The sequence below is a fragment of the Drosophila sechellia genome, chromosome 3R, assembly GCF_004382195.2.
Source record: "Drosophila sechellia strain sech25 chromosome 3R, ASM438219v1, whole genome shotgun sequence".
Taxonomy (NCBI): Eukaryota; Metazoa; Arthropoda; class Insecta; order Diptera; family Drosophilidae; genus Drosophila; species Drosophila sechellia.
The window spans coordinates 13,737,675-14,229,891 of NC_045952.1; the positions used below are offsets into that span (position 1 = coordinate 13,737,675).

The window sequence follows — 492,217 nt, forward strand, 5'->3', positions numbered from 1 at the left end:
ACGCTCGACGATTTCGCTCCAATAAACAGCACAGATACGTAATTTTCTATGTGGGGCTGATGGAGACCTTCCTCTCGCACCGTCATAATTATGCAAATGTAGCCTCATCGCCAGCTGAAATGAGCAAATATAGACTCAAATCAATGGTGGCTGCAGTCCAAGTTGCTGCTGTCTTTGTAGTAGTACACTGAGCGAAATTGTCAATTGCTAGTTCGCTTCATATATGATGAGATACTAAGGGTACAAACTGATTTTCTTTTGATTTCTGGCTTAAAATATAACCATCTCTATTTATTCATTAGAGCTGATTATTGTTTGAGCATTTGATTTCCCAGTGCACTTGTGGGTTCAATGAGATTCTGGATGTTGAAGCTAAGAAGCATACAAACGAGCAAAGGCACACATAGACGTCTCTTCATTTAATTAAACGTGGCATGTAGCAACAAATGGTTTCGATGCCGGAAATTGTTTAAGCGCCAGCAGAGGCGTACTAGCAAACAAAAAGGGATAAACAAATTGGCGGAGATGGACTGGACAGGCGAAAGCTTGCAGTGAATCTCTGCCAGGAGCAGCAAAAGTTAGTCTCCATGGAACCCCACTGAAAACCAACCCCCAATCCCCATGAAACGTCCTTGTCAGCCGCTCGTCCCACGAACGGGTTGCCCTTAATCGCCGTTTAAGCTTTGTGGCGCAACAATTGGTGGAGCGTAATTAATGCGATTTGGTTATGTTTCCATCGATTGGCCCGCACATGTCCTTTGGAGCGGCGGAGCGGGGTAGCCGGCGATGCAGGTCGTCTGGCTGGACCATTAACTGGTTGGCTGGTTGCCCTTTGCGCCAACCTAATGCATAAAGAGTTCCCGGAAAATGTCAGTCGTCGTAAAGCCAGTTGGCCCTGTTTGTTGCATTTCATTTTATGGTACAACTTTTTCAAAGGACTGTAATTTAAATCGAGTCCATTTCGCAACATTAATTTGTAATTACAATTTTAATGCCTCGCTAGTAATTGTTGTCCGTATCAACTGTTGCTGTCATTTTAATAGCTCTGTATTAAGAGCTGCTTTTCATTCCTGTCCAAGTTATGTTTAATTAAAATTAAAATATCTGTTGTAATAAAATAACTTGTAAATTGCTGACTGCATGTAGGCCCTTTGATAAAATTAGTTTGACTAACATCTGTCGTTTAATTGGGTATTAATATTCAAACATTTTATTGAAATAGCATTTGACCCCCGCACTTTGGACTTAACTGCTGATATGTAAAGTGCCTTGGATTTTCTTTAAAACAATAAGAGTAATTCTCGGCAACTTAACCCCTTGCATCCGCTCATTTGTTCGCCTTTTGACCTCATTCTTCTGTTGCTTTTGTAAATGCTCCTTTACTTTCAGCTGTGTTGGGTTTGTCCTTTATATTTTAAATAAATCATACGACGCGTGTGCAGCAAAAGCCGCCGCACAAACACAGCGGTGCACTCTTGCGGACACACTCACACACACAGCCACATACCCAATAATAAATGTTAGGGGTTGAGGAAAACTCACCCCCTTCTCTCACAACGCATCTTCTGACCGTGTGGAGTCGCCCGTTCCCGGCTTTATATGTATGCGCATTTTTTCTTCTCACTTCGGATGAATTTCATATATGCTAAGTGGTTTGGGCTTTACTTTGTGAAACATTTCTCTGTGGAAGGCTCTAATCTTGGCAACATAAACAATTTTTATGGGATTTTTCTTCCACGACGAGGAATTTTCTTAAAGTCAAAATAAAAAGTTTAATTAATAAAATTCAATTAGGTATAGTAGAGTGTTTACTATGTGTTTTCACTGTGACTCAAACGAAACCGCAGCTAAATTCGAAATGGAAATTGCCGGAAGCAGTTGCACTACTTAAATATTTATGGCCGTAATTCGTATGTGAATTGCCTTCGATTTGTTGTCGCTGTGGATTTGCTCTTAGATGATTTTGGTTCCCTGCTGAAGCCCGTATATAAGTGATTTAATAATTAATGAGTGCATGTGGGTCATGGGATTGGTGCATACCCAGTCACGCAAGTGGCCACCGCAAACTACGTTTCCGCCTCCATTTTACTTAAACATAAAAATCGGTTGCGGTTAGGGTTTTGGACTTAGCTCAGCAGTTCATTGACACAAAATCGATGTTCTAAATTTGAACTTGGTCTGAATTTGGTAATCCCAAAAACTTGCCCGACGAACTATATTATTAACCGAATAATTTATAAGCGATTTTATGTAATTATTGCCATAGCTGTTGAGACTAGACTAGCGAACTTGTCAGCTGTAGAAAGCAGCGAAATGACTAACTATCAACCAAAGTTTTAATAAGCATTCTATTTAAATTATTTTCTTGTTCCAAGTTGCACAACTCGACGTATCCTTAAACTTAGTTCAAGTCTGTGTTTGTAGCGCATATGATTCTTGAAAATGTGTATTCTTTTAGAGATGAATTTATATGAATACCTTTACTTAAATGGGAAACATATTGCCGATGAAGCATCGTCTACACATTACATTGAGTCAATGTTGTCATGACTTAATAAGATTATTATGACCACAGTTTTATAAGCATAAGAGGCTTAACTGCCAGTGGTAATCCTTGGGCTTGAGCCATCTGTGCCGAAAAACAAATGACTTCTCACTTGTCACAGAGTTTGCCTGGCCTTTCCCCCGGAAAGCCCATTTTCCAGCTGCCTTTGGTCCCTCCAAGGAGTAGTCAATGTTGTGAACCAGAGAGACAACCTTGTCGACAAGCACTTGACACCAGCAAGTTAGACGCTTAATGTTCATACGTACATAGGTACTGGGGGTGTAACAAGACTTTTCCCCACTTTCCCGCCCCCTGTTGCCATGCTTAACGCTTATTTTATAGTAATATATGCCACCACCCCCCTCTAAGAAGGGCAAGGAGGCGTTTCTGGGACACGGGACTAGGTCTACTCACTCCTCCACGACAGCTCATATCTATCTGGTGTTCCACGGACTTCTTGTGTATTCGCTTATGCGACACTTTGACATTGATTGCGCTATGTGTGCGCTCGATTCTGGTGTCGACCCGGCCAATGAGCCACTTAGTCAGCCCTGTGAAATGGTTTCAGCACAAAAGTGTTGCCAGAAAAAATGAAGAAAAATGTGCGATGAATTTGGGGTAAACAGGATAAGCATTTAAATATATTATCTGCCATTGAAATCCAATTGAGCAATAAATCTTGCGTTTTAAAACTTAGATAGATTGATAAGCAAACTAGAGCCTTTCATTCGTTGCTTTTCACTTTAAATAGGTAAGTCTAGCAAAAGTTAACAAGGCTCTTTATTTAGGATGACAATTATAATGGGATTTATTATGTGCTCAGTTGGGAATCTATTAAAAGAGGATCTCTGTATTTTATTTAATATTTTTCACATTGCCCCACATTCGGTGACATGGGAAGACCTTAGAGTGTGTGCCAGCTCGAAAGTCCTAGAATCCCGATTCTTTGTTTGTTCTCCCCGTTGGCAGACTGTTGCATATTTATCTTTGATGTGACAGACAGTCTAGCAGTATCCTTCGACATGTCCTGGCTTCCCTTTTGTGCGCTCCGCATTCGGGGAAGTTGACTTTGACCCTGGACCGTCTACTGTTTGCACAGATTGTGACCTCTCCACCGAGAGAGTGAAATATTGAATGGCAGATGCTGTTTGTTGCTTTCGTCCTGTTTTTGGTTATTCATGACGTGTCGCTGCGTTGCAGTTCGAACGTTTTATGCTTGGTCAACGTGGCGTATGTGCAATGTGCATATTAATCTCTCATCTATCCGTACGAAACCAAACGAGAACGGCACACAGCCATTAGCCGGATGAGACATCACGGTCTTCCTGTGGCATCCTTGTCTCAATATTGATTGTCGTCGGTCTAAGTCAAATTCAATTACCAGGATTAAGCTGCGTATTCCGGAAGCTCTCTCCTTTGTCTGTCGGTCTCAATGGATTTTCCCTTCTAAAAATAGTCGTTGCCTGGCATCCCGGCGCATTTGGAATTCGGTATTGGGGCCTGCTTCACAAGAGGCATCCTTATCCTTAGCCCCTGGCTGGTTTATGTGGATGTGTTTGTGTGCAGAGGTGGATAATACGTATCCAGATCCTTTGCACATTACGTATACGCAAAGTCGGCACATGCATCATTAAAAATTCAGCAAGTGTAAATTAAAAAAAAAAAAGCCATACACAACGTCACCAGCCTGCACGTCGGTGCATCTCTTTTTCTTTCCATTTAGTTTCTGATGCCTTCAATGGGAAAACGTGCTGCGAGGTATAACGAATCTACAACTGTGGTCAATGTAGTTGAAAATAGTAACAAATTTATTATACAAAATGAACCATTATAAAAGACGAGAAATTTTTGAATTTAAAAGAGGGCTGAAAGCTTAGCAATGTTATTTAGAAACTGTTAATATTGGAAATATAAGACTTCTGTGCAGTTTCCATTTGGTAGCCCTACACTGTGCAACAAGAATTTAAGACGAGCCAGGTGGCAGCATCAAATGCTTAATTACATTTTCACTGCACGCAGTCGGGCGACAGTTGTGCACATGCGATGCATCCATCATGGGGATGCAGGATATTGGTGGACGGGATCCGAAGGCTTCTCATCTTCTAAGCAGCGTCAGCATGGCAGAATTGATGCCCTGCTGCCATATCGCATGTCCTTAGTCCTGTCTGCCTGCTTGGCTGTCAGTCAGCCGGTTAGTAGGTTCGCGGATACACGCATGCACAGAAAGAAAAAATCCTAATAATAAGCAAAAAAAACTCTGACATTTATGTCACATGAATTAAGGTGTGATACATGTTCCCATTAATGGAAATCTTTCAGAATGAAGCCTACGCCTCAGTTTAAGGATATTAAAAGCTGTCCCTCAGATTTTAAATGCATATACATATATGTATAAATAAACATATTTTCCTGTGTTTTCCCCGTAACTTTATGACATTTTCAATTTTCCGTTTTATTTTTTCCATTTGCACCTACGCCACCTGAAACGAGCGCTTTTGTCAGCAATGCCGGAAGGCGTCTTAGCGAGCGCGTGTGTATGTGGTTGAGTGTGTGTTTATGTGTGGCTGTGTGTGTACGTTGGTGTGGCACTCTTGAAGTCGATAAAACTGTTGGACTTTGCACGCCGGCCTGCTCCGCTTTCCCCGCCAGCTCCTTGCCAATCAAGCCTCGCTTTTGTCCTTTTCTGGGCCGCCACAGTGAAACTGTCATTGTCATTTAAATGTCTTTCGACTGTTGCTGTTTCGCTGCTCACATGCCCACGCAAACACACACACACACACACAAGCGCACACACAAAAGGGCCAACTATTCAGAGAAATTAAATTGAACATGGAGGACTGTGCCTTTTGTTTAAACACTGCCACGAGGACCACTAGAGTCAACCCACCTGGATGACAGTAACAGGTGGCAGTGCCGTCGACAAGTGGCCAAAAAGCAGTGATGGGGAAAAGGTTGCTCTCTTCAGCACTGTAGCTTATATATAAAAATATATAAAAAATAAGATAAAATATATTCCGGGCGTATTTACTTAAAAAAACTGCTCGTGAATGAAATTTTCAGGTCAGCTTAGTGACTAAGCTTAGCTTAGTGATAAAAAATAATTGAATAATGAAGGACAACTGGTAACAGGTATTAAAATAAAAGAATATGGTTATGCTTTGCATACAGATTTTAAAAAGCATACAATTTGTATAGTTGTAAATACAAAAGTTTGGCAATATTAATGCTTTATTGACTAACTTTTCACATGCTTTTTACAAATGGAAACCAAACATTTAGGCTTAAATAAATAGTATAGATACATCATTTAATTGATTAATTGATATGTTATATTGCGTTAAAACCGTAAATAATAATTGATTACACATCATTTAATTGGACTGCCGTTCGTTAAACGCCTAATTAGTTTATTGACACCTTCATTAGCCAGTTATTTACTATGTTCCGACTGTATTATTTCGAGTGAATTCTCATTAAATCGTCTTTGGAATTAAGTTTGAGGTCTTAGTTTATTGAGGCTTTCATCTTAATGGATTTTTGGAGCAGTGGCTGGGAAACAGTTTGCCAAAGTAATTCGATTTTAATGGTTACACAAACATTGCCACCTTATCAAATACAAATCTTGTGTAACCACACGTTCACCGTTGCCTGCAAGTTGTACTTATCTAAAATCTGCACTCAAAGCGTATATTTCTGCGTTTCTTACCACCATACCACCACAAATCCACATATATGTACTTACATAAACGAGCATATCGACATTTGTATGGTTTACGGAGGGGATTTCCCGCCAAAGTGTGCGGGTGTTGGTGTGTGTGTGTGTGCGACACGCCGATGTGTTCAATATTCAATTAATCATCTCGGGTATTTATGGCTTATGCAGCACGGTGAAAAACTGGGTCACCACCGGATGGTTCGTGATCCTGGACAGGAGCTGATAGAAACCGACTTAATAATGGGAAGTGACAAAATCGGAATGATGAAATATTGATACGTGGCCAAAATTCTACTTTCCCCATCGTTTAACAATGTCTATAGAAGCTTTTATGTTTTTAACTAGATTGAAAGATGTTTTTGGAGCAGTTTTGGCTTTATTTTTTTAGTCTAGTGGCTTGCTACCCGTTTAACTTATTCAAGCATAATAAATTTTCTTAAAATGGCCAACATATATTTTTTACATTTAAACTTTCGTTCCTTTTTTTTGCTTATTCAATGAATTTGATTGAATTGTACTGGATTTTTAGCCGCACAGCCAGAATGAATAAACTGAAAATATGAGCAGGAAATTGTAGGAGCATATCCCCTGAAGTATGCTACGTTTTTTGGCCATCCACAGCGGCGGCTACTGAATATTTTAATTGGCGGTTTGAAGAGCAGGGCTAGTATCTACTACTATTTCGGACCAATTTACGCACTATATTCTCTCGAGTGGAATTTGCAGAATATTTATGGACAAATTTTTTTTTTTAATATTTTACAGGTATCAATTTGCCCACCGGCAGGATGATGCGCATTTCGGCCGCAAAGCAGCACAAAATTAAAATCAAATTTTAGGGCAAACAGCGGCGAGGGACTAGCAACTCACAGTTCGAAATTAAAAAGTCACATTTCAAACCCGCGGCCATTTCCCTCAATTTGCAAGCACCGCCATCCCTTGGATACAAACTGAATCTGGAATTGCAGTTGTCCCATTGGCAAATCGGTGTAGCATGTCAAGTGGACGAAGCGCCCGCCTCCCCGCCACGCCCACCCAGACCGCCAACAACAAACATAGGGCAGCAGCAGCCGCAGCAGCAGTAGCAGCAGCAGCAGCAGTTGCCGCCGGAGAGCCCAACAGCAACAGCATGTTGCAATACGGCGGCAGCAACACGAGTGCCACAGTGCCGACCACAGCGAGCACCGCATCTGCAGCATCTGGCCTGGGAATGGGCGTAACCGGGGGCGGCATGAGCGGCGGCATGAACCTGGCCATGGGAATGGGCATGGTCGGCGGCATGAGTGGCATGGGAATGGGTGGCGGGATGGCACCGTACAATCTCCACGGCTCCACCATGGGCAGCAGTTGCGAGTCGGCGAGCGTGGAGCGCATTCCGGTGGACACCATCGATGCACTGGGTCCGGAACTGGCGGTGGCCACATCACAGGTCCTCGAGAATCTATCCGAGAACGAGCGCAAAATGATCATCGAGGTGCTCAACCGGGACGAGTCGGTGAGGCAGAGAGATGCCACGAGAATGATGTAAGTGATGATTAACTTGATTTATTAAAGATTATTTAATAAGAGAGTCATTCGGTGAGAGGGTTTAAGCTTAAAAATATTTGTACTTTTCTTGGCTTAATATAACAGGTTTCTTATTTTTATATAATTTTTAAAGGAAACCATGCTTAGTATCAGTTCATTCTAAATGTCTTCTTTTATCAGCTTTCAATTCAAATCTTCATTGGATATTCAAATAGTTTTGCGTCAATGTAAGCAACATTGCACCCCAACTGTTTTCACTGATTAGCTTATTTTTTGCGCAGTCAGCAACGAAAGTGTCGCATTTTCTCCCCAACCGAAGGACTTTTTCATTCGATCTTCTATACTTTCCTTTGTAATTTTGTAAGTTAAATCGAAACTCGCCTTAGAGCCGAGCTGTCTTACTGCACTTTTGCAACTTACTAAGTCAGGTATTTCCCTTCTTGCAACCTCTTCTCCGCCTTTCCCATGCTTTCCTAATTAAATGTGCCACAAAGACAGAAGTTTTTTGGCAGACAATGCACTTGCTTTTGCCACTCGAACTGCAGCGCTAATGCACTTGGAACAAGCTTTTTATTAACTGAAAAAAAAAAAAAAAACAATGGAGGAGCCGAGCGGCAATCCTCTCGGAAAACGCACGTATCGCACATTTGGAGACCGTAATTTATGGCTCGACCTTTTGCGGTGGCACTGCTCCGAGCTACGAGCTTCGTGGTCCACAGTCCTGTTTCCTTTTTACACTGGGATAAGCCCACCGGTACACGTATGCCATGGCTTACCTGCAGGCACTTGGCCGACAAATCACGCGCGTCTGCCACCGGCGAACATCCCAGTCATCCAGTCAACCAGTCTGTTAGTCCCACCAGGTTCGCCATCGCCAGCCGGGTGCTCTAAATTGATATGCGCGGAAAATTGTTCCCATTTTTCGGGGGCAGACGCCTTTTTGTTAAACGTATTTACAGTGAAGTTTCAAATAGAAGATGATATACAACGTTTAAAGTGCTCGAAAAGCATCCAGAACCATAATAGAGTTTATTTCACTATTAAAAATGTCTGCTATGAACGAAATTTGATACATAAGACTACATACTTTTAAGGCTACTTATACTTAATGATACCAAAATCCTGCTGATTTCTGTGGCAAGTTTTTATAGAATATTTTATTAAGGTAACTACTTTCAAACAGAATTTCCTTCATCGAAAAGAAACCATAATAATTGGCAGCTTTTGATTGTATAGTATTTAATATCCTGCTAGTTCAAAGTAGGGACATAATAATGGTCGAAAGTCGTTTGCGCTCCGCTGAATATATACAGTTAAAAGAGAATTAAATTGTGTACCGCCTGAGGGGTTCGTTCGCCGTGGGAGCATTCACTGTACTTAACGGCATCCCTTTCGGCGGGGTAAGAATCTCTCCATTCAGCTAAGTTCCCCCATCTGCATTTCAATTTCTTGGGGCATACTCTCGTCCTCGTGCTGGCTGGTGTATTTCGTGACCCTGGCTGGATGGTTTGTTGTTCTAGTTCCAGAGCTTTTCCACCCGCTTTTAATGCGTCGTTAGCCGAAAAGGGAACAGGTGGGGCAAGGTCGGGAAGGTGGTGGATGGTGGGTGGCGGGATCCGAGTTTTATGCTGCATTGGCATTCAAATAACTGGAAAGTGTTTTCATTGTCACGCCGACGCTGCCGCAAAATGGAAAGCAATTTTATTGTCCTCCTTTCTTCTGGTGCGACATTCGTTGACAGTACTCGTACACGTTTTCGCTTTTAGACAATTATTTTTAAGGCCTACGAATCGATACAATGAGTTCAGTTTACCATGACGACATTTCCAGACCTTAAGCCTTGACACTGCTCAGTTTCTTTGCCGTGTTTCGGAGAACTCTGAAATGTGGGAAAATTTATTGATGACAGCAAAATTTATTTTCCTGGCCATACACAACTGGCCTATAAAATCATTAATTTTGGTAAACAATTGAACGAGCTGATATATTTGGAGTTATTTAAATTGAATTTCCCCTGAAAACGAATTAATTTTTTGCGAAACAATGTTGATGGGACGCCAGCTTTCCTGGTGCATAATTAATTATTTTTATGGTATATTACGTAATGCAATCACAGCAAAAAGGCATTAAAAATTTATGAGGGTCATTAATGAGTCGACGTGCTTTGGCGACTTATATTGTATACGAGAGTACTTGCTCCTTTTGGCCAGCTTAGTACACTTTAATGACGGTTTTGTTGCGGCCATCATATAAACATATAAGCGGTTCCATTGGCCTTGCCGGCTCAAGTAATCTAAACACATAAATCCCTTCCGCCGGCAACAAAGTTGGCGCCCTCCCCATTCGATTCCTTTCGTTGGTTGGCCTGGCTCATTTGGCCGGTGTTGCGCCTTACAGTCGCCTCTGATTGCTTAATCATGTTGGCCACTGTTGGTGCGGAAATAGCTAAATTGAAAAGCGCCATTGGAGATTGGCAGCGGGCGCAAAAGGCGAAAGGAAGTGCCTGTCGCCCAGCAGGTTACATGTGGCAGGTCCTGCGATGTCCTTTATGCCTTCAACCCGTGGGTGGACATCGATCCAGCTGGGGCAATAATTGATGAAAGCATTCCCATTAAGCCAACTAAGTCCACCGTTCTATAGAAATGTAAAATGCCAAATGTCAAAGGGGCTGTAGTAGGCGCATAGCTAAAGTTCGGATTATGCAAAAATGCCCGTCTATGTGGCCGTTTATTCTGCACTTATTACCATCGTATATATACTTTATATTTTATAATATACTTTAAGCTTTTAATTTCGGAAATTCTGTGGATCCCATAACAAGAATTCCTCTTAAAGAAACATTTATTGTGAAATTTAAATGCATTGGACCCAAGATGGCAGCAGCAGCACACTTACTTCATTCCCGCTAACAAACACACTTGCACAGTGAGCAAATACTGGCACGAATACTGGCACAAATGGTGGAACGAAATGGGGGACCGGGGAATACACATTCATCTAGCTAATAACACTGATAATGTTGGTAATACTTGTTGAGTAAATTAAATCTAATGGAGGGCTCCTTCATCATTCGCCGGCAGACGGAACTTAATTAAATGTTTTGTTGGCCGCATTCGAAACGCTCCGATATTCGACGCAAAAGCTGCACAGAAGTTCTGAATGTTTTTAGTTATTTGTTTAAGAATAAGATTCTTTCTGTAGCTTGCATTGCTTTGACAACTATTCTTTCTAGATGGCATGAATTAAAGTGCATTTCATTGCGTACTTTTCAAATGTACACTCATTATTTCTGCCATTGAAATTAAATCCAGACTGTGATAAAACTAAATCTGATAACTGTGATTAAAACAATCTCAAAGAAAGCAGGTCGGCAAAAAGTTATCTCACCTTGCACCGCAAAAAGTATTCAGTCTAAAGCTTGATAATCAACGAACTTCTTTAAAAAAATTATTTCTGCATTGCTGATACACCATTACTTTAATGAGCCTTAATAAATGCATAACACTCCCATTTTTTTTTAATGTGTAGCCAGACAGAGTTCCACTGCCGAGGGCCCAACTACTTTGACTTGTTGCGCCGCAGAATTTCTGGATTTTCGCCTTTTGCCGTTGCTCAGCCTTGGCTTTATGCTCCGCGTTCTGGCCTTAGCATTTGCCTTCATAATGTCGTTGATTACTTTTAATTATAATCTTGCTGCTAGGCTACGCCAGCGAATCGCTGCTCATCTGGCGGCGGGCGAACTTCCACTTCCCGGTGATGGCCATCAAAAAGTGGACTGAAAACTTTGGCTCAGTCAGCGAAAGAGGCCTGTGAAAGCCCTCAGTTACCATGGCTGGCATGTCTGTATACTTTTATTACACCTGGCTTTATGGGTTTTGTCATCAGCCGACTTAATTGGCCGCTTAACGCCCACTCATCGCCTGGGATCGGCTCATTAGGTGACACCGAGTCCATTGACCGGCTCGAAGGACCAGGAACTGCGTTGGATTCTGTGGCAGCGGCTTTGATTACACATCACCTGACACGGGTGTCCTGGAGCACCTGCAATTTAGATGTAAATTGGAGTGGGATGCCGGGGGCAATTCCACTTGTAATTAACGCCACATATGCCAGATGTTTTGTACTACGGCAAACAATGGCCCCGGGGCCAGTTGACATTCCCAAAGCGCCTGGCCAGCATTAATTAAATATACTCTTAAAATGCTATTCAACAACTATGATATTTGTCAGTGCCGCATGTCAACTATTACTGGGCATTGTTATGGTTGTAACTGCACTCCAAATTCCAAATTCCGCTGCACTCAGGGGGCATGTGAAAATGTTTTCTGCACGAATTCACACGTTTGTGGACGGGAAAAGAGTGAAATCGCATTCATATGTAGGCGGATATTGGACACTCTGCGGATGAAAAACGGAGCAGAACTTTTTGCTGGCATCGGAAACTTTAATTCACTTAAAAAACTGCGAATATGAACGCAACTTTATCGCAATGCAATCCAAATATGTAGAATCATTTTCGGTAGTCCGATTATTTCAAGATAATGTATCGCATGTCTAAAGGTTTTAAATATCAAATAGCTTAAGGATATTAGACATGGCACGCTATGTTTACGATAAGTATTATTTTCAGTAATTCAATTTAATAACAAACGAAAGCAAATAGTTTTGCTATCAGTTTGTGGGGACATTTTTGCCTATTAATATTATAAACTCAATTATGCATACAAACAAGAAGTTTAAATGGTTTTGCTTTGACATATTTTTGCAATAATAGGGTAATGTACAGGGTATCATTGAAGCTATTTTATTTGCTTACGTTTGTTCATTTCTTTCCGGCTGACTGATATGAAAAGGAATTTAAGAAAATATATTCCATTAAGACCTAACTAATTTTGAAAATCAAAAGTTCAGTTTCTCCCGAATTTATTTTAGTCTCTTAGCGCATATACCCTTGCAGGAATCAGATTGCCCACGGGCAGTGTATAAATATGCACCTAAATGCATCCAGTTTGGGAAGTAAGTGCAGTTCACGCGAATCCGGGCATCAAAAACCGAGGGAGAGTGAGAACGAGAACAATGCGCTTTTCCGAGTGGCTTTCTCATACGTAATTAAACTGATAGCGGGCGACGTCGCCGTCGAGCATTCGGCCTAATGATAATGCGAGAAGGGCGCCTCAGGTAGCAATATCTGAGTATCTGAGTAGCCGAGTATCTGAGTATCTGAGTATCTCGGTTTCTGACCAACAGAGAGAGGGAGAGAGAGAGGGAGAAAGAGCTGCTTTCAACCTGTTGCTTTCAACCGCTGGACGCGTTTCAATCCCAAATCCCACCGATCGACTTGGCAAACCGACTTTAGTCAACGATCGCGTCTCGAACCGAGCGAACGTCGTTCCGTTCCGCTGCTGAAACACAAGATACATGTGTGCGTGTGTATCTGTGAGTGCGATGAGATTGCCGGTTTAAGATTTCTGTGATTTCATTCCGTCTACCTGTGCCTCAGAAGTGCTCCTCTTCGTGTGTCTTTTATTCGGTCTGATATCAGAATTATATACACACCAATACGAAACGTATGTATCTCGAAGATACCGCACGCCGCGACTGTAATCGCCATCGAACGGCGGTGTATGCAAAGTAGCAGCAACGAAAGCAACGAACCCAGCGAACTCCGAAAACGAATTGGATAATTTCTAAGCCAAACAACGCAGAATTTGGCGGATCTCCAAAGTTTGCAGAAGCCATTTCTACGAACGACAAGCGGTCAGGCGGCACTGGATACGAAAGTATCTCGCAACCAGCAAGGTAAAGAATAAAATAATCAAAGAACAAATTTAATCTGGTCTTAAGAAAGTTCTGTTCGCGCTATGGGTATTTACAAATATCGATCTTTACATACTCATATCTTATTATATCATGCCAGAACAATTGAACCAAATATCAGAAATCCCTTTGAAATTTATAAACTTTGGTTTTTTTTTATTTAATCCGTTATCTGCTGGACTTTGATATAAAAGTGTGTATATTTTCATTCAACTGCACACATCACCATCGGCAGATGCTTTCTCTCTTTGGTTATACAAGCGATTGTAATTGCTTTCTTCGCAGCTTAAAGATGGGGCTTGCACAGGAGGAATCCGCAGACGGGCTCTGATCATTTTAACGGTTTATAAATTTAATTAAGCTGCGGAGTCAAAGAACAAAGAATCAGCGTCACCGCAAAGGTACAAGATACTTAACTGTCTCCTTGTTTTTTCCCCGGACATTTCGTCCCGTCGTTTCTGTAGCTGTAGCTGTAAAAGTATATGTACTATGTATGTGTCTCTTGAGGGGCATATTGTGAACACACAGCTCACGCGTGTGTGGATGCACCCACTCCGCCCGGAGAACTTGTATCTGGCAGATACTTTTCTGTTTTCTGCTTGATTTTTCCCCAACCAGCCCTCGTCTGGTCTTGTTGTTTACCTTTCCTTGCTGCAAGCTCAGCTTAATTCTTATGCACGTCTGAGACTTTTTGATGTTTGCATAGCCGCCGCCGTGACATCGCCGAAGATTCCCCACCATTACCATTACCAAGTTCAATTTACGTTTGGAACTGGAGCTCGATTCGCAACGCGACCATGGCGATGCGGGAATTACGAGTTTGAGGAGCAATAACATTTGCTTTCAACTCGGGCCTGGCATGACTGATTCACCGCAGCAACAATGACAAATAGCACAGGTATCTGTTGGATACAGCAGTGTATCTTGTAGGTGTGACATGATTTGAGGGCGTTCTCGAACAATAGTCTTCAATGTTGTCAATGGAAAAGAGACTATGTAACACTTGCCCTCTGAAAATCACACAAAATATGATGTATTTGAAAAAGTTCATCGCAATTTCTCATGCATTAAAAAATAATATTTATAAAGCGACAAGGTGGGATGCAATGGCTTAGAAACCCATTAAATTTTTAATCAAACGCTTTATTTTTAATTGTCATAATTCCATGGCCTTTAATTTTAAAGACACACCTATTTATAATAAGTATCCAAGTAAATCTGAGGGCGTTCTCAAACAAAAGTCTTCAAGCTTGTCAATGATATGGACTGAAAAGAGTTCCCTAAGCGTGACAGACAAAGGCACGTATAAATCATATTCCATAGATACTTCAAATTCTGGTTTAAAACCACAAAGCAAAAACGTACTCAAAGCGTTTAATCATATGATTTCATAATGTTACTTCATATAGAAAAGGCAACAGAATATATGCTTTAATATGATTTAATTTGGCCAAAGGAAAATATTTATTCTAATTTCCGTCCTATGATGAGGTGAAAAACGTCTTTCCGATAGGTATTTAAAATACCTATTCATTTAAATAAATAAACCATCCATATGTGACAAAGATACTTAAGATAAGTGGTTCAGCACGTACTAAAGTATCTTGTTGGTGTGAAGAGGGTGTGTTAAGGTCGTAAAAGATCGTGTTGAGCAAAGCCAACTGGAAAGATATTATACGATTATACTATCATTAATCATAATACCGACAAATTTCCTTATATCTTTACACCATTTGATTTAAATAATAAATTTCTGATGGAACGAAAAGGTGTTTAAGACCCATTTCAAACACCTAACACTACAAATAAAGCCTCGTTAAAATCTAATGGCACTTTATCCTAAATATATATGTAGTTACATTAGGTATTCCTCCCACACTCCAATCGCATTTGCTGATTTCAAGAGACACGTTTAACAAGAACTTGTGGAAAAGTTGCCCTCACAAAGTAAGACGTATGTATCTCGTATTTCTGTCTGTCGGCAGCCAGATGAGTTTAATTAGCACTTTGCGGCATGACCATAATAAATTTCAAAAATTCTTGACTTTCGACTTGACACTGATTTTTTTTGAGAATGCTAATGGTTTTTTTCATATGCTAGTTCTGGAATAAACGTACATATAACGTACATTTGCTTTTGTCTTCTGCTCGGCGATAAGGTTGAAATGAGCTAAGTCGCGAGCGCTTATCAGATGCGCCGTAAAAATAAAGCACACTTGCTGAACTTATTTATGTGACCAAGATCCAAATATTTGGGCATTATGTCATGTGTATGCCGTGGAATTGGGGATTTGGAGCTTGACAGTTTTCCAGATAAGTTGGGGTGCATTGACCAGGGAGCTGTGAACCCTGGCCGCTGCACGAAGTAATTGCAGATTTTCCATAAACTCTGACTTTGGGCCACCTTTTGGGGTGCCACGCCTCTTACCATTAATCATTCATAAATATTCATTCCAAGCTACGCCTCCTTTCGTCGGTCCGAAAAACATTTATCATTATCATTTCGCCAGCTTCCTTAATTTTCCATCTTGTTTGCTTTTCTGCCTTTTTCTATTTCCGCTGCAAACATGGAATATCTTTTAGAAGTTCGGCTGAGTATTTTTCCTGCCGCAGAAACTTATTATAATTTATGCAAAAAACGGTGACAGTTATTGAGTTTAATAACGATATTTTTCTTTCTCTCCGCTCTGCGATGTATTTGCATTTTTATCGAAATGAAAACAGCTGCCACAACAGAGCAAGTTAGCTTTATGTGACACATTTCTTGGCTTGAACTTGGGTTGGGCTTTGGCCGGTTAGATGTCTGGCCAGTGATAAACCCACATCAGAATAAGCTGGTCGCAAAAACTGTAATCAAGCCAAATGCAAATCGGGTTAACTGTCTTTTTAACGAGTGTCATCAAAAGTGAACCCAAGTGAAGATGCCTCGCAAGATAAACTTCTGAAAGTAAGGGTATAGAACGTGGTAAAAGGTTCATCCAATACCCTTGACTGGCTACTGACTTTAATTTCAAAGCGAAATTGGCCACGATTCGTTCATTATAATCCGCCAGATCCGATGGTGCAATTATCTCATAGACATGCCAGAATAATTATAGGCAAATTAACGCTCTGGCTTTGGTCACAGAACCCAAATTGGTCAAATCACATTAAGCAGCGCAATTGAGCCGCCCGGCAGTCAAACAAAATACACACATAATCTGAAACAAAAATCTGGCCAAAACAAGTCTGTCAATGGTTGCCGCCGACTTTGTTTTGTTTTCGCGTTTTTTTAGCCTGACAAATTCAATGGCCAAAATGGCTGTGAAACACTTTTGTGAATGTGACGGAAAAATCTGTAAACAAGCTGCAAAATGGGGCTGATTTAAACAGTCATTGATACGATTATATAAAACAATAGCAGTTTTGTTGACTTTAGTGGAAGTGTAGTCAGTAGCCAAGATTTGGCACAGAAATTAAACATATAAAGCATATTTTATTTAAAATTTAGAAATAAATAGAAATATATATTTCATAAATTCAGAGTGACATTTTTCTGACCGCCACTGTAAGTTTTTTTGCTTCTAAGTGAATTCCCACATCGAAGGCGGTCAACGGAAATGCAATTGAAAACTTTGAAAGTTTCATTGAACTTTCAGAATAAATGAATCAGAATCATTGAAATCAGTTCAGTAAATAAGCTTAAGGCGCAAAAATAGTAACAATTTTTTAGGGCATTAGCATTAAAGTGGACCAAAGTATGAGTTGTTATTGATTTGTTAGCAGTTGCTGTTACAATTATTATTGCGCATACTTTTCTTTCTCTATTTTTCAATATATTTTATTTTTTTGTGGCATCAGCTGCCTTCAAGTGTCTGCAATATGTCGCCGAATGGACTGAAATTCTTATTGAATGCCAGCCCAAGTCAAGTCGAGTGTGTAGCGTTTTATTTCATTTTGTTTCGCCAACGCCAACGGTCAGCGGTTGAAATGTTAGCTAGATATAATGGCCATAACAATGGCCATAAGCTGGCTAAAATTGAATTGTCTCTATCTGGTGTACGTGAGTGTATCTCGTATCTTACTGAGGCCAGTAAGCCACAGATGAATAAGCTTGAGCTGCACTTAACCATTTAATTATTGATTCGCACACCCAACGGATACATTAGCTATCTAAAGGTAGAAGTTCAAATCTTGCGGAATGTTGGCGGTTCCAAGGGTTAACTGATGAAACTAAAGCAACTGAGTAATCTATTTGCTAAGCTTATATCAGCCAGTATGGGCAATGTCACTTACACCCACCAACTAACTAACTAATAATTATGAAAACATCATAAGAAGAGCAGTAAATTGAAATAAAAATCGTTATATGAACAAAAAGGCTTTTAATTGCTGAATTGCTGAAAAAAACCCTAATTACATTAAATATAAGCAGATATTATTGTTATTATTATTATAGTTAAAGCAAACACTACGTGTAACGATATTTTCACTATTCCAGTGCGTCTGCTAAATGACCATAATAATTTTATTTATTAACTTACCATTATTATTCTCTATGGCGACATACCATGGACAGTGTCTGCTGCGCTGGCTTTGCATTAAAAATAATTGTTTATTTATAGCAGTCGATTGGCTCGAAACCAGTTCGAATCGCAGCGTTAAGAAAGCACACAAACAAATCGCTGCCCCAAGGGCCACAATAATGGATCGTATATATTTACGGCAGCAAATGCTGATATCATCTTTGGATAATTGCACGCAATTTTCAATCGGCGCCCACGTGATAATCGCGAGATATATGCTACTTCAGCCACTTCGACCGATATCTGTGGGCTGCATTTTGCGTGGGCTTTTAGATCAAGAGGCCGCTTTTGAATGGAAGTGGCTGATGGCATTTTATAACTACCAAAAAGTAATTTTTATGAGCATCTATTTCCAACGTTTGTCATTCGGCATTGGACACATTAGTATGCAATGCCACTGCATTTTCCGTGTCAAGCATATGCGTATGTATACTGGCTGCCAACCTGCCTTATTTCCACCCGCCAGCCAACCAAGCTAGCAAGCCAAACCTACGAGCCATGTTAACGACATTGCATTTCCTTCATTTTCCTTAGCATTTCCATTTTCCATTCCCAGCATGGCAAGCAAACAGCTAACAACAACCCACTTCTCGGGCCTTTTATTGCTTTGTTCTCTGCATCGCATTCAATGTCTCAGAGCCTGTCTTTCATTGTTCCCTTTTTTGGTATTCCTATGCAGAGAGGAAAAATTCATAAACAATAAATAAATGCATATTCTATATTACAATTTTAGTCGTCGATTTTTAGTGTTCACAATAATGAAGGAAGATCAGTGAAAGATCTCATGTCAAGACAGCATATTAGCATAACCCAGAATGAAGAGGTGTAGCTTATAATTAACAATTTTATTTAATTTATAAAATGTTTATTGGCCTAGGTTTTATTTACCAACCCATTTTCTCTCAATGTTCCCCTTTTCTGGGTTGGCCTGAAAACGGGGCCTCCAGATGATTGTTGTGGCATGAATCCGTTGGAGGAAAGGTTCTTCGATTCAAGTGACCAACGAAGCAGAATCAGCTCAATTACTCAACTTTTGCAGATCTCGTTTCCAATTTCATTGCAATGCAAACACATTTGCAGCCACACGACGACTCAACTCCTATTAGAGTAACGCTCTTCCAGGTGGAAGAGCTGCAAACACGCCTGTGCACACAACTTCACATCTTTTGGGCCAACTTGAAGATCTGGCCCCACAAAAAAGTTTCGGCATAAAAAGTTTGCCAACCAAGCTGCTCCTCTATGACCAGACCAGAGTCGAAAAGACAAAACAGCCTCACACCATTCGGCAGACTTAACTTGAAACAGAAACTGGGTTGTGATTGTGCTGGTCGCTTCTATAAGTCTGCACTGAAAGTAACTAAACATTGATCTAGCATTTTCAATTCTGATAGTGTGGCTAGAGTTTTTAGAACCAGTTGAGCTCGCAGCACCCTAAATGGGTTTCTTTTCATAGTTCGCAGTGTACTGAAAGCATAAATATATCTTTTTTTCTGCACATTGAAGCTGAAACTTGGAGCCAAAGTTATTGCCAGGGAAAGTTTCCGCAGGTCGTCAAGAAATAGTTGCCAAAAAAGTGACTTTGCCAACATTCTTGAGCCTTCTTCGCCAGCCAGTTATGAAATATAAACCTGCCCCCTCCGGCAGCCGGCTAATGAGTCCAGAAATGGAAAGTAAAGGTTCAGCACGCAGGCAAATGTATGTAAGCCCGGTTCCAAAGTGCACTTACGCTCCATCTGCATGCGTTCGAACCGTATTATTGTAAACAAATTTTCCAGCTGCAATGTCGGTAAACCGGTTGCTCGGGTACGAAACCTGGAAACCTGACCTGCTGCAAAAGCCTGGCCAAAGAATGGGTAAGAAAGTGAATTTCATTCGCCATTTGAAAGTGCAGAGCAGCAAAATGGAAAATTAAGCACATCCTGTGCCAGTGGGGGCTGCTTCACATGAGGTAGTATACTTGATAAATAATAGCCAACTTCCAGGGGGGCGTAGGATTAATAATAATCTGAAGCAAAAAACACCTTTTTGTATTTCCTAGCAGCCTGAATACAAGTATCTACCGCGTAAATGAAAACTCATTAACTACTTCTTAAGGTTTAAAGACTTGATCTCCTCTTCGGTGAGAATGGATTTCTTGAGCGCTGAAAGAACTTCAGGCGGCTGCTTGGAGAGCAGCTTCATCCGCTCAATAGCGACAAGCTCATCCTGGCGATTTTGTTGGTTGTAGACCGCCTGGACAATGTCAACCACCTCCTGGGCAGCGATTTTCCTATTATTCTTGGCCTCCACAACCATGTTGGCCATGTCCTGGTAGCACTGGACATCCAATCGTCGGGTGTTCTCCCGCTGCGCCACCTGCATTCGATACTGTCGTTCGCCGAAGCACATGGGATCCTTGGGCATGACCAGGGCATCCTGCACTCCTTTATCTCGGAAGAACTTCTGCTCTTCCCGCTGGCTGAGGAGCTGTTCGCGAATCTCCTGCTTCTTGGCCATTTTGGTTCTGGCCTGTTCCAAGGCCTTCGCGTTCTCCTTGGCCTTGTGCTCGCGGATCAGCAGACTGGTGATCAATTGATCTCGGGATTCCAGATCGTGCTTGATCTGGCTGAGCTGGAAGCCCAGGCGAGCGGCATTAATGTCCCTAGCCTCGATCTCATCAAGGCGTCGTTTCCGCGCCTTTGACACATAGGCAGCCGTAACGGGTCCCAGGGCATCAAGGAGTCCTCTTTCGGGCTTGTTCTTTTGGGCCAGAGCGTAGGCCTCACGTGTTTGCTTCAACATGGCTGCCGATTGGTCTAGGGATTCCAAGAGCACCTTGCGCTGATTCGCCTTCGTAATTGCATCCTTTAGGATTCCCTGCTCCACTATCTCCTTGCATTCCTTTAGCTCTTGACGACCCTCGGCCACAGCTATCCGATGATCTTGTATCCGCTTGGTGCGACCTTCGGTGATCTGGGCCATTAGATCTTTACGGAAGACGGCTGCCTTCTGAGCCCTTCTTTGCTTCTCCTCCAGCACCTGCTTTTCCACGGCTCGCTGCTCCGCCAAAGCCTCGGCCCGCTCCCGCTGCTTATCTTCCACCGTCTGTTTGATATTATTGGTGATCTTGTTCTTGACAGCCAAGGCTGTGTGGGCCCGGGCCACCTCCATCTCGAGATCCCTCAAATTTTCCACATTGCGATGGAGTTGCAGGCATCTGCTGGCCTCCACCTGCTGGCGAGCCAATTCCCTTGCTAGACCGCGGGTGACATCCTCATCGGTTTGCTCCTGCCGTTGCCGAGGATGCAAATGACTGTTGAGCATGGCGGCCACTTCGTCCACCTGGTGTTTGACCATTCGGAACAACGAGCTCTCCGCCACAGAGGACTGTGTAATGATGCGGCAAACATCCTTATCAGAAACGCAGTCGTCCTCGCCCTTCGGCATTGGTTTGAACTCGGTCAGAAGATTTGGTACGGGCTCCTGGGAGGCGGTGGCAAAAATCGAGGCTCCCGGTTCATCCCAGACAATAAGGCCAACGCGATCTGACTCCGGTTGGAGATTTTCCATCGTGGTTCAATAAAAGAAACAAATTACTTAAAAAAATTTAACTGGGAATGAGATATATAAAGGTTCCTTCCAATTTGTTGAGGGCTTCTGTGTGGTATTAGTTCACTCAAAATGTTGTTTGTGTGCTAGTAACCTAACGAAATCTACTGACTAACTGAAGACTGCTAGAAAAATTTTAGATTTTATAAAACGACAGTTTTCGGATGGCTGAATAAGTTTAGAAAAGTATATACAGGTTAATTCAGAATACAAGTAATGAAACTAAGTTATGAAGAATTAAGTGAAACAGTTAGGAGCTGGCTAATATTTTTAAGCTGGCAGTATAAAGCCACTTTTCTTGATGCAGTCATTGTCCATGATAACAGAATATACCCTTTATATCGATAAGCTAGCTCATCGTAATTGAAAGGCTGTCCTTCGGTAATTTCAAATTACTTTCTCTGTGAGATTCTGGAAAGGCATTGTAGCTTTATGCAACTACTTTTGCTGAGGCTCAGAAACATGCACTCGACTGTGGGCTGTCGGAGGTCTGTGTGGACTTCCAGAAATAATATTTCTCCTGAATTTAAAACAGCTATTGAGCTAAAAAGGGATTTCAATAAAAGCCAATTATTTACAGAGTACTGAGTATATTGCAAAATATGTAAAAGCCAATTATAATTTGTTCACAATAACAATCAAACTTTTTTCAACATATATGTTTGGTTAAGTATTATTAGCAAGCCTGGCATTTAGAATTTTATAAGTTAAATGAGGCTTTGCCGAGTTGTAAACTATGGTAGACATTCTAGAGCGATCTGTCGAGCATTTGAATCGTCTGGCTTCCATAATTTATATATAGTTATCTAACTGCTGAGCGCTGGTTAAATGCTGCCCTGTCATCGCCGTCTTCATCATGGTCGTAATCATTGGAGGCAGAAAAGAGCGGAGCTCCCAGACCATCAGTCACTGTCCACGACAGAAGCTCATTGGAGGAGTCTCTGGGGCAGGAGGGGATTGAGTTCGAGGCATGGCGGACATGGGTAATGGGGAATGGGGCATGAGTAGCTCCAGTAGCAGCTGCAGCTTCCGAAGGCACTTTCCTCCACGCATTTGTTGGCTGTCCATGCTTTTTGCCGACCAGGGTCCGGATAACCTTTCCATTTTACAACTGTCAACGGCGCAGCGAACGCGATTTGCCAGCGGTTTGTTTTATTTATTTTGTTTTTTGTGCTCCCCCCTTATTGCCATTTATATTTTCCTCCTGTTTTCCTCAGTGTCGTAATTACGCGTAAAGTTTTGTGCCTGCATTTGAAATTGTACGCAATTTTCCCCGAAAGTGTCAACGCATGTCGGGGCTTTAAAGTTTTGAAAAATGTTAATTTGTTGTCGTTGCTAATACTGCATTGGGTTTTTCTCTTTTATTTTCCTATAGCCGCCACTGCAGCTGCTGTTTGAGTTGAGTTGGGTTTTGTTTGTTTGTCGGTTGGTTGGCAATTCGAATCGAACGCGTCTGGCATTACATGACACTCATTATTGCACATTAAGTTGAATGGATGATGGAAAGTGGCGGTCCGACCCTATGAGACAGCAGAATCGCTGGACTGGGGGGACAATAGAAAGCATTGTAGCTTACCTTAATTGATATAATAAGTATATCTGCCACTCGCACGGAAGTTCGGCATTAAGTCTTTAGCCAGGTCATCGTCAATTAATCAAGCCATCTTCGGAGAGAAACTTGCCACGTCTGGTTCAACGAACTTTTCATGGAACTTTTCATTGGTATTTAAAATTTAAGTGTCTCGAATGCAAATGCTTAAAATAACGAGAATGAGGGGGTAGGGTATTATTTAGATTTTAAATCAAGCTACCTACGTTAGGTTAGAAGTAGTGCCGAGATATTATTTCACCTGTAACATCCTTTGATATCTACTGATTTAGGGAACCCTTTTCAAGCGAAGGCAAGCCTTTCGCTATTTGTTGACCCGGAATGTCGGACAAGTGAGGAATGTACACAATGGCAAATTGCTTGAATCGCCATGTACCGTGCATATATAGTGGTTATATAGGGTTTCTTGTATTCCACTGGGCAACCACATGAACGAAACTTTACCCCCTTGACCCTTTGGCCCCCGTGGCGAGTTCGAAGGCACTTGACTGCTGGATTTGTGCAGATGATTTTATTTTATTTATACACCTTGACTTTGATTCCATTTAAAATTGAAATTTCTTCGTAACTTTAGACGGGACTATCAATAATTTCCGGAAAAAAAATGCAGGACGGCAGCAATACGGAAAAACTTTCAACTGCAAGTGGCAGCCAGCTCAAGACAAAGTTTCAAGTGCAATTTTCATATAATTTCCATACAAACAAACAGACGGTTCACTTGGGGCACGACCTGAGGTCGCGTTTATGTTTTATTGAAAATGAAAATATCAATTTGCCTTTCGGGGTACATATAATGACATTTTACAAATAGGTTTTATACCTTACGGATTTATTGATTCTTTGCGGAACTGAAAGGGGAATTTTGCTTGCTACAAATAGTTTCATGTTTTGAAGCTTCTTACAAAGCAGGAAAATGTTTATTAGGAAGTTGAAATGGAAATTTCTTGCACAGATGTGTTTCGTCTATTCAATGAATGAAAAATATCTATCTATTAATTCCATAAAAGGAACCAGGACAAAATTGAAAATTCAGAAAAGAATTTGTCTATGAAGACGAGTAAAACACTTAAGCAAATCTATCAAATTCATTGAGCTTATTGGTAGCCCTATGATAGATTTGTCAGGGAACGAAATCATTATGCAGGTCAGCAGCAATTCCAGAGCACCTCATTTATTGTTAAATCTTGTTACTTCTTAAACCAGGAGAAGGCAATCCTCCGATCCATAAATTGTTGTGTGCCTTGTAAGCTAACGTTATGCTTCTATGGATGTTTCTGGTTCAAGACACAGAATGAATTTTAATTAAATTGTGTTTATAAATAATGGCCTTTTGCCCGGGCCTGCCAACAAATTGAGTTACATAATTATGGGCGGGCTGGCTGCGGCGGTGGCCAGGAACCAGAATGGGGCGCAAAAAGGCCAACGGAGGCAATCAGTCAAACACAAAACAGCGATACAAACAAGTGGGTTTTGGAGGGGCGGATGGGTAGAGAAGCATTTCATCGATATCAAAGTCTCGATGCTTACACACTTAATCGAATTTAGCGACAATTTTACCGAGTTTCCATTAGCCGGTTGTAATGGATGATTTTCCAATTACCGGTCGCCCTGCCACTTTCAGCTTTGCCCCCTTCAGTATTTTCGGGCGATCACAGTGCGTATGGGTAATGGCAGCGGCAACAGCAAATGCGATGCCAATCGCACGCACATTCGTCATCCACACACACGACACAACCGCTCACTCTCTGGCCAAAATGCAAATCGATGGGGGCAATGTCAGGGTTTTTGTTTCCTTGTGGCTTTTGCCAAATTGCCCGCTTTCTTTGTTGCCCGGAGTTATGTTGATGTCGCTCCATCGAGCCGAACAGCCACATTTTGGCATTTCCGAACGGCAAATAAAATTGATACACTTTCATTTGTGGTCGCGTGTGTGGGATGTGGAATCGAGTGCACAGGGAAAAAGTTTCATCTTATATAAGCAACAATTGTAATTAAAGTTACCAACAGTATACATTTTTCATTATAAAAACAAGCTATTCGAGTGGTATAAGTCTTTTCTTTAACAAGTTACTTTTAATATCTAAGCTCTAAGTTCCATTCGAAATAGATTAAATTCATTGGACCAGAACATGTGTAAATGTTATTTCTTTCTGCACGTGTAGTAGTGGGCTGAATGTGCCTTTGTCATTTCCATCACAATCAATTTTTAATGCCCAGCATTCAGCCGTCCGAGATCACGAACCCGAGCACGTTCCTCGAGCCACATGGGGCGCACGGTGCGGATACTTGATTTGCCTGTTGCACCGTGATGTACGGCCTTTGCCATCGGAGCTCTGGAATCACATGCTCTGGTATTCTGAGAATCCTTTGACACGAGTGGGTCAGGTTGGCTGTCTGTTGGCCAAAACTGTTGCCCGATTGAAAATTGGCCTCAACAGGTGCAGCTCAGCGCTCAATTATGGTTGACAGGGGCCAGATAATTTACTGTTCGACTCTGGATTGACATCGCCTTTAATTAAATGTTCCTCGATTGACAATGATGAACTGACATATCGAGTTACACATGGGAAATATGAAGAGGTTAAGTCAAATGGCTTTTCAAAATCGATTCTATTCCTTGTGGTCCACACACAGCTTGTAAACAAGTAAAATTCATTTGTTTCAAAGTCTCCGTTGAAATTAGTTTCGTTGTAAATAATTAAAAATCAATTTTAGCTGGGCACGGCATTTTTTCAAAGCCATTGTTGTATATGTTGGCTTTTAAAAATGTGTCAAAACAAAATGGCACACACTGTCCGGACTTCGATTGGCTGCACATAACTTTCCACTTAAATGCAGCCGTTGATTGACACATGGCTGAAATTGAATTATGTTGGTTGTCATAAATTTTATAGCCGGCCAATGTAGAGACATAAACCAGAAACGAAAAGCGCTTTGTGCGCCGCATGTGCGGAATTAACAGCCAACTACTCCAGCGATATATGTTAGGTACAAACACAAACAACAATCGTATAAATATAAAAGCCGGCTACAACGCCCACCCAAGTCAAACCACAGAGCCACCAATCGAGTTCGCCGGATTTAGAGTTTGACCGAGATTAAAAAGAGGTGGAAAAGGTCCAGAGCCTCAGACCTTTCCAACATAAATTACACTTTATGAGCGTGATTTTATTCGTATTTTTAGGGCAAGCGAAATAAATTTCCATGTGTGCTCTTTATTGGAGAAATATCGATGTATGGTAAGACCAATTACTTAGTCGGGAAATTTATAAACTAATTGATATTCATTTGCAGATAAGAGGCATATTTTATCGAATATATTATTTAATATACTTCAACTAGTAAATTCTCTAATAATCTTCAATATAAAGTTCACTTGCTGACTCAGCTATTCGTTTGCTTTTAGCCAAACTTTCAGCTTGAATGCTAGGCCAACTAATTTGATGAAAAGCGTGAAAATGCAAATACATTTTCCCCCCGTTGCCTTCCAAGAGTGGGTCATAAATCGTCTGGACATTACATAATTAAACGGAATTGTTGGCTAGTTAGCGTGTACGTTGCCTTCAATTACTTAAAATTCTGAATGGCCGGCAATGAATTGAACATTGTCACGCTTGCCCAGAGGAAATGGTCCATGGAAGAGGGGCGTGCAGTGTGAGCTGAAGTGTTGGCCAAAAACGGAAGACGTCGTGTAACGCCAGGCAACGGCACTTGGTTGGCCAAATTTGTGAGCCGGCAAGCGGGCTTTTGGCCATAAGTCAACAACCTTTTCGGCAGGCGGCCAATTTACGCACGTACAATTTGTCGTCGGCGGCACGTAGCTCTCCACGTCGAAGTCGACTCGACTTTATTTACGGTTACTTCGTCTGAAGTGGGTTCCAATGGGAACGGAGCAGTGGATGAGGTGCTGGGTGGGTGGCTGATGGCGATCTGGGTTGCAAAGGTCGTAGTTTTTCCTCGCAGAGTCTGATATAGCGGAAGATAGACAACTTGAGAAGGTTAATTCGCACTTACAACTTAAATATGAGGATTTATTGAGGCAAGTCGGATGAGAAAGTGGGAAGCAATTCTTTGAAAAGAGTCTTTCAGCTTAAAAGCTTACGTGATGCGTAGTTATTTATATCAAGTAATAGAAAATACCACGAATTTTTAAAATTACATAAATTTAAAGAGTGAAGTTATAATTCTAACTAACAAATATCGTTTTTTAAGCAAACAAAAGACAGCAAACCTTTTTCTGGGAATTTTAAAATCATATCCACAATTAAAAGCACTTTTGGCACGTCTCTATGTGAAAAACAGACAGTGTTAAGTCAACTATTTTGGCGGCTTTTTACTGGCGTTTTTCTTTTTCCTTCGCCCCCAAAGAGTAAAGTTAGTCAACCCATTCCAGCTGGCCAGTTCGGGCATTTCTGTACTCTTTTTATTTATATTTATTTTTTGTGCAGACGCCGGCCGTAAATTTATAATTTTGTACGAGGAGAAGCAAATTTTGCGAGGCTCTCGACCGGAAAATGCGCCCGGGTTCGCAGTCGCAGCTTCATTTGCCTAAGTGTTTAGCAATTTTGTTTCGTTTTCGCATTTCACATTTCTCCTTCTTTCCCTTTTGCTGGGTACCATAATTTTTGCCCAGGCAGTGAACCTTTTTTTTTCTTTTTTTGGCCATACCAAAAGGAGAAAAAACCCCAAAGCTTGCCAGGCATTTGGGGGGAGGCCGTTCCTTTTAATGTTTTCATAACTTTCGGCGCGTCTGTCAATAAGTCGAATTCTTGGAAACAAGCTCGAAACTTAAGTCACGTTACGTGACTGCCATGTCAATGGCTTTTCGACATCCTTTCAGTGGTTCCGATTTGAATATTAACACATCGAGCGGGTTGAATGAAGTATTTTCCATATGCCCCCAAGCTGACCAATGTCCAGCTGCATTTCGATGTTTGCCGCCCTGCCCATACGAGTAGAGCTGAATATTGTCCCATTTTCGTACTCTCGCCGCGCTGCGAGTCAGTTACCTGATATTGATTTTGCTTAGTTTACATGTGGGACTTATCAAATATTAATCACGAAATATGGCCAACAATGCAGGCTTCCATTTTTCCAGCCCACCCGTGTTGTTGTTTTCGCACATGCGCCAAAAAAAAAAAAAAATACAGCAACATAAAGAAAAACTCAACACCCCGAGCAACAGAGGCAGAGGCCATAAATGAAAATATTGAAATTCGTTGAACACGCGGCTGTCATAGAGCATTATCCGGTATTCAGGACATGCGACATGCATGGCATTTTTTATACACACATGTTGTACGAGTGTTTGCGGTGTTGCTGGAGAGAATAACACCGATAGGCACACCCATCCATATACATTTAATCTCCATAGATGGATTTGTCCATGTGCGAGTCACTTGATTGCTTATTGAAAAGAAACGTAGAAATCGTGTTTTATTAGATTGCCAGCAGTGAATTCCCCATGCCGGTCACATATGGGTCATTTTTGTTTTTCGGCCACAATTTTGATCCTGTCCGAGCTGCCATGATTGATGGTTGCATTTCATTAGGATAATGAGCGGCGACAACGGACATTAAAACTGTGTTTGAGGCGGCAGATTGATAAAATATCAGTTAACAACTGGAAATGGGTCACCTTTGATTGGGATTTACGAAAGTATCATATTTTCAAAGGCCTATCCCTTCTTTGAACATTCCTGAACGGGATTCTTAAACATGATATTACAGCATAAAGTTTATAACAGCTTAATGAAGCGATGTCTGTTTGAGAATATCCTTTTTAGATTGCCTGTAGACATTTAAGGTTTCTTTTTCCCTACAAAATTTTCCAGTCACTCGATGTAGGGTTCATTTAAATATGATTTAAACCTAAATTATGCGCTCGGCCTGGCCAATGAGGACAACGACAACGGTCCGGCCAATTAAGCAGCAAAAATGTCAATTAAAAAAACATTTTTTTCCTCCATTTCCCCCCTCCACCATTTCTTTTTCGCGAGAAGGGCGCGCTGGCTGGAAAGCCAAAGCAAATAAATAAACAACTGGCCAAAACGGAATGGCAGACAATGGTCAACAGTGGGTGAAGACCAAGAATAACAGCAAACAGTGGGCAACAAAGGCAACAATCATGGCGACGATGACAACGCTGACAGGTGATGCGTCGATTAACTGTTATTTAGCCCGTGCTTAAAATGGGAGCCGTGCGATTTCCGGTGCAACATCCCCCCCCCCCCCATTCCATCCCCATACCCCTAGTCCATCATTTGTTTTCGCCGTTCATCGTTGAGCGGGTAGGAAAGTAAATGAAAGTACAAATTGACGATTTGTTTGATTTGGCACTGGAGCAAATCTCGGGAAAACAGAAAACAAGGCAGCAGGCAACAGGCAGCCAAAAGCGGATGGACCAAAGGCCCCAAAAGACTTTTGGCTTTAATTTAACGCACGAATGGCTCAGTTAAGCGCTGTAAAAAGACGCAACAACGAGAGCTAACTGCTGTAAAAACATCTCGAACATCATTTTGGGGGGCGAAAGTCCCTCCTAAGCCCTTAACCCCAAAGTTTTTCGTTCTCTCCCGTTTGGGGGCTTTTTCAATTTCGTTTGGCCATCCACATAGTTGTTCTGGCTTCGTTTATTAAGTAATAAATGTTCGGCAATTCCAGTGCCATTACCAAAGTGGATTTCCAACCAAAAACTCAGCCATAAATCTCGCAGGTTTTCCTTTGACTTTGCGCTTGCCCTTTCCATCTTCTCCAGCTGATTCAGAAAAAAAAAGATGAAAAATAAGTCAGAAAAAGTGACACAGTTTTCTAGTTTGCCATTCGGCCAGCGCTTTTGGAAACTGTCAGAGATGTGACAAATGTGACAACATCGCAGCCCAGCGGGCAGGAACGCTGTATCTGAATCTGAATCCGGCTCTTTCATCTAAGCGCTCTATTTGTGTATCGTCGTCTGTGGCCGTGAGCTATTTTTTGCAGCACATGGCTCGGTTTTATCTTGGAGATGGCTCTTTTATTGTCTTTTTGTGCGGCTGGAACGGCGTGCGAAATGCGCGGCAATCAAAATTTGTTATGGCACAAAATTTATGGGGCATCCACGTTCCCGTGTTCCTTGTTCCCCCGACATCGCTCTTTAAGCGCTTTATTTACTGAATTATGCAGAAATTGAGAAGAATGCCGAGTCCTGTTGCGACTTCATTATGCATGTTGGCATTTATTTTATCTGGGATTGGCAGTCGCTGCACACCTGGCGTATGCGTAATGCAGCTCAGCTCATGAATATTGCGCATACGACTTGTGTCAAGTCGTTTTCTGGTCTACACAGGAGAAAACTGAACTGCAAACAAAATTTAAAAATGTATACTTCAGGTTTACACCAATCAAACATATATTACATACAGAATACCCTTTCGGTCGCTTAACTGGTTCGCAGATAAGTTTATCGGCAATTTACACTAGGCAACAGTGATTAGTTCCTTATTAGCTTAATTACCAGCAAAAGGGCTTACAGGGTTATATAATGGCTTACCCGTGGCCTGTGGTCCTAGACACTATCATTCATCTTCAGATGGCCACTTAAGCCGGCTGAGGACGTCGCCTTATGGGCCATAAGCTAATGTAAACTCTGGGGGAAAACCGCTGAAAAGGGAGAGGACCATTAACTTCGAGACATGGCCAACGCAGAAATAAAGTTTCGCATATGGCCCATTGTCTGTCGCCTGTTTAGATGTCAATGTACTCGGGTGCTGGGAATCCTCATCCTCCATATCCTCGTCTCGCCCGTTATGTAATTATGCAAATGCTGGATCCCAGCTGAGGGCCGAAGGAACCCATGTCTGCCCCTTGCCCTGTTATCAGTGTCAAATCGAAGCTTAAGAACTGGAAAGGGTTACAAGTTTGGTCCTCAACCAAATGGTTAATACTCCGTAAATTTTCCGTTTTGAATGGATCAAAATGAAAGTTATATTCTCTTGAAATGGTTTAAATAAAAACTTAAGATTATAATTTTTTGTAATACATCAATTAAAACTTGAATTTCACTTTATTTAGTTCTACAATACAACTTCTTAAGTGCTGCGAAGCATTTTATAAAATGTATCCACTGGCTGAAATCTCTTGGCAAAACAGAGCACATACTCGTACATGTGTGCAAAATAAAAAACGAACAGAAAAAGACGGAAAGGGAGCAAACGTTTATTTAGGTTTATGGTCCTGGCCCATGAAGCATACGACACGTGTGTGGCGAGTGCTTTAAATTCAACAAAATTCGCATTTTATTTGATTTTCCCACCATATTTGTCGGCCCGGCAACACGTTTGTGCGTTTGAAGCTGTTTTTGGGGCGGCAACCAAAAAGTCAACTGGCAAAGGGGATAATTTACAAGCATCACAAACTGCATAAGTGCAAAACGCTGCCCGTGGCAAGACACGAAGGTATATTTGTTATATTTGGCCGGTTGCGTGATGAGGACACTTACCGGTTACCGTGTTTTAGCCCTCTGCCATTTAAAATTAATTAAAACTAATAACATTTTCAAGCACTTAGCCACACATACATGCACACGCTTCGTCGAGTGACGCCATTTTGTCGTCCATTGCATAATTAAAAGGCACAAATGGCAGGCCATTTCCGGTGCTCAACCGGTCGAGTCTGAATGCTTTAAATTAAAGCACCTGTGATACATTTTAAATGTCATGCCCTCCGGCTGTCTCAAGTTTGGTATCCATTTTTTCATTTGGCCCGCAATGCTGTCAAAAAGTTTTAATTTGAAACGGAAACGCGAGACCCACGTCATCATGGCATGATGGCCATTGCCTTAGCTACTGGCCATTGTCCTTGCTCTGCCCCTGCATCCGAAATCCAAGAACCAGTAGCCAGCATCCAGTATCCAGCAGTCCACTCCAGACGCCCCGACAAATCATATTTAGCCTGGTAATTATTTATATTCGCATTCTCTGGCACATCAGCGCCAGCACTGGGCGTCATTAAAATCGTAAATCTAATGGACAAGCTGGTGCTGCCAACGACCAGTGCCGTTGACTGTGGTCGGGAATGGTTTGAATTATGGCATATTTCAGTGGGAAATCTAGGGGGAAAATACAGGGAAAGACGACAGAGTGGGCAATCATTTCCCTTGTGGAAATGTGAAAATATGAACAGCTGCGAAGCTTTAAAATACCTGACCAATTTAATGTTTCCTAGATGGTGGTTAAAATTTAGGTGCTAAAATGCACGATAGAAATTACGCGCACTTTATGTATTGAAATTTCGAACATTCACAAAGCCGATTTCTTTTAAAAGCCCTATTTTAATCAGTTATAATAATTTTTATATTGTCTGACACAGAAATGGTTTGTTTACCAGTACCTGTAAATGCAAATTTCCATGAATAAACATCAAACCGCTAACAGCGAATTCACTTATTCACTTAACAGGGTTTAAAATATGAGTTTTTAAGTGTAATTAGCATGCACATATTTTAAGCAAATTAACGATTGTATCCTTCGCTGTGCACACAAATTTAATCAGAACTTCTTTCGCCAAACAAAATCCATGGCATTTGAAGTCAAACACAGACCAATTGCATTAGCAGTAAATCCCGAAAAGTAGCGAATTATATGCCTGTTGTCTGCTGCCCCAAGGCAACATCAAAGCGGCACGGCAGGACTCAGAAAATGTTATCTCTCCTTTGATATCTAATAAACCAACAGGCGATGGCCTGCCTTTGGACCAGGTGTTCGATTTGGCCCAAAAGGTCACACGGCCAAGCGTCCAAGCGTCCAAAATGGGGACCCCATCCGGATCCCAAACGAAGGACGCAGCTGATTTACATCAGTTTAATTAGTTGCTTATTTGCATAGGCCCGCAGAGCGGAGAATTTGGGCGCCAGGACATTGGGAAACATGCGTAACGTTATTTGTTTAGGCCATGTTAGAGTTTTTAATCATATTCTGACCAAAAACTGTTCCGCCGCCACACAACAAAGGCTGTCGGCTAATCCAGGTCTTTGCACCACTTTCATGGTCACTGTGAATTTATGGCCATTAGAGTTAGCACTTTTTGGCAGCCCGTTTCTGCCGCTCCTGCCGCTCGTGCTGCCCACCCTAATGGCTTATTATGATTATTAATTCATAACGCAGGCGTGCTGGTCGTGTAGCTACAACTATTACTACACCAGCACTCGAGCACTTCAACATGCGACTGCGAACACTTCTCGACTCACATCCACATACTCGACTATATGCTATCCTGACATGCCAACAGATGGCACATTAAGCATGAGCACGACTACACGGCGAACAGAATGTCGTTTTAAGAGGAAAGTCCTTTAAATAAATAAAGGGAAGCAGTAAATACATTTTATATGGTACAGATTCCAGTTTAACTCGGCATACAATTCATCAAATTTAAACAATTTCAACGCAAGACGATAAATTCCATTTTGTAATCAAAATACCGCAGGGGAATGTTTAGATTCATTGAATTCGGAATAAAACTCAATTAAATTAAATAATATGGTTTTTAGTGCCCCGGAATTTTATCCAAATCAATCATTATTATGATATCAAAATAGTAAAATCTTTTAATTTAGCTACATTTCTAACGTAGAACTTTGAAAGCCGGATGTAAAATTTTGAAATAAACTACCCATTTTTTTCAGTGCTTAGGCGTGGGATGTGAGGCCAACAACCAGCGTGCCTTTGCTGTTTGGCGGTGGGTGCAGACTTTATGGGTTAACCAGGCCAATAAAACATGTCCCCGGCCATGGGTTTTGTGGTATGTGGTTAGTTTGCCATTCTAGTGCTCTTTTCGCTGTGCTAGTGCTCCTGGGAGTATGCAACAGTTTTGGCTTGGCCTCGGTTTTGGGTTTCGTTTCCGCTTCCTGTCGCTTGGAGGGGCGCTTCGCTGGGCTCTGTGGTTGCCGTTTGTCGTTTACTGATTTTGTGACGCTAATAAAGCTTGCACGCACTTCAATCCCGATGCCCAACTGCAGATAAAATTATAATTAAAAAGTGTTCTTAGTGAGCCTGCTGGCAACATAATTTACGCAGAAACCAAAGTCCTTTCGGATTTTTATGCTCTCTGCGTGACTCCTTCACCAACACATCACATCATTACACTGGCCTACAACTGAGGTCATAGTAATGGAACCGGAATCAATTTAAATAAAATCCTTTTAAGTCCGGTAATAAATCATTCTATAATTGATGTATGGTCTTTATATTTTACTTACTAAGGAATAATGATTAAAAGAAATTTAATTTTATTTATGTACTTGGACAAATCCTTTTGTGATACTTATATTGCCGCTACTGTACGCACCTATGTGTTTGTTTTATGTGTCAGCAGGTCTTGGCCATGTTTTATAGCTCTCGCCTGCCAGTTGGACGTTAATATTAAGCAACCGGCTTAAACAGAACAGTGGTGGGGGCACCAAATATCCGAAAATCCCGAGAGATTGGAGCAGGACGTGGGGGACCTCAAACTTAATTTGGCAACCGGACATCGACTTACGTTTGATTGCCGATTTAATTGGATTGCCAACTTACGCCTACATGTGCGCTATTTGCATAATTTGGGATGTAGGCATGGGATATTTAATTAGGCAACATTGTCCAGTTCAAAACTAATCAAATTAGTAAGGTTGGGCGTATGTCCTTGGAATTCTAATTAAATAGTTTCAAATGCATCATTCGTCTTCGATTTACACATTACAAAATCTAGTCAAGTGAACTTAACATATTCATCAAATTGAAATACATTCTATACCTTATGTGTAAGTTCGTTAGGCGAAGATATGGAATACGGGATACGATTAGGCGATTTGTATGCTTATTCCCGATGACAATTAAAACTCAAACTCCATATGTCAAACAGCCACAAAAGTATCTGCATTCATATTTTTGGTTTATTTTATGCTTAAATTTAGTGCACATCCTGCTGCAACAAATTAAATTGACCTATTGTCTCATGGCTAATCATATTAATTAATTTACAAATGCATTGCGCACGTGAAAATGTTGCCTAACCAATCAAACGAACCTAAATTAACCAAAATTCAATTCGAAAATCGATTAAATTGCTACTAAATCAACTAATGACAAGTTTTTGTGTGCTCTTTTTATTCTTTGTCTCTTTCCATTTAATTACACATACATCACGCACTCACACACACTCACACCCGAAAACCCACCATACACGCTTGCCGCTTTCTCTATCTCTATCTCTCACTCTCGTTCCCTCTCGCTCTCTCCTTGCCTGACTGTCTCAAAATGTCATGCCAACTTTTTGTAACGTGTTTTCGTTTCTTAACCAACAATCTAACAAAACTGTCTATGCGTCTGTCATGTAATTATGTTATCGACCCGGAACCAAAAAACAAAACCTCCCAAACCGACCCACTACAAAACCACTACAACCCCTGTAATTTAAATAACAACACGCAACAACGAAACCCATAATTGAAACCACTCCAATAAATACATATTACAATTTCAACAACAACTCCAAAACCATGTCAACTACCTCAACAACCGTCACTGTAATTACAACCACAACTTCAACAACATATTCTATATCAACAACAAACACCGCACGACAACAACGACTCCAACAACAATTTCATCAACAACTCCAACCGAATTTCAACAACAACAGGCTCTTGCGCGCCGAATTGTATGCATTGAGGCGCAAGGGTGCGGCCAAGGTCGTTGGTGGAGTGCAGCCACTCGATGCCACACAACAACCACATCAACAACAGACAACCATGCAGCCCAGTCAACAACAACAACAACAACAGCTCGAACAACACAACAACCACAACGCACACACGAGCGACCCGAGTCGCCACTGCGCCCGCTGCACCACCGAACTGGGTCGCATCACCAACCGTGGCGCCCCCTGTCGCGTCTGCAAGTTGCGCGTGTGCAAAGCCTGTCGCGAATTCACATCGCGCACCACGGACTGGGTGTGCGTGGTGTGCCACAAGCAAATGTAAGTGTGCCTCTGTCACTCCCATTGTCTGTATATGTTTCTCCTTCTCTCTCTATCCGTCTATATGTCTTTCCAACTTTCATTGCCAACTAAGAACTCACAAAACTCTGTAGATGCGACCAAACTATTCAACTCACGCACACGAAACGCTAAAATACAAAACATTACATTGTGTCCTTGTAGGGACATGATTGTCCCACGTGGTGGTGGAATACCCTGTAAAGGACATTATAATAGTAGTTATTCAATTGTAAATGTTAATTGTAAATTAAATCTATAATATTGATATTTTTATAAGGTTTATATAAGTGTGCAATAAGCTGATAGATTTTCTTTTATAGGAGGTACTTCTATGTATACTCCTGAAAAATAGCTTTAACCTGTACTTCTAGTTTAGGGTGATTTTCTGTCGAGGTCCCTTTCCCAAAACTGCACTTTGGTTTTACGCCCTGGCAATTGTTTTCCCATTTCTTCCTCTTTGTGCGTTGGACTTTGTAGCACATACGTTGCAATTTGCAACGTTGCAAGCTAAGTTTGCATGCCCTTACGGTTGCTTTGTGTCGCCAAAATTGTCACCCAAAGCCTGTTGGTGCAGATGAATCAACAAAGTATGGAATTGCATACGGACAGAGCGAAAATCTCTCGCTTGCATTTGTCGAAAATATTTCTAGGAAAGGGTTTATTCGCATTGTAAGGTGATAGAAATGGTTCTTTTGTTTATTTTCCATTTCGACCCGTGGGCATCAGGTGTCACAGGCTGTTAACTGAAACTCCACATAACTGATGCGGCAGATTTTTTTGTGCACGTTTCGGTTGCCTTGGCAGTTTTGAATATTTGAAATGGTTTGTTTGCAGCTAGTCGTGTTTGTTTTGCCCTTTTGATGGCCCATTTGTGATGCGAAGCGGCTGAAATGCACACTCGTGATCGTCAACAGAAAGTTCGTTTCAAAATTCAATTTGCATGTGCCTCACCCGTAAAGCAATCCTGTTCTCTAGCTCCATTTTTGGCGAACTGCACACAGTTTTGGGCATAGCTTTCAGTGACCTAAAGGGGCTTACCATGATGCATTAGATAACCTGGCAATTAGGCAGCTCGAAGGATTGCAAAATGTTCCCTCGAAACCCAAACATGTTCATTCAACCAACAGCAGCAAACTGTCAACAAGTGCCCGGGCCGTTTAATGAGCTGCACTATGTGTTCTGGCCCAATTTGGCCCAGCATAAACATGAGCCGCCCCACACATTGCGCATACGCCCTGTGTCACCACAGCATCAGCAGCTCTCGGTTTGCGCCAACATTTGGCAACATAACAATTGCCTCTGATGAGTCCGGCGACCCACACACGAAAGGTTCAGTGTTAATGGGCGAGCCCAGGCCCCAAAAAAAACACAGAAACTCCCCAGCTGAGAAATGCTTGTATTGAGTTGGCAAGGCCACACACGCAGACATTTGAGTAATTAAATCTTGGCCAACTCGTCGGCAGCTGCAGGCCAAATTGCTGTGTACTTATAAATGCCGTGTGGTACATGTAGATTTCCCGAGCCGAGAATACAGCGTGTCGCCTACAGGTGGCAGCGATTTCACGCCTGTCAACACGCATGACGCACACCAAATTTGGCCGCGTCTGCTGCAGCTGCTGGATAATTATGAATGCCACATGATGATTACCACGATGGACCCAGCCCCTTTTTTCTCGATGGAGGGCGTCTGCATTTGCGTCTGCCTCTCAGCAGGAATTTATCCAATTGTTTCGACTGCACCCCCAAGTCAGACACAAAAGCACAGTGTCTGGCGGAAGAAATACAACTATTTCATGAATTTCTGGCCAGACATTGAATTCTTATTTTACCAATATTCATAATTGTACCTGGGCAACCACGCATTGATTATATTAAATTGTATATACGTATAAATGGGTTACTAAGTACGCTTTTTTCTCGAAACCCCTTTGTGCATTGCCAAAAAGCTTTTCTGGTGATATATAAATAATTATTTGCTTAATACATATGTGGGTCTCCCACTAAAATAATTAAGTTTCCAGAAATTGAATAAAAAGAATTTTATTTTTACCACGAACCTAATTAAATTGTACAAAAGCTTTTCCAATTATATAGTTCTTGGTAATTAAAAATACCTTTTTAGTTAAGTTTGTATAATTTTCTCAGTACGCCTATTAAAATTTAATAGAAATGGTATTTAAAGTGTAATGCAATGTATGGTCATGTGAAGCTAACTTTTAATATTATTTAAAACCCAAACGAGAGATTCAAGTTAAACATAAGCAGGACCAACTTCCGGTTGAAGTTTGTCTTATTCATTAAATATGTAATTATTTCTTTGGTATCTGAGCCCCAAACTTTTCCGTTGCGGTTTCACCGTCAAAGTTTTTCCCCAAAAATACATTTCTGTATGTTTGTGCGAACCCAAGGCAGTCTGTGCTGGCTTAACTCTTCCGTTGGCTCACACCTTGGCTTAAAGCCATGGTGTGTGTTGGTGTTTCATGTTCCATGTTGCTGCTGCTGCTGCTGTGACACCGACAATCCGGCATTCAGTGTTTGTTTGAGTAAGTCAGCCAGCCAGTCTGCCAAATGTCGCGAGGACAGACAGACGTGATAACGCTGAGTCGCCGATTTACTTGTTGACTGTTTCACGTCTCCAACGAAAGTTGCGGAAATGTTTGGCGAGGTTTTCTGGTTTCTAAAGTGGCAATGTTGTTGCTCTTGCAGGGAGATACAGTCGGCCAGCGGCGAGTGGCTGAAGGACGCCTATGCCCTGGGATCCTGCAGTGCCGTCGACCATCTGACCACCAGCGACGTCTTGAGGAAGAGCATCCGGCGTTCTTGGACCATATCGAGTGAGTACTCTGGATTTTACTTTTATTACTTAGCTAAGAGACTTTGATTGACCATATGCATGTTTGAAGGAATCCTTCAAGGATTATACAACTACATAAGTATCTACTGCGAACAGTAATAATCATGCATTTAAAATGAGTTTTAAGTGCTAATGACGAAAGTAAAAATCCTTCAATTTGTTAGAACGGATTATTGAAAATCCTTTACTCCAACAGATCCCGAGGACGATCCGAACAATCCCAACTCACAACAGCCGGTGGCGGACAACCTATATCCGCAGCAGCAGCATTTGATTGAGGCCCAATCCGCGGGCAGCTACCCCACCCTGCACCAGCACCACCAGCAGCATCACCTGCCCCCGCAGCCGCGACCCACGCACGGCATCAATTACGGAAGTGGCACTGCCACGCCCACAACCAGCAGCAAGTGGCAGCTGGGACGGAGGGTCCTGCGTCAGTCGACGCTTCCGAGTAGCCTGAACAACGACCCGGCTCTCAGCGGCAGTGGTGGCAATCTGGCCAACTACAATTCCGTGAATCTAACGGCGCCCACATCGCCGCATCAGCTGCAGAAGAGTCCGCTCTATCCGAGCGCCTACAACAGCGACGACGTCATCCACATGAACACCATGCCCGGAATGGGAGTGGGAGTTGGTGTGACGGTGGGTGACTGTGACAACTACGTACAGCAACAGCAGCCCCAACTGGAGGTCACACCCACGCATCATCGGCTCCAGGTGCGCCGCCAATCCACGCTGCCAGCTCAACCAACTCCGGCTATATATATGTCCACTTCACCGAACCGGCTGTACAGTCGCTCCCCGGAAAGATCGCCGGGTGAGCAGCAGCGTTATCCGCCCTTTATGAGGCAGACCTCCTTCCCAGAACCGCCCAGCACTTATCATCGCACCAAGTTACTGCCTAGCACGGGAGCACCTCCGCCGACAGTGGCTCCACCACCACTGAATTACGAATCACAAGCGTCCAGTTTGGCCAGCGACGATCAGGATGTGGGACCCATGCCCAAGCCCAGAATGACACGGCAGGCAACTCTACCAAATCCCGACCAGCATGTCAAGCTACTGCCCACATCTCCGCCAAAGCGACAGACTTCCCCGCAATTCCGACGTTCTCCGGAATTCATGCGTCAGCAAACTCTGCCAAATCCGGAAGCGTTTAGCAGTGGAAACACACTCACCGTGCACTCTACTCCTCCTGCAAAATTCATGCCCATTTCGCCGAGGGCCAAACAGAATTTCCTCTTCCCAAGTGTTCCGAATCCCCGGCAATTTCTCTCACAGCCACATGTGCCCGCCGTGGGAGGTACCGAACTGGGAAGCGGAGGCAGTGTGGCCAGCACCGGTGGCGTCGGCGGTGGTGAGCAGTACTCCAGTAGTCAGAGTGTGAACATCCATCACTCCCGTGATCCGCATTCCAAGATGATCAAGGTGCGCAGCCACAGCAACGAGGAGTACTCGAATACCAAGGGACACCCGGAGAACAGAAGATTGCTGCCGGAGATCCCAACGGCGGTGCAACGGTCTGGTGGTCGATCACCCAGTCGCCTGGTGCGCCAGGATTGCCTAAAGGAGGAAAGAACTTTCGGGGAGGCCAAGCAACAGTTCCATCAGTTTCCCGATGTCACTGAAGAGCTGGATAATCGCCCGGAATACGTGGATTACTTTGGTGACAGTGCCACCAGTTTCTTGGAGTCCGACGAGGTGCAGTACGAGCGAAACTATAATGCCGGATTTAGCAGCGAGCCGCGTATCATCTACAACAATGGTTCGGATGATGGAAGCTACCAGAACTCCTCCCAAAGACCGATTTACAGTGCCGAGAATGTCCTGGCTGATTCGGGTTACGGGGGAGGAGCCGGAGTAGGACTGGGTACCAGTGGCGGTTCAGGTGGTGTGCCCGGCTATTATCCCGATATGGGCACTCCACAGGGCTTCTATGGCGGAGCAGCATTACCCCGTACTCCTCTGATGCACAATCGCATCAGGCGCCGACAATCCAGGGAACTGCAGATGCAGCAGGAGGAACTGGCCCAACTCTCGCAGGTCTCGGACGCCAATGGCAAAGGTTCAGGCAATGAAGGTGCAACCAGCAGTGGAAGTGCCACCGATAGCCATCCTGCCGAGAGAAGAAAACCGGAGCAGATGCGCTCTGTTTCCGAGGACTCTGGAGCGAAGACCACACCCAAGCCAGTCACACGACGATCCTTCTCGCATCCCGAAAAGGACACTCAGGTGGGTTGACCTCAAACTTTGACCTAGGTGAAAATACATTAATTAATATTTCTCTGAACAGCCCACAAAGAAAACGGAAATATCGAAAATACCCAGCCCTCGTCCTCTGGCGGATATCCTGGATAAAACGCGTGGCAACTCGAAGATTCCGCAGGCGAGGCGCCGCAACAGCCGCACAGGAATCGGCGAAGCTGAGGAGGGTAAGTACCGAGGATACATCACTTTTGATAGTAGCTATGGTTGCAATCTGCGATCACGCATCCGTAGAGCCCAGGGACCGCAATTATTACCAGTTATTTCACAAGCACCTATCATTTGCATTCACAAAATAAAATAATCGCTCACTGTCATTAGCAAACATATCAAATATACACAATAAACCGAAGATGGTAAAACAATATTATGTAGTTAGTTATCTGTACAAATATATTTTGTAGAAAATATACATTGCACACTACAAAATAAACTCAGTCACTCGCTTAAGCAATACTACAAATAAACCAAATCTAGCTTCAAGTGATTATAGTTGTGCTCTTTATTTGATAAATTATAAATTATATGTTCAATGTTTTATCAAAAGTTATACTATTAAATGTATTAAAATTTAAAGCCAATCTTACAACCCTCCTTATTAAAGTACAAATCGGTTTCTTTAACAAATATATGTTAAAGCAACAAACCGTAAACGAATAAACATCAATTCAGTGATTAGTAACTTAAATTTTTACACCTAATACAAGTGAAGTATCCCCAACCCAGATCCCCAAAGTAGTGATTGCCTGCGCATAAGTAACTATGTATTTACGGCTAATGAATGAATTAATTAATTAATTAATTTTTGCGGTCCCTGGTAGAACCTTGAGTAGCTGCGCTTGTTTCGGCACCCGATTGATGAACGCTTTGCACCCCCTCCTGTTAACCGCCCCCACAGGTAGCACGCCCCAGCACATTTACTCCTTCCATCAACAGCTTATGCATAGAAACTCTGATTTAGCCATGCGCCTGAAAAAAACAGAAATTCCTGTCGCCTCAGTAGCATCCACAGGGCAGGAGGAGGAGAAGCCCACCGGGGAATCCGGCCAAGGATCTGGAGCGGAGCAGCCGGTCAATGGCAAGTCCCTCGAGTCCTCGGCCAACAAGGAGGGCGGCGATCCCAACACCTCGGCGGTGAGTAGGAGACCAGTAGGCTTAAGCGTGAAACCTTTTCATCCTGCTCCCCCATTTCATTTTTCATCAGGAGGCCACCCACACCAGCACTTTGGGCGAACAGGAGCTGCAGAATGCAGTGGAGGCCGCGGCGGTTGTCTTCAAGAAGGTCGTGCTGCAGCGTCGCAAGGAGAAGGAGAAGGCCGCCGAAGAAGGTTAGTGATAAGAGCTGTCCTTACCCTCGGTACACTGAGAGAAAAGTCAATGGAAAGTCAAAAATTAAGTGGCCTTTTAAAGAGGACTATTTATCAAAAATTTCAGTCACTTTATTAAAGTGGTGTTTTAAAGTACGATTTCTGAAAGTGTTATGTCTGCCAATTTAATTTTCCAAGACTTTGTCGCAGTGTATACCCTGTAGTTGTCTTTGTGTATCTAAATGTATGGTTGGGAGCGTAATTAACTTGGTGATGGTAATGCTAATACCCTTACTGATGCTACTTTTGATGCTGATGCGGATAGGGGGTAGCTGGTTGATGGGTAGCCTGGGTGACTAACAAACTCTTTGTGAAGGGCTTCGCCTTCAGTGTAATTTGGCTCAAATAATTAAGCTCCACTTCTGGGAGTGAAGGTTGGCGCTTCTTTGGTTGGCAGTGTCTAAATATTAGTGCTTAACCAGAAGTTGCCCTGCACTTTATTCACTTTAATAGGGCGAAACTAACCTAATCAACTAATCCTATCAGTTTAATCATAGAAAACCAGTTGTGTTAATGGACTAAAATGCTTTAAACGAGTTTTACTCTAAGGAATTATGCATTTAAATTAAAACACATACATACATGTTAAGCTAAGTAAAATCATCAAATCTTGGAAACTGCCCTATTTTACATTCAGGTTCTTTTCGGAAACCATCTCCCTCATTAATTTTTTAAGAAGCGTTTCCGAAAAGAGTGCAACACTTTTTCTCGCTCACTTCTCTTGCGAGTTCCTAAAAGTATTCCATCAATTTTCGCCTTCTTCACGGCAGACTTTCCATTCACCATTGGAATTAAATTTTCCCCGAAGCTATTGGCGGCATGGCTACAAACGACCGAAGAACCAAATTTAAGAGCAAAGTTGGCGGGGTTAAAAAGATTTTGTGGCACGGGACCGAAACAAAATACAAAAACCTAGCCGTGGGATGGCGGGATAATTTTTTGGCAACTCATAAATCGATTTCCCAGCGCCCCATCCACATCCACACCACGCACTTCAAGTTTTCAGGCGGGGATTTTCCGGGCGGAAAGCCTTTGCCGCCTTTTGTTATGTTTCAATTTGGCAATTTGTGGGTGTTCGTTCGTTCGGTTTTGTGACCACCAACGCAGCCTGTGTCTATGTGCGAATTCGAGATGCGGTGGACTGTCGCCTCGAAGGATACCAGAATCCGGGTCCTTGTGCTGTCGCTACCCACGTACACACCAAAGCCCCGCTGGCACACGCCGGATTTTTGGACGACGTGGAGCGGCAGAACTGTGGCATTAGTCTTATCTCCTGAACCTTTTGTGCTCCTATGTGCGGTTTGCTCTGTGAATGACTGAAGCGGTGCGCAGTTTGCGTTTGGACAACAACTTTTGAGCACCCAGAACAATATAGTGCTATATTTGATATTTGAGATTGACTTAAAAACGATTTAACCTTATATCAAAGTGTTTCAAAACGGAACATTTAAACTAGTAGTTGCAAGAGTGGGTAGAAAACATTTGAAAAATTCTCTGAAATATTTCTCGCAGTGTATAGAGCGGATAAAAAGTGCGCCTCATGCAGCAGGGTGGGCAGCGATCAAATGTTTACTTTGTGGCTACGAGGGATTGACGCTATGTGCATCCGCTGTTGCAGTTCTTGTTTGGGTAACCAACCAAGCAGGAAGGGTTCTTCAATCCGATGTTGGCGATGTTGGCAACTTTAAAAGCTTTTTGGCAAATTTTCGCTAGTACTTGTCTTGGCCAGAAAAGCTTGTGGCAAACAACCATAATCAATCAAGGGTCTTTGAACTGCTTCCTGACAGGATGGGTACTTGAACAGCAGGGGAAATGATTTTCGGAATATTTAATTTTAGCCAGGATGAAGTTCACTTACTCAAGGTCATGGGTTATCAAGCTGAGCAGCACTAAAGATTTTTCCCAGCTTTGAAAATTAATGGGAAGTGCATTTTTGTCGGAGAAACTTTTGGTGTTGTCAAAATAAAGGGAATATGGAATATATTCAAATTTCAAGGTTTTAAGGTGCACACTTTTGTGTAATATGAACTGGAGGGACATAACGATCATTCATCATTTAGTTACTAAACATTCGATCGCTCAATTATAAACAGAACATATATATATAGAAATTACCCAACCTGGTGCTGGGTTATTAAATATGTTGTTTGTATCAGTGCAAGAACTTAATATCGATTTACAGCAGAAATAATATTTTAACAAGGGGTGTAACTAGAAAGCTTGTTCATACCCATTAACATTGCCTAGATAGAAATCTATAAATTGGGCTTGATGGAATGACTAACACTCCTTTCCAACCTTTTCTATCTATTAATATCTGTGGTATTTCGGTGTAACCATCCAAGCTTAACCCATGCTAGCCGTAAGTTTTCGTTCAACCACCGCCCGTCCCTGTGCTTAACCCATCTGCAACCTTTAACTTTGGTGTGGAAAAACTCACCCTCCGGCTAACCAGTATTTCACCTGTGTGTATTTGTGTGGTGCTAATAACCAGTATTTGCGTACAGCTTCGTGGTGTTGGTCAACAACAAAGTGGTTGTCTCCGAACTTACGTATGTTCCCGAAACTTCATCCCTGCACAGGGCAGCAGCTGTCCGTGGTTTCCGTTGATATCGGTGGATGTGGAGGTGGGGGCGATGCCATGGAAACCTCGTCGTCATCGGAGCTAGACTTCAGGTGTTCCACTCAGCACGGACGACAGCAGCAGCAGTCGCAATATAGCGTTGAAGCGGACGAGTTCAAGCTCGTCTTTCTCAACTCGGATTCATCGTCGTCCTGTCACGGCGAAGAGGAGGAAGAGGAGGAGAGGGACGTGGAGGAGGATGACACGGATTCGTCCTGCTCCACGCACCACTGTCACAGCATTGTGAGCAATGTGGAGGATTGCGATTGGGATTACTTTGAGCCCTCCATGATCTCCACCACCACGACCACGACAACTACCATGATTGCCTATACCGCGGCACGAGCCACGCCCACTCCACCGCCGCGTGTGAGGCGTCAGTCGAGCGATAGCGATTCTCCCCAGGTGCAAAGGCGACCCCAGCAGCCCAGGAGTAGCTATTGTCCCAGGATCAGGGAGAGTGACACCGGCACCGACGAGGAGTTTGTGCTGAACACCGAAAGCAGTTCGCAGACCAGCTCCGATCAAACACCACCACCCGTGCCACCACCGCCACATCCGCTCAGCATGAAGACCCGGATTAAGACGCGATTCCTAAAGAATCATCACCACCACAGTCACAATCGATGCAACTGCAATCCCGGCCAGCAACAGCAGCAACCGCAATACGTGCCCATTCCTGTGCCGGTGCCCATACCAGTGCCCATGGCGGCCTATCCCAACTGGCCAGAGATGTCGACCAATCCACTCCTGGAACAGGACGAGCAGCTAGCCGCCAGTCTACAGCAGCTATGGAAGGCGGCTGGTCACCAGCAGCAATTTGCCGCCATAGTGGCCGCCTATTCGCAGCAATTTGCGGCGGCCAGTGGCAACATGTTCGATGCAACGCCGCCGGTGACCAGCAAGAGCTACCAACAACTGCCCACCACTCCGCCGCCGATGCCGCAGCGCTTGCGCGGACTGGATGGCTTCAAGTCCTCGGCACCGGAGCTGAGTGCCTCGCTGGGATCACTGATGACGCAGTCCCTCTGCTCCACCATATCCTCCTCGTCGTCGTCGAGCACCTCGGGCTATGGGACGACGGGTAGGAGCCTGGAAACGCTGGCCAGTCCAATGCGAGCTGCCAACTCGATGCAGCAGCAGCAGCAACAATACCAAGAGCAACATCAACAAATGGCCAGCAATGCTTTCAAGCCAAAGCCAACAAGTTTAGTAGCTTCGCGTTCGCCGACGGGTGAGCAACCAGAAACGAGCAACGCGCGTCGCGGCAGCAGCAACAGTGAGAGCGACGACAACGCCAACAGCAACAGCAACAACGCAACGCCCACAACGGGATTGTGTAATGTTTATGATAAAACCGGCACATTGCCAGTGCCTCAGTGCGTTCAGGCACATGTTGCCAGTGTAGATAAGAGTGCCGCGACAGCAGCAATATCAACAAAAGCAGAGACAGCAGCAGCAGCAACACAAGCGACATCCACAAAGGGAACCGCTCTGAGAGTGGCCAGCAAATACCAGAGCCGAAATCTATGCGAAACCCAGTCAGCGGCAACAACACAAACCTACCTGGCCAGTAAAAACAGCCACGAAGAAGTGGAAGCAGCAGACGAAACGAATATACATAAAAATCAAGTACCAGCAGCAGCAGCAACAGCACAAATACAAACAGCAACTAGAGCTGCGGCTCCTGCGGTAATAACTCGTTTCGGCGGACTTGCAGTCGAAAATGCTGTTGGAAATGTGGCTGAAAGTGCCAGTGCCATTCCCATTCCCAAGCCCAAACCCAGAGCCCAGCACCCACAGCAAATAGATCGTCAGCTAGCGACGGCGGAGACTGCCAAGAATTTGTCCTCCAATCGACTTATAGAGAACATCAAGATGTCCGATGAGGCATCGCCATCGACGGCGGCTCATCTGCAGAGCGAGAGCTATGCGGCCAGTAGTGCAGATGAGGCCAGCAGCAACAGCAGCCAGGATGGAGATCAGGATAGGGAACGAGAAGTTGAGGAAGGGGAGCAGGTGGAGCAAAAGCCGCGTAGGACCACTCAACGAAGCTACAATGTATCGGGAATGATGGAGGAGCAGCAACTAGGAGAGATGGATGCAGTGGAGCAACGCCACCACAGCACCACCAGCGAATCGAGCTCCAGTAGCAGCTCAAACTCCAGCTCCAGCTCGGAATCGTGTGACTCCGATGATACGGGAACAGTGCGCGATCGCAGGCCCAAGAGGAGGAGGTTCAACAAGGTGTTCGTCGTGAATCGACAGCCCGGCGGCCGGGTGAGACGCAGTTCCTCCACCGAGGGTGATTCTCTGTCTTCCTCGGAGGCCAATTTGGAGGATTCCTCCGACAATGATACAGATACCGAGCGCACCGATTGTGGCATTGTGCTCAACTACGTGAAACCCCTAGAGGAGGAGGCCAAGAATGCGGAGGAGGCGCCGCCAGCTGCACGTGATTGCCAATCAAGTGACGAAGACAACATTAACGATGATAATGATGATGAAAGTGAACGCCGTGTTGCCAACTCAAGCGATGAGCTGGCCAACTGCATTGTAGTGGTGGGCGGACAGACGGATGACGCCGACGCCGTCGTGGTGCTGCACCACATGCGATCGCTGCCAGACGTCGAGTTCGATGGCGAGCAATCAGAGCGCCGCCAATCGCAAGCGATAGACGCCAGCGATGCCCTGGCCGCCTGCGATGAGCTGCACAGCATCTCGAACGATGTCAATCGATTGCTGGCGCTGCACAAGCAGAACTCTCAGCTGGAGTTGAAGCTCCAACGCTTGCGCCAGGGAGTGGCCGAAATCAATGAGGATCTGCAGCTGTCCACCGCGACGGGCACTGATGTGGCTGCCACCCACTGCACAACGCAGCCAGGTAGTGCCGGGAAACCCGACGAATGCAACAGCCCTTCTTCTCGGAAAAGCCCCTCGACCGTGCTAAGTTCTAATGACGTTGGTCCGCTGGGTCTCACCCGCTTACGGCAGGTAGAAGCAATGGTAGAGGTAGAAGCAAACAGTGCTGATGGCAAACTGCGGGATGAGCGGAATGGACGAACAGCTGAGCAAACCGAGGAGAGGGTCGTCACATGCAGCCAAGCATGCAAAATAAACGACAACAGTGACTACTCGCTGGATTCACTCTCGGCAACTTCGGCGAGTTTGTTGGCACCTGAGCACCAGCAGCAGCAGCCGCTCCAGCAGGTAGAAGAGAGCGCTCGCCTACCTGTCGCCGCTCGCGAGCAACGATATCGCCGTGGAGCGAAATCGGAGTCGGCGGAGTCGCCAGTCGAAAATGAAATGTTAAACGTTGCGGTCGCTTCACGTGCCGTGCTCCTCGGGGGCAATAACAACAACACACACAGAAACGATAATAGCAATAACGAAAACACTAACAACAACGACGGCGAACTTGGCCATAATAATAATGACGCTTTCGCAGCACAAAAGACGAGAAATAGCGGCTCGAGTGTGGTTGTCGGCTGCGATATTAGTGATGTAGTGAGTGTGAATTCAAATGTGAGTGGTGAAAACGAGTGTGACTTCGACAAAATATTTGGTAGTCATCAGCTAAACACTCCAAGTGCATCAGCAGCAGTTGCAGCAACAGCAGCATCAACATCTGACACACCTGCAACATTGCCCAGCGAACTGGCTTCGCCCAAAAATTCACTTTCAGCCAAGTATCGCAGTTTGGTCATGATCAACAAAGACAATGAAAGTGCAGCTGCCGATTACGAAATGGCAAACAGCAGCAGCAGCAACTTCAGCAACAGCAGACACAAAGACCCGACCAGCAGCAACAACAGCCACACTGTTGGCCAGAACTTTGCGAGTGACTCATTTCGCGCCATGGAACCAACGGAACTCGTGAGCAGCGATCGCGAAGCTTACAGTGTGGACTCGCTAAACGAACCGCCTGCTGTGCCGGAACTCAGCGTGGAGGACGGTTTGGCGGATGACGATTCCTGGGTGGAGGAACTGAGTCAGCGCGGCGAGGATGAGGACGAAGATCTCAGCAATGCTACCACCACACCCACGGCAACAGACTCCGAAGATGCGGAGGGGGAAGGAGAAGGAGCCCGGCGACATGGCTATATGGATCGAGAGGAGGAACTGAGGGGATACAACAGATCTGCCATTGACTTCACTCTGCACACCATCGTCGAGGAGAGTTGTGAGGAGAGCGAGGTGGCCTCCATGCGGGCGGACAATGAAGACGCGGAACTGGAGGATGAGGATCTAGCCGAACGGAGAAGGCAGCGTACCTTGCAGCACCACCATCGATTAAGTGCCTCTGAACTGGAGAAGTACTTCTTCTTTGGCCTGGGAGATGGTCGAGTAATGAGTTCCATTGATACACGCGGAGATGACACTGCATCCGAAGTGAGTTCCGAGTGCTCCGAGAGTCTTGACTCCCTACCGCATGAGGATCAGCTGTTGGATACAAGTGGAGCTTCCGATCTGGCCTCTTCCCGCCTGGAAAAGTACTTCCTCTCCGGCTTCATGGGATTCAGTGGTGCAGAAAAGCAGGCGGAGAGCGATGAAAGTGGTGGCAGTGTAGGCAGTGATAGTGAAGGACAACCCAGTCCCAGTCAGCGCAGAAAGCGACTGGTAAGAGCCAGGGGAACACCTAGAAGTCACAACTCCTCGCTGGATAATTTGCTCCTGCCAGAATCAGACACCCTGGATGCCACAGTTACTTCTGCGGGCGGAGCAGCTGCAGCCACTGTAGAGGACACCTCGGAATCGGAGGCGGGCTGTGACGACACTGTGATTCATTTGGCCAATGCCGGAGCTTCGGATGGTTCCTCCTCGGACACCATTAAACGAAAGAAACAACTGCGCAAGCGCCACGACTCTCTGGACGAGAAGAAGCTCCACGATCTAGAGCCTTCCGAGTGCCGGACTCCGACTCCGGGCAGCAGTGGTCAAGTGCAGATGCAGTCCCAGGCGAAAAAGCAACAACAGCAGCATCACCACAGCCGGGACAGTGGCTTTGTGGGCAGCAACGATGATCTCCTGAAGGCGGCACCAGATTGTGAGCCACCCAAGAGCCCAACGCCAGCTCTGGAGCAGATAAGTGAGGATCGGGAACCGGTCCACAGTCAGATTAGTCTGGCAAGGATGGATCAACCCAGCACCTCAGCAGCTGCTGCGGTAGCCAGCACACTTCCCAGCCAACTGAAAAATCTTGCCCTGCCCAATCTGGTGCGAAAGGATAGCTTCAACAACTGGAGCTCCGACGAGGAGACCAACCTGATGATGAGCAAGATGCGGCAGTTCTTTAAGAACCTCATTGTGGCCACCGCCAATGCACAGCAGAGCAAGCCCACTACGCCCAATCAAGGGCCCAGCACCACCAATGTCAACACCACGCCCAGTTCCCAGCGCAGACTGGCCAAATCCCGGCCAGCTCAGTTGGCCTACTTTGAGAACGAGCTGACCCGACTGATGAAAACCGTGCCGGGCATCAATGATGAGCAGGTGCGCGAAATAGTGGAGTACCTGAGCAGTGAGGATACGTGGTCTGATTCCTACGATTCTTCGGACTACACGAGTTCCGATCTGGAGGGCGGTGAAAGGAAGGGCCAACTGAAGGCCCAGATCTCCGCCAGCTGTCAGCAGATCATCAACAAGTTTGAAATTGACGAGGAGGGTGACCGAGGTGATGGTGGACTGCTGGACGAGAGCCAAAGTGTGCCTATGGAAGCATTGGTTTATCAGAAATTGGTTGCTTCCTTTAGCAAAGTGGCGGCTGGTGGAGAACCGGAAGCAGAAGCCACAAAAGCGGTGGAGGAAGCAGAGCCGTCGACGGAAAGATCCCCGCAACTGTTTGCCAAGGTGATGCAGCATATTGGCACCAGACTGGTAGCTCTGATGCACGAAGTGAGCAGTGGCAATGAAACACCTACTCCATCGCCGCAAGGACAGCGGCATCATCGAAGACTGCAGGCCAAGATCTCGGCCACCACGACGGAGGATGAGGAAGATGAGGTGGCGGAGCAACTGAGAGCCATGCCTATCAAGCAGCTAAAGCTGCGAAGCAAATCCCACGATCTACTGCTGGACGCCACCACGCCGCACTCGCATCACCTGCACCACCAGGCCACAGTGCATTATCCAGCCGGCGGAGTGGGATCGGGAGCGGGAGGATCCGGCGGACCCGGACACTCGGACAACGCCGGGGAGGAGTGCGGCGTGACCAGCGACTACGAGCGATTCTCGTGGCGCGGCAGTTTTGAGTCGGCATTACTGGCTAATGGCGACAGCAGAACGAGGCTCAGCCAGCTGAGCCAACTGGACAGGGATAACTCGTCGTCTGCGTCCGCTTTGGCTGTTGCAAAGCGCCGATCGGCAGGCGACCTTCTCTTCAGCCAGCACCAGCAGAGCCTTAGCCGCGAGCAATTGGATCGCGTTCGATCCTGCGGCAGCATTGGAGGCGGCGATGCCCATCACCACCAATTGGAGTCCTCACCGGCCAAGCCGTGGCTCTCCTCCGCGGGATCCTCGATTGGCGGTGATTCTACGAAGGATGTGCGGCGCTCTAGTGTACCGGATGCCATCTACGAGACGGACTCCAGCGATGAGGCAGCCTCGCATCAGTTTGGCGGCGCCAGATCCACGTTGCCGCGCAGTCTGAATCCCAACCAGGTGGTGGCTAGCACGAATTCACTACCCCGCTTACCCACCACCGGTGTTGGTGCTCCCATAACCAGCACCCCCAAGACAAAGTCTCAGAGCGCCCTCAACCACACGCCCTCCAATTTGTCCACCGTTTCGGCCACTGGCAGTGCCAAGAGTGCGAGATACCGCTCGCCAGGATTGGCAGCTCGAGCAGCGGCCGTCAGTGGGGCAGGAGGTGCCTCAAGTGGTGGTGGTGGTGTGGGTGCCAGCAGTGGTTCGACGGGCAAAAAACTAGGCGCGGGCTTCCAGTTCCTCTACTCCAAACGCGATGCGCGCAAACGTCTCAACATGTCAGCTGGTGAGTTGCTCAATGCCCAATGTTTACCTTTTGCATACCTCGGGGGTGGTGGCCACACCTTCAGCGTGGAGTCGGGTTGGGCATGGGTGGTGCGTTTCTAGTGCGACACGCACAGGCGTCAGCCGGAGGGCTCAAATAACAGGCCATGAAATTGCTTCCTTCCTAATGAAAAATTCCGCACTCCAAGTGCGAGGAGTTGGGCATTTGCAGGCATAGAAGTTCTGGGGGAATCTGATCCTTAGACGAGCATGAGACAGATAACCTTAAGGCGAGGTGTACACTGGAAACAAAAATGTATACCAATATAGCAATTTCATTTAAATTACAACATAAATTTTCTGTGAATATATATTACTCTTAATAGAAAAATGTATATATAGTAATATTAGTATAGTAGCAAGAAGTTCGTCATATTTTCGCAAACTTTGGAAACGAGGCAGTCGCACCCTGAACTATTGTATGCTGATTAGGCTGTGGCAGGAATCTCGGGAATGTGCCACTTCCTCCCACAGACCTTCCATAATGATAATGATGTTGATGTAGCTAGCCATCCCGAGAAGCCCACTCACAGATACACACTCACACCAAACGAAATGGAGACATTTGGCTCGCAGACAGCTGCCTTACCCGAAATAAACTCAATCAAGGTCAATTAACTGTATCCATATTAAGCGCCCCACTCATAGCCAACTGCTTCTCGGTTTCCAGTTAGCGTCTAAAGCGATTTTCGCACAGTTGCGTAGTCAGAGTGTGTTAATGTGGCTCCAAATGTATGTAGAAGTAGTTTTCGATGTGTGGAGCAGTATGTGGATGTGGATGTGGCTGTGTTCCGCTTGGCGGGGGCGTCGATTGTAGTTTTTTGCTGTTCTCCAACTATTATTTGGCCGAAAAGCTGTTTTCGCTTTTGTGGCCAACAATTATATACCGCTTGGTCAATGGAACTCGAACTCGTTGCTCAAAAACATGGGCGCAGGCGGGCTTTGAACTGCTGTGTCACTTAGAGATGGGGGATAAGGGATGATTTGAATAAAAGGCAAGACACTCCTTAGTGGAGCTAAAAACCAAGTACAAATTGTTAGATATATCAAAAAAGTGTTTACCTACATAAATGTAACACACAAAATTACCATGACTGTTTTTAAGAACGCAAGCACATACTTAATCGTAGTTATGCATTTTAATATCGAGGAAAACATATTAATCATTAAAAGAGAAATCGTATGGAAACTCATTTCGGCATAATGCCTTTTATATTTTGTTTTGATAATTCAACGTTCCGGCACATTAAGCCGCAGATAAGCCATTAAGCATTCATAGCCCCACATAAACCGTGGAAACTATATATATTACATTTTAATAAAACTTTCATTGCTTAAGCACATGGCTTTTGGTTCAAGAAATACATTAACCAGCCATAATTATCAATTTCGACACAATGAAGTTGGATTTTATAGAAGAGACCACCAAGGTTTTCTGACAGCCGTTTCACGTTGTCATCTCTAAAACAGTTGTGTTTACACAGTTTCTATTTCCAGTTCAACCAACTCGTTTGTCTTCGCCAAAACACAATTAAATAGGTAACCCCCTTGAGACTCTTTACCAGTATTGAACTTCTGTACACCCATTCGTTACTTAAGCTCTTGACGTTGATAAAGAGCTTTGCTCGTTGATTTCCTGTATTTATTTCATTTATTCATTTTGCATACAACAATTAATGTTTTTGTGCCCACAAAAGAGGTGACATCGCCGCCAGAAGAGGTTCGCTTCGAAATTATACGTTTCCCCATCTAGTTTCGTGCATCGCTGCACTGTCGGAGTGCGGAAGTGGTCCGTGCTCCGTGTCCACGTCCATTTGCCATCCCGCACGATGTCCGTGCCCATCCGGCAGCCGTTTAAGTGTTTTGCACCAAAAACAAATCCCAACTGCATGCAACAATAATATCGCAGTGCAACGATTTCCACAATTATGCAAATCGAACCGACTTGCAATTATCGCAGCCGCATGACGGAAGTTTCGAATGCGAATCGTACTGCCAGCGGAAGATCACCCTGTAAAAGATACCAACCGAATGAGCGACCATCTCCAGATCTCGGCTCACTTTGGCCCCTAATTAAATTAACCTTTCTGCCCCACAGCCGAGACAGAATAGCCAGAAATGCGAGAGGAATGTCCCTCTCTTGCTGCAAATCTCGCTGGATTGGCGAGGAGAGATTGACGAGTTTTAAAACAATAACTGGGTTCAAGATTTTCTTGAGTTAATCATAGTATACCAAGTCATAGGCTCGGCAGGAACTAATTTCCCAAATTATTTAATTACACATGTCTATTCATATTTAATGATTTATCAAGAGATATATTAAAAACTTTCTTCTCGTTACTAAAATAAATGCTTCTTCCGAAATTTCTCTTCATCAAATCTCCAAGATCAACCCTCTGCTGGCGATTGATGATCGTGCGCTCTTGTTAATTGCATTTTCATTGGCTAGGCGCCCCTCGCGACCTCAAAGTTCAATATATAAATAATTGAATAAAACTTAGATTTTTCGGTCGCCCTGACCATGTTCTGTACTGGGGTTCTGCCACTGAATCCCGTCTCCGGATCAGTTGATTCGAAACGCGTAACGTGACTGGAGCTCCGCCGCAGCGATGTGCTCTATAAGGCCACGCGAATTCCGATCTTAACTCCAACGATCCGATTGCTGGCAGTGAAAGTGAAGTGTTTCGCTCACTTTGACTTTTAGTTCGCCGGGTTTTCGCTTTGGGTTTTCGGTATTAGCTGGTTGTTTTGCCTTTGTTTTGTTTGTGGGGTTTAAGGTTTTGGGTTTGGGATTTGGCCTTCCCGCTCACGTTTACTGGGTGCTATGCTAACATTGCGGAAATTATAGAAGTGCCATAAAAAAGCGAAAACGAAATGCAAACATTGTTCGGTTCGGTGATATTTGTCAACAAATCGTGACTGCATAAAAGAAATTCAAATTTCCAAAGCAGTGTGCCAACATTTTGACGACCCTTTAAGCCGTTTTAATGGATACTTTTCTGTTTAAGTGCGATTTCGGTTCACTAGGCCATTTCCAATGCTCTGGGTGTAATCTGACCCACTTTTATGGGCTAACTGCCTCGATTGTCTGACAATCTGCTGCTCCCCTTCGATTTCACGCCATCATTTTCGGCCATCACCTGAAGGCTGTGGCAAGTTCAGGGCCGCTATACATTTCGACTTAATTAAATTGACTGCTGACGGTGGGCCATGCAAATGCTTTTATGACCCAGGTGGCAGCTATCTAAGATAAGCGCCTCTAAATCGGCGATCAAGTGCTCCAATTACGTGTCCGAATGACCAAAGATTGCTTGTCGTCAGGCATCTTATCAATCTATGTCATATTTCTTAAAAATATTTACTTTACCAGCTCTTTTCCGTAATATATCTCAGATATTAAGTGGAAGCTACTTTATCACTCGGGAAATACAAAAGACAAACAGCTTGATTTAATTGCCACGGATTTCTGGCAAACGATAGATATATAATGCAATTTAAAAAACTTTCCATTAAATGGTATTTTATCAATTTTATTATCCATGACTTTTTTCAATGATTTCTAATATAAACTTTCACTGTGCAAAACGGAACCATTGTAACGAGCTACAGATTGTTATAAAACCTTATCAGCAATATTCAAAAGATAGCAAATTATTTTGTCAGGCTAAAAACCTAGCCCTATCATAGCAAATAGAAAAATCATTGCTTGCTATGATAAATAATGCTAGAAGGGGAACACTTTTCGATTAATGAAGTTCCAGTGTTTTACTCAAAACTAATGACTTAATCGTAATTAAAAATATTTTGGGTACTTATACAATTAAAACCACGGCTTATAACTTTCGAATGGCGCTATGTAGGGTATTGAGAAATCCATGAGATGACAACTGTCAACTGACGGAATCGGCAAAGCCAAAAGTGATATAAAACATTTGCAGTCGGCTGCGGATGACACCAAAAAAAAGCGGTCACCAATTAATGTTGCCACCAAAACGCGCAATTGTGAAATGAGAAATCGAGAAAATGAAGCAAGTGACTCGTTTAATTGGCCCGCGACAAATGGCAAACTCGAAGCTGAAAGAAGCCCCCAGCTATAATGCATTCGCCTCTGCCTCCACCTCCTCCAAGAAATCCCAGCCAGCTTCGACTGCACCCGCTCCACTGGCTCGAGTGCACAACTATGGCAGAGTGAAGTCCACGCCAGCCGGCTCCTCGCTGCCCTCCAGTTCGGCTGGGAAAATCCAATATGCAGCTTTAAATCGAATGAGAAAAAAGCAGTCTGAGGATGGAGGCAAGAAACTGAAGCGCAAGTCAAAGTGGCGTCAACTTTTTGGCCAATGTTGGTGGAAGAAGAGACGACGCCAAAGGAGCTATCAGGATTATTGGAGCAGTTCGAGGGAAAAGTCAAAGAAAAGTCCCTTTTTCTGTTATTGCTGCCGAAGGCGAACCAATGGATATGGTTACGATTCAGAGGAGGAAGATGACGACATCGATGCCAAGGTGGCTTCCTACATTGTGGAGATGAAACAACGCGAGGCGGCGGCCAACGGCCAAAGTGAGAGTTTAGTTGAAGAGACACCGAATCCTGTGCCCCAGGAGCAAGTGAAGCAACTACCCACGCAGCTGCGATCTCCGCCCATAGTTAAGCGACGAGCTTGGACCTGGGACGACAGTTTGAGGTCAAACTCGGATAGGTTTCTGGAGACCCTAGAAGATGATTTGCCGGCATCGTCAGAGGAAGTGGTTGCAGCTGCTTCTGGGGGCAGGACTTCATTAATCCTGCACCGTCGCACGCCACTGCATGTGACCTTCGTGGAAAACGAGGAGGAGCAATCTGAGCGGGAGGATCGTCAAAAGCAGGAACGGGTGACGGTGCAAGGTAGGCGGCAAGTGCTCCCTCGGATTCGTCTGCCTGCCACCAACTGCATGCTCCTTGCACCGACGCCTCAAGCTGCTTCTCCCCGCAGATATCTTCTCATAATGCACCAATATAACTATTTATTCTAATCTTCAATAGAATAACTTATCTATATGTGGGATCTTTAGATAGATGCACTTAAAAGGGCTAAAAGCTCTACAGAACTATCTTTCAAATATATGAGTATAACATTAAAGTGTAAAGTAAAGTGCCAGGGGGGCTTTAGAAACAATGATCATTAATGGAGCTAAAAATTCCAAGAAATATTTTCCATCTATCTACTCTGATCGTTAATCATCAGCGCACATACATAGATCATTAGCCATAATTGTGGAAAACTCGAGTGCTAATTGATGAATTCTCTCTTTTTTTGTTGCAGAGGAAGCCAAAGTGGCCGCCGAGGAACTGTCACGATCGCCGGTAATTGGACAACGGCAGGCAGATGGATCGGGCAGTCCCATTCAGTCGCGTGCCTCCACCGAAACGTGGCCCACTCAGTCGGATGAGGACATCGATCGCCTGGTGGCCATGCATCAGAACCGCAGCAGTCTCAGCTCGCTGGGGGTAAGTAAATCACAAAACTAGTCCCAGTGAACTATGTGACTAAACCATTATGTTACCCCATGATAGGTTCGATCGGAATCTATGGCCAGCGTTTATTCGGGCGCCGGAGAAGGTCGCTATGGCACCGTGGTGGTCAAGGGTCAAGTGGAGTTCGCCATGCAGTACAACTACAAGCTGAGCGCTTTGGAAGTGCACGTGGTGCGCTGCAAGGACTTGGCTGCCGTCGATGCCAAACGCAATCGCAGTGATCCCTACGTGAAGGTAAGTTACACTACCAGTTCCCCACTTGAAGTATTTTACTATATCTTGGCTTTAATCCCATTTAGGTGTATCTACTGCCCGACAAATCGAAGGCTGGCAAGCGCAAAACCAAAGTCAAGAAGCACACGCTGAATCCCATCTTCGACGAGACGATGCGCTTTCACACATCCATTTCCAGCTTGGAGTCACGAACATTGTGGCTCACCGTCTGGCACTCGGATATGTTTGGGCGTAACGACTTCCTGGGCGAAGTCAGTGTCAATTTGCAGGGGCGGCTCTTCGACAATCCCCAGTCGCAGTGGTACCTCCTCCAAGAACGCGTAAGTACCTAAGCCGATTTTTCTGATTTATTGCATTAAAAAAATCCGAAAAGAAATAGACATAAATATATACGTTCTTTGACTTACATTTCTTAAATCGTTTCAGAGCGAACCCTTCGACGAGGTGGCTACCTATCGAGGTGACATCGTAGTGGGCTTGAAGTACATTCCCCCAGAGAACATCAAATCCTCGTTCTTTTCGCGCGGCTCCTCGATAACAGGCAGCTCCTCCAACTTGCGCAAATTTGGAGGCAGCATCAAGTCGGTGGCCTCCAAATCGGATCGCACCTCAAAGGGCGGCCAGCTGCATGTGCTGGTCAAGGAGGCCAAGCATCTGAGTCCCATCAAGGCGAACGGCACCTGTGACGCCTTCTGCAAGAGGTGATTACAACTATTAATTCATGACATAAATACATAACTAACCTTAATATATATTCCCAAGTTATTTGTTGCCCGATCGGACGAGGAGCTCCAAGCAAAAGACGCCGGTGGTGAAGCGCACCCTGCATCCCAGCTGGAACTACACATTTGTTTACGAGGACGTCTCCCTGGAGGAATTGTCAGAACGCGCCTTAGAGCTAACCGTCTGGGATCACGATCGTTTAGCCAGCAATGAGTTTGTTGGCGGCATACGATTCTCGTTGGGAACCGGTAAGTTCCAGCTACTAATCCCCCATTGAAATTCTATTAAATGGTTAATTTTATACAGGTCGCAGTTATGGCCGACAGGTGGAATGGATGGACGCCACTGGAAAGGAGCTCTCCCTGTGGCAGAACATGTTGGATCGTCCGAACTTCTGGGTTGAGGGCAGCTTGGTGCTGCGTTCCAGTTTGGATGGCATTCGAGCCAATTTGCCATAGGCCAAGTTAGTTTAGGACCAGGACAAACCACAAAATCGCATTGTATTGTATTAATTAAGCGATAATTATCAATTAACGATCACGTCGACTCTGAGAAGCATTACTAGCGGTATAAGACAAGAAACGATTGTAACCTTCATAATTTAGTGTTAAGAGTGTGGAATGATGAATACTGTATTTCTGAATACTCGAATACGTAGGAAAATGACGCGATGACGCTGCAAGTACCGCAGATACGGAAAAGCAAAAAACAAAGTAATCAAGGCAGGCGAAACTAAGCAAAAACCTTATCAAGTTTATGGCACTAATTGTAAGCGCAATTCTCAGCTATTCGATGCAGATAAAAAGTTAAAAAAAAACTGTAAAGCGAAACGATGCGGTCCCAAGGTTGGACCGTCTATACATTAAGACAGTTTGTATGTGTGTGTTTTTTCCACCTCTCCCCCTCTGAGAGGCAATCGCAATTGGCATACTATATGCGCTAAACTACGATATAACTACAGATAAACACTACGGTTAAAACCTAGTTAAACCGAGGCATAAGCTTACTATGTATAACTATCCATAACACCCGAGAAATACAAATAACATTTTTGTAAATTCAACTTTTTGCTTTGTTTCCATTCTTTCGTTTTCTAGACCTTAAGCGAGCTGCATTCTAAACTATATATATGCATATATCTATCGTGACATCATACATATCGTGAACATTGTGCAAATCCAGCTAAGCTTCATGCCACAACTACCTGCAAAAGGTAGATACCCACCATAGCAATCAATGAATCAATCAATTCCCATAGCAGCCAAATATTTCACAGCCCCCCAAATCTGATTATTGTGGACTTTATATAGGCATATACATTATTGAATAGCCCTTAGGTTGTAGGGCAGCTCTATATGATGATGAATTGTTTCAGAGAAATCACTTTTAAGAATACAAAAACGAGTCTTATGAATGCTTTTGGTGTAAGTGGTAAATACCGATGCCGATAATACAAAGTAATATTTAACGTTGAATGATACTTGACAAAAATTTATAGAAGATGTTTTTTATAAATGAAAATTGCTGAATCACTCGTTGCCTAAATACCGCTTGTCTTTTATACTCGATGTTTTCGAAACACACAAGTAATGCACATAAATAATGCCTGAAATTCGGTGATGATCTGGGCATGATGATAGAACATACATTTACACACTTTGGTAGCACGGATCGCCACAAACGAAGCCGATGAATCAATGTGAAAGTGCAGCAGCAGTTGAGTGTGGTCATAGAATACTTTCTCTAAATCAACATAAATGTCAAACAATAAGCAGCAAATATTGCAAAAGTAATTGGTATTTAGTAGCATAGAATAAGCGCAAGTAGGAACCACCACCATATACACACAGATACTTGTTCTACCCACAAATAGTTCATAATCTAAGATTAAAGCGTTTTCTGTTGGTTGGCTCCCTAATCTAGCCATAAATTTTGTTGGGAACCCAATCACACACCCACACCTAATATACATACAAACACACACACACACACACACCTGTAGCTATAGTTTATTCCCTCTAAGGTCTCCAAAGTTTCAATGTTTACTACATGTATATTTTTCTACTACTTACTATATATGTACTTACCACCTAAATCAAGAATATCACTTTACCCTAGGATCGCCGCAGGAGAGCAGGTTGTGTTTTAACAATCGGCACCCGATCCTAACCTATCCACTTACTCACTGAGATGGTGCTATATAGTCGTATATAGGATACTCGAGTACCCTCCGTACTCAGTCTCAGGTCGCGGGAGAACTATGATAGATCTTTTTACCTTTTTACTGTGTACGTGCATTTCGGATTCAACTGAACAACTATTGTGAACTAGTGTTGATTATACATGTTTATGGATGCGATGCAGACGTCACACCTATCTACTTTATACATAGACATCTACTGAGATACGTTACTTATAACACCTTTACAAGCAGTGAGCACTCCGGTCGCATTCCGTAGTATTACGTGGTATTAGGCGATTCGACGAGGAGAGTATTTGTTATTAGTCCCAGTTCGCAAGGATCGGGAAACCCTAGTGTTAGGTGATTTCTATAGAACGTTTTCGACGATTCCGACGCATCCCCTTGGATGCCAGGCAAATTACACAGATTAATGTTACAGATATTGATATCAGAAGTATTTATGTACCCATTGTATTTGTTAGCGTTCGCCAGAATTGCTCATAGAAAAACCCAAAGAAGAAGATACATTTTGAATATTAACCCCGAAAAAGGATGAGTTTGATTAGGGTTAGAGGGCCCAGAGCCTTTCCCTCCCCCCCAAAGATACACGAGTTGCGTTAATGTAGAAAACTTTTTTAGCGAATACACACATAAGATACACAAATATACATAGTTATAGCAGAGGATATGAAAAACGCTGCGGTTGCCTTCCTAAAAGCATTAATACGTATATCCCTGTACTGCCCTGAGAACAATATTTTGAGCTCGTTTATATGGTTTTACATTGAATTCTATATTTAGTTTGTTAGTTTGGTTATTTCTTTGCTAAATAAGCTAGAGAACCTTTCTAGTTTCAAATTGTATTATCTGGCAACCTGCGACAGGGGCCCTAAATCACTTCTCGCCATGTCTGCGTTGGACTTTACACTTAGATTTAAGGAAACAGACCTTTGATCGGTCAGTTTTGCAATGCGGAAATCCCAATTGAGATTCCGAGCTGTTGTACGCTAGAGTTTGTAAGACTTTCCATGGCAATCGGGGCAGGATGAAGAAGCGATCAAATTGTAGCCGTTATTATGTTTATGGCATTTAAGCGTTACAAATTACAAGAGTTTACATAACCATTTACAAAATACAAGATACTTATGACCCCTTTACTTACAAGTAAGTACTTAATACAATGGCAACAATACCGACACACACGACTCCAACAAGCTGATGAACTCAAGAAATTGGCTCAATACAAGTTGCTAAGTTAAAATAGTGTTATAAATTGTGAACAGCAGTGAATCAATAAAATAAAGCAAACTTCACATCTACTGACAACTTTCGCAACTACACTGTCCACTTCTTTTGCTAATACCCTTTGGGATTGGTTCTTAAAGTCTATTGGGAAATACTTCGAATGGGCTCTACACTCTACACTTCCGCTTCCGTTTCGGATTTCGTTTGTCCGTTGAGCTGGTGCAGCTTCACTTCTTCGGTGGCTTCCTTGGACACATCGTCATCGTGGCGACGCCAACAGTCAAAGGACAGCATGGATTCGCCCTTCCCAAATGCCTCTCCATCAGCCAATGTGATGGGCAGTTGTCTGTGGAGAATGAAAAGGAAAACACATTTCAACACGCCTCCTTCCATCATTTCAAATACCATGACCCTTACCTATTGTTCGTTTCCGGCAGCATGAGAGTGCATCCGGATGCGGTAAGTAGGAGCAGCGCCAGGATGAGGGACGGAGCGGCCGCCAGCTTAGTACCCAGATGAATGAGGTAGGGGGACACAAAGGAGGCACCCGCCGCAGCCAGATGCACTGCAGCAATTCCGCGCGAGCGCACACAAGTGGGCAGCAGCTCGGAGGCGAACTGCGAGGTGACCGTGTAGCACATGGAGATGGCCAGCCGCATGGGCAGGGCGAAGGCCAGCAGCAAGGTCACGTTCTTGTGAGCGCCCTCCGTGGAGAGGGCCACGCCCAAAGCGCAGGACAGGAGTCCGGTGCAGAGCATGGCCAGAAATGCAGTGGCTTTGCGGCCAATTCGGCTCTGCAGTAGGCCCTGAATAAAGCCAGACGGGGGAACGACCACCGCAAAGAGCGAGAAGACCACAAACGGTGAAAGTCCCAGGCCCTCCACATTCCTAGAGATGGTATTGAAGCTCAGCGAAGTCAGCATACTATGAAGACAAATATGGAAATACCAAATATTAAATAGACAAAATTATTAATTACAAACCTCACTTACAAAGTGAAAACCACCAGCAGCGATATCTTCCTCAGATTAGGAGTCCGCAATAAATCGAAAATTCCTGCCGTTTGTTCCGGTTGGTTTGAAAGCTTCCTCTTGACGATGCAGTTCCTCCTGAAGGCTTCAAAGTCAGCTGCTTTCACCTCCATTCCATTGAAGTGGGCAATGTGCTTCAGTCTGGCAATGGCCCCCTCCACATTTGTACGGGTGATTAGCCACTGAGCGCTCTCCTGGACCACAAAGTAGAACAAAGCCACCACTAACTGGAGCAAAGCCGAGCAGGTCAGGTAGATTCGCCAGTTGCCAGCCAGTACGGAAAGCCAAGGGGCCACCAGAGCTCCCAGACAAAAGCAAATGCCCAGGGTTCCACTAATGGCCATATTCCTTAGTTTGGGTGCCAAGTATTCCAGCACTAAAAAGGGTATTAAATTATGAAATATTATTTTTAAAATCTTAAAAACAATGTTAATCTACGCAAAAACCTGAACTAATAGAAGACCTTTAAAATGTATTTTTTGATATTTTATATTATTATTAAGTATTTTTTGGTACCATCTGGTAAAGCTATTGTTGGAAATCCAGGAAGTAATAAGGAGTAGGCACTGTTGTTGACTCTGAATTATATATATGTATGTATGTACCAGATTTTCCACGATCTACATTCTTTCTCAGCGCTATCTCGCAATGCTTACCCAGAATAAACATCAGATAATAATTTGCTGTAGCGGCGAGCCCAGAAATGCACCGAAAGATGGCGAACTGCACTAAGTTGGACGCGTAGGTGGTAAGAAAGTCGCCCACGAATCCACATTGATTGGCCAGGATCACGGCTCGCACTCTGCCGATCCTGTCGCCCAGGACGCCGAAGGTGAAGGTGCCCATCAGGGAGCCCAGGAAGAATAGAGATTGTCCGATCCGTGCCTTGTAGGCATCATTACACACCCAGTTCAGCTGATCGATCGAAGATACCACTTTAAATTGGAAAACCTTTCGCATATCCTAATAAGCTCACCTCTGCATTCATGCTCCTGAAGCCAAAGTCATAGTTGTATATCCAACGCTGGCACGTCTCATTACTCACCGTCACCCTGTCGCCCTCGATCCTATCCAGTCGGGTGCAGGAGGCCTCCTTGCCAAATTGGGCATATATGGCGGCGATCTCCTCGAAACTACGATCCTCGAGCGCCTCATGATAACACCAGTGCTGGGGCACAAACCCAATTATGTTCTGCGAGTAATAGTGCACGGTCGTCGTGAAGGCTATGTAGCCGAGCAGCAGTATCATCAGGTACTGATAGCGACCCGCACTGCCGCACTTCTCCAAGATCTGGTCGAAATCCATGACGTGCTCTCGCTGAGATTCTATTAAGACTAAACCCCGCCAATCCGTGCCGAGGCGAAACCGTTCCGATTCCAAACGAGGCGCGGGTAAAGAGTGCTAGGTGGCCGGATTCGCACATTGAGTCTACGTCCAACCGCGATAAGATAGTTTTGAGGCAGCCTATCGTCTATATGGCGGGCTGCTCAAACGCAGACGCTTTATTATTTAAGTGAATTCACTCATTCACTCCAATCTAAACAAACGCCGGCGTCTCACCGAGGAGGAAAGCCTTCTCTGGACTAGATAAACACACCACGCGACCTCAGAAATGCGAATCAAACACAACAACAAGTTCAGTGGACTCTTAATAAAACCAAAAAACGAATAGCTGATCTTCCCCAAGTGTAATACACATGAGGTCAGTAGTGCACTTAGATAAATGCTGGCATAAAAACCATATACCCTGTCTGTATCTATACAATTCAGGGCTTTAATAACTTATGTTGTTAGGGCTTTTCAAACCCAATTATAATTATGTTTAAATGCGGGCTGTTCCATTCTTTCGCAGACATACGTACATATATTTTATCATCCACAAGCTAAACAAAACTATATTATGACTAAATCGTTCTTATCCAAACCACCGACAACAATAATTATTAGACAGTCGTCTTGTCTTTCTTATTGTCAGCTATATTATCTTGTACTTTAAACTCTAATCAGATATATGCTTATAATGTTGTTATGAAATAGTCTGCAAGTATATATAAAGAGACTATAAATGTTTAGTATATGAATTTTAATAGCAACATTTTCGTTAGCTTGATTATAAAGATCACAAGCAATATTTTACAAAAACTTAATTAACATTATACTGTTTCGGCTAATACTTTGCTCAAAATAAATTATTATGAACACAGTTAAATGCAATAGGCAGCTACACTAAGGCAGTATCCAATCCTGACATTATATTAAGCACCTACTTAGTAAGTACGCTTATCCCCCATTAGTTTCTCATTGGTGTCAGCGCTGAGATCGTGTTGATCTTTCTTTTTAAAGCCTCTCATAAAGTCGAACATCCGCTCTCCCTTGCCAAACTCCTCGCCCTCCGCTAACGTCAACGGCAGCTTTTTGTTTCTCGTCTCCGACAGGAGCAGGCAAATCCAGGCGCTAACTAGGAGCAGAATACAGGTAATGATCGAGGATGCTGCCCGGAAATATGTGTCCAAGTGGAGTATAAAGGGCGAGATGAAAGACAAGGCTGCTGCGGTGACATGAATCACCGCCAGACCACTGGATCTCACACAGGTGGGCATTAGCTCAGTCGATATCTGCATGGTGGATCCCGTGGTCACTGAGATCCCGAACCGGCACATCAGCAAGAGGCACACCATCACCGTGGCGCTGTGCTGCGTCCAGAAGGTCAAGAGAATGCCTGTGGTCGCAGTCATCAATCCAGTTGCTGTCATGCTGACCACCGAGGTGAACTTGCGACCGAAGTGCTTCTGGACTTGGGTCTGGAAGATGCCTGATGGAGGCAAGGTCAGGGCGAAGAGGTTGAACATTACGAACGGCGAAATGCTGAGACCTTCCACATTGCGAGACATCGTGTTGTAGCAAAGCGTCACTATCGAGCTAGAAAAATTATATACATTAATTAAATTTTTTAAAATATTAATTTTTTAATTTACTCACAAGACGACCGTCACATAGATCAGGCGGAGACGCAGGCGTGGCAGCTTGAATGAGTCAATGAGGCGTGCCTGCTTCTGCATGGACATCTGGCTTCTGGCCTCCGACTCCTTCGTCTTGCAATGCTGACGGAATAGTTCATAGTCCGCCTCGCTGACAGCGCGCCGATTGAACTTGGCCACACGGCGTAGCCTCAATTCAGCTCCATCGAAGTCGTGGCGCGTGACCAGCCACTGGGCGCTCTCCTGAATGAGAAAATAGAACCCGGTGACCAACAGCTGCGGCAGGGCGGTCCAGACCATAAAGGAACGCCAACTACCCAACCAGACGGCCTGCCAAGACGCGCATATCAGGCCCAGACAGTAAAAAATACACATTGTTAAGTTCAAGCCCACGCTTCTCATCGTCGGAGATACGTACTCCAAAACTGTTATATTTGGTAGGAAAGTTAAGACTATATAGATAAGTCCAAAAGCTACTAAATGATAACATACCCAGAATAAACATGAGGTAGGAGTTTGCCTCTGCAGCCAGTCCGGATACAAATCGGCTGGCCGAGAAGGTCACCAGGGTCTCCGCAAAAATGGTAGCCGAGTCGCCCAGGAAGCCACACCAATTGGCCAAAACTACAGCCCGGATGCGTCCGATCCTATCGCCAAGTAGACCAAACAACAGGGTGCCACACATGGAGCCCACAAAGAACAGGGACTGACCCACTCGAGCCTTGTACGCATCATCACATACCCAATTCAGCTGTAAACAATGGAAATGCTCTTAGATGCAATGCACTCAAGTGGCGCCCAAACAGGGACATACATCAGCGTTCATGCTTATGAATCCATGGTCATAGTGGTAAATCCATCGATTGCAGGGCTCACTGCTGGCCGTGGCATTGCTACCATCCATGTTGATCGATGCCAGTCGCGTGCACGAAGGCCTCTTGAATGTGGCGTATATGGCAGCTATTTCGGCATAGCTACGATTCTCCAGCTGTTCGTGATAGCACCAGTGATCGGGCACAAACCCAATGACGTTTTGGGCGAAGTAGTGCCGGGACACAATGAACATCAACAGTCCGTAGAGAGCCAACAGCATATACTGGTAGCGATGGGAGTCACCGCACTTGACCAGTATCTCGTCAAAGTCCATGGCCATGTCCGCAGATGCACCACTACGTGGGTGCCTTCAAAGTATCTGTGTTCGGTGTGGTCCGCTCTCTTCCGCTGCCACGCACGTACTGCCACTGGCAGTAGTAGCCAGCGCTGTTGGTCCTCTGCTCTGCTCGGCGAACGCCTCCATCGAAATGTTAAGAGCGCGTTGTGAAAGCGGCTGCGGTGAACTGATATTGGAGTTAAATAGTCGAATCGACGACTCTTGCTGCTCCCTCTCCGCAGCTGATAAGTCTCCTATTCAAGTGGGCGAACTGAACTGAGCTCGGCCCGATTCGATCATAACTTATAAGTTGTGATTTAATTATTGGGGTTGATAAGCGACTTGGTTGCTCCCATATCATCGCTGTAATCGGCAGTCTCCTATTCAAAATATACAACTATGTTGCTGTTTATTAATGCAGACAGTTTTGTTGATGCTAAAGACTTTACACCCAGCTAACAATGTTGCGTGGCCAATTTAGAGCTGAGAAATACATTTACAATTTTCGACTGCATATCGGGTTATTCAAAGTGTGATGCATTTCTTAGCTTCGAGTGATAAGAATGTTAAGCTGCTATGCAAATTAATTAACGATATATTTTTTATTACATATATTTTATATAACAACAGCACTTACTGCTGAACAGGCTTATTGATCAGAGTGTCCTCCTCAACAATGGTGGGACCCATTTCCAGCTCTGATTTACTGCCTTCCCCTTTAAACATATAACGAAGAAAGTCAAATATGCCTTCTCCACGACCGAACTCTTCTCCTTCGGCCAAGGACATTGGAAGCTTCTTATTGCGAGTCTCTGGCAGCAGCAGGCACACATAGGCTCCGGATAGGAAGAGCAGACCCAAAATGATCGATGGAGCTGGCTTGAAGTAGGTGCCCAGGTGAAGGATGTACGGGGAAAGGAAGGAGGCGGCAAATCCAGCCACGTGCACCACGGCCACACCCCTTCCCCGCACGCTGGTGGGGATTAGTTCCGTGGAGAACTGAGAACTGGCGCCATCGGCAATGGAAACTCCAAATCTGGCCGCCATTGTTAGACCCACCAGCAGCAGTACATTTCGATTGTTTCCATCCAACCCACTGCGGTGGCCTTGCGACCCATTCGATCCTGGAGCAGACCCTGTAAATAACCTGAGGGTGGCAGGGTCAGCGCGTTTAGGGAAAACATAATGAAGGGCGAAATGCCGAGACCCTCAACATTGCGAGCGATAGTGTTGTAGCAGGGAACGATGATTATACTGCAGATACAAAGTAAGTCATTAAATAAATCAATACATTTCATCTAGTACTTACAATATAAGCAGCAGTTTAAATGCCGTACTGCGCATGCGCGGCGTTTTCAGCATGTCCAGCAACTTTGCGTGCTCCTCCCTGTCGTTATCCTTGCGATAGTGCTGCTCGCAGTAGCTGCGAAAATCCTTGAAGTCTTCGTCGGCCACCTGGCGTCGATTGATCTTGGCCACGCGCTTCAATCGCCTAATGGCTCCATCGACATCGTTTCGAGTGACCAGCCATTGGGCGCTCTCCTGGACGAGAAAGTAGAACAGCGTAACCAGCAGCAGCGGAACCGAGGAACAAGCCAGAAAGATGCGCCAGTGGCCCACCCAGAAAGCTAGCCAGCAGGCTCCGATCAGGCCAAGACAGTAAAAACTGCCCAAAACTGTATTTAGACCCACATTTCTCAAAGAGGGTGAAACGTATTCGAGAACTGTCCAGAAAGACCCAATTAAACTAGTCATTGAATATGAACTCCAATTACTTACTCAGTATGTACATGAGATCGAGAAAGATGTCAGGCTGTCAGCGAATATGGTTGAGAAATCGCCCAAGAAGCCACACCAATTGGCCAAAATCAAGGCCTTAATGCGTCCTATTCGATCACCAAGCAGGCCGAAAGCCAAAGTTCCGCACACCGAGCCCACAAAGAAAAGCGACTGACCCACTCGGGCTTTATAGGCCTCATCGCAGACCCAGTTTAGCTAAAACATAATAACAACCAAAGCTAACATAGTTTTCCCAAAACAGAAAATATTTTTAATCATGCACTCACCTCTGAATTCATACTTTTGTACCCAAAGTCGTACTTATAGATCCACCGATTGCAGAGCTCCGTACTGAGCGTGTGATTCTGCCCATCCTGATCGATCTTCTCCAGCCGCGTGCACGAGGGCTTTTCGAACTGAGAATATATCTTCTCGATTTCAGCGAAACTGCGATTCTCCAGCTGCTCGTGATAACACCAATGATCGGGCACAAAACTGATGACGTTTTGCGAGAAATAGTGCATCGAAACGACGACCATTAGGTAGCCATAAAGCGCCAGCAGTACGAACTGATAACGACTACTGTTGCCGCACTTGGCCAGAATCTCCTCGAAATCCATGCTGCCGTTATCAGATTTTAGCAGTTCCCAACTTTAGCGGCGTTCGCAGTGCTATGATAAGCGCATATCTGAGGAATCCCACATTTATGGAGGCGTTTGGGTAGTCAACTAATCGCCAGCAGGTTCTCAATATCGGTTTTTTAGTCCCAAGCCAAACGTTTTAAAGGGTTCGGGGTTAGTGAACGCAGGCGAAACCCGTTCCGGATTTGTATGTTCCGCGGACAGGGAACGCACATAGCCAACTGGTTGAGCCTGAGACCCAGTCTCGAGTACCAAGTGCTCCCACTGCGGCGCCAATAAGAGAGCGGTGCTTACATGAGAGCCCAATATACCTTTCTCCAAACTCTTTAACGCTCTTATTCAATTATGCGAAATTTGAAAAATGACACTCGGTCACGTTTCGAGTGAAAAAGGCGGTTTGAAAATTTGCACTGCATTTACAAAATTTGAATATCAATTAACTTCAATTTATGCCACTTGGCCATTGAAAAGCCGCCCAGCAGTCTGAGGGTTAACTTGGATTGATTTTGATTGATATATACGTCTATAAGTGTGTCAAAGAAAAAGTATGCACCACCATTATTTGTTGATTTGAAAATATTGAAAAATAATGTATATACATTTTCGAAAAAACTTACCGAAGCAACGCATTCAATAAAAACTCATTTGACTATGTATTTTTTATAATTTTTATTTTAGTGTTTTTTTTTCAATTATGTGTTTATCAATTACATTTGCTGTTTAAATGGATACATGTCTACATTTGCTGCCTTTTGAATATATTATTATTAGCTTTAATATGAATCATAAATGTTGGTTTCCCTCACTTCTATGTCTGTTGTTTTTATAAATGTAGTAAACGCAGTTTCGTGATAACATGATAGATAGAGCCTATTACAATTGCCTTTCGACTTAAATAGAATACATACATAATAAGATAGTATACCAAACTGTACATACATACATTAGATGCGATGTGTTAACTAAATTTGATTACAAACAACTAAACTACTTAGCCGGCCTAGTACGAGTCAATTAAATGTAGTTTTGAGTAAATAGGCAATGGTGCAGGATAACTAACTTACGACTCTTACAAAGATGCACACGCTCTAAATAATATTTTACATACAAAGTAGTTGGTAAGGCATACATATTATATGCTACTAATAAATAGTCGAAGAAACCATTTACGTAAAGACTAAAGCCCTGAATGGTTAATGGAGAAAACAAACATTACGATCAATACAATTCAGTCACAATTCATTTCAGTTACAATTGATAATTTCAGGGCCGTTGGATAGTTAAACCAAATATATCTAAATCAACATTATACACATCACGTAACACTATACTACAGCTACATACATATATTTATCCATTTTCTTTCGATAATTACAAAACAACGTGTGAAACGGGGGTTTGAAAATAAGGACTAGTTTAGATATGAAAGTTGATAGTTTAACACCTGCACCCGGGAATCACTTAAACACACTCAATGCTATCATAGAAAATCTCTTCATCTGGCTCTGGTTCCGATAGCTCCTCCTCAAAATCATCAACGTCGTAGGAAATCAAAGACTGCATGCTGTCATCCAGCAGCTTGTGCTGCACATGATGCACCTCAAACAGTTTCTCGTCCTTCTTATCCCTGGGCGGAGTACCAAACCAGATGGCATCCACCTCGTCTGCACACCCATCACCATGATCAGGATCAACGCCATCGCCCGGATCATCATCCTCCGGGGCTGCAGGATTAGCTCTGGCCTCCATGGAGTCACAGTAGCCATAGTCGAAAGTGACCAGGAGATTGGCACTGCCACAGTCCATGGAATCGGGCGTGGTATACTCGGTGTAGTACGAATCATAGGCCGTCTCCTCGGACACATCGTGCAGCTCATGGGGTAGATATCGTTCCATTTGAATCTTTCCCTGGCTGCTGCTGCTCGTTTGCCATAGTTGCCAATTTTGGTTATTGAGACGGAAATTTGGCTTTTCAACGGTGTTGGCCAAATTCTAAGCATCGTTTGCGGGGGAATTCGAGGGAGAGCAAAGAAGAACAGATTAGAATATCAATTCTTTGGTACAATGGACAATCAGGTAATGAAAATTAGAACGCAAACAGAACGGCTGTTTAGGCACATTAACGAAAAGAATGGTAATTAAAATATTTAAGTTTTTGGGGTTAGCATGTTGCGGGAGATTTGATCTCTTGGACAGCGGTTAGATCCCTCAACCTCTGGCACAATAAGTATATATAGTTTTGGTTAGCACAGTGGGCGATCAATCAATCAACCAATCAATCAGTTTATGTACAGCGGTTGTTAAGTCACTCATTTCGTTTACCTTACTTGGCAATTTTAAAAGTTTGTGTTTGTTTTTTGTGCGCACTGCCCGTTATGCTATTGTAGAAAGGGTGAGGGTCTAAGTCTAGATAGTCTTGGTAGGCTAGATCTACAACGAACTACATCGAAATCAAAAAACCATTGCTGGTGTAACTCAGTGTGGGGTAAAGCAAAAGAAAGCCGTGGGTTTGGCGGTGTTGGGATTTGTGGATTGGTTTGGTTTGGAGAAATGGTAGAACTTAACCTACTAGGTGAGATACAACAAAAGAGACTTACGCGTATAACGATTGGCGGCAAAGTGTCTACTTCATTGTCTTTGCTTTTGGGCCAAAAACAAAACAGACAAACGATTTACAACAGAGGGCTCGAGATTGAGATCTGAGCTTGAGTGCTGAGCTGATCTGAGCTGAGGAGGATGTACTGGGCGAGGACGCTGCTCCTTTTCGTTTGGCCATCGGTTTTATCTGTGGCTGTCCGATACCAAAAACTCCAGTCGCACTCTCTTTACATGTTTAGCATTTCAGGATTAAGTTTCTTCTCTTTTTTTTGTATTTGGCATGCAGTCGAAATTTATGTATTCACCACCAACACGTCAATCAATCAGTCAATCAGTACACCACCTTTAGTCCACGAATATGGGTAACTTCTGCTATCCATACCAACTCCGATGCTTATTTTCTCAGTGTAGCCTGGCTTTTGTTAGGATAAGTGGCTTGTATCTGTTTTCACAATGGTTTTAGTTACATTTTTTGGATTGTTGGCGGTTTTTGGGATTTTGGGTTGGTTGGTTTTGTTGTTTGTTGGTTGGTTGGTTGCATGGACATATTTTTATGTACATACATATTTTATATGTTTTTTGCGGGGATATTTTTGGATCGGTCAGTTTTTCGGATATACAAAATACGAGTATATATGTGAGTTATGACAACAACAGACAGTATAAATTATTGTTTTGTTTTTGGAGTAGACATACAAACAGGGTAGAAAGGCGCAGAAAGAAAAAGTAAAAGTAAAAAGAAATTACAGCATTAGATACAAATTATTTCAAGTGTGATCATCTAATTGAATTCTTTCTTGGGTGGTTTGTAATGCACAAACAAAGCCAAAACAAAGCACTCGATGCTGTCGATGGTGTGTTTGCCCTGGTGTAAATGTGAATGAATATGAGTGTGTTGTTAGTTGGATCTTCGGATGAGCTATCGACCACATGATGATTAATTGAACTATTCCTCAAACGCAATCAAACCATACGACAAAAGCAAACTTTCTGCACGTTCTTAAAAATTACTGGCTTTCTAACTTAGTCTTTCTGTTTTGCAATACAAGAGAAATGTTTTTTTCCTTTTTAAATTTAAGAAATAAATAAAAAAGTCTGTCATATGCTATATAATCGGTTTTATATTTTTATGTTATAGCGTACACGCATAGGTTGGTATAAGCCCGCCTGCTTCATACACAAATTAATAAATATGCCTTTAAATTAAGCCCAATAATAGTTTAAGTATAGCTTAAATTAATTACAAAGAAAGCAATAGTAATAATAATAATTTTTAATACACACGCAAACTAATAATTATGCTTAAACTCGCTTTCGAACACAATGAGAAACTGGCTGATCCAACAATTAGGCATGCATACTTGAGGAAAATATACTAAGCCACACATAATCGTGATTTGCATAACATATGAGTAAATGAAATGATATCGTACATGCATTTGACTTTTGATTCATTTTCTTTAGTATATACATAACTATATAGAGGAAACATTGGTGTTGCTGCTGCTGTTGTTGTTGTTGCCACCGCTGCTAGTGTTGTTGCTGCAGTTGCATGTGAAATTGCTGATTAATTAAAGCCGGCTACTAAGCACCTAAGGCATCGATAGGCAGTGAGAGTTTGATAGGATGCACCTTTCACTAGCCAAGTGTTGCGTCAACGACCCAAACCCAAAGCAAAAGCAGCAGGGTCTTGAAACTGTATTCTAGGGTGCGAAAAATCGAACATACGGTTGAGACTAGTGAGGTGTGTTGACCATTCTTGGACCGAAGAATTATTTTTTTGTCAAGGGCTTGTGTTTTTCTTTTACTCTGCAGAAAAGTCATCTTCGTGAAGCTGACGTAGCTATGACAAGAAATAGCTTGGAAATGTTTTGGATTACAAAACAAAATTAGAACAAAATAAAAATTACAACGAAATTATTGTAATGGGAAATTCAAAGTTCTCAACAAATATTCAAATATTACAATTGACAGTCAAATTGTACTACCAAAAATCAATTGATAAATTATTTGCTTTCGTTAATAAAGCAAACATTCGTAAACAAAATAGGAAATAGTCCTATTGGCAACACAATCATTCTTAAATTATCTATTTCTTGTTGAAAAGATCCCATTTGACAATTAATAAGTCAAACAACGAGGGCAGAAAACATATTTCCTTTTCTTAGGCACGAGACGCTAACGTGTTTCATTTATGTTTCTGACTTTTGGATTTCGAATATATGCATGTAACTGTTGTATATATGTTTTTAGAGTATATATGCCATGGGTTAATTGTATGTTTAAATAAATTATATGCACGTAACAATGAATATTAATATCGGGTTCGTAAGCTGCTGATTTCTGTACTTGTTTTAAATCGTTTTGATTTGATTTCATAAACTGTAACGAAGATGATGATTCTTGTGGTTCTTTGTTGTTTCGTAAATGTTATCGAAGGCATATTAAACGGTAATCAGTAGATATTCATATATATATATAAATGTATGTATCGGTATTATCAGTAGTATTATAATAATTCACTTGAACCAACCCAAAAATGTTGATTTGAGAGTGCGTACCTTGCCACTATCACTGTCGCCGCCATAGCTGGATGTGGGCGTGGTGGGCTCCCCCTGATCCCGGCCGATGGCTCGACCACCGGAACCCCCTGTCGAGGCACTACTGTAACGCCTGGACACGCCGCTGCCAGAGGAGTTCGATGCCGGCGAGTGACCACTGCGCCTGTGGTTCAGATGGTGCTGATTATAGGGAGCTACGGTCCCGTTTCCACTCAGCTGGAGATCTTTGCGCAGCGTCGAGCTGAGCTGAGCGGCAATGGAGGTGGAGTTGGTGGTGGTGCCCTTCAGGCCCTCCGGCAACTGCTGGGCACGTGACAGGGAGTCCAGATGACGCACCCTGGAGCTGATCGTATCCCGCTTCAGCTTGGGCAGCGGCGAGTTCTGGAGCACACGCGGGGACGGAGTCGTTGCGGCTGTCGGCTGGCTCCGATTGCCAGTCGAGCCGGATGAGTAAGGTGTGGTTGCCAGCGGTATCGAAGAGGAAGTAGAACTCCGGCTCGTGTTCGTACTCAGTGAGTGATTGGAGGCGGACGTGTCTGCTCTTCGCAGGCTCTGCAAATTACCCGTACTTCTGCTCAGCGAGGATTTACTGCCATACGAGGTGCTACTTGAGTTGTTCGCCGATGGAGGCGATCGTCCCGCCGTCGACGGTCTTCCCGTTGGCGGCTTGCCCGAAAAATAGGCCGCCGCCTTGCTCCCCGGCAATGGAATCTTGCTGGGCTTGCTGGCACTTCCAAACTTTCGGAACGCATTTTGTCGCGGCGGAGGAGTAATGGCCTCAAAAGGACTCACTCCACCCGCACTGATGCTCATCACACGGGCGGCTATATTACTGGGCGTACTGCTTCCCACCGGACAGGGACTTGCATTTATCATCGTCTTACTGAGGGGGGAGCTGGTGCTGTTCGGTGTTTGAAGCGCTTGATTCTCGTGTTCGTGTGCCGACTCCGTGCTACTACTGTGCTGCTGCAACTCATCCATGGCCAGCGGCACCATGGCCTTCATGCTGGGCGTACTGATCTGAGTGACTGGCGGGGCAGGCATAGCCGTCGAGGTAGAGTCCACCGAATCGGAAACTCCACGACGACTTAGCATTAGCGTGGTGGAAGCCGAAGAGCGATTGGTCTCGTAGTCGTGCTGCGAGGAGTGCAGATACGAGTTGGTGGTGCTATTGCTCGCCTGCAGACGAGACTCCACCAGCCGCAATTGCGCCTTGGTACCCTCAAGCTCGATATTCTTCTCCTCCAGCTGGTAGCGCAGATGCTCAAACACCTCGCTGTTTTTGTCCAGCCGCTTGGCCAGCAGCGTCTTGGACTTGCTGGACGATTCCAGCTTCTGGGCCAGCACCTGGTTCTGCACGGTGAGGGTGAGCAAGTGGCGCTGCAGCTCCAACACATTAGTTTCCAACAGAATGGCCGCGAATCGCTTGGAGTCGGTCAAACGACACTTGGAGTTGCGCGTTCCGGGCGTGCTCACGATGCCATCAAGTCGTCCCAAGGATTGCTGTTGCTGTTTTCTCAATGGAATATCACTGCCTGGGCTTTGATGGAATGCTTCCTGCGCTGGCTGATCGAGTACGACCGGCTGGAATGTGTTGTTGCTGCTAGGACGACTGCCATTGGAGAGCACCGTGGTGGCTGAGGATAGAAAGTTGCGTTGACTGGAGTAATCCGACTGACTGCCGCTGAAATTTGAAAATATGATTAGTATTACAGGTATTAACAAAATCAGTAGGATTGTCTCACCTGGAAGAGCTTTTGCTTTGCTGTTGCTGCTGCAACTGCTGCACCCGCGAGCTCAACTCTAGCTTTTGGGCCATCGCCAGTTTCAGCTGCTCCTCGAGATCTTTCTTCACTCCTACCAACTCCTCCACCTGGTCGCTCATCTTGGCCGCCTTAATGCGCCCGGTCAGCGTTTCTGCCTCCATTTCGGCCAACTTGTCAAGCAGACGGTCGCGCTCCTTGCGCAGCTGTTTGATATCCTCGCGATTTAATCGCTCCACCTGCTCTCGGAACTGCTGTGCTGTCATTCCCTCCTTGCTCGCACCCTGGTCTTCGCCTCCTGTCTTTTGAGCATCCCCGTGCTGGCGCTCGTAGCTCTGCAAGTGCTCCACTTCCTCGCGTAATCGATTGGATTTGCGGTGAATGACGTCCAGCAGATTGAGCAGCTCATCGTCCGATTCCGCGCAGCTCAGTCGATTCGCTGCTATGGCCACCTGTGTGATCAAGAGGAAAGAATTAGTAATCGTCTTGATCAGGACCAATTCGGACTTACCGTCATAGCACCGTTGGTGGAGGAGGCACTGTGGCCCTCCTTGGAGGAACTGGTCTCCGTTGAGAAGCCGGAGTCTTGCACAACGCTTCCGTTGTTGTTCTCTCCGCTCTTTGGCTCTTTCTTGCCGCTGTGCGAGTTGCTACGGCTGCGCGTCAGCGACGAGGACGACGCCTCAGCTCCGGAAGAAGGAGCAGCCGCCGCTGACGACGTGGACGGTTCTTTGTGCGACAGTTTTCGCTTCATCCGTATGCCCGGCTCCCACTCACGTCTGCTGCAAAGAAAATTAAAATTTTGTAGATCACACATGGTTTTTTTTATACATAAAAAGCTATTTTGGAACTTTAACTCACCTGGTGGCCAGCGATGAGCTGCCTCCACCTACCGAGTGACTGCCACCGATGGCACCCACCGAAGACGTCGGAGTCGAGGGAGTTGCGGACATGGAGGCCATCTTGTGCTTGAGGTCGGGAAAAGTTTCTATGACCAGGTCCCGAAACTCCAGCAGAGCGCCAACCTCGTGCTGCAGCTCCTGCAGCGACTTGGTCTGCTCGCTCTGTATGTGGTGGCTCCCGTAGCTATTGCTGTACGGCGTATGGTGGCTCAGGTGGTGGTGGTGCAGGTGGTGCGGATACGTGGCACCAACCACCACGGTCGCCGTGGGAGAGGCCGAAACGGCTCCTACCACCGATGCACCCGACATCAGATGTGGGTGATGGGCGGCACTGCTCATCGGCAGGCATTCCATGGCCCCGCTGGCCAGGTCAGTGGTGCGCAGGACTCCACCGAGATGGTGGCCGACGATTCCGCTTCCGTTGACGCCTCCGATTCCGTTCCCGTTGCTCTGACTGTGGTGGCTGATGCAGCTTCCGTCCGTTTTGCTGATGCCATGCGTTGCAGGTTCGAAGCCTTCATTCTGTAAGAAGACAATAGGAATTCATTTATTAATGGAATGTTTAGTTAGGTGCTTACTGAATATTATATTCTTAATAATATTTATTTCTAAAGATCTTTATTTGTAGATCTTTTAAATCAATTCACTGACAAAAGACTCACGACATGGAATAAATGTAAATTTTATTTTCCATTACACCATGTTCAGGGTTAGCAAGTCATCTTTCGTGGCCTCCACCTGTTAGCTCAAATTCCCAACCAATTTGTATTTCCATTAATAACAAATAGCAATTGAATATGAAAATGCAATCATTTCAAGAGCTCTTATTGGATTTGTACACATTTTTAGATTGTGAAATAATCTTTGGATTATTAATTAACATAAGACTTTTCCCAAGCTTTTAATGATAACTCTCAACAACCACGAGACGCGAAAATCCCATGAATCATTGTTGTTTCGGATTTCGATGGTCAAGTGCGATGGGCTGTACTTTCAGCCAGGCCACACCAAGATCGGCTTACATCGCCACAAGTCATTATCAAGGGGCTTTACGCAAGGGCCCCAGTGGGATCGATCAATAATTACTGCAGAGAAAACATCATAGCATTGCGTTACTTTAAGTAAATTGAATTGATCATCATGGTGGAGCAATCGCTGGCCAAAGAAGTTCGGGAGCAGTGCGAACGATTAGTGAATGACATACAAATTATGATTGATGAATTGCATTCAGTGCGCGGCAGAGCGATCGCACGCTGTTCGGCGACCCGTGGAGAAAACTGTAACAAAAGTGCAGCTTAATGCAGCCGCTGCATGCAACTAGCAACTAGCAACCAGCAACATACATATGCAGCTGCAACACCAATCGATGCAGCAATTTGTGACAATCATCATGCTGTGTATGTTTGGCCCAGGCCATGACTATGCAACGCAAGCGAAGTCAATGGTCTGATCTGAACCGAGTGCTTAACTAGAACAGGCCGCAGATGGCCGGGCCAAGTAAAAGTAGTTTTTCTCTTCGTTTTGTGTATTTATCTCTGTTTTCCCCTTTTTCCAACATCTGCTCTGGAAAAGGAACGGGAACTACACGAAAAACAACGAATATTTGGTCTTAGAGAGTAAGACTTAATTACTTTTTTTGATATTTTAAATGTTTACAAAATGATTCACATGTTTTTTAAATAAACAAAACTTTTCTTTATAATATGTTATACGAATTACCTATGCAATGCATGGTTTATTTTTCAAGTGCACCATTGTTGGTGGATTCGTTTGTCAACCGGGTGAAAAGCTTTCACTGGACGAGAATGTTTCTCGAACGGCGGCAACTCAATTGATTGGCAAAATACTTTCACATGCAATAAACATAAATTTGCCTGGCAGCCGTTTTGTCGGCCGGCTTTTGCTTTTGCTTTACCTATAGCTATAGCTATTGATCAAACAAATGTCTGCGAAGTGCCATGAACACTATATATGTGGCAATGGAGCGGCCAAAACCAGGCAACTGGGTTGTCTGTGTTTTCCGTTGTTCTCGGTTGGTAAGAAAAAGTAAAAGAGGTGAGCTGGGAAAGACAAAAACCGAAAGAAATATAACTCAGCTGATTGCATGCAGACTAGCAGCGATGGAGTTTTGACGGCGGTCGGAAATGTTGGTCAGACTCTAATGGCAAAATCATTGCAAATGAAGCATGAAAATTGGCCCACATTCACATGACACGGCTCTTGGCTGGGCCATTCCATTATTTAATAGCTAATTAACAGAGAGAGGGGCCCAGGAAGCATAGCTCATAATTCCATGGCTTGCATAATCGCCATGCACTTTTCCTCCCATTTTTAGTTTTTTTTTTTTTTTTTTGTCGACTTGCCTGTGGAGCGTGGCGAACATCAAAGCATGGGAAGTGGTGGAGAAGTCACATTGAAGATCGTGTAATTATATAGCAAAATCCATTGTCAACCACGAAATTGAAACCGAACAATCCAAACGTCGGCTGACTGTCACTCAAAAAGCAAAAACACCAAACAGATACAAAAAAAAAAAATGGAGAAAAACTAAGCTCAATGTCGTAGCACCGTCATCCATTCGAGCATCGCGATTGGCTTTATGATTTCTGAGTCTTATTGCTCAATTAACTCGGCAATCTGGCCTCTTGGCCCACGACCTGGAAAATACTCAGTCGAGCAATAATAGAGTTTCCAATGCACCGCATTTCGGAGACACATATGCAAATCGCAATTCACTATACCCTCTAGAGACGACTGGGGACACAAGTGCTTCCTTGTCACTCGAACGAGGCGTCTGTCACTGTGCCGATGTTGTATCTTCCCAAGCTGCGCCTATGGGTATGATATGGTTCGACTTTCAGGAGGCGTGGAACAGTGGAAAAATTTCTTAGTATCACACTGAGATTTAGTATACTATAGAATAAGATTTGACTGAGTATTGATTCCAAAACAGAGATTCTGAGTATCTGGAAGGCACGTAGTGACGAAGCGCTCTACAACACATACACATAACTGCTGTGTTGGTCCAATCTTGTTTTTAATTTTCTCCATTTTTGAATACTTTATGTTTATCGTATTATCTTCGTACCAACTTCAATTGCAAATATTTTGTTCATATCCATTTTGATCACCATTTGCAGCGATTCCAACCCCTGTCTTCCAACGTCCCAATCAACTCCACATCATCATCATCATCATCTGCGTCGTGGGCGCAAACTATCATCTCCGCGCTGCTGCCACGCATTGCTGATTCCTCAAGTTTTATTACTCGCCATGGCAATTGGGTTGATCATCATTGTGGCAGCATCGTTGTGCGGCATGACAGACGGAAAAACGCACTTGGCCTGGGCGACAGAGCCGCTCTCAATTAGGCTGCCCACCACTTGAGTCGCCTGCTAGTACTCGTACACTAGCCAGCAGGGTTTTGGGCTTGTCGAGTGATTAGAGACAGCCAACACAGCGCCTTGTCTTCGCACCAGCCAGCCAGCAGGAGATCTTCCTACCTTACAAACAGTTGGCATTTCCTCAGTGTGCCTGACACCAAAGCAATTATCAGGCGATTTGGTCATAAATCCAGGCAGCAACTGTTTCATAAATCACAGAACGTTTGCTATTTGTGAAAAGTCATAGTTTGATTTAAGACGGAAATTAATCAGATGAGCCATGACAAATGCCAAAACGTTTGTTTAGCGAATTCAACTGTAAGTATTAGTTATTACAGCTTTTGTGTCCCACTATTTTCTTTAGTTTCTTGAGTGCTTAGCACTTGTTTGATCGATTTTTGCACAATCACTTCCTGCCCTACGCCGTACTTTTCTATTCCCAATACGTATACTTAATAATTTGCTGCTATTGCCTAGCTTTTTGCTGTATTTTTTTGCAAAGCTCTTGAAGTATCTGTTTGAAATTTTCTCCAAGTCAAAAACTTCAAAATAGGGCAATAAACGAAAGATCATAAACTTTTTGTATTCCAGCCGAGGGAATTGCAAATAAAAATCGCAGTAAAAATCAAAAGCTGCACAAGAGCTGATTTTTCATGACCTCCGGTTTGTTGTTGTGCCATATATTGAGATGGCAAGAGAAATATTTGTTTATGCATAACTTAAAATATAGTCAGAAGAATTTCGGTGCAGAGTACTAATTTTCGTTTGAGTATTGCTTTGAATATTTCTTTCGGTTGCTGATTCGATCGTTTTAATTGAAGTTTGCCATGCAACACCAAACATTTTTGAAGTGCAACCTTCTCTTCTCCGCCCCGCCCCATCATTACAATTAGTGATGGGTTTGCATAACACTCGAATGGAATGGTCGAATGTGTGTGCATTTACGGGGATGTACCAGACTCATAGACTCATGGACTCGCAGTGCTCATATAATTATGCATGTTAGGCCCTGCCTGGCGAGGCGAAACTGGCGGGACAGAGCTCAACGGCATATTACGGATTGGGAGCGCTTATTAATTATCCGACCCACTCCCCGAACATGACTTATGTATGTGGCATGGCGTTTTCCAGCAGTCATCGCCCGGCACATTGACTACGCCAATTTATAATTTCAATTTCAATTCCAATTCCAATTCCTATTCAATTTCAATGCAGTTACATGTTGGCGTCTGGGTTTGGCCGCCAGCCTCTGACGCAACTTGGAACTATGGTACTTCGCGTATAGACAACAACAGGGTCTTTGGGCTCTCGGGGCATTGTGCGTTTGCCGTTTTGCGGCTCTGACAGCCGCCAGTTGTTTTAAAAATTAAAAGACAATTGCAATTGCTATGTCTGATATCTAAGCATCTATGGTGCCACGTCAAGAAAAGAAAAATAAATAAATAGTTGTAAAAAATACACAAGTATAACCCACCATCGCCACTTAAAGCCATTTCCCATTAGCCGTCATTAGTTCGCTGCTTTATGTTTTTGGGTGTTCGTATTTTTTTTTTTTTTTTTTTTAGATTATTTTTAATTTCTATAACAAACAGCAAATTGTCGGACTCTGTGCTTGCAACACATTTCCCTCCACATGTGGCAATGGAAAATAATTGTCTAAGTGTTCGCTGCTCAGCGGCTTTGGTAATCGTCGCAGCAGTCAACGGAACGCAAGTGTTGTAATTAAATTAAGCATTTTTTGGCTTTTGTTGGGTGGCTTCACAAAAGCTGCCAAAAAAGTACACTCCAGTTGAAAAGGAGTTGCAACAATAGTAACTGACACATTTACAACATATGTTGCAAGGCAAATCGTCGCCTGTCAAATTTCCTCTTTCCATGTTTAACTTTTGTTTTCTGAGCGTTTTTTATTTTTTTCCCTACATTAGTTTTTTTGTAATTTTCTCAATTATTTGCTGTTTTTCTTCATTAAGTAAAATTAAATTGATGTAACTACATTAAAGCCACTAATGTTTTTAGCGAATGAATGTAAGATGAAGGTTGAACTAATCTGTTAGAAAAACTTTTAATAAGAGATACTAAATTAAGTTACCTAATTTAATAAAAAATGCTCAAGTTTTAAGCAACGCCCAATTACTTGATACTTTTCGAAAAAAAATGCACGAAAAACATAACTATTAATAATGTTCAGACAGTTTCGCACACATTATGCAATTACGGAAAAAATAGCTAAGAAAAAAAAGTAATTAAACACATAAATTATGCGCAAGACGCAAAGCAAAACTGGACAAACTTACTAAAAACTTGGTTAACACATCAAGAAACCACTATCAGCAGACTACTGTGGATCAAGCCAATAAAATGCAGCGACAATTTAGTTGTACCACAAAATATAGTGTAAGCCATAAAGTTTTAACTTTAATTAAATTGCTTTTTGCAAAAGATAAGCTGGTAACATTACTATAAAATGTAGAACTTCATTGCCTGATTAATTGCTTAAAAAATTAATTTAACATCTTAATAAAATTCAGCTCATAATATCAGTACCTATTGAATTACTCATTCTATTTAAAAGCTAGTCTTTGATTAAATATGCGAAATCTAATTCAATTTGCCCACTGTGCAGCGGTTTTTTGAGTTGATTGGCGCCGCTTGTGTTTTGTAGACCGAAACCCACCGTTAGGCGGCACTTTGCATTAAATTAATTAACTGCTTTAAATTTTAATTGCACCTTTGGCACAAGCTCTCATCTATTAACCACCGTGCACATTTGGGGCTAAACTTTCGCCTGTCTGTCTGTTGGATTTGCCTGACCGGCAGAGCAATGCCAATAATGATAATGATGATAATGATCGCGATGACGGCGATAAACGTTCATAAAATGCTGCTCCCGCAGGCTGCCGTCAATATGGGATGGTAGATATATCCTTTGGGGTCTCCTGGGGCTCTTGGCTCTTACATATATCCATACAGCCATCTGACTTGGCTGCCATTTCCAGTGTCGGGTTTTAGCCAACGGGCACACCTCTTCTGCTGTCATTTGCCAGCGATTTCTAATCGATTTTCCGGCAAAACAATAGTTGTTGCATTTCGCTTTTGGGTTTTTTCGTTTTTTTAAGTTTTTTGTTGTCAATGTGCCATTGTTTGCATCCCGAACAACTCCGGAACTTTCACACAATTTTCACACTTTTGCCCGGCCATTCTGTTCATTAGCATGGCAATATAATTTGGGCAGTCAGCTAAAGCTATTGGCTTTGGAATCTGATCATCTGAGTGGTCACGCGATAACTCGCGTTGACCGCCGGAAGTTGGGCAATTTGTACACAATTTGCACGATTTTCAGCTGTTCCAGCTGTTTAGCTTTTCAAGCTTTTCTTTGTTCGCCGGAGACGTCGTCTTCGATGTCCGTAGTTCTGGCCACTTGTTTATATATCGATTTCGATTTTTTGTTTGTTAGTTTATTCTACAAACCGTACGTCCCAAATAGCCGACACGGCACGCCCTTTTCCGCATTACTTGACTTGCATTAATTTCGCTGTTCAATGCACTTTTACAAAAGGCAACATCAGAAATAGACGGTTTAGCTTTTTTTTTTGTTCGCTGCTTTTAATGTGCCAATGACTGCACGATTGTGCGATTACACACGGCAATCTGTCAATGCATCCAACCAGAGACACTTGGATACATATAGTATATATATAAAGTGTATATATATTCATTTAGGAGGTAGGTTTCGAGTCAGCCACCCCGGCAATCGATAGTTTCGCGGTCCGTTTTGTCAATCTGCCAATATCCGGTGAACGTTTCACTTTCGTGGCTCTGATTTATTTTATACAAAATACATATTATATTTATTATGTGCAGTTTGTCAGCACCTCGCCGAACCAGCTAGTTTCAGTTTGTATTATTTTTATTTATTTTTTTTATTATTTTTCTTTGGAGCTGCGCCCACCTGTGTGTGTGCCAGTCTTTATAAATATATGCAAAATACGTTTAGCCGATAGTTGATAGGCCAAAAATGGCGTCGCAATTTAAAAGCGCATTGCTGAATTGCCTTTTGGCTTTGTATGGCTTATCGAGAGTTGTTGGCTGATAAACAAGCGCTTGCCTGCCTAAATGTTTTCCATTTAACTTGGCCAGTTGATTGTTGTTTGCATTTCACCGGCTGACATTTGATAAGATTTTGCCAGTTGATTACTCATACGCAACGTGTGACACATATACCAAACAAGGTCTGCTAAATAAATGCAAAATGAAAGTGGAATGGAAATATTGGCAAGGGTATCGCTTTTTCTTGGCAGTGGAAGTATACTAGCCAAATTTTAATTAACTTAATTGTATTCATCTATTAATTAAGGTACTAGTTATTATCTTTTCTAAACTCGATACTTTATTATCTTTTAAACTTAAATTTTCACGGTATCTTTTCCACACCTGGCGAATTTCTACTCCCTAAGGCAACTAGCGCTGACCATTTGAGGGGTGTGAAAACCGAGAGTAATAAAGCCTCACATCTTCAGCTAACAAGATGTGACAAATTTTTATCGCATACTCAACTCGTTCGTAGCCGCAGAAAAGAGCTGTCAACACAACAGACCGAATTTGCTTTTCATGGGGGGACCCCAAAGTGTGTCTTCTTTTTCCCCGGGGCTTGTGATCTTTGACATCCCGAAAACAAGCGCAGCCACAACGAGCACTCACATACCTGGTGTACCTAGGTATATATATATATGATATGTACATATATAAACCCTAACTATATGTATGTGTATATATAGTTATGGCTATATGGCCCGCAGGTTTGTTTAGTTGTTACGTTTTGCCGGCACAAAGGCAAAAAAAAACTTTCACTTTGTCATCAAAGAGCAACAGAAATAGCGTTAAAACATTTTTTCACTTTTTTTCTACTACAGCTGCAACAAAAGCCCTGCCGGCCAATAGTAAAAATATGAGCAAATAATGAGCTTAGAAAATTTTACGATCCAGCCATCGGGCAGTGACAAAACTGAGAGAAAAGCGGGATATGGAAAAGCCGGGAAAATACACTGCAAACACAAAGCATTCTAATCTATAAAAATGAAAATATATTAAACTAACATCATTTTGTTATATATAAAAACCAATGCAAACTTTGAAAATAGAAAGAATTTAGTATAACTTATTTAAAATCTTAATGCAGTACAACGATTATTATTATAATGAATGCATAGAAAAGTCATCAAATTAATTTTCCGTGTAAGATGGAACTGCACCGAATCGTATGACGCAAAATGGGTAGACTGCCAGTTGGATTTGGCACTTTTAAGCTCGAAACCATGACAATTACGACTCAGGGCCGATTGACGGTTAGCTCGAATAAGCCAAATCGAATTGCCGATAAACCGGCGATAGTGTGAAATGGCATGGCCGGAACCACCTGGAGGTGCACAGAGAAGAAAAAGGGGGCGGCGGTGGAAGGAGAGAGAGTGACAAGCCGGTAGGAGATAGCGCAATTACGGATGGTATGATTCCACAACCGAAATCCAAAGTTCGCCCCCCAAATGAATTATGAGCCATGACGCCTTTATGGTCGGCAGCCATTAAAACTGATTTTTTTTTCATTGTCCGCCGCCATTGTATTGTCCACCTTATTTTGACCAGGAAAGTCAGGGCATAGAAGAAATCGGCTGCTTTGCCAATGTGAAAATAATCAAAGTGGCTTTACGACTCTTAACTGGATTTGCCTGCCTGCCAGATCCAAAAAGAGGAACCAAAGTGGAGTCGCTGTTGGCCAACAATTGGCACGAAAAGATGCGTGAGACGTCGCCAAAGATGGTCGATATCGAGTGGGCTTTATGGCCAAGTCTAAATGCCACAATTGAGTCTCTGTCGCTGTGATAAATTATATAGAGTTATTCGTTGAGATCATTAGACAAGCTGACCAAAAAAAAGGTGTTTCCCCAGAAGAAGACATTAGATCAATCAACGCCGCTTGGCTTTTCGATGATGTAATAGCCAATAAAATTAATTGTTTGGCTTTTTTTCTATACAATAAGGCTTAAAAACATGTTCGCAAATAAAAGTAAAGTAAATTAAAGTATTTTCTCAAGCTTAACAGTATCATGCACGTGTGACAAAAAACCGTTTCTCTGACAATCATATTAAATGTAAACTTCTTTAGAAAAATTTAGTAATTATCTCAATTGAATAATAAAGGTTGTTTTCGTGTTAAACAATCTAAGAAGTGATTTAACCCAAAGTTCAAGTGAGTTCATTCTCATCTTAAAAACATAAATATCCAATCAGAAGCTTCTATATCTTGAAACCACTTCCCAAATAAATCGGAGATTCCCACTTCTCGGTGCGGTGACCACATCTATTTCATCCCACCGATCGGCCCACAAAGTGGACGCCTCCAAAATGACAGAAAACACGCGACAGGTGAGGCCCACGTGTGTAGATGATTTATTTTTAGACAGGACTGGCAGTGCAAATCGCTGGCACTTATGGCGAATTTAAGCAAATTTATTAAGGCAATTATTTCATTGCGGCAAATGTTTAGGCGCCTTAAGTGCAACAAATACGAGTTACAAAGTGAAACAACATCGAGCCAGTTGCCAAATATGGCCAAAATGACAAGTTGTCGAGAGACAGACGAAAAACTAAAAAAAAAATCTAAATATATATGTAAACTACAGTGTAATCAATTTAACTGTCTGGGGATTTTCAATTTGCCGCTTTGATCGGCTTGGCTTCGGTTTAAATTTCATGTAGTTTTTCCGCTGTTTTTTTTTTGTCAAACAAATTTACATAATTTTGTGGGATTGACGTGGCTTGTGTGTGTGTGTTTATGCCTAGGGAGGTTCGTCCACATTTGGAAGTAGCCTCGTTTGTATATAGACCCAATTCAATTCACATTCAATGCGAATTCAATTGAATCGTATACGGCTTCTTTGACATTTCGTGTTTCATAAATGGCCTGATGGTTAATTTTTCTACAGGCCCGATTGTCACATGGATTATTATTATGTTTGTGATCAATTTATGGCTCTGACATTTGGACCGACATATATGGGCCGAGGAAGCTACAATGTCTTCTGTCTGACAACTATTAATGGCAAACAGTTTAATTTAATTATGGGAAAAGTCGTAAGACTTACTTTTCATTAGTAAGCGTCATTCAACCATTCAGTTATAAATTACATAAACCTTTGCCTCGGACACCTGCAAACGGCTTCCGGTAATCAAATGTTAGTTAATTATAGTTGCAAAAACTATATAGCTAATTAATTATTATAACAATTAAAATGTGAAGGTGAGAAAAAAAAGCGTAGGAAAAAACATATTTGCATGAAATTGGTCAAACAAAAAATAATTGCTCATATATACACAGCCATTTTAGTGTATTTTTAACCATGGAGCAGGTGTAGCCATCAAGTATTAAACAGCCAAATGAAATGCAACTGACACTTTGAACAGAGTTTTCATCGTGTAAATATTAATAACAACTTTTCACTTTTCGCACAGCGGAAAGTGTCACTCAAAGTCAAGAGAGCAACGATTTTCCGTACACTTCTCGTATCGACCAAACAATTTTGACGTCAATGGTATAAAGTGAGCCCCAAGGATAGTTTTATTTGCAAAGCGAAAAAAAAAAGAAAAAAAAGGCAAAATATGGCAAACAAATTGAGCAGTTAAAAGCCAAATTAATGGCCACGATTAAAGCTGGCTGTAGGTTTAGTATCAATTCGGCTTTTAAATTCGATTCAAGCTTTCATTCATCAAATTTGACAGGCGTGAAAGTGAAATTCTTTGTGGCAGGCATATTAATAGCGAAAGAGATTTAAATGGATTATTTTAAAGGAAATTCGAAACTTTAAAATATGGCACATGAGTTACCCTTTAACCTTTAATATGCGTAGGTTGATCCTGAAATTCATGGAATACTTCTGATAATTGAAATCTAAAAGCCAATTCTATAGGGAAATTTCCTGGAATACTTTAAAAATCAATGCGGCTGACATCTGTGAAAGTGAAATTCCGATGTGTTAATGAAGCTCACAGCAAAGAGAAAATGGCATTACACAAATAGAGAAAGAGAAAGATAAGACCGAGAGGGCGGGACGCTGATAAAACTAACGTGGCTCGAATCAACTCAACTTGGCTCAGAGCTGAGCAGAGCAGACAACTGCTGTTATAAACCGCTTTCAGGAATTCGCCGGCAACGCCTCGGTTTTCGATTTTTTTTTTCTTCCAGTCGGTTCTTTTTTAATGCGCCATTGTTTGAGAAGAGATTTCCCAAGGCCTTGCAACGACTGAAACCGCGAATGAGACATAAATCTGGCATCGCCTTGGCTGCCGCTGACTAAACTGTGACTAAATGCAGTTAAAGCTGGGACCGGGCCAACAACGAACAGTTGTACTTTTCATAATTACCAGCTATTAAAATCTTGCCAGCATCTAAAAAGCGAATGAAAAGACTGAAGGCTGTCCGTTGCCAGCTGCTTTTCGGGGAAGTCCGAAGACAAAGAACCGAAGAACCTTTCCCAAAACTAAGAATTGGCCAAGACAAAGCTGAAAGATTAATTATAAATCGTATTCAAACTTAAAAGCCACAAAAAACCGCCCAGCTTTTTGACGACCAGCTCTCCGGTTTTTTCATTATTATTTTTAGTTTTTCGACTGCTCAGTTTGGATTGTGTTTTATAATCAGATATTGGGCTCAACTTCTGCGGTTGCTGCTTGCTGCTCGATTGGCAGACAATGACCTTTTAACATGCCGCTTCAGTGCGCACTCAACTGAAGTCGTTTGCACAGATACAGTTAAACATTTTCATCTTGTTGGATTTTGTATGAATAGTGTTTCGAAGTGGGTATAAATCTCGAGTGTGTATTCAATTTAAAATGCATTTTTCGCAATTTGTTTTAGCTGTTCGTTTGCATGATCTAGCCGCAGAGTCGTGATTTGCAGTGGCAAATATTTGTCTGTCTAATTTCAACATTAATTTCTGCCATGCAAAACAGAAAAACAAAAAAAAAAACAACACAAAACTCAACTGCTGGCGATCGAATTAATTGAGCTGGCGACTTTGGAGCTGCCGCATTTATTTATTACAGTAGTCGCATATTTTATTTTATAAGCTTTTGTATTCGCTGCTCCTTCTTTTTTAGCTTGTTTGACTAGCCAGGCATGCAATCTTGATTGTACACAAAAATACTTAATTTAATACTTTCAAAAACAAGATTATATTGAAATCTTTAGCTTTGAAGATTTTTCACTACATTTACCATTCCGCAATTTATTCTTACACATAACTAAAATTAATGTATATTAACTCTAATTAGTTGGAATTTCTTGCAGTGCACCGGTTCCCATTGTTGCGATTTACCTGCTTTCTGCAGCTTTATCGATAGTAGCCTTGGGAACATCTATTTATCTACCGGGTGTTGTAATTGCCCGCCTATTAATAATGATTACCAACAAATGTGAGTGCGAATGCGATGTCTGGTCGTTGATTAGCTGGGTGGTTCTGACGTTTTCTAGCATCGAGTCAATGCTATTTATGTATGTTGCCTTGCTCCCTGCTTATTTATAGACCTGATTCTAAGCACGTCTCTTAATGTTGCCACTCTTTGTTGCCTGTGTTGCTGCATCTGTTGCTGCTGCTGCTGCTGCAGATGCAGTTGCAGTTGCGTTTTGCCTGCATGGGAAGTGCATTGAAACGAAATGAGTGCAAATCAGCAATGGCAACGGGGCGTATGAGCAACAATGCACAGAAGCAGTGGCGGCAAGCAAAACAAAGGCCTGCCTGGCATAATAAACAGCTGCAAAGTAGCACGAACCGCCAGTTGGCAAAGGAAAATGGCAGAAACAAAAATGAAAGCCATCTTCAGCACAAAATCGAAGTTGTATCACTCTTTCTAGACCGATCTATAAAGTAAAATTTATTAACAATGTATGCCACTTAAGGAGCGTAAAAAAGAACAGATGAATAGTGAAGTATATTTACTTATCATAAATAAAGAAGTACATATCACTCAATTGTTGACTTATTTATTCTTCTATTATCTGTCTAGCAAGCAAATTTGGGTCAAAATAACGAACTAGTCTTAATAATGATGATAAGATCGCACGTACGCAGTAACTGTTTGCTATTTATTGATTCAACAACTTATAATTTGCTTAAAGATGCACATGTTCAATACACACATTGCACATTTTGAAGTTACTTTTACTGATAAATCTCCCCACTAAATACAACAAATGTAGTAGCACCCGCAAACTTGGCAAGGGCATGAGAAATAAAGTTATTATTTCGAATGAGCGCTGTGCGGTGGTAAAAACAGAAGCGAGTGAAAATATTTCAACAACTTTGCGGTGCAGTTGCAGCCTGGTTATTGTGTAGACTTGGTAATTTGCATGCCAAACGCAGCAGAAACAAGACAAGTAAAAAGCCAAAAACAATAAACTACGAATTATAAAAAATGGCAAAGAAATGCGAGTGGCTAATAAGCAACATGAAAGAAAGAGCAGTGAACTTTTGCCCGAGGAAAGTGAAAACTCAGGATGATGTAAATGAAAAGCACGAATGCGATTTTCGTTAGTGATGCTCGTATTAAAAAAAAAGAAATATTCTTTAATCACATTTACGATCTGTCAACGAGAAAGTGCCCGCCAGCGATACTTTTATTCAACTCTTTTATTAATATACATTTTTTGATTGCGTTTTTTGTGACCCGAAGCTGGCACGTTTTCCATCATTAAAATTATGATTGTGTCGTTAATGCAATGCTAATGAGATGCCATTACGGTTATGGCCCACACATGCCAAAAAGTGAAGATTTCTCTTGGGCCATTGTGTCTGCGCCAACTATGCTATTCTCGGTCTGTGGGTATAGCCCAGTTATTAGCCATGCAACGGCGTTGATAATTACCACCTTTCGGCGCGCACACACACACACACACACACACACACACACACACACTATATACATATAGCCACTTAATTAATTGCATGGCCGACGTGCAAGTGACAACCACGTATCTTAGCCAGTTAAAACGAAGGCGGAAGTGCGCGGCGCTTAGTCAGCCGCCAAGATGGCAGCGTTGACGCATGCAAATTATCCCACGGAAGACACAAACAATGCAACTGGCGAACAGAGGGTTAAATAAAAAAATCTAATTAATAATGGTTAAGCCCAAATGTGGTCAAATCAGGGCATATCAAACCATAATCCATAGAATAGAATTTCAATAATCAATATTAATCTAGAAATTACTTTATATTCCAAAATTTAAAGAGTTTTACTAAGCCAAACTCTTATATCTTATAATATTTCTTTAAAAAATTCGTATTTAAGTGAACTAATATCCTCAAGAAAAATAGTCTAAATAAATGATGTAATCCTCCAGCTCCCACTATTATTTTGGCCGCATCTGTTTAGGCCAACACTCCAAGGTATTTAATTTATTTACGAACCTTGCAGTGCCCGCGGATTGAGGTTCAACAAATTTGGTGTTTCGGGTTGCAGGTTGCATGGCCAAGTGGACAAACGGTGCCCAGTGGCTGGTGGCTAGTAGCTGCTGGCCAGTGGGCAATGGGCAATGGCAAATGGGAAAAGTGGCAAGTGGATGGCCAGGCCGGGCTAACCAGCCAAGCGGCCAGCCCAAGCACTTTGCTTATTAAAGAACAACAGTCGTCGTACATCAGGCGAAATTTATTATGATGATGTTGTTTGCTGTGTGCATAAAGCCAGGTAAGAAAAAAACAATAATAATAATAACAACAGCAACACCGCGACCAGGTAACAATGAGGGAAATTTATTATCGGTGCGGCATTGAATGGTTTTTAGCTTCGGCGTTGGTTTCGGATTTGCGATTTGCCTATGCCCGCCAGCCACCATGAAAGTTGCACATTTAACGGAAGGGCCGGCAATTGCACTCTGCACAAAAGACAATGCATTCAAAATGTAATTCTGCATTTTTTTTTCCTTTTTTTTTATTTCCCCCCAATTTTTTTCACCGAAAGGGCGAGCTCTGCGTTGGTGTTTGCTTCAACCACAACACTTTCCTTCGGAATGGGCAACGTGTCGCATAACCACCAGGGAAACGGGAAGAGCCCGAGGGCTTCGGATGGCAGGAGAGATGGAAGTGGGACTCCAGACCACAACAAAGCTGTCCAGCGGCCACGGGAGAGATAGTCAGCAGGAATGGCCGAAGGTGATTGTGGTCAAGACACCTGGAACTTTTACAAGCATCCGCCCTGAGATGTAATATTTGAAACCGCCATAAAATGCATAGTTAAATTTTTGTTGTTTTTACTTCATAAATGAATAATATTTATGATGTGATTTTTCCAAATGTGGAAATTGTGGTGAAACTAAAGCATTTTACATTTTATTTCTTTTTTTTATTGCTCTATTGATTTTCGGCAATTTTATGCTCATTTAACGGCCCATGTTAAATAAACATTCAAACATTCATTTCTGAAAACTTCGACATTTGTATCTAAAATAAACACAATTGGATTTAAATAACTGCCCAAGGTTTCCGCTTACAAACTCATTACAACCACTTTTATAGTTTCTGTCAGTTGGCAGGGCAGGGCAATCTCCAGCGAAGGGCGCCAGTTCAAAAATTTGTACAGCACGAGGCTTCAAAAAATATATACCTCTTCATATTATATACAGAAAACACTTTCATACTTTTCAAATGAACTAAAATGTTACTAGTATTTAAATTTTATTAGTATTTTTTCCACAAAACTTCTTCAAGAATAAAAATATTATAAACAGAATATCTTGAACAGAGTTAGGATCATATGAATTATAAATACAAGAGCTTATGAAACAGCTGACTGAATGCAATCAGAAGAAGCTGAAAGTGCAGCTTGCACAGTCGTTAAGAGCACTCTTTATATGCACATAATGACTTTTGATTGCCATTTGCTTATTTGGAGCATTATTTAAGTTTCATTAACAAATACTAAATTGCTTTCGAAAGTACAACACCGAGTGAGCAGCGAATGAGTGAGTGAGTGAATGAATATGAGCTCGCTATTCGCGGACAGCTGCGACAACGTTTGATTGACGCCGTGGCCAGTTGGCCAGGCCAGGCCAGGCTAGTCAGTGAGTCCGAGGAGTTGGCCAAATGCGTTGGGTAGAAATTAACAGGCAACACTTTCGCTGGCATTTCTTTTGGCCCGGCATTTCTATAGAGATAGAGATTTCACGTGCCAAGCAGCTTAAGGCCTTCGTTAAAAGGCAGAAATATTCATTTCATTAAATTTAATATTTTCATTAGTCGACTTTCAGATTGTCAGACGGATCTGCGGATTTGTGGATCTCCGAGCGGAGATAAGCCTATCCCAAAAAGGGGTAAGCAGTCGCAATGCTGACATTATTGTGACGGCCGGACGGGGATTTATGTATTAATTACCAACCTCCTTTTAACTCTTTTTTGAGTGAATGAAAGTGCGGAAAGCTCTCCGACAGTCGCGAAAGGAAAGGATAATGGGAATCTGACGGATTTCCCAGATGTCTGCGCAAAATTTCAGTTAAATATAATGCTCGACATGCAGCTGAGTTTTTAAATTATACGCTATTATCACAGCTGCATATGTGTTTTGCTTTCGACTAAAGTATTTCCGTTTGAAAAGGTAAACTTACCAGGGTTCAAAAACTCTAACAACCCTAATAAAAGCTATATAAAAGTGGTAATCGATTTAAAAAAAAAATAATTACAAAATAATTCCTAATGGATTCTTGAACACTCAGTTCAAAAAACCCCCCAAAAAATTGGGGCGTTCACCTTGCCTCCGTTTTTCGATTGAAGATAACCGAAAAAATCACAGTTGAGCTAAAAAAAAACAAACAAGTTCGTATTAACTTTGATCTTTGTTACACAATCGTGCCCGCTGACGCAAGTATCGAAAATCAAGCGCCGAAAATCGAAGAGGTAAAAGCCCGCTCGCATGACCAAGGAAATCGATGTTCGATTCGAGGCGACTTTGGCTTATATGGCACGGCTTAGTTCCGGCATAATTTAGCACCAATTTCTATTTGCGTTTCACTTGGCTAATGGGATGGCGTTTATGCGCCAATATAGCTGGCACCAAGCAAAACAATTGCCCTGCCAAGACCAGAAAAAAAGGTCATGGTAAAATTGGTAAAATTGAAACTGAAATTGCACAGCACTTAGAGCGCGAAAGTCGGCATTGTTGTTCCGCTTATAAGTAGTATCTACGTGTCTATTCAGATACAATCGCAGAGGGAATAGCGCATTTAAACTTAAATTGCATTGCCATGGCAATTGTACAAATGGCGCTGCAGCGGCGTAACAAGAAATCTATTTCTGCCCGAAAGTTATAATTGCCCCAAGAAGGGGCACAGTTGACCCCCCTTGAAGGATGGAAAAGTTTTCTTTTATTTTTGGTAGGCCCAACCTTAACCAATTTAGGGCGCGTGCGCTTTTTTGTCCGCCCTCAGTGCTCATTTCCAGCTTTTCTAATTGGCTTGACATGCCCCCATGGGCTTTTGTCTGCACTAACTGCACTTCGATGTTGGTTGCATTGCAGCCAGTGACGAATATATTTGCATTTGCCACATCCCCAAGCAGCCGATGACTTACGGCCCCACATATCGCATATCGTTCGATATCGCCAGAAACCCACACAAAAAGCCTGGCCAACAGCCAGCTAGATTTGTTCCGGTTCAATGTCTGTGTCCATTTTCATTGGCAAATATTTCACCAGACTGTCAACAGGCGGAGTCATAAAAAACCCAGAGTACAATTTTCACCCGAGCACTAGAGGTGCCAAGTTATATCTTATATTGGGAAATTACTAATAAAATAATACAAATATTACTAATTATTTCGCACTTTTTCATCAGCTAGGCTTTCAAAAGCATTGGATTTTCTGATATCTATCGATTGATAACAAATAATTTGCCATAACACTTGTGATTTAGTTCGTATATATAGACCGCATATCTATCGATTAAAAAATATATTTTTAGCATCCTGATAGCCACCAAGAAATCTAGCTAATACCTATCTGAAGTGCCATTACCATTATTTTTCTTTTTGGCTCAGTCTGGCTCAATCAATACGACTTACCGGCTAAGCCGTGTAACCAAACTCCAGAGCCAAGTATAGACGAAGCCAATTGTCCTCAAAACAAAAAACGAGTGAGAAAGACTGCGACACTTTTTGGCACTCATATAAAAATATTTAAACTTGACACTCTTTTGGCCATTGTCTATACGTCCGACGACAAAAGTCTCTTGACAGTTGTGTGTGTTTTTTTTTTTTCGTTTGATACTGGCTGGGTAAATTTGCTTTCAGAGCAGACCCGAAAATAATTATAACAGCGACTATATGGCAAGACAAACAACTAAACTATGTTTATGTTATTCGCTTTTCTATGTACTTGGCTCAAGGTTCATGGCTTCATTAAATTGCTTTGGCTAAATAGTGGGTTCATTAAGTTGTTGGAGCTCCCACAGCGACCCTTTTTGGCATTGAAAGCATAGCCAATTCGTAAATGGGGGGGAAACTTATTTCCAGTTTTGTGCTGCTTTTTCCATTGATCGATTCCGCCTTTTGTTTCTTTTGGTTTTTTATTTTGGCACGGAAATGAAGCCAATTTAAGAGCAAACACCAAAGCCATCCGATTGAAAATCTTCCCTGCTTTTGCTTTGGTTTTATTTCATTTGACCAAAAACTGGTTGCGCTTCGTTTTAAGAAGTTTTCGTATAAGCATTTTTGAGTTGTCTTTGGTTTTATGGCCAAGTCATAAGCCAAGATCGCAGGGGCAATTATTCTAGCTGCTAATTTGAAAAGTGTACGAGCATATACATATAAGCATCTAACATCTAAGCAGCCATGGTAGCCATAAATCACACTCCGCTTAGCCGGGCCAAGAATAACTGGCCCAAGAATTTGCGTTTAGAAAGTCATGGTTTGGATTTTGAGCAAGAAGCCAAGTCGCGTTCACTAATTAAAGATACGGCACACTGTTACTCAATAAGCAGTGTGTTTGAAGAACTTAAGTAACCGTTTAATGGCAGTTATATCCAAACGCTTTTTAAAATGGCCGTAAACCGAAACTATGGCATCGTACTACATGATCTCCTTAAAACTAATGCGAATTTCACATTTTTGTGTATTGCCGATATAAAATATTAAGTCTACGGGCACCTAACTAACTCATTGGCTAACTAAAATATTTCTAAGCACGCATTTCTTCAATCGTTGTACCACTGTGCTTTTAATAGTTCCTAGTCGGCGCTGGCAAATTGGTTTTTTATTTTGTTTACTGGCCTCTGGGCGAATGGCTACCAGAGCTACCAAGGGTAAGCATAATTAGACGCCGGGCCACTTGGCCATTTGGCCACTTCGTCTGCGATCTCCGCGTGGTCTGAGGAGGACAAAACGCCATAGAGATGCCGTTCAGGTGCACTCGAGGAACGCACTTGCCGCATGAATTGCACTTATTCGGGGCATTTGGCGAGAGGCGAGTTAACCGGCGGATTGTGTTCATAAGCACTCGGCTAATGAGGCTGAAACAGCGCTGGAATTCCCAGCATTTCCATTAGCTTTATGTAACACAAGCACATTCAGCGTTTACCTTCATTGAATGTAATGTAATAAAATGGCTGGAGAACGTCAGCCAAAGACCTTGCTGGTTTCCAGTTGTAGCTTTAGGATGATGATGATGCCCCGCCGACCAAACCCAAATCCAAACCCAGTTAAACCCAAGCCTATTAGAGAGGCGCTGTGGCATTTGCATGGCCGTGGCCGGCTGAATGCGACTAACATAATCGCCGCAATTGAACAGCGAGCGGCGGCTTTTGGGCTTTGGGAACTTGGATCTGCTGACAGGGGCAAATAATTTCGAGGAACACAAGACAAAATAAGACTACCAGTGGAGAACAGCGGCTTTGGTTTAACAATTCAATTAGATGGATTCACTAACAGTGTGCAGCTGACATCAAATTGAAAGAGATGCGAGGCAGCTGATTAGTTAGTTACTCAGTTAGTTACAGACCAGCCTCGCAATCAAAAGGGCAAAGATTTGCAGATTATCTTTTTATTTCTTAGCGCAGGGTTCATTTATCCATACAGCCATCAAAAGTGACTTTACTAGCCAGTTCAGTTAGTTACTTCACAAGAAACCAAGTTTTAAGTAAACGTTTTGAGAAAAACTACAAAGCTAATGCTCACCTTTTTAGCATTGAATTATACTTGCAAATTTTAGCAAAAAAAAAAAAAAAGAAACAGTTTGAAGATGGAGAAGAACATCATATTCTTGGTCACGACTTTGTTGGCCAACGCAAAGACATTTGATGATTTATAGAGTTTAGTCACAATAGGCCAAAAGCTGCACAACCAGTAGTCAAAAGTGCACCTTTGACAATTCTCCTCAAATTAAAGCACGTCAATTTATTAATTTTCCAAATTAAAAATTTACAAGAAACCAACTATAAGCAACTAATTAGACTAGTGCACGATAGCTGGCAGTAACCAGTTTCTTTAACTCATTGATAAAAATAACACAAACCAAGCTGGCTTACAAATACAGTTAACAGATAGAGCTCCAAACATGGCCATGTGATGCACTGTCACTGCAAAAGCGCCATAAAAGACTTGTTTGCATGCTGGCCAGCCTCTAGACTTCGTTTTTTTTTCTATGTACCAGCCGGGTAGCAGAAACTTGGCGAAAATAATATGGAAAGAAAAAAATACGCACAAGCTATTCGAAAGGCTATTAGAGACAGAGACGGCGATTCCAGTGGTTAGCTTTAAATGAGGACGACGACTAATATCCATGCCGATCGATAAATGCGGCCGCCAATAACTGGAAATACACATCAAGTATACGACGCGCTGACAACGACACATTTGCGGTTCACTGGGTATTTGGGGTGTGGATGTCGGACTTGTTGGTTTGTCCGTCCGTTAATAGCTGGGCGCAGTCTCTAGCCGCTCAACAATGTTTTTTTTTTCTTTTTGGATGGGCTAGTTAGGGGTTTGCCGTGCTTAGGAGGTCTGCGGTTAGCCTCCAAGTTTTCTATTCTTCACCACTTCCACATGTCCCCCAGTTTTAGTGAAAATATTCCTTAGATGACCCAGACATAAGTGGGAAATATTCAGGAAGGTTTTGGTGCCTTACAAGATATAAGAGGTTTTTAGATTTGCCACACATTGCTGTTGAAGATAAGCGGCTTTAGGTAAAGTAGTTCCTTTAATTTACGTAATGTTCCCCATCTTATTTCCCTAAATGGTCACATATACTTGCAGCTCTTGATCGAAAAATACATATTTATTATCTTAATAATCTTCACTCGTAATTACTATATAGTAAACGTTGCCGGTTCGTTGACTTATTGAAAAGGCCATGGCTGTGCATAATTCATAATGAAATTGTATAGTACGTGGAAGCTTTCTTTGTGGAGGTCATAAATTTTCCGCTTTAACTGAGCTCCCATGCACAGGGGACACCTTAGGCGGCGCCATATGGGCAAAGTGAAGCGGCAGAGGCAAAAAAAAGGTATATGTACAGAAAAAAGCCAAAATTGAAATACGAGCGCAAGAACATCGAAGTATCTGAGAAGCGGACAACAAGAAGATGTTGTGAGTAGAAGCCCAAGTAGTCAGCAGGCACAGACAAGTGACTGCAAAAAAAAACTTGTCAAACTGGTAAAAATGGCCAAGCCAAAGAGCTACCAAAAAAACCAAGACATATACAATAAAAAAAAGATTTGAAAGAAAACCTTAAAAATCAACAACAGCAGAGGATGCTGGCCACTTTAAACGACGATGACCTTGGCGACGGCAGCAACTTCGCTGGCAACTTGTTGCAAGCTAGCGACAGCTGGCACTGCAAGACACCTGAGAAACAGAGAATCTGCAACCGCTGCCTCCCTCGCCATTGAACAACACAACAGGTGCGGCCAAGAGAATAGCACCAAGAACTAAATGATATGCGTGGGAGTTTCATACCATCAAAAAAGATTATCATTGAGCACAATTATCAGCATTATTTAAAGATGCTCTATATGCTCTTGCCTTAATCTTATACCTTTTCCCTTTTTTTTGGAAAAACTTTAAGTTCTACAATTGTTTGCTCAGCTGTATATGCCCGATGCTTGAAGGAGTTACCTCCTTTTTCTCATGAATTTTACGGTAAATTTAGGTCGTTGCAACAGCAGCCGACTTGTTTACATCGGCTTTTCCCCAAAACGGCAGACTTTGCCAATAACTTGACTGTCTGACTGGCTGGCTGGCTAAATATAGACATAGACAAGCGTTTGGCCATGTTTCTGCTTGGATTTCCTGGCCAAACACATCAGGCTACATCGTATAGCATCGCCATCGCCATCATCATCATCCTCATCCTAGTCATACATCGTGTGGAGTATTTGATTTGAGTAATTTTTGAAAATAAATACACTTTCATCCGTTTCCGTTTCGTGGGGAAGTGGCTATTGGCCATCAGCCGGAGTTATTTCTATGCGGATTTATCCTATTTGGGGCATGACACAAATTTGGCAAGCATCCACGTAAATGTGGTTTGAGTGAAGCTCAGTTTGTCTGGCTGGCGCTGCCTTGTTTTCTTGCCAGCAATTTAACAATTAAAAACACGCGCTCTTTTCGGCTTCCACCGTAGCGACCGTCATTAACTCGTTAATCCACGCGAAAATAATTTATTATAATTGCACATATAAATTTTTGTTCATTTTCTGCGATTCGCATGAAACATAAAACGACAGCCAAGCTGCTTGGCCAGGCCCCGCTTGGTTGCCCAATAAAATGTGTAAGTCTTCTGAATAACCTGGCCCACAAAGGGGTATATAAATGCATGGAATGGCGATGGACTTTAAAAGAAATATATATCTGAGATGGTTTTAATCAGTTATCTTATTTGCAATTATTTCCATCTACAACCAAACCCCTAAAATGTAATGCTCCTTTTAGTTTAGCTCGGATAACAGTTTTTATTACTTATAAACATCCAATTTCAGTTTCCTATTAAATGTTAAGCAATCTGCGAAATGTTGATCACTTGGCTCAATCAGAGATCTATTAAAGCAGCGAGAAATAAAACAAGTCTGGCCATAAACAAGTTTTGATTTCTAATTACACCCAAAACTGGGTTTGCTATACTTGATTTTCAGTTAGGGTATTATCAAGTCGACATGGCAAATGTTCTTTCTTACCATCATGACGCAAGGCTATTTTATTCTGGCCAGTATGACACAAGACGGAAAATCGTTAACTCACGTTGCATTGTGAACTCACCTGCAAAAAAAAGAAGAGAGATATATATGATTAGTTTGTTTCAAGATAAATAATTAAATTTCACGATAAAATTCTTGCTGGCTAAAAATTCTTTTATAAATAAGCTTTTGCAATCATAACTTGATTAGAAATCATTTCTAATCAATAAAAAATATAGAAAAAATGCTTAAAACCCATGAATATTATACGTTAACCATGACAAAACTTGACGTTTAAGAAGAACTCATGACTTTTAAACTATCAGCAATATATTCCCGATATACATTCATGACGAATCGTTTTCCATAGCCGACAAATGCCGTAATATCTAGACATTTATGACGCCAAATTGTTTACAACAGTTGGCGGCGCATACATCAACATCAAATGCGGCGAAAGACAAAACACATTTTTTGGCAAAAGACCAAGGGAGATGGTGAAACTTTTAGGAGGAACACTTACTCTCCCAAATCCGTGCACATTTCAATTTGGCAGCCGGTTTGCATATAAGTTATAACATAGACGGATCATTAGGCAGCTGGCCAGGCAGAGCAGCCGAGCACACACTCTGGATTTGTTATAACGCCGAGCTAACCAAGTGTATATATACTACAGTGCTATGGTGTATACAAACAAGCATACGTATGTATGGCAGGCGGTGTGTGTTTGGAGAAAGTCGGAAGCTCAAGGCACAAAACAGCTGAAAAGCTGAAGAAGCTGAAGAAGCGGCGGCCACTGAAGACCCCATGATGATGGAGATGATGATGTTGCTGAATCCCAATCTGAATCTGTTGGCAAACAAAGCGCAAACAGCAGGCAAAGTTAATCTTGGCCAATAAGTGGAGCACACACACACACGTGTGGCACATGTGGCCATTCGCCATTGCAGTTTTTTGCATAATCAAAAGCTCCGTTGAACCGAAACTCATTTGTAAAATGTGCATGACCATTATTTTTAATTGAAACTGAAAATGAGAAATAGAAAGCAAAACAATATAGATCCCAACCAAAAATGAAATACAATGCAAAAACATTGGTTAGCTCTTGCTTTTTTAATTAAAAAATCGAATGGTCGCGGTCATTTTTCAAGTGTCATGTCTTTATTACCACTTCACTTGGGCGGGGTCAAATCTTTCCTGGATCGACAGCTCCCACGCCCAGTTAAATGACGCTTTAATTGCAATAAAAACCAACAGAAATGCTACCTACGGGAAACAGATTTCCAAAGAATAATGGGAAAATAATGCCTCTAATTATCATTAGTAAGTAATTTTAAAGACCTCGGGAAGAACATCCAACTATGACGTTCCAGAATCTCGCAAAAGAGAAAACCAGCCGCCGAAAAAAATAAGAAAAAAAAATCAGGTAAAACAAAGACATAAAGGTGAGGGAGGTGGTACTTCCTACTCCCACCAAACGGTTGTCATTAGTCAGAACTGAGGCAGCAACCTCGGCCGCAACCACAGCAGATATAACGTTGCAGTGGCACCAACGACAGCGGGAAAATAGAAAGCCGTCGCGGCGAGAAAGCCAAAAAGAACTTAACACAATTTACACTCACGAACGCTTTTCCTACTTAAGCGTAAGAACTGGAAAATTATCTGCGGATTCGAGTGAATATCATCTATGTGTGTGTGGAGATGACAACCGCAAGTGGGTGTGTGTTGTGTTTGTTGCAGCTCCAATTGCGAATTATCGCACAGATACACCAAATGCCACTGACCGCGAAATCCAAAACGAGCTCACGTACGCACTTCCCAGCTGGAAAAAGCAATATAAATAGGTACGTACTGTCACTGCCATACATTAAATCGATGTAATTCTAAAAAACCCACTAGAGCTGTATCGAATAACGCGGATATATAAATATTATGTCATTTGACTGTGGTGTCGGGGTCTTGAAATATAAGAAAAAGTGAGGAGATTGTGGTTAAAACTAGTCAAAATCAAGAATTCCAATTGATATACATCGTCTCTTAGTTTAACTATTGTTTCTAACCAATTTTAAGAACAGAATAGCCGGATCTACGGTGCGTTCCTGGCAAAGTACCAAAGAAAAGTCGGGGAGAAATCTCGGTTATGAGCCGCTAATGCGCTCAGTTAACCTGCACAGCTCCAATTGCAGTTGCATTAACTATTAATTTTCTCTTTCATTGTTCTGCTCTCTGGGCCAGTCTTAAATGTAATTACAAGCATTCTGATGATGATCGGTCTTTCGGTCGGTCGGTCACACGTGCGTAGAGATGCGTTGCGCTTGAGTATCTAAAAGATACACACACGGCCGGCATACACTACTTCTTGGCAATTAAGAGTGTGAATTTTAAGCCATAAAACTGTTGCAACAACGGGCCAACGTTGTTCGTTGTCATTGTTGTAGTCGCTTGTATCCGATTCTTTTTTTTCGGGTGAAAGTTTTGTTCTGAGAGACCTAAAGATGCTGTTTTTGTTACAGATTTTTCTTTGCCTTATTTTTTTGTATGTCAGTTGGGTCTCTTAACAATTTCCTAGACATAATTAGCTCACTCGCATATCTTATCGTGGCGAATAGTTCACATGAGCTGGCTCAAATCAAATGAATCTACAAGCCCGTAGAAAGTTCCCAATGTATCTGCAAGATAGCAGCCGCAGCAGCAGGAGAAGCGAACGTTGCCTGAGTAAACATCTTAATTCACAATAATTGCGCAAATGAAATTGAAAAGCCCCGGAGAATGCTCGATGGTTAATGGTAACCAATTCGAGAGACAGGCCCTCCGATTGCCTGTTTGCACAAAGAAAAATGTTGACAAATGTCAGATATAATACTTTCTAAGTAGAATGGTTTATAGATACATTTGCATTAAAAACAAGTTCATAACATCTATCATTTTCTTCTATTATAAAGCTGCTGACTTAGGCACAATCTTAATTAGGTCCCATAGTGTTTTTCTCAGTGTACCTAACCTGAGTGACTGACTGACTCAGTGAGCGATCCGAAAGTGCAAACATTCAACACTGGTGGCACCAGCTGGACGACGATTGCCTCGCGGACAGGCGCAACCATCAGCGGATTGCGGAGTCGCGTTTGTTTCTAATTTCGTTTTTTTTGTAGTTGAGTTTTTCTTTTGGGGCGTGCGGCGGTGGCTGGAGCACTATTTGCATGGCCTGGCACACAATAGACAGAGTGGGAGAGCAGGTGAAAAGTGTCCGACAAAGAAAACAAACCTCGGATCCGTTGAACGGCGGCTGGCAGTGGTGCCAGTATCCAAGCCAGCCGTACTCCCCTGCCAGTGCAATTTCATAATGGCGTCGTCAGGCCAAGATCGCTGACGACATTACAGTTAGCCAAGATGCATCTTGGCCCGATTGCCGGCCCAACTGCCTTATTTTCAGTGCCTGGTTTTCTTCTCGTTGTTTTTTCTGTAGTTTTTTGGTTGTCTGTCTGGGGTGCCTATCTGTTTGTCATGCCCTTTCCAAAAAAGGTTGTCGCTGGCTTTCAGCAGACATTGCATAGATCATACGTTGGGCAATTTAAAAGCAATTGGAAAACCTTTGAACTCACATTTGGCGTTGTCAAATTACGTTTTTCGTAAATTATAAATTGACCAAAATTTATTAACCCCAATGTCTTTAAATTGATTTGAGGATTAGGTTGTATGGAATAAATTGTAAGCTATTTACGTGTTTCCTTGAACTTTTAAAACATAAAACACAATGGATTACAAACCAAGAAAGAGTATTGAAATTTCCAAGGGATTTTCAAACATTTTCTTCGCTAGCAATCATCTATCAATTTTTTTTTCGTTTCTCTTGTCTGACCAAAATATGATCAATTGTGGCCATCGTTTTTCAGCTGTTGTTGCCATTGTTGCTGTTGTTGTTGCTGCTGCTGCCACAATTTTTGCAGTTGTAGTTGTTGTGGGCCGATCTTTGGAACAATAAGCGAATATTGTTCGCAAATGCGAAATAATAATAATGTTCAGCAGCCAAAATTGAGCCATGTTACCGCATCGACAACAGTCGGTCGGCAGTTGCTGCCGATGTGGCTGGTGTGGCCGCTGCCTTTTGCAAGTTGCAACAATAATTGAGCTCTTGGCTTGCTTTTGCTTTTTGTCTAGTTTTGTAATTGCCATGCAAAAAGGAAACACAAGCGGACAGCTTCAATGCATTTGTAATTACATTTGATTGCAACAATTATTTAAAAATAAAAAATAAATCGCAAAAACCAAAATTGGTCAGCAATAAAAAATCGTGTGGTATCAAATGTAGCAGCTCCTTAAATGTGTAACAAAAAACAGGTGATATTATTAAAAACACATCATTCTCAATCAGTGAGGAGCGAAAATGAAGTTTTGCCAACGATCAGAACCAAAAAAGCCAGACTTAATTAAGATCTGCTTTTTGCTCTACAAATGAGGTCATAATCATATCCGTAACGGCTGTCAATTTGCGTTTGCCTCAGAGTCTGATGATGAGGTATTACCCAGGTAGGTCTCAGTGTCATAAAGTTTTTGCCATTCGGTGGCATTGGCCCAAAAGGCACCGCTGGCAACACGCCACAAAACGGCGGTGAGGTATTATTAATTAAAAGGGAAATGCTGCCGCTGGCCAGTCGTTAAAAAGTGAGTAATAAAGGTGTTTCCTTCTTTAACGACAATCGAATAGACACTGCAAGTCACTATGTGGATAATTAAATAAATGCGAAAAAATAAAACCAATTAATTAGCCTAAGAAACTAAGGATCGTTTTATTAGTTGATTGCTTTGCATTGCAGAGAAAGGTTTTTTAGTGTTTTCTATCACAACGAATAAATAAAATAAAATGTAAGCAATGTTAGAGTCAAAAAAAAGATCAATAAGCGCTTGTTGAGGTCTTAAAGTGGCACAAGTTAATAATAAATAGCCACACAATACACCTTGTCATATCAAATGACACGAAATCAACCATTGAACATTTCATATTCATAACCAGTGACGCAGACAGCTCTATAAGAAGGTCTATTTTTGCCGCGAAATGTATCTATATCAGTCTAGCCGAAATGCCTACGCGTACTTTTATAAATGTGCCAAAAAATAAAACAACAATATCGAAAAATTCAAAAGTAATGCCATTCAAGAAACCTATTCAAATGTTTATGTGACTTTAATTACGTGACAGCGCACTTGGAATGAAACAACATTGAAATCCTATTAAATATGTATGCAGTTATGACCGCAACACAGACACAAGTGTAAGCGATTGACACAGATACAGATACTTAGATACTCGCACCCTGAGATACACAGACACATCCAACGATTGTCGGATAGTTGGAGAAATAGAGAGGGCGCTCTAAACATCCAAACATGGACACACTAGCGAACCATAACCAAAAACCAAGTTTTCGGAGGTGACGCAATTTACAAATAGTTGCGAGCGCAAAATTTGTATTTGCAAACAAAATTCTACAAATACAAATAACATTCGCCCGGTGGCCGTAGCGGCAGTAGCTAACAGTATCTTACGGATACGTATGTGCACAGCAAAGAGGAAAGCAACTACACGGAGAGAAATGCAAATCTAAATGCATATCAACTGAGTACAACATGAATCCTAAGCCAACCATATAAACATTGTATAATTTTTACAATTTAAAATGCATTATGATAATATTTCTTTTTTGTATGTTTAAACAAATAGAGCAGCTTTTCTCGAAGTACCAAAGGAAGTACCGAAGTTTGCTAAGACCTGGACAACTAAGCCCGGTCCGCCGTTCAAGTGTCCGTCATCGGATTGAATCGCATCGAATCGCTTTGAATCGCATGTGGCAAGGTGTAATTTACCCTTCAATCAATGCGCAGCAAATCAGTTGGCAATGTGCTGTGCGCAGGCGCACCTCGATGGTTCCCCCCTCGCTTTCCGAATCAGTTGGCAGCACATTTGGGTTAACAATTGGTTAACTGTATACCGGCCATATCGGGGCTTGTGGCTATATTTATATACCTATACCTGCACATGTCCGTGTGTGCCGAATGACTAACTGGGCGCAAGGTGGTTTTTATACTCGCTTAAAAAAAAGCATTAAAAACTTGTGTGGTAGTCGGCAAGTGCAGGAGGAAAGCCAGCTACCAAAGATACTATTTGGTATTTATGTATACAACATAAGTGACTAATCGGATTTCTATGAGGTAGTTTCTTTCCATATTTGAGAGCTGTTCAATAAAAACGACAATATAGTAATTTTATGCCAAAGAGGCCCAAGCTACTAACATTACTCAAGTTGAAGAGCTTCCCAATTACTAATAACTTGATTTTATTACACATCCCAATCCGATAAACACTTCCTATAACCCGTTTGATTAATAAATGATTTTTAATTAATATCTTAATTTTAAGGTATTGCCACATTAAACCCGAATGATTAATTATAAGTTTTGAGATATTTTTGGAACTTAATTAATTATTTGATTGTCAGAAACATCGTTTACATTTCCTCATTCGGTCAATTTTAGACCACATTTTTTTGCGTTAACTGCTTGGCTTGCTTTAACGCAAAGAGTTAACCAAAAACAAAAAAAATAGTAAAGGAGAAATATCGCAGACAATGAGATGTTGATCATGTTGTAGTTGGCAGGTTAACAAGCAACCCGAGCAGCCTTAGGTGTGTATTTATGTTGAAAATATCTGCGGCGAATTGGTGCTTCCTTAATTTACCATGTTAATTGCTCAAATTAACACGCAGATAAATCGAGAGACAAGTCAACAAACCCGGCCGTCGAGTCAACAACTTCGTTGCGCTTCAAGGCAGCCAAAGGAAAACGTTTCCTTTTGGCCAATGGATTGGATAGCGGGAAAACAATGCGTCCAGTTTGGACAAACATTTGCGGCAGCAAACCCATTTCATGCCCATTCCAACTTCCCACGTTGCACGGCAGGTAGCCGCAAAAAACTTGTAGAACGTGCTGGTAAAAATGGTAAAAATAGCCATGCAACAGTTTGAAGCAACAAATTTTCAAGTTTAAATCTAAATGTGGCAGTAAATCGTGCCCGGCCGGCAACCAAGATGAAGATACTGCCAAAGTCCAAGCTCCACGAAATCCCGTCTCATAGAAATCAGAAGCGTGCTGAGGGCAGACTGTCTGGGGATGGTAATCATCGCGTTGTAATCAGTTTCTTGAATGGGGTCACTTTGGTCCAATAATGAACCGAATTTCCACAAAATGTTTGTCACACTTTTGACATTTGCACGATTCGCTTGTCGGACCGAAAAAATAGTTCCCAAAATAAATGAATCGGGAATGAGAATTAAGACAGCGACTGCCATTCACTGAGCACGCAAGCTCGCCACAAATCCAAAATGCAGTTCGTCTTGCTCTGTTGTACAATGCAGCGTATGCGCAATGTCTGGCGACAGGCAAGTTTGATATTCATTTACGTAGCTGTGGTGGAGTTGAGAGAGTTTTTACTCCCTAAAAAATATTTAGGCAATATTCAGAAAAGTATTTGAAGCAGTAAAGTATTGACTTTAAAACTTAAGAGTTTGGAATGAAAGTGGGGCGCAACTTTTAACGCACTTGGCAAAGTTCACAAGTGTTCGCAAGTGTCAAGTGTCGTCAGAACGGCAATCATCAGACAGGCATTTGGCTGGTTGTTAAATTTAAAACTTTAATGTCATGCACGAAAGAAAATGTGTGGAAAATGCATTTGCGTGGCCACCACATGGCAACACACGAAATCATCAGCTTGCTGACAGGAAGGGAAGAGGAAACATAAAATTGAAGAAAATAAAAAACGGCAGCGCGAAAATATCTCAAAACAAACAGATGCAGATGCGGCGAAGAGCGGGAGGAAAAAGTGCAGCGAGAAAAGTGCACGTAAACAAAGATAGGCAAAGGCAGCTGAGCAGAGGAAAAAAAAAAAGAAACAATATTTCCGCATTCCTCGCCGCAAGCAAATCGGGCAAACATACGAGTATATTTGACAAAAATTTCGTTGCACCAATGAGATGCAAGTATGGGGTCTCAAGTGGCGCATCTAACCCAAATTCGTTAGTTTTTATTACTTTTATTTCAATTATGAAAATGGCCAAATCAGCGGCGTTAGTTTGGTTCCAGCGAATCTGCAACTCGTTTCGATTGGAAAGTGTTGCCAATTTGCTGACTCTGGTGACTTTAATTGTGCGCTTTATTAGCGCAATTTATGCCCCGACTTGGCTCAATGCTCCCCATCGACAAACCAGCGGCTCGTGCTCTGCACTTCGACTCCAACCAACTCCATTTAGTTTCGACTCAGCTCTTGATTATTATTTCTCAGTCATTGCAATTTCATCTAATTTACGGCAATTACGCTCTAAATTCAATTGTTACGAAATTATGATGATTTATACACTCTGACTCCCGGCACCGACCACGTACGTGTGCCCGAGCGACTCAGCATCCGTGAAACTTTTCAATCCACCCATGGATCAGCGCCATAGAAAGTAGAACAGGGCACGAGAGTGAGAAAAGCGCCAAGCGAACAATGGTGGCAAAGCAATGACAAAAAACATACACAAAAGCACAACACACAGCAAGCCGAAAATGAAAACTGAAAATGAACAGTAATCAACGAAAAGTTAAACGATAAAGCATACCCATTAACTGCCGAATCAGGGTATAACTTGCTCTGCTAACATTAGTTTAAATTTTAGTATTGAAGTCAAATATTTTCACATTTTGAACTAAATAAATAATCATAATTTATATATATAATTAAAGAAAGTTAAGCCGCATACGCAATTACGTGGTACTCAACAGTCGTGACAAAAAATGCGCACGCCTTATTTTTACGAAAAGTCACATGACAATTGTAGCCGAGTTATTATAATATTATTATACGACTCAATTTGCAAATAAATAAAAAATAAATTGAAGTATATATAAGCATGTATTATCGCCATTGTGCCATTTCCCAGGGGCGGGTTGAGGGGGGTGTGCTTACCTACATACATACATACTTACACACACATGTGTGTAAATTGTCGAATGTGCGAAATATCGCAAGTCAGGAATACAAAGAGTACGAGCGGCTAAGAGTCGAATGTTAAACAACCAAGCAAAGTGCAAATAACGGCCTTTTTATTTAGCTGTTTTTCAGGACCCCAAGGTTACAACTTGCCCACTATATCTTTACTGCAATCCATTATTCAGACAGCTGTGGCAAATGCATTCGTGCATTCGTGTTCTAAGCAAACAAAACAATATAACCGCGATGAGTTTGGCAAATTACGCAAATGAATGATTCAGACTGTAAAAACAGAATGGAAATTTCAGAGTAAAACATCGGCTGATATCAGCCCGCGGGCAAAACAAACAATAGAGTATAATGAACGAAACTTGTATTGGTTTCGGATGTAGGTTGTGATAAGGCTGTGGTTCAAGGTGTGTTCAAACTACAGAGTTGTCTGAGTTATATCGAATGTGGAGGTACATTAAAGAGTATTTAATGCAGACATCATTATCTTCCCTTAGATCATAATTGTTTAGCCTCAAAATTCAGATTTTTATTAAATTTATCATATATTTGGTCCGCATTACGCAAAATTTTTTTCAAAATTCGAAAATACGCCGGAAATCTTTGTCAGAGGGCAAGCCTCTGCGTTGCGTCACCATGCCTTAGATGTCGCTGCTATGCCGACAAATGCAAACGGAAAGTGGTGAGTACTTGGGATTTAATATAGAAATTGCTGCTCTCATCGAACAATCCACACTAGCAACCGAAGAAGTTCCGGCTAGACCGTGGACCCTACCTTTCCCAACTGGACTACCAATCTCGTCTGCAGTTCCAAGCACCAGCTCTGAGGTTACCCCTCACCAGCATTATATGCACCGTTGGACCCTCATCCAGCCAGCCCGAAGTTCTCCTTAATCTCATTCATGCTGGGATGAAGGTGGTCCGATTGGACTTCTCCCACGGCACCCACGAATGCCATTGCCAGGCAATCCAGGCGGCACGTAAAGCCATCGCCATGTATGTGGAGGAAACGGGTCTTCCCAGATGCTTGGCCATTGCCCTGGACACCAAGGGTCCAGAAATCAATCCACAGGGTGTACCTGTTGATTTAAACGCCATAACCGAGCAAGACAAACTGGATCTCAAGTTTGGGGCGGATCAGAAGGTGGACATGATCTTCGCGTCGTTCATCCGCGATGCTAAAGCTTTGCAAGAAATTCGCCAGGCACTGGGTCCATCAAGTGAGCACATAAAGATCATTTCCAAGATAGAAAGTCAACAGGCTCTGGCGAACATAGATGAGATAATCCGCGAATCCGATGGCATAATGGTGGCCCTTGGGAATATGGGCAACGAAATAGCACTGGAGGCTGTACCGCTGGCCCAGAAATCGATCGTGGCCAAGTGTAACAAAGTTGGAAGGCCTGTGATCTGTGCCAATCAAATGATGAATTCGATGATAACCAAGCCACGTCCCACACGCGCCGAATCTTCTGATGTGGCAAACGCAATCTTGGATGGTTGTGATGCCCTTGTGTTGTCTGATGAAACGGCCAAGGGTAAGTACCCGGTGCAATGTGTGCAGTGCATGGCCAGAATCTGCGCCAAGGTGGAGTCGGTTTTATGGTACGAGAGCCTTCAGAACAACCTCAAGAGCGAAGTCCGGATCAACGCCGCCGATCACATCTCGGCGGTAAGCACGGCAATTGCAGAAGCGGCTACGGTGAGTCAGGCTCAGGCAATAGTGGTGGCCAGTCCGTGCTCCATTGTGCCCCAGATGGTCAGTCAAATGAGGCCGCCCTGTCCCATCGTTTTGCTCACCGGCTGCCCACATAAGGCCGCTCACTCCTTGCTCTTTCGTGGCGTTTACCCACTCCTTGTCAAGGAAATGGTTTATGGCAGCGTGAACTACTGTCGCATCATGCAAGCGGGCTTAAAGATATTGGCCAAGTTGGACATCCTGGAGCCAGGTCGAAGGGGAACTTTGGTGCTGGTCAATGCTATGTCGGCAGACAAGCTCACCTTCCGGATGTTCACTTTTGCACAGCCAACTGAGAAAGAGCGAGAAGAAGAACGCTGCCGAAAGTTGGACAGGAAGCAGCGATGCAAGGAAATGTCTCAAAATAATTCTTGTCCAAATGCAAAGAGCAGTAAGTCTGAAAAATCTATAAAGTCCGATGAAAAGGACGGTACCAGTTCAAAAAAAGAATTTCCTAAGGACGAAGAAGTTTCGAAATGTTTACAGTTAGGAAATCAAATTCAGCAGAAACGAGGTGAAGATTCTGTTATGAACGAAGAAAAGGAACATCTCTGTTCAAAGAAATCAAAAGAATGTCCCAAGAAGGACAACGTGGACTTGAAGTGCTTACAGCTGAAAAAGGAAAGACAAGCTCAAATGGAAGCTAAGTTGAAAAAGACGGATGAACTTAAAAAGGAGAAAGAAGAAAATAAAGCCATGAAGCCCGATAAAAAGGATGGTTCCAATTCAAAGAAAGAACGTCCTAACCACAAAGAAATCTGGAAATGTTTACAGCTAGAAAAGAAGCGGAGTGAAGATTTTGTAATGGCCAAAGAAAAGGAATATCTATGTTCAAAAAAATCAAAAGAGTGTCCCAATAAGGACGACGAGTCCTTGAAGTGCTTACAGCTGAAAAAAGAAAGACAAGCTCGAGCGACAGCTGAGATGAAACAGAAGGCAGAACTTAAACAGAAGAATAGTTTAAGCCATAAGAAAGGAGGCAATAAGGCACCAAAATGCAACAAACTTAAAAAACAAAGTCAAAAGAATGGGTGCAGAGTAGTAAAAATTTCGAGGACATCTGAAGAGGATAATTATATACCGAAGAAAGAATTTCCTAGGGAAGACAATAAGATCTTCAATATAGAAAGGGCTCGAAAGGCTCAGCCAAAAACTTTTGTCAAACACAGTGAAGAGTCGGTAAAGTCTTGGGATATTGTACTCGAAAACTGCAAGACCGATAAACGCAAAAACCGCAAGACAGGAAAACTAAAAAACTTTAAGACAGTAAAACTTGAAAACTGCAAAATAACAAATCTTAAGAAGCGCAAAACGATCAAGCTCGAAAATTGTAAGCAGCCGCGAAGAGTTATGAAAAGAACTAATCTTACTAAAAAGGCGTGAATATGTATGATTCAAGTATGAAGATACAATGGTTTTTGTGTCAAGGGTGTAATAATGGCCGTAAGAAACGTTCTCTATTGATTTATCGCAAATTAATAAAGGCGTGTTCACAATACAAATCGTAAAAGGTAGAAAGGTGAATATTTGTTGTTAAAATCCGGTTTTGAAATTGAATTTAGTTAAAATTTTAGAAATTTTTTCGAATGCTAAATGAATAAAAAAACGTTTACAATTAGCTTTGCTCTCTATTTTATCCTGCTCTTTTTATATTTCCAGATAAAGCAATTATCAACGAAAAGAAAACAAAAATAAAAGAGTGAAAAAGAAAGGCAATTGGTTTGAGAACTTAATTAGCCAACGTTTGGTTGCGACAAGTTTAGTTTCGTGTTTTTGTTTTTTAATTTAGCTGGAAATATGAAATAAACAAAGCTTTGGCGACAAATTTCACCGAACAAAAAAAGCGGAAAATGCCTGAATCAAACAATAACATAAAAAGGGTACAAAACGCAGTCAAAACAATTAAAAATGCCAACAGAGCAGTGCAAAAGTCAAACAAAGAAGCCAAAAGCACACACTCACACACACATAGTACCCATACAAAGTTTCACAGATATGAAGTGAGTGGTATACAATAATAATTGCTATATAGCGAACCGACTTAGCCGGGGAAGTTAAACCAAAAAAAAAGAGCCCGCATGGAAATGCTACAAGTTGAATAATATGGTATATAAAACAACTAGAGGGGTGTGCTTTCAACCGAGTCAAGACCGTGCATAATCAATCCGAAATGAATGACACAAGTGAGTCAAACGAATAGAACCCGGCTATAATAATAACAGTCTCTTAAGATCTCTAAACGAAGTCCCAGCAGTGGGCTTGCATACAAATTACGGTCTAGTAACAATTAAAAATTAACCACTAGTTAGTTATATTCTTAATTAACAAGATAAACATAGTTAGAGATGCGATGAGGGGCGAAAAAAAGCGCTGTCTTGGTCATTTCGAAGCTTGTCTATGTAATTAGCTAAGTAAATGCACAAGGTTACAGGGGGGGTGGCATAAATGCATTGCGAAAAAAATATACATTTATAAAGTAGGGTGGTGGCATGGGATCAGTAAATAATTCGTGTTGGGCAAGGTTATGACGGGAATGCGGGTGCATCAGAGGTGGTTGAACTCAAGCCTTCAACGCAGAAACATTATTTAATGTAATTAAAAACAATTGAATAACAAGCATTGAGTAGTTACGAATGCAGTAATATACTTCCTTAAATATATATATATTTTCAATTTATTTTGATATTTTTATCAATAGCAAGTGTAATTTTTATGTCTATACTTTATAATAATATGACTAGAGTAACTACTATAATAATGTGCAAAAAATAGATAGATGTAAATGAAGTAGAGTATAATAACCTATACTTTATCACAGTAAAATTGTAACTTGATTTATTACAATCTAGCATTTTATAAGCCTTTTATGGAGGAAATGCACCAACTTTAAAATCAATCGGTTATAAAATCAGTTCAAATCGATTTCGACTTCCGCTAGTTGTTTTAGAAAACTGATGTGGAAGAAATTCCATTTATCAAAGCGCATTTGGGTTATAAGAACTATATGGGATTGAGGATACGCACCATTTATCTAGTTAAATCTCATTTAAAACGGGTCGCGGCTAGAATGTTGAAATCGCTATACAGCATGCCTGTTGGTTGGTTGTCCGAAAATGAAAATTGATTAATCCATATGAATGAGATGCGATGTCTAAGTGGGTTTATTTCGGTTTAATCTACTGATATTTCCGACGGTGGAATCATTTGATTTCTCTAATACGGTCACAAGTCACTTTTTTTTTTTTTTCTTTTCTTTTTTTTTTTGCCAACACACGGAGATAAATATTTTTCGATTTTGCTATGGGGGGCTTTCGGGTTGTTGCGTTTAAAATTTCACTTTTAGTGCCGGGGTTTCGTAATACCTCAGCGTCAGAAACTAGATATCTTTTTATTGATTTATTTAGTATGCAAAAAGAGAGATATGCGATCTCTTGGGTTTTTTCTTTTTTTTTTGTAGTGCGAGCAGCTTAAATTATAGCGAACCGAAAATGTAGAACGCGATCGAAGCGCCTCTTCGCAGCACACAATTGCAATTCACAGACACTAAAGCACTCGGATGGAGAATAAAGGTTGTGAAGTGATTCAGCTGCCCGGGATCAGATGACGCAGAATCTTCTCTTTGTTTGGGGCCCTTGAACACTAGGTTTGTTGTTGTATTTTGTTATGTATATATTTGCTTACAAAATATTGAGACACGTGCGCTAGGCCGAAGAATATACGTGTATCTTGCAGATACACTTTCAGTACTAGAGATACGAGGAAAAAAATAATTCCAACAAAGCGTTATCGCGTTGTACGCGGCTCTGCAATTGTTAAACAACTAAAGGAAAATAAAGCCAGCGAGAGTCCAACAGCTGCGAGCAGATTGTCGAGTTTCGCTGAATGCGATACATTTACCGAGAGAGAAAAGATACATTTACGGGGAGCGAATCGCTGAGCGAGAGCGGAAATCGAGTGAAACTGGCTAGCGGCTAACTGCTAGCCCTCGCAGCTGCTAGCGCTCGATTGACATGAGTCATGTGAGCGCTGAGTAAAAGCCAGTAAAGAAACTTGGTCTTTTATGGGTTTTCAGCTCAATATTTAATCCAATATTATTAGTTAAACTTCTTTAATATTACTAAATCTTTATATTTCAATAGAATTATTTAGTTTTGATAAGAATATCTTGCAAAATCGAAACCTTTCCTGTTAACTAAAATATTGAGTGAGTATTTTTCATTCAGCTGGCTGAATAAAGAGCAGCGCGAAATGCAGAGTGAACCAAAATCAAAGAGAAAGTGTTTCGAGCACTTAAGAGCATTGTTGTGTATGAAATACAAAACCTGCATCTGCTGCATCATCTTCGGCTTTTATTTTTGAGGATCCTATCATCGCAAAGGTTATTTTTCTTCCAGACACACGCTTTGTTTTTATTTGTTTACGCACTGTATTTGTTGTTCGGCGCGTTTAATTTCTTGGTAAACAATCGCCACTTAGGGCGCCCGCTTAGATGTAATCAATTACAGATAATTAAGACAGAACTCCACGAGGAGTACAAAAGAAATAAAGAACTCAAAAGAATGCAAGCGTGTAAAGTGTGACAAAGGGTAATGCACTGGGCCAAAGACACATAGCAGACATCAGCAACATCGGACAGCAGCAACAACAAGTTAGAACCGATGCCGAACGTTGCGACTATAAGATACCTATTCATAAAAATATCATACATCGGAGTATGTAATAAGTACTTTGTTTTTTTTTTCGCCAAAGTAGTATTGAAATCTCAATCTATAAAAAGTTACGTTCTTTCTAGCTATTAGAAATATAAATCTACATAACATATAGTATAGAGAATATATATTTTATTATAGATTTATCTGCTTAAAAGTCTCTGCACGATTATAGTATACCCCACTAACTACGAACACCGGCTATAACCACTGAGCAACTCATTAGTTTTTATTATGGTTGTTGCCATTGGTGTTGATGTTGCCGAACCATATGAAGAAGAGAAAAAGCCGCCATGGACAAGTACAGCTAAAGACCAAGCGGAGAGCCAACGCTCGAGTGACCCACTGTCCAAGCGGACGGCCTTTCTTATCTGTCTCCACCGCCCTGCTTAATTACACGCCAATGAGTCGGGACAGAGGCACAGTTGGCAAACTAATATCATACCATCTAGTACGTAGAAGAGACTCCACTCCACTCCACTCCACTTCATTGCGGTGCTAGTGGGACACATGAAGGGCATAACACACCAAGAGCAAGTTGCCATGGAACCACTGCAAAAGGTTTAATCAATGACCCGCTTGCTTGCACGCGCTCTCAAGAGAAAAACAACTTGAGTTTGAGTTGTTTATTAATGGAAATTGATAAGACAAATCGTATGGTTTTACGACCTTGCATTTCCATACACTTTAAGTGCCTTGCCATGGCTACCAATATGAAATATCAAAGCAAACCTATTCTTAATTATGTGAAAGGATAACAGCTGGGCTTTGTATATTTGATAAATTCATTAAAATGTATGTGGAGAGATTGCGAATAGTATAATTTTCATGGAGCCTGATAACAGAACTGAGATATTTGAGAATGTCTATCGTGTACCATAAACGATTTCACCTTTTATATTCAAAGAAAATGATTCTGATAGGTAAAATCACAACAATCAATCTTGATTGTTATATAATTTTAAAATATTTATGCATAAATAATGTTGTTGTCGATTTGTTAAGTAAAATATCAACTATCTCTATGGCTTATTCGAGTGTCGCTGAAAATGTACACCATCATAGATTAAGGTTTTACCACAATAGTTAACTTAGCTGATGTTTTTCTGTGTTGGTGTCATAATTTGATAACAGTTGTGTACAAACTTGAATTATTACTTATCAATTTGCCATGTGTAGGTGTAAGAACGTCTACAAAAACATTTAAACTAACCGGATTCAATTCAGTTTGCAAACGTTAGCTGACCGAGAAGTATTCAACGGTTTCTCTAAGGTGAGAAAAAAAGAGAGTGTTACATGTTCATGTTCAAATAAATTTATATATGGAAACTTAATTACTATATAATGCGTTGCGATCATTTTTCATTTAATCGCAAATTTTTAAGTGTGCAAAAAGCATGCAATAATTAAAAACCGTAATAACAATATTCCCCATTTCAGATGTCATACAAGGTTGAGGCTGTTCCCGATTCCTACGCCGCCCTGGGCGAGGGACCCCACTGGGATGTTGATCGCCAGAGTCTGTACTACGTGGACCTCGAATCCGCCGGCATTAATCGCTACGATTTCAAGCAGAACAAAGTGTACAAGGCGAAAATCGAGGGCGAGAAATTTGCCTCCTTCATTCTGCCGGTTGAGAACAAACCGCAGGAGTTTGCCGTAGGATGCGGTCTTCGCACGGTCATCGTCCAGTGGGATGGAGTCTCCGCAGTGGCCAAGGTCACTCGCACCCTGTTCGAGGTGCAGCCGGGCCAGACGGAAAACCGCCTTAATGATGCCAAAACCGATCCCAAAGGGCGTTTTTACGGTGGCACCATGGCCGACACTGGCGACATCTTCACCCAATGGAAGGGTGAGCTCTACAGCTGGCAGGCCGGTGGACAGCCCAAGGCCATTCGTGGCAAGGTGGGCATCTCCAATGGCCTCGCCTGGGATGTCAAGGCCAAGAAGTTCTACTTCATCGACACCAACAACCACGAGGTGTTGGCCTATGACTATAATCAGACCACCGGCGCCGTGAGCAACCCAAAGGTCATCTTCGATCTGAGGAAAATCCGGCCCGAAGGACCATTGTCCCCTGATGGCATGACCGTAGATACCGAGGGCAATATCTACGTGGCCACCTTCAATGGTGGCACCGTCTTCAAGGTCAATCCAAGGTGAGTTTATAGTTTCTCATTCTAGTTCCATACTAAACATTTTCTTTTTAATGCAGCACCGGTAAAATTCTGCTGGAAATCAAAATTCCAACCACCCAAATCACCTCGGTGGCTTTTGGAGGTCCCAACTTGGATATTTTGTATGTGACAACCGCCAACAAGTTCGACCATCCGAAACCAGCTGGCACCACCTTCCAGGTCACTGGGCTCAATGCCAACGGTTTCGCCGGCGTTAGTTTGAAGATCTAGATTGTAGACTACTTGTATAATAGCATTTAATTAAATAATCAAACGTTTGCTTGTATACTGAACTAATGCAGTTGGCGTTTCTGTTATTCTTGGCATTTCCAAAGTTTCTAAATATCTAAAAATGTGCCAAAACTCTTTGAAGGGTTAATCTTCAATTCTTATATTGCAATCAAATCATTTAAGAACAGTACATTACGTGATGCATTTTGATTATAAGATCCATTTAACAAAATAAATAAACAATTGTACTTAAAACCAGAAAAACAGTCTTTGACCTTGAGGGATGTGAAGCAATCCCCTGGTTCCATGCAAGATAAGTGAGAACCACTCCACAAAATCAATAGATTTCTATGAAAATGATATATAGCAGCGCTACGCCCTTGGTTTAATTTTTGTAGGGCAAATTGTTCAGATTAAAATGAAATTGAAGTAGTTTATTTTCTATAAACATCTGGTGAAGTACCAGATACCAAGTTGATACGTCAAATGTCTAAGGGGGCTCGTACTTAATAGATTGTATTTGTTGTGCGGTTAAAGTTCTGTGGAAGATTTTAAAAATTCTAATCTAATCTCCAGAAATTAGCAAATCATACATACAGTATAATAAACTAACGATTTTCATTGCAACTATTTTGTGTATTCATTTGCAATAAAATCTATTTTTACCAGCAATGGAAATCCATCGTTTTAGCATTTTATCTTATCGCTTCCACTTTCGAGATAGCCAAATCACCCATAATTAGAAGCTAAATGAGCATTAGGTGAAAATTTTACTAGTATGAATATGCATGATACAATAAAATAAAACTAACAATTGGCTTACAAAATCAAACCATTTCAAATAAATTGCAATAAATCGATTCAAATATATACCGCCTCAATTGACAGTGTAACTAGACAGTGGCTAGAAAAAGTTGTGGGAAACGAGGAGGTCTCCAGGGGGCAAGAGCAATCAAAAACATATTTCTACAGAAATGGAAACGAAGGGCGAGGGAGATGAGAGATCGTTTCGACAATTGTTTGCGCTGCACCCAAAACAACTGTCCCACAATATATGGGTAATAAAAGATACATTTATTCAGATACGGATACAGTATCCATATGCGCATTGTTTGACAACATGAGAATGCCACACAGACTGATACAGATCCAGAGACCGAGCACATATGGCAGCAATAAACATAAAGAAAGAAAAGAGATGGGGCTGGAAACTGAAAACTGGGGTCTGGGGGACTGGAACCTGCCACTTAAACCGCAATCAGAAACAAAATTGATTTAAATTTGAAAATGTAAACAACACCCGACAAGGAGGACGGATCTAACAGCAATGCAACGTAATTGTATTATAACAACAGAGGCTAAAACTTTCAATTCATGACCACAGTGGGTGTGAAAAATAAATGGATATTTAAGGCCTTATTTACACATTTTGGGCCACCTTGAGAAAGAAGATTAAATATTGACACAATGAACACAAAAGCTGCCTGTTTCTCAAGCTTTAAATAACATAATGTAAGCGAATAAAGTGTGTAAATTCTTAATAATATATATTATTATATCTATATACCATATACTTTTACTTGCTTATCTATCAGAATGTTTCGAAAGCTGCCACAAAGTGCTATGATCCACTGTGCCTGAAAAATATCGCCCACAAACATTCCTATCATACCGAACGGGTCATATCATATACGAGGGTGCCACACCCACTGGACACTTTTTTGGGGGAAACCCACGTTAGAAAGCGCTGTAAACCAGTGGAAAGTGTCAAACGATCTGATCATCAAATTTGAAAAGAAAGCATGAGAAATACGTAAAGAGAATATTTAAAATGCAGATTGCATCTCAATTTGATTGAATAATAAAAATAATATTGGATGTAGGTAATAAAAAAAAAGGTTTACAAGTTATTACAACTTTATGCAAATTGAATGTTTTGACCAGGTTTTACGGTCTGAAAGGTAATAAATACAAGACATTACAAAATTGCTTAATGATTCTCCTGTTATTCCAACTCTTAATTTAAAGACATATAATATTGAACTCTAAGAATAAATTCAATTTATCTGAAAACTTTTTAACCAATTCTGCATACCTAAATACGATATACGTTAAACTTTAATCATGTTTTGAGGAAATGAACAATAGGATGACTCTTCTAACCGTTCCCATCGACTTTTCCAGACCATGAAAATGTGTGTAGCTTCGGGAAAATCCGAAGCTGGGCAAAAAATACTGGCAAACATTTTTATTTCGGGAGCTTTGTTGTCTGCGTTTGCCGACGTACGTTAATGAAGCTTATGAGCAGCAGCGCACACAAGTCGCAACTCACTGAACTGCAACAAAAACAACAAGCACAGTGAAGCACAAGTGAAGCGTTGCAGTGCGCGACAGGGAGGGCAGACTGTACGGTTGGCATGCGAGGGAGGGAGAGAACGAACCGCAAGCGGGCGGCAACAAAAGGAGAGCGCTGCGCCAGTCAATGGCTGCACCTGTAACCACCTGCCCATACCGCCCATCCCAATCCCCCCTCCACCCCTCATAGTCCCTCACCCCCCAACACCTTTGCCCACCAAAATGAGACAAAGCACAGTTACGCTCCGCTTTGGCGGTTGGCGGTTGGCTCATTAATGTCTGACACGTTTGAGCGATCACCGTGCTGCAGAAACTCAAAAAAAGGTACTGATAAAAAATATAAAAAAAACAAACAGCCCAAAAAAAACGCAGTGTAAACAATTTTTAAAAGCCGCTCGTGATTAACATTAAAAACGCATTTCCAATGGAGATCTGATTCTGCATGCACCGATTTCCGAGAGGAACAGATAGGCGGACTGCGGCAGCCAAGCAGAACGTTTATAAATATAATACAGTAGTTAGTGGCTACGAACGAAAGAACCCACCATGCTAAACTTACATCTTGTCTAAAGTCATATCTATTTGAATATTAGTACTCAACATTGTTAAGTATATTTGTTGTGAGCTAAATTAATAGAATGTTTGATTTTCAATACCAACTATAAATTTATAATCTGTAATTTGTAATTTAATATAACAATGTATTTATCAGCGCTGTTCTTCTTAGGCGGAGCCTACTGTGAAAACAATGAATTGGGCGGGAATTATACATTCAGATATGACACGACCCAAGTTGCAAGTGCAGCGGAAGTGATCCATTATGCAAGTTTAGAGCGGAAAGAGCGGTGCGATTGCTCGAAAAAAAGAGATGGGAGAGTAGAAGGTAAAAAATGAGTATTAAAACCCATGGGGGTTTTATTACAATTCCAATTCTGACATGCCAAATCAATTCTTTGAATTCGAAACTATCTGTTTCAACCAGAACTTTTTATTTTGGTTTTTCTGTTCCTGTTTTGGTTATTATACATTATTCAAAGGAGGTAAATTATATTGCATTGGCAATTATAGAAGTTCCTTGTTCTCCTAATATTACAAGTTTATTTGGTTCTTTGTGCAACAAACTCACCTTGTGGCAAAACGCGGCTGCCTCCTTGGCCACGCCTACTCCGTCCGCTGAGTGGGCGTGCGTTGATGGCGAGGTCGCGTAGACGAAGAGCGGTAGCGAGCTAAAGTTCCGTTTGTCCTGAAAGCGGCGGCTGAAGAATAACGGCTTGTGGCATCCCGCTGCAGCGGCTAATATGTTTGTTGTTTTTGCTGTTTTCGTAACACTAGGTGTGGATGCTACCGCCGCTGGTGCTGCTTCTTCTTGCCTGCGCGTATTTACTGTTGTTGTTGTGGCTGCTGCAGTTGTTGTGTTGGCTGTTGTTGCATTTTCTGGGGTCGCCATTGGCGTATCGCAATTTTCTCGTATTATCGCCGCTTCTTCCTCTTCGCTGCAAGTTGTTGTTGTCTGTGTTTGGGTTTTTGTTGTTGGCATGACTACAACTACAGCTACTATAAATCGAATATAAATATATCGACGGCGGCGTGGGCGGTGGCGGAGCTGTGGGCGTGTCCCTGCAGCTGCTGGCGTCCCTTATTGATGTTTTTATTGTTGTTCTTGTTGTTATTAGTTAGGGCCTTGGCATTATCCTCCTCCATCTTTTTTGCTGTTCCAAAAGTCAGCAAAGTTCAGCGCTTGCCAAAACTGAATGATTAGCACTTGCACATCGTCGCGACTATCTTGGCTTTCTTCATTATTTCTTGTTCTTCAAGTGCAAAAATGAAGTACAAATTCTTTGCCCATACAAAAATGTGAGTTCTGTGTAAAAATGCACAAAAAATACGCACGAAGCCGATTGCGGGGGTGGGAGAGAGACGGCGATACACGAACGAGTTCAAAGGCCGCCAAACTAGGATACGCACGCCAACAAACCAAACAAAACACTTGCACAACCGCAATTCGGGCAATGTCAAAGAAAAACATCCACTAATATTAAGTATATTACTTAATTAATAAGCACTTTTGTTTGAAATATTTTGCAGACAGTTAAAGTTAGAGGTGGAACAAAAATCGATGTTTATGCGATAGTATCGATGTACAGAGTAAGGGGGCTGCATTGATTAAATTCTGCAACTGTCGATTGTTTTAACTGTCCACAGTTTAATGTGCTTTTCAAGCACCGGAAGCGCCAATTGGAAAAGTGAGAAAATAAAAAGTTAAATTAAATGAACCAGTTTTTTTTTTTTGTTTAAAATATGTTAAGCCCTTTTTATGATATGTATAAATATACTAAAAACCTACTAACGCATGGTATTCCGAAAAATATCGATAGCACAACGGAAAATATCGAAAAGTAGCCAGAATTGGCAAGTCGGCATTGCCAGACCAGCGGTCCGGCGTGAACTTAAATTTAAAATAACGCCCTGTCAATTGAGTTGTCGAACTCAGTAGCTAGTCGGAAATATTTCAAGAACTCAGATTACCAGCAGGTCAAAATTGCTCAGTAAAAAAATTCCGGCAGCCTGCAACACGTTGGGTGTTAACAAATTTACATACAAGTTGCAAGCTTTTGGGCGCACGCACCATCGATAAGAAGGTAGTTCGAAAAATATAACACCTCCTCGCTGCCGGTCAAACTACCTTTGCGGCCATTCCTGAACTAAAGTGAGTATGAAAAAGAGTCATGCATTAGCAATCAAATTGTAATTAACTGATTCATCCCTCACCTAAAAGCCTTGCCACCCAATCGATCTGGCCACCCCGAGCGAAAAGGCCATATAGCTGGACTGCTCTGCTGGATTACCGTTTCGCAACACTACCACAAGACACGGATACACTATTCCTCTCGCTCGGTCTTACACTTCGGCAAAACGATTGTGCTTCGTTGCGGTCTTAGCTCACGTACGTTCGTCTCTATCGCACAAACGGTCGAAAGGCCCCGCATTGATTGTGAAAAAGTAATCGTCGCCGTAGTCTTCGTCGGGTCGCCGTTTTTACTCGCAGTGCGCTGGTGCTGCTTAATTTCGTGACAAGGGACACTCAACCGAAAGAGCCATATTTAAGTATCAAAGTTCTAGAGGCGCAACGCATCTTTGTGTTTCGTTTTTCGTTCAATTCTAAGCAGGAGGATTATATATTGAATAAAACCCAATTCTGTGCGAAGAAGAAAAGAAATACGCGAGACACCAACACCAGCACGCAACCAACCAAACACACACACAACCCAGAAAATCAAATTTCAATCAGAAAATGGCGTTAAAAAGAATCAATAAGGTATGTGAAAAAAGGAATATCTCAAAAAACTTTGCGAAACAAACTAAAAAAAGACAGAACAGAACACTTGCGATACACCAAAATGATAGTAGAAAAAATTGTGATCAGACATCAGTTTTCAACGGGAGAAAAATTTTATGCAAGAAATGTGAAACGTAGGTAGTACCCGACGAAAAGAAAGAAGAAGCGGGGAAAGAAGCGTGCAAGAGGGAAGGGAGAAAATGAGCAGTGTCGTTACCATTTAATTAATAAGTTAGTAATTAGGAGCAGATAAGAAATTTTGAGGGTGGTGAATAAGGTCCAAGGATGTGTGCGTGTGGTGGGCAAGGCAACGTGTAGTGCAGTCATCGTTTCCGTTACTTTTCCGAGAGTGTGGGATGTGTGTGTGTGTGTGCGATGCGTGTGCGTGAAAGTGCAATGCGAATGTGCATTGTTTGTGTGCGTGTGTGCCGGGCACCTGGATGCATTTACATTAATGCAACTATACGGCGGAGTTTTCGCAGCTCTACGGGCGCTGTTACCCAATACACGCTGTACACGGCACTCGCACACACTCTCAGCCTCGCTACAGACACACATAAACGCACACACTGCCAGCGCCGCAGAAAGATCCAGCAAAAAATAAAACAGAGCAAAAGCAAGAAGCGTATAAAATTAACCTAACCCTACTTTTTGCGCTGATAATTCAGAAATAGTGCTGCCCCCAAGCATATATATTTGTATATATATTTAGGTAGAGTGGTTCTAGCGTGCGTGCTTCGATAATTATTTTTAAAGTGCCTGCGCGTCGTTTGTCCTTGTCCAGTAAATGCTTTTTTACACCCCAATTTTCAAGGCCCTGGCAACCCCGATATTTTTCCAAAGTCATCCGAGCCTTCCTTAAAAGCATTAGTAATATCTCGAAGTTGTGGAAATGTTACTTGGCAAATTGGGATCTTTTTTTACGTTTGCAGCCGGTTATCATAGTCATACCCCACACACACACATTAAAGCGCTCGCAAATACAAAGTCTCGCCATCACTTGGCTATGGCCATTGCATGCCATCTCGCTCTGGCCCTGGCGCACTCCCTTGCCCGTGACAGCTGAGGCTTCTCTCGGTCTCGCTCGTGCAATGGGGCAGAGCCAAAGAGAGCGCAAGTGTGTGAGTGCTAGCGGGGCTTAGTGTTGCAAAACACCGTCAGCCAAAAGGGGCCCCCCAAATAATTAGTTATAAATTATAATTAAGCATAATTTACATACAAAATGAGCAGCGAATGCGGAATTTGTTCATTATCTATGCGTATGTGTGAGCGTGAGAATATCGTTGGTGTGTATTTGTGTTTGAGTGTGTGGGGCGGGGGTCTGCTGACTGTCTCGACAAAGGCAGCGCTGCCTGCGTCGGCGTCATGGCCATTGAGTTTTCCTCGTTTTCGTAGTTTTCTATCCATTATAACATTTTAATGCCTGCCTAAATGAAAACGAAATGGCAAGCGGAAAACCGGAAATAAAAGTATACATTGTAGTAAACTCTTAAAATCACTCACGTCCCCTTTTTGTGGCCAATTCTTCAAAAGGCCTGTTTTCTCTAGATGGCCTCATTTGCCAAAAAAGAGAGTTAAAATGCGAGAGAGAACAGTATGCTTAAACGCCGATCGGAGCTCACTTCAACCGTACACTGAACGAAATCGGCTTTATAGACTTACTGAACCAATTTGTTTATTTCACACAATAGTAATTATTCTGATAAGAATTAATTAGAAATATCTGTTTGTATTGGTAGTGCACCGGGTCTAATATTGATATTAATATCGAATTTTCTTGCTGTGGACAAGTGTGCGTGTTTGTTTTTACTTCATTTGTTCGTCTGATATGAGTCATAAGCTCTCCGACTCCAACCGAAAAAAGAAATGTAACAATTTCTTGTAATTTATTTTTGCTCAACAGGTACAATTCCCGAAATGAGTAAGTGAGATGGGGCAAAGAAACACGGTGTTTTTCGCGACGGCTATTTTTGTTGTGTTCCACTCTGATTTTGGGGTGCCGTTACAAACACACACGTTAAGCACACACTGAAGCTCAGTCTTCCCACTCTCTTTTATTCTTCCTCTTCCTGCTGCTCCTCCCTCTTAGTTCTCCACTGAGTCCCGCTCCTCTTTCGCAGCTCATCTTCATTATTCTTTTTATATATATATTCTTTTTTTGCCGGTTTACCTTACACCTCATTCTCTCTCCCCGTTTAGTAGCAGTGTGTGTGTGTGGCAGCTGTGATAAGTGAAGAAGAGTCAGAGTGTGAGAGTGAGGGAGGGGAGCCGCTCAGCTGTGTGCGTGCGAGTGCAACAGGGATGGAGCGAGTGGGCGGAGGGTGGGGCAGAAGGAGACAGCGCCATTTGTGGTCCGGGCCAACGAACTTGATTTTTCACGTCTCTCCCTCTCGCTCGTACTCGTTTCGAACGAAGCTCTCGCATAAAAATGTTTATTTTGTATCCCCACATATCTGTTTTTAAATTCTGCATATAAAATTTACATCATTTGCATGCCAACCACACAACATTAAATGTACGCACACCCGGAAAACCGCGGCACACATGTACATCACACATGTATGTACATATAGCTGCATTATAGAGCAAAACAAAAGAACCGACTACCGGAAAACATAAGCAGATAGCCATGAAATGCACTCTTGACCATTTCCCATTTCGATAACTCTTTTTGGGGTTTCCTGTATCGCAATTTCTGGGTTTGTTACCTATGCTTTCAGAAACTAGGTTTGGGATTTCAAATATATTGTATATTAGGTTTGACTAGAAATTAGATATTATAGGACTTGACATATCTGTTACAAACAATCAAAGATTGACGGACCTTAAACACATATTTTTAACTTTTATTTCAATGACTAATCTGAAAATGTCTTTGTTCAACAGGAACTGCAAGATCTGGGCAGAGATCCACCTGCACAATGTTCAGCCGGTCCAGTTGGAGATGATTGTAAGTATTGCTAATGTTATTCAACATCTCGATGATTTGCCGTGAGTCAGTCGTATTATGTTGGGGGGCTTCAACCCAAGTTTTGATTTCACCATATCGTGTGGGAGACAAGACATGGTAATGTGAAATATTTCAGAGTTGCCAAGTCTGAGTCAGTAGGAGCATATATTGTATTTATATATGTTTGCTAGGAATAGGAACTATATAGATTAAGCAAAATGTACAATACATATATTACTATCTGTAGGAGTTTTCGTCTCGGAATTGCTAATAAAAAATGCAAATATTGTCGATCGACTATCAACACGTCATAGATTTCGATCGTGACTAGGCATATAACACACTAAATTTGTACACTGTTTGTTTGAATATTAGCTGTTACTTTTAGCTTGGACTTTGCTAATTTGGAATTCTTTTTCGCCAAGTTTGGATTCGGTTCTTTTTATTTTGTGATAGCGACGGCCTCCAAACAGCTGATCGCCATGACTTGGTTCTTTTTTCTTGATTTAAAAAACTTACGAAGCCGACATGCAATTAGCCAACAAATTCACGCTGCTTGTGGATCGGATTCGGTAACGTTATAGCACGTAGAGCTGTACTGCATACAGACAACCGTTACTGAAAAGCTTCCCTCACCGCTCACCCCTCAGGGGGGAAGAGGAAGAGGTGCCAGCCATATGGGGGTCACTCTCCAATGACGTCACAAAAAGTGAAATCGTAAATTATATAGCCTTGCTGACGACGATTTCGGTCAAAAACACCGGCATACTTTGTAAGCGATGAAATTTTAGCAAGAAATTGGCGATCTAAATACTTAGTTTTAGGGAAACTGACTAGTTGCTGAAATTATTGTGCAAAAGCTATATTAACTATTGTTGTAACTGTAGAAACTTATAGAAATTCGCTTCTTAATGCAGCATTATTTATATTATAATTTAGGGAACGCAAATAAAAATATTTTACAGAACTGGCGAAATATTGAAATAATCTATATTTCACAGCACTTTCGTTAGCACTTTTCTTTGTGTTTCATTGCCCAGTTTCTCTGGTCGTAAGGAAATCGAATCCATTCAAGTTCCCGCGAGGCAGAGTAAATAATAATAATAATTGTAATCGTTTGCTGATAATGAACGAGCAGTGCGGAGATTTCACTCGATTTCTATTAACAGCGTTTAATCGTCCATATTATATACAATTAAAAGTATGTTTGTATATAGACGTGAATATTGGGTAGTCAACTCAATTATTTCCGCACTTCTTATCACTTTGCTTCTATTATCATTTGTTACGAACCCTTTCCATCGACTTCCCAGCAACTGGGGTAAAAGAATGGAGTTTGCAGCTCAGGGCGGGGCTTATTTTGGTTTTTTGGGTGTTGGTTGGGTGGGTGGCGAATTTTCACTCGAGTGCAATGGAAACTCCCCTCCATTTTCTGCTCAGTGTGGGGCTGGCTTTCCACTTAAGTGTGTATGTGTGTGTGTGTGTGTGTGTGGAATTAATCCACTGTAATTGTAGTACGGATAGGAAACCTTATGATTAACTCAACATTGATTGAATGCTTTTGAGCTAAGCTACCATGGTCGGATTAGAAAACTTGGCAAATCAGCGTGCTAATTAATAAATTCTTCAAATTCACTAAGAATGTTTTAATCTAAATATGCATTGCTTTTACTAAAATATCATCTGGTTGCAGGGTTTTTATTGCCTAGCAATGCTCCGAAACTATTGATTGTTGTCTAAGTGGTATTAATCAACATGGCTGCAGCTATGAGATTACTTTCGTCTGAGTTATGGCAAAAACAACGCCGCCGCTTTTTCCAGACCCAAAAACTCCCTACTGCAGATGGACAAATGAACATTTCGTGTAATTATGGTCAAGGCAGCAGCAGCAGCTGGTTACTGAGGGCCCAGTTCCCAGTTCTCAGTGCTCAGCCACAACAGAGAGAGGGTTTCCCAGTCGCATTCGATTCGTTCACCAGAATGACATTGACGGCATAGCCAAGAGCTCTGTTTTGGCCATGATTCTGAGCCAACTGCCACACGTTTTGTGCTCTCTGACGGGGTAAAAGGGTATATATATGTGATGTTCTACAGGGTGAAAGGATATATAGAACTCATTTCATGCTTAGCATGAAATCAATTGAAAAATCGAATATACTGCGTTCCACAAGATTTTTAAAAAATATCTCAGTTTTATATAGAAATGAAATTTCATATGTGTGCTTTAAAGCCTTGTTTGATTACAGGGTATCTCGGTTTAGGTATACACCTTCCTTTAAGAACTTTGTTTCTGTTTCAAGGGGGAGGAGCATTTGGTGCTTTTTCTGCTGCTGACGCTGCTGCCAATTGTCGGTGCCAAGGCTCTTTGGCTGGCATTGTTTGTGTTTGTTCTTTTGTGGGGGGGAATCGCTAAAGAGCGTGGCCATGAGTATGGAAGTGGTGGGGTGGTGGGCGGCGCTGAGAGAGTGGTGCATTTATTTAGACGAGAGCGAGTTTGCTGAATTGGATGCATATACAGTGGGGCCGAGACGTGGCAAACCAGGGGAAATTGTATTGTACTTCAAGAAGATTACATTTCGGGGGGTTGTTCTAAGCTTAATTCTATTTACGTAGTTATTTAGCAAATCAGTTCCTGTATCTAAACTCATAACTAGAATATACGTTTTCAATTTGAGCGAAGGGAAAATTTTAAGATACTCTGGCATCATCTCATTATCAAATGTAAATATCCACAGTAATTCCCCTCTGGGGCAGATATAGGACTCTTTGCAAATCAAAGCAAACAAAAAACGTTTAACTGAAGCGCAGTTTGTTTGCTCTTTAGGGTTCTATCACAATATCTAAACTACGTTTTTACCAGTGTTTAATTAATGTATTTCTTTTTTCTTACAGTATTTCACTGGCAAGCTACAATAATGGGCCCGGTAAGAGGACTTCACCGAAAGATCGAATCGATTCTATCTTAATTTGTATCCTGAAATATTTTATATTGGTTTATTTTTGGTCTGATAAGGGATTGTTGTTTACAGTTTAAAATAGCAGATTAGTAATTCATTAATTTAAATTAGAATGCAGTAAAAAAACAATACTTTATTTGTATTTCTAAATAAGCTACGTTACTTGATTAGATTTTTTAAAATGATTAATAATATATATAGCGATGTACATTTGTAATCATGTGTTTAAATAGAATTCCAGTACATGTATAGAACAATCTATTAAACTTATAAACAGTTGCCGGCGTCTGAAGCTCGCAATAATTTAATTCAGAACTATCGTAAACTCAAAGCTTCTTATTATTTTAAAGCATTCTTTTAAGTGAACGCAACCTAAGGTTTGACCTCCAAATAAAATGAATAATAATACTAATATATGAATACTATGAATACTAATAGCCTTTGTTTTTAATTTTCTTACAGCCGGACAGCCCTTATCAAGGAGGTGTATTCTTCTTAACTATACATTTTCCAACAGACTATCCCTTTAAACCACCCAAAGTGGCTTTTACAACGCGCATATACCATCCAAACATCAACAGCAATGGATCGATTTGTCTCGATATATTAAGATCTCAGTGGTCGCCAGCATTAACTATTTCAAAAGGTGAGTTCATCTAAAGTTCCGGCATCGAAATGATACTAACCTGTGTTTCCCTTTTCTCTTTCAGTTTTATTATCAATTTGCTCTCTACTCTGTGATCCCAATCCAGACGATCCTCTTGTTCCAGAGATTGCCAGAATATATAAAACCGATCGGGAAAAATACAATGAGCTGGCACGAGAGTGGACTAGAAAGTATGCTATGTGATGCGTTCCAGATTGCAGAAGTCCAACAGAATCAACAAATTCAACATCAACAATAGCAGAAGTAAAAGCAGATGCAACAACAACAGTAAAAGCAACAAAGATAACATCAACAGTTTACAATAGTCAGATTCAGAAGAGGAGGAGCTGCAGCAGCGTCATTGTTACTGGCAATGGCCGCCGTGCTGTTGTCCACAACAATTGCCACAATATCAGCAGGAACTGCGGCCACCAAAGCAGCAACAACCACAACAACAACCACACTTGCCACAGCAGCAACATCACCCGCAGCAGCAACAACAGCAAGATCATCAACTGCCGCAGTCATTTTCGCCGCAGCAGCCGCTGCTACCGCCTTCGCAGCGGCATTAGCATTAGGAGCAGCAAATTTGGCGGCGGTACCAAGAGCAACGGCAGCGGCAAAGGAGTCCTTGGAGCCGCAGCAACATCAGCAGCTGCAGCAACATCAGCAGCAACAGCCGCTGCAGCTGTGGCAGTGGCAACTGGAGCAGTAACTGGCGGATTGGTGGCGAACATGCGATTAATTGTGTGTTTGACGGAACAGAAACAGAACAGCATAAACGGAAATAATTTAATAATAATTACTGAAAAGATGATGTAAGCATTAAACATTAAAAGCTAGACAGCTACCAACAACAGCATCAACATAATAAGTTTAAATACAAAGAAAAACAAAACTACAAATAAAAATCAGCTGGAAAAATTATTATTATTATTATATTATATTTAAAGAACCGGAAAAATAAAAATTGCAAAAAATTCAATTTAACATCAAGCGTGTAGTAGAGAAGTACTGCTGTAAGCTATTGATCAATTAAATTGTTTGTAATCACTAAGGTTTTGCAAATATTATAGGGTATATCGCATGCGTTGTCCAAATTGTTTAACAATTGCTTCATTTTGTATAAAACAACACTTAAAAAGATATCTTGCTGTCTGAAATATATTATTTTAATTTTTTGTAATGCCTCAAGAAAGCTTGTTAAAATGTTTCTTTTGGTTAACCATTTATTTGTTTTGTAAATTATTTACCTCGATTTGCCTGCATTTGATTTTGCGAAAAACGTATAAATTAGTAAACGGATGCTGCTGCATTTTGTTTCACCTGTATTTTGCTTTTGTTTTCTGAGCTCACAAATATTATTCTGTTCTACTGTCTTTTCTTATTTCTAACATACAAGTTAGTGGTTATTGGCTTTTTATTTAATAATTATCATGTTGTAAAGATTCGTTTGGGGATAGCTGATAATTTTTATAAGGCCAGTTAGCCAGGCTAATTTTGCATGATATTCTCAGTGCGCAACAACTTTTTAATTAAACATCATCATGTGGACTCTGAAATGGGTTGTCGTAGACTTTTGTTGTGAGTACAGCTATCTGATGGCAATAAAATGCCAAGTGACAGCTTTCTTAGGTCAACAATTCAGTTTTTTAATGACTTTTGGCCATGTTGAAAGGGATTAGTGATGCCAAAGGCAAGGAGATCTAAAAACTCGGTCAATGCGAAGCGCATTTGATAAAAGAACAAAACAGCACAGGACAGGGTATAAATATTCAAATGGTCTTGGCATTAAGGTAAGAAATTATACAAGTAGACGACCATGGAAAAAATAAAAATATTCCGAGAGTGTTGGCAAATAGCGTATAGTGGTGAAAATTTTCCAATGATTTGGTAGACAATCATTAAATATTTATAAAGACGAATCAGCATTAAAGCATGTTTAATTATGAACTGTAATGATTTTTAGGGAGATATATATCTATGTGTATATATGGAAATGCCTTTTTTTAAAGAAGAATTAATTTTCAGAAAGCGCTTTTCAAGTTTCAGTGTATGATCTCCGATGGCGGCAACGACCACAGCATGCTAAATTAGCATTTAATCAATTCAAATACTATATATGAGAAGATTCATGCTCGCGTCGCCAAAGCTTCGGAGCGAGCTTTCGGTCTGTCTTCTGCTCTTTCTTCTCTTCGCTGCGATTCGCTACTCTTTCTTCCAACGCAAATAACACACTCGAGGTCTGAAAATATTCAGTTGATATTTTGCCGCGTTGCGAGAGGTGGAGGTGATCGCCAGAACTTTGCAGCTCGAAGTGAAATTTCAATCCCTGTTCCGTGTGTGGCCTAGTTAGCGCAAGTAAATCAAAATCAATTGAAGGTTATCTGGACCCTTAGGAATGTCAATTAACAACTGCATTCGCCGAGACACGTGCTGCGAAAGCTGCCTACGAAACAAGTGACCTGGAAAACTTTTAGAAATTTTGGTTATGCAAACGGTTTTGTGAGAGAAATTCGTGTGCCGAACTGTGCTGTAAAAGAAATAAACTCGAAATTGCAGTCGGGGAAACAAAGCAAGCTAAATAATTTGTATTCATTATATGCATATATGTATTTCATGTGATCAATGCACCACTTTCATTGCAGAGCAATCTTATTCGAAAACAATTTTTATTTGAGAAAGAAATCTTTTATTTTTTTTCTTAAAATTACTATCGATAAGGTCTTATTGTGTTAATTAAAAAGACCTCAATCAAAAATATACCATTTTGAAGACCCTTGGCCGAAGGCTTCTTCGGCCTCTAATCGATTAAGCTCTGAAGAAAGTCCAAGTGCGAAAAGAGAGGCTACGCGGAGAGAGAAGCTCGCTGTTGGCTCCAACATGGCAACATGGCTGCGCTCCCCACTTGGCACCACTCAAGTTGTCTTTTGTTAGGCAGCTCGTCTCGATTTTCGCACTCTTCTGCGAAACGGGAGCCGGGCGTTGATAACAGCCGGTCACCAACTTATGTATCGCAGCTTATGTATATGTTTACATGTTTACCCGAATACTCGATCTCTAAACGCTGTATTTCTGTGAATAGGCTCCCGAGTAGCCATGAGTCCCCGTCCCCGTGAGATCCTCGAGGAACCAGAACTGTCGCTGGACTCGTCCTCCTGCTACTTGCGAAAATCTGGACAGGATTGTGACGACAGCTGCTTGGTGAGTGGAATATTCCTGTTTACAATGCATTCCTCAACAAAGATTTTGAATGGATTAAGCTCAGACGGGGACGGTTCTTATCGGCGGTTTACATATATAAATATTTTATTTGAGCAAAAGTGTTGGAATTTTTTTTTTTGAATATTATATAAGTACTTATTTTGAACATAAACTTGAAAATTAGGGAACTATTTAAAAAATGTTGAAAAATTTATGATTGTTATGATGCATCGAATGGACCCGGAAACAGGTCGTATCAGATCCGCTCCTGTTCTCGGCGACTTGAAATCGGCACGTGCATCGCGGCACATGCAATCAGTTCCCAAAACTGATTTGTCATCCGAAAAGACGAGCCAAGAGTTTGGAGAGATAACCTTACACAAAGTGTCAGAGTGCGCGATTTTCGACGCAGCCCAAGGGCAATAGCCCAGCAGATCGCCACGAATGGAGCCAAGGTCAAGTCGAGTCGGCGTTATTTGTAACCGATTAGAGCTTGCCACACCGATATCTTGTTATGCATTATGTTTACACATATGTGCGTAGGTATGTAAGGGTATAAACATGGGAATTGCGAAACTCCACACGCGGAATTCCTGAACTTCGTCGAAAGTTGAAACTGGTTATTGGGCTCGATTTTCAGATTTGTTTGTCGTCTTTTATTTACGTCTCCCGTCAGCGATAAAAAGCCATCATGCATCCGTATCCGTGTGTATTGGGATCGTGTTAACAATTATTGCGAATTGGCATCAGCTTTTCATGTGGTGCAACTGGTGTTTACAAAAGGGTTCTCAATGCTGGATCGATCATCAGCTCGATTGGTTATATAATACGGGGGCTTGTCTGCGACAAAAAAAAAAGTGTTGAGAAAGGCACAACTTTTTTTTAGGAAAATATACACTTAACAAATAATTTATTTAAAAAAATGTTGAATGCATAATAATAAGTTTTGCTGATTTTTCGATTAAATATTTTACTTTCTGAAAAAAGTAGAATATATGTAGATTCTTATATTTTAAATTATTTATTTCTTTTTCTTATGTTAGATCGAAGCTATAAGCTCACTTGGATAGAAGTGCAGGCTGATGTTTCTTAGTGTATTCAATAATCAACAACCGACTTGACCAAAACAGACTGCTTGCACAAGAAGCGAAAGCTTATTGGCCACGAAATTTCGCATAATTTCAGCATAACTGCCCGTTGAAAAATCTGAAAACCTCTGGCAAAAAGATTGCTCAGCATTTGCGACTCGATACAATAAAACTGAGAGTGCAATCGTCTCTTTTGGCGGCTGCGAAATTATAGAAAGCTTTTCGGTGAGCTTTTTCGATTCACACCATTGGCCACATTGGATATCGGGGGGTTTTCAGTTGCCAGCAAGCTGGCGATCGCAACGGTTCACCGTAAAAATTCCGCGCTCAGTTGAAAATCTCTCCAAGGAGTTGCGAAAAAAAAACTTAGAAAACGTTTTTTTGGAATGCCCACTTTGCTGGCTTTTGTGTGTTGAAATAAAATAATTGTTTTCTGCAAATAAATATTAACAACTAAATACAACTTTAAACTAGTTAAAAGTGTATAAAATGGAAACTACAATTGTTACTACAACAACTACAACCGAGTTGAAATGCACTATGCGCGGCAGTAAAAAGAAAGACGTAAGCTGCGTTCCAAACTCTACAAATTGGAGGTTTTCAATTCAGTAGAACAAACAATTGGCTAAACTACGTCAATGGTCAATTAATGAATTTCACATCCTGTTTATCGATGGCATTCCATTTTATTTTCTATTTGCCGACAATTACCGTGTTTATCTTCTGGAATCTACAACATTTTCGTGAAGTGCATTTGCTGGAAAATATTTAACAAGCCACAATGTCAAGTTGACGTGCTCATGTATAATATTTTTTGTAAAATTATTTTTTCTAACTTTTGTTTTAGTTTTATTCAAAATCATTTTACCTAAATAACTTATTACTTCATTGTTTGAATTATGTACTATAGCTTTATAGCTTGCAAATTAAAACAATAAATATTATTTTATTACATTTTTTTTTCTTAACTGGTGTCTTTAGTTTAAATAGCGGTTGTTTTCATTTCATAAAGATATTTTTATATAGCTAAATTATAGAAAGATTTCCATATTTTTTGCTTAAATTTACCATATTTCCATACGTGCCTTAGTGTCAAATTAATATTTAATAATTGCGACAGAGTAAACCACAAAGCACTTACTAGTAACATTATTTACAAATAGGTAGCGAAAGCTATTTAACCTTTTAATGACTATTAGATCATGAGTAAATTTTAAAAAGTGATAAATGTAGTTACATTTTGACATCATTGATTTTTAATAAGCATTTAAGTAGCTAGCAAATTGTTGGTTGTACAGAAGAATTAGGACTGTGAATTCAAAAGTTCCTGTATTTGTTTTTAATTAACGGTTATATTTAATTAAATGCATATATTTCTATACTTACTGATGCATTTATGGGCTCAACACTTACTGCATATGATTTTCCTTTAAAGCGCAATGCAAAAAACAATGCAAATTGTAAACAAAACGTCATCGCGTTGGATAAGATACTTTGCTTATGCACTTGCACTTGCCCTCCCACACTTGTTGTTGTTGTTTTTTGTTGTTATGCATTCGATTTAGAAGATGTATAAACAAATTAGAGTCAAGCCCCCTTTCTCAGTTTTTTCTGGAGGCACTAATAGTAGCGATGTTTTGATTGCATTTTTGCAATGCTGGTTGGTTGGTTGTTTACACACGAAACCGAAAACCCCAGACGAAAACAACAACAACAACGTATAAAATAGCAGAAACCGCAGAAAAGATAATAATAAAATCAGCAAACAAATCAATTTTCGACTGCAGTTGCTCTATTGGCTAAAAATATACATAAATGTGCAGAGAAACAAAACCGCCAGTTGCCAACGTCTGTTTTCTAAGGCGGAAGAATATGAGTATAGATCTTGAGTATCGTTCTTGTCCTCAATTCAAATTAGTTTTCGAGCTGCCGCTAATCGATAAGGTTTTTTTTTTTCAATTTTAACTAATACCAATTCTCAAATCTCTTTTCGCAGTTTGATGGCCAACTGGTTGCGGATGCGGCGGACGCAGCGCATCAATTTCCGTCCAACGAGGAGCCCAATATTCTGGGGCATGGACCCAACTACGACGAGAAGTTGTCCAAATTCAAATGGCTGTGCAATTTCGATGATGTGAGTTAACCCCACGCGATCTTTTGGGTGGGTCAATTTGCCGCCAATTGTCGCGCACTGAATTCTAATTGATCGCCAAATGGTGTTTGGCGAATTGACAAAAGACGTCAGAATCAGGGACAAATTCATTGCATTTTACATGGCTTTAACACTGATTTTGGCCAATTGTTATCGTCATACAAATGGCCAGAGAAGCATTATTAAGCGACCGTTGTAAAATGGCCAAAACGCCAATATATGTGAAATCCGCCATGGCGGTCGAGTTGGCAGCAATTGCCAAATAATACAATTAGACAACGAACAAGCCCACCAAATGCCAACCGAATCAAGGTCGCGACCAGCAACAAATAAAAAGCTCTGTGCTCGCTGGCATTAAATATTTAAATAGCGGTGGCAAATAAAAAAGAAGCTACTGTTGTTTTCTTTGGGTGTATGCAAGTTACATAAATATGTCTGTGAAAATCCCCAAGGTAACTCCCGAATCGAATTTCTTGGGTTTTTCGGACCATGCTTACTTTTGACCAAGTTAAGCACTGGATTTAAAACTGGGCTTGAAATAATTATTGCTTCCGATTGAAAGGCATCAATTAAGCTAATAATACATAAGTACAGTGCAGTACTTTTTAAGCCAAATAAATAGATTTTTTATAATAGTATTCATATTAAAACAGCCTCTAAAATAGCTAGTTAAATTCAAAGAAAATAAACAATGTGCACAGTATTTGGCATTTAATCAATTCCCATACAAGATTGCTAACAACACAAATTGGATTAATTAGTTTTATTTTCTTTCAATTGAAGCAAGTGGAAAGCTTTTAGTTTTTTTTTTTTACATTCAGCGGGTGCCAGATCCTCCAATTATTTTGGTTGCTTCTATTTTATTTTGTCATTTTGTCTATTTTGTTTTTATTTGATTTTCAATGCTACACGCATGTGATTTGCATGTCTTATCGGCTTGGAAAATTTTGTATTTATTTGGAATGTTTATTCACTTGTACCTTCGATACAGGCCCCCAGTCACCTGAAGTTCAACCCGTACATCCGCCGCGGATACCGCACCTTCCTACCTTCCACAAAAATGTGCCTGCAGAGCATTTTCTGGTGGACCAATGAGACGGTAAGATTGCCACACCAGCATGATACTCAATTCCAATTGGAGCTAGTTTTCTATAAACTGGATCCTTAATAATATTATATTATTATCATTTTTCATAGATCAACATCTGGAGCCATCTGGCCGGTTGCATCCTGTTCATTGGTCTGACCATCTTCGATCTGCAGTTCCTGCGCCTCCACGCCTCCCTGAGCGACCAGGTGCTGGTGGTCTGCCTGCTGGTCTGCTTCTGTCTGTGCATGCTGATGTCCTCCATATACCACATCTTCTCCTGCAAGTCGGAGGAGCACTACGAGCTCTTTCTGTCCGTTGACTTCCTGGGCATCTCGCTGTCGCTGGTGGCCATCTACATCAGTGGCATGTACTATGCCTTCTGGTGCCACACCTTCCTGCGCACCCTGTACTCCACGATTGCACTGGGCATGTTCGCACTGGCCATCGCCGTGCAGATACCCCGCTTGAATGTGTCCATGAACGGCAAGGTGGCGGTGCTGCTGCTCTGGTCCGCCTATGGAATCATTCCTCTGGGCCACTGGGCGGTGGCCATGGGCGGTATGGAGAACGAGCTAGTCAGGGTAGGTATCAGTGGAAGTTTATGGCATCTTGTCATTTGCTAATCCATCAATCATTACCTTACTTTGCAGCTGATGGTGCCCCGCATCGTGGTCATGTACTTGCTCTGCCTCGTCGCCTTCGTTTTCTATGCGGCCAAGATCCCGGAGCGCTGGTTCACCGGCAAGGTGGACTTCGTTGGGCATTCGCACAACTGGTGGCACCTGATCATCGTGGCCGCCTTCTACCACTGGCACAACACCGGACTGGTCTATGCCGAGTACCGCCTAAATAACGGATGCACTGCACCGGTTCTCTCCTAGAACTTGAGGATCCGAACATCTGAGTTGAGATCCAAGATCCGAGGAGCGGAGATGGATGCGAAATCGGAACCCGGGACTCTAGTAGACTAAAGCTTAGTGTAAATAGTTTATGGGGCGCTCTTTATCCGCTAATAACTAATATTTAGTTGTAGTTGTTGACCGATATGATTAATTTATGTGTAATTTACCAATTAGTTGGGGTTTCGTGTTAGACAATCCAGATCCAGATAGTTGGCATCGCATAAGCGGTAGAAAGGTTTCTCTCTTTATATCCTAATTGATTTCCTTTTAATATAAATACAATTATACAATGTCTATGAAATTGCATGTGTCTTGAGCTGAAGCTGTGTTAGTCTTGTTGACTCAATTTTTACAAATTCATAAATACAAATGCAAAATGCAAATACAATATCAAACGTACAAAGCAAGCGAAATGGTGGTTTTATTGAAGTTATGCTTTGGAAACCCAATCTATCTTTCTATCTATGGTTGAGATACATTTCGATTTTGAAATGAAATTACCAATCTTTCGAAAATTGTTTTTAAAATGTAACGGTTTGATATGCTAACATTGAGATAACATTAATTGGTAACAAGTCGAGTTAACATGAGCAAGCACCTAAGCTATCGGAACTGGTTTTGATTAACATCGCTCGAAGAACCGAACTAGCTCCTGTTACCAAGCCGATCATCGAACGAACAACTCCTATATTATTCCTTCAACAATCACACTTCAGCTTGGGGACTATATATGCCAAATAACAAGAACTGCTTTTCGTGCAGAATTTGTTAAATATCGTATCTCTGCAGCCGCGTCAATACAGCCTATAATATCGATATCAACCAACACATCGAATAACATCGCCGCGAGTATATCGATACCCGATGCGATGTTTTCTGCTGCACCACTAGCAGCGAACGTTACCAAAACAAATTCCGAATCCGAATCGGACGGTCATCAAGCGCGCTACTCGTGTTTTTTGCTGCTCCCCCAAGGAATTCCGGAACCGAAGAGATCGGCGACGGCGCGAACTCACTGAACTGAAGTACATATTTTTTTGTGAACACCATCCAGGTTGGATTATCGTCGTTAATTAGTTTCAATTAGGCGAAAATAAGAAAATAAGCATAGGAATCTAAACGCTTGCAACAACAAGAAATGAAAAGAAGCAGCACCAACTGTGAGCAGTGATCGTGTGCGCTTGTGTTCGTCCCCCATGTGTGTGCGTGTGTTTGAGCTGGAATGGAATGCAGTTACGAAAAAAGTAAATAAATAATTGAGAGCGCGCCCGCGCTCTCCCGCTCTCTCTATATCCCCTGCGCGCGTGTGTATGCGAGTTGGCTCGGTGTGTGCCTCTGCGCCCGTCAGCGTGTGCCTGTGTGCGTGTGTGTGTGTGCGGGTCGGTCTCCATTATCGCCGGAGCAAAAGAAACGGAATTGAAATGTCTTTGCTAATGTAAACAGCGCAAAGAGAAACCCCCCGAAAAAAGAAGCAAACGTAGATAGCAATAGCGAAAAGAAAGAAAAGGCGCGCGTCGGGTGAAAAATCCAGCAACAACGACGTTTTCTCAGACTACACAAAGTACACAGCGAGAAACAAAGCTAAAATGCCGAATCTGCAACAAACCGCATCGCAATCGCAGCATCATCTGCATCCCCACCACCTGCGACCCCAACAGCAGCAGCAACAACAACAACATCATCATCAACAACAGCGGCAGCAGCAACAACACACGCATCATCAGCAACAACACCACAGCGACTTCCCACTTCCCGATGGCTGGGATATCGCCAAGGATTTCGATGGCAAGACCTACTACATAGATCATATCAACAAGAAGACCACCTGGCTGGATCCCAGAGATTGGTAAGTGTTCTGAAATGGAATTTGAAATATAGTTATAAGATAGTTACATTTGGAATGTTAGTTTAAACTACTCAAAAAAAGTTATCAGAAATGAGCCATACATAACGACTCTTTCAGTGACCAAACCAACAAATTGTGTTTTTTAATAAGTTATAGATGATTTGAAACCTTAAATAACATAATATACCCAAAAAGTGAACTACCAAGAGTACTTAGAAACTCCAATTGCTGCTTAATGGCTAATAAGTGAAACAGAAAACTCATTGAGATTCAAATTAAAATAGAATCAAATTCTTGGCCAGTTGTAAGTGGCTTAAGAAGGCATAAAACGCAGGTGAGAGATCAGCAGTTCACTCATTCAGGAAGCTCCGGCCAACAAGCTGAAAAAAAAACCATATAAATTCCGATTCCGAAGCGCTCTTGAACCGGAAAGAAAAGGTGCGTGCTGCAGCTGTGTGTGTAAAGGAATGCGATCGGCGGAGGCGAAAAGAAGCAAAAAAAAAAAAAGGAAAATAAAATAAAGAGGCAGCAGCAAAATAAATTACATATTTTAAACAAGGCAGCAGCGGCAACAGGCAAAACAAAACGCAACGGAACGGGGGAAAAACTTGGAGTAAACATTCCGATGCGATGATTAAGACTCCGAATATAACTGAACTGAACTGAGAGTGGCAACAAACAAAAAATGGATTGTAAAGCCAGGGAAATACAACAACAAAAATTCGAGTGAGAGAGAGCAAAAGTTAAATAAAGCTCGGCGAATGATCTGTAAAATAAAAGGAAAACAAAAGCAACAAACTCATACGTAATGAGTGCGAGAGAGCCAAAGGAGAGCGAGCGAGAGCGCTGGCGATCAGGCCATGTATCTCATAGATACATTTTAGTTTGCCGTTCGCTCACATTTTTTGTCTTCCATCTCGCTCGCGCCCCTCGCTGCCGACCCACTCGCCATCTCTGTCTGTCGCTTTGCCCATAAACAATTGCAAAATGTACGTAGGAATTTTTGCAGTTTCGAAATAATTGATTTCTGAAATTCTTCGCCCTCTCTTTCGCTGAGTTCAATCTTTCGCTTTGCACAGATAGAGAAAAGAGTAGTGTTAGATGGATTGATGGATAGATGGATATTGCCTTTCTGCAATTCTTCTGAATTTCTTTGACATTTTCCACACGCTATAATTTCAATATCGGGTTGCAAGTGATTTATTATGCCACTAAAGCTAGCATGTTCATTTTTTCCAGTGCATTTCTATCTGTGTACGCCTTATTGTTTCAGTTCGTTTGGAACTGTGTGCGCTTCACGCTTTCAATTAACACAAACATTCCCTTTGTTTGTTTCAAATTGCATGGACATTGTTGAAAATGTTTCAATGAATTAAGCGTTGTGGAATTTCAGCATTTCCGCGCCCTTCCGCGCCCTTCCGCCCGCCTTTGAAATTGAAACGAAACATGTGCGCATTTGCTAGGGTTATGCATCAAGTAGATTATAAATGCACACATGTCGTTCAAATGTCTGCCAGTGGGCACAAAAACTCGGCGATCTATGAGCGTTACGTTCCGATGTCGGGGCTATAGAAAATTATAGTTTAAACTACCTTGCTATAACTATTTGAAATCCTAATCATATCTTAAAGAAATCTTCCATAGAATGTAATAAATAATAACACAATATCTTGTGGTATCTTTTGAATACATCTGTGAAATATTTCTTCAAATTTTGGTAGCAACACCATATTTTTCCAACATAGTTTCACCATTTCTATTGACCAAACAAAACTATTTAAAGTTTTTATTTATTCACCCCTTATTGGTATTTTGCCCAGTCGCGCATATTTTGTATCCAAATCATCTACGCTTTTTGGTCCCCCCTTCGGCAGTCTATCGATACCCCGCCTCCAACACGCGTTGCTATTGAATTTTCAAAATTGCTGCCGGTAGCGCGCAAAAATTCCAATAAACCATAAATAAATTTCTACAATAAAGCGAAGCGAGCCAGGCCTCGGGCGGCCTTTAAAGGCCTCGCCACGTTTCGAGCACAGCCAACAGAAATCACAGAAAAAATAAATATCTATTCCAATATTGAAGTATGCAAGGTCGAATTATCGATACCCTTGAAATATTTTACCGATAATTGCTTGGGCCGGCTTTGACGCAGGTTTTCTAAGGTTTTCTAAAATTAAAAAAAAACATGTTTGCAATAGTTTTACACAAGATTCTGTTTTTAATGTCTATAATTTTCCGAATCTGTTTAAGTTTAATCAGTATCATCATTAGATAGTACATCTTGTAAGACTCAATCAATTAATTAGATGACTTTTGACCTAATAAAATGAATGATTAATCCCATGGATTTTCAAATTCGCAGCGTATTTAACTTAAGTAAATGTTTCACTTGTTCGTACAGCATTTCGACGGGCGGTATTTTTTGTGATTTTCGTTGCTGTTGGCTCTCTTTTGTTTTTTTGTATAAACAAAAGTTAACAACGACTTGACTTGGCCATGCGATTTGGCATTTTTTCGACGCCCGTCTTCTTCTTTCGTTGCTCATATTTTTTCGCAAGTTTTTGTGTATTTTTTTACCAATTGTTTAGCCACAAACAAGGCGGCGACATAGTGGAATATTTTTCGTGTGCGTTTTTAGACAGAAAACGTGTTTGGTGACAGTATTTCGATCTATTCATAGGAGCTACAAATAAAAGAAATAACCAAAAAAGCACAGGGGAAAAATCAAAGTAGAAAATAGCAACAAAATCGCTTGACTACCAGAGTTGGGATAGTGACTCGAACTCGTTTGTTTTACATAAACTCAAATCGCCGCCAAAAAGGCCTAGCGAAAGCGGTTAACGATCGCTGTCATAAGTCGGACAGAGTGGCGCCAGCGGCGGGGGCTGTACTTAAGTATCTGCATCCGATCGGTAGCACAGAAAAAGATATAAAATTGCAATAGATGCACCGCAAGAAACGGGCATTTGCTTAATAGAGCGGAATTTCCGATGAAGTGCTAGGAATAAATGCATTGAAAGCATCTTATAAATGAGATAGTTCATAGGTATCTCTTAACATATTAACTATTTCTCGCTGTGTACTCAACTGCCAACCAGATTGTTGCGTTCTAGTTCCACCTGTGGCATTTTAATTCGAGAGCGGACAATCGAGCGGTTGGTTCGATTTCGATGGATCGCCGGATGGCCGGATTGCTGGAACGGCCAATTGCATAAAGAACGCAAATCGGAGGAGAATGGAGGAGAAGCGTGCATGCGTGTGCTGCCAGGCATTATGCATTAGATGTGGCGATTTCTATCCGACTCAAAACGAGCTAAAAAAATTTGCATAAAATTCAATTTGGCTTTTGCGGCGAAAGATGCCAGCACATGCATACGCGTATGTATAAAGATACATGCATATATAAGTATAACTATCTGTAAATATATATAGATATATATATATATGTATATATGTATATCTGCGCTGGTCTGTACATGTATAGCAACTTGGAAAGCTGCAAAACGGCATTTTTCATTTAATAAATTGCACAAGGCAATGCAGCAACAACAGCGGCAGCAAGAAAAGTGGAAAGAATGCAGATGCAATTGCCGTTTGCTGCTGCTGTACCTACAGTGATAAATGCCATAAAAACAATGTCAAAAGATTGCAAAACAGTTTTTATTGCACACAAACTGATTCAAATGTACAAGTAGGCAAGCGAAAAGATAGATGAAATGTTTCATTCATTGCAACAGCAGTGGCACTTAGGCAATAACCACTGTACGCGGACAACAGATGCAGATACACAGCAGCGGCAACAAGTATTTCCACTTAACAACAGCAACAACAGGCAAGATGAAATTGTTGTTGCTGCTGTTGCAGTTGCTGCTGCTGCTGCGACTGCTGCTGCTCCCTGCTGCAGTCGAAGTTGAAGCCGTGATTACAATTTGATTACGCGCATGAATGCAACGCGCGGCTTTGCCAGCAGCAACATTTTCTAGTTTGCTTGCTGTACGCGGCCCAAAGCGTTAAAAAATATTTTCTTTTGCACTTGCGATCAGCGGCAGCAGCATTTGCAGCACTTGCAGCACCAGCAACTGCAACAGCGACACTCGTTGGCCAAAGATAGGCACATGGGTACATAATGTATCTGACAGATACATAAGCGAACTTTAGTCGCTCCTCGCAGCACCGCATGTTTTGCCCATTTAAGCGTCTGTTTTTCCACCAGAGCCCCAACTCGCTGCAACTTGCCACCAACTGCCATCTAAAAAGTGGCAACAACTTCCAGCCAACGACAACAACTTCCCAGCAACAACAACCACGATAACGCGACGGATCTGCAACGACTTTTCCTGTCTCGCACTTGTTGCATGTCAGCGGCGACGTTCTTCAGCAATCAACACTTGTGATTTTTATCAAGCATAATGATTTCCTTTTCAACATGTGCTAATTAAGAGGGTTGCAGGGAAAAGCGGAAAAACAAGCCAAGGGTTCGCCACTTTGCAGACAGAAATAAAATATACAATTTTTTAAAAAAAAGTATCCATTATTACTAAAAGATAGAAGAGTTCATTAAGAAGTATATATATCTTTTTTATATATCTAAACAAGGGAAATAAAACATATATTTATAAAACATGGTTATTAATCCGTATATATAATTTAATCGATGCCAATAAGTTTTTAGGACAGACGATGCTTTTGCTTACTTTACTAAACCCACTAAGGGAAACTCAAATTACTTGATTATTCTCTCGGTGTATCGCACCTTAGGCCCTGTGATTGTGACTCGGACTAGCCCCCTATTTTTTGCCATTTTTTCCCGTGAATCTCCAAGTGGCCAGCATATCGATTTATAATAATTCAGCTGTCATTCGCGCAGCTGAACAATTTTTCACTTACAGAAACTGCAGACGTGAGCAGAAAATTAAGTTACTCTACGCCCGGCGATTGTTGGCGATTTTTCAGTTTTTAAGGTTTTTTCGTTTGTATTTTTTTTTTGTTTTGCTTGTTGTTGTGTCGAGGAGGAGACGTGGATAGGGCCGCGATTCTGGTGGCTCTTTGGTCTGGTTATTACTGGCCGAGGTTGTGGCTCGGAATTGGGATTCCGATTTGGATTTGGATTTGTCTGTGGCTTTGGCTTTGGATTTCGAGCTGGCTGCCTGCACGCGCGATCCGCAGGCATTTCGCTTATAGTATCTTTTTAGTTATTTTTTCGTCGGTTTTTGTTTTTATTCGCTAATTTTGTTTCTGCACTCGTCTGCATGCCGATCCGATCGTCGTCGTCTGGTCGGATTTTTGCCATATGCTGAGCTGGCTCTTGACGGATCGTGATGTATGCACATATATGTATATATGTATATATATATATTCCGTAGTCCGAAAAATCAGTGCAAAGGTAGTAATTTTCCTCCATGTACGAGTAGCAGTGCATGCGGCTATGAAAAATAATAAAGCAAGTGAAATGAAACGAAACGAAATCAAAATACAAGCCCAGGAATGTGCACACTCGCACACTAAATTGCTTTGAGATACATTTTCTTTGTGGATTAAGCAGGTTATGTTGTACGAAATATTTATATATCTTATAACTGGAATGTCCTTAAAGCAGCATATGTGTGGAATGTTTGGACTTCGAAAAACTAACAGATGCACTTTAAATATCTGAAATGGTCTGACCAAGGGCGAGCCATTTATTCCATGCCCTCAGCATATGTCTCGAATATTGCAGCTGCTCGCTCGCAGTAGATATAGATACACTTGAAAGAAGGCATACAAACTGGGAAACAGGAACGATTTTATATGAGTGTAATCTTTAATCTGCTATTTGAAAACACTTTCCCATGAAATACCACGCTCTGATGAAGGAGAGCCTTCTCTCTTTCTCGATTTAATAGCTGGCAATTAATTGCCCTAATCAGGCACTGGACACGCTCGGCGTGGACAATGGCATTCGCTGTAATCAGCTGTTCCGAGAGCTGCCATGACTAAATACTTTATGGGCTAACCAGAAATCCAATGCACATACATAGCACACACATATGTATGTATGTATGTATGTGCAGCCATATAGCGTTGGGCATTCCATGGTAGGCCGGGTCTTAAAACGGGGATTTCAACTCCATTCCCGAGTCTCTGGCTCTTTTGTTGGCTGCACGAAACTTTTGTATTATTTTTCAGTAGCACTTTCCGAATGCCATTTGAGTGCGCATAACATATTCTTAAGGTCTGCCCCAAAAGGCGGCAGATGCAGATGAATCTGCGGGGGGCTATGCGATGATGAAGCGGATGGCTTCTGCGCAGGCGCACGCACATTTTGTATTCGTCGCTCATTTCGATACGCTTGTTGGGGGTATTTACACTGTTCAGTGGCGTTATTAACAAAATAAGTAATATATCTAATAATATGTTAGATTGAAATGGGCTAAGAATGTACATAAGAATGTACATAAATTGCTATAGATTTCAATTTGAAATAGTATTATGATTGAAAAGTCAATCACATCTTGAGAGTATTTGCGATTCTGGGTGTTGAAGTGACTTGACTACTTCGTTTCTGATCTTGCTGCTTCTTTTTTACCCACATGTATTTTCTCTCCTTTTTTTTTTTTGTTGCATCTTTCGGATGCGATGCAGCGAGTGCAGGAGGAGCATAATTAACATGGTGGGGAGGGGGCTGTGGCCGTGGTTGTGGCTGTGGAATGTATCTGAATCGGTAACTGTGTATCTCGTAGGTGTTCAAGTTGTTTGCTGCTGTTCGTTCAACTGTGGAATTTCGTTTTGTTGTCGAATTTATGGCCTAATGAAGTGATAAGGCAGGCAGAACGGGAGCGTGTTGGTGGGAAAGAGAGGGGCAGCGTGATTCGTGATTCGGTTGGCCATATGGACTTTAGCTGTATATCGGCATTCCTGGGATGCCACTTAAAAATGTATCTGTATCTGTATGTCTGGCTTTATCTTTTGCGAAGTATCTTTGGGTTGCTGCTGTTATTTTTTTTTTTTTTGGTGTTGTTTTGTGTGCTGCGTGCGCTGTCAAAATGTTTACCACAGCGCATAATTCATTCGCTCGTTTGCCCGATTCTTTTTTGGTTCGACTCTGCGCATTCTTGGGATACTTCAGCTGGAATTTATTGGTTTGTGGGTCAGGGCAAAAGAGCTCACCGATATGCAATCGCATTCTGACGCCGCTCGAAGGAATGTGAGCGAAATAATACACACACATATACATACATTTTGTTTTTTGTCGCAAATCCCAATTTTGTGCTGCTGTTGCTGTGCGGTAAAACATACATACGAGTGTATCTTTGTCGCACGCCCATCTCTAGTTTATTATATCTACTGATGCAAGTACTGGTGGCACATAGGATGCACATTGCACATTGCACATGAGGCATGGGACATGGGATATGGCCTGGCCAACAAAAACCGGCTCAAAAGAGCGGAATGGCGCGATTTAAGTCGGCTGCAGAGTGCGCGAGAGCGTTGAAAAATGTTGATTAAACTGCTTAAATGCGCAAAGCTGACATTCATGTCAAAGCAACTGACTTTGCCTCCTGCTCTCGCAACTTGCAACTTGCGTTGCCTGCCCCGGCAAAATATGTACATAAATAAGAACATTTTTATGGGCTGCATGTTGCTGCGGCATGGCAGCAAATGCAACAGCAACGCAGCAACAGCACAGCAGCAGCAGTAGAAAATGTTGCCAAGCGCCTGGAATGTTTGCCAAATACAAAAAACAGGGCGTAGCTTACATAGATACATACGTACACAGAACAAAAAACTTGGCACTAAACGGATTAGGTAAACATTTATTTTCTGCCATTAAACATTTGATCGAATTCAGTTTTAAAACTTTAATAAATATTTGCAAACGCAACAACCAAGTTGGTGAACTCTAAAGTCACGTTTTGCATACATCCGTATGTCTTGATTCCTTTACATTTTGTTTCCAGTGTACCCGTGCAATGCTTTTTTGATACATTCATTCGTAGTAGCTTTGGCATTTAAGGCAATGCGCGCATTGCTTTAATAAATGCATGCACACTCAAACACACAAACACAAGCAAATTGCATTCAATTGGTGCCGCTGCCGCAGTTGTGAGTTCACAGCAACTTTGAAATATTTTCCAACAGCAACAACTATCGCCGCAGCCTATTTCCAAGCACAAAATGCATTTACCCCGCTTCGCGACCCCTCGCATTCCCAGCAAACCCCAGCCCCAACCCACCGACTTGCCAACCCAACGCCCCCTCGATCGCCTCCCCCCGCCCATTTCGATCGTTCGTTCAACTAGCGACGGGGACGGCAACTGCAACTGCGACGACGACATTGCTGCATAGTTGTTTGTCGCTCTTGCTGCATGTACACTGCAAAAAAAGAAAAGTAAATTTTGTGGATTTTTTAAAGAAATGTTTATTGCATATCGGACTCTTTTAAGCTTAGTATTTATTTTTTTAAAATTATTTACATATAATTCATAGTAGAAACAAAACTTAAAATTTAGTCAGTCCATTCATAGATTTCGCAAAAATCAATAAAATATTTTTAAAATTTTCTAAGCGTTTTGTAATACCCTCTCAACCAGTATTTTCAGTGTAATGTTGCTAGTGCTGTGTTGTTGCTGGGCTTGCCCCCCAGCGCAGCTCTCTTTCGCTCTCTCTAGCTGCCTTTCTCCCTCCCTCTCCCACTCGCGCCGATCGCAACCATCTTGTGTTGCTGTTGTTGGTATCTTTTCATGTTCTGCTTTCCGTGCTCCTTCGCACACATTGCTGTTGCTCTCTCGCCGTGTTGTTGCTGTTACTGTTGTTGTTGTTTCATAGCGTAAATAGCCCGTACAATTTTAGAAGAACTTGTCAAAACCGCATTCCTGAGCCGCTGCTATCTCGCTCGCTCTCATCCGAATGCTCCCCAACTCGCTCCTTCTCTTACTCCCTCTCCCCCTCTCCCGCTTTGCTGGAGGCAACATCGGAGCAGCAGCAACAACAACGACAAGCATTGCAACTGCAACGAGTTATTTATGCATGTTTGTTTATTTGTTTGCCTCGCAGTAAATGATCACATACACGCATTCCTAGATACACACATTCGCATATGTGTGTGTGTGTGTGAGTGTGCGCGCATCTGCTGCCGCTAATAAATATTTTGTACAATTTGTATTTTGTCGCTGCCAAGAACAACAAGAATATCTAAATTGGCTTATATAATGCCAACTGCCAACAGCTCAAAATACATACATACATATGTATCTATATAAGCACCGCATTTTTTCGTGTTTTTCCTTATTGGACTTCAAACACGCGCCAGAATTCGATAAGTATCTTTTAATAACATTATGCAAATGTATCCGAAAGATGGCCAAAACTTGTTGGCAGCTGCTGTAAAATGTGTTCTGCAGAACTGAAATATGTTTTTTAACTTCGATATCACTGCTTAAGTAAAAGTATTTACACATTCGACTTCCTATCTGAAACAAAAAAAAATTTTAGCATTCTATACAAGCGTTTAAAAAACAACTTTTCACATATTTTAAAATCTAAACTAATACCTAAGAGTCCAGTAAACTGTTAGGGAATCGTACTGTCCAATTTCGGAATAACCAATTATTTAACTTACCTTTATTAGCCGACCCTGACCGCCATATTTTTGTACACAGCAACATTAGAACCCAAAGCCGCAAAACGACCCACAAAAACGAGAAAATACAAAAAAAATTCTTTAATCAATAAAAGCCAATCGGTTATGACCTCCACCCCTCCTTTTGGCCAAAAGCAACAACCAACGGACTAAAATTCCATGTTATGCCACGAGCGCTTACCATAAAATTGGAAATCTTTCAAGTTCTTTGGCCATCAGTTCGGTTTTTCGGTGAATATGAATATCTATCTGTTTGGGCGAGATAAACAAACAAACCGACCGCATCGAAAATATGCCAGAAAAAGATATTTTGGAATTTTGGCTTCGAACGGATTTATATAGAAATTATTGTTGGCACATTGGGGAGAAATATGAAGAGGCGAGACGTTGAGAAGAAGATGATGGTGCGTGCATACATACATAATTTAATTTAAATTTAATGGCCCGGCGTCAAAAATAACAGCGAACAACAAATTTGGCTACATTTTTGCATACTCGCAAGAAATTCCACACTAAGGCAACAAAAGCATATTTGTTTATAAAACAAAAGGCGAAATAAGATGGCATACAAAAAGAAGGCAACAAAACTAAATACGCCAAATAACAGAAATGTTAATTGGCCCATTTGACATGCGGCATTTTTTTTTTCACCTTCGAGCCAGCTTTCATTCCGCTCATTATTATTATTATTTGTAGACAACGTTGAAAAGTATTTGTTAATGCTGCTGCTGCTTTTGTTGTTGTTGCCGCACGGCATGTAAGGCAAAAACCAAAGTGTAGAAAAATAATGAATAAATATTTGAAATTATTTTGGCCAAGATGTGAATTCCCAAACTGTCTGCAGAAACCAGCAAAAAAACTATATGTATTTTTAGAAATACATATTTCTTTCGAGTATTTTCGTGCGGCAAAATTGCCAAAATGTCTGCGACAAGCGAATCGAATCCATAGGTGAAAATCTAACCTACATATGTTGCTGCTTATTATATATAAAATACTTCCTTTTTATATTAATCCATTAGATACATTTGTTGATCTTGGCCATGCGATTTCATAATTTTCCAAGGAAACATTTGAGTTTCTGTTGAATTGAACATATGTACATACAAATTGTGCATCGCCAAAGTGTCTGCCAAATGCAAACCGAATTTTGAGTGAAAAATCTCTTGCCAAATTATGTATACTTGCACAAAATAAAATGCTATAGCCAGTAATATTGCTTTCGAAAGAATTTATACGTAGACTGCAATTATGAAAAATGCATGCTAATCCGTAAAACGAAATGCTATTTACTTGATCTTGACAAGAGTATTCCTTTGTTGACTTCGCTCCCACAATTAAAAGGGTGGAAGGCACTACTGCCATTTTTGCCATGGAAATGTATGTTCGAAATTCCCAGCAAAAGCCTGCCCCCTCTCCAGATACAGATACAGATACGTAAGTAAAGTAAGTAAGTGCATATGCTTATGCATATATTCCCAGTATTCTGGGTTCAATTCGAACACACACGACCCCATGTCTCTGGAATGCGGCTCCCCAACGCAATGGAATGGCATGGTGTATCGTACGGAATGGAATGAAATGAAATGGTATAGAGGTGATGGGGGGATAGGGGATGGGGGCTAGGGAACTTCCCCACTGCTCTGCTGCATTATTGCGGGCTAAATTCTATCAGATACGATATAGCCGCGAGTATGACGATCGGGCAAATATAATTTCGAGGCGGAGACGTTGACGTCGTTCAGCTCGCGTTTTGCGTTCGCATTCACGTTTTGCAGTCGGATTTTCGCCTTATTTTTCAATATAATCGGGTTTTTTCTGTGTGTCTGTTTCTGTATAGGACAGTAGTGCTCAAAATATTAAGTTTAGAACACACATTTCGAATGTGATTTTTGGAATTGTGGGCTTATTATAGATATATTTGACATCACTCAACTTTTCCCGTGCATCTTTTTTGAGTGTTGATAGATAGTTGGGGCAAATCAAAAGTTCTATTATTCTGAACTTGTCTGTAATATTTATATATGCTTATGGGCTATAGCCATACAAACATACATATGCGATCTCGCCTCGCTTGGCGCACAGTCGCTTGGCTGCTCTGGTATGTGAAGGTCGCAACAGTTGTTTTGTTAATGACAGAGTACAACCGCGATCGAGGGGCCAACAACTACTACTACTACCACTACTGCTCACTGCTCACACATAAGAAATAGCAAACACGAGATGGCTTACGGCTATTAGCCAAGCAAACGTTAACTTAGCTCTGCAGTTGCATTCATCTTCAAAAAACAAAAAAATGAAATAACGAGTAAAAACAAAGGGGCACCCAAGTACGAGTATCTCCATCTTGGGGTTCTTGGCCATGCATCTACACACTTTGGCGATTCCCGGAACCAACTAATGTCAAGAAAAATGCACAGGTGGACACTTTGAAGTCTGAACAGTTGACCAAAAACAAAAAACGAAAAGAATGCGAAAGCCAAAATCCAAAGCAAAACAAACTTTGCGTTTGTTCTTGACGCTGCCCCAAGGTTTCCAACACACTCACAAAATTAGTAGGAATTTTTGTGCATATATGTATGTACATATATGTAGTAAGTTAGGATCGGTTGGAAACATTTTGGCATGATGTACCATGTGGGCGAGAGAAATGTTTCCGAGTTGTCGTGTCGAATTTAAATCTTTTATAATGCGCATACCAAGAATTTTTGTTGACGTATTGAATACCGTTTTGCATTTTTCCCAAAAGCCACACGAAAATCGAAATTTAAAATGCTTTCACAGCGTTACAAAATGGATTAACAAAGATATATATATATTTTTTTTACAGTAAGGAGCACAAATTTATGGCTGTCACACGTTTTAGCCAATTGAGTTGATTAAAACCTCACGATGGCGTGATTTTGTACACTTCATTCATTGGATTCTGATTCACCAATCAATTTGGTTATCATTTGTATTGATTTAATCTTTTTATTAGGCAATAAATACACCTTGATGGAAAAGTTTAATCTTCGTTAACGAAAGTAAAGAATTTCAAAGTACTGATAGATAGGTAAATTAGAATTTGATAACTGGCCTACTTGATAACTGAGAGTATCTATCGGGTGCGAAAGTATCTATCGGTCTAAAGTAGAGTATATATATAATTTCGCTGGCAAAGATCGTCAGTCAACTGTGCCCCTTATAAATTATGCATTTGGAATAATTCTGTGAATTTGTATCTGCCATTTAGCTTTCGAATTTTTTGGCAATTACAGTGGACGCAAATAGAATGCGGACCTCGCACAATCAGAGACGCAATCGCAATGGCAAAAGCAAACGCAAACGCCCGTCAACAGGTCATTAAAAATCATAAATTTCAATTTAAGTTTATTTTGCTTCGGCTTTGGCTTTGGATTTTGGATTTTGCCATGAGCGGCCAAAGTGGGCGCCTCTTTGCATACGTTTACTTGGCTGTCTGTTTGTTTATATGTCCATGTATAAATTCTATGAATTTTTTTTAATAGTTCATTTGTATGCAGTCGGCGTGCTCATGGCGCAAAAATTTATTTCAATTGTTCACTTTGGAATTTATGGCAGACATTTTGTGATTTCGAAATGTGAAAGACGAAGAGTCAAAAGTATTTTCTTTTTGTATTTTCTGAGAGCTTTGAAGATGGATAATTTCTTCTCGGCCTTCATGTTTTTTTTGTGTTTGTATTTCATTCTTTCGATGTGACTAATGTGAGATCGGCCCACGCAACTCGGAATCGAATCGAAGGGGCCCTGGGGTCTCCGGATTGGGTCTCCGGATTCCGAAGTCCGTAATTGACACCCACTTGCCGTGCCAAGTGGGTTGTAAGATATGTGGGGCCCAAAAGCCCCGAAATCCGTCTATCCCATTGGCCAGATTGGGGGGGAATAAAATATTCATAGAGACGCCTCGTAAAATGCATTTGATAAGCTTCACGCAAATCGGGGACAGGGCATTAAAGTCTTTTTCCGCTTTTTATCGCGCCGGAAGGAAGTGGAAGTGTGAGATAGACGAGATGCGAACCGGAAATGCAGCTAATATACACCACTTTTCCATCCGCAAGATCCACTGCGAAGACCACTTGAATGGGATCTGGTTAAATGAAAAGGTGAAGCATGGCAACGGCAAAGGCAAATACGACAACAACGAACACCGAACAACGAACACCGCGATAAGATAAAACTATGTACGACCTTTATAGCGTAATTTGATTTAGCTCGAAAATATTTGTGAACAGATAATGAAACTGAGTCGAGTTGTCGCCAGAAGCGGGGCAAATAATTTAACAGTAAATAATGCGAGTGATTATAATTAAACATTGTTTTTCACAATGAATCTTCGCTGAAGTATCTGTGAGATAGCGATCATGAGTTTTGATTCGCCGTGTGTGTACCTTGCATGAGATATTCTTAGATATAGCATCCTGACACGCCCATTTAAAGTCACAAACCCTTGAGTTATTTTCAATTAGATACACTTTGCTTATATTCATTCAGTCATTCGGTTTTAAAAAAAGTTTTGACTTAATTTATCCAAACCCTAATGTACTTCCCTTATTAACTGACCTTCGATAATGAAATCATCATTATAATTGCTCAATAAAATATGTTATATATTCATATTGCAAATATTATTACTTTGATAAGTGCCTTTAAAGTGACGCGCACTAACCTAATTATTGGATTGTTATTCCTTCCAACCTTTGAGTGTTTTTTTTATCTTTTGCTGAATCACAAACAATTTACAGCCAATAAAACTATTTCACAAGAGGCAGCAAATGGCGGATTTTTGGTTCCTCATTCCTCGCAGAGCATAAAGCATTATAAAATTAAAAGTATAGTATTTCTGAGATAGGTATGTCAAGGTGATGTTTGCTGTCAGCTCGGTCGGTCGGTCGGTCAAATTGGGTTATAACGTGAAGATTATACGATTCTTGCATACATCAAGTCGACATTAATTTCCCAAACCACTTGGAGCCAAGCTCGAATATAAACCGGAACACTTGCGGCTCCACCACTTGCGTGTTCGATGTCTCAGTTCCGCCAAAGCGAAATAATTGAAATAGAGTAAATCCGACTACGGGGCTACGTGACTCGCTTGCGAAGTGGTCCAAGTCCGAGTTGAGTTGGGCCTATTTTTTCGCTCCTCTGCCCAATATTATGCTTATTTCGGACATCATTTGATACCCATACCCATGGCATTCGAGACTGGCTTGATTGACGCAGGCCTCGATTTGAATTGCTAAATGATCTGGTGGGTATGGGGCTCGAGCTCGGCCACTCAATGAATGGCCGGCTAATTTGTGAGATTCTCCCCGAAGTGAATTCATTAAGAGCTATTTTTAAAGAAATCAATTTGGAAAAGAATTTAAATTGACGGGGGCTTTCCGATTGAATCGAGCAGATACGAACTCAAACCTACAATGCATGGGCTTAGGTTTAAGAATTTCGATACGGAACTTGAATTGCGAACCTAAAAGGTGAAATAAGATAAAAAGCCATTAGGAAGAAAATATTATTGGGTTAAACGATCATTACTTCTGGCATTTGGGAGTGAAGTACATATGTGATGGTAAATGTTTCCCCAATGATGTGTGCACTTAAGATAGACGTATGTTGAATAGATAGAATATTTTTATAACTAACTCAGATTGCGAACTTAAAAACTGAGCTGAGAACTACACTATGATATCACTAAAAGGCCATCATAAAGTTTGCAGATTGAAGCAATTGACTAATCTGGTACCGGATTTGCTAAGCACTGTGTTATGTTTAAATCGTATAATGAAATGATTTTTGATATGCTGTTTATTGGTCATCAAATGGTCGACTCTGTGCGAGTAGAACATTTCTTACTGGTTATGGCCGCGAATTAGCATAAAACCCGACGTGAACAGTTAAATAATACGCTTGATGTGTGCTGTGCTTCGAGGTGTGTGTATGTGGTGTATGTGGTGTGTGTGGTGTCTGCGAGCAGTTAACTTAAGTGCTGCCTAATGACAACTTTTGCTGGCCACTCGCCATCGCCATCGGTACTCCATCGTCTTCGTTGTAGTTGTGCCCGTTACTCGTAGAGTAGAAGGGTATGATAGATTCGTTGATCAGTATGTAACAGTATGAAGGAAGCTTTTCCGACCCCATAAAGTTGATATATTCCGGGATTCGGTGTACGGGCTTTTTTAGCACTCCCACTAGTTCAGTAATGGGTATCTGATAGTCGACGAACTTGGCTGCTCTGGTTTTGTATTTTATTTCTTATTTTTATTTACCCCTCGAATGCTGCATGCCTTGCCCATGTTTCAGTCATATTGTGACAACGAAATTCATGCTGAAATATTTTTGGCCTGAAACTTGTTTTTCCTCATATTTCCCCCACCTCTTTGTCATTTTATTTTTACTGTTTTTCTTTTTTTTTCTTAAAGCGCGAATTTATTACAGCGCTTGGTCGAAGCTACGTCGCCGCGCCATAAATATTTTGTTTACAATATAATTTAATTTATGCAGATTTCTTGTCCGCTCTTTCGGCGGACACGATTGTGAGCGCACAGAAACGGCCAAGAAAATAGGTTCTTCTCAAACGCAACATGTAAGATGCCTTTTAAGTATCGTAAAATACATTTTTTGTTACAACACCATTTATAGTTTTTGTTGATTTTAAAAGTGTATTTTTAATATTTATTTTAATAATAGATGCACATAAAAATGCCAAGTGCCTAAATCTTAACCAAAACTGTTCGTGCATGCCACACATGCATATCAAAGCCATCTTAACGTTCAATGTGGGCTATATAGTGAGTTTCGAGTTAACTGCTAAAAGGCCAACAAGTCGTTAGTCGCTCGTTAGCTGCCTTCCTCGTTTTTCTGCCAGCATCTGCAAAAGTGCCAATGAAGCCCTATTACTTGGTAACCTGTGCCACGCCCACACGCCTCGCTTTCCATTGATTTTTTGCCTTTGAATTTGTTGGGCAGGGAAGGGGTGTTCTGTTCGGGGTGCGACTGTGATGTCTCTGAGGTCAAGCGCTAATGGAAAGCCCATAACAATTGCATTCGATTTTCGTATTGAGTTAATTAAAGACCGCCATAAAGAACGGCAGCCGTTTACCGAATTTAATTGCCACACATGACACCTGTCCGTTGAAAAACGAGGAGCTTCTGATTTAAATGACAGGCTAAGAAGTTCTCAAAGGTTCGGGGAATTTTATGTTTCCCAATGAGCTGTCTTTCGTCTGTAGAGATAGTAACATTATCTGTTGCCGGGATTTGCATTTCAAAACTAAGACCATAAGAGCTAATTATATAAAGGCTCGGAAGGTGCGAGACATAGTCAACTGGATGTTGTACCATTTCAAACATCGTTCTGTTTTCATTAGGAAGTACTTTACTTTATTTACACAACAAATTTCAATTGAAGTAATGCAAGCTGGCTAACTGTGCCGTTTACCTAACTTGGCTTGCAAGCTGGCTAAAAAATAAATACAAAATTTTGTTGATTTGAAATTATGAAACCGCCGTGTGTTGTTGACATCGACGAGGGGCCAGAAAACAAAAAAATCCACGACGACATCAAATCCACATCACATCAAACGTCGCCAAGTCAAAGTCATGTATTTTTCAGCATTTTCGCTGGCGATTGTCTTTGGCGATCGTGAGATCGCTTTTGTGTGTCAAATGTGGAGCTTTGGACCCCGGTGCACCCATACCATGGACTAGAGACTGGCACATGTCTCCGGCTGCATTTGTGTATCAGTATCAGTTTATTTATTCATGTTCGGTTGGATTTTGCCGCGTATCTATATTATATTTCTCTCCAACCCACTACTCTTTATGATTTCTGTGTCACTTGTCTTTTGTTTTGCTTTCGAGCTACGAGTGCAAAGTGGATGAACCTTGTTCCGTTTATTAAAGGCGGGCGTTTAATTCAATCAACTGCAATAAATACACAGGCATAGATGTGAATACTACATACATATATATATATATATATGGCAATAAGCTATCGCCAATGAGTCTTTAATATGAATGGGGGTTCCTGTCCATGTGCACGTTCACATGCGAAATTTTACCTTTGAAGGTATACCCTTAAACGAGGTATTATCATATTTTTAAAAAGCATTAAACAGGCGATATATATATTGTTTAAGTAAGCTTATTAACAGCTGCCATCTTAATTTTGTCACACATTTTTACAATAGAAAGAACGTGACAAACCTAGATCTGTGCTAAATCTACTTATTCATATAATCATACATTTTTTAGAGTGTCTAGAACACCCATTTGCCAAGCTTTCTTCGCTTCATTCATTTCCTTCGGACGTCATAAGTGGCAATCTAAGATAATCAATCTATTAAATGGGGATTTTTAGGATGTTTGCTCAACAAATCATGCCAAATATAAACGCAGATTATGAAATCTAAAGTTAACAACCTGTTTAAACTCATTATAGAGGCGCCCTGCTCTTCAAAATTCAAAGGCAGATGTATTTGCAGGAAAATCTATCTAGTTGAGCATTAGTCAGCGGTCGTCTTCAGTTTGTTTTTGTTTGTATAGCGCGGTATTCCAGTCAATCATAAACAAAATCGATTGTTAGTCCCAGCTGCGCTAATTTTATTTTCAATTGGCTGCGTAAACACTTGATTCCAGATAAAATAGCCGAGCCGAAAAATATGTCTAAAAACGCAAACAGCAGGCAAAAGGCTCGTGGCCAGATATTCCAAGAAAATGCCAACCCAATCAGAAGACAGACATACAACTGCAATCTGGATAATCTGTAAACAATTTTATATTTATTATTTATATATCTAAGCGGTCACACTGCGTTTTGAAACCACAAGTTAAAGAGAACCGTAAATAGAATTCTTTCATTAAATTATAGACATAAACACCTATTTATTATATTTGACAGCTGATTAAAACAAACGACTCATATTCGATGTTGTTGTTAACCACTGCGTATGCGTAATTTTTTTAACCACTTTGATAAGCCATCATAAGCACTGACTTTTCATCTTTTGGAAAGTTAAAAATATAGTTTTGTAAATCATAAACATTCTAAAGTAACTGCCAGACGTATACTTAATTTTCGTTGCCATAAAAGACAGGTGCTTTCTTTTATTGACAGATAACGAGTATGAATTGCAAATATATGATCTTTGATCGCAGTATATCGTTCGTTGAACTGCATGCCATAAAGCGATTTACAACGCTGAAACGCACTGCCCCTGGCTATCTATCGCATATGGCGCAGATTTATTTATCTGTATCTGTGTATATTCTGCGGGAGCCTCTTTAATGGCTGTGCGAATTCCAAAGCAATGATTAATTAACAGTTTGCCGAGGCCCTAATGAAAAACAAAAAGCCAGAGATATATGTACTGAAACACGCAATCGAGGAGACACACACAGCTAAATAGACAGACAGATATTGTGCCCCAGTGCGTATGGTTCAACAATCAATCCATGGCGATTACCAATTATCGTTGGAATGCGAAAATGCTGTTGCCTGATATTGAAATTGAGTTTCGCAAATAAACAGAAGGAAGACGACGACGTTGTCATCGTCGTCATCGGTTTAGGAGTTTTCGTTATGGCTATGGTTATATACATTTTAGTCCGCTGGTTTTGTTTTGCTTTCTTGCCGCACTATGTATGCGAGTTATGGCCTCGATAAGATTAGACGTTTGCCAGCGGCATTTGGCAACAACAAACAGAGCGCAGACATTCCGCCGCATGGCTGCGGTAAAAATTGGTATTTCTGCGACACTCTTGGCCGTCCGCCGGAGACTGTTTTGCCCACTTTTACCCAAAATGCACACAGGAAATACCCGCTAATCTTATCGGAATTCCAAGCACTAACTGCCGTGGGAAAGCGGCGAGATATATCTTTCGGATTGTTAGCGTGTAACTCTTAGATATATTTTTTCTAAAACTTGTAACTAACTGTATACTTAATCATACTCTTACAGCTACACAAAGCCGCAGACCTTCGAGGACTGTGTGGGCGATGAGCTGCCAATGGGCTGGGAGGAATCCTACGATCCGAACATCGGACCCTACTACATCAATCACCTGGCGCAGAGCACCCAGCTGGAGGATCCGCGACAGGAATGGAAGTCTGTCCAGGAGCAGATGCTCAGTGACTATCTGTCCGCGGCGCAGGATCAGTTGGAGAACAAGCGCGAGATGTTCGACGTTAAGCAGCAGCGACTGCTTTGGGCCCAGGAGGAGTACAATCATCTGAAATTGGCAGCCAGTCGAAGCAGTCGTAAGTACCTATTACAATCTATTTAAGAACACCTGGTGTCAAGTTTGATTTCTGCTAAACCAGCATTTTTGGAACTGCTCTAATCGCTTGTATCATGTTTTGGCAAATGGTGAACAATACATAATCTTCCAATGAATGGAAGAACATTGTTCTGAGAAGAAACAACTGAAATCCATATCTTTAAATTGACATAAATCAACAAAGCACTTGATGTGCTATTGTTCTGAAAACCTTATCTCTTTTTTCCTAACGTGGACTAATATATTTCCTTTATTTTCAGTGTGCTCTTCCTCCAGTTCGATGAGTCGCCACGATCCGGAACTACTAAGAGCCGATCTGATGTTGGCGCGTGAGCGAGTCCACCAGCTGAAGCAGGAGCTAACCCACATTACCAATGATATATCCTACACGGAACGCGGCATGAACACGCTGTATTCCGTGGGCGAAAAGATCAATGCTCGGGAAAATGGATGCTACGACATCGCCGAGGTTCAGGCGATTCACGAGGAGATGCTCAAGGTGCACAAGTCGTTGGTTTCCGGAGAAAAGGTGCGCGAGGAGTTGATGCGCAGTCTGGTGCAGATCAAGAACGAGCTGGGTCGCCAGCAGATCAGCGAGGAGAACTCGGACCTAGCCTCGCCCTTCGATCGGGTGTGCGTGGCCAGTCAAACGGATCTGTGCGGATCATCAGGGGACAACCTGAACGAAGGAGCCCGTTTCGCGGAAATGGCCAAGACCACGTTGCAGTACGCCGAGTGGCGCAAGCACATCAAGAAGCTGCAGCAGCAGCTGGCCGATCATGTGGAGCGCATTGAGCCCGGTCAACTGGAGTCGGACAAGGATCGCATTCTGCTCATTCAGGAGAAGGAGAAGCTGCTGAACGATCTGAACAGCATATCGCTGAAGTCCCGTAGCGAGGAGGAGAAGCGGGTCATCCACCAGACGCGCCACAAACTAGAGGAGGACCTCAAGGAGGCCTACGAAGCGAACAACACATGCGTGGCCAATCGGCTGCGCTTCCACGAAGAGAAGCAGCTACTACTGGACAAACTGCAAGAGGCCCTGAAGTCCACCAAGTTGCTGGAGGAGCGTCTCAAGACCTTCTCCTCCGAGAGCACCTTCTCCATTAGCAGTGGCAGCAGTCTGGGCTCCTTGTCCACGGCCAGCAGTAAGAGCGCCTTGAGTTTCACCGACATATACATCGATCCCTTTGCGGTGGACTCGCCCATTGATGTGGTTGATCTGAGACGTCGCTCGCAGAGATTGTTCCAGCAGCACCAGCAACAGCGTCTGCATCCCGTGCATCCCGTCCTGCAGCAACAGCAATCCGCGGAGGTAACGCTATCGCCTAGAAGCAGCCTGTCCATGGAAACGCCGCCCGCATCGCCGATGAAGTACAATGCGGGAGCGGACCAGACGCCACAGGCCCTCAAAGAGGAGCCCACCTATGCCAATGCTCTGCACGCACCACCTGCCTACACAGCTCCGCCCCCAGTTCCGATTTCCGGAGTAAGAGCACGACCCTACGATCTGGACTCCACTGTGCTGGACTGCATGATGCTGGAGGCCAAGCTGCAGAAGCTGAACATGGGTACGCCGCTCAACCTGGCTGTTGCTCCCCTATCGCCCATTTCGGAGAAGCCCTCGTTGCTTGATCTACCGCAGGAGATGCTCAGCCGATCGTCCTCCACATCCAATACGCGATCCGTTTCGGCGGCGGTCAGCAATGAATCCGTTGCCGGCGATTCTGGCGTTTTCGAGGCGTCGCGTGCCCATCTGCCTCGAAAGGAGCTGGCACAAGTCCAGATTGGACTGAAGTATCTGAAACAGGAAGGAGTACTCGTCGTCTCCCTGGAGCGGGCCAACAATCTTCTGGCCCTGTGGACTGCCTCGGCGGACAACTCACAGGTGTAAGTATATTAATATTATAAATGGATATATGGCATATACTAATTTCATCCTCGCTCACCTTCTAGTTATCTCCGTGCTGCGTTGCTGCCGAATTCACTGACCTCCATAAGGACCAAGGCACTGGGCGATTTCCAGAAGCCTGTTTTTAATGATACATTCGCCGTGCCCATCACGCTGGACAAGCTGTTGACCAAGAGCCTGCAGGTGACTGTGGTCACCATGACTGGACAAAAGGAGGAGATTATTGTAAGCATAATTAAACACTAAACTTTACTTATTATTGGGTTCTAAATATTGTATATTTTCAAAATTTAAGGGCACCGTGCAAATCAGCATGGCCGAGTTCAACCCAGAAGATTCCACATTGAAGTGGTACAACGTGCTGAGCTCCAAATTCATTCCGAGCTTTGAGTCTCTGGACATTCCCTCCACCAGCGCAGCTGCAGCGGCAGCGGCCGTCGCCGCAAGCAATGCACCAAACCCTGGCAACAATCGGGAGGAGTCGTCGGATGAGTCCACCATTACATCCTCCCAGACATCCACACTGACCAGAAACCAAGCACCCTGCATGGAGCTGCAGGAGCAAATCGCCGCCGAGTTAATGGGGCTGGGACCGCTAAACGAACCGGAGTGCAGCGACGACGACGATGATGATGAAGAGGAGGAGTTGGAGGACAAACAATTGGTCAGCGATGTTGGCCTAATGAACTGTAAGTCTAATATATATATTTTAATGGTCCATTTATTTAAATATTTTATTTATCATTACCAACAGCAAGCAGCATGCTGCATGCGTACCTACAGAACATGAAGCAGGAATTCGCCGACAAGGAGACGAACACTGATCGCGCCTATTTGCCGGAAAAATCCCGTGGCCAGTCCCAGTTGATGGACGACAGGCCCGTGAAGCGATCCCAGACCTTCACGCCATCCGCAGCGGTTAGCAAGAATCGCTACAACTGCCGCCTCAATCGTAGTGACTCCGACTCCGCGATGCACTGCGGCGTGGCGCCCCACACCTTCCAACGCGGCGCTGCCGAGCGACGATCCCTGCGATATCTCTCCAAGGCGCCCAAGTCAGTCACAAGTAAGTACTTCAAAGAATACACATCTTATATGAATATTTATTAATTTTGTTTAATTTCTTATAGAACTGCATCATACTCACATACCCCGCACGAGTTTGGACTTGGAGCTGGATCTGCAGGCCCAGCATAGCAAACTCTACTTCCTCAATGATCAAATCGCCAAGCTGCAGAACCTCAAAGAAGTGTAAGTTTTAAAACATAGATCCAAAAGTGAAATTTATAACTAACTCTTTATATTATTGAACAGTTTGCAGAAGGCCTGCGACAACAAGGATCCCTTGGTGGCCGCCTGGGCTATTGAGAACGAGGAGTTCCAACGCCTTGTGGCCCGTGCCGATCCTGCGAAATGCCCCGAGGAGCGCCAACTGCAGAAGTTACTGATGAAGACCGCCAAAGAGATCCACAAGCTGCGGAAGACCAAGGTGCCCAAAGGTTGTCCTGATTTGGTGTCGTTCAAGTAAGTTCTCTTTGCACATGAGCTATAAAAAACAGGTATTTTAATTTCATATGCTTACAGGGAGAAGATTACTTTCTTCACACGCAAGGGCCTGTCGGTGCCCGAGTTGCCCAGTGAATTTACCTTGCCGGAAGCTAATCCCATCGAAGAAGAAGAGGAGGAAGAGGATGAGGATGAGTTCTACAATTCACCTGAGACGGCAATTGCCATCAACACGGCGCTGGTGGCTAGCAGCAACCGCAATAAGAATCTCAGTGAGCACCTTCATAGAGCCACCAGCGGGGCAGTGCCTAAGATACCAGCACCAGTTGTAACTCCAGCTGTTACTCCTGCTGCCGCTCCTGCTGCCACTCCTGCTGCTACTCCTGCTGCTACTCCTGCTGCCACTTCTGCTGCTACTCCTGCCGCCACTCCCGTAGTATCCCCTGCTGCCCAACCTGACGCCAAAGCAGCAGACGCTCCAATTCCAGTTGCATCTAACGATGCCGAGCAACAGCGCTTCGACTATGTGGTGGATCGCAACTACGGCGTGGAGGTGTAGCCCCTTCCACAACTCCCCATCTTCGCTGTACATTTTTGTAATTAATTTAGTATTTATTTTCACTAAGCAACAAGTATTTATGTGTATAAACAACTGATGTAACAAATATCTGTGCCTTATAGAGAACGTGAACGTGAGAGAACGACAAGAACCATGCTAGAATGATATATCCACGCATAGCTATGCACTAGACCTAAGCCCATTATTGTAATTAGATTAGCCAAGCAGCCTAGCCCTAACTGCACCCAAAGTCAGTTGTACAAATTGAACTCCACTAATGACCATATGAAAGCAATTAAGAGATAAAACCACCAACCAACCCGCCCCAAACAATTTGCCCCGCCCAAAACAAAAAAAAACCAAGAAACAAGGAATATCAAAACCATAACGCGCACATTGTGCGTTCAATGCCTTCAAATTCATATTGAAACCAACTGTATTCTTAAGACTTGAGCAAAAATTATACGAATGTTTATGAATATTTTTATACGCAGCTAGTTAGGATAGCCACATATACACAAAACGTGAGGAGAACGTAAAATATTTATTATACTGATGGATCGATCGACGTAGCGCTCGAATCCAGTCGTTTAGGTTAGTTAGCTTGCGTTTTTGTTAAGCTCAAAACGAATTCTTATACTGTAATTTTTTTTATAAAAAAATCCTATGCAAAAAAAACCAACCACACAAAAAAAGTGAATGTACCATATTAGATAATCGTCACTATGTTAACTATAAGAGCGCCCTTAACCCCCGACAATGCCACCATTGAAAAGCGCATAAAAGTGAGAGAAAATATAAAATTAAACCTTGTTATGCTTTCCCAAGCGGACCTGTTAAAACTGTTGACTTTGAAACTGTGCCGTGCTGCACCGAGTTTGTATGAAAGAAAATGAAATGAAATGAAATTACCCACAGCTCTAGTTTAGTTTTGGTTTAACACGTGTGTGTTTTCGGCTCATTGCAAACTTTTGCTGTTGTTTATGTTTTCACTAACCAGACCCAGCCCCTTCCCACCCCAAAATGTAGCAAGTAGTATGAGTAAACTGAATGAGAGTCGCCACACATATTTTTTCAATACCGTAGTAATTTTAGTTGTAATAAATTATATGAAAGTGAACCTGTATATTGTAATTGTGCAATAAACATAAAAAAAACTGACATAACTAAAGTTAACGTCTTTTACATTGCATTAAAGTTGATAAGTTGGATCGGTGAAGAAAACAACGCCATCTTAAAAAACCATACATTTTTGAACGAATTTCCTTTCTATTAAAAGCAATTGGTCTCATTTATCTTTATCACATGGTTATGTACAGAGGAATTAGTGAACGATTCCTTTTGAAACCTTAATAAATATAATTAGTATTCATAAAATTAAAAGCAATTTGTGGTATATTTTTAATAAATATGTGAAATCTAGTGTGTTATCATACGAATAGCACAAAAGAAACAATAACAAATTAGAAATTATCGGTACTTTTACTATATGAGTAATAAATAAAATTTTTAAAATTTAAACATCGCGCCAACAGTCGATAGCGATAAGTCATAGTGAATGTTGCCCATCTCTATGGGCAACTATAGTTATCGATTGTTCAAAACTAGCAAAGACACGAACACGAATTAGCGGATACACCAACCTCGTAACCGATATGTTTTTGGTATTTAACATAACGATATGTCTGGTCACACTGAAAACACGTATAGCCACCCATATGTAGAAACTCGATTCAAAACAAATTCGGCCACCGAACGGTGATGTCGCGTTCGCTTTCTGCTCTAACTTTTTCGCGTGCGTGTGTGCTTGTGCATTTCTGAGTGTGTGTGTGTAAAGCGATTGTGTCAAGAGTAAATTAAATTAAAGCCCCCGAAAATAAATGCAAAACTGGCACCGAATTGATAGTGCCCAACCCCGAATAAATGCTATTATGGTAAATTAAAATATAGCTTGTGAATTGCAATAGTAACGCCTCGCAGATTAGAAAATTCCAATAGGAATAAGAAGAGAGTGAGATAGAGAGAGGGGCTCGAAGAGCAAGAGAGAGAGCCAACAGCAGATAGCAAAACAGAACACAAAAGCCGTTAGATTAGTAGCTGCAAAATCTGCTTGTGTTTGTTTTTCTTCTCCATTTGCGCGCGTGATATTGTTGTTGTTCCTTAATAGCAGCATTATTTATATTTTGCGAATGGTGCAAAAGAGTTTTAAGAAAACCCCATCCTGCTGGCAATAACACCCCTCCGCACAAATCCCAAAATCATAAGATGCTGCAGGAAATGTGATGTCACCACATTGGCCCCGCGGCAACAACAACAAACTTCACTATCTCCAGCAAAAAAGCAAATATCGCCCTGCATCGACAACAACATCCACAGAGACGACAACAACAACATAGGCTATATAGCAACGATCTGAAAATGTTGCACTTGCATTTGTTTTTGCTACCGCTGCTGCTGCTCAACACATGCTTGCAACAACACATTCTGCAGCCGGCGGAAGCGACGGCGTTCCATCATCAGTCGGAAGGAGAAAAGCCAAAAGGTGAGTTCCCGGAAAAGTCGCTTAAGTTGCGGGAAAATCAAATGAACCACCCCCACCATCCCTGTTGGTTCCCACTAGCCTACAGGTGGATTTAAACAAAAAAGAATGTTCTTTACTAATTTAAACGTTACCTTGGTTACCATGGTCAGAACATTCCCCAATATCGCAAATCATGAAAGTACACATAAATGTTAGTTGTTAATATTTATTAACTATAGAAATTCAATTATAAGTAATACCAAATAAAAAAGGTTACTATATCCTGATAGTCACATCATATCATTTAGTTTCTAACTTATTTAATATGTAACTATTCATATTTCATTAATAATAGCAGATGGGAAAAGAAACAAGTGAACTTTTAGGGTAGCACAACTGCAGTATGTGAGAACAGATGTGCCTGGAAAATAACTTATGCCTATTTTGAGTGACTGAATAATACAGTATCATTTTGTCAATTCCACAACTATTTCTTAGCTAAACTAACTTCTGATCAGTAACTAGTTTGAGTTTCACCTACTCCAATCAATATTCTTTGCCGCTCTTGAATCGACTTCAGCTAACAAGTACAGTGGTTAAAATGGCCCACAAAAAATAAGCTAAATTTATTTAAGGCAAAATTGATAACAATTTATGCAAGTGTTAGTAGCAGCAACGAAATGGGGATATTAGTTAGATAAACTATCAGTTCGTGAGTCATTCTGTGGTTGGGCTACTAGCAAATCGAAGCACATAAAAGCATTGACCATTAAATTCACATTAAATTAATGCAAAGAAATGTTCTCTATGAATTCCGTTTGATGAGTAAAGTTAATATTATACCTATGATTGTTCCAATAAAACAAAACAACTAATATTTAAAAATTCTTAAATTTGTAAGTAGCCTTTTTTTGCTACATATGACGATCAGATTCGACGTTCAGATTCGAAATTGACGTTGGTTGTTTTAAGTATCTGAATTATTTTAAATTTTAAATGACTCATAGGATAGCATTGTATATTTCTGCGAACTGTCATATATCCGCATTGTATATTTCTGCGAACTGTCATATCTCCGCATATCCTCGACCACTGTGCCCAATTTAATTCCCCGGCAAACCCCTTTTCTATCATTTGTTAAACTCTCGCGCATCTGAACAACCTTGAAAAACCAGCTTCTATATTGTTGATTTTGCCGCTGGCCTGGCTACTTCCACCACACGGATTGGTAGTTGCAGGGCCCCTGGATTGCGACAGACTCGAATGTGTGTATAGAGATATAGGTATAGCCGCCCAAATGCCCACCCCACAGCCCTGCGGGCCACTTGGCACTTGGCTATCTTGGTTATGGAGTGGCTTTCGCTTTGTTTTGCCCATTTGTGATGAGTGCCATCCGTGGGGTGTTTGGCTATTGGCAGGTTGGGCATTTAGCTTATCTGAGTGTCGCTTTTATCAAAATCTCACGTAGTTCGCAGATAGAAAGGCGCCCCTAGGGCAGCACTTTCCATGCAAATTCACTGATTGCCTTCACTCACGTACCATTTAATTTAGCAACTCAAATGATTCGTTTGGCCCTTGTCCGCACAAAAAAGTTAAATGCTCCAAAAGGTAAAAAATCGATTTTAAATGCAATGCAATGCTTTACTTTTACTCTCTTTGTGAAAGATTTATCTGTCAGGCAAAAACTTTCTTCTTCGGCTTTTCCCTTTTCCTCCATGAAAAAACCGCCTTTGTGGGTCACAATTGGTACCAACACTTCTTGTGCTGTTAACTCTTTTTTTTTTGTCCCAGAGTATTCACTTTTTACATGTACGTATGTTCATTTCATTGTCATCGTCAACGATTCTGGCTCCAAAAGGTCAGCGCCTTAAGCGCACACTCGAATCCGAACTGGAACCTCCATATTCTTCTGGCCAACACTTCTTTTGGGAACTCGTTTCTTGTTCGCGGTTAGGCTGTTGCCATTGTTCGATTTTTGTAGTTGTTGCCAACTGCTGGCGTTTTCTTAACCATTTTTATGTCATTTGCGCAATTATATGGCAAAGCGGCAAACTCCGAAATGGCCGAAAGTAAGAGGTTCGATGAGGTAAGACTCCTCGTTACTCCAAAGTGAGTAGGAGGTTCACTAGATAGATAATTATGAAAAAAAAATGTAATTAGGTGTTTTTCAGACTGAGGAACATGAAATTATTGTTTCTTATGTTATAACTACTATATTTATACATAGTATTTATTTGAAACTTCTTTGTGGAAATCTCATTTTACTAGTTTTACTTTTGACCATACGCAATCATACTTATTTTGTTTTGGTCAAATAAGAAATATAATTGCGCTTAATTAGTATATTTCCTGTGCGCTTACATGGTTTTATACGCATTTCCCATGCTTTCGTAAATATTCTTGAGACATCAGGAGACACGCCTCTGAAGCAGATAGTCGGGTTTGCTTTCTTTATCGCGCCCTTTGTTTACCCAAGTTGAACAACTTACCATTATCATTATCACGAGTTAAAGGCAAGACAGCAGGATCATTAATATGCGGCATTGAGGAGGCCTTAAATGGGCTTGGCTTAGAGCGTGGGAGCCAGTTAGACTTGGCCATAAGCAAGTATTGCATTAAAATGCAACTGTCAAGCAGTTCTACCTACCCAAGTGGGCTTCTAACTATGCGGTAACTTAAGTGGTCAACCAGCCAAGCCGATCGTCATCAGCATCGCAGTGATCGTCTTAATTGAGGCTCAACTCAATTTACAGAATTTCCGACTCTTGACTGGACACCAAGCTTCTCTTGATTGAGTCAGGTCAAAAGAATTTAAATGAAACGAGCTGCTTCGATATTCTTCACCAATTCTCTGATACTCGGATTCTCCAGTTCTCCCTTTCCCTCGACTGGCAACGGAAGCCTATGAGCATGCATACATTAGTGGTCTTTCTCCTGGTTTGAGGCTTTGAATTGAACGACATTTGCATAAATTGCGTCGCCTCATAGAAAGAACGTGTTTAGAGAGCTTGACAAAGGGGCACAAAGACTCCAGGAAATCTACTTTAGAAAGCAACCTGCAGGCTAGGAGGATACCCCGCAGCAATTAAGAAATAATAGACGAATGAGGAAAACTGCCAATATATCAAGCAGTTGAAAAGTGGAACCAGAGAATGCCATCAAAACAAAACAATCTTAACCCAAAATATACAATTTGCATAGGAAGATTTTTGCTTATATTTAATGAGAATATTTTAAGGGTTCTTTTCGCCAACCTTGGGTCAATACTCAATATCAATTTAGCTGTCTTTGTTTTCAGTAAACTGCAATAATATCCCCTCCCATTTATATTGCTCTTATGGAAATCGATAGAAATGGATTTGCCTTGAATCGAGTGGGTCATTACTATATAATTGTGGCAGAAAGCAGACACGTGTGCCGTGGCGGGCTCGCTGATTCACTTTTGACCTGGCCACGTGCCTGGAATTCCCCTCGATTATCATCGGCCCTCAGTGAGGGGTTGCATCCCCGAGTGGGTTACGTGTGTGAGCAATGCAGTGCGGAGATTAAGCCTAAATTAAAGCTAGTTTAATTGCAGCACAAGAACAAGGGAGGGTGCAGGGAATACGCTTTGTATTTACCACACTCCAGACAAAAAAAACTGAAACAAAGTGCTGTGTTTGCGAGGGCAACTCATGTTATTTATGACTCTATTTCCCTAACTTAACCAGGGTGAGTTTGCCAGACAACCCCGGAAAGCGGGAAATGCGGCTTTTGCATTAGTCATTCAGTGGGAGAGTTGGTAAGAGCAATCACACTCACAATTACAATCGCATTCCCGTTGGCACCCTGTACAGTGAGGCCACGAAGGAATGCCCCAAGAAAGCACTTGAAAAACTTTGTTTATGCCAACAGCCAAAAGGAAATCACGTTTGTTTGCAGCAGCAGCAGCAATTTCCTCTAAACAGGCAGCCAAACAAATAACAAAGAAATGCCTGACGTGGGAGATGAAATGCAATGCAGTTGCACTGGGGAAAATTCATCGCAGCTCTTGGTTTGGAAATCATAAAGAAAGTTAAATGATAAACTTACAGTTTATGTGGGATGTTATATAAAAGATTCAATATCATGATTCTAAGATGCACCTTTCATGGGTCAACTACTAAAGTTTTTCCGAGTGCATTCAGTCAGGCATCAATTGTGGCTGCTGTTATTGTTGTTGTGCAATGCCAATGCAACGCTTGATTGGGAATTGAAAAGAGAGTGGGGAGCAGGGAGTAGGGGGGCTATAATGGAAAGCGGGGCTGCTGCGGTGGAGCGGGATTGCAGGGCAAGGCTGAGGTGAAGAGAAGCTGGCACAAGGTAAGCCCCTCGATGATTAATCAAAATAAAAGAACTGAGCTGAGCTGAGTGGTTCAGGGAACAGTGAAAGGCCAAAAGCAATCAAGTGAATAAATAATCATAAAAACGGAGGACAAACCGAGCTTGGGATCTCTTCTTAATGGAAAATAGCACTCTGCAGCTCAGTCGGTTTCGTTCTGTTTCGGTTTTGGTTAATTTATGCATAGAGCTATTGGCATTTGTTGTTGTTGTGCACTGACTAGCATCAGTAATGGGATGCGGCAACAACAACAACAGCGGCGAATATTCGCAACGGAAATGCGACAACACGCTAGAGTGAATCCGGGAACAAGCTGGGAGACTACACTTAAAAAAATAATATATATGCAATCATCTAAAGTTTCATCAATCCTAAAGGAAGTAGTAGACGTTTTATTTAATTTTTTAATATCAGTTAGTTCATATGAACTATTTTCTAAATTGCCTATATATATTTAAAAAATGTATATACAGTATGTCAAGAAACTGTTTACACACTGTGAAATATTCAATTTATTTCACAGTGTGTAAACAGTTTTTACCTATTATATTCGTTTGCATTTAAAAAACTTATTTTTTTTAGATATTTTTCGCATTTACCATACCTAACAAGTCTTATTTAATGTTTAAAATAGTAAACACCAAGCTGAGTAGCTTTGCTTTCATTTTATATTCTCTAATTTATATGAAAAATTAAAATGATTCTGCAACAAACCCCAAATTTCTCGCAGCGCAGTTTAAACCTCTTCCTGGTTATGGTCAGTGAGATGGGTACGGATTCGAATTTGGGTTCGTTTCGTGCCTGGGCAGTTGCTAATTTACCTTTATTGTGAGTCATTGCGAACTTTTCGACTGTTGCATTTCGGTTGCATTTGCAAATTGCACTTTTCACAATCCAACGCACTGGGAATCACTCATGCACATCAGGCTGTCTCTGTCCCTGTTTGGGAACCCCTCTCTTTCTCGCATTGCGTAGGTGTGTGTTCAGTGCTTACTTATTGAAAGCTAAACAGACTGGGAAAAAAGTGCGGTGACATCCTCTAGAAACGATGACGTAGCTGCTTTGTGGGGTGAATGAACTTTAGAAACACCTGATTTCTGTTTACGCTCTCGTTTTTTTTTAACAAAAGCCTGTAGAAGTTTTGGTTAACACAACTTGGTTGCTGCCCGCTGTAATTACATTTTTATTTGTTTGCGCTTGCGGGTCTGTTTATTTTTGGGAGCTTCGCACTATTATAAATTACTTCACAAAAGCTTTGTAGGTCATACAGAACTGGATTTTACAGAGGTGTTAGAAGTGAGTTTATGGGATAAACTATTGGTGGAGAAGTGTTTATCTTAAACCATAAATACACTTAAAACGTCTTACTTTTTACTTCAATTTATAAGAATTTTACACTACTTAATATGATTACAAATAATTTATGTGCGCATTCCTAGTTTCATATAAAAGTCAATGAACTAAGAACCCCGGTGATTCGATTTCCCTTCTTTTATTGCCTCATCAAAATTGTGTTAGGTCAGGAGGAATGGTGTCACATTATGTGACCACTATGCTAATCGCTTAAGGTAAACCTCAAAAAGCGTTGCAGCAACTATTAGAACCGCTTGTAAACAAAATATAAAAAAATAGTGGAACAACTGAACCAAAATCTTCGACCCATAAACACCGAAAAGGAAAAACAGCGCCATTCGCTAGCTAATTGAATTAACATGCCGGCGCTAATATTTTGTGGATTCTCTTCTCCTCCGATTTTATTTTTATCTCGTGAAATTTCGTGGGCTGTTCGGACTGCCGCGTTACACATTCTCCTCTGGAGCTGGGATGCATCTTTAAGTTTGTTGCATTTTGATTCGGTTTACACTGTGGCAGCGGAGTGGTTCTCCTCGATTTATCGAAGAGCGATAAGCAGATGGCTGTGCTACTTGTGTACTACTACATATTGGGAGCAGAGCCAACGAACCATAAAGTATACCCAGCCGACGGTCAAGGGTTTGGGGCATGGTGATGGGGTTGTATATGGATGTGGGGATTACGGGCTGGCATCTCCACGCGAGGCGCTCGCCAGACAAAGCACAAAGATTAGAGCAACAGCTCTTCTCCGCCAGCTGAGTGGATGCCATTGTTCGAGGGCGTTAATTAATAATTATGAAAAACAAAAAAGAAAAAAGGAGCGATGGTGAAGATGGAATAACTAAGGCAGTGACAGCTATGCAGGGCTACTCTATACTATAAATAAAAATAAAATTTGTATTATGACTTTAAATTATCACTAACATATGACACATTCGACGCGACTTGTCAAAACTTTGCTACCTTAAGTTTGCTCGGACTTTAAATTTCTGGTTTCGCTTGTACAACTTCCGCTTCTATTATATGTTTCATAACTTAAAAATAGTTTTATCTACATACATATATTCCTCTTTAAAGTAATTAGGAATTATTTGGTGCCACAATGATGTGCTTTTGCAAAACTTTTAATGTTTTGAGTGTTTTGAAAGTCACAGGTAATTGCTATACATGGTTACCTAACCTCCATTTGCACTTGGCACGTGTTGGCTTTTTCCCTTTTGTCGCCCACTTATTAACTGACATTAGTTAATTGCTGTTATGTTATGGAAATAGCAAAACGAAAGTTAGTCACTTCTTCTGGTTTCTGATTAGCATATAATCGAGCTCAATGAAGCTGGGTTCGGAAAAATCGAATTTTTGAAATTTAAAAGCTGGAATCGTTTGCCCATTTTTTGCCCATGTTTGCCCACCAATTAGTTTTTTTTGCCCACGTCCAGTTTTTGAGATATGAATTTTCGAACAAGTTCGAAAATTTTCGAAGATCAAAAATTTCACTTTTTTCAAAAATTTTTTTTTTTAATCGCAATAACTTCGTTTGCCCACGTTTGCCCACCCTTTAGAATTTTGAAAAAATTTATACTTTAGAAAATATAAGACATTCAAGTTTACCTCGGTCTACTTTGCCCACCCTTCGAAATTATTTTTTTTCGTTTGCCCACTCTTAAAAATAAAAAATTTCGATTGCCCACCTCTTAAAACTAAATAATTTTAATACAAAAATTAATTTTAATACAAAAAACTATATATATGTATGTTCATCAACACTTGCATGAAATTTATTAATGATTAAGAAAATTTGATAATTGATCCGCCGATCCGGTGGGCTAATGAAAAAACTAAGTTTAAACGATGGGCAAACATTATAAACTAATTTTAAAGGATGGGCAAACGAAATTATTTAGTTTTAAGAGGTGGGCAATCGAAATTTTTTATTTTTAAGAGTGGGCAAACGAAAAAAACTAATTTCGAAGGGTGGGCAAACGAAAAAAACTAATTTTAAAGGGTGGGCAAACGAAATAAACTAATTTTAAAGGATGGGCAAACGAAATTATTTAGTTTTAAGAAATTTTTTATTTTTAAATAAATATTAAAAAAATAATTTCGAAGGGTGGGCAAAGTAGACCGAGGTAAACTTGAATGTCTTATATTTTCTAAAGTATACATTTTTTCAAAATTCTAAAGGGTGGGCAAACGTGGGCAAACGATGTTATTGCGATTTAAAAAAAAAAAATTGAAAAAAGTGAAATTTTTGATCTTCGAAAATTTTCGAAAATTTCAAAATTCTAAAGGGTGGGCAAACGTGGGCAAACGAAGTTATTGCGATTAAAAAAAAAAAATTTTGAAAAAAGTGAAATTTTTGATCTTCGAAAATTTTCGAACTTGTTCGAAAATTCATATCTCAAAAACTGGACGTGGGCGAAAAAAACTAATTGGTGGGCAAACATGGGCAAAAAATGGGCAAACGATTCCAGCTTTTAAATTTCAAAAATTCGATTTTTCCGAACCCAGCTTCTTTGAGCTATATAATCGGGTGTAAATTTCAACTCATGGTGATTGGAATTCTTTGCAAATGAAACATTATTTTATTGAAGCTCCCTTCAACACGATGTATCCGGCGGATGTACATATGTACTTATTTGTATGTACGCACATTTCTGCTACTTACAGCACACTTGGCGAGCTGATAAAACAGTATTAAACATCAAGGGAATTTATGGCATTAGGGTCGATTACTTTCAAGTGTTCGGCCTGGAAACCGATGAGTGTTTGATGTTAGGGAAAGTCGGTTACTGTTTCTGGTCTATTAAGCAGCAAATGGAAAGCCCATCTGGAAGTGGCTCTTCAATGTTATGCGCACAGTATTAAATAATAAGATTGTATTTTAAATGACATTTGATACTTGTGGTGGTAATCTAAAAGCTAACTGATCTGAAACTAACATGTATTCGTTTATAGTAACAATAACTATTGATTTAATTTGAATATCCTTCTATGAATAATAAGGAATGCGAATTAATCGTCCTTGTAAAGGTGACCTTGGCAATTCCACTCCTTTAATAATTCCACACCTGACTATACATATCCTGACTATATATATCTATATATTCTGACTATATATATCCTTCCCACACTGCGCCAAAACAATCGCAATTGTACATGACTCATTTGAGTTACCACTTCCACAATGAGCACCTTGAGCACGCCACCCTATTGTGGCTAACCCCACTAACTTAGATACTTTTCGAGCTTTAATGAAGACAACGTGCACGTGCACTGAGTCAGCTGGCTAGAGGAAGCACTATGAATCACAACGATTTGTTTCGTTTTTCAGCACTATATGTTTTTATTATTTAATGACTCGTAGGCTACTGACATTCGATTGGTCGCGCTGGCAATTAATGCCGGATTACGTAAATTGCCAATTACGCGTTGCAATTTCATCAACTTCTCGTGGAGCGTAGCTGAAAGTATGTAGAGCGTGTCGTTGTGTCCACTGCTAAGACTTCCCGCCTTTGCCGGCTTTCAATTCTGCCTGATCCGCTCCAATTTCCTGCCCCGAGTCGCTCCACATTCGCAAACGGCATCGATTCCCTCCTCCGACTGGCCTGCATTCGCATTCGCATTCATCGATAACGAATGACAAACAAATATGCCACCATGCCAAGCTGTCTCGGCCCCTCTATTTGTGTATGGCTGAAATTCTGAGGAGAATCCTTACTCGGATTGTTTGTTATTCCTTGCATAATTGCTGACGCGAAATTTCGGTTAGCTCGGTTGACAAATTGTTATTTCGGTTGGCAGTTGGCAAAACAGAGCAAACAACGCAACGCAATGTTTGTCCAGCTCACTGAGGGCTTGTCTACATGTGAATCGAATTTAACAAATGCTTGCATAATATACAAATTTGCAGTAGCTATCCAGATATCATAAATATTCCCAATCAAATTAAACAATCAATTTTCTTGTAAAAAATATCTTTCTAAATATCATTATCAATATCTTCTAAAATGGTTATAGTACTGTCAATCAGCTGGCTCTAAAATTTATTTATAAATTGCAATTTTATATTTTAAATCCACGCACAATATTTTGTATATTAAAGATGGAATTTGTAAGCCGCCTTGCATCATGCGCACAGCTAATCTAATCAAACAAACACAAGATCATAATTTGTCTGGCATTTACCATCTTTAAGATACGTAACTCAGAACTGTAAATTTAAGCCCCTCTCCTGATATTTAGAGCGAGCTTCCTGCCTTGTCAGCCTGGTAGATAGACTTAATTTGATCAAATACCCCCATTGCGATAATCACTTTAATTACACTCTAGAACAAGGCATCAGTAACGTGCAGCAAAAGTATCTGAGAAATGCGTGCGGCGGTAGCAAATGGATGCAAATGGCTAGCTGTTGACAAATCAAGCCTAGACTGACGGCTACAATTGAGCGCCGCATGAAATCTAATAAACAGCATCAGAAAATTGCTCAACTCAATTGGGTCAACGAGGTGAAGATAGGGGGTGGGGCTTCTTTTCCATTGGCCCCCTTGGCGGCTGAGTTCATTGACAAAGATTCAGCGGAGTAAATCATTTGCCAAGTGTATCTGTATCTGTATCTGTATCTATACCTCATTCATAGGGCCGTGTCTCATCTTCTTATTAGCATGACAGCGAATGTGGCGATTCGTAGAACTGGCTGGTGAATCATTTGCAATATAATTCAGACAAAAAAAAAAAGAATAAAGTATTACAGGCCAAACTGGTCGGTCCAGTCCACCAGAGAAAATGAATTCAATATATATGCTTTTATATATATTTTCGCACAGGCGCCAGTTTATCAAGAGATCGTGCATGTTCTCTAGACTTTTGGCGGGATTAATTAGGCACACAGAAATAAGGTTAACCCAATTAGCTTCAATTACTTTTCCGAAAACATACAACTGTATGTGCGACCCTCGGCCAAGTCATCGCATCATCTGTGCTGGGCACTTCCGTATCTCGAAAGGTTTTATGGTCATGCAATTTTCAATAGATCTTTGGAAACGTTCGGCTTTTTCACTCGTCATGCTTCTTGGACGGGCCGCTTTCATCGGTCATCAGCGAAAAGAAAGTTTCATTGATTTTGTAGTTTACAATTTTACTTCATTTTCTTCACTGTGTGTGCTTAGATTTCACTTTTATGATTTGTTTAGTTCAGCTCAAAAATAGCTTAATTGTTGTAGGTTTTTTTTTTCTGCCAGGAAATTGCATTACATGTTGGATTTTAAGACATTTGATATTATTTTATTTTATTTTTTGGACGCTGGCCGTCCTTGATTGTTTTGTTTTCCCTTGAATTGGAGCTTCAAGTGGAGTCTGCTGTCGTTGGCATTGGTTAACCCAGCTTAGCTCCCCTCAAATGAAGGCTGTCCTCTACTTAATTACTGTAATCTACGCCCTCTGACGCACTTCTGGGTATTTCATTACGAACTGATAAGAAGCACACTGAAAAATAAATAGGACTTGGTTATTAAGAGTTTATGGATTCATATATATATTACAAATACATATATGTACTTAGTATTGTATTAATTTCTTAAAATGTTGCCTAGGAATATATCTTCCTTCAATATTTATTGCATTTTCAACACTTCCCTTTTGAGCTGCAACATCTGGCATTGCAGTTGTGCGTCCTTGTCACTGCCAAATGCTCCTCGTGTTGGAGTTCTAGGAACTGTAGATACCACTGGATATTTATTTCCATGCGGGTCCTGCCCTTTTTTCCTGCGCCCGCAATTAATTTCCAGCCAGATTCTTTGTTATTGATTGCGTCAAAACAAAAACAAGAAACACTTACTGCGTCCTTAAGGGGTGTTAATTTATGCGTCCTTCGGCAAACCCAATGGCATAGCCATACTTGGCCAGAGATAAGAGCAAACCAAACGGATACAAGATGCAAGTTTATCATCTTGCAGGTATATACATAAATTTACTATGAATTTCTCGAGCCCAGATCAAATTTGCTTTCGGCTGTGCATGCTCGTCGTGTTCTAAGCCTTTAATGAGTGTCCTTGGGCGATTGCGAGGCACTGGGGGCAACACGGGTTACACGTCCGTGACACATGCCCCACACGACCCATTGTTCTTGTTCTTGTTTTGCGTCTAGTGAATTTTTCTCTCCATTTTTATTTTGTTTTTGCTTTTATTGACGTTGCAGAAATGGCGAAGGGGAGGTGAAATTTGCATATAAGCGAGTTGACTCAAGGTGTGTTTCAGTCGAAAAAGTGGGTGTGCTTGGGTGGGGATATTTTAGTTGGCAAGTGTTTTCATTTTGAGGCATTCTCAGCTTTTATTCCTTGCATTAAACACAAGTTTGCAACACTTACGCCCGCCGAGTTTATTACATTTTATGCTAAACGAATTCCCTCTTTCGCATTTGACATTTTTTATTTATCGCTTTATTTCGCTTTATTTCGTGTCGCGCTCTTAATTTATAACATTTCCTGTGGGAGGCTGTGCAGACCCTCCCCTTTCGTTCGCTTAATCTTGGCCTTTAATTAATGTGCCCCATCCTGCACTCCTTTAGTTTGTTAATTAAAGCAAACGCATTGCTGTAATTAGCAATTATATGGCCCTAAAAAAGGCGAGCCATCGTCCAGATCCGTCATTTCTTTTGTGCAGCTCCTGTTATGACGATGGACATCATTGAACAACCATCCGCAGTCACAGCAATTAGTTGGACGCTTAACTTTCGAATTTTCAAGCAAAGAGTGTGCAAAAAGAAATAAACTACAGATATATATATGTATATATATAAATAAAAGAGCAAAACAATTAAATTCGTTCAGTGAACCCGTTCCGAGTGCCTTTTGTGGAGCTGCTGGCCGCCCAACCGGATAAACTCTAATGGAACGAGATGCCCAAACTCATACTTTGATGAAGATAAAATAAGACAAAATAAAAATGCCAGGGACTAACCACCATCATGTCAATTAATTGGCAACATATTTGGCCAAAGTTGCTTTTTCCATAGCCACTCATCGAACCTGAATGCGAAATTGGTTTGCTCACTGACCATATGGGTGCAAATAAAGTGCAAATTTCACAAATTTTCAGCTGGCTTCTCATAAAAGTTTGCCAACTCACAAGACAATTTGAATTGACGTATTTATTTATCTGTCCAGGAGTGTGAAACACAATGGATACCAAATTGGATTTGTATTTTGCACAACACTTTTCTATTCATAGCTACTTTATGGGTTTTTTGTAATGAGTTAAAGAAAAATAAATAAACATAGCACAGATGCAAAATGCTGTTTCGCTGTTATTTTTTTATTGAAAAAGTGGTCGAGTTTGGATGCAGCTTGTGTAAATAAAAAAAAAATAAATAACATCATTAAAATAAATTTGCTTTCATTTTTTTTTGAGCCCGCTCTTTTCTTCCATTATAAAACTTGTTGGCTCTTTCAATTTGGCCGGGGGTAAACAAGAGTGTGTATCTTACTTGCAGCCCTATTTGTATCTGTATCTGTATCTCTGGAATATATTCCCCATATATATGCATGTATATTCACAAAATGTCTGCTGTTGCTCCTACTCTGTTGATGTTTTTGTTTTGTTGCTTTTCGCAAAGTTAATTGGCAAAATTTTGCACTTTACATTGCAGGCCGCAATATTCAACTTAACCAAGCGAACGACCTTGAAAAGTTGTCTGCTGTCGGTGGGCAGGAAAGTTTGATGAGGTTGGGGAGGGGGTTATTTCAGCCGGGGGGTGAAAATGGCAAATGTGAAACCCACAGACCGCCCAAACTCGACTCGAAAAATGTTCACCCGAAACCACTTTTCCGCTATGCGATAAATGATATCGATTTCACTTGAGGCTAAACAACAACAAGTTGTGGGCTTTAATTGCTGTTGTGACAAGGAGCCGAGGCTGCACTGAAAAAAACAGTTTATAAATAAAATGTAGAAAATATTCAACTGAATGTAGGAATAAGAAATGAGTGAATTGGGGGAATATTTATTAATTATTTATGTGCTAGATATGAAATGTATACTGTGTACTTCTGTGCCCATAAACTAAACGCAAACCATTAGAAGTAAACTTGGTTTTCTCACACTTTTTAAAAGAAAAATCGAGAGAGCAGCGATCTTGACTTGTTTGATTTATTTGAAACGCGTGTGCGTTTCGATTTTAAACTGACGGATCTTGGGAAAGTTGTAGCCGCTCGATCTTGTCTGTAGATGGATAGTCGCGGCGCCGCACAATAAGTGGTTATTAATCATAATGGTCGACAGACTGGGCCCCTTTCAGTTAATCCTTTTCCGCAATGCTAATTTAATAATAATTTCTTCTTTTGTTCTTGCAGGTAAGCCATCGCATGGAACTGCACTTCCTGCTCGCAAAGGCAGCGAATCTGAAGTTACCGACCCTATTCACAGTAGTGAGTCACCCGCAACAGATGGTAATCGCCTCTTTAAGTTGCCCCTTGGCTTTAGTCTGACATTTATTTTTAGCCAGACATTCAGTTTTGTTGCAAATTTAATGGCGAATGAGAGCTAGGAATTTGTGTCAGCTAGCGGGAACACACCCAAATTATAATCTAAGACAAAAGAAACTACAATCCTTATCGGAAATATAATCTACAGTAGATACTAAAAGTACTCTTTACTTTCATAAAACTTGAACTACAATTTTATTTTAGATCAAGTATATAGAAACTGATTTTGGTGTTATGCAAACATTTAATGGCCTGTAAGATAGATTATCTGATGCTTCTGAAAACAAGTTGGCTTAAAAGGTAGGGTATCTGCTATGACCAAATGATAATAGCAAAATGTCTTTGTGGCCTGAATTGAGTCTTCATCATTGTTTGCTGTTTTTTTTACTTTATTCCTGCATTTTTGTCCGTCATTTCGCATTATTGCCTTTGGTTTTGGTTTCTATTTACATTTTCTGGTATCTCGTTCCCCTTTCTATGGTTAAATACACCTACATTTTTCTAAAAATTCTCGTTCATTACTATTCGGGGCTTACCCGTTTTTACCGTTTGCATAAATCTTATCTTTGCGAGTGCCAAAAAAAAAAAAAAAAACAATAAAACAACTTTGACAGCTGAAAAATCGATAAGCTAGTATGTACTTATATACGCATATAATACATACAGAATAAATGATGTACATATATGACAAAAATTTGCGAAATTTTCTTCACTCATTTTTCTTGGCCATCGAACTTTTAGTGGGAAATGACTTTTTATGCGAAAAACTTTAGCCGTGTGGTAAAGTTTCCTAAGTTCGTTGACTTTATGTGTTATGCACTTAGTCGAAGAAGCTCTATGCCTTGAATAATTTCGAATTAGCCGAATGAGTATTGTTAAGAATTCAAAACTTGTTCAAACTTTATGTGGATAGCCATTTATGTCCTGCATGCTTATAATTTATTCAACATTTCTTAGCTCTTATTGCGTAAGAGATCGTAAAGTTGCAGTTTTTGCTAACCCACTGCCATAAAGTCGGCCAAAACGGCCAAATTCTGAAACCAAAAATGGTCAAGGCTAAGCCATGAGTTAATGGCCCAAAGTCGTTGGCTAAATTTTAATGAACTGGAAATGTTTGACACATGGCTATAGCCAAAAATGGAATGACATGCTCACTCGTGGTCAGGCCAAATCACTTTTGGTCCGGCCAATACATATAATTTGATATGCTATAGAATGTTTTTCCATTTTGCCTGTGAAAGTTTTTCCTGCAAACGGAAAAGGGCGTGAAAGAAAAATGCGCCACTGTTTGTTCAGTTTTCATAAAAGTTTGGCACATAACTTGCCATTTTGCGAAGGTTTTTGGTTGCGGATGTGACCTAGTTTTAGGTGAGCCTGTGGAAAACTGATGATAATTACTCCCGGTAGAAACCAAGTAACCATAAACGAATGAGTAATGAAATCATGGAAAACATGAAAGGACCGAGCCGAGAGACCAGCATTATGGACCAAAAGAAGAGAATCCTTAGAAGCATTGATCCCCAGGACAATGGATAAGTTCTCAATGCAATTCGCAATATGCAACCGGACGGACACGCCCACAAGAACCGGACAATCCGCCCACTTTCCTGTGTTCTTTGCCTTCTTTCTTCCGCTTTTTATGCAAACAATTTCTTGTTCCCAGGCGCGCAAACAAAGGGAATTCCGTGGAAACCGAGTGCGTTGCTCAAGGATCATTGACCACATAAAAATCCGTTATGGCCTCACTGGAAAGGAAAGAAAAGAAAAGGAAACACAGTGCAGTTCCAACCGTCTTGTCCCATGCATTTTATTTCCTTTTTTGGCCCGGTCCAAATGCGAGCTGCAATTGGAAATGCTGGCAATCAGCAGAAGTAGCCAGCTTTTACTTTGTGCCAACCAGACAGCCAAGTTCTTTTATACGTCTGCAAAGGGTCGGTTGGCCAGAACTCCTACAATGTAATGGCTGGGAGCATTGCATTCCAAAAATGGCCAGAACAATGTTTATGTGCAATTTTCTCTCCTCGCATTGTGCGTAAAGTTGGTGCTAAAAATTAAAGAAAAAATCCAAAGAAAAAGTTGCAGAAAGAGGGAAAAACGCATGTATACACAGATGATAAAACAAATAATGCAAGGAAATACCCAAAATAAATATATTTCGTATTTTAAAAAAAATGTATAATGCAAAAAAAGAAAACAAAGTAAATAGATTAGCCTTATCTTATCCCATTCACTTAAATAATATATACTCCGCTCAATGGTTTTATTTGTTTACCTAATATTAATGGACTCAATAATCACCTTACTTTATAGACCAATTGTAAACAAAACAAAATGTTCCCAACACTTTAAAATGTAGCTGAATCTTTGATTTATATTCCCGAGTGGCTGTCATTTTGAGCTTGGCGCCAGCTGATATAAATCAAACTGTTGACCATTGTTGATTTGCATTCAAAATAAAAAATAAAAAACATGTATGTACAATGCACTGACGAAACAGCACAATTGAGATTTATTTTACTCTGTCAGTCGGTCAGCAACATCGTGATGATCATCAACTGTTGCCTTATCGTCATTATGATGCCGCAAAGTTGCTAGAGATTTTATTTATTCACTTTATTTCCTATATACTCAAGCTACGTCAGCTGTAAATATTGTAAATCTGACATTTTATATAATACACTTATTTCTTTATAAAAAATAAGAGATAAGAATCACAAACTGCGATGGGATAAATCAAATGAGACAAAGAGGTGTGCAACCAGGAAGCATTAGTGATCGGGCACAAAGTGTTATGACATCTGGTCAACGGCTCAGAAAAAAATATAATATATATAATAATAAATATAATTATTCAAAAAGCAGTGCAATCTATAACGGATTCTACCTTAGAACCTAGGATTGTAGATGCACTGTTCTTTAAACTTGAAACACCAGTTAAAAGGCAACAAAAACAGAAACGTACAACTGTTTATTTAGTATCAATTTCCAATTACGGCAAAGTTGTAATCGACTTGTTGACCTTTTGTCTACAGCTTTAATTGCCGCCCATTTCTCCGCACTTTTACGACTTGATGGCGAGGCCAACAGTGGGTGATATATGCGCAATAAACCAAGTTGCATTTCCCCCCTCGGCCGTTGTGCCTTTTGCCTTTGGTTATGATAAGGCAACAACACCTTTATCAACATGAATGACCCATACCTGCGATGGTTTGTTGGCTGCTTTACGAGCCAAGCTGGTGAAACAACACAGATAGTAAAGTTGACAATTTTAATGCGCAAACAACCTGGCAGGAGGGTATATCCCTGCCGGAGATTAGGCAGCGGGTAAAGGAGAGATTTATCGAAATCCTTTGCCAAATAAATAAAAGTGAGTAGGCAGGAATGTCGATTTGTTGTACCTGATCCTGATGAGAATCAACCATGGCGGGTGTGAAATTTCACGGATTAGCCAAAAGGTGTCTACCTGTAGTAGTCAAAGGGCCCTTGGACATACACTGTGGAAAATGGTTAATATATCTTCCTTACTGCTTCACAACTTCCTGGTTTTTCCTAGAAAAACTATTATTATTATTATTAAAAAGATGAACGAATGTTCATTTCAAGTTAATTTGTATAGTCATTTTGGCCAAGTGTATGTTAGTCACTTGTCACTTTCCTTGTGGGCCTTTCCATAGATCATCTTAAGCAGGAGCAGGTGACGTGCTGGGCAAGTCAAAGAAGGTATTCGAGCCGTGGGTGGTCTACTCACCTTCGCAGGCACTTGCCAAATCTCTGGAATTGTGAAAAATGCCGCCTGGGTGCTTGTGTTTGTGTGCTAAATGCCACCCGCCAACGCGCAGGGTGTTAATTGCCCAAGTCCTTGACCTTGGTCCCAGCTGCAGTTCAACTAAGAAGTCCTCGGGAGAAATGGAGGGAAGGACAGAAGAATGAAAGTCCTTGTCATTGAAGTGCCTCCACCACCGCCCGCTGTTCCGCACTCGAAATCATTTGCTTTGTTCTATTAGATTTGCACAGATAGCGTGCTGACCTGGTCAGAAATGGATCTGACCACCCGTCAGGCCATTGTTTGACCCCGAGTAATGGAGAGAAGGCAGATGGCAGGTGCAGCAAAGACTTATGATCTCTATCTGAAACGACAACGGACATACATATGCCTCCGTGAATTTGCACAATGCGAATTATTGCAGCGAACAGAGTTTATTTGTCTTTTGTTGTTGAATTTTCACCTAGGAAGTTTTCCGCTTGGCAAAGGAAATTCTTAAAGAGCCGAGGGTACAACTGATTTAGTCCAGTGATGTGCAGAAATAATTCGCCTTACATTGATTGACAGGCCAGCAACGTTGATGAAAAGACTCAATGAAAAGATAGCTACACAATATCTATTGTATATGCATCGAGAATCTCAGTATAACAAAGCTTAACAAATTCCAAAAGTATTAAATGCAGAAACATGCCAATAAAAATACAATCACGTATTAAATTATTTTGTTATGGACTGTTGAACTTGTATAAATTTACAGAATTACAAGTTTGCACGTTTTTGCGAATGCCAAGCAAACATCTCAAATTTTAAAGCACATATGCATTTGTTGATATTGGGCTTTTCTTATCCAATCAATTTCAAATTTGTTGGCACCACGACACGACATCTTCTTTTAACCCACTGAACGTGTGCAGCGGCACAGTGGCGTACATAAAAATAGGGTCACGGCTGTCTGTAGTGTGTTTCCTTCAGCCTGCGGCCTGTCAGCAAGTACGTTGCTATTGATTTATATAAATGGCTGCATTGAGAGTATAATTTATGCACAACGCCAACGGAATCCTGTAGGCAATTAATTTCCGCCCATGGAGGGGGAAGAAAAAACAGGAAAAAGAATAGGGAAACAAACTGCATCGAAAGTGCAACAAAAATGTGGCAGACGTGGAGTTGCAGCCTCCCGATATTATTTATAGAAAGTAGAGTCAAGAAAGTTCCTCGGGGAGTCTTTCGATTTCCTATCTAGATGTCTTGTTGGTTGTGCATATCTTTTTATGGCTTTCTAATGAAGGAATCTTAATCCTAAGCCAGCATAATGAAGTTGAGATCTCCTCGCGGACTGACAGGTGGTCGATTTTCAACTGGACCACACAGATTTTCAAACAAAACTGAATACGAAACTGAAAGTCATGGGGATGCTGGGAAAAGAAGAGCCCCACCTTAGTCTAAATTGATCGCATGCGGGATCTACCTGTCTGGCGCCGTCATCTGCTCGTTTCATCCCCATTATTTTTCTAAATCCGACAGCGGACATGTCGAGATCGAGAATCCTTTTACTTCATTTGCCTGAGTGCATGCTCCATTCAAAGGCCGAAACGAGACGAGACGAACCAAGCCCCCACTTCTCCGAACGATTGTCAGTTGCTCAAGTGCTTTCACGCCCTGGAATGAAAAGCCCGGGAATTGGGAGGGGATATGGAATAAAAAGTAAAACCAACTCGAACAAAGCGGCTTTTGTGGCCTGGTCTGGCTGGAACTGCCCCCATCCCGGTTACCACCTCCATTGTCCTTTTCTTGAGTCGCACACTCAAGTTACAATTTGATTTCTGATTCCGTTTGCTGCTCGCCCGCGACTCCTCGACTCCCCAACTCGCCAGTCGTGTCCACAGTTGGTTGTTTTCATTTCATTTGGTTCCGTGGCAGGGCTAAAGTTATATTTATACTCAAGTACTTGGTGAGGGGATCTGGGGATGCAGTTTGAAGTGTGTGCAGTGCGGAGGCGAGGGCAGCTTATAAATAATTCAGAAGGTGCCCTCATACATGCCAAAGGCGCAGGAACGAGCTGCAGTCCAAATCCAGGCAACACCGAATTGAACTTTGACAAGACTCATGTGTGCTAATAAATTATGCAAAATACAGCGTGGGACTTAAGCCGGAATAAAAGTATAAGGTTTTGATTCACTATAACATATAATTTATTTCATATACGAATGTTAAAAAAAGTATAACTACATTAAACAAAAGTGGTTGCTCTTCATAAACTCTTAATTCAAACATATTTAATGAGAGTTTGTTTTGAAAACAGGTTTTTTAAAATTCAAATTTATTACTTAAATATGAGGAGGAAGCAGACTGTCTGGGTTATGTCTCTGAATGCACTGAAATCCATCAGGTGAGACGTGATTAAAATGCAAATACGATTAGAATGTCAAGAAATAACTAAAGCAATTGAAATGATACAAAGTAGAACCTACACGGATCCTTGCTCATTTCAAAATGATGGTGGTGACACCGAAGAGGTGTAAGTATATCCATATGCAACACTGAATCACCGATGCTTATCTCCGATTTCGTAGCTTTCAGTGTTGCGCATGCGCATTTTTTGCGTTTAACCCAGATTCAGGCGATGTTCGTGTTTGGCTTTCAGATTGCGTGGCTTGTTGCATTTGCTGGCTGGGCACAGAATTTTGCGGCCTTTAGTCAGGTGAAAATGGAGGTGAAAGGCGTTTTGCGGGCTACCGTTTTCAGCTGATGAGAGAATGAGAGAGAAGTGATTTGCTTTCGGATTTGGCCCATTTGGTAGATGGGTAGATAAACGATGTTTCGGACTCATAAAGTGCTGCTCAGTAGGTGGCTGATGGCTTAATTGTCTCGTTAAGATTTTAAGCACAAGATATACCCACTAGTGCGCAAATTTTCTGTTCAAGAAAGAAAAAGAAGAAAGAAATCAAAGGATACGGAAATTGGATATGATAGAAGAAGAGTTGAAGTGAATCCAACATTAGGTTTCCTTTTTAAGATCGCTATCGATAGTTTCTTTAAGGGATTTACCAATTTTACTGCTCCCATCTGTTTTATTTATAATCATTGCGTTTTTATGCCATTTAAATCGCTTCTTCCTCTGATTTGTACATCAAAGATATAAAAGAAATGCTTTATAGTTCCCAAACTCATAAACATGTCAATAAAATCCACATGAATAATTTAAATTTCCGTTTTTAAAAGTTTTCTTTAAGCACGCTAAATGTTTTTTTTTTCAATTTAGAACCCCTCTTTTAGGAGCCAAACAATTTAATTAAATTGTGATGAGTGTGTTTGTGTGCGTGTCGTTTTGCCTACAATTGAATTTGTTGTTGTTTGTCGGGGAGTTTGTTTTGAATTTCTTCAACATTTAATTTCGTTTGTGCGCCCAAAAACAATTGCATTTTCTTTTATTATTCAATTACTCTTGAGGCGGGGCAGTAAACGCATTTCTTTTTTATTTTTTGAGGGGGGAAAGAGTGAAAAACGTTCGTATGCATTTTGAATTTGTATTCGACTGCAGTTCACAGCCCAAAAATCGAAGCCAAGTCCCCAAATCCGAATCCCCAGTCGACGTCATCGTCTCCTCGCCTTGTTTATCAATTAGCCACACATTCGATTCGGTTCGATTTTTGAGTTGGTAGGAGAAATGCCTCTTTGCCTTCGCCGAAGTGGAAATCCCCGCCCAAATTGGCCACGCCCCACTAATGTGGGCTGCACTAATCTGTTTATGGCAGCGAGATTCTATTAATATTTGGTTCTTTTTTGGGGGCCCCCAGCTAAAAGTGTTGGAAGTTTTACGATGGCATCCCAGGGAACTTTACCCAAATTGAGTTTGGCATATCTACTCGAGCCGCCGGCAGTCATAATTTAAAATATTTAAATGCCTCGGGCTATAATTGAAGAATGCAATGGGCCAACGGCCACTTGAGAAGGTTTCACATTTTTCATCATTCAAATGGTTCGAAATGGAAATGGTTTTCGTTCCTACCATTCAAATCGAAATTCAATGTGAAGTTCACTGTAAATGCTAAATGCTTTATCCACTGGATTCATTTCATATTTTTTATGGCACGCCAGCAGTTATTAATAAATTTATTTTTTGTAGCCTCCGTTGATTGTTATATGGAGTTGGGAGAGGGAGAGGAGATTGAGAGTTAGGACGGACACATATTTATTTATTAACCCCTCCTTTGGCTGCTATTTTCCCCCTTGGGGGTTGACAAGTGACAAATGCAGCGAAGATATAAAACTAAATATGTGAGCCCAATTCCAAATCAGTTTCAAGCCTGCGGGCTTTCTCTGCACTTCCCCCCCTCAGTGAGAGATTCAAAACACCAAACAGTCCAAACAAAAACACACTTTCTGGCCGACAATTCCAAAACATCCTTACCCAGCAACCTCATCATCCATCGCGGCATATGTACATATATGGAACATCAAAGTACGCGACGACATCAGTTCGTCAAAAAAAAAGAAGGAAAGGGAAGCATCAGCATCGGGTTGTAATTTGTTCCTTATTTTAGCCGGCGGAATCCATCATCACTCGATTCATGACCCGTGCGATGATTGACGGATGAACGGCCTGGTTTACCCTCGCTTAGGAACCCTTATGCCATATGTTTGCCTCGGGCTCAAGACTGTGACTTGACTTGCTTGCAGTGTGTGATAATTTACCAGTTGTGCACTGGGAAAAAATACATCATATGTTAGTTAAATCGCAAATAAAAACATTGGATTTATAAGTAAGATATATAAAATCTATTTCTATAGATTCTATATGATGTTTACACAAATGGATTTAAAGTTGAGTCAAAACAGTAGCATATATTTTTCCAAGTATTTCTCCGAGAGCTATCTATGCGTGGGTGCTTCTGTTGTGTTCTAGTTTTAATGAGTTTCCTCTCGACGGAGTGCTGCAGGACGCGAGTCCTTGAGGCGCCTCCTGGCGCCATTCGGCCAACAATCTGGTGCCAAGTCGATGGCTTGCCCTAAATTCTCGGATTGCCAACAGACATGCATGCTTGTGCATCCTTATCGCATTCTTTTTTGGCAGCTGCTTATCAGCTGAGAAAGTCGACACCCACTTGTAGATACTTTTACAGTTCGAAGAAAAGTTACGCCGAAAAAGGCAAAGGCAGTTAACCCACATGAGCCGGAAAAACTTATTGATGCATAGAAGTAGGGGGCCTGGCCCAACTACTCATTAGTCATTTGAGCCAATCAATCACTCAAGTTTACTTCGGGTTAATTGTTTTCCGTAAACAATAAGCCAGAAATACCGCCAAGCTCCCCCGTTTCCATATGGTGATACATCTAGCGGGATGCCTGAAGAAGGGATACATTTGGGTCGAAGGGAGTTTTCATTAGTCTGTCAGTCATTAGTTCTGTTTTATGATGTCTCACCCATTAAGTGGTAGGCTCAGCACCCACCCATTTGCCGGTCACACCCCAAGAAATTAAATTCCACACATTCAGCTTTTCTACGAAATCAATTTCGTTTTCGATTTGCACGTAAAATATCTGGATTATAGACTTTGACCTTTGATAGACTTATGCAATTCGCATTTGTCTTGTGCCTAATGAATGGCAAATCTGAAATTATATTTAATCGGTTTATTGGAGGAAAAATACTTCATTCCACATTGTTTTAAATGCTAACGCGTGTGATCCATCAATCACCTATATTTAGAATGGTGAACCTTAATGTCTATGAATTTTACGCTTTTCGGAAGCTTTCACCCCATAACTTCTGCCTCCATAAAAGGCCCCCTATCATTTTGTTATTTATAATCTGTTCTAAATGGTCACAGGATAAATGGGTTAAAACCAATATCTTGTTGGTTACTTATTCAGAAGAATACTGTCACAAATTTAGTCTTTTCCTTCTATCTTAAATGCATTCATTCTTAAGTTCTTCCTTTTTTGACCCCCGCTGATTTTTGCCAATAAAAAATATACGAAAAAGGAAAACTTTTTCCTTCAACTATACAGGTCGTAAACAATCTGCAAAAATAATGTATTTATATTTATAACACACTCTGAACAACTTGGCGGCCTCTTCATGATTTTGCGTTAAACGTCGGACGTGGTAAAAATAAAAACAGCGAAATCTCGGTTTTTTTTCCCTGTGGGTACTTTCAGAATTTTGTGACGCGTTGCGTCGTGTAAAACAAAAACGTCTGACGCGTGTGACATTTGGCGCTGGAAAGTGAGTTTTGAGCACGAAAAAGGGGAAAAGGGGCGAAGTGACTTTGCAGCAGCTGAAAAATTGGAAGAGTTCTTCTGGGGGAGAAAGAACTGGGGTAACTTGGTCTGCTCGGTTTATTGTTTTGTCGTGTTGGCCTCAGGACTCGAGTGATTTCGCTTATGGGGTCTGCGTGTCCAATTTTCAACTTGTACAAAGTTGTACACCATGATGGGGAAAACTATAGTACTGCTAATTAAAAGTTCTTCGATGTAAAGACTTGGAAGTTTCGTTTTTAGATGCACCAAACTTTCTCGCATTAAAGATTAGAAGAGTTTAACAATTCGCAAGTTGTTTGTTTGCGCTTAGATTTCAGTTAGCTTTGATGTCAGTCAGAATCAATTCTTGATCTTTATGTGATAGTCACAGGATATGCTATAATGCTGACCTCGACTGTGTATCGCCCTGCATGCAATTGCTAAGCACAAGTGTATCTGTGAGATACATAGCAGGGTTGTCAGACATCTGCGATGTCTGGCGGCTTGCATTAATTAGACGTGCTTGTGCTGTGCTTGTCCAAAAGTCTGGCCCGTATCTATATAGTATTATTTATGAACTTGCTAATTTTAGCACTGCCCCTGGCCTGAAAGAAATAAAGGCCCAAGAGAAAGATGACTGATGCTAGTCGCCGTAGTCGTCGTCGTCTTATCAGAGTATCTCAACATGCCCGGCAACATGTTAAATGATTATCAGAGCAGCGCATTCGCTTCGCCTTAATTTCGGGCTCAAGTTGTCAGTGTTTTGGATGCCCGGCGGCGTTGACTTTAAGCCTATTAGATACACCACATTCTGCCGCAGAAAAGCATTGTTCACCTTGAAAATGCGGGAATGGAGGGGATCTTAGGGTGCGGCCCAAGTATTTTGTAATTAACAGCATTTACATCACCCTAATGAATGTTTTCCCCTTCCATCTCAATTGCAGTACACCCCGTCCTCGACGAGTTCTCAACTTACACTGTGATACGACCGCAGGTGGAACATGGACGCACTAAGCGCAGCCTGCTAACCACTCTGGATGCCACCGTAAGTAGCCAAGGACACTGGTAAATTATGCACCAGATGCAAATTTCAATACCAATTACTTACAACTTGAACTGACCTACCTAGATTAACAGAACTGTTTCTCTTAAATTTTCCTCATTTATGTACATCTTAAAACTCTTTAAAGTTAGTAAACTTTTAACTTTTTGTGTTTTGCCGTGAGATATTTTAACGTTGTGAATTTACCAACGGGAGTTAATCAGAGTTAATCCGTAAATACAGCCCTTTAGTAACGGACAACTTTTGCGCGAAATTCATTGCATGCTTGGGGTTAAAAATGTTTGGAGTTTGCTGGGTGCGATGGAAAACAGCCAAACCCGTTTTAATTAGTTTCAACGAGAGTGGTCGGGGCCAATGGTGGTAGGTTGGAATTTCAGTTGACCCCTGCGGCGCACAGGACATAGCACATTCGCACCTCGGCACAATGTCACGCCCACAATTTGCATGCAAAAATGAAATAAATGCGGATGGCCGGCCAAATGGCTTAATATTGTTAACGCTATCACCCTGCTCCTCTGCTGATTTCCAGGACGGCCTTCACACGCCGCAGATTAGCCTGAGTTACACCCACGAGGGCAAGCGGGTCGTCGTCGACCTGCAGCGCAACGATCTCCTCCTGCCGGACTCCCACTTCCTGCGTTACCAAAATGCCAGCAGAGGAGCCACTCCTGGCCATGTGGTTACCACCTTTACCAAGACTGAGGTTGATTTATGCCATTATCAGGTATGTGACCATCCAATTCCTGCCTTTAGTTTTTATTTTATTTGCGACTATCTTATTGTCTTTACCCAACACAGGGACACATTCGTAGTAAACCAGAATCTGTGGTAGCGCTCTCCACCTGTGATGGTGCTCTGGATGGCATCGTAATCGATGGCAGGGAGACGTACTTCATCCATCCCCATGTCGACGGCAGGGGGCGACTACAGGATGACCACTATCTGCTGAGGTGAGTTGTGCTTTTTTGCCCCATTTATTAAAAGAGCTAAGTTATCAATCGTTTTTAAACAATTTCTAGATTTATCATTTAATTTGACCGAGTAAACTAGTATCTATTTATAAATCTACATATATAGAACCCTCGATGAGTTGGCATTATGATAACGACCTATTTGAAGTTATTGGTGCCTCTTTCCCAGTCCACGATACCGATCAAGCCAATATTCTCCTTTCTAAACGGCGCTTATCTTATCGGGAGTTTATGCCCCCATCGACCCTAGCGAAATATGTTTAACTTGGTTGTCATAAATGTTGGGTCAGTTGTGGATGTGTATTTTGAAGTTTACTGGCCAAATGTTTACCTATTTGTGGGCCACAAATATTTGCCTTTTCGGGTATATTTACCCAATTCCCTAACCGGGGCGAAATTCTCAACCATAACCGACCTACTCATTCATTATGTTTATGCGCCACCGGCGCTTCCGTTATTAATTTCTTTTGTTGGCCACGGAAATATCAAATTACCTTCTATTTGTCTCCGCAGGCAGACAGACATGCATCCGACGAACGCCACCTGTGGCTATGATAACCACAGGGACGACCACAGTCACGACTACGAAAAGGCTGAAGAGGATAACGGACTTGGAGGAGGGATTCCTTCACTGCCACTCCGCCTCGATGGCGGAGAATTCTCGGGGACCCTGCTCCGGAAGCGACGTCAGGCGGACGATAGCAGTCAATTGATCCGGGGGCCTTACAATGCCAACAAATACTCCAGCTACGTGGAGCTGGTCATCGTTGTGGACAATAAGGTGTACAAAAATTTCCAAGAGAATACCAAGAAGGTGCACCAGTATTGCAAGGGCATTGCCAATATAATCAATGCGGTAAGTGATAATGGAGCTACGTTTATGAAATAGTAAATCTAATCTATTGCTTTTACCCACTGTTAGCTCTACGTCCCCTTGAATATATTTGTGGCGCTGGTGGGCGTGGTGATCTGGAACGAGAGCAACGAAATCGAGTTCTCCAGTGACGGCGACGTGACACTGCAAAATTTTTTGAACTACCGAAGCACCAAACTGGTGCTGGAGCATCCCAACGATAATGCCCAGCTGCTGACCAAGGAGAACTTCGTCGGCGGTGTGGTGGGCAAGGCACTGAAGGGTCCCATCTGCACGTACGAGTACTCCGGCGGAGTGAGCATGCAGCACAGTCCTAACCCGGCAATGGTGGCCACCACGATGGCCCACGAGATGGGGCACAACTTTGGGATGGAGCACGATACATCGCACTGTCATTGTCGGGATGAGAAGTGTGTGATGGCTGCCTCGAGTACCTCGTTTATTCCAGTTAACTGGAGCAGCTGCAGCATTGATCAGCTCACGATAGCCTTCTCGCGCGGAATGAACTACTGCCTGAGAAACAAGCCGGAAAGGTTGTTCCAATCACCAACTTGCGGCAATGGTTTCGTTGAGCCTGGAGAACAGTGCGATTGCGGATTACCGGAGCACTGTGAAAATGCCTGTTGCAATGCCCACACCTGCATGTTGCACTCAAAAAATGCCACCTGTGCTACCGGAGAATGCTGTGATCTGACCACATGTCGACCCAAATTAGCGGGCAGTTCCTGTCGAGAGGCTGAAAACGAGTGCGATTTACCGGAGTACTGCACCGGGGAGTCTGAGTACTGTCCGACGGATGTCTTCCGGCGGGACACGGAACCCTGCGACGGCGGTCAAGCCTACTGCTTCCACGGCACATGTCGATCTCACTCCAATCAGTGTCGAATATTGTGGGGACCCACGGGTGATAACTCGGAGCATTGCTACAACAAGAACACAGAGGGCACTCGGTTAGGAAATTGCGGCTACAATAGACTGAACAAGACTTTTTTGAGCTGCGAAGAGCAGCATGTCAATTGCGGAATGCTCCACTGCATCCACTTAAACGAACGACTCGAATTCGGCATGGAATCGGCGGCTGTGTTGTCCCATTCCTATATAAGTCACGATCGCAAGATTGTCGCTTGTCGCACTGCCTTGGTGGATCTGGGTTTGCAGACCACGGATCCCGGCCTTACGCCAAATGGAGCCAAATGCGGCGTGGATAAGATGTGTGTGGATCAGCGTTGCCTGCCGGTGGCCACGGTTCGGCAGACGGGCATGGGAAAGCCGTGTCCGGAGGATTGCAATGGCAATGGCATCTGCAACAGTCGAGGCCACTGCCACTGCGATGTAGGATTCGGCGGGGAATCGTGCTCGAAGGCAGGATCTGGAGGTTCCCCGGACAGTGGACCAGCCACAGATCCAAATGGTATGTTCGAAAATAGTCCTGGAGTCCGCGGATTTTATATGTTTTCCTTTTTATTTGCAGGTTCCGTGGGCTTCAAGCGATTCCTTTACGTGCTCTTCTTCTTTGTGTTGCCCGTTGTGGCTCTCTTTTGGTTCCTCTATCACTGCTACAAGAACGGCATGCTGACGCGTGGAAAACTGGCAGACAATATGTATGTATCGACCTCCTCCTTCAGCACCGGCTCGAAAAAGGACACCACCAGTCCCGACAGCAGCATCTCCACCACACTAGCACCTAAACAGACCCCTGCACGCACTGCACCACCTCCACTACCACTGCACACCAATCGCCAGCTTTCTGGTGTTGTAACTAACACGGCTCCGGCCACCATTACTAACATACACTCCATTCTGCCGCGCCGCAAGTCCAATCCAGATGTAGTGCATCAGTTAAACATTCCGCCGCCCTCTGTGCCAAAAAGCCATAGCACCCAAGAGGTGCGACCAAAGCCGGCCACCTTGAAACCTCTAACTCTACTGCCCTCCACGCACTCAACCTCCAATAACAACAACACTGAGTCACTTAACCAGAATGACAAAAGCAACACGAACAACAGCACACTGAGACGCAAGCTGGATATCACGGCTCCGCGGCTGAATGCCACCACAAACCCACTGGCACTCACCGAGGGTGCCCAGTTCATACAGAGCGACCCCGCGAGGTGCGCCAAATACTAAACCACAAATTAACTACAGTGAAATACGCTTGCACTGCCACAGAAATACAGCATGACTTTGCGCTTGGCCCATGGCATTTCAATATCATTGCAGAATTTTTAAGAATTTATATTGAGCTCGGAAATCGAATGGGTTCAGTGTTGTAGATCAAGAATTATTAGGATAGGGTTCTTTTTGTATTAGTTTTCTCATATCTGAATATAGTCGTTATATTAAGAAATCCTCAATCCTAGATTGAGAAAAAAGCGAACACAAAAATAGTATATAAGTGATTTAGAGAAAATATTTAAGAATTTTTTAAAATCTGCAATTGAATATTGATAATTCGGAAAACCGGAGACAACTCTTTTCATTTAAACACGGTGCCCGTTCGAACTTTTGTGTTAATGCCACATAACCAATTCCCACAATCCCCACTAACATAGTGCATAATTTGAATTTGTTCCTAGTTTTACTTTTCCTAATTTTGTATGTTTTACAATAAATGTGACGCTTTAACTTTTGGTGTTGGTTTAATGTTTGCCTTGCTGTTTGTATGTCTACTTTCCTTCAAGCTATGTTTTAGTAACTCTAGCACTGGTGTTTGGTTAATGCACGTTTTTGATTTGGTATGTTACACAACTGAACTTAAAATGCTTTGATCGCTGAACTTTATGTCATCATATTAATCCCTATACTTGATTATCCTTGCAGCTTAAAATCCTCTGGTGGAAGCAAACCCATCACAACGCGAACCAATCAAAATGGCACAGGTCCACCGCCAAGCAATGGTTTGTTAAAATCCACGCCTAGCAGTACGGATGATATGGATTCGGCACTATTAAAATCACCAAGCGACTCCACACCGTCAGCTGGACTATTTGGCAAATTCGATGGCTTCACTCTGCGACCACTGAACGATGCATCTTCACCAGCAAGCAACTACAGCGGACCGAATGTGGCCTTTGTGCAGCCCACTGTGCAGCAGGATGGACCGCAGCGGATGGCCCCACCACCGCCAGTAGTAAAGCCGGGAACGGCTCCCATTCATCCGCCATCCCCGAAACCAGAAGCCACTTGGGTGAGGCCAGCGCCTGCTTTGCCACCACCCAATCCCGGCTCAACGGCACGTCCCATTATCTCACCACCCAAACTGGATTCTAGTACATTAACCATGGTGCCACTCAAGGACAGCACAGAAGATCTCTCGCCCAGTCGATCTGCTCCTCCAGTTCCTCTACACGCTGATCCCAAGCTAAATGTTAAACGAGATGGTACCATACGTCGATTTGCTTCGTTTCTGAAGAAGGAGGAGAAACCACCACTAAAAGAGAAGACCTACATCGATCGGGAGCGGCTGCGAACCCTGGAAATTTCCGCCCCTATGCCTGTGCCCGCTGCTCCCCAAGCCGAATCATCCAATTCCGATTCGGAGACCACTCCCCGCGAAGAGGAAACCCAGAATCTGGTAAAACGCGCACAATCCATGCGTTCGCCCACCAAAAAGACTCCTTTACAGAGTTTTGGATCCATGCGCTCTCCACCGGGACTGCCACGCCCGAAGAGTGGACAGGTGAATAGCAATGGCGCCTCAAGACCCAAGTCGCCACCTCCAAGGCCACCACCTGTGGTGGTCAAGAAAACAAACTCCATCAGTTCATCGGGCTATCAGAGGCCGGTTTCCACTGCCCAGAGATCTGTGGAGAATACCTATGACGATTGCGAATTTGTGGAGAATGAAGTGCGAGCCTCGAACGACGACATTTACTCCGTAATTGATGAGATTCCGCCAGCGGCACAGACCCTCAAGCGGAGCGATTTGGTGGCCAACAGGGCGAGTAATGGCAGCGATATGGGATTGCTGAATGAAATAGTGAATGAACTAGAAAAGATCAACGGGGATTCCATATACTCAGGAAAGCCCGTTGCTGCAGCAGCATCAGCAACTCAACCACCACCCGCAGATCCCCCAAAAAATCCACAGCGTCCTGCTCCACCGAAGCCAGCGAGCAGTGTGCTGGAGGAAAAGGCAGCTAATGCATCTGCAAGCACATATCACCGCCCGCCGCCAGCCAATGCGCCCGTGGCTCGGGTTAAGCCCACTGTGGCGGACAAATCACAGGCGCAGGCCCAGCCCAGCATGTCCAGCTTTAAGCCGGCGGCGGCCGGGGGAAACGGCGGTCAGTCGCAGCCAGCGCCAGTAGTCCAGCTGGCCAAACGGAGCAGCAGCGGCAGCATAAGCGGAGTAGCCAATTCCGCCCGTCCCAAATCCTTTATGAAGAGCACAACGAAAACACTGCCCAATGGAACGGCTGGAGCGTCGGCCACAGCGCCCTCGGCCACCATTCAAAAGCCCAAACCGCTGTCAGCAAAGCCATCCTTTAGCGGCGGTGGAGCGGGAGGAGTACTGGGAAAGCGGGCGAATGGCGGAGCAGCGCCCACGCCACCCACTGTAAAGGCTGCGACATTGGCGGTGGCGAATAAGTCCAGCATTGCATCGCTGGCACAGCGATTCGAGCAGAGCAAGTAGACTTAGGAACACTAAGATATCGGGCTTGACCATGAGCATAGCATGAAATATGTATTTGAAAAGGGAAGGATGATAGGGTGTAGGTTGATCCATATGAACTGATCATCCTTACGAAGTTTTAAAAGTGTAATTATAGTTCATTGATAGTTTAGACATGTTATAGCAAAGCAAAGTTCTTAAACATTATCGTACCACCTAGTGACCCCCATTTTATTCAAGGCATCCGTACAGTGAATTTCTTAAAGTTTTCAAAAACATGCCTGTGTGTGAAAGTAGTATTCTTCGCCGTTTTGTGATTCTTGGCTATGCTCTTGGTCTGTCTAAATCGCCACTCTGCGTGGAATTGACTTAAGTTTTAGTTAAGTTACGATTTAATTTCATCTGGCACTGACTATGACTACGACTGCGTCGTCTTTGATATTCATTCCTTTACCAATGCCCCACTAGTTAGACGTAAGGCGTTGCTTAACTCATGTGCTAAGTATGTATGTATCTCAATGGTTAATGTTTAAGCGCTGCATGTGAAGTTTTATTTTAGCACCTAACGATAGCTGCGTATCTGTATCTATACTATACTCTACGGTAATCCCCTGTATTTATGTACAAGTATGTTTATATACAATATGCTTTTGTAAATAAAAACCAAAGAAGTTAAATTGTCACAACAAATGCGCCGCCTCGAATTAATTAAAGTAAAAAGTGTTGTATAGCTGGGGTATATTGAAAACGTAATTAAAAGAGCCATTCAGTAGCGAAATCAATTTAAATTGTCTCAATGTTGCAAGGAATATGTTACACCCCATATGTAAGAACAATATCAAATGTGTATAGAACCGAAGTTATGTTAAAATATATGTTTAACTCAATTGAAATGAGAAAATGTGTTTATTGCTGAAGGTTGAACACCACTAGAAGGAGAAGGGGATAACCGAAGTTTCAAAATTAAATAATTTAATTTAATTATCAGTTCATTTCCTAAACTTTAAAAGAAAAGTCAATTAAAATATTGCTAGGAACTAAAATATTATCAATTTTATTTAAACAAAGTTTCACATGTACTGAAAAAACATATAAATTATAACTAGACTTTGCGCTTGCGCTTCGCCTTGGTAGCTCCTTGAGGAGTGGACGTGGCCTGGGCCTCCATTGTGGAAAGATCCGGTGTGGACGCTCCCTTTCCAGCCACCAGTTTCTTGACCGCCTTGACTTTCGGCCTGGCTGCCTTGGGCTGAGCCAGAGTTCCAATGGACTTTCGCGGCTTTTTAGTCTTTCCCACCTCGGATGCATCCTCTTTTATCTTGGCTTTGGTTCTGGCCGGTTTCTTTTCCGCTTCAGGAGTCGCTGTCAGTGAAGTTTCCAGCATGGCCTGCGCGGCAGCGGATGAAGCTGCCTTGGATGCTGGCGGATTATTTTTGGATCCATCCTCGGGCTTCTTCTTTTTTCCAGCCTGTATGTAAATATTGGTTTTACTACCATTTATATGATAAATCAAGGAAGTTAATTCTTATAAAATCTATTGAATTTACTTTAAATAGATTCTAGATTAGAATAAACCACGTACTTGCTTTGTTTTCCGCTCCGTTGGTTTACTGGATTTTTCCTTAGCAGTCTTCTTTTCCTTCATCTTCGCCTTGGCCTCTTTCTTCTCAGCCTTCTCCTTTAGAACTTTCTCGACTTTGGCTTTCTTTTCCTTCTCCTTCTGTTTCTTTGCCTTCATTTTCTCCACAGCCTTGGAGGAGCTCTTCTGCTTATCGGTGAGTTTAAAGGATCGCTTGACCATCACCACTTCGCCGTTGGCTTCGGCCAATTTTAGAGCTCGATGGATGAGGCGGGCGGTGTTCTTCGGATCCTTCCACTCCTGACCATTGTCCTTTAGGTATGTCATTATGGCCTGAACCGATGAGCCCGATCGGCTCGCCAACTTTCCGATGGCCATAAGAGCTAAGGATATGAGCGTACCCTTTCGTTTTGAGGCCATCGATTTGGGGTTGTCAGAATCGGGGGGCACCATTTTCGACCCATCATCAGGCGGCGGAGTGGGATAGAGATTGCGATCAGCTCCGAGCTTATCTGTCTCGGCCTCGTCACCGTCCTGCTGATCCTCCTCCTCCTCCTCCATCTCCTCCTCATCTTGCTCCGGTAGCTCCTCTTCCTCGCCCATATTGGAGTCTTCGGATTCGGAATGTTCATTTGGCATTTCCTCCTCGCTCTCATCTTCCGAGCCATCATTTCGATCAACCGGCTTTAGTTTCATGTTATTAATTGGAAATGATATTGAACATAAATTAGAAATAAAACTCAATAACTTTTAAGACACGAAAAAAGGTTAACAAAACGGTAATCGAAACAAACACGCAGTAACAATGATAAATTGCAATGACTGTTAAGGCCACAAAAACGGGACCAAAAGTTATATCGGAAAGCTTTTTAAGTCGATTTTGTAAGTACCGTTCATTATTCAGATAAGTATACATCATTTAAATATTTGAAGCGTTTTTGACCACAAATTTTATAAACAAAACAATAAATATATATCTTATATATTAAAATAAGATATTAAGTAATACAATAGCAATAGTTCAGTTTAAATAACGCGATCTTTTATGAAACTTATCGATTATTTGTTGAATTATTCCATCTGGTAACACTGTCAAAGAAGAAGAGAAATTAATTCTAAAAATGAGCGCACGAAAGGTAAACAATTTGAAATTTATGTTTTAAAACTGAATAATAAGGATCTAATGCTTAGAAAACCTGGGTAAGATGTGCCTTCAGCGAGATGAACTTGACCACCAGTCCTGCTCCCTCGGAATCCACGCCTGAGAAGCGCACAAGAAGTGCAAGCAATGTGAGCAGCTCCAGAGTTCCGAGGTCGAGAACTCCAAGCATAAATACGAAGCCAGTACAGATACCGGACGTGGAATCAGTGGATCTTACTGCCATGGATGATGATCAGGATGCGGACATCACTGGGCCACCGCCAGAAGTCAAAGAAAACTGGATGGAAAGCTTTGAGCCAGCCACCAGCGACGATTTGGCGGTGCATCCCAAGAAGGTCGGAGAACTACGCGATTGGCTGCGTCACTGCGAAGCGGTGCGCAAAAAGTTCCCGGCTCAAATGTGTCTACTTACCGGGCCCACTGGTGCTGGCAAAACCGCCACGTTGCGAGTCCTGGCCAAGGAGTTCGGCTACCAGCTGCAGGAGTGGATCAATCCCATTGATTGTGAGGTGGTCAACGCATTGGGTGATCAAACGACTGGCGCCTCCTATGTGGGCTCCCATTTGGAGGCCTTTAAAAGCTTTCTGCTACGTGCCTCGCGATACAAATCCTTGCTGGACTCGCAGAATAAGAGACTGCTTCTTGTCGAGGACTTTCCCAACGTGCTGCTCAGCGATAAGGAGGTGAACTTTGAGGAGTTACTAGAGTAGGTAAAACCGGTGGACTATGGAATTGTCCACCAACTATAAGCGCGTTAAAGATCCAAAATAATTGAGTAAACCCTCATTTCCTTCCATTTCAGAGAGTACACTGCGTATGGCAAATCTCCCTTGGTGTTCATCGTAGCCGATGCCAAATCTCGAGGATTGAACATCAGCTACCGCCTTTTTCCAGATCAACTTAAGGCCAAACATCGCATCGAGCACATCAGCTTTAATGCTATTGCATCCACAATCATGCAAAAGTCTATGAAAACCTTCTGTTCCGTAATGCAGCAGAATAAAGCTACTTACAAGGTGCCCTCGACCGCTGTTGTTGACTCAATAGTTGTAGGTGCCCAGGGCGACATAAGAAATGCGCTAATTAATTTACATCTGAGTTCTTTAAAAGGAGTTTCCAGTATGCCGACCAAACAGCTAAATGTCAGTGTGTCCGCAAAAGGTCGTAAGAAGAAAATGCAAAGTACTTTAAAGTCAATTGGTAGAGACGAATCAATTACTCTGATGCACGCACTCGGAAGGGTATTAAATCCTAAGTGTAAGTCACACGAAATTATCTCTGTTAAAATACTCATCCAAATCTTGTATCTCTACAGTTAATGAGGACAAAACTATGCTACACAGCCCAGAGGAAATAACCGAAGCCTTTAATACGGAGCCCAGGAATTTTGTAAACTTTGTATATGCCAATTATCTGCCACATTTTAAGGAAATCGATGATGTCGTGACCGCCATAGATGACTTGGGCCTATCAGATTGCATGCTCAACGAGTATAGAGATGATAATTTGTCTGTGATGGGCTTAAACGTTGCCATACGAGGAGTTATGATGGCCAACACGTGCCCTGTCAGCGGATGGATGCCTGTTCGAGGACCCAAGCGAATCAATATACAGCCACAGGCAACTTTGGCCGAACAAAGACTGGTGGGTGTGGCCTACGCGGGCATTGCCAGGACGCTCTACGCCACGGAGTACAGCTCATTAGTAAAGTTAATAGCAGGCAAGCTTGGGGATACTACTTCAAGCCAAAGCACAGACTCAAAACAAGTCTTTTAGTAAATTAAAACTATTTAAAGTAGTAAGAAATGTTTTAAAAAATGTCCCTAGGACCAAATATGATATAAATTAAATGTACTGTGCATCCCACTGCATGAAAATGAATAGCGTTATTTAATCGAATTCACTTTTTAACTCTTTATTTACCTACAAATCGATTTTTCATTATACAAAGTTCCATTAAAATCAACACTTCGAGGCAACCGCCAAACTATACACCATACAGACCAACAAAAATACAATTGGGAGGCGTCGTTTGCAGATAATAAAGTAATGCTAATGCTTTCTGATGAATGCTTTTTGATGAGCTAACTGATGATTGAAAGGAACTCCTCACGATTGAGGCGTCCACAGATGACTTAAATACTAAAGAAGGATTTTGTCCAATTGTCGCCACATTCTAACACAATTAAGTCTTTTATTTACACACGGCGGAGTGACATACTCCGTTCTATTTGACAACTGCATCGCCTGGCCTGGGTACATCGCTGGAGTTGTCGTCCTCGTCCATTTGATTTCCGTCTAGCAGGCGCTGACGCTCCTCCTCGTTGGCATGACCATTCAGGATCGGTGATCTAGACCTGGAGCGGGTGCGGCTCCTCTCGTGCCGTTCGGCATGCCCATTGGCTATGTTCAGGCCGGCCACGCCCATTTCGTGACCATCGCTGCTGCTCGAGGAAGTACTGGACGTGGTGCTCGACGTGGTGCTGCTGCTGTCGCTCTCGCTGTCCTCGCTGGTGGAGTCCATGGGTGTGGGTTGTGGCTGCTGGGGCGGCTGTTGCCTAGCCTGCAGCTCGCAAGCTGAGCTGGGTGTGGGCGCCACCGCTGAGGGCGGGGAAGCTGCGGCCGCTGCTGCCGCCGCTGGTCCAGCTGTCGCGGGACAAGAGCGCAAAAAGTGGGAGTGCAGAACTTAAATAAGGGGCACAAGTTATTAATTTTCCTGTTTTTCAAATTATTAAAGACATTTGCTTACATTGATTCTCCCTGGTCAGCTGGCGAATCTTATCGTCCTGCGCTCGTAATTTGGCTCCAAACTCCTTTGATATGTTCTGGGCCTTCGAATACCGATCTTCGATTTGCATGCACTCCTGGATGAGCTCCTGCTTGCTCATCGTCTCCAGACGTTCGAGCCGCGCTCTCTCGTAGACATCGGAGAACTCCTTGGAAAGGAAGAGCACCTGGTCCTCGGTCTGGGAGCCAAAACAGTTGTCGTCGGAGTCATCTTTGTGCAGCTCCGACATGTGCTCCTCCATCAGGAAGCGGTTCGTGTTATATGGAACGAGCAAGGAGCGCGAACGAACCAGCTTGGTTCTGCTATTCTGTCGTTGATTCCCCTCCAGCGTTGTTCCCCCACCCGTTGTCATATCGAGTTTCCACTGCGGATAATGGTTCTTGGTCTTCTTGGGCTGCATCTTGGATTTTTTTCCCCGCCGATGCTTCCTCTTGGGCATTCCCGCGCCGCACCCTCCACCACCACCTCCTCCGCCACCATCCAAAGGTCGTTGTTGGGAACCACATTCTGGAAAGAGCAAGACGACCAAATTCAAATTAGAACCGCCAAAATACTCGAAAATGCAACTCTGTACACTGCAGTGGCAAAGGAAAGAAAAAAAAAATCCAATAAGACAGTCGCCATTTGTCGCTTGCCTTTTTCAGCGCTCCCCGAGTGCCGATTTTTACCATTTTTTACAACTTCAGCCATGTTGCCAACACAATTACTGATTTATTAAGCACTTAATTAACACTTTAAGCAACAACTGGAGATTTGTTGCCAATTTGTAAGCTTGCGAATTTCATTCTAAGCGAACTAAAACTCGATTGAAGTGTAACCAGCCTCTGACGTCAGAGTCCCACCAATTGTTCTCCGCCTAACGCGACCAAAAATACCCCAATTGCTAGCACATTGAATAATATTGGGCGCCAATTTCAAAATAAATACGAAAATCTGCAAATTTTGTTATTAAAATATTATTTCTGAATCAAAAGACTTAGTTATTCTGTTAGTTGGTTTAATGAACATTTTGTTGTACCAAGTATTTCTTTCATTTTATGCTTTGAGACTGTCGTGAATCCAATCGATGTAGGACGCCACCCTGGTGTAGACATCCGGCCAGTCGGGATTGGGGCAGGGAACGGGTCCGAACGATACCAGTCCACCGAGCAGATAGCCCTCGTTCTTGAACAGCATCAGTGGACCACCAGCGTTTCCATAGCACTCATGGGAATTGGTCAGGCCACAGAGCTGCGAGGCCTGGATGCGCAATTGCTGGCTGGCGTACTTCCTTTGGCACTCCTCAATCGAACTAATGGTCACATAACCTTTTCGCATTCTTTGCGAGGAACTAGCCTGCCATCCGGCCACCTCGGTGACCAGACCCTCCAGCTCGTCCGCTCGCAGCTGCTTGTAGGGCAGGCAAATGGGTTCCACAAAGTCGTTGAGCTTGGCAGGACTTGCCAGTCGGATGAGGGCAATGTCGTTGATCTGCGTTTTGTCGGCGCGATTGTACAGGGGATGTGGGAGCAACTCCTCGATGGCTATGTCCTGGTAGGGCGGCGCGCAGTCCGCCACTTTACTATCCTCATGGTACTGACAGTCCGGATTCGTGCTTGTGTCCCATTCACCCAAACGGACCGCAGTAATCTGCAGATTGCTAGTCGCCGCCTGGGCCACACAGTGGGCAGCTGTTAGTACATAGCGATCACTAATAAGCACTCCGCCACACGCATGGATCTTCTCCTGGTTGCCTGCGGAGCAAAGAGGCGGGGAATTAATACTCTGACCTACATATGTATGTATATATTACCAAAAACGGCAACTCACCGCGCGTATACTCAATAAGGGCCAGCCAGGGAAACTCCCTGATTCGCGTATCTGTGTCATTCAAACGCTGCCAACGAACCCTTCCGCAATCCGAGGGCAAGAGTGGGTGGGTCAGGGCACCCAATCCGGCTGTACTTGGACAGCATACCTAGAAGAAACAGTGGCTTTATCATTATGTTATTAATTATATCTCTTTTACGAGGAACTTCCAAAAGTTCACTCGAATAACGAGTTTTTTTTATGATACAGTTTAAGGTCACTTATTTTTTCAACAAAAGATTACACAATCCTAAACATATACAATAAAATATTTAAAAGGAGCATGATATCTCACTTGAAACCATTCGTATTATCAAAATGTTGTGTATTTCCCTATTTGAATCGTTTACAAGTTCTTATCTGTAGAAAATGATAAGAGCACAAGCGTTTATAAAATTCCAAAAAAATGAAGCTGGGCAGTGAAAGTGAAAACCAGAACAGGCCTATATAATCGAGCTTGTTTTTTTTTAAGTAGCGCTTAATGGATCGAGTTTTGGAAGTTCGAGTTCAATTGGTTAGGGAAAGATACTCTGGTGAATCACCCACCTGGACGTCGTTGCCCCGCACTCCGCACTGATTATCGCGGAGCAGGTTGCGATCGCTCTGGCTGAGATTGCCGGATAGCAGGATTTTCATGAAGTAGTCACACTCCCGGATCGAAATGCAGTGACCGGTGACCCGGCCACTCGGAATTTTCGCAACACAATTGATGGGCGGGAGTTGAGCTGGAATATCGGAGATCGGGGATCGTACCGCGTTAACTTCAGTTCACAGCCAGACTTGTTTACGATCCCATATTCCGTACACACTCACCATTCGCGCCCAATGCCAGCGAGCCGACAACAACAAGTAGAGCTGGAAAAGTTCCCATGCCGGACCGGATCGATCAGATACGATACAGCTGAGCGGAACGAATGAGACTGCGATCGAAGCTGAGTCTGAGACTAACATTAAGTTCGGCCGGTGCCTGTGAATTACCAGAGAGTCGCTTTCGGACCGGGTTCAGATAACATAGTCGTAGTTGTGCGACTGGGGGCTTTGTAGAGCTTTCAATGCCCTGCACGCGCCGGCATACTCACTTACTACGAGTTGTAGAGATTTCAGATTGTTACGCTCAGATGAGATCTATTAATTAATATATTTATTTGTGGAACAATCTCACAAGCTAATTCTGATATTAGACATTAGGAATTCGAATGCCGAACATCTAAAGTCGAGCCTCTTAGATATTCAGCATCTCAGCGTTTATATATGGTATCTATGAACCAAGACTGGTTTGAAAATTTTGGCGGAGCTCGTTTGCAGGCTGATAAAGCACCTTGATTGAAGTCGGAAATTGAATCACTTCAAATAGGACCGCCAACTAGTGTGCCCAGGTAGACAAGATCGCAAAGTTGCCTTGGTCAGCACGTATGACCATCTGTGGAGCGTTCGATAGAGAATTGAATTTTGGCGCGGAGTTATTTCCTCTATGCCTCTTTTTCAAACCTACTTTTATAGCAATGTTCTTTATGTCGTTATTTAATGTTATTTGTGTCGTTTTGTTTTAGATATAATTACTGCAGGGGTATATGATCTTTGGCTTGCCTAAGCTCGCGAAGCTATCTGGGGATCAGCCGCCGCAAATCTTTAGGCGCAACTCACACGGCTGACAACAGCTCTCCAATCTGGAGGCGGAGAAGCAGCAGCACTGTCAACTTTGCGATTGCAATCGCGCAGTCTTCCCGAGGAGTACATCTGCGAGGATCTAGATCCTTGACATTTACATCACTGGCAGCCACAGACAGTGGCCCACAGTGGCATCAACAGCATCGCCACTCTCTATAATCAGAATGCGACGGAATCAACGGCCATTCCAACACAATTCATCTGGCTCAACCAGATAGGAAACTATGCCCATCAGCAGGGGCGGCGTCTATTAGATGGGGAGGCCTTTTGCTGCCGATCATTTTATCCTGCCGCCAAGAAATACTGGTTCCAAAGCTAAACGGCAGCAAAGATACAAATCAATCTGCAGAGCCGACCAATCAGAGCGCCGGTGCTCTGATTGGCCACCCATTGGATACGGCGCCTTATGGCTATGGTAACCAGTTTCAAAATGGCAACGCGCATGTGCCAATCAAAATCAAGATAGAACGTTATAGTCGAGTTCCTCGACTATCAGATACCCGTTACTCAGTTAGTAGGAGTGCGAACGAGAACATTCACATATTTTTGCCATACTGATAGAAATCGGCAAGACAAATAACATGTTCAGAAGTGGCAGTTTTGTTAATGGACGTTGAAGTGGACGTGGAAACAAACTTGCGCTGCGTCTATGTCTCTGGAATATATGTATGAACATGCCTAGTCTTAACTATCTAGCCTTTATAGTTCCTGAGATCTCGACATTCATTCGGACGCACACGAATATAGTATACCCTTTTGCTATACAAGTAGGGGCAGCTTAGGACACTCCTTGACACTGGGTCCCAAAATAGCAGTTCAGGGCGTTTGGTGTTATTAAGTGGAATAGGTTTTTAAAATATGAATGTATAATATTATTATTCACTCTTGCTAAAGCATAAATTTAGAATGCGTTCTTTTGTCCGGCTAAATTGCTGCAAAACAGTGATATTCGATAGATCATGTGAATAAATATTTACTTTTATTCAAAAATATCGATATATTGGAATGTAGATAAATTTCTCACATCCCTAGTTCGACCGAATTGCTGTGTGTGTGTCTGTGCGCGCGCCTGTATTGTCCGCCATCTTGTCAGCCCGACAGCATCGAAAAATTATAAATTTAATCGTTAAACGCGTTTTATGCCCACTTAACACACCAGAAAGTGCTGCAGTACACATTTGCCCACAAAAAGGATATCGTCTTGAGTACGCAGCGCTCATCAAAGGGGGTTAAAATTGCATTTGAAAGTGGAATTGTTGGTGCGAAGAAAAAATTGAGCAGCAAAAAATTCCCAGGTCTGTGCTGTATGTGTGTGTGAGAGGCAGGCCAGGGTTGCCGATCCTCCTATTTATATGTGCATAAAACTGATTTTTTAACAGTAAATCCCATTAACTTGTGATCAATTGAGTGCGAATCGCCGTAACTAATTATTTGGCGGGCTGTTATAATTTTTATTTCCCAAAAAACCGCTTTATTCTGAAACTCTACTAATTCTCAAAAACATGACAACCCTGTCCGTGGGAAGGGTACTCAAACAACAAAAACCAAGTACGTTGCGCGGCGCCACTTTGACGTTTGAATCGTCATCAGACGGTTGGGTAAATTTTCTCGCTCTCGTTGCTCTCGGTTTCGGCCCCACTGCATGCGTGTGTGTGTGAGACTTTGTGTGAGTGTGTGCGGTTCGTGACGCATTCTTGTTTTGCATCCAAATTCGCCAAAGCAAAGTAATCAAAGAAAAGCAGAAAAAAGCTGTTAAAGCCGAAAATGATTAAATGTTGAAAATCAAAGCACAGTTAAAAATCAAACGACCCTTCGTGTGTAACTCTAAGCGCAAGTGTATCTGTCGGTGTGTGTGTGTGTTTTGTGGGGGAAGGAAGCGAAAGAGCCGCTAAAGAGAACCAGAAAAAAGGGCGAGGGCGACTGCTGGCTGGAAAAAAAAGAGAAGAAAAAACGGATGGGGGAAACAGAGAAATCATAAAAACGCCGGCAACAGCGATTCTCGAGTGCCCTTCCCGCCACTCCCCAACAGTTGCCACCCCACCCCTCGCAGCGGCGGCACACCCACAAACCACAAAGCGAACGACAAACAAAACTAAAACAAAAGCTAAAAGAAATTCAAGACGCGCTCCCCACTGAAAGTTCGTTTATACGGAATTGGTTATTTATTTTGTTTAGTTTTGGAGATTTGTTTATTGGCGACATATGTGTGGTGATGAACCGCCCCATCCGCCCTCTCTTAGTCATCGTGTGCATGTGTCTGTTTATATTGCCGAAATTCTTTACAATATCTGAGTAAAGTCCGTGAGAAACCGAGATTATCGTTAACTTGGCTTTAACGGAACAGATGTGTGTGATTTTTTTTTCATAGCAACACAACAGCTGCCGCTCACTACCTACAACAAGAAGAGCAACATAATAAAACCTCGAATAACGAAAATTTCATACACTTTAATCAAAAAACTAAATAGTGATCGTAAGCCTTGGATTTATTTTGTAAATGCTTCTGTTTTAACTTAATTCGCCTTACGATTATGGTACGGTTATAAAATAATAGTTATTGCACCAAGAAATCACAAAACAGCTAAGGCCAAAGGAAGTGATTAATACCGGAGATATACTCTAATGTTAAAATGCAAAAGTAAAGAAAATTACCACATTAAATGGATCTTTAATGCGAATGAATTGTGTGTCATTGTTTAAACCACTTAAGTGTCTTTTAAAAATTATACATGTTCATCTTTCCAATTAATGTGGATACGCAATAAATTTGGATTATGAATATATATATTATTTTGCATTCAAAAACAATACCAAACGGGTTATTAAGGAAACCTTTCAAAAGCTTTAAATATTCTTAACAGCGTTATTACATTTCCAAATGGGAATAAATATTGAATTTGAATAAATCAGTGAGTCATCTTATGAAACCCATTAGTATTTATTGTCTTTTAACCGCGAAAAGGCAAAGAAAAGTGCAAAGCGCAATCTTTGAATGTGAAACCCATAATTATCTCGTATGACTCACGATTTTGGAAGTTTGTTTGCAGACGAAACGAGCAAGATAAATGCTCCATAAGTTATGCCAACATTGTTGGCAGTACTCCCAAGGCTTCCCCGGGTTGCCTCCAGCCAGTGCCCACTGTACCACTGCTCTGGAGCCATGAGACCCACTCTGTGGGATGTGGACGGGCCTACGTGCGATGCAAAAGTGGCCAAGTGGAGCTGCAGATGGAGTTCGTTTGGCTTCGCTGGCTGGCTGAATAAAGTGAACCGCATGTCTGGCTCTTGGCTTTTACCCCGCACCCTGCCCCTCCATTCGAAAATCCATCTCCAGCCCCGCCCTTCTTGCTTTCCCCCCACCCGGTCGTCATTATATTACGTTTTTTTGCACATTTCTCGCTTTGAACAATTTAGCCTTCAGTTTCCGGTTATGAAGGAAGCAGCAAACGGGTTCGGACCCAGTCTTTCCCTCTCTCTCTGTGTCTCTGCCCGTTTTCCTCACTTACAGGCGATGTAATGTGCATTTAAATGCAATTTCTGCTGCTGTGCGTCAATGTCGATGAGTCTGCAAATAGCATGAAACCGCGCCGAAAATATGGGATGGATATGGGAATCATTTCTCTCACTCACCGCGACAACGTAACGTGTTCCGCAAATCAGAAACACAAGTCAATCATAACTATTTTTAAACAATAACTATCTTATCATGTTCATATCAAAAACAAAGGAACCATTAAATGCGCAGATTTGACAAATATATCAGTTTTTTGTTCTTGATAAATAGTATTAATATGACAGCAGTTACAGAATGTAGTTCATGTCTTGTTATAAACTGATTTTAAAAGCATTTTATCGCTGCTATTTTAACAGTTGTCGGAATCATTGTAAAACACCAGACTAATTAGCTGTTGAAATATTGAGCAACATTTCTGAGATACAACTAAAATGTGGAGAAACAAGGGTGTTAGGGACCCCGGCACTTACAAATGTTTTGCAAATGAATGCCTAGTGTTTTTCCTACCAGCGTGTTGAAAACCATTCAACTGGTAGTCGTCGTACACGTATATTTTCCAGTTCTGGTGTTTTCATGCCGCCGTAGCCCAGTGAGCGTAACGCCTGGAAACGCTTTGCTCTCGTAATTAACCTCTCGACCGACCGGCTTTCTGCCAGCCTATCGACTTACCTGGTCGCTTGCTACCTGGTCCAAGCCAAGCAACAATCCATCTGTATCTGTGTGTAGCAGCTATCCACAGCTCGTTTAGCCAGCAGACCTTTGAGCACGGTTTCTAGGGCCATCACAAGCCAAAAACCTTCGTGTTACACGGCGTGCGTTTTCCCCGGGGGTTTTCTTCGTTCTTCGCAAATTCTGCCGAAAGGTGCCTCAAAATTTTCCATTAATGTTATAGTAGCAGCAGACTAATCGCCTTGAAAACACATGAACATGATCTATTATTCCATTGCTTGTGCGTTTCACATCGAATATTCGTATTCTATCAGTCGACTTAAAATTAAAGAATCTAAACTTGTCGATGACTCAGGGGGATATTTAAAATATTCTTTGTTTTGAACATATCGTTCAACTTTAAAGCCATTTAGCTTAGGAATGTTGCGTGGTGTCGGATTCTTATACTTTTAAAACGCAGTGGCAATTTTCACCGACGCCTCCTCTTTAATTAATTCGAACAGTGATAGCAATGGTAATAAGGCAGAGCTGTAATTTAATACACATTTTTCAATTTCTTTTTAAGCCACTCGAGCCATTTGTAATTGGATTTTTTATTTCATTGTTGGATATGAACAAATTGAAGTTGATGTGCTGCGCAGTTTTCATGAAAAGCCATTAACACAATAGCATTCGTTTGTATCACAGCCATTCCAAATATAGAAAATGGATAGACATTCGCTGGTATTCCATTAAAATTTTATTTGTTTATCTTAAATGTTTCACGCTTTAAAGTTTAAACTTCGATCGAAAAGTCAGTCAATTGTTTAGGTTAAGTATTCTTGGAATGGCTAAATTGGAATGGCATTAAAGTTGCAGAGGGCAATTACAATTTTGAAAGACATTTGATATCATGGTTCTATTAGTCTGACGTCTATTATCTCGTTTCCCATCCACTCTACTTTTGTTATAAAGCTTTGTGACTAAGAATTAAGCATCTAAAGATCACTGATCTCGGGTTTTTTATGCCATCCACCATCCAGCGGCTATTTGTAAGGCTTCTACCCGCTTGTCTTGTATTTTCTGTTCAGGTTCGATGGCTTGTCTCTGCAGCTTTGACTTCTTTTGTCTCGGCGTTCTTTGGCCTTTCTTGTTTTCTCGTTTCTTCTTCTTCTCGTTTCTCGCTTCTTATCATTCGAGCGTGTTACCAAGTTGGACCAAAAAAACGAGTTAACATTTAAGACCTAAAATGGCCAAAAAGCAGCGACTTGCTAGCAGATCGCTCCAAAGAACAACAAAAGCAAACAATAACAAATTCCCAGCATCGTCATTATTTGCAATTATCGACAGTTTGCTTTTCTGTGGTTTCCTCCATCTCTCCCTCTCTCTTTTGTTTGCACGCTAAAATCTTGGACTTCGCATTCGTCTGCGGTCTTGAGATCAAAAACCTTAGCTTGGCTGTTATTGAGGTACATTTATCGAGAGGAAAATACCGATATGATGAATGTCTTGTAGGCTATCTCATATAATAAATAAAACATTTATGAATAATACAAAATTACATACTTCTTAAGGTTTAAATCGAATTCTTAAGGTTTGTATAGGCAAGGAAATGATCAGATGTTTCGTTCTCGCGTGATATTTTTCATATAAATATGTATATTCGACATTGTTATATAGCTTCTATAAAGATTTCTATATGCGACATCCACAACTGGAGTTGTTTGATTTATGATCGGGGTGCTTTCGCTAGGCCTTAGCCTTTAAGATATCTTTCAATGCCTCCCTGTCGTTCGCCGGATGAATAAGTAAAAATAAGAAACATAAACAAAGGTGTCACGTACACTTTTGCACTCACACGTACTGCAAAGGAGTCGGATAGAATGCGATAGTGGGTGCGGAAAAGGGGGATTCGGATTTGGATTGGGATCTGTGTATGTGTGGTGGTGTGGAGTCGGGCGAAGTAAAGTGAAGGAAACTGCTGGCAAATGCTTTCAAAGTCATTTCCTTCTACTCGGAAAACGTAAAGAAAGCATAAACAAACAAAGAAGCATTCCACTCGCAGCTCCATACATACATACAGAGGTGGTCAAAAGTATTTTCACTTTTCACATTTCACTCAAATGCACTTTGTGAAAATAATTTTGACCACCTCTGTATGTGTGTACTTATAAGTCGGATAACTTGTTCTTCCCAAGCACATATTGTAATCATAAAATACTTGCCTTCTCGGTCGGAATGGAAATCAATATGTGCGAGACTAATCAAAAAGCTGTAAGGCGAATGAAAACAAAACAACAAGCACACTGAGCGGAAATGTGAAATATTTCCCCACCCTTTATTTTTTTATTTAAATGTTTTGTGATGGTATGGTGTTGTCTGTAATTGCACCGAATCATTCTCGTATTTCTCCATTTCCTCTCCGTTTCACTGTAAAAAGTCCAGCAATTCGCCCCCGATTTGTGCTTATCTTGTTACTCTTCTTCGCTCATTTTTGTTTCTTTCACCGCCTCTGTTTTCTTTCTCTGCCCCAATAATTGCTGTTTCGCTAGGTTCAATAAGATTATAGTATTCGTATTTCTGCGCAGTTGTTTTTGTTTCGTCTGCAATACATATATATTTGTGCACACAAACGTGCTCTTTGATTTGCTTAGCATGCAAATATGCGATTTTTTCTTTGACGCGCTTGGTCAGCGAACAATTGTGGTGAAGAAACTAGTTTTGCAGTGCTGTTTGTATTGGACAAAGACAAAATTCTCTTAATACCTGGTTATGTATGAAAATTATGAAGGAAGAGTATGTGGTTAAATAAAAATAAAAATTCTTAACAAAATTTATTTCGTTGGCATTCGTAAAATAAAACGAACAAGTGAAAAAACCTTGAACATTTTATCTTATTCTTTTGACCGCGACTGTTTTCAGGCGATTGTTTGTCTGGGTTTATTATTTTTAATTATTGCGATTTTTCTGCGCTATCAGCATTTGTATTTGTTATTAACGGCGGCGGTGCCAAGCGGCACCCGAAGCACCAAAGAAAATGTGGAAAGGGGAGGGGGGAGCGGAGAAAGGGGTGATGATAGGGGCGAGTAAAGGAAGAGTCGAGGTGGTGAAGCGAGGGGCAGAAGCGAAGCGGAAAGAAAGCAACGAACGATTCACTTGAACTGGTTTCGGCGAGCAGATTTATTTGTTTTGATTGTAGTTTGTTTTTATTATGGCATTCGTCTGCCTTGCATCGGTGCATGTGCATGTGTGTGCGTGTGACATTGTGTATGTGTGAGTGATTGTGTGCGAAAGGAAGAGAGCGATTGTGTGTGCAAATGCGTTTTGGCAGAGAGCACGTGACAACGCCCATTTATGACGATGACGTCTTCCTTTGAACTTTAAACCCATTGATTTTGTAACGCTTTTCTTTTCGATTGCAGGTCAAGTAACGAGAGATAACAATAGAGCAACAAGAGCAGCAGCCAGAACAGCAGGAGCCGAAAGCACTGGAAACAAAAGCGGCAACGGCTTCACATTGGACATGTCATGTCAGCAAGCCTCCAGATTCCATTCAGCCACCGCCACAGCCACATTAGCCAAGAGCACAGCCACCAGGAGGATTGCCACAGCAGCAGCAGCCGCAACAGCAACAGCGATAGCCGCAGCAACAGCCGCAGCAGCAGCAGCAACGCTGACGCCCGTGGAGAGCATTGCCGGCAAGACGACGTCCGAGGACTCGGATCCCTATGCCTTCACCGAGACTGTGGCCGTCACACCACCCATTCTATTCAATGCACAGGTAAAGAAGCAGTTGGAAATTTCCTAAACCCCATCCATATGGAGATTAGAAAAGATCAAGACATTGATGCATGCATGTAGGTCTCTTTGTAGATTTGTACTTAAATATCATCAGATTTTTTCTTTGTCAAAGACACTAGAATAACTAGAATTACTCTACCTTAGGTTCCCGCTGTTTACCACCATTATTTTGAAACTTGTTATTTATGAGCCTTTCAAAACAATTTCAAGTGTATGCTAATCACATGGTAAACAAATTCTGGAATTTTGATTGCAAAAGAAATGGTGATAATTTCAGAACCTGAACTTCAATATAAACAGGTTCCAGCTTTAAATATGCTATTGTATTACGCTGGCTTTATGTACACAACCGTATTCCATGAAATTCACTTACCCAACTGTTTTTCTTACATATTGCAGAAATCGAGAGCCCGCCTAACCGACAGCAATAGAGGCAGCAACAAGAGGCAGACGGCAGCAACAGCTGCGGCCAACAGAAAGGCGAACCTGCTGGCCCAACTGAGTGTCACAGAGGCAGCAAAGGCGCAGGCGTCTTTGGCAAGCAACAACACAACCACAACGAATTTCCATCATGTCACGCAATCTCAGAGACAGTCGCCGGCGCTGCAGTTGCAATTGCCACTGCAATCCCAGCCACAGTCGCAGGCCTCGCCGAAGCGGGCCACCAACGTGTGCATAGTCCGCCCGCAGCAACAGCAGCTGGAGAAGATAGCCACCTCGGAGTCCTGCCAGTCGCCGGCAGCACCGCCACCGCTTTACGCCCACACTCCATCGCTGTGGCAGACGCCGCTGCTCATAGACAATGTGCAAAAGCAACAGCTCCTCCATCAGCAGCATCAGCAACCGCAACATCAACAGCAACAGTCCGTTGCTATTGCGTTGGTCAGTCCGCCCACATCGCCCGCCTCATTACCTTCGCCCACTCTGCCGCCTGCCACCGCAGCAGTGACCGCCATGGTGGCACCGATTTCCGTATCGCCCAAGGGTGGATTACCTTTGCCCCCATCGAAGTTCCATCACACCACATTGGCGCAACATCTGCAGAAGGTGGAGTGCTTGAAGAAAAAGAAATCCTTCCCACTGGCCTGCCAAAACAACAATAATAACAGCAAGTTGCAGAATAACAACAATGTGGTGGAGTCGCTTAAGAAACCTATGGTGCAGGGAACGAACTACAATCAGACTCAGCCGCCACCACTGATGGTTTTCAATACGGGAACAGTTGCAGTTCCCGCGCAGACTCCGCAGACTGCTGCTCCACAGAAACATTCCACCGGCAACAGCGTAGATGACAGCGATCTCAACGAGATACCCGTCAATGTTATCTTCCGAAAGCCGCAAGAGGCAGGCGGAGCGGCGAAAACAGGTGGACCGGGAGGATTAAGTGCACCTGTTTCGGGAACGCCACAAACTCGTCCAACTGAAGTGAAAATGGTGACTCCTCTCACGCCGCCCACTCCACCAGAGATGAGCGCACCGCCCCTGCTAGCGCAAATGCAACCGCCGCAGATACCCACGTCTTGTGTTCCAGCTTTAGCTCCCAGCTTCAAAGTGTCGTCACCAGCAGTTCTCAGCCCGAAGGTGGTCTCACCATCTGCAAGCCCAAAGCTCTTGTGTCCGACAGCACCCGCTTCAACGAACTTACTGCAAATTGCGCCAAAAGCTGTTCCAGCCACTACAAACTCATCTGCACCCGCATTAGCCAAGAAATCAGAACAAATGTCTTCCAAAGTGGCCAATTTAAACGCCTCCAACCGTCAAGCACCCATAGCTTCAAAGGGCGTTAGAAATGGCAACACTAACAACAATAACAACAGAAACAGCAACCCCGTTGCTAAGAAACCGTCACCAACGTCGATGCCGCCTCCAAAGGAGCCGATTGCACCGATTGCAGCAAACGAGTTGACGGATTCCGAACATCGTCAGCGACGCCGCAAACCCGCCTCCGCCTGCAAACGCAGCCTGGACACTCTGAGTGAGAACGAGTCCTTTTCGGTGGATTCGCCCTACTGCCTACAACAGCATTGGCTGCACTCCGGCTTTAATGATAAGTCCCACGACGCGCCACTATCGCAAAGTAACCGGCGTGAGGATCGAATTGCTGTTCGTAAAGGAGCCCTGAGGCGACAAGCACTGCAGCTACTGTCTACGCGCTCCCTGCAGGAGCTTCCCATGCGAGCGGCCAAACAGCGGCTGCAGTGCGTCCAGAACATGCTGATCAAGTACCAGGATCACGCTGGCCAGCAGGAGGGAATGTAAGTATAATGTAGTGTAATCATTACCCAATTTAAACTAATTGTACTGTTTTTCGTTCCAGTGGAATTGGCAACCGCTGTCTGGTGGCCAGCTGCAAACAGCCCACGCTTAGTATGGCAGCACACTGCGAGCGCCACATCGTGAACAACAGCACCCAGCAGCTTTTCCAGCCTTGCGTCGCCTGGCGGATGGACGGAACCGCTTGCCAGGCTCCTGTCTTCGATGTGTTGCACACACTGGCGCTCTGCAAGGTGCACAGCCACCTGCGTTCTGGTATGGATGGAGCCCGTCCAGCATCGAAACAGCCGCCCGTTAGTTTACCAGTCGCTGGAGTGGCGACTATGTGTGTGCCTGTGAAGCAGCAGCGAAAGCGGAAGGCTAACACGAATGCCGTGGCTCGTCCTCAGAAACGTGGTAGGAAGCCGGCGAATGAACCGATTGCTAACCAGATCAGCAGCCAGATAAACAAACTGATACCTGCGACTGGAAAGCAGCGTAAAAGCAGCACCACATCGCTGGAGTCCATTGCCAGCAATTCGCAATCGTCGGCCACCTCACACTCACAGCCGCCTTACAATCCCGGAAATGTGTTGGCAGCGGTACCTGCAGCCCAGAACTTGCCCCAACGGTCCATTCCTCCAGCGCTGGCTCCGCTCAGCAGTGATTTTCAACCCAAGCAGCAACAAGAACCGCTTTTGGTTCCCAAGTTGGAGGTGGATTCGTTGTTTAAATTTGATGCCGATCAACAGCAAAATCAGCAGCACCAATCGAGCCTGGACCCCAGCCTACTTTCATTGGACATTGCCAATATCAAGGCCGAGGAGATTAGCCAAATTGTAGCACAATTGGCGGCGGCCGGTGGTGATTTACAAAATCCAAATAATATTAATAACAACAACATAGGCATCCATAATAACAATAGCGTGCACTTCCACAACAACAACAATAATCTGAACTACAGCAACAATAACAATAACAGTTTCCCCTCATTCAACACGGCCTTTGGCAACGCCATGGGCCAGCCAAGCAACACAATTACGCACAATGGCCAAGCTGTTCCGGCACCGCTGGCCAACACGGCCGATCTGCTTGGCCAGGACATTTTTGGTATTTGCGAGAACAGCTCGGCATACGCCAGTTCCGAGGATACCGGACTGGGCGGTCTCAGCGAGTCGGAGCTGATAGGCGCTAACGATGCTGGTAAGTTTCAAAACGGTGGGACATCTAGAAGGAAGCTAGACGTATGCCCTTAGATTTTTTCGGAATTCTAACACGTTATTTCTCTCTTCCAGATGATATAGCATTGAATGGCTCCCACTTGCTGGAGGAGCACGATCTGGTAAATGTGTTCGACACGCTGTCAGACGATGCCTTCAACGAGCTGTTCCAATCCGGTGTGTATTTAACCACAATTTTACTTGTTCAGCTTTTCATTGTACTAATCCATGTGTGCCTTCGCTGCCAACGCCACCGCCATCGCCATCGCCCTCGCCTTGGACCTGTGCCGATGCAGTGCAACAAGCCGAGTGCGAGGCCATGGACCGTGCTTTGGACCGGGCCTTGCAGCAGACAATGGGCGGCTCGGCGGACAGCGCCTTTCTTAACGATTTCCTGGACGTTGGCGACGATCTGCTGGCCGATGCTGTGATGCACTCACCGAACACGTCCGGCATCGATGCTCCTCCCCTCTTTGGGGACAGCAGCAGCGGCGGTGGCAATAGCAGCAGCAACGGCGCCTCCGACATCCGGGGCTTGGTGCAGACCTAATTCCGGCATCAGGTCGGATTTATGGCCTACAGAATTTACAGATTCATTTAGAGAGTCAGAGAGAGAGATTTTCAAGCTTATTTCCCATTCACTTTTTAGGCAGCTTTCGCTTAGAATTTCGGTATTTTCTTTTTGGCCACTTCTTACCTGCGATTCTGGTTTGGCACAATGTTTCTATATGCAGCTTCAATGTTATGTCATGTTATGCATTCACCAGCAGATATGCATGAATAAACTAGCATTCAAAAACCATATAGTTATGCGTTAATGTGAAAAACATAAAAAAACACACACAAAAAGTAAAAAATTTGAAAAAATGTCCAAAAATATTAAATTCAACTTAAAATCAACATTAAGAATTAAATGTATATGTATCCGTACGCAAAAACATAATATTGTAAATTCGCGGAAAGATGTAGCTTTACGTACATCTAAACGTAACTTAATTTGTTAGTGAACCAACAAAAGGATTGTAGAGAGCAGCTTTATTATACATATAAACGAGAAATTATAAAACAATACCAGAACAAACCGATAAAATGAAACCGAAATTGTAGGAAATCTAGCAACAAATTTTGAATTCTGAATTAAAGGTACGAACGCGATACACTGGATAGTTCGTTAACATAAACAAGCCTAAAATTTGTTTAAAAATTTTGTGAACGCATTTACAACAACAACCACAACACCATACACTCAAATGAGAATTGCAAGAACTACAAAAACAAAACAGGTGAAGCTAAAATTGTTTAGTTTGATTTTAGTTCTTGGTTTGCACCTAACACACATGCACACCCACACATAAACACCTACACACATACATACAACGTACAAGGGACTAGTTTGAAACCGCGAATCGTATTACTAAATATATATACAACTATATATACTTATATATATAAAATATAGCTATATATACATAATACCACTTAATATATCTGTACACATACGTTTAAGTGTAAGCTTTAATTTAAACCAACCCACAAACAAAGAAAAGAAAACCCTATAACAAAAAAAATTAACAGAATGTAAAAGTGTATACTTGATTTACTTTTAAGCTCTTTTATTTAGCCATTGCTCGATGGCCAAAAACTTTGTTCGATTTTAATAAGGCCTAACAAATTTTAAAAGCAAAATTAGGCTGACCGACAATTTTTGAGTTTTAGCATGCGTTTGTCTATTCTAGATTATGTAAATTAACAAATATTAAATAGAACATAAATGAATTGTAATTTTCTTTAGTCTAGTGACAAGCAGCAACTTATAAATCGAGATATATTTATACAACAATACACAAAACATGCAAGAAAACTGTTACGCTTTAAAATACGATATATACCACTCACTGGAGACCGATCCCCAAATCACAGCCCTCAAGAAAACAAAAGAAAAAAAGTTCACACCCGAACCATTCCATATCCATCCATTGTAAGTTTTCTCATTTCTCATCTGTCATCTAGATAACTATGTATTTGTATATGTATCACGCATCGAATTTTCATTACGTTAATGCACCCATGGCACACTCAAAAACACTTGCATCTTTCATAGGAACTTTCGTTTGGGCGTAGCGAAACGATAGAGCAGAAGGAACTACTTTAAACATAATGGAACACTGTAAAATATGATATATAATAACTTCCCCACACTCTCACTCTCTATCTCTAAAACCCTTTATAGATTATATATATAAACGTATGAATTCGTTCTTGAGTTAGTTGATTACCGATTACCGGGTTCACTCGATTACCGATTGAGTTGGCCCGCACTTTACTCCTGATCTACTTCGCTGTGCAAGTGACGCGAACAAAATTAATGTCCTTTTGGTAGCGAAACTACAAAACCATGTATTTGATTATATGCTTTAAACCCTATTTTTATAACTCTTTAATTTGTAAGAACTGTAGCGATGAACCTACAACCCCGCATCCCTCCAGTAGCCGCCTCTTTTTCACCATTTGAAGTTTTGTCTGTTTTCGGTATGAGGTACAATTTCATTTTGTAATTTACGTGCATTTTTGTGATCTAATTTGTGTAACTATTATAAACGAAAAAAAAAGAAATACAAAATACTTTAAGAAAACGAAACAAAAAAAAAAAAAAAATAAAACAAATCGAAGCAAATGAAAAAAAGAATTGATTGATTTTATGGCAACAGAATATTTTACCCTGAAAATATAATACAGTATTTTTAGTAAAAAAAACCAAAGCATCCTGGTTTGTCATTGATCCATGGGAAATCGGTATGGGGAACTGATGGCTGTGTATCGGGAATGGGACTCTCGGCAGGCGGTGACCAGATTTTCATAGACTCACATTCGTTTAACAACATAATTTTCTCCTAGGAAACAGTTAGTTTGCCTTGACACATACTCCGAGTAACTCCCGAAAACAAAATACAAAAAACATCAGCAGAACCGCCGATTAAGAAACCCGCTAATCCTTCCCAGGATTCTTTCAGTGCGTTTCGTCGAGTTGTGGTCGAGGATTCAAATTCAGAGGTTATATTGAAAATTATTATTTTCTATTTTCTTTTTTCCTTGCTCGACCACCAACCAAATCGCATCTAATCGCAAGGAGCATTCAGTCCAGTGCAAAAGAGAGCAAAACTGACCAGATCTGGTTCGGATTATCCCCGTTTTGCCAAGGTGAGTAGGTGCCGTGTGCTCTTGGATGTCCATATGCAGCGATTATTACATCATATCCTAGCAGGCGTGTCGTTTGCTGTCGGTTGTAATGCATACAAATGCCTATCTGAGCTGCCGTCTCCCCGATTAGTCACTTTTTTTTGTACGTTTGTAAGCTGCCGCCAGTTTTCAGAGTGGCGCCACGGGGATACCGAAGCGTGGTAAGTGGGCGGCACATGCTCCACCATCCGCCACTAATCGCCTGCTCCTCACCTCCAGTTGTGATCTACGTATATTTTTATATCATCATTGCTGAACCACAAAGCTCTCGACTACTTTCTAACTGAGGAACTGAATCAAAGGTGAGTTCTGTATATTTGCGCTATAAAAAATGGAGTTCTGCCTATTACCCATCTAAATTGATTTAAATTATAAATAGTTATCACCGACAATTATTACTTTATTAGCTAATATAATTTCCTTAATTTGTACGAATGCGTTTGTCGTAGGACATAGCAGGACTAAAACTGTGTTTTAAGCTTCGATATATTTACATGGTTCCTACAAGCTGAACTTAAGCTATCCTTAATCTTAGTGCAATAAATAAGGGGGGACTGTTTGGTGCTATAACTCCGTGGTCTCCAGTTTTCGGGCCAGGATCTGAGCATTATTGGTCATTTTGTCGATTTGGTTGTATAGATTAAAGTGCCGGTTAAGATCATTGCTGTTGTTGAATAGTTTGGCGGTTCCCTTGAGGGTTTCGTGCATATCCTGTGTGGCCACTGCCAGAAAGTTGTCATCCAAAGAGTCATGGCCACCAATACTATGGAGAAATACGTGTTTTATATTTAAGTAAAGGAAGATTTAGTGATTTAGTGATCTATCGCACCTGCCACTTTCTTCTGATTTGAACCACTCGTTGTCGTAACCCTTCAGCCAAATAGGATTTGATCCTTGGACACTGTGCTTGTTGGTATTTGGCACTCGAGTGGCCGGCTCCTGAGCGTTTTGCAGGGACATCGAGGAGTGACCACCTAAATGGGATTCGTATTAAATCATCTTGTATCATCTTGTATTCTAATCGTTAATTACGGAATATATTGACTTTAGCGGCTCTTAGCTGCCTGCGGTATCCATTCCGTTGGGAGGCGCATAGAGCTATAGTGACTACCAGTAGAGTGGCCAGAAAGAGGTTGGTGAAAACCAGCCACACGAATAAAGGACCTCGGCTGGGTCCCGCGGTCAGGAGCTGAGCCTCTGCCGCCTGCGTGTCCAGCACGTTGAGCTCCTTGAATAGCCCATTCAGGCTTTCGATGTGCGAATCAATCAGTTTGAGCACCTCGGATACCTCGTAAATAGAGTTATCCTCACGCTCGACTAGATGCATGTACAGATCCGTCTTTGTCTTGTCCACCGAACCATCCTTGTTCTCATGAACCTTAATCTCATCAATGTTTACAATCGATTCTGTTATGTTGCTCAGGGTGCTAAAGTATGGAAATTACATTAGGAGATCATATATTTTAAAATCAACTCAATACTTACTCTCTAAAGGAGTCCACTCGAGATCGCAGTTCGTCCGGCTGAAGTCTAAACACGAATCGCACCTTTTGGTCCTCTCTTAACAGGTAGATAAACACATGGGCCACATCCTTCATTCCTGAGGTGTCGTTGGCCAAAACGACGAAATCGAAATAGCCCTTCATTCCTTTTTGTGGGTCAAAGTTCAGCTGCACTTCTCCGGTTTCCTGATCGAGAAGGAAGGGAGCTTTGCGTACGTTCTCCAATCCCTCGGAAAGAGTCTGACGAATTTCACCCACTTGGTAGTATCCAATCCTGCCATTTTCTCCTTCATCTGCATCCGTAGCCTCCACTCGCATGAATTTTAAACCGAAATCAGCATTGGTCGTTATACCACCAGTAAAGATTTTGGAACGGAATCGCGGTGGATTATCGTTGATATCCAGCACTCGCACCTTCACTTTTATTACAGTGCTATCCAGTTCTGGATGGGCTGTTGCCAATCCTCCAGTTGGATCCTCCTGACTACTGTCATAGGTCTCATACGATGACATCTCGGCATCTTCTGGTCCGTATTCATTACTCTCTGTCGATCTCAATTGTCGATAGTGTTTGAAGCGATCGTATCCCAACTGTTGGTTATGCACAATACCCCCCAATCTGTTGTTAATCTCGATTCCCATACGACGACGTTTTTCGCCACCAGATATAGAATCATTTCTACAGCTCTCAGTGGCACGAACATAGAGCGTAAAGTTGGCAACCACCTCACGATCCAGTTCGCGGTCAAGAGTCAATATATGGGTTTCGGGATCGAGGCGAAAGTATCCCGCTTCGTTTCCATTCACTATAAAGTAGCACACCTGGCTAGGCGTATCATTTGGATCGTCCAGTTCCAATTGATCCTTGTCTATGGTGTCCGGTAGCTTTATTCTTTCGGACCCCGGATCCGAGTGCTCCGTAAAGTTTACGGATATTTCGTTAACCATAAACTCAGGCTCATAATCATTAACATTCCGAACATAAATCGTTAGATCCAAGTCTGAACTTAACGAGGTCGGCAATCCCTGATCATAGGCTTCTATACGTATCTGTAATGGAAATTATATCATATAGTATATTCTTTTTTGTGGTTATACTTTATAATTTGGATTTATAAGATTTGGTCTTTACCTCGTGAATCTTCTGCTTTTCGCGGTTAAGTTGTTCCTTCAAAAATAGCTCCCCTGTGCTGCCGTCTACTTCAAACATCTTGTAGCTGCCCAATGGATCGGGTTTGAGTCTGTATCTCACCAAAGCGTTCTGCCCCATATCCCCATCACTGGCATAAGCCTGTAGTATCAGCGTTCCAACCGTCGCATTCTCCGGAATGCGAACTGTGGTGTTATGAAATGGTCTCACAAAAACCGGAGCGTGATCATTAAAATCCGATACGCAAATATCCAAGGTGTTGTGCACAATATTGGCTGGAAGGCCCATATCTCGCGTAGTTATAGTAAGGCTATAGTTCCCATACCTATTGCGCAAACTCGTGCTGGCAAAGATTTGGGCATTCCAAGCGTCTATCTGGCGCAGCTCAAACATACCTTTAAGTACAGATACATTTAGTGATTGAAATACTTATTCTCCTTTATATCCTTACCATCTTTGTTGCCCCGAGTGATGGCAAAATCGAGTCTACCATTTGGCGTAGATGGGTCATCTGCATCCTTGCCCACTATGCTTGCCACTCGTTCATGCAACTCGTGATACTCAGTGATTAAAACACAACTCATGGGCAAGTCAACCTCTGGAGGATTATCGTTCTCATCGAGTATGGAAATGCTAAAAGAGTTAGATGAAATACATTTTTCAAATGTTAAAGTTTTTATAACTTACAAAACCTGCTTAAAGGCATTCCGACTTTCTCCGGCCAGGAATCCGAATTGATAGTTATCCCAGGCCTCGATAACCAGGTTATAGGAATCCTTAGACTCCCTGTCCAAACGATCGGCCACCGTTAGCACCCCAGTGTCTGCATCTATGGTGAACTTTCCATGCGAACTGATGCGATCCATCAGGAAGGTGATCTTGCCAAAGTCGCCCGAATCCGCATCTCCAGCTTGTAGAGTGGCTACTCTGGTGCCTGGAGCTGCATTTTCAATTATGGTATAGTTCTTGCTGCCACCCACAAAGTAGGGATTGTTATCGTTCTCATCCAGCACTGTTATATACACATCCACCAGTGAAGATCTGGCTGGAATTCCGGAGTCCGTGGCCCTCACACTGAAATTAAGCCACTGATGCTGCTCATGGTCAATCTTGCTGGCCACCACAATCTCCCCTGTTTGCGGATCCAGATGCATTAGTGATCGGTACGTGGGATTTCCCTCCAGGGCATAGGTTATGGTGCGATTCTTGTCCACATCTGAGGCCAGCACATTCACAATCATGGCCCCGTTGATGCTGTTCTCCGTGATTGATTGGCGGTAGAAGGGAAGTCGGAACTTTGGGTTATTATCATTTTCATCCATCACTTGAATGCTCAAGAAACCCTCCGCGATTTGCCTGCCCTTGGCAGCAGCTAGATCCTCCACAGTGATGGCCAGCTTAATATGCTCGACCCTTTCGCGATCCAGCAGCTTAACTACCTTGAGGGTTCCCTCGATGGAGTCCACCTCGAAGGCGCCCAAGAAGTCGTATTCGCTACTCTTCACCAGCGCTCCCTCTTCAGTTCGACCTTCGCAGTGTTCTGGGTTCAGCTTGTAGCGCAGGATGGCCTTTTGGTCCAGGTCAGTTGCTTGGATGCGATACACCAACGTGCCCACAGGCGTGTTCTCTAAGATCTGCAATGCTGGCATTTCCTTAAGCACAGGCGGTTTATTATTCACATCCTGAATACTAATGTTCACTGTACATGTTGTCATCAACTGGGAATTGCCCAATCCACCATCCAAAGCAATCTGTGGAAAACAATTATGAATGGATTTCAAAATTATACAAAAAGAAAATTTTTTTAAACTTACCACTGACAGAGTATAGAGCGATCTCTTGCTGTCTGTGAGATCCGGATCTAGATTGGCTCCCTGTGCCACCGAAATAACTCCCGTTTCCGAGTTGATGATAAACTTATCGCTGGCACCCGTCTGTATGCGATACACCACCACATTGTTGGGTGCTGATCCATCTCGATCTATGGCCGTTACCTGCAGCACCGAGCTCCCACCTGGCAGATCCTCGGGAACCGTCTTTGCATAGAAGCTTCGCTGAAATATCGGCGCATTGTCGTTTACATCCTGCACGTAAATTAGAACAGGAACCACAGTGGAGAGCATTGGAATGCCCGAGTCTCGAGCTCGCACCAGCAGATCGATCTCTCGAATGCTAAAGGATCCACCCGTCTGAGGATCACTTCTGCGGCTGCTGCGATCCACCAGTTCCTCGAAATCAAAACTGTGCACCGGACGCAGAAGGCCACTCTGGGGATCTATAGTGAAGTTGGAGCGGTACAGGCCCTCGACAATCTCGTAGGTCACCTGGCTGTTCTCCGTGCCATTGAGATCCGCATCTCTGGCCTCTAATTGTAGAGGGGTTTCGAACTCGGCCTGGTTCTCCAGCAACTTGGTCTCGTATTGCCGCTGGGGAAATGTGGGTGCGTTGTCGTTCACATCCAGGATGTCCACGATTATCTGTGCCGTATTCCTGTTGCCCTGGCCAGCGTTGTCAATGGCTTCCACGGTCAGATAGTGCCGTGAAATGATTTCACGATCGAAGGCAGTTCCACCTGCCTGTTTGATGGTTATCACTCCCGTAATGGGGTTGAGATTGAGTCTTTAAAAGGAAGAGAATATTAGACCTATCTTTTTATTTATTTTTTACAACTTACAAATGAGCTATTCCTCCTCTGAGGTTGATGTAGCGAATACCCATAGTTCCATAATCCCCAGAATCCACATCCACCGCCTGGACGTGGGTGATGATTGTATCCTGCTCGCTGTTTTCCAAAACGCTCGCATTATAGATGGTTTGACTAAACTCTGGGAAGTTATCGTTTTGGTCTCGTATAAAAATCTGAACATGGGCGGAACTATAAGAGAAGATATATATATTTTAGACGCTATATGCATTTTCCACACTATAAGCTTACCTCCATCGACTGGGCTCGTCGACCTCCCTGGCGAATATCGTAAAATTGACCTCGGTGAATTGTTCGAAATCGAGGGACTTTGAGTTCTTCACCCGCAGCATAAAGTTGGCCTCATTAACAGCCAACTCGGGCACGATCTCGAACAGATCGTTGGGCGGATCCAGAAACAAGCGGAAGGTGCCATTGTTGCCCTCATCGTGGTCGAAGACCACGTTTTGCACCTCCTCGTCGATGAAATTAAGCGGGGTGTTGGTTTGGGCATTCTCGTTGACCTCACAATGATAAACTGTTTCACCAAATGTGGGTATTTCGTCATTTACATCGCTCACAATGACCGTAACTTCGGTGCGTACGGTTGTGGGTGCCATTTGGGTATTAGACTTGGATAGCTCGGTGGCCGAAATACGCAGGATATGGGCTCCATTCACCTGATCACTCTGCTCCTCGCGATCCAGTTTGGTTAGCGTGTGAACTATGCCTGTATGCGGATTAATGTCGAACAGATCGTTTGCCTCCAGGGAATAGGCTATGGGATTATTGATCCCACGATCTCCATCTATTGCTCGAACTCGCAAAACTTTTGTGCCCACTGGAGCATCCTCGGCAATTCGGGCCACCGCCTGTACTTCTACGAACTCAGGCGGCTGATCCTCCAGATCCTTTACCTTCACCAGAATGGCAGCAGTTCCCGTATTGATGGGTCCCTGATTGGCACGATCAATGGCCAGGACTCTCAGCTGATACAGACTCTTTCTCTCATAGTCCAGCTCCTTTTGCAACCTCAATATGCCCTTGCCTTGGTGCGTAGCTATGGAGAACACATCATTGTCGCCATCCAGTTCCTGCAGATAGTAAACCACCTGGCCGTAGGCACCTTCATCCGCATCCGTGGCCTCCAGAGTGGTGACCACTCCCGGTGCACTGCCCTCCGGTATTTCAATGGCATTTTGGTAGGGCAGAAATGTGGGAACATTATCGTTTATGTCCTCCACCAGGAGCAAAAAACTCTGGGTCACATAGTTGTGATCGCTGTAGTGACTGTCAGTCAGCGTTAGCACTATGGCATACTCGTCCTGCAGCTCCCGATCCAGTTCCTTGGCCAAAAAGACCTTGGCCTCGTTGCCACCCGTGTTCTCAATCCGAATGATCTCGCTATCATGCGAGTTGCGCTTGCCAAAGGTCAGCGGATCGTTGTCCGGATCGTAACCCTTTAGCGTGTATATCAGGGTTCCTAAAGAGGAAAAAATCTATTTACTATCTAAAGTGGCTTTTGCTCATTATTTATAGGAAATAAATGTAAAGCCATTCGGCAAAAGATGATTGTACATCACAGAAATGGATAAGCAAACCATTTTTAAACACGACACATTGCCATGTTTGATATCTGGTCGAATTTATATTCCGATTTTATTTTGCACAACTTCAAGATTACTATCTAAAGTATCTTTAGCTTAAAATTTTTGAGACATGACACACTGCCATTCTTTTAGTTAAAAAGTGTAATATCTGTTATTTCGCAATTATATGGTAAGATGATTTCAATTGTGGGCTTAAAAGCAGTGTAATTGAATTTTTTAAATATATTAACTAGACCTTGACTTACCCACTTTCGTTTCAGGACTCTCCTTCAGACGCAGTACAATCTCCGACTGGCCGTCGATAGCGAAACGCGGCGGTCGATTTGAGGCAACCAAGCTGATTAGTGTGGTGAGTATTATGACTTGGATGGGTATGGAGCTTATATATCTAGAGAAACTTCGCCGCCTTCGTCCTTTTAAGCGCACCTTCTTGTAGTCCATGCTGTCGATGCCATTACCATTCGACGGCAGCTGTGATTCGTTGTGCATTGTGTGTGGCGTTTTGGGGACGACACCTTTGGGGTTACTGGTTATAATGATAGTCACTACCACATGACAGGTAGAATCGAGCGGCGGCGATACCTAGAAAGTAGACGGAGTGTTACGACAGAAGCCGAGTGTGGAGTGCTAACCCATTTTCCCCACATGTCGCACGTTTTATGGGCCGTGATCTATGACCCGCCGCCGCCGGCAGTTTCGCTCGAGAAGCTAACTTAAAGTGGGGGGAATCCAGTGGAAGAATCCACTAGAGAAGTTCTTTGCCCAAAAAAATAGAAACAAGAAGTAAATTGGGTCGTGCATTAAGAAATCGGAATGGAACTGGACTCGCAGTCTGCGTGTCTACAGGTGTTCTATATGTTGTCCGTCTGTTCTGCGTGAGAATTGGCCAGCAAATCTTTGCGAAAGTTTTATGCTCAAATTAATTAAGCGTCAGCTCTTTATTGGCTTTATACTTCAGTTGAGTTTACTTAAATGCTGGCTCAGCGCCAGCCTGGAATTCCGCTAAAGAAATTTTATGGCTGCCTTTGGGTTTTGATTGTTATTTTGTACGTGGTTTAACGACCGGAACGTTTTCTAAACTGCCCGGCAATTATTACTACTTTGGCTTATTCATGTGCCAGATTTGTCTCATTGCAAATTTCAAACAAATTGCGCATAAGTTCTCGCTCAAGTGGAGTGAAAATTGAGAGTTGTCTTTGCAAGATGAAGCTATCACGAGCTTAATGAAAACCGCATTTGCGAATATTTTTAATGATGTTGCTACACTTTTGGAAAAACCTCCCCCCCTCCCCCATTTGGCTTATCTTTTCACAGCGGGGGGTGCGTGTGAAAAATGCATTTGTAGAGCGATGACTGCATCTGTCAAATGCAGATGCATATATGCATTATTAATGCCATTGTTCGCGGGTTCAACTCGGTTAGGCTCATTTGCAATCGGAGCTGCGGATCCGCAAGATTTGCCAACTGTGGTTCATTGATTTCGCAATTGCCGCACGGCAATTTCTTAATGGGCTGCCATCGTAAATGCCTCCGTGGACGGTAATTGATTTATGTGATTAACTGGGATGGTTAATTATTTACTAGTCAGGCAGCCACTGCAGGTTGCATCAACCTCTTTATCGCCGGGAAAAATCACGGCAAGCAGCAAGGTCGTTAGAGAGTCGCCTCCTTAACTGATCACGGTTAAGTGATTCAAAAGTAAACACAATCTGCGCCTGATTTCGCTTTCAACACGCGCCGCATGCAACATTTTCAATGGTGCGACTGCCACTACCACAGCTTGTATCTGTATCTGCCGCATCTTCTGCTTTTGGGCGGCTGATTCTCTACATCGCCGTCCGCGGATAATTATCCATGCATCCGTGGCCAGCATGTTTGTGTAACGTCGGCAATTGGGTTGTTTGGTCAGTTGGACGATGCAGGGATTTTGGATGCTCTGCTGCCCAGGCAATTTCATGCTGCACTGCCTCAGTCGAATCGGGGTTATCATAGCTGTCGATTATTTACCCATCGCAATGAAGAGAACACTACGCTTGGTACATAAAAATTTATGTACATATATTGGTTATGTTTGATTTACAACAGTTTTTGAAACGCATTAAGTAACACCCATACGCCCTGTAGACCCATATGCATTTTCTAATTAGTTGAATTTATATAAATCAAATCAAATCAAAATATGGTTAAGAAATACAGGAAATGCGGGGGGAGGAAGTTCCGCCACACTTTTCATTAGCCTAATATCTGAGCTATCACTTCCCTTCAAATAGCCCATTCAAAATCGCATTTAGTTTAATTAACTCCATTAGTGGCAGACACACTCCCACTGAATTAAGGCAAATTAATAAGTTACGCCGCCTCGGCAAGATCGGCAAAATCAGTCAGGGCTCTGCTCTGCCATTTCCCCGCCGGATTTACGTAAGTGGAAAGTGGCTGAGGAGTCGCCGAAAGTCAAGCAAAACACTTGGCCCAGCCACCATGACGACGGCGCCTTTCCGCAGTTCAGATATGTAGCTCTGCGACCTGACAGATACACATGTGATGTATCTCAATCCGAAGCCGAGTGGTGGCATCAGGGTTCACGCTTGGACAAGTTCTGACCCCATCCGAGTGGGCCAAAAAGTGAAATCCTTCGCGAAAATATGTCCAACGCGCGGTATCCAACGTCGGTTGGCGTCGCCAATCTTGCGGCTTTTGGGCTAACCGCAAACAAACCTGGTGGCAGCTCCAAGGTAATCGCCACCGAAATGGAAATCCCAATAAACAATTTTGATTTGTCTGCCACAGCGACGAGTTCCCCGATCTCTTTCTCGGCCCCCTTTTTCCAGCCCCGGTAATCGCCGGTTCATGACTTTCCAAGCCAGCCAGGGGCTTACTTAATTATATTAAATATGTTAAGCCCGCCTGAGAGCAACAGTCACATATGTACACTCGAAAAAATATGTGCTATGCTATGAAAAAATGTTTGGGGTCAATATAACATAAGTTCAGCTAATACCAAAACTAATCTCAGCGAATGTAGACTTATAGATTAGTGAACTATCCAAAAATCCAAGAAATGCAAGACAAAAACTGAAATGCGTATGATTTGATTAATGAGATGCCGTTGGATATCATACAACCCTTCTAAAACATCAATATTTTTTCCGAGTGCAGCCATGGAGATCGAGATTGGCGGGAATCGTGTTGTGACCAATGTTGCCTTCAGTTTCCGGCCCGCGAACAAACAATCGGTCCCCTGGCGTTCAGGCCTTCCGAGTACTCCAATTTGAACACTTCCTCCCCCGTATTAGGGCCCTTTTGTCATGCCCATCGATTCCGATATGTGCGGCACTCCGACATTCAAGTTCAACGCCAGCAGCCAACGATTGTTTGCTGGTGGCGGGCTGGCAAACAAAAGGAGCTCGAGCTGGGTTGCGTGGGGGCAGGAGAGTAGGGGAGCTGGGGAGCTGACTCCGTTGCGGTGGTATGGTTTTTGACTCATAGCCCGGGTTCAAGCGACGCCCGCATCCGTCTCACTATTCGAGCCAAGCTCCGAGACTTGGCTTAGATGTTATACTATTGTACTATGCATTCATAGCTGGTGTAGTGAGCAATTTGTCCGTTACACTCCGGCTCCTTTTCTGGCTTAAGTTTTTGCACTTTTCTATTTGCATCTGCTTTGCAAGTATTTCTACATTTCGGGGTAATTATACAATTTATTGGACTGGCTGGTCTTGGAAGAGCAGCCAAGTCCTTGACACGAGCTATGGCCTTACTGGCAGCATTACAAGAAGAGCAGAAGTCGACCAACCCTTCGAGGTTGAACTTCAGGCTTCCATGCACTCGAGGAGCTTGGGAAGTGCGAATAAATAAATGGCAAACATTTAACAATATTGTAATATTAGCTCATTAATATTTCTAAATTCATAATTATTTAATTCCATTTAATGTTATACATAGTTGAGGATTCCCTTCTTTAACATAACTAAAGGAGCAGATCTTCAAAAAGGTCTTATATCTTAGTACAATTATTTTCGCATAGTTTTTGCATAAAAGGGTATATAAACTCTGGTACCATCTTTGAGCTTTTCTTTCAGTGAAGTGTTTTGTTTGTTCACCCCCAACAACTGCTTGCAAGGAAACCTCCTAACTTTCCCCCTTCAACGAAGGATAGTCGCATGCCAGGACAGGAATGCAGACCGGTTTCGCTTACTTACCCCCGTATAAAATAGATATTCCTATAGTACGAGTATCCTTTGGCGGTCTTCTGGTGGGTGGGGGTCCTTTCCCTATAATTATCTGAAGCCAACCAACAGTGTCACACTCGAGTGTCTTTCAGCAACTACCAGAGAACTGACAAATTTCGTGGCTGACACATTTTCGAAAAGGCTTCGACGTCACTGGTAATTAGGCATAAGTCAAAGAACCCCGCAGAACACACATATGGAGTACACGATGAAACCGCATAAAATAAACGTGTCGCACGCTTCGAAATTGGGCAATGCACGAACCGGAACTCGACTTTAAAGAGTGGTGTTAGTGGTAAGGGGCCTCGAAACCTGGATGGTGGTCAGATCACTCGATGACACTTTAAGCCGACAACGCGACAACGGAACGTGCCGTAGAACACACAGAGTTTCGAGTTCTTGGCCAAGCGAATAAATTACGACGGAGGCTATTTTGCACTTTCGAAACCCGAAAACCGAAAACCGTTGAGTGTTTATTTCGCGGAAACCCAATTTTGAACGAAGTGTTTACCGCAAAAGCCGCTCGACGACTGACGTTGAGTTTGGAAAACAAGCTAACGAGACTTTGCAGCTCAACTGGAATCGGGTTATCGCCGGAATGGCATGGCAACCCTGTTGCGGGAGAGACTGATATAGCCGGGTCGCAACTAAAGAGAGAGTAACGCACCAGAGGCACGCGAGTAATTAGCCAACCGTAAATTCCACCGGCAAGTGGGCGGCGGGTGAGCTCTGTTTGTTTACAATTTACGAGCTCGTTACTGGATCGCAAGTGGGTGCTCACTGGAAGACTGGAATGGCTTCGGAATGATGGTCAGCGGAAACCGGAAGTGCGTGCGCTTAAGCAATTTTGAAGGTTACGAGGGGTTCAAACAACTGAGCTTTCCAACGCACAAACCAATTTTAGTTTGCAAACCAATTCAGTTAATAACCTCTTTTTTGAATCGGTTTTCTATTAACCTAATAGTTTCAGTACTGTCACTCTAATTTGTCATTAATTTTTAGTTTTCATATTGACAGATACGTAACGTAACTTTTTTTCCTAGAATAATATGTCCGTGAGTCGAGTGACTATGATGCGAAAGGGCCACTCCGGGGAGGTAGCACGCAAGCCCAACACTGTGGTGGTGTCGGTTCCACCGCTGGTGAAGAAGTCCAGCAAGAGCCGCTCGTTCCACTTCCGCTATCTGGAGCTGTGCCGGGCCAAGAACCTGACGCCGGTGCCGGAAATCCGCAGCAAGACGAATGCGACCACCACCTTTCTGGAGCTGTGCGGCGATAAGCTGGCGGTCAGCGATTGGCAGCTCCTAACCGAGGCGCTCCACTATGACCTCGTGCTCCAGCAGCTGGTGGTGCGCCTGCGACGCACATATCCACAAAGTAGGTGATCATTCGTAGTCTGCTACTCTGTATGGAAAGTGAATTATACCATTTCGTTTATTCATTTTTTCGACAGCCAACATTGATCCCATTGACACAGAGAAACGGGCACGTCTTTTTCGCCAGCGGCCAGTGATATATACTCGCTTTATATTCAACAGTTTGGTCCAGGCGATTGCCAACTGTGTTTCGAGCAACAAAAATCTAAGTGTGTTGAAGCTGGAGGGATTGCCGTTGCAGGATGGCTATATCGAGACCATTGCCAAGGTGCGTTGATAAGTTTTGCGGGCGGGATCACGTTTCCAAGTACACATATATCCATTCACAGGCACTGGCGGACAACGAATGCCTCGAAACAGTGAGTTTTCGTAAATCCAACATTGGCGATAAGGGCTGCGAGGTGGTGTGCAACACCGCCAAATACCTGAATCGCATCGAAGTGTTCGACCTCTCTGAATGCGGACTTACTTCCAAGGGAGCCGAGCACGTGGCCGACATGCTCAAGGTAATCCCTTAATCCCTTCAAATCTTTCTTTCTTTCTAGAAATATAACCTAGCGATTTCAGTAGTATATGAAATTCCATTGCGATGTATATAATGCATATTTTTGTTACCCTCATTAATGGTTAGCTCAGCCCATATTACATGTATCTTCAGTTGCTGCGTTGTTACCTCCCCTAGTTAACCATAAAGTTTTCTTGTAACTCAGATGCAAAAGATCACCCGATTCACGGAGGGATGGGAGAAGTCCCTCCGTTACCGCAGCGTGGATGTGAACACAATTGGCGGACTGCGCACGGTTTTGTTGGCTGACAACCCGGAGATTGGCGACATGGGCATCCGGTGGATCACCGAGGTGTTGAAGGAGGATGCTTGGATAAAAAGTACGTACAGTCCGAGTAGTGCGATCCATACAGTTCAAATACCCCACAGAAATCGACATGGAGGGCTGCGGCCTGACGGACATCGGGGCAAATCTAATTCTCGATTGCCTGGAGCTAAACACGGCCATTACGGAGTTCAGTGTGCGAAACAACGAAGGAATCAGTAAGTTCCTACAACGGAGTATTCATGATCGTCTGGGCTGCTTACCAGAGGAGAAACAGGAGCCAGAGTATGACCTCAGTTGCGTCAACGGGCTGCAGAGCCTGCCCAAGAACAAGAAGGTCACCGTCTCCCAACTGCTGTCCCATACCAAAGCATTGGAGGAGCAGCTCTCCTTCGAGCGAACGTTGCGCAAGAAGGCCGAGAAGCTGAATGAGAAGCTTAGCCACCAGCTCATGAGACCCGACTCCAATCACATGGTTCAAGAGAAAGTCATGGAGGGAGGATCACAAGCGAACACGTCGAGGGAATATGTGGCGCGGAATGATGTTATGCCGGAAGTCATCAAAAAGTGTGTTAGCTCAATTCTCAAATCAAAGCCTATCTGATAGTATTTCTTCACAGTACCCAGAGCTACCGCCAGTCGCACTTCAACCGACTGGTCAACAGTGCGGCCACCAGTCCAGAAGTCACACCCCGCAGCGAGATTGTCACATTGCGCAAGGAGCAGCAGCTGCAACGGCAACCGTCTCCAATGGAGGTCAACCATCTTGCCTTGAAGCAGCAGCTCAGAAATCTGCACGAGGTGCAGGAGGAGGTGGTCTTGGACGTGGAGGAAGAGGAGGGGGAGGAACAGCAGCCGGAGGAAAGCCAATCCGAGTCGGAGCCGCAGATTGAGGAGCAACGGCATTACGAACAGCAAATGCAGATCCAACGCAAACAGCTCCAGGTGCGCAAGGTTCGCAGTGAGATTAAGTATGTGGAAAACAATCCCAAGGAGGCAGCCAAAAAGAATCGCGAGTCCAAGTCGGACCATGAGTTTGCCAACGAGAGAGATGTGAGTATCCACGATATAAATTTACTCGGAATTGATTCTAACCCATCTATCCCCAGTTCAAGCTGAATCCCTCTGTGCAATTCGAGACGGACATTGGCGACAATGTGATGGTCAATCCAGGCCAGCGATACGAGGGCGGCGGGGGTGATACGGGCTATGTCTACAACTACGAGCTTGAACAGCAGCAGCCAGTCAAGCGGGGCTACGAGCACGGCTATGTGGTGGGTGTGGGTGACGGATCCCATAGGAGGCAGAGGCAATCTCAATTGGTCGAGGCTTTGGTGCAAAAACGTGTCCCAGGCGCCAGTGATGGACATGTGGCACAGTTCGTTAGCAATCTGGAACGACAAGCGAATGCTGGTAAAACGGGGAAAAAGCGCCTTAAACCTCGGCCTGAGGACGATCTTCAGGTACCCGTCGGCGACATGCACATGGAGTCGTATATGTCCCGCTCCGAAGATCTCTCCACAACGGACGTTACGCTGGAGAACTCAGACTACGAGACGGAGGCGACGGAATCCACGTTACTTAGTAGCTCGAAATACTCCTCCATGCATGTCTTTGTGCGGCGCAAGCAATCGGAGCCCATGTCACTCACAGAAGAGGCCGGCGGCGGAGATGCCGGCGGTGGTGGAGGATCTGGCGATTTCGGCGACCAAAATGTCCTATCCCCGGGCAATGTCTACATGTCCCTGCAGCTCCAGAAGCAGCGGGAGCAGAGCGCCTAGGGGCCGCGATTTTAGGTTCCTCCATTCAAAATCCCCGCAGCCATTCGCAGCCGGAGCAGCGACACCTCAGCTGGCTGAGCCGCCGAACAGTAACAACACCATACCCACAACAAAGCAGCCAACTCGATACGATAGGATCCCCACTGGGAGAGCTAAATTTGCAGTCATACTCCCGGGCAGTAGCAGTAGAAAAGGGAACCTGCTCCTTTTTGCACGTCCTGCCCTCTGCGAATTCAAGCTGCACCCAAAATGTACAAAAATATACTTTGGTCTTACTAATTTCCATTAAAGATTTATTATTTGTGTGCTCCCTAAGCGAGTTTGTTGGACCTTATTTTTGGATGATTAACCGCCCAAGTCAAGATGCACATATGTATGATATTGAGCTCTCTAGGTGATATCTTTTGATTTATTTAGTCCGTATATTGTGGAATTATAAAATATTTGCGTTCGGTTAAGTTTGCGTTGAATACTACTGATTAAGATAAAATTCAATTGGATCAAGTAATTTGAATGTAGTTAAGTTAACCTCTGGTTATTTATCAAGTGGAGGTTAAAGGGCGTGCTTAACCGCCAAATCCGTAGAGGGTGCGTCCCTGGCGCTTGAGAGCATAGACCACGTCCATGGCGGTCACGGTCTTGCGCTTGGCGTGCTCGGTGTAGGTGACAGCGTCACGGATAACGTTCTCAAGGAATACCTGTGAATTTTCCCAGCAATTAACCAGTTTTTCACCACTTTCTCTTCGTTTTGCCAAAACTTACCTTCAGCACACCGCGAGTTTCCTCGTAAATCAAGCCAGAGATACGCTTTACACCGCCGCGACGAGCCAAGCGGCGAATAGCAGGCTTGGTGATACCCTGGATGTTATCACGAAGCACCTTACGATGACGCTTGGCGCCCCCCTTTCCCAATCCTTTGCCTCCCTTTCCACGACCAGTCATTTCTCAGTTGCTTCGTAAAGTTGGCTGGAAAGAAGAAAAGACGCAATAAACTGTAAAGCGACGCCATGTTTGGTGGGGGTGAAAGGTAACAGGTCATTTGACAGGTGAAAACTGTTGTTAATAAGTGTGTTTTTATACAAAAGAATGGTTACTACTTATTTTCTAAACGTTTTTGCAAAAACAAACTTTGTTGTCCGATTTTCCTATTATTTACTTAATTTTCTCAGCAACAAAACTCACATCAAGAAAACTCCAGAAAATTGTTTGTGAGCGTGACCAGACTGCGCACACCTTAAAATACCTGTCGCTATATGCTCGTATCTAGTATTTTGTCTGTCTTACAACCAGCCCTGGTCAGTTATCGCCTATCGACCATCGCTATCGCCGCCCCGTTGCGACAAAAAAAGATTTAATCGAACCGAAAGACGTGCTCGCATAAAAATCGCTTGAAAACAGGCCCGCAGACCTGTGAAAAACAGAAAAGTGCAGCGTGCAAAGACTTTTTCAACTGTGCCGCTCCAGCTTAAGATTGAGTCGCGGTGAAAGGTCAAAGAAAAACCGCGGAAATGCGCATGCAAACGGCGTGTGGCCAGCAAAATCGCTGCCAAGGCACCACACACACACTCGTCGACCCACACATACACACTTAGTGCTGTACTCGAAAAGTGCGAAGACAACAGGAACTCTGTGCCAAAATAATAATACCAGTACTCAGTACTCCACTCGACTGCACCTGCCCCCGAAACATCGAAATATTCGCGTTACGTATACGCAACGAGTGCTGTAAACAAGTTGGCCCAGGCGATAACAATGTCCAAATACGATCTGCTTTATCTAACGGCGCAGCTAACGCTGGGTATGTATTGCACTGCGAGTGTGTGGGTGCATACTTATTGGCGCCTTAATTCCCAGTCGCTATACTGTGTACATATATAATACTATATTTTGTCTCTGCCTTCCGATTTTCCGCTGTAATGCAAGCCGACTTCGATTTATAACCATTCGTGCGTGATTTTCGATGATACGCAATGCGTAATGCTATTACTTTATTAATATCACATGGCGCTTGAAAAATATATAGGATGTATAGGTTTTGTGATAGCTTTGCTATTAAATAACACAACACAACAGAACATCTCAAATTTTCAGAAATTAGATATAACGAATGTAAACGCTGGGTATCGAATCTATTTGTGAATTAAATATGTATCAACTAGATGCTCAATTAAAGCACCAACAATATTCTATAAAAGTGTAGTAAAATATCGTAAGAATTGTTGACAGTGGGTACTACGAATTCATATGTTGAGCCCCAAACGCATACTCGGTATAAATCGATCGGATACCTAATTCCCAATCTTGATCCATGTGTGTGTGCGCTGAGCATTTCTTTGAATGGATTTTGCTGCATTAGGAACTTGTTGTATGGCAGGTTCTGGTTTCTCCCACCCTTTTGCTCCACCGGCCTCCCTCTCTTTCGCTCGCCATAGCCCTCTCTCTTTCTGTGGCGCAGTGCGCTCTCTTCCCCTGTTGCTGCTGCTGTTGTTGTTGTTGTTGTTGTTTCTGCTGCTGCTGTTTCCTTTTTCCGCACAAGCGCCACTTTAAACCCATCCCTTTCTGTGTGCATAATGTGCCTGCTTATGTATCTACTTTACTATAAAGCATGCACGCTTACGAACACACACACATAGTCAGCGATCCGATTACCTAAAGGACAGTGGGACGAAAAGTGTGGCAAAGGATCAAAAACAGTTTGCTTAGCCAGTGGTCAAGGAATATCAATCAATATATCGTTACAATAAACGTTTTCAAAATAAAATTATTTTTATTTATACAACTAAAAAGTTAATTATCAGTTTAATTCTTATCAAGATTAATTTGGGTTTTTGAATGAGAATCACAGATTAATTCGCATTAAAGAATGAAAACAGATGAACTCTGATTTTCTAGAAACCTTACATCAGGCCCACTGTGCACTGCATATCCGTGCATTGGGGCCATGCCCACTCAAAGGCTGGTGTGTGGCCAGTGGGGCTAATTCCGTGCCCAAATGGGGTGGCTTTCAATGGCAGAGACCCCAGCTTAGGACGCTACTCCTGCTACTCCTGGGCATGCGATATGTGTACAAAGGATGGCGCCCACAAAGAGCTCGCTGAGCGCCCTCCCTTTCAGTCTTATTCCCCAAATAGGCTCGACTTTATTTGCCCACCCTTTGAGCACTTCCAACCGATAATTCCATTAACTTTGATCTTTTACTACGTTTATGCATAGGGAAATATTGTGATAAACTTTTTGAAAGTCTGTACTCATGTCTTAGGACTGCTCAAATATATACTTTAAATATAGATCAGTGATATAAACTCGAATAATTATTAATCTATTTTCCCATTTTCTTCATTTAGTCTGCTGCCTAATTGGAATCCATGGATCCATTCTGCCCGGAAGTCACGGGATCATAGAATGCGAGCACTTCGACGAGAAGATGTGCAACACAACGCAGCAATGTGAAACACGGATAGAGCACTGTAAGATGGAGGCGGATAAGTTTCCCAGCTGCTATGTCCTTTGGTCGGTCAACGAGACAACGGGTGAGCCGTGCAGAAGATGAGGTTGTTTCAAGCATACTGATTAATTTTAATTTTTCCGTACCCATAGGCATCCTGCGCATAAAGATGAAGGGCTGCTTCACGGACATGCACGAGTGCAATCAGACGGAGTGCGTGACCAGTGCGGAGCCACGGCAGGGAAACATCCACTTCTGCTGCTGCAAGGGATCGCGGTGCAATTCCAACCAGAAATATATTAAAAGCACCACGGAGGCAACCACACAAGGTGGGTTCGGATCCGGATTCGGATTCAGATTCGGTTTAACGTTTGCTTCTGCTGGGGATTTGTCTTTGGAGTGTTTACCCCAATTTTGTTATTTTTCCGTTTGCATATATTTTTTGTTTGTTTTTGTTATTTCGCTTTGTTTTTTGTATTTTTATTACATCTTCAAGTTCCAAAAAGAGGGCGTAGGCTTCGCCTACAAAATACCACTCCTCGCATCCGAGGCAGCGTTTTTCGTGTTAACGAACTCTTGACGCGAAGTGGCGCCCGCTCCCCCATCATTTTCTCCATCCCCAGCCTCCAGCAACCCCCTTTTGGAGCCGCATGTGTTGCAATTTCTGCACTCCTGTGCACGTTCGCTGGTTCGTTTTTATTTTTATATTAAGGTACTTCTTAAGCGATCGGGTATAATGCGTTCGCTTTGAAGGATGCAACTTAAAAGGTAGTTATTTGGTAGAAATCCAATTTATTTCACTTCGATTATGAAGGCTTTCTAGGATTAGACTACTGTTTTTTAATGAAACTTAATTGGCTTGCAGCCTTAACCCACAACGAGGGGATAGAGTATCTGTTATCTAATACCAGGTATTCCAGAGTCGAGTGACTTCATTCTAGCATCCTTTTTTGTTTTTTCTTTTGGGGTGTTGCTGCTGCCTTTGACTTCGAAGCCCTGTGCTGCCAGGGCGTCTTTTGTGCCCTGCTCTTTGTTGTTTTGTTCTTGGGCCTAGCTCGCTTTTATCTCGAAACAAAATGAGGGGAAAAAGAGATGCGAAATTGGGGGCGAACTTTCGTTTTTTGGTTTTCGTTTTGCCTTTCATAGCAACCCCAGCAGCTGCAGGTGGTGCATGCCGCCACTCGAGATGTTGTTCACCTGTGGCAAGGCAGCGTTTAAAGCCCTCTTTAATGTTCGTTCCCGTGTGTGTCCTTGTATCGTTGCAGTGCCCAAGGAAAAGACGCAGGACGGCAGCAATTTGATATACATCTACATTGGCACCTCCGTCTTCAGCGTGCTCATGGTCATCGTTGGCATGGGCCTTCTTCTCTACCGACGCCGCAAGCAGGCGCACTTTAACGAGATACCCACGGTACGTAGATGTCTTTGTGATGTTGCCGCGAATATAAATTTTAATTATGCAAAATTAAACCCTTTAGCACGAGGCTGAGATCACAAACTCCTCGCCATTGCTCAGCAATCGTCCCATTCAGCTGCTGGAACAGAAGGCCAGTGGTAGATTCGGTGATGTGTGGCAAGCCAAGCTCAACAATCAGGATGTGGCCGTCAAGATCTTTCGCATGCAGGAAAAAGAATCGTGGACCACGGAGCACGATATCTACAAGCTGCCGCGCATGCGCCACCCGAACATCCTCGAATTCCTGGGCGTTGAGAAGCACATGGACAAGCCGGAGTATTGGCTGATATCCACGTACCAGCATAACGGATCACTGTGCGACTACCTCAAATCGCACACGATATCATGGCCAGAGCTGTGCCGCATCGCCGAGTCCATGGCCAATGGCCTGGCACATCTGCACGAGGAGATTCCGGCCTCAAAGACCGATGGGCTAAAACCTTCGATAGCTCACCGAGACTTCAAGTCTAAGAACGTACTGCTTAAGAGCGATCTGACGGCCTGTATTGCTGACTTTGGTTTGGCCATGATATTCCAGCCAGGCAAGCCCTGCGGCGATACACACGGTCAAGTAGGAACTCGACGTTACATGGCCCCAGAGGTGCTTGAGGGTGCCATCAATTTCAATAGAGACGCTTTCTTACGCATAGACGTCTACGCATGCGGTCTAGTCCTCTGGGAAATGGTGTCACGGTGTGACTTTGCCGGACCTGTCGGTGAGTTCCTGCTGCCTTTTGAGGCCGAGCTGGGTCAGAGGCCGTCGCTGGACGAAGTTCAGGAGAGTGTGGTAATGAAGAAGCTGCGCCCTCGCTTGCTCAACTCCTGGCGCGCTCATCCGGTGAGTGTGACTTCAGATAATGCTTTTAGTCAATGAAAATAACTTGTAACTTCCTTGCAGGGACTTAATGTATTCTGCGACACAATGGAGGAGTGCTGGGATCACGACGCTGAGGCCCGTCTTAGCTCTTCCTGTGTGATGGAACGCTTTTCGCAGCTGAACAAGTATCCCTCAACCCAGTTGCTGATCAAGAACCACACCAACATTGACGATGCCAAGGAATCTACGAATTGCTTATAGAAGCGGTACTAAGCCACAGACCAGCCAGCGGATCTGTGGCTCTGCAACAAATCAGTTGAAGCTTTTAGCTTCGTAGTGGATAGTTGATCGTCGAGGTCGTAAGACGTTTCGTTTTTAGTTTAATAGTAGTTGTAGTATCGTCATAAGCAGCTATGGAATGGGTTGATTTATACGAAAGAAGTCGTGTAAGGCATAACTTTTCCTAAGGGAAAAGTTAAAAGCTTAACATGCCAACGATTCTTTGTTATTATTTTCTTTAAATTATAAATCGACCCATTCGATGTTAACACGAGATCTTAAATCTGTTGGAAATGAGTGGAAACATACACTAAGCAACTTTGAACAAAGAGCATTAGAAGTGGCGATATGTGCATAGACGTGGTAGTTGCTCATCCGACATTGACTTCATTGACTGATAACCATACATAGTTCTATATAAATCATGCATATAACGTACAATTTGTTTTGCCCTCTGGCAGTAGTCTGTGTGCATATGTAAACTGTTGAAAATTATCGTCAAGCCTTTTAAAGTATAATTTTATTTGTACGTTATCGAATGCCTTCATATAGTAGTAGTTTTATATTTAAAGTTATTTTCGAAATAGATTTAACAATTTTAATTTACCTTTTAGTTGTAACGTTTTTATTTCGCGCTCAAACGTGCATGCGTTTTAATGTTGTATTTTAAATAAAAATACTTTAAACTCCATCCTAACCATCTGATATTTTATTATTTTGTCTTTTTTATACTTCTGCTTTTGATTTTGATTTTCAAACATAGTGCCAATGACCCTCAGAAATCGCGTAAGCATAATAAGTGTGTAATTATGTAATTGTATTCTAATTCTACTGGACAGTACAAGCAACACCTGAAGTTTTCAAAGGAAAGTTTCTTTTTAACAAGAATCTAACTTAAGCGCATATACATACATTATAAAATATGAACTATACTCTTTATATATACACACAACACATACACGCATAGGCATACGGAACACACGCAGTCTAGCAGGTTTATATGAAGCACACGCTGCGACTCATGGCCAGCATTAAATCTAAAAAAAAAAATCAAAGTTAATATTCAGCCCAAGAGGTATGCACACACTGTAAGAAATTAGAGCTAATCACAATGAGTAAGTATGTTAAACATTGTTAAACGGATAGTATGTCTTATAATGTTAGCCAAACAAGATGTATGTCGAGCTATAGTTATTTAAGAGAGTCTTGGCGAAATGTATTATCTTTCGGGTTATTTGAAACTTTTTTGCGCAGCATCAGTTCTTATCAATGGCTAAGCATCTGAAATACTTTTGGATTATCAGTTAAGATATCAACTAAACACGATACACAACACAGAACAAAACGAAACAAACAAAGCTTCATTACCTGATTTTTTTGAGCAACTTACAACAAAAATAGTTTATTACGCAAAAACAAAACCAAACAACATAATCTTAATAATAGAACGAATTTTGTTATGCTGTATTTAATTTGTATAGTTTCCATTGGTGCTGAAACATCATAATGATAATGAAGATAATAAGAAACGAATTCAAAAACAACCAGTATTTAAAGAGCGAAGGAAGAAAAGAAATATTTAATCAAAGTAGTTTGTTACATATCAGATTGCTAAATGGGATAGTGGAAGATAATATAAATAGATTATTTCAAAAAAGATTTGCAGAGAAATTTTTATAGCATTATACAAGGCAATAACAAGCCAACAGCAATTTTGGTATATTTTTTAATGCATTTCATAAGTAAAAAGAAAACGAGTTTATAAACAGTAAATTCATAAGAAAATCTTTTTAAAACACCCCATTTTCGAATATCATCAGCAAAGTTTTATAAAAACCAATATGCGAAAAACATATACGAGATGATAGCATGTCATGTTAAGAAGTTTTTATTAAAAAATAATAATATTTTATATTATTTTATTAAAAAAAGATCTTTGATAATAACGGATTTAAAATAAAAATGCAACTGTTTGATAAACAATTCATCACCGGTTTTTCCTTAATAAAAATCGACTCTATTCCAGCTTTCTTGCCACTTTTATTACAATTGTCTTCCGTAAACATTCAGACCTTCTGGATTATATAATTCAACAATACAGATAGGAAAACTTAGCCAAGAGCTACACATATCAGATAAAAATATTTATATGAATAATATTAAATATACGGTTTATTACTGGGGGAGTTTTTAGAGTTATGTCCCTGATTAACTTATACAACGAAATCGAACGAATATATAGACTCTAGTACAGGCTTAATTGATACAAAATATATCTATTTATTCTACGTAGTTTGTGACTTTGGACCATTTCAGTTGTAGTTCTACGATCGTTCGTTCCATCCTCCGTCTGTTTTATAGACATATCAGACTTATCCTTGGCTTCGCAACTCTCTTTCTATATCCTGGGGGAAAAAATCGATCTCTATCAAATGCAAAAATGTAAAGCATTCCAAGTCCTGTGCGTTCTGAATGGGTGTCTTACTAAAATATATACTTGTAAATCTATGTAAATCTATATTGATTCGGTTTCGCATTCCGTGTGTGTGTATAATCACCTAATCCTTAGCCATGCTCAGCTTACTGTATCGAGTATATCTTTATTGGGTTCTAGGCTACATGTACAATATATAGTATAAATAGGTATTGATGTATATATAAGTACTTATTGAGTTTGTACGATATGTTTGTCCTAGGGAGAAAACTTTGCAAGTGAAGATACAAGATACGAGATACGAGAGTATGCAGTTAGGGACGGTTTCTAGGTTCGTAAAGCGATCGCACTAGTGGAAAAACTAGCCGGGCAAAGGGTGGAGTGTGTTTATATAAATAGTTATACAAGAATATATAGATGCCCCTGTGCAGCGGGCAAGAAATCAAACATCATTCTGTTAGCAAATCGTCAGCACTATCCACATCAAAATAATTTCTGCACAGATTGGGATTGAGTATATACGAGTATACATATATATGGATTTAGTAGGTCCCATCTGACCCACCACCGGATACGCCGCACTTAGAGCGCAGTATGGCCGCCAGGCGTTGGGTGAGCGGTTCTGTCGGGGATTCGGAATCGCTGCAGGAGGCGGAGGGTACTTTGTTGCCTGAAATGAAGGAATTTATAAGGTCAATGTACGGAAATACTTATTAATCACCCATTTACCATTGCTCACGTCCAGGTCAGCTGCTGTGTGCTCCTTCAGGCCAAAGTTAAGGCTTACGGGCACGATATCGTCCTCCTCCTCCAGGAGCAAACTGGAGTAGGAATGTGTGGTGTTGTCGCTGCGTCCTCCACCGCCGCTGGATGAATTCCTCGAGGATCCCGAATCGTTGTGGGAATGGGAGTGCGAGTGGTTATGGGAATGGTGGGCGTGAACTGCGAGAGCAGCTGGATCCTGGCCTGCATCGTCGATGGGCAAATCGAAGTCATCGCCACTGCTGCTGCTCTCCTCCTCGCCATCCATCACATCCACGTTGTCAATCTCATCATCCCCCCACCCATTATCCTCCTCCTCGGAACAATTGTTGCTGCTCTCGCTGCCATCGCCATCCGCATCCGCATCTGCATCCCCATCCCCGTCAGCATCTCCTGCCTCATCCCCGTCCACGTCAGCCTCCACATCCGATACATGCAGATCCAAAGCCAAGTCGGGCGATGAAGATTTATTGTAGTTCTCATAGCTGTCGCTGGATGTGGCCACTGGGGCAACGAGATAAGTATTAATTGACTGACCACATTGTTCATCTGCCCACCTACCTGCCCGCAACTTGTCCAGGATGAGGGGATAGAACTCTTTGGCCGTGGCGTTGTCGGGCTCGTATTGCAGGACTGCAGCGGTGCGAATAAAATTATAAATTATAAAAGTCCTAGTAGATTAAATTTCAGACTCAAAAAAGCGAACTCTCGGAAGCATGGTGACATACTTTGGAATCTGATTTTGAATTCTACTCACTCAATTTGCAATATTTCAATGCCTTTTTGTAGTCCTTTAGCATCACGGCGGACAGGAACTGCAGGAGAATCAAGAAACACACAATATAGTACGCTGCACTATACACGTTTAAGGGAATGCCAACAAATCCTTTTGAAATTCTCATAACATCTCAACAACAAAGGCTTATATATGTATCTACACCCCCTTCACTCTCGATCTACTGGCCCACATCGTGGGTAGGACAAAAAAGTTGACTCTGCTGAAAGTTGAATGCGCTCGAAAGCAATTTATTAGCAATCAATAAGCTGGCCAAGTGCGCTCGGTGCCGTAATCCTTCCGAAAGGACTTTAACTTAAATCCGCAATCTCCGCTGGCAGCGCAGCAATTTGCATTTGCATAAGTTCCCCTCAAGGATCCTCCTTGTTTTTGGTGTCGAGCAAAACAAAGGGTAACTGTGCCACGCTAAGATAAGGATAATGAGTAAAATCTTATGGTTTTTTGTAGGAAAACCAAACAGTTAAGCAAGCATAAGCTTATTAGCATACGATAATTGTTTTGTAAATACAACTTTGTCATGCTATAGAATGTCTCAAAATGTTGTTTTTAATACTTCAAAAGCTTGATACTCCTTTCTAAATCCCTATTATCTTTTATCTTTTACACTCCCACTGACCATCCATTTAATTGATAAGCTGAAGTTGCTGCCACCCTTATGCATATTCACCCTTATTTGCATATACACCTAAAATTCGCTCGTGCGGAAGTAGAAACTAAAACTTTGGCTGTTTGTACTGAAGCTTTAGCTGGCTAACTTGGTGGCAAGTTTAGAAGGACTTGGTTAACCTGAAATGCTTTTACCTCGGCGAGAAACTCAGTGGGCGCGGACACGCTCTCGTCGGCATCTGTGTACTCGGACAGGCTTTGGCTGAGGTCCTCGCTGGAAGCGGAAGTGGGCAGACCGGAAGCGGAAGCTGCGGCTGCGGCGGCAGCTCCGTTCATTATGTTTATGTTGTTAGCTGTGGCCATTAGGGCTGCACCTGCTGCAGTTGCAGTGGCTGTTGTGGTAGAGGTGGTGGCAGGAGCACCACCTGACCCGTTTAGGCCATTATCGTTGTCCATGTGGCCATTGCTGCTGTTGGGCCTAACCGCATAGACGCCATTGCCATTCGACTTGTCCATGTAGAGGAGCTGGAAAAAGTGATTTAAATTCATGCCCGTAGGTACTCAGCTCTCTGCGAAATACTCACGTTTGACATGATCTCCGATAGAAATTTGAAAATTGTGCTATCTTCAATTTAGCATTTTCATTGCCTTGTCTGAAATGGCAATTAGAAGAAGTGAATAAATTTGAATTGCAATTGATCTAGATGGGAAGAGACCGCAGTGCAGCAACGCTATCGATTTCGATGCTTATCCGTAATTGGATTGCCCTACCTTCGACCTTCAGTGTCTAGGCAAGTTGGTAAGAAAATAGCAGGCAACAAAGAGCGTTGGAAATTCGTTAAATGTCAAATGCTAATTTGACTTCCCGTGGATGAGCGCAGACGTTCGCCAACCAGCTAACCGAAAAGATAAATTTAGCACAACTGCACTGTGTGAAAATGTAATACTACATTCAAAATACGAACTAAAGGTCGTGTACTTTTAATGAGGCCTAATTTTTGGGATTAGAGTTGATAATTTTGTTTTAATTTTACATTTATTTTTGTAAGCATGAAAAGAAGATCTCTCTTCAATAGTAGATTCTTTACACTAAATAATTTATGAATTTTGTTGTGAAATTTAAATAAATTTGAGCACCCAAGTAATTTTTACTAAAACAATTATGCATATTTTCCTGCAGTGAACTTTCTACACAAGAAGCGAAATTCAATGAAGCGGCTGATAGGGGTTTTTGGGGGAATATCGCCGGCGGCTTCTCTCTTTTTGGCCAACTAGTTGAATAGGCCAACTCGACACGCGAACATACGAGTATTCGCCGGCTGCGAAAGCCAAGTGCGAAGAGGGCAAATGAGCGGAATTGTTGGCGTTCTTCCCTGCAAACGGGCCTTTAATTGGCGAACGACATGCACCACGCCTCGAGGTATGCAATGAATTTTTCGGTTATTTATGCAGCATTTGCAGACAGCCATCGAAGTGCAAGTGTGTGCGTGAGTATCCCTGTGTGCATATGTGTGTGTGTGTGTGTTTTGGCTGTCTGCTCCTTTCAATAATTGAAAGCGCTCGCAGTCAAGGACCGAGGGTCGTCACTAAAAACAATAAATTTGCTTTAATGCCCAGCAGACGGAATGATTTACTTATGAGGTTTTGGTTTCTGAAGTGCACGGTAAAAATAAGAAATTGCGAATTAATAAAAAATATAATAATTAGATTACTAAAAAAAGAACATGATTGATAGTTAGCAAAAATCAAAAATCTTTGCTTTAATTTGTTGGGATGAGTTTAAAAACATGATATATATGACGTCTTGATTTTCGATGCAAAATCTTTTTTTCTGTGTACTTTCCTTTTAGCTGTAAAATCAATACCCATAATTGAAATAATAATAACCATCTTGCAACGTGCTGTAGCCAAAAGCGAACGGACATGGCTTTCGCTGCTCACTGCTTGTTTACTGCTCCAAATGGCCCTTAATTGTATTTTATACCCAATGCATTGAATCCTAATTGCTGGCTCATGTCACCCGTCTCTGTCGCCCGGTGACGTGCTTTCTCTTTCTGTCTCTGCAAACAACACGTCAGTCAGTCAGTCAATTGTCTGCGATTTGTTTACTCGTCGGTTGATCCTTTCTGGCATTTCCAAATGTCAGACATGTCTGGCTCATCCTGTCACGCAAACTCAATCGCAGGACTGCAGCCATATTCCCAATCGTACGAGTATATCTGTATTTTTTTTTTTGCTAATTTTCAGCCCAGACTTTTACAAGGTTGTGAAAAAGGACATGTTGCTCGTTGGGGGAACTGTTTTGGAAAAAAGCTTTTAAAAGTACTTTGCGACTACTCACCATGTGCCACAATTCTCATGACAGCTTTAGTTTTCCTCTTTTACAGAAAACCCTTTACTTTTCCGGTCTTAAGCACTAACTTATTCAGTGGAGCTCAATTAACACGAGTGGAAAAACTAATTTCAAAACAAGTTTTCTTCTGAGTAATTCAACGTTTCGAAACTTCCTAAAGCTGTTATAAACTAAAGTTTCGCTTTTGTCAGTTTCGAGATTTGAAACCAACTAAAGAAACAAGGAAACAGTACTAAAACAGTTGCATTCTGTTGGGAAGAGTATTTATTTAATATATACTTATTAACGTATTATTATCTATGTATTAATACAGAAATTGCGATTATTTTAACCTTCAAAAGCAGACAATTTGGTACGTAACTTATGGACAACTATAAATTCTTGTCATTATGCTATCAACGAATTATAGCTATAATGATGACCCCCTTAAGTGGTTTAATTAGTTTTTCGCAAGCCACAATTTATGCGATTTTAAGAGCAGCTACCAATTTGTCGGTATTTGCAATGACGTGGTAAGACATTTAAAAGGGGAAACTTTGTCTATGATGAGACTACAAACAGGTGCTGGCTACGTACTCAAATCGTTTTCATTTGCATAATTAAAATGTCTGCGGGCAAATTGAATTTCCATTCAAAAGCTGGCCGTACCTGAATTTAAACGGCAACCAACCCCATTTGGTTTGGGCCAAATCCAGAGTTATGTATGTGAGCCACTTGTGCCACATAGTGAGCGTATGTATGTTGCAAATGCGTCATGGGGTCAGATGGCGGCCACAGTGCAGTAAAATTGCATAAAAAGCCATTGCCGTTACTGCAATTCGGTTGTCCAGTTTGAAAATGCGCCGAATAATTTATAACAAACACTTAAATGGGTTGACTGCGATACCAATCCCCAGCTAGGCCCATACGAATGTTTGCCAAATTGCCGGCCTGTTGGGGCTTATTTGAGCCAGAATAACATGCAATATGTAGTCGAAGTCCCATGGCCTGCCAACAACTAACTAACCGGCCAACAGAAGGAGCTGACACTACCGAATCCAAGGTCCTTGCCATTGGCCAGTCACAACACAAGCCGTTAATGAGTTTTTCCCTTAATACATTTTTTAGCCGGCAATTAGTGCCGGCAAACCCATCTGGCCAGGCCAATAAATGCAGAGTAAAAAACTGTATGGGTAAAGCCTTTTGCATACCTAACTTTTTATTAATCTTAATAAACTTATTTTCTTAATAAACTCGCCCAATTTTACCTTTATATTTGGTATCTATTTAAATTTACATTCGGTAAGTTATGAAACTGTTAAGCTACTCCCCGTATCCATTAATAAATTGCTAATTTTGTTGTTAAATAATCCTGCTTAAGATAAACCTGTTCCCAGAGTATGGCTTTAATTTAAAGCTCATAAATGTGGTGGTTTTAAAGCCTAAAAACCTTAAGAATAAAGTTTGTTTTTCGTTCTCTGGTGTCGCCTGGCAAAATGTTGTCAATAAAAGGCGAATTTATGATAGAGTATAAATATGCTAGTGGGACAGCACAGTCAAACGACTTAGCAAACTGCAATAACAATTCTTTGTAAATATTTTCTTCCTTTGGCTGAAAGCGTCCAGTCCTTGAAAGGACGTGGGCCAAATTGCATGATTATAATGATCGTCCTAAAAACGTTGTTATCGCTATTGCAATTACGTTTGCGGCTCTTTGAGCGGCTGCCAAGCGTTGGCCATTTAACTGACTTTTTTACTCGTTGCCCAAATATTATGGTAGCAGTGTTCAAAAAGTACCTTTCGTATGCTTTTGACTGCTAACTACATAGTCATTGGAACTTTGGCTCTTCCAATCAATGTAAAGTGGCAAGCGTATTTTCTAAGCCCAGCAAAAAATGAAAATATGAGGAATGGATGTCGAAAAAATTCAATAAACTTTGACTAGTACTCTCATAAAATGACGGTCGATTGAATTGACAACCCATAACATTAAATATGCGAAAACTTTCCAAACTCTCCTGGCAAACTTGTATTAGGGAAATCTTGTAGATGGCCAAAATTTCAAGTATCTACTTTAATGGAAACAAATACAACCCCATTTGAAGCCACGGGTTTTTGGGTGCGAAGCTTCTCTCATATTTTATCGCTCCTTAGGTATTATAATATGGCAAAGAAAAAGTTTCTGTAGACCGAAAAACTTGTCTATAGAAAGTTTAATTTGCTGCCACCCACCAACAGAACGCCCAAGGACGGAAATTTGGGCGGTTCGCTGTGGTCATTGGCTTTGTATGAATTACAATCGATACTTGGCGGATGGGGGATGGTTATCTATTCGTCTGTGTCTAAACCGAATATGGTTTAGATGGCCATCGAAGCGGCAAATAAGCAATTATGCTGTGTGTAACATTTCCCATACGCAGCATAACTTTGAGTGGCAGCCGTACGCGGCGTATGCGCAATATTTTCCGGTTGTCTGTGGCTTTGCCATAACAATGCGGCTTTTCTCTGGAATTGTTCGCATTGTATTGCAAGGGTTTTTGTTTGTCGGTTCTGCATTATACCTAAACAGGAATTTATATATGCGAGCTACGCATACACACGTATGTGTGTATAGTGCACTCTGCATTTCAGATGCTTTCTAGCCTCCACTCGGCCTGTCTTGTGCCATTCATTCATTCATTCACTCATACAGTGAGTCTCTTTTTCACCGACTCACGGCGCAAAAGTCGCCCAAGTGGTAATTAAAATTATATAGCAACAATGCGACGGCTTCTTGGCCAAGAAAATGATGAAGAGGATGAAAAATCCGCTGGCTGACACAGAAAGCGAAGCGGAAACGCTTGCTGGTGTTTGTGCAGCACACACGCTAACAAGTTGCGGCTGCTTACATATTTGCTAGGAAAAAGGACACACAAGACCTACACAGCCCAGCTTTGACTGCTTGAAATATTTATAAGTGCCCGCCAACTCGACCCAAAGACGCTGGTGACAAGCCAAGAAGAGCCCGAAACAAAAAACCAGTGAAGTGATTGTCACATACCCGGAAAATAATATATGCACTAAGTCACCAGTCTGCAGAGTTTGGCGCTTTAAGTGTTACAACAAATTATTTTTCACTTTTAGACTTTTTGTTTATTGATCTTAAACTGCAATATATGCGTTCATCACACTTCAATTTAAAATGTATTTTTGTAATTTAAATTAATAGAAGAATGTATAATTTTCTATATTTTGATACAGGGGATATATTTTGTTGTTTCAATTCAACTTCTTCGGAATACTTTAGGTTATCTATCTCATGCGGCAACAAACTTTTGTGCGGGTTTTTTCCCTTGAGGATGGTTTTAAAAGTCCCTAAAAATGTGTGGTTGTCGGAGGCCTATACCGACATTCTTTGGAATCTTCTGCAGATTCGCACTCAGCTAAAGGATAACCCCAGTGGTTATCCTCCTTATGGGGCAAAAATAATACATGCAATTTATATTCATCTCTCTATTCTTTTTATCAAGTTTTATATGTTTAAGAAAGTCATTAAAAAATGTGAGTTCTTGTATATTTCTAGAGAGTGGAACTGGAAGCTAAATAAGCAACATAATGTAATTAGACAACAACAACGTATTCATTATTTTTGGCCATAGGTCATTTGCTTTTGCCAGCATCTACATTTTACAAATATGTCACATGAAAACCCAAGGGGTTAAGCTCCGCATTGCGAGGTGAAAAATTTACATGGGCCTCAGGATGATCGTTTAGCACATCATTAAAAATGTGTTGCTGTGCAGAAAGTTTCGAGTGCTCGGCACTCTGGGGTGGCAACCGTTGCCGTTCTCGAGTGGCAGAAATAAATAATTAAAATATACAAAAATGCCGACCAGAAGAGCACACAATTCCCGCCAAGGACGAAGGTTAATGCGTGGATTCGTGGCGGTGATGTGGGCTGAAATCTGGCATCAGTTTCACTGGCCTGCTGACAGGGCAACTTCACCTACCTTCAATTATTCACGGTGTGCGGTGTTCCGTCCACCTGCTTAATGCATTTGCAGCCTCTCGGATTTTTTGCAGCTATGGAAGCAGCAAGTCCCAGGATTAATTAGCACTGAGTCCCAGGACTTTCAGCGAATCAAAGATTCTGCGGCGTGGGTATAATGTAATTAACGTGTGTTTCCCCTGGCTTCTACGCAGTTGAAGCTGCAAAAATGGTTGCAAGTGTTTTCTTTGCACAAACTTACACACACACAAAACACGTCCTTCGATTTTGGTTCACTGGTTACGCGCTAACATTCAATTTTCAGATGCACAATTGTTTTTTATGCAAGTAAATGGCAAACAGTATGTTTTACTTTTTAAACACTTTGTTGCAGCGGAAAATGGAAACGTTTTTCTCTGTGGCCAAAGAAAATTTGTTCCGCTTTTTTGCGTCGCAGTTTCGCTTAATTAACAAAGTCGACGACTGAACGAAATGTCCTTTTTATACACACTTGTTCGCTTTTACCTTGCTCAAGTGAAAGCTTTCGGCTCTCTCCCGCTCCCTTTTGCCAGCTTTCTCTCTCCCAACGCGCTTTGCTCTCACTTTTTTGAATACCCTGTAAGCAGTGAAGGGCATGATGAAGGTACTTTTGAGCTAATTTTTACTGAAATGGTTTTTGGGGGAGGTTTGCTTTCTCAGTAATGACCTACGTTCTTATAAATATTTATAATTAAGATTGTACACATTATTTTTCTCAGTTTTAAGGCAGAATTATGCAATGAAACGAGCTGCTGATTGTTGCAAACCTATTTTTCCTTACTAATTAATAATTCATTTATTATGTATAAAATAAATCAAAAATTAAAGGTTAGTATCTTTGTAAGTTTTATGGTATTTCGAATATTGTAAGCCCTTTATATAAAAGCTCTGCTCTTACAAAGCTCTCGCTCTCTCTCTCTCTCTCTCTCTCTCTTTATCGCTGCGTTACAGCAGAGAAACAAAACAAACAACAGAGCGGAGCGGATACGGAAATGGTGCAGGCCAAAGACTGATGGCCGACTGATTGTGGCCATGTTGTCTGCCCTCCGTCTCTGTGTGTGTGTGTGTTTTTTGTTTTTTGTGTTTGCGTTCATGCAACGCGAGTGGCAAGCCAGCTGGGAAAAATACTATGCAGAGCGTACGCAACGGGAGCGCAGCGAGAGATTTTTGCGGCCCATTGAGTGTGAATTAAGAGATGCCGGCTTAGTGCGAATCCTTGCTTATACATTTATGGTCTTCTTTTTTTTGTCCCTCAGCTGCACTGCATATATGGATCCATGTATTCCCTCGAGTGGCGGATGCTGGTGGCAGCCCGACGAGGATGGATGCTGGGTATTGGGTACTCCTATGAGGTTTCCGCATTTCGCTTTTCAGCATTTTTGTGGCATACTTTTGGGGGAGGAACAAATTGAAATCTCTCTGGTATTGGTGCTGCAAATATCATTTTTAATCTGAATATTTAATATTGTGCCTTTTTGAACTCTTGAAAAAATGTACTCGGCCTGTCCTTCAACTATGGAACTTGCACATTTGCAACAATCAATAATTTTTGTTTAAGCAGTGCTCCATAAACTTCCATTACAATTTCCGACCGTTGTAAGCTGAATTAATGCTATTCGTAATTTTTGCAGCTAGCATTAATCCCTAAGCGGCCATTAGATTGTCAGCAGAAAAGAGAGCTACAAGCATTTCTGTTATTTAACTCGTTTCACTTTTCCATTTCGCTTTTCTAATATTTGAGCGGAAGCATGGAAAACTCATTCCAGTCAGCATAAATGCAAACTTGCGTTTGCTTCCGAAAAAAGGGAAATTTACGTTGGCAGTTGCAATCCCGTTTTGCGTGTTGCAAGGGATGCCGCACGATTTCCTGTTCGCCACGGACACTTTGCCTCCCACAAGTCCTGCCACACCAAACACCACGTCCTTCGCACGTGCAAATGAAAATAGGTTTGACTTTGCTTATATATAAAAAAATTTATTGCGTTTAACTTTGCGGGTTGAGCAGTGGAGAATGAACGAGTTTTTCATGCTTAGCGGCATGCCAGAGGTGGGATTCTTAGCGCTAAATGGGGTATTCCTAGAGTTGGATGAATCGCGTTGATATGTCAGCTGCTTGGTTTGTTGGTATCGACTTAGGATCTACGCTTAAAGGCTAGCGATATGTTGATTTGGTTGCTTGCAATCGTTTCACAAATGTACAATTAGTCGCTGAAACCGAAGACTACAGAGATAATACAAGTAATCCGAAGTGATCTTGAGACCTCTGATGTTCTAACTGTCCAATTTCAGTTTCAAAAACTTCAAAGGCACAAGGCACTCTTTTGAATATCTTAACCATATACTTAGAATACCGATAACTAGTTCATACTCATTTTATCCTTTCATTTAGTATGCAATGGATGAGCTTACAGACTAAGCAAATATTAAGGATTTCGATTTCGATCAAAATTTAAATCGAACGCATGTAAATCGAACGAATACCAATATATGAAAATCTTTCGAATCTTTCGATTGCAACATGTGTCGTTGGGATGGCCTAGCAGTTCATGTAGTTTGGCGCCTCCTCCTCTGCTTTGGATTCCTTTTCCGGAGCAACGTCACCCACATTCTGGTAGACTTCGGCCTGGACCTCGATGCTGCCCACCTGGGGACAGGGTACTGGGATCTGTTTGGGCTTGAAGGAGCTGCATCCGCTGGCGGAGCTGCTCTTGGTCAGCTTGCCGTAGATGATGTTCGAGCGCTCGTTCAGTTTAATGGGCTGCAGGGTGACTCCGTTCTGGTTTTGGTAGTGCTGTGTCTCCGCCTGCTCCTTGGCCTCCATGATGGTGTTCAGGTAGTTGCTGCTCTGGGATCCAACCAGCGGCTGGCTGCCGTACACGGGTATGTTCGAGGGGAACATCTGATAGTGCTCGGATCCCGTGGGACTGGTGGGTGTGTTCAAGCGCTGGCAACTGGACATGGGCGAGGGGAATACAATCTGATGACGCTCATCACCGGGCGTTGAGCTGGGCGTAAAGACGGGTCTCGGTGTCGGTGGCACCATGTAGTTGTCCATCATCCGACAGTGGGGGAAGCGACGATCCTCGTGATCCGAGTGGGTGCCTGAATCTCCCAGCGAGGCACCACTGCAATTGCTGCCGGTGCTCAGTCTGCCGGAGGAGGAACTCGAGCTGGACACGCTCTGCAGGCTCAGCGAACTGATTGGACGTCCTGCTCCAGCGGTGGAGCTCACGCCACCTGCGGACTTGAAGCTACAGCTGGTGGCTATCGATGACTTGGTCTCGTCCAGCAGGCTGTCGTTTCCCCCAGGTGTCTTGGATCGCAAGAAGAACTTCTTGATCCGCTCGAAGGGCGTTTCGCGCTTCAGATGAGACTTCACCTGCTCCTGAATGCGCTCGTACTCACGTCGCAGCTGGTCGATTTGATCCTGCTTCTCCCGGAAGCTCTGCTGCACATCGTTGCGGTGCTTCCAGCGTTCCACCAGCACTTCCACGTCCCGAATGGAGAGCACGTTGTTCTTGAAATCGTGCATAATCTCGGCCAGCTCATCGTCGGCATTGGATCTTGTGTGACTGGCGGCGGAAGCGTCGCTGGCACTGCGCTTCAGTGTTCCATATCCGGGCTGTCTGTTGGTGCACCGATTCAACCGGAGGTGCTCCTCCACGGGTCTATTCGATGGCTGGAACAAATAGTTGCCATCATCCTGGGCCACCGGCACATTGGAGGGCTGCAGCACGTAGTCATTGCCCAGTTGGTTTTCCAAAAGTTGCGAGCACTCTTGACTGAATTTGTCGGTCTGATAGAGTGGCGCCGCATCCACTTCGTCCAGGGATTTGCTCTGGTTTTTGAGTTCTTTTGGCTGTTGGTTCTGCTCTTTGGACTGATAGTAGGGTGGCTCGTTGATCCTCAATTCGTTGGTGGTCTTTTCGGGGCCGGGTTGATTGCCAGCCTCGGGCAGTTTCTTCTCAGATTCAACCTTCTTTTCGGCCACGGAAGCCTGCAGGTTTTCGTCCTCGGTTTCCACACTTATATAGTTGAGATTCGAGATAGCAAGGGTTTCCGTTTTGGTCCTCACTTCAGGTGTGTTCTCCCGCTCCGATCCACTGGACATCTCCATATACTCCGCCGTGGGCAGTTCCTTTGGTGGCTTGTTGGTCTTTCCGGCCTTACCGGGATGTGCTTCAATTACCACATTGGCATTGGGCTTGGGACAGCTCTCGCCTGGCGGAGTCACTCCCTTGAAGTAATGATACATGGTGGTCAGTTCGTGGAACTCTGCGAAGCTAACGATGTTCTGTGCCAACTTGTGATGTCCCTCCTGTTCGGCCAACTCGGCCGGAGTGCGTCCGGCGCAGTTTCTTACTCCGCAGGCGGTGTCGCCACCTGGGCATTCCATCAGCTGGATGCACAAGCGATTCAGGCCCCACCTGGCGGCAAAGTGCAGCAATGTGGGGTACTCCTCTGGACTGGATTCCAGACGGGTGAAGAAGTGTGGCTGACGCTCGCTGGGACCGCTCAGCAGGTGGAAGTTGGGCGGCATGTTGCGCTGGAAGCACTGCAGCAAGTGCTGATCGAGGGCATCCCGTTCCACGGGTCCAATTCCCAGGGCATGGCACATGAACTCAATTGGGGAGTCCTCGATACGCAGCAGCTGCTCCAGTTCCCGCAGACGGCTCTCGCACTTGATGGGCCTGGCACCCAGACTCTTGTTGTTCTTCTCGATGCGGATCTCGATCATGGTGGAGATCTCCATGCAGGCCTCCGGGATATTGAACTGCAGGGTGTAGGGATTGCGGCACTTGAAGTTGCGCAGCTCGATCAGCTCACCGGACTTTTCCACCAGCAGCTTCAAGGTGTCGTTCTTCTCCAGCGGTTCCGCCAGCAGAGCAACCACCTTGTTTTGGCCCAGTTTAACCTTCTTGGGCAGCACAGTGAATCCCTCGGTGCAGCTAGAGAAGCTGCGCGAGAGTCCACCACTTCCTCCGCCAGAGCTGTCCTGGCACGGTGGACGCTGGCACAACGCGCGTCCCAGGATATCGGTGGCTATGCCCAGGATATTGCTGATCTGCACCTGGTCATTATCGCGCACCACACAACGACGCCACTTGTAGTAACTGGGCAGTGCCGACTTGTGCATCTCCTTCACCTTGTCCTCGCTGACATCCAACAAAATGGCCAGGACCTTCTCCACGCGAATGATGGACGATAGCTGGGTCATCAGGAAGCTGTGAGGAAGGGCCAGTAGGGCGGGACAGAGGATCACAATCTGCAAAGCTGTGTTCTGGTACTTGTGGGCAATCTCCTCGCTGAAGGGACCATCGTCAATTTTGATATGCAGAAAACTGAAAAGGATAAACAGATGCCAAATATGTTAGTCAATGAAATTTACAAATTAATAATTACTATTATTAATCATATATCTTAGAGTTTTCAACTCACTTGAATGGTTTCCGTCCGCGCTGTTTGGTGATCTTGTCGAAGTGGTTCTTCAGGAAAGTGGCCCTCAAATAGGCGCGTTCGCTGTGCTTGGCGGTGATGATCAGGATGTCGTCCATGTTGTAGCCGGGGGAGCCCAGGAATCCGGATGCACTCGATCCACTCGTGTTGTTCACGTTGCCGCAGTTGTCTGCAAAATGAGCAAAAAGATCGTGGGACGGTCAGTGAAAATGACTCGAAAACTCGATTGACTCCGCCTTAGAGGAGTTGCTGCTGATAAGAAAGCAATGGCCCACGGCGACCCCTGAATAATCTCTATTCCCATATATACGAAAACACATACATATATATTTATATAGAGAATGTCTGTGTCTGTGATAAATAATGTGTTTACTTAGGATTTGACCAACTTGATTTGTGACCTCTTCAAACAGACACTACTCCCGGAACACTTTTATTTAACTTCGCTTCGTAGAATTTGACTTTTTGGCCCGCTCAAGCGCCGCTATTATTCAATGTGCGATAATCAAGGACTCAATGGGAAGTGAGGCACTGTGTCATGTAGATCGGAAAAGTTTCTTATCTCAGCACAGCAGGTTTTCAGAAATGTTTTCGATTGAGAAAATCCAACCCAACCAACACCTTAATATTTCAGGTTGCTCACTCATTCACAATCTGTAATCCCAATATAATATCTTTCGGTTCTTATTTTATAATCATTCACGAATCTTGCTCAACAGCATTTCAAAAAAATGCCAGGAATCTATTGCACTTTCCACACACCGACATTCCGCAGTGACAATCTCTTGGCGACTGGTTGGATTTGGATTTAGTGGAAGGAAAACAAGAGATCTCCAGATGAAACAAAATAAAACAAGATAAATTACAGATGGGGCATATTTTTCTATCCTCCCGTTTTAGCCAAATAAATTAGGCCGGACTAATCAGTTGTTGTCCCAGCGATATTCTCCCTCCTTGAGTTTCAGGTTGCCCATAAATTCAGTCACGTTTAGCGCATTTAAATAAATCTCCTCGGAGCGAAACTTACAAGAACTCAAGCGTTGATGCTGCACACACACTCACATGGATGGAGGAGGACAAGGCGATGCTATCTCCTGGCCAAACCGAAATCCACTGTTGCATTTGCCAGAATCTGAACTTCTTGACACCCACAAATGGCGGCGACGTCAGCAGAAGTATCTCTATCTGTATTTTGCTCTTTCTTCCTGTCGCCCAGTACACTTTGCTTCTCGGTTTCTCTGTTTTTCCTGCCCGACTTTGCCAGATTCGTATACATACATATAGTATGTGCAGCTGGTGCTCATTATGAGGCAAAGGAACTGGAACCGGAGCTCCACTCTATACTATACATGACGTGGAAAAACAAAAATACGAGGGGCCACTGATGTATTTTGCTTCGTTTCATTTCAGCCTTCGTTTTCATATGCAAAATATTGTCAAATTTTATTTGATGCCCCCTAAAAACGACCCCTGTGACAACATAATTAAGTGGATCTGTGGGTAGTTTGCGAAAGCTTTGCTTTGGCCCTTTTCAATGATTAATTACTGTGACCACATAAAAGTTTATCCTGTCCGCAAGCACAGAAAAAAAGTTGAGTAAATGCACATACTTATTATATTTTTAAACATTGAAGGATTTTGAGGCCTAAATTCTTCAGAGCATTCAAATTCTCCGCTGCTTATATTAAATTTAAAAATTTGTTTTGACAAACCACAAGTTGATTTTAGGTAGATTTGGCTAACATTAGTTCTGAGTTGTTGATCCTGCATGACCTCGCTCCTCCGCCGAGTTTGGCCTTAATGGCTTTTGTTTCATTTCAGTTGGACAACTTTGATTTTGTGACTGAAGTGGAGGAGGCAGGAGGAGCAGGAGGCTGTCGCTGCATTGAAATTTATTTCTCAATTACATGGCAGACGACAGTTTTGCGACAGCAACGCGGCTGTTGAAAATTGCAGCGAGCAGGGAAGGAATGGAAAAAGCGCAGTCTGACATTGAGTTGCTCCGTGGACTATATATTCCGGAATAACTGAGAGTGGGGGAACATCTGGTAATTGTTAAATCGCATCTCCATTTTGGTTAAGACAAAATGCTCCCTTTGTTCATCATCTTTGTGCAGCTCTGTTGATTTGCGCTGCGTATTTGCAATTTGCAAAATATGGTACTCCCGCATTTCGGCTGTGATCGATCACAATTTAATGGACCTCGCATCGCCCAGCTGCATCCCGACAGAGCTACAAGATACAAGATACGAGATGCTTATGGAACTCACTCATCTCCATATCCACATAATCCTCCTCCTCCTTCGACGGTCTTCGCTGCCCCGAAACGCAGCTAAAGAGGCGACAACTGCCCTTCGTTGGCATTGCCACAGTTCCACTTCCACTTCGATATCGATTTTGATTTGTTCGTTTTGAATTTTGCTTAAAACTTAATCAAAAAACACAACGTTTTTGATTGTCAAGCGCGACAATCCGACTCGTACATTGCGCTAATTGTCGTCGAATGGAACTGCTGGAACCACAATTGTGGCGCTGTGGTTTGACCGCAAATTGCCCGGCTGCCTAGGATTACGACTTTAATTAATGGATTAAAACTAACGCTTCTCTGACTGACAGTGGGCAGTTCAGGAATCTGGTTCCAAACGGTTGGATTGAGAAATCTCGTACATTAAATGGATTCTTTTATGCTTATACTCGTAGCGGCACAAGTAGCATTCTTATCTGACATGTGAAAGCTTTGTTCTAGCAAAGATCACTTTATTAGTCTGACACTATGGTAACCTTTCTAAACATAAAACCAATACTTAAATAAATACATCTGAATTTTTTAGCAACAACATTTTATATAGCAATATAAAATCTTCAAAAAAGAAGACAAACAACAAACGTTTTTCCCTGAAATACTATTAAGTCCATTTCCAAGTGGCTGCCTCAAAGAGGAGCCCCCATATATTCCCAAATAATTCATCAAAAATGTTCTTATAGTGAACTTTTAGCCCAAGATCGCTTGATTTTTATGATGATGTGTGGAGTGAGAGTGGTAAACTGCAGAGGGTATAGCAACAATTTTTGGGGGAAGACAATTTGAATAAATGCCAACCACGGATGGTGACATTTTTTGTGTTTTCTTTTTTTTGTATTTTAGCAAGAGACATAAATCAACGAAAGGCGAACACAGAAATATAAATGCGGGATTAAATGGACTGCAGCCACGAACGCGATGGGTTAAAGGAGGGGCATTTTTTTGGGGGCCAGGGGACACCGGACGACACACAAATTAACCCTCCCCCTCGAGAGTCAAACAAACAGCAAATAACTCAAAATACACTCATGTGTGTGTGGTGGCTACATACCATACAGCCATAACAATTATCATTTAATTATGTCAACTGTAACTTAATTATGCGCATATATCTTTTAATTTGAGGCCAGTTTACCACTTGGATTTGGTTAATTGTCGACTTCCTTGTGAGATTTCAGCACTTGGCTTCGTTTCATACATATAGTACTTGCCCATTCATTCCCTCGGATCTGTCCAAGCCCAGATAAATCCTTTCTCACAAAAGTTCAGACTCCCTTTCCTTGCTCCCCGGTTAACCTAAATTCCGAATTGCCCAAGAAGAGAGATTCTGCCGTTCTCGCAGAGATTTGTATTAATTTAGATTTGGTTCGCACTGAGCATAAATCATAAGTGATTTAAATTGTTTTAGTTCTAGTTTCGGTGCCATGTCCAGCCACATTCCGCCATCCCCCGAGCCACCAGATCGTTAAATGGAAATTGCTGTTCTCATTGTCTCTCAGTTTAGTGTTCCTGGCACAAAGTGTGAGAATTTCTGACAGCTGGACACCGGGGGGGAAAATTCCAAAATGGATGGGGGTGTGCTGGAGTGGAGTGGTCCAAATGGAATGGGAATGGGCATGGGGATGGTCAGTCCCAACGATTATAAATGACATTGCATTTGATTTGGCACTCGGTGTCTGAATGTGCCTGCATTTGCCTCTCAATTCCGGAGGCAATCTGTGTTTTTGTTTCGGGTTCGAGAGAGGTCAGTGGATGGAGCGATGTTCGGATTAATGACAGCCTTGTGCTTCTGCGGTCCACGAATGCTCCAATTAAGTGAAAGATGCGGTCAGGAATTTATTGGTGATACTGATAGTTATAGAAAACCCTAAGTTTTGTTAGATCTACCGCCAGATACGCATTATACGCATTGTACAAATGAAACGAACTATATTCTGGCAAGACTCAATGGAGCCCTCGATGACCTAGTAAATGAAGAAATTTATATTCTCATTGAAACGTCTAATAATGAAAACATTTAGAAACACATCATAAAATAGTGCATCGAACAGGGCTTTTCCACAGCTCCCTTTCACGCAACTGCAGCTACTGAAACCATCGAGGAATTTCCCGCTAAAAGCAAACATAAACAACATTTCGAAATTTCACTTTCAGCCCTAAATAGCGAAACGGCAAAAACTATAGCTAAAAGAAAAATGAGGCATCGAACCGTTTTCCAAGCCATAAACATAAGGAAAACAAATACTAAAGAAGGCCGAATGGCGGGGGAAAATTCCGCGGATGGGGTGCAGCATTTTCACGCTGCGTGCCGCGTCATGGAAAATGAAGCACAGGCATTTCCACTCCCCATCCCAAAAAAAGGGAGGAGTTATAAACTCTAGATATGGAAATGCGAAATAGGAGACGGCAATCAAGAAGGGAAGTTCATAAATGGCACATCAAGTAGGCAGGCATAAAATGCATTTACTTGGATCGCTAGTAGGGCCTTGGGACTTAAGCCAAGTTCAGAAAAGGCATTAGGCATTTTAATGCAGTTTTTAGTGATTTGTAAACAACTGGGAGGTCCGTGGTAAAAGTTCCTCATATCTGATGTTATTTTTGACGTTTCTGACATTAATGTTTTGTTATTCCGCGCTGTCGCTGTCATAAAAGGGCTTGTGCTGCTGGCTGCCCCGACTCGGATGGGGAATGTCAGACATATAGAATGCATATATACATATGCACATATGCGGACGACTCGACTCCCACACACATGTTTGCCTCAATAATTCCGTTAAAATAACAATGGGCGGCAACTCTTTTTTTTTGTAAGTCCATTCTATTAATATAGATCTCGATCCGAGGGATTCGTGGTATTAGGGCATTGAGTAATTGTGCAGCAGGTGTCAAGTGTCTTGCCTCATTCGTCAAGATGAACTCGAAGCGAAGAAAATTGTAATTTTTCAACGAAAATATTAAAATTCTCATAAGAAGTGCGGCTACGGATTCGTGTTAAACTCAACATTTGTGGTCTTATAAAGGGGAAAATTCCACACATCACGCCGCAGACCCCCGACTAAAGTTGATTAATGCCCGGCCCAGTTGGAAAAGCGACAACTTTGTCAAACACTCCATCAAACACGATTCAAATGCTTTGCTCTTGAGGTGTTTGTGTTATTTTTTACGTTTCTTATTTATTCGATGCACTTCGGTGGGGGAATGGGGTGGTATTTATGTCACTGCGCCAGTGATTCCACTGATCTATGCATTCTGGCTGCCAATAAATGTCTCCATAAATTTCGGAAGCAACATTTCAGGCATCAGAAGGAGACTCCCTAATACAGTCATAAATATTTTGTTGGCCAATTTAAAACAATGCACACACATCATTTCATGTGAATTTGATGGGATAACTCTTTGCTGTGGGGTAAGAATTTCCCGGGAAATGTTTAGGGAAATGTTTTCCCTACTGAATGGGTTTTCTAGAATTGGTAAATACTTGCCAAATGCATGTTACTATGCTACAAAAGATAAAAAAAAGACATAAAAAGCATTCGGCAAATGGGAATAACGAAAACTTGAAGGCTAATAGACGTGAGTAAAAATCTCCAATAAATTATACCACTAAAAGTAATAGCTATAGCCCGCATTTTGCTGCTTAGTGTAAACAAGAACGCTATTTTTTTATGGCAAGCGAACAAAATCAAGCGGGAAAAACTGAAAAAAACCAAACAACCACGATGATAACTTGACAATAATCAAGTCAAATTTTTCGTTTCCGTTTAATAAACAAGAGCGAGGGAGTGAGCGAAAGAGAGACAGAGAATGCGAGAGAGAGAGAACGAAAGAGCGAGCTGGAGCATCTACATATGTGTTTTTGTTGTTTCCTGCATGCAATTTATGCTGCAAGCTTCGCCTGTCGCAGTCGCACGCACACTTAAACAGCCTTCTATGAGGGATTTCCGGTGCGTGTCGCATTCGCTGCCATGTTACACACTGAGAGAAACTACTTATAATATGCAAAAATATTCGAAGCGAAGAAAAATTTAATCATAAATTAACTGTTATAAATATATTGGGATAAACAAAAAAATAAAATAATAATAAAAAAAAAATAATAAAATATTGGGAAAAATATGTTTAGTTTGAAAAAATAATAATAATAATAAAAAAATAATAAAATAATAATATTATATTAATTCTGAATTAATTGTAATTTAAACAACTATATTTTTTAGAATATAGCATCAAATTAACGATATTTGCATAGTACCATTAACCACTCGTTGTTAGTTTTGTACTTCTGGGAAATTTATAACAATTTGAGTATTATTTTGATAATTTTGCTCAGTAAGTTGGTTTTGCGTCGTCTGCGCCTGCGCGTTGTTGTTTTTTGCGCCAACTGCAAGTTGTACGTTACTTTCTGCACAGGCTGCCCTCTGTGCTGTTGTTATTGTTATTGTTGTCTGGCAACAGGGCATGTGCCTGTGTTTGTATTGCTTATTTTTGTTTTTGCATTTATGCTGCTGCGTTGCGGCACCTGTTGCCCTTCCACCGCCCCTCCGAACCCAACCGCCTGCCCCATCGACCCATCCGCGACTGTTGCTCAGCATTAACATCACGCACAGCCCTTTCAATTGAGTTTATAATTGCTGTTTGCTTATTTGCTATTTTTAAACGAGCCTGGGGAAAGGAGGCACTGTGTGGCACATTCAGAAATATGAGCATTATTTTGAAGCCTAGTCGACGAAGGGCACGCGCTATGCCCCAGCACATCTGCTTTTTTTTGGGGTAGCAGCTGCCATCGGGGTTTTCCCCCTAATATCCCGGTTTTTATGTCTGGCTTTCCATATTCCTGCCCGTTTTTTTTTGTGATATTAATTAGAAAATAGGGGAGCAGCAGCGAAGAAAAAAACGTCTGAAGTCTAGACTGTTTTAAGCGGAAACTCAATCTGTGCTCTATTTTTGAAGCCGTGTCGCTCATCTTTCTTTTCGTGCACGTGCCCCCCAGTCGAGTTTGGATTACCAAAAATAATGGTGAGGAAAAAAAGGGAGAAGGAAATTGCTTATTCTGAAAGGTCCTTCAATTACCATACACAAGTTTTCTCTTCACTTTTATAAATCGCTTCTTCTAAAAGATCCTTCAATTTACATGCAGCAGTAGGGAAACCCCTTTCTCCTATTTTAAATCACTCGTTGTTATGGAGTTCACTGCCTGAATTTTAAGTGCTGGTGGCACTTTGAAGAACCCGCTCTCGAGATTTTTTCAACTTTGCTGCCCCCGTTTCGTAATTGAGTTTCGTGGTCTATGGAGATAAACGGCTACTCACCGCAACAGAACGTCTCCATTTCGATATTTTCCACTTTTAGCAACATGTTGTTATTAATTCCAAAACCTCAGCACGACACGACACAAAACTTAGATCATTATCATGGAGTTTTTGGCTATAATATATCAACTCTTCACTGCAGTTTCTGGGATTGTTCTGGTTGTTATTTTGGTTTTGCTACTGCGCATGCGCAACGCTTGGAGCGTCAAGTTGCCACAGTCCTTCAACTTCGACTGGCAAGAGCTCGGCTTTCGACTTGGCTTTGGGCCTTCTACCGCTTTTGCTGACTGCCAAGAATATCAATTAGCTCTCTCTTTCTCTCGCTTCGATCTGAGATCCCTCGCTCTCTTTCCCACCCGTTGTAGGCCCAATGCATTGGGAGATTATAAAATAATAAAAGTCAACGCGCCGTCGTTGTCGTTGTTGTTTTTGTACGTGCCCGTGACGTTTAATCAACGCATTGTCCATTTTAAATAAGCCTTTGATGCCCCCTTGATCCCCTCCCCCAGAAAACAGAGCTATAAACGGAGTTATGGCATTTTAAGCGATCAACAGATCTCCAATTGTTTTTCGCCAACTCCCGTGGAGGGAAAGCCCTTTATGGAAGACCCACCACAACAGTTAGGAATCCAATGGCACACAACTTGTAAACATATAAAAATATTAAATTTTTATTTACTGCCATTTAAATGGCGGCAGCAGAAACTCCAGACAAGGACAGGCCATAACAGCAATAAAATAAGAAATCATAATAAAACTTAATGTGCCGAGAAATATATTTTCGTAAATGGCTAAGCAAAGATGGCAAGCTGAGATTGATTTGTGGCAGGTTAAGTGGGCATAAATCTAAAAGGGGAGATGGACACCTTAACTGCAAAGTACTTGTAGAGCAATAAAAAATAAATATTTAAAAACTTGGGAAAATTAATTATAGTGAAAAATGTTTTATCTTAGCATTTTGATCCTCTTTATTCCCAACTTATAAAAAATAGTTGCTCTTCGAACAGAAGAAAAAAGATAAACCTCCGAATGGAAACGTGAGCAAAATATTGTTAATATATTACTTATACTTGAATTTATTTTTGGTGGAGTAGGTATTATTATCCTACCAAAAATTATGTTAATTATGCCGACTCTGCTCAAATCCCAGCTTGGTATTTATGAATGCAACAGGTGTTGGACTCAGCCGCCAAGGAAGACACTTGAGTTCCTCGATAGGATTTTCGATTTTGAATTTTGGGCTGCCTGCCACTTTTTTTTCGGGCTATTTGATATGCGCGGCGAGCAAAGGAAAAACATACCCCCAAGATAGAGTCTACAAGTGAAGTGTATTGAACCCCCAATGGCAAAGGAAGATGGTGGATGTGGCAGCACACTCTGCGTAATCTGATGAGCAGATGTTCCGAGAATTGAAAACAGAAGCCAGACGTTTTGGGGCAGAACAAAGGGGTAAACAAGTGCATTTGTGCAGTGGAAAATGGAAAAAAAAAGCGCAGAATGCAATGCTTCTGTTCTTGCATTGCTGACCCCAAATCACCTGCTACATTCCGCAGCGACTGGAGCAATTAAAACAGTGTAAAATTGATAAATGGCACATTGCTGCCCACTTTTTGTTCCACTCTGCGGCAGCCAGTTTTATTGACTCCCCGAAGCGCTTTTGATTGGAAAAGCCGAAGAGGAAACATGGCCAGCGTAAACAGCCCAGCGCGGCTTTGATGTATTCACAGTTTGTGCTGCCAATTTCTCGGTATGGTCGAAGAGGGCCAAATTTGGCCAATCGTTTTGGTTGGCACGCGCCATATGCAAAGCAGTTGGCCACCCAACTCCCCTTTTTTCTCTCGCTTCCGTGCCAATAACACGTATGAAGCATACATACATATCTATAGGTTTAGGTAGATGTACATATGTGTACCGCGGAGTCGGAGTCCGCCCATCAATTATGCCGTGTTCCGTTCCAGCCAGTTGGATGGATGTGCCTTATTGGATGTGCAGTTCTTCAATTTATGCTCCTCATGCGGCCACACCCACCGCCCCCGCCAAGCGATTCGTTTGTTGACTCCACCATCCGCCAGCCAATATCGCCCATGTTGCCCATCCGCCCCGTTGCCAGCAACATAATAACAAAATGCATAATGGCCATTGTTATTGAAAGAGCGGAAATGCGTATAACTTATGCCAATCGAACGGGCAACTGCAGTGGGACACTCGCAAATATGGCAGAGGTATTCGGTTCGGTTTGTTTTTACTTTGCCATAAATTTAGGTGTTAGAAATGAATTGTTCGTGGGTGTTGTGGGTTAATTGTCGATTGAGGCGAATTGCCTAGTTTCCTGCATATGGCGAGAGATTCGAATGGATTGCAAGTGACCATAGCGATAAGTGTGTCGAATATGGTGGGTGATTATTTGTAGAATAAGGCGCTGTGGGCAACTGTTATTATAATTGATAATAATAACAATAAGGGAAAGAATCTATTGTTATTATAGTAAAAACTTTAATGGCACACTTCTAATAAATTGCGGCACTGCTAAAGCAGATCTACATGTTCTGAATTTCTATGTACGAAACACTCCTCAATATTTCATCTAGTACTTATTTCTCATCTCTTTTCAGACTCGAAAATCGTGCTGGATTTAACCGTCACACGAAGTGCCTTAAATCAACTTAAGTCATCAGATGTCATGAAAGCGAAACCTTGAAAACGCTTATGATGAATACACAATGATCGTGCAAAGGAGTCCTGAGCGACTCGTAAACCATAAACCTGTGACTTTTGCTGGACATACGAGTAAGCCAGGAGGCCTTTCCATCTGGCATGCAACTGCCCACTCATGGGGCATCCATCACACGGAGGACTGTCAATGTCAGGCCAGTCGCGAAATGTCAGTCAGCCAGGAAGGCGCGCGTTGCCAACAATGAGTTATATATACGCTCGATCGGCTATATGCTATCCCCTCATTACGCCACAAAATCGAAGGCAAACAGAAGCTCCACTGCCGGGGAAAAACAATGCCAAAACAAAGATTGGCGACGCTCTGCCGACAAAATACTATTACAATTATCACTTGCGTAAACATTGCAATGTTGTTAACGTGGTTTAAATGTGAGGGTGAACTGAGGGGGCTGGGGAGTGGACCCAGATCCATGGCGCCTGCCAGGCGAAAAATGAAAAAAAATTCCGAAGAGCTGGCAGTTGCGCTTAATATGCAAACGTGATGCAAAGCTTCGAGGTAAAGGTTGTTGGGCAGCCGCTGGAGGAGTCGGGGGAGCAAGGGGAAAACCCCCAGAAGGGAGGACTTTTGGGGCATGGAAATGGAGGAGCAGGCAAAGGGGAGTGAACGCCTGACAGCCGCCAAAGTGCAAAAATCCGAAAGCGAAACGAGGGCAGGGAATGCAATTTGCAAACACTTTGTCTTTGTCAATGCGGCGGCTGAACTTGTGGGGCATATTAAAATAACTAAGAGTATATTAGACTTCAGTAAATTTAATAACACAGCAACAAGCAGATATTTATAAATGAAGTTTCAAAGAAAATTAAAAAGAAATTTGAGCCATCAATATTTTAAAAGCCTTCACTACTAATATAAAAATATATTCAACTATCGACTGTTCTATTATCTGAAAACCTTGCTAAACGATTTCCATTTACATGGATTTCTTCTACTTATTGAGCCCAGATTAGCATAGGAATTCGCGATTGCCCCGTGGCATACTGAGCAGCTGGGAAATGCAAGTGTCAAGGAACGTCAACTCACCTCTTCGTCGATGGGAACTGCCGCGGAATTTGTTTGGCGAGAGGAGCGGCGGACGCGGCGCCATCATGCTGGGCACCTCATCCGGAGATCCCAGACCCATTGCTCCAGAGTTCTGCTGATGATGCTGCTGCTGGGCCCAGTTTCCCAGGGAATGGCGACGAGTTCCGCCACTTGGCAGGGTGTGATGTCGATGGGATTTGCTACTGAAGATTGGTCGCAAAGAAGGGGGTGGGGGGAGAAAAGAAAGGGCGCACGATTAGCATAGGCGGAAAAGGGGGCGGTTCGAAACTGTCAACAGCTGCAATCGCATCCTGTCATCACCTCACCCTCCCCATTAAATGCTCACCTTGTTGGCGATGTCAGCGGATTGAAGACCTCGTCGTGATCCCCAGCTACGGATGCACCTCCTCCTCCGGGGCACTGGGAGCTGTGGGTCTCGTTGCAGGAATTCAGGCGTTCCCGGAACTCCGAGTGCGAATTCGCAGATCGCTGGCGGTACATGTTCATCGTCTGCAGTTCAATCGCGTGCTGAAAAACGCAAAACGGAAGAGGGCGGCACATTAGAAGGGCCCACTCGACTCCACAGGAAGTGGCAGATCCAGCAGATAAATCAGAATCAGTATTCCGAAATCGGATCGCAATATGCTCCATTAAAACGCTACTCACTTGCGGATAGCCGGCGAGGGAATTGAAGCTGCCCCGCGGACTTCCTAATGCCATGGTGGCCGTGGTGTCCAGATTGGCGGATGTGATCAGTCGCATCTGTTCCGGATTGGTCATCACCAGCGGCCTGGGACTGCTGCCCTTCGAGTTGCGCCGCTTGAAGATCGAGAATCCACGGCTGGAGGACTGCGAGTCCGGGGTGCGCGGCGCCTTGGTGTCATTGCAAAAGTAATACGGGTTGTCTGGGGAGTTCAATTAGAATGCATGCGGAAGGGAGTTAGTTTTCTGATTTGAACTTCTCATCAACTCAAAGTTTAAGGATGTGCTTATAAAGTACATATAATAAATCACTTTTATAATACATATAAAAGCATCTTTAGCTTTTGCTCATACTTTCTAACTTAAAATTTTTCAATTTGTTAACAAATATTTTTACATAAAAAAACTTATAAAGTCTTTAAGAGACTCTCTTTCAATTTGTGCTAATTTCCCTGTGATTCCGTCTTTTACCTGAGAAGAAGGTGTTTGTGTTATCCACAGTGACAAACATCTTGAGATCCTGTATGCAGTGAGTTTTTCCTTAGTTGATATGCGATTCGCAGCGTCTTCCACAATTCAGAGCTCTGATTTGCGATGCATTTGCACTTTCACTGGCTGCGCATGCGCACGCGCCAAAAGTTGCCGTAAACGGAAATCACAACGGGGAGTGCCGCAAATGGCAACTTAACAAACTGTCAGTTGATAAACGGGGCAAATAAATTCAAATTCAAATTTAGGCGGCAAAGCAAGTTCGTGATGATGGTTCGACTTAATATTTCACTTCAGTTCACTTGAGTTCGCGCAGTGCGTGCGTCTGCATTGACATCCCGAAACGGAATAAATTCTAAAACTTCAACGAGAACAAAACACTCCGCGCCGTCTGCATTTTCCTCTGCCACCGCCGATGCCGATGCCTCTGTCGACGTCTCTGGCGACGCAGAGAATCCCTCCTCGTGTTTTGGTTTTTATTTACCATACGCGCACTTCTTCATCCATACCCATTCTCAGCGTGCACTGAGAAAAATACATACCAAACATGCAAACTTTTCATTATGATATTTGGCCACTTTTATGAATTTTCTAACCCAAACTGGAAGGTATAATTTTCTTAATAAGTTCAGATTCAAAAATTACTTGAAATAAGTACTACTACATAAATGAAATAATAAGTACTTGATTCCTTTAAGTCTGTTTCTAGCTTCACTAATAAACGAATATCTCGTTTTTAGATTTTAGAGATATGTTGATTATCTCTCATTTTCTCACAGTGCAGCGACATCGGCAGCAGCATAAAAACATTGCATCTCTCCCTCGCACTCTCACCCCATCTCGCTCCCGCTCGCGCACGCACACACGCATACGGGATCAGTGTTTAAATATGGTTGCCATATTGCCATCACCCACTCCGGTACTCCCCCATCCCTAGAAACCGATCGGCGATCAGGAAAACTCACTTTTCCTCGACTGCAACGACTTTGTTGTTGTACCTGCGCATGTTTTTCTTTTGCGTGCGCTTTTCGCATGATCAAATTATCATCGCCAGCGAGCTCCGAGTCCATGATATCCATGATATCCATGATTCCCTGTCCCCTGTCCCCTTACCATTTTCCATCCGTGAGCGTACGTTTTGTCTTGGTCTCGTCGTGCATATTTGATGAGTTCCGATAGCAGAAATAGAAGACCCATCTAGCATATAAGCCACATAGCATATACCATCATCATATATAGCATCGGAGGTGAGCCCCCGTTTTAGTATTCCCCATGTTCCATCAGTGTCAAAGTTTGAGTTTGTGCGCCGAGTGTTGTCTGTGGTTGGATTGGTCTTCAATCCGATGATTGTCAGGAAACATTTATGAGACGGTTTTCGGGAGGGACCCAGAGAACTCACCTTCGCCGAGCGGTGGGAGAATTAATCTTACAAAATATCATGGGAAAAAATACAAAAACTAATTATACAAAGAGTTTTAGGTTGTTTGATGATACAGATGCCAGAGATTCATAAAAAATATGATGATTACTTAAAAAATATATATTAATATCTTATATATTGGAGGTTTTTTTCAATTGTCCTGAATATTCGCAATATTTGCCTTTCGACTCAGAGGCAAATATGAAAATTGTCATCAATGTTGGGCCGAAAATAGAAGGCCATAATAGATGCTATGGCCAGGCGACATATTCCAGCCACATTGGGGGAAACTCGAGAGCATCAAAGGCGCATCGGAAAAGGCACATTAAAAATTGCAGCCAGGGGAGAGCAACAATTGTGCTAAGGGAACACATTTTCACATTTTTCCCCAGTGCAGCTCGGAAAAACTGAAACTGAAGGAACAACTGAAGTGGCAAAATGCTAGAGACTCCATGTGCTCTGTCCGTGGAATTCCTAAGTGGACTGGGTCTAGAATCGGGCCTGCCATCGATACTGGGCCAACAACCAAATAACCCCTACCACACAGATGCCCGGCATATTGGGACCTATGGAAAAATCGTAAAACTCCGTACCCGAGCAGAAATTGCACATTTCGTAGTCCATAAAGGCGAGAGTCTGCCAGCGAGGGTTGATCTTTGAGTGGCTCTCTGCGGAGCAAGTGACTCTGCCACGTTACACTGACAGAAATAACTTCGAGTTTGAGTTTTAAATATGCTAATTGTTATTACTGCTGAAAAGTTAATATATAAACACTACTATTTATTTTTTAGAACAAATGATATGAGTTTCAAATATTTCTCCCAGTGCAAACGTATTTGTTTGGCTGCTGCTGAATGCAAATGATCTTGAACCGCTCGGGTACTTGCACTTGCAGCCGAGTACTTGGGCAAATGCATTTGCTGCACATAAATGTCAAATGCTTGTCTTCGCCAGCACGCTCCACGTGTTCCGCGGACGAGGAGCGGCTGCCAGGGGATCTGGACTCAACTGGCGAGTCGTAAATCTGTAGACGCTCTACTGCAACCTTGTCTAGTTAGTCACAGAGTGGAGCATCCCAGCCCGGCTTTGTGCTGGGTTTCCATTGCCATTGCCAAGGGGATTGGGCGCCATTCGCTGCACTTTCGCTGATTGTTCATCGGTGTTGACGGGTTAATCACTACTACGCACCGCCTAGAGTTCAATATGTATATCCCCTGTGTTTGTTGTTCTCTGGGGTCAGTTATGGAAAAGTTCAAGAGGGTTTGAATACCTACAAAGAACTACAATATATTTACATCCATTTTGGTTTTACTAACAATGGTTTGACTTACTAAAGATATTCCTCAACCCTTTTGGTTCTCACTTAAAAATAGCCAGTTTATGCACTAATTTAAACCCCTGTAAGTTTTCTCTTCGATCAAACAGAACATGGAACAGGTAATTGCAGGGCAATAAAACCGATTTGAAAGACAGCCCTGTATGGCCTAAACAACTACTATTGGCCATCGATTGGAAATCCGAGCAGGAAGACCTTTTGGCCAAACAGGAAGAATGAAGCAGAAGGTGGAAAATCCATTGGGTGGGGGAAATGCGTAATTGTGAATTTTAGATTTGTCATATTGTGCGGCCCGTAAATTGTCTTGCCATCGATTGGCCAGACAAGACCTTCCTCACTGGCACTCCCCGTTTAATGCAGATATATAATTACAATCGAGTGAGGAAGGGCCAAAACAGGGTGTCCATTTGTTAGCCACTTGCAGGAACATTGCGTGCATTGCTTTTATTTATTTTGTTGAATTTATTTCGCTCCTATAGAGCCTGCTCTTCTATTTACTCAGACATTTTCATTCGAATTCCGTGTAGTCATACCATCTACGCCCCCTCATGGTACACAATTTTTGAATCATTTATGTGCACTACGAGTTTTCCTTCACGTTCAATTGAATCTTTTTGTTTATTATTTTCCAGTTTTTATGATTTAACCCCAAAGGGGGCAGCCGAAGGCAGGGAAAACCAAAACGCACCGATTTCAGGGGGGGAAATTATGGAAATGCAGGGAGAGGAAAACGTCTGCCCGGAAGTTTGGCAACATGGCGCGACAGGGAAATCGGCGGGTGGAGGGGGGTGCATAATTATTATTGTTATTATAATGTTATAAAGAAAATATTCATATTTGTTCTTTGGCAGGTGCTCACGATCGTTTCCTTTGGAATGCTTGATTTTGAAATTATGGAAATCATATTTTCCTTCAAATTTTACCATTAATCTGGAACATTTTTAGAACCATACCATCTGTTAAGATTTGTTTGTGCAAACAAAAAGTAACTTTTCACATTAGTTTCATTAAATTTAGGTTCCGTGAGCAAATTGTTTAAACATCTTTCAGTGGTTTAGCAAATGGGTTTTGCGCCAAATGTTTGGCAAAAGTATTTCTGCAAAGTTTTGAAGATTTAATTTTATAGCTTTGCGCATTTTGAAGCAGGTGTTCGTATAACCGGAAATGAAATGTAGTTTCAATTTTTGTTGAAGAAAAAAATCTTTAAAAAAAAAATGGTTCATTAAGATTTGTTTGCGCAAAGCGAATGTTTAAATAAATTTAAGTTCATTTCATTATCTGAAGTTTTAAATAATTCCATTTCAATCTGATTTGTTTCTAACTCAACATTTTTTTCGGCAGTTTTCCGTTGTTTGATTTATTTTTGTAGGATCATAAAATGAGCTCAGCATCAAGTTGCCCGTTTTAAAAACCAATTAAATGCATATCCGAAAGTGTTGTTTTTTTAGTTTCTTTCCCCAACCCAAACCCGTGTCAGAAAACTACCAAAAAATAACAACAAAAGTCCATAAAATAGTTGTGAAGAGTTCCGCCCACGGATTCAGTTTGAAGGCAGCGGAAGTAAAGTGGCCTGAAAATTGAGAAGCCGCCCTCTCGAGGGACAAACAACTTGCGAAATGAAGGATGCGCCCAAGGATTAGTAATTAAAAATTCAAAAACAAAATTCGATAGCTTGTTTTTTTCGACCATCACAGGCACGTGCACTCCATGCTAATGGGCACTCGAGAAAAATCCACAACGGAAATGCCAAAGACAAAGGGACATTACCAAAACACAGGCCCTCGAGGGTCGAACAAAGGGATGTGATCAGGAAGTGAAAGCAGGGAGAAAGCTGATCTTGGGCAAGGAACAATCTCTTTCTACCTGAGGAGGGAGTGGGAGTGCTGGCGGAGGTGTCGACGATGCAATCGGAAATCAAATAAACACTTTTATGATCTTGGTTTTATGGGCTGTGTGTGTCTTGTATTTGTCGCCCGTTGCGGTTGACATGATCGAAATGCTGGCGAGGGCGGCGGACTTTTAACCCATTGTTGCCAAATACCGAGTGCTATTTATAGGACAGGCAGCGCAAAGGTGTTTGGAAATGCATAAAATGCGCTCCTCCTTCATAAATCCCCGAGCAACAACAACGGCGGCCACATCTGTTCAACAGATTTCAATTCGATGGCAAAGTCGGGACCCGTCGTCAGTCCTCGAACATCTCGGGCTTTTTACAACGGCAAATGTTTAATTATTTTCTTAATGGAAACTCGCACCGAGCACATGACAACGTGGTCTTCCGTGAAAAACAAAAAACCCAGGCAAAAAAAACGGAAAGCGGAGTCTACACTGATATAAACTGACTTCAAACTAGATAATAATGATCAACATAAGATATATGACAAGTATAGAAACCAAAATTCGAACGATAGGTAGATCTACTGAAAGAACTAATAAAATAAATCTTATAAGAATTATCATATCGATTCCATATATATCAAAATTTTACTTAAACCTTATTTTAGAACAATTATTTCCAAAAGCAGTCTTGTTATTATATCTAAAGTTAGTTTTCTATATTTTTAATAAGGTACTGATTTTTTCTCAGTGCAATACCCCCGTGCCAAGTCTCTGTACCATTTGCATCCCCTGTTCCCCGTGGGGCGCGTGTCGTTTTAGTTTTTTACCTACTTCTCCTTGCAGAAGGAAGCCATTTATTCGGGGCAACTTTCTGCGCAGTTGCTCCGAGGCGTCCAAGTCGGGGTGAACGAATCTCTCGGAGATTACACAACTTGATGGGGTCCATTGTGGCTGTAGTGGGCCCAACCACAGGTTGATGTTAAATGTCAATTGGGATACCCCAGAGGATCAGTGGCGCATTAATTACGCCATCGCATTGCGCTCTCCTCTTCCCGATCCCCTCGATGCACTTCTTCACATTCCACCATAGTGCCTCCGATGACGTTTATAATGATGTTGTTGATCTCGTAACGCTTTGGACTTAGGATCGTTTCTTTCCACATTTTTTTGGGCAGCAGCCCCGAACAAAGTCAAAATTTGATTTATCTAGCAGTGACTGCACTTGTAATAGGAGATCTTCATGGGGAGTACGACACGCACTTGGTAGAGTTTTTTTGTGGCAACTCGAATAGAGTTTACTGTAGTCCCATTCACGCTTGCTATGTCAAAATAGTAATTATAGGCATGTTAAAAAAAAACTACATTTTCTATGGATTTTTTCGCTTAAACCTATTCTTGAGTGCAGAACTTCCTCAAAGTTGTCGACATAAATTCATGTTACATAGTTGGGAAAAAGGGATATACTACTGCGAACGTAGGCCCACGCATTTTGCACAAAGTCTCGACATGCATCTTTGGATTTCCCTCACGAAATTTGATCAACATTCCGAACTGTCTGCTCTGGCTTTCTGGAAAACTCTTCCCTAGGCAAACTCACTGCACCCATTCTCATTTTCCATTTCCTATTTTCCAACTCCCACTCGAATGGGCTCCTCTGCACTCAACGCTCCTGTTCTGTCGGCTTGATTATGAGGTGTGTAATTAAAATTTTTACGCTCTTGTCTCTGGCCATGTAATTCAATTATGAAGAATCATTTGTAGCAGATGAATGTCTGGCGACATCTAATGTCTTTTGCGCTATTTTTGGAGCGGATTGTCTGGATGCACTTTCTGGATGTGACTGACGAGGATTCCAGCTCGCACAGGATTCGCGAAAGGAATTGAGCCATAAAACAATCAACGAGGGCCCAGCAAACTGCGGATACCCACAAATTAAGCACATGACATGGGAATTTGCGTAAACAACAATGCATATAGTATAGTATAGTATTGAACGATGTGACGTTGTCGCTGGCAATGAGAGACACCATGGAGCGTCCCATTCTCGTGGTCTGTGGTCCACTTTTCCCGATGTCTGGCTGGCGCACTTAATAGATTTCTTTATCTTCGAGCGCCGCAAGTTGCCAGCCAAGGAATGTTGGCAAAACAAAAGGCAATTCGCCGGACAAGTGAAATTTAATTTGCGTAAATATTTACGCAATATATAATTGGTATTTTAGGTGCGCCTGCTTTGCAACAGAACATGGCATGGATCATCAATTGAGTATTGAATGGAGTGACTCAGTATTATTGCAAAATTCGCCAAGTAAGTCATTTGCGTGTGGGGATGTTCAATTATTTGCGTCAAGGATGGTGACGTATGTGAACCAAATGGGAATGAGGTTGTTAGTCTGTGAAAAATGATCAGTTGATGAGTACACAGAATGAAAATAGCTCAAAATCATATTTTAAACATACTAGAGGCCATTTTAATGTGTGATTTTTTAAGTAATTTATTTTTTAATGTTCAGCTAGCCATCACAGTATTTTTTGTTTTAATAGTTGTCTATATATTTCAAATCCTGTCAATGTACCAAGATATTTAAGGCACTGATAGTAGTTCTTTCCAAACCATCAATACAGTGAATGAACTGAGTGTTTTTCAGTTACCCCAAGCCATTCATTCTATGTGAAATGAATAGAATTTGAATGAATGGTCATAAAATATCGGCCCAGAGAGTCTGTAAACAGCCAGCCAACTCCATTCTCAATGAGTGCAATTAAAAAGCGCAAATATGCTGAATGAATGGACGAATTTGAATGCAGATTTAATGAATGATTTACATAGACAGCGGCGACAAAAACTATTTATAAGAATGCCTTATGGATGCGGGCATCGGACCACGACGGCCAAAGGGAGGACCCTCTATATAAGTACGTATCTCTGTCTCTCGTATTTTGAATCTCGGGTAGTTTGTGTTTTTGTACTTTAATTGCGCCATTTCCCATATCAGCTGCCCGATTATTTGTATTTGTTCTAGCCAGCGGACATAAATAAAAATCACAAACAAATGCCACAAGGAGGCAAACCAAAAATCTGACTAATTAGATTCGTTATTTATTTCCAACTTCATTATATGACTGCTCGGCGCACAAATTGACGGATGACCTGCGCGAGACACCCTCGATCTGGATATCCAGCATGGGATAGTACTAGTACGGATTCCCTGGGAATATATCGCACTTTTGCCGATTTTAGGTGGGCCTCCACCAAGTCGAGATGTAACCCCAGAACACGATCTTGGCCCCGCCCGGCTCTTTGTTTGGGTTTGGCCGCTCCGCTTGGGGACAACCTTAAGTGGATTGTTCCAGTTCGCTGGCCCCCGTACTAATCGCTCGCGTTTGTAAGATAAATGCGTTGGCGTTCTGGGAAATTGCCAATGGCCGTCTGTGTGTGTTGCATGCACCCCGAAATGCATCTCATTCAGTTCACTTTCACAGTAGTTTCGTGGGCCGATCGCGATCATTAGGAATTCCACGGAGGAGGCGCGGCAACTCCTCCGACTAAACCGACTAGCCCGACTTGATTTGGTGTCAAGTGAGTTCGGGGCGTGAGCGAGTTTGTCATGTTTATGTCGTGTTCTGGACATGCCATGCTATAAGGAGGGTTCCTTACACTCCGTACAAAGAGGTATTAGTACACTCAGTACTTCTTTTTTTGTACGGTGGACATCTCTATTGTACACTATGTGTGTTTTCATGGTTAATTTCTATGGGTTCTTATAGATGTGTTCTGTTTAATGTAATTTCTATGTCATATAGAACATTACTTCTATTGCTTAAAAAAATATTATTTAATTATTATATATTAATATGAGCTTTTAATCTTCTGTTGCTATTTTCCCAGTAAATCTTAGATGGTAGAGTTACCACAATTCCCAGAACATAAATTTCCCTTGACACTTTTTATGGGCTTTCATTTATTCCAGTACTCACCCACAGACATTACGATTCCTTCCGTTTAATAATTGCTGGAAAAGTCTTCGGTTTATAGAGAGGTGTCTCTGTTTCTTTCTTTTTGCCCCCCAAACCTCTTCGATTTTGGTGGAGCTCTTCACCTGCTGGGCTTTGCACTTGTTATAGCCAGTTAAGGTGCTTCCGGCGGATACGTCAAAGTTTTGGACACATTTGTAGGATGGAGAGCTGCGGACCATAGAAAATAGATATAGGGAAGCACAACAATTAATATTAAACAAGTTTTTATTAATTAAATATGCGCATGGCAAAGCACGAATAAATATGGGTGCGTAGCGAGGAATTAAAACTAAAGTACGCCGTGGAAAAGCCAAAGAGCTGCCTAACGGTTTGATAGGGGGAAACTCAATGGCATACACGCAACGGAAGCGCAGACTTTTCCGATTTTCCCCCCCAAAATCACACCCGGAAATGCACCACCACCCCAAAACGATTTTAATAATTATTTTTAGAGATGCACTCGCAGAGTTTTGGTCTTTGTTTTGCCCATTCGAGGACGGTCGGTTTACAACTTCCTTTTTAGCCCAGTTTAAAGTGTGACACGCCGCGCTGACCACAAACCGCAATTAGTCCATTAAATTATTAAGTACAAGGGCCATAAAATATCCACAGAAGAACGCACACACATGCCCAATGGCAATTTGTACTTGGCTCCCAAGTTGGGAGTCGAGTTCGTTTCGTGGCTCGTTTCGAAATGCCACAGATACTTTTATTGGCATACTTCTGATTTATAAGTCAATTCACATTCGCGCTGCATATTGATTTCAATTCTGATTTGGTGCGAGCAACTCTACCCCAACCCCAGAAAGTCCCCATCCCCATTTAATGAACTTCGCAATCGTTGGCATCAATACATCAACGCCCCGCCATTCCAAACGTCTCGAGTTGGGGCCTCTTCTACACATTCGATTCGAATTTGTGTCTAAACCTTGATAAGAAAAGTTTTTACTAAAGAATGTGTTGTGGTTTCTCTTGATTTTTCGGCAGGAAAATCGTATTAGTTTGCCAGATGCAGTTCGCAGTCTATAAATTATGAATATAGTGTGTAAGCATTTTTTTTTCTTACAGGGTTTTTCAAAATATTATATAATTTTTATCAAAATCAAGACCACAAATCAAGAAAACTTTAGGCAAGAAGTGTGCCAGAACAAAATTGTTTACAACAATGTAACCCAATTGGAATTGGAATTCCTAGAAATGTTTCATCGAACCGAGAAATACTTCCCAAAGTTTTCGCTTCTCTTCACGAATCGTTTATTCAGAAATATCTAAATATAGTGAAAAGAACGGAATATAATTTGTGCAAAGAATGACATTGAAAATTGAAGGGAGTATAATATATATATAATATAATATAATATGCTTTTTACAAGCCATTAAAGGTGGAATTATTAGGTAAATAAGTCATTAAAAGAGCTCGTAAAAGGCCAAGTTGTTCTCTCTATTTTGCCGAGAACTGAGAAAAGCAATTAAAGCATATATAGTCGGGAACAAAATCGAAATCGGAGAGGATGGCATTGGAATTGGGATTGGGTCTCCGACTGGGGCAGCTGCTGTGCTGCCTTCGTTTAAGACGATTATTTCATTTAAGATGGTGACATTCATTTGCATATCAATGTGAGTGTGCCGCCCCCCTTGCGAGTCCCCTCCCCTCGCCGTGTACAACATGTGTGTGTGTGTTTTCGGCTTGATTGCTACGATTTTCATTACGTTTTACCGGATATTCCAATTTAGGTAAATGCGACGTAGCCAGCGCAGCAGCCACATCCAGCAACTACGGCAGCCACATCGCCATCAGTCCGAGCATGAAGCGGGATTAATGTGCCCGTGGCGACATCCATCAGCAGGCGTTCCAAAAAAACCATCAAAAAAAAAAAAGGAAAATAAAAATAAAAACAAAAAGAGCCCAAGATCAAGTGGAGCACGGCCAGCCACGGAGACGATTGTCCCGGTGGATTGAGCTGCCAGGAATACCCATTAAATTCAGCCCCTTTTATCCAAAGACATTGGCACCTGTCTGCGGATTCACGTGAAATTTCTATTGTTTCTAGCTCGAGTGGCTAATTAATTTCACTTGATTTGAAATAAACAAATTCAAATGCTGCAAGATACTTTTAATAGGAAATTGAAACTTAAAATACTAGCATTTAGTCGATTCAAAGAATGTTTCTTGTGCCTTTTTATATATACATATACAATATTGATACTATTTGGAATATTGTTTCAATATGTTTCCACATGCCATATAAAATTGATTAATATAATTGTAATACCTTTTGTTTTGGATGAATGCTTCCCCCAGTAACCGAAACTCTTTACTTCACTTTTTGATAGCTTATCAGCTTTATTTTTGTTCAATCCATCACGTATGTTTCGCATCGAAAACTGCATTTACACACGGAGAAAAAACGCGGCGATTCAGAAGATTGACGGCTGACGAGCAACAATTTACAAGATCGTTTTGCGACGAGTCGGTCAAGAGTTTTGCAATCGAGCGCCACACGATACGGAATACAATCGAATAAATCAATTGAAGTGTTCGCAGCGCGCTTTTCGCTTTTTGAATTTGTCAAACGGCCAATAAAACGAGCGACACAAAAAAATTGAGCTATTCAAAATTGAAATCGTTGGCCGCTGAGCGGCGAACCGATGCCAATAAAATTTATAATAAATATGCCCAGCCAAAAGAAATACGTCAGTCTCAAAGAGAAGACAATTTATTTGCGCAACAACAATAAGATCGTTTGTAAACAATTAAAATAATTTGCTGGATAGCGTAAGGCAATGAATTTAAATGAACAAAGAGAGGGAGAAAGCTCTTGAAGAGCAGTGAAAATAGCAAAGAGCGCGTTAAGAGAGACATGAAATAGATAAGAGATGCCAATAGTTTATTTTTAAAAGAGAGTACATTCTTCAAGTGAATTTTTCTCAATGCATATGTGTATGCTTAAATTTAATAAAACTGGAGCAAATTGAAAGACAGACAGAGCAGCTGTGAAAAAATGTAGCACAGCAAACAGCTGACAGGGAAAGAGCGAGAAAGTAGACGAAAGAGAGAGAGAGAGAGAGAGGGAATGTTGGAAAAACACTCATACGCAACGTTGTACCGCAAAACATTTCCATTCCTCCCACACAAACATTGCATTTCTGACCAGAAAACATGTTTGAATTCAAACAACTCATTTTGCTCAAATTAAAATTAATCAGCTCTGTATACCTAAAAGAAATACCCATGGAATCCAGAATAGCAAGTTGTCATTTAATAAGCTGTCTTAAATTAAATTGAAAATTACTCATTTAAAGCTATATTTTAAATAATAAATATGATTGGTAAATCGAAATATATAGTTTTTATAATAAAGCTGGCTGATTATTATTAGTAAAAGACTTCAGTGCTCACTTTCCCTTCCTTTAAAATTCTAAAACGTGCTGTATTTCTGCAAAATTCCCAGGAATTTTGTGTGTCGTCTCTGACATTTTGATGGATTCCCCCTGACATTTCTCATGTTCGCAATGTTAAATGCGCTTTTGGTGCCCCTCATCAGTTTTTAGCATTTGTGTCGTCGGTGTTTTTTTCATTTTATTCGGTTTTCCGCTTATCGCGATCAGTCGAGCGTTTGAATTTGTGCCAAAAAATATGCGATATGTGGGTGCACCGCAGCAAAGCACACTAACCCACCAACTGAAACCAGGAGCACCACCGAAACCACTGAAACCATCGCAACCACCGACTCAGTGGCGCTGGCACGCACGTTTTACGAGCTACGCTGTTTGGCCACTTACAGTACATAAATACAAATTTGTTGACAAGCGCATAAAGACCTCGATGGCATCGTTAAATGAATGCATTTTCCTAGGCCCAACTGCGACATGATGAATATGGCCAACAATTAAAATTTAGTTCAATTGTTTTCATTTGTCAGCAGTCTGTCGTCGGCACATCTCTTGCAACCTGTTGCATTAGCATTTGAAAAACCATTTTCGATATTATCTACGCATAAACCCATTTGAAACATCTGGGCTGGGCTTTTCATGTGCGCTTTTCAGGTGGTGTTGAATAGTCGAATTAATGGCATTCGCTGTGGCGAGGAATTCAAACAGATGGCATTTTAAACGAGCAGTGCAAATGAACGGGCCACTGATAAGCGGCCAAGGAATTTGGCACAGAGAAAGTCTGCTGCTCAATTGGGAGAAATGTTTAAATTAATGGCAGAATTGACAGGGGAAAATTGATTGGCTTAGTGACAATATTAGAACAGCTCTAGTCAGGCTAATCCTATGATATTTACATGGCATTTAAAATAATTTATAAAGCAACACTTCATATCGTTGATATCAGGGAAAATGCGAATTGTATTTAATACTATTTAATAATTTTTTTATATTTTTTTTTTGGTAATAACTAACACATTGTACAAAAATATAAAAAAAGCACACTTTCAAGTACCAGACAACGTCTTTAATTTCGAGTCACATAAATCGTAAAATCTCAATTGATTTTGCATAAATTCCTGACGAAAATAGCCCAAATTTATTCACGTTCTGTACAGTATTCACACCGATTTGACGGATTACCTTATAACGGATTGCTCTCCACAACGAGGCAACTTTAATCCCGAACGTGTCGTGTGCCAAGCGATATAATAACTTATGCGATCGGTAACGAAACACAAAATGACCAAGAAATAAAACCAGTGAAATGCAATCAAAAAATCTATGCATCAACAATTACTGGTCAGCACAAAAACAACAACATTTGCTTCGGTACGAGTGTGTGTGTGTGTGTTGCATGTGTGTGGGGCAGTGTGTGGAATATTAATTAAAGTTGCGAGCTTTGATTTCTTACCAACGACTGAGATTCCGACGGACAAGTGTTTTGCGTTGTAAAAACAAGCGAAACACCAGCAGCCTCGAGAAGAATAAGCAGGCACTGGGAGAAAATGCGTGTATTGTTGATCAATAGATTAGTTTTTTCATGAATTTTATCTTAGCTTAAAAATTTGTTGTTGTAAACATAATTTCCCTACTTTTTCATACCAAAATAGTTTCCTAAGGTTATTTATTTTAATAATAATAAGAGAGTGAAACATAATACCTCCAAATGAGATTATCGTGATATAATAATAATAATTTCCCCAATAGATATGAAAACTGGTATACTAAGTCGAGATGTCTTGATGGTATCCCCTTTTTTTCCTCGCTGCATTTCACACAAGCGCTGAAATTCAAATTCGAATTAAACGCATTCCGGAGAAGAGCAGGCATGCAAAACGCGTAGCCCGCAGATCAGCAGGGAGATTAAAAAAAGGGAGGGGGGAGTGTGGGGGATCTCGCAGATTGCATAAATGACGACCATTTGCAACAGCATTTAGCATGTAGCATTATGAGGCCCTCTTTGCATTTAAGACACGCATCTTGCATATTTCGCCTTGATGTTGATCGACAGTTTGACATTTTATGTCGTCGCCGCCTGTTGAAAGGACGGACTTGTTTTCAGTTTTCAGTGGATTTTTGCAATGCCATAAATGGGCTTTTATTTTTACAAAAAACTGAGGAAAACAAATCCCATTAGAACTCACCCAATCCGACCGCTAGGTGGCGCGCTAATCTTGTTGCTCCAATCTCGATTGTTTTCCCTTTTCCAGAGCAACAGAAACACAAATAGCAATGGAAACACAAACACACAATGGTAAACAAATGCGGAATTCCAGTCACGAGCACTTTTCTCGACTTTTTTTTTCGTTCAGTTTTTCCGCTGCACTCGCACAGTATAAATACACACACGTATATTGGCTTGTATATTCGGGGAGACTATGGCCAACCGATCCGATCCGATCCACGCCAAAGCCAAAACGAAAATTAAATAGCCGCTGCTCGTTGGCTGCCTGCGTTTCTGTTTTTGCTCTGCCCAGCGGAGCAATAAAAATAAAAGCAGAGCAATCGGAAACAACAACAACTGGGCTGGGGGAGGGGTGGAAAAGTTTGGCGCGCTTTGGCGCTCGTTTGCATATGTGTGGTGTAGTGTGCTCTTTGAATTGCGGGGGTAAGAGAGAAAGCCCAAAAAGAGAGAGTGCTTTCTCTTTTGGAGACAGATTGGAAATAGTGGAAGTATCAAATTGTATCGAAATCTAACGGATGTGTAGTGAGTATAAGCTAAGCTAAGACCTCGACTAAATCGTTTCCTCCTGATTTAGTAAATTAACTTTAATATTAATTAAACTTTAATTACCATAGCTAAATACTTTTGCCCTATAGGGTTAAAAATAAAATGCCCACCTCTACGCATTTATTGTTTATTTTTTTTGTTGTATATTACTTATTTATGATTTCTTATTCAGACTTTTGTTTTTCAACACACGTTTATCAACAAATTTACGTTAGAAAATCTATAGCAAATTTGAAATCCAATATACGTTATATTTTACAGCCGCTACTTTACAGCACTTTTTGCCGTTAACATTGAACTATTTCAATCGATGTGGCATCACCGTCGTGCGGCAGGTGGCAGCCCCGACGAAATCGAGAATAGCAGTGGGAAGAAGAACAAGAACGGGCAACGCAATGGCAATTCCTCTTTCTCCGGTCGTTCGTGAACATTTTGCGAGAAAACTTTTCGCCGCATTTAAAAGCTGTGAAAACGAAGCATGCGAACGGCATAAACACTGGATTTAAGGTAAAACAACGCAACAACAGCACTCAGTGGACGGTAGACCTATTTAACCTCAAAATGACACCGACAAACTCGGCTGAAAATTAAAAATAAAATATTCCAAAGTTTCGGCTGTGCAAGAATTTTGGGCGTGTGATGTGTGATGTAATCGAGTGGCCGCAAAGGCTATTGCCGTCTGTCGCTTTTTTTTGACGTAAATATATTGGCCAGCTCTTTGTTTACGTTTACGCCGAGCTTGCGGTCTGGAATATAAATAAAAACGCCGACTTAACCTCATTTATGGTCAAAATTGGTGTTTATAAGTTGGAATATTTTTCATGTAAAAAAGCTTAGACACGAACATTGCTGTCAGGATAGGCGAGTGCCGTGAGTGGGAGCGAGATGACTAGTGTATGCGGCGGTTGGAAGTCAGTGGTGTGCAAATTTGCAAGATAGAAAATGCTAGAAAATGCTACTTAACATGTCATTAAAATTGTTAGTAGTCTCAGATACTCCCGCTTAATTTGAATCATTTTTTTTCTTTTAATGACACAAAAGGATAGATATTTCCAACAATTCAATCAGGAATTTAAAAATAAATATATTTTTTATTTGTAATATTAATGCAAACATTCTTCTGACTAGTAGTTCAGTTAGTTTTTATTTTGCAATTTATTCTATTTTATTATCTAGCTACTTTCTTGAAAGTAACTATTGAATGTCATCGACCAAAGATCTGGCAACGCCGTAGTCGCTCTCCCTCTCCCACCGTTTTCGGCCTTTTTGAGCACATGTGCAACCGATTGTTGCTCGCAACGGATATTTTTGTGCCTCCCATTTGTTTATGTGTGCAACGGAGTGAGAGAACTGCATATCTTGCAGGGCTAGCGAGTGATGAACAACCAGCGGTATGGCGGCATCCAGTGGATACAGCACCACGTTACCGCGGGCGACTCCTCCGAGGTGGACATCGTGGAGTCGGACGAGGGGGCAGGAGCCTCGGGCGAGGATCTGGACCATGTGGCGGCCGAGAACCTTATATTCATGGCCCGTGAGGGTCAGCTAAGTGAGATAATGGCGGCCAACGAGGCGGGCAGAACGGTCCTAGTCACCGCCGACGGCACCACGGTGGCCTATGCGGAATCCTTCGACGATGACGCCCAGGTGGTCACCGAGGAGGTAATCACAGACGACTGGGTGCAGCACCAAGGTGCCGAGCGGTAAGCTTCGCCCTACTATGCCTCTTTGGAAGTTTTCCTGATTGCTTTTCTTTCTCGATTTGTAGAGTGGAGATTGCTGCCGAGCAGATAGCTGGGATTAGCAGCTCACAGGAGTTCCTGGACATGGAGCAGGATGAGTACACTGCGCTGAGGCCCTATCCCTGCGACTTTTGCAGTCGGCGGTTTCGCAAGAAGGCCACCTTGAATAACCATATGCTGGCCCACCAAAACGATCGACCGCACCTCTGCAAGCTGTGTGGTGCGCGTTTCTCACGACGAGCAGAGCTCATCAGTCACTTCAAGGCCCACGCAGAGGCCCAGGATGCGGCCGATGCCGAGGCAGCAGCCGCGGCAGCCGATTCGTCTTCTGCCATTAAATTCGAGCATCAGACGCAGCGACAACTGGACGATCACTACTACGAGCACGATTGGCCACTCTTCCAACAGCAACCGGAGCAGGAACACGCGCAACCGAATATCCATCAACAGCATCAGATTGTGGAAGAGGGCGGGATTCAGCTGGTGGCCAGTTACCCAGACACGGTGGCTCCACCAGCAGCTCCGTCGCGAGGCAGAATCAGTCGGTTGAAGCCCAAGGAAGAGAGCAGACAGTTCATTGTGATTTCCGACAAGTCGGCGGAGGACTCGAGGCCATACATGGAGCCTGAGCCGGCTCAGCCTGTGGTTACCACGTCGCAGCTTATTGCTGTCGAGCCGCCTCCTCAGCCAAACTTTCCGGTGCTGGATCACAGCAAACCCTTTGTGTGTCAGCAATGCGGATTGGCCTTTGCGCGGGAAAAGGCACTGGTTTCACACACCAAGGTAATACTCAACTCGATTTTCCCTAAAACCAGCTTAACCAGTTTATTGACAAAATCATCCACTAATTATTCCTTTTTATCTCCGTTAGAATCACCGCGTGGACTCACCGTTCGAATGCAACCAGTGTCAGGAGATGTTCTGGGACAACAGCAGCTTGCAGGAGCACCAGAAGACTCATCAGTTCGAGGAGAGCAACTCGGAGTACGATCCTGCCTCAGCAGAGGAAAGCGGCAGTGAATCGGAGGCAGACGAGCAGTTGTATGGCGAATTCTATTGCAACGAATGCGGGATCTCTTTTCATCGCCAGGATCTACTGCGACGTCATGCCAAGCTGCACTGTAAGCCATCGGATCAGGCGGCTGTTGGTAGCAACTCCGATGTCACTGCTGGCGGAGACTTGGAGCTTGCCAAAGATTCTTCTGGTCACTGTTGCAACACTTGCGGAAAGTCCTTTCCTAGCGCTTTGGAGATGCTCGCCCATGCAGAAATCCACGCTAGGTTCCCGCCCTTCAAGTAAGTTCGGTCAAATGGACTTCATTACGAGCAGAAAACAGCATTTTAAAGGTTCCTTTTCAACAACTTCAGGTGCGTCCTATGCGGCATTAGCTTTTACGAGGAGCAGGCGATTAAGCGACACCTGCACACTCGCCATCCCAGTGAATTGAATGCCAATTCCTGCGTTCTGTGCGGCAAAGAGTGCCGCGATCGCAAGGCTCTGATAAAGCACGCCTGGGACCATTCGCGCGAGAAGTGCCATTCGTGCTCCAAGTGCGGCAAGAACTTCCACAACAAGGCGCGTCTAAAGCGGCACATGGCTTCGCATCGCGACAAGTCGGTTGTATGCGAGGTGTGCCAGGAAGAATTCCCCGACGGTCGTACGCTCTCCAACCACCGGCACTCGCACAGCACTACTACGCCTGGCAAGCTTTTCCCGTGCATTGAATGCGGCAAGACATTTGGTTCGCGCAGTTCCCAGCAGATTCACGTACGTATCCATACCGGTGAGCGGCCATATGGCTGCCGCTTCTGCTGGAAGGCTTTCGCGGATGGTGGTACTCTGCGGAAGCACGAGAGGATCCACACCGGGGAGAAGCCATATGCCTGCTCCGTCTGCCCACGCGCCTTTAACCAACGGGTAGTGCTGCGGGAACACATTCGCTCCCATCATTCTGGGCTGGATGTATCACGGAACACCTACCACTGCACAGTCTGTTCCGAAGACCTGGCATCGTCCAATGACCTTATCCAGCACCTGATCCAACACAGTGATTCAAACACAGCTAAGCAGCGACAGCCCGTTGTAAGTTAAATCCTTTGTTTCGGGAGCCTTGCTGTATAGTCTTCTTAATTAAATGAATTTAATTGTTTTTTAGACGGGACCGCGCAAGTACAAACGTCGCCGTAAGCTACAGCCCCACGAGATCGCTCACATGCGGGCGGCAAACAAGAATGGCAACGGTGAAGAGAAAGAGGCCATAGGAGAAGGCGATGGAGAGGAGTGTGCCAGTGACATCGATTTCTGCGACTTTGATGTGGAGAACGTGGACGATATCTTTGACATGGCAGAATCACCCAAAAAAGAAAAGCGAAAGAGGGGCTCGGCAGCCACAAAAGCTGATGCCAAACCCGTGACCAATGGGAAAGCGGTGAAACCTGCCCAGGATAAGGGCAAAGCTAAGCCGAGATATGACTCCACCAGCAGTCAGCAATCGGATCGCCTTTGGGAGGAAAAGTTCCTGCAGGACAGTCAAGTGGCTCTCTTTCAGATCGATTCGCTGGTAGTGGTCAACGACACTCATTTGCAGCCCGCTAGCTCCGCTGTGCCTGCTAACATACCCAACACAAGAGGTGGATCGAAGCAGCAGGGAAAAGTTCAGGCAAAGTGTGTAGAAGGAGCCGAAAATTTCAATAGCTCAGCTACCACATCTGACACTACATTCTCCGCCTCCACCTCCACTGCCAGCAGTCGGAGCCGTAAGAGGGCGGCAACCACTAAAACAGCCAGCAAAGCATCTCCTGCCAGTAATTCGCGACCCCGAATGATTCACACAGAGAAAGCCAAGGTGACAAGGGGAGTTGGCGGAGACTCCTCTAGTAGTTCGACAAAGAAAACGCGCTCGAAGACCTATATTAGTCGCACGGAGTCGCACAATCTGAGCCTCGACAAATCCCGCAGCAGTGCCTCAAATATGGTGGATGACTATGAAATCATCTCTCCAGCTACTCATCCGCCAAATCAGATCAGCTCCAGTCCCTTGCACATCAAACAGGAGCAGGAGCAACAACAGCGTGTCCAACTTATGTACGATGATAACCTACTGATAGATGCTGCTCTGCTGAGGGAGAAGACTTATGAGAAGTTTAACCCGAGCATTGTTAATGATCTGGAGGAGATCCTCCGCTCTCCACTGAAGCACGAGAGAAATTCTCGTCTTCGCTTTACCAGCGAGTCATCCACCACGCCACAATATTTGCACGAAGAGGAGCAAAACCTTATAAAAATTGAGCCAACTTCTCCGGATCTGCGGGAAATGTTGGAGGGCCAGCAAAGAGTCATCGCTCATAGCGGCAGCACTCCTTCGTCCTCTTCATCTGCTAGAACTTCCAGACATCTGCGACAAATCACTGCCAATGGTGCACGGGCAGGCAGCAAGAGATCTACAGGTGGCGTAGCCAGCAAGACGTCAGCAATCCCGGGAGTGGTGGCCAAAAAATCGAACACTGCCACCAAGGTGAGCAGCAGCTCATCCTCGTACCTCTCGTACGGGGTGGATTCCTACAATGTAAACGTACCTGCCAGTGCCAACAACGGCGATGTGGGCGGCGGATTCTTTTCCATCTCGGAGGTCGTTTCCGCAGCCGACGCCGCGGATGCGGCTGCTAAAGCGGCGGCAGCTGGTAAATCGGAGCGGAAAACTCGCAGTTTCGAGTGCGAAATGTGCTCGGCCATCTTTTATGATCGCGCCCAGCTGCTGGAACATGTGCACATTCACATTTAAACGGAAGCTACCTAAACCACTCGCCCGGAGCCTTGTATTTTTGAAACATCTTATCCTTATATACAAACAAAATCGGAGTAAATTACCTCAAGGTATCGTGCATCGAAAAATATCGTTGATTTATGCGTTATTTCAAAAATGGAACCTAAACCTATTGTAGAGAGCATAGTTCGTAAGGCTTTTAAGTTTGTACCTCAGCTTTTGTTTTGAAGAATTGGTATGCTGGAATAAATACATCATTAAATGGTTTTTCATTACCTTAAATTCTGCTATCGCGTATAGATTGAATCTGATTGATAAGAAGGGCTCATGTAACCTGTTCTATTGTTTGAAATCTCTCCTAGAAATCTTACGGTTGTAATTAAGAGGCACTTTTCTTGGAAACTGCGATAGTGGCATCCACTATACTTTATATAATTTCTTAACTGCTTATATACTTGCCCACGTGGGTCTTAATTCATATCGACTGACCTTTGTAGTACATACTCATAGAAGCACTGATAAGAGCTAATTTCTCCGCATATCGGAAGTTGGTGTGTGTAATTTGAAGCCATGATTATATGTTTTCATATGTGGTGTACTGACTTGTTTTCGGCTTATTTGCACAGCTTTTTAATTAAAGCCGCAACTGCTACCTGAAGTAGAGATCAAATCGATTCTCCACAGAAAAGCGGATTTCATCCACCTGGCAAATCAATTTATTACCGCCAATGACCCGAATTAGAATATATGTAAATGATTTCATTTGCATTCGCATATTTATTTATTATGGAAATAGATGATAATTTAAAAGGGGCGCACCTTTGAATATTGACTATAAATAATTGGATAGTAGCTGTGAAAATATCAGGACACGTATATACCGCAGTTAATGTTCTAAAAAAAATATTCCGAGTCTTAACACTATTTTTTTCACTTATTTGCCTTGGGAGGCAATGGCAATATTCTTAAAAATGGTGAATCCCAAGTGTGGTTCCGCTTATTGATAGTTCTCATAATGGGACAGTCAAATATTGGACGATGGCATAGAGAGCCTATAGTATTTTTCCATTGTTGATCTCCCACGGAGATGGCAGGTATAAAAGGGGCCACGTCGCCGGGTGTTCATCAGTTCTCTCAGAGTCGTCGAGTGAGCAACATGAACGCAATGAAATCTCTGTGCATTTTGGGATTGGTTCTTCTCAGCTTGGCTGCCACCCAAGCGCAGGTGGCCGGCGGTGTCAGCCAGTTGGAGGGTGCCAGCAGGAAGGAGGCCCTGGAACTCCTGGATGCCACCCTCGCACAGTTGGCCACCGGCAATGGTCCCAACTACAAGTGAGTTAGGACTGAGTTCCGAATTCAAAATTAATACTAATTGATGTGGTGATCTTAGGGCTATCAATGTGACCTCTGTGACGGAACAGAGTGTATCTGGAACCCTCAACACCTACGAGGTGGAACTGGACAATGGATCCGACAGGAAGCAGTGCACCGTGAAGATCTGGAGTCGGCTATGGCTCAAGGAGAACGGCACCAACATCAAGATCAAGTGCTCTGGTGACGATGGCGAACTGGACCGTACCTGGTAAAAGATTCTATGTGAGAATTGCCCTCTATGGGGCCTTTAATGGCAATAATTAAAAATCAAAGATGCACTTGATTTAAAAGATTAATTTTTGATTAGTTTTCGGGGAACTATTGTTGCAAATTACATTGCAAAGTATCCAATTTATTGTTGGGAAAAATAATAGGAGTGTATAAATACCTGATTTGCTTTGTTTTCGTTCCGTTCCGTGTTAACCAATTCCCATCGCTAGCCAATTACACACATACTATGTATAAGATATATATTCACTGCGATAACAACCATAGAAGCTTTCACTCCAACAAAAGCTCCAGTAGCTGACTCACAAACGCCGGGAACGACGGAGTGATATCATTTCACGTTTTGGCTTTGGTCGTTCTGTTGAGTTTTGCTACCATCGCCACCATGTCCAACGTTCCAATTGTAGGCGGAATTAGTCAGCTGGAGGGGAATGAGAGGAAGGAGGCTCTGGAACTCCTCGATGCCACTCTCGCACAGTTGGCCACCGGAGATGGACCCAGCTTCAAGTGAGTTAGGGCTAAACTAGAGCTAGAACTTGTCACTTATTGATTGATTTAATTCCGAAGGGCACTTAATGTGACCTCTGTGACGGGTCAGGTCGTAGCTGGAAGCCTCAACACCTACGAGGTTCAGCTGGACAATGGATCCGAGATAAAACAGGGCACTGTGAAGATCTGGAGTCAGCCATGGCTAAAGGAGAACGGCACCAACATCAAGATCAAGTTCGCGGGTGAGGACGACGAACTGGACCAAACTTGGTAGAAGGTTTTACCTTACTTCAACTCTGAATAGTGCAGATCTTAAATGTTATACGTATGTGTTATACAGGACTTGCCTTTGCAAAGGTTTTAGTCTTAAATTATAGAAACCCTCAGGGGAACCATATTCTTGAGACCTCAGGTAGCGTGCAGAAGAGAGCCTTACCTTTACTATCTGGGAGGATTTATGTACATATGTACATTTGGTTTCACTAGAACCTTATCTAATGGAAAAGGTTCTTTTAGGTTTCCGGTACACACCCATAAAGTAGGTTATAAAACTGATTCGATGTTGGTTAACCAGTTAACCAGGTTAATCCACGCTAGGTTCCCGCCCTTCAAGTAAGTTCGGTCAAATGGACTTCATTACGAGCAGAAAACAGCATTTTAAAGGTTCCTTTTCAACAACTTCAGGTGCGTCCTATGCGGCATTAGCTTTTACGAGGAGCAGGCGATTAAGCGACACCTGCACACTCGCCATCCCAGTGAATTGAATGCCAATTCCTGCGTTCTGTGCGGCAAAGAGTGCCGCGATCGCAAGGCTCTGATAAAGCACGCCTGGGACCATTCGCGCGAGAAGTGCCATTCGTGCTCCAAGTGCGGCAAGAACTTCCACAACAAGGCGCGTCTAAAGCGGCACATGGCTCCGCATCGCGACAAGTCGGTTGTATGCGAGGTGTGCCAGGAAGAATTCCCCGACGGTCGTACGCTCTCCAACCACCGGCACTCGCACAGCACTACTACGCCTGGCAAGCTTTTCCCGTGCATTGAATGCGGCAAGACATTTGGTTCGCGCAGTTCCCAGCAGATTCACGTACGTATCCATACCGGTGAGCGGCCATATGGCTGCCGCTTCTGCTGGAAGGCTTTCGCGGATGGTGGTACTCTGCGGAAGCACGAGAGGATCCACACCGGGGAGAAGCCATATGCCTGCTCCGTCTGCCCACGCGCCTTTAACCAACGGGTAGTGCTGCGGGAACACATTCGCTCCCATCATTCTGGACTGGATGTATCACGGAACACCTACCACTGCACAGTCTGTTCCGAAGACCTGGCATCGTCCAATGACCTTATCCAGCACCTGATCCAACACAGTGATTCAAACACAGCTAAGCAGCGACAGCCCGTTGTAAGTTAAATCCTTTGTTTCGGGAGCCTTGCTGTATAGTCTTCTTAATTAAATGAATTTAATTGTTTTTTAGACGGGACCGCGCAAGTACAAACGTCGCCGTAAGCTACAGCCCCACGAGATCGCTCACATGCGGGCGGCGAACAAGAATGGCAACGGTGAAGAGAAAGAGGCCATAGGAGAAGGCGATGGAGAGGAGTGTGCCAGTGACATCGATTTCTGCGACTTTGATGTGGAAAACGTGGACGATATCTTTGACATGGCAGAATCACCCAAAAAAGAAAAGCGAAAGAGGGGCTCGGCAGCCACAAAAGCTGATGCCAAACCCGTGACCAATGGGAAAGCGGTGAAACCTGCCCAGGATAAGGGCAAAGCTAAGCCGAGATATGACTCCACCAGCAGTCAGCAATCGGATCGCCTTTGGGAGGAAAAGTTCCTGCAGGACAGTCAAGTGGCTCTCTTTCAGATCGATTCGCTGGTAGTGGTCAACGACACTCATTTGCAGCCCGCTAGCTCCGCTGTGCCTGCTAACATACCCAACACAAGAGGTGGATCGAAGCAGCAGGGAAAAGTTCAGGCAAAGTCTGTAGAAGGAGCCGAAAATTTCAATAGCTCAGCTACCACATCTGACACTACATTCTCCGCCTCCACCTCCACTGCCAGCAGTCGGAGCCGTAAGAGGGCGGCAACCACTAAAACAGCCAGCAAAGCATCTCCTGCCAGTAATTCGCGACCCCGAATGATTCACACAGAGAAAGCCAAGGTGACAAGGGGAGTTGGCGGAGACTCCTCTAGTAGTTCGACAAAGAAAACGCGCTCGAAGACCTATATTAGTCGCACGGAGTCGCACAATCTGAGCCTCGACAAATCCCGCAGCAGTGCCTCAAATATGGTGGATGACTATGAAATCATCTCTCCAGCTACTCATCCGCCAAATCAGATCAGCTCCAGTCCCTTGCACATCAAACAGGAGCAGGAGCAACAACAGCGTGTCCAACTTATGTACGATGATAACCTACTGATAGATGCTGCTCTGCTGAGGGAGAAGACTTATGAGAAGTTTAACCCGAGCATTGTTAATGATCTGGAGGAGATCCTCCGCTCTCCACTGAAGCACGAGAGAAATTCTCGTCTTCGCTTTACCAGCGAGTCATCCACCACGCCACAATATTTGCACGAAGAGGAGCAAAACCTTATAAAAATTGAGCCAACTTCTCCGGATCTGCGGGAAATGTTGGAGGGCCAGCAAAGAGTCATCGCTCATAGCGGCAGCACTCCTTCGTCCTCTTCATCTGCTAGAACTTCCAGACATCTGCGACAAATCACTGCCAATGGTGCACGGGCAGGCAGCAAGAGATCTACAGGTGGCGTAGCCAGCAAGACGTCAGCAATCCCGGGAGTGGTGGCCAAAAAATCGAACACTGCCACCAAGGTGAGCAGCAGCTCATCCTCGTACCTCTCGTACGGGGTGGATTCCTACAATGTAAACGTACCTGCCAGTGCCAACAACGGCGATGTGGGCGGCGGATTCTTTTCCATCTCGGAGGTCGTTTCCGCAGCCGACGCCGCGGATGCGGCTGCTAAAGCGGCGGCAGCTGGTAAATCGGAGCGGAAAACTCGCAGTTTCGAGTGCGAAATGTGCTCGGCCATCTTTTATGATCGCGCCCAGCTGCTGGAACATGTGCACATTCACATTTAAACGGAAGCTACCTAAACCACTCGCCCGGAGCCTTGTATTTTTGAAACATCTTATCCTTATATACAAACAAAATCGGAGTAAATTACCTCAAGGTATCGTGCATCGAAAAATATCGTTGATTTATGCGTTATTTCAAAAATGGAACCTAAACCTATTGTAGAGAGCATAGTTCGTAAGGCTTTTAAGTTTGTACCTCAGCTTTTGTTTTGAAGAATTGGTATGCTGGAATAAATACATCATTAAATGGTTTTTCATTACCTTAAATTCTGCTATCGCGTATAGATTGAATCTGATTGATAAGAAGGGCTCATGTAACCTGTTCTATTGTTTGAAATCTCTCCTAGAAATCTTACGGTTGTAATTAAGAGGCACTTTTCTTGGAAACTGCGACAGTGGCATCCACTATACTTTATATAATTTCTTAACTGCTTATATACTTGCCCACGTGGGTCTTAATTCATATCGACTGACCTTTGTAGTACATACTCATAGAAGCACTGATAAGAGCTAATTTCTCCGCATATCGGAAGTTGGTGTGTGTAATTTGAAGCCATGATTATATGTTTTCATATGTGGTGTACTGACTTGTTTTCGGCTTATTTGCACAGCTTTTTAATTAAAGCCGCAACTGCTACCTGAAGTAGAGATCAAATCGATTCTCCACAGAAAAGCGGATTTCATCCACCTGGCAAATCAATTTATTACCGCCAATGACCCGAATTAGAATATATGTAAATGATTTCATTTGCATTCGCATATTTATTTATTATGGAAATAGATGATAATTTAAAAGGGGCGCACCTTTGAATATTGACTAGAAATAATTGGATAGTAGCTGTGAAAATATCAGGACACGTATATACCGCAGTTAATGTTCTAAAAAAAATATTCCGAGTCTTAACACTATTTTTTTCACTTATTTGCCTTGGGAGGCAATGGCAATATTCTTAAAAATGGTGAATCCCAAGTGTGGTTCCGCTTATTGATAGTTCTCATAATGGGACAGTCAAATATTGGACGATGGCATAGAGTATAGTATATTATACTATATATAGTATAGTATACTATATATATATAGTACTATATATAGTATTTTTCCATTGTTGATCTCCCACGGAGATGGCAGGTATAAAAGGGGCCACGTCGCCGGGTGTTCATCAGTTCTCTCAGAGTCGTCGAGTGAGCAACATGAACGCAATGAAATCTCTGTGCATTTTGGGATTGGTTCTTCTCAGCTTGGCTGCCACCCAAGCGCAGGTGGCCGGCGGTGTCAGCCAGTTGGAGGGTGCCAGCAGGAAGGAGGCCCTGGAACTCCTGGATGCCACCCTCGCACAGTTGGCCACCGGCAATGGTCCCAACTACAAGTGAGTTAGGACTGAGTTCCGAATTCAAAATTAATACTAATTGATGTGTTGATCTTAGGGCAATCAATGTGACCTCTGTGACGGGTCAGGTCGTAGCTGGAATCATCAACACCTACGAGGTGGAACTGGACAATGGATCCGACAGGAAGCAGTGCACCGTGAAGATCTGGAGTCGGCTATGGCTCAAGGAGAACGGCACCAACATCAAGATCAAGTGCTCTGGTGACGATGGCGAACTGGACCGTACCTGGTAAAAGATTCTATGTGAGAATTGCCCTCTATGGGGCCTTTAATGGCAATAATTAAAAATCAAAGATGCACTTGATTTAAAAGATTAATTTTTGATTAGTTTTCGGGGAACTATTGTTGCAAATTACATTGCAAAGTATCCAATTTATTGTTGGGAAAAATAATAGGAGTGTATAAATACCTGATTTGCTTTGTTTTCGTTCCGTTCCGTGTTAACCAATTCCCATCGCTAGCCAATTACACACATACTATGTATAAGATATATATTCACTGCGATAACAACCATAGAAGCTTTCACTCCAACAAAAGCTCCAGTAGCTGACTCACAAACGCCGGGAACGACGGAGTGATATCATTTCACGTTTTGGCTTTGGTCGTTCTGTTGAGTTTTGCTACCATCGCCACCATGTCCAACGTTCCAATTGTAGGCGGAATTAGTCAGCTGGAGGGGAATGAGAGGAAGGAGGCTCTGGAACTCCTCGATGCCACTCTCGCACAGTTGGCCACCGGAGATGGACCCAGCTTCAAGTGAGTTAGGGCTAAACTAGAGCTAGAACTTGTCACTTATTGATTGATTTAATTCCGAAGGGCACTTAATGTGACCTCTGTGACGGGTCAGGTCGTAGCTGGAAGCCTCAACACCTACGAGGTTCAGCTGGACAATGGATCCGAGATAAAACAGGGCACTGTGAAGATCTGGAGTCAGCCATGGCTAAAGGAGAACGGCACCAACATCAAGATCAAGTTCGCGGGTGAGGACGACGAACTGGACCAAACTTGGTAGAAGGTTTTACCTTACTTCAACTCTGAATAGTGCAGATCTTAAATGTTATACGTATGTGTTATACAGGACTTGCCTTTGCAAAGGTTTTAGTCTTAAATTATAGAAACCCTCAGGGGAACCATATTCTTGAGACCTCAGGTAGCGTGCAGAAGAGAGCCTTACCTTTACTATCTGGGAGGATTTATGTACATATGTACATTTGGTTTCACTAGAACCTTATCTAATGGAAAAGGTTCTTTTAGGTTTCCGGTACACACCCATAAAGTAGGTTATAAAACTGATTCGATGTTGGTTAACCAGTTCTGTTGGCATAACCAGTTTGCTTATATCTCAATATATATATATCTCAATAGGTAAATCGTATTATATTTTAGCTCAACTATTGTGTTTATTTAATAAGTCAGCGGTGTCAGTGGATGTTACAAATAGTAATTCCCCCTTTGTTGCTAATAATACTCTTCGTTTTTTTTAAATAATCAGGCGAGCTTTGGAAAACAATAGACATTAGTAAATTATCTGAAACACAACTAACTGGTAACCATATGAAGGCTTAAGTAAATTAAGTAAATTAAGTCAATTTATATTTTCTTATCAACCTTCATTGAAGAGTCATTATCTCTCGAAATGAAGAAATGCGTAAAGATGTCGAAATGAAAACTATGAACACTTGCTAAAAACAAAATAATTATAGAGGTCTTAACGACTGATTCAAATAAAGGTGTTCTCACACAGAGTGATTAGTCCGTACAATGTTGGCACTCCTGACCTGGGCAAACAAGTAACATGATATCACGAAACGGCAGGCCAGTGCAAAACCAAAGTAAATTATTCAGCAATAAACTGAAGATTAAATAAAAAAAAGACGCCAAGCAAGCGGGTTCAGGTTTGGGTGCACACAGCACTTGGCGCCTCTCCTTCTTTGGTGGCCGGTTGGCGTTAATCGCGTATAAATAAATAATTATATATAATATATTTCCTCTATAAAAGCGGTCTTCTATGCGTCGTGTTTACTCAGTTTGGAACAAGTGTTTCGAGGGAAATGCAGTCCGTGAAAGTGATCTTTGTTCTATCTGTGACCCTGGCGGTTGCCTTTGCTAACGTGAGTTCGAGATGATATTGTTATTATTTGATATTTGCCTGACTTATCAAAACAAAAGCCGAGGTTGCCGCCCGGTGCCCCGAAGCCCCTGGATGGAGATGACTTATCCAAGGCTAAGGAGCTCTTGGTCACCACACTCGCCAAACTTGCCACAGGAGGTGGCCCCAATTATCAGTAAGTGTTAGCAATCAGTAATCAGTGAATTCATTTTGGAAAACTTTCGATGATGACGGCAACGGAACAAGTGTAATCTTATCAATATAATTAGCGCATGACGTGATTAATAAATAGTAATCATGCTTGTTCCAGGGTAGTGAATGTGATTTCGGCATCTAGCCAACTGGTGGCTGGGTCGCTGCACAAATTCGAGGTGGAGCTGTCCAACGGATCCGAGACCAAGGAGTGCACCGTAAAGATCTGGGACAGGCCATGGCTGCATGAGCAGGGGGAGGCCACCAATGTGAAGGTCCAGTGCAAGAATGAAGCTGTGCTGGAGAAGACCTGGTAGAGCGTCATTGCTGTGGTTTACCCGTACAATTTGCAATACAATAAAAGTGCCTGAGAATTCATACACATGTGGGACAATAATTGTTCGAAGCGTGCCTACTCCGGTGAATCCCAGAATTGGTTGTGATTATATCATTGAACTGTGATAATTCATTTGTGTGGATTGTGGAGTAACCAGTTTTTTTTATATTTAAAACAAAGTGTTATCACGTCTGTGTGAATAACTAGGTAGAAGGCTAAAACCAAAGCCAAGTCGTCGCAAGTGATCTTTCGGCGATACTTGCGCAATTTCTTTAGCAAAATAAGGGGTATGCAATAATCGTTCTTTCAAATCAAACATTTATTTTGAGGGACACAAAATTAGAAACCATTGGTTATGCTTAGCCAACCCTGTTATTACTGTTGTTGCGACGGTTCCTCCTGCGTCGAGCCTGCTGAGCCCGGCGGCGTCGAGCCCGCTGAACCCGCTGGCGGCGCCTCCGATGGTTGTTCTGGTTGTTGTTGCCGCTGCTGCCACTTCCGGACGCGGGCGTGCTGTCTGGCGATCCTGCTGAAGGACTAGTGTTATCGCCTGTTGAAGGAGAGGTTGATGGAGAGGTGCTTCCACCAGTGGGAGTGGTGCTTCCATCAGTGGGCGTGGTGCTTCCATCGGTGGGCGTGGTGCTCCCGTCAGTTGGGGTGGTGCTTCCATCAGTGGGCGTGGTGCTCCCGTCAGTTGGGGTGGTGCTTCCATCGGTGGGGTCGTCCTCGGCCAAACTGTACCTGGAAAATCACAGGACCAGAAGGCCAAGGCTCAAAAGTAGAGTGGTCGTCCTCATAGCTGGTATTGCCTTGAACGGATGGGCTTGGATGATGATCTCGAGATGATTGCTATGATTTTATACCTCTTGTACTGTCTTTGGTACCCATTGTAAGGATGGCCGACAGCTGTGACAACAAATCGATTGAAAAGAAGTTTTTCGTATTGCCGAATTTCGACAGCTGCCTAAATACCACGCGAGTTAGACAAAAAGCTTTTATTTAATAAGTTCGTTCTTTCGTTCCTATTAAGACATTGGTTAGCCAAATACAGGCGGCATCACGTATTTCATAGCAGACAATATTAAGATCTGGGACGATATCGCGTTGGTCGAAAGATGATCGGTATACAACTAAGAAGTTAGATGGCGTCGATTTCACTGCTGGATTTTAGGCGCTATTTAAAATAGGATTATATTTATTAATTTAAAACTCAGAAAACGGTCGTGCCATTTTTGATTATTTTTATTATTATTTTTCTTGGCATTTCCAATGGACTTGGACCGCATTCCGAACAGGCAAAATTATGGCTAAGCAGAGAAGACTTTCTAAACACAAAGACATAACCGAAAACACACTTTTTTGTAGTTCTTGCAAATGCATTAGTATTGCGTAAATTCCAGACTATTTTTAAAATTAAAAGGAATTAGTAGATACAGATTTTATGTCGTTTTAATAACGTTTAAATCTTTTGTAAGCTTGTGAGCTGAGTAACAGGTATCAGTTAGTCGAGAAAATAGCACACCATGTTCTTTTAAATTATTTCGGGATTCCCAATATACTATAAAAATCCGTAATAGTACAAATATATTATAATTCTTTAAAATCACTTCACTTATTAAATTCGGTATTTGAACTAATTTCATTCAGATTTGTAAAGCCAAAATCGTTATACGCAGTTATGTTAATACCATTACAACATCTGTACGAAGTATAAGAGTGTATTGCTCCAGCCCATCGTTTGTGCGAATTTTTGGCAAACAATATAGGAAAATAATGCAAAATGTATAGGAACCAGCTGCGTAAATTTGCCAATAATCGCGTGGAAATTAACGCCTATAAAAGCCACTGCCGCCAACCATCTGCAATCCAAAATCTGAAAGTCTAAGATGAAGGCCACTACTATTCTAGCCGTCGTTTCCGTGCTCACCGCTTGCCTTTTGAGGAGCAGCGAGGCGGTGACCTGCACCGCCGATGCCACCGTCACAGGATGCATTGACTGCACCACCAGTACAACCGATCCCGAGTGCGTGGCCGAGGCAGCCGCCGCCACCACCACAACCTCAGCGACGGAGACCACCACTGCGGCCTCCAGTCCAAGCACCTCCTCTGGACGGCGGAAGATCGTGCGCATCACCAATCTGCGCTACATCAATGTTCGGCGCAACCGCGTCAACCGGAATCGCTTGCGGAGCACCACCGTCCGAAATCAGAGGCGCAGGAACAACTCCAGACGTGTTAACGTGAGGAGGGCCAACGGAAACGTTATTATTGTCGGCTAAGAACGTGGAATTCAATAAAATGCTCAACAAGATATGGATTTGACGAAATATATATTATTTTATATCAAATTTACTGAAAATTATTCAATTTTGACTGGGCATATGAGGAACTTACTTGCGAACGAAACCTTACCAATTTTAAAGTGCGTTGTTTTACGCAGAAATTTATAACTATAAATATAATACTAGGTACTAGATACTAGGTATATAATATTAGGTACTATAATACTATGAGGTTATTGACAATGTCTTCAGCTTAACCCAATGAAAATATTAACAAGTTATAATAACTTTTTAAAAATTGTCAATTTACTATTATTAAACTTTGTTGTCTTACAAATTAAAGCAGGTGTTAAAAGTTGTTTTAAAGGTTAAGACAAGTAATATTTTGTAGAAACAGTATTAGAAGCGGCAACATTGGGTTTAAATGTACTTACCTGTTTGAAAAGTAGATAATGCTCTCTTCTAATAACAAAGCTTTATAATTAATTATAATTAAAAAAAAATATATATATTTTAGACAATATTTTGCCAAATTCTCGTCAGACAACAGGGGAAGGAATTGGTCTAAGGAATTTGAAGACCCTTACTTGACTAAAACCTTATTTATTTCGTTAGTCCGTCCGATTCTCGAGTACGGATCACCTGTTTGGAGTCCACAATACGCAGTCCACTCGGACCGCATTGAATCGGTCCAAAAAAACTTCTTACTTTTTGCCTTGCGGCGCCTAAATTGGGATGCAAACCATATATTACCTCCTTATTCCAGTAGACTACTTTTAATTAATTTACCATCCCAAGCTAACCGTAGAACTATGCTTGGAACAGTCTTTATTTGTAAGCTTATTCGTGGGGATGTTGAGAGTCCCGACTTGATTAGTCGGCTTAACTTCTCGGTTCCAAGTAGAGTCACTAGAAACTATATACCCCTTATCTTAAATCATTGTAGATCTAATTATGAGTTGCACGACCCTTACAGAGTTTTATGTTCTGACTATAATAGACTTTATCCTATTATCTGTAATCTTGACTCTCTGCCGCTATTAAAGCAATCGATTTTATCTTTTCTATTACATAATTAGATCCTACTAACACTAATATTTAACATAGTTATTCCACATTATATTCATTTCCTCGTTCCTATTCTATTTTTTATATCGCGTCTATATCTTCTCGCGAATCGAGCCGTACGATACACGGCAGCGCCCCTCGGTCGGTTGGGCGGGAGGTGTGGCCGTGGGACCCGTGCGCAAAAAAAAAAAAAAAAAAACAATGCAAAAAGTTGAAACAGCTGTGTCAATAATTCGATTATATTGATATGCTATAAAGTCCATGCTAACACCTTAAATCACCTATTGCCCAAACTGGCATTGCATCATGAGAGTAGCTTCGATATTCTATTCTGGAGTCTTGATACTGGCAGCTTGCCTCCTGGGAAGCAGCTCAGCGGTGACCTGCACCGCCGACCCCACCTTCGCGGGATGCATCGACTGCACCACGGCCTCCAGCACCAACAACGTGGAATGCCTAGCAGAGGCATCCAGCTCCAACGTCGATTGCAACGAGGATCCCTTGAACTCGGAATGTGTGGCTGACGGTACCACTTTGATGCCGCCCACCGGAAATGGCGGTCAGTGGACGTTTCCCTGGGAAAAGGTCAAAAAAGTGTTGTTCATTTTCAAATAGATTACAGCTTTGATTGTTAAATAAAACTGTACGCTATTCCAAAAAGATCCATTTTAGTTGTAAACTGACTTTCCCAGTTCGTATTTAGTATTTGTGATTCTGTGTTGTTTTTTAGTATTGCTGAATTGTAGGGTATCGTTTAAGTAATAGGCCAGACTTATAGCATACCTTTTGGATGACGCTTTCTGACTTGAGTTGTATTGCCCATTATTTTCTTAGATCACAAGTCGGCTTGAAAATTGGAAAAAGAAGATATTTTTAAATAAAAAATAAGCAGCTTATCATTGGATCTTATATAAATATAATTTTATATTTATATCTTCATATCTACATCCTTATTTTCATTCAAATGCGAAAATTCTCATTCTCACTTGTAATTTTATTTTAATAAAATCTAATTACTCGTTTGGGTTTCTCAGTTTTTACAATAATAGACAAACGTTTGATTTAATTTTCAATTATTTTTATTCAATAAACAGTTATGCAATTCTAACCATTCTAAGCATTTTTAACCAACTACTACGCGAACGTTTCCGCTCCTGCTCCTGGAGTTACCCTGCCTGTTGTTGTTGTTCCTGCGCCTGCGGTTTCTATTGGTGTTGGTGGAGCGCCTGCCAGAGCGGCCGTTGGAGCTGGTGGAGCGGGGAGTGGTGTTGATCCGAATGCGACGGTTGACGGAGTAGCGCAGATTGCTAACGCGGACGATCTTTCGGTTTCCGGTTCCGGTTGATGTCGTTGGAGCAGTGGTGGTGGTCGCAACAGTGGTCGTGCTTGGAGCCACTGTGGATGTGGTGCTTGTGGTGGGGGTGTCGGCGGCTGCCTCGGCCACGCACTCAGGATCGGTTGGACTGGTGGTGCAGTTGATGCATCCAGTGACGGTGGGGTCGGCGGTGCAGGTGACCGCCTCGCTGCTCCTCAAAAGGCAGGCTGCCAGGACGAGGATGGCGGAGATGATAGTTGCTGCTCTCATAGTGGATTTGCTGATTGGGTATTGTTGATTGATGGTGATGCCGGATTTTGGTTAGGCTTTTATAGTGGCTTGATCGAGGTCAAGGGGCGCTCTTCCTATTTAGCGATTTTCGCCAATATGTGCGCAGCTGTTTCTATACGATCATATAAAATATTATACATTGTTTGCTGCCAAATCGTAAACTATATGCGGTGAATCCAAGTTGAGAAATGAACTACAATAGTTTCACCTATTTACTCAAGAAAAGAAAACGAGTATATTTTTAATTAATCTTAATGAAGCCGAGTTCGACTTGCCTTCATATTCAATCATATATGAGAAAACTCTCATCACATCGAAAGATATATGACTTAAAATTTGTCAAATATAGCGAATTTTTCCGTCAGTGTATATGTGGTATTTAAAAAATGTGGCTTCTTTGTTAATAATTGAATGTGTAGATGATCAATGCCATCTGTGGATAGCTTCTTGCTTTTCGGTTGAAGGTAGTGAGTGTTTGTTGTACAAATAGTTTAAATGATTTTAAAATTATTTTAGAATAGAAATAGATTTGAATTTGAGTTGTGCCATAGATTTTCTTTATACCAACAACACAAAATAATTAATTTTATCATAGTAAAATATAAATTTTGTAAATCCTAAGTGAAGTTGTTAACCCAATAAAATAAATTCCCAAATAATAAATTATTATTATAATACATATATAAACTGTTTACAAATAACAGTCAATATATTCTAATAGAATGCACATCGATTTCATGATCTCACTAATAGAGTTCACGTTGTCGTTAAAGTACCAATCATTTAAATAGCAACATTTTTTTTGATTTTTGGAATAATATTTTTTCTCCTTTGTTTGAATTTTGAAATGTATATCTAAACAGCGAATTCTTGAAAATTTCTTCAACCTATTTTCGTTGTTGGATGCTGAATATAGTTTTTATTTAGTATTTTTGTAATTTTATCAAAGCGTATGGAAATGTGTCGGCTCTAACCCGATCGGTTTTGCCTCCTGCGCCTTTGGGCCCTCCTCCTCTTTTGGTCCCTCCTCCTTTGTGCACGCCTCCTTTTTTGAGCGCGCCTCCTGGCCGCCATCCTCCTCCTCCTTCTGGCAGCCGCGTTGTTTGAATTGGGTGAGGAGTCGCTGGGCGACGAGGAGTCGCTAGGTGGGCTGGTCGGAGCTGGAGTGACAGTGCCGCTCGACGAAGTAGGCGTCGTATATCCCGATGGGGTCACATCGGTGCTTCCTCCTGTGGCGGGTGTCGTGGTATCTGTTCCATCTGCGGGTTTCGTAGTGGTATTAGCGGCCTCAGCCACGCACTCGGGATCGCTTGGACTGGTGGTGCAGTCGGTACATCCAGCGACGGTGGGGTCGGCGGTGCAGGTCGTCGCCTCGCTACACCTCAAAAGGCAAGCGGCCAGGACAAGAACTCCTGATAGGATGATCGATGTCGCTCTCATTTTCAGATTGATGATGTCTTCCGGTGGTAGCAAGGTCTTATATACCGCTGTGATGATTCCAGGTGACTTTTAAAACCAAAGAATATATGCAAATTTACCCAACTGGTGCTATCAAATTATTGTTTTTTTATATCTATTGTACGTATTTTCTTTATATAATTGTACAAGAAGATGATAGCTATTCAATTGTTATGCGCTGGTGTGGACTGTTGTTGGAATTATATACTTGTTCAATACGTTTACCTTATACAAATGATTGCCAAATTTATTCAGTTGTTTCTATCGACTTTTGGCTTATATCTCCGAGTTCTTCACTCAGAATTTACCCCGATCGGCGTAGTTATTAAATCATGTGATTTCGTAGAGATGTACCATCTTCAGAGTCCATTAAATATCTCAATCATTTTGGATTTGGATAAATGTTTTTTTTTCTATGTTTTGGTATTTGTTTGAGTACAACAATCCCCTGTTTTAGATTCATGGACTTTTATGGCATTAATCCGAAGGTTTTCTTTTTATAATACATAATTAAATGATAGTTTATGCAGCATCCCATTTGCACAAAATAAATGCAGATAATAATGGTTTGTTTCGCGACGCAGAAAGTTAACAAAAGTCTTTTGCACTTTAAGCTCGCACTGGGTTAATTTCCCTGATTTGTGTATAAACAAATTTTATTTGAGTATAAAATATGTTTAAATTTTAGAATCGCGTGTAAGATTTACGAGCTTTTATGAATTCCCAATTGTTTGTTTTTTTTTTTTTTTGTTTTATTTTATAATTATCATGACGTCACATCTTACATCCAAGCGAAGCGAGAACAATGAGCGTGAATATTTTAAATTCATATTTCGCAATTAAACGTAGATGCGCTGACCAGCTCTGATTTTTCAGTTAGTTTCGCTTTTAGCCGATGAGCGAACGGTTGAGCCATGGATTTATTTAGCTGTTTTCTGCTGTGCCTGGGAATTATTTCATTACCCAATATGGTGGTAAGCACTTTGTGTAAATTGTTTTTAGGACCTATAATTATTTAATGCATTTTCAGTTTACGATTTGCATTCCGCCCAATCACTGCATTGAAGATGTGAGTATGATACTGGTCTATTTAAGAACAGTTTTTAACTTGAACTACAACAATCTATAGTTTCTAGTGCTCCTGTTTAAACACACTTTATTTTCTGTCCCACAGATGGAGGAAAGCGATGCAAAAGAGCGATTCGACTATGTACTTGGCAAATATGAGGAGGTGGACATGAAAATTCCCGGAAAACCAGTTGGGTGAGATGAACTTTAGCGCGTGTTTGGTGTTCCACTAATTGGCTTTTCATTTCCACCGCCGGCAGTTTGCATGGGAAAGTGGTTACGCATGGCGAGGCGGAGGAGCAGCACTTGGTGTTCCAGTACATGGACAATACGCTGCATGACATCATCCAGACGTGTGCGTTTGTGGTCAAGCGGAATCCCGGTGAGTGCGAGAACATCCGCACCTACTGCTCCGCCTTTCTGAGCCGCCTGCCACGCCCCCTGCTGGAACGCCAGCCCATCAACGTGTGTGACGATGGGACGCGGGTGGCGGAGGACGAGCCGGAAACGGAAGCGGAAGACAACCCGGATGCAGATGCTCAGGGGGAGGCTGATCCGCAGCAGGAGCAGGGAGGTGGTCAAGCGGAGACCACAACAGCGGAGCCGGCCAGCTCCAAATTAAGTGAATTTTACTGAGTGGGGTGCAATGTCATCCTGCGGTTTGTTCATTCATCTCGACATTTAACAGACAATTAAACGCACAATTCTAAAATAAGTGCTTAAGTAAATGCAATTGAGATTAATTTTCTTTGACATTCAATTATCCGTTTTAAATCTCCCAACTCTTATATTTTATGAATATCAACGTATTTTCATGTTTTAAGTATTAAAAACTAAATGATACAAATAAGCTACTAAGGCAAATACATTGCGTATACGACTTGTTGGTTTGCTGTATTTTTGGTTTTAAACTTTTGTTTTGACTTAAATTCATATATATTTATTTTACATTTTACTGACATTGGTAAATACTTAATCAAATTAATGAGCCTTACAGAAAAAAACTCATTTATTCCGAAATAAAATATTAAAATATTATCTATCACCGAGAAACTTCAAAACGAAGAATTTCATCAATAGCGTTAGCCTATTGAATACAAATCAAACAGACAGCGCCTAAAATTAGGCTTACTTCTAATGTCTACTAACATTTCCCCTTGCCTACTCAATGTCACGGCTTCCCCAGATTGAGTTAGGAAGCTCTGACAGCAACAACTATGCGGCTTTTAGTTCAACAACTGACGGCCAAAAGACTAGACCAGGCCAAGTCCGGCGCCTGCGCCGATCCCACGCTGCACAGTGGGCGTATTACGGCAAAAAAACGAAAGTCAAGTTATTCAATTAAAATTGCTCCCTACCACTTTTTATAGCTATATGGATCAAGCTGCAGACAGATGGCCAACAAAAACAAAATTTATTAATAAATAAATATTTTAAAAGTAATCAATACAAAATACTGTATAGTAACTAACTAGCCTGGCACTTAGTACTTTACTACCGAAAACTCAAAACCTCAAAAAAAAGCCAGCTTTGGATATTGAGCCACTGTACTCAATGGTGAGAGGGAAAACTCTCTTCCCGACAGCAAGAGAGCGAGCGTCTTGCGCCAAATAACAGTAAACAAAGCTCAGCTGCTGCTGCTGGCGGTATAAATTCGGTTTTCAGTTGTTAACGGGGCGCCAAGGCGAACTGGAGCAGCGAAATCGGAGCGCCGGAGCAGGATCAAAAGCTCCAAAACGCTGCACACTCACAAATTTCGGAGAAGAGTAGAGAAAGACCAAGCCAGAGAGATAGCTGGGCACGGTGAGAGCACCTTAGTAGAGAGTTAGAGAGAGATTCTCCCCGAGATAGATTGTTATTTGTGTTTGGCGACAGTGACGGTCCGGTCCCGTGCCGCACAGAATTATCTGCTCAGTGCTAAAGTTGTACTCGTGCGGGCAAGGCCGTTTCTCGACACGCCCGCCCACCAACCGCCCCGCGCGCCCTCTGCCACGCCCCCAGCAGCTGGGAGCAGCAGCTGCTTTTCAGTAGTGAAGTGCGTGCGCGTTTCGCGGCAAACGGAATTGCCGCCGGTTGTAAAACAGTCACAGGATAAAATCGAAATCAGTTCAGTTCGACTCTCAGCCCGCTTTTTGCATAATCCAAAACGTAATTCGAAGGGCGCAACTAAAAATGTATAGCGGCGCGTAAATATACTATTAGCTATTTACTTTGCCGTGCAATTTCCAGTCCAAATCGCAGCCCACCCCCTTTTATCAACGAAGCGCCAGTCGAGCCGTGTTATCAGCAAGCGAAGCGCGACAAAAAAAAAAAAAAAGACAGAAAAACGTACTAAAAAAGTAAAAAGGAAAGAAACAGCACAAAGTATATGGGAAACCAAAGTGAAAAGAAAATGCATTTGAGTGCGTGAGAGTGTGTGTGCTTAGGTGAGTATTAGCCGTACGATTGTGTGTGTTCGAGGGCCTCCGGCTCAGCTGAGTGCTGAGTAAACAAACAAAAACCAACCGAAGCCAAACACAGACCCCAGCACAAATACCACCGCAAATACCACCGCCACCAGCTAAATATATGGGTAGCCCTCACCCACCCACACACTCGCACGCAATTATTAGCGTTCCCCAAATCCCCCAGAAATGTGCGAATTATGAAATATTTTACCCTTGAATGTCATACGTATTAGAATTAGCGGCGGGGTGGCCAGCGAGCGTTACTTTTTAGCAAGTTTTTAATACCCCGCCATGCGGTGAATGCTAGGGGTATGCCCAATTTCAGAAACTCTAGAACCAATTCAAAATTAAGCTGATATTAGGGCTCTTGCTGAAAATTTGATATGCATGTGCCTTTGAATTTTACTACTATATAATATTTTTCATGGGCCCAAGAATGTATAACCTATTTATTTATCTCCTATATTTTGTTAGAAATTCGAAAACTAGATCATACGACCAATATACTATAAATCTCAATATCTCATCAGTTTGTTGCCAACCCAAAAAAATCTTTGGCTCAAATTTGAGACAATATCCGCAAACCTCAAGAATTAATGCCGTTGCCCACATGTTGGACATTTACTATGCTATAATTTACAATGAGATTTTGTAGAAAGCAATTAAGACTATTTCAGATTAGGACATTGTCTACTATTGCCTCAGCCTGAGGTAGCAATATTTATAGCAATTTTTTGCATTGCACAGCAGAATGTAACAAATAATATTGCAAATGTTATATTTATAGGAATCTTTAGATAAACCTTTATTATACATTGTAATGTATTTGCAAGAAAAAGGAAGTTTTGTTAATTACTCCAAGTGTAAGCTTAGAATAAGCATTTTTCGCCACTTTTTGATATTCTCAAACGGATATCCCAAATTCGGGACACTTAAAAATATAATTTAGATTTACTTTCGGGTCGTTCCATTGGGAATCAGAAAAGTAGGACCAACTCTGCGTGACCCCAAAAACTTTTCTGTGACGTGCGATTTGAATAACGAAAATTATTCGAGTGCTGCTCCAACGCATTTTGCCACTTTTCTTAGCGCGCGCAATTTTCTTCTCGGCCGCCCTTTTGGAGACCCGCCAAAGTGTCTGTGAAATCCATTAAGTTTTGTTTTCGTTTTTTATGAACAACATTGACTTTGTCAACGGTTCGTTCGCCAACATCCCCTGGACCCTCACGCACTTTTCCGAAGAGCAACTGAACTGAGCAAGTCTTTTATTTTATTTTAATGCCCTCTTCTTTTTGGCCACTCTCCGGCAGATTCCCCTTAGTAGATTTTTTTTACAAAAATGTTGTCAAAATTTATTGACTCACTTTCGTCCTTGTATTATCCGGCTTTATCCGTCTGCTGCTGTCTCTTTGTTGTCACACCAGCGAGCGTGACAAGTTATTTCAAAGTGAACAGGAGCTTTAAGGGTCATAAACTGGGCTTTTCACAACTTTCAAGAACTCCAATTAGGTTAATTATTGGTCTGGCATAGCTATATGTGAGTATTATCTTTATGAAGGACCATTGTTAGTTTATAAAGCAACTATTTGTAAAGTTCAAAAGTATTTTTTATGATTAAATATTACAAATATGCTTCTTCATTTTGAAGTATAGGTAATGGATAAGTTAAAGTATAAACCATTAACTCAGCAATTGTTTTTCGGTTACCTCTAATGGAAATCTGTATTAGCTAAATGCTCGAGGAGGATGTAAAGTAAATGGAGGAGCCGGCTAAAAGGTTCCACCTGTCTTTAGTGTCCTGCTCTTAATCTCGTGGGATTCCCCCTGTATTCTGTTTGTCTTTTTTTTCTTGTGAAATGCGTATAAGGTTGGGGCCGCGCGGATTTATAGTATATGTAGTCCCGATTTTCCGTGGGACCGCTTATAAATAGTCCCCGTTCTCGGCGATTACCCTTCGCATGCAATTTACCCCGGCACTTGTTTGCCCATCTCGTTCTCTTTTGCCTCTTTAGGGCCGGGCACGTGCCTCTTACTTTGCGGGAAAACTGGAGCATTTTCGACGGAAGCCCCAAGGCCCAAAACTTGCTCTCGGCCATGTTTATGGCGTCTGCCGTTGACTGACGTTCATTGGCTTTTGTGCGGATATTTGTTTTTGTTATTATTCCGCCATTCTCCGGCGTCCGTGTCCTTCGTCCTTCATCATTGGCCATAAAACGGTGTCTCCGAGCACATTTCGATGGTCGCGTCGGCATCTGCGGCTGTTTTCCAGCCATGTCTTAGTATACAGGACAACATCTATCCGTTCATCCTTCCTCCATTTTTACAAGTTTATTTTGTTCCCGAAATTCTCTGGAATCCTTTGCATTTCATCTTACTGTTTGTTATCGCTCTGGGACTTCCTCATCCTTTTACTCATCTGTCAGGGCTCCTACGTTTCTTCCTTGTCCGACTTCATTTAATCAGCAATTCATTTATTTAAACGCCTTCGAGAAAATCATTTATGTTTATTGATTGAAAGAGAGAAGGAAGACTTTTAGTGGAGGGGCAAAAGAGGAAGCGCGAAGGACACGCCATCTGAGCTAAAACAGTCACTAATTCGATTTGTTGCTTTCAAAATTAGAACACAATTAGTTATAAATCCAAGTCTACTTAATTACATTTGGCGTCCACTTTGGACAATTTATGCTTTGCCCAATTAAGGTGACTCTTGTATTTGCTAAAATATACCCCATATTTATAGGCTTATTTGCAATAGATAATTTATTACATTATGATAATAATAATCATCTTACCAGAAATCTAGTTTCTTTAAGATTAAGATACTTTATATGCGATAGATTTCCGTTTTATGGTAGCAACAAAGCTAACTAAATTCTTAAGCTTTAAATATGATAATGATACATATTTATTGATATTTCCAACTTTGATGTAAGACAACTTGAAAACTTTAAGAAGTTGCACAAAATTTGTTTGAAACTAATTAATTTTTCCCAATATCTTTGCAGCAAGAAGCCCGAAAAACTGACACAAAACATAAACTGGTAAGTCACGTTACGTATACGCAGCGTTACCGTTTAAAATCGCTTACAAACGACGTAAACAAAATTTGGAAACAAAAAGGGAAGATGGAGTTCGATCTATTTATAGCTGGCCCAATGGATAGTTGTAAACTTTTCCTCCAGCTGCGATTCTTTGCAAAAGACACTATCGAAGACGGATGACACGGGCACGCCCCAATCGGGGGCTTACTTCTTCAGGGAAGACAGGGCATGCGACTTTTCTGCAGCTGTCGTCGGACTTTTAGCTGCCATTTGAGGAAAGAAACCACATTGGCGATGAAAAAACAACATTCCCTGTAGAACGAAAAGAGGGGGGAAAACTTCACCGTTAGCCGTTTTGTGCGCCGCTTATCCGTCTTAGCCATTTTGAGTCCCGATTCAGCCGCCACTCGCCGATATTTTTCGCAAAGTTTTGGCCACGTTTACACGGTTTCCTTCTACCAATTCTTCCGCACACGAGTGCGGCGGCGATAAAGGTTGTCTCTGTGTGTGTGTGTGTGTGTGTGTGTTAGCCAAGTTCGCTTTCTGTCCGCTCCCATGGCGAAAATTATTGTCTAAGGTTGTGTCGCTGTCCCCACTAACGCATAAATTTGACTGTCGCACATATCCTGCGATTTCGTTTCGCTTTCTTCCCCCGCTCTTTTCTCTGTGCTTCGCATATCCTGTTACTGCTTTTTGTGTGTTTTTGCCTTTGTTTTTTCTTGTATTGTTCGGTACTTGCCTTTTAGTTTTTTTTCTACCGTTTATATGCTCTATTTTTAGACCTCAACACTTTTATTTTTGGTTGATACTTTTGTTCTCGCGTTTGTGGTGCAAAAAGCTGACTGTATTGTTTTTACATCTTACTGGTTGTGGGTCAAAACCGAATTGTTTGGAAATGTGAATTACCAATTAAAAGCTTGCGACTTTGCTTTGCTCTCGACTTCGCTATCGATTATATAATAATAAACCTGTCGGGCCACGTGGCGCCTGAACTTGCCACGTAATTATACTCTCATGTGGACGCAACTGCCGGTCGCTGGAACTCGTTATGGCCAGGAGGCAATTACGAGTAATTTTAATAACATAGATTACGCATACGCCCCGAGTGCCACTCGACGGTATCTGAAATGGGTCACGGCAGTGAGGACAATGGAAGTTGCGTTTATTGTTTAATATTTGTATGCCTAAATATTAAAAATTGAATTAGAATCGCAATTAATAATGATATGCGACCACCATCAAACATATTGACATATTGTTCCGGATTAACGTCAGCAATAAAGCTACAACTATTTGGTATTCCATTTGTCAAACTGTGGAATTTAAAGTTCCGCAAGACATTCCACCCCGAAATGCTATGTGGCGGCAGGGACGTAAGCCAGTGGAAAAACAGGTTTTAATTAAACTGAGACTTGGGGTTAAGCTAGGAAACTGTTCACTTTGCAGCGAACACACTCACGCGTTCAAGCGGAGACTTAATTACTTAGCACGACTTTCGAGAGGACCCACGTAGTGATGGAAAACGGTTAGCCGCACTTCAAGACACGCCCACACACACGGCGAAAAGTCCTTTCGGGAGCCCGGTGACCGAGCAGCGTCGGCATAATTAAATTATTCCACAACAATTGCCGCCGAAACAAGAGTCGCTCATTGAGTTAATTTGCGACAAGTCGAGGTGGCGATGGTGATGTCGACGATTTCGCTGCCGCCAAAGTTTCTGACTGTCCTTTGCTCTGACTGTTGGTCATTTGGCTGAACTTTACGCAGAAAAGGATTAATTAGGATTAAAAGTGTGTCGAGTGGTTGACAAAAGCCCAGAACGGTTAGCCCTCGACTGCAAAAAGCCCAACGAAAAAAGAAAAAAAACGGCGGGAAAACTCGGAAGGAAAATAAAGTAAAGTAAAATACAAGTGGCTGGATGCTTTCTGACGGTTGGCGTAATCGTGCGGCATAAATAAAGTCAACCAGTTGGCCAACAATTTCAACTTGGCTGCTTGGCTGGCTGACGATGATTTCTCATTTTGTGCATGGCGCATTTAATTAACATAATTCGATATAATTCTGGATTTCGCACGCCGCCGGTTTCTGTTTGGCTCTTGCATTTAAATGAATTTAGCATAAATTACAATTTATTACACAGGCCCGATTAATTTCTGTTGTTTAGCATTTCGTGTTCTTGGGCTGCTTGGGCTTGTTGATCTTGCCAAATTTAATTGAATAACAATTTCGAAATTGGTTTATAAGCCACTCACTCCAGTGCTCAACTTGCTCGTCCCTTACCGAATTCAATTAAAACTAACAGCATTTATCGGTTTTCAATGCAATCAGTTTGGATGGGATTTCGTGTTAAAAGTCTTCACCTGACGATATCTGAGTGGCCAAGCTTTGAGTGCATGACAGAGCTGAAATTGAAATCAGTTTAATGGCAGTAAATAAATAAGTTAAGCTGTCGAATCCCCTGCCAGCTGCCCGTTCGCATTGAAAGTATTGATCCTATGGACGATTGAAAACATGTATGCACACATTTCGAAACTTTTTATGAATCAGTCAGTCATTTCGCTTTGAATGCCGCAACAATGCGTCGCTAATCTAATGAAATCATTTCCATTTTCATTTCCATATCCATTTTGCTGACATTAAAGTTTTAAACCCCTGAATGGCTTTGGTCAACCCTTCTGCGTTTTCGACCTTTTCGCAGAACTGCCAGTGATATTAGTTAATGCGCTGCTGCGGTCGTCCATGCGGAATTGTTATTATTTAAATGGCCTATTCATTCCGGTTCCCCTTTTTGCGGCTAAATAGTTTACAGGGTAACGTGGATGTTATAGCACCAACGGAAGCCTAATAATGCGAACTATATTATGAAAAGTATAGAAAACAAGAAAACAGTAGAATTATTTTTAATATTCTGCTGCTTAAGTAGTGGTACTGGAGGCTAATAAGTTATCCCCATGTTTTCGCATCCCTTCAATACTTTTCTTTTTAGGGTATCTAATCCGTTTATCCCGATTTAACATCAACTGCAGAACGCATTTGTTTGGCCAGCAAACTGAGTGGAAAAACTTTTAACTAAAACCCAAGTACCTACACACAAACATGCTGGCCCACATTGACGATGAGGATAACTGGGTGGAGGAGGCTGGAATACGAAACGCTGAATCCCACTGGCAAAGCTGAAAATTGTGAAGTTTAAGCAAGTTGTAAGATATGCAGGGGATAGGATTCGCATAGAAGGGTATTTCCAGCTTTTTAGCCACGGTTTCGGGCAAAAGAACACGACTTCCAAGTAAATTCACACGAATATATGAATATTTCATTTGGCAAATGTAACTAAATACAGACCAGGCCAGCCGCAGGACATGTCTCTCATCTTCGTTTCGTCATCAAATCTGCTAAAGGACATGTGTAAAGTGTCGATGTGGGTGTATGCTAGTGCTTGCCAACTGCGGCTTTGCAATTGAATGCGAGCGAGGGGCTGTTATTCCATCGTGGTCCTTGCTTCCTTCTGAGGTCTTGAGTCGAGTGGCTCTCCTTGGGTTGGTATAAACGCTCCACGCTGTTTATGCTAAAAATCTATGCCACATTAGTTCGTTGCCATCCAGGCACAAGTTTGTTGTCGTTCGTTTTGTTTCGAGGGTCATGTTCGGGCTGCCAACGTTGTTGCGCTTTTGTTTGGGCCATGTTCTTGGCTTTTTGTGCGGCGGTGAAGAGGGCTTGAGGTTGGCAGCGAGCGAAAAGGAAGCCGCCAGACAGACAGACAGCCACACATTCAGTTAGTCAGGAAGGACAGGGGCAAATAAAGGGAAATGCACTCGGAAAAAAACTTTGAATTTCATCTTTGACATCATATTTTCTATTCTAAAATATCTAGCGGAATGGAGAAAACAGAAAAGTCCAAAAATTAAATCTATATCTACGATATTTTAATTTACACAACTATATTTCTTACTATATCATTTAAATTAGTGGGTTCTGTGAGTTTTTAAGAGTGCAGTCACAGATACGAATTCGTGACTCGGCAAGGCCACACAAATGGCACAAAAGAGCATCAGCGTAAGCGGCCATAAACATTCTCCTAACAACATGCAACAATGTTCACGTAATTATGCGCCCGAGTCCTTCTTGTCAGGACAGCTCATGTTGATGCTTAACTCCGCTCGGTTTTATATCCCTGCTCAGGCAGGCCCTGCAGGCTGCAAGTTGCTCCGAGTTGAGTTATTATCTCCGCCCTTCGAGGACCTCTACGTGTGTGGGCGTATTTTTTCTAACGCCCGAGTACCTGGAGCTACGGACCACACATAACACTAACAGCTTGCCAACTCTGAGCTAATTAATAACCGTAATTAAGTTGACTTAATCTAAATGGCCGCTTTTGCATTCTTCTCTTGATTAAATGTGCCACAATGTGCGATTAATGTGGGCTATCAACTCGAACTTTCTGGGATCACTTAACAGTTCTCTAAAGCCAAAGTTAAAGCCACCGCGAAATGCAAATGCTGAAAATGGCAAGGAGCACTGAATAGAGAGATAGCAAAAGGTTTTTCAGCCTCATAAATCTGCGATGAGTATTCAAAGCGCCCACTGCAAAATCATGGCCATGGGACTCTCGAGCAGGACTACTCCTGGCTGCTGCACACGTTGCGTATGAGCAATTAAACGGAAACACGACCCTTGTCACGTATGCGCCATGTGACACTAGTTCCTTGTGTTTAATTACAGTTTTTATGGCTTCAATGGACACGAAAACCGATTCGCGACCACATTAAACGGCTGAAGGGTCGCGACGAACACCAAAAACTGACTAACGTCCAGTTTTCCAAGGGACTGGGATAGGAAAACGGAGCATGCAATGGAAAGCAAATTAATTACTGCCGGAAAAGAGAAATGGAAATGTTGGATTGGGGAAGTGGCGCCTGAAAGTATGCCTCAAGTATTGGGCAAACTTTAAGGCACTGGGCAAGTTCAAGGTGGTTTGGGGGAAGGAATATCTTGTAAAAGTGAAAGAAATATTGCTTTTACTTGAGCACACAGCCCAACCACACACACTCACACACACCAACTCACACACCCACCCACACGCATGGCAGTACACCCACGCACACCGAAACAAACATAAGCAACAATAAACGTGTGCATAAATTTCGTGTCGAGTTGCGATGTGCACGCAATACGGGGGGATGGGGGGCTAAAAAAAGGAATGGCGTCAGCCAACATTTGAATAGCACGCACACACGCATATGTCTCGACGGCATTCGGTACAGTGAGCACCCGCTAAGCAAACAGGAAGCAAGTACATAGCAAGTTTCTCGAATGATTAGAAAGCCATTTAAATTGTTGGTTACTAGCAATTATACAAATGTGAAAGCTCTACTTAATACATAAAAAGCAATTTTATTAGCATGCCTGCATTATAAACAAATAAATCAGATTGCTCAAATGCAATTACAGTTGAGCTAAGCGGGTTTCTGTGGCAAGTACCCCCTGTACGAGCTCAATAGTTGAATATTCTTTTTACGTGCCGTTGCCACCGTCACTGCTGTTTGCCTTTCCATTTTACTTTGCGCTTGTTATCGTCACTTCTGGATTCAATCAATCTTCCTTCTGCGGCCAGCAGCTCCAGCACGCACCGCCAGCTGAGTGCCACTCTCAGTCGGCTTGGGGCTGCCACGCGGCGTATGCGTAATGTGTTGATATTTGATACACATCTTGTCACTTTAAAGGGAGCTCGCTGGGATCCAGCGTCGCTTATTTCGGCCAGCCCTTTCCCCGGTGGACAAACAAGATACTATTAGCTGCTAATCGTTCATCCATATGTAAATTGACTGCCCAAAGGCCAGTCATCATGGGCCACAATCGACAATCACAAATATTTGGCTTGTGTAGGTGGAAGGAAGCCAGTGCTTGGACAAGGATAAGCTTCCATGCTTCCATTTCCCGCAATGTGTGTCAATGTTTGAACTGTGGTGCATACTATCGCATTGCAAGCCATTCATTTGAAATTTATAAGCATTTAATATTTCTGTTGGGGAAAAATAGAAAGAAATTTAAAGAATTCCCAACATAAATGGTATACGTTTTGAGCTGTTTTTTTTCACCGAAAGAAAGGGGAAAAATTCCACAAGCGTATCTGGTTGCCTATTCATGTTAGTGGCCAATAAAATTCCAAACGTCCCAACCACACATAATGCCGGCAATCAATCTGTGACCCGCCACAACATCAGAGGTATGGCGAATGGAACGTAAATCATAGAAATTGCACACACTCGTGCAAAATGTGCGAGCAGATTTTTCAAAGCATGCAATTTACTCGCAGTTTTTTAGTTCCACTACACTATCGCAAAGTTATGCCGCAACAAAAGTTGCCTGATGGCCGAAATATAGAAAAACTAAGCTACTCAACAAATGGTGGGATTTTAATATTCATTTTTTTGTGTGGAAAGAGTCGGCGTCGTCCATAATGTATGCTATGAATTGTGAGCGCTCGTGGAGCATAAAAATTGAAATGCCAGCGCTGCCGTACGCCATATAGAAGCAATTTGATTTCATTCATAGTTGATAATAACATCGAAGTGGTAGTTGAGCTGTGGGACTCGGCCTGGTCACATAAATAGTTGGCGTTGCGGTTGGCTGCTTGACCGACTGGCCACCAGGGCGTATGAATAATATTTCTGCGACCATACGTAAGCAAATTCAGAACGCACCCAAGCCAGTGCAGTGCATTTCTGGACTCTTTGTGACCGCAGTTAAGGGTTCTAGGAAGCAAGGGCTTTTCCTTAGAATTGATATTTTTAAACGCAGAATGGAAACATTGTAGTTTCTCTTTCCGGGAACTGCCACACAGTTAGGTGCCCCAGTTGCCACCATTCGATTTCGAACGCCATCCGGTTTTGATTTCTGTGCCCGAGGGAATGCAAACATTGTCGGCATGCAAGAATAACATTTGCGAAATGCAGGGCGAAAAACAAACGATTGGATATTAGGAACATAGAAAACGCCGTTGGAGCATTGCTGGAAATGAAATCAATGTAAGGAACAATCAATTTAAAAGTTTGATGTATGTATATTCAACTGATTTTGCGACACGTTCTGCATTCTAATTGAGTTTTTTTATCGGAGCGCGGGCAGAATTTTCCATAAAATAGCATTTGTTGGGGTAGCGGAGACGCGCACAATAAATATGCAAAACGCAAACGATTCATATTTTTCAAAAGCAGAAGCCAGGAGAGCCGGACAGAAGCGAACTCCAGCCAGGATTCTCACACGCCGGAAAATGTGACAGAAGAGTGACAGCACTGTGGCATCTGATTGATATGCAGATGGTGCGTATACGTGTTCGAATACGTAGATATATTCCGCACTCCGGAAAAAAGAAAGCCACTGTGAAGGGACAGAACTAACATAAACGCTTGACATGACAGCGTTTAAAGATAGTGAGACGGATGTGGCAAAATCAGCAAAGAGCCATCAAAAGAAACAGAAGCCGCTGATGGGGAAATTCATGTCAAGCACATGGCGATTTATGCAAAATTATGTAATGAACCCCACAGACACACTTCATTAAGAAGCCCACACCACTTTTAACCATTTAATTGAGGCGAATCACGCGCTCAAGCTCTAAAATCTGTGGAATGCGTCACTTGCGCATCTCATGCGTAAAGTGTTTGGGCTGAAACTAGCCAGCATTTAGCACCCTTTCTCGCACCTCATATGATCACCATAAAAATAAATACAATCAAGCTGAACATTTATCAAAAAACGTGCGCTTGTATAGTATAATCCAGAATTGGTATAACCAAGTGGGAAATGTTTGAACGCTTTTGCATCAAGTCAGCTCGAATAATTCCGTATTCGTAATTTGCTCGGGGCCTTTGCGACTTGTGTAAAAAACAGTTTTGTCTGCTCAAGAACATGAAGGTATATGTAGCTACACGAATGGATAGAATCTACTCAATATGGTTTAGCTCTTTGGAATTTCTATGGATTTGTGAGCAGATATATTCATCTTAATATTGCTACAAAAATGAAATACGTGGTATCAATCTAATATAAATTTTATAGATATTATATGTTAAAGTTAAAGTCGAAGGTTTAAGAACTGCAATTGACAATTTATAATCCATAAACATAGGAGTTTATTTGGCGAATACAATCGTTACTCTAAGCCACTTTTCGAATGTCGTTAATCTCTCAGTCACTTCAACTCCTACCTTCAGCTCACCTGTCGCCCTGGAAAACCCTTGTTATGTCACTGCTCCCAAGTGAACTTATGGCTGATTGCCATTGCTATTGTTGCACCTCAGCCAAGGATGTCTGCGAAGGTGCCAGATTGCAACTTGTCCTGGATGAAATATTCGAGCTTTTTATTTCGGAGGCATTTGACAATTTATTTGCCAAACTTTGTAAGCGCGCTTTTGGCACAAATTGCTCTGATGTTCTGGCAATTCGTCAAACAAATTTGGCTCGCAGTCCGATGGAAATGTTTGGATGCCTCCAGTTGCACTCGGCTTACTGGCAGACGAATTCGAGGGGGCATTAACACATCAGTGTTAAATTTTAACGTCCTATCCTGGCTGCTCCCGACGATGCGGTGAGAAGGGGGAGAGGAGGAGGGGAAGTAGTGAGTGGTAGCGGGTGGTTTGCGGCCATAAAAGATGGCCGGAAGTTGTAAAATATCCGCCATGTGCGAGGATACGGAAAAGCGACATTTGTAGGAAGCGCCGCGAGGGAAACCAGCTTGGTATCTGTTTGTCTACTGGCGCGGCCTTATAAAATTATATACTCGAGCATCAAAATTTTTATCGCCCTTCGGTTTCGAGCTGAAATATAATGAAAACATTGCAAGCACCAAGACGGCTGCCCAAGTTGGCTTAGAGGTGCAGTTTATATCGGTTGCCTTGGTCGCACGTACATCCACATCCACAATCACATCCGCATCATCATCATCTTCGGTTATCCGCAACGATGATTTAGAGTGGGTTGGTGCTGGCTTGACAGCCTCTTCTGTATCGATTTGGTCTGTTTGCCTGCATGTTTGTGTATTTGGTCTCCCTGCAATATTTATACAAGTTACAACCCGAATGTAAGTCACCTGCAGCTCGTTCCGTTTGGCAGACACCTGCAGGCTACGTGCTGAATGCGGCAAAAAGTGACTTTTATTAAGTGTCATGGAAATGGCTAAGTTTTAGCTACATCTTTCTCTGCATTTATCTGACAGGTACAACATTCGTACTATTAATATTCTTTACACTTTCTTCAACTCCTTTACAGAAGTAAATTAAAGAGATATTTCCGTCGCTTGAATCTCGCAGTAAATAGTTGAATAAACCATGAACCAACCAGCCATATATGGCATTGTGAATATGCATATTAGCACCGCCTCGTGGAAAACTAACTTGAAATGCAAATATTTCACTGTCTAAGATAGACAAGGAACAAGGAAAAATCTGCTTTTAAATGTTAAAAATAAAGTTTTAAAAAGCACGAAAATAAACTAAATTATATTTTTATCTATAAAAATTTGATTTAATTTTAAGTGTCTTTTGTGATTTTGATTTTTATGCCGCGTAGTGGAGTTTTTACTGTAGAAGGCACACTTGAGATGTGGAAAATACCTGCGCTGTCACTCCTGCATAAATGTGCATTAAATGGAGACTGAAAATCTCTTGCATTCCTCAAATATTCATAAGGCAAACATCTAGTAATAAAATGGAAACTCGCAGCTGCATTCTGAAAGCTTTGCACTTTGATGAGCTTGTCAGAGGTCCCTGGGGCGGAAAGTAACAGCTAAGAACTGGCAAAAGGGCCAGAAGACGGGGCAAAGTCAGTGGGGAGAGCGGCAACCACGGTGGCCAAGGCAACCTCAAAATATCCATCAGCATCAACAAGTGAAGCTGCAATTGGGGTTTATTAAATTTTCCACCTTCAGCTGCATGCAAGGCTGCAGCAATCCGAGGACTTTTGGCCTTTCTCCTGGAAAAACAATTGAAACTAGAGACTCATACGCCCCGTGGTCCGAACATCTGACTTTGTATTACCGGACTCCTTTTTTTCCATTCGCGTTCATGGCTTACACGGGCCCGACTTGTTCGTGTTGTAGCCGTAACCAGCAGCTGCTGTTACCAATCCGGATCTGGCTACTGGTCCCACCCTGTCCCTCGTTTTGTTTCCGGATTGCCATTGTAAAACTTTAGCGCCAGTTGTGCAATACATAAGTTGGGCCATTTTAAAGCGAAGGCTGTTACAACTTGAACACGGAGTTTGGTAATGGATAGCACGGTGTAAAAACGGTGGCCAGAAGAGGAAGAAATCATGTTAGCAAGGGATTGACTATAGGGCCTGTACAAAAACCATGATGTTGCCAAATGGGCGCCAAAGTTACGAAACAAATTTTGGAAATAAGACGAGGGATAAAATATTTATTAAAACGTAAAAAGCTAACTACGGCATATCCTGAAGAATTGATTAGAGTTCCTTTCACCATTCCCTTTAAATCTGTTATCAATATTATGGATCCCAGATACCGGGAACTTAATGTTCTTATTGTGGATACTAAAATTGTACTTGATCCGCTCTTCTTTTCGCTTCGTTTGGCTTAGGGCTCTTATTTGATGTCCCCATAACATTGGCTGGCGATAATGCTCACATATCGAGGTATATGACGCGAAATAAATGTATCCTTAATGGCTGTCAATAGTGAGACTTTCGTTTCCCGCCCGGAAAAGTCTTTTGCAGCTTTCAGTCAATTGAGTCACCGATACCGACACAATTAGCTCTAACATCCAGATGAACTGGGACGTGAGAAAAGTGCAGGACTAAGGGCATCTCAGTTGATTGCAATTAAATGAGTTGGAGCCGGGAAAAGTCAGCCTCAATTAGCTCGCATCAAGTGCAAATGAAAGTCAACTTGCGGCCAGTCAGATCAAATGGAATTTTTGGCTTTAATTTAATTCGCTTAGGAACTTTTGCCTCAACGGAGAACTTTGACGTGTCCGATGTTAATATAAATTTATTTGGATTTTTCGCTTTTCAAAACTTTTCTTTTTATTAATGACCACCAAGGCGATCGCCCTTGAGCTGTCATAAACTATTCCTTTGATGAACGGCGAAGGGTGAAAGGCAAAGAAGAATGCTGCATGCCACCAACATGCAACAGGAAATTCGCAAAAACTTTTCACTCAGCCAAAGTTTGCTACAGGAATTTTTGCAACACAGATTTGATGTTTTCACTTTTCATTTATTTATTAAAATATGTTTTAAGTTATTAAGCCAGAAACTCGACAATGCTAACGTTTCGGATGCCCGTAATCATTTCGTTTCGTAAAAGTCCTAAAAATTTAAATAAAATTCAAGTGTTTGACATTAAAGTCCACGAGAAAAAGGGATAAAATTAACTCAACTCCGGTGGCAACTCAGGTTTAATTAAAGCGAATTGTGGCCATTACAATTATGCCATTGTCACGCCCCTCGGACATTCAATGCTAGTTCACAGTTAATGCTAATAAGCTGCCGCAACCGACTGACGCATTAAAACGTGGTCAAGAGCGCATGGAAAATCCTCTTGGGGGCGGGAAATTCCTTTCCCTGGGGGAAAAGGAACACAACAATGCTCGTTGTTGACCCAGTTAGATGCGTGGCACCGATAAAATCGCCAGGAAGCCGGGGGAGCTCACAAAACGCATAGACAGAGAGACACATAAAATGGCGATAATAACAGTGGTAGCGTTCGGGCCATGAAAACTTAAACAAGAATGCAAATCCACTTGACTTGATTGAAATCATAAAAGGAAACCGGCAGCGAAACAACCGAAATTTTCCATGCAAAGGCGCACAAACTGGCGACATAAAAATAAATGCGAAGAGGCGGTAAGCAGGCGGATACATCAATCATAAACGTCACACATGATATGGTACACAGGAATCAGCTCTAAGCACTGAAAAAAATTGGGTTACAACATTTATATTTATGAATATTAAAGTTGACCAAGTAATACTTTGAAAATAAATCAAGAAAATATTTAATATTTAATGAACGAATTTCTAATTAGTTTCTGTTATTAGGAAATATTCTCTATGACCACAATAGATTTCTCCAAGTGCACAAATAGTTGACACAATGCTCATACGCACTGTTGCCAACGCACATTTGTGTAATGAATGAAATTTATGTACGCTAAAATTGTTTCGCCGCTTGGTGCAAAGAGCATAAAGCAGCTCACTTAATGCGCTGCCTGGGACTGGGACCAATGGTGTTTATGGAAGGGCGCGGCCACGGCCCCGCCCCTCCGAGGAAAATGCCAAGGGGCGGTGGCCGAAAAAAGGGGTTGGGATGACAAACGTGCCATGGTTGCATGATAAATAGCAGCTGAGCGGAGCTGGACTGGACAAGCAAACTAACACAGTGGCGCAAACAAAACTGACAGCAAAGGACACAAGTGGTTCGGAGGACTGTGGACCAGAACAGGTCCTGTGGGATCCGTGGGCAGCCGCAGCTGAGTGACACACTGACTCCTGGACCGGGCATAAATTCCAAATGCCAATTGGTCTGGTCTGGTCTGGTCTGTTTCAGGTTCTGTTTCTGGTCCAATATGAAATTACACAATTGTTTATTCAGGCCCACCATCGCTGGGCGAGTGAATTTGTGGGCCGGGCAAATTTTGTTAGGCTTTCGTCCCAGCTGATTTATGTTAATTAGGCCCACAATTAACTGGTCAGTGGCAGCGACAGGTCGGTAAATTACATTATACCGATGTGTAAATATATATATGTATATATATGCATACCCGATAACAAGAAAAAAGATTAATGCCCGAAATTTGGCTTCGCTTTCTTCTTTTGCTTTCTTTCCTGCTAATAGCCACAGGCAGCCATAATAATCTTTAGCATTTATTTCGCTATTAATCTCAATCAAATTTAATGTTGAGCAAAAGTCTTTGGCCCATTCCTGGGAATTGTTTGGGTTTTCTTGGCCTCTTTGTTTTCTTATTCGGCTAATATGAGGCCCTTCAGTTTTATTGGCAACGCTTCTGTTTTACTTTGTCAGTTTAGCACAATATGGTCAATTAATATGGCTTGACTAGGTGGGTAGAGTGCTATCTACATGTTCTCTTTTAGAACTCACCTTCAGCTATATTTCTATTGAAACAATAAGGAACTCTCGTCAGTTTTTGCTGTTTGTGAGTGAAGCAGAATTCGTTTTCATCCATGCAAATTTCTCTTTGAGCATTTTCAAGGTAGAGATACCAACATTCCAAAAAGGAAAAAAAGCCCACGTGCACTGACTGCGGAAAATCCTACGCCCTCCAGTTGGCCATGAAGATTGGCTAGAGGGAAATTTTCTCTGCTTTTTTGACTGGCTTCCTTGGCCAGAAATAACTGGCCCACCATTAAATTAACCTTGACTTGGTATCGTGTCCATGGACACCTTCCGAATCGATTCGCTGGCCATCGCAGGATGCTCCATGCTGTTGAATGTCCAATTACTGCTAACATGCATAAATCACAGCTGTCAATTATATTTTGGTCCTGCGTCCATCCATTACACACACACACCACACTCGCGCACACACACATCCTCACAGCCAGGACACTCGTGCATGTGTCATTAATGTGTGTTTCGCAGACAGCAGCTGCGACACTTGAACACGAAGCCTAACTAACGTTTAATTAATTAATTCGCTTGTTATTCCTCCTACGTGTGGCACGAAACAAGTTTTTGTAAAACATTTATGCGCGTTTACCTACGAGGGGGGCATTTATACAGCCATCTGCCCTCGGGGCACAACAAATCACCCATGTATTTATCTGAGCTGCCGGTTTCCTTGGCAACTGCCGCACATGCGGCACTTTTTGCAGATCTCATAAATTCTGCACTCGCACCGAATGGCCATGCAGTTCCCATATTTTCAACCATATTTTTCTTGTATTTTCCCCGCCATTTTCAAAATGAATTTCCTACACATTTTGTTCGACACATGTTTCGTTTTCAGTTCCGATATTTGCTCTTTCTTTTGAAAATACAAGTTACATCGTGCGATCGAATTTAATTGCATTTTAAGACCATTTCATGTATATTCTTTGAAAAGCAGTGGTATATATTTTATTATATTAAGTGTAATTTAATGGCAAAATATTCAATTTCTGACTAATTATATTGATATAGTTACGAATTTGTTTTACAAAAACATATATATGCACTACTTTAATATGTGTTTAATTGGTATGCATATGTAATGAAGAAGACATTTGCGAAATAACTCCATAAATATGTCGTGGCGAAAATAATGAGTATGCGTGTAGTCGCTGTTTACTTCTTCTCCAAGTTCCCTTTGCTATTATGCGTGTTCCTATTTATGAACACGTGGCGAAAATAATGAATGCGTTTAGTCGCCGTTTACTTCTTCTCCATGTTCCCTTTGCTATTATGCGTGTTCCTATTTATTGTCAATGTGTGAGGATGAATAGATGAATTATCTAGGACTTTGCAAAAACGAGAGCGATAGAGCTGTTGCTGAACGTGGCCACTTGCGCTGCTTGGTTAGAAAGGGAAAACTATATAATGAAAAGGAAATGCCAAAAATTGAGAAGAGACAAAGCAGGCTGCACGAAACGGGAGTGAGGTCATTAATCGTGGAGAAGCCAAAGCAGACGCAAGTGGACTCGTTGACTGCGCACAGCTGCATAAAAATTATATTGTGAAAAGAGTTATGAGCAACGCTGATATGGACGGACGGACGGACGGCGAGGACCCTGATATTCTTAACCCGACATCAGAAGTGGGATCTGTGCCACACCCTGCATTTTCTGAGGATCAGTGGCATGCAATAGTCGAAATGCAAAATCGGAATTTGGCTGAACTTGTAAAAATCATGCAAGTGACGCCGGCACGTGAGCAGCAACCTAGTTATGATGTTAAGCTACCCAAATTTAACCCTGATGCTGCATGCGTAGAGGCAGCAAAGTGGTGTTCAACAACCGATATAATTCTAACTGAGCACCCCCTTAAAGGAAGTAAATTGATCATCGCACTAAGTAACTGCATGGAAGGAACTGCATCTCAGTGGCTAACACAAATTTCGTACCATGGTATGACTTGGCAAGAGTTCCAGGAATTATTTCTGCAGCGCTTTGAAACCGAAGAGACGCCGGCCGCTACGTTTTTAAATTTACTCAACAGCCGCCCGACTGCCGCCGAATGTTACGCGGTGTATGCGAGTCGGCTGGTGACGACGCTAACTACGAAGTGGCGGAATATGGAAATAGAAGAAATTGCCGTTACAACTGTTCTTGCGCATATGGCAAACATTGACAGTCGTTTGCAGCGCGTCCTCTTCACATCCAATGTGCGTACCAGAAGTAAGCTACAGGCGGAGTTAAAAGTGTTTACGTTCGACAAGAAGCGCCATGCTCGAGATGACAACCTTGGACCTGATCAGAAGAACCGTAAGGCATCGCCAGTTGTATGCCACTTCTGTTCAAAGCCGGGACATCGAATTGCTGAATGCCGAAGTAAAATGCGACAAGATAGAGAGGCGAAACCGCAGCGTGAAAAATCAAATGTTACGTGCTATCGGTGCGGCCAACCGGGACATTTCTCCAACCAGTGCCCGAAAAACGGAAGTGCAGCCAAACAAGATGTGACTCAACAGAAGACTGTTAACCAATGTTGTGTGATTGAGCCAAAGGGAAGCTTGCATCAACGAGGTGAGATCTATCCAATTTGTTTCGATTCCGGTGCAGAGTGCTCCCTTATTAAAGACGACATTAGCAATAAGTTATCTGGTAAACGTATAAACAATACTGTAATGATAAAAGGCATTGGTGGTGGCAGTGTGTGCAGTACATTGCAAATCTTGAGTGAAGTCACTATAAACGAAAATATTATGGAAATATTATTTCATGTAGTCCCGAACGAGCAAATGAGGAATGATATTCTGATAGGGCGAGAAATACTTAAACAAGGCTTTTATGTAATTTTGACATCCGATAATTTTAAAGTTGTAAAATCAAAAACTGTTAATAATTGTTCCGTTACTGAGCGATCGTTTACTTTGTCCGATATTGACACCGAATTAGTCGACAATGAGAAAGCTCAATTAATTGAGTTACTTGAAAAGCACTCGACTTCATTTACCAACGGGATACCTCATACTCGAGTAAATACAGGCGAAATGAAAATCCGTTTGATTGATCCAACTAAAACTGTTCAGCGCCGACCTTATAGACTTAGCCCCGAAGAGAGAGAAGTAGTGCGAATGCAGGTGAGCGAATTGATAAGATGTAATATTGTTCGCCCAAGTTGCTCTCCCTTTGCTAGCCCCATGTTGCTCGTCAAAAAGAAGAACGGAACCGACCGTCTATGTGTTGATTTTAGAGAGCTAAACTCGAACACGATTTCGGATAAATACCCCTTGCCGCTTATCAGCGATCAAATTGCTAGACTTCGCGGAGCAAATTATTTCACATGCCTGGATATGGCAAGTGGTTTCCACCAAATCCCGATTCACCCTGAATCCGTGGAATATACTGCATTTGTGACCCCAGACGGCCAATTTGAATTTCTTACAATGCCTTTTGGCCTCAAAAATGCGCCATCTGTTTTCCAGCGCGCAGTCATAAATGCACTTGGTGACCTTGCTAACTCTTTTGTAATCGTTTACATGGACGACATAATGGTAGTATCGCCAACCAAGGAATTGGCTTTGGAAAGGTTAAAAACTGTTTTGAATGTTCTTACAAAGGCTGGTTTTACCTTTAACCTTTCTAAATGCAGTTTTCTCAAAACAACGGTTCAGTATTTGGGCTATGAAGTGCGAGCTGGAGAAATTCGTCCGAATGTGCGAAAGATAGCTTCATTAAGCTCCTTGCCTCCTCCTCAAACTGTCTCCGGCGTTAGACAATTCATTGGCTTGGCCTCTTACTTTCGCAAATTCGTGCCTGGATTCTCCCAACTTATGAAACCATTGTATTCACTTTCCTCTGGTAGCGGCAAGATTACATGGAGCGCTGAGCTGGAAGAGATCAGACTTAAAGTTGTGACGATCCTCACAAATGAACCTGTTCTGGTAATCTTCGACCCGCAATATCCTATTGAGTTGCACACTGATGCAAGTGCCTGTGGATATGGAGCGATACTTTTGCACCGTATAGAAAGTAAGCCCCATGTAATCGAATACTTCAGCAAAACAACTACCTCTGTTGAATCTAGATATCACTCCTACGAGCTGGAAACCTTGGCAGTGGTAAAAGCCGTTAAACATTTTCGCCATTACCTAATTGGCCGTGAGTTCGTTGTCTATACAGACTGCAATTCATTAAAAGCTTCTCGCACAAAAATATCGTTTAATTTCGAAATTCAGTATAGAGAGGGTAAGCGTATGGCTCATGTGGATTTCCTATCAAGAAATCCTTTATCACCCGAACACATTTTGTCAATAAATAAGATTCCCGAAAAACGAGTAAATCTGTCTGAAATTTCAAGTACTTGGCTTCTTGCTGAGCAACGGTTAGACCTTGAGATAATAGAAATTGTTAATAAATTGGAGTCAGATGAATTGGCCGAAAACTTGGCCAAAACGTATGATTTGCGAAAAGGTGTATTATATCGCAAGGTCCAAAGACGAGGTAGAACAAGTTATTTACCAGTTGTACCCAGAGCTTTCAAATGGTCAGTAATTAACCAGGTACACGAGTCGATAATGCATTTAGGGTGGCAAAAGACACTTGATAAAGTGTACCAGTATTATTGGTTCGCTAAAATGAACAAGTATGTTCGAAAATTTGTTTTAAACTGCATAACTTGTAGATCAGTGAAATCATCTTCCGGGAAGGTTCAGGCGGAACTTCATTCCATTCCGAAGACAAGTATACCGTGGCACACCATCCACATAGATATAACGGGGAAATTAAGTGGCAAGAGCGATTTGAAAGAGTATGTCATTGTTCAGATCGATGCCTATACAAAGTTTGTTTATCTGTATCACACCTTAAAGATAGATGCCGAAAGCTGTGTTAATGCTATGAAATCTTCTATATCCTTATTTGGAGTACCAGATCGCATCATCGCCGACCAGGGCAGATGTTTTACTAGCTCTAAGTTTTCCGAGTTTTGCGTATCGCAGAAAGTTGAACTTCACTTGATTGCTACGGGAATGAGCCGTGCAAATGGGCAAGTGGAACGGGTGATGGAAACACTGAAAAATTTGTTGTCAGTGGTAGAATCAAGTCAACGATCGTGGCAGGACGCACTTGGCGAAGTCCAACTTGCACTGAATTGTACAATTTCTCGTGCCACTGAGGCAAGTCCGTTAGAAATGTTAATTGGTAAACAGGCTCGACCCCTTGGATTAGTTCCCCCATGTGAGACCGAATGTGAAATAGATTTGGCAACTGTTAGAGCTCATGCGACAGAAAATATGAAATCCTTAGCGTCTTACGACAAATCCCGATTTGATAGCAGTAGGGCAGCCGTTGACAAACACCACGTAGGTGACTATGTGCTATTGAGGAATGAAGAAAGACACCAAACTAAGTTAGATCCGAAATTCAGAGGACCGTTTTTGGTAACTGAAGTATTAGAGGGTGACAGGTATACACTAAAGTCGTTGACGAGTAACCGATCGTTCAAGTATTGCCATGAAGATATACGTAAAATGCCGGATGCAGAAATCCCGAATGAGTTAAACGAGAATGTAGAGCAATAGCTGAAATATAGAAACAGTTGAATGAAAAGAAAAGCCCGCCAATGAGTTCTTTTGTGAACGAGAGATATCCGTCTAGGTGAGACGATGAATTGTGAGTTATCCGTCAGGTGAGACGATGAATTGTGAGTTATCCGTCTAGGTGAGACGATGAATTGTGAGTTATCCGTCAGGTGAGACGATGAATTGTGAGTTATCCGTCCAGGAGAGACGATGAGTTTGGATTGAATTAATAATTAAGTGTGTGTGAACTGGCGGAAGATCGATATATAGAAATCGATAAATGATAATGTTAAGATAAGTTGTAAGCTGATTTATTACTGATCAATGGAACTGAATATGAAAACAGAATAAGTTATCTCAGCAACAATGAAATAAAAGCTGTTTTGTTTCTTCACAGAATTAAGATTTAAGAAATACACCTAATAAAGTCAAACTAATGAAATTAAATGTTATTGAATTGTGATGAAAGTATGTGATCTTGATATCTTGGTATCTCGGTATCAAAAGCTTACACGAGGACGTGTAAATGTCAGAATGGCCGTGTCGTGGCGAAAATAATGAGTATGCGTGTAGTCGCTGTTTACTTCTTCTCCAAGTTCCCTTTGCTATTATGCGTGTTCCTATTTATGAACACGTGGCGAAAATAATGAATGCGTTTAGTCGCCGTTTACTTCTTCTCCATGTTCCCTTTGCTATTATGCGTGTTCCTATTTATTGTCAATGTGTGAGGATGAATAGATGAATTATCTAGGACTTTGCAAAAACGAGAGCGATAGAGCTGTTGCTGAACGTGGCCACTTGCGCTGCTTGGTTAGAAAGGGAAAACTATATAATGAAAAGGAAATGCCAAAAATTGAGAAGAGACAAAGCAGGCTGCACGAAACGGGAGTGAGGTCATTAATCGTGGAGAAGCCAAAGCAGACGCAAGTGGACTCGTTGACTGCGCACAGCTGCATAAAAATTATATTGTGAAAAGAGTTATGAGCAACGCTGATATGGACGGACGGACGGACGGCGAGGACCCTGATATTCTTAACCCGACAAATACTTATATATATATAGAGCTCTTCACAGTTGCCAATCGAAATCGCATTAAAAATCTCATTGATTTCGATCGAATGAAAGAAATTTAATGGCCGCGTAACGCCAGGAAGTAATAAAAAAGTTTCATGAAATGAGTGCTCGCATTTAATGCCAAGGAGCTTATCTGCCGCGTATTACAATTTCATGCTGCCAAAGGATCTCTACATTTTCCAATATAAGCTCCTTCGTGTGTGTGTTGGCTTGCTGGGAAGCAATTTACATTTACAGCGCCAACATTATAAGCATTTTAGCGACAATTCACAGTAATTATTGGTATAAAAATAGAAGGCACAAGCGTCTGCCAAATGATAAATCGATAAGTGGAGTAGCTCCTCAGCATGCGGAACCTTTGAGCTCCAAGAGGCAAGTAAGTCCCCAAATCAACAACTTATGATATGAGGAGATATAAGTGCACCACCATGGTGGCTTTTTACAAACACGGTGCAGCTGAATAAGCTTATGAAGACATTTTCAAACAGACAGAATTTCTTCCTAAATTTGGCAGAGGAGAAAATTTCAGACGAAACGAAGAATTCAACTGAACTGAGAAAAATTGTTAATAAAACTTGGCAGAAATCTTTTTAAAAGGTATGAATAAATGTTATTATAAGTCTTTTAAAATATACTTTTTTCGAATAGAATAAATATTTCAGATACGCGTCTAATTTAATAACTTAATTGCCTCATAAGTATATATTTTTCGCAGTATGTGCGGCTGACTAACGCGCAGCCCTGCTGTTTAATTAATGAAACACTACAGACGGCTGCCACTTAAAAGCTGCGAAAATCCCCACGAGAGCCAAAAACTTTCGGCAGCATTTAGTGGCCGTAGCTCAGGTGGAAAACGCTTTTAAAACTTTGCAGTTTGACCTTTTGTGGGGTGAACAATGTGGCGAGCATTTCATTATGTTGCCACGAGGCGACAGAAAGCTGATTAAAATTATACATTTATGGGACACGAGTGTGCGAAGCATACTGTATCATATACAATATATACGATTGCCAACACGGTGCCCCATGGCGTATGAGCAATGCCGAAAATCGCAAAAAATGTATTATTCAAATTCGTTGAATGGCGAAGCGGGTGCCGTGGCGCGCAAAGACTTTAATTAGTTTCCAGCGATGCGGTATTGCGGTATAGCGGTGTTGCTTTGTCCTGTTCTGTGTCCTTTCCACGTTGCGACCGCAGTTGTTGCGGTTCCCAAGCTCGGACACGCTAATGGCATTTCAATGTCCATCGCCGGCGGTTGAGTCATTGCGGCATTGATTGAATGATTGCAACAAAGTATTTGAATATGAAATACATGGCAAAACCTATAGAATAAAGATGTTCGAGTTAAAATTAACTTAATACCATACAGTTTAAAGAAAATTGTTAGCTTTCTTATTAATTATATTTAATTTAATATTGCTTTCCATATTTTATTTAATAGATATGTATTTCTTCATTCCTTAACCTTCATTAGTACACATTCCCTTGCTCGTTGTTCTTCTAAGCTATATGACTGAGTAACTATGATTTGCTTGACCAAGTGAATATGTTTGAATACGCTTACTTGTGCTACTTTTGCGACAACAGAACAATTCAATTCCATGTGAATACCTCCGAAAAGCCAATTAATTGCCGTCTTGACTTGGCTTAAGCTCATCGCCCTTTGGTCATAGACAAAGGACACGAATTGGGCTCAAGTCAGCTGTGAAAATGCTGGATAACCAGCTGAGCTGATCCTTGGAATGCACACTTGCACACACACACACACATGCGTTCATGGTCGGTTAGTTCGGGTCATCCTGTTGCCTTTGCTTGCACTCGAATCGGTTAAGACTTAATTTTACCTTCGACCGATTCCCGTGATTGCATCCAACACTGATTCAGTTTAATTTCGGAAAGGATTTGAATGCGGTAGTCACCGAACAGGGGATTCGCCTGGTAATCCCGGGCTAATGTCATTTGCAGCTTAGCTCCGGCTACATGACAGCAGTATTTTGTCATTCGAGGAAATCAAAGGATTTCTCAATTGTTTCTGCTGAGTCAGTGAGTGGCTTAGGGTGCTTGAATTATTTGCAGAAAATTCGACAAATAAAAGGGCAAAGCTCAGCCAAAAAATTCCATATACTATACACTATATATATCGTAGTAAAAAAAAAAACGCGCTTCATGTGAAAAATGACAACCGTCGGCTGGCCGTGATTTGGTTTATGAAGCATTCACTGCGATGTGACAAACCCCGATGTCCTTGCCCTCGTTGAGTGTCGATACCGTAGTCGAGTGTGGGCTGAATAGTAATGAGTCAGAGTTAAATTGACATCAAGCATTTCTTGTGCCTGATGGCAAGCAATTAATGTGCTTTATGTCCTGTCATATTTTCTGTGGGGCCAACGAATCCTGACAGACGCTTCTTTATTCCACTCCAGTTGAGCTCCCAGTTTGATTTGGACATTGACATTGTCTGGTTTACTTTTCGGGGCATAAAGTCTCTCGACTGCGAGAAAGTTTTGCAGTAATATCCTCTCCACTCACTAATCGAATTAAAGTCGCATTTACAAGCCACCCGAAAGTCGGACCGAAAACTTTTTACTGCACCATAAAACAATTTATTATTCAATATTTGATTGCCCAAAACTTTTAATTGCAAAGTTTGGTTTGTGCGCCGCAAATTTGTTTACCCGCATAGTCCACACGAATTAAAATTCGACTCAGTCCTGCCGCGAAAATGAGCCAATTAAAGTGCGGCAATATCCTTCGAGTGCCAGGCAATTCCAGTGTCCGAAAAAACAAGTGCGCTTAATCAATCAATGCAATCAGGCATAAATTGTCTTGAAACAAAGCCAGGGCTAATTATTGTGATGCCATTAGGAGCCACTGTCAATAGACGTTTCCACATCGAGGTGCTGGGCCACCGGAAGTGTGTGGAGCGGAAACGGAAGCAGCTGGCGAGAGGGAGAAAAAGCGAGTGTGGCTGCGAAACACAAAAAGCCAAAGCCAATGCCACTTAAGCTTGTGCAAACACAAATGCCTGACAGACTCTCGCTGCCTCCGAGTGACAAGATATATATGGGTGTACCACACTGGTGATGGACTGGTGATGGAGGACCCATGAGAAGACAGTCTTCATCGACCCCTCAATGGTGTGTTATCAAATTATGCAGGAACGTTATTATTGCGGCTTGTTTCGTAGAATATTTCGTGTGTTTTCGATGGCAAAATTGAATAACAAACACGCCGCCAGACAAAGTGGTATTAAATTGCCACTTCAAGCTCAAAACCTCAACACACGAGGCACGACCGTTTTTGCTCGATGTGTGTCACATGAGTGGAATGAAATCAATTTCACTTCAATTCCTCACATGAAACGACGGAAATCATATTTAAATTGTTTAAATTGGTAACGGGATGCGGCGTGGCAGTTGAACTTTGATCTAAGACCGTGACTTTATTTGATCTTGGCTGTGTATTATGACTTTTTGAATAAAGATAATTTATTAACAGCTTTGTGGAACCCGCAATTTATATAAATTTTGAAAAATATTTATTTTGGTCGGTTTTTTTAGCATTAGACCTCGACGTGTCGGTAAAATATTTTCAAAATTGTTAGAATAAATAATAAATAGATTTAAATATTTATTTAATAGTTTGTGTGCAGCATTTGTCAACACAGCCATTTTGAGCATTAATAAATCACAATTCTCTGAGAGATTACATTTGACCAAGTCCTCGCCCAGTTCGACGGCCTGAAGTGGCCATTTTGCCATGGCCATCTCCACGAAGTCCTGGCCACCGAAGTGGATGGATGCCTGGCCACCAAAAGGCCGGGGACACAATGCATCCAGTGTCGGGCCGTCGCATTCACTTTGCGGCACTGCCGAGCGTTTGTGTCGCAGCTGCATTATTCTGTCAGCGGGCCACTATTCTCAGTCAAGATTGTTGACATTTATGCGCCTTGTTTGCCACGTTGTCCTTGTTTGGGCCCGGTGGACTGGTGTGCTGGGAGTCAAGAGGTCCTGTCAGAGCGGCTTACTCTCGGAACGCCTGGGATTGCAGCGCCAAGGAGCTGAATGCTAAAAGTTAAGTGGTAAATTGGTTATTGTGTTGCATTAATGGACGGACACTGCACCAGGGAACCGACCGCAACCAGCCGCTGGCATTCACTTAGCTTCTGGTTTGGGTTTCAGTCTTGAAAGTGGTTTCGTTCCTGGTCCTGACTCCATGATTCTGCCCGCCGGCGTTCCCTGTTGAATCTTTTAATTAAGGACGAATTCCTTGAAGCATCGCAGACTTTACTTTGTCCTCCACCATGACTTTGTTTCGGGGCAAGCAAAAGTTTTTCAATTATTTTGCTATGACTAGATTTCAGCTTGCCACCCACCATGAAAGAAAAGAGTGCAGCGTATCTGTGGATGCGACAAGTATTAATGACGATAGAGCGGGTGAAAAGTTGATCTGTTGAAAAGCTTTTGGCGATTTGAATTTCCACACTGAAGCTGACACGTTTTCGAGAAGAATATTGTGGCTAGCCAAGGAATTTTGTGCATTAGACTGGGTCCATTCATCATTCTGTACGAAATTGCATTTTAATTGAATTTTATGGTTTGTTAAATGACCAACGGGCAAATATATATTGGCAGCCAAGGATTCTTGTGCGATGCTCCAAGGAATTTAAAGTGAACTCTGAGGTGAACCAATATTGTGGGTAATGGCTTAGCAAATATTAAAGAATGCAAAACTATTTAAATAAATAAATAAATGCCCTGCAACGAATGTACTTTAATAGTAGACATCAGTGGTTGCTGCCACTGACACATGCCCCGATATCAATGCAAAGCAAACAGATTTCTCAATTTTCGATTGCAGTTTTCCCCAATAAATAACCGATTTTTGACATCTGCAATACGAATGAGAACACGGCCACTGACAAAATATTCCAATTTGCATGCCCAGGGCAAACATTTCCGATTCGACAGAAGAATTTCTTGCACAATGAATGGCAATCACTGGGTTTGGTTGAAGTGATTCTCCATGTCATGTCATTCCATTTGTGGCAGGCAGGTAAACATTTTGACTAATTCCAGGACCACTTGAGTGGCAACTTCAGTGGGATTAGATGTCGACTTTTCGAAAAATAAACTGTAAACCGAAATATTTTCATCTGGAAGTGTAATTAAGCTGAGCAACCTACGGGGAAAAACGCACTAAATTTCTGGTAAGTTGTATTAAAAGTTTCGGTCTCTGGGATGCAAGATAAAAACTCTATGCACTTCTTGTTTTAAAGTTCCTCAAACTATTCGAGAAAACCATGCAATTATTATGCAACAAGTATTGTCTAAGAAAATGTTTCGGGGAGGCCATACTCATGTGGGAAATGTAAATTTTGAATTACCACTACATGAACATGACTTCAAGAGGGGTGTTGAGCGAGATGTTAGCACCAGGCTTTTCCAACATCACCCCCTTCACCGCCTCATTTCGCCTTGGGCGCATTTTCCACTGTTAAGCCAAAAAGGCAAAATGTCCTCTGGGATGAGGCAGCCGTTGAAAGCTTATAAAGTGCAACAGCAATGCGGCAGGCGGTGTGTGTGTCCATGTGTGTGTGTCCATGTGTGTGTGTAGAAAGCCACTACGTGATTTTCCTGCCAATGCCTTAAATGCAAAAGGGGGCTAAAAAGGGGCTGTAGCGGGCTGAAAAGGGGTGAAGGGCGCACAGTGTCGCCCAAAAGCACCGCTAAGCACCACTGATGAAGTCGCGTCCAAAATGCAACGTTGCAATTTGGCAAATTGAAAACACGAGACTGAAGGTGCAGACATAGCCGGCTCAGCTGCACAGCTACCAACTAGCCACAAAGTTAATTTACCCACTCCGTGCAATCCTTGAAAACAGACCACCCCCACCCCTATCCATTATGGCCATTTCCATTGCACGCACGTCATGTAATAGGCACTTCCGCTTGCAAAATGGCTACAATGTGGCGGTGGGGTGTTTGCGAGTGATTGTGTGCACTGGTCGCCACTAATTCCGTAATTTCAAACGTGCTGGCCCAGTGAGCCACCACATTGGCGGTACCTAAACACTGAAAGTGTCAAGTGCTCTTACTTATTTTACTTTGTAAACAATATGTAGCCGAATTATCTTTGACTTACTTCAATGGCTTTTATAAAAATATTACGAAAGACAATTATATTTTAAACATGAGTCTTGTACATATTAATATTAAAGTTACAAAGTTGAGTAAGTTATTGTTGCAAGATCATTAGGCTAAAATAACTTCTATACTTTTTCCTTAGATTCATTTATTATGATTATTATAATACATTTATTATGAATGATTATTGAAGAAAAGCGCGATGTTAAATATGCATAGCTTGGAGGAAAGCTGATTAAAATTCCTTTTATTATTGCTGGGCAAAATGACTTTAATGTATATTTAAATTAGAAAGAAATGCTAATATTTTCTATGCATTTTCTGCGAGTGCCCCTCCCCTGTTTGCCGTCTATTTATGGTCGCCGCTGGGCGATGCAGGAGCGCTGATTGGAGGCGAAGGTGGGTTTTCTCTCTTGCAGTGGAGGTGGGCTGCGGTAGCCGCAGGACCCGTTCAGTCATTTGCATGCCCCGCCTGCGGAAAGTGACGTGGGCTGTACCGCAAAGCGTCCTGCAAACTGCATCCTGCAGGCAGTATCCGGAATCCTGTAAACCGGGAGGGCCACGGATCCTGCGCTGCTGACACGTTTGTGGCGTACTTTAATTAAAAATAACTGCAGCCGCCGGTGGGTAAAAGTACATGACCAGCGAAGCCAACATACACATATTTTTTACATGCAATGTCTGTGTGCATTTGCCTGATTCGACTGTTGCAATTCGAAGTAAACACTGGCGAATTTAATAGAAACTGCACTCGCAAATATTTTGCATGCCAGCGGGGCATTACGAAAAGGGTTATAATGAAGGGCTTACTCTAATTATTTTGGTGGTTTCATGCTAAAGGTAAAACCACAAAGTTCGCTACACTTCATACAAAACGAAGGCCATAAAGCAGCTCGTTAAATATGCATGAGCTCAGTTAACTTCGCTTCGAAGTTGTTTTCTTAACATTTAACACTGTGTAGTTATGTTCGTTTTACACTCTGTATCTTCATCTAGTATATTAAATATTTCATATGAAAGTTAATACATTGTTCGTGCGAATATAACTGCAACAAAGCATTTAATAATCTCAAATATATGGCGCCCCCGTGTGGGCTTTACCATTTTGTATACCGCAATGTCGGCGATTTCCGCTGCTCATTTCCGGATGCGAGTGCGTGACCCGCAGGACTTCGCACATTTCCCGCTCTCAGCTCTAATTCGCCGCTACTCATGGCCAGCTCTAATTGCTGCCGTGGAATTAGGAAACAAACTATCTGCTGTAGGCCGCCGGGGAACCACAGCGTCGGTGCCCCATTTGAAATTATGCGGTGGCATTGTCAATTCCGCAAGGATTTCGGTGGGGTGGTTGGGTTGCAATTAGATGGAATGGGCTGGAATGGCTTCAGTGCGCCGCTTTGTGGTTGGTAAACGCTTTGGCAAATGCAGATTTTGCATGTGTTTAATTACTTCTAATTGTTTGCATTTTGCAGTGAAATATTTGCCTATTGCAGGCGGTTGGGTGAATTTTCAAATTGCACGCCATATGAGACTAATGCAAATTTGCTAAATTCATAAACGAGTTTCTTGTTAAACCAGATTTGGAAAGGCGCGATTAAAATCACTTAAATATTCTGTGCATTAAATATTTAAAGCCGACGTTCCTCTATTTATATTTATGTATAAAATATCGCTTCTTAATGTTTCGGCCCACTAAGTGACACTTAATTCAGTTGAAGTTTCTGTTTCCGCTGTATTTTATCAGCTTAATTGTGCTTCAGAGCAGCGCAAATAAGCTTATAATTTCAGCGGCTCCACGAGTTGGTAACTTAATGTTCGATTTATGGCATTCGACCAAGGTCGACTGGCCATAAAGGGGATGCAAAAAATTTGTTTGCCGAAGTGCGCATTAAACTCTTAATCTTTAGTGTTGACATTAAATTTACAGTAGCAACTAAGCCAAGGGGGGAGGAAGCAAAGGGGTCGGGATGGGATCGCCCACAAAAGCCGTCGAGAACAAAGCTATTTTACGGGCCACCCCAGGACATCGGAGCAAACACCAGGACAAAAACTCATCTGCAGAGCAGAGTTCAGGAATTTATTACCCAATTTGAAATTGCAAACGAGTGCGTGATAAAGTCCGGGATCTGTTGTGGCTCTTCGCCTGGTCTTGTGTTTTATTCAAAACACCATTGTTTATGTGGCCGTAGAGGGAGGGGAAACAAGTGCAGGTTGCATAAGGCTGCATGCGAAGTCAGCGCCGGTGGTCAAGGTGCCACATCGAAGGACAAAGGAGCCAGGACCCTGACATGATGTACATAGTACATATATAGTCCCAGATCAAAAATAAACTGGACTAGGGAGCATGTTAAGAGCAAAACTGTTGGCACACTTTGATGCTGCTTTATGACGACCAGATGAGATTGGCTGGTTTTATACGCCACATTTTGATGCACCTTGAAAGTTGCAAGCTGCACTTTCAGGTGGCACGTGGCGAACTATGAAAGTGTTTACCATGCAAATGTCGACGGCCATTTCAATGCAAATGTGCACAAATGGCAACGTTGTTCTACCAACTCACCCCATTTTCATCTCGAACATTTTTCCTTTTTTATTTGCCGTCGGAAATGTAAATGCAAGCCACCTTTTGAGCCGTGGTTTTTGCTTTGGACATAAGCTGAAATTACCTATGCCCCTACTTGCGAGAGGGGCCATAAATTTGTGTCCCATTGAAGCATTTAAATTTATTTCCATTCCGCATTCTGGCCGAGATTTCAAGAGATTTCTCCACTCTGCAGGGGGATCAGCGAATTTATTACCCGCAAATAAATTTCATGTGATACATTCACATTTTCTGAATTGAAAACCCAGGCGAAAAAGGACTCTTGAATGAGAAAATCTTGATTTGAAATTCCAATTGGCAGCGAACTGTGAAATTTATGTTTCCGGCATTTTTATCTTAGATAAAAGTATTTGGGCTACAGGAATTAGTAATATGGTGTTAGTTCTCGATCAGGATTTTATTTAAAATTTCTTAGTTAAGGTGTGATGCGCTTAATAAAAATGACTTGTAAACGCATTGAGATTTAGCAAAGTCAGTGAAAGTGCAAGGACGAACTACTCTAGAAAATCTCACGTAAAATCCCGGGCAACTTCCCGGCAACTCATTAATTTTTGAGCAACTGATAAGGTGCTAGTAGTTGGCGAGGTCCTTCGGCTCTCCTCCGCGTTTCGCACTCAAAGTTAATGGCTTGGTTAGGCCACGCCCTGCTCATCTAGAATTTCGAAAGCGATTCCCGTAATGGCAGCGAGCCATTAGCCTCAAGTGACAATGTGGCAAAGTTGCGTCTAAACTTTCCATTTGTTCCGTTTAAGCTGGCCCCTAATCCGCCATCAAATAGTAACTTTCTTCGCTCTTCTTTCGCAGGTTTCTTCAATCAAAGGGAAAAATCAACTGTTAACCGGCGAGTGGACGCATTTAAAGCCATCGCAAAAGACAAACAACAAGGCAGACGTGCATGAAGGGAAATCTGGCGGCTAACCGGCCGATGAGTCTGGGCCATCATCAATTACCCCATCGCCTCGCACCTGGCCATTAAAGCCAAGGCGTGTGGAGATTGTGCGGATTGTGGAGAGCAACAGGTTGGCCGGACAAGTCCTTGGGGACTCCAAGACGAAGTCACCAGTCCTCGCATAAGTGGGCGAGTACGTGACTTAATCAGCGGGCGCAGCTGGATTCTGAGCCTGGCTAACGAGGGGACCAGAACGATCACAACTAGGAGCTGGAGAAGAAGGTGTGCCCCCGTTTTGCCCGCAATGATTTCATGCACGGCCCAGTGAGCAGGAGCAGCAGCAGCAGCAATATGACAGATGTGTCATCGCCAGCTGGTGGCGCCGCATCTCCGGTTGAAATGACCACCAGCAGCTCCCCAGCCGCCACTACGTCGGCGTCCTCGTCCAAACCGCTGACCAATGGTGCCAACAAGACGACTATATCAACGACAGCTGGAGGAGTGGCACCGGGTGATGTTCCTGGAACCGGGTCCGGAGCAATCCCCGCCAGCAGTTCGAGTGGCAATCAGGTCAAGCTGGAGCATCATCACCGCCAGAGCAATAACAATCGACCTGCGGCCACCAATCGCAGTTCGGAAACCAAGCTGAGATCTCCAGCCGGCGAGAGTGATGGCGCCTCAAGGCTGATGACACCTGCCGGCAGTTCCTCATCCCCATCGCAATCTCCATCGCAAACCCAAGCCAGTATACAAACCCAGACGAGTCAGCAGGACAGGCTAACCAAGGCGAGCACCACGGCATCTCAGCAGGATGTCGATGAGGTGGCCCGCCTGTTCGAGGAGAAGCCGGAAGCATTCGAGAAGTGGCTGACGGAAAGGGCTCCTCCAGAGGCACTCAGCCGACTGCAGGAGTTCATCGAGAATCGCAAGCCGCACAAGCGACCCTCGGTCACCTCCGATCTCTTCCAGCAGTGGATGGCCGCATCGCCCACCGTGCAGCAGGTAAGCACTTAAGATAAGAATTTGCCATTATGTTATGTTATTTTAAATTTAATGTTGGGGATCTAATTTTAATTAGAAGAATGACCTAGAAAAGTTTAGAGCTTCCCAATTTCCTAGTGCAATGAAACTCCTGCAATGAATTTTATTCATCCGAGCCCATTAAAACTATTTTTGGAAAATGTGATTACGCCACTTGAGTCGCAGCCAGTCGAAAACTTGATTGAAAGTTGTTTTAGCACTTTTCGTTTCGCCCAAATTTGTATTCATGGGGCGTGATTATTACACCTCCATTGCATTCTAGCAATCCTTTTCAGCCCACGAATTCCGCAGGACAAAGCTAAGCAGCAGGCGATTGCAAGTGCCAATGCAGTTGGCCAAGTGGCAGTGGCAGTTGCAGTGGCAAGTGCAGTGGGTCCCCAGCACTTAGCCAACATCCATCCTTTTCACATAGTCAGTGCTCTATTTGCCCACCATGGTGGTAGTGGTACTACCGAGTAGCGACTGTTTGAGCTGGTATTTGTGTTTGCCCTGCTTTGTTTTGCCCTGTTTTGTTGTACTTTTGGCACTGCTGCTCTGGATTTCCGCTTTTATTTAACTTTGTTCGCCTTCTCGCCGAGCGAATTAACTAAATTGATATTTTCACAAGTGTCCTTTGGCTGGCTTTCCGCTTGTCTTTGGCTGTCTCTGGCTGCGTGTGAAGTTCCCTAATTGGAAAAACTCACACAGACTGGCATTTTCCCGACCTTTTGCTTATGTTTAATTCAGGCACTAAAAATGAAATTACTCGAGCGATATGCCCTTCTGCAATCGACAGCCGAAAAGCTCTCTCTATATATATATATATATATATTTATTTATTTATTGCTTATTTATTGACAACCTCCGCCACCGGCAGGTTTTTAAATCGCTACCGCACGACGGCGTCAAGTATTTTTCAATTAACTTTTATTGGATATTTTCTGTAACAGGGAAAAATAACATAAAATAAAACGCTGTGATATACGAGTATATATGACCTGACCTTTGTCAATGGCGAATGCTCGTTTCGTATAATTCGTAAAATAAATTTCATGCGTGCTACGTTATGGGTATAAAATAATAGCACTTTTAAATGAATTTTTGTTGGTTTCGACCTTTAAATTAAAATGTGTCATCTGATTTCTGAAAGTTGAATAGTTCAATTTTAACATGTTATTTGCTTATCAAATTTGGTTTAATATTTTAATTGACACTTGTATTTGCAAAAATACGCATAAATGTATAAGTGTTAAACAATCAGTATAACTTGTACATGCAATTGAGTTTAATGGGCTCTTTTACTCGTAATTTAACTATTTACTTTTTTCTTTGGAATGCGCATCATGGCCATCTATCTGATAAGTGCACGAACTCAAAAAGTCGAGCACCCAATTGCACTCTTTTGAGCCACTTGATGCCAATGGCAACTGTCGTCGAGACCCACTTGTGCAATGCGTTTTTGCGATGTTTACCTTTCTGAAATATCCATCTAAATTATGCTAGATCACCACTCGAACTGCAAATTGCACTTGGGCTGCAATTTGTTGAGCAAAAACAGAAAGACTGAAAAATATCAAAACAAGAAGTGCGCTCTCGAGTCCAGCACGGAAATCGGCACTCACCTGGGCACTTGTGAATCAAAACTAAAAGTCAGTGGAAAATTCTTTTAGCCAGTGCAGCAGTGTGTGTGTGTGTGTGTGGGGGTGCTTGCAAAGGGAGGGAAAATGGTAAAGAACTAGGCCAGTGTCCTGGGAAAAACAAGAAGCAGTCAACCTTTGAGTCCTTTCAGCGATTGTCTGGCTTAGTGAGTGAACTTTCTGTATTTTTTGCTTTTGTTCGCCGCAGGTGAACGGCACGTGTGCCTGCCCCTTTTTGTTGTCGATATTGTCAATTTATTTAAGTGCATGTTACGCAATGCAAACTGCAATCCCCGCTCATGAAATTGACAGTTCGCAGACCCAGTTGTTTAAACGTATTTGTATCGTTGGCTGTACGATGTGCAGTACTGAAATTTTCATGCCATGCAGGACGTTTTTACCATTAAGAGTCATTTCGTTTTCATTTTTCACTTCCTTTTGCAAGGAAAATGTATATATATGTATAAAAAACAAATCGAAACAGAAAAGAACAATAATAAAAGCAGAACGAGTGGCCAACATCGTATTGTTGATTTTATTGTTGTTTTAAGGGGAACACTCAATGCCACTGGCTGAAGTTCAAATTTACTTAACGCTCTGACTGACTTCGCTTTGTTTTCATTTCCCTTTATTTGTCTGCATTTTATTTAATGAATTTGCATTGTTCCCGCCCGAAACGCAAATACAACTGTTTTTCTAACTTTCAGTTCAATCCAAACAAGGCGGAGATTATTTTATGCTCTGTTCTCGGTTCCCGAGTCTTTTGTGAGCTTTTCTTTTCTTAAGCTGGTGCTAAGGCGAGTTTTAATGGCGTTTAAGTGCTTTTATATAATTCATTAAGTGAAAACGAAAAACAAAGGATTATGCTAAAAAAAAGCTACCCGAAAAAAGGTGACGGATATTGATTACAGCTTATGCAAATAAAATGTTCAGCTAGTAAATCAGTCTTGCATACTATTTATTTCATAGGTAATACACTTCTGCATAAAAAATAGCAAATAGGAACAGCTTCACCCCAAGTGGCCTACTTATTTTTAAACACAGTAATTATTGATATTTCTGGCAGTGTGCCACTTGGAACTGTTAGTACAAGAAAAGGCAGTACCAACAGTGAATTGCTTTAATTTGTCAGTAAAAATAATGGGTGTTGTGGGTGGCAGGACTTGTGGAATGGGATGGCCTGTTTGCAGGACCAGGATGGGGACAATACACGCAATATAATCAGCTCCCAGTTCGCGGCGCGCAGCTCCCAGCTCGGTTAATTGGCCACTCGCACGCACAGGTCACAGGTCACAGGATCGGGCGATTCGGGGCCAAAAGAAGGGAGGCCTTTTTCGGTATTCAATTACCACATTGCCACAGGACGGCGACGGGAGCGGCGAGGTTGGGCAGCCGCTTGGGGGCACAACTGCCAACTGCTGCGAATAGTCGCCCTTTGAACCGGGCCAAGTTAATTTCCAATGAAATTCAGGGCTCGGGTTAAATGGCCAGAAATCGAAAACAGAACTAATGCCACGTGCGGAGAGACAATAGCTCCAAATATCGCCTTAAATACAATGCTTAATGTTTAAAATGCCCCCGCTCGTTGCGCCGAGTAATAATGGCAGTTAATATAGCTATTTATACGGCGAACTAATTAAATAGCGGAATTATTCCGCTTTCTCATGCCAAACAGCAGAGAATTCAATTACAGTTCGAGCACGTACTTGCACTGTTCAAAAAAAGGTCAAATAATCAGTCAAGGAGTTATACAAGTTCCATGAAATACAATAATGTTAAATGTAAAATTTGTATAACATAAAAAATTAACACTAAATTAAACATAATTTAGGAATATAACATAGTATAGTGGAGTTGTTAGGCAGCATTTTATTTTATTTAATTGATTGTATATTCCTAATAATATTCTAAGCTCAATACGAACACGAATTAACGCTCAGTGTGGCGATTTTTCTGTTTTCCCAAACTCAATCTAATCCCGCTATTAACCTTTATGTGTCCTCCTTCCACTTTCGCCCACAGAAATCGCCGAGGAGCCTCTCGAACTCTTCAGCATCGTCACTTCCGGAGTGCCGGAGGCATCTGATGGACCTGGACGAGGGCGAGCTGTTCATGGAACTGATTCGCGACGTGGCCAACGAGCTGGACATCGATGTTCTGTGCCACAAGATTCTGGTCAACGTCGGACTGCTCACCCACGCGGATCGTGGCTCCTTGTTTCTGGCCAAGGGCACGCCCACCAACAAGTATCTGGTTGCCAAGCTATTCGATGTCACTCAAAAGACAGGTGAGTCTGCAAAACAAATGCAAAATGACCTTTGACAATTCCCTAGCTCTTCTTGCTTGGTATGTGCAGTAGGTGTTGTTGTTTGTGGCGGGTAATCCCGCTTTAATTATGGTGAACAATGCAGAAAAATGAACTGCATCTGCACAATGGCTGAAGAAGGCTGAAATGAAAATGAAAAATGGGCTGCATAAGCCGAGTCAAATGTGGTTTTCATAAATGCACAGGGCATAAATTGAAGGACTCTCTCTGTCAAAAGCCAGATAGAATCGGGAGAATAGGATCAAATAACATGAATAAGCTCGGAATAGGAAAAGGCTATCAGGATAGTAATTTTTGCATTTTAATTGTTTGCTTTTAAAATCAAATTTCCTTAATTGTTTCTAAGGTTCTCTGCAGCAAGACTTCATTTCACTGGTATTTATGTGATAAAATGTCAAATTCAAAGCTGTTTATAAAGAGTTTATGGCCCACAGAAAGGGACCAGGACAACCCATTGGACGTAAACAAATTGAGACTCATTAGCGGCCGGGCAAATAATTCGAGGGGTGGCCAAAGGAGCTGGCTAACACATTAGCAAAATTAAGCTCAAATGGAAGTGGGCATTAAAACTTTTGGAGACGTCATAAAACTGAAAAGGTCGCCTTCAAAAGTGATATATCGTATATTTCTGAGAACGTGATGCCACAGGTTCCGCCCACAAAAACAAAAAAAAAAAAAACAAACAACTCCACATATTCATACCGAAGTGCGTTACATTCGTAATGAATCCTTGGTGCAGATCCGTGAGTAAAAGCCACCGCTTCCGCTACATAATTCAGTGGGGAAAATGCGAGAAAGATTAGAGCTGGGAAATGCCGGGTGGAAATGGGCGCTGCTGGTGCTGGCCTCAGATACAGATATATCTAATGTTTCGGATGCAATACATGTGAGCCGCTGTGTGGGCCTCTGAGATTATGATTGAGGCGGGACCGGCGAGCTCATGCAAATTCACATTTGACTTCTTGCCCTCGGATTTCGTGGGGCCTTGTCATTATTTATTTATATATTATTCTCTCTTTTTTCGGTGCTTCTGCCCAGGCCGTGTCCTTATATCTTTTGCATGGCAGAGTGAATATTTTGCCTATAAATTTAATACGTATTCAGATGCACGACGGCCCTTATCTGGATCCTAATACGCTTTGCAACGGCTGAACTAATTTTCAGGCCTTATTCAGCGTGTTTAAATTTGAGTTGTAGCCGAATTAAAAATTTATAAAATATTTTTGGATAAAGAGCATTTATAGCTAGTCTATAAGCAAACGTAAAAGGGTAAATTTTTAATCAGCTTATTAAAGAGTACATTTGAAGTACGTACCACAACTAATACCTTTTTAAACGTAACTGATGTAAAGACGTAAAAATTAGGAACAAAGCCATCATAATGTGAAATTTTTTTCTTTGCACAGCGTTTTTGCCTTGATTGACTCAACTTTGAATCTCGTTTGATTGCAGCACTCAAGGACGCGGTGGCTCGGGCCAGTGCCGAGGAGATAATCATTCCCTTTGGCATTGGAATCGCGGGAATGGTGGCGCAGACAAAGCAGATGATTAACATCAAGGAGGCCTACAAGGATGCGCGCTTCAACTGCGAAATCGATCTGAAGACCGGCTACAAGACAAACGCCATCCTCTGCATGCCCATTTGCAATTACGAGGGCGACATCATAGGCGTGGCGCAAATTATTAACAAAACGAATGGTGGATATTTAAAGGATTCGTCCTCCTCCCAAATTTATTAACTTACATCCCTTGTAGGCTGCATGGAGTTCGACGAGCATGACGTGGAAATCTTTCGTCGCTATCTGACCTTTTGTGGAATTGGCATACAGAATGCCCAGCTCTTTGAGATGTCCGTCCAGGAATACCGGCGTAATCAAATTCTCCTCAATTTGGCGCGCAGTATCTTCGAGGAGCAGAATAATCTGGAGTGCTTGGTCACCAAAATTATGACGGAGGCCAGGGAACTTCTCAAATGCGAAAGGTGCTCCGTGTTTCTGGTGGATCTCGACTGTTGCGAGGCGGTAAGTCAGTTTCAGTAATACAACAATATAAAAATAGATTTATGAAGCTTTTAGTGGGCCTTATTATTTGGACGGTGTTTCTAACATACAAATATCTGAATATTAGATTTAATTATTATTATTTATTTCATTTCTCAACAAAAACAATATATACTTTTGATAAAATCTTATTGATCTAATGGTTTGAGCAACCTAACTGCGTCGTTGAAGTTTAAGTCGAGGATACTCTGCCAGTTTCATGGTCATGTTGTCCACATAAACCAGATCCTTGTAGAGAGTGTTTGTGCTAATCTTGTAGTTCCTGAGTATTCTGCATAAAGCAAACTTTGAAGACATCATTGCATATTTTGACCCTGAGAAAGTAATATAAGGAATTGATTAAATATATTTTCTAGGATTACATGGCGGTGATCAACCAACCTATGCAATTTCTCTTTCCCCTCGCAAATGGAATATAGGCGTATGAGTGCTTTTGCTCCATGTTTTCCGCCAAGAAGTTATCCGGATTAAAGTTGTCTGCATTTGGACCCCAGACTTCGGGATTTCTGTGAGTGTGAAACATGTCGATGCCGATGACCACTCCTTTGGGAATGAGAACTCCATTCGAGAGACGAACGTCATTCTTTGTTTCCCTTGCCGTTATGGGAATAGCAGGTATCAGGCGTAGGGTCTCCTTTATCACGCGCTCCAAGTAGTCCAGCTTTTGCATATCTGGGTATGTTATTTCAAAGTGTCCGGCATCTGGAAATGCAGCATTTAGCTCCTCAAAGACCGCTTCCTGGTGCTCGGGATGATTGGCCAGAAGGAAGAGGGTGTGATACACTGTTAGAGCTGATGTATCATAGCCGGCGGCAATCATTATACAACATTCGCTCTTCACATCCATATAGGTGATATCGCCTTTGCGGTACAGTTCCATTGCCCTATTGATCACAATGTTTAATTCGGGATCTGAATCAGTCTTTGGCGATGGATTGACTTTTTTATTAACCACCTGAGGAAATATGATTAAAGTAAAAATACCACAGGCCCCAGCATTACTTACGTTATCCAACATTTTTTGAATTCTAGAAAAGTTGTCAGCTCGTAGCTTATCATAACCGCATATTTTTGAAACCATCTTGTTTTGGACCAGGGGCATTAATATATTGAGAGTCGAATGAGATATGAGCCTGTAAAAATAAATGGGATTGTCGCATTTTAAGTAAATGAAATTGGTTTTTGGTTTGCTTGAAGTTTCCCTTACGATTCAAAGCATTCCACAAGGCTGCCATTTTTGAAGTGCTCATCATGTTTAACTTCAGAACCCATTGTGGTTTCTTGGAAAAGAATTCAAAATCAGAACAGCTTATCAAACAATACCTTGATTAGATGGCTTACGGGCGGCTATTTTAAACGACCATCTGAGCATCTCTGGAACCACATCTATTTCGCCCTTGTCGACATAAGTATCCAGTAAATTCATCAGGATTTTCGTCTCGGAATCGAAAATGTGAAAGAAGCTAAGCAGAAGATCCTGTTTGAACGATGGGTTAAAGTGTTTGCGGCGATCAAGCCAATCGGGATCTAGTAAATGCTTAGATTATTAATTAAATTTGATTAACTTTTAAGAATGCAGTAATTTAAGCACCTTGTTTTCCCAGCAATCCATTTCCCATGCAAGAAGTCATGGCATTCACAATATGCTGGCTCTTGTTGTGGCAATCAGGAGACGAAAAGACATCCTCCACAATTTTCGGATCTCGGGTCACTATAAATGGCACCGGACCCATCCACGTTAAAATAGTCGAGCCGTACTTATTCAAATACTTTGTTCGAAAGCTTAGTTTACCTATTTTCGAGTAGGTTAAAATAGTTCCATACTTGTAATTCATTTATTCGTTCGCTTGGATTCAAGAATAAAATTTACGTTTATAGGTGATAATATTTTCCAGGGAACTACCCAAAATGGGTAGTCCTATGGGTCCGGGAATCCTTAGCATCAGCAAATATAACCTTCGGCGACTCCATAAGAAATATATCCAAAAAAGAGCTCCGACCGCCAATAACAAATTGATCGTTAACATAATAGCACTGTCACTTCGAAGAAATAAATCGCTTTAAATCGTTTTCTTAACTGATTAGTCTCGAGTCTTTGGTTGGGGCTTATATAGAAGTGGAGCGGTATTATCAGGTCGTTTATACGCAATTATTCAAATAAATTGTTGTTATTATCTAAGTTATTGAAAAGTATTAAGACGTATACTTTTACATAATTACGACAGACTTCTGGAATGGGGTCACTTAAAAAAACTGTAATAACCAGTTAATAATTGTGCATATATTAAAAAAACGAATAACTGTTAACTCTTACCCACGTCTGTGTTACGTCCCTGTCTGCGTACCTAAGTCATTTGAATCGATATTGATATTTAAATTAATTGACCGACATTTCTCAGACAACACGAGTGTGTCCAAGCAAACTGGTTAGCGATTGGCGAGTTTTTTTCCAAAATATGATGCATAAATAACAAAGTTAAATCCTGTGGACACAACCCAGTGGCCTTCGCAGTTTAATTTACATTTTTAAAACGGCTCCGCGTGACCATTTTGTTTGTGTGTTCGTCGTCGTCAACCCAAAAGGAACTTAAAATGTTCAATTTACAAGGTTTTCTTTTTGGGACATAATTGTGGGCGTATCCACATGGCTGGAATTCAGCAATATTCAAGTGTCAGGCATCGCGTGAAATTCTGACAGCTCGGTGGTAAAATGTACTTGGGGGTTTGTAAAATAATGTCCAAGTCTGGGCAATTTACATTTGTGCCGAAGCTTCGCTGATTGCCTGCCTTTAATTAAATTGGCTCGTGCTCGAATTATTCAAATTATAATAATCGACAACGTGACTAGTCTGGGGCATATAGTTGCGGAAGTATAGAAAATACTATAAGTAAAAAGAAAGTTTAACGACGTCTCTGATCTTTCAGCAATTAGCTAGGCATTGTCTAGGTAGCAATTATCACAGGTAGGCAGGTATTTTAAAAGCAGTAACGAGTAAGTAAGTCCGCCCTAATTGCTACGCATTCATTGCATTTTATAATTATAAGGAACACATTCGTTGGACATAAATCAAGCTCCTCAATGGGAATACCTCTGGACGCCATGATTGAATGTATTCATTCCTTTATTGTTTTCGAGCAAGTAATTATTTATTCGAATCTTGCTTTTGGGTAAATGTATCGAGATACACATTGCTTCCAAAGGAAGAACACGTGCACAATTGTTTTACATATTCCGCCTTGGCCACCAGGGCGTATGAATAATGCCGCAGGATATGCCTTCAGGAATAATGCATTAAACAGACAGCGGGACAGTCGGTGGGACAGACGGCGGAACAGAGCAGTGAAACAGATGTCCAGCCTTCTGGTTCATTCATACACGAGAGACATTTTGCTTGGCCAATTCGATGAATGCATATAATCAAATTACTGCATGCTGCATTAATTTATAGCCAGTGGTGGATAATAAAGGCCTTGCATATGAAATTTAACGGACTGTGCTCGAACTAAACAAACGCTATTAATTTCACACGGCAACTTTTATTAATTTGATCTGCCAAATTAAATGTTGTCGACTACGATGATTGTTCAATTCGGGAAATTAGCCATTATCTGCTGCCAGCTGATAATGCAAATGCATGTGTAATGGACAATTTATTAGTCCATAAGGCTCAACTGGCCCACAGGGGCAAGAACGGTCGAGTTGCTCCGGACGGACTCTGAAAACTTGGCTGACATGCCCGTCATGTGCAACATGTCAGCTTAATTATGCTCGGGTGGGTGGCGGCGGGTGGTGGAGTACGAGCATGGGAGGTTCTGGTCGACTGTGTGCGGCCACAAATGCACTGAAAGAAATGTAAAAAGCAAGTATTTAAAAATACAAAATGATAGTTTACAAAATGGCAAATATAACTGGTATTACAAATAGCTTTATTATAGTAATAAAAAGTATCAAACATGTTCATGAAAATCAACTTTATTGCAGAATTTTAAAGACTATTCACTTATTTCACAATTCAATTCACTGTGACACCAACCCTATGTATACATCTTTTTTTAATTTTCCACTTCAATACCTTAGAAACTATAATTTTTTACGTTTTGGCAATTTATCAACAAGCTGGCGGCTTGGGGGAAAGCCGTTACGAGCTCCATTAGTGGCAGCCACTTAATGTACCCTCTGCCCTTCTTCTCGCCCCTTTCGCCACAGAGCCATTTGGAGAAGATAATTGAGAAGCCCAATCAGCCAGCCACCCGCGCCATCAAGTCCGCCGATAGCTTTGAGGAGAAGGTAAGTCCACCTGACGCTTGACTCGCTTCCAAATCATTGATTCCGGTTTTCGAAAACCCCTCAACCGATCGGACAGAAAATGCGCAATCGTTTCACGGTGCTCTTCGAACTCGGTGGAGAATATCAGGCTGCCAATGTTTCGAGGCCATCTGTCAGCGAGTTGAGCTCCTCGACGCTGGCCCAGATTGCTCAGTTTGTGGCCACCACCGGGCAAACGGTGAACATCTGCGATGTCATCGAGTGGGTCAGGGATCACAATCAAATACGAGCGGAGGACGAAATAGATAGCACTCAGGCTATCCTCTGCATGCCCATTATGAATGCGCAAAAGAAGGTCATTGGCGTTGCCCAGCTTATCAACAAGGTAATCATTTTTATTACTTCTATTTGCGTGCTAACTATTTATTAACAATTTGCGCCATTAAAAATTAAGGCCAACGGAGTTCCCTTCACCGATTCGGATGCCTCTATTTTCGAGGCATTTGCCATTTTCTGCGGCTTGGGCATTCACAACACCCAGATGTACGAGAATGCCTGCAAGTTAATGGCCAAGCAGAAGGTTGCCCTCGAGTGCCTCAGTTACCATGCCACCGCTAGCCAGGATCAGACGGAGAAGCTCACCCAGGACGTGATTGCCGAGGCGGAGTCCTACAACCTGTACAGCTTCACCTTTACGGGTAGGTGAATTTAAAAGTAATCTATATTACATTCTAAATATTTCATTGTATTCCAGACTTTGAGCTGGTCGACGATGACACCTGTCGCGCAGTGCTTCGCATGTTTATGCAGTGCAATTTGGTCTCGCAGTTTCAGATACCATATGATGTAAGTCAATTTCTTTATATTTGCAATTTGTAATCAATTCTTTTTATAATATTATTGTATATTTATATAGGTTCTTTGCCGCTGGGTTTTAAGTGTTCGCAAGAATTATCGCCCTGTGAAATACCACAATTGGAGGCATGCTCTCAACGTGGCCCAAACGATGTTCGCCATGCTTAAAACTGGAAAGATGGAGCGCTTTATGACAGATCTGGAGATTCTGGGTCTGTTGGTGGCTTGTTTGTGCCATGACTTGGACCATCGTGGCACCAACAATGCATTCCAGACCAAAACGGAGTCCCCGCTGGCCATTTTGTACACCACAAGCACGATGGAGCACCATCACTTTGATCAGTGCGTGATGATTCTCAATTCGGAGGGAAATAATATCTTTCAGGTAAGCGCATAGCTTTTTAATAAGCAAAAATATATTGCCTTGATTAGGAAGTCAAGTAGTATATAAGCCAATTATGATTTTTGTAAAAGTTTCAACCATTTATTATTAAATATATAATTGGGGCTACATTAACCGCGGACCACGCGTACATTGCGGTTCCTGGACTTCTTGTTGAGTTTTCGGTTGGCGGCGGTCTTCCTGGATCGCTTAGCCGCATTTAGACGGGCTTTGCGGGACTTGGCGCGGGAACTTTTGGATCTGGTCGAGGAACTGGTGGTGGCTCCAACTCGAATTTTCCTGGTGATCGAGTACTTCAGATTGCTAGACGCACGATTTTCTTTTTTGTGCCGGAACTTGATGCAGAGGACGACGTGGTGGACTCTGTGGTGGATTCCGTGGTGGAGCTGTCCGTGGTGGTGCTGGTGCTAGATTCCGTGCTTGTGGCGGTATCAGCAGCTCTGACTTGAGCCACATACAAAACCATCGAGAGGACGAAGAGAACAAGGGACAACTTCATGTTGGATGCTTCAATTGAGAACTGATATGCCTTCTGCTGCGAAAATACAACTTTTATAGCAAAATTAAGATTGTCTAGCGACCGCGAAATCAGCAAAAGTGTTTGTTTAACAAAATATCTGCGAGTTGACTCCACCTTGACTTCAATAGGGTGTGAACTTTATTTTAAGCACATGTCTAGTAGTACGGTGACGTCATAGGCACAGATGTTTTTGGATAGAATTGCTTAAGTTTGAAATAACTACTAGAAGCTAAATTACCTAATGCAAATGTTAACATTCGCTTTTTTTTAGGCCTTGTCACCTGAGGACTATCGTTCAGTCATGAAGACCGTGGAAAGCGCCATTCTGTCCACCGATCTGGCCATGTATTTCAAGAAAAGGAACGCTTTCCTGGAGTTGGTTGAAAATGGGGAGTTCGATTGGCAGGGCGAGGAGAAGAAAGATTGTGAGTCCAAATAAATGCTGATCCTCAATTTTTTCCCTTAGCTTTATTCTTGTATTTCTTATCATTAAATCCTTATGAAAATACCTTATTTCAATTAATCTTAGTGCTTTGTGGCATGATGATGACTGCCTGCGATGTGAGTGCCATTGCAAAGCCCTGGGAGGTTCAGCACAAGGTTGCCAAGTTGGTGGCCGATGAGTTCTTTGACCAAGGAGACCTCGAGAAGCTGCAGCTCAACACCCAACCAGTTGCCATGATGGACAGGTAACTTACTAGGAAAATCCCAAAAATATGTACTTAAAATGTTTAATTATTATTAGGGAGCGCAAGGACGAGCTACCCAAGATGCAGGTGGGCTTCATCGACGTGATCTGTCTACCCCTCTACAGAGTACTTTGCGACACCTTCCCCTGGATCACTCCGCTCTATGAAGGAACCTTGGAGAACCGACGCAACTGGCAGGATCTGGCCGAGAAAGTGGAAATGGGCCTCACCTGGATCGACCACGATACGATTGATAAGCCCGTGGAGGAGTTTGCCGCCTGTGCGGATGAGGAGATCAAGGATATCGAGTTCACTGTGACCACGCTCAATTGCAATCAGCAATCCCAGCATGGCAGCGAGGATAGCCACACGCCGGAGCACCAGCGAAGTGGCTCCAGATTAAGCATGAAGAAGACTGGAGCCCTGGGCAAGGCAGTTCGATCGAAGCTATCAAAGACCCTATACAACAGCATGGATGGCTCAAAGCCGAAGACCTCCTTGAAGCTCCTTGAGTCCCATGTCAGCGAGGATATGGACGACAAGAGTCCCACGAGTCCTTCGCAGCCGCAGGCCTCCGGGAGCATGGGCCGCATGTCCGCCTCGTCCTCCACTTCATCCGCCGGCGGCCAGATGGTGGACAAGTCCAAAAAGCGATCCAAACTGTGCGCGTTGTTATGACGAAAGCCGTCCAATTAGAATATGGCGACTCCCTCCAGCACAACGGTCAGTGAGACTGACCACAAGTGCGGAGGGGGGATGACCGAGTTCTAATTGGATTTTGGAGTTTGGAAAACTCACATAAAAAATCTTGTTGTGCTCCACCTGTATCTATTACAGGATTTAGTACTCGATTTCGTTTGGTTTGAATGTTTTTGTTTGTGAAACTTTATATTTCCATAAAATAACTTTTGCTTTAGATGTCAGGACATTAAACTAAAGTCCCTGCTACACTAGGGAATAAATAGTTTATTCTCTTTTATCATATTTTACAACATTTATTTATTTATCAAACTTCAGAAACCTCAAAAAGTGTTTTTAATTGAAACATATTGTAGAAACGGAAAATTTAGAAACTCATGTATAATTTCATTAACAAATCTAATCGAAATCGAGAACGAAGGCAGGAGTATATGTACATGTTTGATATATGTTTTAAGTACTATAACTACCCATATACAAGCGGATGAGCATTAGGCAGAAGCAAATGCAGTTGCAATATTAAGCATAAGTGAATGTCAAAATATGTGATCTATTTACGGTCCCGCAGGTGCGAAGCCCACGGGTTGAACCTTTGTCGGATACTATCCTCTCTCCCTATCTATCTATCTACCTACCTATCTATCTATCTAACTATCTGTCTGTCGCTTTTAGGTGATTGAAAACCGCGAAACTAAACTAATTAACTAAGTAGATGGAATCCAAGCAACTAGCTAAGAGTGTACGGAGATACCCTAACCAAAATCGTGCTAGTCAAACAAACGTATGAGATACTATTATGTGTACGAAACCCCTAGTTAAGAATTTTGAGGCTACATACCACGCATCGGGCATTGGGCATCAGGAAGTCGGATAGGGATCACTACTAGTCCTCGCCTGTGATCGGCTTGAAATCTACTTTATAGCTAACTAATATATATTTGTATGAACAGAGGTGTGTATTTACGTAGCAAACTATAGCAATATTATATGATATTTCCCACACATCCCACACGATTGTGAGCACAGCACAAATATTGAGTGATCGAACCGCTCGAAAAAAAAATACAACAGATGGCAGCAATTGAAGATGAATGTATGATACTTTTCGTACTGTGTTTGATTGTATAAATATAAATATTAGCTTAAAGATACACAGCAGTCAATTTTTGAACTCGAACTCAAGCAAAATACGAATACGATAGATATTTGGCATATAATCGCACTCGGTTAATATGAATAATCCGGTCCCACACTCTCCTAGTTGTTGCAATCAAGTTTACTTTAAATGTGTGTACGTGTACAAAGCAAACTACTTATATACTGTAGAGCATAAATATAAACTAAATATACATATACGGAACCTATATAAAATATTTACATTTGACTAATGTATCTATAACTGAATTGCTTAGAATTAACGTGTTTAAGGGCATTTTGATTAATTTTTTATTGGTCTGCGTGTGCTAATCAAAATTGACTATTAAATGTCAACAAACATAAAGTTTTACATCTATTTTTCTAGTTGCTCTGTCGCTCGCCTGAAAATCAAAATCCAGACCACTTTACGAGCCGATTTAAATCTAATTCTGGATTTAGTTGTGACAATTGTATTAATTGTGTATATTTCTTGACCATTTCGTTGCTTGTTTTTGTTCCCTAACGATTGAAACAATTATTCACGTTTGTTTACCTTACTATGTAAGACTTGCAATTAAATCAAAAATAAATCACACCATTGAGAATTACTCTAAAAAATGTTTCTTTATTTAAATGGGTAAATTTATATTATCAAAAAATGCCAATATCTGAAACTTCTTAAATTCAAATAAAGCGGTTAACTAAGTTCAGTGTTGGCTAACGTGTATCGCAGCGCTTATCGTAACTTATCGTTATCGGGCCCAGCAGCTGTTTGTAACCCAAACAATCACACGTGAATTTCATAAAAAGTAAATAAATAACATTTTTAACGAAAACTAAAACAATTATGTCCTCTCCCAGTGAATCCTCTTCAGCTTCTGAGCACGAGGCTAGCGATGACAACGAAACTCAGGTACAAGTAATACAACTATACAGAAATATGGTTTACATATGCAAAAACTTCCATTAGAATGTCATTCGCGAAGATCTCAAAGGAATGACGTTCGAGGAGATAATGAAACTAAAAGAGGAGCTGGGCGCCAAGGTATACAAAGAGGCTGTGCTCGGTGGCAAGAGTTCTAAACCCCAAAAGCCAAAGGCCAAAACCGACCTCAAGCGCCTAAACAAAAACCGACCTCGTGAAATGACCACCAGACGACAGGTTCCATTTTTGGGCGCCGAGCACCGAGTGGAGCGGAAGAAAAATCTTGAACTCAGAGATCCAAGATTTGACGAGAAATCCGGAACATATAGTGCAGAAACCTTCAAGAAAAACTACCAGTTTGTCTCCCAGATTCGTGCAAAGGAAGTTGGTCAGCTGAAGAAGAAACTGGACGAGGTGGAGGATGAGGCGGAGAAGCACAATATAAAGGATACAATGCAGCGACTTATCAATAAAAATGTGGAGGACAAGAAGTGGCACACCAAACAGAAGCAACTGAAAAAGGAGCGCTCTGTCATTCAAAAGAAACACGATCTGGGGCAACAACCTCATTATTTGACAAAGAGTACGTTTCTGATCTACAGCAAATTCAAGTTTTAATTGTATTTTTTCCCCACAGAGGAGCGTCGAGCTAAGGAACTTGTGGCCCAATTCGAGAAGCTGAAAAACACTGGAAAGCTCAACAAGCACATGGAAAAGCGACGCAAGAAAAACGCCGCCAAGGACCGCAAACGCATTGGCATAGAATAAGACTTACGCTTTAAGTATAAATGTATTTTAAACAATTAAAAGCACAGTGCAAATAAGCAAGCCTAGCCCGTGCGCAACATCTTTGCTTCCCGCTTCTCCTGCAACTCGCGCCGTTGCTGCTCCACAATTAGCTTGCGCTCTTCCAGGAACTCGCCATAGGCCGCCGGATCTATTTCCCTGACCACTTTGATGCCACAGGTCCGGGCAATGCTGATGAGCATCTCACACATTTGCTAAGAAACGAGGCATAAACTTAAGTCGGAGTTATATCTCAAACTTTTCGGAATACCGACCTGCATGGTAAGAAGTACATTGGGCGGGTCCTGAATCTTAATGGCTGCAATCTCGTACAAATGCTTGAGGGTGATCATGCCGGCAACCTCCTTACCAGGCGTCATTGTACCCCTTTGTATGCCCGCCGCTTGCTTCAGGAAAAATGTGGCCGGCGGATGGTGGATGACCAAGTCGTAGCTGCGATCGCTGTTTACGGAAATCCTGCACGGCAGCGGCACGCCCTCTTTCATTTCCGCGGTCTTGGCATTGAAGTCCTTGCAGAAGGCGGCAATATTAATCGCTCTCTGCGTGTGGTTAAGAACAAAAATATATACATATTTCATATTTAGAGCCGGCTAACTCACCTGTCCCAACATCGGTCCCAATGGAGGACCTGCAGCAGCCATTCCGGCAGGTATATTCGTCTTCAGTTTGCTCGTGTGCGTCACACGTTCCACCGTCTTCTTCAGGGATTTCAGCTTACCCGCTGCCTTCGACATTTTAATTGATTTATTTTATCTAAATAATTGATTCAAACTGTTATGCAAAGCGAAATGTGTTGGTGGAAGGAAGAAGAAGCAGCAGCAACAGCTGATGGCATTGGTGTCGTTTCTAGTTGGAGTCTATAGCTGAATAGCTAAAATAAGTTTTTCCGAACGCGAGTTTAACAGAAAAATTAAATATGAGATGATGTTTTAAAAGATTAAAATGTCATTTGCACAATAGCAGGCTTTTAATAAGCAATACTATGAACGCAGCTGAAATTTTAAAAGCCCTTTGAATTATAGCTAAATGTACAATAGCCAAATTCCCGTGATAAGCAGACGATTAGCCACCCCTGATGCGAAGAAAAAGCATCGCGGCCAACAGCTGTTTGCATTGCCTATCGCCTATCGTTAGTCGAGGGTGTCGCAGCAGGCAGCTTTTGTGGCAGAGTGCCAAATTGAAATCAGCTGCCAGCTGAGAAGTGATAAATTAAATAACAATAACAAACGCCTTGCAATCACATAAACCCATGGCTTTGCGCGGTTCCCACCGCTTGGAAGTGATCTTCAAACGCTGCATTGCCTCCCCGGTGTTACACAGTCAAGCAGGCAATCGGAGGAGCAGTCAATTAGCGATCAAAGGAGTCGATCCAAACAGCAATGGTAACAGTGGGCAATATCAGCAAAATGGTGAACATAAAGAAAAAGGCTGGAGACGATTGGTTCGATTCTTTGTGCCCTTCTCCCTGGGCGCTGCGGTCAGTGCGGCGATCATCCAGCGGGAGGACTTAACGCCAACGATCGCCGCTTCCAAGATGACCGGTCGTCGGCGGGACTTCAACTTTATAGCTGATGTGGTGGCAGGTTGTGCGGATTCGGTGGTCTACATTGAGATCAAGGACACCCGCCACTTTGACTACTTCAGCGGCCAACCGATTACGGCATCGAATGGTTCCGGCTTCATCATTGAGCAGAACGGTCTCATCCTTACCAATGCCCATGTGGTGATTAACAAACCACACACAATGGTTCAGGTGAGACTATCCGACGGCAGGACTTTTCCCGCCACCATCGAGGACGTTGATCAGACATCCGATCTTGCGACTTTGCGCATACAGGTAAGCGTTCAGTTTAATTTCTAAGCAGCGCAAGTCCTATATGCATATCTATAAATTCAATCTTACAGGTGAACAATCTTTCGGTGATGCGGCTAGGCAAGAGCAGTACCCTGCGATCCGGCGAGTGGGTTGTGGCCTTGGGCAGTCCGCTGGCCCTAAGCAATACGGTGACCGCAGGAGTAATCAGTTCCACGCAGCGTGCATCTCAAGAACTTGGCCTTCGAAACAGGGACATCAACTACCTGCAAACGGATGCTGCGATTACGTTTGGCAACTCCGGCGGTCCCTTGGTCAATCTGGATGGCGAGGCTATTGGAGTTAACTCGATGAAGGTGACGGCTGGCATTAGCTTCGCAATACCCATTGACTATGTAAAGGTGTTTCTGGAGCGGGCGGCCGAGAAACGAAAGAAGGGCTCGGCCTACAAGACTGGCTATCCGGTCAAGCGCTACATGGGCATCACCATGCTGACGCTCACACCGGATATTCTGTTCGAGCTCAAGTCACGAAGCCAAAACATGCCCAGCAACTTAACGCACGGCGTGCTCGTGTGGAAGGTTATCGTTGGGTCACCGGCGCACAGGTGGGTCAATACCTAGGTGGTTAACCTATCAATCAACCAGCATTTTCCATTACAACGTGCTTTTTTGCTCTACCTCCTTTTTAGTGGTGGACTCCAACCCGGAGACATAGTGACCCACATAAACAAGAAGGAGATCAAGAACTCATCGGATGTCTACGATGCCTTGGCGGATAATAGTAAAACCCTAGATATAGTGATCCTGCGAGGTGTGAAGCAGATGCACGTGACCATTACGCCAGAAGATCCCTAGTTAAACCTGTATGCAGCACCTGTCCCCAATTGTATATATTTATATATGTAAACGAAACCTACCGATCCTGGGAAGAAATCGCTGACAAACGCACCCCCACACGCTCCTATTCCTAATCGAGTGCCTGCCTATATTTGTCTCTGGCTAACGAGTAGGGAAATTTGCATAGATCGCGGGCTCGTTATCAGTGGCCATTATTAACAGCGGCACGACCATAAGTTAATCTACGCATCGGACGGCACGAAAATGTATCTCCGACTGGGTCGATTGGGTCGTCTGTCCGTTTCCGAACATCATCGATTTCTCTTTCATGGAGCGCTGTGCGTGTCCCCTACCATCCGTCTGTCTGTTCGACCGTCCGTCCGTCCGATTGTCCTCTTCCAACAACGACAAAAATGTATTTACGCTAATTGAAATATCTTGCGTTGCGATCAATCGATGCCATATTTTTTATAGGCCAAACCTCGGCAGTGCAGAAAATGCAGCAGCAACATCAGCCGCAAAAAAATGTCGAAAAGCGAAATGCAAATTTCAATAAATTTATGCAACTGTATTCCCAGCGCTTCACTTGGCCAGCTGTTCAATACCCTCGATAGGGGTACGTTAAGTATATCTTACAACATGAAAAATTCTATTTCTTGGGTGCTGAGAAGTTCAATGGTCGAATAACAAACTTATTGCAAATTATTATTTATAAGTATTTTTTGAAACTGAACCTTTAAAATGTATTGCTGCCTAGATGAATCACATTGCATATTCAGACAAAAATATTCAGTCCTAGTTTATGAAAACACTATTTTATCAAACTAAAAATCTAAAAATTTTGAGAGTATGAAACAAACATGAATGTGTAATTGAAACGAGTCTCCTTAAATCTACATGTTATGTGCATAAACAAAACAAACCCAAAATATGACCTAATAGTTGAAATAATGCATTAAATGGAATTTTTATCCGAAACAATCTTTGTAAATATTTCAAAAAAAGAGTATTCAAACCTCACATAGCTGAGCTAAGATTGGTTTGGATTCGGTTTATTTGTGGGTGACAAGGCAGACGTTGCCAATGATGATGTTGTTGCCGCTGCTGCTGCTGCTGCTGCTGCTGCTGCTGTTGCTGTCGTTGCGTGAAAAGTGAAATTCTTGTGATTATTAATTTTGTTTTCGCTTTTGGCGATGCTACGCTTTTTTGGCTTTTGCATATAAATTCATATATTGATTCCGCCGGACTGGCCATTGTTGTTGGCATTGCCGTCGTTGTTTATGTGACAGCGGCCTTTATGACATTGTTGGCACTAAGTTACCTTTATTGCTTATAAGCCGCACGCATAAATGCAGCTTAAAGTTCATAAATTTGCCAATATTCACTCGGCAAGGGGTTAACCAAACGGACCTCGCTTTTGCGATCGTGTAAACACTTTTTACTTTATTCACTGGCGCCCCACGCTTTTTGCACTTTCTTTCTGCCATTTCAGCCGCTGGTTTGCCCGGGCATTCGTTTCCATTTCCATTTCGGTTTCGGTTTTTAGTTTTCAATCTCATTCCCAGTGCCGTCTGCACTATGTGCGCCGACTAATTGAAATATTTAAAATGCATAAAAGTATCGCATTTAAGCCTTGCAATTAGTTTGTGGTGATCCCGCAGTTTGCCGTCGTCGTGGGTACGGATATGTAGATATATGTTGTAGTCGCCAGTTGTTGTGGGGCGCTTAAATTACAAACCTGTGAGAAATTTAGTCGCTGTTTTAGTTGCTTTGTGACGGAGGTGATCCATACACTAGAAAAAGATGGGGAAAAACGCGGTGGTTGGGGATGCTGGGGGAAAGAAAAGATGAAGAAAGTTAATTAGGTTACTATCCATGCTTTTCAAAATATATTCACCAGCACTGCTTGCCTAAAAAATGTTTAAAATATTTTTAAAAATATGTGTATTAAAAATTTGTGTATCTTTGAATGTTTTGTTATTAAAAGGACTATTAATTTGGGTTTGCTATGGATTGTTCAGCTGTTTTAAACATTATAGGAATTTTTAAATGCTACTTTTTTCCCTTTTAACCGTTCCACATTATAAAAAATCTAAAAAGGCATTTACGCTCGTATTGAATTATTTTCGCGAACACTATTTTGAATTAAGATCACAAAGTTGTAGTTGCGGTGAGCAGCGTTTTGCGGCTGTGATAATGTTCACACGCTGCGGCAGTAAAGCTAAAAAGCCAAAGCCGGTAATTGTCGTGCTTTGACTGGGCTTACACTTTCATAAAAGGCGGCAATTAATAATGGGGGTCCATCAATCGAGCAGCACGTTTGACGAGGGTCATTTGAGAATTTGGCAACTCCAATTGAGTTATTAAACGTGCGCTTAATTGCAGCCACTGACACTTGGGGTCATATGGCCGCGAATTGTCGCATTAACCCAGAAATGTCAGACTAAGGATCTGCTTTTTTCCAGCTTGGTCTTTATTTCTCTTCGCGGGTGACCCCATCAGACACCTAAATCAACGACTTTCTCGTGCGCTGTTCCCATGAACTGCTCACATTTAAACATATTGGCAGGCGCATTGGAAAAGTGCACGGAGCAACAGCGCCAGGCGAACACCTACAACAACCCACAGCCGCTTTTGTAATAGCAACAACATTAAAGTTCATGACACACAACTGTAAAATGTTTCAGCCCGCAAAAAAAAAACTTTTACCGCCGATAATAAATGGCTGCGACTTTGCGCCCCCAAAAGTTCAAGCCATCATCGCGCCATCGTCCCGCATGTGAAAAGTTCTCCTCAAAAGACGGACGAACTGGACAGCTGGACACATGGACCGCTTGGATCTGGCGTCCATGGACAGGAAGTTGCGGCGGCTGGCATAGTTGAAAACGAAGCCAAGAGCAAGAGATCATCGGGCTCCATGACCGATGGCCAATGCCACGGGCCATAAATCACTTGAGTATGCCAAAAGTTACATAATAATTCTGCGCTAACTGCGATAACTGATCGTCTCGTCTCGGATCGGCGGCATTAATCAAGAATTTGGGGTGGGGAAATAAAGCCATCGTCATCAATCCGTTGTCCAAATTGAAATGTGTTTTAATGTGCCATTTTGTGCGGCTGGCCAAATGGTATTTCCTTTCAGGGATCTCGATTGCATTAAATCAACAGATTCATAAAAATGAAAAACACGAAAAATTATGATGATTACGCGGAAATGTGTGGCAACTGCGCTTTTTATTTTGTGGCCACTGGGCTAAAATGCTTTATGAAATTGCACAAGTGTGTTGGCCATTTGCTGAATTATGGCGCCCAGGTTTTTCTTTTTCTCCATATTTTTCTCACTTTTTTTTTGCTATTTGGGTCGCCGCAGGGCGCTGGTGGTGCATTTTCATTAAACGCTTGGGAAACTGCCCAACTGGGGAGTTGGGAGTCTTGGTAAGCTCGGTGAGCTGGGCTTTTGTGGGTCAGCTTACACATCTGGCTTTTGGCTTGGTTTTCTAGTGTTGGTCAAATATTTGCGCCAGCGAAAAGAGTCATCATCATTAATAATGATGGAAATTTCACCTGCTGGAAAAGCGTTTTTCGTTTCGCGTACTACTACCGCCGCTCCATGTTTATGTTTTCTTTATTTAGGCAAATCCATCAATTAATCTCGAGAGCGTGTGGCCCACTGTTGGCTATTGGCCACTGGGAATAGGCATCTGGAAACTGGATGCACATTTACTTGCTCGGAAAACGCCGTCGAGCGTGACGAAAACAAGCTTCTAATCTGGCCCAGCCGAGCTGGCAACTTTTCGATTCGATCTGTCCCCGAATTGATTGATTTGTCAGCGACCGGCCACTGACAATCCCACAAATCCCAAGATTTATGTCCAGCTATAATGGCCATATGTCTGCTGACCATTTTCAGACAAATTATGCATAGGCTGCGAAGCTCAATGTAATATTGAAATGATGTCATCGCGACGATCGGTCGATAAACAAAAATCAATTTAAAATTAATGTCCATTGAACGGCTGTGAAGTAAAATACACACGTAATATCGTGTGTTATTTTTTATGTTTTTCTAAAGCCAATGTCCTTCAGTCTCTAGCATTAATTTTGTTAATAAAATAGCAAAAATAGTTATTTGAAAATATCAAAACGATAGCAATTAAGCTAACTAACAAGTCTCGGTAAAGTCTCTTCAAATGAATTAAATCGTAATCCATCATCATTAGTGAATGACTTTTTCTTTCTGTGTGGCTAAGGCGGCCACTGAGATTACAGAGTAGAAATCGGGCCACCTGAACCATTTAATTGTTGCGATTTTTCACAAAATTGAAACATCTTCCGGCATGGAGAGCCAAGACAAACGATGTGTGCACCGAAATTAGTTTTTCGCATGTTGGCTGCCCCGAGGCGTGAAAAGATTTTCGCATGCAAGGTGCGGCGGTTACAACAACCACTACAACATCAACAACAACAACTGAAGCTTAAGCGGTAGAAACAACAGCACCTGGAATAACAACAACAAACACAGCAGCATAGCAACAAAAACAGCCACTGGCAGCGCGGCAAGTGTTGCTCTAATTTATAAAATGTTTTTTGCTACCAACTCAGCGGCTGCTGGAAAGCCCCAAAATCCAAAAAAAAAAACTGATCGAAGGGGGTGTACCCCTTGTTAACATATTTTAAAGTAAGTACCCTTGATATTTCAGAGTTTTAAAATTTTAAGGACATATGGCACATTGAACATAGATTATTATAAATTATATTCTCATCTATAAATGACCAATACAGCCACAAGTCCAGTTCGGTTTAGCCAAAGTCGAGGGTATTTTTCACAAATTAATTGCCTTGCGGTTCTCACACACTCACACTCTTCTAAGGCATGGCAGAAATTTCACTTCTATAGAAATTCCGGAGCTCGGCGATCGCAGAGCCTGGGGTTTTTCTTTCACACTTTTTCTAACCGCCGCTGTCACTTGCTTTAGTTGCTGCGCTGATGTTGCTGCTGCTGCTGTTGTTTCGCTGATGTTGCTGCTGCTGTTGCGATGGCCATTGCCTTTGTTTATTACGCACGACATGCCACACTCGCCCACCCATCATAAATGCCATCACATGTTTTAATTAAATGCCAGCGCAGCGAGGCCTTAAAAACTTTATATTTCTTGTCCATTAATTGAAATTACAAAGCAACACGATAATATCCGTCTGTCAGGCGTTTTTTTCTTATTTCTTTCAGCAATAATTTGGATTTTTACTATTTTCACGAAGATGTTACCAAGTTGACAACGCGTCGGCAAATGGGGGAAGCGACTTTCACTCCTTTTGAGCACGGAAGGTATGTTTATTGCCCAGCCGGTAGGTAGTTCGGATTTTATGTTCTATTGTGGCCATAAAAGTAAAACATATTGCATGGTTCGATGGATTATCGATGGCTCAAGTTCGTTGCCAGAGTCTTTTGTTTCATTCACGGGTGTAAAAAGTGGAGAAACAAGCAGTGCGTGGGTCGCTTTTTGGGTGCCAACGAACCACTTTCGTTGCTGCCATCAATCAATTGCCAATTGCTAATGCAAATTGAATGCTGTTTTCATAAACAACATCCAAATACACGCGAAATGTCATTAATTTCAGCGCCGCAGCGCCGGAAAAAGCTCGACCAAATCAAGTCGAGCATTTGTCTCATCGCTTAAACATTTCAATTTCACTCGCAGCGCGCAGTCCGTAGTTTCTTTTATTTATGGCTACTAAATTACGTATCCGTGCTGTGGTCCCGATGCCGGCCAGGCTTTGATTAATGATCTCGCCCGGCACACTGACTCAGAAAGCATTGGAAAAGCGGTGGATATGGGTTTTGGACGTTGGGCGGCGGGCGGCGGGGAGTTCGGGGGAACTGGACCGGCGGAACTGGGCCCACTAACGATACAAATGTACCGCTATCGCCACACAGTAGTCGCTGTGACACGAAAGTTGCCAAGCACACGCTAATCAGGTTAATTGTCTCTCAATTTCCTGCAACTTGCCGCAAATGCATTTCAATGAGCTGCCAATTTGCGGGGGAGGCAATGGGATGCTGGAAAAGGGTGAATCGGTACACTGAGGGAAAAGTCGGTCACAAATAATGGTATTTTGAGCTCTTGTTTGAACGGTGACTGCAAATTTTGTTTTGATAGGAAAATAACGAAGCCGTTTTATTCAGCCACTCATTTTGGAAACCGAGAGCATGGTTTCAATTTAATTATGATAGACTCCAACAGAAAGCTAGACTTGCTTTTATAACTAATAATGGTTATTAAGAAACGGCTTACCAAATACTTAAAATTAATTATGGTATAAATGTAAACTGCGAAAAGAAATTCATTTTATTTCCTTTTTTGTAATGCAATAAAAGTAAAAAGTTTATTGTATCATAAATTTAGTGTAATAAAAAGACATTACTTTTATTTCACCAATGGGAAGTGCAAAATTTAAATGCTTTTTTTTATATATATATTGGGGCAAATTTATTGCTAAAGTTTTTAGAATGTATTTGTTCGCTGTGCAGCCTTTTTGCAACAGAGGCGTTTAAAAAGGAAAGCTATCTCGAGTCACCTCTGAATTACGGCAATTTGAAAGCAGCAACAACTGCAAGGCCGGCAAAAAGTGCATCAGCATTAACGAGCTGCTCATATTTCAGTCGTTTATCTCTCTCACTTGGCGAAAATCCTTAAAGAAAAATGCACATATTTAACTAATGATGGCCACTTAACACAAACCCCGCGACAAATCAACAAAAATACGCCATCATACACGGGCAACTTTCCCAGACATTCGGTCGACAGTCGGCGTGGGTGAGCAACAATGCCACGAATATTGTACGAGTATATAAATATATAAACATTAAAATTATTAAATGCCTTGCTGATTATGCGCAGGCAGATCCGTGGAGCCGGTCGGTTTGCTTGTCCGTTTGTTAGTCTGTCCGTTCGCCCGTCCGTTTGTTTGTTTGTTTGTTGTGCTTGCTGATGATGTTACCCCCCAGCAGCAGCAGCAGAGGTTGCAGAGATGCAGATGCAGTTGGAGATGCCGCTGCTGATGACAACAACAATAATATTGTTAATGATAATGCTTATGAGTTTTCCTTGTAACTGCCGTCTGCTGTGGGCCGAGTGATAAACGTTGTGCATGTGCAATTAGTAAATGTGTTTCACCAAATGCCAGCCGTATATTGGGAAAAAGCCTAACAAGGAAACCAACTGTTGGCCAACTTTCCATCACATGAGAGTGGACAGTGACAGTCGGCCGAAACGTATTGACAGTTGCAAATCAAATCGTACATTTGAGTGCATATTCGACATATAAATTATGGATATATCCATTCTACCCCGACCCCTTTTCACTTCGCAATTGCTGAGATCCATTTCCCGCTCCGGTTTGCTAAACATGTCTTTCGGAGCTTGTTCAGTGAATCATGGCAAACATTTCGCGGAAATCGCAACCAGCTACAACAATAACAACATGAGTTAAAAGCACCTAAGTAAACATGAAAGAAAGGGGCTTGGGAATTAAGATTTTTCAATACGCTAACCATAAATTAGTTGCATATTGATTACTTGGATTTTATTGAATATAAATAATATGTAATAGTCATAATATCACGTTAATTAGAGAAGGGAAAATCCGAGCCAGTTGTAGCTTCTCAAATCGGTTAAGTGACTCACCTTGTCTATAGAAAAGTAACGTATTCGCTTATAAAACAATTATACCCTTATTAAGGGTATTTATGCCCGGGGAGTTGTGGGCTTTCCAAATGCCTGGATACATCGCATTTCATTGCGACTCATTTCATTCAGTTAGATACATTTGAATGTCCCAGTTGCCTGGTTAGTCAGCACTTTAAATGCGATTCGATTAGCTGGGGCTCTAGAACAAAGCCTGGTACTCATAATCTTGAGGACAAGTCACTTTGGACTTGGTTTTTTACTGGCAGGCAGCACGTGCTGGCCCCCAATGGCTGATGAAGATACATTACTGTATTGGCCGGGCTTGGTAAGTTGGTTGGCTTGGCTTACCCATTCAAATGGCAAATTGAAATGCCAACTTGTGTGGCTTTGGCCGATTGCAATCAGCTGGCACAGTTTGTCTTCATCAGCTGCAAAAATAAGTTAATTGCTTGGCCAAGACAAAGTTGTAACTGCGGAGTTGGCTTAGTCGCACTCCAGTTGGCGAGTGGGGGAACCCAGCTCCATGACAAGGTCATCAACCTTCTTTCGCCTTGATTAAGACATTTTATGGTTGCGGTCCAGTGGATATGGGTCTTGGAATGGGAATGCCAGTGGAAATGGAGGCGGGAATGCGAATGCCAATGAATGGCTTTCTTTTGTGGGGCGGTCGGGGCTTTGAAATGTCGAACAAATGTTTTAAACTGCATGAATTGGCAATATTTGTTATTTCTCCCTCATTGTTGCTTCTTTCACTCGATTGGTTTTTATATCTTGCTCTTTTACTTTTATGTTTTGGCCAAGTCTGGCCCGGTGAGAATTCGCATGGCTAACGGACACACGACTTGGTAACAAATTGAAATTACCTTACATAAAAATTGTTTGACCGAAATTGTTTTTTGGGCACTTTGCCTGCAAATGAAGGCGAATTATGTTGTTCAAGACAATTAAGCTGCAACACGCGGAAACAATTTGCTTTGGGGCCCAGAGCTAGGCACAAACAACGAAGTCAACAACAACATGCCCACAAAAGCCAAATGACGCTTTTTGGCCAAAATAACATTAAAGCAACAACGGACACAACAACTATAAGTACGCTCAGTTTCAACGCATTGCGCAACATAATTGAAATGAAATGGAATTGAACAACAACGAGCAACAATTTGCAAAATTGACATTTAAATAAGCATTAACGGCATTGTCGGTGCTCCGTTTTTGGTTCGCCTTGGAAAGTGGTTACCCTTACGATTGAGAAAGAAAATATACGATAAATTGACACAATAATTAGGAACTGTTTTATATACTAGCATATGTTCTTTAAACCGAATGTCAACGCAGCCAGTGCTTGGTTATATACTTTAGATAAATAATATTATTTTGATATGTACTAGTACGAATATACCATACTTAAGAAAATATTACTAAGTAAATCGAAAACTTTTTATGGGTAATTTATTACGCCAACCAAGACCATTATAATATATAAATATAAACATCACTTAATATAGTCGTTTAAAAATACCCATCGTATTTGAATAGATTATAAATTACCAAAATCAGTTGAAGGATTTTTTCCAAGTGCTCCTTTCTGGCTCGAAAAGTGAGAGTCATGTAGACGCACTCGAGACCTAGGCTAAGTACTTTCGCAGACAGCGTTTGGACCCAGTGCTAACAACCGACCAACGAGCAGGACCCAGCCCTTTTTTTCATGACTTAATCTTATCAGACAAGCACTGGCATTAAAAATGCACTTCAAGGTTCTGGCCATGATTATGGCCTGTGTGTGCCTGCGCTCAGCTCATTTCGTTAAATGGTTTTTTGTGGCCGCGGTGGAGCATAATTCATGGTTGCAGGATTACAGAATGAGTGGAGGAGCAGCATGAGGAGGAGCTGGATGAGCCATTGTGGAAAATCAGCAACGCTTGTTTGGCCAGCTCAAAAAATGCTAGCAGGAATTAAGTTGTTGTGCGTGGACATCAAGGTCGAGGAGCGACTGGCGGCACATTGCCTGCGATCCGTGGATGGACACTACAACACTTTTCGCCTTGACCCCGCCGGAGTTAACTTTTCATTTCCCAACTGCCCACATCGCATTAATGCCCAAGTTTATGGCAGCTGCCACAGTGCTCCCCGCAAATAGAAAAGCCAACCAAAAGCCAGCTACTGTGCCGCATTTAAGCCGCTTTGGTTCTGGGGCGAACAAATGCGATTTGGCCCATAAAGTTTTGTATTAGCGGGGCCAAAGCGCAACAACAACTTCGATAACAAAAGGCACAACAATAACAAGTCAATTGGCGGGCGGGCGGCATTTGCCGAAATCTTGCACAAATCACATAAATCGCCGCTCAAATCCAACTCCGTATTTGGCCAAAATGCCAAACTCACGGCTAATGCTCATAAGTTTGCCGCGATTGCTTCAAAAAGCCGTTTTTGCTTGCTGCGATTGACGGGCATGAGAATACTTGCGGTCGACAGCAAATCCATCGATCCAGCGATCGCAACCATTAGCGACATGTGGTTTCTATAATTTTTCGTAATTACATAAATTGGTAAACGGTGATGGGAAGTTCTGGAAACGAAACTACAATTGCGAGCCTCACAATTTAGCAATGTTAATTGCTGCACTGCGAATAAAAATACTTACAAAAAACGGATAAATTTCTTTATTCTAAAGCTACGAAAATAAATCATTTGTTAAAACACCCTTATAAAGAAATTAAATGGTAATATATATATAGTTTATATACACTACAATAACATTTAGAAAATAATTCAGATCCGTAGTTTCCCTGTCTGTATGATTGATTGGAAAACTGCTAAATATTTATGCCAGTGAATGTCTATTACCTTGAGAATTAGTCAGCAAACGCTGCTGATGAAATGCGCAAACGGGCATCTCCGCGGCGATGACAATCGAATCGCATCGATCGAATCCCAGGGATTTCTGACCAGGTCGCCGGGTAATAAATTCGATTTAAGCGAAGCTCATTCGGAGCTGAGCAGTGGGCACAATTTAATGAAAGTGAGGCTGCTGGGCCAACAATTTATTAACATATTACCAACAATTGTTGCAATTTGATTTGCTTTATGGCCGCAACGTGCCCGCGATGCGCCGCCAGCGATAAGGAGCATCTACATCTGCGTGGCCCCGCCCTTCTGGAGATGCAGATGTGGGATACGAGTCGAGTGTTGGATCTGCAGATTCCGCAAAAGGGGGAAAACGGGAACGGGAACGGCTTCTGCCCACGACCAAAAAACAAGAAAATTCGCGGTAACTCGCCCAGTGTGAGTGTGTGTCTTGTACTGTTTTGAGGGCTGAGAAGTCGAGTCATTCCGCGTCCGCGGGGATGGGGAAAAAAGGTTACACAATTCATTTCATTTGGTGCAAGGCATAAATCAAGCCAACAACAAGCGGCAAACCGGCTGGAGGCATCTTCCATCTTCCTGCTGCTAGCTGGGAGGTCGAAAGAGCTGACCAAGCTGACCCAGTGATATATGATTTTGTTAATTTAGTCCATTGAAATAAACTGCACCAGTCGAGATTGCAGCAGTCTGCCAAAACGAGTTCGTTGCCTAAGTCTTTTGTTTTGCATGCACAGAACTTTTTTCTGCCGGCCGCTTGCGTAATCGAACTTGAAACAAAATCACTCACGCAGCAGACGAATGGCGAGAAGTCCAAAAATAAATGCGGTTAATTGAACGAGTGTCCAGTGGTCAATTCGCTGACAGATCTGGGAGAGATGTACAACATGGCAAGGCGGCGGCCTCTCAAGGTTGCAGTGAAAGTGTTTTTACTTTTGTTTGCCCGCCGTCCGTTGCCAGGCTCTTTTATGACCTTTTTTCCGACGCGGCACTGCATTTCGCAGGCTTCCAGGCTGCTGCACTCCACTGACGAATTGCATGCTATAAAAGTGGCCAGCGCCAGTTGCGGTAACAGCAAATAAAACAGATTTACAGTCATGGGCAACGCATTACAGCTGCCTCGGCATGAACCATAGACTCGCTAGTTATTTCAATAGAATATATTTAGAAAAATGTAGTTACCTAATTACCACCAATTTTTGATTTTTTGCTATCTTAAAAATTGGTTTAGTTTAGTTTACACTGTTATTGACTACTACTTTGTTTGCCGCTGCTGTAATTGAGCCTGTGCATATGCGAAGCCAATTAATGGGCGTGAAAGTTTATTATCATTTGCTCAAGTTTTTGCTGCTGCAGAGCCTGGCATTTTTTTTTTTTGGCGGGCTACTCGGCTTTTGGAGCTTACTTTTTTTGTTGCACGAGGGTTATCTCACCGTGGCGAGATACTCGCATCGATATGCGAATATTTATCACTTTCTGTTTGCTCTGTGTGGCAGCTGCGATAATCGCTGAAATGTGCTGAAAAATTGCAGCATTTTAATTGTTTAAGGCGATGCCAACTTTGTTGCCGTGAGGAGACTGTATGCAGAGACCGCCTGGTAACTTTCAACGTTTCAACATCGGCGCGTTGTTGCACAATGGCGGTGCAAAACGCATCATCGACACATTTGAGGCATACACTCTATGGCCAATTATAAGTTCATTTACCTGACAGCACAGCATGCAAAACAAAAAACGGGAAGAAACGTGTGCAGGCATGTGAAAAATATTGCCACCGCATTATTATTAATTTTTTAACACTTTCCATTCGGTTTTTGCACGCCAAAAAAAGTTATTGACTAATAGTATCGATGAAGAAAGTTACAGAATGAAACCTGAGGAAAAAGAATTTCCAATAATCTGACATGTTTCAGACACATTATACCAGCAGCTCAAATCAGTTAGGAGGCATGCAGTAGATTTTACCACTTTTCAAATAATAACAATAATCAAACACTTTCTCTCAGTGTTCTGGTAGTTGGTCGCTCGTTGCTATTACATTACTGTGGCGTTGCATTTGATTTGATTAAAAACCGCAGTTATCTGCCTCACTTTGTCGCCGGCTTGATGTTAACATCGACACTTTGTTGGCGCTCCGGTCAGCGTGCTCCTTTGATTCGGCGGTGGATGCCGGGGGGTGGTGTCCATTCCGTCTGGTTGACTACAATGTAAGTCGTAAGCCGCTTGTCCGCCGGCCATGTAATCCCGCTGGCATTATGCGACACTTGCATGTGTTTTGTATGGCAAGGTCGGCTCATGGCCAGGCTCAAAAATAAAATTATTAATGGCCTAGGCCAGCGGTGCGTTTAATTAGGATTTAAATATTGAAAATCGAAATTTATTCACTCGCCCCATCGCTGCACCGAAAATTGCTTTTAAATCCGCACAATATCAGTAAATTGTTTAATGCGATTTGCGACATATCAGAAATGTATAATCTCAGCCTTGCTGTTTAAAGCCAAATTGCGACCGCTGGCTGCCCCAGAGCCAAGTCGTGAGTCAGGCGGCAATTTATTTTCGCCGAATTAAATGCAAATTGACAGTTCCAATTGCATTCTAAAGGTAAAAATAAAACAGCATACGGCAAAATCGAAAATCCAAAATCGAAATCCAAATGCAAATCGTGTTTCGTTGTTGTTTTGCAATTAATCAATTAGGCGCAGCCTCGGCTTCAGATTCAGTCTGTTTCAGCTGAAGCTTGAGGATAACACTGGGCAAAATAAATTGCCATATTGTTTGACTTGGTTGTAACTAACATGTAAAATACAGACTAGTAAATGGAACCTAATACCAGATCCTTGAAAAACTGGAAAATTCAGAAAAGTTATTAAATTCGCTTACATTAATTCTTTCTTTAGCTATGTCATAAAATACTAGACTAGAATTTCGGTGAGTGTCTTTTCCCGCTTAAGACCAGTCAGTGTCAGTGTGTCAGGCATCAATGCCCGCGAATCCAGCTCTGACGATTCGCTGGATTCGTTGTCACCTCGAGGGAGCTGCAAGAACTGAATTGAACGGCACTCCCCGACTTTTGACGGAGCCTTGTATGCAAATGCGGCTCTTGATTTTTGCAATTTTGTGGGCCTTTAGATTTGTTTTTTTTGTTGTTGTTTGAGCAATTGCCCGCTGTTCTGGCGATATGACGCCGCATGCATAATGAGCCTGGGTATTCAAATGAGAGTTTTACGCTTTGTTTTATTGGTCTTAAATTGCATTTAGCGTCAAATGTCCCGCGCAGCGAACGTAAATAACGCAGAAGAAATACACTCGAACGTATTTCTTTTGGGCTTTTTGTTTTTCATTTTGCATTTTGCATAGCGGCATGAATAAATCTTCAAACGAGCAATCACTCAACGGCGACGGGAACTCTGCCAAAGGTGTGACTCACCTCACGAGATCTCTGATGTTCGTCGCAATCATCATCGTCATAATGATCAGTTCGTAATTACGATATTCCGTTCGTCTAGAGATCTCTAAAAATATCCGCGGGGGATAAATTCGAATTTGAAGCGCTCGCCAATTCAAATTGACAATTTTGGGGCATGTTTATGTTGATAGTATAATTCGTTTTGATCGGCGTTGAGCAATCCTATCTATAGAGCGACCTTGGCGATGCAATTGCCGGGGATTGCACAATTTGGCATGTACTTGAGACTTCACACTCGATTGCCAGAAGTAAAAGTTCGCACAGTTTGCCTTTCCCATCGGATAATTATTGTTTATGCAAACATACAATAAATGAGAAAATATACGGGGGATCTTCAGTTCTCGTTAATTGGATTACAAAAGGTAACGCCCCCTGTTAAGCGGCCGAAAGCTACGAGCACGAGATGCAGTATCTTATTATACAGATACGCCAAAAGATACCGCCCGATACAGATACACAGATACAGATAGGGGCCAATGTAAGTAGATATGGAGTGGCACACTAGCTGCAGTTTACTGCTGCTGCCGATGCTGAGTGTTGAATCATGCAATTCAAATAGACACGAACGAAAAACGAGAAATCATCATTAATATATCAACGGCGAGCGCCTGTATCTTTCTATCTTGCAGATACATTTGGCTGCACGCGCGTTCGGTTGAAAGGCATATGAATGACTTTGATGATTGGGAAAGTGTTTTTGCGGCGAATGCGTTTGCCGATTTGCAGCATGCTAATTGCAGCATTTTCGCACTTTGGCAGTCTCTATGCGTCATGCGTGCCGGGGTAATCCAAAACAAAATTTATTAAGTTTATGATTTAATTAATAATTTTACCAGCCCATCTGCAAGTACCGCGCTGACATTTACTGTTGTTAAGCGTGTCTCCGTTTTGTATCTTTCAATCTCTTGACTGCCTCGCAACCCCTTCGATCACTTAACTTCATTAATTTGCGCCGCAGCGGGTTAATGGTTTTTAAAGGGCCTTTAAAAGGCATGTGGTGTATACACATATAAGTATATTTTTGAGATAGGGGTTCGGTGAAATTTGATAGCCGAAAACCCCATGCAGTTGGTGAAAAAGTGCACAGCATGTATCGACGATCTCCAATCCTGTTCAATTGCATAAGCCGCAAAGGGCGAAAATTCCCAAAAATCCACAAAAATTACCCAAGAATGTTGATTAAACGACGCTATATTGAGTTACACTGATAAGTCCGCCTTCAAAATATGTCAAAGGGAATGTCTGTTTTCGGCAAGAATCCATCGATAAGACGGATCAGCTTTCTTGGGGCCGATCAATATATGTTCTTCGTTTTTAAGCATAAGCGCCTGCTTTTAGAACTCTCTTTCTGCATCTCCTTTGATTTATGGATGAAAAACGGCCACATGGTCACTGGGCTTCCTGCTTCGCTGCCGGGATTGGCAATCATCGGCGAGTAAAAACCAATTTATTTTACGCTGGCCCACAGTTGAAGACCCCACCGGACTTTCAGCTTAATATATTCGGATTTTAATGCACTTTCTGGCCTGTCCGCATGCAGCAACATAATTAAAAACCCTGCCCCAGCGACACCCGAAAAATTATCAAGCACCACTGGTTGAACCACCGAAAAGAAACCACCACATTGCACCCATAAATGACGTGCGGCTGTTGCATTATTTGCCTTTCTTTTGGCCAACAGCAGCCGGGGCATGTCGTTAATATTATTTGGCTTGATAAACTTCTGCCACAAGACAATCGAAATTACTCAATCACGTCGAGGAGGCTGGAGACTGTGCACTGCGAGAAAATTTGGGGAGTGTACGCAGTTGGTTATTAGAAATCACAACAAGAAAGGGAAGAATTCTATGTTTCAAACATGATTTGTTTCCCAGATTTTTAGGACACTAAGTTAAGAGTACCCCAATATTAATTTTGAAATATTGTTTTTCTGAATGTTCCTGATTTTTGGGATTGGGCTGCATTTTTAGTTGTTAGTACAACGGGCGTGCATCAAATTGCGGCCCAAAAAGCTGTCAATGCCGCGCCTTTTTTCGCCGGAGCCTGATGCCTGGAGGCTATTCGGCTGTTCCTCCGGGCTGCTCCCGTCGAGTCCCTGGCTGCCTGGTTCCCGTGATCCCTCCGGGAGTCGCCTGTCGTGTAATTGATGTCAATTGCAGCTGATGCAGTTGGTGGTGCACCCACCTCGCTTCGTTAAATGCCAAATATAATTTAATAGGAAGTGAAAACAAGCAAAGGGTACAAATTACACTGCCAGCAAGTATAATGATTGATTTGTATCGGCTATGAACGAGCTATGAAAAAGGCAACAAAATCGCAATATCGCCAAATTTGCCATTAAAAAAGCAAACATATGTATGTCTGCTGGGCGAACGAACGAGATGCTGCGATTGTCGGCTGCCAATTTTCTGCGCCCAATTTCGTAAGCGCTCAAAGTTTGATACTTTTTGCCCCAACCCCGGTCTGTTTACTATCTCTGCGGCCATTTCCGCATAATAACAATAATTTGGCGGACTGTTTGCCCAAATCGAGTTAGCAAAATAGACGGGGCCGTAAGCGTCTTTATTGTGTGGCAGTGGCAGGATCGCCACAATTGCAGTTATTTCGACTCCGGCAATTGCATCATAACAATCATCATTGGCCCTGGCCAAAAATTTGCATCATTACGTTCACTCTCTCCGCGAAATGGAATACAGAAGAAATATCCACATAGGTGGCATTCGGTGGGCTTATTAGCCGAGGAGTGCATTTGCAGTTTGTTTTTCCCTTGGCGACTTTGGAAAGTCGAGTTTTGGCCGATATGGCTGACTAACCTGCAGCAATGCAGCTTTCGGCCAAGAGCGAAAGGCGGGAAAGGTGTTGGCGAATTTTCGGACTCGGATCGCTGGGTTTTACGAAAGTTGTTTGAAGGTTGTGGCCACTTCTGCCGTTGGGTCATATAACTTCCCATAACTTCCCATGTGGCCAGGTTGAGTCATTGCGGGTCAGTGGCCTTTGCCGCCTGCATCCACCCCACTGCAACTCCTATTCATTGGCCAACTGCCTAACTGCCTCTTAATGATGACTGCCAACTTCTGCACTCGGAATTGCACGCGCACAACTCATTTATTTTAAATTGAACTCGATTGCCCAACCCCTGGTGCACATAAAAAAAAGAAGACTGGCTTCAATAAAGGAAATAGCATCCAAACCAATATTTCCTGCTATAAACACAATGGTGGATCAGGTTATTAGTTGAATGTGCATATCTAAATGTACATTTAATGTGCAGTACGGATTGCTTTGAGACAATAAATTAACATAATTATATTCTATAAAACCCATTTTTTTCTGTAAGCTATCTAAATTTTTTTGAAGTGCACCTGATTGTCTGCACGCGCCCACAACAAAGTAACAAAGTGTAACTAAGCCGCGAGCGTCGAACCCTCATGAGTTTCTAATTGAAATAAATTGCTGGCAACTCCGGCAGCAATGCCAGCATGCCCTTGAATTAGCAGCCAACTAGCTTGAATTCGTTTCAATTGGCTCGTTTATGCTGGAGCGGGATGGCCGAAAGCTGCTCGAATTAATGAGCCACTCGGTGACCTTGACTCTCCCAGCCTCCCTTGCGTCCATATCCATCCATCTGCATCTGCAACTCCAATACCCAATCTCCATCTAAAGCCGAGTCGATTCGAATGTGTGTCAAATGCAACATGCAGCGGGCTGCAGACGTGACTAACCGACTTTCATGTCATAACTTTTGTGAAGTTCAAGTTGCTGCCACCCGCTTAAGCCACCACCCCTCCTTTTTGTCTAGCGAGCCGCTCAATTAAGGCGCATAAATTATGTGCCGCTCTTGCAACGGCCGCCAAATTGAAATCGTAAATTAACATTTGCCAGACGTTGCTGTTGCAGCAGTTGCAGTTGCAGTTGCCGTTTTCGGCCTGGCCAAAAGCTCTGGCCGTAACTTTTACATTTTGACCAAATATTTTTGCCAATTTTCACTAAGCTCCAGCCCACGCAGTCGTCGCCGCCCGATGGGTGAATGTTGAAAATGCTGCAAATGCTGGAAATGCTGGAAATCTACTGCCAGAGAGCAGGAAAAATTGTCAACGCCAAGCAAAATGAACGAAATGAAAATGGTAGCAATTGCCGTGGACATGCAACTTGGCCAAAAGTGACAGTTGCCAGTCAGTCAGTTTGTTTGTTTGTTTGCTTGCTTGTTTGCTGGCCAACCCGGCTGCCCGTGCATTCCATTTCGGCTCCCTCCGAAATCTAGTTTGATATTTTTATGTGTGACAGTTGCTTTATGTTACAATTTCCAGGCATTACTTTTTATTTCAAGTGCAAAATTTATTGCCATTTGCCAAGGTGCCAGAGAGCCAAGTTTCCACGGCCAGCGGCAACAGGATTCCGGGCTACCAGTGGCTAATCAGTGGCAATGTTTGTCGTTGTTGTCCACGTTGCTAAAGTTGCCAAAGACGCTGATGTGGCTGCTACCCTAGTTGCTGTTGTTGTCGCTGTCACTGGCTTCTTGGCTTTCACTGGCGAAAATTAGAAACACACTCTTCGTCCGGCATAACTCTGAATTAGTTCTGCCCAGCCTGGTTGGCATTGTGTGCAGCACAAAAGAAGCTTGGCACTGGAATGGACTTGCAATGGCTGTTAGCTGGATTTATGAAAACGGATCTGGAAACGAGTAAGAAACTTTGTAAGTCAGTTAATCAAGAAAATGTGCCACTAACTGGAAAGTGAAGATGTAATGCTTCTTTTATTTATTCAACAAATGCTTAAACAATTTCTTATTTGGGAAATATCCTAAAAGAGGTTGTATGTTCTTTTATAAGCTTTAGAAATTTATTTGATACCAATAGCTTCTCATTTCTTAAATGATATAATTATCTTACTTAATTTTCCCTTAATTATTATTCACTGAAGGCCTTACCCGTGTGATATTTCTCTCACCCAACATTTAGCAAATTGCGAAGTGGAGCTTCTCCAGGTCGGATTCCATAACTGCTTCGTCTGTTAATTGCTTGATGGGGCTCTCGGATTTCGTTAGCCACCCACTGGAGAAGAAAAGAAGGAGGAAAGCAGAAATTAGCCTGAAAAAGCGAGGACATTGCATAATGCATAAATTTCTTAGGCCAAATACTCCTGCGAATGGCCCGCCAGCTTTTCCCTACTTTTTCCTCGAAGCAGAGCGGCTTTTCCCGTAACGAGCCGCCAAACTGCAGTTGGTAATACGAGACCAACTTGGCCCGGCGCATTGGTGTTTTGTCGTTTTGTTGTTGTTTTGTTACTCGGCTGTTTGGTTGTTCGGTTGCCGTTGGCCGCTAGAGGTTGTTGCTTGGTAATAATGACAGTATGTGTCACATTGCAACCCACACGCATTCAATTTTACTGCACCTCGGCAGCAGCGACAAAGAGGAGCCTGCACCTTTATGAGCCTGGAAGTTGGGATTTTGGCTTTGGCCAGGGTTTTATTTTAAATGCCGATTTCTTTGGCGTTTTATTTTTTTGTCCCCAACCCCGACTGTGGCGCAAATTTGATCCAATTGTGCACTCATTTAATCGTGATCTTTATGCGAGTGTACAGTTGAATGTGTTTAGCCTTTTATGTCCATCGCTCGCCTGATCTCCTTTACATTTGGCCTGCGGTGGGTGACCCACATAATTTGCTCTTTTAATTCAGCTCCAGTTCGCTGTCATTGTTTTTATTCAACTCCTCAACTCAACTGGGCACAACTCAACTGAACTCATTGCTGAAGCTGCTCGTTTGCGGAGGCAGTGCGCAATAATTATGTAAAAAACATGTTAAACATTTAAGGAAGTTAATTAAATGGAAAATATATGTTTATTAAACGAGCCGGGACAGCCTTAATTGCCGAGTGCTTGGGGTGCCACAAAACAGGACCGAGATGGAGAGCCTTTGTCTGACGAACTGGGAGCCAGGCCGAGACGAAGGCCTTGTGTTTGCGATCGAGTGTGTTTTCCGGGTTTAAGATTTGATTGCTTGAAGAATGACTGGTCAGATGCAGCCCTGACTGGCCAAGAAAATATGCAAAATGCGTGTCCTTGTGCAGTGGACTTATATCAAAAAAAAAGGAGTATTTCATGTTTAAGCAACAGACTTTTGTTTACTTTAGTGACGATATGTGTTCAAGTTAATGATGATATATAATGTTCTTGCTAATATTTTACAAGACGTGGTTAGGTTCTAAGCCATTTATGTAAATAACAACTGACGTCTAATGATTATTTTTGTATAATTTTCCCACAGTCCATCGCAGTTTACTTGACCAAATTAGCATTGGCACATCGCAAATCTGCTTAATGACAAAGCTCATCACATTCGTTTTTATCTTCTCCCATTTAAAATATTTTTTTTAGCAATTTTTTCCATATTTTTATTTCAGGCGGACAAGCCCCTCGAAAATCGGGTTTGACATTAGGGCGTACTTCAAGTTAATTTCATGCCGCAACACGAACCCGCAAATTGAACGGAGACACTGGGCTTATATAATTAAGCCAGTTACCGTAATTACCATAAAGATAGACAATAATTTGGCCGCGCACGAAAAAAAAGTATAATTAAGCTGCGGCCGGAAGTGGAAACTACGGGGGACTTTTTTCTTGCCTGATTCGGCCCTCCTAACAATGTCAAGGACATCGCATCAAATGTTGGCTCAAATCTGAGTTGTATTTTTGTAAGTTTTCTGTTGTATGATTTTCAATACCCTTTGCTTTTCGGTTTTTGGCGAAAGCTTCAACACAAACAGAGGCTCGGATGCATTTTAGTTATGGCTGGAGTTTCGCAATGAATAAAACATTACGAAGGCGTTGCTCTGAACCAGCAGAAACAATAACTAAAGGCGTTGCTGCTACCACAGCCTGTCTCCCGGTTTTCCTCGCTGGATATTGGCCAAGCGGTAATACGTCAATAACCGTTTAGCGTACAAATTGAAATTTTTATTAGTTACGGACGCCGTCCAGAAAAACGAAAAAAAACACAAAAAAAAATTGAAGAAAAAAGAGCAAACTAAGCCATAGGCCCGCCGGCGATGCAACGGAAAGCGATGGAAAATAATAAAAACAAACCAGCTACTTAGACAGTTGCTGCGCGGGGCTGGTGGGGAGGTGGGTGGTGCGTCAGGTGGATGCAGGGGGTGGTGGGATGCTGGCCCGGCCAAGGAAGCCACACGAATGCCGCTGCTGAGATATCGCCAGAGATTATGTTTTGTGGCGGCGGTAGCAGCTGCCACCATTGTTTTTGTTTCCAGCCAATGCAGCTGATGTTGCTGTTGTGCCGCTGCTGGCCTTTTGGCTTTGTATCACGGCGCTGGCATCTGTGCGATGTGCAACACTTGCAGACATCTTGGCGCGCGCTTTTTTCTATATATGCATGGTTGTATATAATTTTTTGCCATTTTTTTCTCCAACTGTACATCGGCGGATGGGTAAATTTGTGTTTAGAAATTAGCCAGGCGGCACTCCGGCCACGCCCCGAATTGTCTGCCCCAACCCCACTCCTTACTCCCCATTCCCCGCCAGACTGTCCGACCCGTATCTGTATAATATGCCCGCAGGTGATGAAGCCGTTGTCGTTTCGCTTGTCGTTGTCGTCCCCCAACTGCATTTGCATTTGCATTCGTGGCCATGCTTCCTGTGCGGCTACTGTGGCCACCACTTTTGCATCCTGCTGTCATGCCAGCTACCGCACTTGGGCCACCCTCGCAGCATAGGGGCACTGGATAAGGCCGCCTTTCCAGGTGGGTCTGCTCAGTCTTATCTGACGCACTCTGATAGGAAATGTCTGACTATAAGCTGAGCCTCCATCTCCCTTAAAACCACCTTCTATTGAAGAAGAACAACAAGACTAAGTACATTTATCTGGAATTTTAATTAATTTTGTAAAGGAATTTACTAAGCTAAATTTCACAACGAACTATAAATAGATTAACTAGACAAAGAGTGAAAATCAGAAAGATCCAAATATCTAAACAAACTTTAATGGTTTCCGTGGGCAATTTTCTGCGAAACCATTGGTTTCCTGGTAAGTACACCACAATATTTCGACACTTGGAGGCGATTTCGCGATCTTTTTGCGTGAGCGCGACCATAAACGCGCCCTGCACTTGTTGTCACCTTTGATGTTTTTTCTCTTATTTGTGGGACGCACCTGAGTCGAGCTTGAAGCTAAATTTGGGAGAACAGAGCGGCGGGCTGTGCCTTTGTTTGTCTAGTCAGCGGATCTGAAAACGACGCAATCAATGGACCCGCGACATGCAACGCGGCAGTTGTTAAATGGTAAATGGTAAATAGTAACTAGCAAATGGTAAATGGCAACCTGGCCAGCGAACTGGGTTAAGTGCAGCCTCCGCTGGCTTTGCGCCTTTTCGCGGCAGTCGATGCCTCTCGACGTGCAATTTATGCATTTCGTGTTTACAGTTTTATGATTATGTTTTGCCTAACACCAACAAACACAAATAAACAAAATAATCAGCAGAACAAACGTTGCAACATTTTCGCTGCGGTCCATTCAGTTTTGGCATCGTTTCGCTTCGCCGCTGGCGATCAAGGCCGTTGTGAGGCAGCTCTCCTTTGGGTACTATAAATTACAAGTCTTTCAGATTTTTATGCAATTTTTGTGTTTGGCAAACGGAAACGGTCATATGCAAAAAACCCCAATTGTCGAGCGTTGGCGTCTAATGAGCTGTGACTGCGCCCAGATCTCCGCCAACTTCAGGGGATTTTATTTTTCTACCTTTATGTTGCCTTTCACAATGCTATAGCGTTTGTCTTTCCTTCGGCCAAAATCTAATTAAATGCTATCGTGCTAATAATCAGCGAGCTTACGAAAGCAGAAATAAAAATAAAAACAAAAACTTTCTAAAGCCCGTGAGAGCGACGCCTTTTCCTATAAAAAATCGCTCAGCCTGGCTAATTATGAACGTCTAATTACAAAGACGGATGCCACAAGACGCTGCCAATGCCACGGCCACTCGTCTCTCTTTGGCGTGCGAAAAGTTCAACACAAAAGCCAAAAACTGGCTGCCAAGCCAGTCGAAGTGGTCTTGAATTATGATTCCAGAAAGCCAAGTCGCGCGTGGCAAGTACACTTAAAGAACTCGGTCGTCTGTTCAAAGGAAAGAAGGAAAAGATTTAATGCTAAACAACTATAACTTTCTAGGTTTCGAACACTTTTAGTTTACATTTTCTCGCATAGAAAGATGTAACACATGCTTTTATACCTTTATTATCAAGATATTCATTGTAAAGTAACTAAGATATTTTCCATGTGTACTAGCGGCTGAAAACAGCAGCAGCTTTGGCCGGCTGGCTGACTTTTCCGCCAGTGGTTTGATTTATGTGGCAACTGTGACACGGCGAGCGTTCTCTATAATTACGGAGCCAGTTGATCCGGCGTAGACACGGCGGCGGCACCTCAGCCCCATGAAAGTCCACGAAAATATGATCGAGTGTGGATACATTGGGGCATCGACATCGGCGTCGGCATCTATGGTCTCCCTTTTTCGCTTTGCGGCTTTCCGCGGGCACTGTTTTCACCACATGCTGTCAGCGAGTTTTCCGGCCGCCCATTTTCAGGGTCTAATGTTGTCAGCAAGGTCTCTTGGCCACGAAATTCATGGCGGCTGTGAACCCAGCACCCGCAACCAACAGATTCGCACACTGTAAAAATTCTAGAAATATGAGCTTCCTGGAATGCGGCACATGGTGTTGATAGCCATTTAAAGACATCTGGCAATGCAGCTTAACAAGACACAAATAATGCGAATCGAAGGGAAACAATGGAATGGACTTCTGGCTTCCCATTTTAAATGGAAAATAAACAGCAATTCACAATAGCAAGAATAATAAAAAATTCTTGATATTGCATTAATGGCTGCAAACCTTGCAGTCCAAAGGATAATGTATCACTATTAAATTTTCTGTGCCCCCTTTCATTAACTTTGATTTCCATATTTTCATAAATAATAGTTGTACAAATGTACTGGTCATACAAACAAAAACAACTTGGAATAAGTTTATAGTGTCAAAATCTATGAAATATCTAATCTAATCTAATAATAAATGGCCTCTTCAATTCAAACGGCGTGCAGTATGTTTTCCAAGTTGGAGTACATTTCCCAACTTGTAAAGTATGAGAAAAGCAGCACTTTCAATGGAGTTCAATGAGTTTGCTCGGGCGGGCGTAACAAGTACACAAAGGCAAAGGTAAAACCACCGCCGGCAGCCACTGAATGCTGATCGCTGACCCATTTATGCAGATTTCGTTGGCGCAACAATGGCTTGTACCGGTATAACGATTACAATAACAAAGGCAGCCACCGTGCAATGCAACAAGTACAGAAACACCAACACCCTTGTTGCCCTTGTTGGATCTTTGATGTTGCTTCGGTGTTTCTTTAGAGGCTGCGATGTTGTCGCCGAGAATTTTTGGTCATTTGTCATGTTGATTTATATTTGCTCATTGGCATTAAATGCTTAACAAGATTTTCACGCGACTCTTGGACCGCTTGACCCAAAGTTGGTGGCAACCTTGAGCGGTTCAGATCGATTCACTTCCCTTCCTTTGTCTCCTTTAGCCAGCGCAGCAGACCCCATTCCGCATATGGTCCAAAGTTGACACAGCTTTTGCTTTGTTTTGGTACAAAACACTGAGAGAAATATTGCACTTTATTTAAGAGCAGGACTTAATTAAAAGATACATATTTGAAATTAATTAATTGCTCAACACTTTTGTTAAAAATTATCTAATTATCATTTGCTTGACCAAATTGTTGTTTTATTCTTAGTTAAGACTACAGCTAATTATATTCGAATCTTATGTACAATATTTATTTTTCACTGGTGTATAGCACTGTATTTTGGGGGAGATATGATCCATATTTGCACAGCGCCTGCCTGAGTCACTCGTTAAGTCGACTCAGCGCGATGTGTCAGTTTATAGGCTGGCTGGCCTGCCGTCTGGCATTTGTAATTGAAGGACCCAAATGACTTATCTGGTCGGACTCGGCTCTGGTCTCTCCGCTACCCGGTCAAAACAAACAGCACTTAAAATGTGTTTTCTTGTTTGCCCGCCATGTAACAAGTGGCTGGCAGGCGGAAGTGAACTAGCCAAGGATTCCAAAGGTAAAAGGCAAACACGCGCAGAGACGTGACTACCTGTGGATGGTGAATAGAGCCATAAATACGATCGTTTGTCATAGAACAAGGGTCCTATTCTGCGACTCCCTGGACTCCATGGACACTCCAGGTATCCGCCCATTAATCATGCAATTGTGGCTGAATCCGGCAGCAGATTTCACGGCAAGGCTCATCAATAAATAATTTGCGGCCAATAGAAATGCAGTGCGTGGGGTGGCGCTTAGATTAATGAAGGCGTCGCGATTAGAATCAATTTGAATTAATGAACATTTAAGGCGGCTTTTGGAGTTTGTTTGCATACAAACAAACGCAGCGGGTAGTTTCGGCCTGGCGAAAACAAACCAAAAAAAAAAAACGAACAATAAAAACAAAAAACTTAGGCAACGAACTCTGGGCGGCGGCGGGTAGTGTTGAGATTTTGGCCAAAATGTTGGACCGCCCGGCTGGTCGACTTGCTTATTAATTTTACATGCCTTGGCCATAATGAAAGCCGATTTTATATGGCCCGGCCGCCTGCCGTCGTTTATAATCAAGTTAAATGCGCGCTCGTCCATAAAAACTCGACTTATCAGCCAAACGGCAAGGCCAACAAATGGCGCAAATGCATTTAGGGGTGTGCGGCAAAATCGGGGGTATTCCCCCCTATCTTCTGTCTATGCCGCAAAATCTGCATATTGCACCGTTTGGAGACAGTGCGACCATTAACAGAATGATGTCGCTGAGTGAGTGCAAGAGCGAAGCGAGCATTGCCTTTTTTATGGCACTTTTCACTCGCTTCGGTTTCGGTTTGGTTTTAACTCTGTGCGGCGCATTGCATTATGGAAAATCCCATACAACTTTATTGGCCAGCTTCCCGCTGTGTGCAAATATATAACTCTGTTTATCGCATTTCATACGGCATTATTTATGCCAAAGTGAAAAGTACCCGTACAGCGGGAAAATATAACAGGAAAACAACTGCTTTGTAAGTATTTAAATTCAAAAGTTTGCTATAAAATTATATTTTTATGAATGTTATTAACAATGTTGAAAAATATATACAATTTTATTTTATATTCTAGTTAGAGAAAGTGCTGGACTAGGTGCATTTTTTGCAGTGCACTGTCTAAGACAAATTTCTCCCGATGCCATTGGCATTGAAAACTATTCAAAATATTTCCGAAAATATCTGCGTGGCATCTTTTTGTTTCTCAATATTTTCGCTTTTGATGTGTTTACCTTTCGTTGGAAATCAAGGGGGCCAGACGCTATCGATCAAGCATGCAGCACATCACACGGCATGGAGTTTCTGAATTGGGATCTGGAGTTCATGAAGGGACTGGGATTCATTCGGAGATTGGGGAGCTCCTCACACGCTCGCTTAGATTTCAACACAATGGGCAGTTTCGATTTCAAAGCCGGCAAGAGAACCCGAGCACGTAGATCGGGTCGGGAATGGTTATGGGTAAATGGGTATATCTCTCCGCGACGTTGATGCGCACCTTCGATAAGGATGAGACCGACCGGCGAACACACCTCAAAACGTTATGAAATGCGGAGGGGATGAGAAGAGAAAAAGCAAGAGGAAAGCCAATAGAATGGGAAAATAAGGAGATGGCACAAAAACAGGAAAGAGTTGACACGGCTAATCCTGACGAATTGTTGTTAGCTGTCTTGGTTCATTCAACAATTTGGTCGGGACAAGAGTTCGTTCTCCTCCATAAGAATGATTTATAATTTCAGGTGGTTTATTCTTGGACTTTAAAAGCGTCTTAGGTTTTAATATTTATTAACTTAGCACCACCAATTAGCCGCAACTAATTAACTGCCAGTTAGAGGTGTTTACATGAATATTTTCCTTTTATCTTATACTCCTACAAATTATTAATGGTATTTCAAAGGCTCATTAAACCATTAACTTTATGGTGTTCAAGCTGTAGTCATTAAGGCAATATATCTGTATTTCTAACTAAATTACAGACAGAAGCATTTTAAATTAAAAGTTTAGCTATCAAATTAACCATTTACAAAAATTGTAGAATTTTGCTAACCGGTTATTGAGTGATTTATTGCACTTGAAACGTAAGTTGCTTCAAATCATGATTATTTTGTTGAATGATTTGTTCTTCTGACCAGGAAAATTAGTTTTGTTTTTTACAAAAGTAAACTGATTAAATAGTCCGCAGCTCACTTGTGAGTTTTTCATTATCATTATATACAGTTTGTCTCGCTTTCGTTTTGGTTCACACAAGTTTATGGGTGGAAAAGTGTTAAGCCAATGCAGGCGCTAATCAAATTGAGACAACGAAAGTGTTAAGTCGACTTCCAGGAATCGGGCTATTAAATGCGCGTTGGGCCATAAATCTGCAGATAAGACAATGCACCACTGATAAGAACTAAAGGAGATGCCAGTCGATAAACCATGAAAGAGGCTGGGCACAAAGATGAGGCCCGGGTCATAAAATCAGAAACCCAAACACACTAAATAAGCCATTGAAGAGACTAACATGGGGTTTTATCACCGCTTGTTAGTGTACATTTACAAACACATTCGAATGGGTGTATTAGAGTTACAAATACATTCATATGCTTGGAGTTTTTCCAACTGTTTTTACTTTCAATAAACAATTCTAGGGGATTTCCTCTCGAACTGCAACATGCTTGAGGTCGTTTGAGATCGCTCCGATCGGCTCGAATTGAGCTGTTGGCGCAGTTTGAGCGCAACATGTTGCTCTCTTCATAATTCTTGCTGTTAGCTCGCTCTGTTAACCGGTAATCGCGGTTCTCGCGCATGTTAACTCCATGTGAACAGCAAGCGAACGTTTTGAGTTCCCATAGAAATAGCGTCTGTTAACCGCTAAAACGCTGTATCTTAACATTTCCATTGAAAACAGAGCGGGTAAGCAGGGTGATCCAACCACGAGTTTGTTGGATACAACAGTTGGGTTTCCACCTCGACCGGGTAAAGTCGGGCAATTTTAAAGCGCTCCTCTGTTATTCAAATTTTTTAAAGCATACTGAGTCCAAAAAACCGTTGTTTACTGGCAGCTCTCAGGTTTTTACGAAAAAGGTGAACATTGAATTTAGGGAGCGAAAAAACGTGCGCGCCAAAAGATGTAAATATATTGCAAAATATTGCATCAAGTGTTAATAATCATTTTCAGAAACATAAGCTAAAAAACTGTGTGTGCGTGACATCGTGTGTTTTGGATACGTTTTATGAATGAGCGCGGGTGTGAACGAATTTTTCGGAGTCAACAACAAATAACGAACGCGATGAACAGAGGCACACTCACACAACCGCGATTAAAAAGGCACTCTCCATTTAACAATAAAGAAATCTCTTGTTTTTTGAAAAGCAAATAGAAAATACGAAAATGTAGCGCGGAAATTGCAGTGCCAAAGAAAACAAACGCATCGTTTGTTGGGCTTGAATTTCGCACGGTTTTAACACTTCCCATAATAAAAAATAAACATTCCCTTGCCCCCTCTTTCGAAACCAGAGAAGTTAAAATAAAAACTATGTGCAGAAAAATATATTAAGTTAAATAGTGCATAAAAATCGGTTTTCTTTGCGGTTCGGTTCCGTTTTTGTTTATTTGTAGTGTGCGTGTGTTTCTGTTTCCCCCTTTCTATCTCTATCCCTGTCTCTTTCTCTGCCCCACCGCCCGTCTCTTTCTCTCTTTCGAGAAGAGAGAACGCGTGCTTTTGTTTTCGATTACGTTTACTACATTTTTTGTACGCCCCATAGAAAAAACATGACGAAATGTTGTTGTTGAAAACGAGAAATAAATACAAGTGATTCAAAAATATAAAATAAATAAACGAAACAACGAAAATAAAAGAGAAATTACACATCTGATCTATACGAAAAGAAAAGTTCTGTGAAGCAATATACGAAAGCGAAATTCTATTTGGTGTTTTTGGAATCTCCGATGGTGTTGTGAAATCAAAGATATAAAGAAAACCCAAAGCTACAGATACTCTCTTCTCCGCGAGCGGCAGCTGCAAACGCATCTAAAAAGGTAAATAGAGCTTCGGGATGTCGCTTATCTTCGGGTTAGGGTAAACAATCCAGCTTATCTGCAGGTCCATAAAGATCTGCAGATCTCGAGAAATCCAGACATCGCTTGTTTATGGGTGGCTTCGGGGCTTCCTAGAACGAAACGTCAGAGTTTTAGATACATCTTGTGATTGTCGCCGGGTTTGCCACTTACTTTCACTCCCCGAAATTTACCTGAGTTTCTCGGTTTTCTAGTCTTTGACTTTGTGGTACAACTTTATCTTGTCAGCTGCGAGCTGAAAATGATAGTGATAACCTAAATAGTATATGTTTACAGTTAGTTAGTCGCTGGCATTATCTGCGCGACGCGTTCGAGTTATCTGCGATCGTTTTTATTGGCTTTGTACAAGTTCTGATCGGCTTTCTTTACCATTTCCGCTGCTGTTTGAAATGTCAGCGCTTTATTTCGATTCATAAATCTTAATCGCTGTGTAGTTTGTTTACACTCTTGTCGAGTGCTGGTTTTCCCGTCCAGCGTTTGCTTTTAATTCATGGGAATAATTACCGAAAAGTGCACAAACAATCCGAATCCGATTTGCATAATTAGTGAGAACTCAGCCAAATGGCAGGCGGAGGGAGCATTTCCGGTTCTAAAATGCGTCATCGGAGTATGTCGATCGTTTTAACCCCCGAGAAACTGAAACTCACGACCCGTTTTGTCTACCATAACAGCAACTCTTGATACGGCCCGCCCTTTATTATTTTACAGCATAGCCACCTTATATATAGAAACTCGTTTTTCGTTGTTTCTGCCTTTGTTGTTTATACTCCACATACGTACCGATAAGTATGTAAATAAGTTCACAACGAAACACTTGTGCTGGGTGCTTGATAATATAGCAAATTTCAGGTAAATAAAACTGAAACAATATTTCGACTGGCCTGGCGTTCTTCATCTTCTAATTGGGAAAGACCCACAGAAATTGATAATTCAATGTTTATAAGTTATATGCAGTTAGGTTTTTAATATTATTGCATTCATTTATTTAGATATAAATGAAAACATAAACAAAATAAACAAGACATTCCCCTCCTAAAACAACCTCTTTAAAAAATAGCTTCTGATTTTTAATTAAACAAAACCATGTTACACCCAATCCAGCAGCTTAGAAGCAAATCTCTGCCCAGATTTTCCCTGATTTAGTAAAATCGCTTTCCCCTTGTTCGGCAGCTCGCAAACATTTATCAGGCGGGGCAGGTTCATCAATTTCGTGTGTGATAAATGTCGTACAAGAATTTACACAAATATGTATGCATGTCTCTGCTCCAGCTGCCGGGTACAAGCTGAGTCGACAAAATGATTTGTTTGGGCGCCCCATGTTTTGTCTTATTGTCGCCAACGACTCACCAGAGCATCTTCATGATCACCGATCGCTGAGCGCCACCCTGAACTTACGGCCAGAATCTGGAATCTCGATGCAGATCTCATCTACGGACTGGAGCCCCGAAACAGCCACTAATTCCAAAAAATGTAAGGCATTTTTTATTTTTAACTGAGGTCATCAGCGTAGACATCGTCTATTACAAAAACGCCCGCCTCTCTCTAGAATTTTTCATCTCATCGTGCTGGGAGCTGCCTCCGGTTCTCCGGTTCCCCAGTTCTCAGTGCTCCATTCTCTGTTCTCAGTTTTCCGATCTCTACACAGAAACACAATATGATCGGTTTCAAATCTGATACTATGATTGCATTTAAGCATATGGATGAAAATTTTGAAATTAAGCTATCTGCTCTTCTTAGTAAAATGATCTTAATTACATAAGAACATTTTGAAGTTGAATAATATATTACTGAGCATTTATTTTTGGTATTATTATTATTTTTTCTGTGTACGGTTTTGAGTTCTATAGTGTTGTTCTTATTTCAAAGTTAATGTGCTCGGTGCTGTTTTTTGTTCAGCTGTTGAACTCGAACTCTCACCAAATTATGCCACACACACAAACACCCAAAACTGATAGTGCGAGAAAGAGAGGGGTAGCATGGCGGGGGAAAGAGAAGCCGAGCAGTTTTAGTTGGGTTTACAAAGATCCAAGACCAAAGACCCAAGACCCAATGCCAGCGGGGCCAGCAAACATTATTTGAAATATTTATGCTTGACTTTTGCGCCTCAATGACTTTTGAATTGCCTTGCCTTTGGCTGCCAGTTTCCACACACACACGGCACACACTCACACGACCGCACTACCACACGTGTGTGTAAATGTATCTGGATTTTATGTCGGTTCTTAAAGATACGCGCCGATCTTTGTGTATATTTTTACATGCCGGCGCGCACATATGTTGCATCAATGGTTGTTTGGGATCTAAGATTCCTAACCCCACCAGAGAAAACTACCCAAACATTAAAGACACATTAACCTGCTTTTAATTTGTCAATATTAGCTGGTCAAAGTCGTTGGGACGCGCAGAAGAAAGGCCTTTCTCGGGTTCTCAGGCCACACTTTTCATTTCTTTCGGCCATCGTTGGAAAGTGAGGCAACAACTCAGGCCAGCTGAGAAGAAAAAAGGCAAGAAGGCAATAACTCTGCACGACAGACCCAGCATGTCTGGATGTCTGAAATGTTGACCTTTTCACAGCTGGAACCATCTCTCACATCATATCGTTTGTGGGGTTCTTTTCGGTCTGTTCGTACAGCATTTTGGCCCATTGCTCGGTCGCTTGTCAATTTCTGTCAGTTGCTTGTCAAAAAATTTGTTTGGCTGTAAAAAATGCAGTGAAAACGTTTACAGACCACAGATCACCACCAAAAATAGGAAAACAATCTGAAAACCGAACACGATTTTCTTGTAAGCCATCCAGAAAATGATTGACGAACCGCACTGACGAGCTGACTAACTTACTACTCCGTACAATGTGAATACTTATAGTGCACACTGTGAATTCTCCCAGTCTCTGGCTGCATAATTAACCTTTTGGCCAGACTTTTGAGGAATGTTTGTACATATGTGCTGTCGTACTACACCCGGTCTGTTTGCGTTTGTTTACAGCGTAATTTGTTGATAAATAAATGTGAAAATGCAAACAAATCGGGTGAACAACAACCACCGGGCTACGCAATCGACGTCCGCTGACTAATGGAGCCCCAACTTATCTAGCCCACTCCCTATTTTTTTTGCCCCCTCTATAAGGTATAATATATAATGGAAGGGCTCTGTTCTGTTGGACACGTATGTAGGAACACAAAATATTGGGTTGATTTCTTTTCGGGTATTCCCTTTATTGCCATAACTTGACATTTTGCCAATTTGTCTCGAACTGACACGTCTGCTTCGTAGGTTAGGTGGCTATTTTTTTGTCACCTTAGAAACTCAGGTGGAAATATGCGAAGGGCGTCGCGTTATGGCGCCATTAAAAATGAGCTAAATTAGCATTTTAACGAACTCGGTTATTAATTCCTGCTTTTGGCGTAGATCACCAATTAATTCACGCTCGTTGGCACGGCAGGTGATCTTTTTCCTCACTATCTCTCTAGTTTGATGATCTAATCCGCAGCATTCAATTGCCGTAATTAGGCTCAATTAATTTGGCATAAAAGCGGAAATGGAAAAGTGCTGGTTCGAGCGGATGCAAAAAAAAAACATAAGAAAACGGCAAAGAAAACCACCCAAAATGTAGAAAAAAGCGTTGGAAAAAACTGTCTTAATGATAGACATTCACTTTTTATGGACGCGCGAGGTGTGTGTCTTAATGGAGTGAAATTTCTGGTAATTGAGCGCGACGAGCTTTTGACTCTTGGGTGCGCATTTGATGAATTTTTGATTTTTTGAGCCAGTCCACATATTTTTGCAGCAATTTGCCTGGCTCTTGTTTTTGGCACGGCCGAGTGACTCGGCTTCTAGTTTGGCTCGGCCCCAGCCTTCTTCTGTGGATTTTGCCTTTGCTTTTGCTGTAGCTGCTGCTGTTGTGCTGCATTTGTTATGCAAATCAAGTGCCGCCATATGTATGAAGCCGATATACATATAGACTAAGAAACTGAAACGCTGCTTTAGCCATTCGGTAGTGCACTGAGAAAAAATAGTGGGCACATACCAAGTGGTTTACTGTTTACTTTTGACTATTATCATTTAACTATTTTCCACCATTTGAAATGGAACATAGTGCCACATTGTTGTGTGCATCTTCGTTAGACCTCAAAGAATTCGAATACATTTTTGCCTGTGCACCGAAGCTATAGTTGGAGCCGGAGATGGAGTTGGCCGGACCAGGCCAAGTCGGTTTGAAATAAACTGAACTGGTTGTGTAGGCAGCCCACGTACAAGGTCTTCAAATATGGCTCTTTATTTAGCCGTTGTGGCTGCTCTTTTCTAAGCGTTTTCTTCTATTTCTTGTGTGTTGGATTTTAGACGCTATAATAGCATTAATTTACCATACAATTTCATATTTATGGCCATTGTACGCTGAAGTGCAATTCGCTTTTAAACTTAGCTTTGCTTTTCTTTGTTTTGCTCTTGGTTTTGATATTGCCTTTTTGCACTTCGTATTGTATGTTTTTTCAATTTGTGCATTTTGCAGTTCCTGTGTGAGTGTCGTGCTTTTGCGTGTGGGCGGTTTGTTTAATTTTGCGCCCCATTTTGGTTTTTAATTAAGTTTGTTGTTTATTTCAGTTACATGCTGGCCGCCCTCTCGATTGCGCGCCTCCCAATAATTGATTAATTCCAGTTAGTTTTTATTGCGAAACCTTTTTTATTTGCGAACGCTCAACGATTAGAATTTGTGTGAATCATGGCTACGTGATAAACTGGCAATGGTTGCGGGTAAATAAATCGTATATATAGAAAGAATATGTCCTAGGCTGGCTATAAATGCATATAAACACATACTCAATACTGCTTATTCTGTCATTAGATGGCGCCAGAATAAAAAATAATTTTTCATGACCTAAGTGCGGCAGTGGGATGATCTCATTGATGATAGTAGCACTTAGTTGGCTGAACTTTCAATGGGGCGCGCCATGTGCCGGGGTTATCAATCGTTCATTATTCGCAAATTCATTTAGAGGTGATCATTCTAGCTATTCAGAGTCTTTACATTACAATTTGGCATTTTCTAACTTTTATTTAACATTCCCCCAAGATGATTGCATATCTGAAAGTGATCTCGCACAGCTCCATTATTCACTACTAATTTTATTCTTTATTTTCTTGCAGGTTGGTGACTTTCCCATATCATAATCGTAAGTCTCGAGCCAAGTTTCTGCCTAGTTATCTGGCCCCCAACTGAATTAAAAGTTTTGGCAGACGTGCATTTTCGCTGAGAGTGCTATCGAGTGGTGGAGCCAATAAGCAGCCCCACATGCGATCGCCAGACTGACTCACAGACACATATACCCCGTCGGTTCGTTCATCAGACGTCTGCCGAATGCAACAAGAAAGTCGGTCCAACTCAAAATTGTATATATTTTTGACAAGCTGACAGCGCTAAAGACGCTCGCTTCTCCAATGACGTAATTGCCGGGTAAAAGCTGTAAAAAAGTTAAATAAAATTGCGGGGTATCGAGAGCAGAGCGATTTCGAGCTGAGCGTGTGCAAAATTTGCTTTGTGAACTTCATCACCGAACTGTGCGAATTAGTCATACGATCGAACCTGAACGTATATACCTTGGCTTCGACTTGAGAATTTCCTGCTGTTGTTGACGATGTTTTGCACGTTTTATATTGCGGTTGCAGCATTTCCTTCCACAGACGGCTGAAAAGTCCATTAGTCGTGTGGAGACCATTTTAGCGACCAGTCAATAAAGCGAGTGTTTTCTGTTTATATTACTGGTACTGTGGGGTATAAAGTGTGTATGACTACTGCTTAAAAAATACCTCAATTTTGAAACAAAGTCATTGGGAGATTTGAATATTTTATAGAAATGTAACAGCTTGTGATTAATTTAACATTTCACTGATTAATCTGATTAATCGGTACTTCAAAGTCGAATGGCACCAGTTTCTAGTTCTGACTGCATGAATGAATAATGAGTGCATCGCTTTCGGGGGGCGTCAGTATTGGCCATTTGTGCCGTCTGTGCTGCGTCTTGGCTTAACCAAATATGAAAAAAAGTGAAAACTTCCAGTGCATGGGCACTCGCAACTTAGTCATCGTCGCTTCGAAGGGGAAATGCAGCCTAAAGAAGAGTTGACTGCACTTTGTCAGCAAGACAACTGCACTGAACTCGAACTGCACTGATACTGATAAGCCCTCTGTTTAGTTTGCAACAGCAGGAGCAGAAGCAGCGGAGGCACCCTGCGCGTCCAAAGACTGACAAACAGACGGTGGGACAGCCGTTGGAGATAAGGAAAAGAGTTGCGATCATCGAGGAAAACACATTTTCAATTTGATTTATGGCATGTAAATTTATGGAAATTTACTGGGGACTGGGTACGCTGCGTATGATTCTCGGTAAACCCAGCCCGATAATGTGTGGAAATCCAGCGGATAGTTTTCCACCGTTGCTGCCTGGCTGTGTGCGGCACATTCCAATTATATTATATCATGTGCTCCCAGCATTATCGCATATGGTATGGTGTATATGGTGCTGACTCGCGATTCTAGTCGATATGTAAAGTCCAAAACAAGTTGTCGAACAAGTTTTGAAACGCCTTTTGCCGCCGCTGCACAGAGAGAAATCAGTATCAGTTGGAGATCTGCCTCCCACTAAATAGGAAAAAAGAATAAAAGGAAACTGCTCACTGGCAGGCTACTTCATACAATACAACATGTCGTATACTTGTTGTAAAAGAATCTAACCCACATGCTCACATTGTAATTAGAAAGAATCATAGACTCGTCGCCCTGTGCAATTGCTCATTACGTTCATTTAGTGATCTTACTTCAAACACACAGAACTGACCATTACAATGTATGGGAGACAAGTCTTAATTACCCAACATTTATTTGTATTTTCATTAAAAGCGAGCATATGTGTATAGATATATATGTATATATAGTACACAAATGTGCCCGCGGCGCTATGAACTCGCCGTCGTCTTGTTAATAATTATTGAAATTTTTGGTTGGTTTTTTGCTGCCTCTGTGTAGTTGCTTTTAACGCGTTCAACTGGCTTTGAATTGATTTCGGCAATTAAAGGCCCCCAAATGAAATTGAAAACGTTGAAAGGCATTCGGCTGCGCGCAAAAAAAACGTTTTAAAGTTATTATAAATATTATTGCTGGACACTCGAGATCGATGATTGATGGTCGTTCGATGGCCGATCGGAATATTGCCTTTAAATATTTTTTTTCACACGTGCGTAGCTCTCTCTTTGTCTCTCTTTGCTTCCCTTATCAGAGGCACTCATTAGCTGCTGATAAAAAAACCGCATTTGTTGTTGGACCTTCTGCCTGATAATCTTTTTTTTTTTTAAAAATCACTCAGATAGCGCCGGGTTAGTTCCATTTGATTTTGTTTCTCATTTTCTCAGTTTTCTTTAGCATTTTTTAATTTTTTGTTTTTGTTGTTGAAATTTTTATCTCGTCCGATAAAAGCTGGCGTTATGTATTTGTGACTTAATTAGTTTGCCGGATATATAGGAGAGTAGGTGGGCAGCTAAAGCTAAAGTCCCCTACAGACCGGATCTCGATTGGCCATCGTATCCAAAAGTATCGAACAACACCAACAAGAACGACCACCGATTTTCGATTTTCAGAGAAGAAAAAATTAATTAGAGACGCCGCCGTGCCGCTGATAAGCAAATACAAATAAATAAATAAACACGGCAACGCAAACAAATAGAGAAACATATGGCGGATATCCAGATCCAAACACCGACTTGGCTGCCTTAATTTAGTCGTTATAACTATGTGGGGTAGAAAGTTCTTCTTGATTAGTGGGTCAGCTGAAAGGAAAGATATCTAATTATACACAAATGTGACAAGACATTGCATTAGTCACTGAACATAGAAAAAAACCGATTAGGTTATTAGGGAAATCATCATAAAAAAATGCATTCTTTTTTAAAGATGCTAAGGTTTCCGCGTTGAATAAATTTATATTTTTTCAAATATAAATATAATTTAAATATATAATTTAATTGTTCCCTGTGTACCATCCGAAATTCGCTCTTAAAAATGATCCCATAACCTGACCACCGGTTGACTTGTGCGTCAGCCTTGAACAATTGCCAAAATTTGCCAGCGAATTAGTGGATGTTTTTCTTTCATTTTCGTTGACGCCACGAGAGATTTATAATTCCGTCTATAGGACGGGAAAGACAAAAATTAGCGGCATATATACATATATGTAGATTGCTTTGGCATCGCTGATCTCGGCCAATAAAAATCAAAAATCCGCACCAATCAACATTTCTCCATCGGTCTGCTTTGAGTTGATTTAATTTTCACGTTTTTCATGCGGCCACTGTTATTTTATTTTCATCGGATCGTAAAAAGTTTAAATTGCGTTTGAGTCGCAAAGGCTACAAATGTCGTCGTTTATAAATACTTCAATAAATTGGCTAAGGTCGAAGCGGGCATAAATCTGTGGGCCAACATAAGCGGGCATAAATATCGAAGGAGACATGCTCTTGATTTTAACGACTTTCCAAAGTTTTATGAATGAATTTCGGGTTTTCGAGCCCGGGCGGGATTAAGTGTATCCAGAGTCAGAGATTGAAAGGTATGAAAGGAATGCTTTATATACCCGCAAATGATGTCACATCCTCTGTTGTTATTGTGGCTTACAATGGAAGTGGCCGGGGGCCATAAATTATCTAGTTATGATTTACAGCCCCGCCAAGTAAATGCAAATATGCTCGCATATTTGCATGCCGACAAGTCAATCACTTGACTTGACGCTGATAAATTTAATTGCCAGTGGCCGAATGAGTTTAAAAAAGTGCCCCGCTACTCATTATAGAATTTATAATTAAATGCATTTATTTACAACTACGCGAAGGCACTGACCACCGACCAGCGACCATCGACCACTGGATGGCGTTGATGATAATGAAGAGCGTCCGCCGCATGTAATGTAATTATTTTCCTTATTTTTACAAAATGCCCGCGACACGCTCTGTTTGAAATGAACAACGAAAACAAGTGATTAGATGATGCCGGCCAATTTTCCAGTACGGTTTGTTTTCATCCGTTCTGCGGACTATGGCCACAAATGTAGATAGATACTCGGTGTATCTGAGTATCCGCAAGTCCGCTGTGCGGACAGTCGAACAAACGCGTTTGCTGATAGACGAGCCACTGGCCGCCTGACTGACCATTACAAATGTTCACTTAGTCGGGCCACAGATATGGATATATGGATATGGCCATAGGATACCACTAAAACCGCAGTGAAAGAGTTAGAAATGGAGAGGGGGTTCGAGGGGTGGGACTTTTGCATCGTCTGCCGATTGCAGTTTCGCTGTTTTTATTTTCACATTTACTTTTTTTTTTCTTTCTTACTTTTGTCGTTGTTGATTATTTCTACAAAAGCCACTAATGGATTTTGATATGCACAACACAGCAGCACCGGCACACACTCTCGCACACACGCATATTTCTATTAAGATGATGCGACTGGCCACTCCAAGCCATTCTCCAATCTTACACAGTGGAAAATAGAAGTAAATGCATCCAAAAAGCATTGTAAAATGTACACTTTAAAGTCTTAAGAATAAGATAATATAATATAATAAAGATCAAGCTATATGATATTCTAAATTGATATACTAAATATCTTCAAATTATATCTTTATATTGGCAAATCTCGATCACTTTCCTGAGTAATCAGTCATTTTTCTCAGTGAATCCACTCCACTCCTCCGTGAGTTGTGGCTACTTTATTTGCCCGACTGGCGGCAACGTCCAGCGGCATGCCAGATAAAGTTCTTGCGCTTTTCGGTAAAAGTGCAATCGTTAGAATGTGAGTGGTGCGGACTGGTGGTGCCGGCAGGGGATTTACGGGGTCGGGAATCGTGGATCGGGGATCGGGGATGGTCACCGATCGGCGGCGACGACCCGCTTAATTATCAAAGACATTTTTCTCAATGGGCTTGGCCGGAGCGCTGATAATGGCCACTATATGGCCAGGAGTGGCCCGAAGCCTCGATGTTTTCATTTTTAAAGGCGGGGTCAAGCGACCGAATTGGCTTTAGATCGCCTGTCACTCGGGTGATCTAATGTGCGGTCCAGGAAGTGCGGACAGTCGCAGATGTTTGCCAAAAACACGACAGCCTCCAGACAAACAAACAACTTAGGGCTCAGAGGCATTAGACTGACGATGGCTGAAATAAACAAGAAGGGAGCGAGTGCAGCCAACACTAAACTAATGGCAATGGCAGCCACGCCGGCGTAGCACGGTTCAATGAATTACTTCATTAGTGCAGGCGTGTTCCGTGTGGCATGCGTTGTATCTCACAGATACTCACAGACAGTCAGCTTGGGCCGCTCAGCATTTGCCAACGTCTGCCAGTCAGCCCAGCGGGCACTGTAAAAAATGTTCTAGATGTACGAATATATAGGTTAAAATTTGAATAGTTCTTATCTTTTGCCAAGGCATTTTTGTTTCAATATCTTAAGTTTATCTTCTTAATGTTCCTATCCATATCCATAGTTGGTATGAAAGTAAACCGAAATTTATCATAGATTATATCCATCTATGATAATATAAAATAATCTTCACATCAAACACCCTTGTTTCGCTCAGTGTGTTCGTTCTGGGCCTTGGCAACATGGAGTGCCACTACTCACTGCTCACAACTCACATGTGCCCATGTTGGCCTCGGATCGCGTCAACTGTGCGTGGAAATTAGCTGCTGCCGCTGCTGATGATGTGGCTCCTCGACTTTGGGCGTCTGGAGTAGGACTCCTGGAGGAGGACTCCTTGGGCCTCTAGCCCGCTGCCTTAATTGCGGAAGTTATGAGCATGGAATTTTAATTATTTCACTCGAGAAGTTAGCTCCACCTACTGCAGTTCTCTGTTCTTTTGGTTTACAGTTAGCCCTAGGAGGTTTTCATTTTGTTTTTTCGTGGTATCTTGGCAAACATCCGCCAAACCTTTTCACTGTTTGCATTCTCCAGCTGCCGACGAGAAAGTGTCAAGACGAATGATTGCACTTCTCTGCCATACGCAATGGAGAATGCCGTCGCCGTGTTTGTTGTGTTCCCAATTTTCCCCATATTTAGTTCTAGACGTGACACTTTCGACTGCGCTTTCCACACACAGAAAGAGCTTTCCTCGAGATCCATCGTCCGAGTTGTTTGGCCTGTTCTGGTTCCTTTGTGTGTTCGCGCCGTTTGCTTATTTGTGGGACAGATAGACTGGTACAGATACAGATGCGTTGGAGTGGAGTCGCCTGGCATCTGAGTTACTTAAGAGGGGCTCAGCTCAATGGAGCTCAGTGCGCTCGTCAATTCGTCATTCGTTCAGTCAACTTCCTGGCTTGTTTTCAAATGCCACGGCCTGTCCAGCCAATGCAGCGGGCAATCAAAGCGTAAAAAGCAGAAAGTCCAAGACGACTTGGCCAAGAGCAGCTGATGTGCTGATGTTGCAGCAGCCTTTCTGAGGTGGATGGAGACGTCGTTTAAGATTAAGACGACTTCTTTTTACAGCTGTGTGTGAGTTGTAGTTGCTGCGGTGAGTGCGTGTTGCTGCCGCTGCTGTTGTTGCTGTTTGTTGTTTCTGCTGCTGCTGATGCTGCGAGGTGAGTGATGATGATGAATGTGTTACAACGAAGGTTAACGACTTTCAGCTTTATAAACACAGACTTACAGACTCGCACACCCTCGCACACAGCTGATAAAGCTGGCTGCTCTCTTCTATTGTGGCCAGAAATGCGGAATGCGAAGAACCCGTCTTGGATCGTGTGTGTGCCAGCTAATTAAGCCGCCAACAAGCTAATTATAAGTCGCGTCTGGCACTCTAATTGCAATTTAAATAAATGTGGCAGGCGGTCGGGCCAATTTGGCCAACCAGTTTGGCATTTGGCCAAAAAGGAGCGTTTTAAATTTCAATTTGTACAAGTCAGCGCGTTGTCAATGCACCAAGAACTCTCTCTGTCGCTCCGTTTCTCTTCTCTCTCTCTCTCTCTCTTAACAACTAAATTACACTTGTCCCCGTGTTAACAATCTACAAGACTCACACACATTCCGGCCAAACCAGCAGCAAAAATCCACCACAGTTAGTCACTTTGGCCCAGTCGGTCTGTCTGAGAGAGTCAAGATTGCAATGGGGTTAGCAGCGCAATCTGCTCAAATATAGATAGCTAGTTAGATGCCTGGCAAACAGACCCACAAACAAACAGACGGACAAACAAACGGACAAACAACTATTCCGCCAGAAACACAGCAACATGTGTAGCCATGTAGCAACATTGCAACAGCAACAGCAATAGCAACTGCAGCAGCAACAACAACCGGCTTTTGGGTATTCTAATTGCGCACAAGCTTAGCAGCTTTTAGTTACTTTGTAGACTTTTAGTTGCCAGCGATTTTAGCATAGATACATTCTCTAGCTCGCAGATACACAGATACACGGCCAGCTGGCCCACAGACTGTTAATTTATGCAACGGTCTATGGTCCGGATAGATACAATAAATTGCTTGACAAGTGTGGCCGAATAAGTGTTCTATTGGTTTCAGCAACACCTTGTCTTCAAAAGGCCAAACTGACTAACTGTTCTGTCAAAATGTTTCAGCCTGCCCACGTTGGTCGTTGGATCGTAGGATCGTTGGATCGTTGGTTAGCCAAAGACAGCGATCAGTGCACAGAGAAAACCCGAGATACGTTTTAGAAACAGATAACTATAATTAGTAATGTATTCAAGGTTCCAAATAATGTGCTGTACCCAATTTAAGCTTCATTCTTAAAATTCATATTTTTATTGACATATTCAAGCACTTCTAATTCGTTGCCAAGGTAGAAATAAACAACATAGCAAATATTTCTTCATGTACATGCATTGCATGTGGCATGAAATTCAGTTGAAATAATGACACACCCGTTCCGATTTGAAATCCCTGTGTGTGTGCCATATAGATACAGATACAGTCGGAGCCACAGATACACATCTCTCCAGCCCATAGATTTTTTCACTCGAAAATGAAATGAAAATTACTGAACTGTAACCATATGTGGCTTCATGCTGCTTTGTGTTAAGTACTCTATGTCAGAGTAGGGTTCGCTTGGCTATGCCAAGAACATTGGCGGCCCCATTAAAATTCATTTAATTATGCTCATAAAAAATAAACCACAGACGAGCAATTAATTTGGCAAATAAGTGAGGCCAATTGTTTGCGCATTAAAATTAATGTGCGGCCAATTCGGGTTGCTCTTGGGTTATCTACCGATTTTTTTTAAAAGGGTCTTTGCCATTTTTATGGCTAATTTAATGCCGTTTATTGTGTACTTTTTTCTCTGTTTGGACCGCCCACAAATAATTTGCCCATGTTGGTTAAAAAAGGTTAATTACAATTTATTGCCAGCGCTTTTGTCGTTACGCTCACTTGATCTCTTTTCAAAGTCCCTGTCCTACGATCGCACAATTTTGATTGGGAACGGAACAAACGGCAGGCAACGTCAACAATTTAATTGCACATTTGCATTAGAGTGGAAAGTCTGACTCGTGGCCTGTCATCAGGGATTGCTACTGTTGCAGTTGTGTTGCATCTGATGTTGCTGCTGCAGTTTCTGCTGCAGTTACTGCTGCTCCTGGTGAGCGGTTTTCATTACGATTGCCTAGTTCAGGCCACGTTTGATTTCTTAATTGTCGCTAAATGCGGGACTCGCCAAACATTGTCTTTTCAGCCAGACAAAATGTTGTTGCTGCAGCTGATGTTGCAGCAGCAGCAGCAGCAGCAGCTATTGTTTTAGCATTATCGTCGATCATTTTGTTTGCAATGAGTTTTTGTGGTTGCTGGGCACACGAACTGAATGTTTGGGTATAGACACAGCTGTAAAGGAATTGTCGAGCGAGCGGCGATCATGGTGGTAATTTCCAAACGGCAACCGTATGCTGGTTGCTGCTTCAAGTGGGGTTCACATTTTAATTGCTTCCATTTCAATTTATTTTTATTTCTCTCGAAAGGAAATATATCCTGAAATGCTAAAGAGAAGTGCTGACAACTCACCCTTAAAGTTAGATACCTGCATAAAAATTCACTTAAATAGATCGTTGGCATTAGGGTTGCGTTCTTTTGTTTTCACGAATAATGCATAATGCCATCGATAACAAAAGCCGCTTGTGAGTGTTTCTAAGCTGCGATTAACTGATATATGGCTCTGTGACACGCCCACATCCGCCCCTTTCGGAGAGCCCAATTATGCGATTACTTACGTAATCCCCTCCGAACTTAAGCCTTAGTTCGCACCCACTCCCATTGCCACACTTTCACTACTTAAAACACTAAAATAACTTATATTTAGTTACTTCGGATGCGCTTAATTTACATTTAAATATAATTTTCGAGTTGCCCCTTTCTATACAATATTTCTCAGCGACAGTTTCTAATCGCTTTCGTTGACATCGAAAGGCAGTTTTCGATGGATTTTTTCCCTCCGATTTTTAATCGCTAAACTGTCTCATAAACCCCAAATTTTATTTGACAAGCGCGTTTGGCATACGAAAGCAGCTGATAAACTGAACAAAAAAAAAAACGAAAAATACAGAGTTGAAACGAACTTCTTTTTGATAGAAAATGCGAGTGAGAGAGGTCACTCGCGTGGCACATTAGTGGAAATTATGACGATTTTTCCCAATACAATAACTCAAAGTTATGCTGACAGCTATGGAACCGCGTATTATTAATTCAATTTGCTTTCGATTATCGCCGAAAATCCATTCGATCGTATAAAATCCAATCGCGCAGCCCAATTCGGTTAGCTGAATCGCTTTTTGAGATGTTAATGCGGTGGGCTAATCTTTGTGATTTAGATGCCACCGAGCAATAGACTTTTGTTTCTCATTATTTATGAGTGTAATTATAATAATTTTTATGCAAACTACGAAATACATGTTTACGTAAGCCGCCGCAGCTTTAATTAAACTTGAAGCAGGAAGTTGGTTCACTCTTGCTGCCCGAAAAAAAAAAAACATCACAAAGTATGGGTAGATAAATAAATATAAGCTGGACCGGCATTTGAGCCCCTTTTTGGGCCAATTTGGCCGGCGGATGCAAAACGCCATAACTCATGTGGCGGCGAAAATAATTTGATATCAAAGAGCGTCTGTCTGGAGATCGCATAAATTATATGAATGCAGTGAGAGGTGAGGTGTTAGAACCTTTTAGATCGTTGCTTATTCTCGGGTGTTGTTTTGCTGGATTTTTTCTTGTGTAGAATTTATGGCTGTTTAAACAGACAGATAAAGTTGGTGTCATTAGTGATTTATGGTGGGATTGCCTTTGATTGCGGTTCTGGCCAGAGTTCACCTTTCGGCCTGACATTGAATGGAAAAAGCCAAGCGCCGCTGAAAGTCGGTTCCGTGTGAATTCTGTTTTCGTTGCAACTTTCAAAGTAAAAAGAGACGCGGCAAATTAAGTCAAGGTGGGCTGCATTACTGGGTTGCATTACTCATGAACTCAACGCAGCGTATTGAATTTCATTCGGCGAGTGCATAAATATTATCCGCAAATGTGGGTGAATGGAATGCCGGATAGGATTTCGGATGTCGGATTTTAAGGCAGCTGAAAGCGAATCGCTATCAGGAATACACTTCAGATAAGCAAACTTTCCATGGAAGCCATACGGAATTCCGCGTATGAATGAAAGTATTGGAAAACTTGCGGCCTTTATTTGGCGATAAGATAGCGCGCACAGGAAGAAAATATTAGGACAGAACGTTAGCCAGATAAATCAAAATCGAAAGAATATCATTAGGTAACTTTAGAAAATCTCTATACCTACATTCTGTAAGGTAAGTTGAGTAATGAGGAATATAGCATAAGTATAATGCAGCTCAACTGTTTTAAGCTGGTAAAGCAATCATCTTTTGTTGAACAAGAAAAACTTCTCAGAATTCAAATGCACTAGTGGCAACTAATGGAAAGAAACACTTACGCTCCTGATAAGCTGGACATAAAAAGAAACCTATCAGCCAAAGCTGACCTCAATGAACTGGCTTTCAGTTGTCGATAGTGTTACATGGAAAGCCGCGCTTTTTGTACGACTTTAATGTGCGTAAAGTTACAAAAGTGTATATAGCAGTAGAAGGTTGAAATCAGCGATTCTATTATTAAAAATGTATATACAAATACTTTGTAATAATATTATGCCATTTGCATTATTTATCTTTAATATCGTATTCAAAACAGTTTTATGGTAAGCGTAATCCTAATCCCGAAGAGCATCCAAGTTATGTAAAATATGTGTCTGTTTGTTACAGCAGATATGAGGTATCATATAAATTAAAAATTTAATGGGCCTCTTGTTTTACTTGAGTACTTGAGTAAAAATCTCCTTGTTGCCTTTCATGCGTACGAATATTATAGCTATTGAAGTTTTATTTGTTGTGTTGCCTGGCTGGCAACTCGTTAATGTTAACAACTACGAAAACAACACCAGCAGCTGGGGCAAAAAAAAGCTGAAAAAGGCGCTGGACTTGCCCAAAAAAAGCAGTCGAAAAATGGAAATAATTTATTTATTTTTGGTGTGTGTTGTTGTAAGTTTTTGCCCATTTCAAGATGCCGCTGGTGTTGCTGCTGATGTTGCTGTGTAAACAAACTTAGAAGTTTCCAGCTGTGCGCGTTGATTGCCATACGACACGATGCGTTTTCAAATACAGCAAAAGCAGCAAAAATGAGGGAAAAAGCAGCTCGGATTGCGCATACGCCGTGTGTGCACAGTGCACACTGTTGTTTTGAACGAAAATAGCGAGGTGCTGTAAACATTTTCGAGGTACGCAATCAAGGCATAGGCTCGAACATAAAACACATTTAATTCGTATTTATGTTGGTTTTTTTCTGCTGTTTCATTACGAATTCCGTGCGTTTTTCCATGCTTTAAGGTGAATTTCATATTACGGCAAGTTGCTGTTATTGTGCCTAGTTTTTCATTAATTTCTCCATGACTGCGCACGTCAATCATACGCAGTGTTGTACGAACAATTCAAATGGTGAGTTGGCATTTATGGGCAGGTCAGTGAGGATGAATGAAAAGTGAAACTGATTTCGACTTCGATTTCGATTCCTTATTGTTAGCAATTTCTGGCTCTCTTTTATGGCTCTGAACCTTGAACCGCGTCAAGTGGCAAACATTCACGCCAGACGACAAATGAGCCGAGATTGATAAGTCGCCATTTATTTGTAAAAAGAATACATATAAATACTCCGGAGGCACATAGTCACGCTGTCGCTTATCTCGCTTCCTCTCCCACTTTAATTAGCCATTTTTATCGGCCCGCTCGGTGGCTGTCAATTTGGCTAAAAATAAATGATTACTGTCTCTAGTATATACAATATGATATCATGCCGCTTCGCTTTGCCAATTAAAACACAAAAAAAGCTGTCACTTTTTTTAATTTTTTCGTAAATTATAACTAGCGATAATCACAGCGTTGTGTGTTTTATTATTATTATTTTTCAACGCATTTCCAGAACTTGGTTTGGTCTAGTAATTAGCTGAGCATGGGCTTGGGTTGCGGTCGTCGCATGCGTAGCTCAAATTTCAAAACTACATGCACTTTGCGCAGATACAAAGCCGGTTAGCTAGTTGGCCATCTACTATAGTTGGCCGGATGGCCAGAGTCGCAGTCTCTCTGGGTGTGAAAAGATTTATGTGCTAGGCGAGAGCACACATCTCCGGTGGTTATCAATGCAGCAAAAGCCACAGCAGCCATTCACCCGGGCAATTCCAGTTTCCAGTTTCCAGACTTCAGATTTCATTGTGAGCGGCCTCTTCTTTATGGTCTGCTCAGCTTTTTATAACTCTTCGATTTATATTGATTTGTAATGCACATAAAAAGCAGGCTGATTTTATATGCATGCAGTTGACCTTGTCTGTGGCCAGGACCGCATCGCTGAGATGTGTGTGGTGATGTGATGTCGTTTAAATGCTCTTAGTTACCAAATCCTGAAGGTCGTTTTCAAAACCCAACAAGTGTTGCATGTGCATGCGCATGTGCATGTGCAACATGTCAACAATCAGCAGTCCGGCGACCAGGTGACATAACCACCTACAAGCCAGACTTCCAGACAATCCCGACATCTGGGCCGTATCGCATATCTTTCTTACCTGACTGCCTGCCTGCCTGGCTGTCCGAAATTCCAAAATTGAAACACTTGTGCTGGCAAATATTTTAGCCAGCTTTTTGAGCTGGCAGAATTTGTTAGAAAAGCGCAACGCCAACCGACACTTGGGCAGATAAAGGCGAAAACATGCTGTGAAAAAATAATATTATGTGCCACAAAAGAGCCCGGCGCACATGACAATGTGTAAATTTATGGCCGTCGTTGTTGTGCACTCGAATTGCATAAGTTCACCTGGGCTTTAATGCACAGCGGGCAAATAGCAAAATATTTGTATTTGCTTTATTAATTAAGCTGCAGCTTAGCTGCAGCAATATTTGCCTATGCGATGAATATCTCCCATAATATTTGGCAACGCATTTGATGCCCGACCAACAGTGTCAACAGAAATCGAATGGGCAAACGAAAAGAGATTCACGGAAGTGTATTTTAATTGCAGCTGGAGTTTTGGATAAAACGAAACCCAAAACTTGCAAAAACTTCAAGCAACAAAGCTGAGGTATAATCAGTAAACTGCAATATTCGAAATGCTTATCTCTGCTTGATTATTTTTAAATAATCGCTCATTTTTGTTGCTACTTTCCTATCACTCAATAACAAATAGATATGGTTATCTAAAACAATTTTAATGGCAGGTATTCACCGTCAAATTATTCACATTCTGCAATTATCACAGTGGCAGATAAGTCCCAGAAGTAACCCGATCAACAGATTCGGTTTCTCGACTCGCCATCAAATGAAATTCCAATTAAAATTCTACGGCGTTTGTGGGGGCGTATGTGTGTGTGGGGATCGGATTTGTTTGTCTTAGAAATGGGCCACAGTTAGTTAATAGTATTTAGGCCGGCCTTTGGGCCATGACAAGGCACTTCGCCGCATTTTCCGTGGAAAATCACGGCGAAATCCCGCGTCGCTGATTAAAGAGGCTTTCACCGCATATGGGTCAGCATCGTCACCTTTCGCCAGCCGAAATCGGTAAATAGGGCATATAGTCATAGACTTGGATATATACAATACCCAAAGCTTCACATGCTGATCTGCTTCTAATGAACCACGTGTGCCGGGGCAAAGTTAACTCTTTTCCAGGCGTAGGTGTTTGACCCTCAACCCAAACGCTGTTATTTATGTTAATTTCTGTGGCGGCTCTTCGAAATATTCTTCTACAATTAGTCGACTTTTGGTGGGCTTTTTTCTTCATTCGATTCTGCCTCTTCGCTTCGTTTCGCCTCGCTCAATCAATTTAAATACATTAATCAATTTCCATGGCTAAGTTTTTTTTCCTTCGAACATTTCTTTTTCGTGTTGGGTGCGCTGATCGCAGCGAAAAAATAACAACAATTTAATTATAACAACAAACAGCTAGAGCGACAAACACATCGGGTATATCTGAAATTGATATCGTGACTTTGTGTAATTTGTAATTTACGATGAGATCACTTCCTCCAACAATGTATCAAGTCAGTCGAGCCATTCCCGAACAGACATCGTTAGTCGCATTGTGCTATTTTTTGTCCCCTGAGCTTCAAGTCCCAGCATAAATGCACTGAGAACAATTGTTGTCAGTTGCATAGAATGGCAGGGATCAAATCAAACTAGCAACCTAATCAAATTCATGTACTATATTTTTAAACTTACTTACTTTACCAAAGAACTATTTTAACCAATTTTCCCAGTGCACACATACATCAATTCGACTGGCTGGCTCAGCTATTTTCTGCGAGGAGCAAAGACAAAAACAGGGGAGCAAGCCCGAGTTTTCTGTGACAAGATAAGAGTCGGCTGCCCCCCTTTTGACCCCCCTTTTTGGCTTGTGCCCCACACTTTTGGACAGACCAAAGCGACGTCCTGCTCATCCATCCAAATAGGAGAGAAAGAAAAACACAAAGGGGAAAATTTGCATTCGCAGGCCATTCATTCGAAGAGGAAGCTTTGTTTTTGCGCATACATTAGAATTGGCATTCAACGCCAGATGAAATCTCAATGCGCAATTGTGGACGCTAGCTAAACGAAGGGCAACAGGAAAATGCAAATCATTTGCAACATTTTCGAATCGCACACCGAATTAGACAATCAAACAAATTATGTCAGCTGGAACAGCTTTTAATTGGGCTTTGTATCTGCCAGTCGATCTAATTAACCGCTTCCATTTTCAGAGCTCCTCCGCTGCTTTGTGTGATCTTTGCCGGGCAAGAAACCTTGATCTAATGACCGACCCATTTCCGCTTTTCGGTATCCAAATCTTTTTTTTTTTGGCCACAAGCTTATTTTCCAAGTCCTTGACCTTAGAGCTGCCCATTATGGTTGGTTTTTTTTTCTTGTAAGCACCGGTTGTAAAATGTATATTTTCTTACGATTTCCAGTGAGCGCCGCTTGAGGTCTTTGTATTTTTACGTCCGGTCTTTGAACTCATCAAACTTGGTACATTACAAAACGCTTGTCGTTGTCTCATAATTTTCTGGTTTTCAGTGGAGTATTTTTCTCGTCAGTTTTTCACTTTTATTTGTACTTTTTTTTTGCGCTCAGCCATGGCAGCAAAGCCGTTTAATTAGCTGTAGACCGGCAATGCTACAAAGCCCACGCCCCAGTGGAGATTCTCGATCATGTCGCAATATCAACTGGCAGCCGAGTTGGGCAGAGATATGTCTTATTGCTGATTACCGGGGGACAGATTTCCAAGTGTCAGCAGCATATTTAATGCCTACACTCGATGGAGTTTCGATGGACCAGTGGCGTTGGTAGTTGGGAGTTGGAAGTCTGGAGTCTCGAGTCTGGAGAATGGACTTTGCTTCTGATCCTGCTGTTCTGCCTACGTTGCCAGCTATTGATTTGTCACCCGATGGCCGTTCCTGTCTGCCAGTTGGGCGGCTGATGGCGACTCCTTAAACCGTTCTGACAGCCGCCGGCGGAGCGTGTGGGCAACGCCCGACTGGTCAGTTGCCCGGACTCCGACTGACAGCCCAGAATATGCCGCCATAATTCCGCAAAATGTCGCGCGTAGGTCGCTAATCAGATTTTCTCTTGCGATACTGCAATGGTGCAGATGCTCTGCGATTGCGCGAAGCTATGGACGCTATGCTGATTTTAATTACCCATCGGAGCTGGCAATTAAATCCTGGGTGGCCCAGTCAATATGCACAGGGGAAAATAAGAGGTATCTCTGTGGTTTTGAAAAGTATTAAATCATCTGTGCTTTAAGAGGAAGTCATACTTAACAGTACTGTTAATCTAGCTTAAGTTTGTTTAATTATTTTAAAAATTATTGTTTATTCATAAAAAAAAATCTCTTTTATATAGGGCACTAACACAGGCAGCAAATTTCCCAAACTGTCTAATTGATGACCTATATGTGCTGATATTCTTTTTTTTTCACTGCAACGAGAGTTCAACTGTCCGTTTTTGGGGCATTAAAATTCGTCATAAAAATTCAATTGAACGAGAACGGAGTGAGGGAGCCTCAGACTCGCTTTTCATATGTGCCGCAACGATTGTGCAGCGGTTGCATAATGCCCCACAGACAGTGAGGCACACACGCACGCACACACGAGAGGGTTAATTTCAGTTAAGGCAGCAGCAAAAGCAATAGCAAGAGCAAAGCAACAGCAAAGCAAAGCAAAAGCAAGGAAAAAGCAAACAAGCCCAAAGCGGCGATCCCACAGAATTGGTTGTGTGGTCCCAGAGTCAGACCGAAAAAACCGAGCCCATGGCGGACATTTGGCCTGGCGAAAAAAAACAGCGGGGAAAACAACAACTTGAAATTACCGCCGCCAATTTAATAGTCACACTTGTGGCACCCAGGCAGATTCAAAGTTGGAATTACGTGGAGGCTCCCCAGCAGCACATCGCCATCGAAATCGGCATCTGTATCTGTATCCGACTCTGAATCTATCTGCAACGCAGACTGCGGCACGCAATGCTCGCTTGGGCATTAAATGCTTCTTAGAAATGTAAAGATACAAAACGTTGTTTCTCTATTCGAATAGTGGGCCCGAGGGAAGGGTCGGGCAGATCTGGCTGCTGTGGGGGTGAAGGATCATTGCATCCACTTCCACAGATGCTGCATCTAAACATACAGCTAGGGTCACTAGTTTAGGACCCACACATGCTGCGTTTCTTCGATGAGGCATACATATGTCTCAGGAATAATTACCAAACCATTCTTATAAGCATCTCTTCTATATTAAATCTACACATAAAATATGTTTAAGGAGCCATAATATTAAGTATTATGTAACAGTAAAACCAATAACCTATTTGATAAATTTTCACATCTTCTAAAGCCCCCCACTAATTTGCATAACTATTATTCCGACTCCAAGTGTTCGAATGTATGTAGATTGTTTAATTTCGCTTAGTGGCTGTAATAGTTCTTGAGAAAATGTGCAGCCTCATCGTAATGATGTTGGTAAATACTCGTAAGCCAACATAGAGCCGGCAAGGTCCCTCTAAAAGGTTTCGTAGCAGGCGTTAATGGGTTTTTGATTGTTTATAGCATGGGTTTCAAGGTTGTTGCCGATCAAAGGGGGCTGCTGCGAAAGGTTAAGGGTTACGAATTGGGGGTCTACCAATTGCCATACGGCTAAGGCCAGGGATGAAGGCTATTAGCTGGGCCATTAAGCATAATACGGCTTTAGGGCCCCTTTCCCTTTCCACACGGTCTGTGTAATTGAGACTTTTTGTTTGGGCAATGCATTTCCTTAAAAGACCCGCCGCCGCCGACCAAATTATGTTTTCAGCAGCGATCGATCAAATGGGGAATCGAATCGAATGGCTGACAAACGCAAACACAGATGCAGGCCACCGTTATTAAAGCAGAGTATCGTGTGTCAACTGAGGCATTCGCACAGCCAGACAAAACGACAGGCAGACCGACAGACAGACAAATCGGATACACATGGAGAAAAAAGGGGAAAGGGACGGGTCTGCCAGAAAGATATACAGATATACAGATAGATAGACAGGCGGGCAGACAGACAGACGGTTAGGCAAACAAACCAGCGCCATATGTGCGCCTCATATCGCCGATACATAACTCATACGGGGCATGCGAGTCGAAACTCAAACTCTAACTCAATCTGCAGCTGAGAGGCAAACGCAACAGAAAACTACCGTTTGATCGATCGTTTTGATTAGAAATGCAACACATTTCTATATGATCTGTCACACAGGCCGCAAAAGTCTGCTTTGGCATTTGCGGTCTCGGCGGCAGACAAGCGAAATGTTTGTTAAAGTGAAATTAACGTCGCCAGCCAACTGCAGCCACCAATCAACAATGCTGGCTCAAACCCAGGCTCAGATGCACCACCACACCACGCACCAATCAGCACTTAGAGAAAAATATAGTGATCTAAATAAATAAATACCTTACAGTTTGATAGCGCCATATAATTGATATTAGCCCTCAAAATAAATATGTAAAATGAAAAAGTAAATTAAGGAAGATATATATATATATATAGTGTGTTTTCTTGCTTTCCAAAGCATCTATCTAAGTATTTCTTGCGGTCTATAAAGCCCATGCCACAGCGATGATCATCATTCCATCCCCAGGCAAGCCAAACCGCGTCTGTTTCTGTTTCTGTTTCAGTATCGGTGGCAGCAGCAGCTTTTCCGTGGCATGCAGTTGTCGCCATCGCAGCTGAGTCGTCGTCGCCTTGTCGCGCATTTTCTGCGTGGTTGTCGTGGCTCGTCCCCAGAAGAAGAAAAACACCACGGGCCAGGTTAAAGCCAGGGAAAAACAGCTCTAGCCCATTTCCAAATGCAAGCGTCCTCTATCGCTCACCCACTCTCACCCGATCGCGCTGTCTCGCTCTCATGTGCGTTTTTGGTTACGGGCTTAATTTACAATTAATGAAATTCGATCGTTTTATTAACTGTACATTTTGCATGATTTATGCCCCCAACTGCCGCGGGTATTGAAACGGTTTTTGACAATTTTCCACTGCTTTTCGTGCATTTCACGTTTTTATGTCACCCGCTCTGTCCATTAACCTTCATTAGGCTTAGGGGGCTATTAACACCCCCCATCCCAAGCTGCCATTGCTTTTGACCATTTATGGTTCGATTGCATTGCCCGCGATGACAATTTCTATCGGCGATTGCACAATTAAACTCTATTTATTTATTTGTTTCGCTTAATGAACTGTGTGAAAACTTTACGATGTCTCAAATATTGTGCCCAGGCCAAAACAATTGCCACACCCCCAACCACATGTTTAATCGCATAGGCAATGCAAGTACACTGGAAAAAACAGAAGACTGGAATTTACATAGATAAATCTCATTTATGGACCTATACTTACAAATATGCAGTTTGGTTTACATGACACTGAAATACTAAGTTCTTCTTGTTCAGATTAACTGATGATATAATAAAACACTAAACTGGTGCATGTTTAATTAATTTTGAAATTAAGCTTTTAAATTAAAGCGTAAAAATTCCGATTTTCTGCGTATCAGTGTAACAAAGCCACCACGCAACTTGTCTCAGTTTTCGTATTGTTTTTTGTTTTTTTTTTTTTTTGTTTGCTGGCCAAGCTGCTCGCGCATTTTTGTGCAGCGCAAATTGTTATTGCGCAATTTTCGGTTTTGGGGGAATTGAATGCAATAGCCACAAACTGGCAGACAGACAAGAAAAAATACGAAACACACACAAAATGCGCCTAATTGTCGCTCTTTCAGCTGTCGTACATAACACTTTGTTTTTTGCTAATTTTCTGTCACCTGTATCGTTTTTTAAATGCACTTTTTTCGCAGACAATAGAGCGCTGTGCCATGAATACGGGAAAAAATGCAGGAAAGATGGCTAAGAGGGCACGTGACTGATGATTTTTTATGGGAGAAAATAATAAGAATGAGAATAAGAATAAGAATTGGGTTCATCTTTGTCTTCTGTGTGACTCACTTGACACAGTTGCAGTTACCAGTTTGTTGCCCTTTGTTTTCGGCTACCGGGAATTATCATCTCCGAAAGGCCGGGGAATCTCTTCTTTCTTTCTGACACCGTGCAACCGTTAAAATTGCATGCCTCGACATTGGCCATTATCAAACTAAGGCATCAATCTGCCAGAACCAGAGCCGCACAATTGCAAATTGCCAGGGCAATTACGACTCGAAAGTCTTGGTCGGTTGGACGGGGAAGGGGGCCAAAATGGAGCAGTCGACTGCGGAAACACGTTTTAGGCCCGGCTAGAAGATACAGATACAAATGCGGATACTATTCGAGTCAGGTCCAAACAGCATGCCTACCAACTTTGCTGGCCAGCTGGGCGATTATGTAATTTACAAGATCTTGCCGCTGCCTCAGTTGCATCTCCAGAACGCAATCGAGCGCACCTATTGTATTGTACTCATATTGCATGGGCGGCTAAATCATCTTTAATACCCAAATTTAAAACGAAATAATCGTAAATAACTGGGTTAATTTGTAACGCTTCCCTGCATGCGTAATGAACCATGCAGCCCGATTAGAAGAGCTATTCGGTTCGGCTCACCCAGAAAGCTGGCGGGAAATCTGAATGAAAATGAAATTCAATTAACGCTGTCAAATCAAAGAAACGCAGATAGAACTAGATTGGTTTTAAAGTACAGTGGGCACTTGGAAACTTGAAGCTACAGTGACATATAGGCGATTTATGAATACAAATTTATGTCGTTCTTTTTAAGTTAACTACCACTGTAGAGTAGCTAATAACTTCCATAAAAATATCACAATACTTTTGTTAAATGCTTAATAATCTTTATTTGGTTATTATTTCTAAAACTTCAAATTTCCACCACTAGCGAGAGCTGACTGTATGTGCCTTGGAATGTTTTAGTGGCATCTAGTCAGCGGCTGTCAAGTTCAAAGTTATAAATGTGCCAGGGATCGTGCGGAGTTTATTTAATTTCCATGATTTCGTTATGTTTGCTGGCAGCATACAAAATCAGTTCACAAATCTTTTGTGGGCACCTTTTTAGCCTTTTTTTTGTAAGTTTTCAGTTTCTTGTGTTTTGTATTTCCTGCGCTGCATTTGAAAGTCGCAATCGGAGAATAATTCTGTCATTGAGCGGCGCAACGAGCCCGGGGATCAATTACCTTTCAAAACCAATTTGCATTTGAAATGCATAACGAAATCGTGTGCACACAATGCAATATTTTGGCAGTCACACGCTGGGCCAGCTAAGTTGGCAGTTGTTCATTGTTCACTTTTAGCCAGCTGATTGGCAGGCTTTCAAATTGCGAATCAAGCGGCATCAAATGGGAAAATGAAAATGGAAAATGCAGGTGGTTCGCCAGTTCGGTGGCACCCACACACCGTCTTATCTCCCTTTGGCAGTTGCTCATTATTGCAACAGTTGCAACTCGACTTCGGCTTTAAAACTATATATATATACGTGTATATCCATATAGCTCGTTTTTATGGCCAAAGGTGTGTCAGTAGTTGCAACTGCCATTTGTTGTTCGATCGGTTCGATCAATAAGCTCTAGGCACGCAAGCTCTCCACTTTTCCACTTGGGGTCTTGAGCCCGCGATCATCTCTTGGCAAAAATATGGGTTAATTCGGTGCCCAGTTTTGTCTTATTTTCATTGCTGATGAACAATTTTCGGTAACTCTTACTTTTGATTAGGCCATGAGTCTGCAGATTTGCGGGATTAATTCTTGAAAAGTAAATCTGGCGATGATTTGTCAACTATTCGAGTGGCTTGCTTTCTTTCGCAGCGCTCTTATTTTTCTGGGTTAGAAAAACACAAAGATTTCGAGAGGGGCGGCTTTCATTTTCAGATGCGCGATGTTGTGTAACATTTCCTCCTCATTTTTCCACTGCATTTTGTCATGCAACTAGCCACAAACTCAGCGCAGTCGTAAATTATGACAGCCTGTCTATAATTAATCAAAGCACTAGGGCCGCCGTCTACTGGGGCAGTTAGTCTCAATTAACACACGCAAATTGGCCAGAGCTGACAGGGCTCGATCTTCCAGCCATTTGCCATGGGTAAAACTGTAGAAATATGCCAGGCATTTGAAAGTAAAAACAGCACACCGCACCTACCGGAATTTGTTATACATTTAGTATAGAATGCGAGATGCATTGTTAGTGGCGAATAGTGAGTAGTGAATAGTGACTGGCTCTCGGCCTTTTGTGTCGCTCAACCAGTTTAGAAATTCTACTGGTTTCAGTTTGGGCTTTGAGTGACGACCATGGCGAAACCTGATGTGCCACATCGGGCGATTTGTATTCCAAATGACGTCTGGTTCCGTTCCGTTGGCCAGGAGGCTACGTACTATATGTCAGCTGATTGAATTGCAAAAGGAAGGATGGTAAATGCGAAAATGGAAAAATGGAAAACAACGAACACGAAGACGACTCGCTTGGGGTTGTGTTGTTTGGAAAATTGTGCAAGCTGCTCTGCAAGTTATATGAGACATTTCGCAATCAACGTCACTCGTCTTGGCCTTGTGCTTCCCGAACATATTGGTCAGTTCTTCAGCAAGAAAAATACGGCATGTTACTCAAGCTGGGTTTCTGTATAATCGTCGGTATTTTGAATGGTTTAGAGGCTATGTCGTAGATTTATGTACCTTTTAACTAGTACAAATCGTCGAATATAACATTTGTTTCCTCCGCATCTTCAACTCATCACCCGCTAATATATGCCGCATTGCATTATCGATTTGCTCGAAGTTTTATGGCCCAAACTTGGATCGAGTTGTGTCAATTTATTTTTGTGTCCAGCTGGGCAAACGAAACTGGCCTAGCAACCTTTAAACAGCGAACTACCTGCTTTCAGCTGCTCAGCTGTTTGCTTAACTTGGCTTAAATTTATGCATTTAGTCAAGGCATTTATCATGCAAAACATACAGCGTGAAATTAGCATATAACGCACTGCGTGCCAATATTTTTGTTGGACCCTCCAAACAAAAGCCCAACTATCTTAACGATTGCCTTGATTAGTTGACAAATAAACTAACCTTCATTTTTTGGCTTTCTCTTTGCAGAGTTTGGAATCGCCGGGATATTTTGCATGAAAATTGCAGCAAAAAAAGGTATGTAACAAATTTCTTAATTAACTGAAAAGCTAAACTTTCCCAGTGCCGAGAAAATATGCCAATTAAGTCAATAAATATTTGCCAGCTGCTATTTACGTTTTGACACCGAGCAGCAATACAGATATCCAAAAATGCTTTTACATTTTACAAATGGCAGACGAACAGGCTTTTGAGCCGCACAGAAATCATTTATGTTAATCAACACATGTTTTTTTCGGAGTCATTGGCTCTGGGGGAATTCTTTTTTTTTTTTTTTTTTTTTTTTTGGTTTTTTGCCTGACTTGAGTTGTTGTAGCGCTGGCCTGGCTTTTTCTATATATTATAAAAGGCCCAAAAACGCAAAGCAAAATAAATATATACAGAAAACGTGTTTGTGAGTGTCGCACAAAAAGCAAAATTCAAATTCAAATTGTGCCCCGTTGAAATTTGCGCTAATGTTGCCATTTGTGTTGCTGCTGCTGCTGCTGCTGCTGCTGCTGCTGCTGCTGCTGCTGCTGCTGGGCAAGTTTGAGGTTGCTCGTGTGCTGCTGCTGCTGCTGCGGTTGTTGCTGCTGCTGCAGCCGATATGATGTTGCTGTATGCCGAGTTATTTTTGGTATGGGGCATGCCTTGGCTATAAGGCCGCCCCATGCCGAACAAGATTTCTGCGCCAGCGCAAAAAACTCCAAAGTCAGATATTCAGCGTTTCTTGTTTCTAATTCCCATGCAAATATGTACTGCCATGTCATGTTGCTTCTGTTGTTGCTCCCCAACTGTTTGCATTTCAATAAGCGTACACACGATTTCGGAATATCTCAGTTCTTTCGGGCAATAAGAGATTCTCGTGAACTGGCTGTGACTCAAATCAAAGTCAAATATTTCCAAATCGAATTCGCATTAATGTATCTAAAGCGGGCTGTGCCAAAAACGGTGGGGAAATCAACAAAAGCAACGACATTTCTGATAACTAATACTTTGGAAAGAGCCATAAAAATAAACAAAGAGAGATAACGAGTTCGTTTCTGCCGCCCAGGTAGAACGGAAATCGTCAGTTTGGCAGAGAAACGAGAGCAACTGCAGAGAAGACAGCTTTAGCCGTTAAGAAATATTACGCATACGCAGAGTTAGTGACTCACGAAGCCAGTCACTGAAAGCCGCACTCAAAACCTTGCTGATTGAAATTGGTTTGTCATGGAATCTTAACTGAAATCCGTCAGAGATAACCGCACTCTAAAACCAAATCACAAAAGGGCAATCAGTCGAAAACAAATTGTAAAATACATACCGTCATTGCTGGGATTTCCCCAATGCGAAAAAAATATAAAACTGAACTATAAAGCATGTAGATGTATTTTCTAATAGGAAGCAGATATGAAAATATTTACGTAAGTAAAATTTACACTGAGTAAAATATTCTACACAAATTGGCATAACATTTCGCGCAGTGCACGATGATCGACAATCAAGCTGGCTTTAACAGCCTGATTATGCCTAAATTGCCACTCAAAGGGCTTCTAAAGTGTCGGTTGTGCTGTTGTTCATCTACTCACCAGTTGACCATAAAGCCAATCCAAACAAGTGCCTAGATGGCCAGATTTGCTTTAATCTTGTGATTTGTTTGGGTTATGCTTATGCTGCCTTTCAGAATGCAGAAAGGCAAAGAGATCCCGACGATCCCCCCAGATTCATTACCGATCCCGGCGGGGAATCCGAGTGCCCAGCGTTAATTCGTGTGCGCTGCTTATGAGGTTGACATGCCGAACGAATCCAATTGGGCCGGGCATTATTTTATGGGATCCCTTTTATCCGGGCACCGCATAAACTCACACTTAAAATCAATAAACGTAGACTGGCCCGCCCAACGGCAAATTGCATTCGACATGTGTAAGCCGATAAAACTATAAAATAGCACAAACTTATGACAACAATAAACATAAACAATTCCGGGCGAGAGATGAGCCCTAAAACCGATTTGCCAAATACAAAAATGTAGAACCAAAACCGCAGATACCGCAGCGAATTACCAAGCCAGGATTCAGTTGCTGTGGCCATAGAGTATAGAGTTGTTGGTACATGCGTAAACAAGTATTTTTATGGGGCTCCGGCCATGGGGCATAAAAGGATGCCCCACGGCTGTGGACCAGCACAGGATGATGGGACACGGCCATAAAGGCACTTAATTGCCATTTTATTACCACAGCTATTAGGCCACAGTTGGCAAGGCGAGGCCAGACATTCAGCCAGTCCGTCAGTTAGTCATTCAGTCATTCAGTCTGTTGGACTTTCATTAGAAGCTTCGAGCGAGGAACTCCTGCCCAACGGATTGGGCTTCACTTTCGCCTCAGAAGTTCGCCATTCGCAGTGAGGCATATTGCACCACATTTGCATCAACAACAACATCCGCTGAAATCACTGTTTCTTGTTGATTCTGCACACTGAGCAAATGTGAGTTAGTGAGTAGCAGATAGTCTGAACAATATATATTTTAATATTTTTGGAAGTAAGCTTGGTAAATTATTTCGATTGATTTATACTGAATGTATGAATTTCTTTAGAAACTTCACTTGCTGAACTTATTTTTAAGTCCCATGTGCTTAGTTTTCTTTCAGTGCACGCCAGCTTTTGCTCTTTGTCTGCCACATGCAAAGTGGCTCCCTTCAGCGACTGCAGTGCCATCCGGCGATATCTTTAATGAAATCTGCATGTTGTGCGCTTTAACAAGCATTCTGCTTGTCTACTCATGTCGCCCTCCCCCGATATCTAAGTGTCTCCATCTCCCTAGCCGTGTGCCGTTGCGATCCTTTTGTGCGAGGAATGGGATTGGGGATGGGAATCCAAGATCCCAGATCCCGGATACCCGGATACCAAGCAAAAGAACCCAAAGAACAGAGAACAACAGCCCGAGCCTGTGGCTAGATCACCAACTTAGTTGTGGGGACGGGCAGATCTTGTTAGCGTAAATATTAACTTGTAAATATGATGATGCCCTCATGGAAATTGTACGAATTGCTGATAAATATCATTAGGTCGCAACTCGAGTCCCTACTTTGTGGGTGCATCTGCATCTGTGTGTGTGTGTGTGTGTGTGTCGGGATTGCATTTCGCCTGGCAATTCTATTAAGATTCTTATCTAAAGTGCTTGTACAACCTATTTGTTGTGTACGGCCAGTACTCACCGAGTGTACTCGTAATTGTTTAGCAAATCAGTGGTGAGTTGAAAGCTGAAAGCATTGCCAAGCCATGATTGTTGCTATTGTTCGGCTGATTACACAGTAGTAACTGACAATTTGCCATCGATTTTTGTTGGTTTTTCAAGCGGCTAAGCTGCCGGCTACGCCCTCATGCTTATTAAATAATGTTGAAATTGCTGAGCATAGAAAAAAAATCTATATATTGTAGAATTATTGAAAGGAGAAATGAATAAAATGTTTTTCAAACCTTAAAGCTATTATTTGAGTCCCAAGCCATCAGAATTCCAAGCAGACATCGCACGCTTTGTGCTCGTAAATATACTTTCTGAAGAATAGAACTTTATAATAGGGCTGGACTAGGCCTGTGAAATTCAAGCGACTTTCCTCTTGGAAAGCGACCATTCAAGACCGCAACAAAGACGTGACAAATATCCCAAACGAGCTACTTTAAAGCGTGGGAGTTGCATTCACTCCAAGTTCATGGGAATGAATGCAATGGAAATCATTGGCGCCACTCTCTACACTTCCCTTCTACTCAACTTTGTTTGGTTTGGTTGGGCTTGGGTTATGTGTTGGTTCGGGGCCACCGTGATAAAGTCACTTAGCTACTCATATTTCAACGAAACGTGCACATCAACTTCCTACTCCCCCAGCATAATCCATATTCATATGCGGCTTACACACAAAAAAAATTGGTTATAATTAAACACAAACATTCTTAAGATTGAAAGCTTAATACAAGTAATACAAATGAAAATAAATTAAGTAAAGATATTTACATACTTCTAAGGCAAAAATTTGGTACTAGTATTTTTAAAATTTCATATTTACGACTAGTACATTAGCTTACAAATGGCTGAATCGGAAAATAATCAAAGCGTCTATTTAGATCAGTCATGATTTTCCCACACTGTAGTCCACTGGCCTCCTAATCGAAATCTGGTGCCCTGTGGGGGGTGGTGGTTCGAAAGGGGCGACTGGGGTCGTAATTTCCAGCTCTCAACGCCGCCAGCGGGCCAGCAGAGCGACACAGTTGGACACTGTCTGCTCCAGTTTACCGAAAAATCGTAGACCGCAAGCGGTTTCATGCGGCGGCGCACGCTGCGTATGCGTATTATGTTCGATTTCTAGTTTGACTTGGGAGTTCAATAAACGATTAGATTCTAAGTTGACGTCGATGTTTTGGTAGTTTGGTTTCTACATATTTTTGTTTTTCTTTTGTTGCTGCTTTCTTGGAGGCACATTGCGTGTGCGTCTGCCAAAGTTATCGCGGCTTTTTACACTAAGACGAAGGCTAATATGTCATTTGGTCATTGATACGCGGCAACGACGCTCGATCGAAGAAGAAGTGAGATAGAGCGTGGTGAGCGATAGAGAGAGAGAGAGAGGGGGGGATATACGGAGACGGTGCCACCAAAGCAAAACGCTTACTGACAGTGTGAGGCGCGTATAATTAATTGCGCCTATCAATATCGCCTCTTGTGCTTTTTGTATGGTTTTTTTTTCTTCGATTTTTCTGCGTGGCTGCACGCATATATGGCCAAAAGTCCGGGACTCCATCGGTGGCTCCTCAGTTGGCCTCCATGGCCATTGGCCATTGGCAGCACCTCATTGAGATAAGCCTGTCCGTTTATGCGATTTTCTGTTCGGATTTAGCATAAATCATTCGCCTGCGAAATGTTATGTCAGCGTCTTTTATGCGGTCAACACGAATGGGCAAACCAAATGGATTTCTTTCTACGGCAATTAAACTATCAGAATAATAGTTTTTACTGAATAATTTTGTTTATATTACTATGAAAACTCCACTTCTTGGTAGAACTTCTTAGTCACAGAACAATAAAACAGGATGCCAAGGAAATACCCATAAGTCAAGAGGTGATTGGTTTTACAGCCAATTCTGAAACTGAGTCAGAACGGATGTGGACAGTCTATGGAGGGCCTTAAGTGGTCCTCTTCTGAGTTTCTGTGTGGGTGAATGGGAACTAAGTTGCTTTGGGGCAAAAGCCGTAAAAGGCAAACAAACAGCAATTATGAAGACCCAGGATGACAACGCATCGTGGATTGGCTTTTGAGTCGTGAGTCATGAGTCATGCTGTGTTGGTAATAAAATACGCCAAATGGATTGCAACTGTGCGGCAGCGAAAGTGCTGCAAGTATCTTTAGAATGAAGTCAGCAATAACAAAAGACTTCGGAGAAACACTTTTACACTCTTACACTTTTACTCCCATGAAGCTAAGCAGACCATGGTAAAGTGTAGATTAAAAAGGGGATCTGAAGGGGCAAGTGCAATATTTAAACTTAACACAAAGCCTCCAGCTAATTTATGCCTCACTTTTGCCGTTCCCACTGCAACGCGAGTGTTGTTGTTGTTGGGCTACTGTCTGTTGCATGCAAATGCAAAATGATTGATGTTGCCACATTGGGCTTTTGTTGTTGCTGTTGCTGGCTGAGCAGCAGGCTCAGGGAAAACAACAACGAAAAATTCTCTTTGTGCAAAATGTTGGCATTTTGAAGTGCGAGTAATTGCAGCTGCAATAGTTTTTCATGTTGCTGCCGCTGCCTGTTGTTTCTGCCGCTGATGTTGCTGCTGCAGTTTCAGCAATTGTTGCAGTTGCTACTTTTGCTGGTCAAGTTGCTCGGCATTTTGCCAATGTAATGTGGCAATGTAGCTAAACAGCTAAGCAGCCGCAAACTTCCTTTCACAAGACAGCCTCCAAAGAAAAATGGGTCTGCCTGGTCTGCTGATGGGCACTTGAATGTTTGAAAATTATAGACTGCTCTGCGCCGTCTACATTTCACAGATGTATAAAAAAAAAAAACAGAGAAAAAGAAATAACAACCGCCTAAATGCCAAGCAAAAAGAATTACAGACTCTTCAAAGCGGTCGGAGATAAAATAAATCGAAATGGTTTCTTACTTTGTAACTGAAACATGCTCTCGAAATGTCAAACCAATTTCTGTGTCTATGAATCGAATCAATTAACAAATTTTACACATTTGAAAAAATAGTACAATTTATTTAGTTTTTAGTTTTTTTTTTTGGTGCAGTTAACTATATTATCATATTATTTTTTTTTAACTTTGATAGGCCCAACCTTGATATTCAAGAAATCTCGCCTTATAGCCATAAATCTCTAGCTTTATGCAAATCAAAAAAAATAATGCCTTGGCCCAAGGCCCTTCATTGCGAGCAGACCAAAACAAAAAATAAAAATACGGCTAATTACGAGAGCCAGTTTTTTGTTTTCGAGACACCAACACAATCCCGCTGTGGCACTTGGAGAGGCAAGGTAATTACAGCCCGAGCACATGCCGCATTATTCTTTTGTGCAATGAGCACGACGTCGTTCCTGAACCCTGAACCCCTGAACCCCCTGTCGTTTGGGCCAACTCAGCGGACTTGGCCAAAACCCAGAGACGCCAACGCCGACGACACTTGTGCGCACATAACACTGCGCATGCGCAGCATGTGTACACTGCGCGAAATGCTTGGCGACCCGCATAACGCTGCAAATGTGCCTCCAGCTAAGCATAAAACGTCAGTCGAGCTCGCCGCAAACCGGTTGAGCTATGAAAAATTATGATTGTCACCGCTTGGGCTTGGAAGTCAGCTCGGGGCCAACAGCAAACAACAACGGGCGTAATAACAAAAATGTGTAACAATTTTCAGTTAACCCTTTAGAAGCATGGGCGACTTTTATGTAACTAGTTGGGTTCAATATTGAATTTCATTTTAAGCCGATTAAGCTCTCAACTTCCTTTTATATATTTAAGGCATATTTTCTAAATAACTAAAAAAATATATATAAAATAAAAAGCTATACTAAAAAACATTTTTTTGTTAGTTTTGAATTTTATCGTTCAGATTTCGGGATCTACAAAGGCTTCATGGTTTTTCAAGGGGTTAGGCCTGATCGACTGCTGTTATTGTTGCTTCAGTTTTGCATTTACGCTAAAAGCCAACACCAAATAGGCAACAATTACAATGGAAAAAAATGAAAAAAAAAGTAGAGACCACATCTAGCTGGTTGGGTATCCATGTACATATAATTATTTGCCCACGTTTCGCATGTCTTGCCAGACTGACTGTCGTCGTTGTCAGCAGCACCACCGATCCACCTATCCACCAGGGTACCGCACCACAGAAAACAGCACCACCGTCATCATCATTTTAGCATCTAGGTGTGTGTGCACACAAATTGTTGGCATTTTTGCATTTGGCATGTTAGAGTCATAACTTGGTGGCGGCTGCTGGTTTTTCTTCGGCTTTATTTTGGTTTTTTATTTATTTGCTGGCTGGAAAATGTGGCCAGCATGTGTTGCTAGCAACATCTGTTGGCAACATGTTGCCAATGCCTCATTAGCCAATTTGTTGCCGCTAATTTAAATAATAATTGCTTGAATTGCATTTCCAATTCCATTTTGAATTTCAACTCCTATTTGAATGTCGCATCTTTAATGCAGTTGATGCAGCATCCATTGGACTCTGGGCAATTGTGCGTGTAACATTTCAATTAAGAAGATTGCAACAAAGGGAGGAAAGCCAGCTTAGCACTCCATTTTTTCCCAGACAGCTGCGTAAATTGTCATCCGCCGTCAGTGTCAGTTTTAATTAGTTTGTTTACAAGAGTGGAAGCCACAAGAAATGGAGTCTGCCCCATCCATTTCCCCAATCATATCAATTTGGTTTGTCAGTCCTTTAAATTGTTCTGTGAGCCATAAAAATAAAAATTTGTATGCACTCAATGGGCATCGGGCATCGGTCAAAAATGTACTGGGTTAATTACTAGTCGCCGCCAGTCTTCATTTTGCTGATTAGAGCGAACAAAGTCGGCTAACTTATCAGTGGAATGGAAGGAAAATAGTTGCTTGGATTTTAAAAAATAAATTTAAGTGCCTGGCATCTCTTTCAGCAAATCGCCCACGACTAAAACGCTCGAGTTCCAATTTCAATAGCAAACAATGCGCAAAAATATACAAACCTTCATAAAATTTTATTGCCAGCAAATTGAATGCCGTTTTATGGCCAGAAAGACTCTTTTGTTGATTTCCCCAGCTATTTGGCCATTCGTTTTTTTCCTATTTATCTCATTGTGTAGTATATCAGCAAACAATAAATGTTAATTAACAGCATTTGTGTGCTACGGCCTATTGACACTCATGTCATAAATTTTGTACAATTTTCGCAGTTAAAAGTACAAGAATTTGGGCTGTGTTTGTATTACAATTTGCAATCAAGCGGTTTTTGCTGTACCTACAAAAAAGGCAAATAATACTTAAACAAAGGGGAATTTTAAATTAATGCTTCGCAATTTATGAACCTGTTTATAAGCATGATGTCAACGCCAAGGAATCGACATGAATTTGCATATTTTTCGGATATTTCTTAAGCGAGAACAAAGAACTCTCCTTTCTGGGTGCAAAGATACGTTAAATTATGTAATTTATTTAAATTTAAGTGGAACCGAATGTTCCTCCCCACTGAATGGTCCTTTGATTAAAACAAACACAGCAGCGCGATCCGTTCAATTTAAGCAGAATTATGGCGAAAATCTGCAAGTGGAGCTTACGAGTGCAATCTTCGGGCGATCAGTGCAAACAAACAGCCCACATTTCTCATTACAAATTGAGTCATTAAATTTATTTATACCCGCTGAAAGGCAGCCACATCTCAGCATCAGAAGCTCCAGTATTCGGCAATAAAACGCTGTAAAAATCCAAAAAAAAAAAGAACACTTCCGCGTTATTGCAACTGCAACTTCCATTCAATTTCTGGGTCAAATTCTTGCGCCGAAGATCCCCACATGCATGTGGCAACTGTGCCACAGGGTGAGGAGCGACGAGCTGCTCTCTTATAAGTATCATTTTTTATGGCTTTTCATTATGGCTGCATATATAATTCTTAATAAGAAAGTTCGAAGGAGCCAGCAGCTCGAGAACATGGAACGCACCAAAAAGTGGAACAAGTTATAAAGTTGTATATTTTAATAGGCCATCGCAAAAATAAATATGGATTTCGGAGGGATATCGTTAACCACATTTTGTGGGTCAACTCCGATGAACTCTTGATTTCACTCCTTTTCCGCGGCATACAAACAAAATAATAATAAATAATAGCGAACTAAGAGTAAGCCATAACCATTTGATTGGCGTGAAAAACAACTCCAGTATCGGGCATCAGGAGCCTGGCATCTCTATGATTTAGTGTGCCGGGGCCACTTGACAATAATTTACGCAAATGGCATAATTCGCTTTATGGGCGCAACATGATGATGACGATAATGATGATCGTGCGGATCCTGCAATGACTGTAACTATGTAGTTAAAGAGGAGTGCTCGACGCGCTTTCAACGCCAACGCTGAAACTGAAATTGAAACGACGATCGCCAAACCGAGTTGCAAGTTCCCTTCTGCAAGCACCACGTTGCAAGTCCCGGCTCTCCAGAGGCAGTACCCCAGTACCTACGACGACCATCGCTGTAGACCGACCCCACCTAATGAGGCTTTTGTCTGTGGGCCGTTCTCGTTCGCCATCTCCATCTGGGACCATATTTCCATGACTCACTCTGATTTTCACTCGCGTTGGTTTTTCTTTGCAGTCTGGTATCTATAATTTTGCCCAGAATCTTATATATTTGGATTATACAAGAACATATGTTAGGCTTAAGAGCACACAATGAAATTCATTAGATCTATTAACATATATACTATATAGTTACATTCGCCGTTTATGTATATTCCATCCTCATCTAAGGGTATTCTTAACTTCGTTCATCAAGTCAGTACATTTATATTTGTTGTACTTTTGCGTGCTGCCTTTTGCCAATCGACTGTTGCATCTGCCAATGACAACAACTGCAACAACTGCTGCAGTTGCAACAGCAACTACAAGGCGTTGCAGCTTGATAAGCGATGCTTATAAAAAGAGCCGCTTACATGCACAAAAGCCATGCTCGCAGATTGCATTTGCAGCTGGTATGTACATACGTATGTCCCCTCTCGAGAAGGCAGAAAACCCCCGAAAACCCCTCAAACGCCTGCTTTCTTTTAATTGCAATTGCAGTCGCAGATATTTACAATTCCACGCACATTCACAATCAGAAAGAGCCGATGGATGGGCCCACAGAAGATTGCCAATATAGCCTCACGCCATATCAAAACGTCGAAATCTGAGCGGTGCTGCAGTGCGGCGAGGTGGTGCAGAAGTGGTGCAGAGTGGGGCAGGATGGTGGTGGTGCCGCCGCCAACCACTTGGAATATCATCGGAGTGCAGGCCTTAGAATTATTGGCGCTAGACATGCAAATAATCCACGGTCCTCAGAGTGCGATCCATTCGATTCATTGGCCCGTGGCTGGAGCATTCTAACGAGTTTCGTAATCGTCTGGTCGGCATAAATCATAATAGCTTTATTTATGCCGCGACAGTTGTTACAATTCTATCAGCGCACTGCGGTTTTGCCCAAAAACAACAAAATTCGATCAGAAAGATATCAAATGGAATAAACAAATTGCCTATTGGGAGCACTAAGGCGTCCCCAATTTTCGGTCATGCCAAATGTTTTTCCCATCCCATATTTATTGTAAATTGTTTCAGTTTCGGTTTTCCATTTTTCTTTCTTTATTTTTTTTTTTTTTTGTTTTATTTCATTTTTGGGGCAACTGTGTCCAAACAATTGTGAGCTTCAATGGGCCCAGCAGCTGTGTTTGTTTTTTTTTTTCCTCCAAGCAATAGAGCCAAGAATGAGTTACGGCCTCAGAGGGTTTACCACATGGGCGGCTCATTAGGGACACAAAAGGGTTTACATGGCAACGAATTAACATTGAAAATATACATTTACCACACCTGAAGAAAGGAGAAGTGTAATGATAATATTTTTATGTAGAAATATAGAACATCATAACCTTCTGACCAGAATTTCCTACTTAAGGTCATATACCCCAGTCATTTTCTTATGTTGTTTGCTCAACAAGCTGCTTTAAAATGACTTATAAAGTTATTAAAAACTCCTAAAATTAATATAAAAATTTTACCATAATTTCTATTCTTCATTCTTAAAATATGTATTATTTGTATTTCGTCGAGTGCATCGAGCATCTTGGAAGATTGAGATTTCGGAAATCTCATTAAAGAACCCAACATTTTTCGCTGTCAAAAGGGGGAGCACGAAAATGTGTCGGGCATGTGGAAAACTCTCTTATTCATATTTACGTTTGGCACCTCATTATGACGACCCAAAAGCCGCAGACAGACACCGAAATGTACAAAAAGCCACAAACAGACAGTCAGACAGACAGATATCGGTGGCGACAAGCCCTCGTACCATTCGCCCAATAATTTAGAGAACAATTACGACTCTTCAAACGGATCGGGGCACTCGGGAAAATAAGAGGCTAGCGGTACTGCATTGTGGCGATCATTAGTAAACAAAATAAGTCGGGTGCATTCACCTGCACTTCGAATGTGGGTACTCGATACTCCGAGATGCAACCGAGATGCATCCGAGATGCATCCGAGATGCATGCGAGATACTCGGGATGTGGGTCAACTGGCAGATTAGCGGCTCATCGTGTTCAATCGATCGGATCAGCAATCACCGGCCGTCTGATTGATTGGGCCCAATTATGGTCGGGCCTGTTATATATATAAAATCCACTGGCGACTTTGATCCCCCGAGTAAACAAAACTGTAACGAGTTATGCATGCAAGTCAAATGCGAATTCAAATTCAAATTCGAATCGAATCTGATTTTGATATTGATGTGAATTGAATGCGCGCGCGATATGTTATGTTTATTTTGTTGTAAACATCCGGACGTGCAACAAATTGTTGCATATTGTGCAGGAAGCATCGTGCAGCAAGCTGCCCCGCCATAGGGCGTACATATTTTTCACTTTTTTCGGGTGGGTTTTTTTCGGATTTTTTCTTGATTTTTTATTCGGGAAAAAGCACTTTTCCCGTTTATTTATCAATGAAATTGCCGGCAGTGCAGACGTCTTTCGATTTCGTTTTCGATTCCGCATCTCGTGGCAGTTCAGCGGTGCAGCGCGCTTAATTCATTTTTTAGTGCATTTAATTATTATGTGTGCGACAGCAATATGTACACAATTTATTGCAAGAGGTGTGGCCTGGTCTTTAAATATTATTTCCATACGAGTTGTTTTAAAAAGCCCCAACTTTTTGCCAGCGAAAAAATATTTAATTTATGTGTCTGTTGTTTCTTTGCAGGTAAATTATGCAAATACGTTGAACCGTTTTGCCTTTTGCGGTGCAGATCGCGTGCTTAGATACGTGCCCGCTGGTGTGAGTATGCATACATATAGTACTCCAATAGGAATCCAGCTGAACGTGCCAAAATGTTGACATTTATTGTGAAGTGAGCCCCTCAAACGGGGTTGGGCTCCGTTTGCTTCATTACTGTTAGACTAACCAGATCATTTCGGCGACAAGGCTTGAAAAATAATTGTCAACTGGTTAATTGTGGGTTAGCAAAAATTACGAATTCGGTTAATGAGAGAACAAGATAAACTCAAGGCTGTTCACATTGTCAGCTTGCAAATGCTTTTGTTTTAAAAGGTTTTGATTATGAGAATTACAGAAAGGAAAAAAGGCTGGCCCTGTTAGGCCTTTTTAATAAGCATATGTGAATAGAAAATCATTGATTAGATAAAAACTCTAAACATATTATTTTAAATTTATTATAGTTAGTGCTCACTTGAGCTGCCTTAAATTTATGTTTTATCTGCAGTTTTCATCTTTTTAAAGCACCTATATCACCGTTTTTACATTCAACATTGCGCATACGCACTGTGGCAGCCCGCATACTCAGCTTGAACGTGCCACCACCTGCTGTTTGGTGTTGCCAAAAGCCCACTCTTTAAAATTCACCCGTCGTCGAGAGTCCTTGACACCTTTCTGTGCATTATTTTAATTACCAAATGCGATAAGCAAATTCCAAGGCCCGGCACTCGGGCAATTTGTCATCCTGTTTGGCAGCCGAGAGGAGTGCATTTGGGTGAATTTGCTTTGTTTTTGCTTAATATTTATGCTATTTATGCATGTGCGCGTATGCTTAATTACGGGCTCGCTAAAACTGTCACAATCGCTGAGCCCGGCGCATTTGTCAAATTGACAGCAGTTTGCCGCTCAGAGCTGCGCGCAAAGATTGCGGACTTTTTAGCTTAATCTTGGCCAAGACTTTGGCGAGCAGGAGGAAGGGAAGGGAACTTGGACGTTTTTGACAAGCACGCGCAAAGCGTTTTGACTCGCTGAGCGCTGCCTGAATAATGCCCGCTTGGCACGCACCTCAGAAAAATAAGAAGAAATAAGGCATACATATCTCTCTGAAAAGGAAACGAGAAGCGATCATATTTCATGTGCCAATAAAGCAGCCAAGCCCCGCTTTTTACCGGCCGCTCATTGTTACGCTCTGGGCTAAACTGTAATGATATTTTCATTAACTTGGCCTTTGCCAAAGAGACCCCGGCCACGACCACGCATGGCCAACAATTGAATTTCTCGATTTGAAGTTCAATCGCACAACGGCTGCAGGTGGGGCACACACTTACACACACCCGATCGCAAACTAATCGCATTGAGTGGCTATCGGAAAGCGTCAATAATGCCGCCAATTATTGCCGGGCAAACATTTTGCCAAGTCGAGTATTTGCACAACGCGTCCTTGTCCTTGTCCCTGAAACTGGAACTCGAGTCGAGTAATCAAAACGCTGCCGGGCGCAATTTGGATTTTTCAAATTGAACAAGCTCAGACTGCCCGGCGAATTAGATTTTTCCTTTGCTAAAGTTTATGGGAGTAATTTACAACCATAGATCGATTATAATATGGTTTTTATATCGTGTGTTATAAAACCGTGTGTACTTATTACTTTAAAGGAACTTTTCAACGAATCTAGCATACCCTGCTATTCTGTATTAGCTAGAAAGAACTCACTTTGCTTGTCCAGCTCTTTCTCATCTTGTTTGTTAAATTTTTTGACAAACTTATTATGCACTCAGCGGGATATAGAAATGGGCAACCAAGGTAATTTCAATAAAAAGCCTTCACTTCAATCCGGTCTGCGTTTGTGGCCTTTGGCATCGCCTGTCAGCGTAGTCTGTCAGTCAGCCAAGTTAGTGGGGTGGTGGGAAGACCCGAGGAGAACTGGGTTGCACTGCGGGAGGAGTGGGAGAAGCCGCCCAAAAAGAGGCAAGATGCAAACGCATTGGCCACGTTACCGTTGCCCATCGGCTGACTCATGACGCGACCACGGCCCGCTGTCATTTTAGCCATTTGCGTTGTCAGTCGTTAGCCATATACGCCACATACAAGCGAATGTGAGTGCATACAAAAGGATTTGTCCGTCGTGGCCAAAGGCGCTTTGATTAATTGCCGACTTAGAGCGAATCAAAGGAGGAAATACGAGAAAAAAAAGGATGCCAGGCCATTCTCGTTAGGCGCAGGCCGTCAAGCCAAAACGGAAAACTTAAAACTGAAACCGATGCCAAATCCAGAAAGCCAAAAGCTGACGTGTGGCGTTGGCGTGAATCACTTGAGCCAAAAGGTCAGGCCAACAAGGTTGAAGAAATGCAAACTGCAGAAATTAATTGCCAAGTTTGTCTGGTCTGGGAAATGCGGAAATTAATTGGGCGAACCGAACAAACGACAAACTTCGTGGCGCAACAAATTGGCAACAAATTCGCCTGGAAGCAGTGCGCTGCGCACTAGCCAATAATAAATGGCCAATTCGTAGGCCAAGAAAACGAAGTAGTACCAAAAAAAAAACCAAAGCGTTTAGCTTCTGCGCATTTTTGCGTGAAGAGAGCAGCCATTCCAAAGAGACAAAGCGGAGAAAGAGAGTCATTACCACGCATTGCAACTGCAGTCTGTGCAGCCTGGCAATCGCGGGTCAAAAGGTTAATGGGCAACATTAATAGACATCGTACGAGGCAATCGGGCTGACCGGTTGGCAATAGCAATAGCTTAAGCTTCAGCAGATATACACAAAGAAAAACAAATTGGGTAAATAAATTGGTATAATATAGGTACTTGTTCTCTGAGGATCAACAATTCACACCATTATCCACTCTTTGATGAATTGGACATTTCACAGAAACTTTTCTTATATTTTGAACAAGAAACCCAAAGTTCCCAACATTTTCCCGCAGTGCATCGCTATCTTTGGTTGGAAAAGCCATCGGCATGGAGCGCTAATGTCGCCTTGATTGCCTTGCCCTGGGCTGGAAAACTTTCCTCCGATCTGGGGGCATCAATTCGAATGCGTATTTAAATCCATCGAATATGTTATTTCACACAGCAATCGGCGACGAAAAGCGAAACTTTCCCACTCCACGAACTCCGCCGAGTAATGCACTTATGAGATGCCATGGCATAGACAATTGCGGCAATTTGTATGCACTCTGCCGATTGGCCGTGCATATGATTGACTTATTGATTGGCTGATTGATCGATTGCCAGCCAGATCGACAGTCCGCTGGCCCCTGCTAAAGTGACGATCTGGCTGACACAAAGCCTCGGCCAGGCCTCAATTAGCTAAGCTGGCAGTCGCCAGCGGGCAGTATATATAGTTGCACATACGGGTACACAATCGCCGGTTCATAGAACTCGGGCTACCGTTATGCGACACTACCTATATATAGCTCGATTTGGCCGAATGCTAATTATAAGTACGCCAAATCGAGAGTCTAGACTTCATAAATAAAACGCCAATCGAACCAACTACGTGCCACGCATGCGCACATGGATTTATTTATACATACATATATTGGCGGGGGGCGAGTTAATGCATTGGCAAATATTTACGATGTCAAATGCATTGAAATTGCAATGCAAATGTGCAAAAATGTTGTGTTTATTCGCCGGCTGTTGATGCCCATAAATCACGAGTTAAACATGCGAGAAAATCGCCCCAGAAGCCGCGATATGTTGGCTGTTTTGTTTCGGTTTCTGTTGCTGTTCAGTCTTTGTTGTGGATTACAAAAATACTTAGTAGGGCGACTTGGAGGCACGACAGCCTACCTACTTAACTTTTAATTTATGCGTAAGTCTGGACTTAGTAGCTTTTCAATATTAATTTCATACTCCAAAAGAGCACGGCATGTGCAGGCCCATAAATCACAATAACACACAAATAAAGCACGGTTTATATCCATACCGCATTCGGATTTATTACGCAGATGGGGAAAAAAAGGGGCAGCAGCCAAAGTCATCGCTGTGGCATATTTAAATTTATGTTTCCGATGCCATTTCGTCGCTTTACGATCGTTTTTTATATACGTGCCCCGGATTACCGCAGCACGGCTATATCAGCTGGCAGATAAGGGAGCGCCCAGAAATGAGGATCTGTCTAATCCAAATGTCACAACGGAATCACCCTAGTTTGGGTATCTCTTTGCCAAGATAAAGAGTATTTCTTAGCCCAGCTGCACCTGATAGTCGGGCCATATGATAAACTGCAGCACAACCCACTGACTTTATGGCCCTAAAATATTTGACAAATAGTTGGTAGCCCAGCTGATGGCAGGTTTCCTTGTAAGTTTCATTAAATTGATGAAGTTTCCCAAGTTAGCCCACAATAATTCATTGTTTTCTTTTACGATTTAATATCTTGATAATTTATTGTATTGGTTTAGGTTTTCAAAAGGTATATTTTCGTATGGAGAAGCATCAAAAAACTGGGCTGATCGCTGGGAGAAATCCAACTAGGAGCTTGACCCGTTTGGGCTTTAATTGTACGACGTTGGCCGTCAGCGAAGCGGACAGCTCCTACGATTTGCAACAAATCCTATTAGAGCTGCCCGAAAAGTGGCCGCGGCCCGGGGCTTTGGCAAACACACAAATTTAATAAATAAAATAAAATGGAAAATAATCATAAATACAAAGAGCGCGCAGCTGTGCCACAAGCCGCCACAAAAGCCGTCCGTAAGTGGCAAAGATCAAGCCGACTCGCGGACCCAGGCTAAAATAGAAAAAAAGCCGACAAAAAACTTACCAAAGAGCCTGGCTTTTTTGACGAGGGCGTGTGTAATTTGACATCTTCATGAAATAATTAAAATTATTTATTGTTAATTTATTTTCACTCGGCCGCAACAATAGATAAAGTGAAAGATAAGCGGCATGTGTGTGCATTAGACAATTGAAATTAATTTGTCAAACGTTTGACAGCCCCGACCACGCCCCCCTTCAAAGAGGCGACGCTTTTGCGGCAATGTGGTGAAAGGAATGGAATTTCCGAGGCAAACTTTCACGGCGAAAAGCTTTTAGCCGGGGCCAGCGCTGAAGGTCAAGCCCGCTGGCCAATAAGGTAGCAGTTAGTCGAGTTCGCAACCGACCCAAATGCAAATGCCGTTCCGCATGCTCACCGAAAGAAAATATTCTAGCCTAAACTTAGAAGTGGCTTAGGCAGGTCTCAAACTATCCTTTAAATAATCTATTTAAAAAGGAACCAACACCAACACTCATCGCTAGAATAGACCCATCTGTTTTGAGTCCGATCTAAATAGCATTTAAAGCACTTAGTGATTATTTCTCTCGGTGTGCTTCCTGCCACAACAAATTAATCAGCGAGTGTCGGAGTGGCTAGGTGCACTTCGGTGGGCGGCAAACGGCAATGGGGAACTCTGGGATCTTGTGAGATCAGCAAGATTTCGGCTACCTGCTGTCGAGCTGCCCTGCGGCCAAAAATCGCGGATGCAGCGAATGCAATTAAATGCAGTTTGCGGCTCGCAGGGTGCAGGTTGCACTTTTCTGTTTTCAGTTTTCAGTTGGCTGGTCCGCACGGGCAGTTAATCATGCATCGACAGCCGGCTTTCTGCCGGCAAAACAGCAGCTCAACATTTTGGCGGTCACTTAGAAGTGGTGCCCGTGGAAAGTGTTGCGCAAAAAGCGGCTGGCAATTAAAACACGTTGTGGCTTTGCCTCTGCTTTTTGCTGGGGATGTGGATATGGAAGTGGATGTGGCTGTGGCTCCTGCTGCCATGACGCACAGATGGCGATGCTGGCCAAGAGTCCACACCGTGATGTGCGCAGCGAATCGGCTTTCAACGGAGCTCCAATCCACAATCCACTCCATTCCGCGGCAGGAATGAGGAAACTTTTTGGTGAAAAGCCGAGACGCGTTGAGAAATGTGGTTAATTGATTTTTGTTTTTGTATGTAATTAATTTATGGTTTCCTTTTCGATTCGCCTGGAGAATCGTCGAGTTTATTGTTTATATGCGAGACAGGTGTGTCAGGGAGTTACAGTTGGGTAAATTGAATATTAAGTTGTTCAGAAGACATGTATATTTTAGATTATATTAATGATTTTTTCATTTATCTATATATTATTAGTTATATTATTTTACTAATCTAATGGCTTCTCCACCTCTGAATCTTGCAGAATCACCCTGCATGGCTATACGACAATGTCCAATGCTCGCGAGCTGGCATTGATCGAGAAATGGGCTGACATTGCAACGCCGGCGACGCCGAATCGGCCAACACTATCGCCAACATCGCCGCCAGCACTCCATCGATCCATCGTTAAGTTCTGCTGCTGTCCGCAGCGGAGGCGCTACAATCTGAAGCAGGCCAAGAGCCACGGGGGCAGCAACAAGTCGAATGTGAACACGCTGCATGCCAGAAATATATTCGTCGATAGCGATTTCAGCTATATTGATGATGTGCCGCGGCGACGCCAAGATTGCCACAGCGATTACGACGATTGCAACTACGACTCCGACTGTGGCGGCGATAAAGCAGATGATGAGGCCAATGATATCGCCGCTGCTCCAAGAGACGACGGAAATGTGGCGCTGATATTAATGAATCAACGAAATCTTTCCGAACAATGGCGGCAGGACAACAAAGGCAACAGCAACAGCAACAGCAACAAAGCAGCAACTAAAACTTGCGCTGTCACAAAGAGCCCGCAAAGTGGCAATGAGCAACAGCAACACCAGCAGCAGCAGCAGCAGCGACAACCAACCCAAAGACTAAGCAATAGCTTGCAACAGCAGCAGCAGCAAGAGCAACAATTGCAACAGCAACAGCAACATAGCAATAAGGAAAATACACTAAGCTACGACAACAACAACAAGCCGCACTGTAATTATTGTAAATTACCCGACACCGCCGAGCCCCAAACGAATAGCAATAGCAACTCGAAAATTGATTCACCGAAGTCGTCGCAGAATAAAATGACAATTACGACAGCGACAGACACAGAAACAGCAACGGCAACAACAGCAACAGCAACTGCAACTGGCGAGTGTGGGCTGCCAGCAGCAACATCCCAAGAGTTTGTGGGTGCTGCCACAGAAGTGCTGTGCAACGATAAAGCAACATTGACAGCGGCGACACCAGCGGCAACTGCAACAACAGCAGCAACAACACCTAAGCCCCGCATTGCAGCGCGTCCGACCACGCCCAGCCGCCTTAAGACTGTGATCAAAACGACAATGGTGAAGCGAAGTCCTAGCCATGACTCAACGGCAACAGCAGCACATGTGTTGCTGCCGCACAGCTGCAGCAGCAACAGCAACAGCAGCAGCAACATCATTGGAGCCCATGACGAGCCCAGACGTTCGGTTAGGGAGCGCATCGCCGCCTTTGCGGCAGGAAATGGTAAGTTTCTTCAGTTCGCCCGCTTAATCAGATTTGGCAACTAAGTCGCATTGTCGGCGGGGCGGAAATGTTGCACATATAGTGTACACACTGTGGGAAATATCGGACTGGGCTAGACTCACACTCATTAGGCTATTAACTAGCCGCATTCTTATTGTTATTAATTGATAGAAGCCGGGGTTCTGTCTGGCCAACTGTGGGATCATAAAAAGTATCTAAAGAAGTTCATAAAATATATGGAGCACATAAAATACTTATATGGCTATAAACTAATATTCTAGTGTTGATATTTTACTTCCGTATATGCACTAATGTGATTTATGTGATTTTTATCGGTATCCTAAGTGCTTTAATTATCCCCTTAGGGCAGCCAAGTCACCGAAGGTCATCGGAACCGAAAGCCAGCTCAGATCCTCGTCATTTCCTGTTCTGCGATATACGTGTTTGTCGATCCAGAGATAATACATAAATGCCAGATATCTGAATTACATTTCAGAGAATGAATCTCAAGCATCTGAATCACTTTTGCACGACCAATTACTTGCGAATTCAGTGAAATCAATTGAAGGCAATTAAATGCGCTACTAAAATACTTGGTAAATAAATTAAGTATTGACACGTAAGGGAAATTTATAGAAACTTTGGGCGTGTGCATAACTTTTTTTTGTGTTACTTTTCCTTTACATTGTTCCGACTTCGAAAGAAGTGCATGAATTATGCATGACGTGGAGCCTTTGGATTTCCGTTAACATGGCACACACCTTTGGCATTTAATATAAAGAGTCGAATCTATTACAAATCAATTAAATGCCGCAATGTTTAATAAAAAGCCACTTAAGGCGGCATTAAAAACTTACCCATAAACTGTCTGCCGCCCATTGTGGGCATTAATAATGTGAAAAATGTTTATTATAAATGCGTCTGCATAGGACCGGCAATTGGGAAAGTCGTAAAAGTCGAACGATTGCCGTTTGGGTGCAGCTCAAAAACGCACTTGCAGGCGGCCCAAAAAAAAAAAAACACAACGCTCAAAAGAGAAACACTCCCCGGTCAGCATTGTCACCAGCCGTAAAGTGCACTCCATTTGATTCCAGCTACGCCCCATAAACTGCAGTTTTGCACACAAAAAATAAAAAATGAAAATCTCAAAAAAAAAGAAGAAATAAAACAGCAAGACAGCGACAAAAGGCGCAACAGGAAACACGTACACACGGCAATCGACGTCATAAGTGCGTATTATATCATTTTGATAGGCAAATGAGGCTTGAAAGCCGCCAGAGCCCGTCAGTTCCAAAGACCCAAGCCCCCAGGCTCCCAGCTCCAAGAGCCCAGCCCTTAGTTTGCCCAAAAAGTAGGATGTCGAATACATAAATACTCTTGAAGGATTCTTAGAAAGTCGGAAAGTATTCATAAGCCAAATTGTCTTGAAGAATAATAATTTAACAAGAAGCAAAAAAACTACTACAAATTTCCAAGAATTTTCCCTTGGAAAATGACCAATTTCCATCCCATAAATGGTGGCTGCTCCCTGGAAAGGGTATCGATGTAAGCCCAGAGAATTATCCCCATTCGGGCGGCGTCTTAGGGCGCCTCTGATCTGCGCTGATCGGCATGACGAAGACGTTGTCCCAACCCGACACACGTCAGTTCAGAGTTTTTCGCATCTGGATTCTGGACGCTGGATGCTGGACTGCTTCTTGCTCATCGCCCGCTAATCGCGTGTCCAAGTGTCCGAGTGCTCGCTGGTGCATTTTTGCCGGGCTGACAGCTTCTGCTGAGCTCATTTCATTTTATTTATTTACTCATTCTTAGTCATTCTGCGCCACTCGGCGGCCAGTCCAGATGAAATGCATTGAGGTAGGTCCACCTGATGGGGGGAAAATAACAACTGCATAAAGTGCACAAGCTGCACTGGCAAATATTGACCAGACCCGTACTTTCTACGAGTGTGTGTTTCGCTAGCAATATGGCTTGTACTTTTGCATTGTTTTCAATTAGGCACACACTGCCCCCGCTTTTCACCAATCGACAATTAATCACGTTGAAGTGACCTCAGACAGCGAATCAATCAGCAGCCGCAAAATGAAAAATACAATAAAAATCAACATACACGCCCATCGGTGGTGAATGGACGGTGGCCATTTAGCGGACACACCCGGCAAACAATTTTATTTCAAGTAAATAAGCAAATAAGCTAAATGCGTACAAATGTTTTGTTTTCGAGCTCTTTGTTCGTGTTTGCAGAGCCACAAAATGCGAACGAGTACACAGTTCCTCACCAAAAAGTAAAATAAATTATGAATAGAATTTATGGCCAATCATCAAATAGAACAATGATTGCGAATTTTATTTCTGTCCGGTATGTATGTGTACATATCCCCGTTTTAAACTGCTAATTAGAAAGCCAAATTATGGCTTAAATTAAAAATATTCGTCGGTATATGCAAACGTAATGTCACATGAGTTAAATATGTTTGTTTATTTGGAATTCCTCTTTTCGTCATGGAGGCATGACTTTGATTAGGAGCTGTAACAAATAGCTTTGATAAATAAATGTAGAAAATTAATTTTTTAGCATCATTTAGGCAATTAAAATATTATATGCCTTATGTGTCGCTTGAAAAAAGGATTGCGAGTAAGAAGTGGGTCGAAATTGGAGGAAGACCTCCCATGATCTCGCGACGCGTCACCCACACGGCGGCAGAGACCCGTCCTTATGGGCCGGTAGTACCGTTAGCGTTGCACAATTGAAATGCAGAAATAAAATACAAAAAAAGATAAATGCAGCAGGAGAAAAGTGCAGCCGAGTGTGGGCCTGGCTTTGGCTGAGCTGAGCTGAACTCAACTGAACTGGCGGCCTGCCAATCGGCCCAAAACGATCAATTGGCAGAGAGACCCCCATAAAATGTTGCCAACTGTCCCTGTCGTCCGCTGACTGACTCTCGTTTGCAGCCGCTGATTTACGAGCTCGCCACGGGCCGTTGTGTAACGCATGCGATTCAGAATTTTTAAATGCCAAGCTCCTTTTGACCAGCAGAAGTGGAGTCGCAACGCTCACTGAATGCGGCCCAAAAGACCCCTGTTGCTGTTGGCTTTTAGGAATTGCTGTGTACGACTTAATCAAAAAACTCAATCGAACGCACGCATGCGCAATAAAAACAAAAATCAAATCAAACCCATAAAATCAACGCAGCAACAAACACAAGCGCTCTTTAACCGTTTCACTTGCCCCCGCCGACCAGAAAAGGCGGAAAATAAAACAACATAAAAAAAGGAAATAAAATAAACGTATATATAAATAGATGTATATAGACAAATGCCGGCCGTTTGGTGGGGTTCTTCCGTTTGACAAAAGTTCAAATAACCTTAGCCCCTATGCGAAATTCGATTCGATTCGCTGGGAATTTATTAGCATCTATGAGGGTCTGGAAAGATGTGGTCTTTTCGATTACAGTTTTGAGTTTTAAACTTTAGGGTAAGGATCTTAACATAGAAATAACGTGTGCCTTATGATCAAAAACAGCTACTTTGAAATATTAAATGTATCAAAATTAGTCATGGTTGCCCATATAAGGTACAAATATCTAGCTGATTGCGATGACCCATTTACAAGCTTCAAAAGCGACATAAATTCAAAGGCCCCATATTCGTTGGGCGTGACTCTCCAGCTCCATAATAGAACTCCACTGAAGATAAATAATGGGAAACACTCGGGAAATGGTTGAGGTTGGTGTGAGCAATAAATTCGTGCATGTAAATAATTGCCGGCAATTTTTTCGAGCCCGTACGAAATTAATTAAAACATTCGCGCAGGCAAACACACATATGCCATATGAAAAAGGAGTTAAGTCCACACATGTGCGGGGCCTGTTACAAAATTTATGACAATTTAAATGGCACACATTTGGTGGACAATTCGCGGCGATTAGCGCAGAAATTTTCGCGAATTCGGCTTAAGCCACATGTGTCTGGAATTGTGCTGCTTTTTCATTTTCCTTTGCAGTTTGGAAACTGTTGGGGGTGCGCCGTCCATACAATGACAGCTTTATGTGCAGATATATGTCCGAGATTAGCCAAGCTTATAATCTTTTTTGTGTGCTTTATTTTTCACTTACAGAGCAACAGCAGGCAGCGCGGCAACATGACAAAGTCAAGAAGTTAACTAAAATGCAGTGCAATAGCAATACAAATCAAAACAACATGCCAGCAGAAGATGTGAAAAGTGCAATTAGCAACAGCAGCAGCAGCAGCAACCAACTACAGCAGCAGCACCATCAAACGCTTATCAACGGCCAGGCAGCGACTGTGCCGGCAGCAATAGTTGCAGCAACAGGAGGAGTTGCAGCAGCAACATCCGCGGCAGCAACATCTGGCCGCACGTCAGCAATCGCCGCTGACACGACGCGCTACAAATCGGGATTAAGTGATGTGGCGGCCAACGGAGACGTTGATGGTCGGCCGACTTCATCTGCCACCACATCTGTTGTGGCAACTGGCGCTCCGAGCGTTTTTAGCACCGGTTGTGCAACCATGCCGCGAACCCGCCAATACGGAAGCAATGTTGCCGCTGCACTTGCAACAGGAGCAACATTGGCAACAGGAGCAACATCGGCAACAGGAGCAACAACGCCAGGCAGCCACACCATGACAGCTGATAAGAAATTCTTAAGCCATGCGGCGCCCGTTCAGGGGCATCATCATCATAAGCTGCAATTGGCCGATAAGGCCGACTCTGAATTGGCCGCACTGGACAATCTGGACCTGGCTCACAGCCTGGATTTATTGGACGTCGACGGCGAGGATCCGTACGGAGCTTTGCAGGAGTATCTGGAGCGTGTCAAGGTGAGTGCCTCTTTATTGTTTTGTTGCTGGCTCTGGGAAATGCAGAGCTGTTCCATTCCCAAGTTGCGCAATTTGCGCCTTAAATGGGGGATACTTTTTGGGGAATGGAGCAAGGGCTGGGTGGTTGCTCCACTTGACTCAGTTTGTTGAATGGTGCGACTCGATTTGTGGCATTTTCACATGATAATAAGCGACCATTTCTGTCCCCATCAACCAAACGCACACATAAGTGCAGTGAGAAAAATCAGTGCGGAAATGTATTAAAATATAGAATTCAGGATTTGACCTATTTTTCTTGTTTTTGATTCTTGCAACTTTTTTTCGCTGTGTAATCACACAATTGCCTGAAACTAGGCCTAGTTCCAGTCTTTCATTCAACGCCCCTCTGCCCCTGCTGTCAACACGGCGTGATTTTGCAAATGATTATTTTGCGTGACAGAGAAATGTGTTAAGGCGATCTCACACACAGCCGTAATATGTAACGCATACGCCGTGTTGCACGCCCGACTTTCCGCTGCCGCTTTGGCTGTCGTTTGGCTTGTCGTCATCGGTCGTGTACATAAAATTTTATGTTTCTTTACCGGAAAGCGCAATATTACACATACACATCAACGATGACGGCAACGTCAACGGCCGGGGCTTTAATTTGCTTTTCTTTTATTTTTTCCTCGCCTTTTCCCTCGTGCTGTCTTCTTTTATAACTGTTTCGCATGAATTTTCCTCATAGCTGCTAGATTTTGTTGTTATTATTATGTTTATTTGCCGCTCATGGCGGAAGCATAAACGCACGCACGCGCATTTTCTCCAGCATTGCGTTTATGATTCGTTCTTGTGGTCAGTGGTAGGAAAAAAGGAAAAAAAGTGTGCAAGTCGCACTATGAATCGAATTATATCGATTAGATTCTAAATGGGGTTCCTAAAACGTAACATACCAGGAAATACATGTTATCGAATTCCCACTAAGTAGTTTAGAAGAATGCTGTTTAAATATCATTCTTAATTTGTTTTTTCTCGAATGTTCCTACTTATTGGTTTAACTTCTTTATCAACAGATGCTCTGATTTTATAGCGTTTTTAGTAGTGCGAAATTCAGGACAAGGCGTTACCCTTACTTTATGTGACACTCATGTTAGCCATTAGTGTTCTCAAGATAACTACTCTATAAGTGCATATGAAATAAAATTTCTCCAATGCATGTGCTAGGCTCCAGATAAAATAAACTTCGCGACTTAAGTGCCTATTCCCCATTTGTGCCAGAATGGAGCACCCACAAATCGCGCACAAAACGCCGGCGATTTAGCTGCGTTTTTTACCGCGCCAAATCAGAGCAAGGCGTTTTTATCGCCGCTGATCAACCGGGATGGCTTTATGGCAGTGAATGCTGCACGCCATGTGCCATATGCCATATGCTGCATTTTATAATCAGTGTCATCACCTTAACACCCATCGCATGCCCGGCCACGCCCCCCAGCGCCCCTTTCTTTGGAGCAGTCGAAACGAAGTAAGCCGAAACCTAGTTTGGCTTAGTTTTTCTTGGCCTGGCGTGGGCTGTCGGCTTATGGCCTTACACTGCGGTTATTAACGCCTTTTTACACATTTTCCCCCCCTGCTCCACCTACGAATACAACTAATTTTTTGGCTAAATTGAAATTATTAGCCGGCAACTGTGCCTAATGATGACAAAATGTGTCACAGCGCTGCCCACGCAGGCCAAAAAGCTTTCTTTTCGGGCCAAAAGCATTGGGTGAGGAGCGAGTTGGGGGCAATGTCTCCTTTGTGCACATTTATTATGACAAATAGTGCAACGTTTTGGCTGGAAATTGCCGTTACACGCTAAGACTGCTAAGACGCTTGTTGGCGGGGCCTTAGGCTTAATTTGAATACACTGAGTGAAAAAAAAGATATTAGAAGTTGAAACAAAATGTTTAGTTAACCTCTTTTGTATCACCCTATAAAACTAAAGTTGCTAGTTGAATACATATATTTGCAATAAAGTCCCAAGCAGATTAACACACATTTTACTTGCTATTGAAATCAATTGGCTAGCCTATTTTCCAAGTGTAGTTATGAAATGCGTTAGTGGAGGCGGTAATCACCGCCTGACCCATTTAAGACGCACCGAAACGAAACGAAGCGAATCCATGACAGGCGATGGCAACTCGTTTTTTCCGTCGCGCTTCCTGTATCAATTAGAGCTGGCTTTTGCACAGATTTTCCATAATTTTACATGGACAAGCTGGCTGGATGAATGGAAAACCGACCGACTGACTGGATGGGGCTGAGTTTTCCCGTTTAAGCAGCCATTAATTGGCGCTCGTCAGCATCGACTATGCGGCTAAGTAAGCTTAATGCATCAATCAAGCTTTCAGCATGACAACGTGTATAAATATTGCCTTTCTGCCATTCGAAAATCTGATAAATCAGGCGCACCGTTTGCGTGTGTTCTCAAATGATTTTAATTATAGATATTGACAAAGTGGCGATGGGAAATTAAGACGTAAGCCTGCTGCTGCTGCGCCCAGGGATTGTTTCTTGGATTTAGTTTTCAGTTTTTAGATTTTTGTTTTTGGATTTGGGTTTGGCCAGGTCTGGCTGGTTCGATGAACCCACGAAAAGTATCTGCTTTAGCCAATTATGCGAATGCTGTTAATGAATGTGGGCGACGACTTGCCTTAGGTTTATCTATATGGCTTTATGCAATGGCTCTGTCACTTGGCGAATGCGAATGCGACTGCAAATGCGACGGCGCAGCTGCCTAGAGAAAGTTGTCTTTGCCCAATTTGCAAATGACGTTTTTTTGTCAACGTCAAACGGCGAACGGGCCAAAACAAATGGCAATAAAAGGCAGCGCCTGCCTGCACGTTACTATTTTTGTCAACCAGGAGTTGATCTCGCTAAACCGAAGAAAATCCCACAGGCCTCCGATGATGCCAAATGGAGTCAGAAAATCATCAGTACAAAAAAAGACTGTGGGAGAAGCTGAAAAGCTGAGAAGCCGATACTTTGAAATGAAAGTGAAGCGACAAAAGACTTCTACCATTTCACCGGCAGCAATCATAATTGCAGACAGCAATTAAGCCGCTGTCACAGGCTGCCAGCTACTCATGCTGATCGCGTTACAATTGCAGTTGCAGAGTTGCAATGCAGCAGAGTTGCAATGTTGCAATGTTGCAGCGTTGCACGTTGCCAGTTGTCAAGTTCGGCTCGCTGACAATGCGTTGATATTTTCCGACAAGCAAATCAGCAGCCACCGAGTCAAAATAAAGTAAAATAAACCAAAGGCTTTGCCACAAAAATTGAGCCAATTTGCTGATGCCGAATCGAAGCTCACAACTGGGAATCGCATTTGTGCGGTGAGTGCTCTTCTGAGCCCGGACTTTCTTTTCCCCCAGCCGCTTGCCACAAGTGACACAAAGTAGTCTGCTGCTCGATCTTAGGAGTTTTGAAAAGCAATGGAATTGAATCCTCACGCGTGACACAGGATTTTAAAACTCTTTAAGAATTAAAAGCTTAGAAGACAATACAATATGCAATGACCAAATTAACTAAATAACCATCATGACCAATTTGTAAAAACCAAACCAAACAAACAGTATCAGCATAGTTTTAAGATACACCTATACAAAAATTTACAAATTTCGAACAATCGAAACCACTGCTGCCTACACGCAACCTTTTGCCAATAAGACTGAATGCAGTACTAAAAGATTTTTGTTTTGAGTTATGTAAGAACAGTAAGCGAGGGCTTCTGCGGGATTTCTTCTGAAGCTGTCACAGCTGTTTAGCACTAAGCTTACCTAACTCAAACTGTGCCCTCCACGAAGGCGTACCTCTACCTCGACTTCAGCCATTCTGGCTCTGAAAAAGCTGCACGTGAGCTAACCACTTCAAGTGTCATTGCCCAGCCGAGAGTTGAACTCTAAGAAAATGTATAGTATTTGTGGACAGGCTTTGCTTGCATTCTTCTAACCAAACATAGGTACACATATATGCATATACACACTCCATATGAAGTGCCATTGAAATTATAATGATCTTCAGGGGATTTCGGTACGATCGCTCGGACGTCAGGCTACCAGAAAACGAAAAATAAAGAGGCCAAATCGAGATGGAGATGGAGCAGCACATGGGTGCGATATTATTTAACCAATTTGTTGTTGCCCGCTTTTGGATCTGGCTATGACCTTCAATGGTCATTTGTTCAAAAACAAAGCGAGCTGGTCCGAGGGCTTACCAAAAATACAACAACAATAAAATGAGAAAAAGAAAAATATTTTGACGTTGATGTCGATGTGGTCAATGTCAATGTCAGAAATCGGTTGAAGTGGAAAATTTCAGTTCACAGTGGCTTACAAATTCAGTGCTTCTCCCGCTTTTTGTTTAAGGTCCAGTGCTTGGCTAATAAGCTAAACTCGCGTGATTGATGCGCGTTTTGGGGATTACATGGCCCTTGTGGGGCTGACCTTTGCAGTCGCTTAGCAGCTGTTTTCGGTTTTCTTCTGCCGGACTTACCGGCTGACGTTGTTCTACAATATCTGTGTATCTGTATATCTGCCAGCATATCTCTGATGTGGCATCAACTGCGTGCCACGCCCGACTGTCTGCAGCTGGGTTTCAGGGTTTCTGCTGCTCCAACGGAGTCTAGACGCGATGCTGGGCACAATACTGATTGCATTTAGCGATAAATTAACCAATGAATACAATTAAAATAGGAATACTCGCACTGCAACAACTTTGCCAAGGGCAACGGGGCGAGACCTTCGCAGAGAGCACGGGGAAAAATAAACGCTTTGTATAATATATACAATTTAATGAGAACGGATATAAAAAACATAAACAAACAATGAAAAACATCCAAAAAATAATACATAATGAAATATTTTTTGTATATAAAAAGTTAACTAGTACCTATATAAAATATCCACAGCTAAGGCTCTGACCTAAAGGACTCCTATGCCAAGTGAAAAGATTTTCTCTCAGTGCCGTTCTGAAAAGGCGTCCCCAAGGGCAATGTAGCCGATCAACCTTCAGTTCGCTACGATTCGATGCGATTTCTCTAAAAATCAATTGCATGCTGTACTTTATTGTGTGCCATATAGTTGTGTCTACATGAGTCGAGGAAAACGGTGCCCCAAGCCGAAAACTGAAAAGCCAAATAAATCCAATCCGAAAACGAAATTCGCTCGCCGCATTTAAATGTTTAGGTTGTCCGTATCGGTGACCAAATGTGGATTAGCCGGGTGCGATTGCGTTAATTGTGTCTCGTGGGCATCGTTTGGTTCGCCCGGGGCCAGGATGGATCTCCGGAGGCGCTCCTCTGCTGGCCAGGATGGGGTTTTCACCTGATGCTGCTGCTGGCGCATGTTCGGATTGCCAATGAAGCGGACATGTGGCAAGAGCAATTGCTGCGGCAGATCGGCTGACATTGATCTTGTCGAGTGCAATCTATTAGCGGGCAGTCGCCAAGAAGCCAACGATGCAGCAGCATCCTCCACTGACAGTGATGGCCTGACTGATTGATCGTAACCATTAATTTTATGCGTTGACATTCTTAGCGGCCAGTAGTTGTTGCTGTCATCTGGCCATTTTCCACCACCCGCTATCCTCTCACCCAATTTCCCGGCACTGGCTGTCAAGTGCCGCTTGCCGCGATTCGGAACGAATGGATCGTCGGCGTTGTAAAGATCCCGGAGCTGCAGCTTCTTGCCCCGGGTGGCAAAGAAGGGATCGTCCACTTGGAAGAGGTTGCGATGCTTTTTGCCGCGATGCGGATAGAACAGGTCGTCATACTTGAACAGATCCTTGACCTTGTCGCGCTTGCCGCGATTGGGCACAAAGGGTTCGTACCGGTTCATCAGGGCGTCCAGGTCCAGCGATCCGCTGTGCTTGCGACCTCGAGGCGGTATGAAGGGATCGTTCTCCTTGCTCATGTCTTCTGGAAAAAGTCAGTCGAGTTAGTCGAGTTATAGAAGATTATCCATAGTGATAGCAGTTTCTAAAATACACTCACCTCCAAATTGATAGCCATCGAAGAGCTTTTCCCTTCTGACCAGCACATACTGGGGCTCATCCACAATAAGTGGGGGTTCCAGATGGCCCGACAGATTTAGTTTCTTCCAGAGAAACATGCCCGGATAGTAGTTCTCGGCAGCTCCATCGCTCAGATTGCCCAAAGGACGTTCAATGGGATACAGGAGCTGCATGGCCCAGTGCAGGAACTTCATCAGATCCTGTTCGCCAGTTAGCAGCATGAAGACCTCGTTGTTGCTCTGCTCCTCGTCGTCGACATCTTCCTCCTCGGAATCCGAGGAGGAGCTGGCCCCAGAATCGGAATCCTGCATCGAACTCAGCTGCAAGTGGAGGCGGGACAGCGCCTCTTTGTTCCTGATGAAGAGAAATAATAAGGGCATACGGTTTCTATAGTCTGATTAATGCCCCATCATTTGTTCGCTTTAAGGAACAGCACATTTTCACATTTTTCTCTTTGGTCTTGAGCGTGGGTTGCTGGCCATGGGTTTCAATTACCCTTGTTGGCCAGAGTTTCTCTTTTCAAAAAATTAACTGAAACCGACGACACCAAATTGATGAACTTCTTTTTCCCACTCACAACTTGTGACCCAAAAATAAAATAAAAAAAACGCCTAAACTCTTCGCTTATCCGAGGCTGTCAGGCTGATCCGATTCAATCAAAAGTCAATTTGAGGCAATTCCACAGAAATTACTGTGTAAAATTACAAATTAGAAGAGCAGCAACAACAATCGAAAGTTATGCGGGCTCATGGTTAATTAATCAAACATTTAACAAATCAACAAAGGCAAACTTAAGCGAACAGAAAACAATAATGATAAGGTCCCAGCCCTGAGATGATTAAATCGATTTTAATAGCAGCGCCCAATAATTTTTCAACACAACATAATATTCCGCTTAAATTACAAGCCGCAGCAAAGAAAGGAAAGAAATGTTTTAAAATAAAAACAAAAGCTGGGCGAGCAAAATATTTCTCACTCGCCGAAATGAAAAGTGAAACTCGTAATGCAGTTTTCGTTTCGATTTCGTTTCGGGGCAATGAATTTGCTGACAGTTGTTATTTTATAAAATAAATCAACATACGTGGCGGCGGTCTCCAGGCTCTGACTTGAAACAAAACTGCAATCGTCGGTACTGATTTTTTCACGCCCATTAATTGGTTTTGCGTGTTCCCAGTCGACAGCCAAATTGTCGACGATTTGTAGCCCCTCTCGAGGGTTAACCTTTTTTTTGGCAGAGCCTGGCGCCCTGAGAAGGGTTAGCATTAACCCACTTTTTGCCAAAGGTGTGGATTAAAATGAGATTTATATGTATAAATATTTAAGGCTGAATCTTTGCCAAAAAGAAGGTGAAGATACCCCTTAAAAACAATTAATATTGAAAACCTAACTTTTTCTATAAATGACGTTAAAAAACGTACAGCTTTGGCCTCAGTGGGTTAAATCGGTACTTTGGCAGCCAAATCGGTTTACATGTAAGGCGGAAACGAGGTGCTCAACTTTCTCGACTTTCCTTCTGTGCAGCCTTGAACCTGCTGGCCAATCTGTGGCAGCCACTTTGTCACCCACATCCTGGATTCCTTACCTGGCCGCCAACATCGTGCGATAGTATTCCTGCGGACACTTGCTGGATCCAGATCCGCCGGATCGACCCTGGCAACGCTGGCCCCAATACCGATGAGGGGGCGTGGTGCGATAGTTGTTGGGTCCCAGACCCAGGCCCATGCCCAGTTCCATTCCCATTGCAATTTCCTGCGGCGCTGATTGCCTGGCCCCTAAATCATCTGCGTTTCGATTAAAATCCTCAGAGCGCTGCGCTGTTGGTTGCTCCACATCGGAGAGGCTAAATTTGCCAGAATCCATGGGTCCATAGCCATTGCCGTTGTGCATCATATCGCGCAGTGCATCGGCGGGGCTGTCAAACAGGACGCGTGCATCCTTTTTCTGATGCTGCTGCTGCTGCAGCCGTTGGTGGCTCAAGGCCGCCTTCGTGGCCGTGGCGATAAGCGATGGTGGCAAAGATAGGACCACATTGCCATGGCCATGGCCACCGCCGCAATAAATCGCCAGGCAGAGGCTGAGCCAGGCCAACGTGAGCCTCATGCTGTCTGCCGCCTTGGACGGAGGATCGAGGAGCGACTTTGGACACAGCAACTCCAACTCCAACTACAGTCTCTCGAAGTTGTGCCAATTTTTATTTCACTCCACTCCTGCCTCGTCGGCCACTTTGAAGAAGCCAGTTAGCCAGGCGGCCAGTCCGCGGCATCCGCTGCGTTTTTGGCTCTTAGAAAAACGTAGAGACTGAAACTGAAAGTTGCTGGCCAGCGGTCCAGCTTTTTATAGCACGAGAACGAGATCCAAAGGCCAAAGGAGCGGACCGCGGAGTTTTGGGAATACGCCTGCTGGTCGCGCTCGAAAGATCCCTGGTCACATATGACAACACTCTGAGAAATTGGAGTATGCATTTAAAAGGTCCAGAAACTCATTCAACCACCAATCTCATGCTCATATCAAAAGAACATAAATATTATATTTTCACAGTGCATGATTCCTTGGCAATGCCAATTGTTTGTCATATGCGTCCTAGCATGAAATTAATAAAAAGAAATTGCATTGTACGGCGTCGAACTGGGAAATATGGCGACCCACTTGAGATGGCCCCAAGCCAGCTCTCATACGTCACAAGTTGAGTTCGAAATCAGCTGAAGTCAGTGGGCCAAACTCGATTGGTGTGTCCGGCTTTGTTTGCCTAACCTGTGAACCCAGAACCGCCTTCACAAATTAGCCAGCCAACTAACTTCTCGCCAATGCCCGCGTGGCCCCGTCGATAAGATCTTAGAGTATGCGGCTTTCTTTCAAGCCCCCAGAAGCAATAGACTACCTTTGAGAATTTATTGCCTGCTAATGTTCGATCGCATTTGTCTGCGAGTTGCCCTTCTGGCAACAGGAGTAGCCACTAAAAAAAGGGAGAAAATTGAGGCAAAAGGGGGAAAAACAAGGGCCCGCAAACAAAAACACAATTGTTGAGTAATGAGCACTGCACGTTATTAATGTCACTGGGGATGCGGGAAGAAGGGTCTGTGGAAAGGGTTCTATGGCTACAGGGACCAGTTGGTTGGGTTCTGGGTCTTGGGCCACGATTTTTAATTAAGTAATTCGCTGACTTTGTTAGCCCTGTGGGCTCCATCTGTCTCTGATCTTCTCTGGCGACCATCCGGAGTTCTCTTCCAGTGCTGCTTTTTTTTTGGTTTTGGTTTTGGTTCCTCTTTTTTAGCTGTGTTTAATCTGGCTAACAAATTGCTTCATTTCAATTTATTTGCATTCGAGTCGTGTTTCGCTGGGAGTTCGTGGCTGCAGTTTTCTGTTCGGATGCGAGTGTGGAAAACCTTTTTCTGCCTCCGCGGTCGTGTTCTAATTTATTTGTCTTTGATTGTGCCCATGTCTCTCCAGGATGTCTCCTGCGGTCGTGGTCTGGCCTTTCTTTTTGCCCCTGTTTGCTGGCCAAATTAAGCAAACATACATCATAGTCGGGGGCCATTAGAAGAAGCTCTTTGTGGACGCGAATGTGGCGCTCTGGGCGCGATTAATAGACCATTGCCTTGATATATGTGCGCAATTAGAGCGCTAATCAAAACCTAATCTCCGCCACAGTGCGGAATTTATGAGTCTTCTATACATGGACAGAAAACTAACACCGAAGGGGATTAATAGGTGGACTAGGAACAGCTAAATGTAGAAAAACATGTCTAATTGATTTAATTATTGTTTGTTTACCGCACGAAATAGAGATGTGCCCTAACATTACATTTTTAATGCAAATTAATATCCCTGATAACCATTATTTCTCCATGTGCACCTCACTAACAACTGCCATTCTAATTTCAGCGGGAAATCAACGAGGTCTTCGAGCTGCGCAAGGTCCAGCGTTTGGAACAGCAGCTCCGTGAGCAACTGGAGGAGCGGCTATCGCAGGCAGGAGTCCAGCAGCTTGATGAATTGTCTCGTTCCACGGAATCAGATAGCGGCTTTGACAGCAGCAGCACCACAGCAACATCGGGCACACCAGCAGCAGCAGCAGGAGCAGTCACATCGGGCAAGCCAGTGACAACTAAACTAAGGGCACTCCCGCCGCCGCCCCTCAGTCCCACCCAGACCACGACGAACTCCATGCCCACTCCACCTGTCCAGGCGGACGATGTTAACATTTGGGCCTGCAAGTTCCTACGTGATCTGGACAGCCTGATGGCCGCCGGTGATAAGCTGCCCACGCATTTGGCGGCCCTGGCCGAAGGATCCGGTTCCGGTTCGGCCAGCAGCTCGCCCACCTCCAGGACGGCGCCCATCCTCCTGTCCGCAGCTGCCTCGGCGGCCATCCAGAGTCGACTCGGCAAGGGCTCATCATCCATCATGGAACATCAACTGCAGCAGCAACAGCAGCAAAACGGACTCGTCTTGAAACCGGAGAAGCACGTGAGTACACAGTTCGAAATACTTTGTAAATAAAATATAAGAGGCAGAAGACCTAAATCACTTAAAGGATATCATCCTTAAACAGTTTCGTGTATCCAATTCAGTCTACCTTAATTTCATTCAAGGGTTTTAAAGACATTGAAGCACTTCGCATAATTAAAGCTCAGCAGCAATTTTACATAATCTATGTCTATTTGAACGACTTTTAAATTGCAAATTACCATTTGAAATTCCGAAGAAGGTTAAACCCCTGGTGTATGCATATGTTCTGCAGCTTACGCTGAGATTTCCTAATCTCAAATCTCTGAAATTCCCGTGTAATCTCTGGTTGCCTTAATTTCGACATGCTAGCGAGCAAACAGCGAAGCATATTTTATGAATGTGGGCTAGATAAAATGCGCTCAAGACGAAGGCATTTAATCTGAATCACAACAATGTTGTCAACACACAATCAAACATTGGGGGCCCACACACACAACCTGCCCCCAAAAAGGGCCCAACTTCCCCCAGAAATTCGGTGAGTGAGGAATGTGTTCTTTCAAGAACTGCCATATGTTCCATACATCCATCCATCCATCCATTTGCCGGATGCGCAACTGAGGCGCGTGAAATTTATGCGCAACGAAGTAGAGGAGTCGGAGATGGAGATGAGGATGAGCAGCCAGATGAAAGTGGGGGCCACGGAATTGGTACGTTGATAGACAGTCGTCACTCGGTGGCTGGCACTTGAACGGGTTAAACTTTGAACTGTTTGAATAAGATAGACGGGCAAGTTTTATAGGAGTTGCATTTTTCGGGGGCTTCGCAGCGCCATAAAATGTATCATAAAATACTCTAATTAGTGCAGTTCTTACTCAGCTTTAGATTGAAAGACAATTGGAGATTGATTGCCGAGCATAGAGTCGTAAAATATTCTCTAATTGGAATCGTAGGGCCGCGGAGGAAAAGGGCAAAGTTTATTAAGCTTTATTATGCTGCAAGTTGAACTCTATGATAACCCAAAAGGAACTGTTGCTATTAGAATGCACTGAACGAGAATATTGATTGCAACAGGAAATCTAATATTAATATTAATTCCTTATTAAGCTATAAAAACTTACACTATATTTTTCCAAGTGCTTCGGCTTGTGTCTTTAGAAAAGTGGCTGCAATCTTTGGCCAACTCGCTGACCCACTTCGACCAGTCGAGGCCCATAAACCATAAGCCCCGAAACAGACTAACCAACTTGTTAGCTGTCTCTGGCTTATCAAGCCGAATATATCTAATTAAAACATTTATAATCCAAAACGGCACATAAACGGCACTGAGCTTGCGGTCTCCTCCACGGTTGCATATGCATATGCTTAGCACACATTGTGCTCACCTCTGGTGAGCCCCATTTTTAAGGGGGAAAAACCTCAAAAAGGCAGCAGCCGACTTGCTGCAAGAAGACAAATATTAATTTTCAAAACGCGTGCCATGCCATGCCAGTGGAAAAACACGACATCAACACCGAAAAGCGAAAACGTAAACCAAAAACCCACAAAGACCGGGGAGTTGATATGCGGATGGGGGGGAAGGGCTCCATTGTTGCTGGCGTTTCTGTTGACAACTCGAAATATTTGCTACCAATCGATATGGGGAGAGCAAAGTCTCCTGGCCCATTTCCTTTCCACTCGTTCTAGTTGCAAAAACGGCAAAACGAAAGGAAAGCGGAAATCATTTCGTCTGGATCTGTTTTTGCCAAGTACAGCTGAGTCCATACAAATAGGTCATAGTCAGGAAAAGCTTAATGAATTCGTTTTAAATAAGTCTTATTTATTCGATTGCTTTATGTAAATTAACTCTGGTCATATGGGTCTTTTATTAGTTAAATATCTTTATCGAGCTATGAAGAATATATGGTAGATATTACGAGTAGTAACTATTAAGAAGATATATAGTATAGACCATATTTTTGCGACCGGAACTGTAGCTCTTGCCATCCGCCTGCAAAATATCTGTCGAATTTTCGGATACTGTCACTGGAAAAAACACTCCCTTCACCGAAGCTGTCATATTTCGCCCTAATCGCTCAGGTAAAAGTGCCAATTAAAAGCGCTTAAGCCCCAATGCACTAATTAAGCCAAAGAATGTGGCCGACTTGCCAGTTGCCAGCTGAGCAATACACTCATTCGGTCAATCAGTCAGTGAGACAGTGGAGCTGAGGGCCATGATTTATGAGCTACCAACGGCAGCATAAATCAAAGGCAACAAAATCGGCCTTTTGTATCGAGGGCACAAGTGCGTGCCCGGCTTGCCAAAAATCTCCTGGACAAACTGTCAATGAAAGTAAAGCAGCAGTGAGGCAACAGCAGCAGCAGCAGAATCTTATTTTTTGTCAGTTTTCCAGCTTTTCGTTTCGTTTGGCTTGGTTTTGGTTTGGTTTCGCTCGAAAGGCGCAGGAGTGGAGTGAACTGGGTCAGCATGCCGCCCTGCAGCAAGATCAGCAAAGACCAGAGACCCCGGCAGAACACTCCACTTCACTTCACTTTTTGCCTGGGCTGTCAACACGGCAGCAGACCGAGCGGAACCCAAAACGCCCCAATTTAGTTGCCTGCAATGTTTATGGGGATCGGGCGGACGGACGGACACGGGCCCAGTGTTTCTCCCTGCGAAAGTGAATCTCGTGCAGCATGTAACATGCGTGTGGCAGGGGAACATCATCTGCGGCCAACGCAATGCGCTTAATGATGATGAACCATGCAGATGCTGCAGCAGATGTGGATGATGCACAATATGCTGGCCAGCACTGAGAGAAAAAAAAGGAGTTGGGAATATGAAATAGGTAAAGCAGGGGCATGCAACTTTCTGGCTTGATCGTAATGTTATTTCTGAAATAGTTTCTTAATTTTTGGATTACATTATGACAACGACTTTTCTCCCAGTGTAGGCCGTGCAAGGCTGCCCAGACAAAAGGCCGCGACACACAAAAGGCTTTTCACGCAGCTCAACGAGCCCCAGACACTTTGACTTAAGTAGAACTTGCAAATCACTGCAAGGCAAACAAACACGATGGTCGACAGAAATCAGGAGGAGCTGGAGCTGGAGCAGGAGCTCGGAGTTGGGTACTGGTTAGTGGATAGTGAGCAGTGGTCAGTGGCCAGTGATCAGCGATCAGGAAACAATGTCCGGAGGAGGACGATGGGCTGGGCAGGCGTTTAAGTGTTTTGATTTGATAATTATTATCAGTGCGCATGCGTGACCGCGGGCCTCTGAGCCCAGTCAGTCACTCATTTACGTGGAAGTCGAAGGGGTGGGGGAGGGGGCATGTCCAATCGATTTGCGATAGTCTGGCCGAGCATGATCAGGCGCTCTTCAGTACTTATGTACGAGTATGTTGTCCACTCGAAGGCGCGGACTTTCTGGGTCACATATCAATAAAAGTGGGGCGCTGAGGCGTTGCCCAGTGCATTTGTCATTCAGTTTTTCAGTTTGTCAGTGGTCGATATCGAAACCAGTAAACAAACGCTATGTATTTATTTTTTTGATTTCGTGCGCCCCGTTTTTATGATCAATTAGGAGCATTTATACAGTTTCTCCCTCCCGAAAAATTCTTGATAACCCCAGAGGCGACCTAGAGGAAAAACCATTTTTATGTGTCATTTTGTGTTCATTTTATTGCATATTTCATTAACTAACCGAAGAAAACATTTCATTTGTTTTCCATTCCATTTCCAAATCCAAATCTTCGGCAGTGTTGTGAGAAATGTTCACAATTTTATGACATTTAAATAAGTCTCTGTCAGCGTTTCGGATATCGGATTCTACTGCCCGGTCATAAAACTGATTTGAATTTTTCCCCAGCCGTAAAATGCTTCAATTTCAATCACCAAACTTTCAACGAGACGGAGAATCATAGGAAATTGCTTACATATGTAAAGCAGATTGGGCATTGAGAACTTTTCTTCTTTATTTTTGGGTGCCTTGATAAAATCGCTAAATTAATCGAGTGTGCGCGGCAAAATAGATGATCTTCGGCTTGATAACTAGCCGTAAAATGGTAAAAGTTTTCATTTTCCGATCGGAGTTGGCGCCCGACTGCCTTTAAATGGCCATATGTTCGGTGCCCGGCCATGCCCATAAACGCCAATGATCTGGACGCCCAATTAATGCGTCGCCGGCGAGAGTTGGCGGCTCATTAACACGCAGTTCACTCAGATTATCAGATGCTCAGATGGCATCGCCATCGTCTTTGCCATCGAGTCGTCTTTATTAATAATTCATAGACGCTGCCGTAACAGGGTCTCCAGACTGCTCCATAATGCATTACAAATTTGATATCGAAACGGCAACAGATGTGTGTGCCTCCGTATCCCAAAGGACGCCCCTTGACTAACTGACTGACTGGCGGAGGGACCGCATCCGCATCCTGTGACCATTTCTAGACGGACGTCGTCTGGTCCGGAGCTGGCAATTACGCTCGATTAGGGGGATCTGTGCAGCTGGCGATTCAGATCGGATTTCAGATCACGAGCACTCTGGCAAAAATTTCAAAATATTAGCACACATATTGCCAAAGATAATTTGCTTTGCATAGAGAGCATGCTGAAATTCTACAAAATGCACTATAGATGTTTTTATTCTAAAGTCTGTTTTTTGTAACTTAAGTACTATGGGAAGTGATGCTTAAGTGCTTAAATACTTATACAATAAATTAAGGCACTTGTGGCTGTAATGTTAACTGGAAATGCCTAAACGCTGGGCATTATATTCATGTTTTTATAAAAGCCCAGCCATTTCATATTGATTGCTTTCGGGAACTCGGCTGGCAACTCCAATCAGGCTGTGATACACTTTTTTGTGCCTGCAATTTCGCTGGCCAGCGTTTCGCCCAAGGCCCCCAAGGAATTACGCTAACAGAATCAGCAGCAGCAACATCAGCAGCAGCAACAGCAGTGGCAGCAGCAACAGCAGCGGCAGCAGCAACATGCAACGCAGCAACCTGCTGCAGCAGCAACGTTGTGTTCCCGGTTTTTTAAGGCCGTGGCTCGAGGCATAAATACACATTTTTCTCTGCCGATAAATCATTTAAATCAATTTCCGCCTCTTGCCGCTGCAGCCACGATTTTTTCTCCACCAAATGAGAAAACCAAATTGTCAAACGCTTGCCAAAGGCTTGTAAATCGAGTTGACATAACGCACTTATCCCCTGATAAAACATGACCGTGAATATAGTAGTAGTATATTAGACATGCAGCTGGTCACCGGGTTCTTAGAACGGCGAATCGGCTGTTATCACACGCGGCTTATAAATCATAAGCCGAAACAATAGGGGAAATGTCTGTGCTAAGTCGGCTTCATTGAGATGCCTTTCCTCGGAAATAAAGAGAAAAAAAGAATGAAAAAAAACTAACTTGTCTTGGCCAAAGATTTGCATAAAATACGTAAATTCCTGCGCTTCTTGCGCGTTCCACTTGACAATGTCTAAAAATTCCGCTGATGTTTCCTTTTTCGCATTGTCCCAGGCTTTTGGCTTTCAGCTTGGGCTTCCCAACAAGGTAGCCCCCCGATTGGATTGGAATCGGAGGCTGGGGCCAGCCAGGTCCACCACGCTCATTATGCATTCAAGGTCCTTGCCCGTGGAGGTTGAGGTTGCGGCCCTCGAAACTGTCAGCGGCACTCAGTGTCGACTTTTCTTTATTAAACCTGACTGACTATATTTTAATAAGTTAACTTGTTCTTCTTCCTGCTGCACTTGCCAAAAGTCGGCCTCCTCTGCTTGAAGCTCGGTCAACTTGAATAAATATAGTTTTTTGCTCTATTAAGAATTATTTATAAACGTAGGTAGTATTGATATATCACAATAGAGTATTTATTATTATTTAATAATTTTTTTAAAAATTTCTAAATATTTTTAAATCAATTTTCTAAGTGTATTCCGTGCCTCTTCCAGGCCACCATTCCATTGCAATCGTTTTACCTTAATTGCGGACGCAACGAGGCATCGCCGGCAACCAAATCGAATGTTGCCTATATGCGCACCCTGTCGGCGCCGAATGGAGGATTCGCCAGCGGAGGTGGGGGAGGAGGAGCAGCCGGAGGATCTGGTGGTCCAGCGCTCCCCCCGCAGAGTCAGCGCAAGAGTCTGGCCTGTTCTCCACTTAATGGCCAGGCGGACACAATAACTCCGACACCGGCAACTCATAAGCTGACAAATTTTCAAAGCGCATTAAAAATCGAGGAGATGGCTGCGGCCAAGGGAACGGCGATGGCAACAGGTGAATCGCAACTGGCGACCACCATCGAGGATTTGAAATCTAGGCGACAGCGACAATTGAGCGGCGGCGACATGGAGACAATGCTGGCCTCCCAACCGATGCCAAAACGGGTGGGCATTACTCATGCGGTGCTGACGAGCAGAAATGCCATAACCCCGCCCCCGGCGTCCGCCTCATCCGCATCCCAATCAGCCGCGACCGTTCACTCGGCCAAAGGCTCCTCCTCCGCCGGCACCACACCCGGCTACCTGGTGGATGTGACCAAAAAAGGATCCACATCGACCATTTGGACCTCGGAGGAGTCCATTCTGCGCAGCGTTGGCGCCGTCGATGAAGACAATAAGTGAGTGCCAACATTGAGACATTACGCTCGGAAAAATTGTGGGGAGTGCTTGAAAAGTAACTTAGTATACTTGCTGATCAAGAACCATAACATTTGAAAGATATAATCTTTAACTTGAGTTCAAAGTACGAGGTCATACTTTTATTTTCCTCATTTTAAATCTTAAAAGCAAGCACTGCAATTTGTTCCGAGTGTAATGGATATGCCTTTGAATTGATTTGTCACTGTCTTAATGCACCATCACTTTGCAGCTCCACATCGTCTTCCTCGGCCTGCGAAGAGGCGACGGGTGTCCTGAGTTCCGGCAAATCGGGCATTTCGCTGGACTCTTCTGGACTGGACAACGATAATAATGAGAGCGGCATCGGCACAGCCACGCCGCCAAAGGATATGTCTCACTACTGGAAGAGCCACCATTTGCAGCACCACCACCATCATCACCACAGGAAGTGCGCCGGAAGTGCCCAGGACAACGAGTCGGTCAGCAGTTTGGAGGCGCTGCGCAAGATGAAGTTCCAGAAGAGCGGTTCGGTGGCCTCCTCCGACGATCCAGATGTCCTCGAAGTCCTTAGCCAATGCGGCAGTGGTGGCGAAGCCAATGAATCACAGGATGACATGTTGGACGAGGAAAAGGATAAGATGAGCAAGTCTCAAGACTATGACGAGATATGGGATTGCGACTGCACGGATGGGGATGCCAGTAGTGCCAGTGGTGGCGGAGGCGTCACCGCCACCCCAGTGGTTCTGCGACGCAAGTACACCGCACCACCGCCGATTCTGGTGCCCAGAACCCAGAGGAGCCACTCCCTGGACCACTACCATTCACCGCAACCCCTTGTACATCCTCGAAAAGTGCTGCCCATCCACAATCATGCCTTGAAGGGCAAGGAACGTGGACAGTTATCGCTGGCCTTGCGGCAGGAAACATTCCAGTCACTTCTGAGTCCTTCGGCTACTGCCGCAAATCAGTTACACCACTTTGTGGAGTTGCCATCGCCCAGCAGTGCCTCGCTGCACAGCGGTTTGGGTGATTCTGGCGGCATCCAGGAGCTGTGCACCAAGTCCAACTCGGCGCCGATGCTGCTCAAGGAGCGCGAAATGAGTCGGCGATTCGATAATTTTGAAGCTCAGCATTTGGTAAGTGTCTTGGTAGCGAAAACTACTCGAGGGTAGATCTATTGAATTTTGGATTAGGATTACACTAGCTTCTTATCATAATCTTGGCCATCAAAAAATAATGTTTGCTCCAAAGAAGAGTCAATCCGTAATTTAATCCAGTCATTGTTGACTTTAAAAAGCTGTGTTTATTTGTTAAGATACAGTTTGTAGCCTTTCGAATTTAAAACTTGTATTCGGATCATGCTCAAAATCTCAGAGTTCCACTTAACTTCTTATTCAGTTCAAGGCAACTTGTACAATTTATCTTGCTTTATTCTTGCCAAGTTCTGAGAAGCTTTCCCGGCAAAGGGCATCACAATCCGCTTATAGATCCTCCGCAGCACTTATCTACCCGCCCTCGCATCAACTTGATTACCAGACATTAATGGACATTCTCTATACCCCGATCCCTCTTTTTTTCCCACAGACGCTGCGCTATTCTCGTTCGCAGAGTGATCGCTATTTAGCAGGTGAGTGAGTAGTGAGTAGTGAATAGTGAATAGTGCTACGTGAAACGAGGAGCCCCCAACGAGTTCTCTTCGGCCACAAAACGAGCCGGGCTAAATGAGTTATTTAAATGGCCTGGACCGGGCCGGGACATCAAGGCTGAATGGCTGAATGCCTGATTTGATGCGCCGGTGGTCCTGCCAGTCAATTAGCGGTCTGTTATTAAGCCTGAGTGGTTTATAATAACAGTCTGTCCGAGGGGCATGATTCATAATTTCTATAATTATTTGTGAGCCTGATCTATATGTGATGGACTGCCACGAGAAGGAACATATCATACGGTTTTGTTTGGGGCAGCAAATCAATTTCGAACTTTTGCTTTCATTTCGAGCAAACAATTGAAGGGCGGCCGTCATTTAAATTACTTTCATGTTCGCTGTCCGGCAAACGTGAATATCGAGAGCACCAGCGAACGGCTCTTTTTGCGAATTTCCAACAATTCCGTCAACACTTCACTACAAATGGCACCATCCCAAACCCAATCCCCAACCGAAAATGGCTGTCAATCTGTCAATTCCGCACACCATATTGTCCAAACATCCAATGGTGGACGAACACTGAGAAAAAAAAGTGCACAAGTCCAAATATAGTCCGTAGTTAATAGTCATAGAAATATCAGAGAAGACTCTCACCAAGATTCCTCTCAAGGTCAGAGAAATACATCCCCCTAAGCTTAATCTAAAAATTCCTATGCAATAGAAGATTTAGTAATATACATATATCATTGAACTCAAACTTATGGTGTTCCTATCTGAAAGTTCAATAATTGGATCGGAATACCATTTGCTGAGGGTTTTCCTTTGTGTACATAGACATATCTATCCACACATATTGCCTCTTGACCAAAGCCCGACGGTTGAAGATGATGATGATGGTGTGATGGCACTCTTTGTGCTAAAAACGGCGTATAAATGGGAGAATGGGAATGGGAATGGGAGAACAAAAATTGAATCACAAACTGGACGACGAAGTGTCCTCCAGTGGCTGTTGGAGCTCTCATTCAATTTCGCATTTTTTGCAGCCTGACTGCCCCCAACGAATTATGCACATACAAAGCAGGTCGGAGCAATCTTGGCCAGTGACGTCAGTGTGGTGGAGGCGGGAAAATGTGGGAGAGAGTGGAGGAGAGCGGGAGATGGTCATTTCATGACCATTATCTGAGTGTTTGCTTGCCATTTCCGAGCTCGCTGACGTCATTACAATGACGTTTTTTCGACCAGAACATGCCCTCCGAAAAGGTCGTGGCCTTCAGTCGGGTTTATCATACGTACTCACGCGTATTTATATTGCCAATTTAATGTGTGCCACTGCATTGCCCATACGCTCTGTTGTCCATAATGACAGGCTTTAAGAAGAGCCACCTCCCAGCTTATTGTTATTTCTGAACGGAAGCTGACTTCCCAAGTGGCCTGCTCTGTTGTTGTTTGCTTTATTGAAAAGATTAACACGCTTGCAATACATCAAGATTTATAAATGTTATTGCACAAGTACAAATTACCCACATTTATATTGTATTGCATATATAAATCTGCTCATCGTCGGAGCAAATATATGCGGACTTATGGAATACACGAGCATGTGTCCATGTCGAGTTCCGTGTTCCGCACCAAGTCACGCCCAAAAAAACACATAGACAACAGTGGGAGTAGATTAATGAGAATTAATATACACGAGTGACTTGCCAATGATTTCTGCTCATAATTTTCCTGTTTAACCAATTAGTCTTGACCAACAGAAAAAAAAAATGGGCTTGTTTCTCCGTGCAAGTTGTGTAAAGCAAACGTGATCCTTAAACAAACGTATTGCAGCTGTCTGTAAACAATGGACTTGCACTTCTACGATTAGAATTGTTCTCGATAACTGAGACCAATTGGTGATATCAAACAAATGTGCAGCTGTATCATCAAACCTTCTCCAGACACAATAATACCATTTATTTAACTCTCCATAAATCATAAAACCAAGCAAAAGCTTAACCTTGAGCACACTCAAGCGCACTCGTAAACAGTGAACAAAAAAAAAACTGTGCCAAACCAACTGTGCACAAAGCACACAGCCACGCCCACACAGCACCCGCACACCACCGCCGCCCACATTACTTTCAGTAGAGCAACAGGTGCGGTTGTCGGTGTCTTGAAACTTTCACATGCCAACGTATAAATTTTAATGAATGCCTCATAAAACAAAAACAGGGAAAACGAAGAAAAATAAGTAAAACGACTATAACATAAGCTGACATTGCCCTGCCGCACAGAGAGTCCTTTTGGCGAACATGGAAATGAAATAAGCATCATCAACATGACAGTTATTCATTTATTTATTTATTTGTTCGCCCGTGGCCCTGGCCAACTAACCACAGAAAATAATAATAAGCGATTGTGGCGCCGATAACTCTATGTTATACGCGGCTCAGGAAGTGGCCCATTCCACCGACTATTTTCGGTTAACAATACCTTTGGGCCCTTGAAGAAGCACGAGAAGAACGGCAGCTGAAATGGCAGCAGCAGCAGCAGGAGCAACAGAACAGAACAGAACATCCATGTTGCTCATACGCCCCGTTGTTCATACGCCCCGTGCGCCCGTTCTGTTCGCTCGCTCGTTTCCGTTGCTTCGGGCGAACGATGAGAAGGCGTGCGGTCGGCTCGCCATTTTCTGATGGAAAAACGAGCCCCGTTGCAAATTCATTAGTGCTCTTACAGGCGCCGTGCACGGTTGTCGATACTCGTGGCCGCAGCGAGTGGGAAAACTCGGGTGGAGCGCGTCGACGCCGCCGACTTACAGCCAAACCAAAACACAAATATCAAATCAAAGTAAATAGCTTTGAAAAAAAGGAAGAGAGCGGATGCTCAGATTTTAGTGTGCATTGTGTGCTTGAAATGGAGTGCATTTTAGTGTAATTTTTTACCAAACAATACAGGAAAATCCGCCCGAAACGGCTGTTAGTTAATTATTTTCGCTCGGAGTAATCACACTTGTGGGTGCTTTTCAAGACGGCGCTGCCGAAACTGGCCAATATGCAACGTCGCATGTCCATCACCATACGCGAGTACAAGTTCTTCAGGAGCTTCTCGCAGAAGTTCGAGAACTGGCCAAAACGCAAGGCCGAGGCGTTATGGCGGAAAATGCGCGAACGCAAGATTGCAGGTGAGCAGAAATTGGCAGTTGCTGACCACCAAGTTAGCGCACTGAAAATGAGTTCTTTTGACCTAAATTGAAGGGTTGAAATGCATGGCCTTTTAAGTTATTATACCTATTTAACAATACCCAATCAATGTTTCATAAATATAGCATTTTCTGTTCAATAAAATCAGTCCAATGAAATAGTTTTTATAACTATCTCCTACCTTGTTCATTTTATAGTCACAGTCTTTGTATTAGCTGCAGTTTTCGTTATCCAGTCACAATTTTTTTCAGTGTTGCCCTGCTTCAAGGGCGATTTTGTTTTGCCCGATAGAAAGTTATTAAATACTTTGTTTACAATTATGGAAATATGCGAGAGTCTGGATCATTGTGTTTCTAATGGCTGGAATGCGCGCGCGCCACTCGCACCGCCAGCAATTGGCTGTTTATGGTTTTTCGGCACCCCACAAGGAGATCCTCCCACTCCTTCGATCCACTCCTTCCCCACATCGATTCTGGCCGTTTATTTTTGGTAATGGGAATGCGGGGCACGGCTATTTCCAGTGCGCAGCTTGTACTTATCAGTCGACGCCTCGCATTTAAATCGAATTATTCGCATCGCCCGTTTTGTGATTATGTGTATCAATATGGTGGGAGATATGGCAACAAGTGCTACGCCTTCTACTCTGTCACTAGCATTCCGTCAGTCAGTCAAACATCATTCGGTCATCCAGTCAGTCAGTCAATGTCCCCGCTATGTGCATACGATATATCCATGTACATTCCGCCACTGACCATCGGTCGTCATCATCATAATCATCATCATCCACCGGTTTCGCCGTTTTCTTTACACTCTAGTGAAATTGCGCGCCAGTCAAGCAAAGCCATTCATTTAAATAAAGAAAATTGTTTGCGTGTAGTAATAAATGGAAAAAAATTATTATACAATTAATATGTATGTACGTGAACAAGTAAAAAATGCGGGAAATTGTTTTAATTATAACTCGTACCTGCCTCCACGCTTCGTGCCTCCAAAAAAGCACAATTTATGAATATGATGCTTAAAATGTATATACAAAATGAAATGGCCAAAATGGAAAAGCATTTTTATGGTTGATACGATTTCTCTGTTCTTTAATTCGATCCCTTGGTTAAATCTCATAACGAACCACCTGTAAGCCACCAGCATTTTCCGCTGCTCAGTTTCATTTTCATTTTCCTTTGCCATTTTTGGGTTAAAACAACGTATAAACTTTCCATTCTTGTTCGCCGCTTTATTTTGTTTTGCTTAATTCGGTTATTGTTGTTTGATTATTTTTCTTGCGAATGCGAAATTCGTTTATTTTCATTGTGTGCAAACGGCGCTCGGCAGGAAGCATGCCGCATATAATACGCTGACATTAAAAACACATTAAAAGCTCAATGATCTGTTATATTTGGCCAACGAATTCGCGAAGGGGCTCCCAGCTACTTGGCCCCTAATTACATTGAGGGCCCAAAACGGTTGCCGCCAGCGAAGTGAGCAACTCCACCCATCGGTTGCCGTTGTTGAGTTCACAGCAAATTAAACTGACTAGCTGCTGCTCCTGCCACTTGTTGCACCCATTGGCAGGCCAGTAAGGGAGTTGGTTAGAAGAAGGGAGAGCTGGTCTTATGGACCAGAAATGTTATAAATAGCCATATCCTTTTAGCAGGCAACTGGCAGCAGGCTTTTAAGTGCCCAGTGAAGAGGAAAGGAGTGTACACATGTCTATTTATGTTCGCCTGGCCTGGCCCAAAGACTCTATTTTGAAAACCAAACTGAAAACGGAAAACTGAAAACGGAATATTACAAGTTCACAGGCATGGACTGCTATTTCTGGGTTGCAATTTATAATTAATAATCCACTTTAGCCAAGCATTCTCTTTGATGGCTCAGCAACATCAACAAGGTGACTGAAATTTATGTTCCTCCTGACATTTGAATGCAATGCCAGACAATAAAACATCCGCGCCGCTTGTTTTGCCAATGGCCAGTTGGCCATTAATTAATGGCACGACACCTACGACAATTATTTATCTAATGGGAAGTAGGAACGTACTCGATTCATTTGGATCTACCATCGGCATTCGCTGTAAAATTGCATTGTTTTTGGCTCCTGGGGCGATGTAATTTACTGTTTATATGGCAGCATAATTGGCATATGAAATCGTTTAGCGGCAAATTAATGAAATTGCTGAATAATGTTTCGGCCAGCCTGTGGCAATTGAATTAGCTATCAATTAGTGTCAACCAAAATCGATTTGCAATTTATGTAGATAGAATGGTAGCATGTTTTTCCGCACTAAGGTCGAAGCTTTTACAGCATTTGTTTTCGTCCACTTAATTATATTAAGCCAGCTTAAAGTTTTAGGTATGCGTAACAAAAGGCCTCGGCGTTATGGAAACGGATGCCACAGAGACCAAATCCTTTACATAACCAAGTCGGTCGGTAAACGCTCTTGTCTGTCATCCGCATACAATGTCATCTCGCTCAGCTTGACTGCATTTTTCTGGAGCACACACACACACTCGTATTCTGGAGTGGAAATGCGTGTCAGTGACACGCACCCACACAGTGAGAAGAAGAATTTTCCAGGCGAAGGATAGAGTCTGCGGCAATTGTGTTAGGAACTTTGCTTTCATTGACACTTGCCTTTCCTCTTCTCCACAGAAAACAGAATCAGAACGCTGGCCTGACTTCTACGCATTGTGGTTCTTGTGGGCGCCTTTTGAAATCAATGCAAATTTTAATTGAAAATGTAAACAAATTTAGACAACATGCTTAAACTACAGCAAGAAAGGCGTCTTCAATTAATCCCGTGTTCACTCAAAGGCGATATTATGTATGCAAAGTGGTGAGACAAAGGAGAATAAGTTCAAAGATAAGCTTGGCGAAAACTCATTTCTAAATGGAGAATTAAATTGATTAAATTTTAAAGTCCATTTTAACGCGACTTAAGTTTTCACATTTCTGAAACAAAATTGGTGTTTTTATTATTAGCAATTTTCTGAAAATGAAATAAAACCCTAATTATTTCTGGTCATGAAATTCCATATCACGCAGATAATCATCAGCGATTTTGAAGAGCAAAGTTCAAAGTACGCATAAAAGAATGTGTTTTTGTTTCAAACGCCAACGGCGGAAGGCAGTCTGCCTGGCATTTTATACACTTTGAATTAGCCTTAAGGTCAGAACGGTACATCGTGGACGGTACACCGGTGATCAGCATCGTCTCATGTTCCAAACGCCCCCAAACTCCCACCGCACACACACACACTCGTTGTTCGGGTCCATCAGAATAATTATTATCCTGAGCACAGGTGAGGTTCATGAATTTACGCGTCGCTTGTTTGGAAATGTTTAAAGGCGTCGCTGGCTTTGGTGAAAGACGGGGGGGAAATGCTGTCCAAAGGACAATAAGGACAACAACTGGGCGGCACTGTGTATGTGTGTGCGTGTGTGGGTAAACACGTTCAAATATTGAACCTGACGCAATAAGCTGTGAGTGAACCTTTTATACACACACACACCTCCACATTGTTTTACTCGCTTTAAATGGCTTTTAGATGAGTTTGCGCCCGCGACGTCAACGCGGCGTATGCGTAATTTATACCACGCTCGAGTGGCATTTACAGAGAAATAATACAGCCAACGCAAAAGTTGGCAATTGCGGGATAATTAATGCAGGATAGTAATTATGTCTACTGACTCCATAATTGCAAACACGAGTGGAAAAACAAAAGTCACACTTTTGATTACATTTGCTGCTTAAAAAACATTTAAAATATGTGTTGTTCTTATTTGAGTTGACTTCAATACTAAAAACTTTGTGATCAAGTGAATGATTCAAGACTTTAATAAATAAGATCAATTTGAGGGCACACAAGTAGTCCAAGTAATCGTCCTAATCATAGACATGTAACCTCATATGTTGAGCCATTCCCACCCACGATTTGCATACATAATATAATGCTGTGCCGAGTTGCCTGTAATTCCTTGGGTCAGGTCCACCCGCCTGTCGCTCCAGCGGATACAGTGGGCACGGAGGACCTGGCCGGGTGCCAAGATCCGCTGGAAGCGGGTCATGCGTCCGGCCAGCAGCTGTCAGAATGCCAGCAGCATAAATCGATGTCCAAGGGGTTGCTCTCGTTTATAAATAACTGCAAAGACAGTGGGAAATGGAAGGAAACCTGGACAGGTGCCCCCATATTCGCTCCATTGGCCTGTTTGCCGTTGCCGTTGCCTTTGCCGTTTTGCCGGTGGTATCGGCATCCTCGTGCAAGTTAATCGCTTGCAAAACTCAATAATAATTCACTCAGCAACAACCCCCCCGTTTTCGACATAGGTTCCATATTTTCCTGCTGCCAGTAAGCAGCCGGAAACTGTTTCATGTTGTCGCTCAGCCTGATTAAAAATCAATAGCTCTGTCGCCCGATCCTGTTACTCAAATTGAACCAGGCTAAAATAACAAAAATAAATAATGCCAAAGCAAAAGCAAAAGCTGAGCAGATTAGCATTTAAAATAGCTGAGGCCAAGTGCCATTGGCTTCCTTTGTTTCTCTGGCGAACTGGCTGGGATTCGATTTGAATTCATTGGGCTCGTAGAGACTCATAAAAGTGTACGACTTACATTTGTAACTTGCGGTTCAATGCGTTTTCTTTGTCTTTTGTCCTCAAATTAGCCCGGCATAAATAAGCAATTTTATCCCTCTGAGTTTGCAAAATCCATTATTATCCCCTAAATTCCCACTCCTCTGAAGCTTTTACTTTCACGACGCTTTAGCTGAAGGTAAAATCGCAGGCGATGCAACAATTTAAGACCATGACCAACCGCAGCCGCGTCATTTAAAAACCGTCAACTCCATTTCGGTCGGCTTACAACGTAATCCATCATGTGACCCTGAAAATGGCTGAAATGGACAATGGCCAGAGTTTGGTGATGGCATCTTGACCAGGCCGCTTCTTAATTGGTTTTGCTGGCCGGTCGGATTGAATTTGGTGGGGCAAAAAGGTTTCGCTCGGCAACTTAATTACAATTAATTTAATTCGCTGCCTCGGTCGCGTATACGCAATATAAAAACTCATATTCATCCTGCATTTTCCTCTCTCTCTCTCTTTTCCTCTCTTGCAGAAATCGAAGCTGTGGAGGCTTGCAAATGGCTGCGAGCTGCAGGTTTTCCGCAATATGCACAGATGTACGAAGGTAAGTGCGAACCACAACCCCAAACTCCCCCCATTACGCACTTCCGTTTTGCGCTGCACTGGAGGAAAAGTGTTAGAAATAATTGGGTTGACCACTAAAGGACTTCGTTCTACGAAATTCTTGCTCGAAGACTCATTGCCTTCCCTTAAGCTTCCTAAAGCAATATTTTAATAAGTTTTCCCGCTCCACTTTGCAACTCCCTATTTCCCGCGGTGCATGTCGTGTCAGCATGCTTTTGCCCCTGGGGGCGTGGCAGGCTGGTGGTCGGTAATTGATGGTCTCGTCATCGGCGGTGACGCAGCAGCAGCAGAAACGGCAACCAAGGCACTTGACCAACATGCCATTTAGTCTTGTGTGTTTAACGCTCTCCAAGTGGCAGTTTATTAATTGTATTACACGAACTTTCACTTTCGCCCGCTGCCCAGAGCCCAAGTGGGGGAAATAAAACAAAAAAAAAAGAAAAAAACAAAATGGGCCAAAGACGACAAAACATTTATGACGTGGCAACAATCGAGAACAATTTAAGTGCCGCCTCACGACGTCTAAAGATTTCAACACCAAACAAACCGGACAAAGAGCTGCGCTGAACATGATAGTGAAAATTGATATCCCAAACACGCGGCACAAACGGCGACAACAATTAGGCTGAATGGATCCCGATGGATGGATCCCCGTACCGATCCCAACCGATCCGATGCGTTCCAATCCAATTCTATCCAAGTCCTTTCAAGCGAAAACGAAAGCCCAGCTACGCCTACCTAAGGGATAAGGGCAATCTTGAGAATTCAACCCAAAGCGAGGCACAAAAAAATACATAAGAAACCAGGCAAAAACTCGTGAAGCAGCCAAACTGAGATAAAATATAATAAAAGGCTAAAGGACACGCAGGCCGAAAGAATTTATGAGGACCACCTTCGTAAAAAAAAACCCGCACAGAACCGAAAATTAAAATGGTTTCGGTTTTTTCGTTTTTTTTTTTTTTCGTTTGCGTTAAGAAAGGGCTTTGGCCTTTGAAGAGGGGCTAACCGAAAACTACAACCGCCAGTTCATAAGTTCATTGACCCCGCGCAAGCTGCATATTTATTTGACTTCCTTAATCGCAAGCGAAGGCGACCCTTCTTCTCCGGCGCATTTGTCGCAACGCATTTAACGCCCGGAGGCCTCGCAGATTGATGAGCCCGCTAAGATCTGCAGCGATTCAAACAAACAAACCCGAAAAGTACATTCTTAAGCCGAAAAAGTTCGCCGACTTCATTTGAATTATGGCCAAAGAGTCAGCGAAGCCAGAAGAACACCAAAACGCGCTGGGCAAAAAGTGAATCTGAAATGGAGAGCCTGCAATTTGGGCATGTCCGCAGGCGCCCTGTCGCCGACCTTGAAATATGCGAATTGTATTGCATAAATTCGAGAGAAAAAACCCAGTGAAAAAGGCACTCAGAGAAACCAGATACATTTTTCAATTTCACCCGTTGGCAGTCATATGTGATTCTTAGAAAAATATGACACTCGAAGCTTACTGAATACATTAATCACGGGAATAATTGATTATTTATAAACACTCCCACCTGCTGTCGTTTTTGAGAACTCAATGTTAATAAGGGATATTTCCATACTTAGAATATATTTTTTCTTGAGTGATTTAAGCCAAAACGTATGGGATAATTTGTGCGCACATTTAAACTGGAGCCCAACCCAGAACCGTAGCTTCAATTCCAATCCCAATCCCATCTGCATGACCATCTTCTCTTGACCGGGGACAACATGATAAATGCGTATTTTAATGAGTTTCGTGTAAACAAGGCAGCGGCGCATGCGCAGATTGCTGCTCAAATTTCCATTGCATTTGGTGGATTCTTTTGCCGTTTTGGCTCTGCAAATTAAAATGCCGTAGGTGTGTAAGTTGCTCGCTGCACTGTCATTGGATTTTGGCTCCGGGTTCGTGGACTTGGGGCTGCTGAAAGGAGGTGTTCCAGCTGTAAGCGACTGTTAATTTGCCCAGGGAACCCAGGACCGAGTGCTTTTCGCCAGCCTTTGTTTGCCTTTTTGCTCACTTCTTGCACTCACATTACTCACCGAAAGTGGCAGACTTAATTCGAGGGTGTGACCTGCGCCAGGCCAGGATCATATGGGTGTGCTTAAGAGGGCAATAAGAGCTCATGAGGCATGGCAATCGATTTTTTGGTCCAAAGGAACCGGTTAGCCTGGGAGCGAAAAACCAAGACACGGAACTTGAGGAGTGGTAAAAATAAATCACTCGTGATCCCGTAAACTATCACATATTTACCATCCAGTTTCCAATTTTATTGTCATTTTGTAAGTCCTTTCAGCGAAACATTGCTTTCCAACTTATATTTTGTGCCCATTGATATATGCCCTGAAAAGTTCATATCGAACTATCAGCCAAAGTCTAAACAATAATTGTTTCGTGGAGACCCCATAAAGATCTATATTCGAATGAAATCTGCATCCTAATTTAGATTCCAGGCTAATTGCTTCTATATTTTCCCAAAAACAGCCATAAATTGTTCCTAATTACAATCGAATTTCACTGCAATCTGCGTCATTGGCTGAGGAAAAAGATTAATCATATAATTGGCCCAATAAACGATTTCCCTCCCCCCGTTTTACACTCTCGAGTAAACTGTGAAAAGCCCCGAAGAAGAAAAAAAAACAAAAAGCGGCTGAAAGTTACACCGACTTCCCAAATAATTGCGATCTGACGTCAGCCAATTGTACTAGTTCGTAACTCCCAATGGATTATCGAACACTTGGTGGCACTGGCACACTTCGTTCGGTATTTATGTTTACACCAGGGCTTTGGCTTTCAATTAGAAACTAAACACACACACATACTTACTTGACTGTTTGAAGTGGAGCATCCGAAATGGTCTTATAAATACGCAGCAGGGCCAAGAGTACGGAAAGAATGGCGCTGGAGGAGCGTAAACAAAACTATAAAAAGCTTCCCTCATGAAAGGAGAGAAAGAAACGAGTTGGGGCGTTACTTTCGAGCCGAAAGTTCAACAAACCATGAATGGCTTTTCTAGAAGAACAAAATATTGTTGTAATGCTAACAATATTTGTGCAAACAATGCTGCTTTTCCAGGCAGCCAGTGCATCCTACGGATGTCGAGCAGTACTCGTATTATCTGCAGCTGCAGATGCAAATGTATATGTATCTGTATCTGTATCTGCAGTATTGCAGTATCGTTGCTTTATTCGTATCCATGTGACGCGTCGCGACATATGTAAACGTCTGGGTATAATCTTTTCTTTATAATTTTTTCTTGTTTTTTTTTCTGTTGGACGAGGCGGCGGTCGCCTTGGAACTTGATTTCCTACGTGCGAATTGGGCACGCAAATATGTGGAAAAACGCTGTGAAAATTCAGCTGCCCGATGTGGCAGACTACTATATATCGCATATACCGAAGCAACCCGACTCGTACCCGTTTAATGATCGCTGGCGCCATAGGCGTTCGACTTTTCAGGTTTCTCAATTAGAATTTCACGCGTCGTCGAGACGTGCGGTCGCAAAATCTTACACTTCACTTCAACCAGCCAAGAGAGGTCCTTTTTACGAGAATTACCTTGCTTTTGCAGATCATCAGTTCCCGATCGATCTGAACAATGTAGCCAAAGATCACACCAATCTAGAGAACGATCAGCTGCAGTCCCTCTACCGCCGGCTCTGCGTCCTCAATCGTTGTGCCACCATGCGGCTGGACCAATCGCACAAACCGCAAACACCACAGGTAAGGATGTAGACCCACAAGGATGTTGTAACATTTAACATTATTTAACTATTTAATATAACAAAATAACTACTAACCTTTACTTTTAATCGCTTAACTCCACTTAGCAAAAGGAGGAATCGGATGACGAGAACTTCGCTTTGAGCGAGCACTGGACATTCCAACCGCACATTCGCCGCTGGTCGCGGATTGGGGAGATGGGCCTGGAACTGCCGCCCCCGGGACTTTTGAGCCTGAACGTGGAGAAGACGGAGAGTTCGTCGAAGGAGTCGAGTCCGGATCGCTTCGAAGAAGATGGTGCTGGCATCACACTGGTGATACCGGGCTGCAGCAAGGCCGGTGGAATACCCAACGATGGATCTTCGTTGGGCGAGGGATCCGATAGCGGTCGCTTGAGGAGAAGTGGCAGCGAAAGGATCAAGGATCAGGCCAAGGCCTTGTTGAGAAGAGTGGAGTCCATCAAGTCGCGACGTCGCAAGCGACAGAATCGCGAAAATGTGGTCATCAGTGGGCCGACAGTACTGGACCTCTCGCAGTTTGGCCAGAGGAGCAGCTTGCGCAAACCGGATGCCGTATATTCCACCCCGCCCTCACCATCGGCCCTCAGCCCCATGCACACATTCCCCAAGGCGCCGTTCTTCGGCAACGACCTTAAAGTGCCCAGTCACAGCGATAATTTCCTGAGTCCCAATCGCTCCAGTCCCAAGAGAACGCCCACTACTCCGCGTTCGATGAGGACCAGTCCGTTACACTTCTTCTCCAGTCCCATGTCGCAACTGAAGGAGGGCAAGTCCGATGATTCCTCGTCGTACTATAGTGACAGTCAGGAATCGTCCACGGGTGGCAAGTTATCCCTGCGAAAACCCTCCAAGGCTCGAAGATTCCTGCAGCGCACGGGAAAAGTCGATGACATTGGCGCCCATTCAGATTCCGAGTGTCATCAGGGACGCAAGCTCCTTATAAAGGATGCCAACTCCAATACCACCGAGGTAAAGGTGAAGAAACTGACGCGCGGAGGATCACTGAACCTGGGCAAGGATCCCAAGAAACGCGATGGTTTCCGATCGTCATCCTTCCGTTCACGCAGCACATCACGCAAGGAGGCAAAGAATGATGAGGATGCGGCTGGTGCAACCACAAATGGCGGATCGAAGCGACAGCCCGTGGTTCGCTGGCATAGTTTCCAGATGGAGGAGCGCCCCAATATGATATTCCGCAAGTGTTTCTCCAAGAAAATCGAGCCTCTGCAGGAAGATGCCGGAGGAATGCCATTTGCCGCCATGTCGACGGGTCAGCTGCAAATAATCCGTAAGCTGGCACTGGTCACTCTTACCGGCCACATGGAGCGATACTGTCCATCTCATCGCTCGGGCTGGAACTGGGAACTGCCCAAGTTCATCAAGAAGATAAAGATGCCGGACTACAAGGACAAGAAAGTATTCGGAGTGCCGCTGCTAATGATCCTCCAGCGAAGTGGACAGACCCTTCCATTGGCTGTGCGTGCTGCATTCCGCTGGCTCCAGCTAAACGCCCTCGATCAGGTGGGAATTTTCCGGAAAAGCGGTGGAAAGTCGCGTATCATGAAGCTGCGCGAGCAAATCGAAGTCACCGATTCCACTGCCGAGTGCATGGATGTCTTTGATCTGCAACAGGCCTACGATGTGGCCGACATGCTGAAACAGTATTTCCGCGAGCTGCCCGAATCTCTGCTGACCACCAAGATGTCTGAGACCTTCGTGGCCATCTTTCAACGTAAGTAAACAAAATTGGTTTCATATATCCAAAAAAGAATGAAATGGTTATTAAACCTTATGTTTTTAATGATTTAATTTTCAAATCTTTAGATCTCCCGGCTGAAGTGCGACTAGATGCAGTGCAATGTGCTGTGCTCCTGCTGCCCGATGAAAACCGTGAAATCCTGTACGTGCTGCTTGAGTTCCTGACCATTGTGGCGGCCAACTCGCAACAGAACCAGATGACCAGCAACAATCTGGGCGTGTGCCTGGCCCAATCCATTTTCCACTCGTCTATTTCGACGGGTTCCGCTTCCGTATCCGCCTCGCCACGTCGCAAAGGCAAGGGATCCGGAATGCCGGACATGAAGGAGCTGGCGGAGGCGAAGGCCTCCCACGAGTGCCTGTCCTTCATGATCGAGCACTACAAGCAGATCTACACGGCGGCCAAGGAAAAGCTGAGCAAGTGCAACTTCAGCTACATGGAGGAGTCGAAGCCACTTCCTTTGGAGGCGCTGGGCGAGGGAATGCAGTTCCACAACTGGCGGGGATACCTGTACGAGTGCACCAGTGCCACCATTAAGGAGGGTCGCGAAAAGTAAGTTACCTTAAATTAGGTATAGGTGTTTATTTTATTAACTCTTTACCAATTTCATCTGCAGAACCCGCGGCTGGTTTAGCATTAATTCCCTGAACGACAGCAGTGTGGACATTGCCTACAAAAAGGTGGGCGATGGTCATCCACTGAGACTGTGGCGCTGCTCCACGGAGATCGAGGGACCGCCAAAGGAGGTCCTCGAGTTTGTGATCAAACAGCGAGCCTCCTGGGACACGAATTTGCTGCAATGTCAGACGGTAAAGAAGCTGGACGATCGCACAGAGATCTACCAGTACGCGCTAGATGGCCAACTGACCACGGACTTTTGTGTGTTGCGGTATGTTTAGGAATAAAGTTTAAATATTGATAATATAATATTAATATTTAATTAATCATTGCATTACTGTTTCAGTTCCTGGCAAACAGATTTGCCGCGTGGCGCCTGCGTCATAGTGGAGACCTCGATCGACCATGCCAAGGCGAAGCCCCTTTTCGGGGCGGTAAGGGGCGTGGTCCTTGCCTCGCGTTATCTCATTGAGCCCTGTGGCAGCGGCAGATCAAGGGTTATGCATTTGGCTAGAGTGGATGTCAAGTGAGTTACAACATATATAATTAAACAATATATCCTGACCTTAACCAAATATTTGCATACTTTTAGGGGCAAGACACCGGAGTGGTACAACAAGAACTATGGACACATATGCTCGCACTATTTGTCGCGCATTCGTCTGGCCTTCAAACACGTGGCCGATGGACCCGAAAGCAAGGTTTAAAAGATATATACATTTAAAAAAGGATTTAACCATCTGTTTGATGGTTGTTTGTCGTATTCGTTGTTTGTCGCAAAACTGACGCATTTATACGTAACTATATGGATAGCTGGAGGATGATAGCCCCACTTCGAACAACCCAACGATTATGGAAAAAATCCAATTCTACCCACGGACCACAAACATGAGCTTGCGTTTCATCCTGCAAAATGAGATCAAGCGAGATCAGAGAGAATATATTCTTGTAAATACACTTAGTAGGTTTCTTCATTTAGTTTTCGACTTAGACGTAATTGTTTAGTTTACTGTATTATATTTATACGTTGTCCTAACTTATGCGCATACGTTTACTGTACGACAATAGCAATCTAACATCCAAAATACTCAACACACGTAAATATCACAAAGTATATATATTTAACGATTTCTCTTGCTAAAGTTTACATCTACGTTTACGGCACTCCAAATCTTTAATGTTAATTAGTTTGTAGTCTTGGCAATATGTTAAAACGTATATTCGGGAAAACAGAAAACAGCAAAAGCAACCTTAAAATGTGTAAAGCAAATTCAACTAGTCAAATTTTATAAATTTAAGCTAAAGTACTAACCTTAAATACACTCATCAACAACCACTTTGCCACTCAATAGTTTTGTCAGCAGATATCGATTGATTTGGCTTCAGATGTTATTTGATTGACGCCGCATTACCTAAACAAGTGTCTGTTAATAATCCGACACTAAGATGTACGATTGTTTCCAATATGCGGTGTGAAATCGAAATGATTATCACTATCATTAGTTTATGGATGTGCCCTAAGATCCCCGATCAATATATATACTATATATATATATAATATACTATATAATATAGTTTTATATGTGTCTATAAATACGTTACCACATAAATCTGTAATCGAGTGTGCGAGTTACCAATGAATGCCGGTAATGACAAGGAAGAAGCAGATCAGAAACACAGCAACAAACTAACCAATGTGAAATGTATAGATGGGAGCAGTAACTCAAATATTCGATGCATAAAGGAAATCGCAATAAAAGTGCATATTATGGAAATGCGAAACCTATAAACCAAATACTTTGTCTTTTAGCTTTTGGGAGTTTAATTGTTATGGGGGCTTCGAAAAAATCAAGATTTGTTTAAATAAGTTGGACAGGATCTACCCAAAAATCATTTCTGATATCTGTGATTCTGTAATTTTGTAATATTTAGATTTTATTTTTAATCGGTTTTAAAATTAGTGGCGCCCCTCTCGTTCTTTTTTAGAAACAGCCATTTAACCGGTTCAGTTGTTGTAGATGGCGCCAACTCTAATTGCTAATGCCCGTGTAGGTGGCGTTTGCCGGCGATGCCTGCATAGGTGGCGCCACTACACTGTATTCGAGTCTGCAAAAGCAACAGTACGTATGAGTAATTAACTTTAAAGCAACTCTTGTTAGTTTAATAACCAAAAGGAATTTTTCAAATAAATAAGTTAATTCATTATGTTAAGGAATTCAAGCAATTTACAGTTATATTTGCTTTCAAACTGAGTACTTTTTTCTCCGCACTATGCCAAACCACACTTAGCCAAAGCGCTCAATTAGAAAAACCTGTTCCAATCGAGCCCATTAGCCGCGACTATCATAATACCAACTTATAGGCAGTTTAAAAACATCGGAGCCTTGTTGCTCTCTAATTGACTGCCGCCCAAGCGAGGCGTTGACTAATAAATCGACAGCACACGAATCGCCGGCCAGGAAAGCCCACCACCTCTCTCGCCGTTTTACACATGTCGGGCACAAACTGTCGCTAATTGTGCCCGGGCAGCCCCAAAAACTGACCCCTAACAAAGCTTTGCGAAAGGAAGGAGCTTACACCACACACACACACTCATTCGCTTTGCATTTTCCCCGCGCACAAGCGGCAGACATTAAAAGTCCATTAAAAAATTATGTTCGCCATGGCGTGCTCGACTCCTGTTGGGGCGTTTGATGGTGTGCGAAGGGAGTCCAGACTTGGGCGAAGGCAATTTGTGCACTTTCGAAACGAAAGGCGATTTGCAATTGGTAAATAATATTGGACTGAACTTTTTATCTATTTTGGATCGCTTTGATGCAGTCCTTAGATACAACTACCATTTTTTTTGGGATGTCAGTTGATCTATCTTCCTTATAATATCTTTAATTTGCAAATGAAGAGCATGTCATTAGTGAATTCACATCACTACCTTTTTTCGCCCAGTGTAAAGCTGGCGACCTTAATGACCCAGTTGAGACTATACTTAGAGTGCAAGAAACTACTGCTGCTGGGGGGAAGTCAGGCAAGGCATAATTGTAATTGCAAATTGCATATTGCAATGTTGCCCACATGCAGTGACATCGATTGCAGCAGCAGCGGCAGCGGCGGTGGCAATGCAAATGTCCAACGTATTGATTGCATTAATTAATTAATTTGTGACTTAATTTCATGGGCTTGCGGCAATCAGCGCGCCATGCACGCACCGCTGCCAAAATGTATTAATATTGCAGCCAGAAAGAGTCAGGCGACCGAAGTGTGTGTGCGTGCGTGTGTGTTTGCCTTGTTATTAATTGAAATTTAATGGCACAAAATATTTTTATTTATTTATTCGACTGCAATTGCATTTATGCGCACTTCCGTCGAATCCTCGACCCACACACGCATTTTGCAGCAACATCAGCAGCAACAACAACCGCCGACAGCGGCTGGCATTTAACATCAAAAGCCCTGCCCAGACCAGACGCCCCCCAGCCGATGCGCCACGCCCCCTGCCACCAGCGAACAGCCAACATCGCCTCCCAGTCCCCTGGCTATATGGCCAACAAGCTTGTAATTGATTTCACTTAAAAATTAAATAATGCATGCGGTTTTTACTGTAAAATGGATTTTCCAAATGCTGCCGCCGTTTCTTTCTGCATTTTCCGCACCTTCTATCCTTCTCTATCGCTCCTTTGGCCGCGTACCGTGTTAAATTAAATATGAAAATAAATATCAACATAATTGAAATGGCAACGAAGGCAGCAGGAGCAGCAGAAAAAAAATGTATAAAATCGTTGAAACAGCAAAGGCAGCCAAAGCGACCGACACTGTGCAGCTGGGCGACGTAATTGATGAAATTATTTAAGAATTATTTCACAAATGCGGCGTGACAATTATGCGGGACTATAGCCCAGATCATGAACTGAATGCAGTGAGAGAAAAGGGGGGCACCAATGCAAGCTGAATTCACCAAAAAAAAGCTAACAAAAAAAAAAAAATACAAAATCTTTAGTACCAAGGTCTTGTTTTAAATTCCCTTGAAGGTTGGACGTATTAATTTGATGTTATGCAAAAATATTTTCCAAACAAATAAATTAATTTAATAATTATAAAAATATTATTTTTTCATTTTTCCAAACCTAAACAAATTCACCCTTTATAGCTTGAATTTTATGTATATATTTTCCGAATAAAATCCAAAAATGAAAGTGTTTTTCTCAGTGCACGAGGCATATTAAAACGTGCAAATAATAAAGCAGAAATTGTATTTAAACGCAGCCTGTAATTAATTATCTGCCCTGGCCGCTTCTTCGCACGGAGGAGTTCAGTTCTGTGTTGATCGCATGCCAAACAGTGCCCGCAATAAATTAATGAACCGAAAAACAATTATCATAAATAGCAGCGGCAGGCTGCGTTGCGTACTGGCGACAGTTTTGCCATGAACTGATTTGCAATTCCATGCTGTTGCGAATTCTTTGTGAAATATTTAACATATTGCAATTACAATTTGCGATAAATAAATACAAAATGACATTCTACCAATTGATTTTTAGCATAAAACCGAGTTCATATAATTGCTTGCAATTTCCCTGTAATTTTGGCATTTAATTCCGCTGACACTCGAAACAGAGCGCAGTTCTCGAGAACTCCAAAGTGCATTTATGCACTTGCGCCCAGTCATATATTTTGCATTAATTAATTACAAATTATATCTGCATTCATTTGCGCCTTTAGTCTTCACATGCAATTGCCAGCGCAAGAACAAATACAAAATTCCTATCGTCTTCCACGAACATTTCTTGCAACAGAGACAAATACTGAAAAATTCAAATAAAAAAAATAAATAAATAAGTTAAGGAAAAGGCAACAGAAGCAGCGGCAATTAAAACGCAAAATGGCAAGCCACTTGATGTACTGACGCGTTTGATTCCCAGACCTGCTCAGCAAATGTTTGTTGTTTCGCTCGCTAATTCGCCCTAAAAGTGTTTGGGGCCCGAGTCTCGAGTGTCCGCATATGGAGCTGCCACTGCGATTCTGATCCCCATTCCCATTCCCATCTCCATGCCCCTTCCCCAACCCCCCCTCGAATGGCAAATGCTGAGAACTGCCGGCTAATCAGCGGCACGTCAAACGCCTACGCAAGAATTCGCCCGCGGAAAAAAGCTAAACGCGAATCGCGAAACTGGATACGGCGGTCTGGAGAGATGGAGATGAAGATGCAGTGGAGTGGAGTGGAATCGAGGACGAGCACGTAGTCGGAGGATGCGGCCAAAAACGATGACAGGGCAGGCAATCCAGGCCACCAGTGGAGGCAATCGACAATTGTCTTCGGCGACTGCGAGCTCCAAGGGGCAAAAAGTTGGCGTTGCGACAAATTTCCATGCCCAGCAATCGTGCTAATCGTGATCTATTTATTTAAATTTCTCTAAAAAAAAAAGAGAAATAATTTAAATACATTTTATATTTAATAACGTGTCAAAGAAATGTTATAATATTTCTTAGATTCTATGATTATAATATATTTCAATAGGACTATAGTAAAATGTTATTAGTTATTTTTAACTTATCATAATATTAAAGATCAAAAAACGATACAAGCAGGGATATGGTGGCTACCAATAGTGAGTACAGGGTACCAACTGTTCTTCCCTCCTACTTGCATTCGAGTTACTCGATCTTACTTTCATTCCTAGCGCCTTTAGCCGCTGCAGCATCTTCGCCACCTCCCTGGCCTTCATTTTGTTTGTCGTTGCCCGTTTTGCGTGCGCACTTTTAATTGCAATTGAATTTTAATTACTGCGTTGTCAGCAAAGAATGTTGCAGCCAGTCGTTTAAGTGCCGACAGCCAGTGCGAAAGGAGACAATGAGGCGGTAGAAACAGGAGCAGCAGCAGACGCAACAGCAACAACAACAGCAGCAACATTCGCATCCGCAGCATGCAACAAGAGCTAAAAAAAAACCTGGATGAAAGATGAGGATGCGGCCAGCTGCTCCTGATGCTCCAGCCACTTCCCTTATTCCTGGATCTTTGACTTATTTTACAGCTTTGTCGTCGAGAGGCAGCAATTAAATGAACGACAGCCGACGGCAGTTGACGTTTTAAAAGTCGCGTTTGCCGTTGCCGTTGCCTTTCATTAATCAGCAGGAATATAAATGTGATGATCCGATAGCGTTTATCGACTGCTGATGACTCTATTTACTGCCCCCCAGCCATGGGCACAGATAACCTAATGAGCAGCCCCACCCACATCGCCCATGCCCGTCCGCAATTAGGAATGTCTGGCCTTTTGATTGAGTCTTGTGAATCGCGACTGATGGGCTCTCTCGTCTGGCACTCGGATAATTTAGCCAAGATTCATCTTCCTCCGGCTGGGTTACCAAACGCCTTATAATTGGATTAAGATTTATCAGCGGGTTAATGGGCAGTTAAAGCTTGGAACTAGCCTATGTCCGTTGATTACGATGGTTTTAGTTCACTTTGTAGGCACATAAAATCGAATAGGAACGCTAAACAATTAATTTTGGAATAAGTTACAATCTGAAATTGCGCTATTTGGAATCTACATTTTCCACCCTTTTCATTTTCCAGTCAGGTGCTTGAAAATGTAACCACTGACTTATAGGCAGCCGAAAAACGAACAGCAGACTGCGGGTGACATTTTCCACCGGGACGTCCAACTCCACCAATCAACGGCGAAAATAACAAAATGTCAAACAGAACGCATGCAACAATTTATTTAAATACCTCGAGCTCATCAAATTTAAGTTAACACACCCCAAGCATCAGCATCAAGCATTACGACAGACGACGGGGCCACAGCGAAATGAAAATGAAAATGAAAATTCAATTTTCCACCTAAACGCAGACACCGCATCAATTTTGAAAATGCTTTTGCCCGGCAATGAAAACGATTTGTTGTGTTTGTCGAAAAGCCAGGCAGCAGCGCGAGTGGTGGCCAAAGGGGCAAGGGAAATCCGTGGGGAGAGCGAGTGGAGTGAACACAAGTGAAGACCAGACAGAAGAGGCACCACTCAAACGGCAGCCAAGAAGTCAACGCAGAACGACGTCGTTGATTTGGATTCAGATTCGGATGTCGATGCTGAAGAGATGCAGGCGGTTCGAAAATGCAGCACAGTACAAAGGGATCAAGGGCAAAAGGGGGAGGGGCAGGTGGAAGCGCCGACACTGAAAGAAAATTTGAAACAAAAATTAATGCAAATTATGCGAATAAGTGATCCTTTATCACTAAAGATTCAATTGGATGGCATACTTTAAATACAAATAGCATTTAACCATCCGCGAAGAAAAGTATGATATATCTTTGAGATATCTTCGATATCAAGTTACAAGTTTGTTTGCGTTATCAGCAAGCTTTTAAATATATATATTTTTTTAATTTTAGACGATCCCACCTTGTTTTATGCATTTTGGTGGCGTGTAGCAATTTCTCCTTGCCTTTTAGGCAGCCGTCAACGGCGAACCCAGTGTTATGGATGTGGATACAGAGTGGCACACCCGACTTGCCCCGCCTCCCCGAACTGCAGACAATTAAAATAGCTTTGTGGTGTGCGTGCGGCAATTGGCTGGGCGCCCACACACACATACAATCGCAGCGGTATCTTGTATCTTACGGATAATCTCTGCGTGTTGATTTATGCAACAGTTTGGAGTGTTTTGATCGATCATTACCATTCGAGCCGCCTTCAACCCTTTGGCATGCTGCCCCTTTGGATATAACACGACTGTATTAAAAACATTTAATTAGCTTTTATTGACCATTAAGATTCCAATCGTTGGCTGGAACAGTAGCAGCCACAGCATGGCATACACCCACCATCGCTTTCTGCAGCACTTATTTATACACTTTTAGCTTTATTACTTTTCCACAAAAACATTTTATGACGGCCAGCAGCAGCATCGAAATATTTATGATATTTACAACAAAAGAGCGAAATGTTGGGCGAACGAGAAATTCTTGTCCAAAATCGAAATAAAAACATACAAATTAATTAAAGTCAATAAAGTGAATTAAATGTGGCCAGGGTCGGACCCCTTTTAATGGGGCAACAACTCCACTGCCACCCTACGCACCTCTCCATTCATTCCAAGTTTCAAGTTGTTTATGGCCAAGACCAGGGTGCTGCTCCTCTTCTGAGTGATCATCATCGTCATCATAGTTGGCTGGCGGCATGCACTTCGCTGCCAATTTAATGGCGTTTTTACAACTTGAAAGATTCGTGCCCGACACGCCGTTTTGAGCGATGATGGTTTCCTTTTCTTTTCGGGGCACCCAGTCCCTCGCTAAACGCACACCAAATGCAGCGCAGCGAATGTCATTAGAAACATAAAAATGATATTAATTGCATGCGAGAGTGCAGTGTAGTCGAGGGAATGGAAAACGAGATTGGGATTGGGATTCGGTTTGGGATCGGGATTGCGCACGGGCTTGCGGATGACGATGGGAATGTGCAATGGCACATGGCATGCAATAGAAACGTCAGCGCCATGATGATGGAATACTCCGAGGTGGCGGCATGAATGAGTGTGTTCCGGGAATCAACACATCAAAACGTGATTATTCTTTTATTTTTAAGGGAGTTTAAAATTCCAGAATTAATAAGCTAGCTATGTAATTAAGTATTTGAATATGAATTAACTTGCTAAAATCTTCTTACAGATCAAAAGAATATTAATAATATTAACTATCTAGTAAACTATCTATCTGTCTAATAATCTAACTATTTATCTAATACATTATCTTACTTTAATAGTAAAATATGTTAAAAGAACTTAAATAAAGGCAACTTGTTTGATATTAAGAAAAGTAAGTAAACATATTTCTTTACCTCATATCGTTTTTTCCCAGTGATGCAGTTGGCACATGGAAGGAAATCCATGACTGTGCCCAAAAGCGCCAGAGCGATCCACTTACTTCTGAGCATTTTGTGTGGTGCTCTTTGATGGAGACGGCTGCCACAGCGATCGCAAAGCGCTGATAAATAATAAAAATTAAAAATAAATTAACACCTAGTAAAGATGCAGTGGACTGAGTTGACTGAGGACTGAGGACTGGTTTCCCTGCCACTTTGTCCCTGCTCTGTCATTACTTGGGACCTGGTTTCGAATGTTGCCCGTCCGCAGACAGCTTAAAAATAGCGCAAAAGTAATTAAAAACGAAAATATAAAAGAGCAGGAGACAAATGCACGCACAGCCACATCCACATCCACATCCTCATCCGCCGACTGTCCGTCCCCTCTTGGAAAAATGGATATAAAAATAAAAATAAAAATTATGCTCGACTGTATTGAATTTAACAAGCGCAACGCCGATGCAGGCGGAGATCAAAGAGGACTGGGGCTCCATGGGATAATTTGCCCGAAAGTGTTGTCCTGCCTGGCCGATAATGATGATGCTAATGCAGTTGACATTTTATGTGGCCATAGAATGCCGAGCATGGCCGATAATTAAATGCAATAATAATTCAATTTAATTAGCTGGCAGCTGGTTTGCTGAAGCTGGAGCTGGAGTTGGATGCACGTCACCCAAATGCCCCAAGGTAGTGTTAAAATATTGATGGATTGATTAGCATAATATTTGTTTTATGATTTCACATTGTTTGGGGATTAGGTTTACGGGCGTCAGCATCGGCTAATTAAAACACCTTAAAAGAGCTCATTAGTTATCCAACATCTGTCAAGGGTGTTGATTATGTACTTAGAAGTTGTCTGCAAATGCAAACTGACAGATTAATGTGGATGTTAGCTGCGGCCCAGGATGTAGTTGACAGATTTTAGATGTTAATTGGGTTCAATGATTTTGCATTAGAGATTGTTTAACAGTCTACAACCAATTTACAAGAGATAGCAATTATTGAGTAATTGTACGAATTATATGATAATAATATACTAAAACTCTAATTTTTAAACTAATTGGTTAGGATGTTAAAATTGGGACTTGCGTATTTTCCAACACCATTTTCATCGTGTGAGGTCATGGACAAACACTCGTTTATTGGCTGACAAATCCGATTTAGTGTGAGCTTTAAATAAGCCGCACAAACAGACCCTATATATGGCGATATATCCTTGCCCAGGAGCTTTCATGGACACAATGTTCGTGTTGGAGATATTTCATTGAATCAATTATCGCTGGACATGGCATAATAATTACTGTCTGCTGCACACAGGAGCGCACACTGGCAGACACAATCCACCACCCACTTCAATCCAGTCCAGTCCAACCCATCTCAACCACCCAAAAACACCCAACCCCACCCACTCACCCACACACTGGCAAGGTCGCCCGAACGACGGAGCGACGGAGCAGCAGGGACATGTTCATTTCTTCATTGATAACTGGAAGGGAAGCTCATCCTGGCCTCGTTACTTAACCAACTGTAACAGTCCAACTGAGAGACAGAGAGGCAAGAGTCGAACGAGACGGGGACAGGTGAGCAGAGAAGACAGGCACAGACTGACGCAAACAGAAAGCGAAGGATGCAAGTTGCACTTAGAGAAATTTCATTACTATTCTTAGTAAGTTTCATTAAATGATATGCGTAAAATCAACTGAAGCACTAGAAGCACAAACATTAACTTTATTATTGGAATATTTAAATGAATATAAAAATACATATATTTACTGTAACTATTTTTTAATTTACTTTACTTGAACTTTTATTAATACCTAACAAAAGATTTACCAACAAAAATAAGAAAAAAAAAAATACTCTGCCCCGATTTCTCTCCGTGCAGCAGTAAAACAAAAATTTGCTCGCATTAAAGCAAAATAATGAAGTGAAAATGGCAACAATGTGATTACACACAGTCATAGACCCAAAGCCATAATAAATTGTTCCACAAGCGAGAGGTCAGATCCAAAGAGAGAGAGAGAGGCACGAAAGCAGTGAGAGCGAGAGGGAGCATCTGCGCATGCGCTAATCGAAATGTTGCAGATACATGCTCCTTGGCAACATTATGGTAATGGCTAACTTGTTGGATGCAGCTGCTCCACTCCACTTCATTCCACTCCGCTTACACTTCCACTTCATAATTTCCTCCGGCGGGAAAAACTTTTCGCTCTCGCAGCGATTTGTCTGGCAAACAATTTCCGAAATGCGATTGCTTAAACGCAATACGAAAAGTTATTAATTGAGCTGGCCGTAATGAGCTCATTTACAGATTGTAATGTGCTCCCATTACAGGCACACGAACAGCTGCCGATTTCGATTTCTCGATTCTGAATCCGGAGCACTTGATGCCAGGCATTACGTCGAGTTAAATGGCTTGTAATGACGACGACGATGGGGCGTCGATGGGGGGTTGTGAGTTCG

The 492,217-nt window shown here is 42.5% G+C and overlaps 42 protein-coding genes and 3 long non-coding RNA genes across 80 annotated transcripts; 26 read left to right on the forward strand and 19 right to left on the reverse strand.

Moving 5' to 3' along the window:
* Positions 1-13,433: 13,433 nt before the first annotated feature.
* Positions 13,434-60,044, forward strand: LOC6606350 (synaptotagmin-like protein 5). 8 transcript variants are annotated; one of them, XM_032722776.1, is made up of 13 exons: positions 13,434-13,586; positions 39,084-39,211; positions 39,428-41,463; positions 41,525-41,663; positions 42,395-42,630; positions 42,701-42,824; positions 45,446-52,477; positions 57,813-57,997; positions 58,064-58,258; positions 58,324-58,578; positions 58,685-58,959; positions 59,021-59,229; positions 59,288-60,044. In XM_032722776.1, exons 3-13 carry the CDS (start codon positions 39,832-39,834, stop codon positions 59,437-59,439), a joined length of 10,434 nt encoding a protein of 3,477 aa, XP_032578667.1. In that variant the 5' UTR covers positions 13,434-13,586; positions 39,084-39,211; positions 39,428-39,831; the 3' UTR covers positions 59,440-60,044. The 8 variants fall into 8 exon arrangements, with proteins under 8 accessions (XP_032578667.1, XP_032578666.1, XP_032578670.1 ...); XM_032722775.1 differs by lacking the exon at positions 13,434-13,586 and adding an exon at positions 36,060-36,356; XM_032722779.1 differs by lacking the exons at positions 13,434-13,586; positions 45,446-52,477 and adding an exon at positions 36,115-36,356 and having other exon boundaries at positions 42,500-42,630.
* Positions 20,159-21,915, reverse strand: LOC6606348 (trichohyalin). Its single transcript, XM_002031117.2, has one exon. It carries the CDS (start codon positions 21,716-21,718, stop codon positions 20,252-20,254), a length of 1,467 nt encoding a protein of 488 aa, XP_002031153.1. The 5' UTR covers positions 21,719-21,915; the 3' UTR covers positions 20,159-20,251.
* Positions 60,045-61,780: 1,736 nt separating the features above from the next.
* On the reverse strand, positions 61,781-64,836 carry LOC6606351 (solute carrier family 22 member 6). 2 transcript variants are annotated; one of them, XM_002031120.2, is made up of 5 exons: positions 64,416-64,830; positions 64,096-64,354; positions 63,401-63,815; positions 62,826-63,332; positions 61,781-62,754 (listed from the first exon to the last, which is right to left on the reverse strand). In XM_002031120.2, exons 1-5 carry the CDS (start codon positions 64,743-64,745, stop codon positions 62,583-62,585), a joined length of 1,683 nt encoding a protein of 560 aa, XP_002031156.1. In that variant the 5' UTR covers positions 64,746-64,830; the 3' UTR covers positions 61,781-62,582. The 2 variants fall into 2 exon arrangements, with proteins under 2 accessions (XP_002031156.1, XP_032578673.1); XM_032722782.1 differs by lacking the exon at positions 61,781-62,754 and having other exon boundaries at positions 63,245-63,332; positions 63,392-63,815; positions 64,416-64,836.
* A 668-nt stretch (positions 64,837-65,504) lies between these two features.
* Positions 65,505-68,009, reverse strand: LOC6606352 (solute carrier family 22 member 13). Its single transcript, XM_002031121.2, has 4 exons — positions 67,233-68,009; positions 66,911-67,169; positions 66,420-66,843; positions 65,505-66,359 (listed from the first exon to the last, which is right to left on the reverse strand). Exons 1-4 carry the CDS (start codon positions 67,569-67,571, stop codon positions 65,708-65,710), a joined length of 1,674 nt encoding a protein of 557 aa, XP_002031157.1. The 5' UTR covers positions 67,572-68,009; the 3' UTR covers positions 65,505-65,707.
* A 146-nt stretch (positions 68,010-68,155) lies between these two features.
* Positions 68,156-70,174, reverse strand: LOC6606354 (organic cation transporter protein). The gene is given in 4 exon segments (XM_032722445.1): positions 68,156-68,656; positions 68,659-68,822; positions 68,878-69,563; positions 69,635-70,174. Coding segments are annotated over 4 exon segments (1,638 nt in total). The 5' UTR covers positions 69,968-70,174; the 3' UTR covers positions 68,156-68,201.
* Positions 70,175-70,642: 468 nt separating this feature from the next.
* LOC6606356 (mucin-22) lies at positions 70,643-123,739 on the reverse strand. Of its 7 annotated transcripts, XM_032722069.1 has the most exons (7): positions 115,843-115,980; positions 115,186-115,253; positions 77,772-78,334; positions 77,422-77,692; positions 76,893-77,362; positions 75,148-76,831; positions 70,643-71,980 (listed from the first exon to the last, which is right to left on the reverse strand). In XM_032722069.1, exons 2-7 carry the CDS (start codon positions 115,186-115,188, stop codon positions 71,450-71,452), a joined length of 3,522 nt encoding a protein of 1,173 aa, XP_032577960.1. In that variant the 5' UTR covers positions 115,189-115,253; positions 115,843-115,980; the 3' UTR covers positions 70,643-71,449. The 7 variants fall into 7 exon arrangements, with proteins under 7 accessions (XP_032577960.1, XP_032577957.1, XP_032577958.1 ...); XM_032722066.1 differs by lacking the exons at positions 115,186-115,253; positions 115,843-115,980 and adding an exon at positions 122,760-123,734; XM_032722067.1 differs by lacking the exons at positions 115,186-115,253; positions 115,843-115,980 and adding an exon at positions 122,760-123,731 and having other exon boundaries at positions 77,422-77,689.
* LOC116801581 lies at positions 84,919-86,353 on the forward strand. Of its 2 annotated transcripts, XR_004362103.1 has the most exons (3): positions 84,919-85,089; positions 85,650-85,910; positions 86,106-86,353. It is a non-coding gene; the product is annotated as an uncharacterized LOC116801581 (long non-coding RNA). The 2 variants fall into 2 exon arrangements; XR_004362104.1 differs by lacking the exons at positions 84,919-85,089; positions 85,650-85,910 and adding an exon at positions 85,935-85,991.
* LOC116801580 lies at positions 110,912-113,744 on the forward strand. Its single transcript, XM_032722072.1, has 2 exons — positions 110,912-111,105; positions 111,163-113,744. The coding sequence occupies exon 2, from the start codon at positions 111,334-111,336 to the stop codon at positions 113,542-113,544; it is 2,211 nt and encodes a 736-aa protein (XP_032577963.1). The 5' UTR covers positions 110,912-111,105; positions 111,163-111,333; the 3' UTR covers positions 113,545-113,744.
* LOC6606358 (regucalcin) lies at positions 118,041-119,344 on the forward strand. Its single transcript, XM_002031127.2, has 3 exons — positions 118,041-118,143; positions 118,311-119,029; positions 119,086-119,344. The coding sequence occupies exons 2-3, from the start codon at positions 118,311-118,313 to the stop codon at positions 119,276-119,278; spliced, it is 912 nt and encodes a 303-aa protein (XP_002031163.1). The 5' UTR covers positions 118,041-118,143; the 3' UTR covers positions 119,279-119,344.
* A 395-nt stretch (positions 123,740-124,134) lies between the features above and the next one.
* LOC6606359 (ubiquitin-conjugating enzyme E2-17 kDa) lies at positions 124,135-132,717 on the forward strand. Its single transcript, XM_002031128.2, has 6 exons — positions 124,135-124,340; positions 124,410-124,949; positions 127,857-127,920; positions 130,813-130,844; positions 131,340-131,523; positions 131,588-132,717. Exons 2-6 carry the CDS (start codon positions 124,926-124,928, stop codon positions 131,725-131,727), a joined length of 444 nt encoding a protein of 147 aa, XP_002031164.1. The 5' UTR covers positions 124,135-124,340; positions 124,410-124,925; the 3' UTR covers positions 131,728-132,717.
* A 1,061-nt stretch (positions 132,718-133,778) lies between these two features.
* LOC6606361 (progestin and adipoQ receptor family member 3) lies at positions 133,779-140,367 on the forward strand. 3 transcript variants are annotated; one of them, XM_002031130.2, is made up of 6 exons: positions 133,779-133,884; positions 134,609-134,727; positions 137,812-137,949; positions 138,959-139,066; positions 139,165-139,638; positions 139,708-140,265. In XM_002031130.2, exons 2-6 carry the CDS (start codon positions 134,623-134,625, stop codon positions 139,936-139,938), a joined length of 1,056 nt encoding a protein of 351 aa, XP_002031166.1. In that variant the 5' UTR covers positions 133,779-133,884; positions 134,609-134,622; the 3' UTR covers positions 139,939-140,265. The 3 variants fall into 3 exon arrangements, with proteins under 3 accessions (XP_002031166.1, XP_032577680.1, XP_032577681.1); XM_032721789.1 differs by lacking the exon at positions 133,779-133,884 and adding an exon at positions 134,262-134,548 and having other exon boundaries at positions 139,708-140,367; XM_032721790.1 differs by lacking the exons at positions 133,779-133,884; positions 134,609-134,727 and adding an exon at positions 136,095-136,379.
* Positions 140,368-140,874: 507 nt separating this feature from the next.
* LOC6606362 (protein kibra) lies at positions 140,875-166,868 on the forward strand. The gene is made up of 9 exons (XM_032720773.1): positions 140,875-141,805; positions 161,402-161,700; positions 161,981-163,610; positions 163,677-163,857; positions 163,928-164,321; positions 164,387-164,698; positions 164,763-164,883; positions 164,947-165,156; positions 165,217-166,868. The coding sequence occupies exons 1-9, from the start codon at positions 141,546-141,548 to the stop codon at positions 165,695-165,697; spliced, it is 3,888 nt and encodes a 1,295-aa protein (XP_032576664.1). The 5' UTR covers positions 140,875-141,545; the 3' UTR covers positions 165,698-166,868.
* A 577-nt stretch (positions 166,869-167,445) lies between these two features.
* Positions 167,446-200,827, forward strand: LOC6606363 (disintegrin and metalloproteinase domain-containing protein 12). Of its 2 annotated transcripts, none has more exons than XM_032723412.1 (8): positions 167,446-168,239; positions 193,356-193,456; positions 194,004-194,198; positions 194,273-194,424; positions 194,959-195,301; positions 195,368-196,730; positions 196,791-197,430; positions 198,140-200,827. In XM_032723412.1, the coding sequence occupies exons 1-8, from the start codon at positions 168,116-168,118 to the stop codon at positions 199,953-199,955; spliced, it is 4,734 nt and encodes a 1,577-aa protein (XP_032579303.1). In that variant the 5' UTR covers positions 167,446-168,115; the 3' UTR covers positions 199,956-200,827. The 2 variants fall into 2 exon arrangements, with proteins under 2 accessions (XP_032579303.1, XP_032579304.1); XM_032723413.1 differs by having other exon boundaries at positions 196,791-196,920.
* A 132-nt stretch (positions 200,828-200,959) lies between these two features.
* Positions 200,960-202,341, reverse strand: LOC6606366 (histone H1-gamma, late). Its single transcript, XM_002031135.2, has 2 exons — positions 201,517-202,341; positions 200,960-201,402 (listed from the first exon to the last, which is right to left on the reverse strand). Exons 1-2 carry the CDS (start codon positions 202,207-202,209, stop codon positions 201,037-201,039), a joined length of 1,059 nt encoding a protein of 352 aa, XP_002031171.1. The 5' UTR covers positions 202,210-202,341; the 3' UTR covers positions 200,960-201,036.
* Positions 202,342-202,540: 199 nt separating this feature from the next.
* On the forward strand, positions 202,541-204,556 carry LOC6606367 (cell cycle checkpoint protein RAD17). The gene is made up of 4 exons (XM_002031136.2): positions 202,541-202,649; positions 202,705-203,381; positions 203,478-203,932; positions 203,991-204,556. Exons 1-4 carry the CDS (start codon positions 202,635-202,637, stop codon positions 204,449-204,451), a joined length of 1,608 nt encoding a protein of 535 aa, XP_002031172.1. The 5' UTR covers positions 202,541-202,634; the 3' UTR covers positions 204,452-204,556.
* A 13-nt stretch (positions 204,557-204,569) lies between these two features.
* LOC6606368 (protein HEXIM1) lies at positions 204,570-206,283 on the reverse strand. 2 transcript variants are annotated; one of them, XM_032723419.1, is made up of 3 exons: positions 206,099-206,283; positions 205,425-205,970; positions 204,570-205,360 (listed from the first exon to the last, which is right to left on the reverse strand). In XM_032723419.1, the coding sequence occupies exons 1-3, from the start codon at positions 206,151-206,153 to the stop codon at positions 204,903-204,905; spliced, it is 1,059 nt and encodes a 352-aa protein (XP_032579310.1). In that variant the 5' UTR covers positions 206,154-206,283; the 3' UTR covers positions 204,570-204,902. The 2 variants fall into 2 exon arrangements, with proteins under 2 accessions (XP_032579310.1, XP_002031173.1); XM_002031137.2 differs by having other exon boundaries at positions 206,132-206,282.
* A 160-nt stretch (positions 206,284-206,443) lies between these two features.
* On the reverse strand, positions 206,444-208,236 carry LOC6606369 (serine protease easter). The gene is made up of 4 exons (XM_002031138.2): positions 208,125-208,236; positions 207,858-208,036; positions 207,273-207,420; positions 206,444-207,196 (listed from the first exon to the last, which is right to left on the reverse strand). The coding sequence occupies exons 1-4, from the start codon at positions 208,180-208,182 to the stop codon at positions 206,499-206,501; spliced, it is 1,083 nt and encodes a 360-aa protein (XP_002031174.1). The 5' UTR covers positions 208,183-208,236; the 3' UTR covers positions 206,444-206,498.
* Positions 208,237-210,036: 1,800 nt separating this feature from the next.
* On the forward strand, positions 210,037-223,141 carry LOC6606370. Of its 3 annotated transcripts, none has more exons than XM_032723415.1 (6): positions 210,037-210,274; positions 216,564-216,922; positions 217,342-219,197; positions 219,260-220,398; positions 220,491-220,592; positions 220,712-223,141. In XM_032723415.1, the coding sequence occupies exons 2-6, from the start codon at positions 216,665-216,667 to the stop codon at positions 220,963-220,965; spliced, it is 3,609 nt and encodes a 1,202-aa protein (XP_032579306.1). In that variant the 5' UTR covers positions 210,037-210,274; positions 216,564-216,664; the 3' UTR covers positions 220,966-223,141. The 3 variants fall into 3 exon arrangements, with proteins under 3 accessions (XP_032579306.1, XP_032579307.1, XP_032579308.1); XM_032723416.1 differs by having other exon boundaries at positions 210,037-210,184; XM_032723417.1 differs by lacking the exon at positions 210,037-210,274 and adding an exon at positions 210,560-210,577.
* Positions 223,142-224,040: 899 nt separating this feature from the next.
* On the reverse strand, positions 224,041-235,464 carry LOC6606373 (cadherin-23). The gene is made up of 12 exons (XM_032723411.1): positions 234,797-235,464; positions 230,843-231,179; positions 229,240-230,470; positions 228,979-229,179; positions 228,119-228,923; positions 226,992-228,055; positions 226,756-226,937; positions 226,287-226,699; positions 225,138-226,204; positions 224,685-225,079; positions 224,482-224,626; positions 224,041-224,415 (listed from the first exon to the last, which is right to left on the reverse strand). The coding sequence occupies exons 2-12, from the start codon at positions 231,084-231,086 to the stop codon at positions 224,217-224,219; spliced, it is 5,946 nt and encodes a 1,981-aa protein (XP_032579302.1). The 5' UTR covers positions 231,087-231,179; positions 234,797-235,464; the 3' UTR covers positions 224,041-224,216.
* Positions 230,865-239,128, forward strand: LOC6606374 (protein Cep78 homolog). Its single transcript, XM_002031143.2, has 8 exons — positions 230,865-230,946; positions 235,870-236,203; positions 236,280-236,470; positions 236,532-236,708; positions 236,913-237,087; positions 237,137-237,599; positions 237,653-238,085; positions 238,142-239,128. Exons 2-8 carry the CDS (start codon positions 235,876-235,878, stop codon positions 238,811-238,813), a joined length of 2,439 nt encoding a protein of 812 aa, XP_002031179.1. The 5' UTR covers positions 230,865-230,946; positions 235,870-235,875; the 3' UTR covers positions 238,814-239,128.
* A 59-nt stretch (positions 239,129-239,187) lies between these two features.
* Positions 239,188-240,097, reverse strand: LOC6606375 (histone H4). Of its 2 annotated transcripts, none has more exons than XM_002031144.2 (3): positions 239,996-240,097; positions 239,576-239,779; positions 239,188-239,511 (listed from the first exon to the last, which is right to left on the reverse strand). In XM_002031144.2, the coding sequence occupies exons 2-3, from the start codon at positions 239,753-239,755 to the stop codon at positions 239,380-239,382; spliced, it is 312 nt and encodes a 103-aa protein (XP_002031180.1). In that variant the 5' UTR covers positions 239,756-239,779; positions 239,996-240,097; the 3' UTR covers positions 239,188-239,379. The 2 variants fall into 2 exon arrangements, with proteins under 2 accessions (XP_002031180.1, XP_032579311.1); XM_032723420.1 differs by lacking the exon at positions 239,996-240,097 and adding an exon at positions 239,942-239,979.
* Positions 240,098-240,146: 49 nt separating this feature from the next.
* On the forward strand, positions 240,147-245,508 carry LOC6606376 (activin receptor type-2B). Its single transcript, XM_002031145.2, has 6 exons — positions 240,147-240,611; positions 242,158-242,343; positions 242,411-242,587; positions 243,524-243,669; positions 243,737-244,552; positions 244,613-245,508. The coding sequence occupies exons 1-6, from the start codon at positions 240,566-240,568 to the stop codon at positions 244,790-244,792; spliced, it is 1,551 nt and encodes a 516-aa protein (XP_002031181.1). The 5' UTR covers positions 240,147-240,565; the 3' UTR covers positions 244,793-245,508.
* Positions 245,509-246,830: 1,322 nt separating this feature from the next.
* LOC6606377 (serine-aspartate repeat-containing protein F) lies at positions 246,831-256,182 on the reverse strand. Its single transcript, XM_002031146.2, has 8 exons — positions 255,970-256,182; positions 255,730-255,869; positions 249,993-250,061; positions 249,604-249,933; positions 248,764-248,821; positions 248,568-248,639; positions 247,974-248,510; positions 246,831-247,914 (listed from the first exon to the last, which is right to left on the reverse strand). Exons 3-8 carry the CDS (start codon positions 249,999-250,001, stop codon positions 247,787-247,789), a joined length of 1,134 nt encoding a protein of 377 aa, XP_002031182.1. The 5' UTR covers positions 250,002-250,061; positions 255,730-255,869; positions 255,970-256,182; the 3' UTR covers positions 246,831-247,786.
* A 1,518-nt stretch (positions 256,183-257,700) lies between these two features.
* LOC6606379 lies at positions 257,701-288,202 on the reverse strand. Of its 6 annotated transcripts, none has more exons than XM_032721255.1 (7): positions 287,948-288,202; positions 282,330-282,536; positions 273,235-273,473; positions 272,915-273,096; positions 272,569-272,771; positions 261,186-261,372; positions 257,701-261,088 (listed from the first exon to the last, which is right to left on the reverse strand). In XM_032721255.1, the coding sequence occupies exons 2-7, from the start codon at positions 282,337-282,339 to the stop codon at positions 258,283-258,285; spliced, it is 3,627 nt and encodes a 1,208-aa protein (XP_032577146.1). In that variant the 5' UTR covers positions 282,340-282,536; positions 287,948-288,202; the 3' UTR covers positions 257,701-258,282. The 6 variants fall into 6 exon arrangements, with proteins under 6 accessions (XP_032577146.1, XP_032577147.1, XP_032577145.1 ...); XM_032721256.1 differs by lacking the exon at positions 287,948-288,202 and adding an exon at positions 284,642-284,817; XM_032721254.1 differs by lacking the exons at positions 282,330-282,536; positions 287,948-288,202 and adding an exon at positions 273,742-274,117 and having other exon boundaries at positions 272,569-272,768.
* Positions 288,203-288,937: 735 nt separating this feature from the next.
* LOC6621586 lies at positions 288,938-294,322 on the forward strand. Of its 2 annotated transcripts, none has more exons than XM_032720261.1 (6): positions 288,938-289,041; positions 289,711-290,237; positions 290,303-291,059; positions 291,148-291,572; positions 291,645-292,359; positions 292,433-294,322. In XM_032720261.1, the coding sequence occupies exons 2-6, from the start codon at positions 289,912-289,914 to the stop codon at positions 294,056-294,058; spliced, it is 3,849 nt and encodes a 1,282-aa protein (XP_032576152.1). In that variant the 5' UTR covers positions 288,938-289,041; positions 289,711-289,911; the 3' UTR covers positions 294,059-294,322. The 2 variants fall into 2 exon arrangements, with proteins under 2 accessions (XP_032576152.1, XP_032576153.1); XM_032720262.1 differs by having other exon boundaries at positions 288,940-289,041; positions 289,900-290,237.
* A 790-nt stretch (positions 294,323-295,112) lies between these two features.
* Positions 295,113-295,710, forward strand: LOC6621300 (cystatin-like protein). Its single transcript, XM_002045438.2, has 2 exons — positions 295,113-295,372; positions 295,431-295,710. The coding sequence occupies exons 1-2, from the start codon at positions 295,128-295,130 to the stop codon at positions 295,624-295,626; spliced, it is 441 nt and encodes a 146-aa protein (XP_002045474.2). The 5' UTR covers positions 295,113-295,127; the 3' UTR covers positions 295,627-295,710.
* A 96-nt stretch (positions 295,711-295,806) lies between these two features.
* LOC6621299 (cystatin-like protein) lies at positions 295,807-296,556 on the forward strand. The gene is made up of 2 exons (XM_002045439.2): positions 295,807-296,149; positions 296,210-296,556. The coding sequence occupies exons 1-2, from the start codon at positions 296,028-296,030 to the stop codon at positions 296,403-296,405; spliced, it is 318 nt and encodes a 105-aa protein (XP_002045475.2). The 5' UTR covers positions 295,807-296,027; the 3' UTR covers positions 296,406-296,556.
* Positions 296,557-296,793: 237 nt separating this feature from the next.
* LOC6621048 (zinc finger protein 93) lies at positions 296,794-299,490 on the forward strand. The gene is made up of 2 exons (XM_032720267.1): positions 296,794-297,530; positions 297,604-299,490. Exons 1-2 carry the CDS (start codon positions 297,042-297,044, stop codon positions 299,227-299,229), a joined length of 2,115 nt encoding a protein of 704 aa, XP_032576158.1. The 5' UTR covers positions 296,794-297,041; the 3' UTR covers positions 299,230-299,490.
* An 887-nt stretch (positions 299,491-300,377) lies between these two features.
* Positions 300,378-300,931, forward strand: LOC6606381 (cystatin-like protein). Its single transcript, XM_002031150.2, has 2 exons — positions 300,378-300,593; positions 300,652-300,931. Exons 1-2 carry the CDS (start codon positions 300,418-300,420, stop codon positions 300,845-300,847), a joined length of 372 nt encoding a protein of 123 aa, XP_002031186.1. The 5' UTR covers positions 300,378-300,417; the 3' UTR covers positions 300,848-300,931.
* A 96-nt stretch (positions 300,932-301,027) lies between these two features.
* On the forward strand, positions 301,028-302,357 carry LOC6606382 (cystatin-like protein). Its single transcript, XM_002031151.2, has 2 exons — positions 301,028-301,370; positions 301,431-302,357. Exons 1-2 carry the CDS (start codon positions 301,249-301,251, stop codon positions 301,624-301,626), a joined length of 318 nt encoding a protein of 105 aa, XP_002031187.1. The 5' UTR covers positions 301,028-301,248; the 3' UTR covers positions 301,627-302,357.
* A 261-nt stretch (positions 302,358-302,618) lies between these two features.
* LOC6606383 (cystatin-like protein) lies at positions 302,619-303,294 on the forward strand. The gene is made up of 3 exons (XM_002031152.2): positions 302,619-302,725; positions 302,784-302,899; positions 303,035-303,294. Exons 1-3 carry the CDS (start codon positions 302,666-302,668, stop codon positions 303,231-303,233), a joined length of 375 nt encoding a protein of 124 aa, XP_002031188.1. The 5' UTR covers positions 302,619-302,665; the 3' UTR covers positions 303,234-303,294.
* A 297-nt stretch (positions 303,295-303,591) lies between these two features.
* Positions 303,592-304,110, reverse strand: LOC6606384 (putative protein TPRXL; the record flags this gene model as incomplete). The annotated part of the gene is given in 1 exon segment (XM_032722783.1): positions 303,592-304,110. A coding segment is annotated over 1 exon segment (498 nt), but the record flags the coding sequence as incomplete, so codon positions are not given.
* On the forward strand, positions 304,101-305,612 carry LOC6606385. The gene has a single exon (XM_032720271.1). The coding sequence runs from the start codon at positions 305,140-305,142 to the stop codon at positions 305,530-305,532; it is 393 nt and encodes a 130-aa protein (XP_032576162.1). The 5' UTR covers positions 304,101-305,139; the 3' UTR covers positions 305,533-305,612.
* Positions 305,613-307,664: 2,052 nt separating this feature from the next.
* Positions 307,665-308,215, reverse strand: LOC6606387 (pre-intermoult gene 1 protein). The gene has a single exon (XM_002031156.2). The coding sequence runs from the start codon at positions 308,186-308,188 to the stop codon at positions 307,727-307,729; it is 462 nt and encodes a 153-aa protein (XP_002031192.1). The 5' UTR covers positions 308,189-308,215; the 3' UTR covers positions 307,665-307,726.
* Positions 308,216-309,076: 861 nt separating this feature from the next.
* On the reverse strand, positions 309,077-309,682 carry LOC6606388 (endochitinase A). The gene has a single exon (XM_002031157.2). The coding sequence runs from the start codon at positions 309,647-309,649 to the stop codon at positions 309,179-309,181; it is 471 nt and encodes a 156-aa protein (XP_002031193.1). The 5' UTR covers positions 309,650-309,682; the 3' UTR covers positions 309,077-309,178.
* A 529-nt stretch (positions 309,683-310,211) lies between these two features.
* On the forward strand, positions 310,212-311,585 carry LOC6606389. The gene is made up of 4 exons (XM_032720270.1): positions 310,212-310,641; positions 310,698-310,736; positions 310,842-310,930; positions 310,996-311,585. The coding sequence occupies exons 1-4, from the start codon at positions 310,582-310,584 to the stop codon at positions 311,369-311,371; spliced, it is 564 nt and encodes a 187-aa protein (XP_032576161.1). The 5' UTR covers positions 310,212-310,581; the 3' UTR covers positions 311,372-311,585.
* Positions 311,586-312,403: 818 nt separating this feature from the next.
* LOC6606390 (cGMP-specific 3',5'-cyclic phosphodiesterase) lies at positions 312,404-361,854 on the forward strand. 3 transcript variants are annotated; one of them, XM_032720265.1, is made up of 15 exons: positions 312,404-312,538; positions 312,965-313,161; positions 316,188-316,223; positions 345,549-346,635; positions 350,313-350,577; positions 352,069-352,314; positions 352,372-352,637; positions 356,884-356,964; positions 357,041-357,328; positions 357,398-357,641; positions 357,698-357,789; positions 357,860-358,183; positions 358,993-359,146; positions 359,251-359,410; positions 359,467-361,854. In XM_032720265.1, exons 4-15 carry the CDS (start codon positions 345,946-345,948, stop codon positions 360,086-360,088), a joined length of 3,432 nt encoding a protein of 1,143 aa, XP_032576156.1. In that variant the 5' UTR covers positions 312,404-312,538; positions 312,965-313,161; positions 316,188-316,223; positions 345,549-345,945; the 3' UTR covers positions 360,089-361,854. The 3 variants fall into 3 exon arrangements, with proteins under 3 accessions (XP_032576156.1, XP_032576157.1, XP_032576154.1); XM_032720266.1 differs by lacking the exon at positions 312,965-313,161; XM_032720263.1 differs by lacking the exon at positions 312,404-312,538 and having other exon boundaries at positions 312,598-313,161.
* On the reverse strand, positions 340,244-348,604 carry LOC116801378. The gene is made up of 3 exons (XR_004361966.1): positions 348,126-348,604; positions 340,372-340,396; positions 340,244-340,303 (listed from the first exon to the last, which is right to left on the reverse strand). It is a non-coding gene; the product is annotated as an uncharacterized LOC116801378 (long non-coding RNA).
* Positions 352,734-354,762, reverse strand: LOC6606391 (probable cytochrome P450 313a1). Of its 3 annotated transcripts, none has more exons than XM_002031160.2 (7): positions 354,547-354,762; positions 354,268-354,468; positions 354,018-354,203; positions 353,884-353,956; positions 353,683-353,809; positions 353,058-353,631; positions 352,734-352,990 (listed from the first exon to the last, which is right to left on the reverse strand). In XM_002031160.2, exons 1-7 carry the CDS (start codon positions 354,701-354,703, stop codon positions 352,830-352,832), a joined length of 1,479 nt encoding a protein of 492 aa, XP_002031196.1. In that variant the 5' UTR covers positions 354,704-354,762; the 3' UTR covers positions 352,734-352,829. The 3 variants fall into 3 exon arrangements, with proteins under 3 accessions (XP_002031196.1, XP_032576159.1, XP_032576160.1); XM_032720268.1 differs by lacking the exon at positions 354,547-354,762 and adding an exon at positions 354,469-354,526 and having other exon boundaries at positions 354,268-354,387; XM_032720269.1 differs by lacking the exon at positions 354,547-354,762 and having other exon boundaries at positions 354,018-354,213; positions 354,268-354,381.
* A 166-nt stretch (positions 361,855-362,020) lies between the features above and the next one.
* Positions 362,021-363,004, forward strand: LOC6606392 (ribosomal RNA processing protein 36 homolog). Its single transcript, XM_002031161.2, has 3 exons — positions 362,021-362,159; positions 362,217-362,754; positions 362,809-363,004. Exons 1-3 carry the CDS (start codon positions 362,094-362,096, stop codon positions 362,937-362,939), a joined length of 735 nt encoding a protein of 244 aa, XP_002031197.1. The 5' UTR covers positions 362,021-362,093; the 3' UTR covers positions 362,940-363,004.
* On the reverse strand, positions 362,932-363,793 carry LOC6606393 (39S ribosomal protein L11, mitochondrial). Its single transcript, XM_002031162.2, has 3 exons — positions 363,578-363,793; positions 363,233-363,517; positions 362,932-363,172 (listed from the first exon to the last, which is right to left on the reverse strand). The coding sequence occupies exons 1-3, from the start codon at positions 363,710-363,712 to the stop codon at positions 363,002-363,004; spliced, it is 591 nt and encodes a 196-aa protein (XP_002031198.1). The 5' UTR covers positions 363,713-363,793; the 3' UTR covers positions 362,932-363,001.
* Positions 363,794-364,117: 324 nt separating this feature from the next.
* On the forward strand, positions 364,118-366,608 carry LOC6606394 (serine protease HTRA2, mitochondrial). The gene is made up of 3 exons (XM_002031163.2): positions 364,118-364,815; positions 364,884-365,398; positions 365,483-366,608. The coding sequence occupies exons 1-3, from the start codon at positions 364,228-364,230 to the stop codon at positions 365,646-365,648; spliced, it is 1,269 nt and encodes a 422-aa protein (XP_002031199.1). The 5' UTR covers positions 364,118-364,227; the 3' UTR covers positions 365,649-366,608.
* A 5,717-nt stretch (positions 366,609-372,325) lies between these two features.
* Positions 372,326-374,765, forward strand: LOC116801572. Its single transcript, XR_004362094.1, has 3 exons — positions 372,326-372,469; positions 374,120-374,163; positions 374,240-374,765. It is a non-coding gene; the product is annotated as an uncharacterized LOC116801572 (long non-coding RNA).
* Positions 374,766-393,731: 18,966 nt separating this feature from the next.
* Positions 393,732-482,699, forward strand: LOC6606400. 3 transcript variants are annotated; one of them, XM_032723247.1, is made up of 16 exons: positions 393,732-393,846; positions 394,528-394,801; positions 422,976-423,023; positions 441,596-442,821; positions 446,939-447,663; positions 457,576-458,160; positions 464,055-464,743; positions 464,995-465,880; positions 466,329-466,371; positions 474,683-474,754; positions 478,356-478,507; positions 478,615-480,259; positions 480,352-480,838; positions 480,903-481,175; positions 481,251-481,430; positions 481,497-482,699. In XM_032723247.1, exons 4-16 carry the CDS (start codon positions 441,621-441,623, stop codon positions 481,609-481,611), a joined length of 7,053 nt encoding a protein of 2,350 aa, XP_032579138.1. In that variant the 5' UTR covers positions 393,732-393,846; positions 394,528-394,801; positions 422,976-423,023; positions 441,596-441,620; the 3' UTR covers positions 481,612-482,699. The 3 variants fall into 3 exon arrangements, with proteins under 3 accessions (XP_032579138.1, XP_032579137.1, XP_032579139.1); XM_032723246.1 differs by having other exon boundaries at positions 393,732-394,801; XM_032723248.1 differs by having other exon boundaries at positions 393,732-394,801; positions 464,076-464,743.
* LOC6606397 lies at positions 452,727-455,994 on the reverse strand. 2 transcript variants are annotated; one of them, XM_032723251.1, is made up of 3 exons: positions 455,276-455,994; positions 453,674-454,047; positions 452,727-453,595 (listed from the first exon to the last, which is right to left on the reverse strand). In XM_032723251.1, exons 1-3 carry the CDS (start codon positions 455,791-455,793, stop codon positions 452,856-452,858), a joined length of 1,632 nt encoding a protein of 543 aa, XP_032579142.1. In that variant the 5' UTR covers positions 455,794-455,994; the 3' UTR covers positions 452,727-452,855. The 2 variants fall into 2 exon arrangements, with proteins under 2 accessions (XP_032579142.1, XP_032579141.1); XM_032723250.1 differs by having other exon boundaries at positions 452,727-453,598.
* Positions 482,700-492,217: the final 9,518 nt, after the last annotated feature.

Excerpts from the sequence above, each read along its gene's own strand:
- LOC6621300 (XM_002045438.2), top strand. The coding sequence starts at position 295,128 with ATGGCAGGTATAAAAGGGGCCACGTCGCCGGGTGTTCATCAGTTCTCT. Across the intron at positions 295,373-295,430 it reads GGCAATGGTCCCAACTACAA|GGCTATCAATGTGACCTCTG; the intron begins GTGAGTTAGGAC and ends TGGTGATCTTAG.
- LOC6606368 (XM_032723419.1), bottom strand. The coding sequence starts at position 206,153 with ATGGCTGAAGTTGTAAAAAATGGTAAAAATCGGCACTCGGGGAGCGCT. Across the intron at positions 205,971-206,098 it reads CTCGGGGAGCGCTGAAAAAG|AATGTGGTTCCCAACAACGA; the intron begins GCAAGCGACAAA and ends TGCTCTTTCCAG. Across the intron at positions 205,361-205,424 it reads GCTGACCAGGGAGAATCAAT|TTCTGCACTCCCACTTTTTG; the intron begins GTAAGCAAATGT and ends CCCTTATTTAAG.
- LOC6606400 (XM_032723246.1), top strand. The coding sequence starts at position 441,621 with ATGTCCAATGCTCGCGAGCTGGCATTGATCGAGAAATGGGCTGACATT. Across the intron at positions 480,839-480,902 it reads ATTAAGGAGGGTCGCGAAAA|AACCCGCGGCTGGTTTAGCA; the intron begins GTAAGTTACCTT and ends TTTCATCTGCAG. Across the intron at positions 481,176-481,250 it reads ACGGACTTTTGTGTGTTGCG|TTCCTGGCAAACAGATTTGC; the intron begins GTATGTTTAGGA and ends TTACTGTTTCAG.
- LOC6606375 (XM_002031144.2), bottom strand. The coding sequence starts at position 239,755 with ATGACTGGTCGTGGAAAGGGAGGCAAAGGATTGGGAAAGGGGGGCGCC. Across the intron at positions 239,512-239,575 it reads AAACTCGCGGTGTGCTGAAG|GTATTCCTTGAGAACGTTAT; the intron begins GTAAGTTTTGGC and ends GAAAATTCACAG.
- LOC6606350 (XM_032722775.1), top strand. The coding sequence starts at position 36,130 with ATGCAGCCCAGTCAACAACAACAACAACAACAGCTCGAACAACACAAC. Across the intron at positions 57,998-58,063 it reads GCAGTCTCAGCTCGCTGGGG|GTTCGATCGGAATCTATGGC; the intron begins GTAAGTAAATCA and ends ACCCCATGATAG. Across the intron at positions 59,230-59,287 it reads ACGATTCTCGTTGGGAACCG|GTCGCAGTTATGGCCGACAG; the intron begins GTAAGTTCCAGC and ends AATTTTATACAG.
- LOC6606366 (XM_002031135.2), bottom strand. The coding sequence starts at position 202,209 with ATGAAACTAAAGCCGGTTGATCGAAATGATGGCTCGGAAGATGAGAGC. Across the intron at positions 201,403-201,516 it reads CGGAGCGGAAAACAAAGCAA|GCTGGAAAAAAGAAGAAGCC; the intron begins GTACGTGGTTTA and ends ATTTACATACAG.
- LOC6606362 (XM_032720773.1), top strand. The coding sequence starts at position 141,546 with ATGCCGAATCTGCAACAAACCGCATCGCAATCGCAGCATCATCTGCAT. Across the intron at positions 161,701-161,980 it reads GGCAGCCAGTCGAAGCAGTC|TGTGCTCTTCCTCCAGTTCG; the intron begins GTAAGTACCTAT and ends CTTTATTTTCAG. Across the intron at positions 164,884-164,946 it reads CTGCAGAACCTCAAAGAAGT|TTTGCAGAAGGCCTGCGACA; the intron begins GTAAGTTTTAAA and ends ATTATTGAACAG.
- LOC6606385 (XM_032720271.1), top strand. The coding sequence starts at position 305,140 with ATGAAGGCCACTACTATTCTAGCCGTCGTTTCCGTGCTCACCGCTTGC.
- LOC6606392 (XM_002031161.2), top strand. The coding sequence starts at position 362,094 with ATGTCCTCTCCCAGTGAATCCTCTTCAGCTTCTGAGCACGAGGCTAGC. Across the intron at positions 362,160-362,216 it reads GCGATGACAACGAAACTCAG|AATGTCATTCGCGAAGATCT; the intron begins GTACAAGTAATA and ends AACTTCCATTAG. Across the intron at positions 362,755-362,808 it reads ACCTCATTATTTGACAAAGA|AGGAGCGTCGAGCTAAGGAA; the intron begins GTACGTTTCTGA and ends TTTTCCCCACAG.
- LOC6606369 (XM_002031138.2), bottom strand. The coding sequence starts at position 208,182 with ATGGGAACTTTTCCAGCTCTACTTGTTGTTGTCGGCTCGCTGGCATTG. Across the intron at positions 207,421-207,857 it reads TGCGGGGCAACGACGTCCAG|GTATGCTGTCCAAGTACAGC; the intron begins GTGGGTGATTCA and ends TGTTTCTTCTAG. Across the intron at positions 207,197-207,272 it reads CCTTATTGAGTATACGCGCG|GCAACCAGGAGAAGATCCAT; the intron begins GTGAGTTGCCGT and ends TTTGCTCCGCAG.
- LOC6606388 (XM_002031157.2), bottom strand. The coding sequence starts at position 309,649 with ATGAGAGCGACATCGATCATCCTATCAGGAGTTCTTGTCCTGGCCGCT.
- LOC6606356 (XM_032722066.1), bottom strand. The coding sequence starts at position 123,170 with ATGCCAACAACAAAAACCCAAACACAGACAACAACAACTTGCAGCGAA. Across the intron at positions 78,335-122,759 it reads CAGCCGCGTTTTGCCACAAG|AATGAAGGCTTCGAACCTGC; the intron begins GTGAGTTTGTTG and ends GTCTTCTTACAG. Across the intron at positions 77,693-77,771 it reads AGCTCATCGCTGGCCACCAG|CAGACGTGAGTGGGAGCCGG; the intron begins GTGAGTTAAAGT and ends TTTTCTTTGCAG.
- LOC6606390 (XM_032720265.1), top strand. The coding sequence starts at position 345,946 with ATGCACGGCCCAGTGAGCAGGAGCAGCAGCAGCAGCAATATGACAGAT. Across the intron at positions 346,636-350,312 it reads CATCGCCCACCGTGCAGCAG|AAATCGCCGAGGAGCCTCTC; the intron begins GTAAGCACTTAA and ends TTTCGCCCACAG. Across the intron at positions 358,184-358,992 it reads AGGGAAATAATATCTTTCAG|GCCTTGTCACCTGAGGACTA; the intron begins GTAAGCGCATAG and ends GCTTTTTTTTAG.
- LOC6606381 (XM_002031150.2), top strand. The coding sequence starts at position 300,418 with ATGAACGCAATGAAATCTCTGTGCATTTTGGGATTGGTTCTTCTCAGC. Across the intron at positions 300,594-300,651 it reads GGCAATGGTCCCAACTACAA|GGCAATCAATGTGACCTCTG; the intron begins GTGAGTTAGGAC and ends TGTTGATCTTAG.
- LOC6606379 (XM_002031148.2), bottom strand. The coding sequence starts at position 273,781 with ATGTTTGTCACTGTGGATAACACAAACACCTTCTTCTCAG. Across the intron at positions 273,097-273,234 it reads CCCTCGCCGGCTATCCGCAA|CACGCGATTGAACTGCAGAC; the intron begins GTGAGTAGCGTT and ends TGCGTTTTTCAG. Across the intron at positions 261,373-272,568 it reads CAGTTCCCATCGACGAAGAG|ACAACTGCGGCAACGTGAAC; the intron begins GTGAGTTGACGT and ends CTCATTTTGCAG.
- LOC6621299 (XM_002045439.2), top strand. The coding sequence starts at position 296,028 with ATGTCCAACGTTCCAATTGTAGGCGGAATTAGTCAGCTGGAGGGGAAT. Across the intron at positions 296,150-296,209 it reads GGAGATGGACCCAGCTTCAA|GGCACTTAATGTGACCTCTG; the intron begins GTGAGTTAGGGC and ends TTAATTCCGAAG.
- LOC6606359 (XM_002031128.2), top strand. The coding sequence starts at position 124,926 with ATGGCGTTAAAAAGAATCAATAAG. Across the intron at positions 124,950-127,856 it reads CGTTAAAAAGAATCAATAAG|GAACTGCAAGATCTGGGCAG; the intron begins GTATGTGAAAAA and ends TTTGTTCAACAG. Across the intron at positions 131,524-131,587 it reads AGCATTAACTATTTCAAAAG|TTTTATTATCAATTTGCTCT; the intron begins GTGAGTTCATCT and ends TTTCTCTTTCAG.
- LOC6606376 (XM_002031145.2), top strand. The coding sequence starts at position 240,566 with ATGTCCAAATACGATCTGCTTTATCTAACGGCGCAGCTAACGCTGG. Across the intron at positions 240,612-242,157 it reads AACGGCGCAGCTAACGCTGG|TCTGCTGCCTAATTGGAATC; the intron begins GTATGTATTGCA and ends TTCTTCATTTAG. Across the intron at positions 242,344-242,410 it reads GTCGGTCAACGAGACAACGG|GCATCCTGCGCATAAAGATG; the intron begins GTGAGCCGTGCA and ends CCGTACCCATAG.
- LOC6606383 (XM_002031152.2), top strand. The coding sequence starts at position 302,666 with ATGCAGTCCGTGAAAGTGATCTTTGTTCTATCTGTGACCCTGGCGGTT. Across the intron at positions 302,726-302,783 it reads TGGCGGTTGCCTTTGCTAAC|CCGAGGTTGCCGCCCGGTGC; the intron begins GTGAGTTCGAGA and ends TCAAAACAAAAG. Across the intron at positions 302,900-303,034 it reads GGAGGTGGCCCCAATTATCA|GGTAGTGAATGTGATTTCGG; the intron begins GTAAGTGTTAGC and ends TGCTTGTTCCAG.
- LOC6621048 (XM_032720267.1), top strand. The coding sequence starts at position 297,042 with ATGGCTCCGCATCGCGACAAGTCGGTTGTATGCGAGGTGTGCCAGGAA. Across the intron at positions 297,531-297,603 it reads CTAAGCAGCGACAGCCCGTT|ACGGGACCGCGCAAGTACAA; the intron begins GTAAGTTAAATC and ends ATTGTTTTTTAG.
- LOC6606363 (XM_032723412.1), top strand. The coding sequence starts at position 168,116 with ATGTTGCACTTGCATTTGTTTTTGCTACCGCTGCTGCTGCTCAACACA. Across the intron at positions 194,199-194,272 it reads TTGATTTATGCCATTATCAG|GGACACATTCGTAGTAAACC; the intron begins GTATGTGACCAT and ends TACCCAACACAG. Across the intron at positions 197,431-198,139 it reads ATACAGAGCGACCCCGCGAG|CTTAAAATCCTCTGGTGGAA; the intron begins GTGCGCCAAATA and ends TTATCCTTGCAG.
- LOC6606370 (XM_032723415.1), top strand. The coding sequence starts at position 216,665 with ATGTCATGTCAGCAAGCCTCCAGATTCCATTCAGCCACCGCCACAGCC. Across the intron at positions 220,399-220,490 it reads GATAGGCGCTAACGATGCTG|ATGATATAGCATTGAATGGC; the intron begins GTAAGTTTCAAA and ends TCTCTCTTCCAG. Across the intron at positions 220,593-220,711 it reads CAACGAGCTGTTCCAATCCG|TGCAACAAGCCGAGTGCGAG; the intron begins GTGTGTATTTAA and ends GTGCCGATGCAG.
- LOC6606382 (XM_002031151.2), top strand. The coding sequence starts at position 301,249 with ATGTCCAACGTTCCAATTGTAGGCGGAATTAGTCAGCTGGAGGGGAAT. Across the intron at positions 301,371-301,430 it reads GGAGATGGACCCAGCTTCAA|GGCACTTAATGTGACCTCTG; the intron begins GTGAGTTAGGGC and ends TTAATTCCGAAG.
- LOC6606361 (XM_032721789.1), top strand. Across the intron at positions 134,728-137,811 it reads ATTGTGACGACAGCTGCTTG|TTTGATGGCCAACTGGTTGC; the intron begins GTGAGTGGAATA and ends CTCTTTTCGCAG. Across the intron at positions 137,950-138,958 it reads GGCTGTGCAATTTCGATGAT|GCCCCCAGTCACCTGAAGTT; the intron begins GTGAGTTAACCC and ends CCTTCGATACAG.
- LOC6606391 (XM_002031160.2), bottom strand. The coding sequence starts at position 354,703 with ATGTTAACGATCAATTTGTTATTGGCGGTCGGAGCTCTTTTTTGGATA. Across the intron at positions 353,810-353,883 it reads CTTGTGGAATGCTTTGAATC|GCTCATATCTCATTCGACTC; the intron begins GTAAGGGAAACT and ends TTATTTTTACAG. Across the intron at positions 353,632-353,682 it reads TTCAAAAAATGTTGGATAAC|GTGGTTAATAAAAAAGTCAA; the intron begins GTAAGTAATGCT and ends ATATTTCCTCAG.
- LOC6606374 (XM_002031143.2), top strand. The coding sequence starts at position 235,876 with ATGTCCGTGAGTCGAGTGACTATGATGCGAAAGGGCCACTCCGGGGAG. Across the intron at positions 236,204-236,279 it reads GCGACGCACATATCCACAAA|CCAACATTGATCCCATTGAC; the intron begins GTAGGTGATCAT and ends TTTTTTCGACAG. Across the intron at positions 238,086-238,141 it reads AGTTTGCCAACGAGAGAGAT|TTCAAGCTGAATCCCTCTGT; the intron begins GTGAGTATCCAC and ends ATCTATCCCCAG.
- LOC6606393 (XM_002031162.2), bottom strand. The coding sequence starts at position 363,712 with ATGTCGAAGGCAGCGGGTAAGCTGAAATCCCTGAAGAAGACGGTGGAA. Across the intron at positions 363,518-363,577 it reads TGGGACCGATGTTGGGACAG|AGAGCGATTAATATTGCCGC; the intron begins GTGAGTTAGCCG and ends AACCACACGCAG. Across the intron at positions 363,173-363,232 it reads ATGTACTTCTTACCATGCAG|CAAATGTGTGAGATGCTCAT; the intron begins GTCGGTATTCCG and ends CTCGTTTCTTAG.
- LOC6606367 (XM_002031136.2), top strand. Across the intron at positions 203,382-203,477 it reads AACTTTGAGGAGTTACTAGA|AGAGTACACTGCGTATGGCA; the intron begins GTAGGTAAAACC and ends CTTCCATTTCAG. Across the intron at positions 203,933-203,990 it reads AAGGGTATTAAATCCTAAGT|TTAATGAGGACAAAACTATG; the intron begins GTAAGTCACACG and ends GTATCTCTACAG.
- LOC6606352 (XM_002031121.2), bottom strand. The coding sequence starts at position 67,571 with ATGGCCATGGACTTTGACGAGATACTGGTCAAGTGCGGTGACTCCCAT. Across the intron at positions 66,844-66,910 it reads CTACCTCATGTTTATTCTGG|TTTTGGAGTACGTATCTCCG; the intron begins GTATGTTATCAT and ends CAAATATAACAG. Across the intron at positions 66,360-66,419 it reads ATCTATGTGACGGTCGTCTT|CTCGATAGTGACGCTTTGCT; the intron begins GTGAGTAAATTA and ends TAATTTTTCTAG.
- LOC116801580 (XM_032722072.1), top strand. The coding sequence starts at position 111,334 with ATGAAGGTGGTCCGATTGGACTTCTCCCACGGCACCCACGAATGCCAT.
- LOC6606389 (XM_032720270.1), top strand. The coding sequence starts at position 310,582 with ATGGATTTATTTAGCTGTTTTCTGCTGTGCCTGGGAATTATTTCATTA. Across the intron at positions 310,642-310,697 it reads TTTCATTACCCAATATGGTG|TTTACGATTTGCATTCCGCC; the intron begins GTAAGCACTTTG and ends ATGCATTTTCAG. Across the intron at positions 310,737-310,841 it reads CCAATCACTGCATTGAAGAT|ATGGAGGAAAGCGATGCAAA; the intron begins GTGAGTATGATA and ends TCTGTCCCACAG.
- LOC6606397 (XM_032723250.1), bottom strand. The coding sequence starts at position 455,793 with ATGAGGCTCACGTTGGCCTGGCTCAGCCTCTGCCTGGCGATTTATTGC. Across the intron at positions 454,048-455,275 it reads CGCACGATGTTGGCGGCCAG|GAACAAAGAGGCGCTGTCCC; the intron begins GTAAGGAATCCA and ends TCTCTTCATCAG. Across the intron at positions 453,599-453,673 it reads CGATGGCTATCAATTTGGAG|AAGACATGAGCAAGGAGAAC; the intron begins GTGAGTGTATTT and ends GACTTTTTCCAG.
- LOC6606377 (XM_002031146.2), bottom strand. Across the intron at positions 248,640-248,763 it reads ATTGAAATATTGCAAATTGA|TCCTGCAATACGAGCCCGAC; the intron begins GTGAGTAGAATT and ends GCACCGCTGCAG. Across the intron at positions 248,511-248,567 it reads CCTGGACAAGTTGCGGGCAG|TGGCCACATCCAGCGACAGC; the intron begins GTAGGTGGGCAG and ends TCGTTGCCCCAG.
- LOC6621586 (XM_032720261.1), top strand. The coding sequence starts at position 289,912 with ATGAACAACCAGCGGTATGGCGGCATCCAGTGGATACAGCACCACGTT. Across the intron at positions 291,060-291,147 it reads CACTGGTTTCACACACCAAG|AATCACCGCGTGGACTCACC; the intron begins GTAATACTCAAC and ends TATCTCCGTTAG. Across the intron at positions 292,360-292,432 it reads CTAAGCAGCGACAGCCCGTT|ACGGGACCGCGCAAGTACAA; the intron begins GTAAGTTAAATC and ends ATTGTTTTTTAG.
- LOC6606387 (XM_002031156.2), bottom strand. The coding sequence starts at position 308,188 with ATGAGAGCAGCAACTATCATCTCCGCCATCCTCGTCCTGGCAGCCTGC.
- LOC6606351 (XM_002031120.2), bottom strand. The coding sequence starts at position 64,745 with ATGGATTTCGACCAGATCTTGGAGAAGTGCGGCAGTGCGGGTCGCTAT. Across the intron at positions 63,333-63,400 it reads CTGCTGGTGGTTTTCACTTT|TATGCTGACTTCGCTGAGCT; the intron begins GTAAGTGAGGTT and ends TTGTCTTCATAG. Across the intron at positions 62,755-62,825 it reads CTGCCGGAAACGAACAATAG|ACAACTGCCCATCACATTGG; the intron begins GTAAGGGTCATG and ends CATTCTCCACAG.
- LOC6606394 (XM_002031163.2), top strand. The coding sequence starts at position 364,228 with ATGGCTTTGCGCGGTTCCCACCGCTTGGAAGTGATCTTCAAACGCTGC. Across the intron at positions 364,816-364,883 it reads TTGCGACTTTGCGCATACAG|GTGAACAATCTTTCGGTGAT; the intron begins GTAAGCGTTCAG and ends TCAATCTTACAG. Across the intron at positions 365,399-365,482 it reads GTTGGGTCACCGGCGCACAG|TGGTGGACTCCAACCCGGAG; the intron begins GTGGGTCAATAC and ends CCTCCTTTTTAG.
- LOC6606373 (XM_032723411.1), bottom strand. The coding sequence starts at position 231,086 with ATGCACAACGAATCACAGCTGCCGTCGAATGGTAATGGCATCGACAGC. Across the intron at positions 228,924-228,978 it reads AGAGGAGGAATAGCTCATTT|ACTCAATCTCAACCCCATTA; the intron begins GTAAGTTGTAAA and ends TTCCTTTTAAAG. Across the intron at positions 225,080-225,137 it reads CGAGTGGACTCCTTTAGAGA|CACCCTGAGCAACATAACAG; the intron begins GTAAGTATTGAG and ends TCCATACTTTAG.
- LOC6606358 (XM_002031127.2), top strand. The coding sequence starts at position 118,311 with ATGTCATACAAGGTTGAGGCTGTTCCCGATTCCTACGCCGCCCTGGGC. Across the intron at positions 119,030-119,085 it reads GTCTTCAAGGTCAATCCAAG|CACCGGTAAAATTCTGCTGG; the intron begins GTGAGTTTATAG and ends TTTTTAATGCAG.
- LOC6606348 (XM_002031117.2), bottom strand. The coding sequence starts at position 21,718 with ATGGAAAATCTCCAACCGGAGTCAGATCGCGTTGGCCTTATTGTCTGG.